Consider the following 564344-nt stretch of genomic DNA (forward strand, 5'->3'; position numbering starts at 1 on the left):
GTCACCAGCCCCTCTTTGGTTCGTGCGCTATGAGGACCTGATCAACTTTATCATAAATGCACGACGTATTGCATGATTGGATTAGGCCACTTAAGTCAGAGCACGTGCTCTGGATTTGTTTTCAGTCACAGGAAGTTGTAATTAACAAAAAAAGTTGAAGTACAATTTTTTTATTCGCTAAGGTGACAACCTGTGTGCTCATGCCACACACACTCTGCTGAGCCATAAACTCTCCCGTAGTATGTAGCAAAAAACACCTTTGTCTTTAACGCGGGGGGCTGCAGCTGACGTCAGCTCTGCGTTGTCCGCCCGTTCCCTGTGGATCTGGTTTTATAAAAAAAAGAAAAGAAAACTATTGGCTCCTGGGCTCAAACATCTGTGCCGCCAGCGTCAGATCGTGCAGCCGCTGTCGCCTTCACTGTCAGCTCCGCATTACCTCACTCGTGGCCGGCCTGTCACTTCCCCCTGCAGTTTAACTTTGGCGTGCATGCTCTCTCTCTCTCACCCTCCCTCTCACTCTCTCCCCCCTTCCTCTCTCCTCTCCTGCTATTACGTCCGCTGCTGGTAAAGACGCGGAGACAGGAGGGGGGATGTACAATTAAGAGCACATTGTAACGTCCTTGCGTTGCCTGCCGTGGCGGAAGAGGAGTGTGCCGTGAACGCGAATGACCGTCGGTGGACGAGAAGAAGGTAGACAGAGAGAGCTAGGAGCCGAGAAAGAGAGAAATAAAGAGAGAGGGAGAGGAGAGGGGAATCACTCAAGATGCCTCGTTTTAGCGTAATTTGTCCTGCAGACTGTGCCCTTCCGGCGTTTTGAGGGCTGCTGTGAGCCTGGCTGGCTACGCTATGCTGCCTGACCCTACTGCTGCTGCTGCTGTGTTGTGATAGCGTTTGTCCGATTGTTTGGATTGAGGAAGGCTCCCATCAACCCAAATCAATGAGGATTCTGAGGCCATTCCTTCAGAAAGGAGCGCATATGCTGCAGTGTTTCTGTGGACAACGATCGAAGTCGACCACTATCACCAACGGTGAGACACAACACATAGCATCGTAGCTTTGTAGCTACCTGCGCTTTGCATGCTTTCTCCCTTGAGTGATAACAAAAAGAAAAGAGGGGATAAGAGACAGGAAAAGGGGAGGAGGGGGTTTCATTGGACACTCGACTGTTTGAGTAACATCTCCCGAGTCTGCAGTGCTCCTCGCATCTGTCCCGAGTTTCGTGTTTGCAGATAGCTGCTGGCAAGGCAGCATCCAGCAGCCGCACTGTACTCCGGTTACTTTAGACCAGACTGAGGTTTAAATTTGCAGGCGAGCTTGTTCCAGTGCTGCATCTGAAGCGGGCCAAAAAATGGACAATGCAGGGATCAAGTCATTAAACTTAAGTGGCCTGGAGAGGCAGTGCTGTTTTAAGGGCCCCAAAACAAGCAGCGCGGTTCAGCACCACGGACAGCGCCGTGGCGGAAGTCCTCCAAAACTTTTCATATTTACATAGATTTAAATCAAAGCAGATGCCTTACATAATGCAAAAGTGAAGCATTTTTAAAAATATCTCACCATCCTTCATACAAGTCTTCCTTAAGTTCTGCTTCAAAATAAAACTTCTCATTTCAAAGCCTCCCTCTTGGACCCCAACAGCTCACCAACTCCATCTTGACCCCTACTTCTTTAGTGTTTAAAACTATGCTCAATGCAAGTGAAATGTTACTGTGACTTCGTAAAGTAATACTTTGCTCTATAGTCACTTTAAACATACTATCCAGAGATGTGAAATCTCAATGACACACACATGCCCACACACGCAATCAGCACTCAACAGTGTTTGGCAGGAAGCCTAAGATGCCTGCCATGTCCTCTAGTCATGTCTCAGCACTTCACTGCATTGCTGCTGTTGTTCACTCATAACATAACTGCATTACCAACATCATAATAAAACACTCGCTGATGTTTCCAACAGTGAGTGTAAAAAGCTCTCTTAGATCAATGCAACACCTCCTGATGCCTCACTATGTTGGATCTCCTGTAGTCTCAGCAGGAGGAGCAGCGCTCCAATTCAGGGCAGACAATTAGAAACTCCATTAAGCACAGTTGATTCCTCTGAGGTGTTTGGACCAAAAGCAGCATGCACACTGGGACCTGTAGGACTGTGATATAAAGCACTACCAGTCCTTATCCTGCATCTCTGCTCGCTGTCAGACAAAACCTTCTGACCCCAATCAAAACTTTATGAGTCAGCTCATAGATGTTGAAACAAATCAATGCATTAATGAACGTTCCCATCAGTGACAGACTTTTCAATTCCTATACTTTCTTACTCTATTTGATTTTATATCGCCAAAATGTTGTGGTTATTTTGAAAACGTATCAGTTCTCTCTTCTCTTTGCTATTGATGCAAAACTATCATCTAAATTTGGAGTTACAATATGATAACTGTTTCCTAAATGTCAGACACCCTATTCTGCCTATCCCCACCAACCCATTTTTGAACTCGTCTTTCTGTCATACGTCAGCACCTTTACATTATCAACACAGCATATAAAGATAGATCACATGCTATTGCCTGTAGAAAGTTTCAAGGTTGTCAAAATGTTTGACTCTTAAATAGTTGTTCAATACCTTGTGCTTTAAAATGATACAATCTCTGTTAATTTAATGAAAAATGAAAGTACAGAAACTTTGAAAAGCTCTGACTTTTTTTCAGAAGAGATAATAGAAGTCCATCAAAAGCTTAAGCAAACTCCCTCACACTGTCCCTATTGCACCAAAACATCAACAGCATTTCTATCACAAAATGACTGCAGTTTTTGTGAATTAAAAGCAAAAACTTACTTAGTGTTTAGTTCCAGGACTTGTATTATTGTTGTTGTGTTAACAGGTATCAATATACAGTGCTTAACAAATTTATTAGATCACCTGTCATATTTGTCTCAGAGACCATCCAGCATCATGAAGTGCTTTAATGCAGACTCTTTCATTTTCAGTGAGCTCTCCACGTTTTACCATTTTGAACAGGAATGAGGAATTTTAAACTGAATTGACCTTTTTATACTCAAATTTGAGCCGGCTCACTGGGCTTCTCTGAGAAATCGGAAATTAATCAACCATAACATTCAACCATTAAAGCTAATTTTTCTGTTCAGGAATGCAAGTAAATAACTATAATTTGACATATTAATCAATGAATAACAATATGCTTTACTATTTTTTCAGTGTTTTTGTGAATCAGGAAATTTGAAAATTCATGGATAACAATGATGATTATATTTTAGCATTAAAAATATAATTTGGGTTAAAGAGCTTCTACATATTGGTGTATTAACCATTGCAGAAACATAAAAATGATTTTGGTAATTACCAGTGCTGTTAATTTAGGGCAGCTGTGGCATAAACCTTACTTTTGGTGGTGGTCTAATAAATTTGTTAAGCACTATATTTTTTATTTAACTAGTATGATATTCATCCATTTTCTACATTGCTTATTCCGTTAGAGGTCACAGGGGGCTGGAGCCTATCCCAGCTGTCATTGGGCTAGAAGCAGGGTACACCCTGGACTGGTCACCAGTCAACTGCAGGAGACAAACAACCAGGCACAAACAACCAGTCACACTCACACCCACTGCCAATTTAGAGTCACCAATTAACCTAACAAGCATGTTTTTGCTGGTGGGAGGAAGCCAGAGTACCCGGAGAGAACCCACACATGCACAGGAAGGCCGGGACGTGAACCAGGAACTTTCTTGCTGTTAGGCAACAGAGCTAACCCTTGCGTGGCTGTGCAGCCTAGCATAATATCAAAATTGAACATTCTGGTATCATTTCAGTCCTAGAAGGTGTTAAACTTCAACTAGTAATATGCCTGCATCACTCACTACCACAGGGACGTTGGCCCACACAAGATCATGTAAAGCTGGAAGAGCATTTTGCTCTCAGGTTTGGGCTTGATGCCAAAATCACCTCCCAGGGAGTTTCAGTGAAAGATATTTCCGAGCACACTTAAATGTTTGCACCTGCTTCCCTTCGTGGGGTTGAGTTTGCACCTGGCTTTAGTTGTGTGAAATTTAAAGAGAGTATTTAGGAAGTCTTGACATCAATATACATTAGGTGGATGGAATATTAGATTTAATGCAGAATGTAAGACTCTTTATCAAAGCACTTGATATTTTCTCCTAAAAGTAGCTATTAATTGAAAATAACTCCCATTTAGTCAGCTTTTAAAGAGACTTTAAATTAGGTTCTCAGTAGAAAAGACTGTGAGTCAACTCTGATGGCTTTGTGGACTGATGCGTTTCATTTTTTGCAAAAACAAACACTGTCTCTTTTCAGATTTTATCTTTTTCAGTGACTGACATATTTTTCCACTCTTTTTTTTCTTGTTTTATAATTTGTTTGCTTAGGAGTTTAAACATGGATAAAATGAGATGCTATAATTACATTTAAGTCTAAATCACAGGGATCTTGCGTTTGTTGTGCAAATTTTTGCATTAAATCTGGCAAAGTAAGGGCTTATTCCATAATTGCATGATAGGTAAAATGCCCTCTAGACTGCTGACTTACTTTACTTGCCTGTTGGATTACACTGTGACCAAATAGATTGAAAACTTTCACAGACAAGAGGACAAAGGATGTTAAAATTGGCAAAACTTTCAGACTTATACCATGTGTTTTCAAATGACTCATCTGTTATTTTGATTATAATTAGTAGGAAAAGAACCAAAACTTTAAAAAATCCTCTGTTTTATGAGATCCATAGGTGTGTAAGAGAGGAACGAATCCCATCAAAAATGCCAAGCACACACCTGCATGGTTTCTATGTTGCAAAATACTTCAAGTACCAAAACATTTGTAGACCAGCCTTTCTCTCCCTGGGATGCCATCTGGGATAATCAGGGGTGCTTTCAGAATGTTTTAAATTAGTCAAAATTTACCATGAATATAAACATCATTAGTGATCCCAGCCTAAACAATCAAAACAGTCTTTTATACCTTTTTTCGCAGAAATCACTTCTGTGTCACTGAGGGTAAATGAATAGGCTTATTGCACTGTGCAAGAATTATGCAGGTTTTTTTTTGTTAGGCAGGGGTTCATGGAGTAAGAAATGTATAAAAGTGTGATTTACGGTCTGGGCAACAGTTATGCATTCTAAGGAATTTTAATGGTTTGAGGAGGGTTTAAGTTGACATGAATCCCCTAGCAGTCATACAGTAGATATGTAGACTGTTGGTCTTTTTATCTACACGTTTTGACAGAGGTGACTTGAGTTTTTACAAATTTTTATAGGTGCCAAATGCTGATGTAGACCATGAGTCAAACTTCATCTGCAACTGTTCATAACTGAAAACAAGAAATTACCCAGTATTGTGTACCTAGAATCCATGCTTGTATTGCAGTGGTAGTGAACTCATCTGATTTTTACTTGAAATGCATGAAACTGAATATTTTTGGCATACCAACCCCACACAAGAATCACTGTCTTTGGCTTTGTACTCTTACTCTGATCACAAACATTTGACATCCACAACAACTAAAGTCTTGTTTTGGTATTTGGCATTAAAAAGCATTGCAGGATTGCTCTCATTCTCTCATTTGTCCCCTGTTTGACTCTTGTAGACTTGGCAGCACAGTTTAGCAGACATTTCACTGTGAAAACTAGCTCCAGCTATTGTGAGTCACCCGATCTGTGAGGTATCTCAAGGACACGTTAGAGTGACAAACTCCAGAGAAAGAAAACATCTCTCTGGTTTGTGTGAGCACATGTGGGTCTTTAATTTTGCCACAAGGTGGCAGCAGGTATACAGAAAAGACTGTTCAGTTATTTCTGTAGTGTTTGCACCTGAACTGAGGCCCAGAGGGAGGCTCTGGATCATGTCTCAGTTTTCAGTGATTTTAAGCTAATATGCTGCAGTATATAAGTTGTGCTTACTAGCAGAATTACTGGCGGAATTAAAACACCCAACTATCTAACACATGCATAAGGCAAATTTGTATGTTTGTGTTAAAACAAAGAGATATGATAAAAAGGAAGAAAACAGCTGGGAATGATAAAATCATTTCTGTTCTACAAAAGCAAGCAAATCTTCCCAGATTAATTTGATTCAAACGGACAAACCCAATGATTGCATTCTATCATCTGCAGTGCATATTGAAGCAGCAGTGTTTTATTGCATGTGGACGTATCTCAGCAGGGATGAAATGAACATCAATTGTCCCTGGAAGCCAAGCAGATCCTCATTAGGGACTTCTTTATCTTTTCTTGACAAAGATGTATTTGTCCTATGTCTCTGTGGCGCTCTACATCACGAGGTCCCTCCTATTTCTGAGAATTTTACTCCGACACCAGCTCATTTTTTCTTCCAAGAAACATATATCACACTTGTGCTTATCACTTGAATGATGGGTGTTGTATTGAGGTTGGTATTGATATTTCTTTATGGTGCAGTAAAATATACATTTCTCCCCCTCACGGGCAGCTCAATAGGAATACAGAACTGAATATACTGCTTTTATATTCTAGCCTTTCTTTTGCTTGTGCTTTCACTATCACCTCTCTTTCTTTTACATAGTATTGTAGCTGCACTCCACATTCTCTTTCTCTCTCATACACAAACTAAAGGCTACCAGTTCTTCACATTCAACACTTTTCATCCATTATATCAGGATGTTATGTAAGGGGAGACAGACAGAGGTAGTTGAAAAACTCTCCTAGTTGGGGTCAGAGAGAGAGGATGTCAAAGCAAGCCCAAGAAAAAAAAGCATCTAAATGTTTCATGCTGTTTCATCACAGGGAAGAGAGAGGTTAGCTGTGCTGCTGAATGCTCACGTGTTCTTCCTCCCACAGTTTGTGTGTGTGTTGGTGGTTTGTGTGCAACACAACACATGCAATAATAAAGATAGAAGCAGTGGCATTCAAACAGACAGATGTTGGCACGCACACACATGTTTTCAAGCTTATTGATATGGCTATACCGGTGGTCATGTATGAGTAAGAGTTGAGTAGAATTATGCACACATGCAGAAATATTCAGGCGTGTGCTGACTCTCTTCTGCAAAAAGGGCCGTTTTTGTGTTCCTGTATTTCTCATGGTTTAGTATAATGACTATTGTGCTTCCAGGCAGAACATTTGTAATGTCTCGGTGTGCCATTTGGTCCATTTCATCTCCATAAGCCCTAAATCCCATCCCCCTGTGTTGTGTCACAGTTTGAGTCTTCCGTGCACCATTGGTGTTTGGGGTGAAACCTGTTGCAGGTGTAATCCCTTTAGCCAGATTTAATATGTTCTTGATGGCATGTGTGGACTTTGGGTTTAAGGGAGCAAAATGCAAAGAATAAGAATAAGCTATGAGGATAAGAATGCTGCGTAAGCTCATTAAGAGTTCCTTTTTTTATGCACACTGCTTTCTTTGCTGACCGACGTGCCCTATTTGAATACAGCCTTGCAAATTCGGATTTTAATTGTAACTCAAAGGGACATTTATGAGATCATCTGCCCTCCTTTTTGATGCGCATGTTATCCTATAAGGACGAAGAATCCCTACAGCATGCACCCCTTCCTTTTTGTTTGTTTTCTATCCTTATGTTGTCCCCTTGAGATCGCCTGTCTTTGCCTGTACAGCCCCCTGAGAATTCCTAATACGAACCTCAATCACGTATGATTGCGTTGAAGAGTTGAAGAGGGAGAGAGGGGGTGAGAGAGTGAGGGAGAGGGAGAGAGAGAGAGAGAGAGAGGTGGCTATGGACCGAGACCGTCCACTCTCGCTGTCGGCGATGTAACGCACCGACAACGTCCATCCGGGACGCGCTGGGGGATAATGCGTAAGCTACTTTATTATTTGTGCGCTACAACAAAAAGCACTTCTCTGGCGTGCGTTCGCCACAACTAATTGTTGCTTTTTTCAGTCGAGAATCCCTCCCTGCAGGCTTGAATTACATCTCTGCAGCATCCTTTGCAGAGTAGCCTCTGCTGCTGCTGCTGCTGTGGTGGATTCCATTTTTCCGGTGCCATCATCGACGGAACCGTAGACTGGGCTCACATATCTGGGCTTGCAGTACAAGCAGCGGATCTTTTTCTTTCATTCATCTTTTTGCGCATGGAGTGAATGTAACCAGGCAGGGTGGAAAAGTTCGGATCTTTTCTCCGGCCACGCACGAGCGACTCGTGCATGGATTTAGGTTGATGCGAATAATTAAACGGCGTCGGGAAGCCTGAGGACAGGGCTGGTGTGCAGATGAGGATTACGAAGTCGTGCTGGCCAGACGCGGCACTGTTCACCTGGAATACCTGAAGCTGTCCGATGCCACGCAGCTGCAGCAACTTGTCGACACTGTTGCATGCATGCACGGCTCATATGTCGGCCCCTGTGGCCTGTAGATGGTAGATTTATGTTTTATATAAGTCCAGAGGCTGTTGATTCAGAGCCGTGAGTGCCACACAAACTCGCAGCAGACGAATTTCACGCTTCTGTCCCCGCAGGAGGATGCAGCCTGAAGCGTAATGATGCCCGGAACTCGGAGGATTTTCTGATCAGGATGACATTTGGTTAAAAAAAAAACACTAGGTGGACCGAAACATAAAACAAACTCTCACATTTTTTTTTTAATTTTTGCGCCAAAAAGCTGCACCGACATCCCCCTCTGCCGAACCAGACTCTCGGTTTTTCCTAGACTCGGTTCGGGGAGGATATGGCTGCGATCGCCAGCTCCCTGATCCGGCAGAAACGCCAGGCGAGGGAGTCAAACAGCGATCGGGTGTCGACTTCGAAACGTCGCCCCAGCCCCAGCAAAGACCCCCGCTCATTGTGCGAGAGGCATTTCCTGGGGGTCTTCAGCAAAGTCCGTTTCTGCAGCGGCAAGAAAAGACCGGTTCGGCGGCGACCAGGTCAGTGATACAGATTAATTTGAACAGATGTGTGTTATGTGTGCGTATGGAAGCGGTTTCCCCCTTCCCCACTCCCCCCCACAACACCCCCTACCCCGCCCCTCTTTGGAGCAGCAGAGGCATTATACTGCAGTCAAGAAGCGGAGAAGGTAGATTTTCTCCGCGGTGAGAAAAAAAATCCACCTGTTCCATCAGGTCTTCTTCTTGTTGTCTGTCGATCTACTGCACGACACTATCCTCCCTTTTAAAGCCAACCCTACCTGCATTAATGTATCGGGAAGGATCTATAGGCTGTGACGTGACTCCTGTGGCTGTTTATTGAGATTCTGCTCTGATCAGACTGATCAGTCAGCCTGGAGCAAAACTGACGCTTGTGTTATGCTTGTGCAGGTTTTGTTCCAACAGCCATTCAGTACATGTCAGCCTTTGATTTCGCACACTTATTTCTGCACCCCCTCTCCTCCCATTCCCCTCTCTCCAACCACACACACACACACAACTTGGTCACACACAAAAAGGCTGCTTCAAATGTCTTATTCAATATTCATGCACATTAGAAGGCTATAAGAGGGGAGATAAGTTGCTCCGCAGTGCACCAAGGCTCTTTTCAGATTAAATGTTTTAATGGTTAAATGTTTATTGCAGAGAGGGAGCTTTACTGCAGTGAAGGGAGGTCTAGCTGTAGTGATTAAGAGCTACTCTGGCTGTATTGATAGACACAGGCTCCCTGCCTGTGTGTACTACACGCTCCTTCTTTCCCCTCTTTTTTTATTCCCTTGGGTCTGTCCTGCATGGTGCACTGATAACAAGCTGGCAGTACAAGTCATCCCCGTCTCTGATTCCAGAAAATCAGTCGTGTGATAAATGACAGCCGGGTCCTCTCAAAGTCCTGCAGACAGACTGATGAGGGAGGAGGCATATGGCAATTTTTAAAGGCGTCAAGGGAGGACAAGGGAGACAGACAACAGACAGACAATCACCCAGGCAGCCAAAATTAAATCCCTGTTGTTGTGCAGCCTTAAAAAAATCTCACAAAATGTCTGATTAGAAACACGCAGACAACACGCCATGAGGCCTTTAGACCCTTTTTTCAGGTAGGTAACACCTTCAGATCACACACAAAGAGAGACTATTTCCTCTGATGGATCAGCCATATATGTCCACTGATGCCTTGCCTTATATTTGCAGCCAGTTACGCTGGAGAATTATTGAATACTGCCTGTTTAAAAGATTTGTTGTTTTTCCTTCTATCCTCCCCCCTCACTTCGTAAGATGCACCCTCGAAACCTCCACAGGTGTCCCATAAGGGCTGCAGGCTAGGTCAGTAGCTCAGCCTCCATCCGTGTGTGCTGTGTTTTCTCTCCTCGTCTCCACCCCCATCTCTCGCGCCCATGTCGACTTCCCCCTCGGCCAGGGAGGGAGGGTGGGTGGGGACAGAGAGGGAGGGGCGGGGGGCTTTTAACACCTGTCTGACAGCCAACAAACCCCTCTCCCTTGCTGAAATCTTCTCCTTTTTCTCTCTCTCATCCCTCCGTGTTCTGTGTGGCTTTTCGTGGATTTTTAAAAAGCTTCCTTTGGTACCTGTAGCTGAAGCCACATCCTTGTGTCTCTCCTCTCCTCTCCTCTCTTCGTGTTTGGCTCGGCCTCCTCTCATTTTCCTCATTCTCTTCTTTGTCAGTCGATGTCGGATCAAGTCTTTTTTATCCCTCGCTCCTTGTTCTGTGTCTGTAAATATGTGTCAAGCACTTCTGTGTAGAGGCTCCTCTTGTACTGCATACCAGTGATATGATGTGTTTCCTCCTGTCAAACACTATATCAGAACAGGCGATCATTCACCATTTCACGGTCATGACGCCATTTGTCGACGTTCCCTAAATGTTTTTGTCCTTCTGTATTGGTATGAAGTAAATTTATTGACGTTCTAATGGCCCGAGCGCACACACGACAGGATGGTCTGCTGTATGTTGCCACTGACAGACATTTTTCACACACAAGCCCATGTTATAAACCCTGGACTTTAGACCTACAATCACACAAGACACACACTCTCTCTGCTAAATGATTGGAACTGATGAGCCGTCAGCGGCTGCTCGGGCCCGCGTTGAGGCCTTAATTTATGGAGGTGTAGTTATCACATGTGATTTACCGATGTGTACACTCCCATGTGCTTTCACACACACATACGCACATACACACACACTCTCCCCACCCTGCCCGTGATGGATGATGAAGGGGCCTGTCCCAGGAATTGATGGCCCCACTCCAGGGGGTAGGTGAGTTGGGGACTGATGGTCAGGATGATGAACAGTTGAGGTGAACTCTCTCTAGCTAGGGGTCACTGTATTCACTTTAGTCTTTCTTTGAGCTCTCCGCTCCACTTCACTTTTCCTCTATATGTTATAAATAGAGCTCATGCAGCTGCGGTTATATTCTTTAAACTAACACTAGAAAGACCATGGCAGTCATTTTGACTGTTTTTACATTTTAATTACATATAACTTTGCTGAATGAGAAGTTACAATGCTGCTGGTCCCTGACTTTTCTTAAAAATACCTGTATTTTGTCTAACAAATTGCACAAAAATATGATCACTTCTACCTAGAAAGTCTGCAGGCAGTCATTTTGACTGGACAGATTTTGCTGCATTTAAATTGCATTTAATTCTCCTGCAGTGGCAGCTTCATCTTGGTTTCTTCAACCAATCAATCAGTCTTCCTTTATATGGCACCATTTGTTCATAACCAAAGTTATCTCGAGACACTTTACAAAGAGGGCAGGTTTAGACCTTTCTTTGTTGTAGCCTGTTAAAGTAATCCTCGGAACCATACATGGTCGCTTCAGTAGACTTCCTCTGTGGCCAACAGCAAATTAGTGGAGATCAGTCAGCATCACAGAGAGTGACATCACACCATTTGACCAATCAGCAGTGGCCTAGAGTGTCTTAAATGGCTTTGGGTGCGCAGATGGCGAATGGTTTAAGGTGCTACCCATGTACGTGGGCGGCCTGGGTTTGAATCCAGCCCGTGGCCCTTTACCGCATGTCACTCCCCACTTTCTTCCTTGTTTCCGCATCTATCCACTGTTCTTCCTCTATTTAATAAAGGCATGAAAAGGCCCAAAAAATAAATCTTTAAATGTCCTGTTTCCTCCTAAATGCGAAAAATGCAGTTTTACATCTCTAACCATAAGTTGGTGAATGTTTTAAAATGTGCAGGTTTTACCAAGTTATCATGGTTAGTTGTGATTTTACGTCCCTTTGTTTGGGACCAAAAGAGACATTCATTTTGCCTTCATTGTGTGATTCATCACTGCCAAAATTCACTAAGTTATTCAATACATGTGATTATTTAAGGTCTGCTGTTGGAATTTTAAGATAAATATGGTGTTACCATTATTACTTACACTGTAATCTGAAGACAGTCATATCTTGCCTCTGAAAGAGGTCAAAATCTCAAAGCAACCACACCATGTCTTGTAAAACTAATATTTTGTATTTAAAAAACTTTTAGTGTTTTTTAAACAAATATGTGTCAAAAGAAAAAACGTATTGGGATGTCCATCATAATATTCTTGGGCTTAAATTTTGCATTCCAAAATATTTCAATGAGTGCCCTCCAAAGGGTTAATAATCAATATACTACAGACTGTACCCTATCATAATAAAGAAAAAAATCAATCCCCATGAGCACACCACTAGCAGTATTTAGCCCTGTTACAATGGCGACAAAACCTTCCCTATTAAAGGGCAGGACTGTCAGGCAGACCAGACTCATGTTGACAGCGCTCTGCCAGAGCTGCACTATAGTTAGAAAGAGTTGGAAGGAGGAGTAGGGGTGGAGAAAACCTGGAAGAGGAAAGGGACAAGAGAAACAATAAAATCACCAAATGAAAGTCAAATTTGTTGCAGTTTTGGCCATAAACCTATCCCCCATTTTGTACGAAATTACAATAACCTTATTGATGATGGTAGCAATATGTGAAAAATTAGCAATAACAGCTACGATTGATAGAAAACAGGACAATGCAATATTAGCATTAGCAGCTATGATGGTAAGGAAATAGATGGAACTACTATTAATAAGGATAGTGGTAAAGTCGTATTGCTCTTAGATTTAATTAAACAGTTCTATTTATGATAATAAAAGTGTGGGTAATGCTCATAGACAAAGCACTGATCATTGTAATAGTAGCTTCAGCAAAAATAATGGCAGCGAAGGGAAAGATGTATAAAATATATAAACGTGATCATAGCAGGGCTAGTTTAACAGTTTCACTTTAAGAATGGCAATATTCATTGTTTCTCACACAGTAAGCTGCCTGTAGGACCAATCTTAGATATTTAGTGGTTCAACTGGCTGAGGAGGTTTCAGGCTGTGATTAGTCAGGGTCAATGTGCTGCTCTGTGGTGCTGATCAAGGGCTGGCTTGAATGACAATTTCAGGGGTGACCATACCAAGACATCAGCACTATTCAGCTGTTATGGAAAGAAACACTCAGAAAACACTGTTTTGGCAGCCATCAAAATGTTTCATTGTGGCTTTGTAAACCAAATTTACCTCGTAATTAAGTAAATAAAGCTCATTGTTTGAGGACAGAGAAGTCCGACTGATCATGCAAAATTAGCACTGACAAAAAAAAAAAATCAAATTGGTTTGACATAAAAACAGCAATAACAAAAATATAATGAAAAATAACAATTATGCTTTCATCAAAAATTAAATTAACAATAATGAATGTAAGATTATTTTTGTTTAGTTGTTTTAGCTTAGTTTGTAACATTTCTGGGTGAAGCTTTGCTTTACTGGACCTTAATTTTTCTGGATTAATGAAAAGCACTATATTTAAAAAAAAAAAAGCTAATGGCGCTGTGCGGTCAGAGAGGAAATACTCATCATAAAACTGATGACAGTAGGTGCTAACAGCAGTGCAGTATTTATTGGAAAAAGCATGCCAAAACTCTCCAGTAATAAGGACAACAATTCCACCTTCAAAATGTATTTTCTATAAATAGTTTATGATACTCAAATACAATTTTTTTACCATGAAAGGTGGATCAAAATCAAATGTATTATCATCAAATCAGATCTAACCAGTTTTTTTCTTTTTTTCTGAGCATGTTAGATGAATGATTTATTGCAAATGTAGCTGTTTTAGATGGAATATTACAGTTTGCTGTATGTGATACTTCATTAAATTGAAATTGCCAAATGAATTAGTTGAAATGTACATTTTGTGTTATTTAAAAAAGTCTATCACCAGCGATAACATGGTTTGTTATCTAGAGTCAAAATGACTTCTCATGGTCTTTCTTGTGTTAAATTCTTGTCTTTAAATCTGGCTAAAATTTGCTGTTTTCTCTTTTAACCAAGTTTAATAATACATCCTTCTGTCAAATCTTTTGGAATTTTTCATGCCTAACTGGGCTGCACATATTTGCCTGACCTCCAAGTTTTGCTCTGACCTTGGAGGAAAGTCAGGCACGCTCATCTTTTTACTCCAGTCATGTAGAAAGCAAGCCTTTTTCAGATACTGAGTGTTTGTTTAAGCGCACTAAATGAAACTGAGCATCAGTTCAACTGTGACAAAATGCATAATTTGTTTCTTTTGTCAGGCAGAATAAACAAAGGATTAGTTACATCCAGCATCTGAGCTGCTGTCTCATTTCAATGGAGCTTGTCTTAAAATCTCTGCCAGTGAAAGAACAACACATTCATGCTCAGTGAGAAGTAGTGCTTGATTTTATAGGAAACATTTAAATACATAAAAATTTTTTTAGTTCCACACTCTTTTATCTGCACTCAAGAGTTTTCTGGGTCTTAAAGCTTTGAGCTATTAAACTTACTGGGTTTCATCTGACTCTTTCTGCTGCTTTCATACAGTTAGTCAAACCATCTGCTGGAATTTTTCAAGACAAGTCGTTCATTTCCTTTTAAACCTAGTTTTTTACACTTTTAGTTTTTTCCTGGCATAGCCTGAGGCCAAGAGGCTTTCTGCGCCCCGAGCTAATCCATGTTTCCACCTGCTCCCTCGACGTGTTGAGCACTTTGAACAGCACACTGGACAGCCGCCAAATGTCACAGCCTCAAAGTTGTAGGTCGGTTCAGGGTTATGGCATTGAGAAAAATCACTAGAAAGTTTAGGATAGTTTCCTTAAAAGGTGGAGAAAAGTACTGGGGTCCTTTGGGGTGAGCCTGTTGCCCTAAAAAACTCTTGGTATAGAAACATTTTCATTAACTATCAATGCATAGTTGCTTCATACCAAATATTAACCACTGGCATGTCAATGTACTGTACATATGTTTAAAAGTGATTTTACAATGGCCTCCAAATGGTGCAAAATCAGTCATTTTTCTAGATGCAATGGGATGTTTTTAAAAATTGAAAAACCCTTCATAGATTTTCTGTCACGGTGATCTTATTATGAAGGCCTGCTAGTCAGATAGCTTTTTTGCTGTATTTTGGGATTATGTCTAAGATGACTCATTACTAACTGTCCATCACAGGGGAATTAATTTTCACCCACTGGTGAGAGTTAAATAAAGGCGTGAAGTGCTGTAAGTTTGAGTTATTTTGTAAGCAGACAGCTGTGGAGGCTGGATTGTACCACAACAATAAGACTATTTAAACAATGGTTAAGTACTCAATTGACAGATTTAGAGATTCACTTCATAAATTGGTTGATTCTGATTTGGATTTATGCATTTAAATTCATTTTAAAAGACTTTAATGATTGGTTACATGTCACACAATTAAATACATTCAAAGCAGTAAAAGGACTTGAATTGTTCTGTGTTGGTACACTCCATTCCCCACAGCCAACTTGTCCTTTTTATTTCAACTAATGAAACACCTTACATTTATGTTTGTGAAACATTTGTTCGTTAAACATTTCAGCATTATAAACAGCTGTGAGTGTGCAAACACTTAGCCGAAGGCAGAGATATCCACTCTTGTGTGTTTTTGTCACTGTTTTGAGAATATTCCTCTGACATATTCTTTGTGGGGATGGGGCTGTGGTTTGGCCGACGGCTTGTGTGCGTGTGTTTGTGCGTGTGTCTGTGTGTTCCAGAGCCGCAGCTGAAAGGCATCGTGACACGACTGTTCAGCCAGCAGGGCTTCTACCTGCAGATGCAGCCGGATGGAACCATCGACGGCAGCAAGGACGAGAACAGCGATAACAGTGAGTGGAGCACTATGGAAGCTCCAGCTTCCAGCATTAATGATTTAATGGCAATGACTCACTTTGTTATGTAATATATTACCACATTTTATATTCTGTGCTTTATCATTTTTAATTCTTATATAACTAACGCCAGACACAAGCACTCCAAAATTACAGTAAGATGCCCTCGCTGAATTAGGTTCACTGTTTTAAAGGGAACTACTCACCAAAATCCACCAAGCAGAATGCCCTCTTTTCTGCAGCTGCTTATGTAATAGCATGCAGGAGACATGAATGTGTTTGATGCTTTATGAATTTTAATCCAGCCTTCTTAAAAATGCACCTTTTGCAGTAGGTAAATAGAATATTTATGGAGCATCTTCTATTAAAATTTCACCCCCCTAAGTGAAATTAATTCCAATCTCCCTACCCAGGCCTCTCTAAGTAAACCATTTCTGCTGTGTGCACTGCATGATTGTAAATGTCAACTTGTTTTGATTGATTCGTCTCAGAAGGGTGTGATTATCACAGCAGAATTTTCTTCCTGGAAAATCCCTTCGCATGAAACAACTGTAGCCCCCACAGCTTCACTCCTGAGCAACTTCTCTGCAATATTTCACCAGACATCGACTTTCTATAGTGGGCTTTCAGCGGATAAATAGTCACAGGGGTATTTTCTCCTGAAGGGAACGCACCCCTTTAGCTGTAACAGAACAGAAAAGAGGAATATCAGAAGAGCCTGTCGAGTGTCTGTGATATTAAAACACATAGGCTTTTGGAGCAGTTTTCTCCAGGAAGTGAAGTATCAGAGAGGAGCTATATCTCAGCGGTGAATGGACGCCAAAGCTATAATGACGACACACTCAGGCTGGAGTAAAGCCAGACAGGAAACCAATCATGACCTTTCTTCCCTAAAACATCCTGCCAATCTTAAAAGGATTCAGAGCCAAAGCTGCTGAGCCGGAGCAGTCATGCAGTGAAAAAGAACTGTCACTGGACATTTGAAGAGTTTGGTATTCAAAGAAAACTGCTTATAGCATAAAAGAAGGGACTTTAGAACAAAAAGGATTACTGCACAAGAGGAAAAAAGTAATCAAAAACAGCATCCACATTATGCATTTCCCTCTGTGCACCTCTGAAACATTGCTGTTTCTTTAGAGCCTCCATTGTATTTCTGAGGGGTTTGGCTGATGAGGTTTTTTGTTGAATGTGAGGGTTTCCCCACCTCTCCGTAATCCTCTTGTTAAGCAGTCCCACTGGCCCAGGGATGGAGGGATGCGGTGAATAATTCAGCCGCAGGAAACTAAAAATACCACCTTCTACGTTTGTACCCAATGAATAATTCTCTGTATGAGAAGCCTCAAGCTCGATGACGGTCCGAAGGAAGACAGAGAAGGAGAAAGAAAGGGGAGCAGGAGGTGCAGAAAGAAAGAGGAATTGGACGCGTTTTGAGAAGAGGGATGAAGACAGAGAGAGTGAAAGACAAAGAGAGAGAGATTAAAAGAGATAGAAATGGATGTTGTGCATTTGGTATTCAGCTCTCGCACTGAACTATTGATTTGCCGGCTGGATTATTAGAATAATAGATTACCCCCACCCTTGAACTGCACCACCTTCTGACCTGCAGGATCTTTACTGTGACAGATGGAATACAGTAATTTATTGTCATGGGGAGGTTCATTGGGGACGATGGCACTAAGGTGTATGATACCGCCAGTAAACTTGGTGCAACTAAAGCGTAGATTGTTCCAGCTTGGATTTTTATTATTTTCCACACAGCTGAGACAAAGACAGAACTGAACACCTAACTGGAGAAATGCATGAAAAATACAGTAATTGAATTCCAAAAGCTTTCAAACAGCCAGACTTCTGTGACCCAAAATATTCAGTAAACTGTTAGACGTAATGGAAGTGAATTCGATCCTGCTTCAGGGATACGCATGGCTGACTGGCTAAACTAACTGCAAGGGCTGTGAAACAGCATTCAGTTGATTAACACCCATGTTCAAATTTGAGCAGTTATTAATTTGATTGTCATCAGATGATTGCCTGCAGTAATTACCTGCACACACTGAAGCTCTATTCCTGGCTATGAGAAAGCTGCAGTATCAGGCACTCATACTCCATCTGTCTGTGATGCTCCTGCGATGGTGATTTATGGGATGCAGCAGGACATTTCTAAAAGACCTAGTCACCTATTTTAAGGCACTTTATCGACCCATATGAGAGCACAGACTAATATAAGTCCATTTCTGGATTTGCACTGTGCTCTGGATTTGGAGATTTGCCTTTGGCATTTGAATTTTGACTCAGTTTTTCTCATAAACCTTCCCTGCAGGGTTTATTTTCCTGCTGTGCCTGTATCCCTCATATCAAATGCTCTTACTCGAGACTACCTGCAGGATTTGCTTGTAGCCGATTACTGCTGCACTGGAAAGACTTGCCGTTTTGAGGATTTTTCCTTTATTGGCTTGTTTGAACCCATTTTGTCTGGCCCTTTGACGATAGAAGATCCCTGGAAATCTCTTTTAACTCTCCCTCCAACCAGCCCTCTTTTCCTGGTGAGAGATAGGACTGAGGTTGTTAGGAGAGAGGAATCGCCTTCAGAATAGTCATCAGGTCCTCTATCAGCAGTTGCTGCAGCTGTAATTATGGAATCCATCAACTGCTGAGGCTGCAAATAGTAAAGCCGGACATTTAGGAGGTAGCTTAATGAAACCTTCTGACAGATGTTTAATATTCTTACAGGCAAATAAGGAGCAGTGACTGCAGATCATAATTACAGAAATATAGAGCAATATGACACTTTATTTTGTGTCTCTTTTACTATCACTTTTCCAAACGAAGCTATAGACAACATGCAGCAGTCTTGGTTCTCTTGTGTCACAATAAACATTGGAAGTTCAATAGCTGTGTAAATATCTGTTATGTGTTGCAGATTACTTTTAAAGGAATATTTCAGTATTTTTTGAGATGGGCCACATGAGGTACCCAGCAGTAAAAGTGGCATTAGCCTCCAGTAATTTCAGTGAGCATTGCTCCTTTAGGAGGGACTCACTGGTTGTACCAGGAAGCTAGGCTATACAGGTTATGGGACGGGTACAGTTTCTCCTCTGAATGTAGTTTTTTGTTTAAAAATGGGCCACAAAAAATGCTGGCTTGAAACGTACACTGTACACTTTTGAAAACTTTTTAACATTGTTTTGTGACCCTTTTTTTTTCACCAACAACTTGCTAAATTCTGTTGAGAAATTGTACCCATCTGTTACACTGTATAGCCTAGTTTACTGGCCTGTACAACCAGTGAGTCCTTCTTAAAGGTGTAGTGTGTAATATTTAGCCTAGTAGCATTTAGCTGAACAAACTTGGTAAAATAAAGCAAAACATTTCTAAGATGGTCTGTCTAAATAAGTGTTTAGTCATCTAAATTCAAAAATAGCTATTTTGAAAAAAACAACTCAGAATAAACCTTTAATTCATACATAGGGAGGGTCCCCTCCATATATGCCACCATCTTGGATTTTTACATGTTTCCATGGTAACATAGAGGAAAAAAGGATAAATAAAGTTTTTTCACATTACAGATACACATTAAATTCAACTGGTTGCCACAGTTTCCAGCAGAGAAATGCAATCTAGAACCTATTTCTAGATGTTGATATTCAGTTTTACACACTGCACCTTTAAAGGAGCGATACTCACTGAAATCACATCTTGGCTGCCCAGTTGCAGCTCTGTTTAAGGGCGCAGGAGAAGAAATCTTTCGCTCTTTTATTAGAGGTGTAGAACGCGTGGGAGGCCTCAGCTGATGGTGAAAAGCTCTGCTCTTATTTTAAAAAAATTTTTTTTTTTTTTTACTTGCTTGGTTAGGTGGGACAGCGAGCCTCAAGCATGCTTTCGCTTCTGGTATCAAGCACCTGGCCCAGCTAGGGATAAGAATGGAAGGGTACCAACTCGTGCAGCATCTACCTTACCAAATTAAATTGCAGATTTCTGTGCCTCATTTTGGTGCCCAGCCCTCTGATCTTACCCACCACAACTCCAAATCGAAGACGTAAAATGCATTATATTTGAGCCTCTTACATAAAGAACCTACACCTTTACAGTTTTGTTTGCTTCTTTTTAAGATGTCTTTGAATCATATATGCTTACAAGATAGCTTTTTATCAGCCCAATGTCTTTTACATTACTTTTTTCTCTAAAAGCATCAATTCAGGCACTGTTCAATACTATTTAAAAAGTATCCATTAAAGAGGTAGTGAACCCTTTAACATTTTTTTTTATCAGTACACTGAGGTAATTTACTGAACTATGATAAAACACATCAGTGTTGGTGTTATAGCTGAAATTTGCACCAAACTGATAAAAATCTGGATTTTACGGCTTTTAATTAGCTCAAACGGACATCTGCCTTGAAAAATCTTTTCTGAAAAGGTGGGGCTTATGTGGCATAGAAACCGACCATCTGTAGGTTTCTATGTCACAGACTCTATGTAAAAGGTAGAGCGTTACCGCCTCTAACTGACTTTCCCATTCAGAGACCACTCCCATCCTCTCCTGCACTTCTTCAGCTCTGAGAGCTCCGGCTGTAGTAACGCCGCTGCTGGAGCAAACGGCCCGAACAGGTAGTGCTCAGGACCACCACGGTCCGCCACCACACTATAGCCTGCGCAGGGCTGGACTGGGGAGGAAATTCGGCCCTGGCATTTTTGACTTGGACCAGCCCCTCAAAGCGGGTCAATTTACAACATAATGTTACATTCTTTGTCCCCCTTACTACATATAGCTACAAAAAAATTGTCAAAATATGACATAGTTTAGAGGTAAGTTTCATAGACAAATCTAATGGAGTGTTGTCACTCTGTTTTGACTGTGAGTATACAACATATCAATACGGTGAGTATGCACCATATCCAGTAGAAGTGCAGAAAAGTCTACCTTTATTTTGAAACATCTCTGCCTGAATTCATTTTTTTATTTACTGCAAATGATTACGGAGACGTAATGAAGTTAATTTACTGGAACAATGTTGATTAACACAAATTTGATGTGAAATACTTCATGAAAAGCTCCTCTGCTTTAATGAACATTTGATGTTCTTTATATTTCTACTCCCATACATCTCATAGGTCAGTACTGAACTGTTCAGCAATCATACCAGCCTTTTTTCTAAACTCATGAACAAAATATTAGTAATCAGAAATGAAATGTGCTAAATAGGCTAATATATTGTTGTAACTCTGATATAAGAATGATAGCAAATTAACCACAGATAACATTTTATTCTACTATTAAAATTAAGGGCATTCAATATTGATGAAAATCCTGGCACAGGTCTACCTGTATGTAACTAAGTCTGAATTCAGGAATTTTATTTATAATTGAGTCATTTCATGGTGACAGGGGTTTGCCATTCTTCAGATCACAGGAGGGCCATTAATCTCAAACTGTTTAAGTTTTCTATTTAAAGTGAAATCACAGTCTAATTATGTTTATTAGCCTATATTTTGATACTTCTCAGATCTCACTCATCCACTGCTTCGTGCTCCTCATGCTTATGATATACCTGTCACACACTTGCCTCTCCTCCTCCACATGTAGCTGCAGCAGCATCAGACTTTCTACTGCATGGACTGCAGAGTCTTTACAAGTTTTGCACATCTCAACAGTTTTTTGTTCTAATTTGACAATTATTTCCGTATCAAATCCTAATCCAACTGTTCTCGCGATGAGTTTGGTTTTCCTCCAGACACTTTAGTTTCACTTTCTAAGCTGGAGCAGAGTGGGGAGGGGAGGGCGTTAAATGGACCTTTAGGACACGTGATTTGGCCAGTAAGCTGTCATTATAAAGTAAACAGTCAATGGGCCACTGCCCCTGCTCTATGGACCGGTGCTTAGCAAAAAATGAGAGGAAATAGATTATACCGGCCTTACAGTACGTCGGCCCACCAGTAATTTGCCTGGCATGCCATATGGCCAGTCCAGCCCTGAGCCTGTGTCAGGGGGACTCTAGAGGGGAAAACTCCTCCACTTTAAAAGATCGCTATGAGGCAGCAGTGTTGTGGGACTGTCTGTGTCTCTCTCTGACAAGGGAACATCACTTTCACTCCCGCCTCAACTGGACAACCCCGTACTTTTCCCCTCCCTCCTCTCAGTACCAAACTGCTCACTTTCTGGGCATTTTTTGAATTACAGAGGTGGGCGGAGTTAGATCTGAACCAGGGGTTCACTTACACTTTAAGCACAGGTATCAGACTCAATACCAATCGGTTTCTGAAACAACAACAACTATTGAAAATCTAGGTGGGTATTGATACCTATTTAAAGTTTTAACAATGTTTATGTTGATGTTCTCAGACAAAATGCTAGCATTCAACCATTTCATTCAACATTCAAAAACTCCACACTTGTCTTATTGTACAACACTATCTTACTTAAATGTTTTTGAGTTAGTTTAGACATTTCTTAGCTCATTAGCGAGAAAGTGGCTAAATGCTGAAGTCTGGAGTGCCAAAAACATTAGTGACTTTAAGCTAATGAAGATAAATGTTAGCATTCATACCCCTATCCAACATTAGTATTGTATAGGAATTACAGCTGCTGTCTAACTGTAATTGTCCTGTTTGTTAATATTTGGAATTTTCATAGCTTAATAGCTAGAAATATGCTAATAGGCTCTTGAGTGCCCTTTATATTTAAGTTAAAGTAACATACTTTTTAAGCGAGCTATCACAGACATCAAAATTGCAAGCCTTAAGCACTCTCTATGCAGCTAACATTACTGGTAGCTAGGAATCAATAGCTTACCAATCATATCTACTAGCCAGCTACAAATTTTCCTATAATGATTTTTAGCAGCACAGACGCATTTAGATATTTTATAAACTAAGAATTAGGTAAGAAAGTAGCTGGGGGCCAAGTGCACCAGCTGGGCATAATCTAAGTCAGCATTATCTCTGGCATCCAGCGTAGCTACAACCGACTTCAGGGCTCAACTTTACAACAAGTGCATCATAGAACAGCTGTAGCCACACCTGTTCTTAACATGCGCTTTCATGAAATTTTGCCAAAAGATGAGTATTGCCCAGAAACCTGCTTTGTTTAGTTTACTTTACTGCAGTACAGCCTACTTTAATGCGACACACAGCGCTGAACTTGACAGAGTAGTGTTTTCTCTTATCATGTACTGCTGTTTTGCTCTTCTCAGAAGTTACAGTGCTCTAACTGTCTCTTTTTCTTCTTCTCCTTTTTTATTGACATATTGCAAACAGATGTTTGGAGATTATTATCAAAATTTGACAGCTTTTGTTCACCCACTTTTAGATTCATTTAATTTAACTATTAATTTAAAACAATTTTCGTCAAAGAAAACACAATTAGATACTGAGAAACCTGTGAAAACTAAAGTGCTAATGGACTGCCTTTATCCCCCCAAACATTCAGCCCTCAAGGGTATGTAACTGCAGGAGTGGCCGGTGTATCACCCTAACCGTTGGCCTCAGGGCAGAGTGAAAGCATTGGCAGGCGAAAGCAGCCCGTCGATATTTATTGAGCGAAATTGAATCTGCTCGGAGGACAGACCCATGTTGGCACGTCTCCTCTCGTCCCTGCCAGTTTTATCTGATAGTCCCCATTGCCACTTGCAGAACAATCATCCGAACAATACAGGGAGCCTGCCGCGCGTTGAGCGTGTCCTCGCACCCTCATCAAACCAAAGCCCATGAAAGTCACAGTTCAGTCCTCAGATTCGATAGAGCACACCCGCAGAGATAACAGTAATTCATTTCTAGGAGCACTGAGTGGAATAAAATTAGACTTGTTGTTTTCCAACCAGATAGAGCCTTTTAGGTGATTGTTCAGACGTCAAAACAAGTGTGGCTTCTTCAGACATTCTCATATGTCTTGATACAATCAGGAGAAATATTCATAGCTAGTAATTAAATGCAGTTCACTGCTTAATTTGTGTAATATTATGGCTCTGCTGGGCTCTACTTTCTGTATTAATAACGTCTTTTAGTAGGGCTGTCAAAGTTAACGCGTTAATATCACGTTAACTCAATTACTTGTAACACCACTAATTTTTTTTTCTTGTCGCATGATTAACGCATGTGCGTTCTGTGTGACCCTAGACCCACCCTGTACTTTGCCAGATTGGGAAGTGGCACTGTCGTGATGCAGTGCAAGCGAGCAGAAATGGATACAGGACAGACTTTTGAATGGCAGGTTGAGCTTTGAGGTCATGCCAGAAAAGACTGAAATTATTTGCTCTTACTATCGACATGAACTGAGTTACCCGGAGTTCGTAGAGTCTTAAATAGCCCGTACCACTTGCTGGCCAAGCAAACCGCTAATGCAGCAAGCCGCCCCTTAGCCATGCTGGATTGTTTACAATGGAGACGCTCAGACAACTCTGCAAGCAGGGATGGACTCGCTCTCTGGCATACCGGGCTTTTCCTGGTGGGTCGACACACTTTTGGGTCAGTATGATTTATTCATTTATTTATTTCTGTTATGTACCGGCTCCATAGCTGGGCTGTGCCTTTATATTGGCGGGTCTGATCACATCTCCTAAAGGCCCGTTTACCCCCTCTCCCATCCCTGCTCAGCTCCTGCTTGAGAGTGAAAGTATTCGGAGAAAACAAACTGAACATGCTAAAATGATCAACTGGGACTGTAAATAAAACAAATTTTAAAAAAAGTCAATCAAGATGCTACAAAAGTGTCAAAGACTCTGCAGTTCCTATAGGAGACAATCTGACGCTGATGAATGCAGCTGCATCATGTGGAGGAGGAGGAGACAGAGCAGGACAGACTGGTGTGTAACAGGAGAGCAGAGGTGCAGACAGGTGAGCCTGTGAGTGAAGCAGTGAATGAGTTCTGTAGAGTATCATAATATAAGCTAAAAAGCATTATTAGACTGTGGGTCTCCTTTATTTATGAAGAAAAAATGTTTGAGATTAAATCTGTAGCTCATCTGTCATCTGAAGAATGAAAAGATGGTTAAGTCCTCTTACTACACCTTAAATGTACTCCATTAAGACCTCTTTTACTTTGTGTGTTCATGAGTTTTGAAAACAGCTTCAAATTTGTGTATTACTGACATCATTCCGATAAATCTACTGGACTGATAACAGTAATTTCTTACTGTCAGCATTTATTTTACATTTAGGCATTTTTTAATTTAAAAATAAAAATGTGATAAATAATAGCAGACATTTTTTAAATAATTACTTCCTTTTTCTCATTAGTAGAAATGTGTCCACCTTACTCACCTCTGACCACATCAGAACAGTGAAACATCATGAGATGGGTCTGTGCCTTAATGCTGAGCCCCAGCGGAGACTTGACTTCTCTCAGTGATCTGTAGTGTAATTCTCTAACTGTTTTTCGTCTCTTTTTTGTATCATCCTCTTTTAAGCCCTCTTGGTGTAAGGGGATGTTTCTGTGAGCCTTTATTTTCCCCCATGTGAGGTTGAAATTCTCTCCTTTAGAGTTAAAGATCAGGAATGATCTCTGAGTGATTTAAACTTAACTGACCATGCTCTTTATGTCCTTGTGTGATGATGAGATCTGCTGTTCTCTGTTAAGCTGCTGAGAACAGAGGAGTAACTTCTAAAAGTCTAAAGTTAGACTCTACATTGTAGTATTATTCAGTAATGTTACATTAAGGTCAGTATTTCCATCTCAGTCTAGAGAATTTTCTGGACATTATATGTTATTTTTTGGGTTGTTGAAATGAGCAAACATTTGCATAAAGAAAGCATATTTGTCCACTTGTGTTGGTAAGGGTATTTGAATCTCGAGAAATAGTCCGAATGGTACGTTTAGTACAGATAAAAAGTGTAATTAATTTGAGATCAATATCGAGTTAACTATGAAATTTGTGAGATTAATCACGATTAAAAAATGTAATCTATTGACAGCCCTACTTTTTAGTCATCACGTTATGAAAGAGATGCTGAAAGGATTTGAAAAAAAAAAATAAAAAATAGAATACAGAGCACACTCAGAAAGTCAGGGATACCCTTAAGCCTACCAGGAAATCAAATTTGTGAGGGGTAGTTTTGCAATAAGCTCTCTGGTATTGTCACCCCAAAGGGTCTAGATCAGTGGCTCCCAAATGGTTTACTGTGACATACAGGAGTCCCATGAGGCAAGTCTTGGTGTCTCATGAGAATTTGTACTACTATACAATAACAAAGATTTGAAACTTCTTAAAGATGCTATTTTGTGTGGATTTTATGGTTTGTCTTGAGAGTTTGTCTAGAACTTAGGTCTGACTTTGGTAAAAATTGAAAACAACTTGGCAAGATACCCATGATGTGTTTTTTCCACCAGGGGTTCAGTTTGGTTTAGGACAGTTTGGTAAGGTTTGGTGCATTAACCCTGAACCGTACCCTTACTTGGCAGGCTTTGGTGTAAACCAGCAGTGTGCTCAGCTTCACCCTTCAGGACCAAGTAGGTCCATTTGGTATCCCAGCAAAAAAAGTGTCTAAAAAGTAAAATGGTGTGGATGAGCCATCGGGCTCTTATAGGAGTAAAGAGCAGATTTGAAAACCTCAATAGACAAGATTTCAAGATGAATTCCTGAACTCACTGGAAGGACCAAGCAGGAAGACCTGACATGGTGATGGTCAAAGATGAATACTGGTTTTAAAAGTGTCACATCACTCAGATGCTTTAATTACAGGTGACTGTTTTAAATTGTTACCAACAGCAACATAGTGATTGGATAAAAGAGGCTGCAGCAAATTCAGATTGGTGTTACTGAAAGATTGAGCCACATCAGGCTGACTGAGTTAGAGTCAGAAAACAGAACAAGGGACATTTAGGGAAGGAATAAATGAGAGGAGGCACTCAATTTCTGCATTGAACTTCTGCTAAGCGTCATTAGACATTTAAGACCTTAAACCAATTTACTCGATTGGCTTTGTGTTATGATTGATGGCGTTGGACATGAACATAAAATTACAACAGTCTTGGGTATTTTATATAAGAGAGTTCTGTCAGGGCTGTTTCATCAGTGCTCATGTTGCCGCTTTAATGTGGGCAGGGCTCAGCTTGAAAAAGATGATATAACAAAGGTCCATGCATTAAAAATATCTATTCAAACAATCCATACACTCTGGCAAGTTCTGGATCTATTCAGTCTTCTCTGAGTTTAAATTGCCTGGAAAACTTCCAAAAGGAGGGCGACCCAGAAGGCATCCTAATCAGATGTTCAGAGCACCTCGGCTGTCCTCTTCAAACTCAGTCGTCCTAGCTCCCCATCTTAAAAGCTAATCCACCCCACCTTATGGAGAAAACTCCTCTTCCCCCCTTTTTACCCACAAACTTAATTTTTGAGTCTATTTAAGGGTGTCACACATAGATCAAAGGTGAAATATTGATTGGCTTGTATATCAAAGCATTACCCAGCTCATCCAGCAATATTTGAAATAAAAATAGGATGGGATCAATGGTGGGGATTTCTTATGATGCAAGAAAAAAACAATCACATTATATTGTGATCATGACTTTGATTCTAAGTTAAAATCCAAAAAAGGAGTTTCAAATTTGACCTAAAGACCAAGAAAAACAATTTTAAAAAGGATTTGACCATTTTTCATCAGTGTCAGAATAAGGTCCAGAAACACTCAAGATAAACTGGCCGTAGACCATTCATCTCTGATGGACCCTCTCATCTCATCTGAGAAACCAAATATCTCAGAACTTAAACTTCTGTTTGAGGTTCAGGTAAGGGTTAAGGTAATGCTTAGGATACCAAAAAATGTAAAAGTCAAAAACCTGAGCTGCCAAACCTGATTACAAAATGTTTAATGAAGCCAAGTAAACAGTCTGCTTACAGGAGAAAAGCTTGCCTCCATGAAACATTTTAACTCGGTCAGTGTAGCTTGCGTAGCTCTATTAGCTGCTAAAGTTATGTAGCTAACAGAGCTAAAGCGAAGCTCACAAAGTAGCTACACAAGCCATCTGTGTTATCTGTGTAGCTAACAGAGCTTAAAGCTATGTTTACCGAAGCTCACATTGCTAAAGCTAACTTAGCTGTAGATAATAGGGCTGTGTAGCTAACGTAGCTAAAGCTAATGACAGCATATTAAAGCACTTTGTTTCTGAGATATACAGCATCTCAGATGAATGGTTTGAGTGACCATCAGAGATGAACGGTCTGCAGCCAGACCCCTCTCGAAACAAGTGTGCTAGAACCCTCTAATGGTAGCCTTGCAAAGCAGATGGATACGCCCGCTTCCGTGTTTCTCACTGGCGAATTCATCTTGCGAAGCTCCCGTCTGAACTGTCTGAAAGTGACAGGACCAATCAGTGTTGAGGAGCAGTACTTTCAGGTGCGGCAGAGTCATGATGTAAGCAAGCAGCAACAAGAGGCCGGTGCAGATATGGCGGAAGACATTAGCGTGGATGCCAATAAAGCACCAGTTTTATCAGAACCTGACGACGTTTCTTTGTTTAAAGAAGAACAAAAAACAGTGCTGAATTGTTTTCTTTTCAAAAATGACAAAAGTCATGTACTGACATGTCTGCAGTTGCCATGGTTTGTGTTATGCAGTTCTCTGGAGTTTACTCCTCGGTAGCGGCTACTCGCTTGTTTTGTTGCTCTGATTGGTCTGTAAGGATGTGACAGACAAACCGTTCATCAAATCACCTTCAGAGTTTTTTTTAAATCCTCTGCTCTTTCCCAAAAGCTGTGTATGAGTGGTCAGGTGTGTCAGGTTACTCTAATGGTGCTATAAGGTGCCAATGATATTTAATCTAGTTATTAATGAAACTGGTCAAACTAGGGAGGCCAATATTTACAGATTGATTTTAGCTGATACTGATATCAATACTGATGATTAATATATTTTATTTAACTAAAAATTCAGTCCTTTGAACACAGTTTAAGGTTTGAGGTTGAACAAAGAAACAAACTTTTTTTCTTAAAACACACTTTGTTTGAAGAGTATATAGATGAATAAAGAAAAAGATCAGATACCTGCCTTTTTAGCTAATATCTGTGGATACTGATATCAGACTAACAAAATTGTGCATCCCTAGGTTAAACTAATTTATTTTCTAGAGAAATACTTTCCAAAGGAGACGTCAGGAAAACTCACTTTTTATTTTATTTTTTATTTTTTCATGAATTCTGGTATCTGGAGTATCTAAGAACACAGGAAATGCAAATTAAGGCAACCCAGTGCTTTGTTCAGGGTCCACCTACTGTATGTTTGTAAACAGAAATCTGATGGTCTGTTCTGTATTTGGGCTCCTTGTGAAAATTGGAAATTGCAAACAGCAGATAATAGGAAGATAATAAAGGCTGCTTTATAGAGGATCACAAATCCTCTCTGGTCAACATGTTAGCATATGAGCAGATCTCTATAAAATCTTTGTAATTGGCTTCAAAAACCTCTAGCCAAGTGAGTGTATTGGTATAGTTTCAAGTCCATAATGAATCTAAGATTTTATTTAAAGCCACACTCATCTGATAAGTCCAGTTGATTTCTTATTTCCAGATATAAATTTAAGGGCTGCATTGCCTGTAATAATAAACTCTCATTTTCTCATCTTAAGACACCAAACAGGAGATACTGCTTGCTTTGCAGAAATTCTGCCTTATTACAAACAATGCAGGCCTGATTTTTGTGTTTTGTATATTAAAATGAAATATTTATTCAGTCTTGTTGGTGAATGTGGATTGAAGTAAGTGTAATGGGATATTTTTGTGACTGGAAACTAGACAAAAATGCCTGTTTAGATTTGAGTTTCTACTGTGTTGGTGTTAATCAGACAGGCAGCTGTTTACACAAAGCAGTGATGTGTCATTTTTGTTGTTTCACTTCGTTTTTCTTCCACCACACAGTTCCAGTTTTTAGGTAGAACATTCAGGTAGAGTACTTGATTTGTCACACTTTGGTGAGTCAGAGTTGCAGTGGTCTGTGTCTTGTTCACTTTATTGCTGACAGATAGCCAAAGAACAAAGATCAGACGCTCAATTGTCCTGGTTTTTCTTTTATGCTGGATGTATTTCTTTTGTCTTTGCCCCTTTGGATCTATCTGAGTGACCCTCTCTTTCCCTCTCTCTATCCATCTCTGCAGCCCTGTTTAATCTTATCCCAGTGGGTCTGAGAGTGGTGGCCATCCAGGGAGTGAAAAGTGGCTTCTACATCGCCATGAATGGCGAGGGCATGCTCTACAGCTCGGTAAGACACTGCTAAAGTCGTGCAGTCATGTGGGTTATGAGCTTGTGTATTTGTTCATTTACACAGATGTGTTTTGTTCTGTTTGTTGTCTTTTCTAATATCCCGCTGCAGCAAAGACTCAGCTCTTAAACCCTTTCATCTCGGCTCTTTTCGAGAGCTCTTCAGATGTGCCTTTGTGTTGCTGTGCATCACTTATTCCCCCCCGCTTTGTTGTTGAAGCAGCACCGTGCATGTTTTACATTTAATTTGACATCGAGTTCAGTGCTCAGCCCTTTTTAAATTACTTCTTCTTTTACGGGCTACTAACACGTCCTCGTTATGTAGCAGCCATAAAAAGAGAATCAACTGAATTTCATTGTCTTTTGATGTGAATGCTGCTGCTTTGTTCAACTCACATTTTCTGTCCACGATTCTTTCTGGAATGAAAAGAAACCAATGCAAAATTGTGCTTTTCTTCCATGGAGATTCTGGTATTTTTGAAGTTGGGTGTAGAATACTCTATTTGATCATCAGTAAGCCACTCTATAACTGGATGACATTCATAGTGATTGTCATCGTCCACCATCTACTAGTGATATTTATGAAATCTTAGAACACTGGTAATATCATAATGTTTTCAGTGAATAAGTAAATTAAAAAACTTCAATGTAGGCTCCAGCTTGACCCCACTGATCAGGGGATAACAATGCTGCAAGACAGATAAGAAGAACACATTAATTAGGGCCTGGGCACCAAGGGTGTGAGGACCCTACTGAAATCCTAAGGATATTTTTTTATTATTATTTTATACCTTTGGCAAGACTTTTGAGTATCTGAACAAGCACAAAAAGTCATGAAAATTGTCATGGAAATGTGGCCTGCCTGAAATTTTGATATTTTATAGGTCCCCAATATTAGTGTGGGAAATTGGCTCAATAGCACCCCCTAAACTCATGAAAAAAGACAGCCCCTTGACACCATTTCACCTACAGGAATGAAATTTGGTACACATATTCAGCTTTGCAATACGCACAAAAAAGTTTCCTATAGTCATGGTAAACTCCATGACTGAAGTTTGCCATTTTGAAAAAATCTGTGAAATTTTGCCCTTTTCTGTGGTCCCTATTACATTGTCCAAGGGTGTTCATCAGAACTATGTAGAATTTGGTTTATTGATAGACATGAAAAAACAAAGTTGCTTGTAACTCAGCGGTGCATGGTCCCATCTGAATGAAACTACTCATGTGTAATGAGGGTTCAGACCCCAACACACTCATATGGAATATTTTTTACAGATCATAGCGCCTCCTAGTGGTGACAGGAAATGTCATGTTTTTTTCTTTCTGAGATATACCTCCTAATCCTTTGGATATTTCCTCATCAAATTTGTGTGGTTTATGGCTCAGTGGTGCCCCCTATAAAAAAAATCAGCCCCACACCACATACAACCTAGAAATTTGAAATTTGGTACACGTACAGTGCGTAACAAATTTATTAGACCACCACCCAAAGTAAGATTTATGCCACAGCTTCATCATGAAGTGCTTTAATGTGGACTCTTCATTTTCACTGAGGTCTAACACACTTTACCATTTTGAACAGGAATGAGGAATTTCAAACTGAATTCACCCATTTATACCCAAATTTGAGCTGGCTCACTGGGCTTCTCTGAGAAGTCAGAAATTATTCAAGCATAACATTCAACCACTAAAACTCATTTTTCTGTTCAGGAATGCAAGTAAATAACTATAATTTGACATATTAATCAAGAAATCATAATGTGCTTTTCTATTTTTTTAGTTTTTTAGTAAATCAGTAAATTTGAAAATTCATGGATAACAATAATAATTATATTTTAGCATAAAAATATCATTTTGGTTACACAGCTTCTACATATTGGCGTATTAACCATTGCAGAAATATCAAAAAAGATTTTGGTAATTACCAATGTTGTTAATTTAGGGCAGCTGTGGCATAAACCTTACTTTGGGTGGTGGTCTAATAAATTTGTTAAGCACTGTATTTAGCATAACAGGCCCTACAAAAAAGCCTCCTAACTCCTGACTAGAAGATTTGCTGCTGCTTTGTCTGTGCAGTATACGACCCCAGCATGACACAGGGCATGGCTGCAAATTGACTTAGTGCTGTCATTACTGGAAATATTGCACATTTGAACGGGCCACCTTTATTCAGACAAAAAAAAAAATTTTATGACATATGTCACACTTTAGTGGGCTACACTGTATTTAATTTCATGTTGGCTGAAACAGGCATGATAGGTCAGAGAGTTTTGGATTTTCTGCATCCAAAAGATGAGTCTAAAACAATGCAGTTAGTAGCTGTGCCACAAGCCTGTTGTGCATCAAACCCTGATGTTCGCAATGGTTCAAGGGCCCTTGCAACCCTAATTTCTGTTGCTTTGCAAAATAATGCCAAAGTCAGAGGCTTTCTTAAGGAAAAAGAAAACGTTTCAATTTTTTTCTGTAGAGCAGACATTTACCCATAGTTGATTTTAAAAATCCTGAAAAGTATGATAAAAGATTCCTGAAAACTCCAGATAAATTCGATTAAACTTATGTGAAAATCCCCCAAAATTCCTTGGAAAATGTCTGAAATATAAATGAAGCCTAGTGTTAGTTCATGCAGGACATGGTAGTCATACGCCCAGCTGTGTTCTGAATTATCGTCTCCCAGCTCCCACAGCCAATCACACCTCTTTCTCTCAACACAGCGATGTATTTGAATATGACATACTTCTCACTAATCCCTCCTTGCTTAATACTGATGCACTTTGCTGCTGGCAAAACTTAACCTCCTCCACCCCAGCCTTCTCCATTTTAGCATTAAGCTTGTTGCAAGCTCATATTCAGATTAATGCCACTATGGATTAATTGCTTTTAATTCTGTTGCATTCAACATGCATTGTCATAAATTAATCTATCCTTAAGGGGGTTTCTAGCAAATTTGCTCCCTGAAAAGTCAAATGCTGCTTGACTAACCCAGGGAGAAAATTTTGAGGAGACCCCTCTCCGCCAAGTAAAACTGTACATCAATTTTTCAGTAAGATGGTTAAATGTATGACAAGAGTGTTCTTAACTGAACAAGAGAAGATTGAAATTTTCAGAAAATTTCATAAAGTCTCTTATTCCTTATATTCTTGACATTTAGAGGAAAGCTCAAGAAAGATTGCCAAATGTTTCTGGGGAAAACAGCCAAAGAAAACTGAAAAAAAAAATGTCATTCCTTTTGCAAAAATTACCCTAAGTTTCTTTGAAAAATCATAGTGAAAATCTCAGAGTAGTTTGGGGAAATTCACAATGACAATTCTTGAATAATTCATGGAAAAAATATGCAAAGTCTTTTCATTTCCATTGCTGTCAAAAGTAAAAAAAAATGGAACAAAAGCACTTAAAAGACCCTTAGACAAACTAGTGACCCACTGAAAACAGCTTTGCGACCTTTTGGGTCTTGACCCACCAGTTGAGAACCACTACAAAAGACTACATGGTGCAAAACACCCATTCTCATGCTGCTTAGCCTATCTTTAATCTCTACAGGGATTTGTGGTGTGATTTCTTTTATTAGCCAACCATCTTTTATGTAAAAGGAAAAGCTTCACTCAAGGCCTGAAACATGTAACAATCCCACCACATTGGCAGAAATACTCCTTTGAGTATGTAAAAAAATCATTGCAAAGCCAAGTGGGGGAGTAAATGTTGTGTTACATGGATGTTTTATTTACAGTGTTAAAATATGAGAAGCATACAGGCCGATGTGGGTAGCAGATGTACGAGTGGGGGTGGACACAGTCACAGATGTCAGTTGGAGAAAACATGGAGTCGTAGCTGTTGCATTGAGCATGCAGATATGCTTGTGGAGCACGTTTATGGGAATGAGATGCAGTGGGAGAGAGAGAGCGAGTGAGAGAAATGGGGTGGGGGCATACGCAGCAATATAGAGACAGGAAGATATCCCTAGTTGGCATGGTTATGTAACCTCTCGTCTCATGCTTCCTAATCCAGTTCATGGTTGTGTTAAAGAAGAAATACAAGGACCGTTTGGCTGTGTAAACATGAAACCTCTGCTGAGGGACTCTGTGAGGTTGGTCTCACAACAAGACAGCTTTGATAAATGTCTGCCCAGAGCTAGGATTCAAAAACTGCCTGTTAAACTTTTTTCCTTCTCAAAATAATCATAAAATTTGTGAAGGACACGGTGAAGAGAGGCTATGTCACATAGCGTCTTATATTTACTGATAAAAGGGAGACGCTTTACTGCTGAAGAGGCATCCTACAAAAAGTCAGCTGTCAGAAACAAACAAGAAAACGCAATGAAAAGAGGCAGCTATTACTTAAGTAGCAAATTTATATGTCAAAATATGGGAGTTTGTGCTTTCCAGGGTATTTTTTATTTATTCTCTGAGGGTACAGAGACATCTTTAAACTGCCAGTCTAAAACAAATCTGATACAAAACCATTTGAGATATATTCAAGTAGAAGTCTTTACCTTATTTTCAATGACATTCAAGAATTTTGATTTCTTTCAGAAACAAAAGAAATGCTAATGAAGCTTTCTACAAAATCTTTCTCTAACTAAACACTTCACAAAAATTTAAAATCCTTCCCACATGACACAGAGGACCTCTGGTTATCTTTATAATTCAGGTTTCTGACATTCATGGATATTGGCTTCTTTAAACAGCAATCAATATTCACAACAACTCCTTCCTTAGCTTTGTGCCCTGTGAGCAATTTCTTGAAAGATCCCTGTGGAAAAACCAGGAGAAGCAGTCAGATAGGCCTTTCAGTATTTAAATTTGCTCATATGTATTGATGATACAGGCCTGCAACAGGCAAATTAACTGGAACTTTCTTTTGTATGTATTTTTCTCTTGGAGCATTTGGTTTATTGATTGCTGTTGAGATGTGGAGAGAACTTCAACAAATGTACTGTATCAAAAATAAAGCCTCCATAATTGCCTCCCCTAGCCTTAACTAGCAAATACTGGTGCCATTAAATTTACACAAGCCTACATGATAAAGTTGCATTAAAAGCAAGGAAATACAACTACAAGGACATTTATTTTCTTATGTCTCTTAAAGCTAAAATAGTCAAACTTTTATTGAAGTAAAATACCATTGGGAGACTTAAAAGAAGTGTACAGCAGTTTAATTGTCTCTTAGTGTTAGTGGGAAAAAAACTTTTTTCATGGATTCTGGAGAACCATCTTGCAATATCAGGCTGCAGTACATAGACATAAGAAGCAGAGCAGTTCTAAACACAGATCAACTAAATCCCAGGTCACATAGCAGAAAGTCATCAGTAAAAACACCAACACCCTGATGCATCTTCGTCTAATGCCTTCATTCTTCTTTAAAAAAGATTTAATGTGACCATCTCCTTAAGATCCAATTTTTTTCCTGCAGCAGATTCCAGGCTGCAGGAGCAACATATCTGAAACTCCCTCTACCCATTTCAAGAGGCACTTTGGGGACAGATAGCTGAAGTAAATTTTGTGACAGAGACACAGAGTGAAGACTGTCGCTTCCAGCACTTTTTGTATGAATTAAAACACAGAAGTGTGATGGATGTAGGGTAAGAATAGCTGCATAAGTAACGATATTCCAATGATTTCAACTAGGAGTTTTAAGTGAAGGCCATCAACTTGATCATGCAGATTACAATGACGGATTAAGGATTTGAGGTTTGTTATAAGCCCAAGAGCCACATGCCATACAGCAGCCATCCCATAATGGCGGTCCGTGGGCCAGGTCCGGCCCAGCAGCTGGTGTCATCTGGCCCGTGGGACATTTGGGAAAAAAGAAGGAAATTTTTAAGAAATACATTAATTTTCAATATTTACTTACTTAGGTGTTTAAAATACAAATTTTCACTAATTCATCATGATATTTCTATAATTATAGAAAAGAAAGGATGTAATATGATGCAAAAAATGAGTTAAATATGGTACATTGAACTCTCATTAGAGCGGGGAGGAACATCATGGAAAGACACACAGCAGAGCGCACAGCAGCGCAGCTGCTTCATCACCTCAGCTCTGCAAACATGCTTTCCAAAAAGAGTCTGATACAGGCTGCATGATTTTTAAGACTGAAGGAGAGGGATTTATTTTGTCTAATTTTGGTTTTTTAAGATGAAGAGTTTAACCACTGTGCGCAGCTGCACAGACTCTCAATGAGTCCAGCCCTGCCCACACCTCTGACTAGTTTTCTGCATTTCAGACCTTAAAGAATGTCTGAGGTTTTTGCTTTGTAAAACAAAACATCTATCCCTGTGGGGGATTAAAACAGCTGCTCTCATGATAGCAAATACTTCCCCTGGGTAATAGTCCATCAGCCACAAACGCAGACATCATATCTCACTTTGGTCAGTGAATCAGTTCAATTACTAGCCTTATTTAATCACTAGTTATAAAAATTTGTATTGCCAAACTAATATCAACTAAATTTATTTACATAAAATTTGATTTAATGTCAACAAGAAGTGCAATTATGGTCTTGATCACTTACATTTATACGGGACAGCTTTTATTAATCCTGTGGCGTATTTAACTCCAGGTCTCATCAAACGGTAAAAATTCCTCTCATAACGATAAAACAAAGTCTTTATAACCAAAGATTTAATCCTACCCTGGACACAGGCTGTCCTATAACATGAGAGGTTAGCATTTTTGGTCTTTGCGCAGCGCTTAAAGGCTTCAAAATTGTGCACAGAGATGCACCACTTCATGATGCATGCAGTGATCTCAGGGGGATTCAGACGCTGTCTGGACGCTGTGCACTGATCCCAGGTCAGGTGAAATAATCTCGTTCTTATTTTTATTTGACTATAAAATTTACTTTTGCCAAATTAAGTACATTTTGTGCATCTTAATAAGTGCATATCGTTTTCATATATACTTCATTGGTCTCGTGAGCTACAAATAATCATTATCCGTCCAGAAAAAAACAAGATCAAACCCCTCGTCTTTAATGCATACCAGTATGCATTGGGTCTACACTGTGAAAGTGATCTTGATGAAGGCATCCCAGCCCACCTAGGATATCAAATCATTTTCAGTATGCATTGAGGTGCTTCCACACTTAGCATTTAGGATTACCACTTGGTAACCTAATGCCCAAAACAGATATTAAGTGTTAATCCAAGGTATAAACGGGGTCTTAGTTTCAGGTTACTCAAAAACACAACAGACTTGTGAGTCATAATATCCTGTTAGAAGAGAACATTTCACTGATTTACTTATGTGAGATTAAAGTTTGCAGATGGACATTGTGAAACAGACTAGATACATGTTGTACTGCATATTCTGTTATAGACTTTTCAAACAAAGACAGAAAGAACAAGTTACTTCAGTTGGTACAACTTGAGCTCAACTCTGGCCTGTATAGATATACAAGGGCTTGCAGGTTCAGAGAAGGACGTGCGATAAATGCGCAGGTAGTTATGACTCACCCAGTTGAACTGATTCATTCATAACTTAATAGTCATAAAGAAGTGCTCAATTCACAGACTCCACTATAAGACTTATAATAACCCTCCACCCACATATCAGTGTCTAATTAAAGTTTAATCGTGCCCAGACAGCAATCTTTCAATTTATGAAATTGATTACAAGTTGGGGATGCAGTTTGACCCCCCCACACACACCCACTAAAGATGAAATCATCTTCTACGTCAGACTATGTAATTATTGTTAATTAGAAGTGAATCACTGTGTCTCTGTGAGTCATTTTAAGAATTCTTTTACGGGGTGGAGGGGCTCATTTTTTATCTTTCTGTCACAAAAAGGGGGGGTTGTTTGTCGCAAGGTGAGGCATTTGAGCAAGAAGAGAAGTGAAAGCAGTTTCTGGACGTACGGAGGAGGTCCGGCCTCTCTGATGTGAAGCATGGGAAATTAGCATGCATTGGTAAGCAGAACACAGGGTGGTAGGCTGGATCACACAGAGGCTTATAAGCCTCGGAGAGCCCCTGAGTGCTCATAAAGAGGCAAAATTAACATGCAAACCACTGGATGAAAGCACACAGAGCCTCCTCTTCTGCCTGTAATTTCCATTATTTACCAACACAGATTATGAATGTGATAGACGAGGAGAGGACTGTTTTAGTGCTTCAAGAGGACTCTTAAGGAGAACATTTCTTTATTTACACTTTTATGAGAAACCTCCTGGCGCTATCATGGCTATGAAATAAGTCCTTCACTTTCATTTCTTCCTACTTACATTTAGTTTTATTATTATTTGTTCAAGTTTTTTTAACCTTCTCCCTCTCATTTTTGCTCTGTTCCTCAAGTATTCACTACATTGCATTACCTCTACCTACTATAAAGTTTCTCACTGCTTGTTTTGTTGTCTTATTTTGTCTTCCCAAATATCTAAAAGTGAAGATGCACAGCCCTCTCTCTCTCTCTCTCTTTCTCTCTCTCTCTCTCTCCCTCTCTCTCTCTCTCCCTCCTCCTGGGAGGTAATTACTGTGGGATATCCTCCTACATCTCTAAAGCTCCTCTGCTTTTTGCCTCTTCCTCGGTCTGTGCAGCTGTCTTGTTAGCGAGGATATGCGACAGGCTTTATCTTCTTTACGTTTGAGAGGATTCTGAGAAGTTGTGCCGCATCTTAACTTTCTCTTTAGTCGTTCATTTTAGTGTCAGGTATTTAGCTCTTCTTTTGCTGGTCAGATCACAACCACTGTTGATCACTTAGGTAGAGCTGATGTAGCCATGTTTGAGCAGGTGATAAAGCTTGTGTGGAGAGTTTAGCAGTAAAGTGTGTGGGGGCTGAGCATCCACAATGAAGAGCTGCCTTCCATTATTTATAACACTTCTCAATATGACCTAGTTTACTGCACAGCACTAACCACTGTTCTCTAGCTATTGCTCTTTATCTTCTTATACATCTGTATCAGTGCATCCATGTATTGGCCATTGCATTGTCAGGAGGTCAGCAGATCTATCTTTTATATGAAACTATCAATTCCACCAATGATTTTTTTAGTATTTGAATGTCATTTTTTTATGTTTTCAAAAATCAGTTTTCATGAGACTGGCCTCCCATCTGAGGCTGCATGGTGGATCAGTGGTTAGCGCTGTCGCCTCACAGCATGAAGGTTCCTGGTTTGAATCCTGTATGACGTTTCCATGTACAAGATCTCTCTTGGTACTCCGACACCCTCACAAACCAAAGACATGCTCATTAGGTTAAATGGTGACTCGAAAATTCCCGAGTGTAAGCATTGCTGGTTGTTTGTCTCTATATGTCAGTCTTGTGATTGACTGGTGATCGGTCTAGGGTGCACCCCACCTCTCACCCAGTGACAGCTAGAATCAGCTCCAGCCCCCGCAACCCCTAATCAGACAACTGGTATAGATCAGGGTTCTCAAATGTTTAATGCTTTGGCCCCCAAAATAACAGCAACAGGGACCAAGGACCCCTACTGGTCCTGGGGGTGGTCAAGGCAGAAGATGTTGCATAAAGCTTCATGGACAAATTTACTTTTCAAGGAGTTTCTGTTCACATTTCTTTGATTTACTTACAAATCTCACTTAGGGTTTTATTTTGCATTAAACTCATCCGAAGGATATTTTTACAATGATAGATGAGATGTACTACTTTTTTGGGGAAAATATTCTGCAACCCCTCTTTAGTGTCTTGTGACCTCCACGCTTGGGACCACTGGCATAGATGTTAGATGGATGGATTGGAGAAATGTATATTTTTCCCATTATTTTAACAGGCACCAGCTTGTATCAGCAGTCAATCAATAAATCAGTCTTTGTTTGTTTCTTTGTTTTTATAGAGCCAGTTCATAACCAAAGTTATCTCAAGACACTTTACAAAGGGGGCAGGTCTAGACCATACTCTTTGATATGTTATCATTAACACAAAACAGTAAATGGAAGACAAAATGATGGCTGTCATGGCCATAATGTCAACTAAGGTTACTACAGTTAACTAAATCTAATAGAATAACTAAAACTAAAATATAAAAATGATTTCAGTAAACTGAAACTAAATAAAAAATAAGCTTTAGAAAAAGGTGAACTAACTAAAACTTAATAGGGTGCTTACAAAACTAACTAAAATGGAATAATATTAGTGATTAAAATATCCTTAGTTTTAGTCTTTTTCAGCAGCATTCTGACTGACGTGTACACCTAAGCCTGGGGAATGTAAAATGTTCTAATTTGATTGAAGAAGACTTCACAAAGTGGTAATTTTAGGTCTTGAGTTGTTTTAAAATGTCACATTTGAATAAATAAAATGAGGTGTGATGAGTAGCCTATCTGAATATGTTCTGGAAAAATACATGTTTCTTTTTCCTGGCTGTTTTTGGTCTTGCTTCTGGTAAGTATCAATGAAAATAAACTAGACTAACAAACTAGTGCTTAAAACTAATAAAAGACACTAAAATTTAAAACAGAAAGGTGAACAAAATTAACTAATAAAAAATCCCCAAACTATTTTAATATTTGTCTCAATGTCTAGACATATCCAGTGTTTCACCTTTTACAACATATATGTTGTTTCAGTGTCTACATTGCTTAAATGTCTACATGTAGACATTGTTTTAACATCTAGACATAGATGCCGTTTAACATAGGAGGAGCATCAATACTGAGTTTTTATCCCTGAGTCTTTAAAATCCCTATTTCATTTAAGAAAATGTCATTTATTTCAACACAGTATAACTCACGTTATCCCTCACCATCTCCATCATATTACCAGAAACAGGCAAGCATGAGTAGTTAAACCTGCACTGATAGTTTACTGACTGTTACCCTTCCATCTCCAGTCCTTCAAATGTCACATCCTCCTACTTTTCTGTTGTCCTGACACAAAGCAGCAAACTCACTTCCCCAAATTAAAAGAAAATGCAAGTCTGTGTCAAATTGACCACAACACCACTTTCTTTAAAGAGAGGGGTTTGGCTTGGAAGCAGGTCAAAATCTTCAAGGTTGGAAATGAAGTCAATACAGGAGTTTAAAATACTTAAGTACCTTTAGGGTCCTAGGGTGGTGGACTGCAAAATCCCCTTAAGTCCTATTTAAACCCATGTTACATGGCTCTTTTGCAGCAGGAGTTAACATGTTTGCAGCCTGTTAAACAGTTAACATGTTTGCAGCCTGTTTGAAAAGACGGGTTTGGCCTGAGTAGCACATGTCTTTATTGGTACATACTGTACAAGAAGGTGTAAGTTACCTGTTGTAGTCTATTCATGAGATCTCTTGTGTGACGTCCAGCTATGGGCATGGCTGACCTGGCTGACAGGCTGACTGAGGCCTGCTTCTTAATCTCTGCCTGTTTCTATCTTGGCTGAAAGTAAGTCAGAGATAGCATTTCTAATATGGTGACTGCCATCATGGGGCTTCAAAACTAAGCTTCAAAAATCAGCAAGATTACCTCCATTTTTTTAAGAGTCTGGGCTTCAAACAATACAAGTAGATAACAATTAAAACAGGTCAACCCATACTTTTCTAATTAGCTTTCTGATTTGTTTGGTTGGATAATTCATCCATCCACCCCTCCATCCATGGGGTCACGCTCTCACACTGGCCACTCTGCACATTGATTGCGGCCTCTGAACTGTTCTTACTCTTTCTTCCATTCGCGTCTAATTTTACTGCTCCTCATTTGTGTCAGAGAAAAAAGTAATGTGTTGCAGTAAAACCTTCAGCGTAGGCCCTGGAGAGATGAGTGAGAGAGAGTTGATGTGGAAGGTCAGGGAGAGCTTCAGATTTTGTTCTGGTGACAAATGACAAAGGGCTTCTGTGAGCAGTCTCTCTGCACCCCCTGCCTTGTCTTCATCTTTTTTTTTGCCTCAAGAACAAAAGTGGTTTTAAGGGGTTTTTGTTGTGCTGAATCAAAAACTTGAGTGAAGTAGGGAAGTATTTTTGGATGCTTCAGGCTTTGGGGTTTAAACCGAGCACACTTTTTTTCTTGCTGAAGTTTGAGCTATAAAGTGATATAAATTGGTAAAAAGCCCTATTCCAAAGCCTTGACTGACAACTGAAGACAGAATTTAAGTAGCTGGATACAGCCTATGTTTGGCATTTTTGCACAATGCATCACCACAGCTTTTTCCAAGTTACTAATTCATTTGAATATTCAAATTAACTGTTACCTCCAAATTATAAAGTCAGCAGTGCTCAAGAGTTAAAGATATGATAAATGGAAAAAGATACATTCAGGAAATGAGTAAAATGACACACTCAGAAAGAAAATCTATGTGTGGCTACTGAGGGTTTTTGTCCATAAAAGCCAGCCTAGCGGGATCTGTTTGGGAGTGGATTTTTCCATCATTTATCATCTACTGTATGTCCCCGCCAGAGGAAGCCAGGGAAGGACAGGACGGAGCCTTGTTAGAAAGTGATTGACTTTCAGGGTGAGCCAGAGATAAAGATAAACATGGGGGGGGGGGGCAGAAAAAGAAGTGAGAAAGTGAGTTTTTCAGTTTAAGTAATGTCTAGACAATCCCCGACCTGAATCTCTCCCAGAATAGTAATGAAGTTCTCGGGAGTTCCATGACAGGGCAGGGATCCTCACCGAGACTAAATCTCTCAGATGCACCCATGACTCAGGCCTTCATTGAAATGGAGCCCCCCTACCCCGTCTCCCACCTTCAATATCCTCCACATCTTTCACCAAAGTCAAAGGACGGCTGTGGAAGCAGCAGGGCTCCTTAATGCCGAGCCAGAGAGCTGCCTCCCTCCACAGATGGAGCAAGTGTCTGATTTGGATTCAGGAAGCGTTCAACCCAGTTCTATTGGCAACCCAGTTTCATATCCATTACAGCCTGCTCCCTTACTTTGTCATTCATTTTTCCTACACCTCACCCCACACAAGCACAAGATCCAACAAATACAAATAACACGTCATTCATAACAGTGTAGTAAAGGGTGTCATCTTGATTTTCATTATTTTATTTTTTCAAAAAAATGTATGATAGAACATCAGCATCAGTGGTGTCTCCTGGTGGGCTAAGCCAGAACAATCAAACCAGCCAGTTACCTTTGCTGCATTCTCCATCTATAACCCTCTTTCTTTGTCTCCTCATTTTGCACATATTGTTTACATTCATTGATTGTCACTAAAATCTATGCCACAATAATGGGAAAGTAAATTGCATTTTCATCCTCATGAAATATTCACAAGGCCTCTTGTTTGGGCTTTTAAAAAAAAAAATAAAACATGCATCTTTTACATTAGTGTTTACTTTAACTGTAATTATTCATGCTCCCAAGCGTTGGTCAGCATTTATTTGCATTTACACCACATCTGTTGTTCACTGAAACAGACTGAGACTATTTTGGAAGCTGATTGTCCAAAGCCCCAACGAAGTTTTTTGTACTGCTACGATATAAACATGATTAAATCAGCAAAGAGTTCTTTTTGTAAACAGGGGGCGCCAAACCCACATAAACTTAAAGTTGCTTTCAGCAGCTCTGAAGAGAAACGTAACTACCCGGTATTTCGGGACGGGGTCTGGCTACAGACCGTTCATCTGAGATCCTGTATATCTCTAATAGGAATTATTGTGATGTGATGTTACACTGTATTTCCAGTTTTAGTTTTTTAAATTCAACTTTATTCATAAACAGAGTCTGGCAGTTACACACATGAAATAACCACATTACAAATATTACAGACTAAAAAACATTTCATAAATGAAACAGAGCGCTCATAGACATAATTACGCACGGAGATGCACCACTTCATGACGCACGCAGGGAAGTCAGGGTGGTTCAGATAGAACGGACATGCATAAGAACATCTGTTGTGCCTCAGATATGTGCTTATAAGTCAAGTTTTCACTCAGTAGGTGAGGTGAGGACTCTCATTCTGGACTCTGTACTCATCCAAGGTCAGGTGAAATAATCTCAGGGTCTGATCAGATATTGTGGACAACAGGTTGCCATTATAAAGCCATAAACAGCCATGCTGAATGAATGTTTCTAATGAATATTCCAGTCTTGTAAATTTAGCATCAGTGGGTCTTGAAAACGTTAAAAATGTGAAAAAAAAAATGCCATCTGATATAAGGACAGCATGGCTGACCTGTTTAGATTACTTGCAAATAAATCCTCTGTCTAAAGTAGCTAATTAAGCCATAATCTGTGCGAGGAAATATATAAATATAAATATAAATATGTATATATGAACATCCAAGAAATCATATCTGGCCCTCGGGTTTCTGTCCTTGAAAAATGTTGGCCCTCAGGAAAACCTAATTGAGGATCCCTGATGTAGAGGGCAGTCATTATGCACATTTATTACACAAAATGTGGAATTTTAAAAGTTTGTACTCATATGTTGAGATATGACTGTCAATTTTGACAGCTAGTTTTAGTTTTAGTCTTCAGATGAAATGCCTTTTAGATTTAGTCACATTTTAGTAATTCCTACCCTTTATACTTTTAGTCAATGAGAACTCCGAAACATTTTAGTCCAGTTTTGAGCAATAAAAAGTTTAGCCTTTATTTTTCATCCAAACATTTATTCTCTTGCCTGATCTGGTGCAGAATCATGTTGGTGGGTTCTATGTATCCCGCCAATCCTGGGATCTCAGCTTTCTACATCCAAGGGGAAGAAGAGCAACTAAGATGTTGTGTTCAGACAGATTTACCCACAGTGGAGAAATAACGTGGATTTTTAATGTCCAGTAAAGAATAAATTACATTATTAGTGTTGTTGTAGTCATCATGACAAAAACTCAACTTAGTTTAAGTAAAAGATTTGGATCTATTTTTAGTTAGTCTTTCTCATGGAAAAGAGTTAGTCGACTTACATTTTTAGTCATAGTTTTAGTCAATGAAATTGTCACTGGAGATTTGGACCACAACTTTTCAATAACACTACTTGAAACCTGGTTTTCAGATCAAAAATATGGTCTTGGGGTTTGGTTATTCTTTAAATAACTTCTGCTTACTGCTAAATGTGTTGTTTTTGTTGTGCACGTTTAGCAAGAATCTGATGTCAATATTCTTAAAACTGCTCGTGTCTCCTCTTGGTATACTTTTCATGGAATAACTTTATGCCAAAAGTCGATATCAATACCAATATTACTACCATTATATACATGTAGTTCAGACCTAAATCTCAGTCCCTCAAACACACTTTAAAATTTCTTAAATATAGATAAACTTAGAAGAATACTTAAATTGACATAGGTCTTTTAGTCTAGCCTAAAACTCCACAAGCTTATTTGTACATACTGTTGATAATTACAGCTTCTGTAGACCAGTATTTACAGCAGATCTATCAGTTGTAAACAGTGGCAGAACTTGCTGTAGCTGCCCATATTGAGTATTAACCTTTTTTAAGCTATTTTCTACCATTATTAAAGGCATGCATCCCTACTTGTTCAACATATTTGTCTGTTGCTCTTCATTTTCTGTTTTTAGCTTTCATTAACTTCAAAAAGGCCTTTCTGCCCTGTGTAGTCAACATTTGTCTAGCCTGTTGCTTGGTATGTTTGGTACTGCAAGTTATGCAAACAACACAAATACTGGCTCATCACTACTGCCACCTTGGCCTAACCATTGGTTAAAACACTCCACAGAGAAACTTTAGATTTGAAGATGCACCGATTGTAAAAATCCAGGCCATTGCTGATATTGATGCTGATGTTTTCCTGTCATTGTAAAACTCTGTAAATGCTCAGTTCTCTCACGTTTGATTATGCAAACAGATCAGAGTTTGTCCAGCATCTTTTGCAAAGGTGTGCTACATAACAGCATTTAATCGTTACATCACAACATATAAAAATCGCCTGACATTGATTTGTGCCAATATTATTTGCAGATGGCTGATGACTGTCCAAAGGGCTGATATTGATTAAACCAATAAGTTAAACTGATTCATCTGTGAATCCCTATTTGGATTTTTCTCTTCATTTATTTCAGTGCCTGTAGGAATTCATTCATCTATTTTAATAAATTATGTACATTGTTGTGAGCTAAACTGCTAAAATATTTATCATCCTTAGTTGCAGTGTTTGCTCACCAGGTATCAGGTAGACCTCTGTGTTTATTTATCTTAAGCCTCCCACTGAGACCCCTAATGGCAGAGACCGAACAGTCTCATGTGCACAGTTTCACTAACAACTTTGCCTTCCCCTTTCTCCTTCACATCGACACAGAATATAAATAGGTGTCCTTGTAATCAGTTTACTATCACTAAGCACAGGCCTTAAATGTGGCACGTCTTGTTTTAATTTTCCCTGTTTTTGCGGGGGAACCAACTTTGGCTGATTACGTATTCTTGGCAGGAGCAGCGACAGGGCAAACCTGTTGGCGTGCATTTTAATCAACAGCATGTGTGTTGCGTTGAGTTTCCTAGTTCATGTGTCTGTCTACCGATTGAGTGTTTCTTTTCCTTCTCCTGTGTACTTGTGTGGTTCCCATGTGTCCATTAAGGAGATCTCATTAATCATGAGAGACTTTGTCCTCGTCTCTTCACCCCATATTTCCTCTCAGTCATCTACAAACAAGGTACTCTGTCAAAGACTTCAAAGTCACTTACATTTCACCCCCATCATTCCCGAGCTGCAGCCAGAGCACTCTCTAAACAGCTCCAAGCCTCCTCATAGACAGTTACAGAGTGTTGCCCTTGTGGACACATTTGGAGGGGATCCTTTGGCGTGTCAGCAGAGCAGACTGTGTGATTGGAAAGGTTAGGATAGTAGAGCACAGTAATGCGTTAATGTAGGGGTGTATGTGTGCATGTGCATCGGCCTGATTTGTGCTCCAGACAGATGAAGAAGGGACAATGCCTGCTGGTGGGTAATGTATCACTGTCTGCCCCCCTGCCCACTCAAACACATATGTTCACAAAAACACACACGCAGCCAGACAGGCTCGACGTGACCCCCGGCGCCCCGCCAGAGAGAGAGACATTTCCTCTTTGACAGTGTGTCAGCAGGCCCAGATAAACTCGGCTGCCAGCTCTCCACAGAGCTCGTCCTGCCTCCTGCTGACTTGCGAGACGTTTCCACATCGCCGACCATGTGACCTCACCTTCCCAGAGTCCTTTACTCAACCTGCTATGCACTGCTGTGTTTTAAAATGGATGGTCGTAAATGCCGGGACTCATTTTGCTGTGCTGTGGCGTGCCATGTGAGCTAAGACACGTACCCCTTACAATGCTTTGATTTTGACTTGGGTTTGGAGTGTAAGTATGATCCCATAGTATCATCATATGCTAACGTCACCACTGTCTCAAAGACTATGTGTGAGTTCACAAGCTGTTGGGTCAAAGAGTGTCAATCACAGCTACAACAGAAGCTCTCTGTTTGATTCTAGCAGTCTTTTCCTCTGGAAAGAAGACAAAGAACTGCAGTTCTTATAATACACTTTAAGGAATGAAGGGGAAACAAGAAGAAAAATAAATAAATGAGGAATATTTATTGGCTGTGCTCAAACATGGGTGCAACTTAAGCTCATTTGGTTTAGCAGGTGCCCATATACAGAGGCAGAATCCTCAATGCACTGGAGCAGGATGGAATCCCAGTACCGACGCTGTTTGATGCATGTTTTCCCTCTATTTTCCCCATATTTCCTGTCTCTCTTTCTAGCTTACCTTTTACATTAAAGGAAAAAGCCCAACAAAATAATCTTTAAAGTGCAAAAACTCATTCCTACCTTCTGCCAATATGCATGGCCAATATCAGCTGTAAATACCAACATAAATGTTTATATCTGACAATACTGATAATGAACTTTGTGAGCTAATATCTGCCAATGTCAATAACAACAATATCATGCATTCTGATTTTAAACCTGCCTTTAAAACAAGAGAGGTTGTCTGCTGCTTGGACTTACTCTATTGGTGATATTAATGATAACTGAAGGCTCTGCCTCCAACGCTACTTCAGTAAGGACCACTTTGTCAAGAAACGTACATGATTTGTGGTTAAAAATATTTTTCTTTATTAGCAGCTACAAATTTGTACTTAATTCTGTTTATACCATATAGATATATTTCTGTTCTATCTATATTCACCAGTGTAGCTGTTCTGGGATCCCCATGCCCTTTCATTAGCCTGTGTGGAAAGCATCGAGCAAAATACCTTACGTTCCTGTTCTTCCTTTGCATTCAGGAAAGCTTAAAGCAGGGTGAGAAGCAGCAAAAAAAAAAAACAGAGCAGGCATCAATGACAATAGGATGACACTGATAAAGGTAGAAGCAGAATAAAGGAGGAGCTGGGGTGGAGGAGGGTTGAAACAAGCAGCTTTCAGAGAGCGCAGCAAAGTGTAGCAAGGAGATAGCAGTTTAAATATGGCAGCATGAGTGCGATTAGCCAGTAGTGTGTTTAGAAGAGAATCAGTTGCAAATTATATGGCAGTGCCTGACTCCGTAGCCTGTCTGAACTGATGCTATATGCTCAATTTTCTGAAACATAGATATCACATGCAGCACAATGTTCAGAGGGGTGATATTATGAGCTCTTTGAGATATAATAGTCCATTACAAGCTTTGCAAGGGAGGTAGGGGTTTGCAGTATTAAAGACTAAAGCTGTACATTTTTCTACCTCATGTCAGTCATAGCAGGCTGTTTTATCAGGCTTATAAACCGACTGTACGCCTTTGTCCAACATGGCTACATGTGTCTGTCTCAAGGAGACTCGACTTTTAATGGATGCCAGCCTTGCTCTTTGTTAGTTGAGTAAATAAAATGCCATCTGCATTATTAGAAAGTAAAACACGTAACAGAATTTTTTTCCTTGTTAGGGTGACCCAACACCTAGACATACATTTTACAAACCTGCCCTTCATTTTTAATCCTCCATTCTTTTAAAGGCTGCTCTGCTCTCTATCTCTGTCTCACACACACACACACACACACACACACACACACACTCACACCCAAGCATATGCCAGCAAACACGTAAACAGTCACCTCCAGCGGGAAGCAGAATTGGGCTGTCAGTCAAATGGACAACCTCAAAAGGGCACCGAAGCCTGCAGGAGATATTAATGAATGAAATACAGCATCAACACCCAAACACACACACCCTTACTAAAAAGCTGCCTAAACCGAGACACCGCCACTTCCTCTGAGCCAGCTGTTCCACATCAACCACATTTATTTACGTCACAAGCGACTTCCCCGCCCTTCAAACAGACTGGCGTTAGTTTTTAATTTAGCCTCTTTCAGACGGGAAGCGCTCAGACGAGGAGGGAGTAGAGACGGGTGGTAAGGGTGATGAGGTTTAGCGGCCACCTTGTCAGCACACGTTAATCAGCTCACCTGGCTTATTAACTCCAGACACCAGCATGAAGTCAAGACACACAATTTCCCCCTCGTTAAAGGTCAATGACACCTATTTCTTCTTTAAAATTAACACAGTTCCCAAATTGCTGCACCCTAGATTATGGATGGATTAAAAACAGGTGATGTAGCTTGGTCTCATGGACGATCATGGCAGCAATCTGGCACTGCACTCTGTCCTGACAGTGTGTCCAATATCTGGTTCCTTTCCATTTTTTCCTGTCATCCCTTCCCACCTCCTGTGCATCCCCTTGACTTTCTCCTTGACTCGCCTGCTTTGATAATGACGCTGAGAGATAAACATCTTCCATTGTTCTCTATTCTAATAAGGCTATCATTCTCATTACTAGGATGGATGTGTGGTTGTGTTTGTGTGCATGTCTTTCAGATTGATCTTAGGATGTTGTAGACTTTTGAACAGGGCTGTACATTTTCTTTTTCTGCCCATAGCACCAGTACTACAGAGGTCGATAGTCCTGTAGCACAGGACAAAAAACGTTTATATACAGTGCTTAACAAATTTATTAGACCACCCTAACCCTAACCAAAGTAAGGTTTATGCCACAGCTGCCCTAAATTAACAACATTGGTAATTACCAAAATGTTTTTTTATGTTTCTGCAATGGTTAATACACCAATATGTTGAAGCTCTTTAACCAAAGTGATATTTTTAAATACTAAAATATAATTATTATTGTTATCCATGAATTTTCAAATTTACTGATTTACAAAAAAACTGAAAAAGTAATAAAGCACATTATTATTTCTTGATTAATATGTCAAATTATAGTTATTTACTTGCATTCCTGAACAGAAGAATTTGTTTTAGTGGTTGAATGTTATGCTTGTTTAATTTCTGACTTCTCAGAGAAGCCCAGTGAGCCGGCTCAAATTTGGGTGAATTCAGTTTGAAATCCCTCATTCCTGTTCAAAATGGTAAAATGTAGAGAGCTCACTGAAAATGAAAGAGTTCACATTAAAGCTCTTCATGATGCTGGATGGTCTTTGAGACAAATATGACAGGTGGTCTAATAAATTTGTTAAACACTGTATATTGTGCTACCCATGTAGCACAGAAATGTCTGTTACATCTCTTAAACCATTTGATAACCTAAAGATATGCTTAGTAAGCGAATATACTTACATAAACAGCCTACATTACAGCTTTCCATTAATAGCCATAACACAAAATGGCCCTGTCTGCCACTGGATCTGCTCCTAGTCAGGATGAGAATGACACTTAGAGAGGAGAGTCACTGACAGCTCATCTCTACTTTCAGACACAAAACAAGAACTTACTGCAGGGAACTTACAAACTTTGTAGGAGTGTTGGTGCTTGAAGATGATTAGAGCAATCTGATTTGTTAAGAGGACCTTAGGTGTTTAGGTCTGAACTATATTTAGCTGCACTGATATCAGCATCAGCTAAAATGAATGTTAAATATCGGCATATTGTACATCCCTGGGCAAAACTAACAGTGTAATATACAGCACAAGCTTCATGTTCTAATGTAGGCTTTCTTTCCTGAGTTTTTTGCAGGCATATTAAATGGGAGAGAACAGTAAACATGTAAAGTAACAACAGAATCATTATTTATACAGTGATTGATACTCTTTATTGATCCAAGTCCATATCAATACTATTATCTCTGTTCTCTCAAACACATAATTAGTAATGGGAACTGAATAAGAAGGCCACACCCAAGTTTTAAGGTTCATAATCAACCTGTAATCTAAACTCTTTTTACTCAACTAATTATATAATGAAGCTGGACTGCACGGCGGCGAAGGGGGTATTGCTGTTGCCTCACAGCTACATGATCAGCAACCCGCCAGCTGATCCTAATGATTGTCTCCCAACTCCCACAGCCAATCACAGCTCATTCTCATACACAGTGGTGTATTTAAACATAACAGACTTCTCACTAATCCCTGCTTGCATTAATAATGATGCACCATGCTCCTGCTGCTGCTGCTGGCAAAGCTTAACTTCCTCCACCCCAGCCTCCTCTTTTATAGCATAAAGCTTGTAGCACCCTCACATTCAGATTCATGCTGCCATTGTATAATTGCTTTTCAACTAATTTTATTCAATTTAGTATGCATTGTCATTTTGAGCAGAGCCTTCTCCACCAAGTAAAACTGTATTTCCATTCTTCAGTATAATGGTAAAATTACAAGAGTGAATTTGAAGTTCATGTGATATGGTAATTCATTGTTCAACTCCTAACTGTCACTGTCTCTACTTCATCTCTCTCTTCAATGAAGAATTAAGCTGATAGTCATTTTTAACATCGTCTAGTCTACGGGCCTTAATAAAAACAGCTGGGGTTTGTTTGAGGCAGTACTCCTCTTAAATGTGACACTTACCTGTATAGTGTATGCCTTGAGTCGGCCCCATCTATCACCTGCAGCAGGTGACATCCTTGCCATCATGTCAGGAGTGGCTGCTTGCTCTCAACGTGCAGAGTCTCACACATGATGTGAGGGACTGACATTCAGTTTGAATTTATAACATGCCACAAATACAAAATAAAAAGACTGGGCCTGAGTCTTAAATCTCGAGTCCATGTCGAGTCCAAAGCCTTTGAGAGGTTAATTAAAGTTCAGTTTAAAGTCACATATGCATGCCTGGTACACGCACACACACTCGTACACAAACACACACTCTCTCTCTCCAAGTCTCTTATCGCACCAGCGTGTAACCTTGTATAATAACCTTGTAGCACAGCGACATATACACATCCCTGCTTTTAGGCATGAAGACAGTTAATTTTTGTTGCTGTAGTCCTTTATATTAGTGAATGCAGCTAAGAAACTTTTGGTTTGCAGTGAATGTTAGAGCACTGACATAATGTAAGGTAAAAAAAATGTATTTTTAAGAAAACAAACCAGGGCTTGGCATTAACAAACACTCATAAAGACAGGGACACACTGTTCCTCTGGAGCACAAAGAGACCTCTTTTATATATATAGTCGCTACTTGGCAATTTTATATAAATGGTGATTAGAAACATTTAGAGTAATAATGTGGTAAGAGACAGCACAGCAGAGGTCCTTTTTTCTATATATTTTTAATGACCAGAATCACAGGACTTTGCTGGGTTAGTTTAGCCTGATAGTCTCTTAGTAATGTAGGAATGCATGTGTGTGTGAGTGTGTTTGTGTATTAATACAGTATGTTTACTGACCTTGGCAAAACACACATGCTGGAGGAGAGAGCCAATATTGGCAGAGTGAAACAGATACAGCTTTTTTCCTGAAATGAGACTTCATTAAAATTGTTCATCTAATTTATTGTTGGTTATGCCTCCATGTGTCTGTAATATTCATGTTTATATAAAAATAAATCATCTGTGTGTCCATGCATTGACTCCTATGTACATTAACACTGTGCATTTTTGCACCTACATGCTAGTGATGCATCCACATATCTCTTCCTTTTGCAGGAAATGTTCACGCCAGAGTGCAGGTTCAAGGAGTCGGTTTTCGAAAACTACTATGTGATCTACTCGTCCACTGTGTACCGCCAACAGGAGTCAGGCCGGGCCTGGTTCCTTGGCTTAACCAAGGAGGGTCAAGTCATGAAGGGCAACCGGGTCAAAAAGACGAAGCCCTCCTCACACTTTGTGCCCAGGCCCATTGAAGGTAGGACAAAAAAGTTTCTGCAAAACCTCTGTAATACTTACTACTTCCTGTTTGACATAAAATGAGTTTAAAATTCTAGTAATTACTTTGGAGAACATGAAAAATAACATTTGGCAGAGCAGTTCTAGTTTTAGATATTGTGCTTCTTAGCCTCAAGGAGGGTTGTTTAAAAAAGTATCCTGCAATAATGCTAATGCTCATTTACTGTGATGGATTATCTATTTGAAGCAAGTTTTAATATCTTTGAAAGTCCCATTACTGAGATTGTGGAGCACTGGTCGCCCCGCAGATACAGAAGAATACCAATTTATGAAGTACTTTGGAAAAACTAGACTGCTGCTTTAAATGCATGTGAACATTTAATAAACTAAAATTATACAGTGTAGTGTTTCAATTTCTTATTCTAAGGCATGCATAGAAAGAAAAAAATGAAGGAATATAATACAGTGAATCTTTTTACCATTAAATCAGTAGTTTGAAAGGTACAACTGCTTTGCTTCACTGTTTAGTGTAACATGAAGATATACTTTAGTCATGTCTGAACAAATGAAGCTAAAGCCAGCAGCTGGTTAACGTTAGCAAAACAATACGATGGGAAAACACAAAAAGACAGGCTTCAATCAAAGAAGAAATAAGTCATAGATCTATCATTGCCCATATAATACATCTATCTCACCTTGTTAAAGCTACTGTGAGGAACTTCCAGTTTATGGCGACTTTGATATTCTCTGTGGACAAAGTGGCAGTGTCATGGTTTAACTGGTGTTGGATTAACTAGTGACACTCAGTTAAACATGCTACTATGCCACTTGCCTCCCAATTTTAAGAATTTGTCAGTGTTTTCAAAGACATTAATGCAATTGGGAAGAGTTTGCTGGGCAACACAGTCCATAAACAGAGCTAAAAAATATTAGAAAAGAAAATCTATGTGTCATTGCAGATACCAAATAGAATAAATGGCAGTGATTCATTAATTGTAATTTCTGACCCTACAATAACTGTCTGAGTAATGTCAATGTCTCTGACAGCAAAGCATTGAAATTCTCTGTTTACGAAACATAAGGAAAGTTTGAAAAAAGTTAAATATTTAAGTCTCATGTTATGGTTTAACAAGTTTTTTGTTTGTTTGTTTTTTCTTTTTTGGGGGCCTTGGAAGAGTTCAGGTCTTAAATTAGGCTGCAGCATACTGAAGTTTTGGAAAGGCTGATCTACAGTACTTTAGTTTGTTTGTTTGATGAACAGTGCTGATGGGCTTTAAGCTTATGTTACCCTTTGCTACTTTTTCTGCATAAGTTATATGACACATCAGAGAACCAGTGAGACTTGATAGATATATTGATAAGCAAAAATCTTATTGATTTTAGGGCTTCGAAAATGCAGAACCCGGTTCTTACAGACCTGGGTTTTGCTGTCTGTCCATACTTTTTTGGAGTATATATTTTTAGGCTTTTTATTCCTTTAGTTGAGGACAGTAGATAGAGTCTGAAACAAGGATGAGAGAGTGGAAAGGAGCCGCAGGCCGGAATTGAACCCAGGCCACCCACATACATGGGGCATGACCTAACTGCTAGGCCATCTGCACCCCTCGTCCATACTTTTAACAGTCAACTGTATGACCCTGAAAATATTAACTATTATAAATATACACGATAAAGCTGTTTCTTTGGCGTGCTGTAAAAGATTTTGTCTGACACCTACCACATTACAGCAGATTCAGGCATTAAAATTGAAATGAATCTTGTCACTCTTTTATTGCTTTTGTAGGCCTTAAAGGGCATCCATTTCTGTCTGTTTGATAACCATTTGAAAACTTGTTATTGTAGCTATGATAGATTTTGAATTAAAACGAAAATAGACAACTTGTTTAAGATATCAATCCATACTTTGCCCAAGCATGACCCTCAAAGTCCAGTTTGTTTGAATTAAGGGGTCTGTAGTGTTTTGAGCATGCTACACATTCTTGGCCCTGGCATGGATGGAAGAGGTGGACTTTGGCACAGTCTGGTTGCTCACTCACATGCACAAGCACAGGTGCGCTATATTACTATGACATGTGATTCAAATGAATCAAATGCTCCACCTTGTACGAAAGAGAAATCTAGGAGTGCTGAGGGCTGTGTCTGATCAAAACAACTTAAAAATAAGCACAAAGTCCAGTAAGACATACTCTGTTACTTACCGAAAGTGCTGACTCCAGACCTTGCTTTTTGTAAACAAAGTCACATATGTTTTATGATGAAGTCATGACGTAATGCGCAAGGGGTAACCATACTCAGGCCTGGTTGGACTTGGATTAATGTGAGTGCGAGCCAGTGGGGGACCGGGGAGCGTAGACAATCATGTTTTGCCAGGGCTCTTGTAGAGGCTTGTTTCTAATAATTTTGAGGTCTTGACATATTTAAACCTATTTCCAGTCTTTACACTAAGCTGGGCTAAGCTAACTGGCTGCTAGCTGTAGTTCACATTTGCCATAGACATGGTATCTTATCATTTAGATGAAAAGAAATGTATCTTTGAAATAATTTTCAAATTGTCCTTCTATTAGTAGGATCTGGTTCATGAAGTATACTCGTTCAATAGCACCTTTAATATGTTTCTTGCTAGAGCAGTGTGTAATAGATATTATCTTGCAAACCTGTCAAGCAATGCGATAAAAAAAGTGCTGACATGCTCTAATTCCTCGTCTTATCCCTCCCAGCCTGGTATAATTGTCCCTCCTGCCTCACACCTGACCTTGTCTCTGTCTTCACATCCATCTCTTCAATCTGCTCTCCATTGTCCCCTCTCTGAGCTCCTCCTCTCTTTGTCCTCTCTTCTCCTCGTCTCCTCTCCTTTCCATCTCCTCCACAGTTTGTATGTACAGGGAGCCGTCGCTGCATGAGATAGAGGAGAAGCACCGCTCCAGGAAGAGCTCAGGGACTCCCACCATGAATGGAGGGAAAGCCGTCAATCAGGACTCCACATAGCAGAGGGAGAAGGGGCTTCCTGGTTTTTTGGGGGGAACCGGCCTCATCCTGACTCAGGGGGACGGAGGAAAACTCACCACCCCCTAAAATTCTGGCTACTATCCCCTCTAAAAAGGAAAGAGGGCTTTGCGACGAAGAGGAGCTATAACTGTACAACTAAGATGACAAACTGAACTCTTGCCTGTGAAAACTTTTAGATGACTTAATATGAAACCAGAGGATATATATATATAAATGAAAGAAAAACATTTTCAATCAGGACTTGACCAACATTTTATGCAAAAAAAGAGAAAAAAGCTGTGATAAACAAAGGAATGGTGGTCTCTCCTCACACAAATACAAATATCTATCATTTGCAATTTATGCTGTGAAAAACAAGCTTTAATACATGTCAAGTTTCATACATTTGTTTCTTTTCTATGCTATTACACTCTCATGTGCATTATTGTGTTACTGTTACCAGTATTAACTATGACATCACCATTATTACCTATTTTTTATCTCATCTTCCCAGCTACTGTCATAGTTATTCTGGCTTTTCTTTCAATTTTTTTTTTTTTTTTTTTTTTTTTATCTTTCCTTTTGTTTTCCTTTTTACAATTTGATCTTGAATGCACTGTCACACTACCCGCTCTGGTGTGAGAGTATGACTGAATGTATTTGATAGTTCTCTGCGTTGGACTCCAATGGAAACAAAGCGCTAAAGGGTGGGATGTAATTCACTCAGGTGTGTACTGTAAGTGTAACTAATGTGACTAACAGGATGGATAGGGCTGTTTTAAATACTCTGACGTGCGTTCCTATGCGTGCGTTGTTGTTCTGCTGCGACAGAACAGGACTGATACAAGCAATATATTACAGAGCAGTCTAGTATGTCTCTTAACAGTAGTAATAACCCAACAACACGTGTGTTGTTGGTGTGTTTGTTAGAGGAGAAAGCTTAAAAACAAAGTCATCTAAAGTAGGTAAAAGTCTGAATCTGTGGTTTTAATAAAGCTTCAGTATGCTCTTTGAATTTGCAGTGATTGTTAGGTTTTAAATGACGTTTCGTTCAAATTTGTCAAAAATTGCAAACAGTTTTATTCTCTCAAAGCTGAGTAAAATAATGACCAGCATCAGCACTATGAGCCATGGCCAAAGTTGGTCACATTTGCACCTCAAGAAACTCAAACTTTGCTGTGAGCTAGGCTATAATATCAAAACTCTATGACAGTTATTCAGGCTTTAAGATTAATCATTAATTATATAAATCAAAGATTTAAGTTGGTTTTGTAAGAGAGGTAAAGTTTTAGCAGGCTTAGTGGTTAAGAAAGTGTAATTTTTTCTTTTATTTTGAAAGAACTTTCCTCATACTGGTGGACAGGGTGCCTGACTGTTTAATAACCAACATACATGTTGAAATTTTCAAGCAAGGTCACAATCATTCCCATCATAATGAGAGCAGAGCGCCTCATTGAGGTACCAGTCAATCTGGATTAAGCCAGGTTTCAGGAGGATGAATGTATCTTCCTGGTGAGAATATCTCACTGTTTTCTCCGATATGGTAATCCATACAGCCCCCCATCTTTGGTTTTGTGACCCATGAAATAAGCCATTCTCTGCATTGTGGAGGAAAGCTTCTCTTTCATAAATCAACACGCTGACAGGGCTTGTATAAACAAGGTGAATTGACTGGTACACTGCATACGCCATTGTGTACGCTGTGTAGCTCATCCTTAATCCCCCATTAGTTTCGTCTAACTCAGGAAGTCCTTCAATTGTTACGTGGAATGTGGATGGGGCCAGACATGAAGGCTTGGCTGCTCGCCGCCCAGCACCCATTGCACAAAGCCTGGCCATGGTGTCATATCTATTAAAGGTGATGTACAGCTAAAGGAAGTCCAGGTGTTGAGATAAAGCATGAATATCGCATGACTGTAAGAGTTGATGTAATAGGGTTCAATTTTGAGGTGGGAGCTGATAAAAGATTATTTTTAATATAAGGTCAAAACTTTGCTATGCAAAGTTTTGATCAGTTTTGCAAGCCTCTTATCAGGATGGATTTCATAAGCTAACATGGTGGTATGTACATTTAATAGCACATTTTCAGTTGCACACAGTGATATTTTGATATGGATCTTAGGACTCGGGTCCATAGATAGAGGAAGTAACCTGCAGGTAGATTAACTTCAACACCACCTACAGAAAAGCAGAGATACAAACAGTAAATTTAGACATGACACTGAACGTCAGCAGGCAAGACCAGCATATATAAGAATCTTTTTATAGAGGTTTATATTGGTGCAAATGAGATACATGGACTAAAGCAATGCATGAAATTGGATGTACTCGATGTCAAACGTTGACAGCAGAATGAAAGGATTTAAGAAAGGTGGTAAAAATAGCTGATGTGACAAAGCGGTGAAGGAGAGCACTTTCTGGGGGGGTTATTGATGTATGAAGGGTGAGCGAAAGCTTTGGTCGTTTGTGATATTAAGTATAGTTTATTATTTTTATGTTTGCAGATGATTTCACTGCATTGGAACACACTCATATATGCATTATGAATTGTGAGATGAAATAAAAAATATGCATTGATTATCAAAACATCAGAATGAAGTTAGTGATTGTTTAAGAATAAAGACTATGTTATCAAAAAACTTTCAACTACGCAGTGACTGATTCAGTGTGTTGAACGTGACTGACAGCTGTTGTGTACATCTGTTGTATTAATGTCACTCTGCAGCAAGATGAACATACAAACTAAATCCATCAACGTGGATTTTCATGCGGTTCAGATTCAGAAAAATCCAATCCATTTCCTTTTTATCAATTCACCAGGGGTGATTTATCTTCTCACTAGCCCCTAAATCCGATGTGTCATTTTGGGATGGCACTCCTTCGCCCTTAATTCTCCCGTTGTCATGGAAACAGACCTTCCGTGCAGTCTGCAAGGAGAACGAGGGGGAGGAAGAGGAGGAGGAGGATGAAGGCTCCCCTGACTTTCAGGACGTGGCTTGTCTTCCCTCCTGATGGCTGCAGCAAAAGAACAGCGGCATTATGGGAAGGGAGGGAAGTTTGCTCTCTTTATTCTGTTTGTTTAGTGTTTCCTGCAGGAACAGTAACAGCTGCAGAAAAATCAATACATTCTCACAATGAACAGAGAAGAACAAAGAGGGAAGAAGACAGAAAAAATAAAGTACTTAATACTTAAAATGGTTTCTTATGAGTGCACCTACTAAAATGTATGACTTTAACTTATCTGACTATGCAGACCTTTCTAAATACAGTCTGTAGATATGGGGTTTCACTGTTCACTTCTAAAGAGAGAGGTGGCAGGTCCCAACATGAGGCCAAAAGGAAGGGGAGAGTGGGGTAAGGACACCCATTATTTCTATCAGGCTGTGAAGAGGCAAAGCACATGTGTCAGTTTCTTTTTTCACACCAAAATAACACATTTTTGCCTGTCAGAGTAAATTTTCTGCATTTCAGTGGTAACTTTTATGTCAAAGCAAATTTATCTAGCCATATGGGATAGATGTTGGTGATTATCCAAATATAATATCATGTGATCATTCAGAAAAGATTAGTCTGACCTGCCAAACTCAGCTGTATTTACCAAATATAAGCCATCGGGCAAAGTGAGTCAGATGCTCTGGGGTAACTAAACCCAGCTCATCCTTGCATTCAAGGAGAACAGTATGCTGAGAACTCTTCCTAACCTTTAAAGGTTGATGAAATGTAAGGTAAGGAGGGAGCAGAAAGAAGAAGATCACAGCCAAAATATCTGTTTTAATTCCAGCAGATTATTGTGCATCCATTATACAGAGGTGAGGTTTGGCGATTTTTCTTTCCTCCATAATAGGCGAGATAGTCTGGCTGCAGATGGTTGTTCATCAGTGACACCGTATATCACAGAAAGGAAGTAACGTAATTTTCCAGTACAACATATTTCCAGTTTTAGATTTATTTTTTAAATTCAACTTTATTGATAAAAAAAAGTCTGGCAGTTAAAACAATGATATAACAACTATGCTAATATTACAGACTAAGAAACATTTCATGAATAAAACAGAATAAGGTCAGAGGTCTAATCTGGGATTAAATTATGTGAAGACCCATTTTAGAAGTAGTTACATGAACGGTGGCTCACTTTAGCTTTGTTAGCTTTAGCTAAATCTAATATAGCTATGATAGCTATGTTTTTACCATAATACATAATCCAATGTAGCCACAGTAAGTTAGCTTTAGCAATGTGACTTTTAGCAGACATAGCCAAAGCTAAGTGAGATTATTTATCTACTTATCTAAAATAGCTGCTCTATGAACTTAGCTTTAGCTATGTTAACTATGTAGCTCCATTATCTATAGCTCTACGTTAGCTTAAGCGAACACATAGATTAGCTATCTATGCTTACTGAGTTAGAATGTTTTCATGGAGGATGAGCTTTTTCCTGTAAGCAGACTGTTAAAATTTCTTCATTTAATGTTTTGTAATCAGGTTTTTTTTCAGGTCAGGTTTTTAACATTTCACTTTTGGTATCCTAACTGTTACCTGAATCCTTACCCTAACAGTAGATGGAAGGTTTAGAGGAGGAAGGTTCAAAAGTTTTAGTGTGTGTTTCCATTCTGACAGATGGGGCGTACTCCTGCTGACTTTGATTCTGGTGTTGTTGTAAGGAGAAGGATTGTCCATTATAGACTTAAATAAACACCACCTAAGAGAAGTTCTGGTGAGGGCTTTTATGTTTATATCAATGGAACAAGAGTCCTAAGGGCTGTGTAAGAGCCACAAGAGCCAAAAAAAATTTCAGCTTATCATCATATCCATTCATTTTGGTTGTCAGGGGATAAAAACATGCATTGTTCAGAAGGGAGGGAAAAGTGACAAAACTAGCCTCTTGCTATACATCTTTATTAATGATGTGCTGCAGTGGTCTTTGATGACGTTAGCGTAATGATGTCACAAAGTTTTTGCTCTATTTCTTTTCTCATAGATGTTACCATATGATTTTTCTTAATACAGTACATGTCACTTGGCTGTAGTGTCTGTCTGACCTTACGTGTCTGCCCTGTTCATTCAATGTTTTCCATATGTTGATTTATTGGTTGCTGCATGGAGTCAGGATAGTTGGCAGCTTTTCAAACTGTACACTGGTGTATTGATCTCAAGACTAGTCCTTTCCAGTAGCGTGGTCAGTTAGTTTAAAAGCCAATTGCTCTTCCACCTCAAATGAGTGCCAGCAATAATCCATTTCAATAATTTAGTCATTGTACATAGACAGATTTAGACAGCTATCACCATGAATATATTCTTATCGGAGGGGAGTTTTTAACTGTTAAATTAAACAGCTTACTTGCCTCAGGCAGGGCCAGATAGAGTACAAAATTCAGTCAAATATTCTTGGAGAACTGCCCACTAAAACATGTACCCCTGCAAGAGAGAAGAGCACCTTCACTGGAGTGGGTTGGGGTTTATCTCAAATGCAAAATTTTGGGCTTTTCAAAAGAAGATACACCCAGTTTTCAGAACTCTAGGTTTCAAAATAGTAGTCCACATACAGCATTACTTCAGGTATATGAGTTTGACATGCTGGACATCCTTTTATAGAACTTATCATAGGGAAACAGTATTTTCTTTGTTCTTAAATATCTGTAGATTCAAAGCTGCCAACATTAAGTGCTTACATTTGTCAGAATTGACATGCAAGAGTTTTACCTGCCTCCACCTCTGTAACTATTTGGCAAAACATCCTGAGTTTTCTTTTCTGAAAGCTTTAAGTTCATGATAAAGATGTTTTCAGAAATGGCAGATTCTCTTTTTCCACCGCATACGAGACCAAAAGGAGCAAGGGTTGCTGTTACTCTAACCTTATTCTTTCTCTTCTTCTGCTGTGTGGGAGAAAAACATCATGACTGTTCGAGTTCTAGGATAGGTCATCTATCAAGACACGGAATCAGAGTCTCCCTCTCGGACACGTTAGGGGAAGACAAGGGCTGCAAACAGCCACTGCTCTCACCTTTAATCACCTGTCCTCTCCTCTCAGCTGTGCCTGTGTCCTCTAACACTCCTCTCACAGTCACCTGTCCTCCCCCTCCCCTCCTCCCTTTTTTCTAGTGTCAACCTCAGACTTGATGCTTGTATTGAATTACAACATATTTGACTGCTTATTGTTAACCAATAACTGCTGTAAGATATACTTTACTCACATGTGTTGGCACCTATTAGACATCATAAATAAGAACATTAGCTTGTGAAACTGTGGATCTACCACACTTTACCTTTCAGGAAGTTGAACTTCTACAGCTTTTTCTCCATTTGAAAGATTTTCTTCTTCACTTTCTGATGATGTTACATGACAGTAAGTCGACAGGCACAGGTATTAAAAGTTTTGCTTGGTGTAATGCACATTTGTCTGACTGGGATAAGAACATTACAATTTTCAAAACAAAATGTGACTTCTACTTAATGTCGCATTTATCTCCCTGTCAAACAACCTTACTGCAAATATGGCAGACAACCTCTAAATGCTTTTTTATAAGGGTTAGCATGACCATGCAGCTTTGCAGAGATGTATGCCAACAGCCTTTATCAGACCCCTTTAGAATGATTTCATTGTGCATGTTTCATGAGCTTCCTGATTGCTGACAACAGGTCAGAATTTTATATTTACAAACCCCATTCCAAAAAAAGTTGAGACATTGTGTACCATTGTGTAACATAACCCTATCTTTGACACCATTCTGTAAGCCTCTGGGGACTAAAGACACTAAATGTTGAAGTACTGAATGTGGAATTCTTAATAATTCTTCCTTGATAAAAATCTTAAGTTGCTCAATAGTGCAGGGTTTCCACCCTCAGATCTTGTGCTTCAAAATGTGTCATACATTTTCAAAGTGCAGCCCAGTTCAGAACCTGCACTCTTTTACTGTGAAGCCATGCTGTTGGAACTTGAGTAGAATGCTGCTTGGCATTTTCTTGCTGAGGTAAGCAGGGATGTCCCTGAAAAAGACACAGTCCTCAACACACTGGTTGCAGGATTGATTCCTGGTCCCTGTGCTGTTTGATGCACGTCTTCCTTCTACTCTTTCTCCCTGTTTCCGATCTATCCTCAGCTATCCTAGCCAAATAAAGGTAAAAAAAGGCCCAAAATATTCTTTAAAAAGGAATAGTCTAGATGGAAGCATATGTTTCTTTGAAAAATGTATGTACCTCTCATTATTAATTTTGCCTTCATATTGGTGCAAGTTACCCATGTCACAGGCACTAATACACCCCCACACTATCACAGATGTTGGCCTTTGAACTTTATATAACAATCTGGATGGTCCGCTTTAGATCAGGCCCAAAGAAGTCAGGGGCACTCATAACAAGGCAATTCATTGTAAGTGTCCTTTAAGAGCACCTAAAGCATAGCTGGGAGTCCTAACTGGGTGGTTAACCTTACCCATGGTGCTAATGTGGTTCACACCAAAAACAACAACAATCCTCCAGAAATATAAGCAAAATAACCACAGCAGGGATCACTGTATAAGAGAGAACATGCAGACACAACTAAACACCTATGACACACATCTAATCCCTCTGTCCAGGGGCATGATGGGGAACTGCCCACACATCTCGATTGACTGCAGAGTTGAACTAACACTGGTGGATCAATACTTTCAAATAACTCCAACACTGAAGACCATTTCATTTCTTAGAATGGAGTTAAAATTACACATTGGAAGTTAAAATCAACTCTGAAATATTTAACCCTGAGATACATGTGAGGTGAAGTCAGTCTTTGTGCTACTGTGTAGTCAACAGAGGTGGAAAAAGTAAGAGTACTGATTTAAAATGTGCTCAATAAAGTACATGACAAACTACTGAATTACAGCAGTCGAAGTAAATATGATTAGTTACTTCACCCCTGGTTAACTGACAGTGGTATTCTTAAGTGCTTCTGAGCCCACGTTGTGACATCCATCCAATAATGCAGGTTTTTATTACAGTGCCCTCTAAGGGATGGAAAGCCATGGCCGTTCATTGTTGGTTTTGGGTCTTGCCACTTATGCACAGAGATTTCTCCTGATTCTCTGACTAGTTGATGATTTCATGGACTATGGATGGTGTAATCTCTAAATTCCTTGAAGTTGCCTGTTAAGAAACTTTGTTTGTAACCCGTTGGACCCCACACCATCCTTGATTGTGAACAACTGAGCCTTTCAGATGTGGTACTATCACCTATTACCAATTAACCTACTTGCCTGTGGAATGTGCCAGGTGTTATGAGAATTCAGAAACTTTCCCATTCTTTACTTTCTCCTGTGCCAACTTTTTTGGAATATGCATCAGCGAATCAAATTTAGAATGTGTGTATGATTAAAAAAGCAATTAAGTTCATTAGTTTGAACACTAAATATCTTGTCTTTCTGCTGTATTTGATTAGAAATAAGGAAGATATGCAATGTCCCAACTTTTTTGGAATCAGGGTTGGTATATAAAGGATATCTCACATCTATTTTTTTTTTTTTAACAAGAGCTGTGGAATTTGATTATCCCTCCAGTTTACCATTATAACTGAACAAGCTGTTCTCTCGGTGTAAATCAGCTGGATACTTTAATCTCTAAAATCATTGTTGGACAGGAAAAACAGGTGGCGGTTTTAAAACAGCAATAGATTAGCTTAGACAAGTTAAACACCATCCTGTGCATTTTTCCAAAAATTTCTCTCCCACAGTACCACTGTCTCCTCTTTCTTCCATAGCCACCTGTGCTAAAATGTGGCAGATTTGTGCTGGGAGACCGAAAGGCTTTCATTGTAATTTAAAGGTCACAGCTGGCACACTTTACAACATCTCTGCAATACAAAACTCCCTCTGCCAGGATTATGCCAATGCATCTCTGTGCTGTGGGTGTTGTGAATTCATTTTTTGCGCTACCATTATTTGCTGTCAAGTCGTAAAAGCTATCATAATGTGAGCAATAAATATCAGGCTTTAATGTAGGCTAGATTAAGCTAATGAAGAAGTTTTGCACTTAGCTGGGCCAGCACATAAAAATTTACAGAATGGTCTGTTACTGTACTCAGACCTGTACATAATTTTGTTGTCTTTTGCAGTCTTGTGAAGAATCTCTCTTATCTTTTATCTGAGGCTTGTTCCCGCTACCTCCTTTTGTCCTGTTGTTTTGATGCAGGCCGTCTCCACTGGGGCTCTGCTTGTTTCTCTCTTCTCCATCCTCCCTGGGAGGGAAGAGGGAACTCCTGCTCAGAAGTGGGGCGTTTGGTTGTACTCATTAAAAATAATTGGCCTCTGTTCAATTAAGGCTCAGTGATGCTCCTTTTGATGTAGCAGGCTCCGTTTTTTTATGTGTGTCTGTTACATCCAAATCAAGCGCTCATAGTTGGCAAAAGTACAGGATGATTGGTTGTAATGTGTTTACTTCCGGAAGAGGAGAGGAAAGGGGTAAAGGGGAGCTGCTTGGGAGTGATTATAAATGTTTGAATAAGATGAGTTTTGATAGTTACAGACTTGCAGTACTTTATACAAACCTGTACAGCTGCAAAAAACAAACAAACAAAAAAAAATCCCTCTCTTCGTCTTCTTGGCCTCCTGTGTCTACATGAACACTGTGAGGAAAGCTGCGAGCAAACAGGATGAGACACATAAAAGTTCATGCACATTCACCCACACATGCTGCAATCCCACTCACCCAGCCACCCGCCCACCCACTTTGTATTTGTTACTCTCACACTCACTCTATCACTTTACTGAAGACACTCTGCAGTATGAGCATGTTAATGTGCTGGCAGTGGTTCCTGTTACAGCGGGGAGATGTTCTGTTGAATCCCAATAGCCCAGGGACAGAAGAGATACTAAGCCAAGCTTTGACTGCAGTTACGCTCCAACAGTGCTACTTTAATAATTTTCTCTCTCATCCCCCCGCTCATCCGTTTTTTTTACCTCTCCTCCCCTCCCCATGTTCTCACTCTCCTAATCTTTATTCCCTCAACACCTCTCCATCACATTTGATACATTTCCTCCTAATATATCCTTTTTATCCCTACACCTAGTCTATTGCCTTTCATTGTCTTCCACATGCTTGTTAATGAATTCATGTCATTTCCACCAAATTTACCTCATATTTCTGCATACATGCATGCATAATACATGTATGTCGGAGATTAATGCATTTTTTAGCAGAGAGGCTTCTATGCATACCTAAATGCATGCTCATCAGTGCAAAGTGCTGTTACAAGACTAATCAGCACAGAGGCATGTCCAAGAAATAAGCAAAAGAGCTCCATATGAATAACACACCAGTGCATATCTATGTCCCACTGCAAGATTGCATCCCTAAACTACCATGCATGCAAATCTGGAAAAATATGCTTCCTTAATTCACAAAGCATTCAAAGGAGCATCATAGATGCATTGGTGTCAGTAATAGTGCTACTTTATTGATTTTCTTGTCTACCAAAAGATTGCCTGGAAACATCAAACCCACTGCAGACATTAATTACATTCAAAGTCTATCTGGATTTAACAAAGAGGCAAACAGCCTCCTCTGCTGGAATAAAATAATGTGGCAAAGAGGATATAGAAAGTAGCACTTTGATGTACTTGATGAATGAATGTGGGTGAGCTTGATTGATTTAAATACATCAAAAGTATAATCAAATAGAACTCTGTTAACTTTCTGCAGGCCAGTGGAGCACAGCTGGCCTTCAAAGAAGCCTGCAGAAACATTCGGCTCTCTTTGCTGCTTTTATCTGCGTCTCTCTGACAGGCAGGATAAGGAGGCTTTGACTGCAGCTTTTACACTAGAACTGTTCATTTACAAACCATTAAATATTCAGGGCCCACTTCATTGTGTACACCTCCTCTGGACTGTCAGGTGTAGTGTAAATAATGCAGAAAGGATAAAGAAGGGCCACACTTTGGTCAAGTTAATGAGAAGTAGCTTGGGTGCTTTTAAACAGACATTTACTCTAAATAAATGAATGTTTTGTAGGTTCCCACAAATGTCTTATACTATGATTTACCATAAGAAATAGGATGTTTTTTAATTTTATAATATATATATGTTTTACTTTTAAAATGTAATGATAAAGAAGTCAACAGACTAATCCTTTGCATCAGTACACAATGTTAAGGTCTGTTCTTCATAACACCAGACCAGCTTTTCTCAGCATGGTACCGTGGCACCCTGGAATGCCTTCTGGCATCTTATGAGGTGCCTTCAAAATACTTTAATCAACTGAGGACTTCCACAAATATGCACATTATTAACAGTCCCAACACTGATAATCAAAACGGCCCCTTTCCTCGAATCATGTCAGCTTCTGGGTCAACAAATGAATCAACATCAGCTTTGCAATGTGTTAGAACGCTTTTAAGTTCTAAATGCCCATTCCATGAAAATGAATAAAGGCATTTTTGTTGTTATAAGAAAGTACTTTAGAGCAGTAGCTTTCAAATGGTCTATTCACAGTCTCTGAAATGACAAATAACAACCCAAACTTTATGCATTTTGGACTGATCAGTGGAGGGCTGCCGTGACGGTTGTCCTTCTGGAACTTTGTCCCATCTCCACACTGGATCTCTGGAGCTTCTTGGTCACCTCTCTTACAAAGGCCTGTCTCCCCCGATTGCTCAGTTTTGCCAGACAACCAGCTCTTGAAAGAGTTCTCATTGTGTCAAAATGATTTCATTTGAGAAGTATGGAGGCTGTGTTCTTGGGAACCTTCAGGGTTTTCGTAGCATTCCCTAGACCTGTACCTGTCTAAAGTCCTGTCTCTGAGCTCGACAGGCAGTTCCTTTGACCTCATGGCTTGTTTTTTGCTCTGATATGCATTGTCAGCTGTGAGGCCTTCTATAGAGAGGTGTGTGTCCTTTTCCTAAATCATGTCCAGTCAATTTAATTTACCACAGGTGGACTCCAATCAAGGCGTAGAAACATTTCAGCCAATATCAAGAGAAATGGAAGGAACATGAGCTAAATTGTGTGTGTTGTTGCAAGTGGTTCGAATACTTCTGTCAGTGTGATATTTCAGTTTTTAATTTTTTCATTTATTTTTAAAAATGTGCTACTCCATCATGATGGGTACTGATTGTAGATCAATGAGAAAAAGATTTCTTTTTTTTGTCTCTAGCATAAGGCTGTAACATAACAAAATTCTGAATGTCCTATACTTTCTGAATGCACTGTATACACAGTCTAACCAGAGTTAGTTATGGTATTTAGCTAGGTTAAAAGTGGAGCAGAAACAGTTTAAAACAAGAATATTTTAGTGTTTCATAAATTTGTTGGAACAGAGACTGAAATCAGGATGGTCTCCATAAAACTGGGATGTGTGGTCACCCTATGCTAGCTGGTCTTGCTGTAAGATTCAGCAGCATTTTGCTAACAAACCAGCTTAATATGCTGGTTTGCGTTTTTATGTCAAACTGAGTTTACAGGAACACACACATTTTTTATGGCACGTCTATGAGCATAAACAGCATTTATTCTACTATTATAATACAAATGCAGGTGGATATGATTACATCCAAAAGGAGCACTATGCCATAAGAAAACACTACATGGGAGCACTGAAGAGGACAGTAGACTTTAAGCCATATCCTGGTTCCATTTCCTGGTATGACAGTCAAACATTTCACTGAACACAACGTCAGCAGGCAGTCAAGCTTTTCCAGAAGAAGAATTTGCAGCCGGGCCGTCTAGTCTGAGCTGACATCCCTTCACTCAGTCCACGTCTCTTCTCTTGTTTTTCTGCATCTGTGCCATCTTGGAGGAATGTAGAGAGTTTGTATAGAAAGTTGAACAAGTTCTGCTTCTTTGATTCCTATGGAAAGAGACAGTAACATGATGTAAATATTAGGGGGTTTAATCATTTGCAGTCTCTTACCAGTCATTTCTTATATTTAGTGTTTTAATACAAAAAGCTTGGTCTGTCAAACAATGAGTGATGAGTGATATTTGTAGTAGACATTGTGTTATTGCAGGTTTAGATCATCCAGTAAGACTTAAAAATACAGTTACACTTGTAAGAGGACACAATCAGGAAATTGGATAAGCACAAGAGGGAAAAAGTCTCAAATGAGAGCAGCAGGCTGGCTCTTGCTGGAAATCATTAAAATATTTATCTTGTTAAAGACATCTTACCTGTTTGTCCTGCAATTTCTCCAGCCATGATAGCTGCTGTAGTTGGAGGTCTTTTAATCCCTGCTCCGGCTCTGCAGTCACCACAGCACATGCTGCAAGACACAAAAGTGCCAAAATGCACAAGGCACGGGCCATCCTTCTCAAAAATATCTTGGCTCTGTCCTTATTCAGAAAATTGCTTTCAATGAGACTCCTCTACATTCACTAGTGATGCTCCTCATAATGTTACAACTCGATGAGACATCTGTTTTTAAAGTGGCACCTGGGCCCAAAGAGGGAGGAGAAATGTGCAGGATATTTGCATAAAAAACATCCTGAACTTTACGTTTGTCCCATCAATGCACTGAGGCGTGGACTGTGTAATTTACAGCCATCATTAGGAACAAGACAAAAGGTCTAAATAAGGACATCCTCCCCATCCTGGTCTCTCCTGGTGTCATCATGAACATAATCACGGTGTAATATGGTTGTATAAGTGAAGGTCATGCAGATGCTGTCATTGGTGTAACTTCAAAATGTGACAGATCCACTCCGCTTCCTCATCTAAAAGCTAAACCCTGTTAGCAGAGTGTGCTGTGCACTCATGTAAAATAAAACCTTAATGACGCTGACATGAGGGAAACAATGATTTCATTTACCCTGCTGTGCCGTAAAGTTGAATCAACGGGCAGCACAGAGACACCAAGATATCCAGAGGCCATAAAGGTCAATTTATCATTCGTTACACCCTCGTGAATTTGTCCTGGGCATCTCTTTAATGAGATTTCTGCTCTGTTTAACTTAACAGTCCTACTGCATCTGAATGGAAGCCTATTTGTCACTGGCTGTAATGATTTTGTAATGGTAAATGCAACAAATATGAAGCTGCTTCACTGGAATGAAGCAATCTCTCCATTTAAAACAATTCTAGTTAAAAACAGATTCAGATGTCATTTTATTCAAGTAAATATTGACACAAATAGTTAAAAATGACTGTAAACTGTCAAAAAGACGTTCTATTTAAAGGAAAATTGACAAAATGTACATCTGATCCTTCTGCTTTTGCAAAGTGTCAACCCTTGCGCCAAGTTAAAAGATGAGCAAATTTAATGAAAAGAAAAACACTTTGTTCAGTCCTGCTAGGTAATTTTGCCTGCTACATATATAAAGCATTTAGTAAAGAGCCAAAAGATGAAGCTTATACTAGTTGAAATGACTGATTAATGTTTACCCAAACAAGGGGAAAAATCAGCTTAAGCAGATCCTCAGTATATTGCAAAAGTTTCTATATGTATTTTTAATGTCAACGTCTTGCACAATGTATTTACCCTTCACCAAACAAAGCCAATCCGTTTAAGTGTGAACAGATGTCTTTCTAGTCCATATAAGTGAGTGTGCAGAGAAAATGTAAAGGACATGTGTCCTTCTCCAATAGGAGACAACCTTGAATGGCATCAACCTTTCAACAAATCGCCATTTTAACCCAATTAGAGAGGTGTAGAGGCCTGATATAGCTGCCTAAACAATTAGTAAGTGCACTGTCGGGAGCAGAATAATCCTGTTAAAGAAGGCTACAGAGGGCACTTCACAGCACAAGTGTTTCCATCCAGCTGTCTGCACCAGGACATGTGAGAATTATTCAACTCAAGGTGGCATTCAAGGAGCCACTGCATGATATGTATCAGAGGATAAGCTCACTGACCATTTCATTAGGTATACCTGTTCAACTGCTCATTAATGTAAATGTCTTTTTTTTATCTAATCACATTAAAATGTGGTCAAACTGAGCATCAAAACGGCAAGAAAGGTGACTAAAGTGAATCAGAACATGCCAGTGATGTTAGTGCCAGATGGGGCAGTCCATCTCTAAGGCTTACAGAGAATGGTCCATAAGCGAAAAAACCCAGCGAGCATCAGTCCTCTGGGCCCAGAAGTCTTGCTGACAGCAGAGGTCAGAGGAGGCTGTGCAGACTGGTTCAAGCTGATAAAGGGGCAACTATAACTCAAAAAAACCACTAGATACAGCCAAGGTATGCTGAGGAGCATTTCTGAATGTTGAACCTTGAAGCAGATGGCCTACAGCAGCAGAAGAACCCACTGGGTGCCATTTCTGTCAGATAAGAACAGGAAACCGATGCTCCAATTCACATGGGCTCACCAAAATGAGACAATAGTCTGATGAGTCTGGGGCCTTGTCCGCACGGAGACAAAATTATATATTTCCGTTTCATTTTTGAAAAAGTGTTCTGTAAACACGGGATCGTTTCAGGAAATGTCCACATAAGCATGGAACCACTGAAAATGACTGAAAACGTTATAGTATAATATACCAAGCCTGTAAGGGACACTGTAACACTGCCACGGAAATGTACCAAAAGAGAGAAGAAGATTACAGAAAACTGCCCCAAACTTTCTCCTGGTTTACCCTTCTGGTTGTTCTCCATGGTGGATTTAAGAACATCTGGTGTATGCTGTTCTCCTTGGTGGTAAAGGAGCATCAGGTTTTGCTGTAAAAGCCATAATAAGCTCAATAGCCTCTGCAGCTCGAACACACACCTGTAATCCACCATTGTTGTTTTGGTTTGATTCACGCATGCGGCGTAAGTGGCTATGCTATGTATGACATAATCGTTTTAAGAAAGATGCGTTTGGCTGTCCACACGGAGATGAAATGATAAGCGTTTACAGATTTGTTCACTCTGGGACCCGGTTTCAAAAAGTAGAGTTTACGGCCTCACAAAACGCTGTTTCCATGTGGATGAAATGCTGATATGTTAAAAAACTTTTCTGTATACTCCTGAACTCTGTGTGGACAGGGAAAAGGCTAAATTCTGATTCCCCCTCTTTCCCCTGACCATTTAGCCCTGTCCCATTCTTGTCCTGAGGTGTCCAGATTTTAGTTGGAGTGGAGGGGTAAGGTGAAGTGTTGGGGCTACATGACCATTCAAAATGGAGATTTTCTGGACATTATGCATTATGCTGTAGAGCAGGCCTTCCCACAATACTGGCTAGGCCCCTGAAAAAACCTAATTTTGATACTAAAGTGTGTCAAGCTATCATTGGGTTCTGATGTTAAAAATTATTCCTGTTACTTTTTAACCTGTTCCTATTCCTGTTACCTTTTAAACCACTTTTTCCACCCATTTTTTCCACTTCTTTATGCCACTTATGACCTGTTTTTGCTGTTTTTTGCCCATGTTTTCTAACTTTTTTTTTGCCCCTTCAACCCATTTCTGGCCTTTTTCATCCTCTTGTTGATCCTTCTACCACTGTTAACCTATTTTTGCTGTTTATGCCCATTTTTGCCACTTTTAGCCTATTTTGGCTGCTTTTTTGTCAAGTTTGGGGCAGAAGAGTCTTGCCACTTTAAATCCATCTTTGCAGTATCTTACCCATTGTTGTCATTTCTTTTGACATGTTGCATTGCCATTTCTTTTGACAACCAATTTCTGCTCTTTTTGCCCATTATGTGACTTTAAACAATTTTTCTGCCCTGTTCCATAAATTTTTGCAACTTTTAGTGCAATTTTGCTACACTTTTGCTACTTTTAACCCATCATTGCTACTGCTTTTTTTGCCATGCTTAACCCATTTTGGCTGTTTTTTGCTCATTTTTGGCTGACTGCTTAGGTCAGCCCTACAGATGGCTCTGTGTCTGAGTGACTGTGTGAGTGAATGAGTGATGCTTTTTTCAGAGTCATACCATACAGAGTTGGGTTTGGTTGTACTGAAAGCTGTTGGTAATGGCTGCCTCCACTGCTGTAAATACCTCAGTTATAGCTTTAGCACTGAGTCTGTTTTTACTAGAACTGGGCCACGTTTCTGTATAAAATAAGGATTAAAAACAACCCTAAAGCTTTTCATGTTGGGAAAATGTTTTCACTCTTCTGCCAACCGAGTATGTAATAGTTATGGGGAAAGGGTTAGTTTTAGTGAGTGATTGTATACAAAGCCTTCTGACATTTGAATCTAGGGTCAGGATTTGGCATAAACAACATGAAGCCTAACATACCAGTGTTCAAAGTCACTTAGATCTCCTTACTTCCTCATTCTGATGCAGTTGTCCAGCAGTGTATATGTGTAATTAAGAATCTTAATAAGTGCTTCTGCTAATTCCTAAGAAAACAAGTCAGATTAAATGTTAATAATTCACACAAAGGCTTCTGCTTTTCCTCAGCTGTTTCTTTTGTGAGCTGACTTTCTTATATAAGCATATGAGTCTGTTTGTTATTTCTGACACCGAGAGATCGATATCTTGGAATATTTGCGTGCCAAAAAGCAACAGCATTTTGAACATAATGTTGTTTCAGGACATTACTGTGTCTTTTGCATCTAACTATGAGGAGTTTGCATCTATTGATCACAGTGGCAGATTTGGATGAGTAGACTTGAATGACTGTCCCTGAGGGGCGTGTTGCTGTAGTGATCGATTTCTGGTGGAGTAGTGCAGAGAAATAAGAAGTGGGAATGAAAAAGACAGACACGGCCATTTGAGACATGATAGAAAAGGCATTTGTGTTTGGGTTATAGCAAATTTGTGGTCACATATGGAACAAATGTGCAGATTAACATACCATAGAAACAAGTTTTTTTCTTCATTTTATTTAAAACATTCTATTCATCCATTCTCCAATTAGCCAACAAATAAGAGGTTTATGTCAGGGGAAAATAACATTCCACAAAAATATTCCAAGTGCTAAATATACATTCTGAAGTCCCCGAGCCACAGAGAGAGCCAAAGATTTGCATCCCATCAGTTCATTTGGAATTGAGTGGAAAAAGTTTCAGGGAGTATGAGTCATAAAATGCAATAATTTCCATGCTCCATTTAACATGGTGGAGTTCAAAGAGATGATGTTGGAGTGAAGGCACAAATTACTCAAAACACAGCAACACAACAATTCCAAAGCATCCTGCTTCCTCTCTAAATGCTTTAGTGTACAACACTCACGTCATTGTGGAGTGTGCCATTTGTTGTGACCTCATACTGCAACCATTTTCCAGACCGCATCGGTCCTGTGAGTTCACTTAGAACTAAACTGCAAACACATCAGCACTAAACAGATGAGTTCATTAGTTCTCAGTAGGCTAGTTATAGGCTGCACAAATCAGTGTGTGTTGTCACGCTTTTCCAGGACACTTTCAGTCACGTGGAAATGGTAATAAAATCATGTTGGTGACAGGGGGTGAGTGGATATGTACATGGTCAAATTCTAGGTTCCAGTCAGCTTTAATACAAGAAAAAAGCTCAAATTAAACAAGAATCTTGGAGGGGAAGCTTTGCAGTAAACGAGACTTGAGGCTTGAGGAACCTTTCTGATTATTACCAGCTATAAGTGAGGCCTGAGTAAATCATTAGAATAACACGTTGCACACATACAGACAGGCCTGCCCAAAGAATTGGCTGGACTCCTGAATAAAAAAACAGCACATGGGCCCTCCCTAGTTGTGATTTATTGATGATATCAGTGCATATGTGTAGAATCAGTAGCACTGGCGCTAGTGTTCTGGCTAACAGTTACTTCATTTTGGAGCGGAAAATGTGTCAAACTACTACTGGGTTTTGACGTTCAACTACTAACGTATTCATGCCATTTTAGATCCCTTTTCATCACTCTTTCCTCCCATTTTTGCCACTTTTAACCCATTTTTTCAGAATTTTGCATATATTTGCCAGCCTATTTTTGCCTTCTGTAGCCCATCTTGCAGATGTTCATTTTGCTACTTTTTATTGCTTTTCACCATTTTTACCCAGCTGTTATTTGCCCCTTTTTGCCTTGGCTAATTTTTGGCACCATCTAATTGTTCTTTTTTAACCCATTTCTGCCAATTTTTGTCACTCTTTACATGCCCACTTTTGACCTGCCAATTTTAACCCATTTTTACTACTCTGAAACCACTTTTTTCCAGCCAATTTTTGTCACTTGGGACCCATTTTTGCTTATTTTTCTTGCATCTTTTCACAATTAATAAACAAATTTCCCTTAAAGGTATATAAGCTGCTTCTACTTTTTTCTGCTGTCCTGATATTCATTCTCATCATGCTCATTACTTTGAAATGGTTTAGTTTAATGTGCCCATCTTAATTGTTAACATTACCAAAAAAGATAATTCTCTTTTATGAAAATGGGTTTTCATTTTAAAAAGGCTTTACTGCAATACAGCATAAACAAATAAATTAAGTTCATTTTTTTTTTGCTTGATTAGGGTAACTATTATTCAGGTTAGATATAAAATATGGTTAACTTTACAATGGACCATGATTTTCTTGACCTTGATGGGTCCCCATTCTGCTGGGCCACAGAAAGCTCTCCCCTCTTTCCTCCCTTATGGGAGGCCTTGCATACAGATAAAATGGTTCACTACATTTTGAATTAACTTCTATGAATATTAATATCCCTGCCATTAAAGACGATTGGCAATTTGGTAGAATGTGCTGAAGTCAGTTTTATTCAGAGTTACTGTAAGTCTCATAAACACAGATTTGTGACCAAAAAAAACACTGATTTAACAATTTATATGTAATCTGCACACAACACAGACTGTTTAATCCCACATTTTTATATATTCTCTTCAGCTTCCATTAAAAAGTAAATACAAAGTATTAAAAACTGTCCCCACGTGGAAATTCTCTATTATACGCCAATGGTTTCCTGCAGACACGGCATCGACTGATGATAGTTTGTAGAGAAGGCCCCTTTACCGTCTGAGGAACAGGTTTACTGTAGGAGAGTAAAACACACATACACACACACAAGCAACCTGTTAGAAATGTAATTATAGGGGCGCTCCGGTAGCTCACCTGGTGGAGCACAAACCATTTAAGGGCGAACTCTTATCGCACGACTGAATTCAATTCCATCCCAGGCCATTTTCTGTGTGTCATCCCCTCCTCGCCCCTTACTTTCCTGGCCATTATCAGCTGTGACTATTTAATAATGGCAAGAAATGCCCAAAAAGTAATCTCTCAAAGTAAGAATGTAATTATAAATCCCTCATAAAGTTTTGGATTAAAGCTAAATTACAGCGTAAAATTGTTCGAACGAGTCAGTTATCAACTCACAAAAAAGTATGAACTTTAAAACAGAGTATAATAATTTGATCCTTAGGAGGCTGGAGATACATATGAAACAGCATTTTAATGATTGTATGTAATTTAGATCATCCTTACATAAAACCCTGCTGATAATGTGATTTAAATGGCAAAAGATGTACCCCTGAGTGTTTCCACAGAAGGCAGCAATTTACCTGAACATGTTGTAGGGGTCTAGGGAGGACAGCCAGTAGCTATAGGAGTCAGGGTAGTAGTTACACGTCCCCCTGCCATGACATTCAATGAAGGGCACTTGGCGGAAACTTTCCAGACATGAGCCAGGAGACACTAGCGGCTGTGAGGAGCCCTCTGCTCCCACACCTGTTTGCTAAATTAGATGAAGGTCAAATGAAGTAAATTATATGGGAAATAGCTCATGAGAACTTCAAAGAATTCAAGGAGGAGGAAAAAATGATGTCTTTACCATGACAAATGAGTATCCAGTCCACAAGGACTCCCAGCCTCGGGGACAGTCAGGTATCAGAGTTGTCTGGCTGTGCACGGTGATGACATTGGAGGTGATTTCACACACTGAGCACCTAAACCAGGCGTGCAAAAAGACATTCAAATAAACATAACCTAGGTTAACAGAAAGATACTATTCTCTCTTCATGAATATCAAACTAAATAGAAGCAAATCTTAGTCTCCTGTAAGCTTCATGATCTGCATGATAACTACACATCGCTGGTATTGGTCACCCATTGGGTTTCTCACAAATTTTAAACCAAAGAAAAGTGTCAAAAAGATGCTGACTATGACCACTCAGTGTTAAATTATTTTAAAAATACAGCTTCAATGCTGGAAAAGTGGTGATTTTGGCCCGACATCAGTGAAATGTTGGCTATCATAGGTATATTTCCTTTTGACCACAGTCGAAGAGTTTCATGTTAAAACACTGCCTTTTTTATTAACTGCACAAAGTATTTTAGACAGCTAGCAAGTAAAAGTTAGCAACAGCTACACTCATGGCAAAGCTAGACCCCACAATTATCTCAGGGTAGGAACTGGTTTTCAAAACTGCAGCTTAGATCAAGTATTTATTGGTTTTGATGCTGAGTCAGTTTGTGCAATGACGATGCAGAACTTTGCAGAACATTTTTGGTTTAAACCTTGTGAACCAGGAACATTAAAGGGGTCTAAACCTAAAACCAAGCAAAGCATAAACACACGTGCTAGCTCAGCTCAAAGATCCTCCAAAGTCCTGCAACTTTTAAAGTCCCTGTAAAGTGAAATCCAAACTTTGTGTCTTAACATTCTAGAGACAGCCCTGCAATTGACTGGTGACCAGTTAAGGGTGTACCCTTCTTCTTGCCCAATGACAGCTGGGATAGGCTCCAGCTCTCCGTGACCCCAAATGGGATAGGCGGTATAGAAAATAAATGGATGGATGGATGGATGGACACGAGAGATATGTTGGAATAAGGTTGCTGTTAACATGTGAAAATACTGAGGTCTATCTGTGACTGAATTTTGGATTAAAACGCTTTAGAAAGTTGTTCACCTCTTTCCTGGCTTGGTTTGATTTGGGCAGAGCAAATATTGAAGCCCATGGGGAATCAACCTGTCCCCCTAGCTCTACAACGATATAAAATCACTGAGCTGCTCATCTTAATACAGTCTGTTGTTAGCTGATGTTACTGCCTTAAATGAAAATTAACAGCCAGTTACGTGCTGTTCTTCTTCATTGTGAGGTAAATTTCCCAGATCTATCAGCCATGTTGGCCTATCATTGAAAGTATCATAACCGGCCAGAAAACAGAAAATTTAATCCCAACTTTTGTCTCTGCTCTGGCACAGAGCCAGGCAGCTGCCTCTGACCAGAGTCACTGTAAGGTCAGGGGGCAGGCTAATTGCTGGAGTGCTTGTCCATTTTTCACTTAAACCAGATGCAGCAGGAACACCATCTTACCTGCTGAAGGTGTATTTTAATCCATATTTCACTTGTCTTTAGTCCTGGACGATTAAAAGAAGTAGGCTCTGACTGTCTCTCTCCAAGCAGCCACAGTTTAATCCCTCATGTCTGTGAGCATTGGGATGCTCAAGTTTAGTAAAGTATCGTTTAGGCACGTTCTATTCCTGTCAAATCTGTCACAATAAATGCCCCCAATACTAATCCTTGCTGAACACTTTTATTTTGAAGAGAAACATCAGGAAATTGAGTGTTTTCAACGGCAACCTAACAACAAAGATGTCTTATGAATGGGAAAGAGACATAACTCAGAAAATAATTTAAAAGGAATACCTGAAGTGATAAATGTAGAATGAGAAAATGAAATTGACTTTTTTTTTGCTCTAAACTGTCTGCCTGTAATGACTAATGTGATTGTTTACATAGCAGTATAGCAGACAGATGATTCCTCAATTCAGGAAGGAGCATCTCTCAAGATTTGAGTGGGTGTGACTTCAGCTCATTCAAGCAACACAACCACACCATCTGAGAGCAGATTCTACTGCCTTATTTTTCATGATTTTTGAAGCTTAATTTTATAAACTAAGATGTTTTCTCATGACTGAAATTTAGTCTGAAGGTTCACAACACAGTGGCCTGTCATACAACAAACCTCACACACAGAATTTAAAAATCACTTTACAGGCACTTTAAACTGCTTTTTCAGTGTTTCTAAGTTCTACTAACCGTGTTTAATTATTGAATAAGAAGAGTTTTTTTGTGTGATTTAGCTCTCAGTCAAAACCTTCTGACCAGTGTCCACTGATGACTCAGACATTGTCTCTACGATTAGCTGCTGCTTGTGTATTGGTCTCTGTTCATGACATAGCTAAAACAAAAGTGCAGATATTCTACTGAAAAATAATAACTTCACCTGCTGATGAAGGAGGCGAGCCTTTCTCCTGTGATAGCAACCATGTTGGCTGGCATAGGCTCATCAGTGGACAACCAGTAGGAATAGTCGTTACGAGAAGCATAGCGGCAGTTAGTTTCTGTGTCACAGAACATGAAGGGCATGGTGGAGAAATGGGGGAGACAACTTCCTGAGGTGCCTGAAAGACAGCGTGAGCTATTACAAGATTATCTCAAGCAAGGAAACATTAATCTAAGACGAAAGTTTATTTTGCTGTTGCTCTTACCAAGGTCCTGACCGTGAGCTCTCTCATTGCCGTTCATAAAGAGGAAGGAGTAACCAGAGTAGATGAGGGTGCTACCATGAGGACATTCAGGGATACGAGTACTCTGACTGTGTCTGGCTATCAGGAAACTGTCAATGTACGCTAGAGTAGCTCCACCTGGCAACCCTTGAGGACCCTTGCGGCCTGCATTTCCTGGTGGCCCTGCTAAACCTGCAGAGGAAAAACAAATCAATAAGGGACAAATGGTACCATAAAGAACCATTGTGGTGGTGGTTCATTTAGGGCTCTTTCTTCAGTTTAATACCTCATTTTACCTGCAGAAGATTTCACTGGCTTCCCTTTCACATACACAAAAGCATCTGATGAAGCACATAAGTTCTGCTTTAATAGATAACTGTTTTTTTTTTTTTTATGCAAAATGCTAAATTCTTTTTTTGTTACTGCAGATAGTTTCAAACTACATGTACAATTGATAAAAATGTTTGACGGCTAATGTAGCATTGGACTCTGTTGCTTGGTCATATTCTTTATGTGATGTCCTGCTTCCTGAGACCACCCCCACCCTTCTAACAGGGAGAGATTCCCCCTTTAAGGTGTACTTGTGAACAAGGAAGGCAGAAGGACTTCAGGAGCAGCCTGTACTGAGACTTTCAGAAATTTTCTGTCCAAATGTTAAAAAGGCAGCAGAATAATATTGCAAGAAAATTATCAGCATCACACATTGAATGTGCTCCAACCCACCCACACTGAAACACGAACACACCTGGCACTCCTGCTGAGCCTTTGTCTCCTTTGAGTCCAGGAAATCCAGGCTGTCCAGGTGGGCTTCTGCCATGCTGTCCTTTGATCCCTGGATGACCTGTTACAAAATGTTCCAGTGGTTTGAATAAAAACATAATTAATGAGCAGTCCAATCAGTAAGCAGTCTTCACAAGAGGTGCCAGCAGTAGTTGTCATTTTTTGTTAAATGTACAGAATTCAACTCCAAAAATAAATGTAGGATCCTTGACACTGAAGAGCGCTGTAAAGCCAAATTGAAACCCATAAGAACATGTTTAGTTTCTGGACCTGGTTGGCCAGGTGGTCCTGGTGGTCCAGATCTCCCTTGGGCCCCTTTATTTCCTGGTGGACCAGAAAAGCCAGGATCTCCGGGTTCAGGTATCACACCACCATAAGTTGGTTCTCCTTTACGGCCTACAAGAGTGGAGCAAGATTCATCAGAAAGAAATATTCATAATGAACAGATTAATTAGCTGCACATATAGATGAAGTTTCAAGAACACTAAGGGCCTTTTGTTAATCTTGATTATTGTAAACTTAAGTTTGACAAGTTTTTGCCTCACCAGGTCGTCCAGGAACACCTTTCACCCCAGGTGGACCAGGGGGGCCTCGCCTGTATCCAGGATCTCCCCTTTCACCTAAAACACAAAGGTAATAAATACTTTGAAAAGGTTTGTTTTTCTTCATATTCTCTACACAAATTCTAATCCATTATAAGGTATCACACAGGAAAAACAAAATGAATCCTCATATATCCTTATGTTCTCTCTCCTGTTCTGTCTCTGTCCCTTTTGTTTTTCACCGCAGCTGCAAGAACATAAATCAATTGTGGACGATTACTCTTCTGTGGTGACACTTCTGCCTTAGTCTGGGGAAAAGTCAAAGAGAAATCTTCATCTATAGGCTAAAGTTGAAATGATAGATTACCAAGGGGGCCTTGATATCCAGGAGGACCAGGATCACCTCTTGGGCCTGGGTCTCCAGGTCTTCCTCCTCGACCCTATGGACACAAAAGAAACAAAAAACGGTCACAGATAAGACTTTAAAAGTTTCTGTGACTGAGACTCAACATTTGAGGGTTGTTTGCAGTGTTAATTTTGACGGCCTTTTTTAATTTTAGTCTCAGTCTTAGTCTTTCGATTAAATACCACTAGTTTTAGTCACATTTTAGTCATTTCTACCCTTTACAGTTTTAGTTTAGTTTTAGTCAATAAGGACTCAAAAAAATTTTAGTCTAGTTTTAGTCATCAAAGATCTGTTTTTGGCTAGTCTTAGTCTAGTCTTTTTCATGGAAAATGTAATCGACAAACATTTTAAGTCATAGTTTTAGTTGAAGAAATAAACACTGTTTTTTGTAACCTTTGTAACCGCAGAACAAGCTCAAGAGTAATCCCATTTTGATTATTCTGTTGAATAAAAATAAACTAAAAACATTTTTAATAGCAAGTACTGTTTCATAAATTTCTCCTAAAACCTTTGCTTGGTAATTAAATCATGTTTCCCTTGTTAAATTAAAACATTTGTATGCTGAACATTGAACTTGCTGTCTTTTAAATGACTTTTTCCAGGCTGGGCAGCATACTCAGTGGGGCTGACTTACAGGGGGTCCTTGAGGGCCTGGATCTCCTGTGGGTCCATTAAAGCCTGGGCTTCCGGTAGGACCAGGGTCCCCTTGTTCTCCTTTTGCTCCTGGAACTGTGGGCCCTGGGGGTCCAGGTGGGCCAGGATAGCCTAATATAAAGTAAGGAGGACAGAGATACATCATCATTGATTGTCATTTTCATTAATTTACCTTACAAAGGCGATAAAAAAACAACATGTAAGAATATCATTTTCATGTAAAATATCATTGCTACCTTTTGATGTTTGAGACTGTGTACTAGAAAAACAGGTGATACCCTAGGGCTTGTACACTGGTGTGTTCTGTCATATATAGTGAGCAATTTAACTTGAGTTGCTTCAAGTAAAGGGGAACAACCTGGGACACTGAAGTTCAGTCCATTTATAGTACGACAAGACAAGGCAGGGTATCAAAAAGACATCAAAAGCAACATGAGGGAAGAAGAAACACAAAAGAGCACAATTTATTTTATTCAACCTTTATTTAACCAGATAAAAACCCATTGAGACCGAAATCTCTTTCACAAGGGTGACCTGGCCAAGAGGTCAATAGCACACATCTTAATAAATAATACATATTCAAGAGACAGATAATACACAATAAGTTAACATGACAATAATAAGAATTGGAGCTACATCACATTTTAAAGTGCAAGAATAGTGGTCACAGGAACAATTTAGAAACACAAGCACTGTTCCACGGACTCGCGTTGTCTATCATTTAAGATAGAGCGAAAGTTTTCCAGTGAGATGAATTCGGAAAGTTTCAATTCAGTCTGGAGAGTATTCCATGCCAAGGGGGCAGCAAATCTGAATGCTCTTTTCCCCTGTTCAGTCCTGACACGAGGAACAAGCAGGTGGAGAATATCACAGGAACGCAAAGCATAGTGGCTTTTAGATCTTTGCAGAAGAGTAAATAAATAAGTGGGAACCAAGCCAAGAAGCGCCTTGTAGATCAGAGTCAGCCAGTGAGTGTATCTGCGAGCACTCAGCGAGGGCCAGCCAGATTTTGCATAGAGTTCACAATGGTGCGTGAGGCGACTACAGCCAGTGACAAAGCTCAGTGCACAGTGATAGACACTATTCAAAGAGTGTAGACATTTAGCTGAGGCTGTCATATACAAAACATCACCATAATCCAGCAACGGTAGAAAGGTTGCAGGAACAAGATATTTACGAGCTCTGAGTGAGAAGCAGGACTTGTTTCTATAATAGAAACCTATTTTCACGGTGACCAAACTGGCAATATGTGCTTTGAACGAGAGCTCACGGTCGATAAGAAAACCTAAATATTTGTAATTTGAGACTAGTTCAATTGGAACACCTCGTGAAGTTAGGACTGATGGGATGTTCCCTGGTAACTCACTGGAACTAGAAAACACCATGAGTTTGGTTTTGTCTGCATTTAAAACCAACTTTAGTTTTTTTTTTAACGAGACTGCACAACATTAAAATCAGACTGTAATAACTCAAAAGCCTGCATAATTGAAGATGACCAACAATAAATGGTATCATCTGCATAAAAATGGTAAGAGGCATTCGACAAATTATCACATATGTTATTCATATAGATGGAAAATAAAATAGGTCCTAAGACCGAACCTTGAGGCACACCTTCTGGATACTTCCAGAAATGACGAGGTGGAGCCCGCCACCTGGTCACACTGGGTTCTGTCAGACAGGTAATTGGCAAACCACAATGCTGCATTTTTTGACAAACCAATCTGATGATGCATGTTTATCATTAAACTGTGATCTACTGTGTCAAATGCCTTTGACAGATCTATGAACAGTGCAACACAGTATTTCTTACAGTCCAAGGAATCAATAAAATCATTTAAAACCTTAAGAGTGGCTGTAATTGTGCTGTGTTGCTTTCTGAAACCAGATTGAAAGGGTGATAAAATGTTATTTGTGTCAAGAAAATCCTTCACCTGGTTACTGACTATACGTTTTAACACTTTAGCAAGAATACACAGTTTGGAGATTGGTCTGTAATTATTTACATCCCAAGGTTCACCGCCTTTTAACAGGGAAAGAACAAAAGCCGATATCCAGATTTTTGGAATTTCACTAGTGGTGAAGCTTAAATTAAAATTATGAGAGAGAGGCTCTGCAATGAAATCAGCAGCCAATTTAAGAAAGAAAGGGTCCAACTTTTCAGGACTGGCTGCTTTTCTGGTGTCCAGTTTTGACAAAGCCCTCTAGACTTCAGAGGCAGACACAGGAGCAAAACAAAAAGAACAATTTGCAGTACTGGTTACAGCCTGACTATCCATAACTGAGGCAGGCTTAACTAGCTCAGGGTTTACAGAATCGGATAAGTAACCAGCTGAAATAAAATGTTCATTAAACCTCTTTAACATTTCTGACTTTTCAGTGAGAGTACAAGAATCTTTGATTAGAAAGTTAAGGAGTTCAGTTAGACACCCATGACCAGAAGTAGTTTTTTTTTTTTTTTTAAAGATTTATTTTTGGCCTTTTTGCCTTTATTTGATAGGACAGTGGATAGAGTCGGAAACAGGGAAGAGAGCGGGGAGAGACATGCAGGAAATAGTGCCACGGGCCGGACTCGAACCCGGGTCACCAGCGCACATGATGCATGCCCCAACCACTCGACCAACTTTCCTGAATTTCTTGGGACCATTTAAGTTTTTTGTTATTTCAAAGAGGTAAAACTCTGACTTGGCCCTCTTACTTAAAGTACATTTATAGCGAAGCTGCCTGAATGAAAACCAATCGGACTCAGCTTTAGTTTTTCTTGCCTTGGCCCAGGCAGCATCTCTTGTCTTAAGTAGATTACCAATTTCTGGACAGAACCAGGGATTATTACGCCCTTTAACGCAAAATTTACGTAGAGGGGGATGTGTATCAATTAATCTCAGAAATTCATCATAGAAGTATTTCCAGGCCAGCTCAACATCATCAAAGAGCAAAACTGCTCCGATCAAAGATAGATAAACCATGGTAAAAGGCTTGCTCATGAAAGCGTTTAAAATCTCTTTTCACTAGAAGTTGAGGCTTTGTGTTTGGAAGTTTGGCGTTTCTCACAGTTGCAATAGCACAATGATCACTTAAATCATTAGCAAAAACACCTACATCAGTGTACTTATGTGGAACATTAGTTAGGATTAAATCAAATAAGGATGACCTTGTAGGATGTTTTACATTAGGACGAGTTGGACAATGTATTAATTGGGCAAGATTAAATGAGTCACAGACAGATTTCAAGCTGTTTGATGATGGTGTCAGCCAATTGATGTTAAGATCCCCAACCAAAACAAGCTCACTCATATTAAACCTAGCAATGAAATCTGACAGTGAGGAAAGGGCCTCATTACAAATGAATGTTTTTTAGTATAAACCATTGAAAAAATCAAAGGGAGGACTAATAAAAAGGTAATAAAAAGAAGCTGAGGTTAACGAGAGCTTTAAAATACATATGTTGATCTTACAGTGCAGCCTATAGTGGAAAAAGAGATTTGTGGATCATTCTAAATTAAATGATTAAACAAAAGAGGCAGCTTTAAGGATATAAGTCTTCAACCTAGATTCAAAAGAGTATAACTATGCTGTAGACAAAGGTTTTTTTTTATCTTAAATTTTGTTGTAGTTGCAATTTATCCTCACCTGAGCTGCCGGGTCTCCCAGGATAACCATGTACTCCTTTTATCCCAGGTACACAAGGGCCATCTCTTCCTAGAAGTCCCCTCGGACCACGGGCTCCGGGTGGACCTGGAGGCCCTCTGTCTCCTGGGCGTCCAGGTGGATTTGTAACAGAAAAACCAGGAGGACCAGTGTCCCCAGGAGGACCTACAGAGAAAAAATAATTACATGTGTGCTCGGACCTGCACACAGAATTGGCTGGGCCCCTGAAAAACCTGTAAATGGGCCCTCCTCAGTTATGATGTAGTGATGATATCAGTGAATGTGTGTTGGATCAGTAGCATTGACAGTAGCATCCTGGCTAACAGTTACTTTATTTTGGAGATGAAAAGTGTGCCAGTGCCAAGCTGTTATATGATTTTCATGTTTGACTTACTTATTCATACCAGTTTTAATGTTTCTATTTTCTAACCCATTTTGGCACTTTTTTAAAAACTGTTTTTCCACATTTTCCTACACATTTAGCCTTTTTTAGCCCACTTTTGCTGCTTTTTAACCACTTTTCACATTTTTCTTCCCATCTATTTTTGCTGATGCTATCCCATTTTTGCAACTTTAAACCCATATTTGCCGCTCAGTAACCACTTCTCAGCACTTTTTTAAGCCAATTTTTGTCACTTGTGTGCCCCTTTTTTTATCCCTCTTTTTGCAATCAGTAAATTAATTTTCCCTTACAATTATTTCAGTTTTTTCGACTTTTTTCTCTGGCATACTGAAATTTGTGCATATCATGATTAGCTGAAGTCTGACATTACTTTCCAAATGATTTAGGTAAATGAGCCCCTCCACATTATTTACATTTTAAAAAACTGGACCACGATTTTGCTGACTTCCATGCCCCCCCCAATTCAGCTGAGCTCTAGAAAGCTCTACCCTTTATCCCCCCTTATGGGTAGCATTGTGTGTTCTTATGGAAACAAAAGTAAAACACACTATCAGTTTTTTATCAGTGGTTTTAAAACAGCTTAGGAAAATAAAATATATCAATTTTAAACTGTTTTCTTTCAGTATTCACTTATGATTTCCTGTTGCGTTCTGAATAAATAAATAACTGATTTAATGTTTCTTTTATTTCAAAACAACAATAAAAAGGACCACTTTGTTAGCTTGACACTGCCTGTTTTAATGTCTCATAAGCATTAACTCTTCTGTAGCTGTGTCCTGTAGTGTATTACTTACTGGAGCTGAAAAACCCCAAAAACCCAGACCATTATTTATACATTATTCTGGTCCATAATGCCTTTCCAGACTGTTCCCAAGATTGAAAAGGTTTTTTTTTAATCTATTTATTTTTTCTTACCAAATACTTAAAACTTGGCAAGTCTTTGGTTCAAAACAGTTCTTCAAAATCTCCGAATCTGGCAAGTGTTAAAAAAACTTTGGCATTTCAGGAAAAGCAAACTGCCAAATAAGGAAAATCTGTAAAATCTTGAAATACATGATGTAATTTACCTAAGACTCACCTTGTTGCCCTGGATCACCACGCCTGCCAGGTCTCCCTCCAGTTATAGCTACAGAGGAGAGATAGAGGAGGTCAGATTCAACTTTACTGTTGAGGATGTTGAGAAATAAAAGGGAGGCCAATGAAAAAAACAGCACTGGAAAAGAAAGCAAAATCCAGATCTTGATCAAGGGGGCAGCTGGACTTGACTGAGGTTTAAGAACTTTAATCAAGTCCAATTGGCCCCTTGATCAAGAATTGTAAAACCATGACCTGGATGAATGAGATCCTACACAGATAAAAAAGGAAAATACATTCAAAGAGTATTAAAGCATTTGTGATAAACTGAATATAAATGATTTCTAGTCAGTAATGATGGATTCTTCTTACACATCTCTCCTTTCTGGCCAGGTGGTCCAGGGTATCCATCCTTGCCCTGGTTGCCTTTTGGCCCAGGATAACCACCTACACCAGGCGGACCTGGGTTACCTGAGGTAAACAGAAATATAGAATGGAAAAAACAAATTCCAAAGCTGAAAAGTAAAATTTGAGTTTTTAAACAGTCAAGTTTAAAGAGTTGACTATATTTCTTGCCAGTGACATGTGGATATTATGAATTAGTTTAAGTTTAAAATGCATTTGAAAGGACTTTACCTGCTGGTCCAGTTAGTCCTGTGTGTCCCTTGCCTCCTGGAGGTCCACCTATACCTTTAGGCCCCTGGTAGCCTTGTGGCCCTGGAAAAGCAGAGTTCAGGGAGGAAATGGTAACAAAAGAAAAGTAAAATGTACAGAAATTATTGGTGCTATACATGGATCTTACCACTCACTCAACTCACAATACAATCTCATTTCTAATAAAATAAGAGTTGGTCTATGAAAAAAAGTGATTTCTTTTATCTCTGTGACAATGAAAATGTAAAAAAGTCTGTTTTTTAGAAATACACAAAATACTTTTAAATTCTAGGTTGCATAATTATAAAAACAATGTATACTTTTCCTTTTTAAAAGGATATGATTAATGGGCGTCTGTGCCTTTATTTAAGAGACAGGACAGTGGCTAGAGTCAGAAACTGAGGAAATGACATGCCAACTGCCAATAGCAAATTCCTTTCTGTGTCAAAAGTGACACTGACAATATCACATAAATACATTTTCTATCTTTTTTTTTCAAAATCAACAAAAGGATTTTTAAAAATCCTGAATTAAAAAAAATGCATGTTTAGCTAAAAATAAAAGAAAAACAAAACAAAATTGGATTAACAGAACCTGTATCTATGGTACTTGGGCACAGAAATCTTTTTTTTTGCAACTGACTTGGTGTCAAATAAAGTAATTTTTATAGCTATAGCATAGTTTAATACAATTTAGCCTTAAAACACCACATAATGCACGTATAATCTCTGTGTCTCAAGTTTTAAATCTGCTCCGCAGCATATTTTTGCTAACACTAAATCTCCTCTTGCTTCTTTCATGTCTGCATGTCCCTCTTCTGTAGCTACTGATGTGCAATGAGAGAAGCCAGATGTAGATAGCGCCATCTGCTGCTTAAAAAAAAACAACAGGAATGTCTTTCTGTTTGATAGATTTAAAGGTGCAGTGTGTAATATTTAGCCTTTTTGCATTTAGCAAAGCAAACTTGCTAAAAATGGAACATGATATTCTTAAGTAGGCTTCTCTGAAGTAGTATTTAGCCACCTGGATATGCTAAGATTGACTAACCCCATGATAAAGCAGTTATTAAGTAGTTTATACAAAGGTCTTTGATAAGAAAAGCACGAATAGCATTTTTTTAGGGTTTTGAAAGGGAAACAATTAAAATCGATGTTGATTTTGGCAGCAATGTGTCACTTTTTCTTTTCTCTTGGGTCCTGGGGGGGTTATCTGCTTTTCTCAGGTACATGTCAGGTTGCTCCAAGGAAAATGGTTGGGAAACACTGACTTAGAATAAGCTTTTTATTCGTAAATAGGGAGGCTCCCCTCCATGGACTCCGCCATCTTGTATTTTTGCATTTTGCATGTCTCTTCAGTCCCACAGAAGGCACCAAAAACAATGAAACAATTTGGTATATTCAAGTGATTAAACACTAATTTAGATAGGCCTGCATACAGATAATTTGTTCAATTTTTGCAAAGTTTGTTCCACTAAAATTCTATTAGACCCAATATTTCAAACTGCACCTTTAAGATTAACCATATCTATAATGATTTTACTTTGATTTACCCCTTCGCCCAAAACCTCCTGGGTTTCCTTTGCTGCCTCTGTTTCCTGGTGGAGCTGGAGGTCCAAAAGGACCAGGCTCACCTTTCTGGCCCTTCATCGCATGTGTATTAATCAGTCCTGGTTCACCCTTAGGACAGAAAGATTAACATGAGAGCAAAAAGAGAAATTCATTTAATTCAAAACCAGAACAACCTGCATACATTTTTTAATCTGTTCTTAAAAGCTGTACTGGGTTATACTCTTCTCTGTTAAGGATCTGGTTAATGCATGTTGAAAATTTAAGATTAGCCTCAATCAACACCTTTTGTCCTCTTGGTCCAGGCAGTCCATACCCAGAGTAGTTTGGCTCTCCAGTTACTCCTTTGGGACCAGGTGGACCTGGTGCACCACCTGGACCATGTCCTCCATGGATTCCTTGTTCTCCTTTTCTACCTTGTGGACCTTTATGAGTTTAATAAAAAAGTTTTTAATAATAATAAAAAAAACAAAACACATAAAACCATGCAAGTCTTATTTCTGAGTTTTTAATATGCAAGGTTAGGTTATGTGTAAGCAAACTGAAGGTCTCACCAGGGGGTCCTCCGATTCCTGGGTCGCCAGGGACCCCAGCAGGTCCTGGTCTTCCTTCTGAAGTTGATCCATCAATACCTGGATCACCCGGGGGACCTAAAAAAAAATGTATAGATAAGCACATGGCATATGCATAAAGGCTTAAAAAGCATGTATAATACAATTATAAGATAAACCCAAATTCAAATAAATTGTGTCCTTTTCCACTGCTGAGGTCTCAGAAGGACTGAGTATGGAAATCTGTCAGGTGGCTGGAGAGGAGCCAGTCCATGCCAGTACTTTTCAAGCACTGCTGCATATCCAGTTTGTGCATGTGTATGTGTCAGGCCTATGTGTGAGTAAATGTTGTTCTTCTTAAATGAGAAACAATGTTAAGACCTCTCAGTCCAGGGTCTCCAGGTGCCCCTCCTCTCCCTCTCTGGCCTGGTGATCCCATTCTTCCAGTGTCTCCATGAGGACCGGGCAGACCAGGCTGACCTGACAGGATACAGGTGCAATGATACTCTCTCAGGTGTTACAGTAAACAATAATGGAGTCAAACAGTTATAAAGACAACATTTATGACTCTAGGCACTCATAAATGCCCTTTACAACCCAAGTCTAAGATTATGTTATAAAAGCAGGTTTGAAAAAAGGGTATGTCTTCTGGACTCTAAAAGAACAGCTCCAATCTACGATAATTTCCAACATATATGCATTGTGTGGTATCTACACAAGAATAGTTTAATGTAAAGCTTACCTGGATAACCAGAGTCACCTGGTGGCCCCAAAATGATCTCTGATGGTGGTTGTAGAGGGCCTGGGGGACCTTTGGGACCTGGGTCTCCATCCATACCTCGACGCCCCGGGAGTCCTCTGGCTCCGTCCCGACCAGTGCCACCTGTAAACGGTAATGAGGATAACTCAGTAAGAACCAGGGTGTGAATTGCTGTGTGTGTGTGTGTGTGTGTGGGGGGGGGGGGGTCCCTTCTTCTGCTTCCCCCCTTTGATAATAAATTGAGCCTTTGCTAAGCTCCACCCCCCTTGGTTACTGTTGCTAGATCAAATCTGCCCTGCTGAATACCTAGTAGAGTACCTTCAATCACAGTATTATTTGTTGACGGAGTGTTAGCAGATACGTTAGCATTAGGCTAAATACCTATGACTAACACTGAGGTAGCCCATGGCTAATCAAGGCAGCAAATATTCATGAGGTCAAGACTGAGGGCGTTATGCAAAGTACCTTCATCTTAAAACTACTGACAGCTATGCAGGAAAATGAAAGTATGAATGGATTTTGATTTAAACATTGATGGTAGATGTTATGAAGATGAAACTTGGAGGACTGCAGACAGATGGACAACATAAACAAGAAGCAGCAGTTTTGAGCTGAATGTCTGCTTTAGCCAATCCACTGACTGAGGATAGCACAGAAGTATTCACAGTGGATGTTTATCTTTCTCTTGTTCACATAAACAATCATGGTTGGATTTTATAGTTTTAAGTGAACAGCAGCTGCAGATAAGTTCTTCAGCTTATGAAGAATAAGAAGGTAAGGCCCCAGTAACTTCAAGTAATTTAATTGAAATGCTGAGTTTCAATGTAGTGTGTGATGAGAACTGACTATTGGTATTTCCTCAGGAGGTTGTTTGTTGTATGGAAGTAGCTTAGTAGCTAACGGGCTAACGTGAAGCTAAGTGTGTGTGTTTATGTGTTGAACGTGTCAGCATGTGAGTTGCAACAGACTGTATGTATGTAAGAAATAGCTGATCATGTTTTTCATTATGTTGTTTTAAATAAGTAATTTAAAGATAGATGAAATAATGACTTTCGCTGTAATCTTTGTTCTCATGGACTTATGTATGAGATTCCTTGCACTCGCTCTGTCTTTGGTCAAAGAGCTTTAATGTTTTTGCTCCATCGTCTTGGTCAAAGTTACAGGGTCATCTTAAACTTGAGTGTTGTGTGAGTTTAGGAGATTTCAAAAATAGAGTTAGGGAACATTTGAACAGTGTGTGCACATGTTTTTCTGCTGAAAGCTGCTGATTTGTTGATTGATGTAACCTTTGCTCTATGTCCTGTTTAATGTCCTATGTGAAACTTATGCTGCTGTCTTGTCCAGGACTCCCTTGTAAAAGAGATTTTTGTATCTGAATGGGAATAAATCCTGGTTAAATAAAGGTTAAATAAAATAAAATGATAGTCGTTTTTAGTCTGATCATGTGTAATCTGTGTACACAGGCAGGCTGTAACTAGGAAACAGCTCAGGTTTAGTATCAGGCTCAGTTTTTATGGTCTGTGACTCGGGTCAGAACTCAGAAATATGTGACACATCAGCACAAAGATAGTGAAACAACACTGCTCTTGTACAGCAGAGTAACTTCAGATAAATTACATTTTAAGCTAATGTTGAGTTAGCTTTTGATACATGTGTTAATGTTAGCTATTTGCTAACTAAACTGAATCACTGCTGCTGTTCCTGGGGTCTCAGCCTTCCACACTGTTTTTTCATATCTAACATCTCTCCTCTCAGTTAATTGGTTTTGAGAAAGTGAAAAATGCAACACCCCACTGTACAGATTTGGAGGTCCAGGAAGCTCATAGCTTCAGTACTCTAGTGTCTGATGAAAGCTTTTCGGGCCTCCAGTGCATAGTTACGGTTGCTAACACACCCTATACACCCCTACACCCTGTTCACCCACGACTGTGTCGCCTCTCACAAGGACAACATCATCCTGAAGTTTGCCGACAACACCGCAGTGATAGGAGTGATCACTGGCAGGGACGAGGCAGCCTACAGGAGAGAGATGGCCGGTCTGGTGTCACGGTGTGAGGACAACAACCTCACCCTCAACACGGACAAGACGAAGGAGATGATAATGGACATGAGGAAGGAGAGGAGACCTCATCAGCCACTGTTCATCCGAGAGCTTGAAGTGGAGAGGGTGAGCAGCTTCAAATACCTGGGTGTTCACATCAGTGAAGACCTCACCTGGACATTCAACACCACACAGCTGGTTAAGAGGGCTCAACAGCGGCTGTACTTCCTGAGGAGGCTGAGGAGGTTTGGGATATCTGCAAAGATCCTCAGCAACTTTTACAGCTGCTTCGTTGAGAGCATCCTGACCAGCTGCATCCCCGTGTGGTACAGCAGCACTTCTGCTCTGGACCGTAAACGCCTGCAGAGAGTGGTAAAGACTGCAGAGAAGATCACCAGGACTCCACTGCCCTCTCTGCAGAGCATCTACCACTGCAGAGTCCACAGGAGAGCTGCCTCCATCCTCAGGGACCCCACCCACCCACAGCACAGACTGTTCACACTTTTGCCCTCAGACTGCAGGTACAGAAGTGTGAAATGCAGGACCAGCAGACTCAGAAACTCTTTCTTTCCCACTGTCACCAGACTCCTAAACAAGTAAATAGGATTCTCAAATGGTTGTAAATACAAACTTTTCAGTAACAACTCTGTTTGCACAACATTGTACCTTGCCAAGGCAACGCACATACAGCCTTGCACTACATCACTTTCAACTTGACATGCTGCTCAACTTGACATGCTGCTTAACGGCCTATTCTATTTCACTGCCCTTTTTTTCATTCAGATGTATATCTATATTATATATATTTAATTTTTTATTGTGTGTATTTTTGTGTCTTGTATTTTCCCTTGTATTTCTATATCTTATATCTTATACTTTACTGTGTGGCATTCATTGTAGATGACAGAGAAAGAATTTCAGTGTTCAGGGGAACGTGTTTCCTAACTGTGCACATGACAATAAACGCTTTGAATCTTGAATCTAACTGAGGATTGGACAGTTTTAGGGAGGGGCTTAGTGAAGGGTCAGTTTTCATCTAAGGGGGGATCTTTGTTATCTCTGCTTGGACTGAATGCATCCTACTTTTTAACAGTGGTGGTCTAATTTAAGCATTCGCTATGCGACTAAAACTTGATATATGACCCAAACTCAAGAGTTACGTACTTATACTGCGGTATGGTAGTCACTCGTGGTCTGAGTTCTAATGCTGACGAGTGAAATCAGGATAAGACTTTTTCCGCTTGTTTTTATTCATAAATTTTAAACTGATGCACTGGCAGGTAAATATACATAATACTCAAGTAGAAACCAAATATTACTACAAGAACAATAAAGTGTACCAAGTTGTACCGTATCGTGTTTTATTGTATTGCATCGTATTGCATTGTACAGCACCGTACTGTATTGTGTCCTATTGTATCGCACAGTATTGTATCATGTCCTATCATATTGTATTGTATCGTACTGTATCATATCATATCATATCATATCAGATCGCAGGTGAGCCTATTACCTATTAGGCCTGGTTGTCCTGGAGGTCCAGGTAATCCATCTGGTCCATATCCTGGTATCCCCTCTGGCCCAGAATCTCCTCTTGGTCCTAACATTGGTGCAACATTCAGTGAAAATTGAACAGACATGTATAAATGAATTCCAATACTATTGTGGCTGTACAGTCTAACAATGCCACTCTATACTGACTTCCAGTAATAACTGTAATGCACTTTTTGGATAGCAAAACAAGGTGTTATTAAAATGCGTGGAAGTAAATCATATACAGTGCTGTGAAGAAGTGTTTTCCTCCTTTCTGATTCCTGAGTTTTTTTGCATATTTATCACACTTCAATGTTTCAGATCATCAAACCAATTTTTAAGCCAACCAATTTCACAAAGACAACCCAAGTAGCAGAAAACACAGTGTCTGAATGATTATTTAATTTTCGGGGGGGGCAAACCTATCTGGCCCTGTGTCAAGTAATTGCTCTCTGAACCTAATAACTGGTTGTTCCACACTTGGCAGCAATAACTAAAATAAAGCATTTGTGTTAACTGGTGGTGAGTCTTTCACATCATGGTGAAGGAATTTTCACCCACTCTTCTTCGCAGAATTGTTTTAACTCAGCCATATTGGAGGGTTTTCCAGCATGAACTGCCTGTTTGAGTTCACATCACAGTATCGCAATTGGATTTAAGTCCGAACTTAGACTTGGCCACTCCAAAACCTTCATTTTGTTTTTCTTGAGCCATTCAGAGGTGGACTTGCTGGTATATTTTGGGTCGTTGTCCTGCTGCATAGCCCAAGAGGTCTTTAGCTTGAGGGCATGAACTGATGGCTGGACGTTTGCCTTAAGGATTTTCTGGTAGACAGCAGAATTCATTGTTCCATCAATCACAGCAAGTGGTCCAGGTCCTGAAACAGCAAAGCAGCCCAGACCATCACACTGCCACCACCATGTTTGACTGTTGGCATCATGTTTTTTTTCTCAAATGCTGTGTTATTTTTACGTCAGATGTAAAAGGCCGCACTCCTTCCAAAAAGTTCAACTTTTGTCTTGTCAGTCCACAGATTATTTCTCCAAAAGTCTTGGGGATCATCAGGATGTTTTTTTTTGGAAAATGTGAGACTATTCTTTGTGTTCTTTTTTTGTCAGCAGTGGTTTTAGCCTTGGAACTGTCCCATGATGCCATTTTTGCCCAGTGTCTTTCTTATGATTCAGTCATGAACTCTGACCTTAACTAAGGTCAGTGTGGCCTACAGGTCTTCAGATGTTGTTCTGGGTTCTTTTGTGACCTCCTGGATGAGTTGTTGTTGCACTCTTGGAGTCATTTTGGTTGGCCGACCACTCCTGGGAAGCTTCACCACTGTTTCCAGTTTTCTCTGTTTGTGAATAATCACTGAAGTCTCAAAACCTTGGAAATGGCTTTGTAACCTTTTCTAGACTGATAGATTTCAATCACTTTGTTTCTCAACTGTTCTTGAATTTCTTTGGATCGTGGCATGATGTGTTTCACTTTGTCTGACAGCTTCTATTTAAGTGATTTCTTGATTCAACAAATGTGGCGGTAATCAGGCCTTGCTGTGGCCAACAAAATTGAACTTAGCTTTCCAAGAACTGTGGTTAATCACAGTTAACTCATGATTTAACAAGGAGGGCAATTACTCGTTCACACAGGGCCATATTGGTTTGGATTTTTATACCCCCTTAAAAAATAAAATAATCATTCAAACACTGCATTTTCTATTTACTTGGGTTGTCTTTGTGAAATTGGTTTGCCTAAAAGTTGGTTTGATAATCTGAAACATTGAAGTGTGATAAATATGCAAAAACATCAGGATTTAGAAAGGGGGCAAATACTTTTTCACAGCACTGTTTAATATTGAAATTGGCAACATTTAAGTTTTATCTGAAGAATTAATTTTTGAGTAAATGAATTAATTTGTTTTTTCATTTAATAGGTAAAATAATCATGTACCTGGTCCACCAGGTAAACCCTTTTGTCCCTTTTTGCCTTTTTGTCCAGGAAGCCCCTGCGGTCCAGGAACTGATGGTCCAGTGAGACCTGGCTCACCAGGAGCACCAGGACGACCAAATCCTGGTAAACCTCTGTTCCCCTTTTCACCGGGTGAGCCATCAGGTCCTGGGGGTGAAGAGACAAAGAGATAGGACGAATGAAGGAAAGGAATTTAGGGGACTAGAGAAGGCCATTCAGTAAGATAGAAAGCGTAAATTTGACATTTCATCCTTTTTTATCATTCACCTTCAACATTTCAGGATCAACAGTAAATGGCATCTCATAGCTTCAGTAAACACTGACCTGGATGTCCTGGATAACCATCTGGTCCTGGTAGTCCCTTTGGTCCAGGCTCACCTTTACAAGACGCTTTATCACCGGGTGGTCCACTGGGGCCATAAAAACCTTTATCTCCTGTACGAGCATTGAATCAAAAATGGCTTACTGTGGGTTTGTGTGAATATGTTAGCAACAATGTTTGTATGAGTGAGTACGTGTTTCAGCCATGGATCATTAACTGCACATGTCAGTCAGGGTGCAGGCTACAGTTTCACATTTCTCTTTATACATGGTACCTTTTGGTCCAGGATACCCAGGATTGCCATCTCGTCCTGGAGTCCCTGGTGGGCCAGAGGTTCCAGGATCTCCCACAGGCCCCTGAGCCCCATCTGGTCCTTGACCCCCTGGAGGTCCAGGTGGACCAAGGTGTCCAGGACCGCCATCACCCTGATGATCACAAACATACAGCCTTTTTTATTTGTGTTTTGTTTAACCAACTTTTATCCAACATGCTACTTCAATATGCTTGTGCTCTTCTTTATTTTACAGTAAACACAAGTCCAAGTTCAAAATGCTTAAATGGCATGAACGGTAAAGACCTTTGTTGCCAAAGAAAAGTACATCAAGAAAATCAACAACAAAAAATTTACAAAGTTACTGACAATTATGAGACAAATTAATGTCAACATAACCCCATACATCTCTAGAGGCACTGTCCAAAATCGTAGACTAACTAGCACCCCAGCACTTTATCATTCACTGTGTATAATTACAATGGTCCCCCAACTCCCAGCCCATTTTTATTTTGGACTGTATGTAGTTTAGGTTTTCTACGATTTATGTATGTTGCTTGTATTCTAATACACTTTCTGTGTTTTATTCCTATTACTGATGTTTGTTTCTGTTTTATGTGTTGACACCAACCTGCTAATGGGACTGGGGTTGGAAATTATCCACCGGGCTATAACTCATGTATTTACATGCAAATGTCCATTAATGCATACTGTCCTGTTTAAAAAAAAAAAAGAAAATCTCAATCTCTCTCAAATTAGATAAAACAAAAAACATTACTATGAAATCAGATCTAATTAAGTTTGTCAAACTAACAAACTGTGTTTTTAATAGGGCTGAACAATCCGCAAAAATGATCTAATTGCGGTTTTTTTTTCACCAAAATATTGCGATTGCGATTTAATATGCGATTATTCTTGGGTTAATCGTATATATTTTTCAACAAATTCAAGCAATAAATAATTTCATAAATAAGACCATGTGTACTGAAAACAATGAAATTATTTCTGAAGCAATTAATCCATAGTAGCATGAATCTGACACATTTCTGGTTAAAGAAATATTGCAACTTCTGCAATTTGAAAATTGCACCAGGAACATACTGTGATTTAATCTAATTAGCGATTAATTCCCCAGCCCTAGTTTCTAACATGGTGACTTTCAAAAACAAAATGTGCAGTTAGGTGTATAAGTTGTGGTTCAGTCTCATAAATTCCTCCTGTGATTCTGCTACTGTAACTTGGCTCAAAAAGTTCTTTGCTATAGCTTCATGCAGCGGGCAGATGATATGAAAATGGACATTATCTTCTATTTTGCCCAATTTACAACGCTTACAAATTTTTTCTTCTCTAGGTTTCCAGTTTTTTTATGATAACTTGTTTCAATTCCTAATCTACTGCCACTGAGTCTGTACAATGTTAAAATCCGTCTTTGTTTGAAATGTCTCACACTCATAAGATATTCAGCGAAAGAGTACTCTCTTCTTAATAGACAATAACACTCTAATTTATTGAAGGATTTAATTTCATTTTGCCAACAATCACTGTATTTGGATATGTTTTCTTTGTCAGTAATTTTAATTTGTGTTTTGGAGAGATGGTATCGAAAACTGCTACCGGTACCAACACATCTGATACCTACCAGACTGAATTACAACACTGACATTAATACTTAATCTTGATACCCTGCCACCCAAATGTGACTGCCTTCCAACCCAAATAAAGGACAAAACATATATTATGGAATGTGTGTGATTTATGGGTTCAGTTACACTGGTTTTCTATATCTTATTTCGTCTGGAAAGATATTTCAGTCGGTAACACTCTTGTTTACAGTTTAAATACAGTTTTCTTTCTGGAGAGGGCTCCGATCAAAAGATGGATATGGACAGATTTATGACAATGTGTACCAAATAAAATAAAATTTGTTAAAAAACAATTAATCCGTAGTAGCATTAATTCAAGTATGGATTATTGAAAAGTGCATTGTATTTAAATACACCTATGTGGTGAGAGAAAGAGATGATTGGCTGTGGGAGCTGGCTAGTGAGAGCTATCCTCAATGCTGCAACTACTACTACTACTTAAAAAAACAACACTTACATTTTTGTCACTGGTAATCTTTCATTACATTTTTCCCAGCATAGCATTTAAAGACACAACAAAACCGATCTAAAATCTTGATTAAAATCTTCACAGCACATATCACATATCCCCTCTGATCATCATGGACTGGTTTGGCCTTTTTCCTGTACGTTGCATGTAAAATATTGTTCTTTTTGTAGATTAGATGTTTTCAGCTAACTATCTATACATAGCAGATTAATTCGTGTCTGACCTTTGGTCCTAGAGCACCAGGTGAACCTTGTGGACCAGGCCGACCAGGCTGACCCCGAACTTGAAAACCTATAGGACCTGGCAGCCCTTTGTCACCTGAACCACACACACAGAGGAATATTGATAAAAACATGAATGATAAACTAATTACATTTAAGTTTTCCCACATTTGGGATTAAAAAGGTAATGATAATACAAGAACGTGCTCTGGAAATCTTCAAGTTGCTACTGAAAATATATTTTCACAATTTTATTTACACATAAAGTACCTTTAGGTCCTGGGCTCCCTGGCCTTCCTGGAATTGAAACATCACCTATTTCTCCTTTCTGTCCTGGAAGACCTGGAAATCCTGGAGTACCTGGAACTCCTTTAATGCCTGTATTAAAGATGCTTCTATCATTGGTTGTTTTTAATGTTATATGTGGTATGATTAATCATCTGTTCATACATCAATCAGACACGCTTACCTGTGCCCCCAGGTATGCCCCGTTGACCTTTAAATCCAGGAGGTCCAGGAGGTCCTGGGATGTGAATGTGGCTTGGTTCACCTTTCTGGCCTGCCATTAAAAAAGTGAGAGAGAAAGAATATTGATGGTAGTCAGGCTCTCTGTCCGTCTGTACTGGTTTGTTTATGTACAGTAAGTCTGCGTCAAATTATGTATTGGTAAACATCCATCTTTACCTGGAATTCCAGGCAGTCCTGGCAGGCCAGGTATTCCAACATCTCCCTTACTTCCTGGAAACCCAGGAGGCCCATATCCCACTGGCCCAGGGTAACCATCAGGTCCAGGTCTGCCCACAGGTCCTGGTTGACCCCAGAAACCAGGGTCTCCCTCAGCCCCTGTGTAAGGATACTATAAAGACATACAAGTTGCTCAAGCATTCAGGGCAAGAGTGTGCATATAGATGGACCAAGCACAAAGATGAAAATACTAGGGTTAGTCTGTTTAAAATCCTTCTCACCGAATCCCCTGGAGGTCCTCGATCTCCTTTTTGACCAGGCACACCAGGAAACCCAGGGATACCATCAAGACCTGGCCTGCCGGGTTGTCCTGGGTCGCCTGTTTCTCCTTTTATCCCAGGGGTGACATAGGGAGATGAGTCTCCTTTTTGTCCAGGAGGGCCTGGGTATCCATCTCTACCTTTAGGACCCTTTAGAGACGAAAAATTTAGAAGTAACTGAAACAAGGAAAAAAGAAAACGGAAAAACATTTTCTTACAGGTATTCCAGGGGCGCCTGTTGGTCCTGGGAACCCTGGATCACCTTTGGTCCCTTTTGTAGTACCTGAGTGAAATAAATGTATGTGAGGCCAATGTTAATAAAACTTTTATTAACATCCAGTATTACAATCAAATGTCATTAATAGTAGAGCAGAGTTGCTAGAAAGGGAGAGTGATTTTACCAGGACTGCCAGGTAGACCAGGTGGCCCATGGGGACCTGGTGGTCCGATGGGTCCTGATGTGAAACACTCATAACAAGGTTCCCCCTTTTCTCCTGTACAGACCCACAAGAATACATTTTTATGAATACCAAATTACCTGCAAAATAGTATGTAGTAGTACAAATTGGATCTATACTCATGCATAAAAGTTTCCCACCTTTCATTCCATATGTCCCATCATGTCCACGGGGTCCAACCCCACCCCTCACTCCTTTCATGCCTGGGAGACCCTTGATAACCTTGTTTGCTACATAAAATAGCAACAGAGTGGGTCAGTCTACTTATTTTACTTTGCCGATATAAATTTAAAGAAAATGACAATCAATCCTTCATTATTAGTGCAATTAGTTTTAACTTAAGAAATAGATAAATGTAAACATATAACTGATGTACACAAAATATCACAAAGATACGTAATTTAACTAATTATTATTAATTTGAATCCAACCTTGAACATTTATGCTTTCATATCCATGTCACTTTTCCATTCTCTCTTATAAACCAGATAAATATGGTCTAATCTAAAAAGTATAGAAGCCATATACTATAACGCAGAGTAAAGATAATGCTTCTCTATGTTTTTGTAAAATGTATAATGTAGAAGTAGCAGTAATTAAAATGTTTTAAATAAAACACATTTTAAGAAGAAAGCCACACACTGCTGTCTTCAGGAGGTCCAGGTGGCCCAGCATCCCCAGTTAGCCCTTGATCACCAGGGTCTCCGTCTATACCTGGAGGTCCTCTGTAACCACCCCCTGGCTCTCCAGGGTCTCCCTTTGGGCCTGGAAAACCAGGTGGACCCGGGGGGCCTGGTACATAGATCCCAGTCACCAGACCTGAGAGATTTAAAATGAGAAACTGAGACCAAGTTAACTAAAATCATACCATATAAAAACTTTAAATCAAATGTAATTCTTTTAAGAGTTGGTTGATACATATAGCTATGCAAAGAGGAAAGATTAAAATGGCCTCTTTTCTGCATACCTGGAGGTCCACCAGGTCCTGGAAACCCTACAACACCTGAGAAAATAAAGTGAGCTGTGTTAGACCTCTCTTAATCGGAAAACAAAACTTACTCTTACACTTTGGCCTTTGTTGTCTTTCTTTTCATTATTTGTCAGTCTGCTTATCATTTAGCTTTGGCAGATGCTTCAGCTGGTCAGCATGAATTGTTCTGCTCAAAAATTCTTCCTGGTGAGTGTGGATTTTGAGCATAAACTAGGGCTCTAGTCCTCAATTCACTGGTTGTACTCACTGCATGTTTGGTGCATGTCTTCCCCCATTCTCTCTCCCCATGTTTCCTGTCTCTCTACAACTTTCCTATCTAATAAAAAGTCTTTAAAAAAAAGGTTTCTGCTTGTTAAAAGGAAGTTTTTTGCCTTGCCATTGAAACTAAAATAACTGGTTATGAATTGGGACTAACCAAATTGATTGATTGACTGGCTGGATGATGGACTGAAAGTCTCTGCACACTAAAGGTCCTTGCACATAAGGCGTGATTTTTCGTGCAAATAATAATATTCATTTTTCAAACCTGTAGAAAGGCAATGCAAGCTTCCCAACAGGAACATAACTTTGGCAAGCGCAATTGTGGCGGATATTTTGTCGAACTGTGGTTGTTTTTTCAAAGTTTCGCTCCGACAAGCACACAGTCAACCAGTCAAAAGACTCGCTGTTGCCAACTTTTAAGGCAGATAGAGAAGCAAAAATGCCCTCCTCTCCACCACCACATGATACTTGCTCTCTTTTCACATCTGTCTGTAAACTTCTGAATTCAGTCTTTGCTATGTGGCTGTGAGTGCAAATTTGGTCCTTAATCTATCATGTTTTATCCAAATGATACAGAGGCATGATACCCCTCGAGCACCTACAGTGAAAGCCTTAACTCAGTGGATAACCTGGGCCTCTCATGGTGTAAATGTGTCTAACATTAAAAAAAACAACAATCCACCAGAAACATGAACAAAAGGTCAACAGCGGGGATCACTGTACAACAGGCAACATCCAAACAAATCTAAACACTCAGCCTAAGGGCATGATAGGGAAATTAGATCAACTTACAGAGTTAAACTAACACAGGGTCAAATGTTTCTCTCTATATGCTGCTGTCTGTGATGACTGGCGACCAGTCCAGGGTGGATCGCCTCTCGCACAATGACAGCTGGGATAGGCTCCAGCCCCCCTCCGACCCCAAATGGGGTAATCATTGAAGAAAATGGATGGATGGATATGCTACTATGTAGTCAACAAAGGTGGAGAAAGTACAAGAGCATTGTACTCAAGTAAAAGCACTATTACTGTGGTTTTAAATTACTTAAGTAGAAGTAAAAGTACTGATTTCAAAATTTCAAAAGTTACCAATAAACTACAAAATTACAGTAATTTGAGTAAATATAACCCATTACTTTCCACCCCTGGTTTTAAATAATCAATCACCCTTCAAAATGACTTCATCGGCTGCAAAAATCAATTCTGGTCTGAAAAGCATTATTACAGACCAAAGCTTCTGCATCAAAGTGCAAAAGGCTTTGTACAAAATTAGCTAGTTTTTCTTTTGTGACGTGCAGAAATTTTAGCTGAAAAAAGACCAACTTAGTGTGCGAAGACCTTGACTGACTGACTGATTGATACAGCTTTGCGTTTCTCTACCTCTAGGCCCAGGGAGCCCGGGTTGGCCTGGGGGGCCAGTATCTCCTCGATATCCTTTGAGTGGTTCAGTCACAATCCCAAGTATCTGTAGACAAAACCACAGGCCAAGGATATACAGGCCAAGGTTAGCTAGATTAGCTTAAGCATAGGACACATTTAAAATAAATAAACACATAAAAAATAACACTACATATCAAATAATCTCAGAAATATAAAGTGATATCAATAAACTCACATCTCCAGGTGGACCAGGAGGACCCCGATCTCCCTTTTCACCCTAAATATAACAGTATACAACCAAAGAATGATGTTAAAGAGAAAAAAAAAACATTCATATCCACTGATGATCTCGTTGTTTCTGACATTAAGAGATCACTGACCAGCCTTCCTGTCGCCCCTGGATATCCTGGATCACCTCTATGGCCAGGCCTCCCCTACAAAAAAACAAAACTGTACTGTATTTAAAGGCTTTACATCTTTTCACACAACAACTCTGCACAGTGCAATACCTGGAATCCAGACTGTCCAGGGTCACCATCTTTCCCTGGTTTTCCCTGTAGAAAAACAGAACAACACAGTAATATGTAGAGATGTAATGCAAATGCTATGGTTATTTTTTTTGTTTTCTACAGAGAGAAAATGTTGATGATTTGGAAAATTTGAACATCATAAACACATACAATGGGAAAACACCAGCCTAAAGAAGCATAACCAGGTAAGTTATTCACAACGCCTTTGACTCTGAAGGAAACAAGGAAAATTCTAAGAACTACATCTCATAAATACCAAATGGAGGAACAATCTCATTTTACAATCCTACATAGATCTGCTGATGAATATGTTTAAATGACTAATATACTCATAAAAAAAGCTCTTTCTTAAGTCCTCTCTCCTCTTTCTCTTTCCTTGTTTATGTCAAATCACACTGCCCTCTGCTGGTCATCCATGTTTAACCTAAACCCAACTTGATTGGTGATAATACCATGACAAATAAAGTAGAGGCATTACCATGTTTAGAGGAAAAAAGGTATCATGTAGCAGTCAAACTAATTACTGAAGTGTTTTGTTTGGATTTTTACACATATCACAGCTCAAAAAGAGGATTAAAAGTGGGAGTTTATAGACTAAATAACAGGTAGGGTCTTACTTCTGAACCCTGCAGTCCTCTGTCTCCCTTTGGTCCTCTGTAGTAGTAAGTCTGACCAGGATGTCCCTGAAATATTCAATCAGAGACAGGAACATGAGTGATACAGTAGATACACAAAATTGAAAAGACAAGATTTAGAGACTAAAACTGAAACTGTTTTGAATTAACTGAATTTACTTACTGGTTCACCCTTGCAACCCTTTTCTCCAAAATCTCCTTTGTTTCCTTTTTCACCCTGAGTTAGAAATGAGACTTGGGTGATGTTTCGGTAGCTGTAGTTGCCTTTCTTTTTAAGGGTTTCTATCACATAACAATTTTCAGTTCTACACAAAATATATGAAACAATAATAATGAAGCAGCTACGCTTAACATAAGAGTTTTCTGCACTGATCCAAGTTACTTTCTAACAGCCTCCCCATTGTCTGATCTTCCTCCCCTTCTTGTATTTTTCTATTAGCTAAGGTAGATCAACATAATTTCTCCAGCTATTGTTCTGATCTGTGACTAATACAGGGAGGTGTGAAAGCCTGCTGTTTAGTCAGTCATGTGAAATATTCTGGGATCACTTCCAGCTTGTAAAGTGTGACACCACTGGGCTCATTTTTAATTTTGATCTATGAAAATCCAAACACAGTGTGAGACAATGGGCATTGTCTCATATTACCTTCCTAAGCACTGTTACTAAGGAAAGTAGCACCCATCCCTGACCTCCCACTCATATTGGCACGTTATTGATTTTGTACAGCTCCCCAAAAACCAAGAAAAGTAAAGATGTTATATTGATGCCACTTTATTCCTGTCACCTGAAATTACAACTTTTTTTCCTCAGTTTGTAGTGATGTTGCTTTTCTATTAACTCCTTTTATACTGGAAAAATGCAAACATTGCATGATTTAACTGCAGTTTGTAACTGAACCTTGAGCAAATGACCTCCGGTGAAAAACTCCTTGACCCGACCTGGTGGCCCCGGTGGACCCATTGGTCCCTGTCTCCCCTGTAAAAGACAAACAAAGCTCATTCTACAACTAACAGAGGACATAATACACACTGACGATGCAAGGATCCAGTCACAGACATGGTGAGAGTTCATGGGAAGATAATGGTGCAAGCTTGTGCAATCAGTTTTCATCCATCAACACCTCAGTACTTCAATACGACCTAAAAGATAAAACTGCAGTGGCTCTAAAATGTCAAAACACCCCTGTTAAGATGCTGCAGTTTAGTAGTGTAAAAAATGTGACAAAGATATGCAATTTCAGAACTTTTCCCACATCTAACGCAACAAATACAATTCAATATGAGAATCAATGAAGAAATTCATAAAACTAAGAAATACAAAAACTTGGTTGAATTATATGCTCATTTTGATTTTATTACAGCATTCATTCTTTTGGAGTATGAGTGTACCAGTGATACCTGTTTTGAAACAGCAACATTTGCCCACTTTTACTTTGAAATGCTCAAAATCTGTGCAATTACAAGTACATTTCTTGTACCATGGTATATAATTTTTTAAAAACCTTTTTCAAGACCTTCTTCATATGTTTTAAGACTTTATTGCATTTAAAATGTCTTACCTGCTACATAAGCAATATTGTTTTGTATTTGTTTTTGTGCTGTTTCTAGGATAAAAATGTGACAACATAGAAAAGAAAATACCAGTAGTATTCTATTGTACTATGCAAATTATGCTTTCTTGAAGCATTTTGGCATTAGAATAAAAAAGACCTCAGATTGACCCCATAAGGTAGCTGAAAATGAAAGGTCTAAAAGTCTAAAAGTACTTAATTTACGAGTTTTCACTTCATTTGATACTACAAAGAAGAACAGCATACATTTCGTTTTTGAGAAAAAAATACTCAGATTTATTGCCTATTTCGGTAAACTTATAACATTCTTTAATTTGGATTTTGTAGCAATGATGGGTCCATGATCACTTTATTGTTGCAGCTGATAAAATAGAGCTCACTATCATTGAGTTACAGTTATTCTAATAATCTGATGGGGTTTCAAAAGAACATCTCATGATATCAAAATGAAATATAAATCAAAATCAGAAAACCCATTACAATGTTGTTTGGTGAATAGAATTTTAAAAAACAACTACGTTTAAGACTTCATAGTCTTCAATTTAAAACATTTTAATACTTTTTCAAAAGCCTTAATCTTTGTTAAATCGATTTATCAACTTCTATAAATTTTTAAGACTGCGTGGACACCCTGTGTACACAGCCCTCCTCATGTCACCCTACAGATTTCAGCAGCATTCAAGGCTACACTCTGGTGGGGCCAGCCCTAAAAATTTGTATTCTTCTACTCAAGCCAGTCTTTTGTAGATTTGGATGTATGCTCTGGGCCTCTGTCCTGCTATGGGATGTAACCTGGCCTGTCATCTTCAGCTTTCTGCCTTTCAAAACTGACAGACTGGTACTTGGAACTGTACATGAATCTCTCCACCTTTGATAAAACCCTGGCCTAGCTGAAGAAGGACAGCCCCAAAGCATGATGCTGCCCTGGCCATACTTTGTTATGGTTTTCTTTTATGGATGTGCAGTTTTTTCTTTGTCCTGAAAATATCTTTTAGAATGAATGCTAAATAGTTCAACTTTGGCCTTATCAAACCATAACACATGTACCCACAAGCTTGTTGGAGACAGGATGTTGTTTTGGCAACTTAGCATAGCTTGGATGTTTTTGTAAAGGAGAATGGTCTTCATCTGGCCAGAGTACCCCATTGCCAGTCGAATGAAGAATATGAGAAAAAGAACACCAAATCGCAGCCAAGCACACTGTAAAACTGAGCAAGTTAATTTCTTGTTGAAAATGATTATGTCAAAGTTTTTAAAAATACATTTTTTGAGTAATCATTTCATTTACATGTATGTTGGGTTAACTTGACTTTTTAAGTGAAACTACACTGTGCAAACTTTATTACATTGAAAAATTCTGTTTGAATCCAGCTCCTAACATCTCCTTTAAGTACTTTTTGTAGAGTCGTATGTAACACAGTCACTGCAGTCTTCCCTGATATCTATTGAATTCTTTAATTATGAATATTTATACCACTTAAGGCAGGTCAACTTTAGTAAGTGAACCAGGGAGTCCTCTTCCATCATGTTCAGTATACCATCCAATGTGTATTGTTGTTGCTCCCCACAGGCAGGACTCCTCACTGAGAGGGTAACTTCAATCATGGTGCCAAAGTGTCTAATGCCTAAAGGCATTCTGGGAAAACTCTGCATATTAAGGGGTGATTGTAAAGTAATTAAAATAACTGAACTAAAATGTGTTCAGTCAACTGAGAAACATAGAGGTGAAAAATCTGTTTTGGATTTTTGAGAGAACATAACTTTTTGTTTTTTAACAACTTTCTCCTTCTCATTCGGTCTTACGGTGCATGGCGGGCGCAGCATCATGCTCTGAATTTGTTCTTCAGCTGAAACTGAATTTGAGTTAAAATGGAGTGACTCACAAAAGGTTCCAAAGACCCGCCAGTGTTTGGCACAAAACTTTATTTTCAACCTTTATTATTAATCTATGCAACCAGGTTTTTTTGTTTATTAATTCCACCCAAAATGTTCACATTTTTTTACTTTAATATTATATAAGTCACATCAAAAGTGTAAAAACGTCTTGTTTGTACTCTGCAAAACTGTTGCATTTGACAAGGTTGTGTTGCCTTTTAGAGCCACCACATGTGTCAAAAAGCAAAAATACCTTTGGACCACGAGGCCCTGGGAAACCACCTGGTCGTCCTTCCTGACCCTGTAGGATGGGAAAGAATTTGTAAGATGTTTGCATAAATAATCATGTCCCTTAGCCTTTCTCAGAAACATGCTCTGTGTTTCTTCCCTGTTTGGTTGTGGTCAGGCTCCTATGTTTACCCCACTGATTATATAAACTTTCACTGACAAGTAGAAATACAGGTTCTTCATCTGATACAATCCTATTAAATCATAGCAGATCATATCCATATCCATACAAAATAGCCTCTTAAATACACAATACAGTATCTTAAGTTGTTGTAAAGTAGTAGTTATGTTGTGTGCCCAGCCACTCATTTGACAAATAGTGCTGTACAGCCCAAAACACTGACCCTGCAAGGAGAGCAAAATATGTCAATAAAGGTGATAGGAAATGTTTTCCCACTTTCCAAGATAGTGTGATGCTACATGAAATCTCAGCTGCTGTGGTACACATAGGATTTTAATGAGTGTTGAGGTGGTCTAATCTTGTTTACTGATTATTTTGTGTTTTATGTAGATCTTGTGAGGGGAAATGCTATTTTGCAGTTATTTTCAGTCTCTTGTCGGTCTGTTCCTTCCAGGCTGAGTTGTCAGGTATAGTAAACCTCTGTTGGGTTTTTCAAAGTAAATGCCTGATGAGTTTGTTTCTATAGTGAGACAACCATACTTTGTATTTTTATCTGATGTGTGTCCGGGGTAGTTCTTCTACTCATGTAAATGATTTAAGAACATCTGATTATAAGAGATATTAGCACATATACAATCTCCTGCCTTTCTCTAGCTCTCTCATTACCGTTTCTTTTCACGCTAGGTTTTGCTACACAAGTTTTTGCCAGTGAAACACCAGTTTTAATATTAAACAGATCTTTTTATAAAAGCTGAGTTCCCACTACTGCATATATATGGACAAAAGCAGCTTTTGTTTCTGCTCCACTGTTCTCTGGTCTAAAATTGTTGTGACTTCCATCAGATACATGATGGGAAACAATCTCAAAGGGAATCTTATTTTGGTCTTGTAGTTTGAGACCCTCAGTCTTGGCAAAATCTTAGTCTGTAACTAAGCCTGTGTAGCTGGGTTCCTGCATTGCCTGGGTTCCTATTCCTACTGTTTCATGGTACTTGATATCTGTGTCTTGCTTGCATACTGATGATGTTCATGATGTCTTAGCTGTGTAGTATGGTTTCATAAGCACACTGATTGATATCTGTGATGTCTTCATTTGCATGGCATCACATGACGTCCATTTTCACTGTATTTTGATGTTGATGAGTTATTATCTCGTCCATATTTTTGGTTAGTTTCTTCAAGTGTTTGAATTCTGCTGATGTTGTTTGCATGTCACGTTCTGTTTGGGTTCGTTGCTTTGTTCTCCTGTTTGCTTCTGCATATGTCAAAACACTTTGTAAACCCATGTTTTTAAAAGTGCTATATAAATAAAGTTATTGCAGTTATTAAAAACTCAGCTACTTGCTGACAAATAGTTTTTAGATGTGCGAGGGTCTCAAATGTTAGTCTCTCTAAAGTCTTTAAAATTTTTTTATCAAAGTCCTCTGGTGTAAGGCCAGTATAAAAATATTCTAAAACTACAAATGGTAGAAACAACTAAAATATGACTTAAACTAACACACATTTTATCCATCATACTAAGACTAAGATTAAAAATAGCTGTCAAAATTAACACTGGTCGTCATGCATCATATCTCTTATCATAACATACACAAACAAATCACAATGTAAAGGGTGCCTACCTTGTATGTACATGCAATAATACTAATTACACTGGTATTACCTTCAAACCTGGAGGCCCTGGGTGTCCAGGAAACCCCTGTTTATAAAAGGAAATCAAGACAGTAACACATCAAGCATCAAAAAAAAAAAAAAAAAAAAAAAAAAAAAAAACTTTTCCAGTCTGCTGTGTTTGTGTAAGGTAACCAAAAATCTTTACTAACAGCAGAGCCTGTTGGTCCAGGGCCTCCTTGCTGTCCATGCTGTCCGCGGACACCTTGATAACCCTGAGATATAGGAAAAGATTCTTCTGAATGTATAAACAGTTATATGTAATGATTAACCCTAACAAATCATTAGATTTTTCGAAATCTTCTTAAAGTAGACTTTCTCCAACAGCTGCTATGTACTAAACAAATGTAGCATAAGTAAACACATCCTCATAGTTACCTGCTCTCCTTTCCTCCCAGGTGGCCCAGACGGCCCTGGTGTTGAGTGCAATGACAACGTGGATTTCCCCTGGGATAAAAAATTTTGTCTCACTGAGATTTCAGAAGTTGCATTTGCTGAATTGAAAGTTAAAATACCATATAACTGCAGTATGTGAGAAAATTACAGGGAAGAGGCTGTAATATTCTACCTGACTTGCATGCATGTGCTCAGAACTACAATGAACATTTTAGTATTCCTATGAGTGCCTATCAAAAAATATTTGATGAATTTCACTTCTTTATCACAAAACCAGCTACTAGATATTAAATAACGTTGCAGAAAGTTTTGTACAAAGAACTTAAAAAAAAGAAGTTTTAAACAACAACTTAATCCCCTTGCAGGCTTTGCCCAACAGAGCAGATTTGTTCATTCTCATATCAGTTTCGTGAGTCAGTATATTTTTAGTTGCACATAAAAATGGAAAAGACAAGGGGAAAAACACACACACACACACACACACACACTAAAAGGAAGTCCAAAACAACTTATTGGTCTCACATGGACTCAGTACAAAATTAGCTCTGGGAGCTCAGGGAGGCAGAGGGCAGCCATTTAGTGCTATGTCATGATATTGTTTGTACCTGATGCATCAGGATCCTGTTAATAAACTTCTTAAAGACAGTAATTGCTGAGGAATTCTGCAGTTTCATCCTACAAAAATACAAAAACAACCGGCTGTGGGAGGGCACAGTGTATGTTTTATTACCTTAGGCCCACGCGGACCTGGTCGACCCTGAAAAGCAAACACAAAGCAAATATAAACATGTCCATTACTGGTTGTAAAGATAGCGCTTAACTAGGAACGGTGTTTATCATTCAATGGTGTTATCAAAAACATATCAGAAAACTGTATTTGTATAACTAAATATTCCAACATTATTTTACTGAACTTGTATTAATTGTTATGATTTTGTGTCTTACTGGTGGTCCATCTATGCCATGGTCACCGGGAATACCAGGAGGTCCATCTTCTCCCTAAACAAATATAATGCAGTCAAATTATGACGCAACTGATCAAGTTCATTAAGAAAAGAAAAAAGTGGGATTAAAAAGCTCCATACTCAAACATCCCTTTTGCGCTCATCTGAGCAACAAGCAAAACAATCTTTTTACAACACAGTGTCTAAATGTCAAATCATCTTACATCTGTGCCATTACAGCCTGGGGCCCCTGGGAGGCCTGGAATCCCTTGCAAACCTGGGATACCCTAAAATAAAGTATTAGCAGAATATGTTGATATATGCAAGTACTCATGCAGGCTAACAAAAATGCATCAGAGAGTATTTTTCTTACAGGTGCACCGTGAGACCCAGCAAATCCGTCTTTGCCCTTTGGCCCCTGGAATCATAAAAGCAAAACAAGTACACTTTTTTAAACACCTGGGAGCTACCAGGTATTTACAAAGTCTACTATAACATTTACGTTCTGTAAAACAAACATATGCTGTACACAAGTCATTTCCAGCATGACTCCCATTTAACACCTAACAGATGTTGGATTAGATTATCTTAGTTGGATTAGATTGGGTTAGATTAGAACAATTATCTTACCGGATCGCCTTTTGGTCCCACTCGTCCTTCAGGCCCAATGTTGCCCTGTGAAACAAACAAACCTGGATTAAGTCTGCTGATTTATGCAAGGATTCTTTGTCAAATCTGCACTCAAACTAAATCAAAGTTGCCCTCTGACACAATAAAAATTGTATTTGATTGCACACAAAAATAAAAATGAAAGAGTTATACCTTTGGTCCCATAGGTCCAGCATGTCCATCAGCTCCTGGACGCCCTACTGTCCCCGGGGGACCCGTGTCTCCTGGTAAACCTCTCTCACCCTGTGTGTGAAAGTGTGTAGATGAGAGAGAGGTGGAGGCAAAGAAAACAATCAAGAGGACAGATAAGTCATAACTGACAATACTCAGGGATAGAGATGTTATTTCAAATTTCATTCATGCATACTGACGTTCATAGCTCCGATGCGTGTTAGCAGATAAATAAGCTTTTATAGATAGTAAGTCAGTCCTTGTGGTTAAATAGAAAGCCTTTATCATTATTGTATCAGGATCAAATGAAAAAAATAGAGTCTTGTCAGGAGGCAAAAAGACAGTAAGTGACACTGACATCTATTGACAACTGTGCATGCTTACTGACATAACTATCCATAGCCATCAGATATATTTATTCAGTATCTTAAGCCTTGTTTTTTTTTTGACTTGTGAACCAGAATTGTCCAAAAAGACTGACAACATTGGCTCAGGCTAGTCTATTATCAGTGCTTTCATTAATTTCATACATACAGTTTTTCTGATCAAGAGAGAGTATGACCTCTACATTAATTATGAGCCTTCATACGTGTTTTTGATATTAACAGTACTGATCTGAAACGAAAAAGCTGGTCTCTGTTAACAAGACTAATTAAGAGGACTGAAACCAGTGTAACTAAAATATGACTATCATTGTTTAACAACGGCTTTATTTCTGTGAGGGAGGTAGGACTACGTAGAGCTGAAAGAGATCTTTGATAGTAAAAACTGAGAGTAAAACTCTCCATTTTTCATTATTTTATTTCATTTATTCATAAACCATTGCTATTTGTCGCCTTTTACATCTGTCAGTAGATTTTACCACATTTTTAAAGCAATAAAAAGTTCAAAAAAGATTTGGACTCTGACCATTCAGTGTTAAATGAAATTAAAATGATACAGCATTTTTTATTTTCATTCCCTGGAAAATTGGGATTTTGGAGATACAAGGTTTTGGCCTAACACCAGCATTATGCTTATTTGCATCAGTTCTGTTCAGGCTCTGATACCAATGTAATTTTTAACTCAAAAAGACATGTTATGATAGTCTGCTGTATTAGTGGTATAGAGTTAAACCGATAACAAACTGGCAACTGGTTGTGATTCAGCACTTTTTAAAATGTAAACAAATTAGGCTTCTCTACTATGAAAAGTCTACTTTACTCTTTCTTCATAAGGGTTGATGAACAGAAGCATTCAAGTAAACACATTTGGACCTAAGGTTGCCTAGAAGAACAGCCTCTAAAATCTTCATATTGGTTAAAAACAATCTCCAAACCTGAGTTTTCACAAGTCCTTATTTCTTATAAATGACACTGAAAAGTCATCAAATAAATTTAAAAAACACAAAGTGAAAGCTTTAAAACCTTAGCTTTACCGATAATTAATTGCCTTTGCTCTACAGTTTAACATCAATCAACCAAATCTTCAACTATTAAAGTAAAAATCATTGAATCCTCCTCTTCAAACAGGTCCTTCCTCCACTGAGGCTTGGCTAATGGGTCTGCAGTTACAGCACAGTCTGGGTTGTCACTATTGTTGTCCTCATTATCTAAAATACCACTGTAAGTGGCTTTAACCTCGCTCAGGTTGTCTGCTTTTGTCTGTGTCACTGCTCAACTTTGAAAACGTATTCTTCCTTCAACTTTTAACACCAGGGAAGCTAAAGAGGTCAAAGCCAAAATCTGTCTTCTAGCGTGTATTTCAACAAGTCCTATTTGGCATGTGTCTTTAAAAAATTATGAAATCATCTAAAGCAGAAGGACCGCTTCAGGTCTAAATGGTAGAAGTTCACCAGCATTCCACCTGGTCTTAAAGTATACACTCCAATGTTGCTTCTGGCCTTAATGGGTTAAGAAAGAAATGAAGAACTGAAATGCAACATGCAGAAACATGTCTTAGTAAACCACATAACTAATGTTCTCTCAGAAAATAGATGATCTACTCACCCTGTTGCCTTTTAATCCTTCACAGTGGCATCTTGAGTTTCCATTGCACACACACTAAAACAAATAACAGTGTTCAATATCATTTCTTGCCCATCTGAACTTGAACTAGCCCTCCAGAATAAAAGTCATGGTATGCAGTCCTCTGATTTCTGTTATCTAAACTGTGTAAAATGCAATGCATCTTTTTATAAACAGTGTTTACAATTTGTTAGTCCATGGTAAAGAAAGTTCACTTTCAGGGGAACTTTTGAGGATTTATGGAGGCAATTTGGCCAAACAGCATCTATAAGTCTCCAGTGTTGAGGGGCGTTTGTCTCCTGTGTTTCTGTTCAGCACAGAAACCTTTAATTTGAAGGCTGTAAACATTACTGCTTTGCTTCAGAGGAAAAGGTTAATTGATGCCAACAGAGTTATAAGGTTGAGCTACAGGAAAAAAAGGATAAGATGAGCTTAGCAGCCTGTCTTTAGACTCAATTAGAAAGCAACAATAGGCTACCAGCTCCTAAAATGCTGACCCATTTTCAGCTTATGTAAAGAAATGTTTACAATTCTTCTACTCTCACAAAATGAGGGGAGGTCCTTTATTTTATACCTTATGCCAGGTGCTTTAACAGCAGCCTTCTCACTGTTATGAATTTAGTTTCAAAGTCCAAATGACAATGATCATCAAAGAATTTTCACAATATCTTTGTCCTGCGAGGAGGGTTTGTTTTATTACCATCACTATAACAGCATCAGAGGTACAACAGCTTCACTGTTAATAAACTCTATTACCTTCATCATTTCAGTTTAGTAATTTACACCACTATTTATACAAAAAACAGACTTTAACTAATGAAAAAATCTGACAGCCAGCCTTATTGACCGCTTGTTTTTCCTTTACATCCTGTCCCTTTTCCATGACCTTCTTATAAAAAGGCCCACCAACATAGTCCACTAAAAGATACTGTATACAATGAAGTCCACATGCAAGCAGGCTGCAAAAAGCATGCTCCTCCTCAGAATACAAGATGTTTGCAGATATGCATAGACACTAGACTCACACACTACAGTTGCAAATAAACCAAAGGTTTGTGTATCAAAATTAAGTCTGTGAAGAATGATGGTGGCAGCGTTAGATACAACAGGAAACATACTGTTATGGAAGGATGTTTTTTCATTTATAAACAACGATTAAGTGGGAGAGTTTACAGCAAATTAGAGGTATGTTAGAAAGAAATGGATGCTATTGATTAATTGTGAATCTATGATCTGAAAAGGCTTTAAGAGCGGATCTGCTGAGCTCTTTCCCCGAAAATCTTAACTACTAGCCTAGAAACAAACTCTAAAATGCTGTCAAATATAGAAGAAGTAACAGGCATCATTGTGATCTTTAAAAGACTGCAAATAAGGCTGGATCCCAAGTGTAAACTATGCAAAATAAAAGCATGAATGAAACAAGAACAGGCAGCACCTCTGCAGAGTTATTGCTGCTGGATGGATTAAATTAGATATTTTTATGGCATAATATTATGTCTGCAAAGAAAACATGAAATACCTTACATTATTGGCCTTTGTGCTGATCAGCATCACAGCAAACAGGATCAGAGAAACTGCAGAGACAGGCATCCTCATGGTTTTTCCATCCGCCGAACACATTAAAAGCTCAGGAGTTATTTCATATCTTTTCAGCGTCCTCCTCGATGGCCTGCCTTCACTTTAAATCAATCCACCGCTGCACTATGGGCAATGTTGGGTCATGGGTTTGGTTAAATTAAAGCTCTCTAACTGCGTGCAAGTGGCTTGATAGATAGGACAGCCCAGAGAAGATGTTTAGTTTGACCCTGAAGAGGGAGGCGGTCTTCTTTCCTGATGTGGTCAACCCCCATCATCATCACTGTCCTCATCTCAGTCCCATTTCTTACAAACAGTGGCAGTCATTCTGTTTAGTTTTACAGATACAGGGGCCAAGAGGTTAGGGCGAAACGTGCTGGAGACGCTCCTGCTTTGGATGGATGGAAGTTTAAATGAAGACCGATTTGAGCTTCTGTATGTTGGTGAGTTTCTACAAGTTTTTAATTCATGATAGGCTGCTACCTACAGGCTCCATGGGATGTATGCTGTAGGTGATATTCTCCAAATATGCTTTAATCATAGAATAATTTTGTTACAGTATCTTAAATGCATGCATACATTTAATGTCAAAAGATTAAATTCAAATGACTAATTTAACATCAACTGGCTCATAGCTAATAGGTTTCCTTTATCCCACCACAAGGGGCAGCACTGAGGCCAACACTCACCTGTCAGGGAGACTAAAGAGAGGAGACATGGGATCCTCTGTTACTTCTGCAACTTTGTGGCCCCTCATGTGAGTCCCTCTGCAATGATATTAATAATTGCATGGTTAAAATAAGTATTAGGGGGATTGTATTTAAGGTTAGGTTGTTACATCTCCAGTAGCAAATGCATTGGTTGATGTTACCAAATAACAGCTTATTTTGATGATGCTGTAATGTGTGATAACCTTTCACATCACACCATAAGAAAATGAACATTCATTAATCCTTTTACCAGAAAAAAAAAAAAACACAAGATCTGGTGATTCTGGTAGCTAATGCGATATATGTTCAAAATCTGCTTTTGCTGTGTACATCAGAGGGGGAACACTGTACATATTACTGAGTAATTTTCCACTGAAAGTAAATTATTTGTGAAATCTGTTAGGTATGTTTTAAAGATTTAATTGTATACTTGGCTTTTCTATTTACCTGAGTGCAAACATTCCTCTTACATGTTTACTGCAATATTCAACAAGTCTGCTAACTTGCATTCCAACATGTAGAATCTGCATAAAAACAGACTTCCACCGCTGCACTAATGTACACAGTCGCACTCACACAGACGGCGGTGTCAGCTGTTATATGATGAGTGCCTGGAGAGACCACATTCTTGATGTTTCCTCTCATGACAGTAAGCCAGAGTTATGAGCTGTCCAGCAAGCACTGTAGTTTACATTGCACCACAAAAAGTGTATGTTTTTGTTACACAGTTTATGTGTTGGACGTTTATAGGTCTCTGAAGGAAACCAGTAGCTCAAGTTAACTGAGACTGAGATTAATTTTCTTTTCTTACATATTCACAGGTGGCTCCTGATTCTGACAATCTTGGTGCAGAAACTCATTGCAGTAAGACTTTTCTTTCTAAGTTTTCATTAAATACATATGTAAGGTGGAATATTGTGTCTCCACAATGGTAAATTTACATAGATATTCTTTTATTAAAGCATTAAGTTCTCACTAAAATGAGCATTATTTTCACTGCACCTACTTCTCAATGCAGTGAGACATTTGAAACCGGACTTGTGCCCCATTACTTTATGTGTCCTACTGCGATTATTAATTTCATTTTTTTCTTGAATACAGAGTCTCTGCAGCATCTTAAAAAGGATTTAAAGTTGATAAATCAATTTTGGGAAAATTAATGCTTTTAAAAAGTATTAAAAAGTCTAACATGACAGTCCATAAGGTCTTAAATTTGGTAGCATTTCATTTACATATTCATGAAACAGATGTTGGCTTTTTTCCTGCTTTTGTTTTTATACATACTTAAGACATATTTCAATGAATTCAGATGTGCCAGTATTCCCTTTTTGTATATTGAGCTAGAGCTTTTCATCTGCAACAGCAATGTGATTTCTACACAGATACATTGACTATAACTATAGCTTTCAGGCAGCTTTAATACAAAAATCACACCTTGATCACTTTATGGTATCAAGCTGAAGTGTTTTTTTTCTCCTATTCTGATCCTAAAGTACACCTAGAAAGCTTAATTTACATGCTACAACAAAAAATGCTATGAGCTTTTTTTTTTTTTTTCTTTTTAGGATTTATTTTTAGACTTTTTGACTTTATTAAAAAGATAAGACTGAGGATGGAACCTGAAAGAGTGTAAGATCTAGGCCATCTGCATCCCACTACCAGCATTTTTCTTTCTATATTGTCATGTTTTTATCTTACAATCTGCCCAAAAATATACAGTATGTGGCTGTGCTTATGAAACGGGTAAAAAATTGAAGACCTAACGGGGTCTTTAAATGTATGAAGAGAGTCTTGATGAATGCTAAAAAGTATCAACTTTAAGATTCTGATTTTATGTATAACCTGGAAATATTTGCAAAAAGTCCTACTTTCCTTTGTATGTGTTTATCAGATTAAAAATGAGAAAGAAATCAAATCATCCTTCTCTTGAGTACAACAATTCGACATGAATGAGTCAAAACAACAGCAGATATTTTTCTAAATTGTTCAGCCTTAGTCTAATCCACCAGATATTATATAGAGAATGATTCGTTGTTTGATTGTTGAGAAATGCACAAGATGAGGAACTTGGAAAATAAACACCTTTTGAATCACATTCGCAATATTGAGGGAAAATCACAAAAAGGTTAATTTCCAATATTTTTCAGCCCTAGTCTGAAGTAAACACATTCAACTTTCACTGTATAGGGCCAGGTTTTTTACACCATGTCCATTACAAGCTGGTACAGTTAATCAAGTGAAGGCCATGTTATAACCTATGGCCATGCATTTATGGATATAGGGGTTAACACCACCACTTCTTACTGTGCACCCTTAAAACTTGCCATAAAGCGGAATCAACACATGTAGGCAAAGCTGAGGATTTCAACATTTGTTTGAATGACTGATTATGTGCATTAAACGTGTCATACTTTAGATATTTCAGTGTGCTCATCATTGCATGGCAAGGTTATTATTTCTTTCAAACTCAATCTGACTGCCAAACAGATGCTCTAAAAATACTGAGTATTCTCGGTGCACTTGCTACACTTTATATCTTTTACTCTGTATGTTTAAAACAGTGTCAACTCTAACATAAAGCATTATTGTGTACTGTACTGCTGTTTCTACTGTTCACCACAGATATCCTGAGATAGTCCAGGCGGGCTTACTGTAAACCTGTAATGTTTCACAGAGGCACCCCTTGGTCTACAGCTTCATTACTGCTGCTAATAAACGAGCAAAACCTTTGATACATAAAGTAAGGAAGGTACATAAAAAAATGAGGGAACTGCCAATGGGTCATATTCATAGTGCAAAATTTGGATACCGTGCAAAGAAAAGGCAATCCAGCGAGCTTTAACTAGTGTTTGAGCAAACATACCGAATCTTTTCAAATGACTTATTGCATTATATAATAAAACATCTCCTACCTCTGTGGAGCTGGGAAATAGTAGCAGACAGCTCACAACATAACGCTCAACGCCTGAAAACGGTCACCTGTCCAATCATAGCTCATCAAACCTTCGCAGCTAAGCTAATGCAGGTTAAGTATTAATGCGGAAACAAATAAAAACACGTGGATCAAGATAAGTGCCAGGGATTATAATTTCAAGCCTAGGTAAAGTAAACAATTGCAAATTTTTGGAACTGTTCATTTTGTTTAGCCTGTTTATGGTGGCGTTAAAACAGCTAACGTTAGCATTGTGACAGGAGGATATGCTTCCGGTCTGAAAATGGGTAATCAACAAAAGTAGATTCACGCTTCCTTGTAAGCACAGTCTGCCTAAGTTGGGCATTCAGAGTATATTTAAGATTGAGTAAACTTTAAAAACTCAAAACTAAAGAAAAGGTTATTTAATTAATTTATGGACATGCATATTTGAACGTTAATAGCCAATAGATTCTTGCTTGTACACTATCAATGACTTGTAAAGTGTGAGTTACCTAGGCCTACAGGTGCATCTCAAAAATGAAAACATCATGAAACATTTGATTTTTTTCCCCTGTGATTTATTTCGAGAGGTAAAACTACCGCGCATTCTAGATTCATCATTACAAAGTGAAATATATCTGACTGTATTGTTTTAATGTCAACAGCTTGCAGCTTACAAAAATCAAAATTTCACTATCTCAATATATTAGAATATCCCAAAACATCAGTTCAAAAAAGGATTTATTATACAGAAATGTTGATCTTCTGGAAGATTATGCTGTTTCTGGTAGTTTTGGCTTCATTGTGGGCAGATGCCAAGTATTGCTGGAATAGGAAATCAGTATCTCTATAAAGCTTCTCAGCAGATAAGCATGAAGAGCTCCAAAATCCCCCTGTAGACAGCTGACAGCATTGACTCTGGACTTGATAGAGACCAGTGGACAACCAGCAGCAGATGGCATGGCACCCCAAACCATCACTGCCTCTGAAAACCTCACACTGGGTTCCAAGCACCTTGGATTCTTTGCCTGTCTGATCTTCCCGCAGATTCTGGGGCCTTGATTTCTGAATGAAATTTCAAATTTACTTTCATCTGAAACAGGATTCTGGACCATTGAGCAATGGTCTAGTTCTTTTTGTCCTAACCCAGGTGAGACACCAATAAGGTTGTCTGCGGTTCAGGCGTGGCCTGACACTTGGAACACAACACTTGTAGTTCATTTCCTGGGCCCATCTGTGTGTAGTGGCTCTTGATCCATTGACTCCAGCCTCCGCACACTCCTTGTGAAGCTCCCCAAAGTTCTTGATTCTGCTTTGTTTGACAATCCTCTGAAGGCTGAGCCCATACCTGTTTCTTGTGCACCTTTTCTTACCACACTTTTCCCTTTCAGTCAACTCGCCATGGATACTCTTTGATACAACACTCTGAGAACAACCTGCCCTTACAGCAGTGATCTGTGGAATTCCCTCCTTGTGGAGGGTGCCAGTGATTGTATTCTGTACTATAGTCAGGTCAACAGTCCTCCCCATGATTGCAGGTGTGTGTACTAAACCAGAGTGAGAGAATGAAGGCTTCGGAAACCTTTGCTAATTGCACTTTTCCACAATATTCCTATATTTTGAGACAGTGGGTTTTATTTTGGATAATATTTTGCTTTGTATGAAATCAGTCTAGAATGGAGATTTAGGCTAACTTTTTGAGGTAAATCATTGAGGAAAAAAAGACCTTTTAAATGATATTCTATTTTTTGTGATGCACCTGTAGGCTATATCCTATTAAATTTTTTCAGATTTAGGCAATTCTTCACATATTTCTAATTTTACTAATGCACTGAATTCCAATGGTTGTCTTAAACATGCTCTACGTTTTTTAATGGCATGTGTAAGCTGGCCTATGAGTGTTTGGACCAAAAGTGAAAGTGGGACAGCAGATGTGCGACAGAAGTTTCCCTAGCATAAATTAATCTAAATATTTAGCAGACCTTGAGAAAACACTACTAAATGTTTGTGACACTCATTCAAACCCATCAGTGGGAACATTTGGCATCTGGAAGTGTGGACTGAGAGATTAGATCAGGAAGACGTAGGGACTCCATAAGAATGAGGAAGCACTGTGAGATTTTATTCCTCATCATGGCCAGAGGACTTATTTTTACCCAAGTCTTTGTGAGAACTCTGATTTTTGTATAGCTCTCTAATCAGGACTTTCCAGTCCCTGCAGAGTGATCTGGTAGTTCTCAGGAACATTTGGCAGATAGGCTACACCCAAACTACCATCCTATCTGACGTGCTGGCTGACCCCTTTCTGACTTCTGCTCTGCTTCCACCTTCTTATGCACCCTTAATCTCTTTCATAATACCAAGTTATCTTACATCTCAATGTATTCACAGATTATTGTTTCTTTCTTCTCAGGGAGGGAGTGAGGACAATTGCAAAGGGAGAGACTGCACAACATGTCAGTGTATTCTTGCAAAAGGTGCACGGGTAGGAGCTTTTCTCATTTTGCTATGTATTGGAAAGTTATTCTTAATTACCACCCATTTAAGATAATATCTTGATTTTTTCACTAAACAGAATTCAAGCAATGGAAAAAAAAATCCTTTAAATAGTCAAAGGAAAAAAGTCATGCTAGTATGTTGTATTCAAAAATATACACTTCTTCATTACTGTAGTGTAGTATAATTTCACTGATAAGCAGCATATTTTTCTGTGACAAAAATCTTTTAATCTCTTAAGTGTCAACCACCATACTTAAACATGAGGTTAAATGCATTCATTTTTACCTTTACAGGGAGCTCCAGGAAGGGTAGGTGATCAGGGCGACCGAGGACAAATGGGAACAAGGGGACGTGTGGGGCCACCTGGGGAGAAAGGAAGGATAGGAGCAAATGGAACACCTGGCCCAGCAGGACCCAAAGGGGACCGTGTAAGTTTGGGTGCTTATGTGGTTGTTGTGTATTGACTGTAAATTAAAAAAAAAGCCAAAAAAAGCAGAATGAATATTACATTCAGTAACAGTTACTTATCAAAAGTCTGCATTATTTACTTATGTCTCTTCAATAAAGAAGGAAAGAGAGAGACTGGGGTGCACAATGTGGTAAATACACACAGTGATTGAGTGGTGTTTATGCTTTTTACATTTCAGGGTGAAACTGGTGCTCCTGGTTATCCTGGAAATGATGGCTTGTCAGTGAGTAAACCATTGTTGATTCAAATTTGACTTTAAGTTAGGAAAACAATACATCTGCTCACACTGACATTATTTACTTCAAGGTAGGGGACTTTTTAAAATGTGTTTCCCCCTGTTTTACAGGTCAACACTATGTTTACATTTTTTTGATCACATCCCAGTATTTCAAATAATTCTAAGTATGCCAGAAAATACCACAGAATTTTCAGCTGTACAAGCTGTACATGTGTCATACAGAATCCCCTCCTCTTTAGGACACAGCAGTCTCACTATATATTACATAGTGCAGTGATTTGAAGCATGTGTCTTGTGTGCCCTCTAGTGGACACATCCAGGTACATTGTAAGTGAAGACATGATCTCTTTCTGCTGCTTATGCAGCTGCCTCTTCATTTCTCAAGTGTTGGTGTTGACAAAATTGAAATCGTTTATCTGAACCAGTAATATAATCTTACATATTAAAGATGTAATGAATGTTTAAAGCTCTTACTGCTAGATTGAAACTTTTTTTTTTCATCAATCTCAAGTTTCTCGCTGGTAAATAGGTTATTATGTTACTTCCAATACCCTGTAATTACAACTCACTCTCATGACTGTGCCATACTCTTCAGGGCCACCCTGGAGCAGGTGGTGAGCCTGGTTTGCCAGGACCTGACGGCTGTAATGGGACACGGGGTCGACCAGGAAGAAGTGGTACCCATGGTTTGGATGGTCTCCATGGGCCACCGGTGAGTAATAGTCCTCTTGCCCTGTCCACATGCCCTGTCGTCCATGTTCAAATCTAGCCTGTGGCTCTTTTAAACACACGACATACAGTGCTTAACAAATTTATTAGACCACCTGTCTCAGAGACCATCCAGCATCATGAAGTGCTTTAATGCGGACTCTTTCGTTTTCAGTGAGCTCTCCACGTTTTACCATTTTGAACAGGAATGAGGAATTTCAAACTGAATTCACCTTTTTAAACTCAAAAATGAGGCAGCTCACTGGGCTTCTCTGAGCAGTCAAAAATTAATCAAGCATAAAATTCAACCACTAAAACTCATTTTTCTGTTGAGGAATGCAAGTAAATAACTATAATTTGACATGTTAATCAAGAAATAATAATGTGCTTTACTATTTTTTCAGTTTATTTGTAAATCAGTAAATTTGAAAATTCATGGATAACAATAATAATTATATTTTAGCATTAAAAATTTCATTTCTGTTAAACAGCTTCTACATATTGGCGTATTAACCATTGCAGAAACATAAAAAATGATTTTGGTTTTACCAATTTTTACCAATGCTGTTAATTTAGGGCAGCTGTGGCATAAACCTTACTTTGGTTGGTGGTCTAATAAATTTTTTAAGCATCATATATTGTTTTGTTCTGTTGTGAATAAAATGTGCAAATCATTGCATTCTTTTTTTTTTTTTTTTTTTTTTTTTTTTGCATTTTACACAACACCCCAACTATTTTGGGAAATGGGGTTATATAATAAAGGCATAGAAGTCCAAAAAATATATCTTAACAAAAGAAGTGGCATTCTGATGTTCTTTGTCAGTCTGCCCTGGTTATATAGCAGGTACGGTAAAGGGAAGAAAGCGAGATATATGGAAAAAAAAAATAATTTGATTCATTCAATTTCTGAACAAAGTATAAATTGTGATGGTTCAGAGAGAGTAGAGGAGGTTTGGGTTGGACATGTAGTCCAGAGTTTTTGTCCTTCCTTCTATTAGCAGGTAGCTTTTTAAATTTATAACCATGGCGATCCTTTTATACAGAGCTGGACTTTTCATCTTCTTTGAGTTATTAAGGAAATAAGAAAAAATATCCTCAAAGATTCTCTTTGCAGGGTTCCAAATTTTGGCACATTGTCCATTAAGACATTTTGCGATTTCTGTCTTATAATAAAGCCATTTCAATGAAAACCTTTCATTTAATCGGTAGTTGAATAATTTAGAAAAATTGTTCTGTAAACATTTTCATTTTTGTCCTCACAGGGATTACATGGACCCAAGGGATTTAAAGGAGAACCTTTGTATGACCGTGCCCTTCCAGGACTTCCTGTAAGTTCCATTAGTGTGGAGAAGCTCGCACAATGATCGGTTCAGCTTCACTAGTATTAAACCAACCTGCAGTTAAACTTGTATTTTAAATGATTTATAGTCTGTTGTTTTAAAACCATGTATTCATTTAATTTCATTTCATCTTCCTCAGGGGGATCCTGGTGTAGATGGAGAGCGGGGTCTGCCTGTATGTTCATTTGACAGTAACTCTGATAAAAACTTTGATATTCTGCTAATAGTTGAAGCAAGAAATAAATTTTTAAATATACATAATTTTTAATTTAGGGGAGAAAAGGAAGTCCAGGGTCCAAAGGCTTCACTGGCCCGCCTGGCTTTCCTGGGGCTGAGGTATAAAATATTTTTGATGTACTAACGATTAAATGTTTACTACACTTAAGCAGATAATAACTGTATCTGCATACTGTGCTACTATAACAACTCCACTAATCAGTATGATCAAAATTACAGAGTGAAATGCAGAGATTTTTGTGTGAAAGTGTATTTATATGATTTGATTTAGGGTTTGGAAGGAGCAAGAGGTGCAAGAGGACAACCGGTGAGTGACCTGCAGTCTGTGCTAGTTAAAGAAAATGCTTGCATTTATTAATCATACATCTTAACAAACAAAAAAACAAGTTGAAAGTGCTTTTTATATAGGGTGACCCTGGAGCATCACTGGCAGGCGATAAGGGGGAAGATGTAAGATTTTTTTTAACATCTTTGCCCTTTTTTGTATGTGCATGCACATATGGTAAATCAAACTCAAATCAAAAATCTTGTAATTTTTTCACTTACAAATAACAGGGTGAGCAAGGCCCAACTGGCAAACAAGGACCTGAAGAAGTAATCGAATTTCCTCCAGAATTTCTCCCACCCAAAGGTTACAAGGTGAGGAAATGTGTCTTGTGTATCATAACAATCAAATCTTTCAAAGGTTTTAATTTTTAAATTTTTTCCCTTCTGTTTTTTTAAGGGAGACCGAGGCCGTTCTGGTCCATGTGGACTAAAGGGTCCACAGGTGAGTTATTCCTGTTTCTTATCAAACAGGTATATTACAGAGGAAGAAACAGGTTATTGATTTGTAGTTTTTTCTTGTCAGGGTGATAGAGGAGACTATGGTCAAAGCATTAAAGGAGAGCAAGGAATCCTTGGTTTCCCTGGAACACGGGTAAGCGTTTTTTTAAATCAAACACCAATAAGGTTTAACAAAAACAAGCATTACCACCAATACAATAATATCCACATTTCTTTTATTTGTAGGGTCTTTCAGGGTTTCCTGGTAGAGATGGATCACCAGGACTTCAGGTATAACATGTGGTATGATTCAGATTCCCTTTATCTGTACAGAAATGTATTGTATATTAAATATGTTGATTTATTCTCAGGGTTTGCCCGGAGAGAAAGGACTTCCAGGTCTTTTTGGAAGAGAAGGGCCAAAGGTGAGGGTAGCATAAACACAAAAACAAAAATATTCATTATAGTATGATCCAAGTTAGCTAGCTTATTTCAGGGACCAAAATGAACCTTATTTTGAGGAGTTGTAGTGCTACCTTGACAGAAATTTGTAATAATGATGACATGGATATCAAGGAAAGGGTTTCTTTGCAATATATACAGTGCCTATGAAAAGTATTCAGGTCTCAGTCAGGCTTGCACATCTGGACACTGAATTTTTACTCCCTACCTCTTTGCAAAACTGCTCAAGCTCTGTCGGGTTGCATGAGCTTTCTTTGTATGCTTCGGGTCATTGTCTTGCTGGAAAATAAATCTTCTCCCAAGCTTTATTTCTCCTGCGGACTGAATAAGATTGTCTTCCAGGATTTTCCAATATTTTGCCACATTCATTTTACCCTCTACCTTAACAAACCTTCCAAGGCCAGCTGCCAAGAATCATTACCACAGCATGATGTGGGGATGGTGTGTTTGCGGTGATGTGCAGTTTTTGGTGTCTGCCAAACATAGCATCTTGTCTGATGGCTGAAAAGCACCATTTTGGTCTCATCAGACCAAAGAACTTTCTCCCACTTGACCATGGAGTCTTCCACATGTCCTTTGGTGAGCTCTAAATGAGATTTTTTTTTTAGCTCTGTCTCTCTTTTGTTTTACCTAACAGGGTTACATAGGAGATCCAGGTCTCCCTGGTCCCTCTAGATATGAGGATGGTCAAGATGGCAGAGGTGAGCCCGTAGCACTAACTACACTTTCCTCACTGTTCAATAAGTCTCATTATGACAAAACAGTGTTCTTTGAATTAACTCTTTGAAGGATTATACATATGCATCCACTAGATGATTCACAGATGGGCAAGAAGAGTTTGAATTTAAAACTGAAATATATCTGCCAGATTGCAGAACTTTTCCTTTTTATCTGAATGCATCTAAGTGGCACTTTATATAGCTTAAATATAACTATATCAGGCATGTCTTTGTAATTTGTAGTACCTATATTTCTGTCTCCAGGTCCTAAAGGTGACCAGGGTTTTCCTGGACCACCTGGACCCCCAGGTGACCCTGGCTTCATGGGTAATCCCGGACCTCCTGGCCCACCAGGGCCTGTCATTCCAGGTCAGAGTTTGGTCTATGTCTATGGCCTTTAACTGTTAGGTTTCTCTCTCTGTTTGTGTAACATCACAATGATTATATATCACTCAATACTCCACCTTTTTTTAAGATAAGATAATATAAACTGTATTGTCCCCGGGGGGAAATTTGTCATGGACATAAGTGCAGTGCTGCTCATAATCAATACATTCATCACGAAGAAAAAACCCAAAACAAACAGGCAATACACGGACAGAAAGTGGTCCACATTGACCCAGAATAAGAGAGAGTTACAGGTAGAATATTATATTACACCTGCCCTGTAGTATTGTACTGGCTTCACTGCGATAAACAGTTTGAAAACATATGGCACATTCCCCTGGTGCAAGATGGCAAAATGCCTGAAGAAAGTACATAATGACCGGTTCATGACAACCGAGTAGAAACCAAAACAAGTTAAGATACACAAATTGTACAGGAATATATATGCAATGGGATACTCTTTCTTTAAATTTTACACTCTCTTAAACATTTTCAGAGGTACCGGGTTGGCCTGGTCCTCGAGGACAGCCTGGTGAAAAGGGATACAAGGGAGAGCCAGGATTGTTTAATGAATTTGACATCAATCGAAATCCAGGACCAAAGGGTGCTAAAGGATTCCCTGGACCTAAAGGTGTTACAGGCCTCCCAGGACCTCCAGGTACATCAATTGATCCTTTATAGCAAACACAAAGAAGGAATATGCATGTTAATTACTAGGGGTGTAAAGGTACATGATGTATTTGTACTGTACCTATTCGGTAAGGGTCTCTCAGTACGGTACAGACGTGTACCGAACGGATACATCTGAAGCCAAGCTCATACACAGACAGAAAACCAGAGAACAACTCACTGACACACTGTCCTGGCAACCACACAACCACAGCAAACGACAGCAACAGCCTGAATATTCCCAGATAAAAGATTCCTGTTTAGGAACACTTTGTTTCCCAGTAAAATACAACACTGGACAAAAACAACATTAGCTCTGACATTATTCAGCAGCTGTGTCAGTGACAGCACGTCGTCCAGTGGACCAATCAAAGCATTTGAAAAGGCTCAAACAAGAACGTCACTGTAAGGAGGAGGAACAACAAAGTCTCACTAGTCAGTTATGAATTTACTATTCTTTACAATAGTTTTTATTATAACAATGGTGCTCTGGCTCTGTGAATCAAATTAATTTTACCTTCAGCTCTCAGCCCCGGGGGAGTGAGAGAGGTACTCTGCAGCTGTGTCATAGGTAAAGTATCCTCAGATTTCACGGCTCTGAGTCGAAGCCCTTGTTGAAATCGACAGGATAGATGCTAATTTGCATACTTAACAAACTAACATGCAGTTGTGTGATGATGTGTTCAAGTTGACTGGGGAATTTTAGTGTTTAAAGAATGGGTATAAATATGTCAATATATCAATGAAAATAACCCAGTAATTCAAAAAAGTATTTATTTACTTATATTTTTAATCATTGAAGAACTTTTAGAAGGAGGTCAAAGCATTATTTATAATTTAAATGTAATTTATTTAGCCTATTTATTTTAATACAGTTCAATTGAAAAATTATAAGTAAATTTTATTTATTCGCCTCAATCACGATACTTCAAAACCAAGGTAAGTACCAAACACCCCTGTTAATTACACTAGACATTTTAATTTTTCCCCACATAATTGCACTCTTGTTAGTTTTGAGCTCGTTCATTGAATTTGGATTTACTTTCTGATTTGTCTGTGTTTGTATTTACATTTGTGGATCTTAATGTGGCTGAATCAGGATGTGGAGGTGAGTTCTCTAATTACTACTGATGAAAATATCTATCATCTCTAATACTGAACTTGCTCTTCAAGTGCTTACAGATATCGTCATCTTAGCATTTTCATTATTTGTTGTTTGTTAATCTTCACAGATTACTACTGTGAGCCTGGTTACCCAGGGGACCCTGGTGACCCAGGACCCAAAGGAGGTCCAGGATTCCCAGGGCTTAAAGGAATTAAAGGTGATTTGCAACTTTTGCATGCTTTAGCCGATCCTACAAGTGACAGATTACTTTGACAGGGTGAAAAACACTGTTGGCCGTGTCCAATAACATCTTTCTTTTATCTGCTATTGTGTCATTTAGTTGGTAAATGTTGTGTCATAGTGTCTTAGCATGCCATATCATACTTAAACATTTCTATTTAATCCATGTCTTCCACAGGTTGCGTTGGGGACTGTGAATGCAGGTCAGGTGGGCTGAATCCAGGACCCCCTGGTCCACCTGGTTATACAGGGCCTCCAGGATTGCCTGGACCTAAAGGGATCATAGGAGATCCGGGACCCAAAGGAGATGATGGTTTAAGGGGACGACCAGTAAGGACAGAGAGACTCTTAATAAGCAAATGCAATTACAAAACATGTTTCAAAGTTGTTTTTTTGTCACAGAAACTGCCACAAGTCCCTCACGCATAATGAGAAATATGATAATTAAAAAAACAAATGAATCTAATTTTGCATTTGACTCTTTGTTTTCTTGCTAACCAGGGCTATCCAGGCTCTCCAGGTTCAGAAGGACAAAAGGGTCATAAAGGGGACTCTTTTGTGGTGGGTGTGAAAGGTAAGCAGCTTTTAAAGCCAAAGTGCATGTTTTTAGAGGGTTTGTTTTAGAAGTTTTCAAACACTGGAAGGAAAAAGATTTTATATGTTAACCAAACTCTACAGAAAGGCAATCAAAATACACCGTACTCCAGTATGTAAAAGAAACTTTGAGTCTCATGAATGTAAATGTAATATTTGGGATGTAATGGAACATAAATTCAACACAATACATATCATCAAATTGGGATTGCAATATAATTATATGATACACAGTATGCACGTTCTACCAGCAGGGAAACAATGACAACGGATAATGAGGAGAGATGTGCTGCTCACTTCTGCTGTTTACTTGTTGTTTTACCATGAGGATTCTGTTCAACAACTTTACTCCATAAGATGTTTTTACTACACAGTAAAGCAACATGCTGGTTTCATGTATGATTTTTAAATAATGAAGGTAAAAAGCTGTCAACAGTGCCCTTTTTCCTCCTCAGTAGGTGAAATTTATCTGTCTAATTCACCCAACACATGTGTTTACTGTTGAATAAATAACCCTTATGGAGGGCAATTTTTGGCTGACCGCTGAGTTCAGCCCTACATATGGCCCTGTCTGTACTGACTGACTGACTGACTAAGTGACTGAGTGATCCTTGTGTATAAGTCATAGAATACAGAATTGGGTTTGCTTGGACTAAATGCTGTCGGTAATGGCTGCCTCCACTGTGTTAACTAGAGCCATACATACAGAGGTTTATTTTATTTTACTTTTCTTTGTCAGGGACCATGTACAGAAAAAAACATTAAACTAATCAGAGTAGAGATGCTCTGCACCAGATTATAGCTTTCTATCTAATTTCCATCTGCAGTCCCTGTGGCAGGCAAAAGAGAAAATAAGCTATAGGTATAAAGTGCATTTACAGTACAGAAAGTGCATAAAAGCATAGAAAAATACATTTTGTTCATAGAAAGTACATACATTCAATTTTAGTGCAAAGACACAGATTTAAAACAAAGGCATACACACACTTACACTCAAAGGCATAGAAATATGATTATTAAAAGAATTTATGTTACGCTATGGCCGGGGTTTAGTGGGACTGAAAGCCCTCCAATGGCTGCCTCCACTGCTCCAAATACCTCAGGTAAAGCTTTAGTGTTGTGTCTGTTTTACCAGAACTGGGCCACGTTTCTGCATAAAATAAAGAATAAAACAATAAAACCCAAAACACTTTTCATGTTGGGAAAGATGTTTTAACTTTTCTCCTGACCTGCTTTGGCATAGTTGAGGGGGAAAGGGTACCTGCTTGTGTTAATGCTTGTAATACAGTGGCCGCTGGTGGATTAGCCATTAGCTCTGACTTAGTCACAGCAGCACTTTTGTCAAAACTGGACAAGTCTTAATTAGAACAAGAGAAGAGAGCAAACCAGAGATAGGGACTTGCACACACTGTGACCTGAGACTTGACCTGGACTCGTGCTCATAAGACTCTGGACTTGACTCAGACTCGTGATTTAAGACTTGTGCGCAATCTTCGGTTTTTAATTTTTCCATTATGATCTCCTGTCCCCCTGTCACTCTTTCTTTTATCTTCCCTTTCTCTTTGACCATTTGTGTGTCTTTTATGCGTCGGCTGCTCTCCTCTCATCCTCGTCTTCTTTCATGCTGCATAAGAGTGACACACACAAACATGACACTCACGCACACACCTACGCTGAAACACACGCTGACATGTTGGAAGTGTAGACTCTGGCTTCTATCTGTTGAGGGGAAAAGTTTCAGAATACTGGATAAACAGCAGAGCTTTCTCCTTTTGAAGCTCCTCTCTGACCACGGAGGACCAGCGTGTCAGTGCTGTGTGTGTGCCCCCCAGCTGTGTGTGTCTGTGTCGCCCACATGAGCCAGGAGTGTGCGCAATGTTAAAAAAAAAAAATTGGTTTCTAATCCCTTAATACTATATGTTTATGGGGAACAACTAAATGTTAAAATCTCTGCATTCGTTAAGAGTACACTACTTCAACATTTAGCACATCTTTATTTGCAAGCAATATGATAAATATGATGTTTATTGATCATTAACGGATATAAAAGACGATAGGAACACTGAAACTTCAAATAAGGTTTATTGAGGCAGTGAGAAACAGAGACAGATGGATAAGAATCTTTAACAGATAAATGACTAACTTAAAGGTCTGGGAGATTTCAGATGAAAAAAGTAAAAATTCTGCCTAATTTTACACATATGAAGACCCCTACACACCTGTCTGAGTGAGAATTAGAAATGTTCATGAAACTGGGGCAGTTTTTCCTTTGTTTAAGAATAAACAGTTCAGTTAGTGTTTTATTGTTAGTATAAACGTAATACCATTAAAGACTTATACCTGGCAAAAAAACATTTAATCTCCAGTGACACAGTGTCTGTCTCCATCAGTGAAGTAGGACACACGCCTCTGTAGTGTTTCATATGTACACAGAGAAGAGATGAAGAGAGAGAGAGAGGACAGCATGTAGCTCTATATTTAAGTAGCTACAATAAATTTGGCTAACTAAAAATAACAATAATGACAAAATCACTCTGCCAGTCAGGCATTTCAACAGGCATCCCAGACAGTTGTGGTCAGCCATATACTAGGTTTTTACCTAGTCTTGTTATAGAACAGTCCTCAGCTTAACACAGGAAGTGAGCTGCAGAGGAAGGTGAGCTTTTTCAAGCTTCTATTTGACCTTGAAACACCTAGTTCAGCGACAGCGTTACAGGAGGGGCAGTTCCAAAACATGAATAAAACATAGCAATGAAAAGGCAGGTCTTTTCCCACATCTTCCTCCTACTCTGCTTTGTCATTGCCACATTCATCATCTAGTTAGACTCAATCTCATCCTCTTCTTTCCTCCCAACCATTGCTCTCCTCTCCATTATGTTATGCTTTAGCCTCTGAACGTCCATGACACTATCAAATTTGTCTTGTAACTTTGGCATATAAAACTTTTTTTTTTCATTTGAAAACACGCACTCCATATTTATCCTCCTTTTAGTACTGTTTCTGCTTCTTTTTCTGCTACTGTTTATTCTTCTATGTTTTTTTCTTTGTTTCTGCTATGCCTACTTTCTATTTTGTTCATTCTTCTTTTCAGCTGTTTAAAACAGCTTTTCCAAAAATGCCCCCATTGAACTATCAAAGTTTTACCTTTCATGCCATTTTCAGCGTTTTTTGGTTGTTTTTTTTCAGCTAGTTACTGCCGTGTTTTCCACTCTATTCCAGCTCATAACATTCCCACACTTTTTCTGCAAGGAAAAGCATTTTTTTCTAGTTTATATAGAAATTTAGGTTCAAAAAGTCTACATATTATTGACCAAATTTCTACAAATTTTTGAATTTTGTAGAGACATGACTGGAGTAAGTTTATGGAGAAATATTATTTTATTTCATTTTTTTTAAAGCAAAATATTCCCTTATTTCATCTTCTGTTAAAGTAGTTCAGTATCCTATAAAGTAATACTTTTATTTTGAATTCCTTATGTGTTACAGTGTCAAAAACAAGAAGTTAAAATCACTAAAAGCAGATAGTGCCCTCTGCTGTTTGAACTGGTTTAATCAATTTAACTTTTTGTTTTATTGAAAGGTGCTAAAGGTGACAGAGGATTACCTGGATATCTTGGTCCTCCTGGAGCTAAAGGTCAGCCAGGACGTGTTGGCCCACATGGTCCTACAGGAGACCCCGGACCACCAGTGAGTGCTTACATCTAACAGACTGTACAATTAGTCTTTCATTGTAAATATGCTTGTGAAAATGCTCAGTATCGGTCCACAATCTGTTTTATCTGGTAACATTTTTGTAGGGTTCTGGATATGTAGGACTGCCTGGACGAAAAGGGGAACCTGGTGTTCCTGGACCTAAGGGGTACCCAGGATCTCCTGGCCCTGCAGGTCCTGGTTTTCAAGGCCCTAAGGGGCTTCCTGGACCGAAAGGAGATAAAGGAGATGCTGGCCGGGATGGAGTTCGTGGACCACCAGGCCCACCAGGTCAGAGACTTGGTTGAAATCAGAGACTCTGTAACAGTTTGAAAACACTTCCTCCTACATAAAGCAGGATGTAATGTTTTAAATGGGTCAACAGGTGAAAGTGAGCCATGCTGTGAAATTGGGATTGGGTTACCTGGTCGTAAAGGAGAACAAGGTGAACCAGGTAAGTTTTACAAATGATTATGGTACATCTTACAAACTTATAACTATTTTAAGAAGTAGAAGATACTTCTGTGTGTTTAATCTGTTCAAATCAGTGTTAATTTGGTCAACTAAAACTATGACTAAAAATGTTCATCAACAGCCTTTTTTTTCCATGACTAAAACGAGACTAAGACTAACAAAAATAGATCTGTGATGACTAAAACTGACAAAAACTAAGTTTAGTTTTTGTCAAGATGACTAAAACTAGACTTAAATGTAATGTAGTTTTTGTCAGACATTCAAAATCAGTGATATTTCTCCACTGTGGGTAAATCTATCAAAAAACAATGCAGCTATAGCTAAAATGCCTCTCAGCTGTAGAAAGCAGGAACCTAGGTTTGGCAGGGTGCATAGAGCACACTACCATGATTTGGTACCAGATTTAGGCAAGAATATAAATGCTTGGGCTAAAAGTAAAGACTAAAATGTGAGGATTTTTTTATGGACTAAAACTAGACTAAAATGTTTTGAGTTGTTGTCGACTAAAAGTAGACTAAAGCTAAAAAGGGTAGAAATGACTAATGTGACTAAAACTAAAAGACATTTCATTTAAAGACTAAACTAAGACTACAATTAAAAATAGCTGCCAAAATTAACACTGGTTTAAATTAACACAGACTATGCCTCTAGTTATTACTATTGAAATGCTTTCTTAAGCCATTAGCTTTTGGGTTGATGGCAGAATTATTAGCAAACGACATTTTCAGAACTTAAAATTTTTTGATTGATCCCTTGCAGGGTTTCCTGGTGTTCCTGGAATAGATGGTACCCCTGGAGTCCAAGGATTACGAGGCTATAAGGGAATGAAAGGAGAAGACGGGGGAATTGGAGGGGTTGGACTTCCAGGTAGTGTCTCTACTGTCTGTTCAAATAATGAAAGCGTTTTAAAAGTTTTTTTATGTGCCATAAAGCAGTATCTATACAGAAGGATATACAGAGATCTGAGGATTGTTTGTATGCTTACTGCTCTCTCTTGTTTTTTAAAGGTCCTCCAGGTCCAAATGGAGATCCAGGTAACCCAGGTCCAAGTGGAATTAGCCTGGATGGTCTTCCAGGCCCTCCTGGATTACCAGGATCTCCTGGTAGGAAGGGTGCACCAGGAGATGTCTTCTCTGCCAGGCCAGGAGAGCCAGGTCCTCCTGGCCGCCCTGGTGCAAATGGGGCAGTGGGATTCAGTGGCCCTCCTGGAAATCCAGGCTCTCCTGGTAAGTTTTATTTTTGTTGAGGTGAACATAGACAAACAACTTAGTTGATGACGCATGCATCACAGTCTACTCCCCATTATTTTCTGTACTTTGGAATTGGTTGACGATTGATGCCTTGGCATTACAGGTGCACAAGGACAACCTGGACGCCCAGGCTACAAAGGAGAGCAAGGAGCCAATGGTGACCGTGGCGCTCCTGGTCCCCCAGGCCCAACCTGCACCGAGTGCGATGTGGAGGGAGTTCAAGGCCCTCCAGGATCTCCAGGAAACCCTGGGTCAGGCGGCACAACAGGTGAGCATACAGAAAAAAAATCAAAATGAATCAGAGACTGCATTCGTGTCCATTGTGATGTAGAAGCACCATCAACCATATCTTTAATTTCTTTATCTCACTTGCAACAGGCCGCCCTGGTCAGAAGGGTTATAAAGGAGAAACAGGTCCACCAGGCCGTGGACAGAGGGGACCACAAGGTTTCCCTGGTCCTCCAGGTCTGCCAGGTCCAGCTGGACCTAGAGGCCCCACTGGCCTGTTGGGAGATTCTGGAATAGATGGTCCGCCAGGACTGAAAGGTGAACAACATAAAGAGCTATAAAGTATTTTCTGTATCAAATATTATAATTCTTTATATGAGGTTTTTATATGTTAATTTGATAAGTGTTAAACAGCACAGCCTATTTGATTCTCATTCTTTATGTTTTTATCAACTAAATAGACAGAACTTAACACACACAACTTTATAGTGATCCAGACATCCTATCACTACATTTCCCACCAGTACCAGCTTTATAGAATGATACCAGTTTTCTATATATCTGTGTATTATCAACTGTTCTTTACATCTTATTTCTGTTTGAGACTGCCCTGGTTTAAGAGACCTTTTCATTTCCATCACAAAGGTGAAATAGGGTACTCTGGCAGGCCTGGCAGTAGAGGTTTACCCGGTCGTCCTGGACCTCCAGGACCAAGAGGTGTACAGGGAGAAAAAGGCTTTGATGGACGCCCAGGTCCCCCTGGATATCCTGGACCCCCTGGTTACAAAGGTAAACTTTGATGCACACACTGCTTGTGCCTGCGGGATGTTGGTTTTATGAACAATTGTAAACAGTCAGCCAACAAGCAAAAAATGATCAAAGCTTGGAAGAAAATCAAAGATATCTCATACCCTGAAGCTGTGATAATCATTCTTGTTCAAATTTGGGCAAAGTAGTCAGAGCTTCATACCACAGTGCAGGGAATTAGCTTGCTTTATCTTATTTTTAGGTTATTAAGGTGAACTTTCAGTTTACTCTATGAATTAGTCATACATGGCACCTCTACATCTGGACTTTGTGCTCTGTACAGGTTTGCATGGTCCACCAGGAAATCCTGGACCAGATATGATTGTGAATGTGACAAAAGGCCCAGTGGGACCCCCAGGAAGAAGGGGACAACGAGGATCACATGGACCTCAAGGTAAAGGACCTGTCACCAACCAGTTCCCTGCTTATTCTAAACCAAGATGTCTTTTTTGTTGTTAGTCATGTCAACACAAATAAATGCTAGGGATTTTAAAACAAACACAAAAGACTTGATCTTAATGTTGGTTTTGTTGTTTACAGGTTACAAGGGTCTTAAGGGAGAGCCAGGTGACTCAGGTCCAGATGGATGGTATGGTTCTTTAGGGCCAAAAGGTAGCACTGGGGCTCCAGGAAGGGGAGGAAGACAAGGAACTCCTGGACCCCCTGGGGTCAAAGGTTTCCCTGGTCCAAGGGGATACCCTGGACACAGCGGAGATCTGGTATATGATGAAGCCACGTTTTGACTTCATATATGACTTCACAAAGTTTTTTTGTTTAAAGCATAGGCTCAATGACCTGACAAGGGATTTACATATAGTCACACAAATACTATACATTAATGCATCCAACAGTTCTTACAGACCTACACATTATTGTGGGAGCAAACCTTATGGCAGTATAGCATCTGTTTATTTGTCAATTTCAGAAATTGCTGCGTTGATTGATATACATATAAAACCCACTTTGACCATAACTGAATAAATCGGTCAACTTGTATACAAAATGAGTAAGTGTTTTTTTCCATGACAAGAGTTTTAACATGTTAATGTCTCTTTAAGGGTGATCCAGGCCCAAGTGGACGTCCAGGTAGCACAGGGTCACCAGGATACCCAGGGGCCAAGGGTGAGTTGAAAGAGAGACAGACAGAATATAAATCCAGTTTAACAAATCAAAAATGTATCAGTCTGTGATGTGTCTTTTAGCCTCGCTGAATCTGATTTAAACCTGTCCCAAACTGTTCCCTGTTCCAGGTGAAACAGGGCCCTCCTATGGAATACCTGGTCCACCTGGACCCAAAGGAATGCCTGGGAATGATGGACCCAGTGGTGAGTAAAGCCACATCAGAGAGGACCTACATAGGTATAGTTTTAAATATGGAAGAAGACTATACAATTGTATTTTTTTTTTAAGGAGGTTTGTCAATTGAAGCATAAGCACATATGTACAAAGAGTAAGCTGACCCATCATCGAAAATATTTGATATTCACAAAATTAACCATTAAGCTGTTTGCTCACCTTTTAAGCTTTTAGAGGGAGTCCAGGAGATCCAGGTGACCCTGGACGTCCAGGAATCTCAGGAACACCAGGACCCCCAGGACCCCCAGGGGATGCAGGAGGGCAAGGACAACCAGGTGATTTCTTGTAAATATGTAAAACAGTGAACTACTGTACAGTGCAAAGCTGTGGCAACATTGTAGATATGCACCAGCTGTGAAAATCTGATGATCATGATTTCATCACCAGTGTTTTTTCCATTCCTTTTTTTTCAAGTGAGCTTTGCAACTTGATTCATCCCTCTTGTTGAAATGTCATTTGATCACATCTTTCAAACTGCATGATGCTGATTTCAGTCTGAGGTGGTGCAGTTCCCAAACTGCTCACATTGTCTTTCATGTTCGACCATGAAAACAAATCAAAGTTGGTCAAACAGGACCACTTGGGTCCTCTGCCCAAAAAAACCTTTTCTCTGAATCAGCATCCTGTATGCCATCATTGCTACAGTAAACTGACGCAGGCTAACATACACATTTGCTGCTGACACAGTGTATGCAATATTATTTGCCAGTAAACCTTTGTTTTTTCACAGGGTCACTATTTGCCAGATCATGCCAGATTGATTGTTTCATATAGCCATTGCATGAATATATTTCACATTCATCTGGGAAAGCTCCAATAGAAAGCATTCCGGAAGGGCAGGAATTTTCAAAAAATACTGGGAAGGTGATTGGAGGAATGTTCTGTCTGTCACATTCATGACAAGCCAATCAGAGCAACAAGACACAATGGAATGCGTATGCGAATGAAACTGATGCCAAGGCTAGTCGGGAGATGCGGAAAAAAGAAAGAAAAAAGAAATGTGATCCAGTTCCGATTAAACTGCCGCTTTCTTATAGCTACATCCGATTGAATGGCTACTGCGGTAACAGCCATTGGATATACCAGCAAACCCACCTTTAAAAATCCCAAACCCATGCTGAAGCAGAACAGGAAAAGAGTGAAAACAAACCTTTCCATCATGACAAGCTTTAAGTGTTGCTCTTGTTTTAATAAAGAAATGTTGTCCAGTTCTGACAAAACTGCAGCTGTGGCTATGTCCAAGCTAATCACTCCATTGGCAGCCATTGTATACAACCACTCACAGTTGAACTAACCCTTTTTCCCTGTAACTCTTACAAACTCATGCTGAAGCAAGCAGAACAGTGAAAACACCTTTCCCATCATTAAAAGCTTTTAGCTTTTAGCTTTTTTTATTCTTTATTTCATACAGAAAAATGGTCTAGTTTGGGTAAAACTGACGCTATACTAAAGCTATGTTTGAGCTAAACCCACACTGGAGGCAGCCATTGCAAATTACTTTGCGTACAATTAAACCCTTTTCCACAGCTACCACTCATTCTCCTCAAATGACGCTGATTGGACAACAGTGTTCAGTTTGGCTCAAACGTTATAGATTGGAGCTTTTCAGATGGAATTGCCTGATGACAGAGATGGAGCCTGGCAAATGTATCTGCTTTGCAAGGTTAATATTTGCCAGTATGGATGCTCAAATGATCCACTGGGATATCCCTTAAATTTTTTAAAGGGTAAATGCTTCTGATGTGTACATATCAATGTGGTGATGCTAGTTTACAGTCAGATTCAGGAGGAATCCTAAATAGTCAAACAGTTGTTATATTACTATTATTATTAAAGATATAGTCCAATTTAATGACTTGGCGCTGATTTATATTCCACACATTGATTTAGTTTCATTCCAAGACAATAAATTAGGGTTATTACATATATATAGGTTTGTTTTTCATTTATCTCTGCAGGTGACCCTGGGCCACGTGGCCCACGAGGTAATCCAGGCATTCCAGGTTTTCAAGGTGATACTGGAGGACTGGGACCACCAGGCCCACCTGGCTCATACGGTCCTCCAGGTACTAACATATTACTTCTTTTTCCAACATTTGGATACTCAGGCTACAGACATCATAATAAGTATAGAAATAATTAAGGACAGTATAAGCACAGCTAGATTATTCTAATGTAATGATGTATGTGATTTTTATGCCAGGGCCTCCTGGGCAACCAGGTTTGGATGGACTGAATGGGCTTAGAGGACCAAAGGGAATGAAAGGAGCAAGTGGTGAGAAGAAAAAAAATGTCCAGCATTAATAACATTTTAATTAAGCATTCATTTCTTTGGGTGTCTTTAAATATGTTTGTTTGTTTAAAAACAATCTGCTCTCTGCGTGTGTTAAACAGACATATTTTGCATGGAACAAAAATGTCACGTAGGTTTCAGCGGAGCATTGCAACTCTTATTGTGTCAATAAAGTAAAATAGAAAAACAAATAGCTTAATTTATTTAGTCAATACTTTATGTCCCACTCTTAAATGTACTCATCTCTTTTCAAGGAATTGGCGTCATTGGTCCTCCTGGTCCAGATGGTTATCCAGGTATCAAAGGTCTCAAGGGTTTCCAAGGACCTCCAGGAGCCACTTATCCCGGACCGAAAGGCCAGATTGGCCCACCTGGCACCACAGGTATCATATCCTTTGTTATAAATGATTCAATCACTGCATAAGTTTGAGAATGTTGGAGGTAAAAAAGGAGAAATTACTAAAACAAATACAATCAGAAACAAAGTAAAGAGGGTGTTTAATGTAGGTACCTAACTTCAGTAAACAAAAATCTATTTACAAAGGGGTTCATTTCAATATAGAAGCCTGTTGTGGTCACAAAGATTGTATGGAGGTTTTTAATTTTGTATCATTTTACCACTTTACACTCTTCTTTTGTCAAATGGGTAATATTTTACACTACTAAAGAACATCTACAGATAAACATATCTGCCTTTAACATCCCCAGTAAAGCATCTAGTTAGACCAGTTCATTCAATTTTTCTGAGTAAAAGCCGCAGCAAACCAAACGCTGTTTTCCCAGCTCACTTCTTACCTTTACAACAGGCTGAAGGGCTGAAGAGTTTCTGTACTCCTCTGTTTGATATATGTCTGAGGATACAGAGGAAGAAGACCTAAAATAACTTTGTGAATCAGAAAAATCCAGCGTTTATGTCTATGTATAGACAAAGAAGACAAATTCATAAATCATGCATATAGCAGACAGTGAGTGTTGTAAAATAAGTGATGAACTTCAGAGATCCATGACATGCTTCTTTTGTCTTGAATATTGGTCTTGTTTTCTTTTGGCGCTCAGATCAATGTGAATTTAAGTCTGTTTTGTTAACTCTTTACAGGAGCTCTCAAGTCAGAGGTAAGGTTTTGTACTTATCTGTATTTCTCTCCCCAGGTCATCCAGGGGGTCCAGGAGAACCTGGTTCCCCTGGCATAGAATGCCGTACACCAACACCAGGACCCCCTGGAGATGCAGGATATGAGGGACCGCCAGGGCCCACAGGTATGTGTATTTGTGGTGCCAGGTTTAGGCTCGTTTTGTTTGATCTTTCTGAGACCAAATTTAGGGGCTGTCACTTTCATGTTTAACTGAGGGCATCTCTGCTTTTCCATCTTTCTGTCCACAACTGGGGTTATCTGCTGGTGTGTCAGGCCCCCCTGGGGAACCAGGCCGCCAAGGCAGCAGCATATCTATTAAAGGAGACCCAGGTCCAATTGGTCTCCCTGGGATACAAGGACGGAAGGGGAGTAGGGGACCCCAAGGACCCCCTGGATCTCACGAATACCAAGGACGTAGAGGGCCTAAAGGTACAGGACACTGCTTCTGCTGTTGTCAGCATGTGTAGTACAGATGATGACTTGATGCACTTTTGTCTTACAGGTAATATAGGCCCTGATGGTCCTAGTGGCTCTCCTGGACCTAAAGGACAGAGAGGTGACCATGGGTCTTTTGGTCCCAAGGGAGCCAGAGGCCCACATGGTGACCGAGGTAAGTGATGCTGCAGCCAAAACATGTAAAATTTTATTTTTTTTTCTTTTTTGATAGATTTTTTGATTTGCTTCTTCAAGGTGCCAAAGGTCCTCCCGGGGATTCTATTCACAGACCCCCAGAAGAGGCTCCCCCTGGACCACCAGGACAGCCTGGTGGACCAGGATCAGTGGGATCTCCTGGCTATGCTGGTCCTCCAGGTGCTCCAGGACGCAAAGGCAAGCAAATCCTATCCTCTGTTTTGTGCAAGATCTCCTTCTTGGATCTTTTCCTACCAGGGGATTTCTCTGTAGAGGACTACATACTGAGATCATTGGCACAATTTACACAAAACAACACTATTAGACACTAGACAATTTCCTCAAACGGAAATCGCAAGAGGGGCTTGGGAGGCGGTGCTGGTTTCATCGCAAGGTCGTTTATGACATTAGCCCAACTTGTCATTACAAGGTCATATCCAAGTTGAGGCTGAAGCAGCATGTAGCTGGACAATGACATGGTAAAATGGTTGAGAAACACTGTACATGACAGGAGACTTCATTCATGTGTTTTATTCATGTGTGGCCTGATTAGCTGATGCTGATCACCTGGCACCTGAGCTTCAGCTGTCTTCTTGATATACCTGGTGGTGTTGGCTCTCCCTATGAGCTGAGGTAACATTATGACTGCAAATGGATGTGGCTGTGATACAAAGAAACAATGAAATCAATCTAATGAAACAGTGTGTCTGTCTCTCTTACTCACGTGGCCTGGTCATAGTTTAATAGCAATTACTGGAACATGAGGCTGAGAAGTTTGTGCAGATTCACACATGCATGTAACTTTTGCTAATGGATACTCAAAAAGAAAAGAGTCCTTTAACTGAATTTTATACAGACATGCAGTTCCTGTCAAAGTCTTGATGAGAGCAGGTGCAGAAGAGATGAATTTCATCATTTCCAGCTCCATTTGAAGACATTAAAAACTTTTATTGAGAAAGGACTGTGGGTTCTAATTTTGATTGACTTTGCCAAAAACAAGACACCACACTTACACACACACACACACACGCATGCGGACTACGCGGGCCAACACACAGACACACATGTGTGCTTAGCATGCCAACGCACACACAAACGCACAGTCTTTCCCATTCACTTCATATGGGATGTATGTGTGGCTGTCTTTGACAACTGACGTTGCCAAAGACTTTATGTGGGACTGTATGTGTGTAGGTCTCACTAGCTTCCAGCGCTAGCTATCCCACCAGCTAAACGGTCTTCAAAGAACTTCACAACAAGAAGATGACCTTCATGGTGTTTACTTCAATCTATGTTTCATTCTTGACTGTAAAAAGACATTGCTTTAGCATGCAGAAAGGAAAGAATCCAAGCTCAACTGAGTGCTCACGGACCACAGAATAACCGAAATAATGTTACTTCCAGTTTAGACAGGAAGTGCAGGTAAAAACATGTGAGAGCGGAAAACAATGCTCTTGACTACCACAAAATGGCGTAATTACATTGTAAACATGGGAAAATGCCATTAACACTACTGTGGGGGCAGAACAGTATGTGTATGAGACACCACCTCCATCCTGTCCCTCCAACCTGTTAAAGCGTTGTTTAAATAGGCTGCTTTATTGGAACAGCTCCATTTGAACACATTAAAAACTTTTATTCAGAAAGGGGTGTGGGTTCTAATTTTGATTGATGTTGCCAAAGACAGGACAAGACATACACACACACATACGCGCTTTGCGCGCCAACACACACACACGCACACAGGTGTGCTTAGCATGCCAACACACACACAAACGCACAGTCTCTCCCATTTACTTCATATGGAAAATATGTGTGGTTGTCTTTGGCGACTAACGTCGTCAAAGACTTTACCTCCATCCTGTTAAAGCATTGTTTAAATGGGCTGCTTTATTGGAACAGCTCCATGTGTGTGCGTGATCAGAGCTCACTGAGGGCTGTATGTGTGTTAATCAACGATGACATCATCAAAGCACCAGAGCTGCTGTTGCCATGGTAATTGATGCCTGCACGGTTACGCATCACTGATCACAGATCAGTTATACCTGAGACAGCAGAAAGTAGTTCTGAGTGATTTTGCTTGTGAACACAGTCTCTTTCTTCTCTCCGTGTGCGAAAACCATAAATGGTATCATCAAAAGGATTTTGGCGTGAGCATCTGCAGGCCTTGAACTATCAGTGATGTTATTTTGGTGTTGATTGTGCAAGAAATTAGGCCAGGGTGGTGAGCTAAAAACGGGCATCTTTCTGACTTTGAAGACAGATTCATCAGATTTGATACCATTGCAGCAGATGAGAGAGTTGTCAGTGTACTTGGGACAGTTGATCCTCTCACGCCAAAACCATGCATGATATGGCTTTGGTTCTTGGTTTTGACAGTAGCAGGACAAGATTTCCTCCGTTTTGATATATTTTTTTTATGTGTGTGGTGTTAGATTTGTGGCTGTAGTCACTAGTTGTTCACAAAGGTCTCAGTTGATGTGTCGGCTCTCTCAGCCTCTAGGGTGATGACATCACCTACTCTAGCAGGGCGATTTTTAATCATTTTCAGTCAATGCACGGGAGGTTTGAAGACTCGCCTACCGAAAACCGTAAACCCCATCGTCATACCAAAGACATTCCTGAAGACACGACAAAAATACCTGCGTTTTAAAGTTAGAATGATCTCTGTAGGTGAAAGTATGGCGAAGCAGTAGGGGTGTTGGCAAAACCCTATTTTTGTGGTTTCTTCGTCCCTCTCCCCATTCATTTCAGATGGGACTTTTTTCACAGGTTTTTGCGAATAACTTTGCTAAAAATTTGCAAATCTCTTAGAAAAGACATAGCACACCGATTGGGAACAAACCACACGTTTGATGTATAATTTGCAGGGAGTTTCAGAAAGCCCTAGGAGGAGTAGCCTACCAAAATTTTGTCCAGAAGATGAATAAATAAAGAAGAAACGAACAGAAGAACAATAGTGGCTTGTGTCGTTGCCCCGAGCCCCTAATTACTTATCATCACTCTACATACAGGAAGTGACATCACTGATGTCTTAAAACCAACAACTTAATGCTGACAGGAAATCACTACCAAATTATGGCTTGAATTTTAAAGATAACCGAAATTGTACAGAACATAACATGTTTATTCAGTAGCTGTAAATGTCTTTGAAACATACACTAAGGTCATGGTCTCAGTCTTTGAAAATCTTTTGAAGAAATAATCAGTCTTGTCAAATATATATAAAATGGTCTAGCTTACTTTTGATGGTTACATTGGTGTGTTATATTGCAGTCTCTTTCTTAACCGCTGAAAAACTCCTTATAGGTGCTTTAAAAATAAAAGATGTGAAAAACAGAATTTTTAATATTATAATATATTTATTTTACCAGGGGCATGGGAAAATAATCTGCTGAAAAAAATAACAAAGTCCACACCTTTAGGGTGGAGTAAGGGGTGGATGTGGCGAGTAAACATGGCCTAGGTTAACATCCAGACAGGTAGTGGGGTTGCCACAAGACCCTGGGGGTGCTGTGGATGATTTGGATGCGCAAAAAGAACTGGCAATCCCTGGGTGTATTAACAGGAGTGAAAAGGTGTGCCCAAAAGAAATGCTGTCACATGCAGATCACATGCCAGTCATCATTTTTGGGAAAGGTTACACCATTGAATATCCTTTAATATTTATTAGGGCTGTCTAAAGATTAAAATTTTTGATTGTGATTCATCTCAGAATTTCTGTTATTAATCACCATTAATCCTCCTTTCTTTTTTCACATATATTTTTAGGGCATTTTATACCTTTATTTATAGAGGAGGACAGTGGATGGAGTTGGAAACAATGATGAGAGTGTGGGAGAGACATGCGGGAAAGTAGCCACAAGCTGGACTTGAACCCAGACTGCCGCATACATGGGGCATATGCACACATTAACCATGAGGCCACCTGTGTCCCTTAATCATCATTTTTGTCACATATTAAGTTCCACTTTTTGCATTCAAAACAGTTTTAATTTTGACAACTATTTCTCAATTTAGTCCCAGTCTTAGTCTTTAGGCTGAATGCCTTTTTAGTTTTAAAGTTTTAAAAAGTCCTCACATTTTAGTTTTTTTTTTGTAACCTTAATTTTTATTGATTATTTCAACATTTTACTCATAGATCCCACAGATGAGCATGTTGGCTTTATATTAAATCAAAAATATATTTAACACAGATTCAATTAAAACAACATTGAAGGCACTGTTGGGAGTTTGACCTCCAGTAGTATATCTGTTCCATCTGTATAAAATTATTATTGTTAAGATTTCTTTCACTGTCTCAAGCCATTGATCTTGGATAGGCGGGTCTGCTCTACCCTACTTCCTCGTAATAGATTTTTTGCAGATATTAACAGTATGTTTACCATATATCTGTTCCTAATGTGTACACTTCCCTTGTGTGAGTTAAAATTACACATATAGAGTATCATGAAACTCATTGGCATATTGTATCCTACTATTTCTTGTAGGGTTCTATGTGCAGCTTTCCAAAAAAACAGAATCTTATGGCATTTCCAAACTATGTGTGAGAGATCAGCATCCATGGCTCCACAATCTCTCCTGTATAGTACATTTTAGTGAAGCGTTTGCCTTTTAACTTTGGAGTGATGAAAAAAATGATCAAATTTTTCCAAGAGGACTCCCTCTATGAGTCGAGTGTTTGTTTAAAATGAGCAATTGATATAATGCGGAAATAATTCTTATTTTGATTCCCTAATGTAGTCATAGTATTAGCATGATCAAACTGTTCACACCAGTCTCTTTTAATTTCCTTCTTGTAGTAATCTCTTAGCTGTAGATACCTGAAGAAGTCATGTTTATCCAATTTAAATTTCTCTTGCATGTTCTAAAAGCATAACAACTCCCCATCCTTCCTAGTGTACTATGCTGTGATTCCTTTGCTGAGCCATTGTTTGAATCCCTTTATCATAGCTGGATGGTCTGAAATCAGTATCAGATGCTACCCATTTTAACATATTGACTTCCTTCTTTAATTTGTCAGTTTTCATTATTTTAAACCACTCACATTTTAGTTTTCACTTTTAGTCCAAGCATTTATTCTACTGCCTGAATCTGGTACCAAATCATGGTATTGTGTTCTATATACCCAGCCAAAATCTGCCTCCCTGCCCTCTACAGCTGAGAGGCAGAATAGCTACAGATGCATTGTATTCTGACAGATTTACCCCCTGTGGAGAAATATCAGGGATTTTGATAGTCTGACAAAAACTAAATTACATTTTAGCCATCTTGACAAACACTAAACTTACTTTTTGTCAGTTGTAATCATCAAAGATCTATTTTTGGATAGCCTTAGTCTAATCTTTCTCTTGGAAAAAAGGTAGTCAACAATTTTATTTTTTTGTCAAAGTTTTAGTCGACAAAATAAACACAGATTAAAAAACTGTTCTTGCTTCATTTTGTTCTTTTGTAAAGTCTTAAACTGAAGGTAGCTGACTTCCTGTTTGGATAAAAAAGCAGATTATTTTGAAAGAAATTAGGGAAATTCTGGGAATTACAACTTACTTGAACTTAACTTCGTAAAAAATAACTTGGCATGGACTGAAAAGGATATTTGAGAACTGTTAAAGGGTACATGTTTGATAACACAAGGTGCAGATTACGTTTGACTTGTCCACTGAGATGATTTTTAAAGGGAAATGAGACCCTAAAGAGCAGGGGCTTTTTAAGAATGCGATTAATTATGATAAATCATGATTTCATAATAGTGATGAAGCAGCTTGATAAGTTAAACTGGCACCAAATGTTAATTTCTCTGGTTGCACTTATTTGCCTTCTTCCTTTACACTGCAGTGCATGATATAATGAACAGCCTGTAAAGTTACCATCCTCATGCATTATGGGTTACACTGAGTCAACCATTTATTGCATACTTAATCTGACATAGAATTCAGGCAGCCCTTTAAAATGGCAATTTACCTTTCAATGTACAATGAAGTGAGTAGCAGATGCTTTCAGATACAACCCCGTGTGAATGTGTTAACTCATTCAGTACATTTTTCTGGACGTATGTGTTTATATTGCTTTGTTTATCTGTGTTTCAAAGGAGAGAAGGGCCCAGTGGGATCTGTTGGCTTCCCTGGCAGTCCCGGTGGTCCTGGTCTTCCTGGTCCAGTCGGAGAGCCAGGAAATTCTGGTCAGCAAGGGTTTCCAGGACCTCAAGGTTAGTAATCAGACACAATCATCGTACCTACTTATTGAGATGATAGACTTTAACAGAATGATCAAAGTGAGACACATCTGCTGTAAGAGTCTCTGCAGACTGGTGTTGATTTTGTATGACAGAGGCTTTGAGTCAATATGGAAAACACCAAGAAAAAGAACAAAACTTGGATATCCTCCTTGCTTTTTAAAACTTTTTTATCACTATTTTACCACCTGCCTACCCAACCATGCTCCAGGTACCTCGGGTCCACCTGGGGATCCAGGTGAGCCAGGGTACTGGACAGCCAGGAGATCAGGCTTCCTTTTGGTGATTCATAGTCAGTCTGTGGAGCGTCCAGTTTGCCCTGAAGGCAGCAGTCAGCTTTGGTGGGGCTACAGTCTGGTGTACTTGGAGGGACAAGAAAAGGCTCACACTCAAGACCTGGGTAACCATCTACAAAGCAGAATAAATTAATCAGTTTTTCATGGCTAGTTTATGTTCCAGTCCTTGACTCTTCCATCTTTATCCTGTCCCCATAGGCCAGGCTGGTTCCTGTCTCCCTGTTTTCTCCACCATGCCTTTCTCCTACTGCAACAAAGCAGCCTGCCATTACTCCAGCCGCAATGACAAATCCTATTGGCTCTCCACCACGGCTTCCATACCCATGATGCCATTGTTTGGCCAGGAGATTAGCTCCCACATCAGCCGCTGTGTGGTGTGTGAGACGGTGTCACCTGCAGTGGCTTTTCACAGCCAGGATCACACCATCCCAAAATGCCCGCCTGGCTGGAGGAGTCTCTGGACGGGGTATTCATTCCTCCTGGTGAGTGTGAGAAATAGACTGCATATGTCACGATATTTTCTGTCAACAAATGTAATATTCACCAGTTTCTCATTCCTCCCCAGCACACTGGAGCAGGTGATGAAGGTGGTGGACAGTCTCTGACTTCCTCTGGTAGCTGCCTTCACAGTTTCCGGACACACCCTTTCATAGAGTGCCAGGGTGCACGTGGTTCCTGCCACTACTTTTCCAATATGTACAGTTTTTGGCTGACTACTGTGAGTTATAATGAACAGTTTGTTACCCCATCCTCCAGCACCATTAAGGCAGCCGACCAACAAAGACGCAAGACAAGTCAGTGCCATGTCTGTTTCCGAGGGCTTTAAAATACCTTACCACTTTTTTATTGTAACAGTGTTTTTTTTAATCCAGTTAAGTCATTCACAATGATGATCTTGTCCCAGTTACCCCTGATGTGTTTATATAATTTCTGTTTCATGAGAAACACTTGCAATTGATAGCTTTCACGTAAAAACCACCCTCCTGGTGAGCAAGAGTCTTCCTGCTGCTCTACAGTCTTGGCACCTATGTGTTTTAACTAGTGTTATTTTTTGATTTTTTTTAAAGACCCTGTAAAGTAACATCCAAAATATTTGTCTTATCACACTAGATATGTTGGAATATGGTTGCTGTAAACATGTGAAAACACTAAGATCTAACCTGACACACCAGATAGATTTGTTTCACACATCCATCTGGGAAAGCGATTGGAGTGTGATTGGATGAACATTATGTCTGTCACATCTCTACGGGCCAGTCAGAGAAACAAAACACGTATGTAGCCGCTATCAAACTGCGCGTGCGCAGGTACTGAGGAATAACGCAAAACATGGCGAATATAGACATATAAGTACTCGATTTTTGTCATTTTTGAAAAGAAAACAACTCACTGCTGTTCTTTGTTCTTCTTTTAACAAAGAAATTTCATCAAGTTCTGATAAAACTGGTGCTTTAGCAGCATCCACGCTGACAGTAACCTGTCATACAACAAACCTAAATACAGATTTATTTTCACTTTACAGGGTCTTTAATAAAAGAAAGTTGTTCCTTTAGGGAACAATACAGAAGCACCAGTATCCTGACATCAAATATTGCGTTAACTTGATTTTAACTTGATTCTTCCAACTAGTATTACAGTGCTTGATCCCTGACTAACAGCTGACAGTGATCCTACTTGTTAACGTGAACAAGCTAATGTTAGCTAATCAGTGCTCACCTGTACTTCATTCAGGAGCACTCTCAACACATATTTAACCCTTTAATTGCAAAATGGATATACAGATTTATCTGGCAGAGAAGGCTCTGCTTAAAAGATGCTCCCTGGGTTAGTCAAACAGCATGCATTGACTTTCCAGGGGGTGCATGGTTAGAAACCCCCATTTAGATGCATTTCTGACAATGCTTTTTGAATAAAGTTAAACTAGTTCAAAAACAATTAATCTATAGTAGCATGAATCTGAATGAAGGTGCAGCAAGCTTTATGCTATAAAGGAGGAGGCTGGGGTGGAGGAGGTTAAGCTTTGCCAGCAGCAACGTGGTGACTCAGCATTAATGCAAGCAGGGTTTAGTGAGAAGTACGTCATATTTAGATACACCGCTGTGTTGAAAAAAAAAAGAGCTGTGATTGGCTGTGTGAGCTTGGAGGCAATAATTTGGATCAGCTGGCTGTTAGGTGTTCATGGCTGGATGTATGACTACCATATCCTGCATGAACTAACGCTAAGCTTTTTTTTTTTTGATGAGGAATTGCTTGCCCCTCACTTCCCAAATGACAGTATTATTGAACCAAAGACACTGAAAATGCACTTAACTGTCTGTACTTTTGTATAAATTCATCCTGGTGTGGCTTTAGGGCAAAAATTATCCAGTACTGTAAACATATCTGGACAAAATGGTAAATAAACAACACTGAAACTGTGATTGAAATCATGTCCCTGGTAGTATTTCAATGTGCAAATTTACAAAAAATTGCAAATTAAATTAATCTCTTTTTTCAGCTGTGGTTAGGTGATATGTGTAATTTTAAAGAAATGGGCATTAAAAATGTCTGGTGCAGTTTTAAGCTTCCTTTTGCCCTACAGGCCTCTGTGGTCACATGACTGAAAGCTATAAATATATAAACAATGGTGTAAAGCAACTTAACTTTCTTTGGAAATTATCCAAATAAGTTCATATGGTCTTCACAAACTTTATTTTTTCTGTTTTCTTATTACAGACAAGTGTAGTTTTGTGTTATCTTGACATGTTTTGACTGCTAGGCTACTGCAGTCTTCCTCAGAAGAGTCACGTGAAGTTATTGTGATATGTCTTATCAGCACAACTTTTGCAGGTCCTGTCTTTACTGACACGATGACCTTGCTGCCTGCTGTCTGGCAGCTTCTTCAGGAAAGCTTTCCTGGTGTGGGGAAACATATAAGCCCCTTCATCCCTGTTGGGCCCATTTTCGTATCTCGATGGCTTCCCTAAGCCCATAGGTTAAGACACATTACAGTAACCTCATGTGACTTTTGTGAGGCAGATTGCAGGAACCCAACATTCACAGTCACAAAACTATACCTGTCTATCAGTAAGAAAACAGAAAAATATATTTGGAAATAGTTTTGCCATTCATTTTTAATCTCTTTCTCTGTTATTCTAATGATGTTCTTTTTCTACCCATGAGATTGTTTCATTATTTTTTGTGCCTCAGCATCCTAAATTAAAATATTTGAAAACCTGTAAGAGTCCCAGACATTCAGTGTTTAAGAGTATGAAAATACCTACCTGCCTGCAGAAATCCCAAGACAGGAAAAATTGAATAATTTCCACAGGACTCAATTTTCCATAGCGGGTTTCAAGTTCATATTTATTTATTTCTCTCAACAGAACCCAAGTGACAATCAGAATACAGTACTTTTTTTTCTTCAAACAAGTTTTTTTTCTTTTTCTTTTTTTCTTACGCAAAAACAAGAGAACACTCAGTGCAATAAGACAGAGGACTCTGACAGTGCGGTGCTCTCTCTACCTTTTCACAGTGCACGTTTATACACACAAAAAGATTGTACATCATCATTATTACATTTCCAACCTTTGCCCTCCAATCATCACAGAGAGGGCAAAGTGAATGTCATAAAACAATCATTTTTAAAGATTCCACTTGCATACAGTGTAGCTTGGCACACACGAACAAACACACACACGGCTCTCTCCCTCTCACACACGCACAGGTATGACACAGAGGGACCTCTGTAGTGTTGATTCTCAGCAGAGAAGGGGTACTGCACTTGCATTCCACTCTGAGGGTTAGCTCACGTGTCCAACCCGGACTATTTTGGCAATGTCAACATTGCATTTGAATGTGCTGAAGAGAACCAATTTGGACGATGTAAGTAGGAGGTTGAGGTAGAGGGAGAGAGCAGGGGGAGAAGGACATGTATGTAATCCGTCTGATTGAATGTAATGGAATATGATGTGTAGTGCATTTCTCTTTCTTTTTACAAAGCCTCGAGGATTTGGAGGCTCTTGTGCAACCCCTGTCTGCTCGACCGGGTAGAGCTGTCGCCATGTTATAGGTCCTTTGATCTCTAAAACGGTTGCCAGCCAATTGAAATGTGAATATTGTCCGAAGCAACCAATCATAGATGACTGCATGTCACATGCAGTCAGTTACTTCCCTCTCGCCAATAAATTAAAACTTACATGGCACAGCTAACTTTAACATTTTCAAAAATATATATATAAGCATAATCTTGAAAGTTAATTCTTAAGCAAGTGCATATGGCTATTATAATCTGCAGTTAAATTAAGAAATGTTCTAAAAGCTCAGGTGTTGATTGTACGGGCTGGTCGTTGGCATCAAGTATTTACACTGTGTTGTGGTGCTCGCAGTGTGCATGGCAAAGTAAGGGCGCTGGTACTTGCCAGCTATTGCCACCGACCCCATTTTTAAGTTACCGACCATCCAAAGTGCAACCACACCCCTATCTCGCTTTAACAGGCTTTGGCTGGTTTTTGGAAATTATACTGTTAATAATGTATGTTCTAATTTACTACCTCCCCATCCCACCCTCATAGTGTATCTTAGATTACAGCAGGAACATTTCACACTTTCTCATTCCTCTACAACATGCCAGCCAACAGGTTTTTTCTTCCATATTTAACGATTCAACCGCTTGAAAAAGGCTTAGACGTTGTGACTACACAGCTTCTTACTGTAATATACAAACTGAAGCACACAAAGTTTCCTGTTTCTGTTCTAGGACCATCTGTTGTACATTGTAGAACATACTGGACCAGGCATGGAGGGCGCTGGAATCTAAAGCACGTTAACTCCTTGACTTACAATACAACAGTGAAAATGTTAAGTTTATATAGACAGAACTGAATAGTCCATTCATTTTCAGTGCTATTCGGCACAAGAAGAAAAGAGTTAGGCATAAGAAAATTATGCTACTACAGTACAAGTATTGATAGATTATGCTTTCCAATGTAAAATAACCAAAGAAAGATAACAAAAACAAACATTAGATTGCATCTACATCTACTATACATCATTTAAGCTGCTTTTTAATCCCCATCTCATTTAGAAAATATCTATTCATCAAATATCTATTCTACTAATTATATTACAAGAATCCAATCACAGGAATAGAAAAATATCAAATATCACCAGTGATGATAAGAAAACATGACAACCTGAACGAGCAGAAATATTGCTATGGTAACCACCATTGTCCATTGACATCAGCGAGTATCTTCTTGGTGCTCTTACTTGCTGTCCTGACACCCCTGTTGTTACAGGGAAGCATCAGCACAACCCAGAGGAAAGAGAAAGAGGAAGGGGGGTATCTGAGGGAGGTGTAAGTGTGTGGTTAGATGGCCGTGTCCCAAAACACAGTTTTGTGTGTGGGGTAAGGGGGAGGACGGATCTTTTTGGCCCCGCTGTTTTTCCCCCAGCCCGGGAGGACCGATGCGCTCTCTTGCTTGCACTGACTCCGTTCCTGGTGCCTGTCCTCGCTCCTGTCTGGAGGAGGAGGAGGCCGCTCCAAATACCTCTGCAGATGTGGGTGCTGTCTGGAGCGGATCTCCATGCAGAGGGTGCGCTTCCTCTCGATCTGTTCGAGCATAGTGGTGTCTCCACAGATCCATGGCATCTGAAACATCTGAGGGACAAAGATGATGCAAAAAATAAATACAGATGGACTTCAAAGTAATTCCTCTATTTTAAGTACCCTTAACTTGATCTAAATTATTTTGCTACAACATGAGTAACATAAGACTTCATAGAAAACCCCTTTTCTTAACAAAATTACCTTTTTATTGGTAAAGTTAACAATGCGGATGGGCACACTGAACTAAACCACTTGGAAAGAAATGTTAGAATTCAGCTAGGCAATGATATGCAGAAATATCATGGATGCCAGAAAAGAAAAAAGAAAAAATGAGACTACTTTAATGGAAAATATGTACATAATTGTGAAAAGAGGTAAAAATGTGTCATACACAGCCAAAAACAGCACAAATGGCTAAAAATTGGCAAAAAGAAGTGTCAAACAAGGGCAAAAACAGGCAAAAATAAGTGAAAAGCAACAAAAATGGGTGAAAAGCCAGATATAAAAAAGGGATATACATGTCAAAAAAAGTTTAAACTGTGTAAATTGGCAAAACACCCTGTAGGTGGAAAGTAGCAAAAGAGTGGCAATAAAAGGTAAAAAAACGGCAAAGATGGGTTACATGTCACAAAAAGGAGCAAAAAAACATAAAAATTGGTTAAAAGTGGCAACACAGTGGCAAGATTAGGGTGAAGAACAGCCAAATTTGGTTAGAAAATGCAAAAGCAGTTGAAAAAGTGTTGAAAAGGGTTTTAACTGTTAGCCAGGATGCTTGCACTAATTCTACACATCAACACTCATGCACTGATATCAATATATCCAGCTGAGGAAGGCCCATTCTCTGGGCTTTTCAGGGGGCCCAGCCAATTCTGTGGGCAGCCCTGCCCCTGTGGATGAAATCGTACCTTTAATCAGTTTGCTGCATATGTAATGGGATTTAAACCATCTCCTCCCTTCTTTTAACAGTCATACATTTCTCTCACTAGGACTCTTTGCTTTGGGAAATTTTATAATAAAAGGCTACCCCTTCAGCATGCTGTTAATCTCTTCCTCTTCTAGTAGCAGTTAACAGACATTAAATATGCGTAAAGATAGAGAGAAGGGATTCTTATGCTGATGTTTTTTCCTTTGTACCTCATCCAGAGGCATCAATTCCAAACTGTTTCATAACCAGATGAAAAGCCCTCACAGGGGCTTTAAGAGCATCATATTTTTAGTATTTTTGAGAGTTCAAAATTCCCAAATTTGGCAGCTCTGCCACATCATGATGGTGCTAAAATAGACTTGTGAGTTTTGATTGACAGTAACCCAAAAACCTGCCATCCTTTATAAATCATAAATCTTTTTAAAATCTGGTTTACATACCAGGATGTCTTCACATATTTCTAAATAAGCCAGCAGAGTAAGAGGAGCACTCTTAGTGTCTCTTAGGACCACTGTCACTCACTGGATCACTGTGGATCATTCTTAACTTTTAAATTCTTAATACCTTGAAAAACAAGCAATAAATGGAAATGAATGAGTGAAGAAATAGAATAATCACAAAATGATAATTTATGGGAAAAAAATACAAGTGCAACATGATATGTAACATTGTAATCTCCATTATCTTGATTTCATGATGGTGTGAAGCAAAAATGGTAATTGAAGCTGAAACCTGATTAACTGCTACTTTTTGCTGCTTATATAAAGAAGCTTGCTGGAAACAACAATGTTTTAAAGGCTTTTTACAGGATAAATAAGGTAAGTCAAGAAAAATCAAGCCATTCTTTGTACCTGACTGTGTTGCGACTCTGCTGCTCTCCTTTTTGGAGTTCCCATAGGGGAGGGGTTTGCAGTCATAGAAGGTGAGCGGGCATACTTGGGTGCTGCTTTCACATCTAAAAAAAGACAGGAAAATTCTTGTATGATGTTTCATCAAATCAGAATTAAGAATGTATCAAATTCTTCTAAATGTCTGAGTATGACATAAAATTTGAGGTCTTAATCCTAACCATTTCCTGTCCCCGCTGTCATTGGTGGGCTCCCAGACGACCTCCCGTGGTGAGTAGGTGTGGTTGTGGATGAGTGCTGCCCTGATGTGCTGCCGTTCCTCTCTTGTGCTTTTGATTGGTCCACGCTGTAATTTGCTCTGTTGTCTCGCCTCGGAGTACCATCGGATCTGTATCCTCGCTCCTTGCCATCACACCTGTACTCCATCGCAGACGGGCTCTTTGTGCTCTTTGAATCCTGTTCGGATCCATTCAGACTCCTGTCTTTGCTGTCCCGTCTCACTTCCAGTCCTGTTCTGCTCAGATCTTTACTGTCCTGCCTTGGTAGGGGAGGAGGGGCGTCTCCTCCATTGTGGCAGCTCCGATCTCTCCCATCATGCTTTGATTCAGAGCTGATTCTTTCTTTGCTGTTGCTGCTTCTGCCGTTTTCTTGTCTGGGAAGGATCTCAGGTGGCTGGTCTATCCTACCTTCATGTCTATATTCTACTCTCTCTTTGCTATCCTGTCGGGGCAACAAATCAGGACGCTGGTCTTTGCTATCGTGTCTATATTCTGCTCCTGCTCTGGCTCTTTCTTTGCTGTCTTGTCTGGGTAAAAGCTCAGGGGGCTTGTCTCTGCTTTCGTGCTTTGAGTCCACACCATTCCTGGCTCTCTCTTTGCTATCCTGTCGGGGTAAGAGCTCTGGTGGCTGATCTATCATTCTACAGTCCAAACCGTTTCTCACCCTTTCCTTGCTGTCCTGTCTTGGTAACAGCTCAGGCGGCTGATCTAATAGTCTATCTCTTTCTTTGCTGTCCTGTCTCAGCAAAGGCTCCATTCCCTGCCCCCCGCTCCGATCTTTGCTATCTCTCCTCGGCATCAGATCACCATTGCTGATCCCTCTGTCCTTAGAGTCTCTTCTTATCAGTGGGATGGGCTCTGCACTGCTGCAGCCCTGGTCCCTGCTGTCCCTGCGAACAGGTGGTGCATCTACACTGCTACAAGTACGGTCTTTGCTGTTGCGTCTGTGGGACAGTTGCTCCGCATTGCTGCCGCTGCCTCTGTCTTTGTCTTTGTCCCGGTCTCTGTCTTTTTCTCTGTCCCTGCGATGAGAGGAGTCTTTGCTGTGGCGATCCTTTGAGTCTCTCTTTGACTCCTTGCTATGACTGTGCCTCTCCTTGCCTTCACGCTTGGACTCGCTGTGAGACTTGCTTTTGGACTCAGCTGTAAGAAAAACAAATAAATAGATAAATGAAATCATAAACACTGGTACATGGTGGTACATGGTGGAAAAAGCATTGATACTGGTTATAAAAGGATTAGAGGTGCATGATGTCATCGGCGTAATAGTATCACCAGATCCATCCATCCATCATCTACACCGCTTATCCCGCCTGAGGTCATGGGGGGCTGGAGCCAATTCTAGCCGTCACTGGGCAAAAGGTGGGGTACACCCTGGAATGACTGCCTATCAGTTACAGAGCTGACATGCTGAGACTAATAAGCGGTCGTAATCACGCTTACAACTTAAACTTTACACCTTTACATCTTAAACTTTAAGGAGTGCTCTGAGGGTTTAGGTCTGTGATACAGGAAGTTCAAGAATGTGTTTTTGTTGTCATTTTAGGCACTTTATCAGGGTTATTTAAACCAGTTTTGGGAAACTGACAGAGCCACGAGGCCCTCTTCCTCACTAAACGAGGCTTGCATGTAAATTTAAAATGTCAAGAAATAGTAAACATGAAGAAAACATGAGAAAATCTGCCATGACAACTTAGATAGAAATAATAGAAACCTTTCTATGATTGTCTTTAATTTTTAGCAGTTCTTCACAAGAAATTTGAAAAATTATTGACTGTAATTGTTGCTGATAAAACTGCTATATGCATAATTAAATGAACATGTATAAAAGAAAAATATGGAAGTCAAATATAATAAAATTATCAGTAAATATTATGTGCAATCTACTGGAAAAGCAGCTTGAATTCTGTGTTAAGCTCTTTAGATTAAGCATTACTATTTGAGTTTAAAAATCTATTGTTGGTTTACTGCTGTGATGAAGTGATATATTTGTAATTTTCATCAAATTATAGGTTGTTATCTTCATTAATTTAAGACAATCCTGCAGTTTCTTAAATGTTAACCCTTCGTCTCAGAGAATCAAATTTGTGTGGCCCTTTAGTAAACAGAGTTACCCATCTCTAGATTTACCAAACCACACTGCAAACCTTTTGTTAAATTAGGATAATTATTTTCAGTTTGAAAGTTCAGGTTTCTGTAAAAAGAGCAACTTTTTATCTAGAGTGTATAAATCAGGCCTAAAGAAGCTGAAGAATGTCAACATTTAAGGATATGGATAAAAAATCAGTATCATGTGTTCATATAAGTATAAATATGAAGGAAATATCTGAATATTAAATTTCATACAGCTGATTTGAGAAAACATGAAAGGTAATTCTTATTGTACTTGATGGCTGCAGTGCCTTCATATATCCTCTAGGTGTCGCTCAGTACCAACAGAGGCAGCTGTCAGGAGACTGCAGTCAGATGAGTCGATCTGTGGGCTCACATGTATTAGATTAGAGTTTATTGTTGCAAATAATGCACACATTAATGACCATTTAGGATCTCTTCATTCTTCTCACACTGCACATTTTATTAGTTACATTTTCACTCTACTTTACTTTCATTTTTTGTAAGTTTACCATAAAGGCATGGTTCAAAATTATCAAACATATTTGCTTTCTTACCTTTTTTGTATTTAAATTGGCAGCTAATAAATCCACAAACATTGTTTTTAAGCTGAATGGTTTCAAACTTGTATTTTTCAATCTGTATGCATAGGAACTGTATGTATGTCACCCATTTCAGTCCCCATATAGACATTAAGGAACATCTCTATATCCATATAAATGTATGTGCGTGATTGATTTGTAAGTAGGCGGTTTCTATATATGGTTACTATATGGGCTTTAACATATATAAACCATACACAAGCATCTCTGGTCATCCCTATCCCTTGTCATACCATGCGTCCCTTGTCATGCCATGCGTCATACATAGCTTTCCAGTGTGTGCATGCATGTATGAGTGGGAGCGTGGCGATTAACCAGTTGGTAAATGGGTCAGACGAGCTGTTGCTGCCTCCATCGCCTCAGTGAAAAAATTAACCTTCATTTATCGTGTTAGGTTTGTGTGTTCTTTACACCGTGTGTGTGCATGTACCCAGTCACACACAACCTGTCAGTCCTGCAGCCCCATGTGATGCATGTGGCGTACACAGGTGTTAGATTAAAAGGGCCCAGCCTCGATGTATAGAAAGCATATGCAAGCTGTTTACAAGCCATATGGGGCTTTGGAACAAAATGCAGTCAAATGGCTCATTGGTAAGACATCGCATTGGTTTCATGGCACCTGAATGCATCCTTTGATAATCTAACCATACCTTAATGCAAGCAAGTAATGCAGCCTGTACTGCATATGGAAGATATTGCATACAACAAACATGCACCAGTTTGCACATGCATCCACCAATTGGAGCATATACTGTGTATTTCAGTGCAGTCAAAACAGGAAGAAATTAAAGAAAATGTCTCAGCTTCCACTATCTCCATCAGCACAGTGATACAGCTTCCTGATTGGCTTAATCATGAATCAAGTATGTGCTGATTGGACAGAAAAGAGACTCTGAAATCCTCTGATCAGGTGTAGATTTGAGTTCAGAGCTGTAGCTTTTCGCCATCAGGAGCTCACTGCTTGGCTGTAAACTGGCGTGCCCTGAGCTGTGATTGGCTGCATTACTCATGGGGAGGGAAGCTGCAAATAAGAAACATGGATTTCAGCTCCTTCCACTGTTGCTATGTTGGAGTTGCTAAGAGCGTTGAGTAAGGACAAAAGTGTGGACTCTTTTGAACTGTTCTTTAATTTATGATTTATACATGAATGTGCTGTGTGAATTCAAGTACATTTAGAGAATTTAGCGAGGAACTTCCATGGGATTTCTTTCTTTTTGTCACATTTTACAGATCTTGACTAAGGGTCACACTTTAGGTTAAGCCTTACTGTAAATGATTAAATGCTCAATATTATTTATTAGAGACTGTTTTTAAATTATAGATAACATGCTGCTACTTAAACTACACAAACCTTCATGCATAAATAAAACATTTATGGTTTAATGCCTGCACTCAGCCATCTTTTATTCATCTACCTTACATTAGACGTCAATGAGGTTTAACTTAGCTATTTTCTAGAAAAAGAGTAGGGAATGATGTGGGAAGGAACCACAGACCAGTTTAGGAACAACGTTCACTGTGCATGGGGTAGGAAACTGTCTAATGATGGCAGCGTTTGTGATTCAGTGTTTTTTTAAATACTTTTGGTAAACTGAGGGCAACTTTCCAACGTTTGATAATAAGCATTTCCTGGTTTTCCTTCACAGCCACATTTATTTTGGCGGGCTCTCGAGAGTGGCGTGGCTATCTGTGTTTACACACGATGTTTACATATTTAAAAAGTAATGCTGCCTGATGGCCTAATGCCATGAGTAGGTTTGACGGACCTGATGCCCGCTTTAGTCTCTAATCCCCTCAGATTAAATCATACGATCTCTATCAGACTTGGCTCACTGGGTCTAGATTAAAAAACTGGGAGGTCTCAGAGAGTGCCACAAACACCGCTCATACTACTGTGAAAGTGATGCTTTCTCTGCACAGCCTCCTAATTATACAGGTTTAAAAGCATGGTAAAACCAAAACAGGGATAATGACACTATCAAGGAAGTTTTTTGTTTATTTCAGAAAGAATCCAGCCAAGGCTTTTAGACTGATCTTGCTGTCAATTAACTGTCTGAGTTGTAACTCCTACCTGGAAAAACTCAAATCTAAGCAAGTGTTTTTGTCGAGTTTCTATTCCAAATATCTTGTTAGTTCTATTTTAAGCCACACTCACATGACAAGTCCAGATGAAAATCTTATTTCAAGCTTTAAAAAGTGGAAATCAAGGCCTGAATGTTTGTAACAGGTAAAAATATCAGCCAATGGGCTGAGCTATTTTTACATGAGAGACTTAAAATGAGATGAACTATCTACATGAGTAAGTAAATCTCATTTCGAGACGCTTTACAAGTAAAATTCTGGCCACATTGGCAATTTTTAATTATTGCAAGCAATGTTTGAACTCTCCTATTGACCTTGTATCTTAAAATAAGATGATGTCAAGTGAATGTGTTTTAATTTCGATATTTTCAACAGATAAACAATGGTGGATTTGAGACTTAGTGTGTTTTAATGTTTGATATTCTGAGATATTTTCCAGTTGGCCATACATAGCAGCAGTGTAAATCACAAACTGGACTTAAATATCAACAAATGTATAATTGTACAATCAGATATAGTTGAGTGCCTGAGGCCATACTAAAGGGGGCCCGAGCCCTGAACATTTGGAATGAAGCTCCAAAATAAAACTACCAGACTGTCTACTTCCACACTCCTCTCTCGCTCTGCTTGACTCAGCCTCTCTTTGCACAGGAGACACCTGATGTTCTTTATGGTTAAAAAGATGTGCAGGATTCCTAAACACCTTCAAAAATCAAATGTATGACCTTTAAGACATTTTCAAGACCTTACCTGAAAAAATTAATACCACTCTCGAGAGTAGACCAATTATCAGCCTGACAGATAATTGATACTGATATTTGGCATTTAGCCAATTATCTTCCATGGGTGGGCCTTCCACTCTGGTTTGGTTTTCACTTTCTACAGTCTCACCTGATGTTGATGATCTTGCCTTCAACACTATCGGACTGGCTTGATGTCACAAAAATATCAGCCAATCAACGCTGTGATCTCGGTGGTACTGACACAGGGACCGTATGGTATCACTTTCTGTTTCCTGCAGCCACAGTGTTGCTTTGTGCTATTTCTTATGTTGACAGAGTTTGTGCTAAATTGTTTATTTGACTTAATTTCTGAACATGCAATTGTACTTTTGCCACATGAAGCACATTTTGTTTGTGATACCAAATGCATATTGGTTCTGAATATTGGCTATCTGTCACATGCACTAATCATAATAGTACTGATATTGGCCAATATCGGACCACCTTTACTACTTTTCGTGCGACAAACATTCAAAATTGAAAAGCATGTGAGATTTCTCAGTCCACCAGACCAAGACTGAATTTTTCTATTTAACTTATTTACGAAATCCCAAATGATACAGGGCCATTTAAAATTCAAGACCTCTCAAAAGTAAAAATAAGATTTGTTTTTAGACCTTTTATGTCCTTAGATTTCAAAAGTCCAGCACTTTTGGACAATCTTTTCAAGGATCTGCAAGAACCCTGATATATTGGTAACGGTATCGGTGTTGGCTAAAAGGAGCTTGGAGAAAATAAATCAAATATCATGCAGCCCACCTTCAGAAATCAAACCTTCAGGAATCAACGAGACATAGACACAGCAGTGTGTAATGACTTACTCTCTCCGGGCTCTTTCGACTTCCTGCCACTGGCGTTTTTCTTCAACATGTTCCTGCCGGTCGTGAACAGGTTTGTAAGTTCATCCAGTGGGCTAGTAGGTGTCCTTGACCGCCCCGTCGACACATTCTGCATAGAGCCATGGAGGCGACTCACACCGTCTTGAGGTGGTGAGCCTTTGCCGTGAGGGGTGGCAGAGGCGCTGCGTGGTAAACCACCAGGGAATGGCATTGGGGCATCAAAGGGGGGTGTACGCATGAGACTGAGAGGGGTGAGACAGCGGCCCATGCTGACCGGTGATGGACAGGCAGAGTGGCTGCGCTGATAAGAGGATGAGGAGGAGGATTTGTAGAGAGTACAGGGGAGAGGAGGCGCAGAGGAGCGGCCTGACACAGTGAGGGTTGGGGTGGCAGTGAGCTCCCTGCGGATGTGGGCTGAAGAGGGTGGCTCAGTGGAAGATGTGGGGGATTTGCTGTAGGACTGGTTTTCCAGCATGGGCAGTTTAGCTACATCTAGAGGGGTAAGGGGAGACTCATCTGAGTTGGGTGAGCACTGAGCGGGTGCCGGTGGGAACACCAATAGAGGAGGCCTATGGGTGAGTAAATTAGGAAAGGGTGCAGGAATGTCACAGAGGGGAATGTTTCGAGGCGTGGAGCAGCGACTGAGAGGTTCAGGGTCGTAAGGGGCTGGGGTGGGGCATGCAGAGCGACACCCGACAGGGTCAGTGCGGTACTCCATATCATCCAGAACTGGGTACTTCATCTCCTCGTATACAGACTCCCCGGGCTCCTCATCCTCGCTTTTCAAGGGTTCTCGAACTCCGACGTCGATCCCACCCATCTCTATGTAGACTGGTTCATCTTCACAGTCATCTGTGGGGCTCTCGTCGCTCTGTGGGGGCGACGGGTTGCCTTCGCAGGGCGAGGTGACATGATGGAGAGGTTTGGAGTGACATACGCTGCTGCTTCCATGGCTCTTGATGTAGGACTCATCGAAGGATACGCTCAGTTGTGTGTTGGGGTTTCTCTTGGGTTTGGGTGGGGGCACCCTCCTGCAGTCCTCACTGCATCCTTGAGCTGCTAGAAGACAGAGATAAAGAAAATAAACCCAAATCCATTGAAGAAATCAAATCTACATGCATTATCTGTTGAGTGAAGACTGGATTATTTGTTCTCTGGACAAAATTATAGTGTCCTACTTCTCTTGTGTGGCCACTCCGTTGCTTTCATAAACAACCCAATATTTAATAGGTCCAAAATCTATTTTTGTGAATCATTTATCATTTATATAATGCCTGCTGCAGAGAGATGGGTCAGATGTAGGTCATCGTGTATAGTTGCAAGGAATATCTTGAGTCAGATATGTGGGAATAGTTGAGGCATATGCATGTTTCTAGGTCACATATACGGCAGTGGTGTAGTATGTGAGTATAGTATCTGGGTCACACACATTGTGGAGCTTCTTTCTGATAGTGGTGACGTAGCATTGCAGTGTGAATCTCTTTAGATGTGGTGCAGTGAGGCTATGCTACTATGTTCACGTTTGCGTAGATTGTGCAGTACAGTACGGTCCTAATGCTAGTTTACTCACAGTAGAGAGAGCTCTATTCTGTGTATTTCTGGGTCAGCCACTGGGATGTTTGGATAGGAGTGTCTCTTTATCTGGATAAATGAAGTGAAAAACTGGACCATGTCTGAAACCTTCAAACTGCAGATTTTTATACCTTTAATAATTTAGATTTCAGATGGCCTAGACACACACATGCTTCCTGTAAATGTATGACTCACCACCATCCTTACATGCATGATCACACGCATACCTGCACAGCACATGCCTGCACATTCTTAGAGGAAAATTTGGACAGCTATGTACACATTAAATACTACATATAAAGACAATCATCCCAAAAAATGAGGTTTTTATATTACATCTGAATAGCTTTGCGAAAAAAACAAGTCAACAGGTAAATATAAGATAACAGCTGATTTGGGATAAAGATAATGAAAAAAAGCACAAAAAAATCAACTTCAATGATAAAAGTAAGATCGGTAATTTTGATAGGTATACTGGTATTTTGACTTCATCCAGTTGGACTCCAGTTGGTGATGTCGTTAAAGATGAAAAAGACCGTCTGATTCCATGTTTTCTCCCCATTTCCACTAATTAATAAGGTGTTAAAAGAAGATTTAGCTCAGCTCAGATGTGGTTCTTGCATGTGATTAATAAGACTGATGATACCCATAACTTTACGCCCTTTTTCCCGTTCTGCCTGCGAGAGTGTGCATGCATGTTTTCTTGCATACATGGGTGTTACATTCTCTTTTTGAACAATAACCAAATGCATTGTTACACCAACAGGTCTCTATGGTGGATCCTGAGATCTGTTTCAGCACTGATGATGATTTCATCCTTTTAAACATGCCTTACTCCTTCTCTTCCTCCCTCCATCACTCCCTCTTCTCCCCCTCCCCCTGTAGCGGATGTGTTTACCCGCAACCCCCTCCCCCCTCCCTTTCCTCCTGGGGAAAACGAATCTAGGTCAGTCGCTCCTCCTGAATGAATTCTACTCCAACAGGCTCCTCCCCTTCCTGCTACAGCGCCAGCTACAGAGCACGCAACCCTCCCCTCAGAAAAAGGGACACCCCCACACTCCCGCTCTGATTGGCTCAGAAGTCTCAGACTTCAGCATCTCTGGAGCCCCATTGGCTGGAGCCGCTCAGTGATTCTGTGATTGGCTGGGCTGCAGGGGTCTTGTTTCTGTGGGATGGTTGCCGTGGTGCCCAGGAAGATCTGTGTGCACACAGAGAGATCCCCACCAATCTGCGGCGGGCTGGGCGACTCCCTAAACATCACGTCTGCAGCGAAGCATCCTGACTGAAATGGAGTCAAAGCTTCCTGACACCTGTAAATTCTTTCAGCTCACAGCCACCTGCTTTACATATTATTATCATACTCTTAATGTTGCTTTGATTTTGCAGTGGTTTATAGCTTCCCTGCATTGTACGCATGCACTCTGCATTTTCTTCAGCAGCAATTAAATCTGTGACATGTTGTGGGAAACAATCCTTTAGCTCAATTAATTCCTGTTATTCTTGCTTTACTCTCTGTACAATGAGTTGATTAACTTCAATTATGCCCTCTTTTTCATCCCTGGCCAAAGAGGCATATTGTGTTTGTTTATTTTGCTTCAGAAAATTGCTGCAGGGTGCTTTACTGAATCTTTATTAAGCCATCTTTCATTTCAGCCTTGCCAGTTTTAACTGGAAAGAGAATATTCAGCGTTCACTGTTTACTTGCCATGTTGAAATATTAAAGTATGTCATTTTTAATCGAGGTCATAGAACTGTCAAGACATGCCTGCCTTATTTATGTGCATTGAAGAAAGCTTTGACACTTTAGCTGTAACCTTCTATAGGCTGCACTCTGATTCATCCACTTGAATGATGGCTAGCTTAGTGCTCTGAAACAGCACAAACAATGTAGCAGTCAGTCATACATGTGCTACCATGATACTGCAACTACTGGCTCAACATGTAAGTCAGTGATTCAGAGGCTTATATCTTAACACTGGTATGTGCTTCTTGCATGCTTTTATATTTTTTTCTGTGTTTTTAATTCTATTTTTCAATTTTCTGTGCAGAATCTGGGGAACTTTGTTGTTGCTTTTTTAAATTTGCCATATACAGTAAGTAGATCTGACTGTCTGTTGGACAAGAACAACAAGAAATTAGTTTGCTTATCTGACAATAATATAAGGTCAAAAAAAGCACAAAATGTAATTACTTTTCCTGAAAATTTTGAACCATTTCTTTCTCTATGTTCTAGTCTTTGCACTTGAAGTTACAGTGTGTTGGGACGGCAGTAGTTCAGTCTGCAAGGACTTCTGCTGGGATTTGGAGGTTTGCCTGTTCAAGTCCCGGTCAGACCATATCTGGACTTTGTCTGGTAGCTGGAGAGGTGCCAGTTCACTTCCTGAGTACCATCAAAGTGCCCTTGAGCAAGGCACTGAACCCCCAACAGCTCCCAGCAGCACTTCAGCAAGAGCAGCAAGGCCATCACTCTGACATCTCTCCCTTTGTGCGTATCCACATTTGTGCATGTTTGCATGTAACCCAGCCTAAGTGTGTGTAATATGTTCAACAACAGAGTGTAAACTGGGAATTTCACTTCAGTGATTAATGAAGTCTGACTTCTACTTCTTCTTCTTCTAATATCTTCTGATAGCCTAGTAGCAGAGCGAACTTGGTACACATGAAACGTAATATTCACAACAGGGCTATCAAAAGATTAACTTTTTAAAATTGCGAATAATATTGAAATTTCTATGGGAAACTGTGTTTAATTGCATTTTAAACTGTTTTGTTGTCATTTTGGATTTTTCTACTGTCTTAAAATAAGTGTATTTGGCATCTTGTTTGAATACAGACCTGCTTTTAGAAGAAGATCCAAGATTATAAAAAGTACTTAACCACAGAAAAAGGAATTTGTGATGGATTGAAAATGATATAAGAAAACATTTAAAAGGTACATATGACTTTTGACTTTCTTAAAAGTAAAATGAGACATTAAGGAGCAGTGCGGCACTTATTTTACATCACTGTGGCTGCAGAGGGATGCTGAATTGCCCTAACCAAAGTGTGTTGAAAGGTACAATAGCGCATGCGATTAATTGTGATTAAAGACATTTAGCACACTAATTGTGGACATTAATTAATTAGATTAACTCGATTTATCTTGACAGCCTTGATCTACAAGTAGGCCTATCTATAAAAGTGTTTGATCACCTGAATATATAAAATTTTTAATTTTCATGAACTTAGAATAGCTTTTTATAATACAAATGTTAACTCATACTTAGCACTGGCATTGGGTCAACACCTCATATCTCTATTTTTCATTTTCAACAGAAAATATAATTTATATTCTTTCACTTCCTAAAAAGTGGTGATTTTGTAGATAGGAGGTTTTGGTGCAACATCAGCAATAGAGAGGGTTGCACATTTCTACAGCACCACAGAAGGGACCAAATAACAGATATGCATTTTATAATTCCACTAATTGCAAAAGTTATCACCAGAGGTGAGCATCACAATATAGAATCTGACCATTTGATGTCCCTAATATTCACAGTTCTACAGACTGCACCTTTAATTAATCAGAAATGCATTTTGCATTGGTCAAGAGTCATTCAAACACACAAGGAATGCTTTTTTATGCAAAAAAATTGTATTAAGACTAGTCACTGCAATGCAGAAAAGCCTAGCAGTTTTTCCTTTTTTTTTAAATTTATAAATGGCACCTTGTCAGTTTTTCCATTATTTCTAGTGGAAGAAAAATATATAAAAATGGTTTAATGGCTTTAATCTCACAGCTCTTTCTGTTTTTCATTCACCATGGTGCTCAGAGTGAAGTATGCAGTGAATAGCTAGATGTCACGTCACTGTAGGAGAAACAGTGCTGAGGAGGTCACTGCGGAGAGCAGCTATATATAGCACAGCAGTTTGGTGTGAAGTGCCACCACGACTCACCGTCACATCTCTCCCCTCGGCAGGTGGACATGGGACTGTGGTCCACTGCCTCAGACGACATGCTCAGCTTAGTGGCCGGGTCCCTCCTGGGCTTGGGTGGGGGCTGTTTCCTAGAGGTCGGGCTCCCTACCTCCTCCTCTCCTCCGCCTCCAGTGTTCCCACCACCGACAGAATGGAGGGACTGGGAGCGGACAGAGAAGCCCTGCCCACAGGCGAGGGCATGCGGGTGGGGCATGGGCATGCGTTCTGGGGGATCTGGCATGGTAATGGAGCCCATGCGTAAGTGCTTGCCTTCAGTTGCAATGTCCTCCCCTGTCCTAAAATTAAAAAGGAACAGAAGTGAGAAGAGTAAAGGGTCAGAAAATCTTCTAGATAACACCGCTCATGCAATAAACAATATAGAACTTACACTAAATCAAACAAGTTTTCAAAATTATTAGATAAAAATGAGGAAAGGACACAATTCTTGACCCAGCATCCCACGTCAGGCCCAAGCTGGTTTTGCCTGGACACAACAAAAATGCCTCACAACATACTTGCCAACAGTTAAGATGTTTAGTCTTGAAAAAAGTTTTAGGTTTTAGTTTTAACGTAGATACAGGCTTTTTTCAAGAACTAATTGTATTAAGACAGCTTAATCATACTTTACTAATATTGAGTATTTTTTTTAGTGAATTTGATATTTTTAGGGTTATTCAGCTTTATTTGCTAAAAGTAGAAAATAAAAAAGGCCGACAAAAAAAAAATATTTTTTTAAATTGTAATTAATCTCAGAATTTCTGTAGTTAATCGTGGATAATTGAAGCCTTTTTAATGCATTTTAAATTTCCACTATTTTGTATCACTAGTGTATTACACTTAGGGTAAGTAACTTCCTGTTTGGGTACAGACCTGCTTTCTGAGCTAGACTGAAGATTTAAACATAGACTTAACCATGGAAAAAGGAGCCTGCTATGGAGTGAAAATGAAATAAGAGATCAATAAAAAGGTGCAGATATCTTCTGACTTGTCCACTGAGCTGCATGTGAGTAGGGATGGGTGTCGTTTGGGTTTCTTCTGACACCTGTGCTAATTGATACTTTTCAAGCGGTGTCGGTGCCTAGACGGTACCTGTCTGAGTATCATAAATGAGTCATAGAAATACCTTTACAAGATGCTAGTCGAACATGGGTTAAGAAAAGGTAACCGGAGAAACTTAACACATAAATCACACAATACCAATAATAATTTTCTTGCTGTACATTTGGGGTCTAGGGGTATTGAATTAAAGTTATAGATATCTGTGTATTTTGTGCACTAATTGTGGACCTTAATTAACCGTAATTAACTAGATTAATCTTGACAGCCTTTCAAAAAAGATTTGCTTATATTTCGTATATTTCACTTATTTTGGGGCTGTTGGGAGTTCAATTTTGAGCAATCTTGGCTTAAAACTAGCATTTTCTCCTTAAAGGGTTTCTTTTAAAGGGTTCTGCTGATTACTCATTTCTAAATCTTACATGCTTTCAAGATATCTTGTCAAGTAAAATTATCTTTCACTAGTTTTGAGTACCTTTCTTCTCATATCTAGTATTTCATCTTATGTTTAGGCAGCCCTTTATTGCAGTGCAAGCAGGCATATATAACCATTATGGCATGCTTACATTTCTCTGAACATATGTGCAAATATGCATGTGTCAGCATGTGTATAGCAGGTGAATATGTATGTCTTTCAGTCTGTACAAGTGGCTTAAACAATGACAGCGCTTAGTTAACCACAGATCTGTTAGTGCCGCTGAAAACTGGGTTTCTGTCATGGCAGAGCATTGATTTGAGTTTAACCCTGGATGTGACCGATGCCGCTCACACCGCCACACATAATGACACCATGGAAGTCCCCCTGCTTGTACACAATCAATCGCTGTAAATGGATGATTGGCCTGAATGGTGCATTAATGATGTCTGAGTGTTTTGTGGTAATGGGTAAAAAGCAGGCTGTCTGATACACACAACAACACACACTTGTACACAAACCAATTTGCTCCCAACTAGGGTAAATTAGCTCAAAACCTATGTGTGTTTCAGAAACACTGGTTTGAACAAAAGACATCAGCCTGAGATGCATACGCACTTTAAAAAGTCACATGTAGGTTTGAAAATTTCACATGTAACAGGACAAGAGGCGGACATGTTCAAGCATGTGGGTGTTTATGTTTTGTGTTTTTTTGTGGTCCCTAGGTGTGAGACTTTGCTGAGTCTGACTCCCTCCAGGCCAGCTGCTGAACAGAAGGTGCTTGGTGGGGTGGGTTTATTGGTTAGGGGGCTTATCTTTGCCTAGCAACAGGGTACCCATAGAAACCAGACACAAAACCAGCTGCTGCTGCACAACAATAATAAAGCGCACGTGCACTTCAGACGCTTATCATAACCACATCACTGTTTATTTAAAGAGGACAGAAGAGAAATGTGCTTGCAGCAACCTGTGGAGCCAAACAACTACTGTGACTTTAGAGGGAAAAAATGTTGATTTTTAGACTTAGTTCTAATCTAATCACACATGTGAGGGCTAAAATGTCTCTGAAGACAGGGTTCATTTAATGGCATTCAGCCACAGGTGTCAGGAACACAGGATTTACAGCCTGTCCTACTCACGTTTTCATCTGCTGTGACTGTGTGCATTGTGTGTGCCCATATATATGAGTTGTTGGTGTGTGGGAGGGTCTGTGTGACTGGAGTAGTGGCGACTGGATTTATTTATAGGATATTTGCCCAGTGATTGGCTGGAGGACAGACCACAGGTGCACTTGGACCGGCTGAAGCTGACTTGTCGTTGGGCAGTTCTGTTTTTTTTACTGTGACATGGCGTGAAAGAGAAAACAACTACACAAAAAAAAAGGGGGATCTTGAGGGAAATCTGTCAGTAAACGCAGGCATCAGGAAAGCAGCCGTTTGGAATTTGCAAGCACATTCAAATGTAAGAAAATCTGATTGTGTGTGTGTGCCTGTGAGTGTGTTTACATACATTTGCATGTGTAAGTAAATTCAAGGCCATCTGTCAGTATGTTTGCGTGCGTCTGACTGTGTGAGTGACTTCTTCTTAAACACAATAAAAGAAACTAAGAGTGAGATAGCAGCAGGCAGGAAGGCCCGCCTCACTCAAACCTAACATCCTGATCTGATTGGCCTATGGCTGTTCCAGCTGTCACCAGGCAGAACACATCTCCTGCAAGTGAGCTCACACTTAATCTCTCACTAACAGGTTTTTTTCCTCCTTTCTCCCTCTCTTAAACACATTTGCTCTAACAAGCCCTTTCACACTAACACAATCACAAAAGCCATTTTCTCTCTCCTACTCTTTCTAACACGCTAATATATCAGATTTTCTTCTGCTTCATGTTCGTGCACGCTCATGTACACAAGCAGGCATTTATTTGCTTGCGCGCATAAAAATGCAACCATGAAACCTCACACTCTCCCTCTCTCAATCAGTTACTGTAAAAATGGGTCGTCTCACTGACCTACTTATAGGCCCTCATGAAAAATCCAGTTATTTTTTAGACTCTTCCTCCAGTGACTGTGTATTAATATTTTAGCTTTAGCAACAGCTGAAAGACAGTGGGAGGATAGTCAATGCCACTCTCCTCAGGCGTCGCCCTGCTGTCCCATTCACCAAGTTACTGAACGGGACGGCATCAGACTGCTAACAACAGGCATAGAAGCAGGGAGAGTTAGCTGGCAAGTGATGAAAGAGAATCCAAGATACATATGGAAGATTTTGAACCTTAACTTAGCCGTCTGCCTTGTGTCTGAAGTATAACAGTTGAACTGCAAGTCAGCTTTGATCATACAAGCAATATACTGTGAATATTCTGTACAATTTAATGTCTACACAGACTCACGTTGGCAGCAGTGAAGCAGATGTTTTTTTAGTCACACGACCCCTTGGCGGACATGTGCCAGGGTTCAAAGCCCGTCTGAGTAAATCAGTTTAGAAGAACCCCATCTGGTCACACATGGATGCTCAGTCTCCAATGCCACATCAACGTAATCATCTGATGCACATTTAAAACTCCCGGCAGCTGCTTAAATACTCTGTGCGATGTCAAACAGACTGACCCAACATTAAGGATTTTAGATGTAATGACAATCATGAACAGCATTTCCCATAAAGCTTTCCACTGCTACTTGCATGTGTCATCAACTGTGTAAGTCAAGGATGAAAAGGGTCTTTAAACTACTGTTTTGGGGACTGTAATTTAGAATAAATACTTCCTTTTTGTTTTTTGACGTGCAAAAATTTTGCATTTTTAGTTGACTCATGAGTTCTAAGACTTAATAAAAGAGATATTATCTCATCTAAAGACAGAAAAATACCTGGTGAACAAATAAAGAATTCCTGATTGTGAAATTAATAACTGACAAAAATGGTGAGAAAAGAAAATCCTAATTTTTTTGGCACTGTGTCTGTTTGGGTTTCATCACACTCTGAAGCCCAGTGCTCAGCTTAAAAAAAAAAAAAAGCCCCTACATGCCCTCCAACCCCTTTGAAACCCCTCTACACTGTCCTATTAACATCCCAAATACTCTGTGACTCATTGCTTGCCGTTCTACCCCACAACACAAGCACGCCGCATCCACGTGCCCGTCACGTTGCGAGTGCGTGCCTCCCATTAGCTCAAGTTTTGGGATGCCCCACAGTGGAGTTTCTGCACACAGTGGAACTGCTTTAACTGCTTGCTCATACCAACATATAAAACAGGGCGCAGTTGATCATGGGACGGGTTTCTGATGCCAATAAGTATAAAACACCTCAATAAAACATCCCCTAATGATAGTGGACACAGTTGGGATTATATTCCCAACACCAGGATAATTAGTGGTATCATGACAGCATAATCTGGTGTCTTTTAATGTGCCTCATTTCCAGTCTAACATCCCAGCACACTTCTGTCACAGCTCACCCTGTTCTCTCTTGATTTTGAACACTTTCCATGTCAAAAATAGAGCAGGCATGACCTCAATCCAAGGACAAGCCCTAAATAAGTCTAAAAGTGAAAAATTAATTATCCTCTTTAGATCATGGGGTGCACTAGTCCACACTGGCAACCCCAAAAATATGGCAACCTGCCATTGCTACAGGGACCCTCTGGCCACTTGTCCCATTTCTTATCTCATTTACAGAGCAGATACTCACTGGTGTAATGTAGCAAGAGTTGTGAGTCAGTTTCAGTGAACCATGTGATTCTAACGTCTAAAACTGATTTCGATTGTGTTTTCTTTGGATACATGTGTTGTTTTCCAAGTGTTCTTCATACCTCCTTATGGCTTCCTCCTGTTTTCTCTTTTTGTCGTTTTTCTCCTGCAGGAATGCTTTATTTCTCTCATTCCTGGCGTGGTCCAGGTTCTGAGCTACCAGGCCGTTGTAGGCTCTCAGCCCATTCTCCTCAACATACTGGAAAAAACGGAGAGTTTCCTCCTGTTCGGAGCTCATCATTCTTCAAGTGTTTCCACAGCATTCTAAAGGAGACAAATTGAACATGTTAATGATGGTTGATCAGATACAGAGGCATGAACACAATAAGAAAAATCAGGGAATCACAATTGAGTGTTATGTTGATGCAAAGCAAGCAAAGTGTTATGTCAGTATTCATTCACTCAACCTTCATGTTTCAAGGTCAGCCTTGGTGAGATGAAACTGGAGGAGTAAGATTGCATCAGCTGCACTACAATGTCACACCAATGAGCTTGTGTGGTGTTGCTTTTGTTTTACAAGTTTTTCATTGCTGCTGTTGAGTTCATGGCCCATGTATGGTTCACAGACTTGCATCATGCCTATGTCCACAGGAGAAAACATCCCCCCTTGAGGATTGAAACATCTTTTTCTATTGTGTGCACAACAGCTCTGCACATGTAAATATGACAACAGTCAGGGGACTCACTATTTGGTTACAGCGACTCATAAACTTCAGTTTTCTTATTAGCTGTGGATCAGCAGCAGCTGCTCATTTTCTCAGTTGTGCTTGCACATTTTCTTGCTAAATTTATCAGCTCTTAGTGAGTGAGAGTCTGAATGAAACAGAAATAAATGGCTTTCATCTTCTGCAGTTGTAAAATGCTGAGGAGATATATATTTTCAGATGTGGAAATATAAAACTCCTGGGACTAGCCACAAGGATTAAATGAGCCAGTCTTGCTAGAACGATGTGTGGCTTTGCATATGCGAATATCTGGATCAATCTTGTGTTTCAGAGCTAAAAATAACCCACTCTTCACTTGGTCCTTCTGCTTTTCTGTTAAAAGAAGATTACTGACAGCAGTGTCGCCATAAAAAGAGTGTGGATGTATCTGAGAGGAAAAGCCTCTTCAAAGAGACATCAACGTGGGTGCAATCACACTATGATTCACTCCTTGTAAATAGGACTCTTTTTAAATAGCATTGTGTGCAGACACTCAAGACCATCACCCGGCATGGTGCAGCTAATGATGCTGTTCTCTGGCATGCAAATGCAGAGAGCATTTGCCTGAAAACACGTGCAACATGGTATGTACCATGTGTAGCAGCTGAATGTGAATTTGGAAAGGCCAGCGGTGGAAAAGAAGAAGACAGTGCACGCTTTTATGTAGGTCAGTGTTTTCAGATCAGCCTAAGACTCATGCTTGTTTACGTGTGAGAGACGCACTGAGTGTGAGTGAGCATGGGGAGGGGGAGGGGGCAGTGATAACTGTATGTATGTTTGTGTATGTGGCAAGGGCATCAAATGGGTTTGGGGGGGGGGGGTTGCCAGATGGAGATTCCAGGGAGACTGGCCATTGTCTGGCCATCATCCGCATCCTTCTGATTTTTGACTATCGATGCATCCAGCACAGAGCATGGGTCAACAAGTTTATCTGCTGGTTCCACTCTCTATCTTACTCTCAACTCTCAACATGCCTTAGCTCAGGTCTTTATGGGCACGAGGAGAGGATGATAAAAACCAAAAGACCCGCCATCTTGGAGTAGAGTTCAAACTAGGGCACAGCTTCCCGGTGTCTAGTTTTGTATAGAATTTTTCCCCTGGTTATCAGGTCTTATCGCTGATGCACAGGCACAGCACGAGATCTGAAGCTGCACAAAGGGTGTAAATCTCAGTTTCTGACAAGAACCAGGTGCACCAGTTAGATGTGTTAAGGGTGCAGCAATAGGAAGGCACAGTTCAAACAGTGTTTGAGCTGAATTAAGCCTGCCTGCCTAATCCCTGTAAGCCTGCAGCAGCACTCTGCACTAGAATCAGCTTGTTTATCACACTGTTTTTACCAACCAAGCCTTTCACATTAGATTTTCCTCCCATAACTCATTGATTGAAAATGCTATTCTTATTTTCTAATCTCTATAAAACCAACTGAGTTTACTATTTTTACCCACACTGCTTTATTTTCCTCAACATTCTCTTTGCTTTCCCCTTCGCTGGATGCATTTCCCCTTCTTTTCAGATCTCATCTCTTCTGCCTTCTGCTTGAACCAGTTCACATGGGTTGCAACAGTTGGAACACAGATGTGCACTTAGCTTTAAAAGTAAATGAAAGTGGCACACTGTTTCTGTTTCTAGGCAACCGTGTCACGGGAGAAGGGCAGCATGGATATTCTAGAGACACAATGTCAAAAAGATTGCAAGGCCAATTGTCTGGTGACAACAGGCGTGGGTGTGTGTGCGTGCAAACACACACTCATGCACACACACATGGTCAAGGCTGTGCTGCAAATCAAGAAGAGATTAACCTGTAAACCAGGGCACATGCAGGTGTTACACTTGGCAGCTGTGCTGTGGATCTGTATGTGACTCTATGCATGCAGCATGATGTTTGTAGCATGAGTGGAGGTGCATGTCTTTTTGTGGTTTTTAGTTGTTTTGGTTGAAGTCCATACTTACAATGGGGCTGTGTCCCTGCTGGTTTGTGGACCAACGTGTCTTCTGTCTCCCCCTGATGAGTCCAGTGCACACTAGTAAACTCGGACCTATACTGGAGCACCAGTGCACTATTCCACTTAAATCCACATAGGCTCCCATCCATTGTATGGTCCCACTGGTTGACTGGCTAGAAGTACTCTCTGTGACCCAGGATGCGGCTGGCACTAGAGGGGAGCTGGGCCATTGGGTGCCCAGCCCAAGGCTCCCTCCCCTGGGTGCAAAAGGGAGATGCGACCCCTCCAGTCCAGATGTTGCCAAACTCCAATCCAGTAGCCAGCTTCACTGCCCCACACATCTGCACATGTTAGAGACAGAAAGAAGACGCAGCGCGGCGACAGACCGCACCCGCAACTGCAAGCATGACACAAATACACACTAACACACTCGCGCTCTTTAACATCAAACTCCCCTTGCAGTTGCAGATCAGGCAGTCACTGTCCTTCCTATGCGTCTTTTCCCTGAATGTCTCTCCTTTGGCTTTAATACGTCAGACTGCAGAAACTGTCTCACAGGTGAAAGAAATCCTCATCCACAGTGAAGGTTAAAACGAGGTAAAGCAGATTGGTGTGCGTTTCTAGTCATGGAATTCCCTGCCAGCTCCCTCTTATCCTGCTCGTCCATAAAGGTCTGTACAGTGGCTCTGTGCTTCAGCAGATGACACCGGGCATCCCAGCTATAGATCACAACAAGATGAACACGCCCACCACCTACTGTAGCCACCTTCCTCTAGAGCATCATCCTCTCTCTCTCCTTACTTCCTTTTCCTCCACAGTTTCTCCGCCTGAGCTCTTGTGAACTCATCCTGTCTTATGTTTTTGTCTCGTCTTGCTTTGCGCTGCAGCTGCACTATATCCAGAGACTTAATGTGTTTTTCTGCTTTCAGCACCACGGAGAGCTCTCCCCTGTCAGAGGGTGAAGGGGGGGAGGGGGGTTGAGTGGGTGGGCACACTCATAGGGGGCCAAGTGGAGAGAGCAGGGGGGGGGGGGGGGGCTGAGTAGGAGGAGTCACCGGGTTGCCAGGGTGTGACCTCATTATACACAACCTCCTCTTCCCCCGGCAACCACTGCGCTCCCTCTCCCCGGCAACCCCCCATCCCCCTCCTCCTCCCCCCTCTCTCTTACCACTGGTAAACAAGACCACGACACAAAAACACTTGCAGTGGATACACCGTGTTGCTCTCATGTGCATTCATTACATGTACAGTAGCCCAAACAAAGCTGGAAAAAAACACAAAGAGGAGAAAAGGCAAAAAAGGGAAAACAATGCCTTGCAATTTCAAGTGCACAAACACACAAGCTGACATGCTGATGCCACATTAAAATATGTTTGCATAAACAAACAAAGCAAGCATTTTAGAAAACAGACTCATTCCCAGTGGCCACTGAGATGAAGAGGATGAATGCAGGGACAGAGTTGAGTCTGAGTTGTGTTAGTCAGAGGGGCTGCTGCAGCTACTGTTTGACTGTCTGGGGAGCAAGTATTGGTTTCAGCCGTGCTGTCGGTTGTTTATGAGGAGAGAGCGCCTGGTATATGGTGCAAAAGCAGGGGTGGAGGGGTGGAGGCGAGGGTGGGGGGTGCTGGGTTTGCGCGGATGGATTAACACCGTCGACACAAAAGGATTAGGGAGTAGAGATCTGTTGTTTTCATCAACCCTTCCCTCCATTTCTCTTAACCCCCCCCACCCTGCCTCACTTTCCCCCCTCCCTCTTACAGTAATGTTGTCCTGCACTTTGCAATGCTTAAAAAAAAGGGGTTACTGTATCAGTTTTCACAAACATGTCATGGTCACTATAGAGTAGTGATGGGACAATGGTATAGTCAAAAATAAAGCAAAGGGAGGGGGAGCCAAAAGAGCAACAACACACAAGTGAGTTCAGCCAGCCTAGGGATGAACCACTGTGCCGGATCGCATATGATTATGGAAAGAGGCATCTGTTTTGGAATGATGACAGTAAAGGTCATGTGGATGCCTCTTTTGATAATCATATCCACCACAATAATAGAATGAATATTTCAAAGAGGGGGCGGAGGAAAGGTAAAATCGGGTGAAGATGGATGGTGTTTTCCTGCACTCCACCCCTCTCAAAACAGCACTCCACATGCCATAAAAAGCCGACTGCTATGATCTCACTGAGATAAAATGCTCTGTCAAAAAGGTAGGCACCCCCTTTTTTCAGCCTATTGTGACGGATGTGGTCGACTGGTCAAGCACAAAGCAAGTCACTCTATCCAGACCAACTCAGCACACGCACCCATGAACATGCACATATACACAAAGGGCCCAGACGGACCCTGGTGCACGGCCCGTGTGCGATCTCAAAGGAAGTATTTAGATCCTATCAGAGTTCAATGAACACAAACAGTGAGGAAATCCCAGGGGTGAATGGGTTAAACATACTTTTCCACCTTTTTGCACAACAGTACTTTGTTGTGTGAACAGTGGAGGACTCTCCCTCAGGGACAGACAGGAGGGTGAAGTCAGACACAAAGCCTGGAACTTTTCTGTATGCACATGCTTACAGACAAAGACTTGTATTCACACAAAAAAAAAACATCCAAAAAGCCTGAATACATGCTTAAAATTCTGTTTAGCTATGCTCAACTTAATTTGGAAGAAGCTACAATTTTGTGTTTCATCTGTCATGACTTCTAGCAGATACTGCTCAGTTTTATATGAGCTGCAAAAGGCTAAAGAACAGAGTTGGTGGTTGAACAATGTCTGTCTTTTATTCACTAACATGCCAATAAACTATATCGAGTCAATCAGGCTTTTAAGTTACAAGTTAAAGTAACACAGTCCATGTATGTAGTTGAACAGTGCAACATCAATGACTGTTTACATGTACAGCTGAATTTACCCTTTAGCAGATCCTGGTAACCTGTTCAATCATGCATGTAATGATGCTTTATTGATCCACTGCTGTAACAGGCTAATGAAGAGTCCATAAAAACCATTTACCAATCAATTAAATGCTGTTCAGAAACAGAGTCGTTATAAATAAAGCATGGACACCACTAAGATGGTTTTATTAAGTGTGATTTGCTTCTGTCACAGGTTGTAAATACCATTAGGGGCATCTTTGAGACTTCATGGCCTCCGTGGTGGTGCCATGCAGGTAAGCATAACACAGATAGTGAGCCAGTGGCACCAAAGATGTCAGACTCTCATTAAAGATGCAGCATGGCTTACTTCCACTCCTCACATCTCAATCTGGGAGAAATGGAGCATAAGGTTCTTGCTTTAGCCAGCAATTTGCCAACATTTGACCACTCTATGTTTCATATATGCAGGCCGGTGCAACCGTTTTTTATGCTACGCACGCCTTATTTAGACATCTCTGAATGCAAGATACAGCAATACTAATCAAGATTTTTTAAAATCCAAAACCTATCCACACATTCCTTAGATTTCAGCACAGCATGAGGTAATGTTCTACTTAATCAAGCCTCTCAGCACTCATTTACCACCACTTCCTCCCTCCAGAGATGTCAAGCTGAGGCATGTTTTTAACAACCACCCTCCACACTTCCCGCTGTTCCCCCAAGACAGAGGTGAAAATAGGAGACTGAATAGTGTAATCTCTCAAACAGCCAGTTGAAGGCTCCAATCTTGAAGGTTTAACCCCACGTAAACCTCTTAAATCCCCAGTTTAGAGGGCCAGAACTGATGGGCTAAAGCCCCAAAAGATTGTCTAGTAACCACTGGACCTAGACGCAGCATGAGAACACATAATGAGGGGACCCCTGTGATGACTACTGTAGTCCTGGTCAGAGGATTTGATGAGCTTCATTGGCATCCACAGAGGCAGAGTGTTTATGGTGTTTTTAAACCAAACTCAGCAGCACAGAACTATAGACGTGTTACATAGATGTATCTAAATATTGCTTAAATCCTTAAACTGAGCTATAATTACAATAAACTGACAAAGTGGAGATGCCTGGGCCTATATAAAACACTGTGAGAGTGCTTGTGGTCACTGATGACCACTGCAACCCTTCAGGATACAGAACATGAGTTTAGCTCAATAGAAGGTTTAAACTGACTGTAAAGGCGGGATTAGGCAGGATGAAACTGATAAATATGCTTGTCATTGTCACCTTCAACCCTGAACTGTGCTGCTCTTTGTACAGAAAACCTGCATTATGCATCTGCATCTGTAACTGAGCAAAACTGGGGTGATTTATAACAAGCTTATTGGCACCATCTGCTGACAAACTCTTGAAGTGCATCAATTTTTGACATAAAAATTTGTTTCCTCCTGTGACTGGTCATTCATAATGGCCCATCTACACTTACCCACCACTTTATTAGGTACACCTCGCTAGTACCAGGTTGGACCCCCTTTTGCCTTCAGAACTGTCTTACTTCTTCTTTGCATAGTTTCAACAAGGTGCTGGAAACATTCATCAAAGATTTTGGTCCATATTGACATGATAGCATCCCACGGTTGCTACAAATTTGTCGGCTGCACATCCATGCCCCTCACTGGATATTTTCCCTTTATCAGACCCTTCTCTCTAAACCCAAGAGAATGGTTGAATGGTGTGAAAATCCCAGTAGATCAGCAGTTTCTGCAATGCCTGTCTGGTAACAACAACCATGCCATGTTCAGAGTCACTTTCATCCCTTTTCCACCCAATTCTAAAGCTGGGTTTGAACTTCAGAAAGTCCTTTTGACCTCATCTACATCCCTAAATGCCCTGAGTTGCTGCCATGTGATTGGCAGATGAGCTACTTGTGTTAACAAGCAATTGAACAAGTCTCCCTAATAAAGTGGCCAGTGAGTGAATAGGCATTAGCACATCAGGACCGTTTTATGTTTTAATTGATGACTTAATTTACCCAATACTTGTTCATAATGTAATTTACCCTACCTTGAAAAAAAAGAGCTTCTGTTGCATTTTCATCATCTTTTGATGATTAATAAAAGGGACTTTTTCTCAGGTCACATTCACCTGTTCACACACTGACAGGAGAGGCTGCAGTGTGAAGTGTCCATTAGGATATTAACTAATCCCGTTAATACACAGTCATAGACTGAGCACAACTCGTGGTTCATCATCTTATAGGGCACTGAGACATGTGACCAACATGCAAGCTTGACATTGGCTGAAGTAACACCCTCAAAAGCCACAGTTCAGCAGTTTTCTAAAAACATGTTCATATGAAGTGCAAGACAAAAGATTTAGGAAATATCCTTAAGTGCTGATAAAAAGTAGCAGCAGAAAAATCCAAAATAACACTGTCAACACAAGTTAAAGATAACTCCCGCTAGCTAGCTGCTGTAGCTAACGTTGGTTAGAACTACAAAACAAAGAACAGAAGAAGTTTACTCCAGCTCAGAAATTTTACTTACATGTTACTGGACCACTGTCAGACAGTCTTCTTCACCCTCTTCTTTCTCCTTTCATCTTCCATGTCGGGACGTGAAGTCCTTTAGCATATTAGCAGTTAGCATCCTCGACTAAGAAAAGCAGCCTGTGAAAAACCAGTTCTCCCTCATTTTGTCACGATTATAAAGTTCAACGCTGCTAGTTAGCTTAAATTTATTAGAACACGTCAGCTAAGTGTTCTTACGTCATTGTTTCATCACTTGTAAGGCTGCATCAGAAGAAAGTGTTGCAGTTTTTCCATGCGATTCTTCAGTAGCAAATGTTTCACAAACTTTATTGAATCAAAATAATGTACAATCAGACATACCAGCACCATGTAGCGAGACATAAAAAGCCTTACTGTAAAGAAATTCACTGATAAATACATGAATATAAATAAACAGACTCAACTTTCAGTAGATAACTGTTACTGACATAAGTTTATGTTAATAAATAACACAAAAGCCTCAATAAAATACTAATTTAATTAAAGATTACTTAAATATTTGTGTTGTAAACTTTTGGCTTTATGAATATGAAATTTTGCTTGTAAAATAAAGAAGTTGTCAATAGGAGATTTATATTTTGACATGTAACATAGGTGAAACCATTTTATTTTCAATCATGTTTTAAAACAAATATCTCAAGTTTGTTTTAAAATATTAAGCTATGACATCCAAAGAACAAATTCAGTTAAGTTTTACACAAAGTACACTGGCTTATGTAAGTTTTGTTTGGAAAAAAAAAAGAAAATGGCACTTTGAGATGTAGCTTAACTCTCCAAAGTTTGCTTATGATAAAAAATTCAGTGCAAACAAGCCTTCTGGCAGTAAATGCCTGAGAAATATCAACTCAAAACGGTTTGCAGTCTCTTTGTTATTTAGAGGACCTCCCCTTTAAACAATATAAAGTAGATGAAAGTCCCGTTCTGAAAAGTTACAAAATACAGCTATGTAAGTTAGACATCTTGTTGCTTGCCTTTATTTGATGGGCTTATTACTCTCCTATAACGACTTACCCACCTATATAAAAAGTATTTTTTACAAACTAAATGGCACTGGATGAAAATTCAATACAACATAATCACATCAAAGGAAATGAAGAGGAATAATAAATCAGAGCTTTATTGCAAAAATAAATAATCAGCCTAAATAATCAGCCAGTGGTTTCAGAGAAAATGAATCTTTGGTGTTCCAATAGCATCATATTTCAGTGTTAAGCTGAGTTATTTTCTTTCAAGTCAACAGAAGAGGATACCTTAAAAAGGTGGAGGGAACAAATGTTGCCATTTTAGGTAAAAAATGAAAATTAGACATGTTTTAATACATGCAGTCCATATGCATTTAAACAATTTTAAACAATTCAACAGGTTTTTAAAATTTTATTTTCAATATTTTTGTGTAGAATTAGTCATTTTGAACACCATATCCTCGAGACTACCGACTCTAATTAACAGTATTACATTGATTATTGTCAAGCCAGAATAGGAAAAGGGACATTTTACTGTTTAGTTGTATATTTATTGGTATATTTTGTTTGGATATGGTGGGTGGGTCTCCTAATTGTTTGTGCTGCAGGGTAGACAGCCACATGCAGCATGCACCAGGTGAGTAGCATGCTGCTTGATTATATTACTAGGTAGGAGCTGCTGCTGCAGCAGAAGCAGAAGCAGAAGCAGGAGCAGATCAGGAGATCAGAGGAGACATTTAAGATGCCACAGGTCAGTTTATTTGTTTATTTAAACAATTAAAGTAAATCTAAACTGATACAATGGAACTGCCTAGATGTAGATAAATTTGTAGTAGGTTAAACGCTATTTGGTTGGGCAGAGTAAAGCAGTTTTGGTTCAGCAGATAATTATGATTTGATCAAGAAATAGAAATTAAAAATCTGTTGTTTTTTTTTTAAATAGGTTGAGTGTTTCAACATGTTTGGTTTCATGGATTTTGTGATGTTGATTTGTCTATTGTTATTTGTTCAGGTTTTCAACCAATTCATTTGAAGAAAATAAATGAAAAGAAAACTTCAAGAATTGAGTTGTCCTGCATCCTCTGGTGTCACCTCAGCCCTTTCAAGTTCAGGGAACACCTCCTAATCAACTAGAGAACTTTGATCAGGAGAGACAGTTATCAAGTTTAAGGTTTAATTTGATCTTAGACAGGTCAATATTAAGTTCTGAAATCTTTAACACAGACAGAACAAGGGAAAGATGAGGAAGTCGATTAGCCACCATTACTGTGGTGGGAACCCATTCTAATATATAAGCAGGTTTGATTGGCAGCATGTTTGCAACCAGTTACAGGATATGATACAGAATCGGTCAACTTCTGAGCTGCTCTAGAAGTCATGAAATGAAAGCACAAAGCCTTTTTTCAAACCACAGTTACATTCTTCAAAAGGAAAAAACTGGCCAAAATATTACCTATTGTTGTTGAGTGATCTGTAGAGGTTTCTTGAGATGCATGATTATCAGTTTGATATCAGTATCAGCAGATAGAAATGTTGATATCTGCCTTTGATATTTGCCTTTTTTTAGTTACCAATGATATTTAAAGCCAATATTTTGACTGTGAATATCAGCATATATGGACTGTAAATTTTTTATTTATATTTATATATTTATTATATTTAGGATGAAAGCTTGTTGGTGTGTCTCATTTGAATGACAGATGGCTTGGCAGGCAAAAGCTACGTTTCTGTCAACCAGAATGTTAGCTAGCAGGCTGACAGGAAGTCGCGCTTAGTGGGCGGGCTGTTGGGTTGATCCAAAGTTCAGCTGAGACCGCAATTTCAATATGGAAGTCTCCACAGATTGACTTCAATAACCGTTTAAGTCTGCCTAGTGTAAGCAGATGACTGACGTCACACGGGGTTTGTCTAATTCTTTCTACAGTCTATGGTCTTGGGGGGCTCTGCTTGTCTTAGGTACATTTAGGGGAGGCTCCAAGGAAAAATGGTTGGGAAACATGGCACTGGACGACTTAGCCAGACTGTCTTTATTGCTTGTCCTTGTCTTGTACCATTTACACTGTTTGTATTGTTTTAATTGCAAATATGTTTGTCCCTCATTTGTCATGTACTTTCTTGCATCACTAAATAAAAAACAAAAACAAACAGACAAAAAACCCCAGATATGAATAAGTTGATACAACATGTCCCTTTGAGCTGCATGCCTACAGCGAGGTTATGCTATTGGGGGCAAATTGTCAGGGCATTCCGTGGTTATAGATAGCACGAAAACTAAAACAACAAGGATGCCTGCACATTGTGCTGCATATGGTTGAAAAAACCTTTCATAGGTAAAAATAGTTTTTGGCTCTTTTTTCATTATTAAATCTTGTTGAAAGCTTCCCGTCTGAGAGCTTCAGTAACTACTTGGCTACTAGCAAAACACTAATGCGAGCTAGCAGCCAAATACCAGACAATTAATAGTAGCTGTAGTATAGTTGTACAAGCAGTAGTAGTAGTACTAAAAGTACAAACAGCAGTAGTAGTATAAATAGCCGTTGGAGTCGCAGAAGTAGTATCAGCATTTGTAATAGTATTACCAGTTTTAGTAGCAGTGCCAGTGTCAACTGTTTCTAACTTGTACAAATGGCAATAAACTCTATACTATTCTATCTCCACGGAGTGTTTGTTTCTATATACATATATATATAGAGAGAGAGAGACAGAGAGAAGGAGGGGGAGAGAGACAAGTAAATATAAATGATTATTTGATTACCTTTACGATAAAAGCTTTCAATCTAAAAACATATTTCTATGTATGTATATTTTTTATCATTTATTTTTATACATATAACTATATATCTATGTTTATACATTTGTAAATATATAATGGCTGAACATGAAAGATTCCCTGGCCTTTGGACCTAAAGAGTAAAATAACTGCAATTGTAGGCTACATTGGTAGAAAGCATTTTCCCTTTTTTTTTTTTTTTAAATCAAATGTTTTGTATTTACAGCACATGTTTTGACGTTGACTCTAAAGTAAACCGCATGAAAATCAGTTGAGAAATGAGCAAGTTATGATTTATTTTTAATGTAAATGCATTTCCTTTAATGGGAAAGTGGCCCCGACCAAGGTGGCCGCCACGTAGGCATGTTGCTTAGTGGGCTGCTACAGCATGCTGACGTATCTAGTCTTCTATATATAAATATATATATCTATGTGTCAGATCACCTAAGACCACACACACCTGCTGACCTGCTAGCGATCTCGGGTGGTCACGTGACTACAGAAAAAAACAAACACGGATGTCTGTCAATACCATTTTACAATAGGCTGCCCTGGCATGTGTTACGGGTGCAGCAAAAATTGTTAAACAAGGGAGAGACTCAGGATGAAATCCTGGCTGGAATGAAGCTACAGTTGTGTTTATGGTTGTAAGTGGTAAAGTACGCATGATCCGGCTGGTGACGCTACCTCCTCTGCTTTCATTGGTTATCGTGGGTACTTTGTCAGTGGCACTATGACCTAGAACTGTAAATCTCAAACATGTTTGAGATTCACAGTTCGGGGTTTGGAGGCCATGACATGATTTGGAGCAGTAAAACAATTGAATTGACACCACACACTTGAGGATTATTCAGACAAATTATCATTTGCAATGAGGCGCCATTTGAGATATGCCCCCATGATCATTCGAGGCAAATCTTGCCTCGAATCAGGCCTAAAATCCTGTAGTGTATGGCCGGCTTAATGAATGAGTAGAAACAGTCTTCCTGCTTAAGATCCACGTATCTAGCTATTATATTGTGTGTGTGTGTAACTAATTAATGTCAGTTGCAGCTGCTCTTACAAAATTAGTGTTTTGTTTGCAGTATAGGTACTACTGGGTTATCCTATTTCATGACACAGCACTTTGGCTCTCAACTCCTCTTGCTATATATCCACTGCAGTCAGTTACATATCTTTATGCTCTTTTGCAGTCCTGTTGATGTGATCTATCTTCTCCTGGGAGGGATACTGTGGGTCAGAAAAGATGAAAAAAATGCATGAGTTCCTGCTGACTTTGGCCTTATGTCATTTGACTTCCTGGTATTTTTGCATGATCCATCTGAAATTTAACCTGGCACACCAGATTTTTGTGTTTCACACATCCAACTGGGAAACCACTCACAGACAGCATTTGGGAAAGGGCAGAGCCTTTGAAAAAAAAAAAACTCGGAGGGTGATTGGATGAATGTTCTGTCTGTCACATCTTTATGGGCCAATCAGAGCATCAAAATTTGTGACGTTTGTCGCTAACAAGCTGCGCCTGCACCCCTACCGGCATTTAAAAAAAAACAAAAACAAAAAAACAAGCGCAAAGCAATAAAGCTGCACAAGAAACAACAGAATGATGACAACACCTCAAAAGCAGAATGCAAACAACACAAAGGGTCTGGAATTGACAACAATATCATTATCTACACGAGTCAACATGCACGCCAGTTGCAACTGCATGTCGAAAAATAACAGCTTTGCACAATAACGCTAATAACCTCATTTAAACTTAAACAGCAGGTGTGGGACAACACAGACAGCAGCTTCATGCCATACGATCACCACTCAACTTCAGAACATGCATGGTTGCAGAATATAATTTTAATTTTATCACAGACGATCACAGGTGAAATAAAGCCTACCTTTATACATTTACTCAGCCAGCTTACACGCCCTCACGGAGCATCTTTTCAGTTTTAAACTGTTGAAATGACGATTTCTGATTCGGTCTGAAAGATGAAAATCTGCGCTCTATAGAAACGGGCATGATCTTGATGCTGCAGCCTTTTAGGGGTCGGAAATCTGGTTTTTCATGCAGTGTTTCATTTTACCAGTTACTGGACTTGATGGTGGTTTTGAAGAGAGGTTAGCTTCTGATCTGGCGATGCTGCTTCTCGCTGAGTTTCAGAGGAGCTTGAAGTTCTATCAGTCTATGATCATGACAAGGGTTTAACAGCAGCACCTGCCCAAGTTACTATGCATAATTTCACGTGCAAAATATGCCCACGCCACTGCGTTGCAATGGGCAATTGTGGGTGCGCCAGCGGTATGTATGCGTGCCCATGGCCCAGCATTCAGTCGTAGCAGAGGCAAGGATAAAACGTTTCCCCTACGGGGATGAAATTTTATCATCAGAGGAGGGAATATCGGAAGGTTTGCACCCTGCACAGACGCATGCAAAACAGAGGTGTCATTTCTAAAAGGCAAGTTGGTACAAATATTCAAAAAATATATTGATCAAAACCCTGTAACCATACCAAGTACCAACCTAGCCTGTTGTAGAGACATTTTGAAGGAATAAAAAGGGCTGGGAAGAGGCTACTGTAGCTCAGAGATTCACTCAGCACAAAATATTATTGACTAGATAAATTCAAGAGCATCCTTTGCTGGATAGTTTTAAATAAGAAAGTCTTGACCAGCTGATACTGATATTATAGTGAAATTACTACATATAAGCATTGATTATATGGTTACAGAGATACTGAGTGATGGCCTTTCAGCCAGTCCTCTACATTAGTGACAGCTTTAAAACCACAGATCGGTATCATTAAGATATCAAGTCTGTAGATCAAGCTGAGGAGGCTGCATGTAAGCCAAACCTTTGTGCTGCTCGGCCACCTGCTTAAAATGAGCTATAATGGCCTTCAGTCATTGTTTGCTGTTTTGTGTTGTGGCATACCTTGATTCATATTTAGTCTACTGATCGCTGACTGTTTAGGTTTCCAAACCATTTTAAGAAGAGCCGATGTCAGTCTTTGACCTGTTAAAGTTCACACATTTACACATAGTTTGTACAGTTCTTTCTACAGTCTATGGGTATCACACGACTCAGACTCCTTTGAAATGTTTACTCTAGGGTACTGGAAGGGAGACTCCAGCCAACTGTCAAACCCCAGAAACAATAGGAACAATGCAGATTCCATCCTGGCTGTGGGGCAGTTGACCAGCTCTTTACTTTTGCAGAACTTGAGAGAGAGTGGCAATCTGCTCATCCAGTCCACATGTGTTTTGTGGATTTGGACAAGGCTTGAAGGGTCACGTGGAGATAGGGGCTGCTGTCATGAGCTATCAGGCCTCTTTATAACCAAAGTAAGAGTTGTGTCCACATTCTCAGCACAAACATCCTGTTTGTGAATTCCATGGACAGGATCTTGGGGCGCAGTCGGAGGGAGGAGAGTTTCCGGATTGGGAATTCCATCTCTGCTTTTTGCAGATGATGTGGTTCTGCTGGCCTCTCCAGCTGGGGACCTCCAACATGTACTGAAGTGGTTTGTAGCTGAGTGCAAAGCGGTTGGGATGAGGGTCAGCACCAAGTGGCAACCTCCGGTCCTGAAAAATTAAGCCAATGCAGAAGTGCAAAAAATTGCAATACCGCAACTGTCCTGGAAGGCCCGGACACCTGTTAAACAGCTGTTTTTTACACTAGAAATAAATTGGTTTACAGCCTGGTTCAAAACACCAAACGTGTCTCATTAGTTAGTCTTATTGTGCTCTCACTGTAAGGGGGTGAATTCAAGTATCTCAGAGTCTCAGAATAAGATTGTGGATACAAGAAGCCAAAATATGTTATCTCCAGAGAGTCATAGAGTGAGGAGTTCAGAAATCCAGAGAGAACTAGAAGTAGGGTCGCTGCTCTTCCCATTGAAAGGAGACAGTTAAGATGGTTCAGGCATCTGATCAGGATGCATCCTTGGCTTCTCCTTTTGGAGGTCTTCTGAGCACTTCCAGCAGGGAGGAGACCTTTAGGAAGACCTAGAATGCACTGGAGAGATTATATATCCTGTCTGGTCTAGGAAGGCTTTGTGATCCCTCAGAAGGAGGTGGATTGTGTCACTGAGAAGGATGTCTGGGTTGACTTTATCAGGTTGCTACTGTTACACCACTGAGGCAGAGGCGAAGTTCTTGGTGTAAACAGAATGTTCATTTTATTACTTGAACGGCGGGACACAACAACAGTCAGGCAAGCGAGAGATACTGTTTACATCAGTCCCTTCTTTACCATGGCAACAGGCGTCATTTCTTCTATGATTGACACACAAACAAGAGGTCACTCTGCCATCTAGTGGCCAAAAAAATAAATGCATTACCCTGTACAGGTGCCACACTACAACCACCAGTCGACCCCGGGTTAGAAGAAGATGGACGGATGGATGGAAGTGGAACTTTTTTCAAACCTTTTGAAACAGCATAATTTATATTAAAAAATAGAAACAAAGAATTTTTGACATGTGTTCCCATCAGATTTTTTAAGCCACTTTGGATGGTTGTATAGTGATGTTTGCGATTAATTAGCATACATTTTTAATGACATTTTTTTTTCCTACTGATTAATTAGTCCAAGTTAATACAGTTTTTTGACAGCCCAAGCAAGAAACTGATTCAAGTTCAATACACAAAAAAGATGGATGTTTATTTTATTTGAGGAAAGACAAGTTGTAATTTGTTAGTGAATGACCTTACTTTTTCATGACTTACAGCAAATCCACCAAACTAGTTGATGTGAAGTTTCTAAGCTCTTACTTGGTTTGTCCTTATTTTTAAATGAGCTTACAGAAGGAACATATCACAACTGGAAAGTTTACGTTTTAACTCTGTATGATTTAAAGTACAATGAAAATCTTGACATATTGCAGCAAAAGCCCATAAGCACCAAAATATGACCTAATGTCATGTGGTTGAGCTGTACTAGGCGATTTGGCCAGTAGATGGCAGCAATGTTTATCAAAAGACTTTCTGGTATTTTCATTTAGGCTTTATCATCAAACAACGACATGAAGAGAGAATTAGTTGTCACTCAAATCTCAACATACTTTTAAAATGACCTGTTTTAAATTGCTGTTGTAAAGAAATTAAACTGTATTTGCCTACAGTGCATTTCTTTATCATCTTAAGTCATGATGGACTTCAGATGCCAACATTTTAATAGGCTCATTTTGAAAAAGTATCCATTCTCCTTGGCTTACTCTGTTACAGAAAAGGTCAAAAAGCTTTCAACACTGTAGATAAAGACAAGAGAAGGAGTTGATGAGAGACCAATCAAATCTTAAAAAGGAGGCCAATGGAGCCTAAATGAATTACTAACCGCTAGTGACGGTGTAATGATTAATTCTATAACATTGCAACGCAACAGATACTGCAAAACAGGCAAAAAAGTGGCTATATCACAATAAAACACCAGGCTAAATCGTCCCTGACACAAATGAAGCGGGTTTAATCACTAATGAACGTTTTAAACGTTCATATTCCTGGATGTTGTGAGGTTACAGTGATTTAAAATGCTGTCAGGACTCTGACACAGTAGACGTCCCCACGGAGATATTGGGTTTGAGTTAGAGCACTCAGCTGAAGTAAACAGAGAGGGAGGGAGTGCGCGCGAGGCTTTAGAAACAGGCACTCAGACAGCCGACCACTGCAAAGTGTTGAGCGCGGGACAGACTGGCTTTAGCCCCCACACACAAACACCTCTCTCCCTCTGTCCGACAGAAGACACTGAAGCTCTGCCGTGAGACGCTCACACTCATTTCAACCAATAATGTGAGAATCAGACGGAAACGCTTATCAGATGTGTAAACTCATCATCGCTTCATTGTACTCCAGTGGCGTCTGTTTTCACCCAGTTTGCTGTCAGTAGGCTATCCACGAGGATACCTGGTGTGAGATGCGGCAATGTCCCGAGGAATATGCCCACGCGTGAACTCTTGCAGACCCGTTTGGATTTTGTCAGCGGTCTTATTTGCGGTGGTTGTGATCGACGCGGACGCGTACAGTTGTCATGAGGTGAGGACCGCTTTCCAGCTGCGACAGGTCGGACCGCTGCACCGAGTACCGGAGACACCTGGCACAGGTGAGCCAGTGGCTTTGGCATCAAGGCTAAAAGCGCACTTAAGGACTGAAACAGAGACGTCACACATGTATCTCTAACAAACACGTGCACAGTTGTCAATGTATTTACAATGATATGACTAGCATACCTTCATTTTGCTTCCGTCAAAAGCGCACGTGGCTTAAGTAAACAATCATTGAAGTGGTCTCCAAAAAAACAAATAAGCCCACACAAGTGGCAGTAGTCAGAGATTTAACACTAACACTGATGCTTTGATGCTCTGTTTTTATTATTTAAGTTAGTTTCTGACTAGTTTGTGTTGCCTATAAGCTGTATGGGCCAGTGATGTGGAATACTACCCACTATGATGTAATTATAAACAAGCAAACTGACCGATTTGAGCTAATATTATTACAGTAAAAAAAGTCAACTGCCTTCACAGTCCAATCTTGCTAAAAATCGATGCATCTGAAATTTGTCTGTTTTTCAACACTTATCTGCACAAAACACTGATTGTATTCTAAAGCTACATGTTTAATTTATTTAGTTGTAAACTATTACAGTCCCCTGATTTTTCTCCACAATTTGCAGATTACCATGCCACCCAGCTGCTTATCATCCAAGCAGTCTGTTTGGAGAGATTAAACAATTATTTTGCCCTTTTTTTTGGCAGGAGGCCGAGCAGCACATTCACAAGCTGCTGAGACAGGCTTTCTGAGTCAGAGTGGGTCTAGTGGGTTGCAGAGGTCTCATATGGCTTTATCTCTGTGGATATAGAGGCTTCAATATTTTGTCAACAATCTGAGGATATGATGATTTACCATATCTATGGTGTTGTGCAAAAGTCAGCCATGGCTTGATGTAAGAGCCACAGATTTTATTTAAAGACATGAGGTCTATAGTGGTATGACAACTCTGCCAACATAGTTGTCGGATTTTTTTCAGCAGGGGTGTCACCAAGATTTTTGGTCTCAATGATTTCGCATTTGGCCCTCAAACCACAGCCACAGAGATACTGCCATAACCACACCTCGATTACACAAATGACCCATGAGAAGCTTTTGAAAAAACAAAAACGAAAAAACATTTTTTAGGGAAGTATGATACTGGATTTTTGTTGATACATGATATGGCGATATTTCCAACCTCTATAAGCCAATATGATACATACATGCTACATTTCTGCACTACAGTTAACTTGTTACTTTCATTATTTGACAACTGAAAAGAGTTTCTTTTGTTCACCGGTAGATTTTATGCAAAAGTTAGCGCTCCATCTGACTTTAACAGGGTGACAAGCAGCACTGTAACAACCTGCTGTAGAGTGCTAAATAAAAATATGACCCCTTTTCACTGAGCTTGTACTTTTAAATCCGAATTAATTCAAGTTAAACATCAGGTTTGTAGGTTGGTTCATGGATACAATCCTCACAAAATGCTTGAAGTAAAACAGAAATTTTAAAGAATGCATTCTTGAGTGCAACAGAATTAAACCAACTATTGTCCAAACCCAAAACTTCAGATCTTAGAGCACGCTGTAAAGTTTAAGGAATGAGGATTAAAAAGAAAATAAAAAAACCAGCTGGGGTAGTTCTGTTGGTTCTTTATATTTCACCTTATAGTGTGAAGTATTAAGGCTGATTTGTATGGCCAATGTATCAGCTGTTAATATTGGCAGAAATTTTAATACCTTCCAATATTGATATTTAACTTTTTTAGGTACTGCGCTGATGCTGATATCATGCCAATAATACTGTGCATCTCAACCACCGTTAGGACTTTTAATTATCCCACATTTAAAGGGATATAGTCTCTTCTTGAACATCTTGTCCTGACACTATCTGAAAGTGCTATGAATATTATCCAAGTTTGGGTAAATGGTAAATGAACTTGAGCTTCTATAGTTGTTTTATTTTTTAAGATATATAGTTTTGGACTTCTTATGCCCTAATTGTAGAGGAGGACAGTGGATAGTAGGAAACAGGGATGAGAAACCAGAAAAAGCCTCAAGCCAGACTAGAATCTGGGCCACCCTCATAGATTGTGTGGCCTAACCGTTAGGCCATCTGTGCCCCTACTGTGATTTTCTAGTCCTCTGTCAAGACAAGGCAGTTTTTACGATGCAGGTCGAACTTACCCACCCATTCACTTCACACTAATGGAGAAGCCTTCTTTGTTGAGTGATAACTAATTCCACTCAAACACATTTGCATGCCATGGATGCAGCAGTGGGAGCAAATTGAGATTAAGTGTCTTGCTCAAGGACACATTGACATGTGACTGTAGGGCTGGGGATCGAAACCCAAGACCTTCTGTTTGCAAGACAACTGACATTACCAACAGTGTCCAGTACTCCATTCCTTCCATGACATCAATACCATTTGATTTTTAAAACTGATATCTATGTTAAAAAACTAAAAACACCACTAAAATAACCATTGCTTTGTGTTACACCCTTAAAAACTCACTTCCTATAGTTCAAATTACACTACAACTATGAATTAAACTAACTACACTGACATTTTTTAGGCTCCTTAAAGGTTTTATGTGTTGTTTTTTCATGTAAAGAAAGATCATTGTGTTTATTTATTTGTCCAATTGTACCTCTGCTTAGAGAGAAAAAAATCCAAACTAGGGCTGAAAGCAGAACTGAAGGGCCCTCACACCCCTGTGCAAGTTGAAGTGTGTTGCAGCCTTGGGTGTGTATATGACGTAATGGCTGTCAGCAGTAGTTGGTAGTATAACAAAGCAAGACGCTTGTATGCAGATGTGATATCAGACCAGGACTGAGATTTATCATGTAAAATTAAGAAAAGATAGGGCATTTTATGCTTCTCACAATAGGTGGCACCACAGCAAAACCATGAAATGAACATCTAAATGTGCAGAGGAGCAGACCTCAAACATACATGTGATATTTGAGGCCAATCAGATGTTTTATACAAGAGTAATGATGACTTCCTGTTAAATGGTGTGAAACAGAAATTCTTGCAGTGGCCACCAAGGTGTCCTCCATGAAACATGTCAGTGGAGTGGAGAAACATTACGGCCTTTATTTTCAAAATCTAAGCATGACAGGTTGAGCACTGCAGAAGGAATACACAAATGCCCCAATTATGCCACTTCCTGTTGCCAGTGGAGGGTGCTTTGATGCAAAAATCTAAATTTTTTTATGTGGATGTGTTCAGTGTGATACATGGCAAATTTTGAACAACACAGCATAATCAATGCTGTAGCACCTTAGAAAAGCAGCTTATTGTGAAATTGAGGTGAAGCCGGTGGACTCCCTGTTGGGATTTTAGTAAGGGTTCAATAGGTTGTATTGAAAGTCTAGTAATGATGCATATGCAGACCCAAAAATCATCAGTCTAGGCTGAATTGTGTGCTTTTGATAGCTGTAGATGTTGAACGTATCTACAATAAGCAAGAAAATCTGGAGTCCAAAAAATGAAATCCCTCAATGTAGTTCATTTAATTGAGAGACCTGTAAAACAGCCCCCCAAAAAAGCCAAAATCTGACATCTTACCCTTCATGATCTCACTTCCTGTACATATTTTTAAAAGACAGTGATTTTTTTTTGTCTGGCCATGATGTAACTTGGCACGCTAGATGGATTTGTTTCACATATCCATCTGGAAAACCACTCATAGACAATGTTTGAGAAAGGGCAGAGCCTTTGAAAAAAACTCGAAGGGTGATTGGATGAACGTTCTGTCTGTCACATCTTTACGGGACAATCAGAGCAACAAATCATGTGACGTAGCCGCTACAGAGCTGCACCCCTACTGAAGGAGTAAACTCCATAGAGAACTGCATAATGCAGTGAACCATGACAAATGTAGACATGTCAGTACATGTTTATCGTTTTTGAAAAGAAAAAAAAACTCAGTGCTGTTCTCTGTTCTTCTTTTAACAAAGAAATGTCATCAAGTTCTGATAAAACTGGCGCTTTAGCAGCATCCACGCTAATGTCTTCCGCCATTATTGCATTGGTCTCTTGCTGCTGCTTGCTTACGTCACGACTCCGCTGCGCATGAAAGTACTGTTTCTTGACGCTGATTGGTCCTGTCACTTTCTAACCGGGCCCTAACGGTTCAGACAGGAGCTTTGCAAGATGGATTCGCCAGTGAGAGACACGGAAACGTGCATATCCATCTGCTTTGCATGGTTAGCCGTGATGCATATATTTACTGTTTTAATGAATCTGGCTCAGACTTTGTTGAGGAGCCCCCAACAAAGCACATTTTTGGCCCCTGCACCAGGTCTGAGGTATCTGGGAATTTTGGTGGGTTTTCAATTAGCTATTTATTTGCCATGATAATGATACAAAGAAGAAGAATTTCTTCAGTTTCAATAGGGTCCTTGCCTCGAGGTTGGTGCACAGGCTCTAACAAGGCTGTACAATCATTTGGATCCAGTAAGGATCCTGTTCTCCACTAGGGCTTTAAGTATATGCTTTCCTCCAGCACAAAGAGAGTTGCTGTTATTTATAAGCATTGGTTCCAGCTCTGTTTTGGAGGCATTGTAAGCTGGTATGGGCTTTGGTTCAATCATGCTCTTCTGCAAGTTTTTCTGCAAGCACAGTAACACATTTTTTATAAGTATATATCTTTTGATTGTTAAAATCTGGTTTCCTTTGTCGTGAGGCTTTTAAGCCTGGGAAATATCAAATATGTCTTCTCATAAGCACCAACAAATATATGATGACAACTATCTATATGACTCTGGATCAGGATTCTTGCTGCATAGTGTCACATGCAGGTTGCTGGAAGCTAAAGTATCTGTCTGAGTCTGAGTCTGAAAGCTTTAACAGGGAGAGGAGCAATAGATAGCTGAGTGGGAAACATACCTAGAGGTGCATCCAAACCACTTGATATGTTTGTTTAGCAGGGTGTCACTACTAGCAACAGAGAATGTCAATTTCATCGTGAGCATGTCGTTTCAGGTTAAAGACAGGAGACAGATCTCGGTCTTCTGATGATGGCAGCAGTGTGGAGTGAGGGAGAACTGGCAGAAGCTACATAGGAGTGTCTGTCTGAATTTTCAGCTGCTCAGTAACATTTTACCTGACAGTGAGAAAACAGAAACAAACACAGTGTAGAGAAAGATGTGTGATAGCCTTCTTCCCCTTCTTATAAGATATTTTATTTCTGTCACACCAGCTGTTCAAACTTAACATTTTGGGTCTGATATAATCCAGATACAAACTGTTGGTTTTTGGTCCGGACTATTCACTGGTATAAATATTTGTCAACCAGGTGTGATGAACTGCTTTTCTGTTCACTTCCACTCTACCACCTCTCTCACAGCTAATCAAACATGGCTGTAGTTGCAGGAGTACATTTTGGGCTTCTATCTTATTTTACTCTTTATTTGTTCTCGTCTTAGAGAGGTTGCTCTAGGTCGAGCTCAATCTTGTCTTCAAAGCGCTGACCATTGGACAGGGGTGTTAGTAGAGTAGGAGATTTGGTGTATTCTACGTGTGTATGTGTACACAATTTTCGCTACTCTGCTTCAGTTCTCAGATCAAATGCCAACAAAAGCAAGTCTTGAAATTTGAAGTGGCATAGCTTCAGCCCTTTTCACAGTCTGATGTTTGTTTTAGGATACAGTGCTGCGTTTCATTCATGTGTGGCGAGCAGATTTCACACCAAGCACCAGGAGGAGTGCAGCAGCAGGGAATTTAAGAACTGGATTTTTGGAATTAATCTAATATAAAGCAACTGCAACTTTACAGAACAAATATTTTAAGCAATATCCTTTTGTTTTTATTTTTTATGTCCCAGGGAATCATAATGAACTGTACAGGATAGTGACTTTCATCTATTACTGTAAGCCCTACAATCTCATATATGTGTAGTTATGAAAGGAGAGTCTGTTATCTTCATTTAGGCAAGTAGGGGTATACTTAACTTTATCAACAGCTTCATGTGATAATCTCTTTAAATATACTATAGGTTTATTCACTTCTGATTAGGTCTGGAAATCTCAGAGCAGCATTAATTTTGTCAATGAGAACTATGACTAAAAATGTCAGTCGACTTACCTTTTTCCATGAAGAAGAGATTTTAAGCCCGATTTGGGGCAAAATTTGCCTCTCCCGACGATCGTGGGGGCGTATACCGACTGGAGCCTCGACACAAACGATAATTTGTCTGAGTAGTCTGCATGTGTGTGGTGTCAACACAATTAATTTACTGCTCCGAATTGCGTCGTAGCCTCCCAAATGTTTGATATTTAAGATTCTGGGTCATAGTGCCGCTGACGGAGTACCCACGACAACCAATGAGAGCGAGCACACCGGGTAGCGTCACCAGACGAATCATACATACTTTCACCACTCACAACCATAAACACAACTGTACCTTAATTCCAGCCAGGATTTTGTCCGGAGTCTTTCCCTTGTTTTATGATTGTTGCTGCACCTGTAACGCATGCCAGGACACTCTGTTGTGGAGAGACAGCAAGATGGTATCGACAGACATCCGTGCTTTTTTTCTGAAGTCATGATGCGAAGTTGTAGGCAGGTCGGCAGGTGTGTGGTCTCTAGTGATCTGACAATCTGGTTGAGTCGCCTGGTGTGTACGTTCAGAGGATTAAAGATGAAAATCTTTGGAAATTGTTCTGAAGTCTGTGGTCTCCCACGGTTTTAAAATTGTTTCAGATTAAAAAATCGTCTAGTGTGTGGCCGGCCTAAGACAAACCAAAAACTAGAACTTTTATGATTAAAAACTTCAACAAAAAAGAAAATTTAGTTGTCATCTTAGAGACTAAAATGACACACAAATGTTTTTGCAAGGCGCACAGATGGCCTAGCAGTCTAAGGCGCTACCTATGTACATGGGCAGCTCGGGTTCGAGTCTGGCCTGTGGTCCTTTGCTGCATGTCTCTCCCCACTCTCATCCCATTTCCGACTCTATCCACTGTCCCTCTTTGTCAAAGGCACTAAAAAGCCCCAAAATACATTTAAAATGTTATTACTGGACTGTTGGACATTGAAAGTTATATTTATCCTCTGGATATAGGTCAGTATTTTCATCCGTGCATTTTAAATCAATTAAAACATTGGTAGTGCACTTATATGAGTGTTTTACATTTGTATTATTTTTACAATTTGGTTGATTAAATGAGTTCAAAGAAAAACTGCATTGGCTTAAAGTTAAGACTAAAATATGAGGACTTTTTATTGACTGAAACTGGAATAAAATGTTCTAGAATTTTCACCAATTAAGACTAGACTAAACCATTAATTGTTAAAAATGACCAAAATTTGACAGAGACTGAGACTAAAATGAATTATATTAACACTGTCACAGAATCATTAACAATAAGACATGATACAATATGGCTTGGTACAACTTGACATGATACTACACAACAACCACACCATGGCACAACATGATAGCATATGATAGGATACTTGTGGTGCATCCCAACCCACTTTAACTCAAAACAATACAGTCACTAATATGTAGCCCAAAACAATGGTAACGTCATGATACTGCAATTTATTGATAATTGCAGTGCTGTAGGACAACTATAATGACACATCACAATGACTGAAGTCTGAAGTTCATGATTATTTGTAGTGTTGAAGAAGAAATCATTTCCATGCCTCATTGTGATGCTGATCTGGACAATTCTGAATTGATACAGAGGCAGCACATAATCAGTGTATACTGCCTTTACGTGTATTTTTTTCCCCCTGCGGCTGGAACTACTGTACATAACCGAATGGTAACTGGTTTTCCCATCCAAACTGGGCTGCTTCCAGTGCATTTTAATGGTCGCTTTCACAACTTGCCTTGTCTTGTCGCCACTACTCAACTAATTAACTCCTTGTTAAGACTGGGCTAGTGCGTGAACAAGGAACTGCTCAGGAGTCTGCAGATTGCAGTTATTAGTTCATTTTTATTTATAATGTAAAGAAATTTACACTGACTTTGGAACTTTATATTTATATGACAGCTTGTCCTCATTGATAAAAAGTAGTCATGATGCAGTTATATTAAAAACTGAGGATGCAACCCATCTTGAAAAATCATGATGCATCGTGATATCCAATAAAATCATTGACATTATAATTGTAAGCAAAAACCAAACATGAGACCAGTAAAGATGCACAGCTTTAATCATGATTATGTATATTTTAGGTGATGTATAGGTACTATGGTGTCATGGTACGTTAATACCTCAGTTACACATGGTACGGTATTTAACGCAGTATTAAAAAAAACCCAACAAATGAAGACTCAGGGAAAAAGGTGATGTCAGCCTTTTTGAAACAACAGTTGCACTTTTAATACTACAGTATGGCAAAAAAAGTGCAGTAGATGCACATTAGGCTTTGAAATATATACTTAAATCTTTATTGTCCTGAAAACGGCTGTAGGTCTTTAGATATATATTTGTTGTGAGGAAGTGGGGTTGTGAACGCTTCCTTAAGAGTCTTTTTGCCTGGCCGGATTGTGTTTCTCACATCTTTGTGCATATTTTTGGGGTGATGATTTGCCAAGTGGCTCCTTATCTGACTTGTATTCCCCATCAAGTGTGTAACGGCAGTCTGGAAATGTTGGGATTTTTTTTCTCTAATATATATGTATTTATTCTGCAATGCTGTCTGAGTAATTACATTTTATTCCTAAAGATCTTGTAAGGAACTTTGTTACAATTTGTATGGATTTTGGTGCCTCCTGTGGACAGAGTAATACATCTTTATCCTTTGCTGGATTCGTCACAGTAAATCAGGATTTCTGATGAAAAATCTGCTCCTGTTTTATGTTAACTGTCACTATTTAAAGGGGGAATTCAAAAACAGGCTGTTTCTGCACCATACTGTTATTCCATTTGTCTGGCTCCTAATCCACAGCAGGGAATTTAGAAGTTGAAATTATTGCATATAAGTAATATATCATAGTACTAATAGTATCACTTGCTTTTGTTGGTCATAATGAGGCAAAAAAAAAGCTGAAAAGTGTCTGCAGGAACTTTAAATTCTTACCCATGCATTCTGATATTTTTCTTTTGTCCTATCAAGCTCTTCATTGGCCAGTTAACTTCTGTTCATGCCACCGTCAGTTATTTCTTAAGCACAGCTGTAGGGAGTAGTAAAGTAATGACATGATGAGTCACAAAGTAAAGAAAATCTTGTTAGAGGACCATTATAAAATTGAATTAGAGATAATCATGCTATTTAATTGTTTTTACACACAAGGTGAAGGAAACAGTATTGCCATATCAACATTTCAGCCCATCCGTACCAGTTTACCTCTTTTCGATTAGCAGTGAGTGACACTAAGCTTCTTATACTGTATTTTGTTTGCAGAGTTTGCTCTGTCTGGTACAGTGGTGCACAGCCAAATGTGTCATACTGAGATAACCCTTGGTTGCTGTTGTAGCTCTTATAGAGTGAGGGTCATTTGAGAAGCAGACAGCTAGGAGTGCTGTTGACAGACATGTTTCTTGAGTTGCCTTTTTAGATAATATTAGATATGATTAAGGTTTTTTATAACTGGGTAACAACTATCTTCCTGAGTAGAGCTGATCCGATTGTGTACAAAACCAACACAGATCCCTTCTCTAAAAGTTTATTACCACTGCCAGTCCCTGATTTACCGAGTCATTAACAGCTATTTTAGAGTGAAAGAGAAAGTGTCTCATATCTTTATTACAAGGCAAGCAGGGTCATGTGTTAATAGCAAGGGAATGGGAACACAGTGTGTTATCGCATGTCGCCACATCCTTAACCAGTTACAGCAGCGGCGAAAACCTTGGCAAGCTCTCAAAGCTCAACATGGCCTTTGATTGGCTGCAGCTATTTTGATTCTCTTTTTAACTTGGCCTTTCTTACTGAGGGAGCATACACATGGAGCCCTCTGAGCTTTTTCTGTTTCTAATTTTCCTGCCTTATTCAAATCATTAACATTTATTTTAATGAAGAGATATCAGTAAATACCCTACCATTTATCATTTCATTTAGCTAGTGTCTCTTCAGTTCATTAACGTTAGGCACTAGAATGGCAATCTGGTATCCCAGGTTATTTGAAAATAGCCAGTTTCCATTTTGTTACCATCATGAAAAAAATCTCTGTAATTTAACAGAACTTCTGTTTAAGATATAGGCTAATCTGTCAAATATTGGACCTGAAAAAGTGTGCAGTGTAGGTTGGAATTCCATTCATGACAATGTGAGTTAAAGATGCATTTAAAACATTTTTTGTGTCATTTTGGATTTTTCTACACTCGTAAACTAAAGGTGACTGACTTCAAATTTAGATACAGACCTGCTTTTATAAGGTCAATTAAAGATTGTATCATGAACGTAACCACAGAAAAAGGAACTTGTTCCAGATTGATACCTCTGTGATTGGTCACCTGGGTAGTATTGGATGACTACTTGTCTTTAAGTAAGGTCAACAGGCATGTCGAGTACACCCCAGAAGCAGAGAGGTTGGCAGGACCAAATATTGGTGATAAAACTAGCATAGGAAACACACTAATGTCAAGACAGTGTAATGCAGAGCTACTGGGACACACTATCACATAAGTGTAGTGCTCATGACAACGTAGGCCGCAACAGTGCTTTCACAGTGCATTTCCAGTGGCATTATATTACATGTGCTGGTCTTTAATTCACACTATGTTTCTGCATTGCAGGAGTGCGAGAGAGCATGGCACAGTAGGAGCTCCACACAATCTGACACATGCACTTATGCAACACTGTGCTCCCCACAGGCTTAGCTGGTCCAATTTCTGCATCTGTAACATATCTGTTTGGAGACAGCAGATCACCCCATTCCCCCATCATGCCTCCACAATGTTCATAGTGAATATGAAACATCACAGGGGTGTAAATGTTGCAGCTTTGAACTTTAAGTGTCCCAGTTGATTATGCTGCCTCATTCTCTCAGGGTTTGGTATAAGAGAATGGGATTTCATGGGCATATTACACTGCCAGTTTTATAGTTTCCATCTGCAGGATAATAACCATTCAAAAAGACAAACCTCCCTGTGCTCTAGGAAATGATGTAGAACATCTAAAGATGAATGTTTTAATAAATGATCTAAAATATTATAATTTCTATACCAGACTGTGTCTTAGCACCCCTTATAAAATGCTGCTTCATCAGGTTTGAACAAATCTGCCCACAAGTTTTCCACTCTCTTCAAACTCTGGCCTTCCAACCTCTGCCCTCTTGCTCAGCTCTGGACCATTCCAGTCACTGTAGGCACTTCCAGCTTCAGGTCTGGGAAATCTAAACATTCCAGTTGGTTTTAAAAGTTGTCCAAAAACCCAGGTATGCAGCAAAGAGCCTTTGAAATGCATTTTCATTCAACTCAGTCCATTCAAAACACAGCAAATCTGTATAGAGTAAATATCCTGTATGTTCAGTGGATCTGGGATCTTCAAAGAAACTGGCTTCCTGAGGCAGCAGAAGGGTCACTAACTTTCTAACAAAGTTATCCCTGTTCTCGGAAAAATATCAAAACAGCAGCTTCAGAAAACCACAACCGTCATCAACACATTCCAAATCAAATAAAGCTCCCACACCATACTGGGGAGATGTGAGCCTCAAACAAGTTGATTTCTTAGTGCAGGAGGTTTTGCACGTGTGCTTTGAAGGATGGTAATAACATCCTCTTAGCAGTATTCTGTGTTCAGCTCTGAAACTGTAGCACCACATATTGAGAAAGGCATGTGAGTTAGCAGGGCAATTACACAGTGGTAGAGTTTCTCCAATCAAGAGTTTTGACAATTGCCATGAAGAGTGCAGAGGTATTTATGAAAGTACTATGACTAACAAGTCCAAACCCCTGAGCCGCGGCTTTAATACGGAAAATTACACAAGTGGTATTTGTCACCAGAGGACGATTAAGCAAATTAGCATTCAGAGTTGACACCCAGTCAGGAGAGCCAAGTGTGTTCAGGTTTAGCCAGGCAAAATGAGTAGCATACACAGTTGGCACTAATTATAAAGGACCAATGGAGTACAACCTTCTCTGACTATTAAGGGTCTTTTTAAAGAGGGGCTTTTATGCTGTTCCAAATATTCATACATAAATATATCATTTCAGTATCGGATACGTTGTAAACTTGTTTCCAAGTAATCTCTGAGCCCCACAGCTCAGGCTGCAGGCTGATTTTTACACCAGATTTCGCTAGGGATGTTCCTAGACGATTAATTTCACATCCTATTAAAGCAATTTATAATTGCATTTTGACATCCAGTCTAAAGTTAAGAAAACACATTCTGTAAATCCACTTCACACCATGGCAGTATGAAGTTAATTTGCAGAACCTGGCTAATGTTGGTAGCGTCACTGGCCTTCAATCATCTTTGCAGGTTAACGTCCGCATTCCTGCGCTGACACTCAGTGCTTTGGATATATGTGAGTATGGCCTGACACAGATTCTGGACAACATTTACTGGATCAAAATAGTGCCAGACCTGCTATCAGTTAACCGTTGTTTACATTCGATTAAAGAGCATTGTGGTAGCAAAGCAGTGGTGGACAGTTGCACTTTTGGCAGGAACTGATGGCTTGAACTGAAAAAAGACTTGCAATATTGGTGTGACTACCAAGGGACTTAATTAAACAATTTAGCCAGATTTCATACAGCTATTCTAACTGTAAGATATCGTAACATCACAAAAATGAGAAACACCCCATTCATAACTTTCAAGTGGTGTCACGCACTTGTTTTAGACCCTGTAAAGTGAAAATAAATCCGCATTTAGGTTTGTTGTATGACAGGTCACTGTGTTATGAGCCCCCAGGTCAAATGTCAGTCCATTAAAACATCTCTATGTTTCTAAAATTAAGCTTCAAATTCATGAAAAATGAGGCAGTAAAATCTGCTCCAGGATGGTGTGGGCGTGTCTGTTGAATGAGCTGAAGCTACACCCACACATAAGAAATATGATCCTCTCAGATTAAAAAAAAATTTGACGATCTGAATTGAGGAAAGCACTCACTATTAGCCTGACCCTGGACCTTTTGTTGACATTTGAAGAAGAGACAAAGAAAATCTTCAGGCACAAATCTCTGTTATGATACTTTAAATGATCCATAAGCCACTGTGGCTGATAGAGTTGGCAAATTTACCTCACAATGAACAAGAAAACAGCATTTAACTGACTGTTAACTTTCAATAAAGGCATTGACTTCAGCTAACAACGGACTGAACTGAGATGAACTGCTCTGTGATTTTATATTGTAGTGTCAGAGGGGCGGGGTCATGAGCCCATTGGCCTCGCCCAAATTAAACCCAGCTAGGAAAGAGATAAAAAACTTTCTAACAGTCTAAATCCAGACTTCAGTCACATGTAGATTTCATTGTTTATATATATTTACAGGAACCATATTTCAACATATCTGGAGTGTTAAGACACAAACTTTGGACTTCGCGTTACAGGATCTTTAAGAAATCCTGTCTCCATAGAGTATGGGTTTATCAATTGATCTTGGATTGCATAATTTCTCCATAATAATTTAACATTTAGTAGTGTACATGAGTGAAACCCTGTTAGAGTCATGGGGTATGGGGGCATGGAGTGTACATTACTTATGTAATACTCACATATACACTCCCCTTCATAAGTATTGGAACAGTGAGACCAATTCCTTTATTTTTGCTGTAGACCGAAAACATTTGGGTTTGACGTCAAAAGATGAAAATAAGACAAGAGATCAGCATCTCAGCGCTTATTTCCATCTGGATCTGATACACAACCTAGAAGATAGCACCCTTTGTCTGAACCCACCCATTTTTTAAGTGAGCAAAAGTATTGGAACATGTGACTGAAAAACAAGTGGGTGAAAAACAAGCGATTGTGAAGTTGAGAAGAGACAGAAAATCATGTAGAGCCATGGCACAAACATTGGCCATAGCCAGTACAACCATTTGGAATGTCCTGAAGAAGAAAGAAACCACTGGTGTACTCAGTAACAGATGTCAAACAGGTAGACGGTAGCCTACCTCATGGATGGCAGAGGAGACTCTGCTGTGACTGTGTTTCAAGAGCTTCAGTGAGTTTCAGCTAAGTTAATATTTGGGGTTTACAGGTTTAAATGGATTGTAGTTTTTAAACAGAAAACCTTACTAAAGTTTAGTTTATAAATGTCTCTCAGAAAAGAAAGCAGACAGATATTAATAGATCCACAGTGTCCTACATTGAAAGCTTCAATGACTCTTAAAGTCTTTGGAAGACTGCTGCTCTGAGTCCTCAATACATATTTTAGCGTGCCCTTCAGGCAGAAGCCACTAAACTGCTTCTTGAAAAAACACTGGATCAAAAAATATTTTCAAAGACACGAAAGAACAGACTCAGCAATATGTTCACTGTTGCACATCCAAGCAGTGCTAGGACTTCTAACGATTGCAGAAAGTGGCCTGGCATATATTCATGACACAGTCAGGCTGTCCTGACTGCGGTGCTGGTTTAACAGCCAAAGTCTCTCTGAGTATCACTTACCCCATGCATCCACTCGCAAGGGACGTAGAGGCCAAGCTGGATTCCACTGTGAGTCCCTGGATATTAGTTTCATATCACAGATAACACACAAACACAAAGGAGAGAAAGAGGCAGCCAGAGAAGAGAGAAGGGTCAGGGACAGGAGAGGAGAGGGGACTGACACCAAATATGGTGAAATTTCGATCTTTTAACAGAATAAAACAACATATCATGCTTTTAGTGTGCAATGAATACTCAAAAAGATTGACAGCTTTCCCTTGCGGATTACAGTATGTTTTCCAGAAGCCAAATTCATGAAGTCATTTTCATTTAAAGGCTCTGATAAATGGCACTAAAGATTTAGAGCTGAGAATTTCAGGTTAGTGGTGGGACGAGCCTTGCTCTTGTCAATGAGTCTTAGATAGCAGCAATCACTTTTAAATGGTTGGAGTTATTAAATCTTACAGTTAAAGATGGTCTAACCTTGTGGATCCCAACCTGGGGTCCTGGCACCCATAAAGGGGCATGGGACCCTGCCTGCTCTGATGTCAAAATTAGATGTACATACAGTATATGTTTATTTTTGAGGTCGCTATAAAGTGAAATCCAAATGTTGTGTCTCAACACAGTAGATATGTTGGAATAAGGTTTTTCCTGGCTTGGTTATATTTTGAGTAGGGCAAATATATGAGCCCATGACATCACGTGTCTTGATTGGGAATGATATAGAAGCACTGAGCAGTTCATCTCGGTACAATCTGTTAACTGATGCTACTGCCTTGTTCATTGTGAGGTTAATTTGGCAAATCTATCAGCCATTGTGGTCTTCGGGTCGTTAAAAGCATCATTACAGAGAAGATTTGTACCAGAAAACAGTAAATTTAATCCCCAGCTCCTGTCTCTGCTCTGGCACAGAGCCAGGCAGCTGTGCTCTGATCAGTAGTATTTTTTTTTTTTTTTATGTTAGAGGATCTTATTTCTCCTGAGTGGACGTGGCTTCAACTCATTCAATTGTCTGATTTTTCATGATTTTGAAGCTTAATTTTATAAACATAGATATTTTTCTCATGACTGAAATTTGCCCTGGTGGTTCATGACACACTGGCCTGTCATACAACAACACTAAAATAAAGATTTTTTTGTATCACTTTACAGACACTTTAAATCACCATTAGAAACTGAATGTACAGTGGTGTATTAGTGCCAATGTAAAAGAGAGAAAAAAAGAAGAGAATCTTTGTCTTTAAGCAAAGAAGTCCAAATTTTTTTGAAAAAAAAAAACAACCCATTTGAGATATATTTACAGGAAACAAACTCAGATTTTAAGTTTAAAATGTTGGAAATTTAGAAGAAAAACTTGAGTTTAAAAAGTGTTAAACTTTGACATTAAAACCTAAAAAATGTCAAGTTTTTTTAAAATGTAAATTTATAAAAGTGTAAAGTCAAAAATTTACAAGAAACAGAACTGAAAATAGTAGTTTGATTTTGGGCTTGATAATCTAAAAAATTATTATTTTTGTTTCATGTACACTTAGACTTTTGAAGTCAAAATATACTGATTTCCTGTCTCGTAAATTAACATTTTAAACTTGAGAATTTCAAGTTTTCTATTTTTTAGAGGGGCCCTTATACACTGCTGTAATAATGGATAGTTTATCCATAGATCTTTTGTTAAAAAACTTGTATGTAGTCCTTTTATGCTGGGATTTTGTCAATGACAACAATTAACACGGATGCACTTTTTCCAAGTGGGTCCTGGGGGACTAGCTTTTATTGGATACAAGAAAGAGTGGGACCCTAGGGAACAAGGTTGGGAACCACTGGTCTAACCTGAGGGTGACAAGGTAGGCTGCCAGCAGAATCCATTCATTCTTGTCTCTAGTGACCTGGACCATGAAATAATTTCCAATCTACTATCATAACTCAGACCTGAGTTGACTCCTTCTTTGGGAGAGTATTTGATTGTATTCATAATTAGTTAGAATTTAGTCAGTCTGAGTTTAGAATGTTAAAAATCCATGGTTTTGTGCAAAAGAAGAATTCTTGTTTCAGTTCCATCCATCAAAAATACAGAGAAGGGTGTCCAAATCCTTTGTGGCTCTAACGAAAACGTAATTCATTGATAGTTCATGTACTGGTCTAAGTCTTTACTAAAGAGATAGGACTTTAGGAAACGATGTCAGCAGAGAAACAGTGTTGACAGGGAAACAGTGTCAACATAGAAAGAGTGGACTGACACAGAGATGGAGATAATGAGCTGGAAGGGGCAGGACAGCCAGTTATGACTTCACTCGTCTGGCTCTGGGATGGGAACAAATGGAGCCTCACTGGGTAATTAAGAGACACCCAGGCCTCACTGGGATATGCCAGGCAAATGGGTGAGAGGGAGCAGAAAGGGAAAGAGGGATTGAGAATGCAACCCTATTGTGTTTCATGGAGGGATTTGGACAGTGAGGCAGTGGTCTTGCGGTCTGTCCTAAGGCCATGCTTTAGGCTCTGGTTACAACACCTGCCTCCAGCCAACCTCCCCCTGTCCACCCCCTCTTTCAAAATGAGTTATCATTTTAGACTTAAATGCCTGTGCATGACTTTTATTTATTTATTGCAAGTAAATATGTCAGAAAGGCCAATTTGAACAGCTTTATTCTATTTGTGAGCAGCATGAGTGATGTCATGACAGTGTCTGTGTAAGTATAGATGGTGAGAAGCAGGTGACACTGCCTGGCAGGCCTGACTGGACTCTGTTTCAGCTGATGTAATTGTGCCTGATTGAGCTGCTCTTTGGATCATAGTATTTGCAGTTAGGTCATTGCCTTCATGTGCTCATAATGAAGTGCAGTGTTGTGGCTATTGTCTGGCCACTTCTAGAGGTGATGTCACATGAAATACTGTATATAAGCGTGTTATGTAAGTGATGGAAATTTTACACGTCTGTATTATGAAATGCATGTGCATGCATGTATTTTTTGTTTTTATAGAGCACATAGCATACATAATGTATGAATGTATGTCTTGACGACATGTGTGCGGTGCTTGAGCCAAAGATATTTATATATTTGGCAGACATGGTATTTATAGCAGGAAACGTGGATGAATTCTTGGTCTACTTTCTCACCCTCCCATGGTGCCTCTTCTGTCTCCCAGTGGAGTTATGGCCTGTCTATCTATGTGCATACTCAGGACACTATACATATACTGACACATACTTGCACAGTGCAGTGTAGAATCATATATAAATCTAACAGGATAAAGACCAAAGTATTCTTTGCATAATTCACACAAATATGCTGTGAAATGCTTTACCCGCATTCTATATGTTACCATTGATTTAAAAGTGAACACTGAAGTAAATTTGAAGGAAAAAAGTTATTAAAATTCTGTCTGTTTCAACTCTCCTAGATGTGGATCTTTTGGTGTGCAAGCATCAGGGGCCATCCTGCTGCACCCGGAAGATGGAGGAGAGCTACCAGTTTGCTGTAAAAAGAGAAACCCAGCACAACATCCACTCCTACAGCTATGAGCTGGAGCACCTCCTCTCTGGCCACTCAGATGCCTTCCAGGGTAAGTGGCAGGACAGCAGGGCCAAGAGTGGTTTGAATGTGATTGGCTTGAGACACAGGGTTGTTGTTTATAGATGAAGAAAAGATTCTGGTATTCAGAGGTTGGTAAGTTGTCATTTAGAGCATACTGCATCTACCAAATGAACTGAAGCGATACTCGATACAGCTGGTTTCTTCAAAGAACAGAATTTAATGATTTTGTTTGGGTGAGTGCAACACTGGAACTGAATTTGCACTCCTGTTTATAATTGAAGAACTTTAATAGCCTTGTTTGTGTTTTCGAATGCATATTTGTTTGTCAAATATTTGGTGGATTTTTTCCCTAGTTCACCAAGGTCACAGTAGCTGGCATACAGGCACGTTTGTGAATCAGAGAATAGGCATGGCTTCACTTTCCTCCTTTTCCTTTTCTCTGGGTTTGGCAGGAAAGAAGAGTGGAGAGAAATCATTGAGGTTACACAGGAAAACAAGGTTGTAGAAGTCTTCTTCTCAGCCTTTGCTGGTTGGCTAAAGATGGTCTTTCTTATTACAAACCTCAATTCCAATAAAAGGTGGGACATTGTATAAAATATGAATGAAAAATTAACGGGGATTTTTAAATCATGTTCTACATATTTTTAATTGAACACAGCACAAAAACAAAATATTTTTGTGTTCAAACTTAGAAAATTGATCATTATCCTTGAAATTTACTCACAATTTGATGCCTGCAACATGCTCCAAAAATGTTGGGACAGAGTCAGGAAAAAACAAGGAAAGTTGTGGAATGCTCAAAAGACACATGGAACATTCCACAGATTAGTAGGTTAATTATTAGCAGGTGATCGTACCATGATTGGGTCTAATAGGGCTTTCGCACTTGGAGCCTGGTCCTGGATTTAAGTATATTTCAGCCCAAAGTCTGGTTCTTTTGGTCAGTGTGAATACAAAAAAAAACTGCTCAGGCATCAGGCCCAGGCCCATTTGGGGAAATGGTCTCGGGTATGATCCAAGTGGACCCTGGCACAATCCAAATAAGATGTGAATGCAACCGCGCTCCAATACAGGACAGAGAATAGCGTAAGGTATACGTTGTCATTGTAAATGCAAAACATCTTTCCCCCGGTGCAGCAGTTTGTTCACATTTTTTTTTTCAATAAAGTGGTAATCATCAGAATCAAGTCAACAAATGGTCTATTATGACTCATCTTATGTATGAACACAAGGCAGTAAACATCTCCTGCCACCTCAAAAACCATTGTATCTGTGTATTGCGAGCTCATTTAATCCTCTGAGTTGCACGTAGATGTAGAGATATGAAGATGGTTGTTGCTGGCATCTTCAAAATTATTTCTAAAACTTGTTTTTGGCTTAAAACATAAACAATGGGGCACAGGTGGCTTAGTGGTTTAAGGCACGTCCCGTGTATGCAGTCAGCTCAGATTTGAATCGGGACCTGTGGCCCTTTCCCATATGTCTCTTCCCAACTCTCTCATCCCTGTTTCTGATTCTGTCCACCGTCCGCTGCTGTCAATAAAGGCATAAAAAGCCCGAACATAAATCTTGAACATTTGTACCATGACGTTGTTTTTAACACTTGGGCTTGGTGTGAAAGCACCCTAAAAGGAGCAATTATGATTGGCTCAATTTTTACAATCAGCAGTGACGCTGATTGTAAAAATTGGGTCCAGCAGATAATGGCTAACATATCTCGATGCTGAACTGCAAGGAGTTAAGAGATTCCACCATCTACAGCCCATAACATATAAAACCAACTTTGAGTGCCCATGACCTCTGATCCTTCTGACGGCACTTAAAAACCAGTATCTTTTTGTGTAGGATATTACAACGTGGACACAGGAACACCGGGGGAAATCATTGTCAGTTAATGCAGAATGTTTTGTTTTTTGCCTTGTTGTCTTTCTTGTTCGTCCCTAGAGTCACCTGTCTGTTTTTGCTGTTACACCAATGAAAATAAATAAATACATAGAAAAAAAAAAGGGAAATCCTCCAACTAGATTGTATCAGACACCAGACTCCAATGACAGAAATTGTCATTTAACCTTGTAGAACATTTGAGTTGCTGTTTACATTGGTCTGTTGGTTTGCATTAATACATAACAAAATCATATTAGACCCTAACTTTCCATTTAAAACACAAAAACAAGGCAGAACACACTTATTGATAAAGTAATAGACCAGCAAATCCTAATTTCTGCATGGTAAAAGATTCGTCTTTGTCAATAGAGTCTGGAGGCCTTGACTAGAATGACAACGTATTGCCCCTAAAATGAGTTTTTTATTTGTGAGGATCCTTTCTGCAATGTCTGACACTTAGGATAGCAATCTTAGCCAATCGGGAGCAGATGGCCTTGTGGCTAGGTCGCACCTCATGTATACTGGCATTGCGGGATCAAGTCTGGCTGGTTGGTCCTTTCCTACATGTCTCAACCCCACCCTCTCATCTGTGTTTAAAAAGCCCAAAAATATATCTTAATAAAAGTGTCTTAAAAAACAATGAGTCCCCATTTCATATTATTTTGAAAATGATGATTGTAATGTTCTCCAGGCTCAAGACACAAAAGGACCACACAGATTGCTGTCAATGCAGAGTTTAAAAGCAGGAATCTGTAATGGTGCTGGGGTTTATGCTTGCATGGGTAACTTGCACATCTGTGACTGTATCATTAATACTGAGAGGAACATACAAGTTTTAGTGCAACATATGCTTCCATCAAGACAACTTGTTTTTTAAGGGGTGCCCTGCATATTTCAGCAAGAAAATGCCAAGTTACACTCTACACAAGTTACAACAACATGGCTTCACAGTCAAGAGTGTGGGAACTAGACTGGCCTGCATGCAGTCCAGACCTTTTTTCCAGTGATTTACGTCTAGCAAGAATATGCTTTCAATACTTAAACAGTCAGTCTTCAGGCCCCAGATGCTTACAGTGTTGTTCGATGATACATTAATGTAAACATGCTTCTGTTCCTACTTTTTTGAAACATGTTGTAGGCATCAAATCCAGCATATGATTATACTTTAAAAGAAAAACACAATAGTGTTTATTATCTGGACATTAAATGTCTTGTCTTTTGCTGCATTCAATTGAATATAGGTTAAAAGGAAAACAGTAGTTTTGAAAAGAAAATAAATCTTTCCAAAGCTTTTTTTTTGTTTGTTTGATTGTGTTTATTTTCTCAGTTTATTTTTCAGTAGCACAGCCAGTTCAGAAGTCCTGAGTTCTGGATAAATAAGGCTCTGCTGTAGATTCAAAGCTTGTTCCAGGGCTGCCAAAGGTTTTTGTCCTTCACCCAACTGAACCAAGCTGTGCCCAAACTGCCCTAAGCTTACCCTTTCTCTCTCTCCAGTAATTGTAGTGTCATTTAGATTTAAACATTTCCGATACTGACCAAATTTTTTCCTACTCAAAACCTCCAACACAAATCCACAGGGTGGGAAACAAACTTAGGATGTTTTTCAGTGCTACAGGAATTTCTGTAGCATGCAATTAGTTTTATACCAGACAACGAGTTGCTTAGATGCCATGTAGGCAAAACGGGGCTTTTCTGGTGGGTGTAGGAACTTAGTGTCCAACATGGAAAACTTCCATCGCATGTGAACAAATGTTGGGAAACTGTCATGGGGAATTCATTATTTTCATGGAAATTATTCCAGTCATTTCACTTGTAAATGATGCTAAAATTTCTTGTCAATAGTTTTTTAATACACTGAAACACCACTAGAACTGGAATTTCCACTACCTTAAAAACATGTTGCTGTTCCATACTGTATATATCTGTTTACAAGCAGGTACAAGAAATCAAAGTGTTGGAATAGTGTTCCAGGTTTTTGTCCTTTTCATCCTTGTTAAGATCTTTCCCCTCTTACCTCATGTCTGGAGAACAAAGATCAACTGTTTCATATATGCAGAAAGGGCATGATGGAAAAAAAAGAAGAAGAAAAAAAAAACAATAGAAACCGGAGTTGGTGTTGACGAAAATGATGATGTCACCAGCAGTCAATTCAGAGGCCTGCTAAGGTCAGTCTCTGAGTGTCTTTAGTGGAATGAGAAGTAGCACAGGGCTTACTCTTGAAGTAAGTCAAATATGATTTTGGCTGAAACTCTTGGTGCTGTTAATCACGCTGGATGATGGAAAATTGTTTGTGGTTTGCTTCTTCTTCCACCCTTTTATGAATCCATCCAATTGCAACAAATGCAGCTCTGCAGAGACAGTTGTCTGCAGGCTTTAACTATTAATATGTTGTGTTTATTTGATAATTCTCTCATCATGTGGACACTATTTTCTGTGCAGCCCTCTCTCTGTCTATCAGTCAAGTCATACGGTGTATCATATATCACGTGTGCTTTCTTCATACACTGCTTCGACTCAAAATCACTCCTGCTGTTTGCAAAGGTTTAGCCAAAAGGACAGAACCACCAGAAAGGAGATTGTGTGTGTGTTTACAAGAAGCTTGTCTGCATCTGTGTGTGTGTTTTAGTTGGCCTGCCTTTGTTTTGACAGCCCTTAAAGCCCTACTGTGCTTTGTCATGTTTGGGAGTTGTCATATCATGAATATGACCTCATAAACACAGACCATATTTGTGAATACTGGAATTTTTTCTCTTTAAAGTAACTGACACTGTATAATCAAATGGATGAAAATCATCCTCATATAATTTTTACCAGTAAATAAACATTTGATGCTAAACCAGGCTGGAAACATGTTAATCTCTGCTTGAAACATCATGGCCAGTAGTGCCAGAGTCATATTTATGGACTTAAGGACTATGTTGACATTGTTATGTGTAAATCCTGTGTGGAGGATATCTAAAGGCCACGGTGGAGCCATGGGGTGGTTTGCATGTTTTCTCAAAAGCTCCAAATCTTTAAGTTTGGTAAATATATGATATTGTTGAGTAACCTTGCAACGCAGATGGATAGATTTCATCCTTTTGTATGATCATATGGTCTGTAGCCCATCATTGTAAATACTCTAGAAGCTTCAGGCGTTTCCAAAAAACCCCAGCCTAATATTCAAAAGCTTGATTGCATGGGTGTGTATGGTGGTGGTGGAGTGTCACAGCCAGTCTCTTGTTTGCTGATTGGGCCTTTACTGACAAAACTTCTGGTAGTAAAGTTAACAGTCATGAAACTAAAAAAAGCACTCAGAGAGCGCAGACCTCTGCCATCAGCCCTATCTCCCAAGAGTGAAGAATCCTTAAAAAACATTCCTGGATCCAGACAGTGATCCGGATCACTCCCAAAATCTAATTTGCCGATTACTTCCTCCCCGGTGGGGTGGAGACACGGTGAGGCAAAGCATTGGCTTTGCTACGTGTGGACTGTCATGGCAGAAGCACCCATGGTCTCACCGGACGACTGAAAGTCATGACAGAGGGTGAATATTCCTCTATTCCCCCCAGCATTGTGAGTATTCTCGCTGCAATTCGCTGTCTTTCTCTCTGTTATGTTCCGACTCGTCTCCTTGACCAGACGTGTGTCTTTAAACTCTATAAACTCCAGAACTTTAAATGAGTTACTCATGTCTGCCATCTCCTAGTGTAAAGTGGTAACAGCGCAGACCTCTGCCATTAGCCCTATCTCCCAATAGTACAGAATCCTTTAAAAAATTCCTGGATCAAGATGATGATCTGGATCACTCCCAAAATCTAATCAGTTCTTCCTTATGCCATTGCTGACATTTCCTTAAAGTTTCATGAAAATCAGTCCATGGCTTTTTGAGTTATGTTGCTAACAACAAACAAACAAACAAACAAACAAAAAACAAACTGACCCGATCACATAACCTCCTTGGCGAAGGTAAAAAGGGTACTTGCTATTCAACAACGACACAAAATGTAGAATTTCACACAACAGTAATACTAAATCCCCATTTACACTGGTTGTCATCTGAAAAAGTGACGTGACGGTTTAGTTGCTCTCTTAGTTATTCATGATAATCCTTGTCCTCTGCACAGACAAGACAACTGTTCAACAATTAAGGTAGAATTGCCATGTTAGAAATAGGCTAAATTATCTTACAGTTGGTGAGATTATTGATTTTGCCAATTGACTTTATTTTAAAACTTATTGTAGTAATTGTTTGCAAATTACTTTAATCTGCTCAATCAGGGTTTTGCATGAATCATATAAATTTGTCTTATTCTGACGTGGCATTTCTGGCCCATCCACCCTGTACTCAACCCCCAAAAAACAGAAGTTCAAGAAAAAAAATTAAGATTTTCATATTTTAAATTTTACACTGACATGATTTGTTGATAAAATCCATTTATTGCTGGACAATAAATGACTGGTGATGGCAGAGAGGAACAGCTGAGCTTGAGACACCACAGAGTTATGAACAGTAATGGAGAGGATGACAGAAAGCTTCCCTGGAAGCCGGAGCAGCTCGATCTTGTTGGTGTTCAGATTCAGGTTTACCGCTGAGAGATGTCAGCCAGACACGCAGAGATTTGTGCTGTTACATGAGTTACAGGCTGGTGGGGGTGGTGGGGAAGCAGAATTGACTGAGTCATCCAGGTTGGCCTGTCTTATATCCTCTGGTACTAACAAACACAACAAACAGATTTTCCTAATCCATGCTGTAGTTGGTAGGTAATGGGTTGTCGGAGCTTGTAGGTGTTGAATACAGACAGGGGAATTTAGCCTTTCAGCGTGTTCTAATCAATTAGATCAGGGAGTAATCTTACTGTCGTCCTTATTGGCTGAGAGAAAACTGAACAGATGGATTGTCCACTTGGATTTGTTTGTATGTCTGTGTATCCATTTAATCCATTGAACTACTGTTGAGCAGTCATGTAGTTTGCCTGCATAAGCCCTAATATAAACTACCTGTTCAGCATTGATATGCTGCAATCTCTTGCTGGCACTGCAGTTTAGATGTGTGTGACAGGTGGGATTGATGAACATGAGAGTAAGTATCTGGGTGTGCTGTATACTCACACTGCTGAGGAGCAGATGTCAGGAAAATGCTGACATTTCTGATCACTAGTGTCACTGATATGAGGGGGATGTGGCCTGCAGCTAAAGGCCATGACATCTGTGTTTGTGTGTGGGTATTTGTGCAGTGTGGGCATTTGAGCATTTGTCCATGTGCATCTTGATCATCTTGTATTTGTGCATACATGTGTACCAAAGACATGTGAGCATGTACAATATTTACCACCCTGGCAAGTCACCATGACCTCCTCAGAGGCTCAAGTTCTCGTCACAGGAAATGGCAAAGGCTTTTTAGAGGGATGAATTCTGCTGGCCTAGATAGCTTGCAATCATCGATGAAAGTGCGTTACATTACAAACTTTATGCGCCCTTCAATGTAAGGGACAAGGAGTTCATCTGAGAAAGCGAGACAGTGTGAGAGAGACAGAAAAGAGAAGGAGGCCATGGCAAGGATGGTGTCTTTCCTTAGTGAGGCGACATAATTAGCTGATCCTTGTCTCATCATCCAGGAACTCTCTAGACCCCTCTGTCTTGGGAGACAGTGTGTGCAAGACAAAGTGTTCAAAACCATCACAGGGACAGTCAAGAGGTACAATATTAAAGCTAGAGAAAGAGAAACCAGAGTCTGAGTCTCTGAAGGTTTCTCACATATACTGAAAATGTATAGAAAATTTTAGATAAGCTACCCCTATACCCCGCAACCCGTACCAGATGGGAGGATGTAGAAAGAATAATGCAGAGGAAGCAACAGAGTTGGACACTATGGTGATGAATTTTGCATGTAAGAGATATGTAGATTACATAGGTGGTAACATCATCAATTTGTCCCACTGTCTTAAATATTCCTGCTACTTTATTGATCATCTCCCTCTGAATCTACACAGGAAAATTATATTGGTTTAAAATGAAAGACTGCCCCTGGAATGTTTTTCAGCAGGTATGTTGCTCCACATTGGTAGAATATATCATAGGCAAGATAAACACACTGTGATTGCTTTTCTGGTTTGTGCTTTTCAAAGTAAAAGACCTGTTTGACATTTCTGTGGAGAAACCCACCTCATTTGGAAATAAGATTTTATCCAGAATTTTCCCGGCTCAGTTGAACAATGAAACAGGTCACTTGGAGGGGGACTTACTGATGTTAATTTATGAAGAAAAGCAGGGGCTGTTACAACAGGGAGACCTAACCATAAAGCGGCTCATACATGTCTGACAAATGCTGTAACCGTCTCGCAGATGACATGCACCCAGTTTGAAATGGCTGTTATGAGGCAGGGCATACCCTACAGTATAAAGAAGACCATTGAAGTCCAGATGAAGCAAGAGAGTTAGACACCATAACTGCATTATTCTCTTGTGATGAATTTCCATGGATATGTCCAGTTATATTCATAGATGAACTCACTCCCACTTTTAATGAGAAAATTTCAGGACAGTCTGGCTGCAGGGCGTATGTCTCAGAGGGCCCTCTTGAGGACTGGTAATGTAGGATGCCATCTGATGCTGTAAACTGCCTTTACAACATGTTTTAAGTTTTTTTTAAATTCAAATTTAATAATGAACAAAGTCTGACAGTTACATTCATGAAATAACCACCCTGAAAAAGAACTGACTAAGCAACATTTAATAAACAAACCAGAGAAAAAAGGTCAGAGGTCTAATTTGGGATTAAATTATGTATCAATTTCTAATATTTCTGATAATTCTGGGTCTCCACAGATATGAGGATGCTTAAGATAATTCAAGGCCCCAGGTCAAGCTGTGAGGTCAGGAGTGGGGACTCAAGGAGTCGCTCCTCTCTTCCTGGGCTAATAGTCTAAACTCACTAGCTTGGGTTAGATAAGAGGCTGTTTGTTCCCACAGTCAAGGTTGTTTCTTCACAGCTTGTGTCTGCAACCCTTTCACAGAGACAGTCTGACTCCAGAGCGTCTTTACACTCAACATCAAACAGCGGAGTCTGTGTAATCATATTTTAAGTTATGATCAAGGTTAAGTTTGTCCTAAAGGCATAAAAGGGTGAACTAAGGGTTTTGTTAGAAGTCTGGCTATAACCTCACACTGATGTGTTGATGTCACTGTTTCTCCTTGGCCAAGACTTAACAGCTTAACGTAAGCCATCTGAGTCTCCTGTGTCTTCTTCTCATCTCAGTTTTTGGAATATTTCTTTATGAAACCGGTTTTAGAAGTAGTTACATGAACAGTGGCTAGCTTTAGCATTGGTAGCTTTAACTAAAGCTAACATAGCTATGCTAGCTACATAATTAACATCACTGCATGAGTCAGTGTATCTAAGTAGGCTTTAGCAAGATGAGCTCTAGCAAAGTAGCTAAAGCTCAATAAGAAAATTAGCTGCTTTGTGAACTTAGCTTTAGCTATGCTAACTAAGTAGCTAATGCAGGTTTAGCAGGTCAGATTTTTTACTTTTAACTTTCAGACGGAAAATGACAGAAAGACCTGTCTGTATCTGTATGTGTTTGAAATGTAGAGCATAAATACCTTAACCCTTACCCTAACCCACAGAAGTTCATTCCAGTTTTATTTTGAAAGTTTTAGTGTGTATTTCCATTCTGGCAGACAGTGTCTCAGACAAACCATCTAAGGGTGTGTCAGAGATGTATGGTCTGCAGCCAGACCCCTCTTGAAAATTCATCAGATATCTGGAAAATTTGCAAGGAAGTCAGAGAGAAAAAAATTATCTGATTATTGTGCTCATCTTGAAAGTTTTTGGATATTTTTAGGGGGTTTAGTGTCTTATGTTTATGTGTACAGTGAAAGGCTATCCCGGTAGACAGGAGGGTCGGACATCTCAGGGAAGGCAGGATGTAAAAGAATAACACTAAAGTAGTGGATGAAGCAAAACACTCTGCCATAAGATGCCATTATAAGAATATTTTCTTATAATATTTGCTTTAGCATTGCTAAGTGTAGTTCCACAAATTAATTGTTGTTATTGCACCTTTCCACTTCCTTCTGTCTGCCTGTCTGTCCATCCTTCTGTCTGTCCATCCATCCATCCGTCCATCCATCCATCCCTCCATCTTCTGCTTATCCAAGGCCAGGTAGCAGTGGCAGCAGGCTAAGCAAGTCAATCCAGTCATCCCTCTCCCAAGCAACATCAGACTTGATCAGAACCACCTCAACTGGAAGTATCTTTGCATCGAAGGAGCAGTGCATTTTCTCCTACTTCTGTCTGAACTCCTCACGCTATCCTCTCCTCCTTCTCCTCTCTAAGGCTGAGCCCAACCACACTCTGAAGAAAACTCTTTTGGCCGCTTGTATCCGTGATCTCATTCTTTCGGTCATTACTTTCGGTTTATGCCAATAGATGAGGGCTGGGAGGTAGACTGATCAGTAAATTGAAAGCTTTGCCTTTTGCCTCAGCTTTCTCTTCAGCACAGTGGACCGGCACGGTGCCCACAGTACTCCTGATCCTGCAACAATCTACCTATCAATCTCACGCTCCCTTTTACCCTCGCTTGTGAACAAGACCCTGAGATAGGTGAACTCCTTCACATGAGGCAGAGACTCACTCACACTCAGACTCACTCCCTAGCTGGAGGGAGGAATCCACTGTTTTCCAGTAGAGGACAGGAAATGGTGGCTCTCTTTCAATTTTGTTTTGTAAATTTCTGTGACTATTTCCCTCAGTATACTCATGCCAACTCACCTGGACATCACACAAAAATTTACTTGCGGACTGGCCGGAAAATTCTTTGTAAAGTTTTTTGCTAATCCTTAAAATTTCTGGACATTTTTAGGAGTTTAAAAGAGCATGAAAGCACCAGAAGTAATTAAAAATCATGACCTGAAGCATGCTTGATGGTGTCAAATATCAAGCTCAGAACTGAGAAACCCCAGAGAGTTTGTTTTTCCCCTAGGACATCACAGGTGAATGTAACTGCTCCTTTGGAAATCATCCCTCCCTTCACTGCCTTCATGGAGACAGATGACAGTACTTTCCATGTATTGCTCTTTACATCCCTTCCCCCCATGTCTCATATCCTCTCCAGGCAGCCTAAAGTCTTCCTGTTCATAAGCCACCCCGGATGAAACCAATTAAAAAAATTCTGGATCACCCTGGGTGGCTTACATAACATGCTGTAAGTCAAAGCAACTATCTTTGTCATTAGATAGTGATGATATATATCTGTTATGTATGGGGGTATGCTTGTCTGCATATCTTCGTGTGTGTGCGAGTGACAGCGATGATGAATCACTTGGCTGTTGTGTCCTATCTTAATTCTTTCATCAGATACAAGTCTTATCTATATTGCCATCTCCCTGCATTCGTCTGGAAGTTCTCTTGCTCATTTCGCCTGTGATCTTTGTAGCCCTTTCCCTCTCACTTCATAACTTTCTCACTTCACGTCTGCATGTACTTTTCTCCACAGATGTTTTGACCGACAGGGTTATTGCTCTAGAGGCTGATGCTTGGACACAGGATGACATTGCAGTGCACCATGAGCTCATGTTCAAATTAGGGAGGATATCCGGAATCCATCCCTACACGTCTCATTTAATCACACAGGGTGGAGGGGGGAAACGTGTTTATGGACCAAGTAGTGGAGCGAATAGTTTTTTTTTTTTTTTAAACTAACTACGCCTTTCTACTCTCCTGAGGTGCAGACATGACACATAAGGGCAGGATGCGTTTTCCTTCAGAGTTTGCAGGACTCTGGCTCACTTGGGAATAAGGGGAAAGAACAAAGCGAAGGAGGGAGGAGAGAGTGAGAAAGTTGAAAGCAGCCATAAAGTCACCCTCAAAGCTTCCCTAATTACCTCTGCTTTTCATCTGCGCCTCTCACCTTAGCACAAATGTGTGAGAGCACAGAGAAGCTGAGTAGAAAGTGAGGCTAGAGTTATGAGAGTAGAGTTTCAGTGAAAGTGTGCACAGGTGTGTTTGAGTGCGGTTCCATCAGGTATGTGGGCATGCATTCAGTGATCGCTGAATCAACAGGTTGTCTCCCTGTAGATTCACTGTGTGCTTCTGTCTCTCTGCGTCTGTGGTCCGTGCCTTGTCAGCAATGGTTCCCTAACAAGAACATGCTGGGTTCAAGCAGGCAACATGCCAACTGCTTGCTTGCTGGCATGTGCGCTGCAGGGAAGCTTCATGTCTCAGAGATAACCTCCCTGCCAAGAATGCACTCCGCAGAACAAAACCATAAACACAAAATTCTTCCCAGTCTTCTTCACCCCAAGAATTTTCCTTTCATTTTTCTTCGGCATTGTTATTCTGCTCCCCAACCGGCCCTAGTCATCCTCACCAACCATGCATGATCCCCAGTATTGCATCCGATGCCTAAACAAATATGAGGTCTGTGTAGATTAGCCTGCCGCCAGACTCCTAAGGCATAATTTAACTTTCTAGCATGTATTGAACCTCACAAACAGTTTCTCACAGCACAAATCTCTGACTTTGCTTCGCAAAAACTGTTCTTCACGCTGACTTTTTGTGCAGACGGAGCTTCCTCTGTGTCCCTATGAGCTTGATGTCCAGGCAGAAAGTTTCTTGGTAATGAGACAGAGTCGCATCTCCTGGGGCTTGTTCTCTGTCCAAGAGAATTTGGCTTTTCTGGAACAAAATCCGTCTGTCTGGCTGATGGGATTTGTTCTTCACTGCAGCTGATTGGTCCAACCTGGCCTTCTCTTGTGTCCTGACTGACTCTGCTCTCCTGTCCTTCCAAGGCTGATCCCAAAAGCCGTAAAAATTGCGTCTATCTGGGCACGGGTATACCTGTGAGATATAGATGTGCGTAAGCAAACAGTGATTTCCTTTCAGAGCATTATAAAAACACAAAGTGGTGGTTTTGACAATATAAAGGACATGCTCTTGGAAATAAGGGAGTATTGGTGAGTTTTAGCGTGAGAGAAAGTCGTCTTGAACGTCTCAAATTGGCCAGGCGTGCATATTTGCTTCTATCCAACACCTCTGGGAGATGAGGGCGTGTGCTTAATATGTGCTTAAAATGCATACGTGGGTGAGCCTCATGATGTACATGTCTCCATGTCATGACTAACACTGTAACTTCAGCCCAAAGAAGGATGGAGTTGGCCGTTGTTCTTCCCTTTCAGCACCAACTCACTTCATCACTCAGTCAACTCACTTTGCTCAGCTTGTGCTGGACACTCCTCATCCTCCGTCCTTTCCTTTTTCCTCCTTGCCTCTATGGCTCCTAAAGATCTGTTAAGGAGTCCCATGGTAGGCTTTATTCACTGACTGACGCTCCAGTTGTTCACCTCTATATTTGACTGGAGGAGGTACAGTATAATAAATAGGAGAACTGCATGGACAAAAACCCTGCCCAGCCTTGTCCCTCTTGAATTGCCCATAATGGATTGTGATTATTGCTGTACTGTCTGCCAAAATGAACAGAGGATTTATATGGGTATGCTCTTTTTAATCAACAACCTAATAATTCATCTGGTATGAGTAATATGTTGGGTTTTGTCTTAAACAAACATTTTTATACATTAATTTCCATTAATCTGTCTTCCCTTTTATTCTGTATAAGCCCACATAATAGATGGAGGCATTTTTGTGTTGTGTTTAATGGCACAAGCATAAAAGCTTCTCTGCCTTATAAAAGTGTCGTTTTGGCCCATAATTAAAACAATGCATAAATGACCCCTCTGTATGCTCCATTCATAATAAAACTGAAAAATGAAAACAGGGAGAGGGGCCACACCTGCTATGAAAAGTGGAAAATACTTCATTAGACGCCCTTTCATCTTGGATTCCTTTCACACCTCAGTCAGCTCAACAGCCTGTTTCATGTTAATCTTCTGTTAGCGCAAATGTTTCCTTTCACTTTTTCATGAAAATCTGGACTCCAGTCTCCTTCTTTGGCCGTCTCTTTATATCACCAGTTTTTACTTACATAATCCTGACAGGGCGTTTTGGCTTATTTCACTCAGTTATCAATTAGACAGATTTTTGTGTGAATGCTTCCAGACTATTACATTCACTTTTTATAATCCCCTGGTCTGATTTGTATGGAAATGTATTTTTTTTAATTTTTGCAATTAGGTCATGTTTTTCTTTGTGCATAGTTTCCTTTTTCCAGTTTGCAATTAAGGAAAATATTTCTTTCTCTGGCATCAGGCCAGAACTTCCTATCTCCACAATCACCACTTTTCAGGGGGTGAAAACAACACTGTATATTTCAGTTAATTTAACACTGACTGGCCACAGTCAGCGTCTTTGTGACACTTTTTATTGCTTTAAATTTTGTTTAAAATCCACTGACAGATATATAGCACTTATTAATGGAAAAAAAAGAAAAATGGAGATACAAGATTTTGACCCTCTCCAGGGATATGCAACAGTTTAAACATTAATTATGGCAGATATCAGAGCTAGCCTGACCATTTTAAGTCATTATCTCATTATCCTATACATTGAAGGGTTTGGGCCCCACTGTTATGGTGAGTACAATGTACTTTTACTTTTAATAGTCTAATGTTGCTAATGTTGGACCAGAATCTCTTGAACCATTAAAATCAATTTTAGGGATGTATGATATGCCAATAATTCCAAAATCATTCTAGCTGATATCAATACTAATACATACACACCTTTTTAATTGTTTAAAAAACATAAAATGTCTTTTGTGCAATGAGAAGCCGAGTCAGACAGAGCTGAGAGAGAAACAGGGAAGTTGATAACTTTATTCAGACCTCCACAGTGGCACTTTAGACAGCCTACACATAATGGCACAGTTGAACATTTCACCATTATGTACAGCTGATGTCTCAGGAGAGGTCTGGCTGCAGACCGTTCATCTCTCACAGTTACTTTCATAGAAGGTTCCCCTAAGACACCAGATTTCTCAGAAAGGAAGTGCCGTAATTTGCAGGCACAACCAGGGCTGAAGAATCTAGGCCAAGAATCTAGCAGTACGATACATATCACGATACAGGGGTGCCAATATCGATATATTGTGATATCTTACGACACTATTTAGGAAGGCGATATATATTATGATATTTGTAATTTTTGTGTAGTACATATTTATAGCATTTTAACTATCTTTGTGCAACATGAAGATGAGGTTTTTCCTCATTTGCTGTTATGAATTAAAATGCTTTCAGGATTTTTTAAAGAAAAGGGGGAAAATAAATCAATATAGAGTACACGTACTCACATCTTTTAGATCTCTTAATTTCAGTTTTTATGTCATCACATAACAGCAAGGTTTTTCTGGAGGGAGACTATGGGAGACAAACTGGTCCTCATGTCCAGCTTTAAGGACTGCTGGACTGTGTTGTGTGTGTGTGTGTGTGTGTGTGTGGGGGGGGGGGGCATGATGTGGCAGGCCAGCGTTTTTTTTATCATATTAATGAAGCCTTCAATCTTAACACTAAAACAGGGGAGGTCCTTACATATAAAAAAAAAGTAATTTTTGTGTGGTTATGGTTGCAAGACCAGTGGTAGCTTCACCTAGGCTTGTTTTATGTTAGCCATTAGCTGTAATGCTATTGCTGTGGTGTCTAACTCACAGATTCATCGTGTTGTCTGAGTATTTCACTCTGGCGTGGCATATCTTGTAAACGACTTGACTCCTGTCTAAGTTTGCACCATCTTTGATGTTTGGGAAGCCAAAATATGCCCACATATCTGCTATGAATGCAGCAGAAGCCACATTGCTGGGTAGGTAGGAGCGACTAGCTCGCTCAGTGAAGGCTTGTGCGATTTTGTTGAAGAAGGAAGAGTCAAATGCCTGCTGCCAGCTAGCGGTGCCTGCCACCAACTAGTGGTCAGGGGCTGAAATTACACCACAAACAACTGTACCAACAAAGTGAATTTTTAATAAATAAAATACCAATACTGCATTTTAAAATATCAACACAGTATCATGCCACAAAATATCACTTTATTTTAGTGTATCGATATTTTCTAACACTCCAAGGTAGCACACATTTCCAGATTTCAATTTTCTTTCTAAATTCAACTTAATTCATAAAGGATTGTGGCAGTTACGTTCATGAAATAACCACAATACAAACATTACATAGTTAAAAAACAGAAATAGGTCAGAGGTCGTATCTGGGTTTGAAATATGAATAGACCCGTTTTAGAAGTAGTTACATGAACGGTGGCTAGCTGCCTAATAAACATGTCTAGATAAGTCAACATAGCTAACATAGCTTTAGCAACATATACTTTATCAAGCAAAGCTAAAGCTAACGTAGCTGTGTTGGATAACATCTACATAGTTTACATAACTGCTTTGTAAGCTGAGCTGTAGCTTTGTTAGCTACATAGTGATGTAATCTACATAGCTTATGCGGCTAACAGAGTTTCATAAACTACGCTTGCTGTGTTAGGATGTGTTAGTGCAGAACAAGCTGTTCTGCTGTAAGTAGACTGCTCGGTGTCTCAGGTGAATGGCCTGTGAGAGTGACTGTTGGAGATGATCTGTCTGCAGCCAGATTGGACATACTTGCTGTAAATAGTTGCAGAAATTTTTGTGTCTGCCGATACATTCACTGTATTTTAAACCTTTTAAGGTTACATCTGCCAATAATGATATCATGCATATAATATTGTGCATCCCTAGTCAATTCTATAGAGAATAAAAATCCTATATTAATTTAGGATGCTTTCACATTGGGGACTTCCATGTAACATTTTGGACATTAATAAAGCAGTTATTTGATATTTCCTATCTAAATATACTATTGGGAAATTACTTTCCTGAGAGGAAAACAAGTAAAGCTAAACAAACTCAGGGTTTGTTGTTTTCAGCTCTTTGTTCACACTGAAGGTCAGAACTTCCTTCAGCATTTTTATGTTTTGCTCAAACATGTTTCAGTCAGGTGAACCCTTACAGTTAACCATTAACCCAGCATTAAGAGCATGATTAAAAGAGAACTGAAGGAGAAGAGAGTTTGTTTAGTCTAAAATGGTTTAAAGAAAAAAGATCTGAATCATTTTTGGCTCATATGTGGATGGAGTTCAGGAAATGGCTGGACTCTGGTGGATAAGGAGTGGAGGTTGTATGCTGAAGGAGTTTTGTTTTGGTCTGAGACACTGGTGATTAAGTGTCATATCTACTGGTTCAAAAATCGCATATCCTCCCTTTAAATAGACGCATGAGCCTATATAGAATACTTCTGCTACTATATACTTTCCTGTGTATGACATCTTTAGGACTTTTCCCTGTGCTGTGTAGAAGTCCTACTTATTGCAGCTTGGATGGTTATCACTGGATGTTTCTCGTGTATGACACTTTGTAATGCTTCTTAGCACTGTAGTACATCAGAAGAGACAGTGTGATTTATAAACCAATAAACAAAAGAGAAATGGGGAGCTTCTGTAGACCTATGGCCCTTGTAATGCTTAGGACCAGCGGTGCTGTCCATCAGCCTGTCAACAGTTTGCCCTCAGGCTGGCCCTCTACATCTCCCCTTTATGGTATTAGCCCTTTGAAAAACCCTCCCTCCCTCCCTCACTGCCCCCCTGTGCTCTGTCTCCTCTGTCCCCGTCCTTCTCTCGTCTGCTCATTCCCCTGCCGTCGATCATGTTTCCCTACTTTGGCCAGAGCAGAGAGTAGTGATCCCCCCTGTTCAATCTCCACCTCCCCCACCACAGTCCCCCTTCCCATCACATTATAGCCCAGTGCACCCCGAATGCCCCTGGCATCTGTGGAATTGTTTATGTTTCAGAGTTTTGATATAGCTTGGCTGTCTTTTTAATTACAGGAATGCTGATGGAGAGATGGGAAGCTTGCCCTGACCCCTCCACCTCCTCCGTCACCTCCTGTCCTCGCTCTCAAGCTCATTATGCCACCTGTTAGCCCCCTTGATAGGACAAGACAAGTAAACTAGGATTTGGGGCCAGGGTTTGTGCACACACATTTGTGATTGCACATTTGTGGATTGTCTCAGCACCTTGTGGAGTCGCAGTGATTTTGGCTGGAGTGCAGCTCCCCAGTTCTTGCAGGTCAAACTTGGATTGACAGCATGTCTGTGCGTGTTGTCTGACAGATGAGTCATGCTCCCGTTTTAGACTTCAGATGTGTGATTTTACCACACAAGCATGATGAATCAACACGTTGATTCATTGACTTATTATAGTTTATTACCGTTAAACTGTTTGCTGGACGGTTAGAGGCTGGGAGATTGTATGACATTGCAGCTCTCCTCTGTAACTTAAGATAACCAGTGCTGAGTGGGTGATGGCCTTATGTACAGTATTCCTACTAATTAAAAGAAGGATATATAATCTACACGTGTCACCGTGTCATATATCTGTGTGGTGACCTGTCTGAAACTCAAGCCTGTGCAAGGATTAAAATGCTCTGCTCTGAGAAGACGGTTGGTCAGGTCCAGTCAGGACTGATTGCCAAGATAGGACAGGCCCACAGCTCCATGGTATGAGAACAGTGTCTCCTACCTCATTATCACAATATTACCGCATCTTCAGGCATGCATATACTCACATGCACACCCACTTTTATAAGCCTATATCTGTGTACTTAAAAACACACGTGCACTCATACTTGCACTTATTAAAAGATGCACTCTCACTTATGACACAGAGACAGTAACAGGCTCAAACTCAGAGCTATATGAGGGCTTTACCATTGGTGGCAGTACAATTCATGCATGCTAGCTTTGTTGTTTTCAGGCCTTACTTTAGGAATCACGGTTATAGAGCAACAATTGAAAGCACATCACTATAACAGGCCACATTGGTAAATATATAAAATCTTCACCAAATGGGGCAGAAAATCATCCAATAGGGTTTCATGGCAGAAGTAAAATGGGCTTGACTGTATACACATTACAACCCATGTTATGAAAAGGCAAATAAAGAAAAAAACATCATTAGGGCCATTTTAATTTTGTAAATCTGTGTTGAACTGAGATGGATGCACTAATCATCTGACTGTGGGGAAAAAGGTTTGTTCACTTTTTAGATTTCAAGGAAAGCAAACCTAGACTGACTCACAGTTATTAGACAGTATTTCCACTAAGTGTTTCTTTTTGTGTGAAGCTTGGCTGAACTATCGCGCTGTAATCCACTTTACTGTAAACTCTACTTGTTGCTGATGATTCATGCAGTGCCCTGATTAATGTGTATGTGTAGTTTTTTGATTCAAACCTTGCTGTCAGCCACATTTTCCTTTTTGAAATCACCACTAGGAGCAGGGCTGCCCACAGAATTGGCTGGGCCCCTGAAAAACCCAGTGAATGGGTCATCCCCATTTGTGATTTATTGATGATATCAATGAATGTGTGTCGGATTGGTAGCATTGGTGTTAGTGCCCTGGCTAACAGGTACTTCATTTTGGAGCTGAAAAGTGTGTCACACTATATTATTGGGTTATTTGATGGAATTATTTACTTGTGCTATTTTAAAAACCCTTTTTTCCTCAGCTATGTTTGCCACTTCTATCCAATTTTGGCAGTATTTTGCCAATGCTTGTCACTTTTTTGTAGATATATTTTGGGCTTTAAGGGGAGAGGCCTTTTGTGGAAGCAACCACTAGGCCATCTGCTCCCCCATATTTGGTACTTTTAACCCAATTTTGCAGTTTTCACCCTTCAACTTATTTGCCATTTTAATCAATTTTTTATCAGTTTTTCATCCAATTTCCTTTTTTTTGGACCACTTTTTACTCATTTTGCCACTTTGACCTTTTTTGCTGCATTCTGCTCATTCAATACCACTATGACCATGTTTTCCTGCTTTTTGCTCATTTTTGCAACTTTTGCCCTTTTTTTTAACCAATTTTTGCCTCTTTTTTGCTACTTTAACCCTTTTTTGCTGCATTTTGTTAATTTTTTGATACCACCTTGCCTGTTTGACACTGTTTTGCCACTTAACAGTCATTTCCACTTTTTGACCTTTCTTGCTACTTTTTTGCTACATTGAAACGTTTATTCCTTACCTGCTGTTGGCCCATTTTTACAAATTTTTGCTGTTGCCACTTAGTAGCCATTGTTGCCACATTTGCTGTTTCTTGCCTTTTTTAAACATTTTTTGTTGCTGTTGGCCAGTTTTTGCCACTTTTTACCCATAATTGCTGTTTTTCATCCATTTCATCCTTTTCATTTCACCTCTTTTAACTCATTTTGCAACTTTTTGCCCTTTTTTATTAATCTTCATAATCATCCCATAGTTTTCCATTAAAGTTGTGTCAGTTTCTTCTACTCTATTTTCTGGCATCCTGACATTTGTGTAAATCATGGCATTGATATGAAGTCTGACATTACTTTCCTAATCATTTAGTTCATTGTGCCCATCCACATTGTTAACATCACCAATAAAAAGGTGATTCTGTATAAAGAAGAGGGGTCTACATTTTTAATACAAGGCTACATTAGCATTAATTAATAAAATGTGTGTTTTGTTGCTTTGATAAGAGTGGTTATTATACAGATTAAGAATAAGATATGGTTATCGCAGATTAACTTTGAAATGGACCATGGTTTCTCTGCTTTATCCTCCTTAATGGGCTGCCTTTTCACCAAAGTGAAAAAATGTCAGCTGCTACCTATTGGGGCTTTAAAAAGTGATCAATAATATAAGTTCCTTGTGCGACAACACAGTTGCAATGTGTACTCCAGAAAATATAGTCACTTAGTTCTACACATGGAGGCACCATATCGTGTGACTTAGTTCTGCTCTCCTAGCTTAGAGGCATTGGCTTTACAATCTACTTGCTGCTCAGACAGACACAAACACAAGCATTTGTGCCCATTTCTAAGTGTGATAGTCGCCAAGAAATTGAGATCAGCTTGTATCAGCACTACTACTTTGTATGTTTTGACTCACTTATTGTGCCAGCTTCACCATGGTGACACTGACGTTTGAGGGTGCCTGTAAAACATGAGGTTGCCATGCCAAATACAAAGTGAAAATAGCTGAGGTTTGAATCAGTGAGCTTAGAGAGTAAATGATATGGGATGATATGGAATAATATCCCTTCTTTGGGTCACTCAGTTTAGAGCACTGCAGGGCAGAGAGATTCTCCCCTTTACTGTCTTACTTTGTTTAGTCCAAGCAGCAAGCATGTTAGATACAGACGAGGCATGCCTGGTCACTTATTCCTCTATAACTGGCTTGGCAATTATGTGTTTGAATTCCTGACTTTTTAGGACTTCCTCAAAAATGAACTATAATTGCATCATACAGCCTCATTCCACCCAAATTTTATTCCCAAAGAGGCTGACTGATGAGGGCCTGTGACATGGTAATGATAGCCACCCACGACTGAATGAAGTGTGGTCATACTCAGACTCAGACATGTTGGTCTGACAGAACAATTGTCGGTCATGCAAAGAGGGTTTGTTCTTCATTGTGTTCACCATTTTTCCCAGTACTGGAGAGTTCAGAGAAACCCACAAGCATTGTGCTTAATTTATCATGGACTGAGAAAGAGTTTCAAACATTTGAGCGTGGGCAGAAAGTCGATGGAGAACAGAAACTGGTATTGAAGATGAGGTGTCATGGGAACCATATTTTTTCTCTGCTTGAGAGGAGCGTGAAGAGGAAGAAAGGTGGACTTTTGTCCTCCTGTACATCCAGAGAAGGACATGTTTGAAGTAACAGTCACGAAGAGATGGGGAAGTGCTCAGGACCCAGGGGCCAAATGAATCCAGATGTCAGAACATGTTCACAAGGTGGAGCCCACTTGTACAGTAGTTGTTTTTCCTTGTTCAAAAGTTCAGTCGCTTCTATTTAGTTCGTTTTTCCTGGCTGTCTCCCACTCTCTTTTCCCTTTTTTCCTCTTTGGTGCTCCTCTCCCTCTCTGTCACCCTCCTGGCAAAGGAAAATAAGCTTTTTTAACTAGAACAGAATGTCTAAAGGATTTAATGACCCTGACGTAAACCTTTTGAAAGATGTGGATTCAGTTATGACGCCTTTTGAGAAGTTTACAACTGAATATTCGAGAGAATTTCCCTCAAGAAAACTTTTTTTTTTCCAAAAGCATGCCTCCCAGAGAGCAAGATTAAACCATGTTATTCCTGAGCATGATAATTCTATAATAACATTATGTAATGCTGTGTAACATAAGCCTGTCAGTACATCTTGCGGTGTAAATTTCTTGTTGCTATTGAGCCTTGTGATCTGACTGGCAGACAGATCTCACATTGGTACAAACTCTGCAGGCCCTGAAGCTTTGGAGAAACAGAAATTTTAGCCCAAGTCTGATGCTACTCTGTCTTATTCCCATTCTCTTTGCTACCACATTTTTATGCTCTTCTTGGTCCGTCTCTCACTGGACTTCTCTGACGTGCAATAAAATCCCTAACAGGCCGTTACTTGTCATGTCTGCTTTTTTTTTTCTGTCACATGCAGTCACGCTCTTCAAGACTTTGTAACTTCAAAACTCTGATCATGACAATGATTGCTGCTGCATTACCAATGAGTTGTGCTTTTTACTGGCCAGTGGGGAGTCCCCTTGTGTCACAGACAGCGGTCATATTAGTGCAGCTGTTGAGGAGGACATGACTGTTGTTATCCTTCTGTCTGTGAGCTGGGAGGGGCTGGACACACACAGACACACAAACACACACATAGTCATTTGGTTATAATCACTGCAGGGAGATTGAATCCCAACGAGAATTGAAGACAGAAAAAATGATCGAAAATAATGTTTAAGAAGTGATTTTTACATGCAAAATGTTAGTAAATAGCTTAGCTTTTGTTGCATATATTCATATATGTGTGTGCTGAGGTGGTGGAAGTGGTGGGGGTATATTGGCACCCTCCTCCTGTCTCGATTTCTGTACAGTTGCTACTGCTCCTTCATGTTCTGGCATGCTTTTCAGCTGACATCACACTCCAGAGGAGAGTGTTGCATCCAGGATATACATACACATTCATATGCACATATAGACATGCAGTCCTAACAGTGGAGGGTTGCTGTGAGAGAGACAGAGCACAAGTTTACAAGAATAAGTGGCTCTCTGGTCCAGGAGATAATAGACAAAATTACAACAGAAGTGGTTGTATATAATGAGACTGTTCTCTGTACCTACCTGATCATAATTGATCACACTCATGCTCAACAAGAAACCATTTCAATCAAAGATAAAGTGGTGCTAGACTGAGAATAGTAAAGGAGAAAAGGAGAGAAGTATTACCTGAGATCTTTGGCCTTGCTTCTAATCTGCCGTTCTGTCCCCACCTTCTGTCACAGCGCCTTGCTCAGCAAGAAGTGGCACTTCATTGGCACTAATCGGCCTCTGCTCTGACATCATTGATTTCCTTGCAGCTTCACATGCTCACCAGGAAGAGGCTAAACGATTCAGTGTTTGGACCACAGCATGTAAAACACCTCTGTAGAATCTGGAACATTCACTCTTTGCTACAGAGAATACTAAGTAATTGTGGTAGCTACAATTAGACAGAGGCAGCATTAATGCATTCATTGTTTAAAACTAAGGTCCATTATTAATGCATTTATTTTATTTAATTGCGATTAGTCACATGGTTTATTGTCCTTTTCAGCACGTTAAACAACTACACCTCTGCACCTTAACGTCTCATTTCACTTTAAAAGACTCAAAAACAGCTAAGTAGACCAGTCAGAATTCACCTTGTTTTATCAAACATTTATCTTTTTACTGTTCCCTTCAATCCTTTTCAATAGCAAGTTCTGTTTTCCGTGGTTAGACCATGTCATAATCCTTGATCTACTCAAAGCTCTTTTTTTCCTTTAAAATAAAAGCAGATCTGTATTAGGACTGATCGATATGCAAAAATAATCTAATTGCGATTTTTCCCCCCAGTGTTGTGATTTAATATGCGATCATTCTTAGGTCAATATTAAGTATTTTTAGACAAATTCAAGCAGTAAATAACTCCATAAATTAGACCATGTGCATTGAAAACAGTGAAATTATTTCAAAAGCAATTAATCCATGGTAGCATAATCTGAATATGGGGGTGCAACAAGCTTAAAGCCATAAAGGAGGCAGCTGGGGTGGAGGAGGTAAAGTTGGCTACCAGCTGATCACAGCTGGGGTATGACTTTCGTGAAGTAATGCAAGCCTTCATCAGTCTTATTTAGAATGAGATTACTATCTTTGCTCATATTTTTTAAGGACATTCACATTTTTATGTCTCTCATTTTGATTAAGAAAAACATACATAAACCAGAATCAGAATCGGCTTTATTGGCCTAGTATGTGTGCACATACAAGGAATTTGACTCTGGTGACTTTTGCTCTCTTGTACAAAAAACACAGAACTTAAACAAGTGTGAAACAAAGATATATATATATATATATATATATATATATATATCTGTACAACATAAATTAGGCTTAGAAGCAAAGAAAAAATTACAAAGTAAAAAGTAAGATGAAACATGAAAACAAGAAAAGGATGATTTTTGAAAACCATTATAAAAAATGACACATTTTTGCATAATGTGCATAAAATCTCTGCTGCTGCTGCTGCAGAAAAAAGATTTATTAAACTGGTATTTTGGCACATTTCAAGTTAAAGTGATATTGCAACTTCTGCGATTTGTAAATTGCAGGGCATATTGCGATTTAATCTAATTTGTGATTAATTGCCAAGCCCTAATCTGTATCCAAACAGTCAACTACCCTTATTTGTTTAAGACAGAACAAAAATCCTAAGTTGCACATAAGAAGTTTTAAATGTTTCTCCCATTTCTCCAGATCTTTGCTGAGATGTTTTTACGCCTGTGGTAAATGAAATTGGTAAGAAGTGATTTGGAAAGGCATACACATCTCTATAGAAGGCCTCACAGCTGACAATGCATGGCAAAAACCAAGCCATGAGGTCAAAGGAACTGCCTGCAGAGCTCAGAGACAGGATTGTTGCAAGGCACAGATCTGAGGAAGGCTACTGCGCACTGAAGGTTCCCAAGAGGAAAGTGGCCTCTATAACTATAATGGAAGAAGTCTGGCACAACCAGGACCCTTTAAGAGCTGGTCACCTGATCAAACTAGCAATCAGAAAAGAAGGTCCTTAGTAAGAAAGGTGACAAAGGACCTGATGGTCGCTCTGACTGAGCTCCAGAGATCCTGTGTAGAGATGGGATAAAACACCAGATGGACAACCATCTCTGCAGCCCACCACTGATCTGGGCTTTATGGTACAGTACCATGATTAAGTAACCTTGCAAAGCTAGATGGATACGCCTGTTTCCCTGTTTCTCACTGGTGAATCTATCTTGCAAAGCTCCCGTCTGAACTGTTTGGGCACGGTTAGAAAGTGACAGGACCAATCAGCAATGAGGGGCAGTACTTTCAAGCATGGCAGAGTTGTGACATATGCAAGCAGCAACAAGAGGTCGGTACCACTATGGCGGAAGACATTAGTGTGGATGCTGCTAAAGCACAAGTTTTTTCAGAACTTGACGACATTTCGTCGTTAAAAGAAGAACAGAGAACAGTAGTGAGTTGTTTTCTTTTCAAAAACGAAAAAAGCTGTTTACTGACATGTCTGTAGTCTCTATGGTTTGTGTTATGCAGTTCTATATGGAGTTTTTTCCTCAGTAACCAGGCACGCACACCTTGGTAGCGGCAACAACGTCACATGTTTTGTTGCTCTGATTGGCCCGTAAAGATGTGACAGACAGAACATTTATCCAATCACCCTCCAAGCTTTTTTTCAAAGGCTTTGCCCTTTCCCAAACACTGTATTTCGAAGGTTTTCTAAATTAATGTGTGAAACAAATTCATCTGGCATGTCAGGTTAGTGACTAAGAGCATCCGACAGGATTTAACAGCAGGAGTAAAAGCCTGCGAGGCTTTCATGTGGAGTTTTCTGTAAACTCCAAGTGGGCTTTTTGAGGAGAGACTGCCCTCTGTAGCCCAGATTAGAGTGGACATTTGTGCAAAACTTTAAGAAACTTCCTCAAATGGTTCTTGTAATAATGTGTTGAGGAGATTAGCCTCGACAGGCTGAGGGACAGATATCCTAAAAATGCCTCTGGCTTCAGCTGTCATTGGTACAGAGGAATGAAAACTTGACCATTTTTTCAGCCTATCTTTCCTCTACACACAAGCCAAGGATAACTAAACAGAAGCCAGGATTTGGAGTATGAATGTTCCGATGTGACCCAGTTGATTGATTAGAAATTTAGATTCAGACTAGCTGACTACTCAGAAGTTGAGAAAAACACCCAAACAGCAACATGATTTATCTTATGTGGCTTAAAATGGGATCACATTGTCTGTGGAGAAATAATTTGGTTTGCCATATGTAGCATATGTTAGCATCACCAGCCTTCTGTCCTTCTTCTAGGCTAACATTCTTATGCCTGTGCTGGGGTTGACATGCCTGTTAAATCTGACATTGCACACATGCAGTGCCACACAGCATTGCTCTTAAGAGATCCATTTAATGTGATTGTTTACATCTGGGCAGTAAAGTGAGGAGAGAAGGCCCAATGGATAAAAATTTGAATAATTAGTCCATCTGACTCATAATTCTGGTTTTCATCAGTAGGGGTGAAGATGTTAAAATGAATAGGCTAGTTGTGCACATCTCCAGTGTGGATTTTTGTTTGCATTATGAATGCACTACTTATTTTATACAGAGCTTGTAGAGCATTATGTTCCTCCTGTAAAATATCACCATCCATGGATTTCCTCTTCCTAACCTCTGTGTCTGTTTTCTGCTTCCCTTGCAGACATGTTCCAGTATCTTCTCTCCTTCTCCCAGGGCCACCTGAGCTCTCTGTTGGAGGGATCGTACTCACCCCTGTCCCGCCATGCGCTACCCCATGTAAACCAACTCTTTTCCTCACTCTCCCTCTACCTCCGTGGGGCCAACGTCTCTGTGGAGGCATCGGTTCACCAGTTTTTCAACAACCTCTTCCCATTGGTGTACATGAGGCTCATCAACCCGGGCATCGACAACAGCATGACCACCGCCAGCGAAATGGGCGAGTGTCTCCGCATGACCAGGCAGGATGTCAACCCGTTTGGGGCTCATCCGGCCAACATGGCACAAGCACTGGCTGGGGCACTGGGAGCAGGTCGACAACTGGGCCTGGCACTAGACGAGGGTCTGGAGGTGATGAATGCAACAGAATACGTCAGCCTGAGCAAAGAGTGTGTGAAGGGCCTTGTGAAGATGGTATACTGCTCCCACTGCAGAGGACTGACTCTGATAAAGCCCTGCGTGGGCTACTGTCTGAATGTAATGCGAGGCTGCTTGGCCAGCGTGTCTGAGCTGGATCAGCCTTGGAGGAAATATACCAGCTTACTGGAGCAGCTCACCCACGCCATGGCTGGGCACCATAGTCTTGAACTTGCTCTCCTCGGTGTGAGGGACTACGTTAATGAGGCCTTGCTGTATGCACAGCTCCATGGTCCACTCATCACTGCCACAGTAAGTACGCACTGGCCTAAATGGAAAATGCCAAATAGCTGTTTGTGTAACCTCATTGTTTCTATATGTATTTTGGCATTAAGTGTTGTATTGATTGGAAATGTGTTGCAGGCTGCTTAAGGGTTATGAGCAATTTTATTCCACCACTGCAACAAAAAACCTTTCACACTGCGTTAATGTTTGCTCAGTGACAAAACTATCCAGTGAAAAATGATGTTTATACAAAAAATAGAGTTCATTCTCTCTTTAAAAATGCAGGTTTAGTTAGGCATGATGAGCATTTGTTTCAGAAATAGCTAAGCCACTCAACATCAAAATCAGTTATTTAGCTTTCTGACTGTGGGGGAATATCACAAATTCCTTGTTGACTTTGATTAAAATGAGAGAAGTGGTTGATAAAATGGGAATTTATTGCACTTTACTTGGTGTGAGTACTACCATATGCATTATGCTACATGTGGTTTGTAGTTGGATGCTCAGAACATGGAGACAGTTTTATGAAACCCTGCCAGACAGTTGTTAGACTGAACACTGCAGCAGTGAAAATTGTGTTTCTGTTAAACAATTTTATCTTGGTTTGTAGTCTCACAGTAAGCATTGTGGTGAGACTAGACTAAACAAACACAAGGCCTGGGGTTGGCAATTTTATTTAATTTTCTCCAATTCAAAGCAATGTACTGTGGCTTTAACCTAGAGATCAGATCTCTGTAGTTTCTAAGTTTCTAATCTCTCATGTTTAGACATACCGTGTAATAGATAGCACATGATGTCATTCACTGTGGCTGTAGACTGGTTTGCATGACTAAAATCAGCTTTGCCAGTAAATACAGTAACCTGGGATCCTTATCGTCTCATTTTAAACAGTACTTTCCCAGCCAAAAAGTCAGAGTCATGCATGTAGGTGATGTGACTCGGCACAGATGGTGATTAGAAGAGATTTATGTACGTCATCAAGAGAAACATGACTGAATTATTTAGAGCATGTCAGTCCCCAGTGAATCAGACATTTTCAAGGTATAAATAGTAAAGTAGGAGTGATAGTTGGTAAGTTTTATAACCTTATAACAGTTGTATCATACTTGTGTGGTTTATATTGGTATCACTTTTTACTGTGAGCCTTAGTTCTGCCTAATTCAATCTCTACATTTAGTATTTGTGATGTTTTTTTACATTTTCTTATGGAATTTTGAAGAAAAAATAATGGTGTTAATAGTGAAATATATGTGATTTGTGTCAGTTTTGCAACACTATAACAGATTTTTTTTTTTTAATGTAGATGGCATTATCAGTTCTTATTTTTATTGTGAGCCTGATCACTGCTCAAATTCACTGAGTTATTCAATATTAGTGATTAAGGTGTCCTCTTGGAATACTAAGATAAAACTGGTGGTACCATCATAACTGAAACATTGTTCTGTTGTGTCTTGCTTCTAAAAGAGGCTAGAATCTAAAGGCAACCTCACCATGTCTTTGAAATGAATATTGTGTATTTAAATAACATATAATGTGCAAGTAAATACCCATTAGACTCTATATGTGTTTATATTATCTTATTGACATCTTAATATGGAAACACTTAATGCTTTTTACATAAATAGGCAAGGAACCATATGATCACTTTGTTGACCCCGGTTTTCTCCATAATAATTATACAAGGTGACAGAAGGTAAACAAGTCCTGGCATGTCCACAAATAATATTCTCGGACTTTATAGCAAATTATACCACAAAAATTCTTATGAGTGTATCTATTTTTTGTTGCAGAAATGAATGAAACCATAACCCGTTTTTCATTGGGCTACTTTTAGATAAAACTGGGCTATTATACAGGAAATTCTCATATTGACCTCTGGCAGCCCTTGGATTCAAATTTGAGGATCACTTTAATCAACTTTTAAATAGTAAGCTTTTTTTTCACAAAGTAGAGAACTACAATGAGAAAAAAATAGATTAAAAACCCAAAAGAGTGGTATGACACACCAATTTCACCTTTCTGTGGATGTTTTTACTGCCCTTGGCAATTCAAACTGTCTTTTGTCTTACAAAATGCACCTATGTAAATTATTTGTAACTATTTCTCACATGGTCTTCCTGTGCATTTTTGCAGCAGTGTTCTCAGTCGCCACTGACCAGATTCACCCACAGCTTCTTTGCCTCATTATTATTTTAGCTGTAAAATATTTTCTTCTTTGGCAGTTCATCCATATTTTCATCCACTCATACTCACACATCCATTAAAGAAACATGTTTTAGCTCTAGTGGATCTATCCAATTCACATGAGGGGCATTGACAGGCGTCACTTGATGGATGAGTTACTGGCTGATGATCTGATTTTGGATCAGTAAAGCTGTCTGGTTATTCAAGAGCAGTAGCGCCAATACAGGATGGTTGGCAACCCTGGAAAAGCTTGTAATATATCTATATATTTGCTCCTATTCCCATCCCTGATCTTCTCCATCTCTTATATAGCTATAACTCCAAGTTCCAGTTATGCATTTTTGTGATTCATATCCTGTCAAAACCTTGAGTTACTCAGCTGGACAATGGCTATGTGTGATATAAACTCGGCTGAATATTGTAGCAGAGAAGGGAAGAACAATGCTTCAAATGTTGACAGGGTTATGTAGACTGCAGTTGTTCCATAATATCTTTAATGGGACCACTTGTTACCATGTCGATGCTGGATCTGTTCCCAGAACTGTAAGACAACACTATAGAAGCCATAATGTGCAAGCTGTTTGTGGATTTAGCACTGAATATGCTTTTTTTCTTTATTAAAGAATAGCTTTTGATTTTCTGTGGACTGTTCTGAATAATTCCCACAGACTGGTGATTGCTTTGGGGACTCACTGCAGGAAAAGTTTACAGCATGAGAATACAGAGAGGCTAGCTCGCTTTGACCATCTCATGGACCAAGCAGAGGTGGGTCAGAGCCAGTTTCAGCTCTGCAGGCACAGAGACAGAGCTGTATTATTTCTTCATCCAAGTCTTTGCAAGCAACAGTAAGTTTTACTAAATAACTGTGCAAAACTTGGAATATTGAATTTAAAGTTGTAACACCCTTAGGTCAGGTTCCCTGACAACAGAGCCCTGAACTCCAAGCCAGATCTTCAGTTTTTATGATCATGGCTTCATATCAGCATTTAAAGGCACCATGGACTCAACTTTCAATCAGAAAGCACTTTCTCATTCTTCCATGCTAAACTTCTTGCCTAAAATGAAGCAGATAATAAAAATGAAATATGAGGTTTCAAGGCCCTATGGGTTAAAGGCCCCTGAGAATATAAAGGAGTAAGGAGTTCAAGGCTCCATGAAAGGTTTTGGGGAAACTGTACAGGGTTTGAGGCCCTACGGATCCAAATAGTTGATTCAAAGGGCATTTATAATATATTAGGGTGGAAACTAAATAAAGGAAAAGACTAAGCAGCTGTGTTGTTTGCAACAAACAACTTAAAAGTTGACCTGTATTTCAGTGTTTTTATCTGTGTTTAACACTTAACATTTCTGTTTTCAAGATGCTCCATGAATAAACTTGCCTTACTTACTAATTAATATGCAATTTTGTAAAAAAAAAAACAAAACAAAACACAAAAAACAAACAAACAAACAAAAAATCCTTGACATGGTGTTAAATTTCAGATTCAAAGTTTCTTTAACTCAGACACTGCACAGTAGTTTAAAGACACACCAAAAAAGACAATGTGGCAAAAGTAAAATTGCATAATCAAAAAAGGTAGAAAAAGAAATAATATATTAAATATATAGTTTGCGTGAAATTAGGAACCTGCTTCAGCATGAGTTTGCAAGAGTTAGGGGGGAAGGGGGCGGGGGTGTAGTGTGGTTCTGTGTATACCAGGGGTGTCCAAAATTTTTCCACTGAGGGCCACATACAGAAATATATTACACTGGTGGGGCCACTTTCATATACCATACCTTAAGGATATTAAAGTTAGTAAATCCAGTCTAAGTAGGTTTAGATATTCTGAGTGACTGAATGTGCTCACATGGCTAGTTAGTGGTTGACAAGGCAAATAGACAATCAATTTAAGGAAGGCCTTGGGGAAGGCCAGTTCCAGACCCTGGTTGGCCCTGGCTGCCACTTGCTCCGCCTCTGGAACACTATTGGTACTGCTACTTGCTGTGTACTCAATTAGGCCATTGAAACATATCAATATTATTTTGGTTGCCTATACATTTATCATTCAAGTGTTGTCTTAGTTTAATCACAAATTTAAAAAACATCAATAAATTCTTCTTGTCAAAATGTTTGTTTACAGAATTAGCATGGTAGCACCTCCTGCTGAAAGAAATATGTACAATAGAGTTTCATGTTTGAATGTACCTATGTATCATTTAATTTATAAGATTTAACACAGGCCGAACAATAGTGGACGGTGGGCCACACTGACCCCCGGGCCATAGTTTGGGCACCCCTGGTGTATACAATGGGAGCTAGTGGAGCGGTTAGCTCGGCTGTAGCATTGGTATAGTGGCAGTTTAATCAGTACTGGACAACATTTCTTCATTAAAACAAGAGCAAAAAGCCACACTTTAATCCACAGTTCCTCAACTCAGTAGAGTTTACCAGTAGGTTTTTTGTAGAGCTGTGCATGTGTGCTGCTACGTTGCATGCTTTGTCGCTCTGATTGGCCCGTGATGACTGTGATGGACAGAACGTTTGTCCAATTACCTTCAGAGATTTTTTTTGAAAGTCCTACCCTTCCCAAACGCCTTGAGAGCAAGCTTTCCCAGATGAATGTGAAGTATCCAGGCCAAACAGTCCATCTAGCGTGTCAGGTTAAAAGTGTGTAATGCAATCATTAATTGGAGGAGAATCTCAAAAGTGGCTGTCTGTTGCATTTAGGTGTTTTTATTAGTTTGGATCATTTTATGATTATTGGCTGTTGTTATTTAAAAGGATGTATTTATTAAAAAAAATGACATAAATGCTGGATCTTTGGCAGTAAGGGGGTTTCTGTCAAATTCTCAAACTCTTCTTTCTACTGGGCTGCAACTGTCAGTCTGTAAATGCTGTAAATAATGTTATCATGCATTCCAAATCCCTTTAATCAATTAAGCATGCATATTATTAAGTTTTAACTTAAATTATTGTGTGCCAAGCAGATAAACATGGCTCTTACACAGTAAAAAAAAACAACTTTTAATGTTTTCTGTGAACCTCTCAGAACCTGAATGATTTTACATCAAACAGCACTCATCCACATGTATGAACTCTTATTTTCTTTTCCTATTTATGAACAAACCTGCATGCTAGGACAGTGGAAGGTTAGCCACCAGCCCCAAAGTCTGACCTAACTCAACATTTCAGAGTGACATCAAGCTTGTATTTTGTGCGTGCATGTGCATTTGTGTGCTGGTATGCCTGCTTGGTATTCATGGGGTGGAAGGCGAGCTTGGAGCGGGGAGTCCACCACAGGAACAAGTGGGACAGAATTGAAAGAGTTCCAGCTAGGCCATACAAACCAGACCCAGCCAGCTGGAAGAAAAGGCCCGGAGAATTGTTCCTGATAAAGGAGGTGGCCCCCAGTCGGACACTGGTGGCTCCCGATTTCTGTGCTCTCATTTCTTCACGCAGCCATTCAGTCAGGCTAGAGTGCAAACATGATCACCAACATTTACAATACTCACAGAGACACACACACTTAGCCACACATAGAGACGCACACTGCTCTATAGCCATGTATTAACAAGGACCCATGGCCTTTTTAAATAACTGTGTGTTTTCATAAAGCCACAGAGGCCTGTCAAGGAAAACTGTTAAGTCTCCAGAGTGCAACTACTGTGTCACCCTTACACCTCCGTACACCCGCTCCCAGATGTACACCCAAATTTTACCACCTATTATCTTTACTGTCCATCAGCCGGGCAAATAAAAGTGCCCATACTGGGCTTAACCTACTGTTGATTCTAACTTCTGCTGAATGTGTGAAGTTAAGCACAAAGTCGCTCTGTTTTCTGCCAAGTCGGAATATTATATGGAGTTGTTATTAAAGGAATTATTGTGACTGTGTGGTTTTACACTGGGATGTTATCCCAAACCAGTTGTGGTTGCTTTCTCTCTCACTCAGAGAGCTGCAGACTACACAGAGTCTGCACTATATGTTGCAATACGTCATAGGGTAGGACCCGGGTCAGAACACATATATACTGTATACATATCACCACACTGAGCGCGGGTATCAGGTTTTTAGAAGTCCAGTAAGAAGCCTATAGATGTGCGGCCCACCCTGTGACAATACCAACAGCGTGCTTTCCACTGAAAGGCAGCTATTGATAGTTGTGTGGAGCAGCGGAGGGATAGATCCTGTTTTAACACATTCCTGCTCTTATTGAGACGGAGCGTGAATATGGGGTCTCAGGGAAGTGGTTATGGTTATGGATATTGGGGGAGCCTGAGGCTGGATTATGTTGAGTAGACACAATTAGGAGAAAATTGGAAAATGTCCAGCAGAAGTGGCTTTTCTTATTGGGCCCCAGTGGAAATGGGAGCTCCGACGTTTAGTGAGGTTTACACTCTCTGAATGCTGCCCTGTTGAATTCTTCGTAGTCATTCTCCCTGAAGGATCCCAAGAGGCCACGGACGGCTGTTTATTGACATGGTCATAAAAGTGATATGGCTCATATGGCCTGGTGGGGAACTTTTATATCTTGTACCTGAAAAGATGAGTAGACTTTAAAATAAATCTCAACACACAGACGCTTACATTTACTTACCCATTCATTCACCCCCTTATTCATTCAGTCACTCGGTAAGATCATTGCCTTTAAGAAAATAATGCCAATTCCTCCAGATTAAAGCAGTTCATACCCAGGTCTACCTTATTGGCTTTTTGGTTTTACCCCAGCTTCTCATTACAGCCTCATGGAGGAATGATAATAGCAGCCTGGGCCCTTAGATAATGGAAACAAGGGCCAGTGGGATGACTGGAGGGTTTCCATTCACCATGGTGGCACCTCAATAGACGGCAGCAGTTTACATTCAAATTACTTTCCCTTTCTACTCTGAAAACAAACTTTTTTGTTATCACAGTATCTTGTAGTCCTTCCCCTCCACTATTCTCTGAAACTCTGTAGTTTCATGGTCTCTGCAGTCTGATATGTACCATCAGATTTGTTGCCAGACTGGGAATAATGTGGTTTGTATCATGTTGTGTTGGGCAATAATTTACATCAATGAGAATTAGGGCTGGGAAATTTGATTATTAACATAGTCATACATTTTTTTAAATAAAGTTTCCATTCATCCCCATTATTTTTACAGGGGTTGGGTTGTAAAACAGCACCACCAGATGGGCCAGTAGGGCTTCTGAGAGCTGTAAGCTAACCACCATTAAATAACAAAGGAAGATAACATGCAATGCGTTGGCCTATAGTCAACCAAAGAAAAACTTGGTCAGCTGAAATCACACTGACCAGTAGACTGGTTGCTGGGGTGTTTAAAAAATAAAACAAAACTGCACATTATTGATAAAAAAAACCTTGCACATGATCTCAAGCTTAACGTGATCTGTGACAGTAGTCACAGTAGTCAAATGAACTTGAAATTTTACATGTTACATATTTATTATTTTCAACCTCTTTATATGGCACTGAAACAACAATTAACCCAGAGTGAGACAGCTCATCCACCAACTGATCGACCAATTGGCTGACAACTAGAGGGTGTCAGTTCTGTATTGTCAGGCGACATAACTGTAGTTTTTACAGACTGTAGAGATGCTCACCAACTAACGTTGCATCTCTTTACTTCAATAACGATCTGTTTTACTTAACACTGCAAAGTAAATCATAAAGTAAATGAGCTGTTCTACAACAGTTGTCACAAAAGTTGATGGTTTCTAAAGTTCAATTATTGCAATGTGATGTTTTATCCGTTTGCCCGTTACAGGAGGTTTCTATTGTATGTTAACTTAAAGTAAGCTTACTCAGAAGTACAACATGGTCCATCTGTTAGAAATTCTGTTTTGTGTTACAATGTCATTTAGCGGAGGCTTTTGTCCAAAGTGAAGTACATCTGAGACAAAGTACAACAGAAGCAAAGATTTAGACTGGACAAAACAACATCAGTAAGGGCCATAAAGTGCTTCAAGTCCAGTCAGACACAGATGCTGCCATGTCATGCTGAAGCAATGTACACGAGTAAGAAGCATTTTTAAATTTTTTTTTTTTACTGTTGCTCTAATGTTCTTAAAATTATTGCCAGTGATTTTCTAAAACTTGTCTGGTATGGCACATCCTAAAATAGGATGCCTTACAATGTTTTAATATAGGACATTTGCTTTGCATTTATATATATTGGTTTTAAATTCATTAGTATGAATAAATTCACCATCCAGAACAGTGGTTCCCAAAGTGGTTGGGCCCCATGGGGGGAGGGGGGGGGGGGGTGTCAATTTTACCCATTATTGTAATATAAATGTGTATAATTAATATAACTTAAAACATTTTCTCTGTCTTTGGCTGTAATTGAAGTATTGTGTGAAAAATCTGTACAAGTTTGCTCAGCCATTATGCAGAGGTCAGCTGCTCTTTAAAGGCACACACAGATATACACAGGTGTCATCTGTGTGGGGCGACTCTGGCTCAGAAGTAGAGTCAGTCAGGCTTGATCCTAAGCTAAGTGAATGTGTTTTGATGATGTATGAAAGGGATTAGCTTATACACTCTCCATAGCACCCTCCACCATCAGTGTGTGAATAAGGAGTGAATGTGGGTTATCTGTGTTGTAAAAGCAATTTGGGTAGTCCTATGATTAGAAAAGTGCTAAACAAGCTCAAGTCCATTAAGCATTATCAAATTAAGTATGTGTGGTCTGTATGGAGATGACTCGTATTCTACCTCCAGCCTTTATGACCACAAGATACTACTTGAAGAATAAGAGACACACTGATAGTAAAAAATAGGGATGATACAAATGTATTGGAAACAGTATAAACAATACCAATGTTTTTTCTTAATTTCTTTCACAAACCAGATACCAACATAGATTATTTGAACACAAAAAAAAGACATTGACTACTGATATCTTTTCATGCCACATTATTTGCCTATGAGGTTTGTCAACAGAACTGATATTCATGCATCTTTTAAAATAATATTCTTGTGTGATTTTATGTTGTTGTGTTTTTTGTGCTGATCTTATGCCAGTGTTTGGAAATAGTGAATATACATGGTGGGCATTACATGGATGACCACCACCAGGGACAGTACCTAATCTCTGGAGTGTTAGTTTGGCAGTCATGGGCTGGAAAGGTAAAAATGAATCAACTGATTAATGAAAATGAATAAACATAGAAGAGTCTCTTTATGGACACCCTGCTTCCATTCAGTTTATTTTTCTTTGTGTAACAGTGATATTGGGTCATTTCTGTTTGTTTTCTTGGGATCTAACTCATTTGAACTGCTATCTCAAGATAACTGCTGTTGAGACAACCAAAACTCCTACTTTCTGAAGTCTAGTTTAGGTCTTTTTTTTTGATGGACAGTCCTTGGTCCTCTTGGTCTTGTTATACTCTTGTGAGGCCTGGATGTAGACTAATAGCCAGAGGTGCCGCTGCATTTTGGGTATTGTTTGCAAGATTGTGTGTCAAATGCTGACATGCTCAGGGATAGGAAGGGTCTACTGCTGGATACAAGAACGGCAGCAGCACTTTTATGGGCACCTGGTGTGCTTTACCAGGCCTGTTTCAGCTCACTGCATACTGGGTGCCTAGGACCCAGTAGGTTGGTCTAGACGATCAGGATGACTGCGTGCATAGTGGAGGGGTCAGTTGGGAGAATACCTGTAGAGATGGAGAGTGGGCCTGGTGCAGGCCTGGATGATGGTCAGCAGGAGGCCAGAGCAGTACAAGACAAAGGTTGAAATGGTTAAGTACCAAACCGGCAAATGCTCCCATACCTGACCTGACTGACAGCGGACAGAGCCTGAGAAAAGGATGAACTAACTCTGATTTGATGGTGAACTTTTTATAATGTGTATCAGAGGTAGAATTGATTATCTCTCACAAGTAAGGCCAAGGGTTCGATCCTGAGCTTAAAGTATCCTCGAGTAAGACATTAAACCCACAGGTTTCTCCTTAGTGTGTGAATGTGGTGTGAATAGTTAAGTGTGATCTGTGGTGTAAAAAGCTTTGATGACTACAAAAGTGCTACACAAGCTGAAGTCCATGCATCATTTCAAATTTACACTCTGGACTTCTGTATTTATCTATGCCATCCTTACTCTTCAACAAGCTTTAAATAAATGTATAGAAGTACAAGTAAATGGAAGATATATGTGAATAAACTAGCATAAACATGCTGTAATATAATGATTGTAAAAGTTCTGTCAGTAAATCTGGTATGGAGATAACTGTAAGGATCAGATAAATTATTATGAAACTTGTTGAGATACACTCTGGCATCAGATGCCTCTGTAGGTCACCTTATATAAAAGGATTACCCACACAGACTCAGGCCTTTGTGTGGTTTTCTGGATCTAATATTTAAGGCTGTTAGCAGAATGGCAGCTGATGCAAAATATGCCTGTGGCCAATCTATACGCTTAACCCATCTTTCTAAGTTGTGTATGCCTTTGGCACTGCATCCAACCCTCAGGCTGACTGACTTACTCAGCAGTCCATTAGCTAATGATGGTCTGTGCAGCAGCCTCGTTTCTCCTCAGCTTCCCTCACACATCTCTCCTCCTCTCTCTTAGCGTCGGCCTCCCTGCTGATAATATGCAGCAGCCTTCAACACCACTAAAAAACTCAATGTCTTCTCCTTAGTATGAAAAATTCATTTTTGACTAGAAGCAATTGCAGCATGATTGATTGCTGGACCATTAAAATTGGATTTGAACATAAAGCAGTGGTCCTGAGTATATTATTCCTCTCTGTGACCCATGACTTGGGTTGGTGGAATCATCATGTGAATCCTCAGATGTGTAGTTGATTATAAGTTGAAGAAATGTTCACAGAGGGAAAACGAAATGATGTGGGGCTTTCCATCAGAGTCTGAGGTCTGCAGCTCAGATGGACTCTTTTACACAGAATGAGAAACGACAGGAGGGAGAGAGATGACAAGGAAAAGAAAGGATGGTTGACAGGCGCACAAATGTGCTGAGGTTGCCGTTTGCAAGACTAATAAATATCAACTGTTAAGTTGGTACCCACATTCTAGTCACTGTCCCAGGAGCTACTGGGTAAATCTATTGTATTCCTTCTGTTGCATTACAAACGTTGACATCACATGGCTAAATTTGACTTCACCATTCCGGGAGCCACACCTGATGCCTGTTTGCCCACTGGCCTTCCCTTTTGTGCCTTTAAACTTGAGTAAGCTGGCATGATAATACCCTGCAGCTGCGTGCTGAATACCCACTGCATCTGTGTTATGATTTTAGTGGTAATTGCTGGTTCATTGGAAGGCTTCAAATGGACACGTGGACTCTCTAAATTTCTCTCCACAAGCTTATTTTTTTAGCTTTTGGTGTATGTACCACCATATTGCAGACAGCATGAACTCACTCGACCTTCCTCTGTCTCTCTCTCCTCCGTCTCTGTGGCGTTGCCACATTTTGAATCCTCTGAGACATCTCACCATATTTGTGTCTGTAATTCTCTCAAACATATTTACAAACATGGACAAATGTTGTCAACAAACTCCAAAGTAACACCCATATTTACAGCCAAAAAAAAGGAAGAGCCTCTCATTTTAAGATCATCTGCGAGTGATTTAATCAGCGTAAACAAGCCTCGATGTGGAGAGAGAAACTCTTTTTGCTGATTGGAATCTCAAGGACTTTTCCTGTGTGATATACGAGGGAGCGAGTCTCTCTTTAATTAGCACTGACATCATTCAGAGGAGAGTGAGAGAAAAAGACAGGAAGGAGGGAGCTGATTGACAGCCACTGCAGAGTGAATAAGGAAGACAGAGAGACAAAGTGATTCAGAAAGAATGAAGAGAGACCTTAAAAGACAGCAATAAAAATACTGGCAGGGGGGATAAAGGAGGCAATGGGAGAGGAGTTATGTTGTAAATCATCTATATGCTCTCTAACTCAAGACTTTCTGGGAGAGGCCAAGTGGAAAGCGCACCCAATTAGGCCACTTGTGGTTTAGGGGGTGTCATATTATATGCTATGTATGCTGAACGTTTATACAGTGGAATAGGCTGAAGACTATTTAAGCATTTTCCCACTGGGAACAAAGTAGGCCTATCTTCACTTTGCCTAATGGTTAGGTTGTATGATTTAATGATGTATGTTTCTGTAGAAGAAAACAGATTTTAACTGAGCATTTTTACAGATCATGTGGGCATTAAGTCTGTCCGAGATGTGCCACTTTGAAGTTTTACTTCACAAAAATATGAAAGTAATAAAAAAGCTAGAGCGGCTGTTTGCCACAGTGGCTTTCAACCTTTTTATCCTTTGCACCTCCAAAAACTTGTCAAGAAAAAGATGGCTGACTAAGAGGGCTGATATTTTTGAGGAAACATGCTTTTTTTTACAGTTTTGTCTCCAGACCTTTGATCAAACTATCCAATAAGTGAGTTATCATTATTATTTTAGTTAATGCATGCAAATTAAATTCAGACTTATGATATTAGTAAATAATGTTTAACGGCAAAGCTCGATGCTCTACAGCAGGGGTGCTCAAACTATGGCCCGGAGGCCAAATGCTGCCCGCGGGCCATTTTTGACTGGCCCTCAACAAATTCTTAAAATTAAATGAAATATTTTCCACATTAGAGCATGAAGCTAGTACTAAACTACATAATTGTTCTCAGTTTCAGCACAAAGAAGTGCTATCATGCTAATTCTGTAAACAAATATTTTGTCAAGATGAATTTGTTCAGGTTTTTTTTCATGACAAAATTATAAATATAAGTTTCATGGTAAATATATTGGCAACCAAAATAATAACAATATCTTGATGTATAACACCCTGATAGATCACGACAGCAAATAGCAGTACCAATGACAAGCCACCTCAAACTCCCTGAAATGATTAGCTATTTACCTTATTAGTCATTAAATAGCCATTTTAGCATGCCCGATCACAAAGAATATCTTAACCTACATTAGACTGGTTTTACTAATCCTAATATCCTCAAGGTGAGGTATATAAAAGTAGCCACACCATCCTTATTTATCTCTGTATGTGGCCCCTGAATGGAAAAAGTTTGGACACCCCTGCTCTACAGTCTCTGTATTATCTACAGCCGCACACTGCTACCTGTTGTGTCCATGAGTACCTTCTGCTGTGAGCTAAACACATAACAACATTTAGCTCCAATCCCCTAGGGGATTTCATGGTTAGTTATAATGTGAACATTAAGGTCACGCTTACCTCAAATCGTGAATATGTAACATATTTTTGTTGGGGTATTCTGCTGTGTGAAGTAACCCAAGGACCAAAGTTAGAGTCAGGACTGCGGTCATTTTTGAGTAGAATCTAATGTGATGTGATTTTTTTTTTTTTTTTATCATAAAGCATTGTTGCTCTCCACATGCTACAGGAACATAACTACTTTATCTTTTGTCATTTGTCAGCATGTGTGGGGTCTCTTAAGTTTTCAACATCTGTTCTTATTTTAAAATCTTTCATTGTGAGCCTTCAGATCCCTCCAAGAGATTGTCATTTCAGTCATGTATGACAAATAGATGGATATTTACTGGAAGAATCATGACGCAGGAACCAGTGTTTTTTGCATCTTGGTGCCTTTGAATTTCAGTGCAATTTACACTTGCAAATTTAGTTCTTATCTTGAATGATTACAGATGCATTTTTATTGGCCTGGTGGTCCCCTGTCCCATTGTGTGCTGTCCTTGAGTTAGACTTCTTTATCAGCAGGTCTAATCATATTGAGTATTTGGCTGCCTAACCCAGAGCTACTCTGATCATCATTGGAAGACTAAGGCATGCTGTCTTTTTGGAAGTTGCCTCCGCAGTTTCCTTTCCGTCTATTTTACTGCTGTCAAATAAAATACCTCAGTCCTAGTCCTTGTTGACCGCTGTTTGAGGACACTGTGACCTGATTAAACCCAACACCTCAAAGCTTATATCTGTCACTTGTGTGGTTGAATGTAAAACACAGCATTGCTGTCAAGCGTCCTTGGGTTTCTTGAAAGGCGCTATATAAATTCAAGATATTATTATTATTATTATTTAAGGGGAAAGAGAAAGACTACCTTATTCCACAAACCCACCCACACTTTCCCTCATGGTCCAGGGTTTGAACTGGCAACACTCCAGTCTCAAACTTGCTTCCTTAACCTGAAGGTGTCCACCACAACAGTGCTGGACCTGTGAAATTCAAGTATTCACATCAGTGCATAAATAAAGGGGAGGGGGAGCTCTTTAATATGGCTGTATCTTTGCTTTCCACATCTCATGCTACATGTTTGGTTAAGGTAGTGCATTAGGAATCAGATAAACACATAGTATCAGTGCTGGACTCAGATTGTTTGTGGGGCAGGGGCAACAATGGACAACAAAGGACAACACTGAAGAGGGCACTTTGTCAAAATGTGTCTACTTATAGGACACTAAAGAGGGCTTTGTTGAATATTGTCCATTTAAAGGGCACCAGAAAAGGCATTTAAATCTTGATGTGCCATATGGTCATCCAAGGGGGCACTTTAGTATCAACTAGTGCCTTGGTTCTCAACTGTTCGGTCGGGACCAGAAAGTTGGTTGTGAAGTCATCCTCAGAGGATCGTGGATGTTATTTCTGGACAAAAGATGTGGCTAAAACAATCCGTTACGTATTTTTTTTTATTTTTTATTTTTTTAAATTAACGTATCTCCATTTCTTTGCACTTAAAATCTTCTGTTCAATCTGAAGTCCAAACTGCTCATTTCTTTATTAAAAACAATTTGCCATGGTTGAAAAATGTAAGAATTTTGGGTCCTGACTGGTCTATAAGGAGTTGGTGATGGGTCCTGAATCTAGGTTGAGTTGAGAACAACTGCAACTACAACACTAGTGCATAATACACAATGTGTAACAAGTGACGCAATCACACCCTATTATGGGTCATTTGGACAAAACACAGGCACTCTTGACTGAAACAGTAGATCTATGTTTTTTATACACAAATGGAAACCCTTGTTCTGCAGGAGCAGCTGAGCCTCCTTTTTTATTTTTATATGAGCTGCAATTAGGGACAGAAATTGTAACTTGTTTAAACACAATTATCCTGATGCTTGATGTCAGAAACTCCAGTCATTTAAAATTTAATTGATGCCTTTGATTTTCTTTGGCAAAAGCATCATAAACAAGCATGCTGCCAAAGTAATAAGACTCTTCCTGTGTGGTAGAATAAAGAGCCTGGAAGAAGTTGAACCAGTGGCTTTCTTAAGTTTCGGTTACTTTTGCAGCTACTTGATTTTTCTTGTTTAGCCAGTAAAAATTATGAAGTTATACCAAGATAATCGTCTCTGCTCTTATTCACCAGATTTTCCTTTTCTGGAATCAGTCTCATACTGAATGAAATTCCCTCTCCAGGCGTGGTCCAACATTGTGTTCAACTTGGGCTTCTGTTTTTCCTCCCTGTCTCTTCTTTGACTCCAACTCTGCGTCAGCATCCAAATTAAAATTGAAGGAGAGCACTGACGCTGTCTTTGAATGCAGTTGTGTTTTACTTACATTTACGGGAATGTAATTTAATTTTCTAATTTTTGCTGGTTGGAGAATATTTCATGGTTATGTGAGTGTCCAATATCTTGGAATGACAGGGACTGTGGTTTGGATAATAAATCAGCAGTCCCGAGAGCGGCTTTCAGGGAGAGGAGTGAAAACAGAGACAGTCTGAAAAAGTGAAGTCATAAAATTTACATATGTGAATATATTCCTGCGCACTTAGAGAATCGTGCAGCAAGCTTTGAATTAATCCCTGAGACTAATTGTAAATAGTCAAACTAATAGCACATAATTGTTGCTTTGTAGTTTTATAAGCCCATGTTCCAATGAGGCCATTTAGCCCTATGATTCATCACTATGATAAATTAATGCAATCCCTGAAGCTTGGCTGGAAAGTGAATGTTATTATAGCCAAGGTCATGGAGTTAGCATAACACAATATCAGTATGTGAGTCATATTTTGTCATTACAGTGCCCTTTGCAAGCTGATGTAGCAGATAGACAAACGGCACTATTGGAGCTGTTGTCTAGCTCCCTGCATGAGGCAGTCAGTAGCATTCTGCACACCAACTGGAAAACTGAAGGGGGGGGGGGTGTTTCTTCAACTGATCAAGCCCTTTTCATCCCATAATGCAGTGCGTATGGGTTGAAAAGGGGCTGAGAAAGTTCCCTTGGCTTTACTGGGTAATCCCTTGATAAATAAACTGGGAAGACAAGACCTCCGCTGCTATCTGTAAGCCAATACTCCCAGAGCGGAGGGATGGCCCTGGGCTTGGCTTGCTTGGAGCAAAGTCTCATGCTGCACTCTTTTTACTCTCTCTGGATGAAGCGATCAGAACGCAGAGATGCAAACACGAATGTATATATGTATGTATAAGCAATGTTTTCAAGGAACTAGTAATAGGTTTAATTTCTTTGCAAAACAGACAACCAAAAGCAGCAAAAATCATGTGTAAAGTTGTAAATAAATACTGATCAGTCCACAGCCCACAGCAGTAGAAATCAAATTTCATTGGTTAGCTCAAATGCACATAGACCACATGCCTGGTATTTCCCCAAAGTCCTCCCATGCATCCAACATGTATCCCACCAATCTGTCCTGTCCATCAGTCTCTGTCCTCAGGCAATCACATGAGGAATGCTCCACAAAATAGCTGAAATTGTGAAGGTATAACAAGGACCAACAGGTGCTCACCCACCAAACATACACAACCAAGCGCTTGTGCTGTGCCCCAATGGGGTTCTCATTCTCACGCCATCATCAGGTCACAAGATAATTAATCTACGGCCGTACTCAAGCCCCACGCCGTTATTCAACCTGTCGTCTGATTGGCCAATAGGATTATGTGCTCAGAAGGTCTGACTTATAAGAGCACGTCTCAATTTCTCAAGAGGACACTGTTTATTTTTCAGGCGCTGACTTTGTGTTCTGTTTGCAGATCTGTGTTTAGTTAGGCAAAGAAGTGATTTCTCTGCGTGTTTTTGTTTGTCACTGCGGCTCTCTTCCCGATCTCTTTAAAAAATGACTATTTCTGAAGCTCTTCTGTGTGTTTGTAAAAAATAAAGGGGTAAAGCAAACAGAACAGTGGATGACCTCCCCTTGATGTTCATATTTTAAAAGATGTTTACATTTTTTGTCCCAGAGAATAGCAAAGTGTCACACAAAGGCGAGTGAGAAATGACACTGGGTTTCAAACTCTAGTCGGCCGCTTTGGAGAGTTCAAAATGCCAGGATTAGATAATGGCTTAATCCTCCATTTATCAGCCTGGCAGAGATGATAACCAGCAGCTTTGACCTTTTTTGGTGGTTTTTCTTCTGCTAAATTAAGTAATTGGCTTTGGTTTTTTTCAAATGTGTTCAATTAGTATCAATCTTTTTGGAGATATGTTGCTGCCCATGATAATAAGCACACATCTACAGCTCAATCCTCATTACTTCTGACATCATGCTATGAAATAGACAAGCTTTGCTGTATTTAGGGTATGAATGTCAAGTTAAATTACAATTCAAAACTCTCTGGGCATTTGGATTATTGCTAGTGACTTATTTTCTCAAAGGTGAACTGGGCTGTGCACTGTAGTTTGTTAGCTTGATATAGGGGTGCATGATAAGACAAGGAAATAGAATGTATTGGTGATCTGCTAAATCTGTTTTATCATAGGATCGGCTCTACTACTTCTCGCTCTATGCCCCCCACCCCCGCTCCCTGATGCGGCGAAGACTCACGCTGAAAGTGAAACTTAAAGTGGGGGTATTATGCCTGTTTTCAAAGCTTTACAACATCTCTCTGATACCCACGAAGTAGCTTCACATGATTTACAGCTCAAAAAACTCCTCCTGTTTCTCACACTGGCGTCCTGAAAAACCCTTATTTTTACCTCCGTCTGAAACGCTTCGTTTTCGCTGCTGTCTCTTAAACACCCCCTCCTCCATGGACCTGCTTTCCTCCGATTGGCCGATTTTCTGGAGGCTGGCCGGCAGCAGGACTCAATGTTTTGTGCCTGCCCCCTCCAATGTGGCTATGTTGCTATCTAGCTATGCTAGTACTTGTAAACTTTGAATGAACCGGTCCGACTGAGTAAAATATGGTGAATTTTGATATACTTGCGTATGTGTTGGACCCAGAGTCTGACCCTGATAGTTTGGACAGAGGGGGAAGAAAACCAGCAGCAGTGAAGGATAGAGGACGTATCTGTTTGGTAAGTGTTTAATTCCTGTGTTAATAAATGGCTTTGATAATGGTGGACTGATCCCTTGCATTTAGTGGTGTATTTATTCATCTCTGTTCATCTTGTGGGGGCGGTCTGTTCCGCTTTGCCGGCAGTACGGACGAACCAGTCAGGAGAGCCTATTGATGACCTCATCAGTTTGCTCCATCGAAATCTGGTCTCGGGAGAATCTCGGAAGAGATTCCCAACGAACCGTTTTCATCAGTTTACAATCTAATTCCAAGATTACTGCCAAGATTACTGGTTGTCTTGTGGTTTCTAAATTTGCATACGTGAAGTATGGACACCCAACATTGTGACTTTATATTTATGTTTTAAAAATTGGAAAAGTATAATACCCCCTCTTTAAGATTTGGTTTTCTACGATTTCTAACTCTTGGTTTTCTGAACAATCAGTGTGCAAAAAAATATTTATTTGCACAATCTGCACAAAGCTTATCAACATTTTTTATGAGCTCGAAAGACAGCGTCCTCCGGTCCGCCGTCCGCATACTGCGGTTCAGCGGGGTAAAGTGTGTCTGAGGCAGGTAGCCTGCTGTTGTAACTGTTACAGCCGACATTGTTTTGCTTTCAATTATTATTTGCCGAGTTATTTACAAGCCTTTCCACCTGGCAAAAAAACGTCAGGATATCGCAGTCACGGGTTAAACATTATAACATCAGCATCTTTTTATGGAGGGAGGCGATAATGTCCGCAACGTTCAGACATGGATCATTATTAGAAAATGTTTTAAACAGTAAAATCATTGATTTACATGCAGTTCTTTGGCCTACATCCATACTGCTGCAGCACGTAATCCTGCCTTTCCTCCTCTTCTCTCCTTCATTGTAAGCAGCACACAGGTGCCAGTGTGGCACATTTATGTCACTGCTCATCACAGCCTTATTCAGAGCAGTAAATCAATGTACACACGACCTTTTTTAAATAACAATCAAAATTGTGTTAAAACAACATACAGTCACTACTTAACTGCATAACCACATGTCTCAATAATTTAGCAAATGTGTGTCATATTTATATTTTCTTTATTTGGCAGTCTGTAAACAAGGCTGAAGTTAATGTGCATTGGCCAACAGGATGGTGCAGGAGAAATACAGGAAATTCAGAGAAAAGGTTGTTTTTTTTCTGGTCACTAACTTGCAAATTTTTCTCAGAAATTTAATGAAAAAATCATGATAAAATCGAAATTGTCATCTGGCCATAAAAAAAAATCGTGATATATCCCAGCTGTGGAGAAAACCCTCTCTGCCCTGACAGAGGTGGCTGGAATGCACAGGTAACAGCGTGCCAGCTGGGACAGGAGAGGATACCTGGATGGGAATGTTTTCCACCATGACAGCAGGATACCGTTGGTGGGCAGTGCAGTTTTACGCTCATACATCAGCTTCTCTTGATGTAGCGAAGCCTCACTTGCCAAATCACCTCCAGCGTGTGCACCACATTGGAGATAAACATCCCCAATGGCGGTCATTGGCGCCTCTGTGTTTTGGTGTGAAAACTTTATTGTTCATCATGTCATGTGACATGTGACGAAACATTTGGTTCTTACACCTACATATGAGTGAAGTACAGGCCCGGGAGAAAGGAGGGAGACTCGGGAACAATTGTAAACAGCAAAAATATTTTAAAAAACACGTTCAAATAGTAACTGTAGCTTTCGAATATTACATTTTTTAATATTCAAATTATATTCGAACTGCAAAATTTGTCCTAACAGACATAGTGCAAATGTGTCTCACATCAAAAACAACAATAATTCACCAGAAACATGATGGAAAAAGAACCCCAGAACTCTTAAGAACCCTCTCACTGTACTACAGGCAGTATCTAAACATATCTAAACACTCTGCCCAAGGGCATGATGGGAACCATTTCACTCAGAATGGACTTAAAATCAACCAAGAAATGTTAAATCCTTAGTTCTAACCCCCCTGTTTTGGGATGTTGTTTTTGGATGTGATCTGGAATCATTCTCTCTCCTTGTTCTACTGTGTAGTCAACAGAAGTGGAAAAAGTACATGAGTAGTTTACTCAAATAAAAATACAGTTACTCTGGTTAAAACTTACTAAAATAGAAGTAAAAGGACTGATTTAAACATGCAATCAAAGAAATACAAGTACCCCAAAAACTACTCGATTACACTATTCTGAGTAAATGTGGTTAGTTACTTTCCACTCCTGAATTCATTAGATATTTATTTCAGACACAAAAAAACAGTGAAATGTATCACTGATTTAATGGCTTTACTTCAAAGTTGTATGACAAAGTCTGTTTTGCAGCATGCAGCTCACCACTTTGTCTGACACCTATAGTTACTGAGGTTTTAGGATTGAAAGTAAAAATTAAGGACTGATTTTGGCTTGTTTAATTACCAACTGAAACTCCACAGGATATTTAGTTTTGTACTATACCTTGGTGAAGGTGATTGAGAAATAAAGAGTATTAAAGGGGACATATTAAGCAAAAATCATTTTTTCAGGCTTTTCTAATGAAAATATGTGCCCCTGGCCTGTCCACAATCCCTCAAAGTACCAGAACACCCCCTCCCTCCACCTTTCAGAAAATGTGTGCACAAACAAGCCGTTCTCAGATTTTCCCCTCATGATGTCATGTGGGGAGTTAGCACCGCCCCCAGGTGTGGTTGAAGAAAGCTCCGCCTTCCTCTCCTGATCTTCCTCACAGCTGCCAGCTGAGAGGAGGATCAGGAGAGCCAGAGAGCCACATCAATGTCCTGAAAGGGGCGGAGTTAGACAGCTCTTTAACATTTAAAGCCACAGACACAGAAACAGCTGGTTCTGAGCAGGGCTGAAACAGAGGGGTTTTGAGACATGCAAAAATCCAAAACTGGAGTGTTTTTTCAGCAACAAACTTCACAGGCATGCTTTGGGCACCTCTGAGACCTATATAAACTTGTCTTAAATGGGTAAAATATGTCCCCTTTAAATCGAGACATGACCATTGCATGAGCAAAAACAACCACTATTATTTCTTTTTGCTTTGGTTTAGATTTCTCCTTCTGCACCACCTGCCCCATGTACAGCCTACAAGCTTCACCTGCATACAATCACACACTTTTCTACACAGACCCATAGACCTCGTCATCACTTTAGTCTGAATATGATGCTCCTGCTGTCATCTGATAGCATTGCCCTTTTTTGCTGAATAAGGGAGAGGGATATTGTTTATTCAAACCTCATCTCTCTCTTTTGGATTGGTGCTTCAATAATTCAAATCATAATACTAAACATATTGAAGCAAGTGTGCAGACATAGCTTCTCTGACTCTTGGAATTAAAAGGGCTTTACTGAGTTACTTTATTTGTTTTTATAAACACTAGTGTTTATAATGCTGGACCGAGTGATGCTCAGAGTTGTGAGCTAATCAACATAATATAAACCAAACTGTAAATTTAATAATATCTAAATTTGTGAAACTAATCTGGCAAACTGTGTCTCATAAAACAATCTTTTTAAGAGGTTTTTATTTTCAAGCATTGCAGTAAATATCTCAACACATTGTATTGTGAAGATGGTATGCAAATGAGTTAAAGCTTAATTGTCAGCACAAGCATTGAAGCACTAGCAAAGAGCATTTGGCTTTCTTTGTTGATGGACTAAATAGCCACAACAGTTGCTATGCTCTATCTTTTCTCACCACCACAATGTTACGCGTCTGTGTGTGTTAGCCTGTCCATGTGTGGCTGAGCTGCTCTACCACATGTGAGCATGTTTTATTGGTCCAGAGGGAGTTTAGGTTAATGCAGTAAAACACGTATCCCCGTGCCCAGCGTCAGCCTGAGGAGAGGATTTAAGACCGGAGCGCAGTTAAGCTAAAGTAGAAGAGAAGGGCCTGAGTGGAGTAAAAAAAGGGCAATGCAGATGAAAAATGTTCAGGTAGTAAGTTATGCTCATTGACAATCCCCTTTGCTCAAGAATAGAAAGCTGTTATGTGCAAACTTCCATTTATAAGGCACAGGAGTTGACGGATCTGCCTCACCCTGGAGGGAAAGCTTATTTTTAGAGTGCTTGGAGACCCTTTTTGTCACCATTAACACATATATCAGCTGCTTCCCCACATACTTTTCTAAACTCTTCCCAGTATGTGGACACACCCCTTTAACCAGCCTTTTAAACATACATGCATGCCAGTTCCTTTCTAAATATAGTTTTTGTTTTTGTTTGTGCATTCCACTGTTCTGCACACTTGGAAGCACAAGCATTGTACTGAAGTTAAACCAGCAGTGTGAGGAAAGTTACACAGTTGATTTGACGTTTCAGGAAACATATTGCTGATGATCACAGTAATGATCTCTACCAACTACAAATTTCTGATCTTTTGTAATGTTATTGTCTTCTTGGCGTGCTACATGTCCAATGTGGAAGTGCACATTTATAACTGTCTTCACACATCCTCATCATCTTGTATTTATATCACTCTTATACACATATAAATATACTTACACACTCCAGTAGTTTCAGACTTAAATTTTAGCTTATAGAATGTTTCAGGCAAGAGTTGCAGCGGTGTGAACTGAGCTGTTGCGGACTAAACCAAGCTGCCTGATGTGTTGCCTGTAAGTCAGTTTATCAAGTTGCAAACAGCTGGTTTTGAAACATTGCAATCAGATATTAAATGGAAGCCTTGCTTTGAAAATACTCTAACAGACATTGGTACGAAGCAGAGTTTTTGATTATATAAATGATCATATCTATCTTTTTGTTTTTAGATAAACCTTTCACAAAAATATATATTGAGAGTCAGTACAAGAGAAATGACACAGTTTCTCTCCCAGTTGCACCCATTGCAAGCATTTGCAAGTTTCAACTCATTCCATTGTGAATCTTTGGTCTGAACTGGGCTTCAGGATTTATTTACTGTTAATTGACTCATCTGTTGCTATATTTCCTATTATAGACTGCTAATGTAACACCACAATTTTCATGTACACATATTATGCAACAAATACTTTTTCAGGATTTTCTAGAAAAAAATAAGTGCCCCTGGCCTGTTCACAATCCCCCCAAGAATCAGAAAAATCCCCCCCCCCCCCTTCTCCACCTCTCAGAAAATGTGTGCTGAAACAACCCGATTGTCTCAGACAATCTCAGATTGTCATGATGTCATGTGGGGAGTTAGCATCGCCCCAGGTTCGGTTGGCCCTCCCTGCTTGTAAGAAAGTTCTACCCTCCTCTCCTAATCTTCTTCTCAGCTGGCAAAGATTAGGAGAGCAACATCCTTTAAGTCACATCCATTTCCTGAGAGAGGTGGAGCCAAACAGCTCATCAACATTTAAAGCTACAGACACAGAAACAGCTTGTTCTGAGCAGGGCTGAAACAAAGAGGTTTTGAGACATGCAGACTGAGTGTTTTTTTCAGCAACAAACTTCACAGGCATGTTTTGGGCACCCCTGAGAAAAATATAAACTTGTCTTTAGGGGTAAAGTATGTAACCTTGAATAGTATGAAAAGTTGATAAATCAATTAAGTCATAATTCAGTTTTTTAAAAAGTATTAAAAAGTCTTAAATGCAAGAATATGAGGTCTTACATTTTTGTTTTTGTTTATCTTTATATTAAAGAGTATACAATCTGCTGAGAGTTATGGAATTGAAATACTGAAATTAATACAACTCAGTTAAACTAACTCATGGCTGATCAGTAAAGTAATCATTGACACATTTGTTCTTTAAAATAAGAAATTAAAAAAATAAATAGTCTTGTAAGTATCCTGAAGTGGGCATTTATAGCTTCTATTTTTTGTCTTAAAAACTTAATGTATGATATTCTTTTTAGATTTAACTGCAGTGCAAAACTTGTAGCTCAATAAGTTCTTCTAGATTGTGATATAACTACTTTTAGGCTACTTAAATAAAAAAAAGACCTTACTTTTAGATTCCTTATGGTATCAGAGTTTTTTTCATATTTGAATTTCAAAATGCACCAGGAAAGCCTATTTTCATCATACAATAAGAAATTTTACTGGCACTTCAACTTTTTTTTGGTTGTCACATGCTTGTCTCACTATCAACACAAAACCCATATTTAATTATTTCTCTGTATTCCCTGATCTAGGCCACCCAAAGTGCAGCCCCCAAATTCTAATCTGTGATTGGCTGTTTTACTTGTCAGAGGAGGGATTAGTGTTTGAAATTGACCATTTGAGATGTGCTGCAAAAGGATTCTTGTATTTTTTTTTGTTTGTTTTTGCATTTTGGCATAATACATTTCAAATTTTACAACACTGTACACTAACAGCATCTTCTTTTTTAGTCCTTAAAGAATCAAAGAATCTCAGAAAGACTGTATGTTCCCCCACATTCTGTTGCTGTTTGAATTTAAAAATAAACACACACACACATCTTCAAATGCAATTATGTTTGTAGTTTTATTAGATACGATTAATGAAGATGAAAATGGTAAATACATGCTATTTTCTTGTGTGTTTGGGAACACAAACTTTACACTGCCTGAGTCTGAGCACCTGAGTTATGAAGGTCCCTTACATTACTACAGTTAAGAAATATCAACACAAAATTGGAGGCAACCCTCCTCTTGTTTCTTACAGTAAGTTTCCCTTTACTAAATCAGTGATGAATAATTAGCGCTGCTTAATGTTCCTGTTGGACGCCCTCACACATCGGGATGACTCATCCCTTTAGACAAAGCAGTGAGGATGCATTGATCACTATAAGGAGTTACTCAGTCCAGCATGCAAGAGCCATTACATCCTGTCTCCCTTGCTAATTGAGGGCCACTTAATAACACTGGCCCGAGGCTTTTAAGCCAATGAGATGTCATTGATTTTACCTCTTGGTTCGAAACACACGCCCCTTCATTTTCATGACCCGGCTGTCTCCTCCTTTCCACTACTGGCTTTAATAGCTCAGCGGAGATTCTCGCCAGCTCTGCCAACTGAGCACACGTGCATTCACCTCCATGAGGTAGTGGAATGTTTTACATTTACTGTCAGCCCGGCTGGCAATAACTCACTCATCGCACCATTTTCTTTCATCACATCGCTCACTCCACGCCCTCTGCGTTCCCATGTCATTCGTTACTCAGAAGTTCTCTGGCCAATAATTCTTTTCATCTCTCCTCATCTCACCATCAATCACTAAAAATGTTCAACATTCTTCATTTAAAAGTGATGGCATCAATCTGTATAAAGCAGTCAATCTTACTTTGAATAATTTATCTGCGTTCATATGCTTTTAACTGTGCAGGTGTCAAGTGGTGGTTAATGGAAGTCGTCCTGAAGCTCCACCCGTTCTGTTATGTGTTTTCCCAGCCTAACAGGTGTGTGTGTTTGTTCACCACAGGTGGACAAGGTGTGTGGCCTATCTACTGGAGAACCCACAGGCATGCAGCCTACGAGCCCAGAGGTCACAACCTCCACCGTGACCTCATCTCCTGCTCCGTCTGCAGCCCCCTCCCAACCGCTACCAGAGCAGTGGCTGGGCCAGTTAGCTCACATAAGGAGGTAAGAAAAGGAAATCACAGCTGACCCTTGTGAAATCATTAATAAGCACTTTTTTTTGAAGAGCTCAGGGGAGGCATGATACATTTAAATTAAGTAGGTCTGGCTTGTTTAACATAGACTAAAGAGTGAGAAAAGTCAACTAGGGACTAATCACAGCTGCCATTACTTCCCTTTTGCTTCATATGGTTAGTTAGACACAATATACACCCACTCACTCAGATTTAGTTCCTGGCAGTAGAGTCCATGCCCTCCACCTGGCCTCTGAGGCAGCCATCCCATGCCCACAGCAGCTGGCAGCGATGCACCGAGCGAGGGGGAGCAAGGGGAAGATTAATGTTGACGGACCAACAATTTCCTGTTTACCCAGACGGCCATACCACCAACCCTGCACACCAGCGGGTCTTATTTTAAATAGCATCGCACACATAAAAACCCACTCACACTTACACGTGCAGCATTCCCTGCCTGACCTTGTCCTAAACCATGAATCACTGCTCTCATGCCAGCCTAGCTGACAGGCCTGGCCTGGCAATGCCACCGCCATTCATGGCTGCACAATCCAGCTCCCTGCCTGCTGCAAACCCGGACCAAAGCACAAGTGAGGGCTGACCACTTCAGAGACATGGCAGCACCCGCCACAGTAAATGGAGACTGCTGAAAAATATGAAACATGATAGAATAAAGGAACATTTATGTTTTGTTTTTATAGGAAAAACTTTGAATCAGGAATTCAGCAAAACTTTCCTTGGCCTACTTGTGAATATTTAACTGTTTTCACATGTGCAGAATGAAGATGTTTGCCTGTGTCTGATTCCTGACTTCACATTTACATTACATCTGTGTCTCTTTATTATTTGTTGGCCCGGTGTGGAGATAAGTGGCTATTGATTTTTGTGTGGTGTTGCCTGACCTCTGCATGTGCATGAATTATCACTCTCTTCCAGGGTCAACTGACTGTCTTTTCTCCCTCCTCCCCCGTGTGTGTTTGTCATCCTCCTGTTTCCTCCTCTCATCCCCACCTTCCCTGCATCTTCCATGCTTGCAACAATCTCCCCCCTGGACTCCAACTCCCATCATTCCCAGCTCGTTCCCCCTGAAACCCTCCAAGAACAATAAACATAATCTGAGAACGCTCTCTAGGTAAGCATGAACCCACGTGTCGAGTTTCTGTAAGTGTCTCACACACTTTCATCGAGCGGTGGTGTTTTTTTCATGTTCTACAGTTCAATATCTTTGTGTTTTGGGTGACGGGTGCATTTTTAGTGTTCTATAAACAATGACTGACTGGAGGAATAAACTGTCATGACACCCGCTGTTTTTCACTCCTGCCTCATGGGTGGTAAACTTTGTGTGACTCATGACAGTCTCTATATCCAGATCTGTCGAAGCAAGCACTTTACCACACTGCATAATTTAGACAAATATGCTGACTGAGGGAAGCGGTCACATTCAAAGCTAATCATTTCCTGCCACAATCATGATTATTTATCACATGCATGTATTTGTTGAGGATATGGTAAATTTGTCACATTTTGGGGGTGGTGTCCTTTGAAAGAGCCAGCCTACAGAGCCTATAAAAATTATTCACCCCTTGGATTTTTTTTACCTTTTTAATGATTTTATAAATTAATTCAGCTTTTTTTGACCAAGTATCAGTTTTGAGGAAAGCCTGATCCAGGCAGATTTACACATATGCCATATTCCTTCCATTTCCTGATGATGGGTTTAACTGAAGTCCCAGAGATGTTCGGTGCCTTTGAATTTTTTTGTATGCATCCCCTAACTTAGACCTTTCAGTAATATTTTCTCTGAAACATTGGAATGTTCTTTTGTCTTCGTGGTGAAATAGTTGCCAGGAATACTGATTTACTGATGACTGGACCTTCTACACACATTAACCAACACCGCATTCAGGTGATCTCCATTTGACTTATTGTGACACAAATTGGCTGGAGCTCTGTTGTATTAGGTCAGTCACTTAAAAGGGGTTAAATGTTTATGCAATCATATATTTTGCCTTCCATATTTTGATTTAAGTGACATTAGTTTGACTTTGACATCACAGATTTTTGTCTTTTTTCAGTCAAAAAGCCAAATTATCTTGACCATGATTGATTTATAAAATCAATAAAAGCATAAAACATCCAAGGGGTTGAATCCTTTTATGTATATTTGAACATTAATATTAGAAGCAAACTTACATAAAATTGTATTACTCAGCAGCTTGAGGTCTGCCACTTCATTTGAAAGGCACATAATGATTCTCAGGAGATGTTAGGCCTCAAAGGATGGATCCTTTGTTGGCCGGGGAATGTAGGACACATTTAAAGCCGCCTTTGATGGAGCCTTTGAATGGGACCGCCTTCAATGTGCCACTGTGGTGTACAGTAATTGGTGTTTAAATGCACCATTCGAATGATGCAGCCCCCATAATGTGACATACTGTAGCTTGTGTGTTGTTGGTGGTTAAATATCAAAAACTGTCCTCCAACCACACCAATAATGTGGCCACCATCACTCCACTGTTCTTCTATTGTCTGTTTCTTAACATGTCCATTGATTCAGAAATTTTAGGATATTTCATTAGGATTTACTGCATGGATCTGTTCGTTTTTTAGGGAGTTCTTGATCCACCTGCAGCGCTACAAGTCATTCTTTACAGCATTGCCGGAGATGCTGTGTGAAGGGGAGAACGTTGTGGATGACTCCACGTGCTGGAGTGGGGATGATGTAGTTGAAAGGTAAGAAATGTTAACTTTAAACTTCAGATTATAAAGCATAAAGTCTTGACAAAGGGGCCCTGACTGTGTTAGTGCCAGACATCCTGGGCTAGCCTGACTGACCTATGCTGATATTACTGTCTAGTTATTCAACTTTGCTTCTTTTCTATCAAATCAATAAATTCACTTCCTGTCACTCCCTGCTGTGGCAATGAACTGTCCCACTCAGGATTCATATGTGTATTTATGGTCAGGATTGTAGCCAGGGTTTTAGAAATACTGAGATCTTAAAACTGAGTTTTCTCTGATCATTCAGAAGCATTCAGAACTCCCCAACTTCTTCACTTTCTAGATCTATATGTGTGCTTTTTTTTTTTTTTTTTTAGCTTTTTTTTAATCTAAACACAAGAGATTTCACTTTTCATAAATATAACACAGCTCAAAGTTAAAGCAGGATATGCGATGTGTACTCAGTGGTTCAAGGCATGGGGTGTACATCTTGCTTCACTAGGAAGGATCTAGGCGGGAAAGTGTTCAGACCCCCTTCACCTTTTTCACCTTTGTTATTTTGGAGCCTGATGCTCCAGTTTTTTAAAGTATTGTTTTTTCCTCATTAATCTAAGCTTAGTACCACATGATGATCAGGTGAAAACAGCATTTTTGGAAATTTATTAAAAAAAGAAACCCTGAACTATTACACTGACATAAGCATTCAGACCCAACACTAGAAGTTTAGCTCAGGTTCCTCCCATGTCTCTTGACTGTTTTTGAGATGTTTCTATACCTTGATTGGAGTACACTTGTGGTAAATTAGTTTATTGGACTTAATTTAGAAAGGCACACACCTCTCTATGGAAGGCCTCACAGCTGACTACAGAGCTCAGAGGCAGGATTGTTGTGAGGCACAGATGTGGAGAAGGCTACAAAAGCATCTACTGCACTGAAGATTTCTAAGAGCACAGCAGCCTCAATAATTCTCAAATAGAAGAATTCTGGCACAACCAGGACTCTTCCAAGAGCTGGTTTCCCAGTCAAACTGAGCGATGGGCCCTCTTAGTAAGAGAGGTGACCAAGAAGCTGATGGTCACTCTGACTGAGCTCCAGAGATCCTGGATGGAGATGAGAAAATGTTCCAGAAGGACAACCATCACTTCAGCCCTCCACTGATCTGGACTTTATGGTAGAGTGTCTAGACGGAAGTCTCTACTCAGTGCAAAACGCATTAAAGCCTACTTGGAGTTTACAAAAAGCACCTGAAGGACTCTCAAATTGTGAGAAACAAGTTTCTCTGGTCTAATGAAACAAAGATCAAACTGTTTGACCTCAATTCCAAACAAATTGGAGGAAACAAGACACCACTCACCATCTCAACAATACACAGAGTACTTTTCAATAAGCAGACTTTCAACTTATGTGAGCAGATTACTGTCAAAATGCTTAGAACTTACAGAGAAACATCAGGAAAATAGTGCTTAGGGTTGTACCGCACTAGGAGCACATTGATTTACTAATCTTATGCAATTCAGTAATGTGGATGATTCACTATGTGTTCGTGTTGTAGCTTGTAGTCTACAGCAGTGAGTCTGTGACAAGATAACAAGATGTGAGCTCACATCTTTTTAAGGTGTTTATTGTAGGCTGAGCACCCAATCACGAGTTAGAAACTGTACATTCTTGAAATCTACCTCTCTATTTGCTGAATATGTTTTAGCCTTCCCTACTTTGGTTGGCCTCGGCATCTAGCAAAGATAGCATATTAATGACAAGAGTATTCACTTCATTACCCTCCCACACACACAAACAAAGGCTTTTAACAGAGGAGCAAGTTGTTCTCTTGGCATTGTGATATCTTTGCAATTGCATCAAGAACATTATTTTTTTGGTATAACTCTGAAAAATACAGATCTCTATAACCTCAGTGCTAGCTTAAGCAATGCTTGAAGCGCCTCTAATGCTAATGCACTTGTCTCAACTTTTTTTTTCTTCTCAGTTTGTTTTAGTTGCTCGTTCTGCATTTTTTGCTCTTCTTCATTTGATGTTTTAATCTGCAATGTTTCTGAATCTGCTGCTAGTTTTTCTTAATGAAATTCATTCCAACCATTGTAAAACCTTTGCACTTTATGGGCACCATACAGAACTGCTTATAATCTCTGTGGCAAGTCTCACCTATTGATATGTTAAACACTACTGTGAAAGCAAAGGGGAGATGATTTTTGTTCTAGAAATACAAATAGGCTTCATTGTCTTCCCCTGCAGCTGACCCCTGATGACTTATACACCCAAAATCCTTTTTTCTTTTTTAATATGACTATCTAACATTAATCAGTGTTGATTTTCCACTTAAACTGCAGTTAGAGCAGCTTGTTCCTCATGATTGGGCAACCTTTCATATCATGAAACACTACTTTTCCCTGGCCAATTTTTGAATAAACACATTTTTCTGGCAGCATTTGAACTTGGAGAAGAAAAATTAGATTTCTTCCAAATGGCAATACAGTTAATGCTGACTTGCATGCATCCTATAAGACAGTTTTATCTGAGATCGACCCATTGTACTGCCTTATGGTGAAAGTTTTTAATACATTTCAACTGAAGCAGCTAAAGTCAGTAAGCTTCAAAGCTTTTGTTTGTTCATTTGTGTAGGATAATGTTTGTGAGGCAGTGAAGCTGGCTGTTGTTAATCAGTGGGGAAATAAGGAAGTCATTAAAACCAGCTCCAGATTGAGTGAAAGCAGGCAGAACAAATAGTTGCTAAACTCTCTCCTCCATAGACTCATCTAATGAGCTGCTTTCTGTGCATTTCTCCTTCTTTTTGTTCTGTCTCATATTTATGAGACTTTTAATTCATGCTGATTAATAGGTGTGGCACTGGAACCTTTCAGCTGCTTATGGTTTTGGATGCATCTCTTGGAGACTGGAGTTATAACTGTGTGTTTCAGTCTGCATGAGAAGAACAGAAACTTCAGATCACTGAGTCAGTGTGAGTCTGTAACTGATTCCTCCTGCTGGATCTGTTTCTTGAAATGCTCTCACAACTCGGTCCACAATTATGACAAGGTTATGCTCTCAGTCTTCGGCTGTGGCGCTAAACTGGTTCCGATCACCATGGCAACCTCAGCTCTTGGCACTGCCAATATTGGCTTTGACAGAGGAAAACAGTGGTCCAGAGATGCCTTTTTCCCTGCGATCCACCCTGAGTGCTTGTCAAAGACTTTGGCTCTTGTTGGTTTTGCCAGATTAAGTCATACATTATGCTTTAAGTGAGAACATGGGAAGACATTACACATGTGAACAGATGTCTGAGGTTCTCAAAAGGCCATTTTTATTGTCCCCAGTGGTTTGCAAAAGTGTTTCGTGTGATTTTTTTTTATGAATTAATGTGGCTACAGTTAGCTTATAAACACATATCTTACAAAATCACATCATTATTTTCACTTGGATCTCATCTTGTTTCCCTTTTTCAGTTCTTTTCATTTCTTTTAACTTTCCTACTCTTCCTGACTACTGAGGATCTGCCAATCTCTGACATTTTGAGCAGACCACCCATTCAGAAGGACCTGTGACAGCATGTCAGCCCACAGAGAAGTGTATGCTGCCAATGTGTGCGGGCTGGATCCATGATTTGGGGCAACCATTCTGCACCAAAACACAGGATATATGATATATAAAAACGCATTTTATTGTATTTATTCCTCTATTTCTGTGCCTGTAACACTGATAGTGATCCTGGACTATGGACAGAATTCCTCAAAGTTTCCACAAAGACCAAGATGGTGTATGTGCATTCAAGCATTCAGGAGTAGTGACATCTTTATTTTAGGTGTCTGTTTATGGTTACCATGGTAACCAAAGGTTCTTTTTGGAGACTCCACTTTGAAAATGCCAGGTTCTTTTCTCACAATATCAGGCGTAAAATACTAATTTTTCTCTTCTGTTGTTTTCAGCTTTGAACCTGAACTAGCTAAGGCTTCGTGCTTTAGTCCAGTAACTGTCTGACAGTTTTGGAGGAAACTTCAGAGTGCTACTTTTCGAAAGACACCCTGCATGGAAACCAATTTATTAACCAGACTGTAATCATGTTTATTTCCGCTGTCACCAGCAATTTTATGTAGGTGCTGAAGAAGCTTCCCTCACTTTTGCTGCCAGCCTCAAGTGGACACTCAAGGAACTCAAGCTTTTTCAACATCTGCATTAGCTTTATTTTTCAACACCAGAGGTTGTTGCTTGGTTAAAATGGCATGTTATCACACAATGCTTTTTATTTGCCATGGCCTTGCTCGTGGTGTCAAGTTTTCTTGGTGGAATAAAAAAATAATATGCTGCTGAAATGTTTGGCACCACTCATACTGCTCAGAGATCGGCCTGTGGCTGTTGTGCAAACCTCCCTCACTGTATTTGACTCTCATGGCATTTATCGGAGAGAGAGAGGGAACAAGAGAGGGAGAGAGGACTCGAGGGCATGAAAAGAGTTGGCGTTATGGTGCCGTGGTGCCCCCTGTGCCTCTCTGTGCCCCTGATGAGGGAAGCATGATGGAGTGATGTGGGGGGAAGGGGGAGGGTCTTGGCAGCATAAAGACCCATTGTGGAGTCAGCAGAGTGGGGCACAGCCCTGCCGTGAGGACCCCCAAAGCCTAAAGGGGGAAACAAAGACCCTCCTATGAGGCTGCATGGGAAAGACTTGGACATCACTGCCACTACTACTGCCACTGCCCACACTATGCCTGGGAAAGTCACACAAGAGGATGAGAGATAGTGAGGCAAAGATTAGCAAACAGAGGTGTGCTGTGAAGGTACGGTCGGAAATGGACACGCTAAGCTGCTGTGGCGTTTGTCTGTGTCACAGTCTGACTTCCTGTGTGGTTGGCACACAGAGCCTAGAGGGGGGTTTTTCCCCACACTGAGGATAACATGGACATGAACGCATATGCATCAATCCACACGGGATCCATATGCTATTCAACAGCTGGAGGGTTTATCCATTCAGACACAATCATACTGCTGTAGGAGCACACATCCACATGTGTAAAGACACACACTCGTATGTTGTAACACTTCAAAGCACATCAGAGGCTTAAAGGACTGAAATCCCCTCCCTCTCTTCATTCAGCGTCTGATGACAGAGGGGCAGTGAGGGCCAGGCAGTTGTATGTTACAACTAAGAGTGCATGTTGGCATGTGTTTAAACATCTCTGAACATTTAAGGCATCACACGTGTGAATACTTTACACCATCTTTTCAGGAAAGATAAGATCAACCAAAATGACCTCACTCTTTATTTAGATTAGCCTCTTACTATTCATCTGTCTCAGCCGTCTAATCACAATCTGAGCTCATTTACTGCCATCTGTCTCAGCTTTAATTATGTTAAATACCATCCTTGTTTTTACTTGCCTTTTTGAAAAACCTTTAGACATACACATAGTTAGAGATGAAGCTGCTGGCTAAAGCCACTGTTATGGCATCAAAAAGTCTTTGAAAAGCTAACCTCAAGGAAAGTTTCATTAGATGATAACTTCGTATCAGATATCTCTAATGTAAAAGTGTTCAGGGGATTTTTGAGAAAAAGAATCTACACATGCACATATTGGGCCATCATCTAAATACAGTATGATTTTAGAAATGCTCAGCGCAGTTGGTAGGAAAAAAGCTGGATAGATGTGTGCATCATCGTCAGTATCCTGGAGCAGAGTGCCTTAGGTGCAGCAAACTGGATTAAAAGAGGAATGCTGATACTGCAGTGATTGGCCCCTGTGTGGTTTAGTAAGAGCAGGGGTAACTTTCGGGTAAAGCAAGACTGAGCACAGTGAGCGAGGTGTAGAAGCAGAAAATCAAATGTAAAACATGGTCACAGGTGGTAAATGAAAGCCAGGTGGAGCGGAGGCCACAGTTTGCAACCTGAAAAGGGTGAAAAATCCTTGCACATTAATCAGTCACAGTCTAGAGCTGCTATGTTTTTAATCTAAATAAAATTACATCTTTTACTGCTGAAGTTAGAATTATCTCAGATATAGCTCATACTATAATCTCCTTGATTGAAATTACTTCAAAAAACATGGAAGCAAACATTACATAGTTGTACTGGCATTCTGAACTGCTAGTAGCAAGAAGTAAAAGAAACAAGTTAAATGTCAGAGTTTCTAGTATGGACTGAAACTTAATTTCCTTAAAAGTTGGGACAGTGTTAACACAAGAGTGGAAAAGTTGTCGAAGGTTATAAAATGCTGAATGAGAACACCTGGTTACAATGCGAGTCATAAGGGGGGCAAAAAGGTAAAACTTTCTTGGTCCCAGTAGAATGATGGGGTCCATTAACCTGACATGCCAGATGGATTTTTTTCACACATCCATCTTGAAAAGCTTCAATAGAAAATGTTTGAGAAGAGGCAGAGGCTTTGAAAAAACTTTGAGTGTGATTGGATGAACGTTCTGTCCATCACATCTCTACGGGCCAATCAGAGCAACAAAACATGTGACGTAGCCGCTATCAAGCTGCGCGTGCGCAGCTACTGAGGAATAACACGAAACATGGTGACTATAGACATGTAAGTACTTGACTTTTGTCGTTTTGGAAAAGAAAACAACTCACTGCTATTCTTTGTTCTTCTTTTAACGAAGACATGTTGTCAAGTTCTGATAAAACTGGCGCTTAAGCAGCATCCATGCTAATCTCTTCGTCCATAACTGCACCAGCTCTTGCTGCTGCTTGTTAACGTCACAACTCTGCTGCGCTTGAATGTACTGCCCCTTGTCACTGATTGGTCCTATCACTTTCTAACTGGGCCCAAATGGTTCAGATGGGAGCTTTGCAAGATGGATTCGCCAGTGAAAAACAAGGAAACGGACGTGTCCATCTGCTTTGCAAGGTTAGGGGTCCATAGATATTAGTAAAAACATGCTCTATCTTAAATCTGATGACTGCCAACCAAATGTTAGAAACAAAATGAACTTTTATCTGTCTGTCTGTCTGTAAGCCAATTTATTTGGTTAGTTGGTTAGTTAGTTGGTTGGTTGATTGGTTGGTTAATTAATTGGTTGGTTGGCTTGGTAGTTGGTTGATGGGTTGGTAAGTTGGGTGGCTGGGTTGTCAGCTGGGTGGTTGGTTAGTTGGTTGGCTAGGTAGTCTGCTAGGTGGTTGGTCACTTGGTTGGTTGTTTGGTTGGCTGGGTAGTTGGTTGGTTGGTTTGGTTAGTTTGGTTGGTTGGTTGGCTTGTTGAATAGTTGGTTGGTCAGTTGGTCAGTTACTTGGCTGGGTAGTCAGCTGGGTGGTTGGTTGAATAATTGGTTGGTTTGTGGGTTGGTTGGTTGGTTAGTTGGTTGGCTAGGTAGTCAGTTGATTTGTTCATTTGGTTTGTTGATTGGTTAGTTGGTTAGTTGGTTTGGTTAGTTGATTGGGCATGTTGTTTTGGTCCACAGATACAAAGCCTACAATTTGTTTGCCTTTTAATAAGTTGACTCTACCGTTATTGCACAGTCACATATAAGGCCCGTAATCTATAACCCTCAAGGTGTATAACAGGAATGATGATATGATAACCTTTATAGCTCTTTTTTATGCTCTATCATAAAGCTACAGCCTTAAAACGGGAATTACAGACATAATATACATAGTCCTTAAAGAGTATACTATTCTAAAATCTTGACAATGATGAGGGCAGACAAATACTCCATTAGGCACAGCTGTTTTAATGAAAACTGTGCAATGCAGGCTTAGATTTCAGCATGATGTTGCTTTTGTCTCTTGGGTTCAAAATTTCAACACAATGGGAGTCTTTCCACAAAGTAAGTGCTGTCCTTTCTGCGGTCTTGCTAATTGAATTTGCTTGCCACTCCTACACACTGACACAACTGTACACAACTGTGCAGCTACCTGCACAGAAGAGCAGAAACCGTGCAGATGCTTGGAGGATATACAGTATGTGTGAGGTGGCAAATACAGATGCCAATACAGATCATCACACATGTTACTGGGCCAAATTGCAACTGGTTAGTTTATTACAAGGACCTACAAATGCTGGTGAATTGGTATGAGTGGGTAATGGGTGTTTGTGTGTTCACTTGTGCAGGTGTTCTTCAGTAAGAGCAGAATACTAATAATTCATCGTTGCACTTTCAGGATGTTTCCAACTTTTGGATTAGTTCAAGTGTGATAGACCACAGAAAATACTGTGAAGTGAGTGCTTCTGGATGCCTTGCATTTTTATAAGGTTATGACAATCCGTTTGTTTATGATTTTGACATCTGGAATCTATTCTGCTATTACAGGGAGGGAGGGAGGAGAGAGAGAAAGCAGAACGCTCACACTTCATACTCTTGCTTACTTTCTCTCCTTCATCCAGTCTCATCCAGTCTTCGTTTGTTTGGTTCCAACTGGTTAATACATTTCTCACAGAGAGGACGATAAATTAATAAAAATGTGGTGAGGAAGAAAACTCTTCTCTCTGAGCTTTTGTTTGCTGTTGGTGTGACTTAAACCTAAGCTGCAAAGCTCAAGCAGAAGCCAGTTCATTTATTTATGTAGACTCAATTATTTCTAAAATTTAGGTATACAGACAGATGAATTAAAGAAAAGAAAGACTTTTATTTTGACATCTAAAACTTCAAGTAAAGGAAGTCATCATAATCAACAAATACTTTTTATTACCATAGGTTTAAAGGATAAAATACAAACAAGTGAAAAAAGAGCACCCTCCCAATGCTAAACTTCTAAATGGTGCACAACAAAAACAAAATTAACTAAGACTGAGAAAGTCAGTACTCAAACTGTGCTGTGCACCAGTGCCGCAGGCCTTAATAAACTGCTCTAAAGGACATTGAGTGTTGACTTTCTCAGTCTTAGTTAAAGGATAAAATCTCATTTAATTTAAACAGGCACAAGTAGTGATTTTTGAAGGTTTTAATTGTCAATAATTTATCAAAATGATCATTTTTAATTTTTCTCCATGACTTAATTTTCCCCATAAGCTGAAACCTTAATTTGTAACAAATGAAGAAGAAAGCATTTGTGTCTCCTCTAAATTGAACATACTCTGATCCATTCACTCCATCTTTAGAAAAAGATCACATAATTGGAAAACTGTAGACACCGGCTATGTGATTAAAAACATATCTGCATTACAGACTGTAGACATGCTAAGAAACTAACTTTTTATCTCTTACCTAAGAAACTATCCATTGTACTTAACAATGTAAAGTACATACTAAATTAAACACAGAGCTGAACAGCTGGCTCTGGCCCTAGTGCACCGTAAGGTCAGGGGGAAGGCTAATTGCTGGAGTGCTTGTTTGTTTTTAACTTGAACAAGCTGCTGCTGGAACAAACATCTTACCTGATGAAGGAGTGTTTTAATCCATATGTCCCTTGTCTTCAGTTCTGGATGATTGAAATAAACAGACTGTGGCTTTGTCTCTCTCAAAGCAGCAACAGTTCAATCCCTCCTGTCTGTAAGCGCTGGGATGCTAAAATTTGATAAAGTATGATGATGGACACGTTCTGTTCCTCTCAAGTCTGTCACAATAAAAGCCTCCAATCCTAATCATCATTTAAGACTTTTAGCCAAGTTTCTCCTAAATTAAGATTGTGTGTAGGAGTTTTCCTTCATTTGTTGGTAATTAAAACAAGAAGTTACCCAATACTGAATACCTCGGACTTGTATTTTTTTTTGTTAGGGGACTGATTTGAATTTTACTGCTGTCAAATTGAAGTTTGACGACTAATCTTCATATGATTTTTTGTTTTTCTAGCACCTTTTACCTTTTTCATTAGCATTTGGCATAAGTGACAGATCCTGCTGTCCTTCCTCTGGCCCTTTCTCAGAAGTTTTCTTCTTTTCCTCCTTAGCACTGATTCAGTGGCCCATCCCTTTCCCATAACCCTGGGCTGCTGCCTGAGACCTCAGCATGACCCGCTCTACATTACTGCACTGCTTAGACTTCTCTCTCTTTGGGCCTGCATCTTTGTGTGTGGTGTGTGTGAGCACGTGACAGAAAGGAAGAACAACAACAGTGATCGGGTTCCAGAAATGGAGAGTTATTTACTCTTTCTGCTAAAATACTTGGACTGGGAGAGTTTGGAGGTATGGAGTTTCTAAATCCGGGGCTGTGTACAAGACAAAGGGGGAAATAGTACTCAAAGATGGTTTGTGTAGATGGTGTGTAATCAAATGGGATTTGTTGGCTTCCATGTACAATTATTTACCAGTTTTGGACTTAGCACTCCTCTGGGTGAAGAGTGTTTATGTGTGTCAGCCTCCTCAAATTTAGGATTTTTGGATTGAGTTGTGCTCATGTGTGTTTGTGAAATTTCGCTCCAGCTCTGTTCAGACTTACTGTCATCACTTTTATAGACGCCACACGGTTTTATAGCCCCTCCCTGCTGGTGTGTCCAACCAGCGGACACAGTTGGGCTAATATAATTAAAGTGCCACAATAGACTGGCATGTTTTACTGGAGCAGTTCCGACTGGGCGAGGTAGACACAGTGCACCCACTAACCTTTCTGCTCACCCATTGGCAAGGTATCAAACTCATAGCAGGAGAGAAGGATGAGGAGTAGAGGGATGGACGTGCTTCAGAGGGGGAAAGGAAGCATGGATGAGGAAACAACGGATAGAAGAAGACGTAAACGGATGAATGGATGAAGGAAAAAAATGAAGGATGTAGGTCAGTTGCAGCAGGAAGCGGTGGCTTTCCGAGAGCACTCTGTCTTTGTGGCTTAATTGCCTCTATGAGCCTGTTTGAAGTGCGCTCTGCTAGCGTGTCTGGGTGCTGGCCAACAGTGCTCTATGCTGGTGTGTGCGTTAGCCTCCCGAGCATTTTTTGTACCTCAGTTTGACACGCATTGTGACGCACTACGATAATTGACAAAGAACAAAACCCTGAAAAATGTGTCCTCCTTGATGTCATCTCTCCTGATTGTGTGTAATTGTGCACAGAAACACGACATCACCCAAAATATTCCGTGTAAAACAAAACAGTCGAGGAAAGCTCCTCCAGGACAGACCCTGCGTTTAGGAGGCAATTTAGTCTTGTCATGAAATTGCTCTTGGAAGACCCACTGCTATGCAATGAAGTGCTCTCTGTTCTCTGCACGCTCTCAGTGATGCTTATCATGATGTTGCAATGCTTGAGCTGGCTCTGCCTGTGTCAACAATCTGATTTGTAATGGACCTTTTGAAAAATATTCAGACTTTAGTTTTTTACTACCTTTGGCACTAAAATCCAAGTTCAGACAAGATATTATAGTCGTAACATCTCTAAGTTTAATATTTTTTAAAGCAGGGTGTCCAAACTACTGCCCACAGGCCAACTGTGGTCCCTGGTCCAGTCATTACCACAGCAAAGTCAAAAAAAGAAATTAAATTGGCCCACATTAGAACATAAAGCTTGTGCTTGACTGTTCTCTGCTTCCTAGTTTTGACTCTAAGTGGTGCTGCAGTTAAGTCTGCAAAAAAACATTTTGTTAAGAAGAATTCAGTGCTTTTTATCATGACTAAATTGATACAACTTACCTTGCTGATGGATGATGGATTAGCTAGATTCCATGTCTGAGATCCAAAACACTTATGCCATCCATCCATCCATCCATCCATCCATCCATCCATCATCTTCTGCTTATGTGGGTTGGGTCATGGTGGCAGCAGGTGAAGTAAGTCAACCCAGATGTCCTCCCCAGCAACACTGTCCAAGTTCCTCCTTAGGGATTCCGAGGCGTTCCTTGGTCAGATGGGAAATATAAACCCTCCAGTGGGTTCTGGGTCTGCCCCGGGGCCCCCTCCAAGTTGGACACACCCGGAAGACCTCCACCGAAAGGTGACCAGGAGGCATCCTGATCAGATGAGATCCCTCTGGAAGTCTGATCCTGTCTCCTAAGGCTGAGCCCAGACACCCTCCTGAGGAATCTCATTTCAACCAATGAACCTGCGATATAATTTTTTACTCATCACCACTCAGTCATTCATTGCCATAGGTGAGGATTGGAACATAGATCAGTGGGTACATCAAAAGCTTTGCCATCCGGCTTAGCTCTCTCTTCACCAAAATTGTAACGTCCAGCACCCGTAAAACTGCTGATGCCACAGCAATCCGCTTGGTCTATCTCACGGTCCATTCTACCCTCACGCATGAACAAGGCCCACTGTTTTCGGTAGAGGGCGATGGCCGTAGACTCGAGGGAGCTTATTCTCATACCAGCCATTTCACATTCAGTTGCAAACTGTCCCAGTGTCTGTTGGAGGTCCCCAGTCAAGGAAGCCAGCAGAACCACATCATCTACAAACAGCAAAGATAAAATTCTGAGCTCCCTGAACTGGAAACCCTCCTCCCCTGACTGCGCTTTGACATCCTGTCCATGAAAATCACAAACAGGATCAGAAATAAGGGGTAGCCCTGCCTGACACGCACTGGGTATGTGCCAGACTTTGTGCTGTGGATGTGGACACAACTCTCTCTTTGGTTATACAGGGACCTGATGGCTTACAGCAGCAGCCCTGGACCCCATATTCCTGCAGTACCCCTTACCTCCCCCCCCCCCCCACCACTTATGCCTGGTCTAAAAATGACCTGACTTTCGTGTCACACAAGGAAAACAAGCCGTTAGCTTCAGATGGGGTTAAGATGTATTGCAAGCTGGGAAACAAAGGTGACCAGCGATAAGCTCAGATAGCTGCATACCTGCAGTTTCCTTTCACACTGGACCACATTTCTTTAATAAAAGAAGAACACAGAAAGGTTTTCTTGGCAGAAAAGATTAGAGCTGCTGGTAGCAGCAAGAATTGCACTCTGCTATCTGCACTGTCTCAAGGTTTAATCTAAAAGCATATTGTACCAATGATCTTCAAGCATGTTTTGGCCTGCAGCTGTTTTGGCCTGCAGCTGTTTCTTATTTTAAACCTTCTGTTTTGTGTGTGTACTTTGTTAATTAATGTCTTTTGAAAGAGGGTCAGATTATGTAAGATTACTCTTTCTGCTCCTTTTTGTTTGTAATCAGAGATATTTTTTTTTGTTTGAATTTAAATATTTTGCTTGGTTGTTGAATTAAATACATTTTTCAAAATAGCATCAACACTCCTATAAAGTGTATCAGTTTCATGTTGCTTGCTGTTGTACTGTGTCTGGATGTGGAGATGAACCATCAGTGTCTTTTCTCTCTGCTGTTCAGAGAATCAGCGTTTTTTTGCTTGTTAAGCATAAACAGAAAGATGTGATGTAGGCATTATACATTCTTGAAGCATATCTTCATCTACATTGTAACTTAAATACACTAAAGGTGAAGTATATCTCCATGGCCCAGACAACCATTTTTTCTGTATGTGGCCCTCAATGGAAAAAGTTTGGACCTCCCTGTTTAAAGCAATAAAAACTATGTAATTTATCCTAACTTTTTTGCATCTTTACAGCACTTTTTTCCTAAAATATATGTATAGTGTGTTTTGAGACTGTTTTGTGATCTTGCTTTCCACAGACAGCCTCAAAGTGTGGATTTTTGATGGGCACACCCTAGCTTTAAAAAATGAAACAGTGACTTTTAGCACAGTTATGACAAAGGGAAATAAAAGTTCTCCTGAAATAGAGCCCACTGTGTGAGAAATGCTTCATATCTTTAACTCTTACAATATCAGTAACACACACACTTGCTGTGGAGAGCACTTTCATACTCTTCAAAGGAAGAGAAAATCCACTTTCAAACCTCTGCCTTTGATCCAAACACGCAGCTCAAACTATAGCCGTGCCGACACGGGATTATGGCCTTATAGACCATCACACTATTTCTGTGTGCCAGAGACCGAGCTCATTTTATACACAAAACATTCCCACACCCAGCACACACACTTCAACACTCACACACAGTGTGATCATACTGAGCTGTACCTGTCTGCTATGACTATTTTTAGGGGCTGTTATCCTCTTTCCTGGGGGATGCAGTGGACTTTACAAAGGTCACTCCTAGCTTGATTCAGTCTGTGCTTTTTGTCTCAATATGAGCTGAGTTTTGAGTGATGTAATGTATACCTGTAAGACTAAATTTAGAGGCCACAGCAAGCATTGGCAAGAGTCCCTGTGGAGTTTTAGTGTGAATGCGTTTTAGAGTTTAAGCTTTCAGTGTGTGGTATTTACCATCAGAGTGAGATTCTGAACAAGACGTCTGGTTGGGTTCCAACTGCAAGTTCAAGTTTAAGTCCAAGTTGTTGTCCAACCCAATGGATAAGTATGTGAGTTTAAAATTAAGATGAATGACAGGCATGGGAGGAGAGAGGGAAAGCTAACAAAACCAACGCTATGCAAACAACAAAAGTACAGTACACTACTGTGCAGGGTGTTGTGTGTGTGTGTCTATGATCTGTGCTCGCTGTGTGTATGTGGTAACCTGAAACCACAGGGAAAACGTTCCTAGAATTCCGGGTGGGTTTGGTGTCGTGGCTCGCTCACTGAAGCCCCCTGAGTGGTGCTGGGAATGTGGCCTCCGCACGGAAGAGCTACAGAGTGAAGGGAAAGTCCCCCCCACCCCCTTCACCCCCACCCAACATCCCCACTTTGATGACTTCAAATACAGGTTACTCTGCAGTGAAACACAGGCACATCAATTATCTTAACCAATAATACAGGGCAGTACTTATATAGACCTAGTCAAGGACCTCTGCATTTGCATATGAGTGCAAATGAATTGGCAGAACCGTCTGAAAGCGCTGTAGTATACGACTCTGACCAGTAGTTGGCAGTGTGACTTTGTAATGAAACAACATGTGTGCACACGTTAGCTTCCCTACAAAGGTGTAAACACACAAATTTAGCTTAAATGCAAATGCTTGTATCAACAGACAATGAGGTGGAGTTACTGCACCAAGCGACGAGGGGCAGTACTTTGCGGTGCAGCAGAGTCGTGACGTAAGCAAGCAGCAACAAGAGCCCGGTGCAACTGTGGCAGAAGACATTAGCGTGGATGCTGCTAAAGCACCAGTTTTATCAGAACTTGACGATGTTTCTTCATTAAATCAAGAACAGAGAACAGCATTAGGGGGGTGAGCAGATGGTCCAGTGGTTTGAGGCACACATCATGTACGCGGGCAGCCCAGGTTCGAATCCGGCCTGTGGCCCCTCACCGCATATCTCTCCCCACTCTCTTTCCTGTTCCAAGTCTATCCACTGTCCTCCTCTATCTAATAAAGGTCCCAAAAAAAAATCTTAAAAAGAACAGCATTTTTGTTGTCTTTTCGTTATGCAGTTTTCTATGGAGTTTACTCCTTCGGTAAGGGCGCAGGTGTGCAGCTCGGTAAGGGCTACGTCACATGTTTTGTTGCTGTGATTGGCCCGTAAAGATGTGACAGACAGAACGTTCAGCCAGTCACCCTCCAAGTTTTTTTTCAAAGGCTCTGCCCTTTGCCAAACGCTGTCTATGAGTGGTTTTCCAAATGGATGTGTGAAACAAATTCATCTGGCGTGCCAGGTAAGCTCCACTAATAGTTAACAATAATAACAGCTGCCTGTTAAGCTCATGTTATGTAGTTTACTCCCCAGAGCTGTGCATGCCCACTTTGTTGTATGTCTTGACGCTTTTATCGGCCTGTAGTGACTATGACAGATGGAACATGACTATGGCTGGTTGCCCAGATAGATGTGATATAGATATATATATATACATACATACATACATATATATGAAACAGTTTGGCATGTCAGGTGATGATGCAGCTTCTAAGTGGCTCTTACAGACACTCCAAGCACATCTTTTTAATGCGATGAAGTAGCCAAAATAAAGTAACGATATACTGTGATGTACCTAAAGTACTTGGCCGTGGCAAAAGTTTGTCCAACAGGAAGTAGCATAGCAACAGCTGCTATGAGAAGAGGCTCTCTTATTGGTGAGTCAGTGGACCAGTCAGACAGCCAACAAAAAGTAAGTTCAGTGACTCTGGGATAAATTTGCCCAGTTACTGTTCAAGCCTCTTGACGGTAATCTTGGGCCACTCAGACTGAGTCTGATGACCGACTTATGTGTCCAGTCTCCACCTGTGGCTCGCTGATGTAAAAGTCTGATCATGACAAACATGATAGTTATGGCTGGGAATTCTGCCAAGGAAGACATTTTAGACGCGTCAATGCTACCATTTGCCTGCCTGCATTCGGATAATAACTCCCTTGCCTTTGCCCTCCTCTCCTGCCTGAACTTCTGTCACTCTGTTACTTTTTCTTTTATTTGCAGAGCAGTCTGAAGGACATTGTAGTGTAACATTAGTTTCCAACCTGGAGGTGGCACCACTGATCACAGACAGGTTCAAGGCTCTGCCTGCTATGAGATTGTCAATTAGATTTGAGGGACTCATGTAAGGGGGCTCAAAGGAACAAAAAAGGCTTGAACCACTGCAGTGTGTAAGCTTATTTTATTGTGTTGTTAAAGCTACAGTTAAGCCCTACTTTTGTGTCTTTCTACGTTCAATTCTGTCTCAGGTGTCTCTCTTACCATCTGGGGACCATTTTTGCTTGTTTCAAAGTGTGCGTATGGTATGCCCATATTCTAATTGCATCCAGTAAGTATGCTTTGTAGTCGTCTATCTGTGAGAGTACGTGTGTTCATGGCAGAGGACGGGTGTGAGTTGTGCTCCCATGTGCCCTCTGCAGCGTTGGAGAGTCTGAACTTTGACCTCCTCACTCAACACCCACGCAGGCCTTTGCTCTCTCTCCCTGGGTTTGTCTGGGTATGTGGATGCCTCAGAGTGTTTGTCAATCAATTGTACTGTATGTTTTGGCTGTATTATACAGCACAGTATGGATATAATGCCTTTATTTTGCTTTGTTTCACTTGAGTCACATCATTAAATCAAACATGCATAGATTATCTGGTTACAATTTTTGATTCAAAGATGGCTCATGTACATACACATTTATGTAAATTAAATCATGAAGTCTGTTATATTTATTTTTATCCATAACAAACTTTCTTAACTGGTTTTTAGGTCACACTTTAGCTGTCAACCTTAAGCGCTAGCTCATGCCATTCTGGCCTGGGACTGACCGACAGACAGACAGGCAAACAGGTGGTCGTACCACACCAGAGGATCCTGGTCCATTCCGCCCGTCTGTGCTCTGGGGCATAGTTTACTCTCCTGGCTCTGCCCCTGCCTGCCCCTGTCTGCCTGCCACACATCAACTGGCCCTTTGCCTCCCCCCAGACCTCTAACCTCAGTCATCCATGCCCTCCTTGGCATGTGGGCATGTGGAAGGAAGAACAGAGAGAAACATTGGCCAAAGACTAATAACATCTTCTCTTCTCTTCTCTTCTCTTCTCTTCTCTTCTCTTCTCTTCTCTGTTGGTGCAGTATTTATGCCTCCTTCCCATCACTCTTCACTACATTACTATGTTGTCCCTGAAACACTCTCACAAAAAATAATCAAACAAGTCAGGTTTCTGGTTGAGCTCAGTGCTCTCTATATTAGCCAGTACTGCCCTCTACTGGTAAAGATGACATCATTGAACTTGGACTTGCTTCATCAGTTCACACGTTCATACTGGGTGATGAAATGCTTTAGCGTTACTGCACAGTAGCATGATTAAAAACATTTGTTAATTTGTGGTTTATGATTTATTATTCACATATTTTGACTGCTGAATCTGTTTGGATTAAGATATCTGTAATGAAAAAAAATCACAATGTGACAGTCAAAAGTCAGAAAAACAGACATTTTTGTGTTGGGCAAAAAAGGGGTAAATTATTAAACTTATTGTGCATTTTTCCAAGAGTCAACTCTTATAGAAATATGAGCGCTTAAAGCAATGTAAAAGATAAAAGATCAGCAAAAACATCTGTAATCATGTAGAGCATATAAAGGTGACATTGCACTAAATCAAAAACATGTTTTGTCCTGAGAATTTTGTATAGGCAGTGATGGACAAAATATAAAATGTAATGAAATAGGTCAAAGTGTAGCTCTTCCTTGTCAAAGTTACTCCAATAGAAGCAAAAATTGCTCAGTTAAATGGACTTGACCCTATATAGCCTTTTTCTAGTTTTCTGACTCCTCAAAGTGCTTTTACTCCAGAGGTCACACCTACTCATTCACTCACACATTCACACACTGATGGTGAAGTTTGCTATGTAGATTTGGCTATACATATATTAGCTAATCCTATTAGAATGCATCCATTCACATCCACCAACAAAACAGTGGGAGCAAATTGGGGTTAAGTTTCTTGCTCAAACCAATGGTACTCATAGAAGGGATGGAAAACTTATGACCAAAAATACTGGCAAAATAATCCAAGTCAAGGCACTCAAGATGGTTTTAAATAATGTAAAAGACCTTCAATTCATAAGCCTACAATCATTTTTAAACCATCTTAAGTACCTGGGTTATTGTTGCCATGTTTTTCATTCCCTCTAAAAATCAAAATATCGAATAAGAACAACATAAATATAGAACAACAAAAAGACAAGTTGAGACACCCAAAAATTCTTTTTTTAATGATTAAATATTGCAGGCAAACCCCTGTACAGCATGTAAATTAACAAATATATTGGCAACATTTGAAAAAGTAGGTGGAATTGGCTAGAAACCTCTCACTCCATCCCAGTTTCATACAGTATCTCAAATGTTGCCAACATGTTTTTGCAACTAGAGAAACCCCAGCTCCTCACCAGTTAAATCCACTTCTTCAAATGTTCCCAAGATATTTGTGCAACTTGGGGAAATTATTATAACCTTAATATTCTTAAATGGCCAATCTTTCTGAACAATGTAGACAATGTGTAGGAGTTTTCATTTGAATTGTGGATGATTAAAAATCAAAATTGCAAATATTTGACACCAAGGACTTCATAGAACACAGGAGAAAATGTAGTGAAGTTAAAGTTTTGACATTGTCTGTCAAAAGTAGCTAAGTAAAAGTAATGAGTTTTCCCTTAAAAAATACACAGATTATCAAAAGTTGTACCTAAGGAATTTAACTTAGTCATTATGTACCACTAATTAACCAACATGAGATTTCCAGATCACTGTTGCCCATAAAGAAACCTGCCCACATCTCTCCTGGGCAGCTATTTAGCATCAATATCACAGTCAGCAATGTTTTTCCTTCAAAGAATGGCACGTTGTTCTATACAGTATATTCTTTAATTTCTAATTAAAAATAGCCTGTAGGTTTTTTTTGTTTGCACTGTAAGGCAACACCCTTAAAGGGAAATGTGAGAAGTGAAACACTATTCCCATGTTTTGGAGTATGCAGTTCATGTGAGTCATTTTTCGAGGTCATGTTACTTCGAAAAGAAATGGTGCATGTCTGCATGTGATTTGCGTGTGTGGGCAAGGCACACATGACTTCTTCTTGTGTCTGCAGTCTTATGGAGCTGTGTAGTCTTTTCCCATAAGTCTGTGTGGTCTTCTGAGTCAGTCTGAAGTCTGTCTGCTGGTACATGGGAGCAGAGGACGTGAAGAAGAGGGGAACAGTTACACCCAGTGACAGGAACAGTCAGGACGATCGTGCATGGGAATGTCCTCAAAGCAAACCGTGGGCCAATTTCTACTGTAAAATCTGAGCCTGCTGCTAGAGACTATTAAAGCTTGATATCTTTGTTGTGGGTTTCCATTTGCACTCTTCAGCCAAGATACAGATAAAGTAATGTTCCTCATTATGTAACGTGTAAGTTTTGTAAGGAAGTGCTCACTGTGATTTGTGGGGTAAAGAGAAGGCATTAACATAGCGCAGTCCTCACTCCCATCATTAAAGCGAAGTGTGTCTCAAAATGAGTTCATAGTACAAGTACTGTGGTTTGATTGTTGCCAAAGTAGCATGTTGATTTTGATTGATTAATCCCAGAAAAATTTTGAGGCGGATCAATCAAGTCTGACATCATGTCACTGTTCATACAGCAGTCCTCAACAGCTTTGTGCATTTGACTGAAACACAAATCAAAAATGGAACTTTTAGTTTTTTTCATTATTTTATCCATCAACACCACCCAGAATTGGTTTCTACATTGACCATCTGCTCTCGATCTGCCCTCCCTTTCCAAATTGAGACATAGTTCAGTTTCAAGTTCTTTTTGCTTTATTTCTCCTCAAACTCCAGAACAGATGTAACATTAAACAATACATAAGAGAGAAGCAAAAATATTAAAGACCTACTAAAAAATTATAGAAAACCCTAAAAAAATGGTAAAACAAAAAGCAATAGCCTTGTGCATGTCAGGGTGTGGCAACATTGTAATGCCACTGCTTGGTGCGATAGAGATAGCGGGTAGATCCTCACAGGACTGAGCATGTTGCACTTAATATACGAGGTAGTTCTGGCTGTCAACACTAGATATCAGTATGTCGAAGCAAGACACTACTGTTTTGTTGATATGATCTGGGCAGGACTGTTATTTTCATTGGCACGTAAAACAGAAAGAAGATTGGAAATTTTGTTTTTAGAGGTGCTACTGTCAAAACATGAAATTAACCTTTAAATATATAGAGGGTCAGACCTTGATCATACATGTGAAATATAAATGTTATGGCAACTTCCTGTCAAACTGGCAAGATATCAAAATGCTTGCTATTGCCAATGAGACATTCTATAACAAAACATTTTTGTGTTGTGAACAAATATTAAAGTTGTTCTCATAAAATTAGAGCTTGATGGGTTTAGTGCAGTCAGGGGATTAAGAAAGAGGCCCAGTCGCGTCACTTCCTGTTGCCAGTATAGGATGCTATGATGATATAGTTGCATGAGGGTGTGATCAGTGTGACACTTTTGTGTTGCCTAAGAATGGTGAAGACCACAGAATGCTGAATACAAAAGTTACAACAGGTTAAAGCCATTTGGCACCTTAAAAAAACACCTTATTTTGAAACTAAGGTGAAGCTGGTGGACTTCCTGTTGGAATTTTGGCATGAGTCCTAGAGGCTTTTTTGTAGTCCTGACGATAACCAATATGGAGACCCAAAATCATAGGCTTAGTGTGAATGTTGTTGGGGGGCTGATTGTTTTTGAGGGTAACAAAGTAATAATGTTTATGCATAGATGTATTCAGTGTCAATGTGTCATCACCCCTGTTAAGTTTGGTGATGATTGAAATAAACACTAAGAAGTATTAAGACATTATTGGTGGATTTTCGTGCAAAAAACATACAGTGGGTTTTATGAGTCTGGACCCCAATCACAGCCCCGTCCTGTGGTGAAATGTCACACTTAACACAACTTTGGATCACCAGCTTGTCTTGTATGAGCAAAAAACGTCTTGAGACAATCAGAAAAAAAACATTGGACTATTAAAAGTTGCAATGTGTCCCTCAGCAAAAATGTAAGAATTTGACCTTTAGCTAATTGTAATGCAGTTGTACTATACTATACCACTATACATGTTAGACAATGCTCCCAAGGTACTTTTGTTCCCATCTCGTCATGATACATATGTGTACCCATTTTCATGCATAGGTCTTACCCAGTCCCACATCTCATGTTTGGGGCCACCTTAGGGCCCCTGCATGATGGGTTTGCATGAAAGCACTTGAATACTAAAATTTTCACTATAGGGGACAATTTTTGGGAAAGTTTGATGAGTTTTTGAGCATGCTAAAGCCCCCAATGACTACAATTTCAACAGGGTCTTTGCACCCTGAGTGCTCCGGCCCTAATAATGAAAAGGATTAAAATGCTCAAGACTCCACCAATCAGGGCAAGTTAGAGGGATAGAAATCAACCCTTAAAATCAATGGAAACAATCACAAATAAATAGCTTCTTAAATTAAACCGCAGGAAGTTATATGTAGGACTTAAATGTATTATTTAATATGTGAAAAATATGGCTAAAGCTTGTTGAGTTCAACAATAGCAGCAGGAATAGAGCTGTTTTTACACAGCTTCCTCTGTGGAGAGCATTGGTTAAGCACATTTAACAGTTATAAAAAAAGGGAATTTAAGTTAACATAAATGTACATAGCTTAAACAAAAGATGCATTTGATTTTGATCGATGAAGCTTAAGTAATTTATTTATTTTTTTACTTTTACACAGCTTGTATGATGGCTGCTTGCAGTTTCAGCAGTAAAGAGAATGCCATCAGTAAATTCTGCATGTAAGCTTTGACATTGCCCTACCTTAGCATTAAAAAACAGGCTGGAATGAGCAATAGGTATATAAACCCTAAAGCACTAACAGCTTCAAGTTCATTCTTAAAATTCAAGCTCTCTATTTGCCTCAAATAGATTTCAGTACCTCCATCTGGCCACATGAGTGCAGTGTGGAAGCATAGTTAGCTCCTCCATCCAACCATCATCAAAGTCTGAGGGTAATGTCCTTGAACAAGAGTGAATTTTTTGTCCAATTACTGTAAGTTATATTTAGTATTATTCTCCACATGAGGAAGAATCTCCATCTTTATGTCAGTGTTTGGAGACACACCTCAGTCTAATGAGTGAGTGTTGGATGTGGCAGCTTCTTAGAGGGAGTTGGGGAAGCATATAGCTTACACTGTGCTGCAACTTTTCTTTGCTGGTGTTAGGATTTGCTTACACAGCCACAAGGATGAGGAGAAGAGTGAGAAAGGAATTGTGTGTATATGTGTGTGCAAGTGTGTGAATTAGAGAGAGTGAAAGAGGTAGAATGTAAAGATGAAAGCAGAAGCAAGAGCGGTTTGTTGGCAGGAGCGAGTCACTAACACCAAATTAATTCAGCTCTTTTCAGCCGCTGCGATTGTTAGATAAATCGATACCTGTTCATTAGCCTGGAGTAGCATTGAAATGAAACATGCTCGGCTGTGTGTAGGCCTATAATGGGCTAATGATGAGCCAAACTTGATACTGTAGACATCCTCTAGCCTGCAGACGGAAATAGAAATAGACTGTTAGAATAGCCCTAATGATGAGTATCAATGCCTCCTGGGTACAAGATAATCACAGTGTGTGATTACCTGTAAGTGTATGCGCATGCTAAATGAATAACTGTGTCTAGTCATAGATCATTTTCCCATCTCTGTGTGTCTCACCACAAACTCACTGCCCTTCCTCTCGCTTTGACCACAGTCTGGCTGTTTGACTCTTTGAAAGGTTGGAACTGGTAATAGTGGCCTAGATGTTTTCATATTATGTGTACTATGTGCAATTTGTTGTTCCCAAAGTCTGAATTGGGATGAGGAAGAAGGCTTTTATGTTTTCTGCACCTTTTGCTAAGAACAGCTTGCAGACTGATTTTAAACTGGTGACTCTGAATGTTTCCAAATCATTGGACCGAGGTCTTGAATCTCAGCTTTCTGAATACCACTGCTTTGATTGTTGATATGATATACACTGAATACACTGAATGTGTACTGCATAAGTTCAGGTGCATTGGTTGTTGTAACTTTGTATTGATGCCATTCTTGGTCAGTTCTTCCTTGAAAAGAGATCTTTGATCTCAGTGGGACTACTCTGGCTAAATATATGTTCAATGAATAGATACTGTACATACTTAAGGCAGTCCAGTTGACTTTGGTATTTAAAGCACAAAAATCCCCAGTTAATAAATACCAGAGTACCATAATACACATTGTCTTGTATCTGAAGACTTTAATAAGAGATAGTCATGTAAAACTTCATTAGAGATTCACAGCATTGAAGTTTGGCATATGTCTGATATGCAGATATTTAAAAATCAATTTAAGCAGATATCGATGTTGATGGCGATATGTAAGTGCAGTTCAGATATTAAACTTGATTCCTTAGAATATATTTTTAAGTTTAAGGAATGAGAATGACCAAAGTAAAAGGAAAAGGTTGACAATGGTCATTTGTTACCCCCCTTACTGTACAAATAAGAGGAACACGGAAAATGATAGAACCCAGATATGTTGAAGTAAAACCAAGTCATATTTCCTGCACTTTATTCGTGAAAATTTCAAGTGTTAACATCAGTGTCGATTAGCCAACTTTTAAAGGTTAAAGATCATTTTACTAGGCTACAATCAGAAGATTAAATCTGTCCGGTTTATCAGTTGGGCCCTAGTATTTACAGCTGATAAATCGGTTGTAAATGTCTGCAGAAATTTTCATATCTGTAAATACAGATGGTTTACTTGTAAAGCTAATAAACTAATAGCAATATCATTCCAATAGCATCTCACCTCCTTGAATATAATCAAGAACATGTACAAAGGTGGACTCTACTAGTTATGTCTGACAGAAAATGAGAAATAACTTGTTTCTGTTTGGCCTGTAGTCAACCAATGAAAAACTTGACTGAGTGGCTGTTTGAACTAAAAGGAAAATAAAATGCATTTATTTGTTCCTCAGCAGAGATCCCCGTGCACAGCCCAGGTAGTCAGATGCCGGTCGGTAGCAGGTCCAAAGTAAACAAAAAGTTTTTTAAAAATGCCGCACTCTGAAATAGACTTTACTCAAACTTTATTGTGAGGGAACAACGCATTTTGCCTCTAGCTTCTTCAGGCTCGCCCAGTACTGAATGTTGTTCGCTCACAATAAAGTTTAAGTAAAGGCATTTATCTGTTTATCGACCTAACCAGTGGCAGTGTTCTCCTGTGCTCTCCTGGTAGTCTTAATGAACTTGAAATGTAACATTACAAGCTACAAGCTTTATTTTTAACCTGATTATTTTGAGCCGAATTAAAAATTGAAATTAAAATAAGTCTGCAGGTCAGGACAGGAAGAAAACTTTAAGGAACCAGGAGACATCTCTGTCTGTGTCCTCTGCTCTCTATGTGTTTGTAACTGACATGAACATTAACATGTGCATTTTAATGAGATGCCAAAGTTCCCGAGTTTGTTAGAGTGTAACTGCTGTGAAATAATCTAAAACTTATTCACAGACATTCACCCTTTCTTGCATGCTTCCCCTCTCTCTCCTTTTGCTCATAGCAGTTCTCTCTTCCCTCTTTTCAATCTCTCTGCTCAAATGTCCAATTAGAATTTATCTGGACTGCAGCTCATCAACCAACCAAGTAAAGACAGCCCTAGTTTCTGTATTAAAAACCTTGAAAAATCTTCAGCTTTTTAGCAACATATTGACTGTGCTCCCTGCTTGGAGGAGGTTTAGCAGATCTGTGTATGAAGCAGCTAAAAGTCAGAAAAACATGACCTCTGTGTCAGACACGATCCTTGTGCATGTAACAAAGCAGCTTAATTACTTTTTCTCCCACACTGTTTATTCTTTAGCATTCATTCTACTGTAATAACGACCTTTTATGTGTAGCATTAATTTGAAAGCAAAATTGTTTTTATGGCGTTGACCTTTGCCTTGCACGTCATCTTGGATTAACAGTTGTTCAGACTATTCGTATAGCACTTTTCAAACTGTAAAACTGTAATACAAGATGCTCTACAGAGAAGATCATTTAAAACCAATCCCCTACTCCTTATCTGAGAGCAAAAACTTCATGTTGGGAAGGACAGCTCTAAATAACAACTTTGGAAAATTTTTCTACAAATTTTGAAACAAAAGCATGTTATGCTGAACAAAGATGAGGCTATTTTTGATACAGCTGCTTGTTTGCTACCACAAATCTCCTTATGAGAGCACATTTTGCATGAGCAGCTGTTTCCTTGTTTTAATATTAATCTGGCACTGAGGACTTTGGAAAGCTGAATTCCAAAGAGACTCAGAGCCTCTGTTAGCATTGGGCCGCATCTCCACATGACCATGGTCTACTGGCTCAGAGGGGACCGGGGTCAGCTTTCATCTCCTTCCACCAAAAAATCTGATAAGACACACGCAGTCAACAGCCACCACGCTACCATGCTGATTACACAAACAAACCAAGAGACAAGCAAACATTCAGACAGGCTGTTTTGGTTCACCACATGGAGCTCTGCTTACTGTGATGAGAGAAACATGCAAGGGTGAATGTGAAAATGAAAGTGTAAGACACTGGATTCCCCTCAGGAGCTTGAAGTCTTGGCACTGATGGGCAAAATGAAAACAGAAAGGAGAAGATATCGATTGGATACTTGATCTGACCAAACAAATGTCAAGCTTATGTATCTGATAGCTTTAAAATTCATCTAGAAAACATACAGTGGTATAAAGAGAGCTATTCATAAGTGTGGTAACTCCTTTTATTGCACTGTAGAGGACATGCTTGCAGTGCGTAATAGCCATGAGTAATTTCAGCCATTGGACCTTCAACCATATAGCTGTTACACTGCAACCACTCAATAAACCAGCCCTGGTCCTGATGAAATCACCTGGGGACCTCTTAAGAAGTGGCAAAGCTGTTGATGCTAACATAGCGGTGTGTAATTCCAGCCCAACCACACAGCCATAACAGCCATATTTCACTGGTGCACAGAGCCGTTAAGACAGATATATAGCCAGCTCAGCACAGGTGTCATGCCTCAGGTGATGTCAAAGACAATAAGTGTGAAGATGCATTAAGGTAAATGTCCAGGGTGAAAATGTTTCATCTTGGCTGAAATGACATAACCTTTCAGTCAATGTAACTGGAGGAAGAAACAGCCTGTGCTGCTTTTTTAGCGTGTTGCCTTATAGCTGAGGCCATGTCTTCCTAGGTCAGTGGTTCCTCTTAAAGGTCCTGTGGCCACCATGTATAGACCTTAATGTATTATGTAAAATATGACAAAATGTCAGGATAGATAGGCCTGGAACCCTTCATCAACAGTAGAAGTGGTGTAAAACAACAAAAGCATATGCTAATATAACTGCTTATATTTCTCTACATGTTTCAAAAGAGCTATAAAGTTCTGAATTAACCGAGTTGCAAAACAACACTCTTACCTAATATCTAAGGCAGTGATACTCAATGTGTGGCCACATGTGGCTCTTTCATGTCTTAATTTGAAATATTGTTCCCCCAGAAAACCTTAGAAAGGGAAAATTAACCTCAGAAATGATCCAATAATCACTTTGTTTGCACACTTAAACTGCTGGCTTTAATTGTCAACCTTTATTTTTTTGTCTGTGTATTTTCATTGTCCTTATTTGCAATTTTTTGCCCCCTTTTTCCATTTTTCTGCCACTGTTAATTTTACTGCTTTTTGCCCACTTTTGCCAATTTAATCCTGTTTTTCCGTTTTTCACATATTTTTGCCTCTTTTATCCTGCTTTCTGCTGTTTGCAATTTTTCCCCTTTTTGCATTTTTTGCCACTTTTCCCCCCATTTTTGCCACTCTTTGCTGCTTATTAACCATTTATCCCGGCGTTTGCATCCTTTTGCCCATTTTAGTCACTTTTTACTCATTTTTTGCCATGTGTTTGCAACTTTTTGACCATTTTTGCACACCTGTAACTCATTTCTTTGTCATGTCTCACCCAAATTTTGCCACTTTCTGCACTTTTTTGCCACCTTTTCTCCCCTAGTTTTGTCACTTTTCACTCAAATTTGGCATGGTATGCCAATTTCTCCCCTTTTCACCCTTTTCTGTTACTTTTTGCCACCTTTAACTTATTTTTATTGCCACTTTAACCCATTTTTGCCACTTTTCACCACTGAGATTGTGGCTCTTGCAAAGGTAATTTTTTTAACAATTTTGCTCTTTGGTTGAGCAGGGATGAATAACACTGATCTAAGGACTCATATCTAAGGACTAACTGTCCTTTTTCTGTGTCATATAAATCCACAGCTGAGCGGATTTTATTGTGACTCTGCTTGTAGAAAATGACAGTGAGAGTCACATTTCTGAGGGATGAAACCAGCACTGACAATGCAAGTTTGCCTACTATAAAAACATGTTTCACGGAGGACTTTAGACCTACTAAGAACTACATACAAGACTTAAACTGTATCAGTAGTACATACATCAACTCCATCCTAAATTAGAAATTACATCCACACCAGGCTATGTTAGAGCTTACACAAGTTTAGGGCAACCCAGAGCTGGATCCAGAAACTAGCCCCAACATGCTTACAATGATGCTGAAAGAGAGGAAAAATGGTAAACAAATTTGCTTTTTTTCTTTTAAACCAGTTCTCAGATTCTCTAAAGAAAGATCACTATTAAATCAAACTGTTCTAAACTTGTGAATATAGTATGTGACACAACTTTACAAGCAAAATACCTTTTTCAAGGAGTCAGAGGTCAAAAGAGTCAGGAACCAGTGCTCTCAGTAAAATTAACTTGAGGGCAACATTTGACTCCAGCATTCCTGTTTTGGGAATGACAGAGATTGATTCATTTAAAATTCCACTGAGAAGACAAGTGGAATAAAGATTTGTTATTCCATTTAAAGTTCATTTGAATACCAGTTAACAAAGTGCAGGTAGGTTTCAGACAAGCACACTGAAGAAGAGCCTTCATTTGAGTTTTTAGGGTTGGGGTTGAAATGGTAGAGTTTGGTATTATTATTATGAATGAGTACAAATACAATTTCTAATTAAGATTATTAGTTACCAGGGTACCACCCTGGAATTAGGGAGCAACTGCCAAGAAGGAACAAAAGACAGTCTCAGAATTAAGATTTAAACAAGAATATTTTATTATAATTTGATAAATCTTTGTATTAAATCAATGAGGACTTCATTCTCAACATAGATTATTACAGTGGATGTGTATAATAATAACAACAGACAATTTCTCTGTAAATCTATAATAGTATTTATCAAACAAAGCAGCATCAATGCATCTCAATGACAATTCATAACTACTATAACTAAACTACAACAAACAAAAAATTAACAAAGCAAAGCATGATGAATGTGGGTTTGTGAATGTGTAAGAAAAAAAAGAACAGACAAAGGAAAAGATGGCTAACGTTCTTAAAATGGCTGGACCACATGTGTCTGCACATAAGGTTTCACATCTGACTTTACTGAAAACAAAGAACAGCTAAGGCTAAGGAGTCTACAAACTAACTTCTGCACACAGAAACCCAAAGGACAGACTTTCATTGTAGTCATACTAATGTTTTTGTAGGTGAATTCGCTGTACTGGACATAAATGCACACAGCAAAGTAAATCAACATCATATTAGCAAACAATAGGGTAACTAATGCAGCTTTCAATAAATGCACTTGAACACTTACTACAGCTGTTTCTGCCCAGATCAAAGCATCTGACTTGTGATCATGGTGTGTAATTTGAGTCTGGTGTCTAACAAATCCAGGAGTGAGCAGCAGTCAGTCCATTAATTTCTTCCACAGTTCCAGCAAGTTAGAAGTCTTGTGGCATCACTTTTCAGCTTAAATGCTTGTTTATGCTTTATGTTTAAAATACATATGGATACTGACGGACCCATCCGTCTGTACATCTGTTTTTCGTCCGTTCTCTCAAAGCTTACTGACCAAATGCTGCAACACCACCACCAATCACAGGGCAGTGTTGACTAATGCAGCCAACAGTTCAACCCAGAGTAGCAAAACACAATGAAGAAGAACAATTTGGAAACAAGGGTGGAACTTATTCGAGTTATCTGAGGAAATGTTGCTGAATATTGAGTGAGTTGTTAGAAAATACAAACATGTCAATAATGTTAGCTCAACTGGGCACAAAGACAGTCAACTATAAAAGCACAGCTGAGCAGAGGATGGACCATTCTTTCTTCAGTCTATGGGAAAGATCAGGACAGAGCAGCTTCATAGTGGCTCTGTGAGAGATGGTGACCTCTAGTGGATTATTTTTTTAATGTCCACACTAACACAACAGACACATCAGTATGAGGGTATCAACAGTTCTAAAGTTCAAAACGCAGATCTATTTTCATGCATGCATAGAGCATAAATGGGCCTTTCAGGAGAGCAGGGTTAATATCCTTCTGAGACGGGAGGAGAGTTGTGTGTTCTTCAGATACCAGTAGGATGTTTGCAGTACTTCTGTCTAGTTGATGTCAAAGGAAGGAAAGAAACTCTTGTACATGATTGGCCTTAAAACTTCAGCTGAAGCTTGGAACACAAAGTTGAAGAGAACTGGTTGGCTGCTCTGCAGGTGGTGGTGTGGCACTGAGAGGTGAGGGGGAGCTTTTCCAGTCCCTCTGCGGATTCTCCTCAGGTCTCTCCCAATCAGTGACTCTGAGATATTTCTTTTCACACCATGGTGTGAGGACCTGCAAAGCATTCTGGGATGATGAGCCTCAGTTTTTGGTTCTTTGAACAGTTCAAACTGCAAAAATAGGTCTCTGAAAGTTTGCTAGGCCTGAGTCTTGTTGTCCATATGGCTGATTCCCCACTTTGTTACAATGTTTGCTACATTTCACTGTTAAAGGAAAGCAGATGAGATTCTTCATCAGAAAACAAGATCAGCAAAAACACAATAGCTACTGCTTTGTCTACAGGGGGCTCCAAGGTCAACGCAAGCAAAAAGTTTTTCAAAGGAGCTTTAAAATGAAGGATTATGAAGGCAGAGTGAGTATGAAGAGGTCTGCATCTTCTTATGATTTGCCACGCAGACACTTACCAAAGCACGGGAACAGCTAGTCAGTATGAAGTCATCAAAACAGTTTCAACTTCAAAACAAGAGCGATTAGACTCCTGGCTTCAGCCCCTAACTCTGTGTCTTTGGCTTGTTCTGAGTTGCCAACATGACTGCTGTGCCTGTTCTGCTCTTTATAATCCTGACCCTCTCTGACCTTGCCTACATGTCTGACTCATCACTCAATACAGAAGCTTGCCAGGCTATAAAGAGGCATGACAGAGGGCCCACTGGGCTACCAGCCAGGTCTACAAAATCACATGGCAAACTTGACTCAGCTCTTAAAGAGATTAACTGGAAGTCTCTGAAAGTTCGGACAGATGATATGAAGTCAGAAACAGTCTAAAAAGTTAGAGCTTTAGCAGCAGAAACCAGAAATGAAATCCTTATCATAGTATTGATCAGCCATTTTTTCTACTAGTTGACTTTACAAAATCTTTTCTCAAAGTCAGCCTCATCATTCAGAGTGTTATAGTGTCTCTGAACACCCATTAGCTCCCTGTCTGACTGGAACAGGACTCGCCGTAGAACTGTTTCATTTCCAAATCCCTAAGCTGCCAGCTGGAACAAGGAAGAGGTGAAGTCAAAAGATAGGAGGAGGGCGATTAAGAGGGGGAAAAACAGAGCTGTTGAGAGAAAAATGAAGCCAAGACTGCATGCCCCAGGTACTGCAATGACATCCAAGTGACTGCTTGTACTTGTGGTGTGTTCGTGTGGCAACCAGTTTGGTTACAGGTAAGACAGTCATGAGAACAAAGAGGGAGAAATCATTAGAGTTTGATGGGGTTTGTGGCAGGCAGAGATGTCAAAAGGAAGAATCAAAAGGACTTGAACTGCATATATGAACAAAGGAAGAAGAGCATGCTGTTCAAGCTTGCCTGCCCTGAATATGACCTCTGCTGATATGCTGGCTGTTTCTCCATCTACTTTTAATCATCTGAGTATTTCCTTTGTTTTAATGTGGTCTTTATTAAAGAGGAAGCTGCACTTTATAGTGCCAGGAATTTCAACATCTCCTATCAGAGCAGCGTAGCAGCTTTATTTCGTGTATAGGGTAGTGTTTAAAATATTTATTTTCCCTGTTTATCAGTGGAGACTTAATCTCAGACCCACCACATGGGTTTGCATCAGTGCTCTTAAGTTTACATTCACATAGCATTACATTGCATTACATTATGTATGTGTTTGTGCATGTTCATGTTTACTGTTCGAGGAACAGCGTGTGCACATATATGTCATCTTGATTAAATGTTTGCAAAGTGGCTTCTGACCACTGGCCTGTTCATGTGTCTAGTGTTAGAAAGCGAACGGCTGCTACAAGCTCAGAGTGTGTGAGAACAGTTTGGCCTTTCAGAACAAAACCTCCTGCTCAGAGTATTTCAACATGTCCAGGCTCTGCTCATAAAGTTAGCTGGCTACAAACATGTGCTCAGACCCCTCCCTTCATCTCAATACTGGCCTCACTGGTGAGTCTAGGTCCTCTTGTTCCAGGAAGTGAGAGTTGTTATTCTATATGTGACAGGATTATGGGCTTAGTGTTATTGTGAGCTGAGGATGTTTTTTATGTTATGACTATTACTTTAAAAATAAAATAAAATAAATATAGATATGTTGGCTTTATGAGCAAGGAGTGAAAATGAGGGCACTCACACTGACCTTGGACCTTTAAAGTCTAATCAGTTTACACTTGAATCAGAGTGGATATTTGTGCAAAATTTGAAGAAAATCCCTCAAAGAAGTCCTGAGCTATCCCATTCACAAATAAGGGATGAACATGAGGTCTTGAGGCCTGGATCTTGATCTTTGACCTCCAAAACCTGATCCTGTTGTCTATCAGGGGAGGCATTTGTGCAAAGTTCGAAACAAATGCCTCCCCTGATATTGACAAATAAGGAGTGAATGTGAGGTCTAAAGGCATTGACCTTTGACCTGCAAAATCTACCTAGATAATCTTTCGATCAGATTGGAAATTTGAGCATGGTTTGAAGAACGTTCCTCATCATTCTTTGCATATCATGTTCGCAGGTAAGGGATAAATATTAGGTCTGATTTCCCTAACCTTTGACTTTCAAAATCTAATCAGTTCAAAAGTAGACAGTTTAAAGAAACTCCTCAAAGTGTTCTTGAGTTAATGCCCTCACAAGAATGGAAGAATGAGTCAGTTTAGCAAGGTATTAATAGGAACCAAATGGCCTTCATCTTCAGTCTTTAAAATCTAATCACTATAAAGTTCAGTCTTCAAACTTAAAGAAAATCTCACAAAGCATTCTTAAAGTAATGCTTTCACAAGTAAGGAACCTTAACCTATGACCTCCAAAATCTACTCAGTTTATCTTTGAGTGGGAATGAACATCTGTGCAAGGTTTAAAGAACATCCCATCAATCATTCTTGAGATACTCAGTTCACACACAAGGGATGAACATAAGATCTAACCACCTTCATATTTGTCCGCCAAAATCTAATCAGCTTATATTTGAATCAGCGTGAAAAATCATGCAAAGTTCTGAAGGTTCTTGAGATATCACATTCATGAGCAAGGGATGAACACATTGACTGTAAAAAGAATTGGACAAAGCCTGTGTGATGTCAGCCGTTTGATTACAATAGGCGGACTTCAACAGCTTTTGAAGCAATCTTCAGTGGCCTCCATATTGAAATTGCTGTCCCAACCAAACTTTGGATCAATCTAACGACCCGCCCACTAAGCTTGACTTTCTGTCAGCTAGGCAGCTAGCATTCTGGTTGACAAAAATGTAGCGTCTGCCTGTCAAGCTATCTGTCAATCAAATGAGTGCGCAGTGAGGTTTTTCCCAAATATAATCAAAACAACTGTGGTACAAATAAACCCCCCCCCCAATAGTGTGAGGACATGAAGACAATAGAACCAGGCTGTAAACCAATTTATTTCTATTGTAAAAACTGCTTTTTAACATGTGTTGTGTATGTGACTTCAGGTGATCCTGCAACCACTCTCAAGTGGACACTCGCTGTATTGCAATTTTTTGCACTTCAACATTGGCTTTATTTTTCAGGACTGGAGGTTGCCGCTTGGTTGATCATGAAGCCCAACAGCCTTGGCCTTTGACCTCTAAAACCTGATCTGTTTATACTTGGGTCAGTGGACATTTGCGCAAAATAAAAAAAAAATCCCCCCAAAATGTTTAAGATATTACATGGGTGTTTTATCTTGGTAGTGGTTTTTACTGACCTGCTACTCCATGTACTTGTGGATTTTGTGTATATATGTGGATTGTTGTCACTTATTGTTGAAATTTATTATTCGTTTTATTATTGTGATGGTAGCTGGATGTGTGCAGCACTTGGTGCCCGAGACAAATTTCCCCAAAGGGACAATAAAGAGTATTTGAAACTTGATGTAAGATAACGTAACATAACATAACATAACATAATGTACTTTACTGTACATAATGTAACTGAAAGTAACATAACATAATGTAATGTAAAGTATGGTACTGCATTGTAACATATAACGTTACTTAACGTTATGTGACATAACGCAATATAATGTAACATAACATAACGTAACATGAGGTAACGTAACATAATGTAACATGACATAACGTAACATTACATTACGTAATGCAACGTAACATAATGTAACATAGCATAACGTAACATTACGTAATGCAACATAACATAACATGCAGTGTAAGGTTTCGTTTTGCATTGTAACATATAATGTACGGTAACTTAATGTAGCATAGTGCAATAAAACAACATAACATCACATAATATAACTTAAAGTAACATAATGTAACATAACGTAACATAACAATGTAATGTTAGGTTTCGTATTGCATATCATAATGTAAGGTAACGTAACAGGGCAGAGTGCAGTGCAGCGTAACTTATAAAAGTGTAATCACACGCATGGTATTGTAACACAGTGTAACAGGGTACAACACAGTGTAATGTATTGTACCTCGATGTAAGGTATTGTATTGTAATGTAACGAGCCACAGTGCAGCATAGCAATATACAGTGCAACACATCATATTGTAATGTAACATTTCGTATTATAAGGTAACGTAGCGTAACGTACTTAGCACATCTTGCATTCAAAGAATAGGCAGACTATTAGACACCCAAAAACACACAGACACCAGCCATAGCAATATCCAAACAGATAGGTTTGAGGTAGAGGTGGACATAAATTGCATGTTTTACATCAGAATCTGTATCAGTAGTGAAACTCCCACATTTGTCAGCCTCTAGTATTGTCTTAAAGAAAGATGTAACTGCATTAATACAAGCTCCGCAATATTGCTGATATCATTTTGCAAACAGTGTGTTTGTACTTTGGAAAGTTCTCATTTGACCACATAACCACCTTTCTATCTTGTTTGCTGTAAAAGCAAAACAGGCATTAAAAGCTCAGTAACAGGACAGAGAAGTGAATGACATGTAGATGGGTATTTTTTACAAGAGGTAACTGAGTCCTTTCAGAAAGTCTTTGCTGTGCAGACTCTACAGGGAGATAATGAGCAGCAGCAGTGATTTATCCCCACATGGAGTGCAGACACTAGTGGTGGAGCTGGTGGCCAATGACACCTGCTGGGACTGATGAAAGTGATGATACTGTACAGTGACTGGGGGAACAAAGGGGCACGTAAGGACATGATACAAACCTTGAGGCAAAGCAAAAGTAATATTTAAAAAGACAGCAGCATTATGATAGACTTCCAATGAGGGTGTGTCACAGTGCTTTAGGACAGATGTTAACAGCTGATCAGAACAGCTGACGGCCCTCGATGTCTGACAGGAAATCATAGAAATTAGAAATAAAAAAACAGGCTGAACAAGTCACGTGATTTTATTTATTCTGAATGAACATCCACTGGAACTTTATTTAAAGAAAAAGGAAATGAAAAGAAATATGAAATGTAATTTTAAGTTTTAGACTGCATAATTTTGGTTTATTTGGATTGAAAACAGCATTCATTTTCTGAAAGAATGTGCAGTAGTCCTCAAGAGGCATCTATTTTAAATCTAATAGCATTTAGTTTCCCTAAGGTTTAGACTGCAACAGCAATGTTCACACTTTACAAAGAATCAAGGTGCACAAAAATGTCACCTTTTAATAGATTTTTTTGCATGAACTGAAGAGCTCAAAGGTAGCATTTTAACCTGTTTGTTGTTTGCGCTGCAGGAAACACAGTGGAAAATGTCATCACTGCTTAAACATGATTCTCTGGGAATAACAGCCATAAAAGTACTGGCAAAAACTCGGAAGCTCTGCCAAAAAAACCACCAACATGACATCTTTTAAAACTACAGCTGGCATGACCCGCTGTGTATTAATCACAATAATCAACACATGCTCGGTCTTGTGCACCCAACAGCCAGGAGGGCAAGGAGAGCCTTTATTAATCATGATGAAGCGACAATTTACTGTTTACTCTGACAGCAGCAGCTATAACACAACGCTCTTCTCAGCTGATGTGGTGCCACCCACTGCCACAAAAATACTTGCTTAGAAACAACCTCCGCTCCTTGTAATCATCACTCATTGACACTTTTCCCCTCCTCAGTTTGTAGTCAATCAGCCTCATGTTTGTGTCACAGGAAACATTTTCCCAAATCAGTTCACATGGAAAATGTGAAATCTGATAAAGATGTAAACATGTTTCATGGAGTAATTTTTTATTTAAATCCAGGAAAAATATAGCCAATTTACCCAACAAATATGAATAAATGAAGTTAAATTTGATTACATAGTTAAAAGACTAAAAAAAGATATTGGTGCAAATATGCTTGCCTTAAAAGTCATCATGAACCTTTTTAATCATTGGTAGTATGTAGGTTGTATACACAGCACAGATGGCTCGTTTTGTTGATATTTAAATGCCATGCTTTTAAACTGTAATGACATCTTGCTGACAGATGTGAACACACACACACATGCACAACCCTCCTATTTTTCTTCACCTTCAGTGCTGCCAGACATTTGTCTCAAGGTGAGTCTTGACTTTTGGTGCAAGAAGGACTTCAAAATCTCACATGTAAGCAAGTACAGTCCCCTCCAAAAGTATTGGAACAGTGGGCCCAATTCCTTTATTTTCGCTGTAGACTATAAACATTTGGGTTTGCCAAAAAAAGATGAATATGAGACAAGAGATCAGCATTTCAGCTTTCATTTCCAGGTATTTACATCTGGATCTGATACACATCTTAGGAGATAGCATTATTTGTAAAGGAACACCAGATTTTTAGGTGAGCAAAAGTATTGGAACAGATAGACTTTAAGCAGATTAAAGTGGATAAAATTTAGTATTTAGTTGCAAATCCTTTTCTTGCAATACCTGCATCAAGTCTGTGATTTACTGACACCAACAAACTTTTACGTTCCTCTTTTTCGATGCTTTTCCAGGCTTTTACTGCAGCCTCTTTCAGCTGTTATTTGTTTTGGGGGTTACTCCCTTCAAGGCCTGTCTACACAGAAAAGAATTCAGGAGTAAAAGTATTTTGTCGTATTGGCGTTTCATCCATACAGGAATGGCGTTTTAGGAGGACCTAATACAACTTTTTGAAACCGGGTCCCAGATTGAACAAATATGCAAACAGTTACCGTTTCGTCTCCGTGTGGCCAGCCAACAGTCCAAACTAATATGTCACACATAGCGCAACCAACTGACGCCGCATGTGCTGTCAAACCAAAACAACAATGGAGGATTACTGGGTTGTGTTGGTGCTGCAGAAGCTCTTGAGCTTATTATGGCTTTTATAGCCTAATCTGGTGCCCCTTTACAACCACTGCAAACAGCATACACCAGATGTTCTTCAATCCACCGCCGAGAACAACCAGAAGTGCAAGTAGGAGAAAGTCTGTGGCTGTTGTCTGTTGTCTTCGTCTCTCTTTTGGTGCATTTCTGTGGAAGCGTTACAGTGCCATATACAGGCTTGGCATATATGCTACAGCGTTTCTGTCATTTTCAGTGGTTCCATGCTTATGCGGGCATTTCCTGAAACGATTCCATATTTACAGAAAACTTTTTCAAAAAGTCTCCATGTGGACAAGGCCTAAGTCTGGAGATTGACTTTGCCAGTCTAAAACCTTCCACTGCTTGCCCTTGATGAACTTCTTTGTTGTTTTGCCAGTGTGTTTTGGGTCATTATCTTGCTGCATGATGAAAGATCTCCCAATCAGTTTGGTTGCATCTTTATTTAAATTGGCAGACAAATGTTTCTGTAGACTTCTGAGTTCATTTCTGCTGCCATCATGTGTCACGTCATTACAATGAAGATTAATGAGCCTGCCCCAGAAGAAGCCATGCAAGCCCAAGCCATGACATTACCTCCACTGTCTTTTACAGATGAGCTTGTATGTTTGGGAGCATGAGCAGATCCTTTCTTTCTCCAAACTTTAGTCTTTGTATCACTTAAGTAAAGGTTCATCTTTGTCTCATCAGTCCATAAAACTTTGTCCCAGAATTTTTGAATTTCCTCTCTGTACTTTTTGGCAAATTCCAGCCTGGCCTTCATTTTCTTCTTGCTAATGAGTTGTTTGCATCTTCTGGTATAGCCTCTGTACTTTAGTTCATGAAGTCTTCTGTGAATTGTAGATGGTGATACCTTCACCCCTGCCCTCTGGAGGTTGCTGCTGATGTCACTAACAGTTGTTTTAGGGTCTTTCTTTACAGCTCTCACAATGTTCCTGTCGTCAACTGCTGCAGTTTTCCTTAGTCTACCCATTCAACATCTGTTACTGAGTACACCAGTGGTTTCTTTCTTCTTTAGGAAATTCCAAATAATTATACAGGTTATGGCCAATGTTTACGAAATGGCTCTGATGGATTTTCCATCTTCTCTCAGCTTCACATTTGTTTGTTTTTCTCCCGTAGACAGCTCTCTGATTTTCATGTTGGTTACACCCCTAACTATAAATACAGTCTCCAAAGGCCAAACCCAAATCTGAAACTGAGCATAGACATTCAGCGCTATCGTCTGAATAATCAATGTAATAGGACACACCTGGGCAACAAAACACACCTGTCAGCCACATGTTCCAATACTTTTGCTCACATGAAAAATGAGTGGGTTGAAACAAAGAGTGCCATCTTCTGAGTGGTTCATCGGATCCAGAAATGAAAGCTGAGATGTTGATCTCTTGTCTCATATTCATCTATTGATGTCAGACCAAAATGTTTTTAGTCTACAGCAAAAATAAAGGAAAAGGGCCCAGCATTCCGATACTTTTGGAGGGGACTGAAAATTAATCTATTAATCTAATCTCTCCTGAAAAAAATCTAATTGTACTAATATTCATCTGTTTGTACATTGTATTACAAGACCCCAGGTAAATTTTGTGTCCTCTTAGCAGTTTATCTTTTTTAATTTCTGACTACCCACAGAGGCTTAATTTCTTACTTTTTTGCATTTTTGCAGTGTGATTAAAAATTTGGGTAATTGTCCTTCATATCAGTGATATTTTCAAGCTGAAGGGACAAAAATGGTACATGTTTGTCTCGTTAGCTCCTTTTAGCTATGATGAAAAATATACAGCACCTGTCACGCAGAGGTATATTTATGACATCTCAACAAAATGCCAGGGTACCTGCAGATTCCACAGAAAGGAACAGCATTCAGACTTCACATGCTGCACGCAGATATAAATTGTTTTTCAGACATTGTGTTCAGTGTATTAGGGATTTTCTTTGTGACTACTTTCTTAGTTAAACAAGCACTGAAAGTTAGACTCCAACAGTCCAAAGTAGAGAAAAAAACATGAGAAGATCTTTTGCAGTTACTTTGTGATCACCTGACACAGTTGGATCACAATGTTAAAGCTTTATTAGACTAGTTTGGTTAACCAACCTGGTCCTCCCGAAGATGTTCACATGCATGTGCTTTACTAGATGGTTATTGAGTCAATGTACTGAATCAAAGATCCAGATCAACAGTTCACACAGTTGAAATTCAAGGCATAAAATGTTAAAGCCCTAGGCTTGTGTGTTACCTCTTTAAGCATGATGTGAATTTTGAGGCAAAATATCAACAAAACTGCCTTTAATTATGTCGGAAATGATGTCCAACCATTTCTCTCTTTGGCAGATACTCAATATGATCTCATTATGTGAAGGGATCCTGGCCAAGATCTCTGTGGACAGCATGCGGTATGAATGCAATTAGACAATCGGACAATTACAGTCCAACAGGCCTACCTGCTGTCTGTTTATTTAAAATTCCTATCCTGCGAGCTCCAGCCTATCAAGCTTCTGGAGGCTCAAAATTTGAACCTATAGGACGATGTCTAGTTTTTAATATTTTTCCATGACATCTTTGTGCAACATTGTGTTTCAATGGAAAGCAAGAAATACAAGGTAGAGCAGCCAAGTAAATTGAATCTCTGGTGAGATGATGTAGTCTCATTAAAGCTTCTATCCAGACCTTGGTGATCTCTTAAAAGGAACCCTGCATGATCAGACAAGTTCATCTTGTTGGATAGATATTTGTATCTCTCAAATGTATATTGAACTAGATATCTCACATACACCTCATATATCTGCATTTTGGATAAATTAGAGCTCATAAACTCACCGGGAGGCCGCCATGTTTTGGTCTGCGCTGGTAGTGTGACGTCACAGTTCCGCAGAACTCCCTCACCGTTGCCAGCAGTAACCGTTTCTCAGACGGTTTTGCTGCTTGCAGCTATTGCTGACATGAGTTTGCTGCGTGTTGGTTTTGTCTCCCTGCTGTCAAAGCTCTGTTATTCCGCCTACGTTTTACCTCAATAAAACTTCCTACAAGTGACTGGATTCAGTGTATAGTGGAAGCGTGCCGGGAGCTTTTCAAAATAAAAGCAATATGTACATAGGAACGGAGTTTCTCCAAAGAAATGCTAAAGGTTACTTTTACTTTGAAAAGTGCAGACTGGAAATGCTTTCATACCGTGTTCATCTTTACCTGAACCTTGTGGAAACAGAAAGCTTCATGAAGAGTAGAAGTTCGGGGAAAAACTTTATTGAACAGACGCATTTAGTTCGTGGCCTTCATCTGGTTCATCAAGAAACTAATTTCAAACATACTCTACCGATGTGGATTTAAATATTTGCTACAAGGTAAATATGGCTCTGTATTTATCAAGGATCCTTATCCTTATTCTTATTTTCCTTTCTAAATGGACAGATGACCACTTGTGGTGCTATTAAAAAAAAGAAGAGACCTCAAATTTAAAAATTCTCAGTGCATGAGACGTGCAGCCTCTCTGAGATGCAGCCCTAACTGCCAGTCTGAAACGGTGGTTACTGCATAGGAACGGTGAGGAGCGCTGCAGAACCGTGGCATCACAGCACCAGCGCGGACCAAAACATAGCAGCCTCCTGGTGAGTTTATAAACTCAAATGATTCAAAATGCAGATATCTAGTGAGTTTTTTAGTTCATTATACATACAAGAGATACAAAGATCTATCCAACAAGATGAACTTGTCCGATCATGCAGGGTTCCTTTCAAGAACCAAGCATACATAAAAGATGACTGCTTTACCTAGGGCCGATCATTCCTGGCTTCAGCAGATCTTCTCCACAGACTACTCCACAAATGTTTACCCATCCTTGAAGTGTCAGTATTCATGATCTAGTCTAGCTTTGTTTACAGCATATACACAGAACCGTCCATGCTTATGAGTACACTCATGATGCATATTTTCTCTTCAGTTATCTCCCTGTACACCTTGAAGGATGAATATTTCATTTATGTTTTCTGCCTAGCTGCCCAAAAGCATTCCTACAGGCCTCAGAAAGATCAAGACAGTTCAGTTTGGGGTCAGGGGAGTGGAGGTCACTTCTAGCTGTTGCTGCAGGCTGGGGGGAAAAAACGAGAACAGACAAGGCAGCCTTTAGGAAGAATGCATCAATTGAGCCTTCAGAGAGGGAAGAGTCGGTTCCATAGAAAGGATTTCAAGTGCCAGGAGTCAGAGGCCGTACATGTGTAGGTGGAAATTTTTGGTGTTTGTTAAGCTGAATGTTTGAGACCACCAGAAGAGAGGGTTGATTTATCCCTGGGGGTACATTTAGTAGTGATGGATGATTTTTTACACAATTTACTAAAAAAGAATAATGTGAATAGATATAAAGAAATAAAGTAATGAGAGCAATAAATTAGAGCAATGAGGATATTTCAAAAGAGGCAGAATATAGTTATTTAGTGGAAAGTTATAAGCAACATAAAGATGATATGAGAAGTTTAAATCACATTTTTTTAATCAGCACCATTGATTACCTGTACATAATGAACATATACCTCTGTGTTTTTCGGACTTGAATATGACAGTTCTGTATATGTACTGTACTCTGGGGTAAGGGTACAGCACAGGATTATTAAATTCCTAGTTTGCTATTATGCTTGTATTTATGGCTGTACGGCTGCTTATTGTCTGCCTGTAACTTTAACTGTGCTGCTGCCTGTCTTGGACACGACACTCTTAAAAAAGAGATTTCTAATCTCAGTGAGGTTTTCCTTGTTAAATAAAGGTTAAACACAATACATAAAAAAAACCCATCCCTGATCAAACATCAACAAAAGCAGTTCTTTTCTAAATGGAGCAGCTCACATTTGACAGCTCACATGGACAGCAGTAAAACCTTTGTTTTTGATAGAACTCTGGCATCATTCCCTGACTACATTCCTATCATTCCTATAGTGCCAGTGGGATTTAGTGTGATGTGGCATTACACTTATCCCCCATCGCGCTGTTCCTGTTTCCCTCTCTGTTGCTCACCCTGGGCAATGAACAAGGAAAGAGGTGGATGACAAGACATCAGGGGTGCCAGACAGGAATGTCTTGATTTTCTTCTTTCACTTTCCTCACACAACAGAGCTGGTTAGCTTGTTTTACCACCTGGAAATAGATGTGCATTAATAATATCCCATTAATAGTATGTTCTGATTTGTCTTAACACAGAGGCAAAATTATTCGCCGTGTTTCCCACATAATTTTAGCAGATTATGGTGGACAGACCTTGAACCTTCTACGTTGTGACACCTTGTGCATTTTGTGCAAAATGAAGACGCTAAATCTGTGGAAACTGTGTTCTCTTTAAACAGTTTTCTCTTGTAGTAAATAAATCAGGAGTACTGGCTGCTTTTTCCTTGCCTGACCTGATGATGAAGATTTTTTTTGTTTTCACTAAAACTGATTAACCTTTAAAAGCAGATGGATAAGACTGTTTCCTTGTTTGTCACTGGCAAGTCCATCTTGCAAAGCTTTCGTCTGCACCGAGTGGGCCCAGTTAGAAAGTGACAGGACCAATTAGTGACGCGGGGCAGTACTTTCGGGCCTGGCAGAGTCGTGACGTAAGCAAGCAGCAACAAGAGGTCGATGCCGTTATGGTGGAAAACATTAGCGTGGATGCTGCTAAAGCGCCAGTTTTATCAGAACTTGATGACATTTCTTTGTTAAAAGAAGAACAGAGGACAGCAGTGAGCTGTTTTCTTTTTCCAAAACAACAAAAGTTGTGTACTGACATGTCTACAGTCGCCATGGTTCATGTTATGCAGTTCTGTATGGAGTTTTTTCCTTGGTAGCTGCACACCTTGGTAGCGGCAACAACGTAACATGTTTTGCTGCTGTGATTGGCCCGTAAAGATGTGACAGACTGAACGTTCATCCAATCACCCTCTGATTTTTTTTCAAAGGCTCTGCCCTTTCCCAAATGCTGTCTATTGAAGGTTTTCCAAATGGAAGTGTTTCACACATCATGTCAGATTAAAAACATATTTCCATAGAGAAAACTGTGTCAAAGCCTTCATTTCTTGTATTAGTGTTTATTTTAATTTTATAATTTATGGTGGAGTTGATATTTTATATTTGTTAGCCTTAGTAAAACAAAATCTATTTAGATGAGACGTTAATTTAATTACTATGTTAAGTTTACATTTTTCGAGAGAAATAATTGGTCATTAATAACACCCTGCTCCTCCTGCCTTGTCTGTGTAACTCAAGAATGAAGAGTTTTTAACATGTTTTATATTCGCTATAAATTATTTCCTGTTAACTGATACGTCTGACTGAGGCAGAATCTTCTGAATCACATGCTTGCACTTTGGGATTTTGTCATGTATTGTATTTAATGAATTAGCTATTTAGGAACGCCCACATGCATGTCCACTCTGTCCAGATGAAAATGAAATTGCAGATCTTATACTTGCTCTCTTGAAGTTGTGGTTCAGCTTTTATGTAAGAAATGGTTGGTTTGGGATGTAAAGCACTGGCAGCAGGTTTGTCATATCTCCTGTTATCTTGTAACATCATTGTTTGCATATTAAAAAAAAAAAAAAACTTTTTCTGTAGACTTGTGTTTTCTCAAAAATCCAAAATATTTGCACACAGGTGATTTATTCCCAAGAGGGGAGTGGGTATCTTCCTCATTATCTTGGCCGCTTGCTGCTACTGTTGTTTAAATGTTTGGGCTGATGCACAGCTGGGTGGAAATTGACTATTAGGATGAATGTTTTGACTGTTCATGGATTTGACTCTATCTTTGTTCAGACAATCAAGTGATAGATCTTTTATTTTGTACTTGTTTTATTCACATTCACATAAATCTGCAGTACTGATTGTCCACCTTTTAGGTAATCAGCTCTGAGACGACCTGCTGTGTCAGTTGTCATGTCCTCTACATTAAATCAAACATACCCGTGCGATGAAATATTCCAGGCCCTATAGCACACTGCCAAACACCCCGACACTTCCCTTTCATTAGCATCCCATCTGATGAGCTCATATCCGTGCCAGCACACTTATCCCAAGCCAAGCCTGGAGACAGACACGCATAACACAGACCCCGACTTTCAGCCACTGCTTAGGGAGCCGTTTGATTCTTTAATTTATCTTTTGTGACAGAGGCGGGAAGTTGAAAGTCCAAAGGCTATCGATTGTTTTCATCTTGACATGAGAAGATTCAGAGCCGCCAGCAATTAAGAGCTTCAATTGTTGTCAAAGCAGACAGTGGTTTGCTGTGTGTGTGTGGAAAGGGGGAGGGTGTGAGGGTGATCCAATTTGCAATTTATAATAAAGTGAACCAAGTAGGGAGGAAATAAACAAGAGGATGTAAAGTAATGTGAAGTAGCAGAGGGTTAAATGTGAGAAATTTAGCATTTTTATGGGCCTGATATGTAAAACGCTGTTTCAGCAAGTCAAAGGAGCACAGACTTTATCAAGACATTGCTTTAGATCACACACCAGAGATCTTCAAGTTCAGCACTTTTATGATTGCCTCCACTCATATTCACACAAACACGTGCATGCATGTGCACATAAACACAGCCATATTAACACGCTCACTTACACCATCCATAATTACTTTTATTAGCCCTGTGGAAGCACCAATTGATTTGATGCCAGTATGTCATTCCTCTCTGATGCTGTTAAATCCCCTCCATGCATGCGAGATTAGCATCAACATATTATTCTCAAATTAATTTGGATAGCAGTATAGAGGCTGCGGGGGAGGAAAAACTAACCGTATGTTCATGTTGGTGTTTAACATCGAGACTGGTGGGGAGCTTTTGGACATGCCCAAAGCAGAAGTGGGAGGGGGATGAAAGTGTTTGTTCTTCAGATGTCTGCAGCAGTTTTAGTGTAAAAAAAGAGACAGAGTCAAGGGAAGGTGAGTAAGTTTTAACATGTACAGCCTCTCTGTAATATTAACAGACTTTGAAGTGGATTTTTTTCTGTAAGGCATTGATGAACCTCTAAAGGTTTCAATATCTAAGCCCTTTTCTGACAGGTTGCTGCTGTATTATTTTCCTAAAATCCAGACTAAGTACTTTTTGGATGTTTTTACTGTGTAATCACTGTGCTTTCTTATTCTAGCTGTCAATGTAGACATACATCATCTAATCATTTGAATGTGCATGCAGGTTTTGAACAAATTTACATACTTTTCAGGCTGGCTACACACAAAATGATTTTATGTCTGTTTTTAGGCCTGATTTGCATCCCCATCACAATGACCAGAGGGGTGCGACCCAATTTAAGGCTTGTCGCAACCAATTATTCTCATGTGTGTGGTGTCAATATGATAATTTTACTATAATACCATCATCAAAGAAACCAAGGCACTTAGCTTTACAAAAAATGTTTAAAAGTCTTCATTATGCTGGCATGGTTTATGAGTTTATGATTAAAAACAGACTTCAACCCATTTTGGCATCAAGCCTTCTTCAGCCTTCTTCAGAACATCGTGAAGTCGATGTTTTTAATCCTGCTCTATGTAAAGAACATGCAAGCAAAATAAAGGCTTTTTAACCCTCTGAGATCAACACTGAAGTATAGGACAAGAGGAGACGAAGCTCCATGAATAACTTTTCAACCCTAGGTTATAGCCACTTACTGTTTCTTCCTCTGGAAGTCCTCCATTTTGCTGTTCTGATGATGCTATCCACACCTTCGTAGCCCTTTACATTCTGTCACATTCATTACGGGCCAGTCAGAGTGACAAGACAAATGAGGTAGTAGGCACCTGAGCTTAACATACAGGTGCCGGCGCAGTGTATGAACAGTGGAGCTCGTCTGTGCATAAAACTCATGCTGAAGTCGGTAGAAGAGCAAAAACATCTTCACCACCAAGAGTAAGAAGTAAACGTTTTCTTTCAACACAACATTGAGTTGTTTCCTTTCACAGAGTGCAATCTGTTGTTCAAATTTAGAATTTCGACCTTGCTATAAAAGCCTTTGGCAAAGTCACATGTGGCAAAGATATAGCAAAGAGACAAACGCTAGGATAAGGTATGCCCTGAGTTAAAAGTCGGCACGCCACTCTTTGCCATACACCATATCCTGCCACAGGCAGGATGTGACCAACGCAGCGAATAACTTCAGTCATGGTGCATAAGTGTTTAACATCAAAAACAACAACAATCCACCAGAGACTTCAGCAAAAGAATACAGGGAGTGATCACTGCACAACAGGCAACATCTAAACACATGTAAATACAGCTTAAACATCTAAAACGCTCTGGCCAAGTCACCTGGCATGCCAGATGGATGTGTTTTGCACATCCATCTGGTAAACCACTCATAGACAGTGTTTAGGAAAGGGCAGAGCCTTTGAAAAAACTTAGATGGTGACTGGATGAATGTTCTATCTGTCACATCTTTACGGGCCAATCAGAGCAACAAAACACGTGACATAGCCACTACCAGGCTGCGCCTCTACCAAGGACTAAACTCCTTATAGAACTGCATAACGCAAACCATGGCGACTGTAGACATGTCAGTACACGACTTTTGTCATTTTTTTGAAAAGCAAACAACTCCCTGCTGTTCTCTGTTCTTCTTTTAGCGAAGAAATGTCTTCAAGTTCTGACAAAACTGGCGCTTTAGCAGCATCCACGCTAATGTCTTCTGCCATTATTGCACCGGCTGCTTGCTTACGTCACAACTCTGCTGGGCCCGAAGCAATGCCCCGCGTCGCTGATTGATCCTGTCACTTTCTAACTGGGCCCAGACGGTTCAGACGGGAGCTTTGCAAGATGGTTTTGCCCGTGAGAAACATGGAAACAGGTGTATCCATCTACTTTATAAGGTTACTGCCCAAGGGCATAATGGGGAAACTCTATCCCCTGGATTTGAAATTACGGCTGGGAGAGCTTTAATTAGTTAACTATCCACAGAGTCACAGGATGGCTCAACCCCAGTACAATACTCCAACACCCACTTGAGTAGTTTAACTCAGAATGGAATTAAAAATACATCTTGAAAGTTAAAATCAACTCTGAAATGTTTCACACTGAAATTCAACACTCCAGTTTTTGCTGTGCATGCCGAAACAGTGTGGACAGAAGAGCAAAAACATGTTTTCTATCATAAAAAACTGTCAGTGCTGTTCTTAGCTCCTTTTCTAATAATGGAACGTGGTCTGGTTCTGGTAAAACTACCGCTATACTAAAGCTCCTGGCTACATGCTCCACTGGCATCAGCTTTAGCTACCCTCTCCCAGTACAACTAAACCTTGCACTGTAGCTACTGTCTCATTCTGCTGAAATGAAACTAATTGGTCAGATCTGGCCCAATCTTTCAGATGGATTTGTCTGATGACACACATGGGATCTAGCCAATCCATCTGCTTTGAAAGGTCAAGTCTCATCTTCCTGTTTTTGTCATGTTTTATTTGAGGAAATTACCAATGGTGGTACCAATACAGACAAGAGCTATAAGACTAAGATGGCTTGCTGTAACAGACTGTGAACGTGTTCATTTTTGCAGTAATAATGGGTGTTTTCATAGGTTTGAACGGGACCTACAGTGCTTTTGCTGAAGAGGAATCTTGAAGTACTGCAGTTGACTAAACATTGGCTTTGGCTTCACTCACTAGATGGTTGCCAGTAGGTGGAACCATAAAAGCAAAGAAGAAAAAGGTCTAATATGAGATGCACAGGATGTAGCTGTAGCCTTACTTATGTTCAAACACAACCCTGCACTCAGCAGCAACATATTGAATTCCAGGCTTTTTAGATTTTTACCATTTAAATCAGAGATGTCAAATCAATTCTCTCCAAAGCATTAACTATGTTTTATGTGTCATGATACCCTGCTTTTTTGAGTGGAACAGCTATTTTCAAATTCATTAGAAATAAAACGCTTCTCAGGCAGCTGGTAGAAATGCTAACCTCCCTGACATCAGCTCAGAAATGGCTCCCACAGAATCAACAGCTTTAATCTGGTTGAGCTGCAGACCAACAGAGGAAGTCAGGGATTAAAGAGTCTAGCTCACCATGTCTCTCAATTTAGTTTTTACTGAGCTATATGCAGTCATGTTTTCATTTATAGTATTCTCAGTCAGGCAGGAACAGAAAAGCAGTATTAAGTGATTTTTGGTAATACTTGGTTCATTGTTGATGCAAAACGTTTTGGATAATGGAGTTTTTTGCTACATGCTCTGTTTTGTGTTTGACAAATGAGTCCCTAATGGGTTTTTAGTTTATGCTGAAGAAATACAGATGGCAGACTTGTAAACACAGAAACTGATGGACTACAAGATGATTGTTACTGTTTTGTTTAGTTTCTTCAACAAGAGCAAAATTACATCTTATTTTCCAAGCATGACTCAGCAGAGTCTAGAGCTTAATTTCATTGTGGTCCTTGGAAATGTATAATTACGCATTGTATAGCTTTCAACAATAGAATGTTACACAACAACAAAAGTGCTGCACGTTAAAAACAAAATGACAGAAAAACATGGGAAAACTCCTGGTGTGCATCTATTCTTCGTTCGTCTCACTGTTACTGACCACATTTGCTTCTTTTTGACACTCAAATTTCATTGAAATGTCTAACATTATCACTCATTTTCTTTCAGCTATACAGGCAGGGTTGTTGGGAATGGTCTCCATGCCCAGAGGCAAAACCCAGAAGTTAAAGTGCGGACCCCAAACCCTACACTCATTGAGGTCAAGGAGAGGTTGGAGCGCTTCAACCAGGTAGGCAATCCTCACTCAGTACGAGATGAGAACATCTTTGGTAGCTGGTAATGTTGAATATTTCTGAACATCCCTTACACATTTGCAGCCATGAGAGTAGTTCCAAAGAAGGCTCTTGTTTAAATCCAGCACCTACAGTAGCTCTTCTTGGTAGATGTAAAGTCCTCTTTATTGTAACTTAAGCTTTTTATAACCAGTTTTCATCTATTTAGGGATAAAGTACAGTTACTTTTTATTGTGCTACTTTTAACTTTGTAACTTAATGTCACTGTTGTTATAATACTCTGGATTTATGATTATTGTGTTGGCTGTAGACATTACTTAATAACGATGCTCTGACATATTTTACATATAATTTGGTTGCTGGTTGTCACTTGACTGCAGTTAACAGAAGATACTTTAAACAGTTATTCTGTTCAGAGACGATCCATCATGAGAGGCAGTGATGTTACAACCACAGCTGTAAAAAAAAAAAGCCTTTTATTGTGGTCAAGTGAAGTGAAATACCACATATGTAACAATAACTGGGTTAATTTAGATGTTATGCTCTACTGTTGGACCTTTGGGTAAGTTATGTTGTGAATTAAGACATAATTTACCCAAAGCCCTGCAACAGGGCACAAGGATGATAATTCTCTGGATTTATCTGGAATTCCTGATTTTCCAGCCTGAAGGTTGACCTATGAGACTGTTCTGGGAAAGTGTTTTCTAGACATAGACTTTAGAGGGTGCGCACTGACGTCACTTTCAGCGACATGACTGTTCAGCTGGGCTGAGTAGCAAAACATTCTTAAGCACTACTGTCTGCTCTGGGGGAGAATGAAAACAGGAGAAAAAAAGACTAATTTCTGCTGAAATCAGGGATGTTTATACTTGACAGAGCTTCTAACTGTCGACTGTAGATTTTTGACATTGATACATTGCCATAAATTGAGATCTCTGACATTATATGGACCTAATTTCAAGTGAACAGTGCAGAGTCTTAAAGGGATATTTCGGGATTTTTGAAATCGGGTCGTATTTAGTACTTGATTATAGTAGTGGCGTTAGCCTCCAGTGATTTCTGTGAAAAATGCTCCATGCTCAGGATTTCTCCTGCTCAAAACTTTCAAATGAAGTTTCTCTGCTCTCTGTTTCAGCCCGCAGACTCTCCATCTGTATAAATTCTTCTTTGTGTACTCTAGTTCATTCAAATATCCTCTTGTATTCACAGTAAACAGCACATCGTCATCACTGGAGTCAAAATTGCTCATGTTATCATTGTTCTAGCTTGTTGTGGTGTTATTATTCCTGTAGAAGCCCACACAGTTGATCAGAGGATATCAGTGTGAGGCGGAAGGAGACTAAATGGCGAAAGCTGCATGGTAAACTACTGCCTGACACAGAGGGGTTTTTTCGGAGAAGTAAAGTGCTTTGTACATTTTGGACACAGCGTACAGGTGTACCACTGAGTCGTGGATCTCTCTGACTTCGTAATAACCACAGGAGCAGCTTTCACAGAAATCACTGGAAGCTAATGCCTGTACTATAGTCAAGTACCTCATACGACCCAACTTCAAAAAATCCCAAAATATCCCTTTAGGGCACACATCAGCCTGGTTCATCAGTGATTGATGTGAAACTGAATTAATGTCAAATTTGTTACTGTGAAGCTTTGCCATGAAGATCAGTTGTTTCTACATTTTTCAGGGTTTCATTCACTCTTTTTTTAACTTTAGCTTATTCATAGCTTTTTTGTAAAAAGATCACGCTGTGGTTGTTAAATCTGTTTTCAAAAACTTGATGGAGTTCAATTTTAACCTCAGTTAAACCTTCCAGGGTTCCAGCAGATCTTTGAAAAGTGTTAAATAGTCTAAAATTGCACATTTCAAATGTAAGGCCATAAAAAGTCTGAAAAGTCAGCTTCTTGGCTGCAGATGGCCTAGTGGTTTAAGACACCCCTCCCCCCATGTATGAGGGCAGCCCTCATCTTTCTCCCCGACTCTCTCATACCTACGGTATTTCCAACTCTATCCTGTGTCCTCACGAAAAGGCCATGAATAAATCTTTTAAAAAACAACAGATTTTTACCACTGAGAGGTCTTACATTTTTGAAGACACATCGTCACAGACATGACCATATCCAATCTTTGTTTTCTAGCCATCCTTTTATGGTTTTTATCATCTTCCTCCACAAATGTGTGCATATATATTCTCTCCAATTCAGGGAATTGAAAGTTGGATGTTCTAAATTTCCTGGGTGAGGACCTGGCCCCCCTCTCTGATTGTATCTAACTTACTGTGATTTAATAATCTCTGTACTGTTGTGAAACTACTCCAGTTTTCTAAGATCTTGCCTGCGAGGTTACCCACTTAAACATTCTTGCAGCCCACCCTTAATTTGATCAGGTCTTCCCTGATGCATAGAAGGATTCTGCTTTTTAATAGTTAAAATTAATTAATAGTTAGATGCACCTGCAAAAATGTGTTATACTGAATATCACCATATGGCATACAGAGAAGCATTTAGATAAGCAACACATTTCATCAGCTGAGGATTAATACTGACCAAGATGAACATCATCAAGAATAAAGAGATTCCTAACTGCTTTCTGTCACCAGTTTGTGCTTTCTGCCGCTCAGCAGCTAGACACCAGAGTCCTGCTGCCTGGGACATCACATGCATAGTAGTCTAAGATCAATTAACGAGTGGGCAATCCAAAACTCGCTCTGTACTGCTTAAGTTTCTGTTGTGTGAGTCTAAATGCTCAAATCAGAGAGAGGAGGAGTCTATTATGTCTCACATTAAATGCAATGATATATTAACCTGACACGCCAGATGGATTTGTTTCACTCATCCATCTGGAAAACCTCTCATACACAGCGTTTGGGCAAGGGCAGAGGCTTTAAAAAAATCCTCATAGTAAATCCATATAGAACTGCATAACCCGAACAATGGCAACTGTAGACATGTCACTACACTACTTTTGTCGTTTTATAGAAGAAAACAACTTGCTGCTGTTCTTTCCTCTTCTTTTAATGAAGAAATGTCATCAAGTTCTGATAAAACTGGTGCTTTAGCAGCATCCACGTTAATGTGTTCCGTCATATCTGCACTTGCCTCTTGTTGCTGCTTGCTTACGTCACAACTCCGCCGCGCCCGAAAGCACTGGCTCTCGACGGTGATTGGTCCTACCACTTTCTAACCGAGCCCAAACGGTTCAGATGGGACCTTTGCAAGATGGATTCACCAGTGAGAAACACGGAAATGGGCGTATCCATCTGCTTTGCAAGGTTAATGATGTATAGCACCTCCTATAAAATATAAACCTTTTCCTAAAACAGTTTGAATTATTAAGGGCATCTGATTGTGTTGCTTATACTATTCCTTATTGTCAAGCCTCCATATACTGTAGCTCACCTTTTGTGAATACAGAATAGTGAGTGACTTTTTAAACAGAACCTGTTTTATTTTGTCGTCTTTATAAAACATACTGCTGATGTTGATACAGCTATGTTAATTTTACAGTTATTTTTCACATTTTACATTTTTCTTTGAAGAGTACTTCTAAATCCTCTCATTTTCAGTATGTCACACATAATATCTGAGATGCCACTGAGTGTTTGAGGTTTTGGTGCAGTTACTATGCATACTTTAGCAAAGGTTTATCATGCATAATAATGTTACTGATATGTTCCATTGTTTATCTTACTGATCAGTTGCTTTGCTTTGTTTACACTGGATTAGGACCGACAGTTATTCTAATGAAGCATGAAGAGTGAATACAAACCTTAGCACTAACTAATATAAGTTGGTCTCTGTCTGTGGTTGTGTAAGAACAGTCTTCAAACGGCACACTGAATTAGATCAAACATAATAAAGAAGTTTTATGTAACTAACAACCCTGAAGTCTTAATTGAAGTGGCTTTTCTGTAATTAGTATGCCTGAAAATACAACAAATACTCAAACAACTGAAATGTCCTTGCCACTTTCCTCTGACACGAACTTGTTATCAGCACAGTGGCCGATATCAAAGATAAATGAAAAGGACAGAGGCTGAAAGGGAGAGAGACACAAAAAAAGTGAATTACTGTGGTGAGAAAAAAAAGAGAAAGATGAGAAGCGGGAGCAAAAGGTCAGAAATGAGTGACAGATAGGCTGAGATGACACAAGCAGCTTCAAAGTGACACTGTTTGTCATGTAGATGGGGTTTAGAGCTGAAAAGGACCAAGAAGAAAAGGGCCATTTCACACAGTCCCTAGAGGCCATTTGGGGAGACAAACGGACCAGGATTTGGTTCCCCTCTGCCTGTCTGTGTCTTTGTTGCCTGAAAAATTATGCCCGCAGATACTGCACTCGACATCTCTCACTTTTTATCTATTATTTCACCTGATTTTACCCCTTTGGTTCCAGTTTGATTGCTGAAGTTCCTCTCTAATTTACCTTCCATGTACATGATTTGTCTCTATTCCACTCGTTAATCTGCCTTGTTTATGGTTATTTACACACATTCTATTTCCTTTATCTCCTAGTTTTATTTTCTCATCTTAAAATTTATTTCCTCCTCTTTCACTTGTATCCAAACATAAATCTCCCAGCTAGACTGTCCACCTGTCTGCCTCAGACAGCTCAAGATCATTTCTGTCAGACCAAAACATCCCATTGTGCATGGTTGCTGTCAAGTGTCTTGTTGTCATGGCAACTTTGCAGAGTTTTGCAGGTGTCCTGTTGACATTTACTGGGTTGAAAGGCATACTTTGAATCTAGACCAGGTGGCAAAGCTTGGCTTAGCTTTGTGTTAGTGCCAGATAAGAGGAGAAGATCACAGTGAGTTTAAGTATATAATATGGTCATTTTTATGCGGTCAATCTCCAACACAGTTTTTGAGCATATCTGCAAACACAGCTTTGCATAGTTGTTGTGTATAAACTATAAAGCTTTGAAAATAATTCATTAACATTCTTTGTGATGTTCTTTGTGACTTCCTTTAGATGAGTCTTTTTTCTTTTTCTTTTTCTTTTTTTTTTTTTTTTACAAAAAGTGTCTTCTTTATTTGTTTTAACAGTTAATTATATTGTTCCCCATGAAACTCTTCTGTGGAAAATATGGGGAAGCAAGTCTTCTGTTTCTGCAGTGCCAACCTTTGTCTGACCATCAAAAATATTAGAAGTGTAATTAGTGGATTTTTTTGCACTGAATTGTTTATATGAATTGAAAATTGTGTGGAGAAATTGTTGTGTAAGTTCAGTCACAGGCCTGATGCCCAGAATGCTTTGTGAGTAACTCACAACATTAACCAGGATGGCACTAATTACCATCTTTTCTCCCTCATTACATAAAATTAATTACTGAACCCAAAGGACTGGTTTACTTTTCAGTAAATCTACTGTATGGATTGAAATTTTTGATGAGCAGAGTCCTCTATTCAGAACAGTAGAGGAGGTTGGACCTGAGCAGTGCTGGACTCTACTTGTGAAGTTTTTTTATGCTGTATTCAAGGTCAGCTCAGTAAAATGACTATTAAATGTTATGATGTGTTCAAACCTAACATAAAGACAAAGAAAATAAAATTTTACTAAGGCATTTGAATAAAGACAGTACCATTAAACTTTTAAATTCAAGCTCTACTCAGCTTCTTCCACTTCTATCGAAGACATACTGTCAAGTATCGATAGTGGTTTGGACATGTAGGAGGACTCAGATCAATAAGGAGTATTGATAAGGATATCAATATTACTAAAAATAAAAGATCGCCATCCCTACTAATACTGCTTTGTAACTATGGTATATATGTCAATTTTAATTTCAGCCTGTTTCATAACTGTGTAAAAGCTGCTCCCAGGAGCTTTAAAATCTGACACAATGAAATTTAACATCCTTCCTTAGCGCTCAACAGCAACACCTACTGCTGCAATCTCTGCTTATTTTCCAAACTGATCCATGTCAATTAAAGTGACCAGTTTTACAGTAGGATCCTAAACATAGCCAAGATTAACTGATTCCATTCAATGCCAGAAATGCTTTTGACAGGCTTTTATTTTATTGTAGCACCAACATATACTCCTATTTTAGTGGTGTGTTAGTTTACCAACAGTCAACTCTGAACTATGAAAGGAAATCTGAGCATAACCTTAGGATGTCATTCATATTCAGGCTTCACTCAAACAGCTTGAGCCTCTAATTAACCAGGTAGGTTGCTTTAAGCAGAGTAGCTGTCAACATCTCAGTGCCATTCATCTGTCTGCTGTCAGATATCCATGTACAGGATTGTCGTCAAATATTACATAAAATGAAATGATTTAAATTAGATTTTCTTAATAAAAGCCACAGGGGAATATCATCATATAGTTGTTACCTATCTTGTTGTGTTCTCTCTGAGCAAACGCTCGTCCCTGGCTGTCTTTATGCGTGCAGCACAGGCCTGAACAGATGTTTGTAGACAGGTCCATTACATAAGACTCTTCCAGGTGGGCCAGTCAGTTCACAAAATAAGTTCCTCTTCAGATTGATTTTGGCAAGCCCATCTGGATCCCTCTCCAAATTACAAACTTTATCAGACACCCTTGGTATCTTTTAGGCAGTAAAGTTAATTGCTGTGTAATCAGAGAGAGAGAGTAGTTCACAGACATGTTTATCCACTCACTTTACATGTGTTCACACAGGCTCCAGAGTTAGGTCACTACTGTCCTGGGCAATTACGCATGTAAGATTTAGAATCAGTTTGTTACAAAGCTGTAGGACTATCATTGAGTGTATAGTGGAATGACAGTGGTCAGGGGTCACTATGTGGATCTGTGTGGACAAACACGAGGCGGTGTTCATGGCTAAGCCTACCACTTAAGACAATCCTAACCTTACAGATTCCACAGCATCCATTTTCTCCTTGTTAGATAGAGAGAAACTTTATTAATCCCCAGGGAAATTCAAGGTATCCAGTAGCTTACAGACACATGTATCCCAGACTCTGACCCCTCATTTACTCAGGGTATTCTCCTCTTAAAGCAGGATATATTATGGGTGTACTCACACAAACCGCATGAAAGAGACACCGCATTCTTAAAATCAGTGAGGCTGAAAATAACACACCATCACACACAGGACAAGCCCTTATCTCTCAACCTCCTATAAAACACTCGATTAAACGTGTAGACCAGCAGTTGTTCTTCCCTTGTGAGTCTCCTCTGACTATCCTTTTCCTCACACTCTTTCTCTCTGCCTGTAAATATCGCTAATGTGGACAATAAATGTCTCAAAGTGGAATTTTGATTCCCTGCCATGGCTCCAGCTGTTTTTGGGTGTGGATCCCTTCTACAATGGTCTATCTGTTTCCATGTGAGGAGCAGGCCAGATCATTTGCCAGTTTGTCAATTTTCACTTCAGTAAAACGCAAAGTCGGTGGCGACACGCTGTGTAGAGCGGAAAAACACCACTCTTATTATTCATGGTCTTTGTTTTTCTTTGGCACAGACATACAAACAAAGACAGCATCATTACAAAAAGTACAATGGATGGAGAGTTGGAAAGACCAAATCTGTTAGGGAGAGAGAGTGAGTTTGTGTGTTTGATACGACTGAGTGTTGCTTTGCTGTTTGATTTGGCCAATGTCCCACCTAGGTTCCACATCAGAGAACTTTTACTTGTTTTCAACACGAACACACATGCACAAACACACATATAGTGCCATCAGCTGCTGCAGGGACTTCATGTGTTCCTTTTCAGTAATGTAACTTTGCTTTTGATACTTAAAAGGCTGCAAAACCAAAGAAAGAGATTAAAGGCATTTATGAAGGTGTTGTGGATTTAGGGTTCCTACTGTATGTCTCTTTATTTTTAGTCAGACAGAGCTTGAGCTCCAAAGAGATTGTGCAGTCCTGCGGATGAAGCGAAAGCGCTGGCTGAACTGGCAGCCTGTCACAGGGAGGGGACAGATTCTTTCCACTTGAAGGAGATGATGGAGCTGGCCTTCACAGGAGCACTGCTGCTCTTTGCTGCTGCTGCTGTGGCAACAATACAGCAACAAGCCTCACTGCCCAATGCTTGCTTTAACCAAACTTCATGAAGCCCAGACTTTAATTCAAGTGTAAATTGTTTTTACCGACAAAATCACACGCAAAGCCACTGAAAATTCACTGACATTGGCTTTTTGTTTTACACCAGTTCATGCTGACTTTCTCTGTGTGCTTCAGTTTCATGAATACCATTTTTTCTTTATGGAGAGGAGAAAATTGACCAAGTTCTGTTTGGAACAATAAAAAAAATCTTCTTTTTGTGATGTGGCACATTTGTCTTAATCAAGTCACAACCCAGTGTTAAGAAAATCTTGAACAGGGATTTTAGACTTCCTGGTATCTCACATTCATTAATAATATTAAAGCATGGAGGGTTTAGTTGTTTCAGTCTTGATATTCTCTTTTTTAAACATCCCTTGTTAGATTCTTTTGCATAGAAATGTACTCAGTAAGGAGTTTAAATTTGCCTTGAGTTACTGAATTGATACATTTTTCAATTGTGCAGGCCTACATAGAAAGCCAAGAAAGTCCCAGATTTTATTCCTTTGAAAAGGTCAAATTGAAATTTAGAAAACATTTCTGCCAGTTTCATTCAAATTATGCTAAAAAAATTCCTTTGAAAAGGTCAAATTGAAATTTAGAAAACATTTCTGCCAGTTTCATTCAAGTTATGCTGAAAAAAAAGGATTTTTTTTTCCTGTGAACATGTAGTTAATTTTACTTTAGGAGCTATTATTTGAAGCAATGGGATTCTTTTGCTAGAATGTGATGCAATGCAATGGGATACGAAATGAAACGATACGCTATGATACCATACAAAACATATGATACGAAGCAATGATAGGATACACAACAATACTTTACGCAATGAAACATTAATGGCACACTACAGTGCATTAAGGAATGATAAAATACAGAACGATATGATACGATATGATGAGATACGCTACAAAATGCCACGAAATTATGTGCAATGATAAGAAACAGGTGGATATGATACAATATATGATACCATATGAAATGATACAATAGGTATGATGTCGTAAAAAATGATTTAAAAAACTATACAATATGATATGATATGATATGATACAAACCGATAGGAAATGAAACACTATGATGCCATCAGATACAATGAGTTACAACAAGATAAGATATGTTACTATATAATAAGATATACTATGATATGAAATGATATGATTTGATACGATATGATAAACTGAACTATGATATGATATGCTATAAAACGATACGATAGATATGATATGATATAATAATCTATGCTATGATATGATACGATATATGATGCAATACAATACAATACGATATGATATGATACGCTAGGCTATGATATCATATGAAAATTTACAATAAGATACGATGTGATACAAAACGATATGCTACCATGTAATATGAAACGATACGATGTACTGTGATACTATGATACAAAACGATATTAAACTGAACACTATGATGCCATCAGAAATGATACAATACAATGTGATACAATATAAAATGATATGCTATGATATAAGATGATATGCTAGGGTACAAACACATACAGTGTGATATGATACAATACAGTATGATATGATCAGATATGATATGTTACGATGGAATATGATATGATACAATACAAAATGATACAAAACGATGCAAAACAATACACTATGATACAATATGAAACAATGAGCTATGATATGATAAAACACTATATGTAATGGTATGATATAATACGATATAATACAGTATGACATAATGCGTTATAATATGATATAAAACGATACACTATGACACGATATGAAATGATACACCAAAGTATAATATCTATGAAGATATGATACACTACGATCTGATACAATACAAAACTATATGATATGATTTAAAAGATACGATGTGATAGGAAACTATGTGCTTTGATTTGATGTAAGACATGATATGATAAAATACAATACAATACAATACAATAAGATACCATGCCATGTCATGCAATAGCAGACAATGTCATACAGGGTACTGTACAATACAATGCAATGACAGGCAGTTATATGTAATGAAAAACATTATGATGCTAGTAGTGACACAATAGGATGCGATGTACTGTGATCCATTACAATGCAGAACGATATGATGTGATGCAATACATTACAGAATAAAATTCATAATGAGTGGCCCATAACAATTTTAGGATACAGCAATGCAACCATGATTAATACATTTTAAGGCAAACTGATAATAATGATGATAATAGTGATGATAATAATAATAATAATGATGATAATGATAATGATAATGATGATAATAGTATTTATAAAGTCCTTTCGATCTTTTTTTATTATTCTTTTAACTATTTTTTTATGTTATTTTTGAGTCAATCTAAGTGTTTTAACAGAAAGAACATTAAAACAAGTCAAATTCAGAATATTTAAAAATCTAAAACACTTTTAATCAATGGCATGGATTGCATGGCATTAGAGAAATTAACAAACAACTCAAGACTTATACACAACAGTAAACAAGGGAATCTTGAGCCTTATTTGGAAAAACAAACTGAACACACCTGTCTAATGTATAGTCTGGTGCACAGAATAAAAATCCTGTTCACCAGCTGTCTTCTTAAAAACCTTGGGAACACTCAAAAACCACATATGGGTATACAAAGGTGCACAAGGTTGTCTTTTTTTTATTTTTATCCTTTTGAGGGTCTGTTTATGCATAGTAAGAGAAAAATATCTGGTAGTCTTCTTTTCTAGTTTTCTATCTATCAATCTCCCGTATGTGTCAGAGTTGCAAATATGACCTGCTGGAGCTACTGCAGTATCTGGGCTTATGACGACTGTAATGATGAGTGACCTGGGCTGTATTGAATGAGGGTGAAGGGGTTACAGCTGCTATTTTATAAAAACTTCTGTAACCCCGTAATGTCTCTAAGTCTTCCTCTTCCCAGCAGCCTTCACTGACTGTTGACCCTCACACCTCATGCAGACGTTTTATCATCCACGTAGCTGTTGGAACACGCTCTCAGAAAAAAAACAAATGCTGACATCACTCAAACCGTCTCCCATTTCTTGACATCTTCATCATTTCCCTTATAGAAAAGCAAAGTTCATACACCCATAGATTTGTTACACACACAAGCTGCCTCAGTGTGTGCCTGAGAGGAGCAGGGTGTGACAGCCAAACACCACAGTGGGTTTGTCGTGATTGACTCATGAGGGTTACATGAGGTCAGAGCCAAAAAAGTGTCACTTATGCTTAGTGTGAAAATCAGCTTGTACTAGCTTGTAGCGCAGGGGGTGTGTACCTTTGTTATTGCTCTAGGTAATAAAAAATGTCAAACCTGTTACCCAGAACTCCATGGGAAAGTACTTTTTAACTTTAAAAGTTAAAGAGGTTTATGCTTTCAGATTTCATACAGACTTTATGGAATTCGGTGAAATATGGTAGGTGATTGATCAATGAAGAAATGATACTTAGCTGCAGAAAAAGCCATGGAAATTAAAGAGTTTTTCTGCATTTTGTTGGATCAAGACTGATGTTAACGTGTTTGCTATGAATTTTTCTGGATCAAGAAATAGTAAAAACCAGAATTTTGCACTCTCAACCAAACTTAGGTGACCATTGTGCATTTTACAATCAAGCAGATTGGATGTTTCAATAGAAAAACCAATATTGTACTGGTTCTGCCATAAAATCTTCCATTGTAACGCCATTTTTTTCATATGAAAATTTGGCAGTGTCCTTTATACACCAGTATAAAATGCTGAGCCATACTGTCATTACTCCAAATGCCACCACCAACATTGCAAACTGTAGACAAACTTGTGCAATTAAAAAAAAAAGAAAAAAAAAATCGCCCCTTTCATTTAGAATTGCAAGATGCTACTTCACTTCTCAGTTTACAAGCTACATAACGACATGGACCAGTATGGTTGTGCCTTTTTAACAGCTTTTCTCTCATCAGGTCATGATCCTGCACACAGCTGCTTGATTATGATCCTCATAACAGTTATATGATTGAAATGAGGATAGTCCTATCATTGAAAAAAATTTGACTTTTACTTTGAAATGCATACCGTAACGGTTACCATACCTTACATTCTTGCATACAGGAAGGACTCATACAGTGAATCTGACTTCAGCGTACAGTGGTTGTCAATCCTCTGTATCACATGGAGCATGAAGGTTAGTTAAGTGGCTTCTGTCAGAGAAAGTGACATCACAGCATCTGACCAATCACTAGTGGCCCAGAGCATCTAACTTCCTGTTTCCTCCAGAACTTGAAAAATGCAGCTTTAAGTCTCTTCTGTTTCTAAAAAAATGTCCCTAACATTATAACTTATCATGATAATCTGATGGAACTCACATTATAGAGGTCAAATTTTTTCCTTGTAAGATTTCTAGCAATCACTGCAATTTTAGCTTGAAAAATCACATTTAAACATACATTCATTTAGGGGTGTAAAATATTGTCTGTATCAGTGGTTCCCAGCCTTTTCTCCTTTGAGAAAAGTATTACCTTTCAAAGTATTACTATATGAGTGCCCTATAATGTGTTAAGTAAAAAAACTTTGAGTGCTGTATTGAATGAAAATATTCCTTAATTAAAGACAAAAAGTGAGCAGTGCACAGCACAGCTAACACAATGCGTCAGTACTATACAACTATCACCACAGACTGAGAGCTTAACTATCTAACCAGGAACTTGCAGGAATACATCATACTGAAAACAGATGGTACAAAAAAAACATAAAACAGGAAGACATTTAAATCCTTTATACCCTGTAGAAGACCCCAAAAACACTGCTTCTTCATTAATGGTGCTTCTCATGTTGAGGGTTTTATGGTATTTCTGAAAACAACTCTGAGTCTTTTTTTTTTTACTTGGGTAGGTCTTGGTTCAGATTCAGATTCAGATTCAGATTCAGACGACTTTATTAATTATTTGGTTTTTCCCTAATAAAACATGGCCACCATTGTCAATACATTAATACAGATCTAGTTACAAAATCTGCATACTTTTCCCCCCCTAAACTCATAATAGCATACAGGAGTTTTGTCTTGGCAGCGATGCATGTGGTCACTCAGTGAGGTTTTTCCAAGCAGTGTTTGTTTAATTTTTCATTATTTTGTATGAGCTTATATTTTGTCTTGACAGGCCAACTGTATAATGCTTTCATGTTTTGTGCATTCGTGGTTAGCAGTTTATTAAGAAGTAAACCTGCTCTTTCCATTATCCCCACTTCAGTTTGAAATTCCAACTTTAAAGTCAATGAGGCAAGAAATCAGTGTGTATGCTTAGGACAAACTTTTTTATATTTTACAACAGAAAAGGAACAGTTTAGAAAAGCACTTAATTCATATTTTTTATTTATTTTACTGGAGGAAAAAAGTTTGAATTAGTTTTATTTTCCATGTTCAAAATGAACATGCACAAAAGTAGATAATGTGGTAGATAACTGTAAACTTCAGAACTTCATCTGTCTGTAAATAGCTCTACATTAACTAACAGTCATCTGAAAGCTGGTTGACTATAAAAAGCTACATGTATCCATGCAAACAACAGGTCATATTGGATCCAGAAGCAGCAGCTATCTATAGATGCTTCATTTAGGCTGTCACTCCTCTTTAGCTGCATTTCTACCAAGCAATACACTGCACAATTATTTGCATGTCAACAATTGTGAAGGTATTATGAACTAATCTGCACTGTCTGACTCTTTGGCATCTTTCTATTAGGGAATCAAGCAGACCTATCTGACCCTAAAGACTGCAGCCCTCTGATTAGTCGAAAGGATCTTTGTTTCTCATGTAGGAGCAGAAAAAATGTACATACGGAAAACATTGTGATGTTTTGTACTGAACTGACCAGCTTTCTTCCTCCCTCTGGGATGAATATGCTTTTATGGAAAGCAAGAGTTAAAAGAGTAAAAAGGATGCAATTTTGACATAAAAGTTAAAGGACTTCTGCAGACTTTTAGATATATCCACTGTCAATTTTTCCTTCACTCTCCTCCAACTTTTCCTTCCTTTTTTCCTGTTTCTCTGTCCGCATTTGCAATTTTTACCGCAACCAAACTCAATGAGGTGATCCTGCCTAAATTGTCAAGGAAGAAAAAGGCAAATGTCTCTAAATGGGCGCACAAAGGTTATGAGTTCAGAGCCTGATTCAGTAGTTTGACAGCAGTGTTGTACATGCACACACACACTAAATAAACTGCTTCTACTCTTGCACTATTTATATTGCGTTGTGGTTTCACGCTCATATATATCATAATCAGAAGCAACCACATAAAGCTGGAAAAAGTTTCCACCGCAGTCTCCCGGTCAAGCTTCAATCACAAATACACACAAAGACAGACACACACGCTCATTGTTCTTCCAAACTCATTCAGACAGTGATCGGTTACTCCTGGCAGTACAGATTTGAGTGTGACTACAGGATGCAGTCAAACACATGCAGGAATGCAGCCCCTTGATGCTCCCAAACCTGCCCCATCATCCTCAGAGGGCGGAATGTCTTTGAAAAGACGGAGATGGGAGAATGAGCTGGCAGGGCGAGAGAAGAACTAGAAAGTATTTCATGATTTGGGATTTAAATCAAAGCCTTTTGGAATACCTGATTTGTCTTCGGATGCCAGAGGTAATTTCAAGGCACGCCTTGAGTATGAAGGCTGGCATCTTGTTTTTCAACCCTCTGAGCACCTCAGCTGCTCACTACATGTTAAATCTTCCTATGTGAACACTTTGAAGGAATTAACACAATTTTTTTCTTTCTCTAACTCTCATTCCTTAAATTGCTTCTGTTTTTTTACCCTTGATCTGTTTTTATGTTTATTTTCTACATTGCCCAATATTCACAGGTCATCATGTTGATAATGAGACTTGAATAAACTAGAGGATTTGTTTAGTAAACTTTAGAATCAAGTGCATTTGAATTGGGAAATTGTCTATTCCACAATTTAAAGCCTGCACTTTCTTTTAAATGATAGATAATGAAAGTAAAACCAGAATTAGATAGACCCAGGTTAAATGTTAGCATTAAAAAAACTGTACATAGAATAAATTAAAGCTTGGCATGTTCAGTGCAGCTGCATTTGGAGCTGCATCCACCATGAGTTGATTCATTTCTATTTAGCTAATTTCAAATGAAGGTTAACTAAAGTTTCCTATTTTGCTTTACACTGTATTTAAAGAACCATTCTCTTACAATAACTCTTTTTTTTCAGATTTCTCAGCTATTCTAAAGTTATGAAAACATCCTGACAATAATCAGAGTGTGCACAGGTAATTTGACAATTTATAGGGCACGCAGTGAAATACGATAAAATTCAAAGTTTAAGCCCTTGAATATTATTAGTGGACATCTCATGCCTTTTTTTTTTTTTTTTTTTTTTTTACATTCGTCAGCTTTATAACTCTTACTATAATTGGCTGTCTGTGTCTATTTGCACACCACGTCATTGCTCCAGCTGTACTTGATACCGCTCAGAAAATGTCTTGGGTGTACTGGTTCAGAACTGCCCTGAAAAAAATCATGAATATGTCAGATTTTCTATAAAATCTTAAATGTTGCACCAAGTCATCATTTGAGGACTTCTGCTGTGTTCCACTCTCCTTGGAAGGTGGATGTTGGAGCTGGTAATAACGTCACACCCATGCTGAATAAGCTCATATGCAGTTATCTGGGGAAAAACACCTCTTTCCATACAAATTGGCCTTATTTCATTAAGCATGTAATGATGAAGATAGTAACTGTAAAATATAAATACTGTAGAGTAAAGATAAGCCTACTGTCTGCGAGAGCTGTTGGAAGTGTGCTGCAGTTCTTATGATGCACAAACTTTCCAGAGATGAGGAAACAATTCCATCTCTGTTTAACATCAAAATAAATGATTTGTAAATTAGGTCAGAAAATATGACTTCCACATTGCTTTTATTAAGTCATAACCAGGAGCTGAATCAGTCTTAGACTTCCAGCTGACAAGAAGTCTGAGACTCTCTGAGTCATAGCTCATTGGTAAGATCCTGTGATTTCACTTTCTGTGAAGTTGGCTGATCACTGATTGGTTGAGAAAAATCTCTCGGTTCTGCTGTAGTACAGCGAGCTGGTGGGTGGCCAAAGGGACCATATATAGTTCCTTGCCCCTTAAAGGGTTAGTTAAGCACAGGCTCAAGCATAACTGTCAAATTGGTTTGCCAGCCTTCAGTCCTCCTTGTAGGTTATGTCTAGCTGGTTTAACCTGGCACAGCTTACATAGAGGCAAAAGAGCATGAAAAATAAAGAAGAAGCTATTTAACACTACAGATGCAGCAAATGGTAAGTAGTTGCTTTGAACAGTTGTAAGTGGCAATGTGGCCCTAAATAATTTAACAACTGGTTTAATTGTTTTGATGGCAGATTTCATTCATTCCCTTTTTCAACTGTTTTATAAAGAAGTGAGTGTAAAGCTGCACGTTTTCATTAACCTGTAGCAGCTCAAACGCTTTTGAGCAGATTCTCAGACTTAAGAGGCTGATCTTTTCATCAAACAGCAGTCTTTACATGCAAGAGGGAGTAGACTGAGTCATGTGAGAACAAAGATACAGTATGTCTCCCTGTTGAGTTAAAAGCACCAAAGATTTCTGCTTTTATGTTTCATAAAGGCTGCTGCTACTGAAGTACTGTAACTGGCCTCTCCTCACTTACAGCATGCCACAGTGTGGAAGATCAAGTAGAAAAATTTTAAAAGTTGTTTTCAATAACATAAATATTCCTTATGGGTATTGAGGTATTCAATTCTAGCAAATATTATTTCCATAGTTGCATTTTTTGTACTTGACATTGACTTAAAATGTCTTGACTTTGACTTGACATTGACTTAGAATAAAACATGTGCACTCTGCCTCGCTTCTACTCTATGAAAGATTGAAAAATAGAAGGAAAAAAAAAGCCAATTTAACAAACTGCTTAAGACACTCATTGAAACCCAGAGCTGGTCCTGAGAGCAGCAGCTTTTTTCTATCAGGGAGCAGATAAAAAAAGGGAGAGAGACTTTTCAGTGCATACTTTGGTTTCATTCTTTAAATGCCTATATTGAAGTATTTATCTCTCTTCTTTTAGTTCCAAGGGAAAATTAGAAAATTCTTTCTGCACTATAGTCGGAATACAACAATTGAGGTCCCTGTATGTAACTTCTGAATTTACAGAGTAGAGTTAACATTGAAACAGAAAGTACAGACATTTTTGGCACTCTTGCAACCCTGACAGAGTCAAAACAAACCAACAAACTGCCCTGGATAGCAGCCAACAAAACAATTCTACGACAGGCTGACTGTGGTTTCCACAGCGACAGCACCTTAATTGATTCCTTCCCTAATTAACATGCTCTAAGGACAGCTGGGCCGAGGCAGCATTGTGTTAAACGTCCCCTGAACGGCACGGTTATTAGCTTAATACCCCAATGGTTATCTGAATGCTGTCGGTGCACAACAGTTTCTTGTTTAACAGAGCGTTTCTTCATAAAGTCATGGGGTGTGTATTGAATTTATTTAGTTGTTTTACGTTATAAAAAAGGTGGTCAATGGGTTTATCGTAGTAGCTGTCCAGAATAGAGGAAGATGTTTGCTCTCTCTGTTAGTAGGTCTTTCATTATCACTTATCTTTCCCCTGCAGGCTTCTGCTTCACTCTTTGGGTTTATATAGTGGATACAAGCTGATACCTATTGTGGCTTCCTTTTTTTGGTGAACATAACCCATTTCATTATTTCAAGTTTGTCTCATAAGGACTACAAGCCCCCTAACAAAAGCTTCTCCTTACATGTGAGGAAAATGGAAAGAGAGCAGGTTTTTATTGCAGAATGGAGCCTTGATAGACACTTGAGAGATTTTGCTGCTGCGACAACATGCTCATTTTTTATTTCTTCCATACTTTGCTGCTACTTATGTAACTAATACTAAAGAGGAGAAGAAAATATATTGCCCCCAGTAAAACAAATAGTCAATAGCAACCTATTTCAACAGTTTGTCCACAACAACTGAGGTCTCTGAAGCCTTCATAAAATGAGCTAAGCTAGGCTAACTACTAAAGTCAAAATGAGCTAAAAATGAGTGAACAGTTCAACTGTTGGCTCATCCAATATGAGTAACAACTGAGTCGTTACTCATATTGAGCTAAACTAACTGTATGTAGTCACAATGAATAAACATAATTTTTAACATGAACTAAGCTAACTGTATGTATTTTCAATGAATAAACATAATTTTAAACAGAAGTTAAGCTAACTGTACGTAGTCACAATGAATAAACTTAACTGTAAACATGAGCTAATCTAACTATTTTAGTCACAATAGATAAACTTAAATTTAAACATTAGCTTAGCTAACTGTAAGTAGTCCCAATTAATAAATTTACATTTAAATATGAGCTAAGCTTGCTGTAATTAGTAGCTTACCTAACTCTGAACATATTAGCTAACTGTTATAAACCTATTGACATTAAAGTGAAGATTTTTAAAATAAGCAAAGCAAATTGTTATTAATTTCATTGAACTGAATATTTTAAAAATGAACTAAGCTTAATGTTTCCTGCATTCCTAAGAATGGACATATGAACTAACCTTGATTGGGCTACAATATGTGTGTGTTTTGTTTTGGGTTTTTTTGAATGAGGCAGATTAACTACTACTACTCACATTAAACTGAGCATTTTAATATGAGCTAACAGTTATTAGGCGACAGTTAGCTAAAATGTCTAAAAATATGCAAAGCTAACTGTTATTCCTCACAATGAAACTAACATTTTTAATAAGAAATGCGTTAACATATCAGGCCTGTTCTCATTCAAATATATGTTTTAACCCTCTACTTCACATATGTTTATGGTACATGCTGAAAATTATTCAGCATCATTTACTTATTCACTTTGGGCCATTTTATGGTCAAAACCATTTTTTCTATATTTTGAACCCCACCCCCCACTCCGAGATATTTTTTCATTGTGCAACTATGGTACCAAACAACAAAGAAATGTATTCTAAATTATTAATTCATAGATCATAACATAACAGTTAGAGAGCCATAAAAAACCTCAGAAAATCTTGCAAAATTTTAACAAAATATGACACAAAAAATTGTGAAACATTTGAAACATATGAATTGATACAAGTTTATGTTTGTATCGTTCAGTGTCATAGCCTATTGATTCTCATGTTGTGAGACTTTGATGACACTCTGGATGAAACTTCACAAAACAGTTCTTCAGTCTAGAACACTCTCATCATACATTTGACTATTCTGTTGCAAACTGGATATACAGTTTTCCTTGGCGGAGAAGGCTTTGCTGTAAAAATGCTCCAAGGGTTAGTCAGCAGCATGCTTTGACTTTCCATGGCTAGAAACCCCCATATGGATGGATACATTTATAACACTGCATACTGAATACAATAGAATTAGTTGAAAAGCAATTAATCCATTGTAGCATGAATCTGAATATGAGGGTGCAGCAAGCTTTATGCTATAAAGGAGGAAGCTGGGGGGGAGGACATTAAGCTTTCCATCAGCAGCATGGTGCATCAGCATTAAAGTGAGCAGGGATTTGTGAAAAGTACATAATTTTCAATAAACTGCTGTGTTGAGAGAAAGAGCTGTAATTGGCTGTGGGAGCTGGGGGGCAATAATTTGGATCAGCTGGCCATCAGCTGATCATGGATGGGCATATGACTACTGTGTCCTGCATGAACTAATGCTGAGCTTCTGTGCTGTGAAACAGAGGTTCTCATTACTCTTTATACACATCACGTTTGGTGTTCCTGTGCACCCAGAAACTGCATATTCCCGTGTTGTCACACATTGTTGGCCATTGTGCTGTATTGTCTGAACCCTAACCCTCCCATGGAACAATCTTATGTCCATTTTTCCATCAAAATGTGTTTAAAGAAGTAGCATTCAATAGGGAAAACAATACTATTGCATTTACAGCTAGTTTTGTGCACAAATACATGAAATAATATAGGATTTACATTTAAAAACAGTTAACAACGTCCCCCTCTAGAAGTACCCCTTATTGCACACCGTTGCCCTAAGGCAACGAAAAGAAAAATTTTTGAATATGCAAAATAAAACACATTTTATAAAACCTGATAAAAAAAACCCTCTCTACAATTTGATACACACACATGTATTTTTTATTTTGAGTTTATGTCACTTTAAACATAGTTACAAAGGCAAATATTCTTGCCTTCCTCTCACACCCTGTGCTCCTGTGACCATGTGTCAGAAAGGGATGTCCCGCCTTCAAATCCTGCTTGATAGTGGCTCCAACATCTTATTGGACTAAAGATAAGATAAGACAAGATATTCCTTTATTAGTCCCACAAGGGGAAATTCCAATTTACAGCAGCGAAAAAGTGTCTTATACGAATCAGGCCATTGGCAACAGAAACACAATGGAAATAGAGGACAAATAAAAGTAGTTTTCAGGAGCACTGATAAATACAAAAATACAAAATATGGAATATAAGAACATCAACTAACAAAATATAAATAGTATTGTACAGGCTGGATATATTACAGATTGGGTGTGGTGGAGATATTCATATGTACACCTATATACACACACATATATATACAAACATGTGTACAGATTATACATATAAATATGAGTTATTTTGAGCAGTTTCTGTTGAGGAGTCTAACAGCTGCGGGAAGGAAAGACCTGCGATAGCTCTCCTTCACACACTTTGGGTGTAGCATCCTGTCACTAATGGAGCTCCTTAGTGCAGTGAGTGTGTTTTGGAGGGGGTTTTGAAAGTTTTTAAAACACTTTGATTGGTTGGCATCATTTAAGTTCACATGTGCTGGGCATCAGGCTTAGAGCAACTTTCTGTTGCCCGAGGGCAACGCTGAGCTGTGGAGGATGAGCTTGGTGAACTGTTTTTATGAACACTGAACTACATTTTGATGTAAGTTAGGAGCCAACTATTGCATCTCACATTTAATATAAGCGAGGCTAAGGTTATATGAATATGTAGTTTTTGGTTTAGTGAAATAATTTTGTTTCTATGTGCAAAGTAAAATAATGTAAGCATTCAAAATAAAACTAGGATGGTTGGAAAAGCTGTGTTAAAAACTGTCCACTCTATTTAACAGCACTTGGGAAATACTTGAGAAAACCTGAAACTGTTATAGGGGGGCTAATAATTTTGTCCTCAAGTGTATACTATTCTTGATACTAGTTTAGCAAAAATAACATTAGAATTTCACTGATATATTCATATTCATAACTTAACCAGCATGAGATCAGTATCAGCAGATAGCTACTGGCTTGAAAAGTTAGATATTGGCAGTAGATATGAACATTTCTGCCAGAATTTACAGCAGATTTAATGATCTTACATATTGCCAGTGTAAATCACGTATTGGCCTCAAACATTGTACAATGCAGTCATCAGGTATAGTTTGCCTGCTTTGAGCCCTGAACATTATGAATGAAGCCCCAAACGTAAAACAACTTCAAGACTGTCAACTTCCCTGCTTCTCTCTCACCTCTGCTTGACTCAGTCTTGTCACTGTTGGAGTCTGATGTTTTCTTTTCTGTTCACCAGTCTTTAAATCAGCACTGAGGTTCCTCTGTCACAGCCTGCAGTTTAATGTTGTTTTTTTCTCAGCTGTCTTCATCTCCTCTCTCTTCTTTCCTATAGCAAACAGGGTGACATTAAATTAGCCCGACTTTGTCAGTGGATTGATGGGATTGAAGTTGTTCCTTCATAGTCTGTGATAAGAGAGGCATCCCTAAATCTGTCTGCTCTACATAGTAATGATTTGTTCTCCTTGGACCACTGCTAAGCTTTACTGACCAATTGTTATTAAGCGCCTGTTAACAGGCTATAAGGTGATCCATAACCGTAACATGCATAACTTTAACCAGTGTTTAATATTGTTCACATTTTTGTAAGAAATCCTTTGTTCCTGTCACTCCATTTGTGAAAACTGAGCCACCCAACAACTGTTACCAGCTTTTACTATTGTGCATTGATGATATGTTTAACCAGTTTCACTCAAGAGCCCACTTTAGCTTCATGGAGCATCGGCCTTGGGTTATCTTTTCACATAACTTATTTGACGGTGGCACTTCTCTCATGCCTGATTCAGAGGGGGCCAATTCACATTAAGTCAAAACGGGCTACATGATAGATGTAATGACTTACAATAAGAGGAGTACCCACTGGTGTCAGGATCACTTTCAGTCTTGTCTTCCTCTCTCATTAGCAAACATCAAGCCACTTCTGTGGAAGGAAAGATGGAGAATACCGAGTGTGACACCAGTGGAGCAGCAGAATTACTGATGACAGTCACACATTTATCAGCATCAGCTAACTTGAGTGCCTCTTCTTCATCCTTTGCCTCATTATTTTGTCTTGTCAGTTTAAGGCCTTGACTGTCTGGGCATCAAACTCTTTCATATTATTCTCCTTCAAGTAAGAAAGGTCTAGACTAAGTTATTATGATTATAGTGTTAGATCAAGTCAACTTTTGTGCAAATGTGGATGAATTTTTATGACTTTATCCCAACTACACTTTTTATTCTGTCTCAATAATTTGGTCAAACTTTGATCAGTCAAGTATTTTGCAACTTCAAGTGTACAGATGATGATATATTTAGCAGAAAGACTCATATCTCAAGTTGTTGGCCATTTTACTAAAGAAACTCTCCCAACAATCAGAGAAGAAATGTCATCTCATGCCTTCCTCATTTCTAATATTTTCACAAGTTTGCCTGAGAGCTTGACTGAGTCCAGTCTTTAATCCAAAGATAAGGAGAAAGGTCTATAATGACATGCTTGAAACTAAACTACATTGATTAGTCTACTACTGTTGACTCTTATGAACACAAGTTAAGGCATCAGTAGTGTAGATAATGGAGAGGCAGACTTAACGTAGAAAAGTACCTCGCCAGCAGATGTATCACCCTTTCAGTCTATGGTTATCTGATTCCAATCAAGATAGTTTGACATATAAAATCACTTGAGGTGGTTCTTTGCCTATCCTTGTGCATGCAATAATTTTTAACATCTGTTAAATTATTTTTAATTTGACCAGTGTGTCCATACCTTTTCGCTGGATTTGAACAAAGTGTAGCAAAGTAGCATTCCCCTGCGGTGGATGCTGACATGTTGCACTGGTAGCATCATTTTGAGCCAAGACATGCACAGCAAAGAGATGGCTTGTGGAATCATGAAAAAATAGAATGACAAACAAAATTCTAGACAAAATATTCCTAGTTTTAGTCTTTGACAAAAGCCTCCTGATTGAAATGCCCTTTAAGATTTGTCTCAGGTACAGTAATTTACATTTTGGATGAGCTTGATCATTGCAGAAGTTAGAACCATTGATCTTTTTTAAAGAATTTTGGGGAACCTGGGATTCTGAATTATAGACTTACTGTATGTAGGAGTGGTATAAAGTTTATGTGCACAGATGAGGAAGAAGCATTCATTTAGCATTCTGCAACACATGTCCAATAACTACATCTACTTCAGTTTCAAAGAAAATATGTTGGGGCACCCAACCCTTTCCCTGGCCAGCCAAGCCGAAGTATTAAAAATGGCCTGATTTGATTGGTCTGATATATACAATGAATAATAATAATAATAATAATAATAATAATAATAATAATAATAATAATAATAATCAGAGTAGCCTATTTGAATATATTTTTGAAATTGTGTGATGTTTGCTTTTTATGGCCTTTTTTAGGTGCATCCCTGAGAAGTATCTCATATTACTGAGAAATTAAAACTCACTTTGAAAAGAATGAAAACTGATCTAAAAATAAGCACTTTTGCAAAGTAAAAATTAACTGTAAAGCATGTCGTACCACACCTATATGCTTTTAAAACTAATTAAAACTAAACTAATATTGGAAACAAAGTAGAAATTACAAGACATGTTGACACACAAGTGTGTTGCTGGGCAGCTAATGAAGAAACAGAGCTGATTGGTGACCCCTTCAGATCACTGCTGGGTTCTAGCCCCAGTTATATGCTCACCAAAGCACACACATTAACATACACGTACTTATCAGAAAAAAAGTCAACAAAACAATAAAATCATCTATTTCTGTAAATTACAGTTTAAAAAAGCAAACTTGTTATTGACAGAAATATTGATTTTGAGTGTTTTAAATATGGATGCACTTAAAGAGGATGAGAAATAGTTTAATTTAACTGATGCAGCTCTTTACATTTCAGTCAGTTGTGTATGGTTTTAGAGTCTTTTCAAAATAATCTTAATGTTTTTATTATGGTTGTAATTTTAGCAATTAGTGCAAAGTGTATAAATTAAAGATGTTTGATTTGAAGAGCATTAAAAGGTACAGTATGAGTTAGAGTTAGACAAGACAAACTGTGTGTAAGCATTGATAGCCATAATTAGTACACGAGGAGTTAGTTTAAAATTTTTTTAATGGACTTGAATGCTTTGCAATTCTGACTTTCAGGACCTATTTTCCACTCATGTATTTTTTTCCAAAATTTAAAAAAAAAAAAAAAAAAAAAAAAAGTGTAAAATCTCAGCTCGTCTTGTGTCATCTCGTGAGATAAGAGTCTTGTCACACCCCTAGTATTTGGGCATCCCTGAATGGAGCCAGTCAGCAGGGGGGTCTCTGAATATTTTGGCCTTACTCCCAGGAGCCTGGTGCACCATCTGTGTTAATGTAAACTTTATTAAAGTTTCTATTCATGCCTGTCCAAGTTTTTCCAACTTTATCCTTTATCCTGTAATGTGTCTTTGTAGTCGTTAATGGACAACTGGTTAAAGGTCACCTTTTCTGTCAGGTGTGTTGAGTGACAGACAACTTGGTGTCAATAACAACGATTAAAGCCATCTCTCAACACCCTGAACCTGCGCCTAGCCCTCCCACTCACCCTTCTACAAGTCTTTAGCGGTTGTTCCCTCAGAATGAAGGTCAGCTAGGCCTCGGGATTGATCTTGTCGGCGTTCTCATGAATGTTTAATAGTTTGTGTGAGTGCATAATACAACCCAGAGGATGGTTTCAGCTGTGTGTGTCTCTACAGCTCCAGGTCTTACTAATCTGCTATTCATAAAACATATTTTTTTTACGCTGTATTCCCAAGGATGATTTGTTGTTATGTCAGGAGAGCTTCTTGTCAGACATGGGGTGATGGAACAAAGACCACCTTGATGATGGTGGACAGCAGGAAGGGCCAGCAGGTGGTCCAATTAGTCGGCTTCACACTGAGAGTGAGGAACATAAGTGGAGTTTTTCATGCTCCAGGCTGAGTCTTCATGCAGAAAATGCTTGTAGTACAATGATATGTTTTCTATAAATTGAGGTGTTGGGCAAAGAAAGACACAAGAGTGACGTTTAACTAAAGAGGATCTATACCATTGATCAGCTGTAAAATCGTCCCAGAAAGTTTTATAATCTAGTGAAAATGTGTGGCTCATAAAAAGCTTAGTGTTTATAACTTTCATTGATCCTACACTGTGGGGAAATACACTGATGTCGATACACATATTCAGTTGTTTAATGTTGTACATGCCATATTAAAAAAAACATCATACACCTTCAAAATGACTTGTGTTGAAAAACTAATGTTTTCTTGCAAACCTTACCAATGACAGACTTAATAAAGCTTTATCATTAAAATAACTTTTCAGTGTGAAGAAGATGAAACATAGTTATGAAATCTTCTGTTTGGGCTAAGTCTTGTCAATGCTGCTCTTAAAATGTGGTTGTATTTAAATGCAACATGTCATTTTACCACCCAGGACTTTTTTTTTTATACCATCCACACTGCTCCTCTGTTTCGCCAGCATGCCACAGAATGTATCATCGATCAGAAACTTACACACAGCTGCGGGGTTTGATCTGTCAAAGCAAGAGAATGGACACAGGGCACAAAAATATTCACTATAGACACACTTCACATCTCTGAATGCAGAACAAATGTATTTTAAAGCTTAATATGCAACATTCTAAACATTAATGAAGCAAAAATCCAATATGCCCTATAAAAAGTGTTGACTTCCTAAAAAAGAGAGAAGTCAAATTCCCTCTGTCTTTGTTGTTCTCAGCTGTTGACAGTGACAGGATGAGAGCCTAAAACATGTTTAGTTATGTTTCTGTATACCCAAACCCCTCCCTGGCTACCAGGGAGTCTTGCCAAAATGTAGAAAAGTGAGGTTTCTCTGCCCACTCAGGGGGACACTGTTTGTTGAGGCATCCAAAGTGTTGTTGCAAAATAGTTGGACCGAAGGAGAACCAACAAGCTTTCCGAAGTGAAGGAAAGATGTCTGTTGGCACTTGTCTGCTGCTCTCGTGAAACAAAAATTTAGGAGCAGGGAAAGTGTGGAGGCAGGAGGGCTGGTAGGGGCTAAGGGAGGAAAGAACATTGTTTTGGTGTTAAATTCTGCTAAAAGTCAGTTACAAACTATATAAATTGACTTACATATGCCTATAAGCTCTATAGCCTGTGCTTCTCTAAAGGCTTTGCTTGTGTGGTTACTAAAAAGAGTTAAGGACCAATGTCACTGACTAGCTGACCATGGTCTAGATCCAGACCGAGGCGCCGCTTTTTTACATATACAGTGATCTATCTTGACCTGTGCAGCTTCTCTTGTCATAGCAGTAGCTACATGTGATGCTACTGAGCCAATCAAATTATTGTTTTTTTCCCCCCAATATTGCAATTGTGATTTGATATGCAATTATTTTTAAGTTCCCCATCTTATGCATTGTTCAGCAAACACAAGCAATAAATCATTCTAAATTATTACCAGCAAAATATTAGATAAATTAAACTAGGTATGAAAGATTTGAAAAAAATATCTACATGGGATTGGGCTCATACAGCAAATATGATATTAATTGCTATACTGAAAGGAATGATAAATGTTTCATGTTATTCTCATTTTGATGAAGAAAATCATGTACATGAACAGCAAACGTAGGATTTTTGTAAACTACTCTAATAAAAAGACACTTGAATGTATGCATAATATGTAGAGCAGAAAATCTCTGCTGCAAAAAAATTATATCGAAGTGGTATTTTGACACTTTTCAGGTTAAGGAAGTATTGCACTGTCTGGGATTTGAAAATTGCAGCAGGTCATATTGTGATTTCATCTAATTTGCAATTAATTGCCCAGCCCTAAATCAGATGCTTCCCTCAGAAAATTAACTGCCGGTGTAGACAACAGGTGTCTGAGCAGCATATAGCTGCAGAGATGCACAGAGAAGTCAGGAAAGTCTCAGAAACACAGCGGAGTGAGTTAGGGAAGAGTAGAGACACTGTAATTTGAAATAAGAAAAGATGACAACAAAAAAGAGGCTTTTTAAATCAAGTTATATATATATATATATATATATTTCATTTAAACCAACATTCCTCGTATACTTCAATACAATCATTAAGTGCAGTAACCTCAAAAACTACAAGTCAACACACACATATCGGACATTTCCGTCTGTTTAGAGGAAGCAGAAAATAAATGACCATAGCAAGATATAATTGCTGATAAAATAATACTGACCAACAGTGCTAACTTAAAGTTGTTTAGGCTTTAGGTTGACGGATAGATCCCTTGATGTCTTCAGGACTGTCTGATAAAGGCATGATGTCAGCTCAGGTTCAAACTTTAACACGACAACCAAGAGGCAGAGACAGAGCAAAGCACGTATTTAAGCTGTTGAATGTTTTAAATTTTTTTTTATTTAGAATTAGTTTGAAAATGTATATCTAGAAAACAAAGAGCAAGGGAAACCAACACTTCGCCTTTTATTCAGTTTTTCTAAATTAATCTTTTTTTATGAGACCTAGGCAAATTAAGAGAGCTGTTTTTATTTTAATAGCCCACAGAACCTTTTTTACTTGCAACAAAAGTCATTTATTTGGATATTTTATTAGAATTGTTAGGTTTTATTCTTACCCCCAGTTCATGAAATGTTATTTTTTCAATGTTTTTCATGAACTAGACTGAACTATATTGCAGGTTAGATTAAATTATGTTTTAATGTTTACAATGAGATATCATTGTACCATTGCAATGTGAGGTTGGTTTCCAAAATGTACTCGTTTGACTTTCTACAAGTCGGCTAAACACAGTTATATTTTGCATTTAATTGGATGAGAAATTATACGCCTGGGAAGATCACTATTGAAACTCGACATTCAGATGCAGAGGTGTGCTAGTTGTACATCGCTTTGGCTGCAGGGAGATGTTGGAGTGGTTTAACCAAAATGTGCTATACAATAAAGGATGTTAGAAAATGAATTCTTTAATTATGGACCTTATTTAATTGCAATTAATGCATTTATACCAACAGCCTTTATTTCAATTTGTCAGTTGTCATTCACAAGTTTGTAGTAACCCTCTCTCCTGTATGTTTTGTTTAGGAAACTCATGAAAAATTTCCTAAACTGGGTGAGATGGAGCCCTGGGATGAGCTGGGAAGTGGGGAGACGGAGGAGGGCAGCAGCACAGACTGTGATGATGAAGATGGATGTCAGGCCTCAGGAGATGGTCAAGGCCACATCTGTAAGTATTACATGTCTTCCCATATATATGAACTTTTCTTTTCACTTTACTAATCGTATATTTCCTTTATTAGCATATGAAATAGCCTTCTCCTTCTATCATCCACAACATTTCCATTAAAAACTTTGTGATTATCACCTGTGTCAGCAATCAGCTGATTCTGTGCAGGTTATAACCAAGGACAGCTCTCTCTGCTGCATACTTTCCTCTTGTTCAGTGAGCCTTGGATTGTTTCTGAATATTGCCACAAAGTCAATCCTTCATTCACCTCCTACATAAGAGGGCAAATTTATTTAAAAAAACATATTGTCACACTCGGCAATTCTTACCTACCGTGTCTCCTTGAGGCTAGAGCAAAGGCGACAGCTCGGGAGATTCGTCAGATCCTGAGATAGACAAGCCAGTTTGCTTCAGCAGGCACGCACACACACAGGCAAACACACACAACTACACAAGACAGTGAGGAGGTGTTAGGGAATGTGTTAGCTTTGATGAGAATCATTTGATCTCCTGCAGAAGCTCCTTGTTAATCATCCCTAATTATCATGTTGATTTTTTTTCAACCTACCCAGCTAAACAAAGGAGCACTGGCTTACGTAGCATGGGGGCGAGTAGATGGGGATATGAAGGAGCAAATGTGGACTCATCTATGCATACAATAACAGCAGGGGCTACTTTGGTAAAAGTTCAGCTTTTTCATGTGGCTGACAAATAGTCCATCAGGAGATAGTGTATGCTGAGACACCAAAGCAAGCAGGCATGATAAAATCCTTGCTGGAGTAAGCAGAGACTCTGTGGATTCCCCAAGTCTTCTGCAAAAATGCTGACTCAGCTGGGCCTTCATATAGAGCACACATCATGTTTGTGAGGACTGTTTGCTCAGGCAAACACAAATGCACAAACACATATATTAACATTTATAAACAGGTGCCTAATGATATGTCAACTGTCTTAAGCTTCACTGCATGGCCCGTCATATCTCCACTCACTGTCATCAAATTTAAGGCAAAATCCCCCAAAATTTGGCAAAATTTAGCAAAATTTAGAATTTAGCAAATTCCCCACATAAAGCAACACATACTTTATCCATCTTTAGTTATTTCAGTTGTCTTCAGTTAATAGAACAATAACATTTTTACTTTCTGATCAGATCATCAAAGTAGTATTTTAACTATTTGACTAACCTTTTTTTTCAAATTCTTTATGACATAAATTGACTTACAAACCCATTGCTTGAACCTGGCTTTACCCACATACAAATTGTATGTTCCTGATAGGCTCCAGATAATTTCGTAAGTACTACGAGGTGCCCTTGTGCAAAGCAGTAGACCCATGCGCATGATTAACCGGCTAAACAGTTAAATTCGGATCCCTTGAGGGTCGGCACCAAAATTACGAGGCTAATTCTTGATATGTATTTTCAATCAGTTCAGGGCCACAATTTGGGTCAAAAGATCTTTCTTAATTGTAAGACAGTTGACCGCTACTAGCAACTCCTGTCGCTGTTTTTAATAACAGCTGCAAGCCTGCCACAGAACTCTATAACCCAGTGTAAACAAAAGTAAATGGAAAGCATTTATAGCACTTTGTAGGAACAGTGCGGTTTAGCAATTTTTTAATTTAGAAAATGGGGATACAGTGCTAACACTGCTAACATTAGCTAACCCTGCAAAGCAGATGGATTTGCCAGATTCCATGTCCGTCATCAGGCAAATCCATCTTGAAAAGCTCCAATACACAACGTTTGTGCCAAACTGAACACTGTTCGGACCAATCAGCATCATTAGAGGAGAAACAGGCAGTAGCTACAGGCGAGGTTAAGTTGTACTTAAACCCAATAGCAATGGCTACTGCTCCTGTAGCGATTAGCTCAGATGTAGCTAAAGCATAGCGGCAGATTTAACTGGACAACATTGCTGTGTAAATAGAATGAAAACAACGCTAAAAGATTTTAATGATGAAAAAGAAGTTTGTGAGAGTTACAAGGGGAAGGGGTTAGTTGCAGTGTAAGCTGGTATATACAATAGCTGCTAGTGGAGTGATTAGCTCAGATGTAGCCACAGCTACAGTTTTGTCAGCACTGGACAACATTTCTTTGTTGTCCTGGCCTGCTTCAGTATGAGTTTGCCGGTTTATATAATGACTGCTATTATATATTAGCCTTTATTTTATTTAAATTTATTTAACCAGGAAAAACCTTGTTGAGATAAGAATCTCATTTAAAAGAGTGTCCTGACCGAGACAGGCGGTTTGGTTGTAGCTGTAGGAAAGCATTAGTTTAATCAAAACTGAACTACATTTCTTTCTAAAAACAAGAATAAAGAGCCACACCAAAAGCTTGTCATGGCAGAGAATATGTTTTTGCACATCTTCTGACAGTCCATGGCATGAATTTTATGCAATGGATATATGTAACAGTATGGTGTGTCAGGTTAAACATTAGCAACATCATGTTAACAAACTGCTGTGTGGAGTTGCTTTACTGGTACAGTGTGAAGTTTACAAAATGTGTTTTCTTGACTTTAGACTAGTCGGCTAAACACACTTATAATTAGTGGTAAGCATACATAAAATGATTTGCCTGGGAACACCCTACCCCTGACAGCTTGGGGCAACAGTCCCCTGATTTGACATCTTGTCATTAATGCGTGTCAGGAGGATCTTGTTCGTGCTCAGATGTGTAAAATGCTTTTCAAACAGAGTGTAACAGAGTAAAAAGTCTGATTCCTGTGAGGATTAATAATGGAAATATGATTTTTGTGAAGCACTTGATAAATGTTGTAGCACTTTTATGACATCTTTATATTAAATATGATATAGGCTTGGGTAAGGTTTTGTGTATACGTCAAGTAGAGTTGCCTGATTGTACTTTAATTTACTTCACCATTATGTAACCAGGAGTTTTCCCAGATACACAAAAGTATTTTCAAAGGGAGTCCTGGCCAGGACAGCAACATGTCAAGTTCAACTCATATGACAAACAGGCCAAAACAAAGGTTACGTCAGTCAACAGACAGTCAACGACGAGCGATCTTTCCCTGCAGCATGCAGGTATTAATTTCCAAGAACCATCTCGCTTTTGGCATACAGATGTCCAGTTTCAAAGGAATATTGACCACTGTACAGCCAAATTGACCCTATCTGTAAGTGTTGGTAACAAGACAACAAAGGAATTGCATTTATGTGTATGCAAACATCATTAGTCACCATGAGTTGAAAAATGACATTCATTTTTAGCTTTCATTTTCAAAACTTCAAAGAAGCAGAAATGGGAAAAAAACACTTACTGTTCCAATTTAAGGTCCCTGTGTTAACCATTAATTTATCTTCTTATTTATCCTCTTATGTGAAGAATGTGTCACATTTGTCTTTATCCTCCTCCATCTCCTGTTCTAATTATGCAGGCGAGGGAGGTGTGTAGGAGGCCAAGTGTCATTTAAAGCTTTTAGCTCTTTCATTCTTCAGCCCTTTATCAGGGTGTCTTTGTTCATCCACTGTCATTATAAGTTATCGTTGTTTTCTACAATTATGATACTTATTTCTGAGTTTATCATCTTATACTAATGAGCCTATTTAGTCTTAAAATGTGTTACATTTTACTGCAGCAGTTACACGCAGGGGCCCTGCCAAAACCAGAGAATGGGCCCTCTCCAGTTATTGTTTGAATCAATATATGTGTGTTTCATCAGTAGCATTGATGCCAGTGTCCAGGCTAAAAGTTAGTAGGTTCTGCTGTTGAAATTATCTATTTGTGCCACATTTAGCCCCTTTTAACGTATTTTTTTTCTTTTTTTTTTCACCAATTTTGCACACTATTACCAGTTTTTGCCATTTGAGGCACATTTTCACCACTTTTAACCCAGTGTGCAACTTTATGCCTATTGTTTTGCCTCTATTAACACACATTTTCCATTTTTAACCCATTTTTACCTCTCTTAGCCCTTTTTGCCACTTTATAATTCTACTTCATCACCCTTTTTGGCCCTTCTTTTTTGCCACTTTCTGTCTATTGTTGCCTTTGCTTACCCATTTTTAAGATGCTTTTTACCACTTTTTTGCCAATTTATGCTAGTTGTGGCCAATTTTTGTTACTTTCTGCCAATTTTCTGCCTTTATTAACCCATATATGCCTCCTTTAACCCACTTGCCAATTTTTAATCATATTCAGCCCCTTCTTCCTTTTTGCCACTTTAAAGCCATTTTGCCACTTTTTTTTGCCACTTTTGCTACGTCTCTCCCTGTTTTTTTTTTTTATTGGCTACTACTGACCCATTTTTGCCATGTTGCGTCTGTTGACAACTCTGTTAACCCATTTTTGCTGCTTTTTACCACTTTTCACCACTTAATAAGCCAATATTTGCCCTTTTAACTGCATTTCACTATTTGTCAGACCCACTTTTGCCACTCTCTGCCTATTGTTGCCTTTGCTAATGCCTTTTTAAACACTTTTCACCACTTTTTGACACTTTTAAAGAATTGTTTCCACTTTATGCCTCTTTCAACCATTTTTTCCAGTTAAACCAATTTTAGAAACTTTCTTGTTCTACTTCACCACCTTTTCTGCCCCCTTCTTTTTGCAACTTTTAAGGAAGGTTTCCACATTTTAAACCCTTTCCACTGATTTTTCTGCCTGTTTTTGCCAATTAAACCATATTTTCCGCTTTACTTCCTCCTTTTCACCACTTTAAACACATTTTTTACCAATTTTAAGACCTCTTTGCCACTGTAAACTATTTCTTTCCACTTTCCATCCATTTTTTGACACTTTAAACTCATTCTTTTTTAAGTAAAGGATTTCACGTTTTTAAGAAGGATATATATTTCTGCATTAAAAAAATAATTAAATTTTTTCCTGCTTCGATAAGAGTGGTTGTTATTCAGGCCAATACATGAAATATGGTTATCACAGCTTAATTTTACAATGGACCATAATTTCACTGAATTCATGGGCCCCCCTTTTGGTTGGCCCCCAGAAAGCTCTCTCCTTTATCCCCCCTTAAGTGCGGCCTTGGCTGTATGTGTTGTTGAAAGTTAAAGTTGCTGAAGCCCATGCTAAGTTAAAACATGTTAGCACAATAAAGATACAACACCATGTGGTTTTAGCTACAGCACTATTCTAATCAGCAATATAATACTCATAAATAACACAGTGGATGACAACAGCCAGTGTGGCTCAGTTCGCAAGCAGCACATCAGGTTTAGGTTCCCCAAATGGTAGAAAGAAAGCTATTCACACTACAAAACAACAAATAAACCAATCAATAGCCATTCCACTCCCAGTAACACACTGCTCTGGACAGGTCCTTTCCACCCAGCTCCTTGTCAGGGTGTGTGTAAAACATGCTAACCTTTCTTAGAGCTCTGACAGCAGCAGTACACCCACAGTAGGGGATAATCAATCAAAAGCAGTGTCTGAGATTTACAGAACAAAACCCATTAGTCTGTGCTCAAAGTAAAAATCCATATCCCGGTGAGTCCTGCTGCCTGTACAACTATCCTTTAGCTTTCAGAGGAGTATTTGTTATCCAGTAGCCGAATCATGCTGCTTGGAAAGGTGTTCTGCCTTTTTGTATCGATAAAAACAAAATAAAGCGTTGGCTGTGTTATAAGACAGCTCTGACTATAAGGCACATTTGTATGTCTGAAGAATGATGACAGGAGCTGGCCAGTACTTGTCCTCTTATGCATGGGCAGTCCATTTTTTGGCTCGACGTTTGTTTAGACATGCCAAGCCTGGCTTTGGACTCCATGGTGGGAATGTATTGGCAGTTCCCAAAGCTTTGAGGCGAGTAACTGCAATTGTTATACACATATTCTTTTAATCCATTTTGTTTTCAAACAGGAGCCAGTCAGGCTCTTGGAGATTAAGCTTTGTATCTTGACACTTTAAAGACTTGCCATCTTTTAAATATCTTGGACATTTGTGCTTTTGGTGACGTCTGCCTCACTGAGGGCTGAGTGTTGTTTGAAATCAGCACCTCAATGCAATATGACATGTTTGGATTCACATACAGGTATCTCATTTCTTTTTGACTTCACAAATTACCACCAACTTTGGCAATTCTTAAAGGAATTTGTTTTGCAGGGTGCACACTGTTTGGATTCAGGGCCATTACTGACCCAAATATTGAACTGTTTTTAAATTTGTGCTGAATTTCAGCTCAATCATACATCAGTTGCTTTGCAGAGGACACAAGGGTGATCCGCTGTGCCAGACTAGTTGGATGAATTTCTGGCATATTTAAAATTTAGGTCTTACAAATGCACACACTCATGAGCAGAGCCATGAGCCAATTCCCAAACTTCAAGGCTTGAATCCCTAATTAGGCCTGCGCAAACTGGTAGACTTCTTAAAGCACCATGGAAATAGGCATGTCTGTTTGATCTGTCTTCACTCTCCATTCACAAAAGATATGACAGAAACATTGGCAAGAATGTTTGTCGACCCAAGGGATTATTTGATAAGATTTAGCTTGCTTGTGGCTTGTGTTTATTGGTGATGCTGAGTGTGGTTGTAAGTCAGAGAGCAAGGGTGTTTTAGGCAGTGTTTATGTTTGAGCCATGCATATGAGCTGTGTTGGACAACATTACATTATGATGTTAAAACCTTTACAAGTGTTAGTTGAGTTAGCTAGCTACACATGTGAACTGACACAGCTGGTTGTATACCTTATTCCAAAAATATATTAAAAAATAATTCTGTCCACATGAGCAACGTTTAAAAAATGTTTCACCCACATGAAGACGCAAAAACACACTGCTTTAAGGATCATACTATACCAACAGTAGTCTGCCCTGCACTGTACTGGTGAAGCAGCCCACTCACAGACAGAAATAATATCCTTAACATATAAAAATTCCAACGTTGGTAGTGGTTTGAGTCTCTCTAGTGTTGTCTGAAGCAGCCCATTCAGGCATCTATTCATCAACTTCAGCATTTGTGTGTGTATGTGTACACATATCCAAAGTTCTGTTGCAAGTCCAGTTAGCAAGTGTGACGTTACAGACTAAAACCTGCGTATGCATCTACATGTTGATGCAGTAAAAAAGGTGTGTTTTCAGTGACCTAAAACACTGTTTGCATGTATACCGAAAATCAAAGCAAACAGAAAAACGGCTGTTTTCGAAAATACCCACCAACATGTAGGCAAGGCCTCAGAGAGAAAAAGAAACTGTGTAGATGCCTCAAGGATTTTACTGTTGTCAGTAATGGACTGCTTTCATGAGAAAGTACAACAGATTTCTTGAAATGCATTACTAACCATAGCCTGTAGAACATGTTCAAGGCCAATAAGTGTCAATGGCATACTCACTGAAACTGCTGTATGAAGTAACCTCAGATCAACCTAGAAACAGACTAAGACGAGGAGCTGAGGATAAGCTTAGGCACAACTCATTTTCCTTATTTAAACTGAAACAGACAAGTTTTTACAAAGAAAAAAAATATATATAGTAAGTGCCCATAAGACATGAGCTATTTTGACTAAAATCTTTTTTGAACCAGGCTATGATGTGTTTATGTCTGCTGTGAAAATCGATATTTAACATAGGGGGTGTATGTGAACATGTTATGTTAAGTTACGTTGTGGTACGTTATGTTATGGTAACTCAACTTTACTCAAAGCAAAATGTGTTCTAAATACTAAAGTGTTACTTTGTAACATGTTACCCTCATCCATTTGTGAAAGTTAAAAAAAAAAAAACACCTTGCTAAGAATCATTTATGCTTCATGTCAATTCAAACTTACAGTATCAGCTCCCAAATAATGCTTACAAATCAACCTATACAGTGTGATTAAATTATTTGTGGGTAGGGATGCATGAAATTATTGACATTGTAGTGATATTGGTAGATACGAGAATTCCTGCATATTTGCAGTCAATATATTGGCCATACATATTGACAGTGTAATTATTGACTAACTAATGCTGACAGTTCACCCCAAAATGTAAACAGTTGTACATTGTATGCCTGGCTTAAATTAGGTTTGGTGGTAACCATTCATTAAAGCAGTTGAAAGCATATTTGCCCTCCATAAGTCTCTAAAAATGTTTGCCACAGTGGTAGACCTCCCAAGCTTCCTGTCATATGGTGTCATGAACACCCATTGATCTGCTGAGAGAGACTTCATCACTAAAATAATGACTCATCTGTTGAGACTCACTGCCATTATCATCATTCAGATGTTTAGAAACTAATGCAAGTCTCACCTAGAAAATCTGCATAATTATAAGACAGTATAATTATAAGGTGTGTAATGTCATCTATATGTACCTCCTACTTCAGAGCTGAACTCTTAAAATGTAGATATTCACGGATGTCATGTGAAACTTGAGCTCAAACTTACCATTTGTCATTGCCTTGCAAAGAAAGAATGACTGATTTGCCACAAAAGCTTCAAACAAAAGTTGAAAAAAGTCTCTATTCAAAGAAACTGCAGTCTGATTGCATGATGTCATCTCTGTTTTATCTCGGTTCAGATCCTTCTCTCTTCTTGCCTGCAGACATGTGAGCGTACTTTGTGTGCCAACTAAACAAGGCCCGGTCATGTATGCAGTGCCATTACCATGGCCAGCCATGGAGAGGGGAATAAATCAGTGATTCCTTAATGAACCATATCATCCCGCTTTCCCCCTGCAGCTATGTGGCCTCTTCTGTGGTACACTTTGTGGCGTGACTTTGGCTTATTAACTGTATTATCCCGGGTACCCTTATGGCTGCTCCTTCCAAAGGAGCTTTTCATTTGTAGCCAGCTCATTAAGGTATTAATCTGTAAAAAGACCCAAGTGGCACATTAGACCACTATCTCTCCATTTAGGAGGAGAGGGAAGACTCCAAATGTCTGTGCATTAAAAGGTAAAGCACTACTTTATCTGTCTGCGAGGGCAGCAGGCATGTCTGAGTGTTTTTATTCAGTCTGTCTGTGCAGATCTACAAAAATTAAGAAAATTAGGACAAAGGATATCAAATATGAAGAATGTGCAGCAGAAGTTAGCTTTCAGCTCCTATGAAAATTTAAAGAACTTGATGTGGGAGATTAAAAAACAAAACCTTCCCCACCTTTCAACACCTACTTCTATCCGACTGCAGCAGGGCTGTTTCTGCTGCTTTTGAGCACAGCTGCCTGATAAAGGTGCAAGAAGTCATAAAAACAAGAGCAGAAGAAAGCAGGTTATCCATCTCAGAGGAGAGAGAAGTAAACGCACGGATAAACACTTCCTTGTGATTGAGCCTGAGGGATGCGCGGCAATATAGTGTGAATCGTACAGCCATGAAAGTACAATTCTCTTTCGGTAACAAACACCATCTGTCTGGAACACTGGTGAGCTCATCAAGAAAGTGAAGACACCCCCGGCAATTGCTCACACTCTCTGCACCTCGGTGCCTAAACATGTCTATTAGCATGAAACCATTGGCAATGATTGTTTTGCTTTCCTGTTCTGTCAGAGAACATAATTATCTCAATGTGACAAAACTAGAAGATTTAGGAGTGGATGAAAGCGATTCTTTTACACTTGAGCAGAAGGAAAAATAAAAACTTTCATATAATCATGCAGAAGGAAACAGCTGGCTTTAAGTGTTTGTGTGTTTGTTAACCTGACCCTCAGGGAAGTAACTCTGAAACTATTTTAAATCACAGCTGCTGGTTTTGTTGATGTGTCTTTTTTCCTGGAAAAATTTGACTGGTTTAATTAGCAGATTTTATTCTACTAGCATACAAAAACACATATTCAAGGTGGGTTCCAATCAGCAGATTTTGAATATAAGGCTGAAGGGCACCAAAGCAAATTCTGCACCCCTCATCTATCAATGTCTGCTGTAATATGCAGCTTAAATTTGCACACACAGCTGTGCAAACACCTCTTAAAGAGATCCCTTTTCAGTGACTCAATGCATGGCTTACATAATGACCTTAAATCACGCCTTGGTACCTTTACTTTACCATATTAGCCTAAAAATGTTATCAAGTTGCACCCTAATGGCAAGGGCATGAAGAGAACTCTCTCCTCAAAGCCTTTAACGCTGTAAAGGTGTGCAGCAGCTGTCCGTCCTGGCAGGAACAGCACATTCTTGAAATGAACAGTTTCTGGGGCAGGATATCGCCAACCTACACCAGCGTTAGCAGGATTACAATGGATCGGCTCCAGACTCTCTGCTGCCCTGGACTCTGTCTTCACCTGCCTTTCATGTTAGAAAACTTTCAAGATGAAGAGAAGATGGCGATTAAGGGTGAAGTTGGGATCTGAGAGAGGACAAAAGGTCAGGTAGAGTTTAAAGGAAAAGAGAGAGGATATACTATAGAGAGGTAAGGCCAAATAAAGCTATATGATGTAATGTTACAGAACAAAAAATGTCAAAGGTTTGGAAGAACAGCGAACACGAAAATGAAGTTCAGATGAACACAAATCTATGATTCCATCTACCGTGACAGAGGTGGGTTAGAAGGGAGGATAGGGGGATTTGGTTCTTGTACAATCTGCCAGGCCAGGGTCGAGCCAATCCCAACTGCTTGATCTTCCCAGGTCCTGGACTGAGCTGAGGCCCCTTGGGACTGGTGTGCTTCAGGCCGGCTGGTCAGCAGATGTAGTGGCTCTGTCCCGGTGCGGATATTACCAGGAGGACTGCCATTTCCCGTAGCTTTTTCATCTGGAGCTCAAGGGGTTGAGTGAGAAGTCCGCAGGGCAGGGTAGCGTTGGAGAGGAAGGAACAAGTGGATCAGAGGTAGCTTTGGCTGGGCAGAATCCTGGTCTGGTTTGAGGGTGGAGGTGGGAGCAATGAGTCACATTTTCACTCAGATCTGCAGAGTCAGGTATTTGCTCTGTCATTGCATCATTTTCTTAATACTTTGTCTTGCTAAATCTATAAACGAATGTCAGAACTTTCAGTATCATTCTCTCTGACATGGATATGTTTGGACAGAACAAATAAAACAGTAAGGGTCAGGTGCACAATGAAAACTGTTTGTGCACACAATGAAGTTCTTATGAGCAAAAATATTTTCCCATGCTCAAGAGAAAGTGTTAAGAACAAGAAAATTTCTTTCTTACTAGAGATGGAGATTGTTACTGTATCAATCATGTTTTAGCTTATCGATACCAATACTGTTACAACAGGTTCTGTTAGGTACACAAGTTCACACAGCAAGTCCGGGCTTTCAGGCTGCTAGCATGCCTTATCTGCACATTTCACACACTGACAATCTAGAGAATCAAGGGATCGCCTGTTTTTCCAAGTGGCCAAAACAGATGGGAAAATGACAAATAGAGAGGCATATTCACCTTGTTGTGGGAGATATGTATGTCCACATCGGTAGGATATATCAGGGAATGTTTCTTGATGACCCTGATAAAGGCCATAAACTGAAACGCACTGGTCTAATCAAAGTGTTCTCCACACTTCTCGCACTGAGGAAGCTGTCTGGTTCCACATTGGTAGAGTACGTCACAAGATAAACACAGTGCAAGTAGTACTCAAACTTAAAGCCCGTTTTAATATATCCTTGGAGACAATCCCCACCGTCGTACAGAGTGCTTTTATTCTGCATTTTACCCAGCTCAGTTCAGTTATTAAACAAATCAAGTCACTTGTAGGGAGCTTTTTTTAGTAACACTTATGAAGAAAGACAGGGCTGTGACAGGAGGGAGGCGGAGCCAATGCACAGTTGGTTTAGTCCATTTTGCCTAATTTTTCCACTTTAAACCAATCATTGCCATTTTTTATCTGCTTTTCTCAATTTTTCCACTGATTCTTCCCCATTTGTCAATTTTTTTAATTTTGGCCACTTTATCCCTATTTTTCCACTCTCAGCACAATTTTACCACTCTGTAACTACTTTTCACCCTCTTTTCCCCACCAATTTTGTCACACTTTTAACCACTTTTCACTATTTTTCCAGTGATTTTGCCACTTTTTTGCCACTTTTAACCATCTTTTGCCACTTTCTAATGGCTTCTCCCCCCTTCACCAATTTGGGCAAGTTTAACCAATTTTTGCCACTCTGTAACCACTTTTCACCCCTTTTTCTGCACCAATTTTCAAATATTTTATCAGCTTTTTACATTTTAATCCATTGATTTTGCCCAATTTATGCTTTTCTCTAACAAATTTTTGCCTATTTCTCTTTATTTTTGCTGCTTTCTACCCAATTTGTCTCAGTGACCACTTTTCACCCTCTTTTCCAAGCAATTTATGCCACTTTTGGACTGCTTTTCACAATCTTTCCACCAGTGTTGCCCCATTTATGCTTTTCTTAACCCCTTTTTTGCCACCTTCTTCCAATTTTGCAACTTTAGCCAAATTTTGCCACTCTGTAACCACTTTTCACCCCCTCCAGTATTGCAAATTTTCATCTAATTTTCATTTTGAACTTATTTAAGTTTTTCCCCTTAAAATTGTTTTAGCTCCTTTTCTTTATTCTCTGGCATCCTGATTTTTGTGCTTATCAGAGCTTAGCTATGAAGTCTGAAATTGCTTTCTAAATGGTCCCTGTGCCCGTCCATATTGTTAATACTAGCAAAAAAAGAGGGATTCTGTTTTAAGAAAAGGGGTTTACATTTTTTAAATAGGCTGAAATGTACTATAGCATGAATAAATAAGATTATTATTTTGTTGTTTTTTTTTTACAAGAGTGGTTAGTATTTGGATTAAATATAAGATATGGTTATCGCAGATTAACTTAACAATGGACCGTGATTTTCCTGACATCCATGGCTCCCCTGTTGGGCCAGGTCTGGGCCCCGGGAAGCTCTCCCCTTATGGGCGTCCCTGTGGTGCATGCATGAAATGGTAATAAGAAATCTCAGACCTTCATATGCACATGCAAAACTTTCTTGTACCTACAAGAAACTTTTCATTTACAAGAAAAAAGTTCTAATGCACATGGACAACGTAGTTCTAAGTAAGACTGGGCACTTTTTTGTTCTTACTGAATCAGGTTGTTGCCTGTTCTTTTATTCTAATCCCGTATTTTTATGAAAAAACATTAAACTAATATTATGAACAGAAAATTAGCCTACCATTAATGTTGGGACATTTTGGCTTTCATAAGTAAATTGTCAACTGGAACAGGGGTTATGTTTCCTTTCATTCCTAAAAAAATAAAACTTCTCTTTCTTTTAAGGATAAACAAAAGTTAAAAAACATTGCACACTACCTAATTTGCACAAAAACATTGGCAACATTTACATGCAGACATTGCCAATCTTTTGTGCAATACAGACGGTAAGCAAAAGTTTTCTGATGGAGTTGTTTTCTTTTCCATGCACCTATTTTATTTTATTTTTTTTACTTATTTTCATGCTTCGGTACTTTGTATCCTACCCGTCATTAAAATAATGGATAGTGAATTGTTGTAAAACACATTATAAAGAAGTATGAAGCTAACAAACATTTTGACAACCTTACTGTCTCTAGTGTCCTGCTGCCCAAACAACCCCTGTTTCTACCATCTTCCACCTTTCTTCTTTGTGGTTTTAGTTTTCTTCCTAACTCTGCACGTTCTGCCCTGTGGTTTTTATTGCACTTTTAGAGCGTATTAGCTTGAAGGGCTCCCTAGGCGTGCGGTCATCAGAGGAGAATGGTTCTCATTAGCCAGCATCATCATTTCCTTTCTAAGCAGTATCAGTGAGGCCTTTACGATCGAGCCTCTCCAGCACACCTTTGGGAAACACCAAGAATTGCAGGTGTGGCAACAGGTTATAAAGCAAGGAAGTAACAAAGGTTTATAACCTCGGAAGTCAGTGAAAATGATACATGGATTCTGTGATTTTTGTATGGTTGCTATGAAGTTTATAGCAGAGGAACAAGGAATGCTAGTGAGTCATTGCTGTGATAGCATAGCCACATAAAAGTCTTTACTGCAGAACCACAGAAGGAGCTGTGATTCACTAATCTAACAAGCAATCCTTACGACATGTGCAGGTTTCCAAGCAGTAAATGTCTTTTTAAGATGGCTAAATGTGGTGTCCAGACACATTAAGGGTTCTTTATTGAAAGCAGCAAAATCAGTGGATATGACTTGTGTTTTAAAGTGAATGAAACACTCCAGTCAAGCTTGGACTTTGACACTGGGACCAGATTTAATAAGAGCTCAGTTAATTTGTGGATATATTTTGTTGATGTCTACACACTGACAGACAGATCTACAGCTAAGGCAACTCAGTGATCAGCTGGTTTATTTGGGCTGCTTTATTAATGCTCATACCCAGGCGTCTCTGTAGGGGGTTAAGATGTGGATTGGGTGGAAGAAGGAGGGGAGGGGAGGTGCTTGAGTGGCCTCCTTGACTTTCTTGACTCGCCTGAAGCCTATCCCTGGCTAGCAACACAGAAACTGGCATTCCTGCTGTAACTGAGCACTGAGCAAATAAAGGCAGACATTCCACTGATATTGAAAAATACAGTAGAAGGATAAGCAGGGATGAGTCTGATCCTCTTTGTCTCAGCTCGGCCTGGTATGCAGGAGGGAATACAGACAAGGTGAGGCAAAAAGAGGAGAGCATGCAGAAATTGGTTTTTGATTCTCCTTTTAGAGGCAGGTCCTTCTATTTCAAACTCAAAAGATGCAAACTTTTGTTTTAACCCCGATCAGAGTATCTGCTTCAGATGGCAAAAGTGCATTAGCATTGCATGAGAGGTCAGATAATGGACACTAGCAGTGATGAGCCAGTTTTTGTATTGACTACCTGCAGCACAAGGCTTTATATATGTGTAGGCATCAAAGAGACTTGCATGCTAGCCTCTGCTTCATTAAAGGCCTATTCTATTGACCAGCAGAGAGAGCGACAAAGCCCTTCTCCCTTATCCATAATTGATGTGGCAATTAGAGCTGAACCTGTAACAGACTGTCAGGCTGGAGGGTTAGGAGGGGGGGCTGGCCTCTAACTGCTTCAGCAGATTACAGATCAGATAGGAAGGGGGGCACTGACAGCGTACTTAGTGCACCGTTCAAAGTAATTTAATTCTAAAACTGCAGTCAGTTATGCAACCAAGAGTTTACATCAAAGTATTTGACTCACCCCACCAAATCAAACATTTATAACATCACAGCGCAACTTTTTTTCTAACCCACACAGATTTCTGAAAAACACTTTGATGTTGAAAAGGCAAGCATCACTTTAGATCAGTTTAATTCAGAGGAGACCGGTCACATGGAGCAACACAGGTCTGCAAATACACTCTTTGCATCTCACTTTAGTGCGGGCGCTGCTGCGGATAAATGGTGTTACGAGAAGGTAGAGCCCTAATGACCATTTACGCATGCCAAACTCTGTTTTTCATACTACACTTTCACTTCAACATCAACATCAAGCTCTTAGGAATTTAATTTCTGAATACTCAAAGCAGGAGTGCACTTAAGAAAGTCTCATTATGTCTATATGCACAGTTATGTGATTATAACCTGATCTGGTTGGTTGATTGGACTGCTGTCCTAATCCCAGTAAACAAGCAATGAAGGAGAATAGATTTATTAATGGAACATTTCTGACTCTGCTGTAGTAGATGGTACTTTATAGTAACAAGGATGAGGATTGTTAATTATAACAATGTTGATACCCTTATTGATACTCCTGAAGGATCAACTATCTGGTGTGAAAATGACCTTAGTCATTTTAAGTTATAGTAGCTCAATCTTACTTGTAAATTAACATTAGGTTGACCAAACTTTAAGTCCAGCCTTGCTTTGGAATTTTTACTATGTCGTGTTTAAGTGCTTTTTCTTGAAACTACAGGTTTTCTTATGTACTATAACACTCGCTCATTGCCTTTGCATACTTTATTTTGAACCTTCATTTCACAAAAGGTAAGATAACTCAAGTAGGCAGCAATAACTACAAGGTGCAGTTTGAGCTTGGAAATGCTCCTCCATCATGGTCAGCACACTATTCAAGATTCAAGATTCAAGAAGTTTTATTGTCATACTACTATGTTTTATACTATATGTTCAATTATATATACTATTTTATTGTCACTATCAATGCTTTATTGAATTTGCTCCCCACAGGCAAGGCCTGTCTAACTGAGTGGATAATTTCACTCATGGTGCAAAAGTGTTTATGTGTTTAATAGCGACTCTAGTACCAAGAACGTGTTCTCAAGGATCTTAACAGTGATTAGTGCATAACAGACAATAACAGTACACATTCAACTACAGTTTCCTTTGATTTAGTCCTAAAACAGAAGGCCCTAAGGCATGGTGGGAAAACATAGATTATCAATCAGTCAATCGATCAGTCTTTTTTTGTAACACACTTTTCATACAAAACCATGTAGCACAAAATGCTTTATGCGAAAACCAAAAAAAAAAAAAAAGAAAAATACATGATTTTTACCCCCCCACACCCTCCTTTTCCCATCTTCCCCATCCCGTAGTTGGGGGCCAAATGCGGCCCATGGCCTATTTTTGATTGGCCCACAGCAAATTCTAAAAATTAAATGAAACATGGCCCACATTTGAGAATGAAACTTGTGCTTGACTGTATTGTACTTCTTGGTTTCTGCACAAGGCGGTGCTGTAAACAAACATTTTGACAAGAAAGATTATTGATTTGAGTTTTTTTGTAACTAAATGAAGACAACACTGTAAATGGAAAACATATAACAAAACATATAACAAAATTTGGATTTATAATGCACTGATGGATTACAAAGACTAATAACAGCACCATTTGTGTTTAAGGGGCAGAACCAGTAGCAGCTAGGGTTAACCAGGGCCTCCTGAAATCTGACTGGCCTCCCTAAAATCCTTAAAATAATTGGCTATTTGCCTTGTCAGCCATTAACTAGCCATTTAAGCATACCCAATCACTAAGCATTTCTTAACCATTATAAGATTGGTTTTTACTAACTGTACTATCCTCAAGGTGAGGCATATGAAAGTGCCCCCCCCCCCCATATATTTTGTATGCAGCCCTCAGTGGAAAAAGTTTGGACACCCCTGCCATAGTCCATACACAACATTAACAAATATGTCATTATATGTCATATTTGTCATGTTATGATAAGAGAATAATCACTAAAACAAATTAGGATAATGATGTACTATAACTTAGTTAAAGGCCAACATTAGGTGTGGCCCTCGGGTCAGATTAAGGGATGTTTGTAAAATAATTTGAGTACAATGATGGAAAAAAAAAAACAGCTGAAAAAACTAAAAATGTTTTCTATCAACTCAGAAAAAAAGAGCTAAAACAGCTATTTTGGATTTTCACATTAACGTAGCTTAGTTTCTTTTACTGTTCAGTATTACAGTGTACCACATTTTGGTCTATTTTGAGGTTTCAATTCCCCTAGCAACAACTGATGTATGTTTCTGCATCATTGATGAGATAAAATGCTGTTTTGTGGCAGAACCCACAAGATTCAACAGCAGTACTGGAAGCTAAAATGTTATCGATTTTCAAGTTTTGAAAAAGCTGAACAGGGTCCTCCGGACCTTCATCCCTAAGTTGAATACATATTTTATTTAAGGATGCATTTCAGGACACTCAAGGTCAGCAGCAATAATTACAGCGCAATATCAGAGCCTAGTTGACTCAAGAGCCGCTGGGGGTCTCTGTATGCCTAAAACCACCAGGAGGAGAAATGTACCCATTATTAGAGTGCATTGATTTTCATAAAGACCACAGACAACAAATAGCAGATTTTCCAAAGAGATCGACCTGAATTCCGGTCGAATGATGATCTGTCACATTCAAAATCCTCCTAGAATTGGTGGCTAAGGCCTGAAACTTCCCCACCATCAGATGCTTCTTCACTTAATGTATTGAGTGTATTCAGTGCCATTTTAAATTCATAAATCTTTTCCTTTTACCAGGGGTTTCTATGTTGAAGGTTAGTCTATGACTTATGATGAGGCAGCACAGCAGTCGACAGAAGGCATTGCCATAACAATGTCTATTGTTCATCAACATGCAGGAAATAAAACACAGGGAAAATGAATGCTTTCTAGTGAGGTAAATACTAATCGCATGGCAGGATGAGGTAGGAATGATTTCTCTTTACAATCTGGATAATGTGAACCATTTTTAAAAACAGGAGAGAGATTGGGGGAAGATATGCACCAAATAGTGCCGGGTCAGGAATCCCTCCCACGACCAGGACTCTAGCCTCTCTATATGACCACCTGCTCCACCAATTGAGCTAAACCGGCATTAGAAGAGGGCATGTTTACAAAAATTAAGCAATTCTAAATAGAGGAGGCAAGGGGGTATTCAGCCCTTTAAGCTTGCACAACAGTGTGTCCTCTTGCCTGGACCAAAAATTCATGGTTATCACTCTAGCATTGCCATGGTGAGTTTTCTTCTATCATTTATGCTGGTCGCCTTCTGGGTCAAAGTTTGGAGCTACCTGTGGTGGACACAAGATCAAATAGACCCCCAACTTCATCATCTCTGTGTGTTAGAGGAGTTCAATTTTGTAGCATTTTAACGTGTTTAAGAAAGTCCAGTGATAGTCTTACTAACACAATGTACTGACTTTTTTCACGTCATGTAAATGTACTGACTGCCAGAGCAGCCAAATGCATCAAGGAGGGATTCATGTGTAGCATGCTGTTAGTCCATACATGCTGTGACAGAATGCTACATGGTGACAATTCCTCTCCACAACAATGGATCAGTAGGGAAATGTGCATGCATGTGTGTAAGAGGGAGAAGGGAATAAAATAATATGAATGTGAGTTTATCTCTGCATCCTTCACGCTTGTCTGTCTACAAGGACATCCTGACACCTGCCAGTGCAATGAGGCATCTGGTGCTTGAGTGCGTGCAGGTGTAGGGTAAGGTGTGTGACGGAAAACTGATGTTTGCATCCATGTGTGAGATCGATGTGTTGTAGCAGGTCTTGCCAAGAGGCTGTTTTCTCCTCAGGATTCCCCCTCCATCTTAAGGATTTGTCACATTGACTGGTGGGGGTCACTGTCCTCCCAGGGCCCCTACTGCCTATTTGGTTCCTTGTATTTGTGTGAGTGTGTAAATGGGAGTAAATCTTAAATCTTGCCAAGGGGCTTAATAGCCGAGTACAGCCAAGAATGGCATTGGGCGGATTCCTTTGCACTGATCCCCACTCTGGAGTTGCCATGCTGCTTTGCCCGTTACTAGGCAAGCTGTAGGCTAACATGTGTACCCCACTGGTGCCCCTGTGTTTTTGCCCCTTTAGCCCCTCGAATGGCCTGCCAGAGACCCTGTACCAGTCCTGGATTCCTTTTAAAGGTTGCCAGTGAACCAGAGGGACAGTTCCCAGAGAACTCTGTGGACAAATGCAGTGTGTTTCTTTGAGTTTGGAAGAGGGAGATTAGTTAGGTGGTGAGCAGAGAGAAGCCCCTTCCTGACATGGCACCACATAAAGACTGAGTCCTGGACAAAAAGGCAAAGAGATAGATGGCCACTAATGAACTGTGTGAATGCATCCTCTCCCATCTCCACTCCCTCTAACCTTACCCCTCTTTGTAAGAAAGTGTGTGTGAAAAGAGATAAGAAAATGTTGTGTGGGTGCTTGGGAAGGTTAATGTCTCTGTGTGAGACAGTGAAAAGAAAAGCCTTAAAAAACATGGTGACCCTGGCTTTTAGCATTCTTCAGCTCTAGGAAACAATGTCAGGACACTGGTGATCCATGGCTTCTGAGAGCAGCATCAATCTTTTATTGATGTCCAAAGGTCTGATCAGGGGCTGACTGATGGCTCTGTATGCATGCTGCTCCACTACAATCAAGTTTTGTGCTTTTTAGAAATGATCATCTTACAACCAAAAGTAACAATGGTTGTATTTAGAATTAAAAATAATTATTACTAGCACAAACATATATCAAGTGTTTAACGATCATTTAAACTTGATGTTGACTTTCAAAATTATGTTTATGGTTTTTATATGAGGTAAAAGGCCTCTCGCAGCCCATTTGCAGAATCCCTCTAGGCACCACTTTGGAAGCACAGCTCTATATACTTTCCAGCACTGATTTTATCTTTCCAGACGTGAAAGCTGCCCACGCCATAGGCACTAATACAACCCCAACCCGTCCTTACTTTTTTGAGTTGCGTTGCTGGCATCAGATTCAAATTGAACTAATAGTTTTCATGAAATGGAAAATTACTCAGTTTCAATATCTGATTTTAATGTTCTATTGTGAATAAGAAGTGGGTTTATGAGATTTGGAAATCATTGCATGCTGTTTTCATTTACATTTTACACAGTGCCCCAACTTTTTTGGAATTGTGGTAGTATTTGGTATGATAGGAAATGTAGATATGACAGAAAAAACCTAATGTGACAAAAAAAAGTTTAACCCTAAACCCAAAGCAACACAGTAGGAAAACTGTAAGATGCTATATCATCACTGTGTCAGTGGCACCCTGGCCTCTGTGCTGATTGGCTAGTGCTTGTGTGACATCCAGCCAATCATAAAAGGTTGTGGGGAGGACAGAGAGAGTGAAGAAAGGGAAATCAGGAAAGACATATCTTGTAGTGGAGCCAGAATAGCACACTTTCTCAAATTTTTTTCAAGCAATCAGTGATTTTCAGTCAACCCCTAGACTTGATTCGTATTCTGCTTGTGTGACTAGGATTAGACGTCAACTTAAACTCATGACACGTCTTGATCTTGAGGTTTATTGACTCAGATACGACACTGACTTATGTCAAATCTCAGCACACTCAGTCAGTGGAGGGTTATGACAGTACAGTCACATCTTTTCAATGAAAACATTAAAAACATTAATGTCAGTCAGGTATAACAAGTTCATGCAGTAAGGTAAGCTTTTATTAAAAATAATATGTGGTAAATTAATCTCATCAGTATGCCTTTCATAGTTAGACTCCTCAGGAAGATATTGTTATTGAGGGTGTCTGCCCTGAGAGTTGTTGGATTTATCCCCCCATGGAGTCCAGACATTTGAGCGTAATGTAATAGCTGATGACACTACTGAGAATTAAAGACAGTATAAATAAACTGAAAACAGAGGGAAAGTCCAATTTCAAAAGACAGCTGTAATATATGGACTAAAAATAAGGGTGGGTCACAGTAGTGTTGGCAGATGAAAACAGCTTTATTTGACAGCAGGAAATTATGAGCCAGCATGCACGAGAGGAGTGACTGCAGACTGCTACGGGAAATAAACAACAAGCCTAGCATGCAAAATCAAGTCTTCCTGACTGAACCTTCTCCTGAGTTTCATATTCGTGTGTGTCAAAGGTTACCTCTCTTTATGAAACATTTCTGCGAGTCAGGTCAAGTGGCCTTGTCAGAACCCAGGCCTGTGACTTTACAACCCCACCTCCATCTTCATCATCCCCCTGCATCCGTCTCCCATCAAATGCTTGGCAGGGAGAAGACCTTCAAGGTCAAGGCAGGGGTGTGAGAGTAAAGAGAGGAAGATGGTGAGAATGAGCGGTAGGAGAGGTGAGATTCTGACCTCTATCACACACGCCACATGTGCCATAAATCAAACCAGCACCTTCTGACTGCTGTTATAATTGTACACAGCAGGCAGACAGAGGAGGGAGGACTGCCACAGGTGCTTTAGAGCCCACGATACGCAAGTCAGAGTTTTATATTTACACATTTGACTTTTGTTTGGGGTTAAATTACACTTCAATTAGACTCAGATTAATTAAATCCAGTAGAATATACAACATATTTGTTTGTATTGGCTACATCTCAGTGTTGACTCTAGAAAAGCTGCCTTGTCATTCTGAAAGCATACTGTGTGACAACTTGCTAAGCCCTGTGTGGTATACAGTGGCATCATTCTTCGCTGGATTATAACTCTGCTGCAAGCGTTCAGCCATGCTTACTAGCAATGTACAACACAAATGGACTTTAGATTCTCTTTGCAGCAGTACAACGTCTCCGTATTAGCTACGGCCTGTGCGATCATGTGTGTTCTGTACATTTCTGTGGGTGTATTCCTGTCTACAGTGTACACTAAAGTACAGAGTAGGATACACAGCGGAAATGAGAAACTAAATCTTATCAGGAAACAACAGAAGGAGGACTGTTTGAACAGTTCACGTCCTCCCCTTGCATAGGTTTAATCTGACATGGCTGCCCAGAGCACTGCAGAAATGTTGGTGAGGCATTCATTATCCTCCCTTCTTTCTCCCTTCCTTCCTTTTCCTCCTTCCTCTTGGCTAAAGCCTGAGGTCCTCCTCTTCTTCAGTTTGGTTTAGGCTTGTTTCAAGCAGCTGTTGTTGTTCTTTGGCTCTCTGGCCAGCGGGAAATAAAGGCACCTTCAAACACACAAACTGCCCATCTGGGGAGGCATTAGTGGAAACAAACTTTATGAACTAATTCTCACACACTTGGGCAACTAAGACTGATAGGCCAACAAGGTAGCAGGAGGCAGAGCATCCCTGTTAAATAGGGTACATCCACAGGTTGAGATGCATGTCTTTCTGGTAACAATATATAAGAGTGTTGGACACGTCAATGTATAAAGCGACAGGATTATCCAGTCCTTATCCCCCTTATCATCTTATCCTAGTTTTTACCAAAAAAGGAACTGCTCTTACAATTCATTATAAATGCTGTTTTATCTTAAACTTGCATTTCTTAATTCCTCACACAGCAATGCAATGCTTTATTGAAGTATTTTAGGAACAAAAGGTGCAATGCTAATTCAGTTATAAGATTTACAACTGGGAGTCCTTGTATTGGGTTGTGTTTTGTAATTGACAGAATACTTTGTGCTTTCCCATTACTGTTTGAGTCAGTCTGCTCTATGTGGATTGATATTTATTGGCATTAGAATAAACTCAGGGTGTGTCTCGACCAGAGTGGTTCTTCTGACACATTCTGAGGATGGACAAAAGCACTTACAGCAATTTGCTCTGGAGTGCACTTTGCATGTGGAATAATGCAGAATAAAAGGGTAAAAGTCACTGGCAGAGCCACTGACCTTATCACCAATCAGAAATGTTCAGTAGTGCAGCTCCACCCTTCATAGTTCCTGGGCCTTTGGAAAGTACTAGCCCACTTTTTAAGGGGTAGATTGTCTACCACAGAACTTAATTTGGAACCTGGTTCCTGCAGTCAAAAAGCAAAGAGCTCATTAAAGAGTCACAAGTTCCTGTGGGTTCATCTGTTTTCATGTTATTATATTCATGTCGTGTATGGATTTTGATTTGTTCTTTCATTTATGTTTTTATGCTCTCAATGCAGGACAGAATCCTCTTGGACCAATAAAGGTTTCATTCATTTCATTTACTCCAACCATTATTCACTTGCAACCTCTTCTGCTTAAAAATGATGAACAAGTAATTGCAGTTTTTCAAGTGTCCACTTGAGGTTGGCTGAAAAGCCAATAGATGTCCTATTAATGCCCATGGCAAAATCTGACAACATAGATTTACAGCCTTCTAAAATCATATTTTTTTAGTCTTTTAGTAGTTTTGTTTTATAAAGACTAACTGTTCTGCATGATTAGGGGTGCATTTAAGTTGTTTGCCACAAGGTCTAAGGCCCACCTCAGCTCCACATTGTTGTCTGCTTCTATATTAACTAGGGCTGTCAATAGATTAAAATTTTTAAATCATGATTAATCGCACAAATGTCATAGTTAACTCAATATTAATCCCACTTTTATCATCTGTTCTAAATGTACCATACAGGACTATTTAAAGATTCAAATACCCTTATCAAGACAAGTGGACAAAATGCTTATTTTTTAAAAATCTGCTGAGAACATAACATAGTAAACTCAAACCCAACAAGGACAACAGATGGAGATACTGACCTTAATGTAACATCACTGAATAATAATACCACGATATAGAGTCCAACTTTAGACTTCTAGAAGTTAACGCATGTGTTAAAAAAAATTAGTGGCGTTAAAGTAATTTGAGTGAACACAATATTAACACGTTAACTTTGACAGCCCCAACTTAACCAAAATGTATTTTTCAGAAAGCATATCCAACATGGTGACCACCTTTGTTGGATTTCGAAAATTCCAGTTGGTGATGTCACTGGACCAACAGTACATCCATGTTTGATGGCATCTGTTGTCCCCAACGCTATCTTAGCACACTTCTTTGAATCTTTATCTGATATAGCGCTCATAGCACTCTGTTTCCTTCTGGTTCCATCACCTTGTATTTGTTTTTCTCCGCCACTCTATGTTGCTTATCAAAAAGTCTTTTTCTCATTCAAATCCCATTTGTCTTGCACTAGTGGAAAACATGTCATGTAACGTTACTGCTGCAGAAAAAGCTCCTCATGTGCTACTGCATTGCCTTGAGCTTGCCTACGGTGATTGATTCCTCTGCATTGATGGATTTTCACAGTCATATTAAAAAGCCAAACTAACTGTTTTCCTCCTCTTACCCTCTACATCATCTCTCCATCCACCCCTCCCTCTCTCTCTTTTGCTTGTTCTTCTTTTTTTACAAGCACCATATTTTGGGGATTTACACATGAGCCAGCTTATGAAGCACAGCTTATCTGCTAACATTGTCTCATTATGACAACAACATTGCATTCCTTTATCCTCCTGCCCTTCTGGTTTTTCATCTCTTTGTACCTCAAGTTGTTGCTTGCTTATAGGGATTTAACTGCTTTCATTCCTGCTCAAGTTTTCTGTCTTTACTGTTCTCTCTAGTATTTTGATAATTGAGTTATTGGTAGACTGAAAATCCTGCAATAAACTGTGTCATTATGTAACATTTTTCTAATATATTTTCAGACTATGTGATGACAGTACTAGCCACAATTATATGATAAAATTAATGCCCATAAAGTAACTAAATTACATCATAAAGTTTGACTGCGCCAAAACTATTTGTTTTGTTTTGTTTTTTTGCCAATTTTAGTGTTTTCTTCTTTTTTGTTAGTCTAAATCAGGTTTAGTCATATTCTCATGTTATATTTTTAGTGGCACATAGATCTTATTAAATGCATTTATAGATTTCATATTGTCCAAAAACAACCTCTCTAGCATTAATATGATAGAAAACATTATTATATTACAATTTAAACCAACAGCTGTTGTAAATTCAAGTGCACCTGTCAGTGATGGAGCTGTGTTTTGGACCATTTCATTGTTCTTTTGTCACAACAGCTGTTCTCCTGTTTTCAAGCCCCATAACAGCTGATAATCTTGCCAAAAATGTCATCTTAAAGGATTGCTGCAATCTATTTATAAAACATATTTTCTATGCTGAGAATATTTCAAACTGATCTACTGTACACTACTTCAACAACACCCAATCCATCAAATATTTATGTTCATTTATTTGGCGAGGAAAGAGCAGCAGCACATGAACACTCAGGTGTATTTTTTCCTGCTATGTTCTCAAATCCAGGGCTTTTGAAAATGGATCATTCTCTGGTTGCAATACATAATATCATGTAGTTGTTCTGAGGCTTTCCAGTGTTGCAGATGCGTGCAGTTTGCCAGCTGAACAGTTAAATGTAGGGTCATGTGGTAGTTTGCACCAAAATTACTAGCTTTTTTGAATAATTGTTGTTGTTGTTGCCTTGCTGCCATGATGCTTTTCAAAGGAGGCATGTCATGAAAAAACTACTTTGTAGTATCGTTTGCACATATAGTACTCTATCCAGAATATCCAGAGACCTACAAAATGTGAAATCAGTCAACCCAGTGAGGTGGCAAAGGAGGCACAAAGAGAAAGCTTTTGGCTCTGGATGAAGAGGCGGTACAAATCATAGGTACGGCTGCAGGGAGTGTCCGGGAGACGTCCATGTTCACTGACCGGCCACCAGATGTTCTGGGACAAGGAGTGAAACATCAGCTATTGGTGGTCTCTCCTGCTGATGATCCTGCAGCCGGCAAAACAGGCACCGGTAGAGGTGAAACAGTCCAAGAATCACGCAGGCATTTCCATGACACTGAGCAGCTTGGCTCTACATGGTTTGACTCGGCACAGCAGCCCAGCACGGCTGGGGAGTGTCTAGAGCTCATGGTGGGCCTTTTGAGTCAACGATGTTAAATAGCTTCACCTCAGTCAGCGGTTTTGTTCCACAAGAAGAAGAAGAACTACCGTTTGGTTTCACTCACATCATGCCTGTTAAATAGTACCCACCATTCACCTTGTATCCCCACCGATAGACGTCCACCACTGCCATGGAAGCACACAGCTTCAGCTGTATGGGCACACCTCATGGAAGAAAGGGGCAATATAAGACACATATACTAGACTGCTCTGAAAGACTGTTAGAGCTGGTTTAAATGTAGTCAAAGACCTCCTCTAGTCCTTGATCTGTACTGTATTTGTGCCAAAGCATGTCATAGACTTCTTTTAGACCAAATGGGACCATGTAAAAAGCTAGAAAAGGGTGATATGCCCTCTTTTACCTAAATGTAAGAAACAGCAAGTGGATACCATTGATAGCATCTTGTAGGACCAGCTCGGTTGAGTAACAATATTTAGTGCAGGCATGAAGATTCAGACTGTTTATGGGTTTTCTTTAAACTTTAGATGTTCAGAGTTTCACCAGCTTTGAAATTAAATGCCTAGAAACATCAGTAGTATCAGCCCCACTCAGAATGCTTGTTGAGCATGAAAAATGAGCTGTGCCCTTTGGGTTATTTTTAAATTAATTGCATACATATTTGATAGGATAAGAGACATCATAAATTACACAAATTTCCCTCTTTTTTCCCCTCTGAGTTGGCGACAGTCAAGCAACCACCTAATCTGACTGTCTTTAAACAGGCGTGGCAGGCTGATTAGTCCATTGGGTGTTGTGTTTCACCCTTTTAAATTCATTTATTGCACCCAATTGTATTTTAATTCAAAGATCACAATCCAGCACCATGTCTTCCAAAATGCATCCCTTTTATGGAAGACACACTTAAGCTAGTTGGCAGTTGTGTTGTACTGTATATGCAACAATTGGTTGTTCTGGCACGGACCTGCTGCAATAATTAACCAGTTTGTTAGCCTGCAGTGCCGCAGTATTAGTGTTGTGTTGGCCCATTCAGATGCTGTTTTCTGACATCTCCCTGATGAGATGCAGCCCATTTCCATTGAAACAATAACAGCAATCTGATTTGGGATAAATGATGTCTTTGTCTATTGTCTGCTGGAACAACAAAAACCATTGGCACGGGAAACTCTTCTCTCTCTAGAGCCCGACCGAACCCTACTCACACATGCAGACACACAAACCCAAGCGCACTGAAGGGATGGGTGGAAAAGAATTAGTTCTACAAAACAGTTTATTATTAGTTTAAAACCATTGACAGTGCCAACAGGGAAAGGAAAAATATCCTGTCCAATAACGGATTGAATTGAGTGATTTTATTTCAGCGAGAAAGTGATTTAATCAGGCAAGGAAGTCTGGTACACATGGAAGGAAGTCTGTTCAGATGAGTGAACTCTACTGTGATCAGTGTTACACAAACTGGAGGAAATCATTCAACACGTGGCAAGCTCTCTTAACAGTGACAGCTGAGGAACACATTTTGACTCTTGGCTTAGGCATTAACAGTTCTATGTGAATACACTTGGCCCCTTAGTAATGAGATCTACTTTATTTTTACTTTTGTCTTACACAAGGCCTTTAGGGCCCCTAACTCCTCCAAAACCTAACAAACTACATTTACAGTACCTGTTAAGCCTCTGGTTTGATGGAGGTTAACTCCAATTGAATAGTGTGTGGTGCACTTTGCAGCACTGAGAGCAATTATCTGTCTCTCCATTGATGCACGTTGCTGGGTTGGGTTTGGTTCATTTGGGATCCATAAATAAGAGAGGAAAGGAGGATGGGAAAGGAGCAGAAGGAATTAATTTCCTCTGAATTTTAGATTTACCAAGACACTGTCGCAACCCGGAGGGAAGTGAGTTTATGAGGGGAAGAGTTGCTTTCAGAGTGAAAGAGATAAATCTTTATATGAGGGTTGAAATGATTAAGAATTAAGTAGATGAGGAGAAACCCAAACACTGTATTGATATCCTCTTTAATTATTGCTTGGATTACACTTGGTTTGTATAAATATGTATTTTTGTCTGCCCTACCCGGTTATTGCCTCTAAAGTGATTGCTCATGTTAGTGTGAATACCTTTTTTTTGTTTGTTTTTAATAATCATCAGTGTGGCTTTAGAACCCTGCACAGGACCGAGACAACATCACTGATAGTGATAAATTACTTTCCTTGCACTCAACAAAGGAGAAAACTCGATCCAAATCCTTCTGGACTTGAGTGCAGCATTGAACATTGTAGACCACACCATGTGTCCTCAGTGTCACGAATCATGGGGTCTCAAAGGGATGGTGTACTACTACCTTTCAAACAGAAACATTTCATCATCGTTTGAAAATCTAGACCTTGAGCCTCCTATTTTAGTGAAGGGGTTCCACAAAGGTCATGCTGTGGGGATGCTTCTCAGTAGTCGGCCCTGGAAGGCTTGAAGAGTTAGAGCAGTGCTCATCAACTGGTGAACCGTGGTCCACATTAGACCCCCCATATTTGCTAGAAAATTTTTAGAGGAAAAAAATGTGGTATTTTGGGAAAGGTTTTTATTTTATCTCTATTTTGTTTTTGTGAACTCCCTACAGCTATTAAAATGTCTCCAAAAAGAACTGAGATTGAAACCGTTTAATCAGGAATTACATTTTGTTCAAACCTTTTTTTAGAAATTCCCTGTAAGCCATTATAAGCAAAATATAATGCAAGTTAAACATGTATTTATCAGTTTATTATTTATAATAAGTGCCATTTTTTATGGAAACTTTCGCCGTCAGCTGTTTTGGAGTGCAATATTTCTGCTTAGGGTTTTCACTAATCACTACACAGTATGTTAGCATCAAACCAAGTGATAGACAACATGACAGCAACACATAGCTAAAATATTTGCCCTCTAGTGGCTGGCTATGATATAGGGTCTGATTTAACTGTTTGAGCCCCCAAAAATATGTGTATATATATCTTCTTCCGCTTATCCAAGCTTAAGTCACAGGGGCAGCAGCCTAAGCAGGAAAGCCCAGACTTCCCTTCGTCCAGTTCTTTCCGGGGGATCCCAAGATGTTCCCAGGCCAGCCAAGAGACATAGTCTCTCCAGCGTTTCCTGGGTCTTCCCTGAGGCCTCCTCCTGGTGGGTCCTGCCCGGAACACCTCACCAATAAGGCGTCCAGGAGGCATCCGGACCAGATGCACGAGCCACCTCATCTGGCTCCTCTCGACGCAGAGGAGCAGCGGCTTTTCTCTGAGTCCCTCCTGGATGGCCGAGCTTCTCACCCTTTTTTTAAGAGAGAGCCCAGACACCCTGCGGAGGAAACTCACCTGTATCTGGGATCTTGTTCTTTAGGTCACTATCCACAGCTCGTGACCATAGGTGAGGGTAGGAACATAGTGCAACCGGTAAATCGAGACCTTCGCCTTTCGACTCAGCTCTTTCTTCACCACGACAGACCGATGCAGAGACCACATCACTGCCGATGCAGCACCGATCTGCCTGTCAGTCTCCTGCTCCATTCTTCCCTCACTCATGAACAAGACCCCAAGATACTTGAACTCCTCCACTTGGGGCAGGATCTCATTCCCAACCTGGAGAGGGCCTTCCACCCTTTTCCAACCATGGCCTCAAATTTGGAGGTTCTGATTCTCATCTCAGCTGCTACACACTCTGTTGAACGAACCGTTCCAGTGACAGCTGAGGGTCGCGGCCTGATGAAGCCAACAGAACTACATCATCTGCAAAAAGCAGAGACCTGGCTACCAAACCAGATCCCCTCAATGCCCTGGCTGCCGCTAATTCTGTCCATGAATGTTATGAATAGAGCCACTGATAAATGGCGGCCCTGGCGGAGTCCAACCCTCACCGGAAACGAGTCTGGATTACTTCCAGCAATGCAGATCAAGCTCTGACACTGGTCATACAGGGACCAAACAGCCTTTATCAGGGGGTCCAGTACCCCATACTCCCTGAGCACCCTTCACAGGATTTCCCAAGGGACACGGTTGAATACCTTCTCCAGGTCCACAAAACAATATACTAGAAATAAAGAAGAAATAAAAAATAAATTTTATATATATAGTTCTTAACAAATTTATTAGACCACCTGTCACAAAAATGAGAAAACATAAATATGCATAAATACAACACATAAATGTGCTCCCTGGCAAATCTGAGGCATTTCTGGATCTTTGCAGGCCTCAATAATGGCTTCTTAGCAGCTGTTCTTCCCTTTAAGCCTTGTTCCGTCAGTCTTCTGCTTATTGTCATTCTGGAGACTTTCTCAGACTCTGATCTAGAAGCATTCATCTCTGCCTGAAGATCAGCAGTGGTCTTCCTTCTGTCTTTAGTACTTCAAATCTTAAGGTGTCTGACATCTGCTTCAGTTAACTTTGGTTTCCTGCCTCTTCCTTGGCGCATTTTGTAAGTACCAGTCTCGGCAATTGACTCCAAAGCATACTTGACCACACTGTGAGAACACTTTATGTCTTTCCCTGTTTGTCTTAGAGACCATCCAGCCATTCACCTTTTTATACCCAGTGGGGACAGCGGTCCAGATAGATTGCATACTAGAGCTATGACAGCTCAATTTTACTATGTATGCAAACATACTGACAGAGTCAAGAAGACCACATTACCCCATCCTGGCCTCCTTGCATTTGCTGCCTGTTCATTTTTTGTATTGATTCTTGTGGTTTTTTTTTTCTCTCTTATTAAATTTTAAAGATCTACATAGCCACCCTATAAGCCTGGACAACCTCACATCAGCTGATAGAGGTTTACAGTATGCACCCAGAGCCCTTTAAAGATCAAGAGCTATCAGGCTTTTGCAATCCAGCTCCCAAACCCTAGCATGACCTTCCAGCAAGACTCCAGTTAGCTTAATCTACCTCCACTTTTAAATATTGTCTGCAATATCTTTGTGGCTTACCCACCTTGTGGAGGATGTCAATGATTGTCCTCTGGACAATAGTCAAGTCAGCAGTCTTCCCCATGCTTGCAGTTGTGTGAACTGAACCAGAGTGAGAGAATGCAGGCTCAGGAAACCTTTGCAAATTGGACTTTTCCACAATATTCTAATATTTTTTATATAGTGTTTTTTTTTTTTAATTTTCATGAGCTGTGAGCTGTAATCATCAAGATGAAAACAAAGAAAGTGTTGAATATTTCACCTTGATTAAGATGAATCTGGTATATACGGAAGTTCAACTTTCTGATGAAAATCACTGGGAGAAAATAAACTTTTTCATATCCTAATTTCTTTAGAGGTACCTATGTATGAAGAATATATTTAGGGAGTTTTGTCAAATTTGGTACAAACCCTCACTTGGACTTGAGGATGAGCTTTATCCTCTTGACTCGCCACTGTCACGGTCTGTCTAGTTTCTTTAATGTGTAATATATGAAGCAGTCACTAACTTACCAAGATGACTGTGAGGCTAATAAAGGTTATTCTTATTGTTATGATTATTATAATTTTCTACATATTTATGTGTGATTGGCTGTAACACCTGTAGCACCTGCTGCTTCAGATTAGACATTCTAGTGACAGCTGTCCTTTCGTATAAATGTGTACCATATGTCAAAAACACAGTATAGAACAAAGAAAATGATTTACTGGCATGTTGGTAGCTGAATAGTAATACAGTGGCATTGTAAACACATTTCTGACATATTTTAAAGCACTCTTTAAAATAAGTTATGGATCCCTTCAACCTAAACATCTGCAGCTGTGCTTCTTCTTCTGCACATATGAACTCACTTTAACTGTAACAGACGTAATCATACATCATTTTTATGCCTGATTGTTTTTTAAAACCCTTGGATTTAGGTGATGGGATTCCTGATTGGATGATGATGAGCTTCTGATATACAATTCTCCGAGCCCAAAGGACTGAGAACATTAAAGCAGATTAGCATGATAGCCATGATGAGCCAAACCATTTATCAATGCCTGTTTCTCTCTTCCCCCTCCTTCATATTCTGTTTCTGTATCTCACAGCACACACTGAAGTCTCCAGCGTAGGGAAGCCCATCGGGAGACAGCCCGGAGGTCGCAGCCAACATGAGAACCCGTCCAAGCCCCCCTCAGTGAGGGTGATAGGTGGATCGCCATCTGTTTGCTGGGGACGACCCTGGAGCCTCGCACTGCTCTTTGCTGCATTTTTCCTGCAGTGGACTCTGTTTTGAAGCCAGCTGCCTCTAGGAATCACCCACCCACTCAAATTAGCCCCTTTAGCAGCCACATACATAAACACAGATATCATATACATGTCACGCTTAGTATCCTCACTCCTGTCCTCAGCTTACATGGGGGAAAAGAAAAAGAAAAAAGAAGGTATGTGGAGGAGAAAAGGACAACGCTGTAGACGGGGACTATTGGAGGAACCTGCAGCATCACCAGTGTAGGTGTAAACACAAGCTAATCCATGCACGCTCATCTACAAAAAAGGCCTGCTACTTCTGCAAAGATGTGCCGGGGCTAGACGTCTGCGTGAACAGAACAGGACTGCTTCATTCTGCACTTAAAAATGCCTACAGACATGTTTTACATTCACAGTATACAGTCGTCTTCTTTTTCTGCTGCTGGTTTTTACTTAAACTTTCAGGCTGAGAGCTTCAGCAAAGCTACTGCACCGTTTGCCAGCCAGGCAGAAGAATTTGAAAACTCAAACTCATTTTCTTTTTTTGAGGATTAAGGAATGCATGATAGATTGATAGATGAGGCCAAGGTGCCTGGCCCAGAGCAGCAGATTTGATACACTCTAATGACTGTGTACCTTGGCAGGGATTAGAATGTAATGAGTTCACAGGTAGAGCACGGGCGCTCGCACGGCTGAGCACATTGTGCAGACAAAACTAGGTGTGTATAGTATGTAACTGTATATAGATGGAAAGATTTGATGGAGTGTGTGAGGTTCTGAATCAACAATAAGCTCTTAACTGATTGAGCAGAATGAGTCTTTCTTTTCCTTCAGCTATGAACGAACTATTTCTCTCTGCTCGATCTTCATAAAACAATGCAAAAAAAGCTTATAGAGGTTATATTTCTTTATGAACTAAAATAGGAATGCACATCATCCAACTAAACTCCATGACATATGAAACGTGTTGATTTTACTAATGTTTATCATGCATCCAGTTTTGTGTGTTTGCCTGTTGACTTGCACATTAATGCATGAATGAACTTCCAAGTTCTTGAGATTGTTGTGGTAGGCTGAGGCCCTTCCTAGGATATCAGTGCATTGAAAACCTTTTCCTTTTCAATTTGACCTCAGTTTATGATTCTGAATTCGAAAAGAAGATGAAGGTCAGGCTGCTGAATTGAACACATGCAGATTTAAAGCTAGCACAGAAAAGAAATGTGAGATATTTTTACTGAGTCTGGTGAATTAAGTGTTTTTACAAAGCACATTTGTATCCATTGGGTAAAGCCAGAGATGTACTTACTGTTTAACCTTGCTTTTGTGTGCACAAGCTGCATCAATTATACATAAATGGTGAGACCAGAATCAATAGTAGTGAGATCAACAGTCAATAGTAACATCAAATCAGCTGAGCTGTTACAGGAACTGTTAATCATAGAGAATTCAAATGCCTCTTTCTTTACTGAATCGTGACATCAAAATATACTCATCACATATAGTTTGATGACAAACTAAGCAAATACAAACAGAACCAGAGGTACATTCAGGTTTTTAGTTGCCACTTAACAGGGTCACTTGAACCATAACACAGATCTTGTTTCAGATCATTTTGAAGTTTTAATGTCAATTTCTTAAAAGGACTAGCTGTGTTACCAGTATGTTTGTCTCTGTGCAGCGACGATGCCACATCATTCAGGTGTAGATCATTGCAGACATGGTTTATAAGTTAATCTTTAAAACTCTGTTGGTCTTTCTCAAACCACTTACTTCCACTCTGGCACAGAGAGAGGTCTCATTCTGATATAACTGAAGTTCCCTCCATAAAGGTAGAGGTTCAGAACACAGCTGAAGGCTTTGGGGTGAAATTGAGAGGGGTCTGGCTGCAGACCGCAGATCTCAGTCGCCCATCCTTGCAGACCACTACAGTTAGACACCACATCATGCAGAACAGAAGGGACGTAATTTTCTGGTACAGCGTTTCAAACTTTCAAACATTCTAACAATGAAACAATTCCCTTTGTTCAGAGCCTGATTTTAATGTAAATGGTTGCATATGTAATATATAATACCATTTTTGAGCTTGATCTTATTGTACAGATTGTCACCATGACAAACATCAAAAACTGTTAAATAGATCAAGTCATTTGAATGGCACTAAACATAACGGACCCTCAACAGGAGCCCACAAATGTAGTTGAAGCATTGAGAGAGGAGATGTAGTGATCAGTTTGAGAAAGGCCCTATGTGCTTTGTCCCACTGCTGTATGATGCAGGGCAGCCTTCATGCATATGCATATTTGAAAGCAAGTTTATCACTGCTTTAACTCCTCCTTTGTTAAAAAGAAATGTTAAAAACTCGGCAAAATAAGCTCTAATATATATCTACACCGACTCTTGAGCAGACCGTTTCCTGAAAATCACACATATAAAAGAAACTTCTTTTCAATTTGCCTTTTAATCACTGACTTCTATAATGTCTTCCTCTGTGCTTTCCCTGCCTCGTGTAGATGAGGATGTACTTTCAGTAGACACCTGTGTGAATGGGAATGAATGCATGGTCAGTGCTATGCAGAAACAGTATTAAAGCTGAGAAAGCATAGGAGCTACACACATACAGTATTAAGCTCTTTCATAGGTCTCTGTGCAGTGAAATACCTCTTCCCATAACTCACCTTTGTTTGAGACAACTTCCTCCCCTACCTACTGAAAAGTCGCCATTGACTCTACCTAAAAGTGGAAGAAGGATGACTTGCTTCACTACCTACAAATAAATGAATGATGAATAATAGAAATGACTACAGCTATGTAAGGTTTTGGGCAATTGAAATCTCAAATCTTGTGTTCTGTAACCATATTTGTTTCGCTGATATGATTTCCACCATGTATGTTTTGTTTCTGACTGTTCATTGCACCCACAGATCACTTGCAGCCCTTTGCCATTGCATGTGTATAAATGTACATATTTTAAGTCACTTGTCATTTGTTTTGTGTCTCATTTCTTCTCTTCTGTATCAGTACAGTACAGTGTAGCTGGGCTCTATTAAAGGTGCTCTGCTTTTTTGCCTGTCTCAATAGCCTCTCCTTAAACAATATCAGACCTCTTAGGTGTTTCCTAATTTAGTGAAGGTAAGGTTTTCTTATAGAGCCAATTTCAAAGGACACCTGACACAGCCTAAAATATGGGATCTGAGATCAGCAGGTTACATGTCCACCTCATACCTTATTTTATAAGTACTGAAAGAAATTTTAAATGTTTAAGAGGAATTGATTTTCTGTCACTCCAAAACAGTGATCTGTATGACAAACAGTCCCATTCATTTTCACCATGCACTTATGTCTCTACCTTTGATGACTACTGATGTCAGAACATTTATATTGTGACACTGGAGAAGAATATATTTATCCCAGAGGGGATCAATAACAAACAGGATCCCTTGGACACATAGTAATAGAAGGAAGTCCATGTTAAGGGCTGCACACACAAGTGAACCTTAGCAGATTGGGTTTCATTGCTTTTCTGAAGGGCAGCCTAGCAGTGTTCAGGAAGTGAACTGGTACCTCCCTAGCAACCACACCAATGTCCATACTTTGGACTGTACAAAGACAGGTGTTATGACCTGTCAGAGCTGATAACAAAGAGGGAGGCCACACAGACTTAGCAGTCAAAAGAATAAGAATGTGAAAAAGGAATTGGAACATTCTCACCTCTACACTTTAGGCCTTTTAACACAAAAGCCCTACCCTTTTTGGATTAATTTTTAACTTTTAGGAAAGTGTGGGATTAGTCAGACTGTGCTTAATTTAAGTCACAATTAAGTTTTCCTGCAATCTGTCAGCAAAGTGAGTTCAGTGGCATGATTGTATTGCCAGAAAGACTTCCAAATGTCAGTCACTCAAAGTAGATTTTTTAAAAAAATGCATATGTTGGGATACGGTTATACCGTAACCCAGTGAATTAAGAAAAGGGCCCTTAAATTATGGTCATGAAAAAAATCTGTGTAAAATGTGTGCATGTTTATCATAAATGTCTCAGAAGTGTGTGTCCGTTTCCAGCAGCTGCACCACTGCCTGTGCCTGAAGAAGCTATTAACTCTTTTTAAATAAAGAACCCGTCCAAAAAAGGGCTCATTATTTAGATATGCTCACACTCGTGTCTCATGGTGGTGCAACATGCTTTGGTCTCTCCTGAAGTGAAACTGTAATATGCACACTGTTTATTGTATGATCTACAGCAAGGTACCATTAAAAATCATTTAATTCTTCCTTCTAAATCAGGTCAGGTCAGGTATGGAAGAATATACCAGTTCTACACTTTGGCAACCTCAGACCTGTACTGCTCTGGCCTCTTGATGACTATCCTCCAGACCTGCACCAGGCTTATACCCTATCTTTCCAGGTACCCTCCCCGCTGACCCCTCCACGACGCACACGGCCACCACTGTGTCTGGACCAGGCCACACGGGGATCTGGGCACCCAGTATGTGGTGAGCTGGATCAGGCCCGGGAAAGCACGCCAGGAGCCCATTAAAGCGCAGCTGCCATTCCCTTATCAAGCAGCTGACCCTTCAATCTCACCAGTGATACCCAAAGATGTGCCTCTGGCCATCAGTCAGTGTCCAGGCCTCTCAAGAATTATGTAAGACCATTACCTACCTGACTGCATTGTGCCAACTGTGAAGTTTGGTGGAGGAGGGATGGTGGTATGGGGCTATTTTTCAGGTTTTAGGCCAGGCCAATTGTTTCCACTGTAAGTATGTCTTAATGCTTCAGCATACCAAGACATTTTAGACAATGCTTTGCTTCCAACCCTGTGGCAACAGTTTGGGGAAGGTCCTTTTCTATTCCAACATGACTGTGCCCCAGTGCACAAAGCAAGGACTATAAAGACATGGTGTGTTTGGTGGGGAAGAACTTGCCTGGCCTGAGCAGAGCGCTGACCTCAACCCCATTGAGTACCTTATGGATGAATAGGAAAAGAGATCGTTAGCCAGGCCTTCTGGTCTAACATGTCAGCCTGACCCAATTAATACTCTACAGCAATGGTTTTCAAACTTTTTTTGCCCAAGGCACACCAAAAAGCAAACTGACGTCTCAAGCCACACCATATTAATGTCCTTGCAAAATAGCCTCTTTTGCATGTGTAGCATGTAGCAACATGTCCCAACTGCATGCAATGTGAGCATGTGCCAGCTACATCAGTCTGATTACAGAGTTTCCTTTTGTAGCATCCTGACACTCTCCAAGTGATGCGCTGCAGCTCCCCAGGTTTATCCCCAGTCACCCTGTTCCTGTTTTCTCTCTGTCGCTCCTGTTAAGATGGACAAGTAACATGGGAGGAGGTTGCACAAAGGATGACAAGACACCAGGAGTGTCCCACCAGAGGATATTCTTAATTTTCTTCCACTTTTCTCACTCCCGAAACTTGTTAGCTCATTTTACAAAGAGGAGTGTGTTGCATGGATATTCTCCATACCCATTTATGAATTTTTATGGTCTGACTTGTGCTAACATGGAGACAAAACTATGTGGCTCACAGCTGTTAGAGGCACCATACCTAAGATTTTCTAAGTAAAAGCATGAGATGCCATATTTTTACATGTAAATTTATATTTGTATATTTAACAGATAACAGATGGACAGTGAGCATGCATTGCTATATGATGCAATACAACGTGTAACGCTTGCATGCAGTAAGGACATTGGTTATAGCCTCTTTAGTTGCTGCATAGTTGTAGTACTTCTGTACAGTTAGACGAATTTTCAAGGCACACCTAGACTTGTCTCAAGGCACACCAGTGTGCCACGGCACACCATTTCAGAACCACTGCTCTACAGAATGAATGGGCACAAATTCCAACAGAAAAAATAGAAACTTTTGTGGAATGCATTCCAAGATAAGTGGAGGCTGTTTTAGCTGCAAAAAGGGGTCAAGTCCATATTAAAGTGCATGTATTTGAATACATTGCTATTATAGTCCCTGTTGGAGTAATGGCCAAGCAGTGGAATACTTTTGTCCTTAAAGTGTATCTTAATTACAACAATTGCCTACTAGCGCCCCTGAAACTTGAAATTATAACTTGTCTGAGAAGAAACAGCATTATAGGTCGTTCTGTAAAGCCACTGGTTGGCAGTAACTGCTTAAAGTGTATTTGACATTATGATATACTGTTTCCTTGCATCCTGTCTTGAGCTAGACTACCTTTTTCTTGTTAATACCTAGCATTAAAGTATAAAGGCTTTTCAACCAAGTTTTTGTGAGTATGCTCACTTCAGCTACTTGCTTCCTGTCTCTGCAAAAAAAAAAAAAAAAAAAAACTCTGACCACCACTATCTGCTGGCAAGCAGTAAAGGAGGACTGAGTTATGCTGTCATAGTCTGACCTTCTCTTTTTGCATCCAGGAAGCCCCTTGCTAAACATATCAGTCTGTGTTTGCACCAGGAATAGAGGCAGGGGGGAGTGTGAGAGAGGAGCAGACATGTAAAGGTTTGGTGTTGGAAAGAACCACGGCGAGCAGACGGTCGGTGGTGATGACAGCGGCGTCGACAGAGTAACTTTGCTCGCTCAGCTGATGTGTGGCTGACCCGTTGGATGGAAACTTTGCCTATTCATGGGCTATAATTGCCTTGCCTCAGTCTGTGCTGTCAGCTGCAATGCTAGCATAGCAGTGAGACTAGCTTAGCCGCTCTGGGACAGATTTAAACACCATGTTAGAATGAAGTGTGCTGCTGCTATTAAAAACAGACATGGTGCTTGAGGTAATAATCTCAATCAGGTGTGATATTAATGTTTCGTGTATCATTTTAGCATCATAGGATTCAGCCAAGTAGGTCACAGAGACGTACAAGGTAAGACTAAATGTGTAGCAGTGAAGTTTGGAGTTAGTCTTCAGGGTCGCACTGGTCTTTTTTTCCTCTGCAGTGATTAAAAAAGCATTTCATGGCAATGCATCAGGCGACAGTGGCCCTCCAAGTCTCACCACACCTTCTACTGTTTTAGCCATCAGACTGTGAGCACACAGCAAACAGTGCTGAAGCATACAATGTCCACAAGCTCTCTCTTTGTCTTGCTCACTCTTAAAAGCACAAAAATAATCACAAACACACACTGATGATGTCACTCCCACACCCTAGCCTGTCCCTCAGTCGTACACTTCCAATTGCACGCAGTCTGTATTTGATCCTCCGAGTCTATTTCATGCTTGTTGCTGTGAAACTGAGTGTCTGTCTGGCTGGCTGCAGACGTGAGCGGGGAGAGTGCCCAGTCCGAGGATATATCGTGCTTCGTCTTCTTTGCCTGAGCTGTAATTGGACTGCATTGTCCCTGCCTGACAAAACCAAAGCCGTCTGTCGTCCTTTAATAACCTGGGCTGGCTGTCGCAGGAAGCCGAGGATGACTTGAAAATAGGGAAATAATGGAAGAAAAATCTGACGCTGAAGGAAAAACAGTCTGATAATGATTTTCAGCTGTGCTTTCTCTCTTGGGTTGGCTTCATAAGGATATTTTCAACATATACAGTGGATTTATTCTGTTTAGGTGCACACGCTGCAAGGAGCAGAGCGGTCAGTGAGTGTAACTGAGAATTCGGGGGACCTGAGGTCACAGCTGCTCAGCTGTCTGTCTGGGCTATTTTAAACGGTAGCACACATCAGCGCTTCTGTCCCACTGGCTTGGCCAAATTCGCACTTAAATGCCCTCTCGCTCATGGAAATTCAGAAATATGTATGCCTTAGCAGAGAATTGATCTAACTGTAGCTCCATGTGCAGGGATCAACCAATCAAATGCTGATAAAAAAACCTTATTTCCCAACAGATGTTCCATGAAGTAAACCAGTTGCGGGGTAGCAGCTAGAGTAACCCCACCACCTTCCTCCCCAGATTGTCTTACCTTCTCAGCCATCAGGGATCAAAGTGACACCCTTGTGCTGAGAGGAGGGAGCAAAAGCTGGAGGGAGGCACTGGAAATAGCTTCCGAAGATGAACAATCGGGTGAGGTAAAGGGGAAATGAAGGGGGGACCTGTGGCTTCTGTGAACCACAGCTCTCCTTCTTGAGTTTCAGCTGTCAACCATATCCATTCCCCCTTCTGTGCAGACTTGCTGTGTCTTCTCAACAGGCTAACACAAGCTGTCACAGCCAATTCCCAACCCCTGGCCAATTAGCATTATGCTCATTGAGCTCCTGAGCTGACAAATTGAGTCCAATTAAACAAATTTTCAACATGACAGACCATCAAGGGGAACACTGGCAACACTGACAGAGATCAAATGTGCAACAGGGACATGAAAACTTTTTTTTATTCCTTCAGTTTACTGGCTACCCTCCCTTGTCAGATCTGTTTCCCATCATGCACTGTGCTGCTGGCAGAGGGCAGGTAAACACTGTTAGGCGGTGTTATACTCTCCTGAGGTTCTTGTCATTTCTCCTGTGATTGTGGGGGACAATGTGCGACAGTTTGTTTCTCACTTTAGAAATACAAAATCAACATCAATGAAAAAAAAAACCCAGCAAAACAAAAGTTAAAAAAACAAAAAGTTGCAAAAGCTGTCCTGCACTTGGCAGACAGCTCCTTCAGGCAAATCATTCTGGGTGTATGAACAGCTCTCAGTATGAGCGCAATAATGCAGAACTACCATTCAGCTGTGCAATAATCTGAGATACCACAAGAATCCCACATTTATTCAAGCTGTTATGAAAGAAAAATAGAGGCAGATATGAACCTCAACACCACAAGCCAGAGGACTTGACCCCAGGCATGGACCCCTTTCCAACCACACTGAGGAGACCAAAGAGGTTTTCTGGGCTTAGCTGTTGTCAAATCAAACAAGGGAAGGTAGGTAAGAAAAGGGCTCGGTACACACATATCCATGACCATGCCTCAAGGAGATAAGAGAGAGGGAGAAGCTCCTCTAATGGAGAAAAATATTACAAATGCCTTGTATCTGTGCAAAGTTAGAGGGTACCTCAGCACAAGTGGCAATTGGATGTCAATGTGTCCTTTTCTGTTTCTCGTAGTCTACAGACTAAAGCCTGGTTCAGATAAAAGATACTCAACTCCACAACATTCTAAAAGCTGACCGGTTCACACCGCTGCTACTAAAGGAGACAATGTATGGTTTGCATAGCAGCCCTCACAGGCACTCAATCTAAAGTGATTTATGTCTTAAGTTACAGCACAGTAAATCTACTAAACATTGACATTTTTCTTATGGGTTGTCATGAAAATACGTAAAATTATTGGATGGCAGCGCTGGCACATATAAAAACAAAAATGCTTAGCTTCATTACAAAGATATCTGCTGAGAATGATTAATTTTCCAAGGTGTATTAGCTCATACAGCGCTGTGCATCCAGCTCACGTGCTCAGCTGATAGAGGAGACAACTGTTTACTCAGACAGGAGTGAGGTTTCTGTGTGAAAAGGGAAAAAAAGTGGCATGTGTAATCATTTCCAAAATTCACCAAAACAGTCTGGCTACAGGCTGAACATCTCTGTTTGTCTGTTTCGCCCCTTCGCATGATGAGGCGCGGGGGGGGGGGGGGGGTCTTATTCGAACCTAAATTATCAACCTGTTTTAGAGTAGTTACACAAACAGTGGCCTGCTTTAACTTTGTTTGCTTTCGCTAAAGCTAACATGGCTACACTAGCTATGTAGTTAACATTATTATGTTGGCCAATTTAGCTAAGTTAGCTTTAGCAATGTGAGCTTTAGCAAATGTAGCTAAAGCAAATGTGGCTATGTTGCTTAAGTAGCTGCTTGTGAGTTTATCTTTAGCCATGTAAGCCGAGTAATTATGTTTAAAATGTTGCTCGATTATCTATGTAGTTTATTCACATTTACAGTATTAGAATGTTTTTATGGAGGATGAGCTTTGTCCTGTAATCAGACAATTTACTCGGCTTTATTAAACTTCTTGTAATCAGGCTTTGCAGGTCAGGCTTTTAACTTTTTATTTTTGATATCCTAACCATTACCTCTGCCTTTAAGATTACCATATACTGAAGTTTAATCAGATTTTATTTTGAAAGTTTTTGCATGCATTTCTGTTCTGACACAGATGGCATTTGAAACTAATGGTCTAATATGGGGCAGTCAGATATGTATGGCTCCAGCATGAATATGAATATCCCACATCAAACAACTATTGGTTGGCATTTATAGCATTTTAAAATGAGATTGCTATTTCCCATATATCTGCTTGCAAGCTGTCTAGGACATGACCAGCCTAATCCCAGGCAACAGCATCAGACAGCTTGAATCAAGCTGCGACCTCCCAGATCAGTCAGCTGCAAAAGTCTTGTCGTGCTGCTAAATTATTTTGGTCTGAACTGGTCTTGATGCATTTTTATTATGAGGACTCCATGCTGGTTTGGACCGCTTAAGCCCAAGCCGCATGAAGGGAAGTTAAGGTTAGGTCAGGTTAGATAATAGCAGTTTAGGTCAGGGTTAGGACAAGGTTTCACTTGATGCTGCAGCTGTCCTGGAAGTCTTATACACACTTTTATAACAATACTAATTTTTACAACAGCCAACTCATTTATTTTGCTGATATTTAGTCTATGAGCTATTTGGCGGCAGGCCTGACCCTACAGACAAGTAGCAGATAAGTAGAAAATAAGTAGAGTCAGTAGTTCCTGAGTGAGATGCTAGAGTGAACTTGGCACAGTTGCCGCTTGCTAACCTTTACGGGACCCAGTTGAAGCCGGTCGAGAGGCGGGTTTTCAGTGGGATTCTTTGCTCTCCTTGTCATAGAGCAATGTGGTCCAGCTCTGAGAAAAAAAAAAAAAACTGTTGCTATACCATAGCTACATCTGAGCTAAGCACTACACCATTGACAGCCATTTCTACCAGCTTGCAGTACAACCAAACCATGACTGCAGCTAGCGCCTTGCTCTCCTCAAATGATGCTGATTGGTCACAGATGGGGCATAATAGTTTCAGTTTGCAAGATCAGCTCAGATCTTTGCAAGATGGATTTGCCTGATTATAGACATTGAATCTGGCCAATTCATCAGCTTTGCAAGGTTAATTCAGTACATTTTAAAACAGATCTTTTGTATTTTCACTGACACTAAACTTCTACTTCTTGACTTCAGGTAGTAAGGATCATTAGGAAATTATGATGAGGAAAGCAATCGGATAGCAAGCCGCTAGCTCTTTTGTCACTGCTGTATCCCAAATAACTGCAAAGTATGACCTGCCCTATCCTTACTGTGATTGGCTCATCCTGGTATTCTTTAACAACCAATATAACGAAGGTACATTTGTGCACATTTACACTACATGTTGCAATTATACTTTCACACACTGCTGGCTATACTTTTGGGTTCAGTGTCTTTCCCTTTGATATCGTCACATGTGAACCGCAAGAGCAAGATATTGCACTGCCAACCTTTTGATTGAGAGACAACCTGCTTCAACACTGAGCCACAGCTGCCAAAGACATGTTTTCTCCACCACTAAAGAGAATGACCCTTTAACAGATCATTAAATTGAATACTTTTATAAAACATATATTTCATCAGAAAATCTAACTTTGTAAAAAATATTCTAGAAAGGTTTAACATTCAGGTCTTGTAGTAAATTCTGCTGTTTGAGTGAATGAATTTCAGAGCAGCATTTTATGACTGATGTTCCACAGTCTTCATACACAGGAGAGAGGCTTACTGATGGTGATCAATCTCACCTATCACTCCTTTTGCTGTGTCCCAGATTGCTTCCATTGGGATGTTTTGAGTGCAATACATGATGCAAGAGTGTGCAACACATAAGTCAACATGCAGCTCAGCCCATACAGTATGTTTCAGTTAAAAAAGTAATATGAAAGATATATGTCTTGAAGGGAGCTATGTTCTGGCCTGTAAAAGACACAAATGGTCAAGAGCAGGATGAGTTTTACTAGCATGTTAGTGTCTATGTAAGGCTCTGCTAAGGGGCCTTGAAAAACTGTCTGTTGGGAAAACAGCTTAACTATGTCACCACATGACAATGGCCAACCCAGGAGGACTGTGGCCCTGCAAGCATGAGCCCCCATTCCAATTAGACCAGTGGGGTCTGCACTGTTGTATGTGGTGTGAGGCGTGATTGAGGAGTTTAAGTGTGTGGGCTTGATGGTCACACATGTACTTGCCAGCATCTCATGTAGTATTCTCAGTCGGCTTCACTCTGTTTGGCATGCCACAGGCAGCCTCTCTCCTCATGTCCCGGAGATGGATGAGCACTGGTGTGAGTGTTCCAGGGCTCCCCTGGGTGCCATGCTACCTTTCCAACTCATTCTCTCTCCCCCTCCATCTCCTTCTTTATCTATCTCTATCAGCCTTTCACTGAATCTACACATTTGCCATATCAGTTGTATCATGTTGTGTTTGTTTGCCTCTTTTTTATTTCATACGTGTCTTTGTCATGTGTAAAGGTAACCTGAATCACTTACATCAGTGGTAGAATGAGTATCTGGTTTCAAGCATGACTTCCTGCTCACTAATTGTATAAGTGTGTGAGCATGCTAGCCATGTGTGTGTCACAGGATGAATGAGCATGCTGGTAGCAGGAGAATCATTGATTGGCTCTGATTAGAGATTCAGGGACGCCTGCTGCTGTCCAGCTCTGCAGATCTCAAGAAAGAAGGAAATCAATGCTGTGGGGCCACAAGGCCTTCACCCTCATACCTATAACACACGTCTTTACTTCCTCATACCAGATAGGATTTGGATTACACTAATGACACTAAAAACACAATTCTGGAGCTGACTTCTGTTGGGACAACAAAAGTCAAGGTTACCCAAACAGACTACATAAGCATATCATTTTTTAAAACCACATTTATATTGTTTTTACAAGAAGCAACGGGGCTGTAATGTGACATGAAATTTATAAAAGGAAATGAAAAGGAGCTGGGTTACATGGCAGAATCAAAGTGATCCATTGTGATCCATGTGAATAATATGAAATGATGAGATTTTTTTTAAAGGAGTGGTCCTCCACTCATTCATAATCTTAAGTCCACTTTGCTGCAGAGTACACGGAAATGAAAGGAAGTCCCTAATACAAAATAGGTGTACAAGAGAAAAACCTCTGATTCAGCAAATTTACACATTCTTCAGTGCTTTTTTTCTCATTTTTGCTGGATTGTTTCATATCAAAAGTTTGTGTACTCTACTTTTATTGACACATTTAATGATCCATCAACTGCTAGTAATGTTTGTAAAAGGCTAAAGATGGCCCAGTTACTGAAATATGACGCTTTTTCTAAATACATCAGAGTTCATTCACATAAAAGCTGGTAGCTATTCATTTATGTGATTGTAGTTACTACAACCAACTGCTGTGGGCAAAAGTCTCTGGCCACACGTTAATTAGCCAATTGAATTTAATATTATACACTCAGGTGTATAAAATCAAGCATCTTGCCTTGCTGTCTCCATTTGCAAACATTTATGGTATATTATTGATACTGGATATTACATCGTCAACTGTAAGTGGTACTATTAGAAGTGGAAGCATTCAGGAACAATAGAAACTCAGCCACGAAGCAGACCACGTAAAATCACATGTTAAAGTATGTGGTGCATAAAAATTGCTGACACTCTGCTGATTCCATGGCATAGAGTTCAGAACTTCCACTGATATTAATGACAGCACAAAAACTGTGTGGCAGGAGCTTCATGGAAAAGATTTCCATGGCTGAACAGCTGCATGCAAGCTTCACATCACCAAGTCCAATGGCAGGAGTCAGAAGGAGTTGTGTAACACTCAACTGTTGAGCAGTAGGAACATGGTCTGTGGAGTGTCATATCATCAGATGGGTGAGTCTGGACGGGTGGTGTTGACTGTGAAGTTTGGTGGAGGGATAATGGTATGGGGCTGTTTTTCAGGTTTTGGGCTAGGCCTCCTATATCCAGTGAAAGACAAGGCAAAGACAATCGTAAAGGCATGGTTTGACGAGTTTAGGGTGGAAGAACTTGAGCCTTGACCTCAACCCGAGCACCTTTGGGACCAGGCCTTCTCATCCAACATGAAAGCCTGACCTAATGAATGCTCTGTAGAATGAATTGGCACAAATTCCCACAGAAACAAACACTTCAAAGAAGAGTGGAGGCTGTTATAGCACATTAATGTATGTGTATTTGAATACAATGACATTACAGCCCCTGCTGGTGTAATGGTCAGGTGGCCAATAATTTTTGTACATATTGTGTATTTTGCTTTACCAAAAATACATGACTCTCCAGCAGAGAGGGGGAAAATTAAGAGTTAATTTAAGAATGCTTAAAGTTATCCTGGTAAAACAAGTTTATATACAGCACAGTAATATACAAGGGCTACAACTACTAGCCTACCACGACAACTACCACAGGGCTACTATTACTACTAATATATTTTTTATATTTAGAAATTAGACTATATATTGTGATTTACCTTCATGGGTTTTTCTTTAAAAATTCAATCATTGTTGTTGCTTTACTTAAACTAATGAGTTAGTACGTAAACAAACAAACAAACGAAAAAAATAATTAAATAAATAAGTAACAGCTAACTTCAAGCTAGTTCCGCTTCCGGGTCAATGCAGTAGCCCACCCTCGCACAGGTGAAAGGTGCTCGCGCTCTCGTCCTCCGCCGAAAATCCGTTATTTCTTGTCAATTCACGAGGGGCTTTTGCGAGCAGGTCTGTATTGGAGACGGTCCACACAGGTCACAACTGAAACAGTCTCAGTTCTCCTCGTCACGAACCTTGTCACCCGCACCTCCGCCCAGAGCCCCACCTTTCACAAACCTGTTCCAGACCGCTGCATCCCGACCAACGGAGAGAGCACCTGGACAGGACACCAACCCTCAAACCCCTGTTGGGACAGCAGGCATACCGGTGCATGTTTAAGGTGAATGGGTATCACTCGAAATGCTAAACTCAGTGAAATTAAACTTGTTTTAGAGCTGCCTGATAAACAGCAATGATCTGGCTTTGTATTTTTTGATTGTCGAAGCAGGGGTCAGTTAGGGTGATCATATTTTATGGGGACTTTTTTTCTTATTCTGTAGCCTAGTTGGTTGTTAGTACAGACGCTGGAGTCCTAGCGTGTCCAAATGCCACTCTTTTTCTAAAATTTTCAAATAAAGATAACTGATGAGTATTTTTGACACCAAGACAAAGTTTCAGAGCGCTAATATTTTGAATGCTGACAGGGAATTAGAATACTTCAGTGTAATGTGCCATGTTAATGTATACACCTGTGCTTATCTTGTATTCATTTGTGCCGTCTGTCACCATACTCTCCCTCTTATCTTCTGCTCCCCTCCCTCTGGTTTTCTCTTGCTATTACTCATTCTTCTGTACAGTACTATCTGTCTACCCCTTCACTTAGATCAAAATTTCTCCTTTTTCTGTCTGTCTCTGTCTCTGGAAACTAGGGAGGGCTCCATATGAGGACGAGATATGCAGATCTGCTGTTTGAGGAGGCTGTTTGCACAGACAGACACTGAGTAAATGTGATCAAGGGATGATGAAGCAATGCAAAATGACAAAGGGACAGGCACCAAGAGAATGGAAGTGTTAAAGCAACTCTAAATTTAAGTTTTGTGCATGACTTTCTTCCAGGTAAGGATGGTGGCAAGAAAAGAGCATATCTTAGTGCAATTAGACATGCTAATGTTACTGCATAAGCATGTGCTTTTGTCTCTGTATACAGAACAATTGTTTTTCACAGTAACAAGAATCTCATCATGATGATGTGAATGATTAAGAATTGTGTGAATGTGAATTGTGTAATGCAATTATTTTCTGCCTCATGTCATTTTGAGATTTAGTTTCGGTGCCATTAGCCTTAGCTGATGGCTAACAGTGTATCATACTTTAGAGTACATGCACAGTCCTCACAAAACCACAAACAGCTCAACATGAATATTAGCATTCATACTTGCAAAGTAACAATGTTCATTCAGGGATGCACTTTTGCAGATGTCTGATATGCTGATATTTCCAGAAAGCTTTTAACCATCACCAGTAGACATATACAGGTTAATCTCAATAAATTAAAATATGGAAAGTTTAATTTATTTCAATAGTTCAAGTAAAATAGTGAAACTCATGTATAGATTCATTATACACAGAGTGAAAAATTCATTGTTTATTTCTTTTTATTTTGATGATGATGGCTTACAGTTAGTGAAAACACAAAATTCAGTATCTGAAAAATTGTAATGTCACATAACACCAATAAAACAGATTTTAATACGGAAATGTTTGCCTTCTGAAAAGTGTATTCACTAATATGTACTCAGTACTTGGTTGGAGCTCCTTTTGCATGAATCATAGTATCAAATTGGTATGGCATGGAGGTGATTAGCTTGTGGCACTTCTTAGGTATTATGGAAACCCTTTGCTAGCGGTCTTCAGCTCGTCTGCATTGTTGGGTCTGGAGTCTCTCATCTTCCTCTTGACAATACCTCATAGATTCTCCATGGAATTCAGGTCTGGCAAGTTTGCTGACCAGTCAAGCAAAGGAATATCATGATCATTTAACTAGCTTTTGGTACTTTTGGCAGAGTAAGCAGGTGCCAAGTCCTGCTGGAAAATGAGATCAGCATCTCCATAAAGCTGGTCAGCAGAAGGGAGCATGAAGTGCTTAGAAATGTCCTGGTATACAGTTGCATTAACTTCGAACTTCAGAAGACACAATGTAACCAACACCAGCAACCATTACTGACTGTAGATACTTTACACTTTTATTAGATTACATAGATTAATTACTCACAGAGTGAAACATTTAAAGTCTTTAGTTATTTAAATTGTGATTATTATGGTTTACAGCTGTGCAGTAATTTGTGCAACCAAGTATGGAGTGCATATCAATGAACATACTTTACAGAAGGCCAACATTTCTTTATTAAAATCCTTTTTGATGGTCTTATGATTATCAAAATACAAAGACATAAAGACTTTACGTTTTTCGAACTATGTGTGATGAATCTACATAATATAAAATGCTGCTGCTTGTCTTTCAACAGGTACATGAAAACATGAACACCTCACTCCGATCCTGGTGTCCCTCCGCTGGCTTCCCATTCATTTTAGAATTCATTTTAAAATTTTATTGTTTTTCTTAAATCTTTAAACGGATCAGCACCCCAGTACATTTCCGACCTCTTAAATGTTTACACCCCTCGCAGTCCTTGAGGTCTGTTGATCAGCTCTACCTTGTCATCCCAAAAACCCAATTAAAAAACAAGAGGTGATCGAGCCTTCTCTGCAGTGGCTCCAAAATTGTGGAACTGATTGCCACTCGAAATCAAACCGTCCCCCGCCCTTTTAAATCACGTCTTATAACTAATTTTTATATTTTGGCTTTTAATTCAACATGAGAGTTGTGTGATCTCTGTCCTTTTATGACTTTTATGGTCCTAATCCCTGTTTTTTTTCACGGCTTTTATTTGTTTTAGGTTTTTAGGTGTTTTTATTTCTTTTCAAATGTTTTTATGGTGTTCTTGCATGCTTTTGTTTCTTTCCTCTTAATGTTTTTACTTCTGCAGTGTTGGTGATCTATTTCTGTATTTCTACTGTGCAGCACTTTGGTAAACTTAAATGTTTTTAAAGTATGCTACGCAAATAAAGTGGGTTGATATTGTTGGAAAAATATGAACTTACTGATTTTAAATAGAATGAAACTTACTGACCTGATTTCTGACATTCTCATTAGGAAAATGTTTGGACTTCACACCAACTCCAATTTAGAAAAATCATTAAAAATAAAGTGGAACACAAACAAACAAACAAACAAAAAACAAACATTAGTCTCCCCTGCAAGGCTCAGAATGAAAGGATGAATTTAAAGCATTATAATGTTGGAGATCCTGTCCACATGCCAAAATGTTGGTATAAAATCATATCAAATTCTGTGCATATAATGATTTCATTCGGCCCTTTTCTTTCTCTGATGACCGTGACAAACAAAAGGAAGCCTCTTAAAGAAGGCAAATAAAATATGTGCATACATATGGCTTGTCCCTGACATAATGTTACTTCCTAATATTACTTTCCTTGTGCTCTTGTACAGAATGCCCATCTTTTGCATCAGTAATCACCAATAATTTCACTCTGGGCTGAGGTACATGTACACACAAGATTACAGCTTTGTTTGAAAGCCAGACTGTTTCTCCGCCGACAGATTTACAGGCAAGATTTGTTTTACAATCCAGTTTACAGCGCCATATGAAAGGAGTGCAGAGAGAACCATGCGTCTAAGTGGCTGTAGCCCATTAGCGGCTTTACTCTGATCAGAGAGGGAAAAAACACAAGCCAGAATGAAAATTGAACAGCTTTAAAAAGTAGGATATAATTATTATAAAGAATACTGGCAGTTTATGTCTGTCGTAGGAATTCAGGCGCAGTCACTCACTGTTTTTATGCCTTGTGATCAAACCAAGTAAGCACTGATGCTTTACAATTTTTATGCAGGCTCATTAAAAGCAAATAGGGGAAATGTGAGGAGGAGTAATGTGATAAAGTGCTTCTGTACAGGGGAGGGCTGACAGGAATGTTGAAGGAATGTGTGGATATTATGAAGTGGCAGTGGGAAAATAATGAAGGACTCCTCACAGGGGGCTGAGAACCACACAGACGTGGCCTCCTGCTGCACTAAGGTCCACATGGAGGGAGAGGATGGAAATCTGGGTGAAGATCTGCCTCAGAATTATAGAAAACCTAAAGAGAGTACAGGTTAGTTAAACACCATTTACCTGCTTTAAAGTTTAAAGACCTTCAGTGTTAGTATTTCTGTAGGTCACTTTCAAGGTTGGTCTAAGCTGGCCTAGTTATTTTGCAGCAGACGATTTTACCTCCATGAATATAATAATGATTTGGATATTAGCACCCAGGAAACAATTACTGGCCCGAGAGTTGGTCATAAGGGGTCATCTGAGTCTCGCATTTTAGTCCCATGAATTTATGAGTTTTCACGGCAAGAGGCAGACGGGAAAGGCAGTTAATTTATCCTCTAAGACGTGACAAATAGAAGGAGGTGAAATATTTAGAACAGCATGGAGGCAAATGAACAGAGTAATTGGATGTAGATGCTGCAGGACAGAGGGAGGAGATACCACAACTGGATCAGTCATCTTTTACTAAGTATGAAAGAAAAAAATAATGTAAATGAAATAGTAGATTTTTCACCGTCTCATTCTGCAAGAGCTGCTGCAAATGAGCAAATATTAAAACACTGCAGTTAGCTGACATTATGCTAATTTGTAGTGCCTCAGGTGCTCCAAGACTAAACCTGATAAACTGATTTTTTTGTGCCTTTTTTGTACTGCATTTTATTTTGTTGTAAGATTTGTCCACGTTTTTCTGTATCTGTATATGCATGAGGAAAAGCAGGATGTGCTCAGATTACTGAGCAGAAAAGTGCCAGTGTGCCGACGGAGACCTACAAAAGCCCAATGCAACACACCACAGGGGGCAATTCTTATCCACAACAGGGTCTATTTACAAGAACAAGCTCAAGAATGCAGTGAATAGGCTGCATTGGCCATCGGGTGTTTTCAATTAATTCCCACCCTTTCCCGTTGCACTCTTCTTCTCTTTTGTTTTATTTTTTGTCACTTTCAATCACTTCTTCCTCTTCTTAATGTACAATTCCCTTTTCCCCCAACACTCACTCCTCTGTCATTCCCCCCTCTGTCATCTATCATCATTCTCTCTCCCTCCTTACCTTACCTCATAAGCTGACCGCCCCCCCCCCCCCAGCAGTTTCCTCTTGCTATTTCTCATTTTTCCCTAAGATACTATCTGTCTACTGTATTCACTTAACATCAAAATTTATCCTTTTTCTGTCATCATCTGTCTCTGGAAACTAGGGAGAGCTCCATGTGAGGAGATATGCAGATCTGCTGCTTGTGGAGGCTGTTTGCACAGACAGACACTGAATAAATGTGATCAAGGGATGATGAAGCATCGCAAAATGGCAAAGGGACAGGTACCAAGAGAAGGAGAGAGTTAGAGCAACTCTAAATTTAAGTTTTGTGCATGACTTTCTTACAGGCAAAGAGGAAGGCAGGATCACATGTTCTCATGAGATGCAGGAACAGCAGAGTGTGCACGTGCAGGGAGACAATAATAGCGAGATGGACTGAAGAGAAAGGAAAATGAGCAAGAAAAAGAGGAGGAAACTTGGTGAGTAAAGCATACACACTCCTGCACTCCAGCTGAATGTGCTGAACTCAGGCTAATGGTGACATAAAAACCCAGAAAGAGGCAGAATCGATGCTATCTGTAAGAGCCCAGGATGAGACGGGTTTTAGGGAGAGGACACAATGATCTCTCTCTGAAGACTGATTACATCTGTAGAAACAGAACATTGATATTTACATAGAAACTCAGCTCAGGCTCGACAGCAGGCACTGTAAGCAGATCATAGGCCTTTTATTAGTGGGAAAACCTGGTTTGTGTGGGTGTTTTCCATTAAGTCTTTTTTTCTTTGACGTCCTCATGAAAACTTTGGGTATGATTAGAAGGAGCAATCTGTGCTTAAGCATCTCAATGACACCATATAAGAATGATAAAAATGCCAAAATACTCCTTTGCATCATTTTGTCCTGGTTACATAAGCCTATAGATGCAAATGTGCACATTGTGAAATTGAACATTTTGTGCACTCTGATTGCTTACAATACAAAAACATAAACTTCATATTGGATACATGCACAGGTGGTTCCTAAAGCATATGGTGTTAATTACAGCGATTTAAAAATGAGCCTTCTATCACCTTCATGTATGTTGGCATCTACTTTACATCTCCCTTTCATAGATACTGGTTTAGAGCAAAAATGTGCCTGAATTGTACAAACCCATAAGTCTAGTTTTTCAGCATCTCCTGTTGCTGCAGAATAAAAATCACTCTAGTTGTTTACAAGAAATGCTCACAAATTTCATCCAGCAGGTTGCAAAATAATTATGATTGCACAGAAAGGGAGAGAAAATTTCAAAACACCAGGGTCTTTAGTTTGACAGCAGTTCATTCGTGCAATCAGCAATAAATCAGGCAGTTGAATTCCTGACAAGTTTGTGTTATGATTATGTTACTAATACTGATGAATATTGTTGAGATTGCTAAAAAATCAGTAAAGAAATCTTTTTTTCATGCACAACCTGAGGCCAACATAGTACCAAATCATAACGGCGGTGCCTTTTTTGGATTATTTTTCAGACTTTCTGTATTAAGTCTCACATAACGTCTGTGATGAATTTCAGCAAGAGTATTGGAGTTTGAAAAAGGCTTCTTTATGTACCACAGTTCTATGCACTTTTGAAAGAAGTGTTTCTTCTTTGATTATCCTTCAGATTTTCATGGATTAAAGCAAAAATGCAATGGTGGAATGATCTGCATTTTAGAAAGAATGTGCATTTTAGAAAGAATACTTCAGAAACCAAGACAGAATCTATAGAAGAAAGGATTTTAACCTTTGACTTCCTAAAGCTACAAGGAATAGACTTTGATATGATACATTAGGGCTGGGCGATTATGGCAAAAATAAAAATCATGATTAATTGAACTTTTTACTTTGATTACGATTGATGTATGATTATTTCACCCCCCTCCCCTGACTCTGTTAGTGCTGTAAATATTTGTATAATTTTAAAACAAATAACTGAAAGGAACATGGACAAATGAAGAATTTATGTGTATATTCACTGAAATCAAAACACACATCAGCTGAAATGATTTTTCTAAGTCAGATTTTCCTAGAACATTAGAAAATAAACAACTGGTATTTCCTGCTATCAAAATAAACTATTCTTATGCTGCTGTGTGAAAAGTAAAAAATAACTTTGCTGCTCATGCTCTGTGTTTGAGTTTCTGGATGGGACAGTGTCATGTGACTACTGCTTCTTCTTTTGGGTTTCTGGCAGGCTGCATGCCTTGTGACACCTGGCTTCCTATCACATGACTACACAGCCATTAGTGTGTTTATAAGGGGATTGTGCATTAGTGGAGAAAGAATTACAAGGAAAAAAAAAATTAAATAATTGACAGGGCAGATTTACATCCATTAGAGGCTCCAAATGTCAGTTTTGATTATTTTGTGATTAATTGCCCAGCACTATGATACATTATGATATGGTAAGATACGATACAATAGGAAACAATATGACACCCTATTGTGTTACAATGCAATATGGTGCAATGTGATTTAATATGATGTGGTAAATGTTATGATTTAAACTGGATTGACCGTGTACATGGGGCGTGCCTTAGCCAGACCTGCCAACCTGTACGCATTTTGCATACGAGCTACGCAATTTTAAATGTAAATATGCTGGTACAACTTGCCTCTCTAAACTACGCAAGAAGCTGCGGACACGTAAGTTCTGAAGAAAATGTGCACATGCAGTACTCATGTCTGACAGCACAATGCAGCAGCGTGATGAAGAAGTTTCAACCAATTATGCAGAGTAGCAGAGAATAAGGAGTCTGCTGAACCTATAGCGTTATATCCCCGCTCCCCCTCCTTCCTGCCCTCTGCCTCCCTCCCCGTGCACTGAGAAGGTGAGAGAGGTGCTTACATGCCAGGCACACAGTTTTACCTGTTACCACAAAAACTTCACTCCACTTTGATTAAAGATTTGAAGTTCATGCCCAATCCTTTAATTTTTATTTCCTCTCGTCATGCGTAATCCTCTGTGTCTGGAGTGTGAGCGGCCACGCTTTGCAGCTGATACGATGGCGGGAAAGTGCCCTCAGCAGCTCATATAGACGGGACAGGCTCAGGGCAATAGCAGTACAGGTAGTCGTCTTGTTTAAGAGGAGCACTGCTTTAATCCCAAGTTTTAATTGAGGCAGGTAGGCTGGATGATGTTATAAACCGTTCTCCTCATCCTCTCCAAATACGCACGGATGGTCGTGGTGCGTTGGCTGTCAGTGAGAGGACAGAGCGCTCAGTCAGCGCTAACTTCTGATTAAATATTAATGTATAACATGATGCATTTCTCTTCACTAATGTTGTAGCTGCTGCTGTTTGGTTAACAAGCTAATACACGTCTGAATGTAGCATACAAGTCTGATATGACACGGACAGACAGCAGTGTATGAGGGAGAGATGAGGAAAAATGACAGCACGGAGAAGTAGATCAATACATCAAACACTGCATAAACTTTGTGTGTATTGTTAGGGTAAAGACACGATTTTGTGACAGATTTTATTTTTTATTACCATTTAACTCCAATAGTACTGATGTTGTCATTACACTGTTAGAGAGAAAAGACAGATTTATTCATTTAGATTAGCTCTATAAACATCAGACCCCAGTGTGATCTACAATATGGACCAAAGTCTAACAGTGTTTAATGAATTTCTAATAATGTTACTAATATTTTCCTACTACTCTGAGTATCAGTAAATATATAAGGGGTGTCCAAACTATGGCCTGTAGGCCAACAGTGGCCCTTGGTCCTTTTGAATTGACCTGCAAGAAATCCATTAAAAAGGCCCACATTAGAACATAAAGCTTGTACTTTACTCTTTTTCTTAGTTTGACTTGGATTAACAATATTGGGGTTTATACAATATGGAGATATTTACAAATTAGATTAAGCCAATATCAATACCAATATAAAAATGCATAGACCTAACACTTCAGTCCTTGAAACGCAGTTTGAGGATGAACACAGAAACATACTTCAGTCTCTAGAACACATTAAAGTTTAAGTAAATAGGATGAACACACAATAAGACTTCAGCTGTCTGCTGGTCCTGCCTAAAGTTTAAAAAATGATGAATACAAACTAAAAGATTACAACAGCAAATAGCAGCATGACTGGAGCTTATTTTTTCCTCTGTCTGGTCTATTTCAAGGTCTGATTTCCAAATCATACTGCTCTAATTATCTTCAAGCACCAGCATTTCTAAAAAGTTAGTCAGTTTCCTGCAGGTTGCTCTTGTTTTGTGTCTGGATGTGGAGATGAACCATCAGCGTCTCTTTTCTTTGCTGCACCCCAAAATCCTTAACAATGATTGGCTGTTAGCTTTGTTAGACATTAATGTAGGGCTTTAATTTAGGCTACTTTGGTTTTGTTTTTAAGTACTTTCACTTACTGAGCATATATTTTGGTTACATGTTGGTTTTAGAGATGCAACAAACATTTTATATATTGTGCTACAGGTTTAAAATTTAAAAGCCTCCCATGGACAGGTTTTGAAAATTAGCACTTTGCTATAAACACTTACAGCAGTGCATCTGGGACCTGTGTATGATTAAATGTCACAGCATCAATGTTACTGTGTGTCCATGTCAAATAAATGCAAAATAAATAAATTTTTTTTGTTCTGTGCTACAAGATTGTCAACCTCTGTAGCACCAGTGCTATGTATGTGTATGTGTATATATACACTGTATATGTGTGTACATATGTATATATATATATATATATATATATATATATATATATATATATATATATACACACACACACACACATTCCAGTTAGTGAACCAATCAAGACAGTGAATGGGGAAATTACTGTGTGCAAAGCAGGGGAGTTGCAAAAATCTGCGAAAAAAGTCGCACGACACAAGTGGTACTCAAAATATTTTGCCAAGGTTGGCAGGTCTGCTTAACCACTAGGCCATCTGCGCTCAAGGAGAGAAAATTTGAGTGACTTTGCAGATGCCTGATTAAAACAAAATAAATGTCAGTGGCTCACTGATTATACTCTGTGACCCCACAGACAATTTCAGATTCATGTTAATGCATCTGAAAGCAGAGCATTTGCACTGAACTTTCCTGTTTATGAAACAAAAATATGATAAATAAAAGGCAGATAGCCAGGTCTCATTTTGAGTGTTTGGCCCCAGGTGATTTTCAGGTCTCAAAGTGGACTGCAGCACACTGAAGTTTGGAAAGAGCTGCTCTGCTATGGTATAGTTTGATACAGTGTGCTATTAGATATGCTCCGATGCAATATGATGAACTATTATTCAATTCAATTCAATTCAACTTCATTTGTATAGCACTTTTCATACAAGTGTAAACTCAATGTGCTTTACGGAAGATTAAAGACATTAATTATATAATACACCATGCCATGATAATACGATATGATAAGATGTTACATGATAGAAATTAAACTAATATGATGCTCTTTATTGCCACCTTAAAGGGTACGTGAAATTTTAAAATACATGCCGGCTATTTAAGAAAAATAGCGCCTTTCTTTGCACGTCAGGAGTGACACGATTTTGCGAGTATATTACGTACATTCTAAAATCACATTCGTGCTGCGAATGTCTGCGGTGTGTTTTCTCTGTCCTCTGATAAACAGTGATATTTTTTGAAGCGGAAGATAAAATGAGGTTTGTCCCTCTCTGTCCTTCACTCCGTGCGTAACGCGGCACTTTTACGCACAGCCAGGCTGTCAGTGCCGTTTTTTTCACGGTTTCATTCACTGTGCCTGCCAAGTTTGTAGGAGGAGGGACTGACTTTTCATTCATTTTGTGTCATATATGATCAATAAGAGTTATAATATTGCACAGCTGAGGCTCGCGGTGAGAGGAGTTAACTCTCTTCACAGCACACAGACTGGCTCACCTGTTTGTGTTCCAGACTGGTCAGAGGAGTCATTTAGCTGGTTGATCTGGAGCTTTTATAAGTCGTATGTCTGAGGTCAGAGGAGACTGTGTTGGTAAATATTTCACTAAAGTCCCGTTAGTTTAGAAACAGATCCAGCTGTGTGAGTTTCGCTCCGACGAGCGCACGTGGTGGTGGTGCCGATTTTTAAGGCAGACAGAGGAACAAAAACGTCCTCCTCTCCAACACCACCTGATGTTTGATATCTCCTCATATTTGTCTGTAGTCAGTGCTTGTGTTTTTGCCTCTTTTTTTTTTTAACCTGGTAGAGAGGGAGACAGGCAGCAGGCAGCTCGACATGTCCACATGAGCGTAAATGCGCTACTTAAATATCCGCAGCAATGTCACGCTGCGAAATGATGTTTCAGGTGTGGAGGCTTGCTTTGACTCGCTACAGGTTCTAAATGTTAATATTTTGTGTAAATAATTTGCATGAAAAAAATTGCGTCTGGAGTGTAAGAATAAACTGGAGTTAGTATTTTGTATGCTCTTAAATTTAATCACCCTAAAACCCCCTGAGTCTCCCCCATGGCAGGATGGTTTGACCCACACTAGAACATGCCTGTCAATCACTGTATTCACAACCTCTCCATTCATAAAAAGGTTTTTGATTTATTTTTTGTGAAGAAATGCTGATCTATAACTAAGTTCATGATTTCAGTTTGAGAAGAGAGAAGTCTTTTTAATAACTTGTTTATTATTTACAGGTTTTGAGTTCTTTTTAACTCTATGTTTTTTATTTCCAAATTGTTCCAGAGAGACCACTGTAGCCGGGCAGAGTTTTGCACACTTCTGGGTTTAAAGCCTTTCCAGTTACTGTTTTCAATAGCCAAATTAATTTGAATTCCCACATTTAGAGATGAGAAGATGTGCCATGACTTTAGTCATGCATTGTTAATGTTTAATATGTATGAAAAAAAATCTAATATCTGTAATTTGAAAGTGTTTATCAGTTACAAAGTTTGATAAATCAGACGGCTGTCACAGCTCTCTTTAATGTCTTTCTTTTTGGCCAAAAAGCTTTGCGCTGTTTAGGGGGTACTTTGCTGAAAAAGTACTTCACAGGGAGTACACGACTGAAAAAAGGTTGGGAACCACTGATTTAATGTATACATGAGTGGGGTCAAGTTAAACATTTTATTTTGTATTTTATTTTATTTTATATTGTGTATTGTTGGAATGAAGTGCTTAATAAATACTTACATAATTTTGTAATTGATTTATTCTTTGAAGCATTAATATTAATTTTTGCAATTGCAATTGATTTTAGTGAGGTTAGTACACAGTCATAGCCATAAATGCAATGGTACTAATAATTGGCATAATAATTTCTTTCGGTGTTTCGGTTTTCGGCCTTGGTTTCCTCATTTTCGGTTTTCGATTTCGGCCAAGAATTTTCATTTCGGTGCATCCCTAGTTGCTAGGGAGGTACCAGTTCACTTCCTGAACACTGCTAGGCTGCCCTTCAGAAAAGCACTGAATCCCCAACTGCTCAAGTTCACTTGTGTGTGCAGCCCTTAACATGGACTTCTTTCTATTACTATGTGTCCAAGGGATCCTGTTTGTTATTGATCCCCTCTGGGATCAATATATTCTTCTCCAGTATCACAATATAAATGTTCTGACATCAGTAGTCATCAAAGGTAGGGACATAAGTGCATGGTGAAAATGAATGGGACTGTTTGTTGTCCAGATCGTTGTTTTGGAGTGACAGAAAATCAATTCCTGTTAAACATTTTAAATTTCTTTCAGTACTTATAAAATAAGGTATGAGGTGGACATGTAACCTGCTGATCTCAGATCCCATATTTTAGGCTGTGTCAGATGTCCTTTGAAATTGGCTCTATAAGAAAACCTTACCTTCACTAAATTAAGAAACACCTAAGAGGTCTGATATTGTTTAAGGAGAGGCTATTGAGACAGGCAAAAAAGCAGAGCACCTTTAATAGAGCCCAGCTACACTGTACTGTACTGATACAGAAGAGAAGAAATGAGACACAAAACAAATGACAAGTGACTTAAAATATGTACATTTATACACATGCAATGGCAAAGGGCTGCAAGTGATCTGTGGGTGCAATGAACAGTCAGAAATAAAACATACATGGTGGAAATCATATCAGCGAAACAAATATGGTTACAGAACACAAGATTTGAGATTTCAATTGCCCAAAACCTTACATAGCTGTAGTCATTTCTATTATTCATCATTCATTTATTTGTAGGTAGTGAAGCAAGTCATCCTTCTTCCACTTTTAGGTAGAGTCAATGGCGACTTTGCAGTAGGTAGGGGAGGAAGTTGTCTCAAACAAAGGTGAGTTATGGGAAGAGGTATTTCACTGCACAGAGACCTATGAAAGAGCTTAATACTGTATGCGTGTAGCTCCTAAGCTTTCTCAGCTTTAATACTGTTTCTGCATAGCCCATTCCCATTCACACAGGTGTCTACTGAAAGTACATCCTCATCTACACGAGGCGGGGAAAGCACAGAGGAAGACATTATAGAAGTCAGTGATTAAAAGGCAAATTGAAAAGTTTCTTTTATATGTGTCAGGAAATGGTTTCGGTTTTTGGTTTTCGGTCTTGGTTTCCTCATTTTTGGTTTTCGGTTTCGGCCAAGAATTTTCATTTCCGTGCATCCCTAGTCTTTTGGCATGTGTTTATGCGGTTTCACTGAAAAGTGTCTTGTTCTTAATGCTGATTAGATTTAGTTGTCACAGAAGAAAACAAATCACATCCACGTATGTCAGGAAGCATATACCAATTAAAACATCAAATAGCTTAATGCACTTTACTAATACTGCATAAGATCCGCATCAATCACACCATAAATCATAGGAAGCTCAAGGTGACAGCTCTATTGTGGAAAATAGATGTAAGGCTTACAACAGTTATTCAAGAGGTGAGCTCTCACTGCTGTTGTCAGCATCAGCTCATTGCATGTGAAGGTCTGCTGTGGTGATGAGGAAGAGGGTAGAGCAGTCACTCTGTTAGAGCTATTCTTGGCTTGCTTTGAGTCACTGTCCCTTAATCTATGTGGGTGAGGAGCAGAGAAAGTACAGCCCAGGCACTTCCTATAGTGATGTCACAGGAGCTGAGTGTGAGTGGTAACACATCTGTAGCATTTCTGTCTAAAAGCAATGTAATCTTTGCTCAAAAATCCGTATCACGCCCTGAAACGCTCCCCACATAATTACCGCGTGTTTACACTAAACTGACAGTTGCTTAGTTTGTTCGCTCCCTAACCCCGAACCCTCCCGTCTCTTTGCTACCACTCTGCCTTCCCCTCTGTTCCTCGTCCCGGTCTCCCGAACTTCCCCAGGCATTCTGCTCCTCATTAGAAGGCCTTTCATGGTCAGAGCCAATAAAACTTCAATAGGAGGCAGCCTGAAGAAAACGTGGCTGCTCTGTGGCTTTACTGAGCGTTAATTACACGATCCCCTCACCAGACAGACAGCACAGAGCCAATCAGTTTCTCCGACAGGACCGCCGACCTATGGCCACATGTGGAACACAGTCAGACCCATAAACTGGCATTACACACACATAGAAGAAATGTTCTCAGACACATGCATAAAGGTCATGCTTACACAAGCCCATATATAATACCGACAGACATATTATCACACAAGCACACTCTGAGGCCACTAGACTCATTAACCTCCAGCCACATGTTCTTAACTTCCCCTGAAGCAACAAGAGCAGTGAAGCAACTTTAATATACATAATTACAAAGAGTGGTTTCTGTGTGCTGTGTGGCACAATTACACAACTCTCAAACTTTTGCAGAGTAATGGTGTCGAGCCAGATTTGCCTGAGCATGCATGCACAACCTGCAAATGAGCAAGACACTTGACATTGCAGAGCAAAGGTATAATTCATGCTTACTCATTTCAGGGCAGCAGTAATAAGATGTGGGCGTAGCTATTTATCAGTAAGTGATAGGTGATATACTGTCCTCTTGTTTTGGACTCATACAGCCAGGAGGAACCAGCTAATTATAGAGAAACCTTTCCTAATGTATTCATTAACAATATCTGCTATCATAAATAGAACGATCTGGAGGCAGGAAATGACTCTTCTTGCTTCTCTCTTCTCCCTCTCTTGCTGCGTTGCCTTTCACTTGTTTATATGGTTATTTCAGGCAACGCTGGAGTTTTTCCATGTGTCACTGTGATAATGTGCGGTGGCATCTTCTTCTGCAAACAATCCTTAAAAAGCATCTCCCACAGGAGTGACACGAGTGAACGCTGTCTGATTTAATTTCGCACACCCAGATGACTAAAGAGGCATTATTTTAAGTGAGAGAATGGTATGTCTTGTCAGCGCTCATCCAACACACTTAGCTGAAGAGTAACATCACATCAGCTGCATATTTTCTGAGCTCATAGTAGACAAATGTCCTCTTTCCTGTTTACCTGATCTTATAGCCATGCATGTTCATTTGCACGGTTATTATAGGTACACTGGAATCTCTTTAGTGTCAACTAGCTATTTTAATTGCAGCATATGACTTTTAATCTTGCCTCATACAGCAGAATGAGGGCCCTGGGTTCAAAACAACCTGACCCCAGTGAACTTATCCTACCGACAAATAAGAATTAGTTATGGACATATTACTGCCATTGGTCATGACAAGGAGGCAGCTTCCTGGGCCTTGAGCATGGAAATGAAAGTCAGTGATCCTTTTAGAAGTAGAAACAAATGTGAAAAATTTCAGCTATGTATAAATTGTAGTCTGCTTTATAAACAGAGCATTTCCCCTGGGGACATATGAAGATGTATCTAATGGCTTTCACCAAACAAATCCTGAATAAACTCCATTACTATGGAAAATATAAGGGTCGGTTAAAGCTCCTGTGGGGTGTTTTTAACTGGTTATGAAACAGACTGAAATTAAGGTGGACACCTCTGCAAAATCTATAAAAACAAACCCCGACATTAGAAACAAGATTTTTGAGTTCTATATAGTAGTTTTTGATGTTTGAAACAACCACTGCCATGGGGTAGGTGTCTAACAGGCAGAAATTGACTTTACTTACTTTTTTATGGCAGCATTTTTCAGTAGGTGATATGATTGACAGGTTAAAGTAAGGATTTTTTTTGGTCAGAAGACACTACTTGCAGGAAAAATGCAACAAAGAGAGGAACTACTAATTCACAGCATGCGCCAAAACAACCTTGCAAAGCTCCAATCCACAATACTTGTGCCGAACAGAAAGCGATTCTGACCAGTCAGCATCATTGAAGGCGGTAGCTACAGGCTGGGTTCAGTTATATTGTGGGCTGTGGCTTCCTCCAGTGTAGCGGTTTGCTTCGGTGTAGTTATAGTATAGTGGCAGTTTTTATGAGATATTTATTTCAGTCAGGAACACTCATCATAAATTTGACCATTTTATTGCAAAAGGGATACATAGTTTTACTTAGCAGAGAAGGTTCTTCTAAAAAGATGCTCCTTGGGTTAGTCAAGCAGCATGCTTTGACTTTCCAGGGAGCCCCCATATGGATATATATATTTATGAAATGCGTATTGAATACAATAAAATTAGTTCAAAAGTAAATAACCCATAGTACCATGAATCTGAATATGAGGCTGCAACAAGCTATAAAGGAGGAGGCTGGAGTGGAGGAGGTGAAGCTTTGCCAGCAGCAGCGTGGTGCATCAGCATTAATGCCAGCACGCATTTTGAGAAGTATGTCATGTTTACACATACCACTGTGGTCAGAGAAAGAGCTTTGATTGGCTGCAGCTGGGAGGATAATTAGGATCAGCTGGCCGTCAGCTGATCACAGCTGGGTGCATGACTTGTGTCCTGCATGAACAAATGCTAGCCTTTGTTAAATTAACCCATTAAAGCCTGAAACCACAAATTATAGCCAGAAAATACTAATTTTTTGGAACTGACATGTTTCTTTCACTTTCTACTGAAATCCAAAAAATCCAGATTTCCATAAAATTTAACATATTTATTTTTTGTATCTCATTTGATACATTATGTGTTTTTGGTAACTCATAATCCACTTGAGGGCATTTTTATCATTTATCAGATGGTATTCAGACGTTTTTTTAGTAATTTATGATCATATTGATTAGATAAAGGTATCATAAAAGTATGTATCAAGTATGATACAACAACATCAAAGAGCAACACTAAACTTTTCATGATGGGAAAGATGTTTTCGCTCTTCTGCTGACCTGTTTTGGCATGATTTTGCCAGATTGTGGGTTGGGCTGAGTTGTACTGTAAGGTGATGTATACATTGGCTACTGCTACAAACCAATTAGCTCAGATGTAGCTGTAGAAAAGCAGCGGTTTAGTCAGACCTTGGCCTCTCTTCTTTATCAAAACAAGAGCAGATACCTCATCTAAGGCTACTCTTAGCAGAGAAGATGTTTTTGCATGTCTCACAATAGGCTCCAGTAAGGACTAGCTTATAGAAATATAAACAGATATAGAAATATCAGTAGCAGGCAGAATTAAACTAGTTTTATTTGAAAGCATTGGCATTCTGAAAGAGGAAGGAGAGGAGTTATGAAACTATAGACTTTTAGATATTATACACCACATTTATATTAGACTAAATGCATTCACGGATGTTTTTCAACATTTTTCCAGTCATGAATGTGTGGTAAGGAATGTTTGTCCAGTCACCTTCTGAGATTTTTTTTGAAAAGTTCTACCTTTCCCAAACCCTTGAAGGTTTGCCAGATGATTGTGAAATATATCCATGCAATGAATATACAGAACAATCAATCTGGCATGTCAGGTTAGCGCCAGAATCAACAGAAACTGAAAGGTCCACGCTAAAGCTTCTAAAAAGGATCAAGTCTAAATTAAGATAACACAAGTGCCAGCTCTTTCTGCTCTCAGTCCAGTTCTAAAATGACTCAGGGACCTTTTCCAACACGTACAGGTAGAGAAACTAGGATAATGACGGTACTGAGCAGGTGACAGCTCACCTTGACAGGTACTGACTTGTTTCCCAATTGCACCTTGAGGAGTGATATGGCTGCATGCATGCAGATATGCTACTTTCCACAGAGCTGGAGGAAAGGTATACTTAGCATTGACCTGTATTGGTGGGAGTGTTCCAGGGGGTCGAGGGCACGCCCACGGTTCACCCGCGACACCTGGCTGATGGAGACCGAGCTGTCAGGACGCGCAGAGAGCACATTCTTTTACTGAAGCGCAGACCACTGCTGTATGATGCTCTTAAATACCACGTGCACACTTTAGCTGACACTCACAGAACGTGACAGATGTTGTTAAAAGCAAGCTACCGAATAAATGCTGTTAGACGGTATTTTTATTCCGAAAATAATCTAAAAATAACATCTAAATGAGACAGAATAAGACGGAAATTGCATGACCTCTCTCTCTCTCTCTCTCTCTCTGCCTCTCTCTCCCCGCCTCCCCCCTCATTCCACAGAGTGGCAGCGCTGGCATAGCATCGTTCAGAAAGCTGGAGACGGTCTGCGGTGCAGTAGCTGCTGCCTGCGCGCACTTCTTTCCACAGCTCCCCCCGGGCCGTCAGAAGCCGGTAGGCGCGCGGAGACACAAGCCTGACAGCACCGCATCAGCAAAGTACGGCGCTATTTTCTGACGCGACTTCAAAACATTTCAGCCATAAATGCGTAACCTCGTTCTTTAACCTCTTACTTATTTCAATTTAGGTGGCAACAAAAAAGCCCTAGAGGTGGACACACGATAGAGGAGATCTGCACGCATTCTGGGCACAGCGTGAGAAGACAAAACTACTTGAGAGGAAATATAAAAAGCTGTACGTCCTGTCGCGGGAAGAGACGGGACATCTGCGCAGAGAAGCGACGCTCCTGTGCGCGGAGAGCAAGCACAGACTCTGCAGACGCACTTAAAGGGCAGGAGAGATACATAAAAGAAGGTGGAGGGTATTTTACGCACAACAGCAGCGCTCAGTAGCTGTGATTGACACGCGGCTACTTCAGGGGACTCTATCGCTCCGTTCAGGACTCTCAGGCGGATTTGCACTTGACTAAGTCGACATAACAGCAGCCGGCCGGGATGGATTCCTTCATCATAGCGGCTCTGGTGGTAGTGTGCTCTCTAACAGTACCAGCCTATGGGGACAAAGGGAGCAGCAAAGCTCGGAGTTGTTCGGATATCAGGCAGTTTTATAGCGGGAAAGGATTCGCTCTGGATGGTGTGCCTCAGTCTGAAATATCAGGTAAGCACCCATAAATATACCCTGTAAAAGTCTCGTGCTCTTGTGCCAGCAAATCTGTTATTATCCCTCAACCCAGACCCCTTATAATATATCCAAACTCTTCTCTGCAGTAATTGTTTAAGCCTCAATTTGTCCAACACGCTGTAAAGTATACAGTTGCTATGAACTCATTGCCACTGAGAACCATAATCCCTCTGCAAGTCCCCCTAGGAATGTTAGTCTATTTTGGGGCCAAAGTTGCACCTGCAGGAGCTCTATTTATTGTATGTGCAAGTGTGTAGATCTGACATATCCTGTGGGAACAAATGATCCTGAAATGAATGGTTGCAGTTGCAGTTTGAGCATATTTCTGCAGGACACTTAGAGAATAATAAGTCTGCAAGCTTAACATGAAAGATGTTTGCAGTTTGTTTTGGCTGAAAACCCAGTTTCTATCTTTGAAACCTGTAGTCACACTTATTGCATGGCCCACGGTGAAGCAGGGGAGCCCTAGCTCACAGCTATCTCTCAGCCAGGATGAAACACAGCTTTGAAAAGATATTAAGAGAGCAGTACAGACATGTCACAGGCGATCTAGCCGTCTGATCCCTGATCAAAAATCTAAAACTCCTTTGAAAACTCTCTCACACTCGACATTTTTGGAAACACAAGATCAGCACATCTCAGTTTTCTCTCTCACACTAAAACTAAGCAGAAGACACTCCCTGATCTTTCATCTTTTTTTCAGCTGTCTGCTGTTAGTGCATAAGGGGGAATTCTTCCTTATAAATTACCCGGCCGGTCACTTGACTGTGTGCTGTGGCAACGCAAATACGATGTTGCTCACTGTGTCATTCATGGTCTGATGTCAGACAGTCACAAGAACCTCCACAGCTCAGATGATTACATGTGTGCCTTTCCTGGAATTTGTCTTTCGTATACATGAACACACACACAAACACACACACAGTTTACGGCATTTTCAGGTTCTACAGTTACAGTGTGGTACATGCATGGACAAGACATGAGACTGTGACCGTGACTTGTGCACAGAATTGTCAGAAAAGTAACTTCACTTTAAGCCTTAAAAGTTATTTTCTGTGTAATAAAGTATTTTCCACAGCCTTTTATTAGCTATAAAATGGATGGATGTACTAGATGCACCTCTGATTTTCTTCTTCAGTGATTCTTCCTGTAACCCTGCCGCAGTTCCTCCCAATCTGATAACATTCCCTTCCCTCAGACAGCCCCTGTAGGCTCTGCGTCACTCACCTTCTCTATGTTGTCCAATTCATTTTCCACAGAGAGCTGTGCTCCTGTGACAGCAGATAAACTCTCCTTCCCTTGTGAAGACAGCAATGTTTGTGCATTAGTACAAGCTGAGTTCTGCAAGGTTGACTTTTCTGAAGAGCTCACCTAAAGGTCACTCATTTCAGGTGATCCGAAAGTGGAATCTGCTCTTTTTTTTTTTTTTTTTTGCAGAGAAAGCATTGTGTATTGACCAAAATAGGTTGCTTTCTTTGTGCTTTATTCTCACCATCAGGTGATTTCTCTCTCAAGATTTGCAACTTGTGTTCATTAAAGGCACATGAACTCAGTCTTTGAGGAACATGATATCCCAAGATCCAGCAGATCTTTCCCAGTGATTGCACTGATCATGGAGATTATAAGATTTAAGGGTGGGGTAATGATGTGATGAAACCGTTAGCTCATGTCATCACACCATGCATCAAAAAAAAAACACAGAGGGGCGAAGGAGTAACGGGATACTTCTAATTCAATTGATCAGCCATACTGAATAAATCATTTGACAGATTTAACGCTAACCCCGGTGCCTTAGAAATCCCCCTTTTCTTCTCAAATGTCTGTAATCCATAATGCTTTAAAGAGCAAATCTGTCTTGTCCTGACAGCAGCTATCCCTCTTGTTTTAATCAATGATGTGGAGCTTGCTTAAGTCTGGGGTCAATGCATTCTCAGTAAGAGCAAAAATAAGGGAGTAGGATGGACACAGAGCGCCAGAAAGCGATAGATAAATAGAGAGATAGATCAATAGATCGATAGATAGAGAGAGAGAGAGAGAGAGAGAGAGAGAGAGAGGAAATGGGGTACTTGGCTTTGACAATATTTCCCCGCATGTCTCTCAAGCATAAATAACCGCTCATCCCCTCCGGTTGGACTCATTAAACACCTCAGTAAAGCTCTAATTCATGTTGCTAAATCATGAGCCCCCTGAATGTTGCGGATCATCCCTGACGTTAGCAGAAGGATGTGACACCAGGGGTCTGATCAACCTAATGTATCACCGGCTTGGCCTGACTCAAGGTCACAATGCGAGTACATCACCCCTGAGTCAGTCTGGGGAGGGACAATGAGACATCCCAAACTCTGAGGATGATGTCCTCGCAGCACTTTTTAAATCCCTTTCAGTGTTGATAAAAAAAAAAAAAAACTCCTTGGCTCAAAAAATGCACTTCTGTACTCAGTATTAAACTTTCTTTTTAGAGCTATGAAACTTGTAAGATCAAACACAGAGGCATATGCAAATGCAGCCTTGGTGCGGTGTGAAAAAGCTGTTTAAAAGTATGCTCCTGAGCTAATGTGATTTAATTTAAATTTGTTTTCTTTAAAGATATGTGCTCTACTTCCATACCTCCTTTTTTATTTGAAAAGTTAATTTTTTTGAATTAGTGAGAGATTTCCAGTCATCTTTTGTCTCCTCACACAGTCCCTGTTTGACTATGCTCAGTCAGCAGTGAAAGAAGATTCCTAGATACTGCTCTCACATCGATACGCCTCATATAACAACTTGGATAGTCCCCCCTTTTCTTAAGCAATTTGCCCTGGAGAGAAGCCATGCTTAAGAAAAGCTCTTGAGTTAAGGGTGAGCTGTTTGCTATTATTGTGTTGAAGTGGTGTTTAGTGGACCTTGAGAACAGTATCAGTTGAGCAGAAATGAAAAGCAATGGCCTGTGAGTAATCATGTAACCTGATTGATGCTCTTGAGATGATGATGCTAGTTTAACTCCTGTGGATTTGGAAACATCTTTTTTTGTTGTTGCTGTTTACCAAGAAACTGATGATTGATTTTTATGATGCTCATCCGTCTCCTCCTCGCGCCGCCCCCCCTCCCTGCCCCACCCCGTCATTACAGCCGCAATGACTTATCTTTTTGCCTTTCAGGGGACGGCATTCTTCATCTCTCTGTTTCTCTTTCTCTCTCTCATCGGGGCCCTCAAAGAGAGAGGCGCCAGACGCCCTTTGAAAGCAGCTGGCAGCCAATAAGTGTTAGATGTTCAATGTCACATAAGCCTACACAAAGAGACAAGCTGCATGAGACATCTGCAGGAAGGCTACAAACGTTGCGCTATGGCACTGGCCTTCCTTGTGCTGTATTTGTGTTGTTGTTGATTGCTGGTTGCTACAGGCTGACTGTGAGTCAAGTGTCAGCTCTAACCAGTGTGTGGCTAATGATACAGTGGGTCTGCTGCTCACCAGGCCCTGCTGTGAGCTGTTGTTGACTAAAGACTGACTTGGGGCTGGAAATATGGGCTGAACTGTTTGGTTACCCACAATGAAAAATATTCAGATGTTTTGAACTCATCAGCTGGACTGTAAGTTCTGATATAAACCTGTAGATGAATCATAGTTTCAGTGCTTTTACAGAAACAGAAGAAAATTACCCATTTCCAACTCCCTCACTTACTTCACTTTGTGCAGCAATAAGAGTATGGCTTCTTAAGTGAGCTTTTTACTTCTGTGCTTCTTGAGGTAAAATGGAAATATAAGTCTAGAAGCAACAAAAAAACGGAGCTTTTAAGAAGGGGATTTGCTTCAAAAACAAACAAAGACAAAAAATCTATTAATGCATGACAAAACTTCATTTAATAGCTCAATAGGCATCAATATGAAACAGGCATTTAATCATTTAAACAAAATGTGTGCTCATCAAAGATGATAGGGGCTGTAAAATTATGAATTTAAAATAGAAAGAATATTTATATTAAAGGAACAAGTAGAAATTTTGCAAAGAAATGTTATTAGGTAAGAAATGAATGCTCTTGTGTTATATATGTAGTACTGGGCACAACTTTTAGACATGTTTGGGCCTAAAATTGAGGCTGAAGTTAGTCTTGCAATAGCGATTAAGTTCACCTGAGGGCACCATCAGGCAGGAAACAGGATTGACACAACCCAGTTCATACTCTGGATGTTCTTGCATATTACCAGGGGCATGGGAAAACAATGGGAAGTACAATCCACACCTTCAGGGTCAGCCTGCACTTGCCACATGACTGTACTGGGATGTCCCCAGGGCCCGAAAACTGCTAGCTCTCTCCAGGGGTGAAAAGGCCCAGACAAAAGAAATGCCGTCGAGCTTGACATTGGCAGCCGAGCCACACCTGTGTGTGTAGACATGTGTTGAGTTAGCTCTTGTCTGCCGCCACACCTCTCCAGCTCCGGGGTGGAGCATGTCAGACCCCGTGATGAGTGCTTAGCAGTACAGACCGTAAATTCATGCACACAAATGTATAAACTTAAGTGAGTTCTGACATTACCTCAAATATTTCCGTTGTGTCTGCCATGACAGAGCAGCAGACACATATTGACTATTGGAACCATAGACACACTAAATATTAAGTCAAAGCCTCCTAAAAGAGGAAGCAGCAACAGAGCAGCATCTGAAAATTGCTGTTCTGTTGCTGTATCTCATCTGTGTTTTTTGCTGCTGACTTGTGAAGAACCAGGATTCCCAGGTCATCTTTCCACTCTAACATGTAACTTCACCCTACATAGCAAAGTTCTCAGTGTTAATTCAACTCCCATAGTGTTAAATTTTATATTTTTCTAAGTTTATATTTTCTCACAGGTTCTGACTTAAAATAAAACTTTTCAAAGTGTTATTTTTACTCTCTTAAAGTATTAATTTTTTAAACCCTCACAGTATTGTTTTATTACATATTAGAGTGTACTTTTTTGTAATTTACATTTTCTATCAACGTTGTAAAGATCATTAGTACAATAGACACAATATTGTTATGCACTTGTCATACTTAATAAAAATTGCCACCTCTCATTAAATTCCTGTAGCAAAGTCTGGTGTCTTTTGACAGTGATGGAGCAAAAACACAGAACCAGAGCTAGAGTTTGCCCTGAATTGAGAGTCTGCACTTCACCTTTTATTTAGACCATCCCCTGCCACAGGCAGGAGGTGACCAATGCAGTGGATCACTTTGCTCAGGGTGCAGAAGTGTGTAACCCTAAATCAAGTTAAAATTACACATTGATACTAAATATCAACTCTGAAATGTTTAACACTCAGAGTTCAACACTCCAGTTTTTGCTGTGTACCTACCACACAGCCTCCATAAAGGTGTGGCTCCACTAGACACTCCCAGGCTAAGCAGAGACGTGTGGCTCAGATAAACCCACTTTCTTTTAATTATGGACTCTATTCAACACAAATACTGCGCTCTGTACGGTATGTTGACTAAACAGTGATCATTGTTTTGTGCCATGGTTTAATTTGTAAATAACAAGGGAGAAAAGCTGTTAAAAAGTGGCTCTGGTTTGTTTGCACAAATTGTAAAGCATTCTGGGAATCTTTTGCAGCTTTAGCCAGGTGGACCACTTGTAACACCTTTTTCCCTTAAATGTAAAATTCGTCAATGAACTACACTTTATAGAACGCTTCTTTTTTTTTTTATTGAGCAGAGTCTTCAATCTAAAATAAAAGTAAGCAGCAGAGCTGAGCAGTCTACCTCTACTCATTGTCTTTGAATGACAGCCCCCTGATGGTGGAATTTACATATTGCGAGATTAAATCACAAATCACTGATTTGACCTTGTTTTGTCAAACTGCCGCTCTCTGCCAATGTCCTGTACTCTGGGGGAACGAGGGACACTCCTGTTTTTGAAATCCTTGACAAGTGCTGTGCTGGTCTATTAGAATGTGTAAACATATCAGAGTGTCTTAAGTTGTATTAACCTTTTTTTTTAAATTCCATTAAAGACATGGGGGGAGGTTATGTTCAGGGCTTATTTCTATTCCTAAAGCTGGTATGAGCAGCAGAATCCTCCCTGTCCCTCCTGAGGTTGAACTAACCTCTGAGAGGCTGTGCACACATTCTGAGGATGCACAGGCACATATGAATCTCTAGCTAATCTCTGGCTTTCTGATTCACACTTGAACATATATTAATGTTCTGTATTTTTTATGTCTCTCTGCTTTTTCCCCTTTTTTGGTTGCACAATATTTATTATATATTTCACCCCTAAATGCACCTAAATGCATGGGGGCACTAATTGAGACCTGCTTTTATTTGTCAGAATGTTTGGCAAAAATGACTGATCCTTCAGTTAGATGGGCTTATATGTGAAGTTTCTGGGTACATTATGAATTGCTACACAGATGGAGTGAAATATCTACTTTTCTGAGTAGCTTGACCTGCAGTGTCGCCTCATTCCCCCCTCAGTAATGTTCTCTCAAGTCATTTAGGATTACAGAGAGTTATCAGACATTTCCTAACCTTTAAAAGAATTGCTACGCTACATTGTGATTTCTTTGCGTGTACAGTCCAATATTGAACTCCCACTCCATACCAGGGGCCATGTAGACTTAAGGTGTGTCATAGTGCAGAGATGAATGTACACAATAGACTGCTTGTCCACAAATTGTGTATTTTTGTGTGTACCCTTCCTTTATTACACAACCCTCTGACGCTAATTTCAGACGTACACATTGTTACATAAAACTGTAGTGATTTTATTTGTTTATGTCAGAACATGTTATGGAGAAGTGGCTTATTGCTTATTGCCTTCAGGGACATTTTTACCATTATTAGATAGGATATAGCAGAGACAGACAGGAAACAAGAAGAAGAAGAGAGCGGAAAGAGAGGGTCATATGAAAAAGAAGAGCCCCAGGCTGAACATTTGATTAATCCCCACCAAAAAACCCATACTGAGTCATTTCTACAATTTTACAACTACACAAACATAGTTTCAGCCTATATTAGATACCATCAAAATTAATGCATAATTATTTTTAACATATATAAAATCCAAACAAATTAGTAAGTGCTGTTAACAAAGTCAGACATTTTTAACACAGCATTTCCAAACATCCTTGTTATGTTTTGGATGCTCACTTGATTTAACTTTGCACACAGAAACAAAAATATTTCACAAAAACCAAAAACTACCAGGGTCAAAATTATTTGCTCCCTGATGCTAATAGTCAGTAATGTCATTTGTTGTTTGTTGTAGCTTTTTAGAAAGTCTCTGACTCGTCTCCTGAGGAATCCCAACCCATTCTTCTTTGGCCAATCTCTCAAGCTCCTCCAGATCTGATGGTCCTCTGGCATGGACCTTCATCTTCAGCCCACAGATTTTCAGTGGGATGCAAGTCAGGGCTTTGTGCAGGCCAGTCGGTAACGTTCACTTTGGTCTTCTTCGCCAGGAGCCACAAATGTTTTGGGTCGTGTCGGAAGACAAAGTGATGGCCCAGGCCTTCTGTCTTCATGATTCCTTCCACCTTTATGAGATTCCCAGTTCCAGATGCACTGAAACATCCCCAAAGCATAATACTCTGCGTCCTTTTGGGTTATAGACCTCTACCTTCTCTTTCCAAACATAGGCAACATCTCCGTGGCCACAGATCTCTAGTTTGGTCTCATCTGACCAAAGGACGTGCTACCAGTATGTACAATCCTTCTCCTGGTTGTCCTTAGCATGCTTCAGTCTGCTTTAAAGGTCTCTTTTGCAGAAGTGAAGTTTTCTTGGTCTGCCACCACTTAGTCCATTCTTGTGCAGGGTTCTAGTGATCGTCTTCTTTGAGATTACAATTCCTGACTTTGTTAAGCCATTCAGTAGTGTCTTGGCAGTTGTCCTGGGGTCTTTAGACACATCTCTCACTAGTTTTCTTTCCACAGTCTTTAAAATCTTTATCTTCCTACCTCTGCCAGGCTTGTTCTGGACTGTGTGGCTTTTTTTTAAATTTCTTGATTAAACTCACTCCAGTTCTTTACACTTGGAAACACTGTGATAACTGTGTATAACCTTCTCCTGCTTTGTGAGCATCAACAATTCTTTTTCTCAAGTCTAAACTGATTTGTTTTGTTTTTACCATTGTGCTTTCTTCAGTAACAGCTCAAACCCTTACTGAGGATTTTATACTGTGTGTAAATTGGAAAATAACTCTTAGTTTTATGTTGATTTTATAAGCTTTGAGCAATACAGAGTTAAAGGACATCATTGTACCAAAGTAGTTTGTGCTATGGCTCAACTAAAAGGTCAGTTCTAAAGGGAGTTATTAATTTTGATCCTGCTAGTGTTTGGTTTTTGTAAAGTAATTTTGTTTCTGTTTGCAGAGTAGAATAATGTGAGCATCCAAAATAAAACTAGGATGTTAGGATAGCTAGGAGCTATCCAGCGTTACACTTAACAAAAATAGAATCATTTATTCCCATTAAACAGCTGTGAAGGAGGGTCATAGTGCAGGGAATAAACAAGACAGAAATATCTATAAATAACTGCTGGAATCACAGTCCTTTTAGATAAGAATCACTGAAAAATTAAGTAAACACATTACACTAACATTGTTTCGTATTTCATGTCATAAAAGGGCTTTAGATGGGTGAAGAGACGGAGCAGTCTTCACCATAAGTAGCCAACAATGCGTGTCTATTGTGATAAGCCTGCAGTGTTGTTATTGTAGCCTTTATGGACAGTAGCCTTATCTCATCCCATTAATACCTCTCTGATGTGCTGTTGTTATTTTCCATATTCCGGATAACTAATTGATCGCACTGAATTACATATTGCCACCACGTGAATGGAAGCCATTAACCAACTTGGAGATAAGAGGACTGAGGCTTATTTGAAGGTTAATGTCAGCATAAAGCCCCCGCGTGCATCTGTCGCTCTTCCTCTGCACACAGATTAAAGCAAAAAAAGCAACAGTTGTTTCCGTATCACAGTGTGCAGGCTCATGACTGGGCTGCAGTTTAAAGTGTGAGAATCCCCGCTGCATCTGGGCTCCCATCTCTGCCCAACTGCGTGTGTGGGTGTGCATGGGCGCGTGCGTGTGTTTGCCTACCGATTGAATACGCTGGAGTTGTTAAAATGCTGAAGTCAGTAAGAAGCCTCTTGAAGCATTAAGCCATAATGGGCTGCAGGGAGCATGAAACAGACCACAATGTGTTTGATGTTCACCAGAGAGAAAACGAGAGAAAAAGAGAGAGAGAGAGGCCGATGGACTGCTAACTGTGATGCGGGCTGCCCTGGTCTGCTTGCTTTTACCAGTCCCTGCTCCACCCTGCAAACGAGCAATACCTAAGAAAAACAGCACAAAGTAAACAGTAAAAGAAAAAAAGATGGAGCTGAAAGCAACGAGCTGCTTAAAAAATGTGTTCCTTATGTAATTGTTTTCACTCTCGGGGCCTGTGAGAAACATGAAAATCTGGAGGACAGTCTGTCCAAACATGTTAAGCTGCTCTGAACTCTGCGTAGTGTGGGAATCAGGATGCAAAAACGAAACCTTTTTGCAGTTTGCACGCACTAACCTGTTTTTCTAGTAAAGCTTAAACAATAAATCAGCTGTATTAATCTGACTCAGAGTTCAAGGTTTGATAAACAAAAGAAGACACAATTTTTCCATTCTATTTCCAATAAGATAAACACATTCTGTGAGTCATTTTTAAAAACAGTCAAATACATCTCCGCATTGCATTGTATTTCTGACTCATTTCAGAAAATGATCTTTAACAAGTTCCCGCAGTGAGTAAAAGGTAGGAAATTAGGGTCCAGAGAGGCTGGTAATTGCTTTTTCTGAATATAATGCACTGCTTTGACAAGTCTCAGCTGCATTTTCTCAGACTAGAAAGCATTTCAACCCCCCCCCCTCTCCTCTTGTGTTGTATCTTTAGTTCCCTGTCACTTCTCTAGGAGATCACATGTACGGACCCCACAAACGCACACGCACGGACAAATCACAGGGGATTGCAGTGTACTTGCAGGCGTGTGCATGTTGGGGTGGTTATCGGACTGTGTGTATTGTTCCTCTGAGGGCTGCAGTGTGTTGTGTATGACTCCTCTTTTGTCTTCAGAGGAATTGGCCGTGTCAAAAGGAGAATTATTCCCTCATCACAGCGAGCCCCTTCAGCCCCTTCTATCTCTTCTTCTGTGAGTGTGTTTGTGTGCTGCAGATGTTTGTGTGTTCATAAGCAAATGAGAGGATTCATTTGTGTGTGTGCGACAGATGTGTGATGACTTCTATAGCCAAACTGAGAATGTTCTTTGACCGCTTCCTTTCCTATGCTTTGTGCTGAGCAGTGTTAATTCTAACGGCTATTTTTCATTTCAGTCTCTCTTTCAGTTTTTTAGATAAAATGTTTATTAGGTTTAGCTACATTTCACATGACCACAGACATTTCCACCTTTTTAGTTGTAGTCTAGTTTTAGTCGGCAAAAACTAAAACACATTTTGGTCCAGCTTGACTCCATAAAAAATGATGACATTCTTGTGAAAACTTTTAGTCCAAACATTTTCTGTTTTTGCCTGAGGCGTCCAAACTTTTTCCACAGAGAGCCACATACAGAAAATTATGATGATAGTATGGCCACTTTCATATACCTCACCTCTAGGACATTAAAGTTAGCAAATCCTGTAAAATTTAGGTAAAGATATGCAAGTGATTGGATATCCTTAAATGACTAGTTAACCCTCAAGAATTCTGGGTAAAATGAAACAAAAATGCCTTTCCAGTAAACCCAAATCAAATTAAATGCTTTGTTTGAACCATTTGAAGTACAAGCACAAGCAGTGTTTCTTTGGAAAGGTAACACTATGAAGTTGTATTGTGAAACAGATGCCTCTAGATGACTACAGCTGAGAGGTATTCACTGGGAAACTCAAATGGACCAAAGCATTAAGCCTTAGCTAGTTCAGGCTTGAAACTGAAAACAACAGAACCGAAAAAATTAGCCTTTTACACCTGTTTTCTGAGAGAAAGTCCAGGTGTTTTCAAACTGGAGACTCCGAGAAGGATCGAGGTGCTCAAAAGATGCTCCCTGAGTTATTCAAGCAGCATCCTCTGACTTTCCAGGGAGCACATGGGTAGAAACCTCAATATGGATAGAGACATTTATGACAATGTGAATACAATTGAATACAATAAAATAAGTTCAAAAGCAAATAATCCATACTAGTATGAATCTGAATTTGGGTGCAACAAGGAGGAGGCTGGGGTGGAGGAGGTGAAACTTTGCCAGCAGCAGCATGGTGGTGCATCAGCATTAATGCAAGCAGGCTGCGTTAGCTGTGATTGGTTGTGGGAGCTGGGAGGCAATAATTGGGATCAGCTGGCTATGTGAAATCACAGAGGGGGGTCAAAGTCACCTTGGCCAAAAGTCCATAGCTGAAGAGTTCTGAACTTTCACTGGCATTAATGTAAGCACAAAAAGTGTGCAGCCTTCTTATCCAACATCAGTGCCGTATTAAAGTAAATGCATTTGAATACAATGTCATTACAGTCCCTGTTGGTGTAATGGTCAGGCAGGCAAATACTTTTGTCCATATAGTGCACTTTTTTTTTTCCTACTATGGAGAAATAACATGGATTTTGACTGTCCTACAAAAACTAATTACATTGTAGTCTACTTGATAAAAATTTCATTATTTTTGCCAGTTTTTTCCAACAAAGATCTATCTAGACTTATTTGTGTCTTTCTCATGGAAAAAAAAGGTTGTTGACAAACATTTTTTGACATAGTTTAAGTCGACAGAAGTTTGAGTTTGAAGTCTGTGTCTGTGTTCCTCCTGTGTCATCAGTTATGTAAAATGTATGCTGTCCCCCGCCAGCGGAGCTTTCTGTTGACCAGGTGAGTATTTGAAGTGACACAAACTGGCTTTAGCTCAGTGTGGCTCCAGCTTGCACTCCTCTCACCACCCCTCACTGTTTGACAGATGGTACAGACCCAAACCAGGACACCCACTATTAAGTGAGGGCACGCAGTATGAATTTTACAGGGCGACACGCCCTACACCAGCACACACAAACACACAGTGCACACTGTCTGCAGCTGTGGACCAGGGTGTTTGTTGGGAGACTTCAGTGGCTTTGGCACTATGGTAACAGATTCAGCAGGCAGGGGCGGACAAATAAACACACATGGAGGTTGTGTACATTTCATGGGTTTGTTTTCGATTAGTTTTTCATATTCTTGTTGAATTCTTGTTTTAATTACGGAGATATGCATACATGAGGAAAATGTGATCTAATTTACCTTGTCAAACAGTTATTTCTTATAAATAAGGTGATTTGTAATCTAAATTAATTTTACTGAAATAAAATATCTGATATTTCATATTTGTGTCAGTAGTAATGTTGATGGTTTGCAGAGGAGGCTTAGTTTATATTTTTTCATCAATGAAGCCATTGTCTGTTATATCAAGCAGCAAAAGCATTATGGATCAGCTAAGTGACGATTTGATAGACACTGTGCTAATTTGCAAAACTAATGAAATTAAACTTTGCACACTGTTGAGGACTACAGCCTCTGCTTATGGGTGCCTGCTCTACCCACTGAGCTATACCGCTGCCTTTTTCAAGCAATTACAACAAATACAAGGAATAGTTCATAAAATAAATGCAGAATAATATTAATACATAACTTGAAATGATAACAGTGATAGTTGATTAAAAATGAACATATCCAGATAAAGATAGAGTCATTTTTACATTTTTACTGATGTAAAAACAACCCTGACTTTTAAATAATCTGATGAAACAAATCAAATAAAAATCATCTGAAACATTATAATCATTCTGTTTGCTTTCCAACTGCATATAGATCCAACAACTAATCTGTAATGCAAATATGTCATTATCATCATCAATCATGGCCTGGTTTTTGATTGCATTGTCAGCGTATTTAATGTCAAAGAGGATTAAAATTTAAACTTTCCATTAAAAGAGTCCATTTCAATTTTCTAAAGACATAATCGATGTCTTTGAATGACTTATTTTTCTGATTTACAGTTTGTCAGTCAGTAAAATGTTTAATTTACAATGTTATCACTCACAAAAACAAATGTTTAGATAATTTAGATTTTTACAGAGTTCATTGGTGATACATATGTCATCTAATCATTTCTGTTTGCACATCCTGCATTGGAATGAGCTCATTCTGGGACATTACTCTGCTGTCCTCTCCTGTCCTTCTCCTCTCCTTTTGTTTAAATGTTTTTTTCTTTTACTTTTTTCTCTCAACTGTCTTTTGTGAATCCTCACTGCACTTTTAAACCCTTCCTTCCGTTCTGATCGAGCTTTTTATACCTGACATAATTGCCAAAATAGATGGATATTCTGTGATGCAGACAGCCTTCAGCCTCTTATCTCTGAAATGTATTAAAAAAAAGGGGGGAAATAGGAATTGAAGAGATGTGAGATTGCTCCTGTGTATAAAAAGATTGGACTAGATGATAAAATCAGGAAGGTGTCGTCTAAATGTTGAACGTCCCGAAATGTGTCCGGCACCTCACTGCTCCTGCGCCTGGCACACACAATACAGATTTAATAAAGATAGGACACACAGGAGCAGGAGCACACACACGCACCTTCAACTACACACTTAGCTTTGATAAGCAATCATTTCTGTTCTGCTCTGTTCAACAGTGGCCCTTTCTTCAACACGGAGGTTGTTATTAAAGACACGACATCCGCAGAATAAAACAGGAGTAGCTGAACAGGCTGCGGGTTATCAAGCTTTCAGTGAGAGTTTGTGCTTCAGGACTTGTGAATATCGTCTTTGTCTTCTCCTGAGGTGCAAACATTATTCTTCACCATCTTTCTAGCATTATACCAAACTTTGTTGGGATGCAAGAGTCACCATTTTCTTTTTGTGTCTTTTAAATCCTCTGTTCTCTGACAGCTCCCTCTTCATTTTTTTTCTAAATTGCTCATTTTGGAGGAGTTTGTTTTAAGCTGCTCAAGGCAAATGGCTTCACACAATAGCGTTGTTTTGCTTTATTGTTTCTCTCCGTCCATTATTTCCTGGAGTTTTCTTTCTATTTGAGATAAACTGTCTCTCACTAGTTTTCCATTATTGTAATTATTTTCTCCCCTCTTTCTTTCTGGCACTAAGTCCTTCATGCTTTCAAGGCTTTATCTCGCTCATCCCCTCTCCTCTATCTGGCCCTGCAGAGGAAGTTGGGAATTCATTTATTTTTCATACTGAATTTACTGCACACTCACAGATGCGCTCCAAATGTATTGTTAGTTTGTTTTTCAGCTACTTGTCTGTGATTTTTACAGCTCCATATTTTTATGATCTAATTTTACCATGCATTTTATAGTTGGAACATTGAAGCCATATGTTTTGATTTAAAAAATCTGAGAGAATCTTTATGAGGCTACACTCGATTGCACTTCATGAATTCTCTTCCCTTTGGGCTTTTGCAAAGATGCACTGGAAAACGATAAATTGATTCTTAACTGCACTTTTTGAAGTGAAATAAGGATTGTGTAAAATTCTGGAGCATGGCTTAAGTTTTCATTTAAAATCCTCCTTTGGGAATTCATTTTCCCACACTCTCTTTAACTGTCCCCCGACTTCCTTTCCTCCTACTTTGAATGTAATTACAGTGAAATCTGTGTGTTGTTTTATTGGCTTCCTGGAAGCCTAACACACACAGTTTTTCCAGGCTTTACTTCTCTGTGATCCTTCTGCATGTCTCTCTCTCCATCTGGTACATTTTTGGGATCTCCACTGTATAATTGGCTTAAAATGCAGAGATCCTCAGTTCCCCCCCTCCATAACATTAGCTCTTCTAGAAACCAGAATACCCACATGAGCTGTTGTAGCTGCTGCCTCTTTATATCTCCATCTCCCAGTTTGTGGTGAAACTGCTCTCTTCCTTTTTCTCTCTGAGTCCACTCCAGCTCTCATCTCCTGTTGGATATTCAGACTTTCTCAGCACATTTTTCTGTAATTAGATAGTTACATCTGGTTTTATATGACGCTATTTCTCAAGCGTTATTTGTGGCTAAGGAAAGCCCCGTGTAGCTCATGCTGGTTTGCTTATTTGGCTTGACCCTGCATGGCTATTTCGATCTAGAGGTAGAGGGAGTGAAGATGCAGAAGCAGGACTGACCAGAGGATTACTGAGGCCTTATGAGAAGAGGGGTGCATAAAAAGCTCATAATTACAGGGATAAATATGGAATTACTCTCAATTGTAATCCTGTTTGCTGGTACAGGATTAGCTTTTTATTACTTAAATGCATATTTTGGTATTTTTCCCCTCTGATCTCTCTCCCCTCTGTCGGTATCCTCTCTTTTTAGCAGCCTCAGGTACTAATTCTAGTCTATTTTTTAAATTGTGTCCCATTTTCAAGGTGAAGCCACAGACACCATTTATAGACATCACCTCTGTACATCCTATGTATAGCATAGTGCTGTTGCCATGCACTTGGCATTGCAGTTTGGTGTTTGGTCTCTGCCTGTTATAATAAACTTTTATTTCTTGTGACACTGTCAAATTTATTGATGCTTTTATACCCTATGATACCACATAATTTTAGATGATTCAGTGGACAGTGGTATTGAAAAGTGTTGAAACTGCATCTGTTTCAACAGGCATGAATAGGAGAAGGAATAAGTCCTTCAAAATAACGAGATTCTCCTGCACATTGTCTAGATTGCACAGATTTCATTGTGTTTTATGTTTTGGTACCAAAAGTGTCTGAGTTTGTTTACAGTTTTTGATAACTGAAAACAAGAATGTTTCCACTGTTTGGTTGCTGTGGTATCAAAACAGAGTGCTGCAGTATGAGTCCTTAAATGCAGAAATGAATTAGCATTTTAGTACTTCTTCTTGAAGTCTGTGGGTTGTTTTTGTGTTTTTTGGCTTGATGCCTGAAGTAGGTTTTAAGTGTAAGAGATTTTAATGTTTCTCTACATAATTTCTCTGGAAGTCCCTCACTTGTAAACTCTGAATGTCTTTCACAACTTACAGAAGGTGCTAAGTGGTTGGACAATGGAGTTTTTATGTAACATTAAATGTTAACCACATTGATCATGTGAACTTATCAACTGATTCTACCCAGTATGGGTTTTTTTGCACTTACACTGCTCTGATTTAAACTTTACCTTCTGTTAGTCACGCTAAGAAGAACATTATTTTATAGATAGAAGGGGTAAGAGCATTACATCATGAGGATGATGCTGGTGTCACTTGACCATAATATAGTTCCTTTATAGCCTAATTTTAACTTTTGCCTATTGCAATAATGCCTAAAAAATTATACATTTGTGTGGATTATCTTGAAGAACAAAACCTGTAAGTGTCATTAACTTTGATCAAAATTCCCTTTAGCACTGTGTTACTTGACTAGTATCTGATCAAAGTTCAAATTATGGTGTCAGTAAATTGTTATTATTATTTTTTTTTAAGTCTATGTATGGTAATAAAAAAAATGTATACTTTAGTTCTGTTGTTATGAACCATCAGGGCAAATCTCTAAGTATAAAAGATAAGCTTTAAGATCATAATAAATGAAGCAGTAGTATCTGCTCTAGCATACTGTGGGCGTGTCGGTTGACTGTGCTGAAGCTGTGTCCACTCATGAAGACATTCTTCTCTCAAATAGAAAAATGCTACAAACTGAATGGAGGACTTATCTATCTGCTGTTACAACTCTGTTTTTTTGCCCCAGAGAAACAATCATTCAAGTCATAAAGAGGCAGATACACTAAATTGCCAAAAGTATTTATTCACCCATCCAAATGATTAAAATCCAATCACTTTCATGGCCACAGGTGTATGAAATCAAGCACCTAGGCATGCAGACTGTTTCTACAAACATTTGTGAAAGAATGGATCGCTCTCAGGAGCTCAGTGAATTCCAGAGTGGTACTGTGATAGGATGCCACCTGTGCAACAAGTCCAGTCATGAAATTTCCTCACTCCTAAATATTCCACAGTCAACTGTAAGTGGTATTATAACAAAGTGGAAGCAATTGGGAATGACAGCAACTCAGCCACGAAGTGGTAGGCCATGTAAAATGACGGAGCGGGGTCAGCGGATGCTGAGGCTCATAGTGCGCAGAGGTCGCCAACTTTCTGCAGAGTCAATCACTACAGACCTCCAAACTTCATGTGGCCTTCAGATTAGCTCAAGAACAGTAGGTAGAGAGCTTCATAGAATGGGTTTCCATGGCCGAGCAGCTGCATCCAAGCCATACATCACCAAGTGCAATGCAAAGCGTCAGATGTAGTGGTGTAAAGCACGCTGCAGAGGAGACGCGTTCTTTGGAGTGACGAATTGTGCTTCTCCATCTGGCAATCTAATGGATGAGTCTGGGTTTGGTGGTTGCCAGGAGATCTGTACTTGTCTGACTGCATTGTGCCAAGTGTAAAGTTTGGTGGGGGGGATTATGGTATGGGGTTGTTTTTCAGAAGCTGGGCTTGGCCCCTTAGTTCCAGTGAAAGGAACTCTGAATGCTTCAGCATACCAAGAGATTTCCATGCTCCGAACTTTGTGGGAACAGTTTTAACATTTTGGGGATGGCCCCTACCTGTTCCAACATGACTTTGCACCAGTGCGCAAAGCAAGGTCCATAAAGACATGGATGAGAGAGTTTGGTGTGGATGAACTTGACTGGCCTGCACAGAGTCCTGACCTCAACCTGATAGAACACCTTTAGGATGAATTAGAGTGGAGACTGAGGACCAGGCCTTCTTTTCCAACATCAGTATTTTTAAAAATTCAAATAAACACACTCCTAACCTTTGTGGAAAGCCTTCCCAAAAGAATGGAAGCTGTTCTAGCTGCAAAGGATGGACCAACTTCATATTAAACCCTATGAATTAAGAATGGGATGTCACTTAAGTTCATATGCAAATCAAGGCAGGTGAGCAAATACTTTTACTTTAGTGTAGGTTTTAAGCTGAAAAGTCTCAGTTTCATCATCTCGTCCTGCATTTAACACTTCAGGTATTCCTTCAGCAGTTAAGATGTTTGTTCCTGCTGTACCTTTTCAAGTGAAAATAGACAAGTATTCCAGCAGTTAGCCTGCCCACCTGACCTTACAGTGAACTATGGCCAGAGCCAGCTGCCTGGGTCTGTGCCAGAGCAGAGACAGAAGGCTGTTTACTGCCTGTTAATGTCATGGGACGCTATATTTGGCTCCCATAGGGAAAAAAAAACTGTTATTATCTAAAGCTAAAATTCAGTTACACATAGTGTTTACACATTTACAGCAACCTTATTCCAACATATCAGGTGTGTTTAGACACAAATTTTTGATTTCAAAGTACATGGACTTTAAGGAACTAAATTGGCTACAAAGGGTATGTGCAATATACTTTGTTTTTCATTGACATGTCATTCTTTATTGGTATGTGCTACTTTGTGTTCATGGAGATTTTTTAAAGTATGGATTGTCGTTGCTTATTATTCTGATTTATTACTGTGGTTGGAGACTGTATGTATGCAGCACTCTGAGTCTTAGACAAATTCCCCAAGGGAACCATAAAGTGTATCGTATCATACGCATCATGTCATTTCATCAAATATTGTCGCATTGTATCCTACAGCATTGTATCATATTGCATCATGTCAAGATGGACAAATCATGAAAATTAAGGCTGATATAATACCGATATGTTTCACATAAGTATTTAGTTAATGCCTAAGCAGATATTTTTCATGACTTCTTTTGGTGAGATGCTCCTACTTTGCTAACATTTTCTCTCACATTTGACTATGAAATCAGATTCGAGTTTGTCTAACAGGTCTGTTTTTCTGTTTACCATATCGTACTGTATCCTATCATAAGTTGAAGGACATGTAGTATAAAGAGGTTTTCACCCTTAGGAACTTTTGGGTTGTGGCAATTCTGGCACCCTCAGAGGAAGCAACACAAAATGTCACTTTTTGATGTTATCTGGCGCATCTATAAGAAAGAAGTGTTTTCAAACAGAAATTATTATTTGAATTGTTCTTTTTCTGTTTTAAATGTCTTATGATGGACTCACAGTGACCGTATGGCATGGAAAAATGTTTGTTGCCTTATGTGACACCTACCCAGTGGCAGGGTTGACAGGCACATACAATAACACTTTAGTAATAATCACTGTTCTCACTGATGTTTTTTTTTTTTTTTGCAGGTGTAAGTCATGAAGAGAATTTAGTATTTATTTCAGTTGTTTTCATTTCCAGTCAAAAAGTCCTCACCGCAGCTTTAAACTCTTAAAATACATGGTTCTCAACATGAGCATATTTTCTGGTGTTTTTGCTGCTGAACAAACACACCTTTGCTCCCTCTCTCTCCTTCCTCCCAGGAGGGGATGGCACACAGTGAGCTAATGAACTTGAAATGACAATGACTTATTTAGCTCGCATTTCTTCCACTCAGCCGTAACGGAGGGCTTTTCGGTCGGGCCCACTCGTCATCATCTCATTCGTCTCGTTATTTGCTCTCCCTCCGTCTCTCCCTCACTATTTTCATCTCTTCCTCCTCCCCTGCAGAGTCGTCTCTCATAAATATTTTACATCTTCTAAAAAGAACTCTGTCAGCCCACGCTCTGTGCATGGCTGGCTGCCTTGTGTGTTTGTAAATGGTATAATGTGTTGGTGTGCACCTCTGTGTTAAAGCCACGCTTTTGCAAAAATGTGTTTAAGCGTTGTGCTGCATTACTCTAATGCGCAGTTCTGTTTGCATATTTTGATAATGCACACACCACGTTTTACATAATGCTTTTATTCAAGGTGACCAAGAGGGTGTTATTTACAGCAATGACACGCTGAAGTGTGCAGGATTACATGTAGTACATACTGCACATACTGGATTCATGTCCTGTGAACTAGTGAGCTGTGTGCCAATCAGCGAGCACTATCATTATAATTAATTTCACCTAAATAGATGGACACTAAGTGCTGCATTCAAGGTCAGTTTGACAGTTGCTGTTGAGGAAAGCTTTTACCACAGTGCTTTCTTTTATTGCAGTGCTTTTATGAACCTATCCGAGACCTACAATCAGCAACCCACCGGCTAAATGTCAATGCAGGGACTCTCAACTCTGAGAAAACAACACAAATCTGCAGGACCTGAGCATTCTTTAAAGAAAGTGCAGTTTGTTTGAAATGCACATGCACATGCACAAGGTGAAACAGTAAGTGCAGCATCTGTATGCATGCCAGCAGGGATGGTTTCTAGGTAGCGTATGCTAATGTCTGTACATTTTCAATGTTATCAGTGGTTTTATCGTGATTTTGCCTGCCGGCTTTGTGAAATAAATCTAGTATCATTTTTATTTTGGATCTTGAGTGTGGGTTTCTCTGGCCAGGCTCTAGTTTAAACCAAAAGCTCTTTTCTTCTATAACGTGAATCTTTTATGTGCTTGCTTCCTTCCTGCAGAGATAAACTGAGAGTTGGAGATGGTACCGCTAAAGCATAAGATACTTTTACCCATATTGTGTTTCAACAATCATTGTTTTCCTGCATTGCTTTATCTTTATCTAACCACAGCATAATTTCTTATAGTCTTACCGCTCCTCCTGCCAAGTGAAACATTAAGCACTTCTTTGTTTTTTCATTGTTTTGTACTTATCATACTATGGCATTTTCACTTTTAATCTCACATGTTTGTGTTCATGTCTGCTGACATTCTAGTGTCGCACATCTCCGCTATGTGACTTCTCAAGCTGTGGCACCCCGTCGCACTGTTCGTCTCCTGGGTGTCCCTGTTCCCATCACCCTTCTCTCCCAGCAGCCTCAGCTCCAGCCCCGGGGCCCGGTGCATCACTCAGTCAAATTGAATCACAAATCCTGTTGGGCACAGGAGACTGTGAGGCTCAGGATGAATGGCTCCGGTGCTTCATGTGATGTCTGCTGATGAATGGCCTGGGCCTGGAGGACAGGGTGGCCTAAACCAAGGAGAGAGGGTCCGCAGTAGGTCTCCTCACAGGATTTGTGTTGTTGTCCTGATGTTAGGTTAACAGCAACAGCATTGTAGAGTTCTCATCCCATAAAAGATCCTAGAGGTGAGAAAAGTAAAGTATGGACTTCTTGTAGAAAGTTCAGTGTTAGAGAAGGGGAACAACAACCTACTTTCCTGTCTCGGTGCAGGCAGATTTATCCCTCTTTGAAATGTGTTTGGGACGCACAAGGAGAAGCATCACGTCTTTGATGTTCCATATTGGGGTGTTTTGTCAAGAGAGTTGTGCGCTCACTGGGATGAACTCTCACAGTAACAGCCTCCTCTCTCTTTAAATCTTCCATGCTTTTTCCAGGCTCTGTGAAAGTGTTTGAGATATGAGTTTAGAAGTGAGACTTTGTTCCCCTTCTCCTCTCTTATATCCCATATCTTCCTCTTTTCCCTTCAAGCTCACACTTCCTCTCTCCAGCTTTCTTCACCTTCTTCCAGTCCTGCATCCCTTCAACTCTTTCTTGGCTTAGTTCCCTTGATTGAGCACAGCTGTCGCGCTAATCACAAAGCCCCTAGTTTTTTTCACGTTCTTATATAAATTGGCCGCCTGTCGTTCTCAGGCCCTGTGCCTGTTGATTTTGGGTGACGTCAGTTACTGTTTATGCTTTGTACAGGGAGCTGATTCTGCTGTTTCCTCTGTTAGGAACATCTGACCAATACCTACATGGGTGTGGGTATCTGTGTTTGTGTCCAAGTTTATTCCAGTATGCACCACTGAGGCATCTTTGTTGAATAAAATGAATCACAAGTAGCTTATCCAAACATTTCCCCCTCCTTCAGTTTCATATAACCCACATGATTTTGATCTTTCATGCTTTGGCAGCCCACAAAGAGATCAAAATGGGAGCATGTGTGTGGATGAAGGGAAAAGCAACACGTGTAAAACACCTGAGCTCTCATTTGTTCCTCAAAGTGCATCACATGGTTCATAGTGAAGGGTAGCGATGTGCACCTGCAAGATATGGAGGCAGTCAGGCCATGACAGGCTGGACTGTGACAGAATGAAATGGACAGAATGGAGCTTCTCAATATTTCATAGAAGCAGGCTCATCCAAATTTTACTGTAATTAATTTGAGTTATATTGAGAAATATATGCTGAGAAATATGCTGTTTTCTGTAAAGTACTTTGGATCAACCTTATTGTGTGTTAAGTGCTATATAAACAAAGATGATTTGATTTGAAATATCTGTGAGGGATGAAAAACTATATGAAAATGGTTGGCCACAAAAACTCATGATTCAAAAAACAGAGTGATACAAAGGTATTTGAATGGGAGATGGAAAGATATGATAAAATTATTAAGTGATGTGATTAATTGGAGGTCAATTCAATGAAAACTTACTTAAAATAAGACATTAAGGTGTGGACTAAGTGGTGGACTTATTTTACATCTCTGTGGCTGCAGAGAGATGTTGCAGCGGCTTTACCAAAGTGGGCTGAGAGGGACAATAAGCATATGATTTAAAAAGAAAATGCACTAATTATGGACCTTAATTGCACCATGATAAATACATGATTGCTGACAGTACTACTAAATCCATTTCTGGAAGTCACTGAGGCGAGAAATTAATGTTTTGACTGAATGCATGTCTACATCCCTACCAGTCAGTTTGTCCTACATGACTCATGGAGTACTATGGGAAGTACTGTGAGTATACAGGAGTCTCCTACATTTGGGTTTTACTATTTAACGAGACATAATATTTTTGCCTAATACCTGCTGTCCTGTAATAAAACGTAGGCCTTGTTATGGTGATAGGAAGCTGAATAATGAGCCGTTTGTGTTTGAAGGTCACATATTATGCAAAATACACTTTTTCAGCCTTTTCTAGCAAAAATATGTGGCCCCGGCCTGTCCACAATCCCCCCAAGTATCAGAAAAATCCCCCCCCCCCTTCTCCAGCTTTCAGAAAATGTGTGCTGAAAAAGCCATTCTCATGATGTCATGTGGGGAGAGCACCGCCCCCAGACAGTTCATTATCATTTAAAGCTACAGACACTGAAACAGCTCATTCTGAGAAGGGATGAAACAGAGGGTTTTTTAAAAAATGATAAAATTCAATACTGGAGGTTTTTTTCAGCAACAAATGTAGACTTGTAGACATAGACTTGTCTTAAAGGTGACCTTTAAATGGGTGTTTGTCTGCTGGCCAAGAGTACAGCTGAATGGTCAGACAACCTTTGACAGGGACAATATGCCATGACTCACACTGAACATTTACAAACGAACACACACACTGGCTTTTTGTTCTCAACTGTGAATATCCTCTGAGCCTGCTATTTGCTGTTACTACAGCATGCCTGGTGTTGTTTTCCAGAAAACATATTACTAAGATTAAATTTAATGAGCGGTTGGTTGTGTGTTTATGATGCTCTTTTAGATGGTTTTGTGGTGGCTTTGAGTTGCCAATTTGGGCTGCATGAGATACTTTTGGTGGTTTGGTGTGCAGGAACTGAGGCATAGTCTTTGAAGCATTTTGTCAGGACTGAAATAATTAGACAATGATTGGCCAATTTGAAGAATATTTATAGTTTTGCAAATTGGATACTTGTAAAACTCAGTTAATTTGTAAAGGAACACAGCATCTCAAACATGTAGATCCTCTTGTGTCTCTTCAATTTATGATTTGGAACCAAGCACACTAAGTTTTTCAAAGAATGCTAATTGTCCACAGGGACAATGTTACCTTGTATTTCATTTGGTGTTGCTCGGATGTTGTTTATTGTTCTAGATGTTTATGTTTATGAGTTTGTGGATTACATCGCTTGCTAAAAACACAATTTATTGCTGGTTTGTTGTAATTCCATATGAGAAATTATGGCATAAAACATGTTTATTACAATCAGCCCTGTATTTTGGATCCCTGTGGCCTGATCTAAAAGTTTGTTACTAGCCAATGTTTGCAAGTCTATTAGTACACTACAATGTAGGGCTGGGAAATTAACTGAATCTTAGATTAAATTGCAATGTTTCCAACAGTAATTTCCAAATCAAAGAAGGTGCCATATTTCTTTGACCTGACATTTTTTACCTTTTTTTTTTTTTGGGATGTTTGTCGATTAAAATTGAGACAAAACATGAAATCATTCCCGTCAAAAGATATAATAATATTGAGTTAACAATAAGTCAAAATAATCACAATTATATGTATATTTTTAAATTGTTCAGCCTTATTAGTTTAACCTATTAAAGATTGTGTTTATTATATGGTGATGATGATTGATTGACTGATTAATCAAAATTTCCTTATCACTGCAATTTAAACACTTGCCAAAACCCATTGCAAAAGTCTTATTTCTTGCAATAATGCAATGTAACAACCACTGAACCACAGATAAAAGGACTCACTTGCACAACAGTCAATAGTTCACAGACTTTTAATGCAGAATATAATCCAAAAATTCATATCCAAAAGGGAGCAGGCAAATTCAGAAACAGAAACTAGCTAAAGGTCAATATCCAAAGGTCTAACACTAGGAATAAGGCTGGAATGCTCGACACAAGGTACAAAGACAAACTGGCACAGAAGGAAGGGAAGACACAAGCTGGGTTTCCATTACACTTGGAAATGCGCAAAATCGAAATAGCGCAATAAAAAACTGGTAATGGAAACACCTGAATAAAAAACCCTAAAATATCGCAAAAAAGTTTTTACGCTTTCATGAGGAGGTTTTTCAGGTGTTTCAATATAGAAATATATCACAAAAGTGCAATGGAAACACTTTTTCCGCATTTACAAGTAACGGTACGTGACGTACGGTGTCACATGACCAGGGACTCCGAGACAATATGGCATAGTACGTGTAGACAGAAGAAGAGACAAGACTTTTCTTAACATCATACTTCTACCCTTATACGTTGCTTTTGCCATACATACGGACTTTACCTCTGAACTATCATCCGTTGCCTTTGTCTTTTGTTCAAAATTATCAAGGCAACTGCCGTAGATGTAACTAAAACTGTACCAACACGCAACAGGTTTTGAGCGTCAAGCTTCCCTGCAGCGAATTCACGCCAGATGAGATTTTACGAGAATTGCAAGGCCTATGCCTAAAACTCCCTTTAATGGAAACGCATTCGAATCACAATTGTACTTAATCGAAATTTAAGGAATATCGCTTTTATTTTGCAAAAAACTGTAATGGAAACCCAGCTACAGCCTAAAAACTAAGCTAAGGGGAGACAATGAGACGCAGCTGGAAACAATCAGGGCAGGGCAGACAACCAAACAGGCTGGAAACACATGAGGGCAGGAAGTGGAGGATCTGAAACGAGAGGAGAGGTAAGTCACCAAAATAAAACAGGAAGTAACTTACTGAACAACAAAGAATGAAACATAGGAGACTGAGCTGGACATGACATGCAATTAAACAAGCAGTACCTTTCTTCCTTAAAACACTTAAATCTTTTGAACAGAGGCATTAGTATATGCTCTTACATTTTGATTTTGATTTGTTGCGGTGAGATGAAGCTCAGGTAAGCTATTTGTCACCCTCAGCTGATTTGGTGTTGAAGTAAAAGTGAAAAACAATGAATTTGCATTAGATTTTTGAGGCAAACACTATCGTGTAAAACACAACAACTAGCAGATACCTTAGGAGCTGGAAAAAAAAAGATTCACGTCATAATTGCAAGTATTAATTTTTCAGATTCTGAATTGATTTAGAATGTCAGAAAATCAGTATCTTTAAACATACTTTCTTATACCCTAAGTGTAGTCTCCACCTTCTCTGATGCACAGATGCAGCAGGAGATGTGTAGCTCATAAACTACAGTGTTAGCATTAGCAGCACTAGCTCCTGTTGTATGTATTTTTAAAAGGTTTATTAAGTTCTCTTTTGCTTTTGGAGGTTATTTTGCCTTTATTTGATAGGACAGCTGAGAGACTGGAAATATTGGGAGAGAGAGTGGGGGGAAAACATGCACCAGAACAGGAATCAGTCCCAGTGCGTTGAGGACTAGAGCCTCTGCCTACGAGTGCCCACTCTACCCACTGAGTGAAACTGGCGCCATTATTAAGCTTTTAATGTTGAACAATTACTTGCAGCTCTTTAGGGACTCAGCAGACTGGGAGGATTCTGAAATAATCACCTCTTTATAAGAAATAGAGAATGTGTTGTGAGTCTGTAATCTGTTTGAAGTGAAAATCTTTTCAAAATTGAATCATGACCCAAAGAATCAGAGTGACAGATGCACCGATACCACATTTTTCCAGACCAAGTACAATTACTTACATTTGAGTACTCAACACTTTTACTGCATAGTTTTAATTCTCCTCTACTTTTATCATCTGCTCTGTTAAAGTATCACATTGCTCCAATTTTGAATACATGCCTGCATATTGAGAGGCTTTAAAATTATATCAAGTACAGCACCTGCTATGTTTTATGAGTATTGAGGATTGGCACTGGCACTAATACTCGATGCTAGTATTGTAGAATCCCTAATTGTGAGCTATTAAAGGTTCACATCTCCAGCAGATACAAATACAAAATGTGAGTTGTAGCTACAATGTATGTTTCTCTTTCATGAGCACACTTCATCACATGAGCCTAATCCTCACACTACCATTGTACTGTAAAGCATAACGTATTTTTACTACATCTAAGCTGAACAATGCTTTGATGAAAACTGTTATTGTCATCTTGCTTTCTGTAAAGTAACATCGATGGACAGTGTAACTTGGAAAAAACTTACATTTAATGGATACTGAATGCATCTCAGACAGTCCTCCAAGGACATTTCTCCATTGTGATAGGAAAGCACTTCAGCCTTTGTGATGAGCTGCTTCAGCTGTCAAGCTGTTCTACCTCCTACCCCCTCCCCCCTCACTTTTCACATCCAGTTCCCTTTTTTAAAAGCACTTTACTCTCTTACTCTCAGTTTGCTTCTCTCAAACAGGCATAGAAAGTTATTGTATGTGGCGGGCCTACCAGCTCTTCTGTAGCTAAATGACATGCAGCGCTTGTTAGAAGAGGCAGCTTTAACTGTTCGAACCCCTTCTGCCTCCTACATCTCCCATTTTGCAAAATCCTAGCGAGGCCCTCATCTCTCATGGGAACACGGTGCCTAATGCACCATTACACTGCTATAAATACTCTTTTCCATAGCCTGAGCTAACACTTTCTTTGTCAGATGATTATTATTTTATTCCACCTACTGTCATGGGCCTTAAGTGAGCTATTAATGTCCATCATTTTTTATTAAAAAAAAAGGATAGAGGACTGTAAATGGAGTCTTTTTGTTTCGGATGATAGTCTTTTTCTGTCTCATGTGTCTGATTATTACCCGAATGTAAATGGACAGTGTGACTGTTTTCTGTTTGTTTAGCAGAACAGTGCAGCATCCCTTAACTGTAGGTATTTGTGCTTCATTGCATGTCCCTTATTGCCTCTAGAGCAAAGCTTTACGTTGTATCATGTAACTCTCTCTGTAACTCTTAATCTCTTGGTTATTTTAAAAAACCTCTCTGTTCATTTTATTTGATTATCCTGAAACAATGGCAGGGTTTATGACCTGAAGAGGTGGTTGCTTTTGTAATTGTTCACCTCCTCCATGTAAAGCAATAAAAATATGTATTTTAAGTTTGTTATGCAACACAAGACTGGGTTATTAATAAAATTTCAGTGGCAAGACAACAAAGGTAAGATCAAATCATTCAAAATGGATCATGAGATTGACAAGCGGATTGTTGCAACATCAGCAGTATTGCTCCTGCACTTTCAATTTATTGCTCAATATGTTCCAACCCTGACCTTTGGTCATGAGCTTTAGGTTGTGACTGAAAGAATGACATCATGGATGGCAGAAATGAGAGTGCTCAGGAGGGTGACTAGACTCGGGGGCAAGTTGAAATGCTATGAGCATCTGATCAGGATGCTACGTGGTTGCCTCCTTTTGGAGGTCTTCCAAGCACATCCAACTGGGAAGAAAAACCCTGGGTAGGCCCAGAGAGCTTGCTTGTAAGTACCCCATCTGGTCTCAGAATCCTACAGGAAGAGCTGGGAAACATTGCTTGGATGTCTGTCTGGGTTGACTTGGTTCGCCTGCTGCTCCCTCAGCTTGACCCCAGATAAACAGAAGAGGATGGAAGTATGATATGAAATTACATTTCAAAGCTATAAACAGGAGTCCTACATTGTTTTAAAATTTGAGACTTTTAAGAGATTTTAAAGACCTTTTGTTAGAAAATAAATACATTTTTTTGATGTTATTTCTTAGTAACCAGGGTTGAATTTTCAGATAATGTGCTGATTAAGAAATGTCAAATGGTATAGGGTAGTAATTTTAAACTAGTGGGTTGGGACCCAAAAGTGGGTCGCAAAGCAGTTTTCAGTGGGTCCCGACTTTGTGTCTGACAAGAACAATGGTGGCAAAAGTCCTGAAGTCCTCATAGGGTATGCATCAATACCTTTTATTTGACCCTGTTTTACTGTGAAATTTGTTAAATTTAAATGATCAATATGTCAGCTAATTTATCTCCTCATTTTGTAATAAATGGCTACTTTTCCCTTGGCAGTGAAGTAATTTCACAAGTTCTCTGGAAAATTGGCAAACATTTACACACAATGATGGGGAAAGAGGGCATAAAACTTGTCACTTTTGTCCCTTTTCATTTTTATGTCAGGTGTTTTGGTCCAATCATGCTCCAAACTGCATATATTCAGTTAACTAAACATGCGTTGTTGAAACTTTTGTTGGAAACTTGGGTCGCGATCTTTCGTAAGACAGACTGATGGGTCCTGAGGCCACTGGTATAGGGCACAAAACTTTTGGGGGCATAATGTCCAAACCTGATGATTTCTTGCACATTTAATGCTTAAATTTATTGATTTACTATATAATGACTTTTATCCTAACACATTTTAGCAGGTGCACTGAGCTGATCTAAACCGTTAACAATGAAAAAGCAGGATAATGTGTTTTTTTTGTAAGGGAAGATCAGTCAAAATAAGGGTGGGCTTGATGAATTTTTAAGTGGGCAACTCGGTAGCTCAGAGATTGAGAATTACAGCAGCACAGTTTATTTAATCAAAGGAGTACCCTACTAATATAAAGTTAGAGGGGATCTGGGGGTCTTCCCCCAGGAAATTTATTTAATCCAATACTGAATTCTGGAGAATATGTATTACACAATTTGCGGTGGAAATTCAGTTAGACATGCAAAACTATTGAGTATGAATACAAAAGAAAACTTTTTCCTTTACAAACATGGTCATTTACAAACTGAGCAGCTTCATATAAACCACAAATCACATTAGAGAGCTCTGTTTATTGCTTTAACACCTACAAAATAGAGGCTATATGAAGCTAACCTTGCAGAAAGCCAAACAGGAAATAGTATAATTCACACATTTCTTAGGGGGGATTAACTTGATAATGTTGGACAGAAAGACTTTGAATACAAGACTTAAGTTGATACACATAAAAAGTTTTCAAGTTTTAAAACCTCAGAAACTCTGACTACAGCTTGCTACGGTGCAGTCATACTAGGCAACTCTTCCTGTCTCAAAGAATTGCCTCTCCACCGTCCATAAACACAAACCAGATTATTTAAATTCTGTCATCCAGGGAAGATTGCAAAATGATAGTTATCAAGCAAAACTCTAATGTTGAAAACTTTTATCAAGCAGGAGAATTAGCGACGCTTAAGCACTCAGAGCTAATTTACTCAGTGTCATAGCGCCAGGGGAAAAACATTGTGCTAAAGAACTCCAGTTTGTCATTGAGATCCTCAAGTGGCCCTGCCAAAAAACACCTGAACCATGAATAAAAAACTTTTTTAAAGGTCTATATCTGTAAATTAGTCAAACATAATTCTCAGACTTTTCATGTTTATGGCTGCCTTTTCTGATTTTGCTTCAAGTGTTTTATTTAACGACTGGTACAATTGAGAGTACATTTCTGGCACAGTTTTCTCTCTTGACATTTTTAAAATTACTTTATATTTAAACATATGCCATTTTTTACCCTACCCTCTTTAGCTTTAGTTATCTTGGTTCTCAAAATATTTGGATCCAAATGAGATTATATGAATTGAATGATAAGATACTGGAGTATTTGCTGATATTCCCCTGATGAAATCCTGAACAGAACTGGTTGTTCTTGCTTATTTGGGTGCCTTTCCCTTAAGTTTAAACAACCATTAAATCAGCTTTTTTTAATCAGCCTTTGTTTGAGATACTTACACTACATATCAGTAGTTGAACAATAAAATGCTGACTCTGGAGACATCAGCAATTTCCAATCCAGCTAAAGATAAAAGTCTAGTGTCAGGAAGTGAAGTACTCTCCTAAGGATTTTCCCTCCTCAGTAGCCAATGCAGAAAGTGATGGATAAACAAAGAAAGAAAAAAAGAAAACAAAGGAAGCAGTGGCTTTACTCCTTCAATTCACTGTTTACAACCAGATTAGATCCCTATCTGGATCTCTATCCCTTTTAATTGAGTTCTTTGGGACTCACATGCTCACAGTGTGTCCACAAACACAAACATGGTCTCCCAGCGTACCCATCAAGTCCTGGCGCCTGAACTGGCATGACGCCTTGTAAAACACATTCACTGCAGGTTCAAAAGTGTGGCCCCTGGTGCTTAAGTCCATGATATTAACAAGTAAACTCGTCTTTTCCACACTTGTCCACTTTTGGCCAAGTTCAAGTCTTTGTGTTTGGCCGCCTTCTAAAGAAGCTTCAGAGTGAAGTATGCTTTCTAGTCAGTTATATTGTCTGTGCCTTGTTTAGCAGGCTCAGTTTAGTGTTTTTATTGTATTTCTGCAGCCTGTATGTAGTTACTGTAGGTGTGTGGAACAACAAGGAGGAGATATCTGTTTTTATGAGGGGGTCTGTCCTTGTAATAAAGCGGCCTGTAGCACTTGGTCATGCTCTACAGCAGTATCTGGTGATACAGACATCTGCCCCAGCAGTTAACTGGCGACTACCCCTGTAGTTATTATTGTAGTCTGCAAAGGGAAGCTAACGTGCCGTCTGGAGACAGCCGCCTTAATAAGAATCTGTCAAGTACATGTTCTTTCACTGAAGTAAAAGGACCCTCTTTTCTTTCCTCCTCCTTTATACCTTTCCTTTTTCTATATTTTTTTTCCTTCTGTGAAATTCTGTGCAGGAACATTGGCTGTGCACTTCTGCTGCCTCTCCATCTTCATCCTCTTTCTTCCCCATATCTAGCCCAAAGCAGTCTTTGATGTGCAGCGTCTTTGCTCTCCAAAGCATTGCTGTTCTCCTGCAAAAAGCCCTCCCCTTATCTTTCCCTTCTCCCTTTCCTTTCACTTTTTTTTTTTCTGAAATGCTGCAGGTGAAGGAAACCTGCCTGTCATAACCTATTTTTCTCCTTATGACAACCATTTTCAATCAGCTGTTGATGGCCATTATTAGTTGCTGTTTGCACTTTTTCAGTAATCTGACTTAAATCCTTCCTTAGCTTAACACGCAAAACCAAAGGGACAATTAACAAGGAGAACTGCCATTTGCCTACCTTTCACATACAGTTATAGGGGTAAAAATAACTTGCAAGGCCACCAAATTTGTCCTTATACAGCAGTTACCATTGGAGTTCTTCTTTATGAAAGAAAGTGTTACTAAAGAAGCAAATTCCAAAAGATCAGCAACTATCTCTCCGCTCAAATTCTGGCCTTGTCTACGTAAGTGTCAGAGAGCAGAGCCGTCACAACCATTCCTCTCAGGGCAGGTCAGGGCATGCAGCTCAAAAGCTCACCATACACATTACCTCAGGAGTATGCATTAACACACATACACCTGTTGGCATGAGCACATGAAAGCAGACATGAGTCTGTGATATGACATCTATCTAAGCAAATATTTGCTACTTTTTATGTCTCGGCCATTTTCTCTTTTGATTTTAGGGGGAAAATCCCTCTTGAAGATCAAATGAGGCCTGATCTGACATGTCTCCTCTGGCATGGCTCGGTGGAAGGTGACAGATTTGAAGTTAATTAAAAAGCGCTCTTTTGTCCGATGACTGATGCCAGGGCAGAGCAGGAGCTCTGGTGGTGCAGAGAGTGTGGGTAGAGGGCACACAATGGTGGGCTTTGTAGGTGGCTGTGATGCAGGGAAAAGGCTACATGATGTCAGGGAAAGGATGGCTTAGGTCCACATATTCAGGCCCAGTGATCCTCCTCAAAACATTTCTTAACACCTTCACACAGCTGGATTAGGAAGGAGAGGAGAGGCAAGGGCAGGTGAATGAAATCTATTCTGCAAGAGGAGCTGCAGTACAAGTGACTGCATCTTTGGGGATAACATGACAGAATATTTTTAAGGGGGAAATGTAAGTTTTAAGAAGAGCTTCAGTGGGGATTGCTTGCCAAACTAGTTATGCTCTTTGCCGCTGTGTTTCTGATTTAATCTTTCTACTGGAATTAGGATTACCAGAGTACATCACATATAATACAGAACACTCAACTATAATGCTACATTAGGATATGATGCTAAAAAATACAATACAATAAAATACAACACAATATACAATAAGTTTCAATAAGAATGGATAAAATACACCATAATGCAATTTAATATGAAATACAGGTGAAATGACAATTTTTGAGACAGTACAGTATAATATGAAGCCATATTATACAATATGATATGACAAGATACTAAAAGGCATGATACAGTATGACACAATACACCATGTTATAAACAATATATAACCCTACAATAAGGTATGGTATGAAATACAAAGGGATTCAAGGAGACATGATACAATATTTTTTGATACAGCATAATTGGAAAAATACAATAAGATTTTTGGTTGGGTAAGATATGATGGGGTACAAAACATGTAATGTTAGGTTATGTTAGGTTACAGTTTTCTGTGTCATTAAGTAATGTTGTATTACTTCAAGCTACGTTACATTGTGTAATGTTATGTCACGCTGTCATTTGGTTACACAGCAAAAACTGGAGTGTTGAATTCTCCATTTTAAACATTTCAGAGTCTGTGTTTCTAAATTGTCTTAAAAGGTCTTTATCTGGTTAACACAAGGTTTAAAAAATGACCTTTACTGCTGGAGTTATTGACAGTGTTTATCCATTTAATGTTGATTCAAAACTGTAGAGAGTCAGCTGATCTAAGCACTGCCAACTGCCATTTCAAATCTGGGGACTGGATTTTTCCCACCATGTCCTTGGGCAGTGTTAGGGTGTCTTTAAGTGATGCCTGTTGTACAGTGATCATGTTGGGATTTCTTTTCTCATATTCCTGGTGGATTATTATCGTTATTTTATGTGTGTGAAGTTATCAACTAAGTCGGTCACTTCCTGTCTCTAGTAGAGGATGGCCTATAATGCAGTAAAGGATGGTGTGCAGACTTGCAACTCAGCTCTGTCTCTTAGCTCCATCCTTATCAAAGACACCAAACTTAGCCACAGGAATTAAGTGCATGGCTTATTTTTTATTAAGTATAAGAAAGTGCATTACTCTGTGTGTATGATTGCAGCTGTAAATACCTCAGATTTACACCCAGAGTGAAAGGAATAAAAGTACACTCATTGTGTGAAAAAAAAAAAAAAATGTGAGAAAACACGAGTTACAATATGAACACTTCCTAAAGTGTTAATTAAACTCTAAACCCATAAGAAGTATATTAATTTGCAAAAAGTGTTAAATTTAACACTATGGGGTCTAAATCAACACTGATTACTTTGATGTGTTACATAATGAGTTAATACAATATGATACAAAAAGATGGAAATTTCAATTGGGTATCTGTTAATCAATGAGTCTGGAAAAATGATTGGGGAGTGAATCAGCCATTTAAAAAATCATTTGTCGCAGCCCTAAACTGCAGTGCTGCTGTATTTTCTCTTTGCAAAAACATGCAAACAGAAGCTCAAAGCCATGAAATAAAACACAACAGGCACACATTGCTCATTAACTGGTTTGCGAAATTTTCACGTATAGAACAATAAAACACTGAGAAAATGTACCAAAAGGATGAGAGCAGCATGATACTTTTGCTCACCTTACATCGCCCTAAACCCATCCAGCCTCCAGCAGACGTAGTGGAAGACTTCAGCACATTCACAGTGTAGCTGTCAGCATCTTAACCATAGTACAAGACAGCCCGTCACACCCCCCTTATCATCTTTTTACCCTCTTACTTTTTTATAGTTCTTGCACAGCTCTTTGAATAGTTTAACACTCTATTCTTAGGTCAGTGATTCTGCTTCTCTTCTCTCTCTCTTTTGCTATCTTTTTTTTCTCTTTTTTTTTTTTTTTTTACCTGACAGAGCTCAGTGAAAAGACAGGTTTGTCTCTGTTAGCATAGCTTTGCTGGCTAGTCTTTTACAAAGACAGGAAACTTGTAGAAACGGTGATCCTGGCTCATCAGCCAGCTCGATTATTGGATTATTGTGAGCTTTTTCTTGGCAAGGTGAAGTATCTTCCTGCAGGCTTGTTCAGACGGTGTGTTTGCCATATGACAACATGTTCTTTCACACCTCGGTGATTGTGCAGAATAAACAAACAACATGCTCAAAAATGAGCTTCAGATCCAGCAGATGTATCTTTTCAACCTTGGAGAAAGATTGGCACACTTTTCATGCTTGTCTTCAATCTTTGTCACAAACTTTTTTTTTAATATATTCCGGGCAGACATGAGATTAGTATTAATCTAAAAATAAGAGAGTCGTTTCCATCAGGAATAGATTTGGTGCAACCTTTGTAATAGTTGAAGGGAGAATGAGTTCTGTTCCTTGAACTGTTATCTCTATATCAGCTATCCTATAACAGCAACTAATACTCAAAATATTCCATAAAATAGTGCACTCATTATTTTTAGTTGAGACAACTTGGCTCTCTTTAAAGCGTAGGAGTGCTGCTGACTCCATCCCATTTTGTGCTGGATTTTGACAGGCATTGGGCCCTCAGATAAGACTCTAAGTGTCAGAGGGGTGACATAGATAACCACAGAGAGCCCTTCAGTCCCCCTCTCTCCATCCTCTTGTCCCTTACGGTCTTTATTTCTCCGTCCTCCTGCCTCCCACACTGCCTGTAAATTCTCAATTTCTTTTCTCCACTCTTGGCCTCTCCTCCTCCCTCCCTGGAAGGATAACCATCTACCCTTTCAGCAGAAGGCAGTGCCCTATCAGTCTCCCTTTGGCTTCCACACACTTTCTCCCTCTCCTTCTCCTCTGCCTTTATCCTGGCCCGCGAGGATAACCATCTAGCCTTTCAGCACAGACAGGCTCTTTCTAATGACTGTTTCCAGTGATGGAGGACAGTAAGCTTTGTCCCTCTAACTCTGGTGCAATTCAGCAGCTTCCAGGGAAAAGGGAAGTCCAGACCATTTTTTACAGAGAATATACAGTCACAGTGAATATTTAATTCAATATGCTGGCAAGATTAGAAGAGATAAATTTGTTAACACTTCAAATTTGACCTTTGCTTGTTGAATTAAATTGACAGCTAATAGCTGAGCATGTTTGCCAACTTAATTGTTATGGGAATCTTTTAAAGGGCATCATACCAAGTTCAACTATGAAAATCCACTTAACTTAAAATGAAAATAAAACTTCTGAACAGAACTAAAATGTAACAAAAGTGGAAAAAGTACTTTCAAATTTGAAATCTAAGAGCAGTTCTAGAGGGTTTGGAAAAAAGAGAAAAAGAGAGGGTTAAAGTGTCTTCCTTTACAGCCATGCTGTGACACACAATAATGGGTAAGAAACTGAGGCAACTTTCCAGGGCAGTTTAGAACCTTAAAACAACTCTTTAAGATAATTTTCAGCACCAAAAAGAGGTTAATGTTAGCCAGGAGGTTAGCACCAATGCTACTTATCCACCACACCAGTGTTGATATTGATAAATCACACCGTATCACTGTGTTGACTGAGCTGTGGGGGGCCAACCTCTTCTGTAGGCAGGCCTAATGGCATATTTTACTGGTACATTGATTGCACCAGCATGTAGGCTGGGAGAAAAAATGTATTAAAGCTGAGTCTTTAACAGTGAATTTTAGAGTGATTTTCCCCAAATTATGAGCAACTGTGTTTTACTTATATCTTAGCTTTGGCTGCATGATAGTGGAGTGGTTAGCACTGTCGCCTCACAGCAAAAAGTTTGTGGTTTGATTCCTGGAGCTCTGTCCCCAGGTTCTTTCCAGTACTTCATCTTCCTTCAACAGTCCAAACACATGCTGTTAGTTTTATTAGTGACTCTAAATTGTCCGTAGATGGGAATGTGAGCATGCCTGTTTGTCTCTTGACTACAGCCCTGTGATCAACTAATTACCTGTCCAGTTGTACCCTGCCTCTAGTCCAGTGACAGCTGGGATCAACACCAGCCCCTGTGAACCCGGATGGGATGAGTGATAGAGCAATATCTGCTTGGACTGAAGACAGTCTCTCAGTTGTCACACTTCTGACAGGAAAGTTTTGATGGCTAATAACAAAAATGCAGTGAAAAAAGGGGGGTTTTTGAAAAGCCTGACAGAGAAGAATTCCAAAAAGTATATTTGTGAAAGTCTGATGTTTGCAAAACTGTTAAGTGACTAAAATGTTTGGATAAAAGAATCTGAGAGGAGTAAGACAGAGTTTCCAGCTCCATGTTTAGAGTAAAGCTAGACAGAAAACTAAAAAGTTGTGACAAGTGACAGAGAAAACATCTGAAACTTTGAAGTAAACAGGCACATGAGAACAGAGAAAAAAAGTAAAAGACAGAGTGAGTCAGAAGGAAGAGAACAACACAGGCAGACAGAAAAAGAGAAGAGAAATGCAAAAGCTGCTTCACCCCCAAGTTCGGGAGTGCAGATTTGACAAGCATTTAGGTTTTTTTTTTTTTTTTTTTTAAAAGACAAACCTATGAAAAGCCCTCTTTCAGGCCTGGACTGAAAGGGGGATTAGGCAGAGGCAAAGCAAGTGACAGACACAAACATTCCGTTACACATCTTGTGCATTTACCTGTCAGAGCACTGCAATAAAGCTGCTCCCATACAGGCAGCGTGCCAGAAATTTTGATTTCTAAAGGCCCAAAAGGGCTGTCTTTGAACATTTTAACACCAGAGTGGATTTGGGTCTTTGTAAGAGTGAAATACTAAAGATTAGAACAAAAATAATATGAATATTTCTGTTATGCACACACCTCTCATCTCCATCCGTACACCATTTAAAAGCCCTGTCTGAAAAATAAATCAAACAGCCTTTGAAGTCTCTTCTTTTGCCTCCTCAGTCTCAGATTCAAGTCTGACCTTTTAGTATCAAAGTTGCACATCAATTCCAAGCTCTTCTGGATGTAATTCCCCTTACAGCGATGTTGAAGAGTAATTTGCCGTGGTACTTGCTGATCTATCTGTGAAGAATGCTTGGATTGTGCTGTGCGGGACATAAATCCTCCTACGGCACATAATCTGTCCAATGTCCCTGTCAGCGAAGAGAGAAACTAATGATTTTTTACATCATTAAACTCATTCTACAGCTTCGGGGGTCATCGTATGACCAGTCAGCTTTGCACTGTCACACTAACAAGTGACAACTTTAGGAGCGTTTGAGGTTTGTAAAAGTGTGAATTAAAGTGTTCGCTTACGTTGTTTATCTCCTTGTTCGACAAGGATCAAGTGGTTCAGAGTGAGTTAGACCAAATGGCTATTCTTCCAGGAAAGGCTTCATTGTTGGTTCCAGTCAAAGATTATTACACCACCATGAAAGCATTTGCAGAGAGGACAACAAGTCCAAACAGCATCAGTCCTGGACACTTAACACTAAGCTAATACTAAAGCTGGCTTAAGAATGCTTCTAGATTGATCCGTAACATCTGCTTTACTTAATATAATTTTATTCTTCACATCATATTCAGGTGTATTCTATATACTTCCACTAACAAAGTTGCATATCTTCTATTTAAAGCACCTGAGAGGAGACTTTAACTCGATAATAAAAAGACTGATCAACACAGATGCCTGTAGAAAATCTTAATAAAGATTTTATATCTGTAAATACATCACATGGCAAGTAAGTAAGTAACTGACTGAGTGACGCTAATTTATAAGCCTTACAATACAGCATTGTGTTTGCTTGTACTGAATGCTGGCAGTGATAGCTGCCTCCACTGTGTTAACTTGAGCCATACAAACAGAATTGTGCTATGGGCGGGGTTTACTTGTGCTGAAAGCCCTCTAATGGCTGCCTCCACTGTTGTAAATACTCAGATATAGCTTTAGCATGGCTTCTGTTTAACTAGAACTGGACCAGATTTCTGTATGGCAAAGAATAAAAACAACCCCATAAGCTTTTCATGTTGGGAAAGATGTTTTCACTTCTCTGCTGACCCGCTTTGGCATGATTATGTGGTATTTGAGAAGGAAAGGGTAACTTCGTTTGTCAATGCTTGTGTATACTTGCTGCTCATAAGCTCTGAATTAATCACAGCAGCACTTTAGTCTAAACTGGACATTTCTTCATTAAAACAAGCAAAGACGGCAACACTAAAAGCTTTCTGTAACAGAAAGAGTGTTTTTGCTCTTCTGCCAAATTGCTTCAGCGTGAGTGTGTGATAGTTAAGGGGGTAGAGGGTTATTTGTTGTGCTTGTATACAACGGCTGCTAGCCAAACATTAGCTTGGCCTTAGCCAGACTTCATTACAGTTAGTGCTGAAAGCAACACAGAAAGCTTTCTGCGACAGAAAACGATATTATCGCTCTTCTGTTGCCCTGCTTTGGCATGATTATGTGATAGTTAAGGGGAAAGGGTTACTTATGTACAGCTAATGAGTTGTTGTGTCCCAGCTAATGACTCTGGCGGGCCTGGTAGTGCAGTCATTAGCTGGGACTGAGCCGCAGCAGAGCTTTTGTCTGAGCCAAGCACAGAGAGCAACACTGAAAGCTTTCTGTGACAGAAAACGGTGTTGTCGCTCTACTCCCAGTCTGTTTTGGCATGGCTTTACGATCATGGCAGTGGGCTTGTCCCGCATTGTCCGGCGTTAGCTGTTAGCTTGGATGTGGCAGTAGGACTGCTGCTGCTTACTCCGAAATGGACCGCTGTTCTTGTACTTGATTTGAATTCGTGATTTGAGACTCCTGCACAACCTTCGGTTTTTAATTTTTCCATCATGATCTCCTGTCACTCTTTCTCCTATCGTCCCTTTCTCTTTGACAGTTCATGCGCCTTTTATGCAGCAGCATCGGCTGCTCTCCTCTCACTCTTGTCTGCTTTCATCCTGCATAACAATAACACAAACAAACGCGATGCTCACGCACACACCTACACTGAAACGCACACTAACATGTTGGTGGTTCTATCTGGCTTCTATCTGTTGAGGGAAAAAGTTCCAGAATACTGGAAGATAAACACCTGAACCTCCTCTTCTTAAAGCTTCTCACAGAGAACCAGCGCATCAGCGCTGTGTGTGTGTGCACTCCAGCTGTGTGTGTCTGTGTCGCCCGCGTAAGCCAGGGGTGTGCACTATGTTAAAAGATATTTGGTAAATATTCCCTTAATACTATATGATTATGGAGAACAAATAAATGTTAAAATCTCCGCTTTTGTTCCTTCTAGTTTATGTTCTGGCATCTTAACGTTTGTGCAAACCATGATTTAGCTTTGAAGTCTGAAAATTACTTTACAAGGGGTTTGGTCAATTTACTGATCCACATTGTTAACATTACAAAAAAAAAAGGTCATTCGTTTTAAGAAACGGGCTTACATTTCCTAAAAGGCTATAATCTACAACTGCATAAATAAATAATATTTATTTTTGTTGCCTTGATAAGTGTTACTTTTCCAGTTAAATATTAAATATGGTTATCACAGGTAAACTTTACAATGGATTCTGATTTGGCTGGGCCCCAGAAAGCTCTTCCCTTTATTCCCCCTTATGGGCAGCCTTGCCGACAGGCATGATGTCCATGCCAGTCTTCTTGATTTTTGGTGCATGTTTAGATACTCAAATGTCAAGCCAAACATATAAAATAAAAGTAATATTCCCATGGATTTCAATAGGGTCTTCACCCCAGCAGTGTTTGGGCCCTAATAATGGGTTATCACTTCGTCCACAGGTGGTGCTAAAATCAACGCAAACCAAAAATTCCTCACAGGAGCTTTAATGCAAGGTGCAATTAAACTAAAAGGCCCAGTAAAGGCCTACCACACAGTTACAACAGAAGGTAAATTAGTTTTCCCAGCATTCATGTAATTAGAAGGTACAGCAATTATACTAGATTGACTCATTACCTTAAAAAAACACTTGGTGATGCCAAACTTTTTCCAAAGTTTGAATCTACTTTGTAGTGTAACAGTTGATAAATATTACACAACTTTGTAATCCGTAGCACTTGGTGAAAAGAAGCTAAAAGGATTTGTTATGTCTTGTCTTGTGTCTAAATTTATCATTTCTTCATCGTGTTTGCTGCTCTACCTCCATCCTGAAGGTCAGATGACTCAGCTTCCCAAAAGGCCTCCTGTTTTTCCCTTAACAAGCACACAGGCCCGGCTGGTGGTTGTTGTGGTTCTCCATTCATTTTGTGTGAATGGTCATGTCCCATGCTGCTTCCCATCAAGCAGGAATAGTGACATCACAGATGTTGGCCTACATAGAACAATGATCTGGTGCCCTGTTTTGATTTTTTTTCTGAAGACAGCCACTGTTGTTGTGCGATGTTTCGTGCCCTGTGATTGTGGTTTTCTGAGAGAACATGCTGACTGGAGGCGAGGAGGGAAGCAGAGACCACAGACTTAATAGTTCTGACATTCTCTGAGCATCTTCATCTTTCTGTTGATGGATGCCAATGCTCTCCAGTAGTTTGTCTTTCTTCACAGCCTGACTTTCTTTCTGTCCAGACTACGTTCCTGTCCATCCAGATGTAGTCTTCACTTTGTTCTCTTGTTATTTTCTGCCATGTGACGCCCATGTCCATGTTTGTTTGCCTTTTGGTCTCTCAGCCTCACCGAGTCTGCCTGTTGTCAAGAGACTTCTCTGACTCACAGTGACTAAAAGGGGCCTGAAGTGCTGGCCTGTCCTGACCTGACTTCAAAATAGACAGCTTGGCACGAACGACGTGGAACACACACACACATGCACAACATCCCTGAAACAGGGCTTTCCTTGTACCGCTTTAGTTCCCATGTCAGAACGTCTTTCAGATCAGGATTTTCTAATATGACTCACTGGTTATGAGACATTTGAGTGATCGTTTGAGAACAATCACTGAAGCCCAAAGCCATCTCCATTAATGCATGTGATTGTCAGCTCGCAGGAACACACACTCGAAAATACACATCTTACGATTCACTGATTAAAGTCCCACACTCAGTGCTTTGTTGATTAATCTGACAGCAGCTCAATTGTTTATAAAAATGCTTAAATACTGGTACAGAACATAAAAGCTCTTTGCTACATAACCACTAAGTTTTGCAATTGAATCCTCATAAAGAGAATATTGACACCAAATGATTGATAATGATACTGTTTATCTTGATTTACGCGAAATAAAAACATCTGACATAAAATAACAAAGACAAGCGTAACACCCCCCAAAGGTAGAGATTATTGTCTAACCTGGGCCATAAATAAAACACACCAGTGTTTGAGAATCTGGGCAAGTGTGGATTTGCTCTTTGGAAGCCCAGATTCCCTGGCCAGATTCCCAGCCAGAGGCAAAGGAAGGAGAAGGGGGAGAAGGGGAGGAGAGGGGGAGAGAGATGAGTGAACTCAGAGAAACACTGAGAGACTTATCTGTGCTTTGATCTGATGACTGAGGCACTCATATTTTCTAACAGATCTATAATCAGATCCCCCGACATTTTAATGCTTTACCCGACTCATTATGGAGGATTAAAGAAGACCTGAGTGAGAATTCAACAACCTCTCTACCTGCCTTTGAAAACGGTTGGAGGGGAGTGGCAGGGGTGTGTGCTTGCAGCTAAAAGCTGCTGATTGATGGCTCTCAGTGAAGGCCTTTGTACTGTGGCAACAGCGAGAAAAAGAGGTGGATTAAATAGTAGAGGAACATTCAAGACTTCCATCATATGTGCCACTTGTGTTGTATTCAAAATGTGCTTCTGCTCATTTCCATCCAAAAAAATCAAAGTGAGAGAACAAACAGTTCATTCTTTCTCTGGGTGGAAGTGAAAGGAATCAGTCTAAGCTGACAACATGTCAGCTGACTTAATTATTATGCTTATAACAAGTATTATTATTGAGCAGCCTCTATTATCCACTTTTATTGAAGTCATTGCTGCACTAACAGCAAAAGTTTCATAATTCAAAGATGGAGAAAAACACTTTTGCACTGTACTATATACCGTACATTGTGCAAATATGAAATTAAATTTGGCAACTTTAAGAAGTACACTATACTATACTATGAGATGTTTTGAAGCCCAGTAAAGCTGGTCACCATATTGGACATGCTGTCTAACATTACTTTCCCTCTACTTACAAATATGCAAAAAGATGAAGCTGAGGTAGACCATTATACTCTTTGTGAACAGCTACCAAGTGCTCACTTGTGAGTACACTCAGTCTGCTCCAAGTATATCCATATATATTATCAAAGTCAACTTTATTGTCAATTCTAACATATATGCAGGACATACAGAGGATTGAAATTATGTTTTCTCTAATCTGCAATGCAATGCCATTAAAAAAGAATATAAACAAATCAACAAACATTAAGATATTCAATATAAACAATATAAAAACAGTTTGTATAGAAAAAAATAGTGCAAAAATAGTGGTAGTACAATAGAATACAACAGAGTAAATAAATAGGATAAAATTGGTTGGTGCCAGTAATTCCTTATGTGTAAGACACATAATAGGTTGATTTGCAAGGGTGTTATTACAAATGATCACTTCCGGTCCAGAGTACACTAATACAAAATGTTCTATGGTTAAAAAGTTTGTGTTTTGAACCGGACTGTAAACATGTTCATTTCTGCTGTAATGATGGCATTTAACATGGTGGTCAAGTGGACTTCTAGGGCTTTTGCAACCAGCCTGAAGTGCACACTCAAAGATCTGTGTGTTTTTACACTTCTGCTATGGCTTTATTAGTCAGCACTGGAGGTTCACATTCAGATTATCTTTATTGTTCCACAAGGGGAAAATTGTTTTGCAGCACACAGACAGAAAGCACACACAAAGACAACATACACAGTAAAATCAGACCCATTAAAACAGATGTTGACAGACTTGGCAAACCAGGAACATTTAAGGTAAAATTATCAACAACTGCAATACAATCAGTAAAAGAGCTAATAACAAAATTTGAGTAGAAGGGTGCAATAAATAATAAATGCTTATCTAGCATAATCAAATGTTTATTCATATCATAGAATTTTGCCATTGAAGCACAAAGAAGGTGCTTTCATTGTTTTTTGTTTTCCTCTATTTATTTGCATTATTATAATCTGCTGGTACAAATGTAGACTAAAAATGCAACTTTTAAACTTTTAATGTCAAATCATAATTTACAGCTCCTAAGTGCACAGCAGACTGGAGAAGAGTCTGAAATAACCACCTATTTATAAAAAATAGGAGATGTGTTGTGAATCAAGAAGCGGTTTAAATAAGAAATAGGTCCTGAATCAAATCATAATCTCTAAAATGGGAAATTAATCATATCAGGAGATATTGATTCACATCAGTGATGTTAAAGTCCCTGTAAAGTGATTTTAAAAAAATCCGTATTTTAGGTTTGTTGTATTACAGACCACCAAGTTATGAACCACCAGGCCAAATTTCAGTCATGAAAAACACCTCTAAGTTTATAGAATTAAGCTTCAAGATCCTGACAAATGAGGCTGTAAAATCTGCCAGGACTGAAATTGCCACACCCGCTCACGAGAAATATGATCCTCTCAAAAAAAAAAAAAAAATGCTTAAACCTGAATGGAGGAATCATCTGTCTACTCCCCTGGACTGGTCAGCTCTTTGTGCCAGCCACCAGAGAAACAAACACATTTATGTAATGACAGACAGGCCGTTTAGAGCTAAAAAGTCTCATTTTCATTTCCTCATTCTGTATTTAAAACTTCTGGTATTCCTTTATCATTTTCTGAGTTATGTGAAGTTAGTCTATCTCCCATTTGTGAGTCATTCTTGTTGTGATGTTGCTGCCGAAAAAAATTGATTTCCTGATGTTGCTCTTCAAAATAAAACAGTCTTCAATGATGGTTAGCATTGGATGCTTTTATTGTGACAGACTTGGCAGGAACAGAACGTGTCTATCATCAGATACTTACTAAACATTAGCACTGCGACGCTAACAGACATGAGGGATTGAACTGTGGCTCTTTGTAGAGGGACAATCACAATCTACTTCTTTTAATCATTCAGGACTAAAAACAAATGAAATATGGATCAAAACACCTTCATTAGGTGAGATGTTTGTTCCTCCTGCACCTTGTTCAAGTGAAAAATAGACAAGTACTCCAGCAATTAGCCTGCCCCCTGACCTTATGGTGAACTCTGATCAGTGTGCAGCTGCTTGGCTCTGTGCCAGAGCAGAGACAGAAGTTGGGAATTAAATTTACTGTTTTCTGGCACAAATGTCCCCATTATGATACTTTTATTGACTCATAGATTTTGGAAATGTGTGACTGTTTCAAGATTACCTGCTCAGTGATTTTATATATATATCATAGCTACATTTGTCCTGCCTAAATTAAACCAAGCCAGGAAAAAAGCTGAACAACCGTCTCCCGGTATAAATAAAAAATTCAGTCACACATCATCTTTTCCCATGTTTACTGCAATCTTATATCAACATGTCTAGATTGTTAAGACACAAATTTTAGTTTTCACTTTACAGGGACCTTAAAGGGTATGTAAGGATGTCATGCACCAAGTAAAAAATGGAAGGCAAATAAAGTCCACAATAGCTGTAGAAACACGGTGTAAACACAAAAATTGACATATTATGCTAATGTAATCTGTTGGAACACATCCAGCAGACACAAAGTACTCTCCTTTCAGTTTAGTTTTTTTTTTCTTTTTTCCTACCAACCCCTAAACTAAATATTTGACAACATAGCTAACATTGCCAGCCTGCTGTTTTCTATGCTGGACAGCTAGCTCCCATTTATTCGTAGCTTTTCAGCTGCAAGTTTTATTGGAGTGGAGAGCTATGAAAACCAAGCTGAAGGCTACAACATCAAAGCTGTGAGGCTGAAAAATGCTGAAACTTTCTGATAATTTGAAAATGCCTGCAGATTGGGTCACTTTTTTTCCCAGGTAGTAATTTTCATGTCTTTTAATTCACCAGCTTGAATGTGATTCATTGTTAAGATGAAAAAGCGGGTAATAGTTGCCTTTATTTTTTATTCAAACTGTTGTGACTAAAGGTCACTCAGTCAACTGGGTCACCATATTTATTCCTTCTTTCCTCCCAGCTTTTGTTTGTTTCAGAGTGCATCTTTTGTTCTTTTGTGAAAACTTTTCCTCCCTTCTGTTTTTTTCTGTCATGTTGCTTTGGCTCTTTTTATGTGCTCACCTTCCCGTTTTTTCTTTTTTTTTTTTTTCTGCTGGCGTGCATCTCTCTGAGCTGCATCAGCCGGCTCTCTCTGTGTCTGTCTGTGGCTCAGTCCTGGCTGAATGTGTTCTCGCTCTTGTTGCTTTGACAGGCCCTGACAACAGCAGGTCAGCTTTTATCTGTCAGCCTCTCCACCTCTCAGCAGCACAGAGCAGAGGGGAACTGGCTGCTTTGTTTGTTCTTTCACCATCAGGAGACAGGCCTGCCACAAAGGGAAGCTCACAAGTTTAGAGGAGTCAAGCCATGAGCGCATTCTCACACACAAGCACAAATACCTGCACATAGACACACTGGCGCATAAATACAGCGCTGCAGCCCTCCACTATCAAGCATGCAATTGAATGATTTGGCAGTGTTGTTCTCGAAAAGTGGCTGTGTGTTTCTACACAAATGTTGCTCTTTGAAGATACACACTTGGAACCCTGTTACACTGCCAAAGTCTGTGTTAAATAGAATTAATATGAAATTGTTGAACATTGACTCAGTGAACATGAAATGAAATGGACTTGAACTCCCCTAAAATTTTAACACTGTCTTACTTTGACAGACATGGCAACCCTCTTCTTTTTGGTTGCACTCTAAATCCATCCCAATTCAGTCCAAATCCATCCATCCAAATTCTACCTGCTTCTATCCTGGATTTTTTTATTACCTCTACCAAGGAGGTTATGTGATCAGGTGGGTTTGTTAGTTTGTTAGTTAGTTAGTGAAGTTGTTAGTTTGTTAGTTCGTTAGCAACATAACTCAAAAAATTGTGGACGGATTTTGATGAAATTTTCAGGAAATGTAGGAAATGGGATAAGGAAGAACTGATTTGATTTTTGGAGTGATCCGGATCACTCCGGATCGTCTGGTCCAGGATTTTTTTTAAGGATTCTGTACTATTGGGAGATAGGGCTAATGGTGGAGGTTTGCACTGTTACCACTTTACACCAGGAGATGGCGGACATGAGTAACTTCAATCCCAGCAGCATTTTGGCTGTGTTTCCATTCAAAGTTTTGGAGTTTATAGAGTTTGAGATATGCACGCCTGGTCGAGGAGAAGAGTTGGAGCGTAACAGAGAGAAAGACAGCGAATTGTAGTGAGAATACTCACAATGCTGGGAGGAATAGAGGAATATTCACCCTCTGCCATGACTTCCAGTCGTCCATTTAGACCATGGGTGAGACTGTCAGTGCATCTGTTGGCGCCAGCAGGCAATGCTTCCACCATGAAAGTCCACCCGTAGCGAAGCCAATGCTTTGCCTCACCATGTTTCCAACCCATTGGGGAGAAAGTAATCGGTGAATGCCGTGGTGGGGAGCACATGGGGACGGATCCAGGAATTTTTTAAAGGATTCTTCACTATTGGGAGATAGGGCTAATGGTGGAGGTCTGCACTCTCTGAGTGCTTTTCTAGTTTATTCATATTTAACCTTTATTTAACAAGGAACAATCTCAGTGAGATTTAAACTCTCCTTGAAGCTTACAGTGGTGCATTATAATAGGATATTGTAGAACCATAATAATTGCATTAGTGTTTTTAAAATTAAAAACTTTTTTGACCCTTTCAGCAGACTTTGGTAAAGCCACTGCACAGTGTGTCCCTGCAGCCACATTGATGTAAAATAAGTATACAGCTGCACCTTAACGTGTCATTTTACTTTAAAAAACTCACTGACAGCTGAGTGGACAAGTCAAAAGTCATCTGCATCTTGTGTTTTCAAATGTTTACATCTAAATCCATTGATGACTCCAGGACTGTCTGATTTAAGCTCAGGATTAAACTTCAACAGGTTGACCAAGAGGGATAATCACACATTAAAGCTATTTAAGAGTTTGATATTTTTTTTGAATTTGAAAATTAATATCTAGAAAATTAAAGTGGGGGAAACCAACTTTTATCTTTTATTTAAATTTTCTAAATCAAACTTTTTTATGTGAGCTAGTCACTTTTCAAAAGCTGTCTGTCGGTAGCCGTTATAATAAGAAACAAAGTTTTTTTATTATTTGATGCAAAATTTAATTTTCCTCTTCTTTTGCTGCCTCTAATAAATGAAGAATCCAATATCAGCAGAGGTAAAATAGGTGTACACAGATGTATTCATGCTAAGGTGCAGCAACTGATGTCAGAGGCAGATGTTTATCTGTTGTGTGGTTTGAATGAAATACTGGCATTTAGGATACCTAAGGGCTGAGTCAGAGAAGAGGGTTATTATTGGGCAGAAGATGTGACTTGCTCAGATTTGTTACCAGCATAAGCATAAGCTTAAGGGGAAATATTGGCATAGTGGGAGTACTACACCAAAATAATAATAATACGTGATTTTCTTTAATAGCAACAATACTGTTTAATAGGGGTGTAATGGTACAGAAAAATTTTGTTTCAGTATGTACGTCTGTTTTGAAGTCACTTTTCGGTACGTTTTTGGTACGGTAGTTGAAGCAAATAAAGAAAATCTAATTTTTAATTTTTTAAATTAAAATATATTAAAATAAATAGGCTGAATAAATTACATTTAATTTATAAATAATGCAGCAACCTCCTTCTAAAAGTTCTTCAGTGATTAAAAATATTAAGAAATAAATATATTTTTTAATTTACTAGGTTTATATATATATACATATGTATATACCCATTCTTTAAACACTAAAATTTTCCAGCCAACTTGAACGCATCATCACACAACCGCAGGTCAGCTTGATAAATATGCGTCTATCCTGCCAATTTCAACATGGACTTCAGCACTGGATAACTTTTTAACCAATGGAACCTTCTACAAAGTTTGGGAGAACTTTTCACAGCCCATCTAGGCACATAAAGAGTTTAGAGCCATGTGAAATCTGAGGATAACTTTACCTATGACGCAGCTGCAGACATTATAGAGTCCTCTCTCTCTCCCATCCAAAGCTGACATTTGAAGGTAAAATTGATGTGATTCACAGAGCCAGAGCACCAGTGTTATAATTAAAACTATCCTAAAGAATAGGAAATTTATAACTGGCTGGTGAGACCTTTTGTTGATCCTCCTCTTCACAGTGACGTTCTAGTTTGAGTTGAGCGTTTTTAAACGCTTTTATTGGTCCGCTGGAGGATGTGCTGTCAGCTGCTGAATAAAGTCAGTGCGATTGTTGATGTCTTTGCCTACTGTTGTATTTTACCGGGCAACAAAGTGTTCCTAAACAGGACACTTTTATCTGGGCATATTCAGGCTGTTGCTGACGTTCTGTCTGTGTATGAGCTTCGTTCCACATGTATTCATTCGGTACACGCCTGTACCATACCGAGAGGCCCGTACCAATCAGTACGGTACGAATACGCATACCTTTACACCCCTACTGTTTAAGTTTTATAACAGAACAGGAAGCTGATGTACCACACAGAGAGTTTATAGCTTGTGCAGATTTTCATCTCAGCTCAAGCAAATAGGTGAAAATAGAAAGAAACCTATGATGCTATGTTGCAGTCAATGAAGCTTGAAAGCAACATAGTTTCATAGATTTTTATTCCTGAAAAAGTTTCAACTCCATTGCCTTCAGTTTTCTAGACATGAGATAGAACAGTCAGTTTTCTTCAGTTTGCATCACGTTACAGGATGTCTGTCTGATGTGAATCAACTGTTGACACTTTCTGTCGAGGACATTTTGCTCTACCAATGGAAGAAAACTCCGCCACACAAACACACGCTCCAAAACTACACACATTCCTCCAGACACTAAAATGAGGTCAGTCCTGTGCAGCCTTCGGTTACTGCTTTTACTTTGAGATGGCCTGGGACATGAACTGTCTCTGATATAGTTCAGATACACATCAACCTCCAGAAAACATCCTTTAAAATAACTTTTCAATTGATGCTGTCTCCCTTATTTTGACTTACAGATCTTTTCATCTTTAAGAAGGTCAACATAGAGGAAAGCTCAAGTTAGGGCATGTCTGTAACAGGGTGGGTTATAGGGTGTAACTGGGACAGTGTGTCTATTCTGTTTGTACGGTATATTACTTGATGTGTTTTTCTTTCTTAAGTCTGAGTAAATCACATTCTCCTTGATTCCAGGTCAGACTGATTTAATCCTTAAGTACACAAAGGTCAAGTCAAGTGGGGGGAATGGATGAAGAGTGAAGATGACTCTGAAGAAGAGTCCTCTTCTTCAGCCTGCCTGACAGCACTGTGGCTGCACTTGTTGAGTGAAAGGGACGTGTCACTGCTGGATTTTTGAAGTACATAGGATTCACACTCTTTGGTTATTCTTTGGCTCATAGGCTCATCTTCATAGACTCTTGTAAAAGCCACAAAGAGATGATGTATTTGCATATCCATGGCTGTTTTATCAGTGGGCAGTCAAGCATCTTACCCTGGGCTACAACAACTTAATTACTAAAGCGACTGTAATCCATCATTCTTTTGTACATCACAGCTCCCACTGGAGGGATGCAGAGGGCCCAGGATCCTCCAGATCTGTTTAACACAGCACAATTGTTGCAGATGCTGACTGTTTGACTCATGTGCTGTACTTAAATACATTTTCTGCCCCTTAACCATGTTCCCTGAAAATTAGTTGTTAAGTAAAGTTTCCCGGTAGCCTCTCCCTCTTGCTCACCCACTCACATAGTCTCATAAAATTTCTGTCCCTAATCCATTTTCTTCTCGAGAAAAATGACACTATCACTGTTTTTCTCGAGGCTGATGTTCTCGCATCTGGTTCACATCTGTCTCTATGGGAAATGATAGAAACAATCACAAAAACAGGGACCTGATGCAGAAGTGTTTAATTCACTCTAGAGTCCAACTGCCTTACAATGTCAATGTTGTACTTTTGAAAGCATTAACAGGATTTGTATTGGTATTTGTACCTTTTAAATTTGACTTTTTCGAGGAAAGTTTATGCTCCATGTTGTAGAATCAGATCCCTCAATGCATGCTGCAATAATAGCAGATAAATCAGTAGAGAGTTTGAGTTTGCAATCATGTATTTTACAAGTTTGGAAATGTTTGGAAATGTAAAATGTCTTAAAGGGAAAGATTTCCCCTGTCTTTATGCGCTTGAAAGGGCAGTGATAGGATACCTCCTTACAGAGTCTAGTCTCTTATTAGTTTTAAGTCTGCTGATCCCACCACTGATTTCTACACTGGATTAATATTTTTAACAAACAGGACTTTATACAAAGTTTGGGAGCACTTTTCAGCATTTATCTGAGCAGCTGAAGAAGAAAACTGTCCTGAAGCAGCTGAAGAGAGTGATATGAGTGCCTATTACTCCCAGCGCAGATGGATATGATTGCATGCAACCCGCTGGCGGAGTCTTTTCTTCTTTAAGCCGACAGTTGAAGGTACACATTCTGTTTCATGCTATGCACAAGGGTCTTTTTAGTTTATGTTCCCCTTGCAAGAATGGATGTATGTTTTTACATCAGTTATATCTTTAAGTGACGTCACGTCACAGAGCCTGTGAGACTCAATAGTATCTATAAGCTGAAACATGAGTGATTTTCATATATTTGAAAAATACTGTTTCAATCCCCATCCCTACTTGGAAATGGTGATGAAGGGATGACGGATGGCACAAAGGAGAAGGAAATGGATGACGCTGAGATGTTTGGAGGTAGCTGGGGTGGAGGAGGGTTGCATTGGTCACACTGAAACAACAGACTGACTGTGAAGCAGAGGATGATTGGATCCATAGAAGCTGTTGCAGAATGGGATTGGCTTAGAACCTTTATGAGTTGTCACCCATACCAGCTGATTGCCAGAGCAGGGAAAGGGAGAAACAGGAATGAATGGTTGTTAATTAATAAAAGGGTTAAGGAAAATTAAACAGTCTTCCTGCTCATACTTAGGCTTAGCTTCATAAGTGGAGTTCTTAGTTTACTGGGTTAGTCTTTGGATAAGGCTTGATCAGTATTGACTGACATTGTGGTAGTTTTTCTTTCTGTCAAATACATCGCAGAACTTTATATTATGAAAATGAAGTGCCTTTTGGGTACATTTATTAAATTTAAATCAATGAATATATAATTCCTAGGTCAAATATCACACTGTGCAGCCCTCTGACACACAGAGAAACACACAGGAGGAGGAAAAGAAAAAAGGAAGAGAGCAGTTAGATGGGGTGGATTCTTCTGTCGTGAAATTTGCAATTAAACTCACCACATTGTTTCTTATTTTATTTATTTATCTATTATAGGGAACAGTGCACATTAATGAACATGGGCATGTGTATATGTGCCAGATTGTAGCCATAGGCTAATTTCCATCCATAGTCAATAGCAGGTTGGTACATATAAAAGTGTACTTAATGAAATGAAATACTTAAAATCAGACAAACATGCAGAGACCAAACAACATAAATAGTACATTCATATACAAAGACCAACATACTGTATAACAATGCAGAAGGTGGCTGTATGACGGCTTAAGACTAAAACCATTGCAGTTAAAATGAATGAAATGAATGTGCTTATGGAAATTGCGTATTTGCCTTTGGTCTGTTTATTTAAAACTTTAACATATCATCAGCCATTTCAAACAAAGACTCATTTAGCTGACCTGATTAGGCTAATGAGTGTAACATGATTAAATGACAGCCTGTTGCGCATGCGCACAACCAAGATCCATCCAACAAGGCCTCAATTCTGGCAGGAATTGTGCACAAAATATTTAATCCTCTCAAGTCTGACACTCATAATGCAGGAAAATGCTATATGGATATGGACATATGATATACAGTGCCTGTATGTCATGTGGGAAACAGTTGCCTGGACAGGTATGGGACGAATTGGTCAAAAAAATAGTTTGAAATGAGCGACAGTTTGGATGATCGGTGCATGAACTCCTGAAAAACAAGAGCTTGAATATTATACCATAATACTAAAAACTTCTTAATATTCTCATGTTACCTCATTGTCTTATCCTGCTTGTTAAATTAAAGTGGCTGGAAAAAATGTGACATTTTTGGAAGCAACCAGCCAAAGTGGCAGGTAGGTGAAAAAGTTAACTTACAACTGTGTTTCCAATGCACAGTGGAAAATGATTGATAGAGGTATCAATAATGAATTAAAATGAAAGATCTCCACTCCTAAACATCCTGTCTCACTTCTCATTCACCCCCCTTTTCTCTGGCCCATTTTCTATGATAGGCTGACCACTGTTCAAGCTAATGACAGACGGAGCTATTTAACTTTAACCGGGTAATCTGCTCCCCATGGTCCACATCATTACATGATCAAATTATTCATTTAGCCATTCTCCTCTCCTGCACTCAGAATTTAAGACACTTGTCAAACTTTTCTCAGCATATTAAAGTGAGGCTAGTTTAAGTGTTGATTTAGTGAAATACTAGAAGGAATATTATCAGGCGTTTCATGTGTTTATTGCCATGTTGTATTAACAGTAAACTAATACATTGATGGTAGCCAGAGAGCCAGAGTGTGCTTGAAGAAAGGAGCATGGAGATGAGCCAGCTACAGTTGTAATGTGTTATTAATGTGTTGTGTGGCCGCCACCTCGTCTGGCTGGAGGAAGCTATTTATGTGACCTTCTGCTTGGCTCACATTACCAGACTAGCGAGTGGTTAGGTTAGAGCCTGGGTCGCCTGTGGGCCTCTATGTGCATGTGTGTGTGTGTGTGAAAGTTTGGAGAGCAGGGAATGACTGAGAAGTAGACAGAAGAACAGCAAGAATGTAGGGTGGTCAATGTTACACAGAGAGCATAGTGTTGTCTGCACTAAGCATTTGTCTGCTCTGGTATGTGAAAAATCTGTATACAGTTCAGACATGTAAACCTCTGTGGCCAAAAATCCCCGTTACTCGACATCGATTTTACCCTAATCCACTCTTCAAGTGTGTGAGTATGCGTGCAAATGTATGTGATTCCTGGTGTTCCTTGAGTGTTTTGGCTCTGGCAGTAAGCCACCAAGCTGTGGACACACATGCCTGCACACAGTCCCACCAATGACTGGATTAGCTGCTAATCTCTGAGTTCCTGCCGCTTTTTGTGCATACATACGTGCAAGAACACACATGAACTGTACATTGCAGTTCAAAGCAGTGTCAGTTATGCAAGTGGATTCATTGCTGGGAGCATTCACCCAGGAAATTATGTATGTCAGCATAAGACTGTGGGGATTTTTATAATTTTTATGTGTGATGGATCCTTGATGGATACATGTATGTTTACTTCCCTCAAGTTTTAATTTTAAGAGAACCAGGCTTATGAGATAAAACCCAAACTCTGGGCTTCTGATAAGATAATGATAGGATAGGACACAAGATATGATACAATATGATCTAGCACGTTACGGTAAGATGTAACGCAACATGAGACATCATAGGATATGATATACCCTACCCTCTGTTTCCCATTGGGCAGGAGTTGCACGAACCATGTAAGTCTGAAAAAATTCAGATGTACATAGCAGGGTTCTGAGGAAGAAATTTAATTAGCTGTGGAGGTACTTCTGACATTTTTGGACACGCTCCACACATGCAGATAAATAGACTAAATAATTTAGATTCAATACAAGGTGATTCTTCTTCATCTCTTAACTTTGTCTCACCACTGGCTAACTATCCATGCTGTCTAGTTCCTTTTAACTTTTATGTATATGGACCTTAGCACCACAGAGAAGAGTTGTGATTTTGTGAAGCTGTGAGTCAAATTGATAGGGAAATCTTACTACTATAATTGGAGAGCTGTCTGTCTGTCTGTCTGTATGTCTTGATTTGCAAAACATTCTGTTGCTCCAATTGTCATTCATACCTCTCAGAGGACTTCCTGGACTCTCTCAGTAATTGCTTAAAACTCTTTATTGTGTAATTTATTGATTCTCATCCCAAACTCAGTTTGTTTGATTCCTGGTGATAGCAGCATGCACATTGTCATGTTTCATGAACCCACTCTGATATTGACAGAAATATAATCAAAGACTGAACATCAATAGCTGTGATCAGTACCTTAAAAGCTGCTCAAGCACAAAATATGAAGACAACTATGATAATGGGACACATTAAATGGTGTCTGAGGCAACTTAATTACTGATGGCACATTAATTATGTGCTTTGCTTTAACAACAACAAGGTTGCTGTTAGAGCACATGAAAGATACCTAGAGATGATCTGAATGTTATTTTTACCCCCTATGTTTAGACTGATTAGAGGCTTGATTATTGAGCTGTTTGTGTTTTTGTGGAGTGAGATCAATCAAGCAGACTCTGCAGTTCACTCCAGGTGATATACATCCTCTTTTAACCTGGGAAAAGGTAAAATAAATAAATAATGCTCTTTGAAATGTATTGATTTATTTAGTAAACTGGAGCCATATACACATGTCTACAAATGGTGGTTTAACGCCATTTACACAGCCATATTGTTATATCTTGCTGTATTAACAGCCAAAAGAAGGGTTGTAGTAAAAAATAATTTTCAAAAACAGCATAAAGATCAAAAACCAGCCTCATCAGGAAGCAGAGATGTAATGATGGATTTTCAGTTGAAGCAGAGAGGCGTACAGACTCTGCAGAAGTAACTTACAAAGACAGTTTTGTTTGATAGCCATACAGTTTCAAAATTGAACTTTTTACTTATATTTGTAAAGAAAGTCAGGGACAGAGTGTTATTGCAAGAGTAATTTTTAAGTGTATTCAAAACAAGATAGCAAAATTAATCATACATTGACTTCAGTCTGTCTTTTTAAAAATTAAAAAAAAATAATAAAAAAGTGACAAAATCATATTGTGAACTCAACATGGTGGAATTTATCATATCATGCGTTATAGTTTGGTTACATCCTAATCAGAAAGTGGTCAAATAATGGTTTTTATGAGAACATTTTTCATTGGGTACACAGAAATGGAGGGCTACAATAAACTGCCCAAAATTATCTATGATGAATGTCTAAAAATCATCCACTTATATCTCGGTTTCAGCCACAGCCTATTAGGGCTGAACAATTTCCAAAAATAATGTAATTACGATTTTTTCCCCAATATTGCAATTGTGATTTAATATGTGATTATTATTAGATTACTTAACTGTAGTAAGTAGTTAGTTATGCATTTTTCAACAAATTCAAGCAATAAATCAATTCATATTATTACCTACATTCAGTCAGGAACACTCATCATACATTTTACCATTTCATTACAAAATGAACATTGCCCACAGTTTTACATGGCAGAGAAGGCTTTGCTCTAAAGATGCTCCCTGGGTTAGTAAAGAAGCATGCTTTGACTTTACAGGGAGCACATGGCTAGAAACTCCCATATGGTTGGACACATAAATGACAACATGTGCTGAAAAATTGAAATGGTTTCAGAAGCAATTAATCCATAGTAGTATGAATCTGAATATGAGGGTGCAACAAGCTTTAAGCTATAAAGGCGGCGGCTGGGGTGGGGGAGGCAAAGCGTGTAAAGCTGCTGCAAAAAATGAATGTATTAAACGGCTAATTTAACATTTTTCAAGTTTAAGAAATATTGCAACTTCTGTGATTTGTAAATTGCAGCAGGCCATATTGCGATTAAATCTAATTTGTGATTAATTTCCCAGCCCTGCAGCTTATCCCTAACTGAGTTTTACAAACCTCCAATTCCAAAAGGTTAGGGGACATTGCATTAAATATGAATGAAAACAGAATTCACTGATTTGCCAATCATTTTTAATGTTTATTCAATTAAATGCAGCCCAAGAACAAGATATTTTATGCAGATAAACAGTTTTTTTTAATATATACACATTATGAATGTGATGCCTGCAGTAAGTTCCAAAAAGGTTGGGACAGGGCGAGAAAAGGCTTCGAACGTGGTGGAATGCTCAAACAACTTGAACATTCTGCTGGTATGCAGTTGATTTGTCAAAGGTGATAGTACCATGAGAGGTATGGAGGAACACTCCTGCACAGCTCAGTCATTCACAATTTAGATTGACACAGGCTTCTCCACTGTTTGGGAAAATAAAAAAGTTTATGAATGCCCATGAACTTCAGTCCTTCAGGTTGCACTGTACTGAACCAGGTGTAATTCTGTGATGGATATTACAGCATGGGCTCAGACATCATCGTCAGGCAACATGTCACTACATCTACAAATGTCAGTTAAGACTATTAGCCAACAAGCCAGAAAGACCGCCATCTTCTCTGAACCCGAGATCATCTGAGATGGACTGACCTAAAACTGAAAAGTGGTCTGATACGTCTACATTTAAAATTGACCTCCGTGCTAAAAGAGTAAAAGAACTGTCCAGATTGTTATCAATGCAAAGTTCAAAAGCCAGCATCTGAGATGGTTTTGGGGTGAAATGGTGACCATGGCACGGGTAACTTGCACTTCTGTGACAGCAACATTAATATGGAGAGTTACATACAAGTTTTAGAGCAATATTTGTTTACATTCTTGCTTATGTCAGCAAGATAATGCCAAACCACATTCTGCAGTTCCAACAGCATGACTTCTCAGTGAAAGAGTGATGTAGTAGACCTGTTTCCAATTGACATTTTATGGCACATTATGCAAATTAAGACAATGGAAGGCATGCACTGTTCAGCAACTGAGGATGAACACCAAGTGAGAATAGGAAATAATTTGTCTTTCATTGAGTTAGTGTCTTCGGACCCCGGGTGTTTATGCAGTATAGTTAGACCAAAAGGTGATGTAACACAGTGTTAAACATGTAGCTTTTTGGGACATACTGCAGACATCAAACTCAGAATGTATTTCAGTTTGGGCCTTGAGTATCTCACTGTATGCAGTTGAGGTTAAAAAGAATTTGTTTTTGTTGACAGTATCCACGGTATCTTTCCACTGTATCCCAAAATTTTTGGAATTGAGGTTTATACATAGAATCACAACTTGCCAAAGAAGCAAAATGAACCAGTGCTTTTGCCGTGCCTAATGTAGTACTCATTGAACATGTCAAAAACAAGCAGACACTAATAACTGTACAAGACCAGCATTTCGACCTCCCCTGTTTTTGTTCAGTCTCCCAGACAAATCACCGAGACACATTGGCTTTGACTCACTCTTAATTTCCTGTTGCCCTCTCCTCCCTCTGCGTTTTCCCACCATCTCTAAAAGCCTTCGACTGTCACCCTCTCCCATGCTTCATCGTAGTGTGCACGACCTTATTCTGCCTTCCACAGATTGCAGTTTAATAGGAGCCTTCCTCCCTGGTGAACGGTGATAAGCTAATGGTCAGAGAATTGCTCCCCATTTAGCCACCATGCGCATCAGAAGAAAAGGGACAGAAGTGATGGAGGACTCTCGTGGGGGTTAAAGTGAACTGTTAGTTTCTTTTATATTTCCCCAGGCGTAGATTAATGTTTGGGTGGGCGGCTGGGTGGGTTCAGAAATGTGTGTAATTTTAGCAGATTATTGGCTTACTATCTCATTGCTGATTGGCCTCGCAGAAGGAGGCTGATTAATGCTGAACACCTACTCCATCAATTTGAATACATTTGAATAGATCATTTAATTCTGAGCAGATCTTATTCATGAGTGGCTTTTCTTTCAAGTCTCTGCACCAGCTGTGTAATCAGCTTAAACTCTGAAATTCATCTTCTATGCAGGATGACAGCCATCTTATTATTATTATTATTTTTATCATGACCATATTTTTCAAGTTTATCATGCATTCCTTGAAGTTTATTCAGACTGCAGCAACAATTCTGGAACAATGGAGACAGGAAATTTCCAGGGCAAGGCTGGAAATTGGTAAATGCAGGGGTAAATCTCTAATGTAGGAGGAGTGGTCCTGTGGAATGTATGAAAACACTTTTTCAGCTATCTACAAGAACAGAAAACATAACATAAGCACTGAAAAGTGGATGTTTCAGCATTAGCATTAGCTGCCCTCTCTGTTGTGGCCTCACACCAACACAGCTCTACCCCAGATTGAGCTGTCTTCCTCTGCTGATTACTCCAGTATCCTCTGGCTATGAGGCTGAAAATGTGTATGCGCATGTTCTGTTTGTGTGAAAGAGCGAGGAAGAAAGAGAGGGAGAGAGAGAGGAAGTGTAAAAGCAAGAGAGCCAAGTCTGGTGGTTAAGGATATATTTCCTCTGCACTTTGATCCAGAGTGGCTTACTGTTGCTCTCACCCAAATAGACACACACACCAAACCCACACACTTTAGTTTACAGAGTCAAATGGAAGAGACTGCTCGGTTAAGCCGACTGTTAGCTTATCCAAGTGGAAACGTGATGCTGTGTTACAGGTGACCTTTCCTGCTGTGTGTTTTCAAAACTGTGTGTGTGTTATCACTATGCAGATGTGAGTGCATACTGACCCTGTGAAGAGGCTGTTTCTGCACAGCTGCATCTGGAAGCATCACACCTCCTATCCTGTTATCCATGTGTGCTTCTTAATGTGGATTCTTGCTTTTTGCACAGATGTCCTTCATTACACATTGCACAGGCCTGTAATAGATGCCCACTAAAACCAGTCGAGGCATTTTTAATAGCTGTCCCAGGGGCTGACAGATTACATCTGACCCCTAATAGCAAGGGAGGCCGAATTATGGTCAAGGGGGCCAACTTTAGCCCATGGTCAATTTTTGATCAGCCCGCAGCAAATTCCAAAAATGAAATGAAATGTAGCCCACATTAGAACATGGAGCTTGTGCTTGACTGATTTTCACTTTGTTTCCACGCACGGTGATAGGATTGGGTGGTGTCCATTTTTTAATAGCGTTAAACCTTCCCAAACATTCCCAGCGGTACATGGTATCACCCCCAGGTGTTAAAAATTGGCATTATCATCCTGAAACCGGAGCAGTGAAACTTGATCATAAAGCCCAAAAATTCCAATAAAAATTCCCCCAAAATAAAATGTAAATTCCTGAAAATTTTGGAGAAAAATTTCCCTCAAATTTTTATCAAATTCTCCCCCAAGAAAAATGTATAAATACATTACCTCCAAATTGAAGAAAAATCCCCCTAACATCCCAAAAAAATTCCGTTCACATTTCCACAACAATTCTTAAAAAATTCAACATACACCCCCCAAAATTCCAAATCATTTTTTTTCAAAAATTGCATATACATTTCCCAATTTTCCATTTAAATACCTCAAAATTTCACAGAAAATTCCCCAGAAAAAGTCAAGTAACATTCCCCAAAATCACATATACTTCCCTAACTAATGTAAAAATGCCTGAAATTTGAAAGCAAATTCTTTCATCTAAACAAATTCCCTCAAATTTCCATGATTTTTTTTAAAACTCAATGGACACCCCCCAAAATCCTGAGTTAAATGTAAAAAAATCATTTCCCAAATTCCCTTGAAAATGCCTAAAAAAGTCCCCTAGACCCTCTAACATCATGTATCCCAAAATATCCTATCCACGAAATGTCCCAGATAATTCCTAAAAATTTCAAAGCAAATTTTCCAACATTTAGAGCAAATTATTTTAACTTCAATGGACATTCTGGACAACGTTTCCTAAAATTCAAATTGCAGAAATGATTAGTATGTTGTTGGAAAGCCAACATGTAATGGTCTCATATAGATGCGGGGTCTTTGGAGAGTAGAAAAACAGTTTGGGCCTGGCACATACTGATGTGCATGTGCAAGCACAGCGAGCTGACTGTACAAGCCTTTCATTCAGTCTAAAAGAAAAAAGCAATGAGGGCGTATTAAAGGGGTTCTTGACATGATTTGTAGTTGCAGCATTGTTTTCACACTTCACAGGTAAGCTGAGTTACATTAGGGTGAAAAAAAATACCAGGGTAAAATATCTGTGTCAGCAGATATGAACATTTCTACTGATATTTACAACTAGTTTTTTTGTTGTGAATATCAGTAGAACTGCTGTAAATATTGGCTGAATGAACAAATACGTTTTTGAAGTTTTAAGCTTGACCAACACATCTACCGGAAGTCTTCTTCTTTATTCATAATCATGCCTTACACTTTGAGAGTGTGTTTTAACACCTGGAATTTGTTAATTTGTTCATCCTCAAACTTTGAATTATGTGTTTTAAGGATTGAGGTTTTAGGTCCTCTCTGCTGCACAGAGCGTCATTCTCTTCCAGACCAGAGGTTGAGCCAACAGAAGCCAGGCCAACAAGGGCCCCCCTGAAACCAGAATGGCCACCTCGAAATCCTCAAAATGAAGGGCCGTTTGCATTGTCAACCATTGACTTGCCATTTATTCAGAAACACTCTCATCGTACATTTATTCATTTTATTGCAAAATGGATACACAGTTTTACTTGGTGGAGGAGGCTTTTCAGGAACTGCATAGGTAGAAACCCCGATATAGATAGATATATTTATGACAATGTGAACTGAATGCAATATAATTTAAAAATAAGTTATCCATAGTAGCATGAATGTGCGATGAGGGTGCAAGAAGCTTAATGCTAAAAAGGAGGAGGCTGGGGTGGAGGAGGTGACGCTTTGCCAGCAGCAGCAGTAGCATGGTGCATTAGTGTTAATGCAAGCAGGGATTAGTGAGAAGTAAGTCGTGTTTAAATAGATCGCTGTGTTGACAGAAAGAGCAGTGATTTGATGTGGGAGCTGGGAGGAGATAATGAGAATCTGCTGGGGTATGATTACTGCATGAACTAATGCTAAGCTTCATTTGAAGAATATCCAATCATGAAGTAGATCTTTACCTACATTGGAATGGTTTTGCCAATTTTAATATCCTAATGGTAAATTATATTAAAGTGGCCCAACCATCCTTATATTTGTCTTTATGTGGCCCAGAGTGGAAAAGTTTGGAAACCCCTGCCTAGTAGTATCGTCTGCATTGCCTCCATCAAGCTTTACGTTTTCTTCTTTTCTCTTTCTTTTTCTTTCAGTTTCTTTGGACTCATGTTCTCACTCTCTCATTTGCTTCATTATTTCATCCCACTAAAGGCACAAAAATCAAGCACAAGTGTCCTTCTGGAGGTCCAGACTCTCTCTCTCTCTCTCTCTCTCTCTCTCTGTGTGGGTGTGACTCACGCCATGACCAGCAAGAGAGGGTGCTGAGAGATACTCAATGTCACCTTCTCCTCCGATCTTTGCAGCATTTACACCACTTTTCCTTGTTCGAAAGAGGAAAATTGCCTTTAATTGCTCCACTTTAGAGTTGGCTTGGATGAGCCACTTGAAGGACAGTTACAGAAACTTGCTTGACACATAATCAGTAAAGAGTGTGGGTCCTTTTCATACTCACATTGACGTTAAAATAAAGCTGAGATTGCACACTTGATGTTGGGGATGCACAGTGATTAACTTAGGGTATGGTGACAGTAAATGAAGGTGAAAAGTGGGCTTGTAATCATTGAGCTGGTGCACACAAATTCAGGAGCTTAAACGATGAAAAGGATGCCAGGATCAATGTTATTGATGACTGTGCTGTGCCTATAGACTCACTGAGCTTAAAGCTCCGGTACGAGCATGCTAATGACAGCCTGAGGAATTCAAAATCATTAACCGTGTACTTATGTGTGTTTACTTCATGGGATGTGCCTTTGTGTAAGCTGTCTTGTGATGCTGATACAGACTGTTAAATCAGACTGTAGCATATCGAAAGCTTTAATTACCCTGAGGTTTAGACTTATAATGGACCTTTTAAAAGAGTTACTAATACACACCTTGATGGACTTTAGTCGGTTAACACAGTTCAAAAGGAACAAACATTTTTACATACTTTAGATTTGAAAACATCCTATTGCAGATACAGCATGCATGTTTTAATGTTCTCTGTGGGCAGATTAAGAGCTTTGTCATACACCTAGTGCAAATCTTAAGCAAAATACATTTATAGTCTGCCACATATTTCGTTTAGTGTTGTGTATATTTAGAGGCACAATAAAAGGAGGGAAGTTAAATACACTGGCCGGAGTTTGGTCTCTTTAATGATAAGGATTGAAATGTGCAGTGTAAATAACAACGCATCAGCCTGCAGGAGCACCTAGCTCTTTAAGGGAATAAGAGCTGACAATCTGGTTGTTTTGAGTCATGTTGTGCCCCAAACATACCTTCTTAAAATAATACCATATGCCTCAATTTATGCACAGATTTTAGACTGCATTACTAGCAAAAAGCAGTCAGACATGGGGGCTTTACATCATGAAAACAGGGTCTGTAGATTCAAGAGAGAATCAATTTCCTTACTGGAAAGTTATGCAGCAAAACCTGGAGTGTTTCCACAGTCTTTTTGGTTGTAAACATAGAGGTGCTGTTTGAACGTTTCAATTAATGTCCAAGTATCACTGGTCAAGGAACCAAATCTGTCTTTGCTCTGACATTCAGATAAATTCAAAGGCATGAAGACATGTGGAATGGCTTTAAGGTTTTTGGCTTCAAAATAAGATTTGCTACTGAAAGCAAACTTGAACAGAGAGAACAAACATTAGCACTGAACAAGCTTTGGCACTGGAAATGGCTCCTTTGAAAAGTGTCTCTTAACTATTTTTTGTTACCAAACAGGAACATTTTTGATTAAAATGTAATCATCGGTAGTTAAAATACACAGTAAATGACTCTATAGCCTATTTGATTTTAATGTTCTCGGAAGATAACCAAGTCATAATTGTTTTGGCTCAAATAAATACATGTAAATAAATGAAATAAATATTTAGGGCCTGCATAATCAATGCCAAAAAAATTAAATTTTCTGGAGCAGCAATGAGGAAAAAGTTCAAGTAAGACATGGTGATGTTTGAATTTTAGGCAAGCTGTTATGTTGTCTGTCACTGGAGGCCTTTAGCCAGTTAGGCAGAGTTTAACTTTCAATAAGTTTCTTACTCCTAATACTTAAGGTACATCCTTTGGCACACGTCAAACACAAACAGAATACTTTACCACCTCTAATTAATAATGGAAAAGAAGTTAGCGTTCATAATGACAAATGGAGCTCAGCGTTAGTTCATGCAGGTAGTCATACACCCAGCCATGGTCAGGTGATTGCCAGCTGATCCCATTTGTTGCCTCCCGCAGCCAATCACATCTCTTTCCCTTAACACAGCAGTCCATTTAAATATAACATAATTCTCACTAATCCTTTAATGCTGATGCTCCAGGCTGCTGCTGTAGCTGGCAAAGCTTAACCTCCTCCACCCCAGCTGCCTCCTTTAAAGCATAAAGCTTCTTGCACCCTCATTTCGGGTTCGTGCAACCATGCTTTTAAACTAATTGTATTCATTCAGTACACATTGCTATAAATGTATCTATCCAATAGGGGGGTTTCTAGCTGGGTTAGTCATAGCATGCTGCTTGCTTGGAGCGTTCTCTGCCAAGTAAAACTGTATATCCATTTTGCAATGAAATGTGAATATTAGATATTCACTAACCAATACTGTTACCTTCAACAATTTTTTAACATGTAAATCTACAACTCCTACTGAATATTCAGAAAATTAAAGCCCAGAATTGAAAGGTACTTCCTGACATCAACATTCGTCCCTTTTTTTTGGAGTTTGCATGTTAAAAAACATAAGAAAATCTCAACAATAGAAAACTGAGTGGGTAGGGGTATCAACCCTGCAGGCTTTAAGACAGTTTGATGAAAATTCAGATGAGGCGCTCCTCGTTTGCTAAAACATTAAAGCTATACACCCACATAAACAAGAGCACACATAGCAAAAAGATGTGACCTTTGGGCACTGACTCATAAAGGGGTTGCAATTCTATCTGCATATTTTCCACATCCCTTTTTGAGGTTTGTCTGCAGGCTTTTTCTCTATATACGTGCATCACAAGGTTTAATAAATATTTTCTCATCTGATGGGAAAGGTGCAACCTATTTTCTTTATTTTGTTTACAAGGCTGACAGAGTAAGCTAAAGCCTTCTTTTTCTTCTCTGTACCTGAAATGATTCATTGTGGCTTTGATTGTTTGATCAGTGTGTCTCCTTGGATTCATTTTATGTTTGTTTGTGTTTTTGAAGGTTTGTGTCTTGAAATAGTAATAATGTGGGGGGGAAACTTCTGAAGTAGAATTTTTCAGTCCAAGTGAAAGCATTGCATCATACAAAATCTGCTCCCTCCACCTGAAAATGAACATCACCCACATGAATTTAGTTCGCCTCAGGCTCGGCAGCGCTTGATGTGGATGACGTTATTTCAGTCTTAAACAATTTGTTCTGATTTCAGCTGCAGCTTGACTGCGCTTTAAACACACTTTGACAACCCTTGTTTAAACTCTCTCGTATGGTTTGTGGTTGTTTAAGTGCGTTTGTTCACTCGCACACAAAACAAAATAACTTCCGCATCTCTTCAACTTCCCAGCTTTTCTTAAATTTGTCTGAGTATGTTTGTCTATGTGCGTGCATGTTTGCAAATGCCTGTGCTGGCATGCGTGTCAGGAGTGCTCATTAAAATTGTATGGGAGCTGATGCTGTACTCCTGCTCCACTGCTCCCGTTTCCACAGAGTCCTCCACATGTTGCCAAGTAATCAGCGGGCGCACACATGCGGCCCTGCTCCGCCACTGCCAACAATCTGGTTTAAGGTTAAAAACACCGGCACTGCAGCTAATTCCTCATGTCATATTCATTTTAGCTGTTGAGTATTTCATACTGCAGTAGCTTAGAACCTGTTAATCACAGCTAAATGGAGTGCTGACTAAATAGGGGGAAATTGTTCATTCCATGTTTGTTTTCCTTTTTCCTTACCTCTTTTCATTTGTTTCTTCTTTTTCTTCTCCGTACAGGAGAGCACCTGCGTATCTGTCCTCAGGGTTACACCTGCTGCACCAGCGACATGGAGGACAACCTTGCCACACTGAGCCGCAGAGAGATGGAGGGACTACTCAAAGATGCTGGCCGGTCCTTACAGACCTCGCTCACTGGACAGTACAAGGCTTTTGATGGTGAGTGAGCATTCACAATAAGTGTAGGAGAGCATGCTGTGTCTATTTGACATCATATACACAAGCACAAGTCTGCTCCTGTCAGTTTTGATTTTGCAGTGCCCTGCTGGTTTTGACATTTTTATCTCCATATTTCCTCTCTGGACATATCCAGCCTACACAATAATGCAGACATAAACACATATTGACTGACAATAAGTGAAAAAGATAAGTTAAAGCTCTTTTATTACAGTCTGGAGACTGATGCAGACTATTGATTTATTGTCAGGCTCTTACAGAGAAGGTTGGTAATGCCTCGCAGTTGTGTTGTCAGAATGCCAAGTAGTTTTATTCTTGCATTTTTGTATCAACTCTGCTCGATTTGATCCAAACAAATAATACAGTAGCCAGTTTGGTGGCATCCAGGCGCCAAGGAGATAAGATGCTGACAACTGAATAACAGTAGCTTAATTGTTGTATTTCCTTGGGAAATATGCTTGTGTTTCAGATAACTATTGAGATAAAAAATAGTGCTGTATTTAAGGGTCAAAGCCTTGCTATGTAGCCTTCAGAGCAGATTTTCAGATCAAAACAAATGCTCTCTTTGGACACACCCCCTTCAATCTCTCAGCTCCCCCATGTTAATCATGCTATGCTTTCCCCACCTTTCCCTCCCTGCATCACTAGCAAGTGCCTGTGAGCAGAAGTTTGAATTTGCTGGACTTAAACCTGCTAGACTCATTTGTGGAAACTTTGTCTGCCACTATGAAGCAACATAAGCACATTACAATTGTCCATTCAAGATGGCCGCCATTCTAACTAAAATGCTCTACAGCCATTCTCAACTTAAAACCGATGAAGGAACAAAAACTCTTCACATAAACTCTTCACATTTTATGATTTAAACTTGTGCTAGGTAACATTTGAAGTTTGACATGACATACAAACGTGATATGTTCTATCAACAGTAACAAGCTAAAACACCACTAAACAGGAAATTCTCATTTGAAGGCATTGGGGCTTTTCTGATGTAAAATAAGGAAATATAGCTTGGGTATTTTGGAAAGAAAGCATCAGTTTACATGTAAAAGTGAGTATAAAAGCTTATTACATGCTGATTTCTATTTTGGATCATTTCAGTTAGGATTTCTCTACCAAGTTCAGAAAGGTTGCTGAATGCAACAGGAGAAAACTCTGAGGTCTCTCATTCAGGAGGTACTTCATGTTGGGTTGTTTTCCATTTTACTTTTACACTGTTATGTTTAAAAACATGTTCCTGTAGACAAAAAGAATATTCAGGAGATATGATGCATTTACTTTTATTTCATTTTTTGGGTCAATAACACTGTTACAATTTTTCAAAAGTAACCTCTTTGATAAGTTTTGTGTTTTTAAAAATGTAGTATTATTAATTATTTTTGAAACACTGAAATATTTAAACTTTTGATTTTTTTTAAGAAGTAGGACAAGACAAAATGTATTTTGTAGATTTTTATAAACCATAACATTGCTGTCACCACCAAATGGTTGCTGCAACCAACAAAACTTTTTTTTAATTCTGATGTATTGATGTTTAGTTAAATGTAGATTAAAACATATAAATGATTAACTCTGAATGCAGTTAAAAAAATGATGGCCTTTTGCAAAAATGTATGATCACAAATAGTGCAATGTAAAAAAAAAAAAGGAAGATCTTTTTTCCCCTCATAAAATGCTTTTTTCCATCAGTGAGAAATTGTGAAGACAAATAATATCATGAAACTGTGAAAATACAAGACAAAACTAAAGTAAAAGAAGCAGTAGAAATGTGTCAGCAATAAATAAGCATGAAAACATTTTAGGGAATAAAGGCTTTTCTTCTTTCAGGATATTTCCAACTCTGTTTTTGCACCTTTTTTGTAGAGTTGCCCAAATTGTGTTACACAGTTGTTTCTTAACAGTGTTATACAATAAAAACCCACTCTCCACAACTTTTATTAAACCTCTTGTTGAAATATAGTGTATTTTATAATTATCAAGGCCTTCTAATCCCAAATATACCATAAGTAGGAAACATCAAGATTGCATGACAAATGAATCTTTGGTCTCAGAAGGTTAAGTAGAAATAAAAGTACTAGTCTATGGATCTACTCAAGTAAAAGTAAAAATGGTTTAATTTAGAGTTTATTTAAAGCACTTAATAGCTACTAAGGAGTTGCACAATGAAATATGATCTTTCCTTATTGGCAAGAACAACATGAAAACATGGATTTCCAACCAGGTTATTCAGGTGAAGGCTCACCTTTATAATAAAGTGACATGAAATAGCTGTTGGGAATGTGTTGGGAATTTTCTCTAGCCACATTTTCCTAATGTCACGTGTAGTTAAAGCCAAACTACCTTTTTTTTCACTCAGTACCTGATGCTTTTTTAGAAAAATGTAATTCGGTGCAGTACTTCCCCCAAAATATACTTAAGTGAAAGTAAACTGACTGATTTCCAAATGTACTCAAAAAAGTTAAAGCACACAGAAACCTACTCAATTAATTTAAGTAAATGGAATTAGTTACTTTTCATCCCTGCCTTTGAGACAGAGAGCAGCAGACAAGTACTGATAAACATCTCATTGTAACATTTTAGGTCAAATCTTGTCTTTGGTCAGGAAATTATTGTTTCACCCTCAGTTGTGTTCTTGTGATGACACTTAATCCATACAAACAGCTTCCCTGAGTGGGTTGGTCTGTCTCTCTTCCTGTCTGTCAGTGTGAACACAGTGCTAAGAACAACAAATCCAGAGGGAGTCTGACTTTACTCTATTTGTTGGGAATCAGTATATTTAGAATAGTATACTTGATATTTGCTTAGTTCAGTATTTAGAATATCACATATTGAGCACTTTACCAAAAATTATTGGAGGACTTTATAATAGTAACAAAAATAATGTCAAATACTTACTGTCATTTTAACCTGGGCCTTTATTCATGTCAGTCTACAAAATTTGATAACCTTTATTTGGCAAAGGGTCAGTATGGGACGGACTTTTCACCATCTTTTTCTGCATTAAAATGTCATCATTTGTTTAAAGTACATGCTATAGCATCAGAATTTTACATTAGTGGTAAATAAAACATTCTCACAACAGTGCGCATAGCTAATTTTTTTGTCTTTCTTGGTCATTTTCATTCTTATTCATTATATCAGGCAATTTTTTCTCCTTAATTTGATCTTCCAACCATTTCAAACTAAATTCATGGGGACCTCTAATTGAGGTACATCTTTATTCATAAAATGTGCATCTGATAAAAGGGATTGGGGTCAAAAACTGGAGTAATCTTTATTTGAGGTTTGAAGGAAAAGTTTAATACCACACAAACACTTTCATAGAAAAGGAAATTTATGTTTATGTCAAACAAATTCCACCATCAGTTTAGTTTCCAAATAAATCCTTCTGGTTTCAAAATATGTATAAACATATTTTTAATGCAAACTACAGATATGTTAATTATAAATCAATCAAGGTGAGAGGACTGTATGAGAGGCATGGGTTTTATATTTAAAAAAAATGGATATCAAAGGAATGATATATGATAAATTTAAAGGCTGTAGGCTATAGTGTGTTAATGTTCTGAGTTTTTCTGTGTGTTAGATGTCAGAAAAGAAAAGAAACATGTGGCACTTCAATCATAAATTAAACTGTAAATATCACTGTGATTTCTGCGTTGCACAGTAGGACTAAAGTAGGAGTCAGAATCACTGAGTACACTCTGTATTGTTTATATTCTCAATAATACAAACTAGCGAGGACTTAATTGCAGTGAGTGATAAAGCGAGAGGGACGTAAAGAAAAAAAATAAGAGTGGGTTTCAATCTTAGAACAATGGAGCACCAAGGCAATTATTTGTGTCTAATGACCTGCTCCAGTTAATAGAAGGGTGTCTCTGTGCTCTGCTCGTTCCCCTCGGCCAGTTGGTGACAATGGATCTGTCAGCTGGGGCTCTGAGCTCAGCTAGTTAGCCTGACCTTTTTGGATCACAGTGATTAGTAGCAGAGTGACATTTCTTTACTCTCCTGTGATCGCTCTGTGTACTTCAGCTTCACAGTCCCTCCTTTTCACTCAGGGGGCTGTTTTTTTGTGCCAGAGGGGATACAGTCACTGGGCCAAGTACACACACTCACACACTTATACATTCACAAATGGCCCTGGATGTACAAATTCTCTCCAAGCTAGCTGATGTCATCCCAGAGTTATTGAACTTCACATTTCTTTAACACTACAAGACCATGACAGTCATCTTAGTATTTTTCACATTTAAATTACTTTGCAGAATTAAAAGTTGTGGTGCTGCTGGTCCCTGACTTTCCTCAAAGTGTCTGTATTTTAATGACAAATGGCGCTTCTCAGTTTGGCAGTCAGATAGGTGAGTCTGGGTTTGGTGGATGGCAGGATGTTACCTGCCTGACAGCATTGTGCAAGCAGTGGAGTTTGGTGGAGGAGAGATAATGGTATGGAGTTATTTTCAGGGTTAGACCCCTTATCTCCAGTAAAGGATTATCTAAATACTTCAGCATACCAAAACATTTTAGATAATGCTATGCTTCCAACTGTGTGGCAACAGTTTGGGGAAGGCCCTTTTCTATTACAACATGGCTATACCCCAGTGCACAAAGCAAGGACTATAAAGACATGGTTTGATGAGTGTGGAAGAACTTGACTGGCCCATGCAGAGCCCTGACCTCAGCCCCATCAAGAACCTTTGGGATGAACTGGAACGGACATTGAACCTCCAAGAAGCTAGCTGCAAAAGTGGGACCAACCAAAGTACATGTATTTGAATTCAATGTCATTACAGTCCCTGTTGGTGCAACGGTCATGTGGCTGAATAATTATTTTCATAAAGTGTAGATTGGTATATTTTTCTGCAAGGTTAGCTACATTGTAGTTGCTTGGCAACTTGTACTTGCCATCACAGAGTAGGCTCCCTATTGAACTAATTTGGGTTGTTTGGTCGTCCACTTAAACCAAGTTGAGGAGGTTTTTAGCTGTTATTAACAGGATAAATGTGCTGCTCTGTGGTGCTAAACAAAGGCTGTGTTGAACGACAGTGTCAGGGGTCATCACCTATATGCAGTTGTTATGAAGAGAGACTCTTGAGAAAACATTTTGGTTGTCATCAAAACATTTCAGTGTAGTGTGCTGAACAAATTTAACTAATAATTAAGAAAATAAATCCAAATTTTTTTTTATGACAGTGAGGTCCACGTAAACATAGAAAATTTGTATTTACTTGAACTATTTAACCGTAAAATTGAATTGTTAAAATCAGCAACCAGTTGTTATTTTCTCGTTCTGAGTTGTGATATATGATTATCTATTTAAAAATAGTTTATCTATTAAAAAGTGTATTTTATATGGAAATATATTTCTAAACTTATCAAAATGTCCTTATTTAAAAAAAAAATATTTAAAAAAAAAAATCAAACACAATGAATGCATTGTATTGGGTATCCATCATTGGATATAACAAGTTTGTTATGTTTATCTTGCAGTCAAAATGACCTCTAGTGGTCTTTCTAGTAGGTTTGGAATTCTTGCCTTGAATGTTAAAAACTCCTACCTAACACATACCAGCTACAGACCAACACACTCAAGCAGCACTCAGCTCTGACCTCCAAACACTAATGATCAGCATCCAAAACCCTCATAGAAAAATACACAGAGAGATACACATGTCATAAACAAGATAACTTGTGTTGCCTCAGAATGGAGTCATCTGGCGCCCGGTTTTGTAGTTGTAATCCTGCCAGATGTGCTACGCTAACAGATTTCTAATAGCTGCTGTTTTGGAACATAAATTAATCAGACTATTCATTTGTCTTAAGCTCATATTTAGCCACACCTGCTCATCTCCGTCTCTTCTCTTCTTTTCACTTCTCTTCCCTTCTTTTCTCTTCTGTCTGTTAAACGACCCCCCCCCCCCCCCGCCTTGTTTTTGCGTCCCCTTATCTCACCCCAATGAGCATCAGATGGGAAGAGCTGGAGCTGATGGAGGGAGGAGAGATGTATATGTGTGTTGGGACCTTGAGGTCTAAAAACCATCTGTTGTTGACAGTGTCCTCTGAAGGCGAGAGCTGAGCAATCGACCGGGGGTTAATTGGACCAAAATACCTCACGTTTGCGGCCACATGATCAGCACAGTTTGGCAGGATGCAGCCATTCTTGCTAAAGACTTCCTGTTGTTAAGTCTCAGTGTTGAAAAATGCAAAGTAAGATGAATTACCCTTTTTTTCTATTTTGGAAGACAGTTGTTGATTAAATCTTGGTTATTTACCCTAAATCAAGTGTAGTTCATATTTACAGGTATAAATAGCTTCACACTTTAGCAGTTTCCTTAACATTCAGACATATTTTGTAAATATGACTGCAGGATAATACAGTAACATTGTACCATGCTGCCAGTCGCTGCACATCTGGCTGTATTTAGCAGGGTGTGGGCTAGCTAGCGCCATGTGGCTAAGTGTAGGGTGTTACTGTTCCAGCCCAGGCAGGCTCTGCCTTTTTAGGTCCAGGGACTCCTGGAAGAAACCCCAACCGAGCAAGCCACAGATTAGAGGACCAGCATACTCTCATACAGCTGGCTGTGGGCCTGTGAGTGTGCACACTGTGTAAATGTGAGCATGCAAATGCGTGTTTATATGCATGTGTCTGTAAGTTTGTAATTTAGTGTGTCACTGTATGAGTGTGAAAGGGTTTTTTGTACACAGTATGGTTTGCACTTGGTTCTCTCGATGCCTTCACTGTCAATCATACAAAAACAAAATAATATGTTAAACAAAGATGAAGTGTGGGCATAAACAGGGTGAAGCAGAGGATGGTTGAAAACAAGACGGATGGAATGAGGAAGAAACAGAGAAAGAAGAGGACAAGGATGAGGTTAAGAGATAAACAGGTGGAAGTGAAGAGGGGTAGCCAGAAAGAGCGTGAAAGAGGAGGAGAGATGGTGTTACATTGAAGTGAGAGGAGAAAGGTCAGAGAGGACACCGAGAGTGATGGCACCGAAGGGAGCAGCGTGTTAGATGGCAACCAGGTGTGTTAGACAGACGGAAGCCTGGATCCTGACAGGTGGTGTTTGGCCTAATGGTGTCATCACTGGCATCTGGATTCAGTTCGTGTGTCTGTGTGTGTGTTTAGCAACTTTCCTCACATGCACTCATAGGTTCCTGCAAAAGCTTTTTATTCAGTGGAAAAGAGCATTTGTTCCAATTTTATTCAATAATAAGATGATAAAGGAACATAAAACAAATCATATTTGTTATTTTTCAGTGTCTTCATACACTCTTTATCTTGGCTCTACATGACTATGAAGGAAAAAACCCAGTCTGGCATCTATGACTGGATTGGAAAGCAGTGATTCTTTGCAGTAGCCCACCTGGCGTGCTGTGGATATGGGGGTCAGAAGCACAAAAAAGTGGGTGGGACAGTTCCATGAAGACTTGTCAAAGTGAATGTCCTTTTGGTCAATCTAGTTTTTGGTCATTGGGTTTTTGGCTCTGAAACAGATATCAAACAATGAAAAACAAATACTTTGATTTTCCTCACAATTTGAAGAAAAAAATCAATGCTGTAATACAAGGGCATTTTCTTTTCATGGTCAATAATGAGATGAGCAAATATTTAACAATGGTTAACAATTTTCCTTCTTTTTCTCCCACAAAATCTGCTATTGATAAATAGATTAACATACAACAAAACAAGGCACAATTCTACTTACAAACTAATGGTGGTACTAGCTGATGGCTGGGTTGGCAATGAAGTGTTTTTAAGTATTCCAAAAGATTTTGGAGTGTTTCCATGGGAATTTGTGCCCATTCATTTTGTAGAGCATTTATGAGGTGAGTCACTGATGTAGGACGATAAGGCCTGGCTCATAATCTCCATTCCAGGTCATCTCAAATGTGCTTGATGGGGTTGAGGTCAGGGCTCTGCATGGGCCAGTCAAGTTCTTCCAAACTGAACTCATCAAACCATGTCTTTATAGTCCTTGCTTTGTGCACTGGGGCACAGTCATGTTGTAATAGAAAAGGGCCTTCCCCAAACTGTTGCTACTCAGTTGGAAGCATAGCAATGTCCAAAATGTCTTGGTATGCTGGAGCATTAAGATTGGCCTTCACTGAAGATAAGGGGCCAAGCCCAAACCCTGAAAACAACTTCATACCATCATCCCTCCTCCACCAAACTTCATAGTTGGCACATTGTAGTCATGCCAGTAATGCTCTCCTGGCATCCACTCAACCCAGACTTGCCCATCTGACTTCTAAACTGAGAAGCAGCATTTGTCGCTCCATCGAACACGTTTCCACTGCTCCACAGTCCAGTGTCAGTGTGCTTCACACCACTCCATCCAATGCTTGGCATTTGACTTGGTGGTGTTGGACAATCTATGGGGCAAAGTCTCATAAATCTAGTTCTATACGATTCTTTATTTATGACAAATTTGTACGTACTATGCCATCAGTGTGCTGGTAGGCCTGTTCATTTTGTTTGGCAGAGCTATCATAGAGAGGAGGGTGCTATTAACAAATGTTAAGCAGTTTGGGCTATGTCATGTTATGCATGATCACTTGCAGTTTGTGCAGAGCTAATACTTTTAGGGTTGAGCAACAAGTGAAACTGAGAAAGAAAGAGGCTTAAAATGAAGCAAACATTTCACTTAATCAGCTGTTTTTGAAAAATATGGCCTGTAATTGTTTGAAAAACTTAAGACCACAGTATGGTGCACTGGGAAGTTTATTTATCTTTTTATTTATTCTAAAAGAGCTGAAAAAATGTTGATGCCTTCATCATATTTCAGCTCTATCATCACTGTTAGGAATACAAGTTATTAATTCAAACTCTGGTATTGGATTGGTACACCATATTTACACAAAGCCTAGGTACCTAAATCAGACTTTAAAGACTTAAAAAGCTGGCTTGGAGTGTTTTGACTTTGGAATTCCTGCCTCTTTGTCTTCTTGACAGCAATCTGAATATCTTGAGGTTTTGGACTGCTCCTTTAACAAAACAAAAAAACGGGAAGACTAGGGGAACATTTTTAAGATCAAATGATTTATTACACCCATTTCTGTCTATTTTATGTAGATACACAGTGTAAAAGTCAAAGAAACAGATTTTATTCTGATCCTTACCCAAGTCTCCAATCATCAACACACTCAGACTAAACACAAATCCATGCACTGGCACAAAGTATTTATGAGCAGCCAGACTGTCATTGTGTTCCACCCCATTTTAGTTCAAGGCAGATCAGTGGTCATAAAGCTTAATCTGATTTGAAAAGTACTGGCTGGTTTGCTGGTTTATTCCTATGCTCCCCTCTAAATGACCAAGCAGTGCTCCCTTATTTATTCATTTTAGTAGGGCTCTGAACGTCTCCCAGCTGGCCTGCTGAGTAATACCATCTCCTCCCATGGAGATAAACTGAAGCCGAGCGATCCACAAGAATGACAACATGCACGCTCAAATGTATCAGATTTGGGGAACAGGCACTAAACGTGGATCAAAGGACGAGACTGCATAACCATCAGACAAGCGAGCAGCAGTCTGCTGTACTGCTTTTTAGTGAAAAATGTGGCTGCTTGGTCGGAGCTCTGGGAAAATGTACTGCAATCCCAACGAGAGCAGTTTCTGTTATTTGCAAGTGTAAAAGTAGGAGCTTTTTGGGATAAAACTTGAATACATTACAGCCGATGAATATATTTTGATGTGTAGTTGACTTTTTTATAGTGAAATGGATATACTGGGAGGATAAAATATTGAAAACACCTCATAATACAGTAAAAGAGTCAATAGTACCACAATCTTGAGCCTTTACAATGACCCAAGTTGAATCAAGACTTGTCTTAAAGTTTAAAAATGCCACATTAAAATAATGCTTGTTGCCTGTTTTCAGAATAATATGCTTAGTCTCTGTTTTTAAATTCTTCATGGTCAGATGGGGAGCATAGATACTATAACATTGTTGTACTTTTCTATTCAGGGTTGCAAATCATAAACATGCAGGTAATCTCACAGAAAGTTATAGCTACACTCCTTTAACTGATTATCAACTAAAAATACAGAAAATGTTGATAAGCCATTAGGGAAATCCCTGGTTATTGAGTAAAACATATTCAATCAGCTATAGACAGCTTAATCAAAGCAACTAAATATAGCATTCTTTCTAATCCTTACTTAAATGACTATTAACAAACATTACTGCACGGTTAGCAAGCAGGTGTAACTAATAATTTTTTGGAATTGAGAAATTTCGTATTGTTTAAATTTATAGCTGCCGCTGCAAAATCGTGTCAATTCCTGTCAATCAGAAAGCTCTAAACAGGAAGTCACAAGCGTAGAATATCCAGTTCTTTCAAAATACACCACAATGCATGAACTCTCAATCGTAAATTACCACTGTCTTAGAAGGTCATATTTTTATGGTGGATGAACTTAAACAAAAATGTGGTTGCAGAAATTTAAAGTGAACACCCTTGGAAAACCATATTCCTGTGATGTAAAAGTTCAGTTCAATATTACATTCATGCATAGAGTAGAGGATGTTAAAATGATTTGGTGTACTTTAATGACAAATTGGAAACTAAACTAAAATAGAAGAAATAAAGTGTTGGCACCCAAAATATCCTGGGAGAGGATCCCTAAAACCCAAAATATGGCATGATCTAATGTAATTATTTAACTTTCTTTCCTTTTAACTTTAATAAATGTAAATCACCATCAGGCCTTTATTACATTTTGTGAAATATATTTTCTTTAGAGAACCTGTTAATACCAATTTTTAATATAGAAGTAGTTCATTTTCTAGTTCTACTTCTCTTGAATAAAGCAAAAGTGATTGATTAAAATAATGCAATACTTCTTATTAGAGTACTGGATTAATCAGCAGAGGAATAGAAAGCGTACTCGATTACAAAATTAATCGATTACTGCAGCCCTACATGGGATTTCTCACAGAGATGATAAAATGTCTTGCAGGATTAAAAGGCTGCATTTTTGCAGTGTGAAGTGATCCAATTTAAGTCAAAAGTCTCTTGCTATTGCTCCTGACACTTGAAATCATTTGTGTGGCTGCTAGTGAAGAAACAGAGCACAGCTGATACCCTACCCTTGTGCAAACCACGCTCATCCAAGCCGCATGTTACCAGTGGACTAAACAGAATAAATCATCATGGTATGCAATAAATCTGCACTGAGTTACAGTGACAAGAATACAGTGTTTAATTAGTGCATACAGTACATGAAGATACACGCAGATTCAGTCCTCTCCTCTCCTCTCCTGCCTTAACTTTTCCTTTGTTTATCTTACCCTGTCTCTCACTCATCTGTCTGGTGTTGGCTGCATATCACATCAATCAGGAACTTGCAGGGGTGAATCTAGCAGAACAAACTCAGCCATAGAGCGCTTTGTGTGCTCCATAAAAACAGATGCATAGTCTCTTATAAATGAAATCCAGTACCAACATGGCACCAGTGCCAACACATCTGATACCTACCACATTATTAACATGTATGAATATTTCATATGAAGTGCTGTTAAATGCACATTTGAGTCATGGCAAGACAAACTATATGTAAGCAGTAATATTTAATGCAAGAGGATTAATAGTTAAAAGTTCTCGAAATGGACCTGCAATCCTCGCATTTTTGTCTACTTGTATAAAACACCCTAGTCATATATTCTATTACTAAAGTTAAAAATTAGTGTTAAGTCTCATCTTGTCTCACAAGCGCTCTCATCACACCCCTAGAGAGCTTCATCTGCAGCCTTTCATTACAGTTAACACTGATGTCTGAGTTCCAAGGGCCAACTAAAAATAAATAGGTTGAGGGGATGACCTGATGAGCTAACATTACAAAGCTGAAATTTGATATTATTTTAGCAGGAATTAACTTACTGTAGCATTGTATTATATATTTTGCTGCAAGGTCATGTCATACATGACATTTCCAACATAGATAATGAGGCTTGTTGATCTTTATAACAAGGTAACTGTGAGGTCTGTCAAAATGAGACACTATGTTTATTTCAGATTTGGGGAACAGATAAATGTATTTCATTCTTTAGCTTTTCAGGAATCATCGTATTAGTGGTTGCATTACCATGTGCACGTAGTTTGACCATTTATTAAAGTAAAAATTACATCATTTTCAATACACAGCAGGAAAATCAAATTATCAAATGCTTTTCAAGGAGGTCTAAAACAATTTATTACTTTCCTTACTTTGACCTGGAGTAGAGCATTACAGCTGTATTATTTGAGATTTTCAGCTTTGCAGCTTGGGCAGTATTGTTTAAATAAACTTAACTTTGGCACCTCTTTAACCAAATTTTCCCTATTTTTTTGTTCCATTCTTCCAAAACACAATATACTCAGTAGATAACAACACCAGTGACTTTGCTCACTGTGATGCAATAGTCAAACAATCAGGGAAACGATTTGTTTCACTCCCACCTCTTGCCTCCCACCTCCTAATTTCCTGCTTTCAGGGTCACCTCTGATGATGTCATAAGACACAAGGACATCTGTTCCCATTGTGGCGCTTGATTGGCTCACTTTATCTGCATGCAAATCACGTTGGTGGGGACCAGGAGCACACTGGCCTAATTATGCCAAACACATTACTCAATTGGAACGATGGCGCCTAGGAAGGATTAAATGAAAGAAAGAGGAATCAAGATTAAGAGAAAAAGAGAGAGGGATGCTGTGAGAGAAAGGATGGTAATGGGACAAGCAATGGAAAGTAAGATGAGATGGAGGAAAAAAAAAAGGAAGAAAATGATAGTTAGGGTAAGGAATGGTATGCAGTTCAGGAGGAAACAAGCAAAGGGAAAAGCTGAAAATACTGAAAAAGAGAACCAGATGGATTGAAAAAGAAGCAGGCACAGCTAAATTGTGCAGACTGCCAGCCAGAAAAAGTCACAAGAGAGAGAGAAAGAGACAGTGTAGGAAAGACTACCGCAGAGAGCGGCTTGATAAATGACATGCATTATGTGATGTGTCGGCTTGTTTAATATAAGGCTCCTTTTAATAGCATCTAAATGCTGGCTAAGGGGCTTTCACTGCTTCTGGGGCGCAGTATGTGCAAGATAAGTGTTGTTATTGATGGAAAGTCAGCCTGACATATAAACAGCCTAATGGCTCCCAGATCATCACTTGTGAGTTCAGCGCGCCCAGGACAACAGTGTTTGTTTACGCCTTGTTGTGTTTATGTGTTCATTGCACAGGTGGGGAAATAACAAAAGGGAAAAGGCTGAGGATGCTGGGTAACAGTGGATGGAGGGTGGTTATGGTTGAAAAAGTAGTGATCAAAAGCCATCTGGTGTTTGCTGAAGAGGCTGTGACTGGGATACAGAGTGTGCACAAGCATTCTTGGACCTAAAAGATTAGAGGTTTTTTGTCTCTCTCTGCCTTTTCTTTTATTCTCCTTAAAAAATCCACCAGTTACCTCATGGAGGGTTCTGATCAGTATAACTCAGTCATTTTAGTCTGGTCAAGTAGGAAAGTTATCAGGGCTTCATCTAAAGTGAGTATATTGTTCTAGTAACATTATGTTTATACTTTATTTTAGATTTTGAGGTTTTAAAAGGTTACAGTATTTGTTATTCTAAGTATTGTCTCAGAATGCAGGTGCATAGTCAAGAAATTAGTCCTTTAAAAGCAAACTGTATAGTTTCCACAAGAACATTGGCAACGTATTCCACAGAAACAGAGTAGCCCGGGGCAGCCTTGTCCTATTTTTGGCAACTTTGGCCTATCCTGTCCTACCGCTGCCAGGGTTTCTGCACAGCCAGCCTCATTGATTTTGTGTAAATTAGACATTTTGTAGAAGTTTTCTGACAAAATTTGTTGGTTAAAAACTGGTGATTACCCAAAACTTCATGCCTAGGTCTTTTTCTTCTCATATAAATATAAGCACCATTTAATTTTAAAGGATCAAGGATATCTTTATTATCCCCAAGGGAACTATTTGACAAACCCTACAGATGAATTAAAGAAAATGCAAAATGTATCAGAAAGAAGACAATGTCAGTAAATGAATATCTCAAGTAAATGTAACATTAACCTACTTGAAAGGCTAAAAGCATTAGGAACTAAATAATTTATCAAGGCTGTTTGTTGGAAGGATATCTGCGGCCAGACAGTACCAAGAACTCCTCTGAGCCCAGTGTTTCAGGCCTTTCTAGCAAGCCTGGAATTTTGGGGACTTCCTGGGGAATTTAAAGGTTAAATCCACACTAGTTACTCTAGCATTGGATGTCTTCTTTATCTGTTTTTTAGTCAATTTTTCGTTTGTTCCTGACGCTAGCCTTAGCAGTAGCCACTCTAATGTTTCCCACAATGCATTGTGACGTGTTGTGACAACCAATGGCATGAGAATGAGAATATTTTAAAGAATTTTTGCCAAATAATGTTTTTTTTTTTTCACATTTTGGTCCCCAAGAGATGGGAAAACAGTTTTTGGAAAAAAAACCTTATTGTTAACAGTGTGTGATAATAAGAAAATCTTTGAGTTTTAATTTCCATTTAGTTTTTTTGTCTTTATAGTCTGATAGCTGTTTTAATATCCAAGTGACGTCACTGCAGTACACATATTTTTGAAGCCCAGGTTGTCCTGATATAAAAGGATGTTTATAGCTTGTCTGCACGACAGGGTTGATGTTTTACAAGCTTTTTAAACCAAAAGGCAAGCCAGAATGGTTAAAGAATAGCTTAGGGCTCAGAGGGTGAAACAATGAATGCTTTGTATAGATGATATTTGGGATGTCTTTTATATTTTCGGGGGAATTTTCTTGGAAATTTTAGCAAATTTTCATGGAAATATGGGAAATGTATATGCAATTTGAAAAAGAAAGATTTGGATTTTTTGAGGATGTCCTTTGAAAATTTTAAGAATTTTCATGGAAATTTCAGAAAATTTGTTTGGATGTTTTGGGGAATTTTCTTTCATTCTCACTGAATTTACGGGGATATATGTATACATTTTTGGGGGAATTTGTTAAAAATTCTAAGCAGAGTTTTCTTCAAGATTAAATTTATCTCGTTAAAAAGTAGCAAAATGGTCATACCAGAAATATAAGTAAATCAAAATAATTTTATGCAAAATATACAAGGCAGTGGAAAACATGAGTGTTCAATGCACTGATTTTCTTGAAAATATTCAGGAATGTGCATGGAATGTTTTGGGAAATTTTCATTCAAATATTAAGGCTTTAAGATCAAGTTTCACCGCTCAGGTCTCAGGTGGTTAAAGGCACTTATTTTTCTCAATCTTGCAAAACATTTTCCCACCGCAAATTGTATGCGTGACCAAATGTCCCTTAAATTCACTTTTTTAAACTAAATGCAGATAAAGTTAGAACCTGCTGACATTTAGCACAGGTGTTGCATTGGCAAAATAATAGAGATAACAGTTAAAGCTCAGTGGGCTTGATTTTTAATTTGTACACAAATCCATCCTCATACCAGCTCCTTTTATTCTCAGACAGGGTTTTGAATACACTTAAGACTTGCATCCATCAGCCAATCAACATGATTGTACATTGTGATGCAAATCAGACCCAAAAGGAGCTCGAAATGTTAATACTGGCACTGTTTGTGCTGCTAGCATACTTATGCTCCATATTTCAATGCACCTGATTTCTCCTCCTCCTCTCTTGGCCTATGCTGCATCCCTCTATCTCTCCTCCCTGCCAAAGAACCGTCCAGCTAATATTATCATTGAGCACTCATCAAATGGACAAATGAAATTAAAGTTGTCAGATATGAAAGAGATACATGTTCAATTGCTGCTTTTACAGCCTGGTTTCTCTTCTCTCACTCCCTTTCATTCTCACTGATTTTTCCATTTTTGTGAGATCCTCCCCTGTCAGTATCTGATGCTCTGCCAAAACTCAGTTTTTCTGTCAAATTCCTCATTTAGTTTGCCATTTATGGTCCTTAAATTTATATGATAAACGGTCTAAAGCTGTCTTTGCTTAGGTCATCATAAGAATATCTACTTTGCTTTTCCTACCATTTTCCCTGCGTGGGTTGTGTTTCCTGTTACTTGTTACTCAGAAATCAAGCCTTGCCAGAATCTGGCTTGTATATTTAACTTATTTTTGCAGTCTTTCAGCAGGGTCCCTGGGTGCTTTGAATAATTTCCTGCACATGTACAGCAAAGTCAACCGCCAATCGGGGGAAACAAGCCCAAAGCTGAGTTTTCACAGGAGGTCAGAGGGTTTGGTCAAAACAGACATGTTGTTGTAAAGAAGCGTTGATTTCTTGTCAGTGTGTGATGACTTAATTGTCAGCCTGTTTGACATTGCACTGTTCAATCAACTTGTGTGTGTGTTGCAACTTTATTAGACAGTAGCACATGTTGCCAGATGTGCTAAGCTCCCAGTATAAGAAAAGTGATTCTGGATTACTCTGTGAACGAATAGCACAATCCTCGGTCTGTTAATACCGCTGTGTGAGAAAGTAACTCGGGATCAGTCAAAGCCCTCTGGTGATTGACAGCTGGATGAACATCAGCGATACCTCTGTGTACCACCAAATCTATGCCAATAACTCAGCGATAGTGGGAGAAGATGGAAGACTGGAGAAGAGGAGGAACAAAGAGAAGAGGAAGAGGCTTTTTGGTTTAAATCTCAGTATTGATTGATAAAAGAGAGTGTGGGAGAGTGTAAAATGTTAAAATATGTGACTTTGTGCCACATCAGGGTGTGTGTGCATGTGTTTAATCAGGTTTAGAAACAGTGTGATGAGAGAACGTAGGACTGGAGTTAAAATAAGCCTCTGACATGTCAAGGTGGCCTGGATGTGAAGCTCAGAGTGATTACAAATGAAATCATTAACTCCCCTCTCACCGCAGGAAGAAAGTCATTAAGACACACAGGCTTGACTTGGCTTGTTCTAAGTGTGTGTGTCTGTGTGTGAATTAAAAGAATAATGGGCTGGAGATGGGGAGTAGTAGCAGTAGTATATTTAAGAATTTTCTATCATATTGAAGGCAAAGTGCTGCTGTTATTTGTAAGTATGAGTCAAAGTCTGTTACCTTTGATTAAGGAAGTCAGAAAAATTCAAAGATGCCTTTGAAATATATCATCCCAAATGCCCCCTGAAGTTGGATTTTGGCTGCCAGGGTGAGATTTTGCACTGACAGCTGAAAAATCGCAACAGTGAAAGGGGATTTTTCTTAATAGTAAAGCAAAATCAAATATGAAATAAAGAAATGTGGTGGCTTTTCAGTTAAAATCAGCTACTTCTAGTCATAAATATGTAAAACAAAATTATCTGGAAAGATGTTACAATAAGATCACAAAATTCAACAGAGAGCACTGATTTGAGTCAGTTGGATAGAGCAGGTACCCAATATGCTGAGGCTACAGTTCTCAATGCACTGGTAGTGGAATCTATTCCCAGTCCGTCTTCCCACACTCTCTCACCCTACGTTTCCTGTCTCTCTTTAGCTGTCCTAAATAAAAGCAAATAGTCCAGAAAGTAATGATGACAATAATAAAGAAAAACTCAAAAGGACTGGTTTACAGCCCTGCTGTCCTCTATTGACTAAAAGTAAAATCAATGTGGTTTGTTATGAATAAAGAGGATGTCTTATTCTGAGCAGATTGTAGCATTTGCACCATATTTAGTCTATTAATAAAATAAGAACAAACAAATGATTCAAAGCCTATACTAAAGTCTCTTGCTTTGATTTTGGCACCCCCTGTAGACTAAGAGAGACATATTCCTTGCTGATATTGTTCTGAGGCAACAATCTCATCTGGCTGTCTTTAACAGCCATTAATTACGTCTCAGTTTGGGGCTGTAGCTGTTAAAGGACATAGCATACAAAGGACCTCTCCTTTGTCCCCTTTAAAGGAACCCTGTATAATCAAACAAATTTACCTTCTTGAATAGATATTTGTATTTCTCATATTTATATTGAACTAAAAAACTCACTAAATATCTGCATTTTGAGTAAATTTGAGCTTTTAAACTCACCAAGAGGTCGCCATGTTTGGTCCGCACTGGTACTTTGACGTCACTTGGCCGTAGCGCTCCTCGCCATTCCAGTGCTTTAATCAGCTGTTTCAGACTGGGGCAGTGGTCTACAAAGTATTCCCCGTTTGTGTCACCTGCTTCCCCCACCCCATCCTTTCATTTTTAAGCAACCTCTGTCACCTAACAAGCTACATTAGAACTATCTAATGTGCCATAAAGTGGTTAACACCAAGCAGTTCATCCTCAAACACATTTATGAAGATCATAACACAGTTCTGATTTGTTTTAGTTCTGAATCCGTTATTTAATCCAGGAAAAAAGAGTTTCTCTGTGGAGACAAGCAGCAGCACTTGTAAAATGACCTTCTGCACACATAAGAGACACATAAATGCATCCTTTGAGATGTGATGGCTTACGTTAGAAATTAAACCCTATGAGCAGTTGTTTCTACATTTCTGGAGCTTCTTACTGCCAACATCACCGTGAACTGATGCACTCTCACCTGCTATGAATAGGCCTATATTAAATAAAACATTACTACAGATAAGTAATGTTACTGTAGCATCTTTACACAGTGTACTGTTGATGAATACTGTCAAAAGAATAAAAGCAAAATATCAAACATACGATAAAAGACAGGATAAGATTACAATTTCTACCAGCAGAGCACAGAGCCTTTCTGTGGTAAACAATGTACTTTTTTTTTTACCTTACTTGTGTTGTTTATTTGTTTTAGTAACTCATGCTTAGTCTTTTATTGTGTGATATATGCCATTTCATAACTGCAGTAATTTCACCGTAAATAAAGTTCACAGAAATGTTTATAAATGGTATGTAATGATTCTTTTGAAAGCCTTTGGAGGAGTCTTCAGCACAGGTCAGCCTTTTGACGCACGGCTGTGATGTAACTGGCAGAACTTCAAATGTGCACTTCAATGGCTACAGCCCTGACACTGAGACAAAGCCAGCAACTCTCAATAAAACACTCTAATACACAAAATCTATTTACTTTCTTTGCTGTTCTTTAGTGTTCTGTGACTCACTAAGTTAACACCTAACGACGGATTTGGTTAAAACTTTTTAAAAATGGCTGTTTAGAAATGATTTGATTTTTTGGCTGATGATTTGCTTTTGTAGCTCAAAAAGATTTCAGTATCCATTTCACTCTGTTTCAAAACTGTTTAAATAGTCCTCATAGGAGTTTTAATTTCCAGGCTATATCCTAGTCCTGTAAACAACTCCTTGGCATATTCTATTACTCCTAATCAGGCCTGCCCACAGAATTGGCTGCTCTCCTGAAAAACCCAGAGAATGGGCCCTCCCCAGTTGTGATTCATTGATGATGTCAGAGCATGTTTGTTGGATGTGTAGAGCTGGTGCTAGTATCCTGGCTAACAGTTACCTCATTTTGGGGCTGAAAAATTTATCAAACTATTACTGGGTTCTGATGTTGGAATTATTCCTGCGACTTAAAAACCCCTTTTCAATTTGCTGCCCAATTTTTATTGCTTCTTTTGCCATTTCTGACCCATTTTTTTCTGGGTTTATTTATTTATTTATTGACCTTTTTGCCACTTTGAACCAATTTTTGCCAATTAAGGCCACTTTTTGCCACTTTTAACCCACGTTTACTGTTTTCCACTCTTATTGCCACTCTTGCCAATTTTCGCCAATTGTTTGCCTCTTTTGCCACTTCTGTGGAATTTCTATCCCATTTTAACCGTTTTTTTTTTTTTTTTTAACTACTTTCACTCATTTTTGCCAAATTGCAATTTTTGGCTCCTTATGTGCCACTTTTAACCCAAATATACTGTTTTATACCTTTCATTGCCACACTTTTGCCACTTTTAATACAGTTTTGCCACTTTTTGCCCATTTTCCACTTGTCGCTTAACCCCCATTTTTTGTTACTTCTTTTGGCATTCATTTCCTTTCTGCTTTTCGACGATTTTTAATTGCTTTTTACTTATTTTTTCCACTTGACTCAAATTGTTGCCATTTTTATGCCACTTCTTACCCATTGTTGCTGTTTTTTTGCCATTTATATCCACTCTTTTGCCACTTTGCACCCATTTTTTTCCACTTTTGCACGTTTTGCCATTATGGCCGCTCTCTTGCCACTTCTTCTGTTGGCGTTTATCTCTAATTTTGACCTCTTTTCAGCATTTTAAGTGCTTTCTACTAGGGGTGTAAATCACCAATTACTTCCCGATATGATACGATAGAATACAATGGAATAGGATACAATACGCTACAATACGATATGACACGAAACTATGCAATACAATACAGTTCGATATTGATATTGACATTTTGGATGATATGATACTATTCCTGATATAAAAAAATCTGCCACCATATGATTTTAATTGTATTTAATATAGGGGCCTACAATCCATATCAGGCGATGCACAAAATTATGCACAAATTTCACAGTTACAGAAAAGAACAGCTTCTGCAATTGAACTATTTACAGGTCTCTGTATTTAATTAAAAGTTTCTTTAACAAAAAGAACATAGACCTGCATTTCACTACAATACAATTTTAATGTTGTAAATGCCGTCTCAATTATTTAAACCAAGACTATTGATTACCTTTAAATTTAGAACATATCTATAAACATTTGTGTTAAAACATATTAATTTAAAAAAGCAAACATTTTCAGTACCAAAGATTTTTACTTCCTCACATCCTCTGAGCACTCTTAAGCACCAATATTGACTTTCTCTGCAACCTTTTATATTAATGATCAAAATTGTTGGCCTGTTTTTCCATGTTAGAACTTATTTACACACACGTGGACTTCAGCAAATATTTTCTGCTATCAGCCCTTCAAACTTAAATGTGTGAATCTATAATGTGGCAGTTCATTTGTAGTTTATTTGTACATCATGGGATTTAAATGCAGTTAAATGTGTGACAGTAGCTGGGTGTCCATTACAGTTTTTCGCAAAATAAAAGCGATATTCCTTAAATTGCGATAAGGTACACTTGCGCTTTGAATGCTTTTCCACTGAAGAGAGTTTTGGGCATAGCCCTTGCAATTCTCGTAAAATCTCATCTCGCGTGAATCCGCTGCAGGGAAGCTTGACGCTCAAAACCTGTTGCGTGTTGGTACGGTTTTGGTTACACCTATGGCGGTTGCCTTGATAATTTTGAACAAAAGACGACAGCAACGGATGATAGTTCAGAGGTAAAGTCCGTATGTATAAGGGTATAAGTATGATGTTATGAAAAGTTTCGTCTCTTCTTCTGCCTACACGTACCGCGCCATGTTGTCGTGGAGTGACTGGTTACGTGAGACCATACGTCACGTCCCGTGACTTGTAAATACGGGAAAAAGTGTTTCCATTGCACTTCTGCAACATATTTCTATATCGAAACATCTGAAAAACCTCCTCATGAAAGCGTAAAAACTTTTTAGCGATATTTTAGTTTTTTTTTTCGAAATTCAGGTGTTTCCATTACCAGTTTTTTATTGTGCTATTTCAATTTTGCGCATTTTCAAGTGTAATGGAAACCCAGCTAATGATGTTATAGTATATATTTTTTTTATTACTTTTTATTTATTGCAACCTTGATTTTGATCAATGGAGAGGTTAGAACTAACCAGTTTTATTTTAAATGACTCTCCTGTAATGAGCAGCCTCATAACAAGATCGTGGGAGTGGGGGGTATAAAGAGAACAGCTGTCCTGCTTGAGCCACGTTAAGTTTGGACAGCTTATACTTTCACTATAAATCCAACGTGACATGGCAGAATAACATCAGCGTATCAAAAGAGACATGCAGAAGCTGACTTTTACCTTTGTGTTTATCCGGGGTCTGCAGCATCAGACAACACCCAGAAAGCTCTACCTTTCATTCCTCATTTGCGCTCGGCTTTGCTCCTAATAGTATATTTTATATTTTTTGGTTTTAAATAAACTTAACTAAAACATACAGTTGATAAAACTTGTTTTAAGTGTTAACAGTTAAGTTACTTAGTCAACTTTTTAGCTTTTTTTATGGGCTTTCAAGGCAGAAGCCTTTTCTTTTTAAGAACGTGTACTAGACGATCAGCATAAAGTTTGATAAAATAATTTTTTATTTTTTATTTTATTTAATTACGCGATCCATGACTGCATTGAAATCCCAAACATTTTTGTCCCTCAGCACCCAATATACAGAGCAGTAAGGCCCCCTTTCCCATCACTTCTCCCTCTGGGAGCAAATGCTGGTGGAGGTAGGGGAGCTGGAGGTGAAGCTTTGAGGGATGATGCAGGATTGAGGGGGAAGAATAAAAGAGCGAAGGCTGATATAAAGGATGTGGCTCTCTGTTTCATGGAGACACAAACAGATGAAGAATGAGAAAGGTCATCTCTACACACAAAAGCCAGTGCACATACACATACACAGGGGCTTTGTATCATACTAATGATCGTCATTATTCACTTGAGCTGAAGGGCAGAGGAGAACTGGACAGGGCGATACCATTTACCAAGATCTGCCCTCCACATGTGATGATCCCTTACTTCACAGAAAAACTAACATAGCCCAATAACCTTCAGACTGTAGACAGAAATGTTGAATAATTAAATGCAGGAAAGAACTTTTCACCATCACCTATATGGAACTGCTTTTGCTAAAACTCTTTTCGCTTAACCCGAAGTTGGGCCTTTTAGCAGTATGGCTGACAGTAAACAGCAGCATGAATTCTAATGTGGATTAAAAGCAAAGCTGCACCTGTCACAGCCACTCCCAGTCCTTCTGGCTTTTTCTAGCATAGCGGGTGTGCGTGTTTGTGTGCAGTGTTCTGATCCTTGTGTGTATCTTTGTGCTGTCACTTTGAAGTTTGTCTCTCCGTGCGCCTGTGTTTGTGTGCACGTGCCTTTCTGCTGACTCCTGGAAGCGTGGTTTAGTGCGTCGCCTTGTGCGTGAATGCGCGTGCATGTGTGATTGACGTATCTGCAGCTCTCCTGGTACTTCGAGGCTGGCCCAGGGCTGTGTTCGCAGATAGTTTGAGTGACAGGAGGTCAGGGAACAAGGGGATGATGTGTCATCCAGCAAGGCGGTCTCGCTACTAAACAAATGCTGGACATACGGCCGCTGCATGTCAGAAGCAGTTATCTCACTGAGTGTAATAATCTGAGAAATATAATGCGTCATTTCAAAGATGTAGGCTACATTTATTCATTAAGCTGCTGATTTCTCTGCACTCTGCCTTTTGTAGCTATAATAAGGAGATTATGAAAAAGGTTTTTCTCTGCATTTTTCAAAACTTTTGCATCAAACTTCCCTGCCTTTAGGGAATGCACTTGTTTTCCTTCTCCCTGATTTATTTATTTATAAGCACACCAATCTAACTGGGTCCTGCACCGTGACTGTCTTATTAAAATAAGGCTAAAACCACAATGTTGCATGGTCTGTTTCTCCACTGTGTATTAAAACACAATATGCAGATGTAGTAAAATTAAAATGCCATATTAGGTTAAAATCCAATTTCTACTTTGAAACTAGAGATTACAGATGTATTTTCTTTGTGCTGGCAATGTTTTTAAGCCCTGGAGAATGATGTGTTTTCAACCAGAGCTTATTTTATATACAGTGCCTATAAGAAGTATTTACCCCCTTGGATGTTTTACTCTTTTTGTTTATTTAAAACATCAATCATGGTTAATATAATTTAGTTTTTTGACACAAAAAATACAATACAACCTTGATTTTGTCAAAGTGAAAACAGAATTTTACAAAGTTACATCAACTGAATAAAAATATGTAAGGTAAAATAAGTTGACTGCATAAATATTCTCCGTCTTTGAAGTCACTGACCCAATTCAGCAGTGGTCCAGCCAACTGGTGCTAGTAGTCTCACAATTAGTGAAATGAGGATCACCTGAGTGCTGTTAATGTGTCGTATGTGATGATAGTTATAAATACACCTGTGTCTGGAAGGTCCAGTCACTGGTTAGTCAGTATTCCTGGCTACCATTACACCATGAAGACAGAAGAACACTCCAAGCAACTAAGAGAAAAGGTTATTGAAAAGTAAAAGTCAGGAAATGGATACAAAAATATTTCCAAGGCACTGAACATCCTCCAGAGTTCAGTTAATTCCATCATTAGGAAATGGAAGGAATATGGCACATGTGTAAATCTGACTAGATCAGACTGTGTCCACAAACTGAGTGACTGTGCAAGAAGGAGACTAGTGAGGGAGGCCACCAAGACAACTATTACTACTCTGAAGGAGATACAAGCTTCAGCAGCTGAGATGGGAGACTCTGTTTACCAGGTTCTTCTCCAGTCAAAGCTTTACTGGAGAGTGGCAAAGAGACAGCCACTGCAGAAAGAAACTCATTAAATCTTGACTAGAGTTTGCCAAAAGGCATGTGTTAGACTCTGTGGTGAAAGGAAGTTCTTTTGTCTGATGAGACCAAAATGGTGCTCTTTGGTCATCAAACAAGACACTAGCTGACACCAAACACTGGACATCACCACAAATACACCATCCCGACTGTGAAGCACAGCATGCTTCTTGGCAGCCGGCCCTGGAAGGCTTGTAAAGGTAGAGACACAGGTGTCTTTACACTGCAATCACTTGAGACACATTCTTTGCACTCAGGTGATCCCCTCTCAACAAGTTGTGAGAGTACTAGCACCAATTGTCTGGACCTCTGTTTATTTAGGTCAGGGGTGAATATTTATACAATCACTTATTTTACCTGACATATTTTTATTCAGTTGGCATTTCTTTGTAAAAATCTGTTTTCATTTTGACATCAATAAGGTTTTGATTGTATTATATTTTGGTTTGTTTTTTCCAAAAACCCAAATTACATTTACCATGACTGATGTATAAAATCAATAAAATGGTTGAACATCCGAGAAGGCGAATACATTTTAAAGGCACAGTATCTTAAAATTTGAACAAGAACAAAAAAGCATGCGACTGACATTAGCTCTGATTTTGATATAACCTACACTGATGTGACTTTGGGCATGAACCCAACTAAAGGAAACGCCACAAATCATCTATTGGTCTTGGCACTAATGAAATGCATTTGTAGGACCTCATATGTCAAGATTTAAAGCTTTCCAAAATAAAAAACACAATTTGATGAAGCTTAACTCCCTGAATGTCTCCAAGATGACTTATGTGTATATTTTAGACATATACTGTCAGACTTTGTAAGCAGCCTCTGAGCACAGAATAACCCTTAAATGTAGCAAAACTAAGAATATGATTTACAGTAAGTCCCAGAATGACTGTCTGCTGGTGGAATTAGAAGTAAGTACCTTCAACTCAGTGCATCTGATGAAAGTAGGCCTGTGTGTGAAATCGCCAGAAGACAACAGGGGTGAAGCAGCCAGGCTGGTGTTTTTTAATGAGTGGGAAAACAGAGCACAGATACTGTATTCACCAAGGCCGGTGCTTAGATAATGCCAGGCAGATGGGTCAGTATGAGCTTAGCATATTAACATGTTATGTAACTGCAAGTGCTGTGTTTGTCTTCAGGACATGCACATGTGTGTAACTTCACTTGGTGTTTTCATATGTTATCTTCAGGGCAGCCTGAAGCAGATGTGTTGTTTCGGTGTTTCTCTGTGTGCGGTTGTGTGTTGGACTTTGTACATATCATGATGTTTTTTAAATTCAAAATAAAAATAGGAAAAAGCCTTGTTAGGGTTTAAGCAAACTCCAGCTGGGTTGTCCCTGTGGAGGCCATGACTTTCCCCTTTTCTTGTCTCCTACAAATCTGGGCCTTTGGCTGGTAGAGATAAGACACCTGCAAATTCAAAACCCTTCCATTTCTTTGCTACAGACACACATTAACAAACACACAGAATATGCACATGTAGTTGTAAAGCAGAAGGATGGATGGAAGGATGGATGGCTAGATAGATGGACAAACAAACGGATGGATGCTTGAATTGATAGCAAAATAGATGTGTGAAATATTGGATGAATGAATGGCAGGATGGACGGAAATAGGTCTGCAGATTGATGGAAAGATGGACAAAAGGATGGACAGATGGATGCCTAAACTGATTGATGGAAAAATGGATAGACAGGTGGATGGATTGATGATGGATAGATGAATGAATGGATGGATGGACAGTTGGATGGAAGAAAACATGGAACATTGGATGGATAATTGATTTGATTGCAGAATATATGTATGAAATGCTGGATGGCTGGGTGCAGGATGGATGGATGGATGGTTGGATGGATGGATGGATGGATGAATGGATGGATGGATGGATTGACAAATTGGTTTATTTGATTGCAAAATAGATGTGTGAATGGTTAGATGTATTTATGGATAGATGATGGATGTATGGATGGATGGATGGATGGATGGAGGGATGTATGGATGATGGATGGCATGAAGGACTAAAGGACAGAATGGATGAATGAATCAGTAAACAAGTTGATTTATGGATTATAAATTGGTGCATTGTTCGATTGGTGATTGGATGGATAGATGAATGGAAAGGGTTGGATGATCAATAAAATGGATAAATGGTTGACGGATGGATGGATGGATAGATTGAATAAAGGAAGGACTTTTTGTTGCATTTGGTTCCTGGTTGAACTTTGTGCTCTCTCAGCAGCAAGGTCTCCTTATTTATAAAAATTGTTTACCCACAAAATAGAAATAAAAAAAATATTTATGCCACTAGCAAAAAAGAATCTTGTATGTGACTGAAAGCATCTTGATAGAACCCAAAACCCATGATGTAACACTATAACGAGTCATCACTTTAGCTACAGCTACCCATTCAGCGCAACACAATCAAATATAAAAGTTTTGCATTAAATATGATTTGTAGACTGGGCTGTTTTTCTTAAGGCTGTGGTTATATTGGATTGCATTACATTTGCAGCATAATGCATATATTATATCGTGTCCTCCTCATACATATAAATGGGCTGGGCAAAGCAGGAGAACATCACTATAGGGAAATGGTGATTCAGTTTCTCACCTGTTTCTATTACTGTTTTTGTTTATCTGTGTCAGCCTGACTTCTGCATACTTCTACTTTTTCCCAAACACTGACAACCTGACCGCCTTCCTGTCTGTCTGTCTGTCCGTCTATCTGCTTTACTGCCTGCCTTTGCCTGTACCCTATATCTGTAAATCCTCACTCAGAGCGGTATATACTGCACACTGAAGCACTGTCACATCTTTGACATCCCCCAGCGGGACTCTCTCATATTTAAGCTTTAGGTTGACTGACAGTTTGAGGCAGTGTTGGTATGCAGCAAGAAAAACTTCATGACATATTTATGCTTTTGAGTACAAAAAAACCTACATTTTCCATGCATGAAGAGGATAGTATAAAGCTGTGGAAGAAATAAAAAAGTGCAAACATACGGTATACTTTATAATGCAAATAGGATTCAAAGGCACTTCTAAATTTGTAAACATTTCTTTTCTATATTTTTTTCTAGGTTACTTCCTGGAGTTGCTGAACCAGTCAGCGGTTAGTCTTCAGGAGAGTTTTACTGCATCGTGGGGGTCCTTATACTCCCAGAATTCTCAGGTCTTCTCTGAGCTGTACATGGATATAAAACACTACTACAGAGGATCCAACGTCAACCTAGAAGAAGTCCTTAATGAATTTTGGGCCAGGCTTCTGGAGAAGCTTTTCTACCAGGCAAATAAGCAATATTTTATAGGTACATCTCAAGTTTCTTTACAGCATACACATAAGATAAAGCTGCAGATTATGTATATTTAAATGTTTAATCATTGAATGTATTCTGATTGCAGGCGAGGACTACCTTGAGTGTGTGTCTAAGCAGATAGAGACACTACGACCTTTTGGAGACACGCCCCGTATGATGAAGATGACGGTCACTCGCACATTTGTGGCAGCCCGTTCCTTTGTTCAGGGGCTGGTGGTCAGTGGGGAGGTGGTTCGCAAAGTGTCCCAGGTAAAACCTCCACATCATTCCCTTTCTTAACTTTTTATTTGCTATTATGCTCTCCCCATTCCTATAATTGAGATAACCTCATTTCATTTAAATTTAAAACCCTTTTTTCTTACTGTCAGTATTGCTTTTGATGGAAGTAACAGCCTCACATTTCTTTTACTGGTGCCTAATCAGCTGTAAGGCTAATATTACCGGCTCCCATCCAAGGTTCATTGGAATTCCTTGGTTAAGGTGAATTCATCTCTGAACACACTCTCAGGCCTGTGTCTACCAGTCCGTGCACACAGTATAAAGCGGTGGCAGATCAATGTTGCTGGAAAACGAGAGGCTCCATAAAGCATGGCCCACGGCTCAGACAATCAGCCCCTGCAACAACAGTTAATGTCAGCGCCCTGCTGAAAAATGTCTCCCCAGGCTGTGGGTAGGGTTAATATCTCCCATGAGGGATGGTCTCCTCTGTGTATAAGACAAGAGTAGGGTTAAGATCAGAGCAAGACTGAGAAATCATTTTAGCTCCTGAAAGGGAGGTGGCCAGTATCGATGCTGCAGTGAAAAATATCTCCCATCAGACACTGGGCGAGACGAGTGCTGAGAGCAGTGGACCTATGAGAAATATATGTTTCCTTTGACAAAACAGATGCTGCACCAGAGATGAATATTACAATCTTTTGCCTGATGAAATATTACAAGGCCAGGCTGTGTGTAAGCATGAGAAGATAAAGCAGACGAGTAGAAAAAACTGTAGCATGATAAAAGAGGCTGCATAACTTCAAGGCCACACATTCAGATGCATGCCAGAGACAGAACCTATATGATCTTTTCTCCTTCTACCTTATGTATGAGTTCAAACCAGTGGGTGGCAAATCCTACATTGGTCTGTAGCATCATAGACAGAAAACCTGGTCTAGCATGTCTCTTTCTGGCCCAGAACGTGTCACACCTACACAAAGAGACCCGAGGATGTCTCAATTAAAAACCTGAACGCAGTGAAGCTAAGCACATCCATAGCCGCAGGGGAGTAAAATCAAGAGTCACCATGAAGACAGATCATCCAGAGTAGCAGGTAGCGGGAGGATAACAAGACACAGACAGTGACAAGCGAAACTGCTTCACCTAGAGCTACAAGGATCATGGAACTAGTGTAGATGAATTGGAGACATGACAGTTTTGACTAAAACAAGAAAAGAGGGGTGTAAGGAGCAGAATTAGCATGCTATGTTAAATATGCTATATTTGATTTTTTTGGCATGAGCCCTGGACCAGCCAGAGTATATAACCCCTACAGACTCTCTTTCTTATACTCACTACAGTGCACAAGTATTTAAAGGTACAGAAACAAAAAGACATCTCATCATGGCCTCAAACATAGATTTTCATTTCCCCTGTGTAGATATCTGTTAGTATAAATTTCCTGTCTAATCCTTATTTGTTTGTCCTGAAGGGCAGTGAGTGATGTGTTCATTAAACCCAGCCTGGGCGTGGAGAATGTGCGAATAATTAGCACAGCTTTTACAAAATTACAAAATGTCAGCCCAGTGATAATGCCATGCCACTGGAGCTTCTCTGAATGAAGTCATGGACTTCCTCTCGGCATTTTGATACAAACAGTCATTACAAGTCTTTAGAGGAAAGGCAAGAGTGCTCTGTATTGCAAGATTTGGGACTGTGGATGAGGGATGCTCCCAGCAGCTATTATCCTGGTCAATTAATCTCACATCCCCATGACCCACCTATTTTCTTGGCTGGATAATCTGCAAAGAAAATACATGGATTAAATGCCACGAGAATTCAGAATAGTCGGCTTGGGTAGAGGTGAGGAAACGTGGAGAACTGCCAACATTTAAAGCAATTTATTAAAGTTGAGGGAATGCATACAATGTGCAGTAGATGTAATGAGCTGTGTCGCATTTTAAGCGGAGCAGGATCACATTATCTGTGGGTAAACAATAGGTTTTTATCGCACACCTCTGTATTAAATATTTAATATTTTGAGTTTGTAAGTGTGCAAAATGCATTTAAATGAGAAGAATCCTAAACTCAAAACCATCTGATGGAAACTTTGTACCTTCAGTAAATTCCATATTGGTCAGGTCAGGTATGGGAGCATAAGCCAGTTCGGCACTTCACTGTGTCAGCTTCAGTCCTGTGCTGCTCTGGCCTCCAAACCTGGGGCATGCCCATTTCCCATCTCTCCAGGTGTTCTTCCAGCCTCTCGCTCCACAACAAACGCAGTCTCCCCCCTTCATCTCGACCAGCCTACATACCATATACTGGGTCCTGGGCGCCCAGTATGTGGTATGTGGGCTCGTCCAGGTGCCGGGGAAGTTTGTCGTAGTACAGGACCAAGGTTGATGCAGCGAAGTGTCGAACTGGCATATGCTCCCATATGTGACTGAACCTGAATTTTCAGGTGAAGAATGGTTAAATGACAGGGCTCTTCAATTAACTAGTAAGTATCTTGCTTAAGCTAGCAGAAACTTTATTACTCAGACACAAACACACTGGTTAGGGTCACCTGTAGTGATAATTTTCATACTTACAGCATTACCATTTTCAAGTGAACTCAAGCTTATCTCGCAATAAACATAGTACATGCGCAGCTATCAATTATCAGTAACTTAATAAATGTAGTATTATAACATTTTAAACACACATTTTTACTAACCAGAGGTCCAAGGAGCCTTTGCTGTGGCATAACTGTCCCAACACCTACAACTGCTCTGTTGGGTCACTACATTATGAATAATGACTTTAAGTCTAAGTATTGTCTAGTGTCCAAATTGCCAAAGACTGTCAAAGTTTTCAACTTGTCAAAGAAGACAGAGTGCCTATTTTTTCTTTGAGTCATCCAAGTCACGGCCTGTTACAACTTGAAAGAGGTCCAGACTTCTACCAACTGTTCAATTTCATATTCATATTTCGTATGTCAGACTGTGTCCCTGGAATCAGTTCTGTCTTGTTTTTATGCAGATTGGAACATGACTGTGATGTGATGAAAACAAATGAGAGAGTGAGAAAAAGTGAGAGGGGAATAAAACAGAAGACTTACAAACAACATCCTTTCTTGTCCTTTTCTTTCTCATGTAATGCTTTATCCTCCATCATTCCCCCTGGAAACTGTACTGAATGATTTGAGTTTATATTCCTCCAAGCTGCACCCTGCTTTGTCCTTTATCTCATTTTAGTGTGAATAGCTCCATATCCTAATTTGTGTCTTTGCTTTCCCCTCCTTTCTTTTGTAACTTTATCTGCGATTGATTGGACTCTAATGAGACAATCACTTCTATTTATAGCTATGTATCGCCACTGAAGAGCCCAGTGACTGAGGTATTTACCACGGGCTGTTACATCACTTGAGTGAAAGCTTTAGAGAAGGCAGAAGATTTCTCTCTATGTATCTGTGCTCAACGAAGTCTAAACTTGCAACCAACTTATCAGAAACACGGCATGAATTCTTTTAAATTTTTAGTTGGATGGACCATGAAAAATAGGTGCTGAAAGAGTAAAAGGGAGGCTGAGTTTACAGCAAAGTCAAGCAGAAAGACCAAAGATGCTTGGAAAAATTGAGACTTTAATGTGACAGAAAAAGCGATCTCAACATTCAGATTCAGTCTTTCTTTCCAGCACTATATTAATTCCTTCCATGCATCGCTCCGGGGCTGCACCAGTTGCTGTGTCCTCAACTTTTTATCCAGCCTGTTTTATTCCCAGGGGAATGGGAGTGGAGGAAGTAGGCCACGCGCCACATAGCTCACTCTGGAGGCGAAGAGTCTGGATTGGCTCACTCTGAAACACATGGGGGGAGAGGTCGCTCATATATCCTTACTAATTACAGAGGAGAGACAAGCAGAGAGAGAGAGTCAGGCATGATAGCTGCGGGCGATACAGTAGAAGGTACTGACAGGTGTAGGGAGCATAATCTGAAGGTGATTCAAGGACAAGTTAAAGTAATGAGCCTCATGTGTTAACTTGTGTGCTTTTGGGGACAATGAACTACATTACCACTTGAATAGCAGCCAGCTATTATTTTGTTGTTTGCCCTGAAGATATATAAAGACAGCACATCTTCGTCTACTCCTGTTGTACTAAAGAAAAGCCAAAAACACCCACACGATGGGTGCTAACATATTGCACTAGATATGTACTTTGAAGCCAAGACATAACCATCCCCACCCCTGTAATTGAAACACACCTTTAGTTAACTGAAAAAACATCAAAGATCCCTCAAGAAAATACCGTCCACAGCAGAACAGAACCATGTGTTGGTTTCGAGCAGACATTCTCACAGACAGAGTTCAGTGCCTATTTTATAATGCTGAGGTCAGACTAAACAATCGGTTATGATGGTTGCTTTGTCAGGTTAGGTGATTACAGTGTTACCTTGCCAAGCATCACAACCAACTTCTTGCTGCTAGAAGGATGGGAGCATGGGAGAGATTAAACCTGGAAAGAAGACTGTAAACAAACACAGAGTTTACCATACTATACAGTTGTATTGTATGGTTTAATATGGTCTGTCTCACGGGTCAGGAACCTTTTTGGTTCAAAGAGCCATTTTTGGTCGCACCCCCTTCCAGAAACTCTTTGAAGGGCTGCAAAACACATTTGAAGGAAGGAAGGTGACGTAGTCAATTAGCCAAAGTCTTTGTCTATCGACATAACTGATTGGGCAAAGGTATGTGGCCATCCATTGATATGTTTGATCTCACTGATAACTTTCCACTTAGTTGTTATTTTATTCTTACTTGGCATTTTAATCATAATTTTCATTTTGATGGATTTATGTATTTAGAACTACAATAGAAACAACTGTGTACACATTTTTATTTCTATCTATAAGTGCGATTTATCAGCAAGGGATTATTTATTTTCATCCTTAATTATACTAATATAATCATTATCATTATTTCTTTATTCATCAAAACACACTCCTTACATCTGCTGTCAGACAGAGTTAATGCAGGATATTGTAGTAGCCTACTGCTCACCTACAGATGAAACCTCCACTTCATCTCCTCTCTCTGTGCTGCTGTCTGTCTGTCTAGGTTACATACAGCAACGCAGTAGGAAATACAGTTTTGGTCTGATCAATGGACAGCGCCACATTAACGCACGTGACATTTTTAGCACAGACATCAACACTCTTATCTTTTATAGCACAAATGCACACTCGTTCACTGAACCTTACATTCATTAGACGCCAAAAATATTTAGATAATCATCAAATGTATCAGTCTTCTGAATGATGGACTTTACAGCAGCAGATTAGACAGAGTCGGTGCCTGACTAAATTCAATGGGGGGCCATTAAGTCAACGGGGGGTGGGGGGGGGGGGGGATTCTTCTTCATAACTGATTCTATTCTATCTATACATATGTTTGTCAGTTAATAATAGAGCAAGTTTCACTTCAAAACATTGCTAAAATAATATTTCACGCACACAAGGCGCTGCGCCACAGCTAATATGGAAGCAACGTCTCCCTCTCTTTTCCCTTCCTTCTCTCTCGTGCGCACACAGCTATGCTTTGGCGCGCCAGCATTTAAAGTAAACATCAAACATCATTCAACATGTAAATAACCATGAAACCCATGTTGCATGGACTGCAGGTCTGAATGCAATCAGCACACTGGGCATTGCGTCCAGATGTTCAGGATATTTTGATAACGTACTGTATTGTCCAGTTTTCTTCGCGAGTGCATCCTCAACACTGCAGGTATTAAGAATGCACTCGCGCTGGCAGCAAAGGTTGTGTCCCACACCTTACTGACTGCACCACAGGCCTGTACAGTGGGTGCAGTGGTGTTGGGGGGCACAGTGGGTCATCAGGGGGGGCATGGCCCACGAATGCCCCCCATGACACCGACACCAAGTAGACAATGACAATAAAACGTGAGCTTGCCTGTTTTGTTTTGCTCAAACAGCCCTCTATTGATCCCTTGGCCTCCATTATCTCTTTCTTCACCAGACTGATGCTGTTAAGTGTGAACTTGTCTTAGCTTTTCATGCTACTTTTAATGTGATTACCGTTCATATTCTCCGCTGACACTACGTTAGTCCAACGGACACACCAGCTTAGTATGAAAGGTATCGTTGTTTCCACATCCCGACCTTCCCTGGCTGCTAAACCAGATTTCAGAAATTCAAAACTTAACTCGTATGATGAGCTTAAAACTCTTGCTTCAGGTGTCATTTGTGACAAGTCCGCATCCAGACTTTTGTTCCCAAGACAGGAAAGCGCCAGTATGCGCTGCGCCATAGAGGTGTAATATGACACATATTTAAGTTAATAAAATAGGCCTATTTGTAAAAGTGAAGTTAAAATAAAAGAGATACACGTTTAATGGATAAAATACAAAAACTATCTGAATATAGTACTACAAAAAATATTTGTTTTATGTTTAGAAAAAAAAAAAAGTTTCCTTTATTTCACATATGGCACAGCTGCCAAGAACCACTTGGGAGGGGCAAAAGAGCCGCATGCGGCTCTGGAGCTGCAGGTTCCCGACCCCTGGTCTATCTGAACAGCATGATAAATGATATGCTAGTTTGATGCTAATGCTTAAAGCAGTTTCTTTTATGACATGATGGCATGCTCAGCTCCAGAGTGAACTCCCCACAGAAGCCACAATGGTTGCTAACTATTAAAGGAGCCAGCTGGTGAAACAAACTTGTGCTGAAGCAGATTGAGAAAAGAGCAAAAACATCTTGTACTTCAAGAAATCTTTCTGTGTAACTCCTTGGTATTCTTTGCTTTTCTTTTGATAAAGAAATGTGGTCCAGTTCTGATAAAACCTGCCTTTTCACTGTAGCTACATCTGGGCTGATCACTTCTACTAAATCCCACGTGTTGCTACTTCCTAATTCTCCTCAAATGACGCTGAATAGTCTGTGTGTTCTTAGACCTGCATCTGCCTGATGGTAGACATGGACCCCAGCCTTCTGGTTGAGAGATGTCTATCACCTGAGCTGCAGTGCCCATTTGGTTTGTTTATGTTTCTTACTTGTGCTTGTAGCTTACTCTGTGCTTTTGTTGGTCAGCCTCGCTGACATGAAGGAAAGCATCATTAAATGCAGAAAAAAGCCAGTCATGCCAGACCTTCTGCCCTGAGTTCTTGGGGTAACCCATAACAGACAACTGATTTCTCTGGGCCGACTGATCCCAGGTCCTAAAACTTTACATTTCTGGATCTGGCTGTTATTATTCTTAAAACCTGTAGCTTGACTTTAGCATTAGTTTTCATTATGTTTCCCTTGCCTTTCCTCCTCTGTAGTATCTGATAGCCATATTTGTCAGAAAAGCTGTCAAATGTGATCCTACATCTGCCCTTTTTTTGCTGAAATAAATCATTAAACCAAAACTACTCAGCAAGATGAGCACTTATCAGTCAGTGGACATAAGTTGGCTTGGTAAAATCTATCACCAAAACTGGCAGAATTAAGATTGGACAAAAGTTAATTTAACTCTACAGGTTTGACAAAATGTATCTATTTAAACTCTTAGTTTGTCCCATCTGTTTACATGGAGAAGGCATGGCTTTTGACCTTAACTGCAGCCAATCAGCTGGGGAAGTGGTGGTTAATCCATCCATCTCGATATACAGTCCGTGGTTTTAGCCATATTGTTTGATGATTTCCCTTTTGGGTCAACAAGATTAATGTTTCTTTACTGTTTTAAATTTTTAGAAAAAAATATACAACACATAGGTTTCCAACTAGCACCATGGAGGAGTTGCACACTGTTTCGTGTCTGCTGTACCTGAACTGGGATCCTGCGCTGTATTCCTGTAGGATGGATGATATAATAGGCACTGGATTAATGGCTGTCTGTTCTTAATAAGTATTTCACTAACATCAGCCTGTTTTTTTAACTCCCCTGCTAACGCCCATCAGTGAATCTCATATCTTTCTCTTGTATCTTTTATTCCTGGTCTTTTCCTCCTGCACACTCCCTTCGCTCACTCTTACCAAAAAAACATCGGACTGACTCATCTCAACCTAATGAGTGGTCAGGCCAGGCAGGGAGGAGGAGGGGAGAAAGCAGGGCAGCAGTAAAGGTCTGACTCATGTCTCATATGACTTGAGATTAAGCCTGGGAATGTGGTTATTGCTTTTCTCTGTCACTTACTTCACTTTCTGCTGCTCTCCATGTAGAGCTGACAAGAGGTTCTGTTGATCTCATTTTATAAATCAGTGATCTATTTACCAGTTAAGGCATATTATGTATTTCCTGATTTGGACGTTTCTGGAGAAAACTTTGGTCTACTGTGGATCGGAAATGACTGGATAAAATTTTGATGATGCTTATGGGGAAATGTGGGATGCTACACCCTGAAATAGTCACTAAGTACAGCCAAAAACTCAAAGCAAAAGGAGCTGGTCACAATGGATTTAAACCAAGTCTCCTCAAGAAATGAAAACCTCTTCTTCACATATTAATCTACTCTCTTGTTACAGGCAGCTTTCCTGAGCAACTGAAGTTGGCCAGAGTTATCACCGTATAAAAACACGAGGATATATCAGTCTTTTCTAATTACATGCCAGTCTCTATTCTTCCATGTCTTGAAAAAGAAAGAATAGTGTGAAACAAACTACCCAGATTTTTTGACTGAGCACAATGTTTCATCAGTCAACACCATGGATAAAAAAACCTTGCTGTACTGTGATGACTTTAGTCCAGCTGACAGCTCACATTTTCTTTGAGCAGTAGATTGTAATGAATTTACTCTTGGGCTTTTCATTGACCCATGTAAAGCTTTTGAAACCACAAAAAAACTGGAGTCATTGGTATTCAAGGGTAAACTCCAGAGATTCAAAAATTATTGCAAACACTTAATGATGGTGGATCCTTTTATAAAAAGTTAACAGTTTACAGTTATACAGCACACTGAAGTGTTCTTTTTTATTGTCGAACATTTCAGAGTTTAGTTAAGTGTCATTTTAAGTCCATTCTGAGATAAATGCCCCTCAGTGTTGGACTTACATGACTGTTAATGCATTCATAAGACCAACTCTGTAGGAAGTCAATTGATCGAAGCTCTTCTTTCAAATCTGGAGGCCAGAGTTTTCCCATCATGCTCTTGGGCAGTTGTTTTTCGATGTATTAATATGTTTTTAGATGTGTTACAATGTCACCTGTTTTACAGTGGTCACTGCTGGGATTCCTTTTTCTGTTTCTTTTTGACTCTTGTTTTTGATCTTGACGCACCACGAGTGAAGCTATCAACTGAGTTACCGACTTCCTGCCGTTTGCAAGGGGTGGTCTACAGGGGTGGTTTGCAAATCAACAGGTGTCCAATACAAAGTGTCACTCTTTAGAAATCCTTAAAAGTGTGCTGCAAGTAGTCAATAATAAAAATTGTTTAAACTTCAAATTTACACCTGGAAATAACGCATTGTTTTGGCTTTATTTAAGAAAAAGTACAATTTGTCAGTAATTAATTACATAGATTTTTACACCTTACAGTGTTATGAGGATAACATTTTAATAGTTTAAACTGATCCACTGAGAGAGTAAATTTTAATACTGCAAAGAAGTCTTGAGCTAACACTGATTAGTGTTAAGAAGAGTCCATTTTTTAATATTAAAAACCAAAAAGAGGCAATAATGACAATTATTGTTAAGGTACCAACCCTTAACCTTGCAAAGCAGATGGATACACTTGTTGCTTGTTTCTCACTGGGGAATCTATCTCGCAAAGCTCCTGTCTGAACCGTTTGGGCCCAGTTAGAAAGTGACAGGACAATCAGGGACAAGGGGCAGTACTTTCAGGCGCAACGGAGTCATGACGTAAGTAAGCAGCAACAAGAGGCCAGCGCAATTATGGCGGAAAACGTTAGCGTAGAAGCTGCTTGACAACATTTCCTCTTTTAAAGAAGAGCAGAGAACAGCAGTTAGTAATTTTGATGACGAAAGTGACAAAAATGACAAAAGTCATATGCTGGCATGTCTATAATTGCCATGGTTCGCGTTATTCCTCAGTAGCTGCGCACGCGCACCTCAGTCGCGGCTACGTCACGTGTTTTGTTGCTCTGATTGGCCCGTTAAGATGTGACAGACAGAAAATTCATCCAGTCACACTCCGAGTTTTTTTCAGATCCTCTGCCCTTTCCCAAACGCTTAGTATTGAAGGTTTTCCAGATGGATGTGTAAAAACGCATCCATCTGGCGTGCCAGGTTAACCAACTCTTAAAAAAGAGTCAAAACAACACTCTGTAGTGCAGACCCACATAGACACTGTTAAAGTATTGATTTTAACTCTGACAGTGTTAATTTGTCGATACAGATTTTGCTGTGTATTCTTCTTTTAACGTGATGATTGATTTTTTTCCCCTCTATTTTTCTGCCTTTTCTTAAAAACAATAAAATAAGTTTTGGTAGTTTAAATCTTTCAAGTTTCAGTTTTTCTTGTGGAAGTACTCGTACAGCCATGTTATATGTCATACCTCAAATGTACTTATCTAAACTCCTTGTCTTTATGACCTGCTAAAAAAAGTGGATAAAAACATAAAATATTAAAAGATGTTATTAAACAGCCTGCATACAGGCGCACCCAGTAATGACTCCCTCAAGGACAAGCACTGTACAGAAGCTGATCTATTTAATGTTTATTATACTTATTAAGGAGGCGAGACTTTGTGCTGTTCTGTCATTATATATTTATGTCCAAGTGTGCAGTACAGCCTTGAACTTTTGCTAAACCAAATGAATAACTTGAACTAATGTTCAAAGTGTCTAAGATTTATTTTCCCACCTGAATCCCCATTGTTGTCCTATTTCCACTGTATATTTGTTAAAAGCTGGATTTAACTTGGTCTTTGCTGTTGGAAGAACAGTTTCCAGGAAAAGCATGAAGCTGGCCCAGATGTCAGCTTAGAGAAGCTTTGTATGCGTAGCTGGGCTTGTTCCACCTCTCTCTCTCTTTATTTCTCACACACACTTCCTGAGGTTTTGTATGCATAGCTGTACTCTCTTGTGAACAGAGCTTACTGGTATTAACCCAGTTTCACTTTTCACGCATCAAGGCCCTTTCCTAGGGGAGCAGCCTTGTGGGATAGAGAGAGAAATGGAAGAGGCAGGAAGGATGGAGTGAGGGGCTGAGAATACGTGTATGAATGTCAGGCCCTTTTCATTGCATTTGAAACAAAAAGACAAGTCTTCCAAAGTGGTTTCCAAGGAAACTGTACTGAATGAAACTCTGGTGCAAACTGAAAAAAGGTCGCCATGGGAGGTGATGTCCCTCACTTCCTTGACTGTCATTGTCTGCATAAAGAAATTTCTGTTGTCACAAATGCTTGGGTAAAACATGTAGTGCTGAACATTAGCTTAAGGGCTTGGCGGTCAAGTAGACACTTTGATCAATGGATGCTTTCATTCTAATCTTTCAGACTTTTACATCATTTAAGCTTGATTAAACAGCCATCTTTCATCCGGATGTTTATTTTTGTCCAACTCCAGGTGCAGCTAAGCCAGGAGTGCATGCGGGCCATGATGAGGATGACTTACTGCCCCCACTGCCGCAGCATGGCCTCAGCCAGACCCTGTGCCAACTACTGCAGCAACGTCATGAAGGGCTGTCTGGCAAACCAGGCTGACCTCAACACAGAGTGGAGGCATCTGGCAGGTGGGCAGTGCTCGCACATTCACACATGCATCCAATTCAGCTGTTTTTGCTCTAAAGTTCACTCAGCACGTGGTGTAACTGTGTGCTGAATACATAAAATCACTTTATGGATGTTCTTTTGGTAAAACCTTTCATAATTAACTGTTCCTTCTGTCTTTGTAGACACGATGATGCAGGTGGCAGATCGCTTTGATGGCCCGTCTGGTGTGGAAAGCGTTATTCTCTCTCTTCCAAATCGCATTTCAGAAGCCATGTTTACCATGATGGAGAACATAGAAACCATCAACAGCAAGGTCAGGGCACACATTGGCATGCAGCTGTATACTCCTTATGAGCTCTGTTAAAAAATGCAAACCTGTACCATTCAGCATACCCTTCATTTCACTTGGTGTGGTTATCTTTTTTTTTCTGTCATTACCAAATAACCAAGTATTTGACTTTATCATGGTTCACAGTGGCAATTCCTATGCAGCATTGCATACAACAATATCTGGTTCATGATTATGGGTGAGAATTGCAGGTAGTTCACAACATAATATGATACGCAATACACAGCTTACCATAACAGGGCTGTCATGATAGAACAATTCTGTTTTAATCAATATATTGCAAGATGATACAGTGCTTAAAAAGTATTCACCCTCTTGGATATGTTACACTTTTACTGGTTTTAGAAACCAATCCTGGTCAATATAATTTGGCATTTTTGACAGCCTCTTTGGAAGAAAACTCAGATTAAATCTTGACTGGAGTCCACCTAAAGGCATGTAGGATACTCCATGGTCAAGTGGGAGAAATTTCTTAGATCTGATGAGACCGAATTTATGCCTTTTGGGCATCAGACTAGTTGCCGTGTTTGGCTGTTACCAAACACTGGACATCACCATAAACACTCCATCTCCACTGTGAAGCACGGTGGTGGCAGCATCATGCGTTAGAGAAGCTTCTTGGCAGCTGGCTGTGGAAGGCTTGTAAAGGTAGGGTAAAATGAATGTGTCTGGACAATCTTATTCAATCTGCAAGAGAACTACAGCTTGGGAGAAGATTTATTTTACAACAGGACAATAAGCCAAAGCATACACTGAATGCTACAAAGAAATGGTTTGAAGACAACAATGTAAATGTTCTGGAGAGTGTGAGCCAAAGCCCTGACCTCAGTCCAATAGAGAATTTGTGGCTGAATTGTGAAAGGGCTTCTCCCTGTGCAATCTGTCTGAGCTTAGCAGTTTTGTAAATAAGAATGGAGTAAAATTGCAGTATCCATATGGGCAAGTCTGATTTAGACCTATCCATAGAGACTCAGTGCTGTGATTGCAGCCAAAGGTGCATCTACTAAATATTGACTTGAAGAGAGTAAATATTTTTTGCCAGAACTTATTACAGATATTTCTATTTAATTGACATGACTTTGTAGAGTTCTGTTTTTACATTCAAACAAGAGGGTTTTTTTCCATCAAAAAGCCAAATTATATTGGCCATGATTGATTTATAACATCAGTGAAAGGGTAAAAAATCCAAGGGGGTGGATACTTTTAGAGACACTTTAATTTTTTTGATTGCTACTTTATCATCAACATTTCGTAGTTCTTTATTTTTCTCCTTATTGCTGTTATTGCATTATTTTGTCTCATTTAACTCCTACATTATAATTCAAACTAGGAACTTGTAAAATTAGCACAACTTTCAGCTCATTAAGGAGTTTGTTGCTAAGTCTTTTCATCTTTTCATTCTTATCATGTATTATTTCAGTTATTTCAGTAGTTTTTTGTGCAAAATTTGGCCAATTGAATGAATGGAAAGAAATGTTCAGAGTATTCACTTTTCACACTTTTTCAGTGTCATTCAGACCCTGTTAACCCTTTCAACCACTCACTGAGAAACTTCTTTCAACCTTAAAATATTCCCAACATTTTAGGCTTTTCTGAGTACCATTTAACGTTTTCATATCATTCAGATTTTTTCACAGTGACAGTGACAGCCCTTGAGGTTATTTTACATTTATTTCAGTGGCACAGAACCTTTCAGACTGACAGCAGGACAAAACATCCCCAGAGTGAAGAGGCTTTTGTGAATATCCTGGTCAAGTTCCAAACAAATTATAGTAGGGCTATAAAAATTTGAAGGTTGCGCCTCATGTACACGGCCTACTGACCTACTGCTTTTTTCATGCACATCTCTCTCCTACGTATCCACTTTCTACTCTCTGATTAATGAGATGAAAATCCCTTAAAACATCATTTAATAAATGCAAATTTTTTTCTTTATGAAAAAACAAGGAGTATATCATTCAAAAAGATCTTCTGGTTGAGAAAGCGGTTGTCAAAAAACTGGGATCATTCAAAACAATGAGTATTGTACTTGAATTTTAGTCAGATCAATGTAAATTGTCCACATTTGTGATTATTTTGATGGTATTGTGGATTAGTCTTACATCCTTTTAGTAGCAGCTATACATCTATTGGCAATTCCATGGCTGCTTGACAGCCCACACTGACACATTTACTGTCTTTTTAACGTTAAAAGAATGCATATATTTTTTCCTTCTTGAGGAAAGTCAATCAAAGTTCAATTAGGAATCATATATCTCCAAAACTTTTTTTAAACTCTGTGCTAATGTAGCCACTCAACTGTCAGTCAAATGAGTTCAAAGCACTCCCACATAGTCCCACTGAAACAGATTAGCTGGCTGTTGCTTATTAATCATGAATATTTTATGTTATAGACAAAAACTAAATTGAAATCAACTTTTCCAGGGGCTTCAAAATATTAATATTATCTTGTGAAGCAAAAGAAAAGCGGTAAACTTTTGCCGTCTTGATCAGCACCCTAAGTCTTAACATTTGTTTGTACATTTAACACTTTCTACATTACAAGAAAATGTTTTCAGATCAACACACCTGGTTTAAAATAAAAGGCTGTGAGTCATGAGAGAACCTGCAAGCCAGGCATTTACTTCACTTTTAATAGCATTTGAGGCACAGTTTTATTGGATCCTTAATGTTGTTTGGTTAAGGTGTAATGCAGTGCAGACGGTAAAAGAAAAGACAAGGCTCCTTCTGTGTTGGTGTGCAGTTAAAGAGCCCGGCTGGCTGAGGTGAACCGTAGCCTGGCAGTCTGCCTCTAACCTGCTTCAGACGGTGATCACATACAACCACTGATCTTCATCTGCAGAGTAAAGAGCTGTGTAGAAGTTTGTGATGTCTGTGCTATAATGCCCCAGTATACAGAGTAAAGGAGGGATTATCTCCTATTTACATAATCTGTAAACATCAAACCATATGTTGTGTTATATAATTTCACCCACTAAGACTTACCAAACAGAACAAGAAACTGCAGGATGCATCATTAAACATGCTTCAGGGCTGTATAGCACCCTGTGCTGAAAACAAGACTCAACATGTTTTTTGTGTGCATTATTCAGTCTGCCGCGAACCAGACAACGCAGCCAAGTTCTGCCGAGTGGAAGCTTAAGACAGGATTATTTTATAGTTATAAGTAAAGGTTCAAAGGCTCGAGCCTCCTCTAAGCAGGCCAGATTGGATGACAGATTGACTGCAGTCTAACCATATTCCCCGGACTCCATTTATACAACGTAAGCCTCATAGGGACAAGGCGTGCTTTCTGAACTGTGGATCATTCTGCTGCAGCAACGCAGTGATTGACTCTCAGGGTCAAACAGTTCAACTTGTCACTGTTGGTTTCAAAAGGTAGAGATTTGTGTGCAGTAATGTGCTTAAAGCTTCTCTGCATACTACAGACTCAAAGTTTGTCCAACAAATGCAGAGTGTTTTTGTTGATGCAGTTTGAAAATTAGCTTTTGAGATTTTATTCATAAAGCTAGGTCAAACGTTCGATTTCAGTGTTCATAATTACAGTTATAAAGAGCATGTTTAAAAATGAATACTAACTTGTTTTTATTATATTTTTCACAGCCTGAATAACTCTGCAGCATTTTCTACCTTAACCAGATGGTATTTTTTGCAAATACAACCTCTAGATGATAATATTTAATGTTGGAAGTTTTGAAAGTCATGGTGAATTAAATTTAAAAAATGGATCTAATTTCATTTAAACATAAGACTAGGAATAATAGAACTAGAGAAAAGTACAGGCTTTTTTGCAATTGTCAATTAATTCATATATAGTCTGAAAATAATACCTATAGAATCTGATCATATGTTTGCCTATAAAAAGTATTCACCCCTTGGATGTTTTACCCTTTTATTGATTGTTGTTTGCAGAGTCTTTCTCATCTCAGCTGCTGAAGTTTGTGATTCTTCAGAGTAGTCATTAGTGTCTTGGTGGCCTTTCTTGTTAGTGTCTTCTTGCGCGGTCACTCAGTTTTTGAGGACGGCCTGATCTAGGCAGATTTACACATGTGCTATATTCCTTCCATTTCTTCATGATGGATTTACCTGAACTCCGGTAGCCAAGAATACTGATTAACCAGTGACTGGAACTTCCAGACAAAGGTATCTTTATACTAAAATATTTTTAGACACATTCACTGAACTCAGGTGATCCCCATTTCACTAATTGTGAGACTACTAGCAACAGCTGGCTGGACCTCTGTTGAGTGAGGTCAGTCACTTTAAAGGGAGTGAATGTTTATACACTCACTTATTTTACATTTCTTATCTTTGTTTAATTGACATTACTTGGTAGAAATCTGTTTTTACTTTGACATTAAAGAATTATTTACTTTGACTATGATCGATATATAAAATCAATTAGAGGGTAACATCCATGGGGTAAATATTTTTTTGTAGGCATTGCTCTACATCTCTTTTGATCCTTACAGTGTTTGGAAAGCTGATCAGAATCTAAAGATTTTAGAACAGATTTTTTTCCTTTTCTTAACCTTTCTTCCTCTCTACATTCTGTTTCATGTATGTTTTTGTCTTCCGCAGTTGTTCCAGGCATGTGGCAACCTCAGACTTGGAGGAACTGGCAGCTCAGGAGCAGATGAAATCTTGAAGAGAGGAAAGGTCACAGTGGAGGATAGGCTGGCATCCAGCTTCAGCAAAATGGACAAACTGGTTTGTATTCACCCCAAATGAATCGATGTCCTTGTTATTGCTCTCTGATGATCTAATAAGTGATGCTTTATGATGCAGGAACCATTGCTCAACATGGGTAATTAAACCTCTTTTGCTGTTCATTTCACCTTTACATAGGCCTCTATGGGCTGATTGGATGTGAATGAATGCTTGGATGGATGAACGGGTCAGATGAATGAGCCCTGTGGTTTGTTATTGAAGAAGCAGGATCTTTGACTAGACTGTTTGATGTTACGCAAAGCAGAAAAGCTCATGAATCTGCTGTTTTCAATCTTTCCCTCAGGTGTCTGATGTGACTATAAGATTGAGAGACATGCAGCCATACTGGATTTCCCTGCCGAGCGTCCTCTGCAGCGACAGAGTGGCCACAGGGACAGGGGCCGAGGAAAAGTGCTGGAATGGCATGAGCCGTGCAAGGTAACAAATGTCCTCCTACATGGCGATGTCTCATAACATCTAAATCAAAAAGTTGTCATCTGATATGTTGAAGTAAAAGTCTTTTGAAGGTACAATACAACAGGGACGGGACAAGATGAAATATTTTTCTATTATGAATGAAGAATCATACTATCGAAGCTTCATATTTGAGTCCCTAAGTTGTGAAATTTCACAGAATCTTTCTTGATCAGAAGCTCGTGGCTGCAGTTGTTTGCAAAATTCTCTGAGACATTGCTCTGCTTATTACTGACTTCCAAGATGTGGAAGCTAGTGGCACTTTATCTCTAGTGAGGTGCTGTTAAACCACTGCAGCAGAGGAGGTGACCTAATTAAAGGAGCTCCAGCTGAATATTTAAGAGAGAAGAAACTTGCTTGGTGTACCTGTTTGATTCATTTGTTCATTTTAGCAAGTTTGAAGCTCCCGTGACAAGTCTTCATCAGGCTTTGAACAAGATCGAAATTCAGTCTGATACCTGTAAATGCCCTACAAAGGCAAACAGCACCATCAATGAGAAGAGTGATTATTTTTTTCATCTCATTTTGATGCCTAAACTGCTGCCACAGGGTCAGAATCAGTTTAAGTGGTTAAGTCATAAGTCAGGAATACAAGTTAAAAAAGGTTTGAACTTTTTTCCTGTGTGACGATTTCCGTTAAGTTCAGCAAAGTACAGCGACTTTGCAGCTTCATTGCTCTTTAAGCATCATCTGTTTTCATCATATGGAGTTTGCACATCTATTAGCTGTAGCACGGTAGCACGGTAGTTGAGTTGATTATTGTTAAAAAGGTTCAAAAGTGCAGCAGGAAGTTTTGTTAAAACATGCCAGTTGCACATATACAGGATAAACCCAGTAAAAGGATGAGAGACGCATTTATCCACAGGGGGCGCCAAAATCAAAGCAAAACTAAAGAGTTTTAATCTCTCCAGTCCCTGCATGTCCACACGAGGATTTTACATCTTGCCTTTCCTAGTAATAGTGTCTGCTATTAGAAATTTGAATATAATTGTCCAGGACGTCCATTGAAGTTTAAGTAATTTTCTCTAGATGCTGGAGGAGTCTGCTATTACGTTTTCAAGCATCTTCATGGAAATTTCAGGGAATTTGTTTGGATGTTTGGGGGAATTTCCCTAACTTCCATGGAATTATGGAGCATATGTAAATTTGGGGGGAATCTGCTAATAAATCTGAGGTTGGGTTGTAAATATTGTAACTGTGAGATAAAGATTATAAAGAATTAATCTTATGCTTTACATCCAACTGCTACCTTCTGCTAAGAAGTTCAGGGTTTTATTTATTCTTATTTATAGTCTATAAAGCTATTTAATTGCAGCAAATAAAGCAAGAATAGGATTTCTCTTGCATTTTTGCACTTGTACTCTGAGAATTCAAGAGTATTTATCTTCTGGTTTTTAGGCATTATTATTTAATGATACTCAATGTCTTATTTCAAAGTGTTTTCCCTGTGTAATATAAATTATATGTTGCTAATTGTTGTCTATAGCCACAGCAAAGAAGATTCCAAGACAAATTTCTCAATTTGTCGGACAATAGAGTTTATCATGTCTATCATCTGATTTGGGTGAATTTTTTCAGGATTTTACACTGAAATCAAGAGGATTTTTTAAAATTTGAATGTTTAGGCTTTTAAGTAATTTTTCTCAGAAACATTTGGGGAATATTTAAAGACCTTTTGGATTACTTTTTATTTGATATCTATAGGTCACATACTCTGCAACATACACTTTCTCAGGTTTTTCCAGCAAAAATATGTGCCCCTGGCCTGTCAGCAATCCCTCCAAGAATCAGAGAATTCCATCCCTCCTTCTGTCTTTCTCTACCTTTAAGAAAATGTGTGCTCAAACAAGCTGTTCTCAGATTTTACCCCCATAAAGTGATGTGGAGAGTTAGCACAGCCCCCAGTTTGAGTTTGCCCTCCCCGCTTGGAAAAAAGTTCTGCCCTCCTCTCCTAAGAGCCACATCCATTTCTTGAGAGGGGCAGAGTCAGAGAGCTCATTAACATTTAAGGCAACAGACACAGAAACACAGAAGCTTGTTCTGAGCAGGGCTGAAACAGAGGGGTTTTTAGACATTCAAAAATCCAATAATGGAGTGTTTCTTCAGCAACAAACTTCACAGCAGGTTTTGGGGACCTCTGAGACCAATATAAACTTGTCTTAAAGGGGTAAAATATGTGACCTTTAAAAAAAATGCTAAGGAATTTTCACTGAAATTTAAAGTGATTTCTTTAAAACTTTGAAATTTGTGTGGATTTTGGAAAGGAAATTTTATAAAAAATTCTGAATTTTTAGTGGAGATTTTGTTGATGCTTGGCCTTAACAAGTCACTGTGGTCTATAATCAAAATGACTCCACCATCCCTCCCTCAATGCCTGACACCATTTCTTACTGACTGAAGATCCCCAACAACTGCCAAAAGATCTGCTCTAAAACCTTTTCAGTGCTGTATTTTCTTCAGAAACAGGACATTCTGGAGATTTGTGGACATTATTGTAGGTCAAAACTAATTCCTGTTTGAAGACAATGTTGAGCTTTTGAACTTAGCAGGTCCTATTCGTCCCAAAAAAGTGGGAGGAACTAAAATGCATTATGAACAAATGCTCAGGTCTCAGGAGGTTAAAGTAAACATACTGGAGTTTTAACTTTTTAGTATGACTGTTCAATCAGAATAGTTAAAGTAAAAAAAAAAACAGTTTTAATCAACCACATTTTGTTTCAATGTTGTAAAATCTTAATTTTTTTGTCTTTCTTTATTTTTCAAAAACACTGATTCTTAAGATGCTTGGAATTTTTCTGGAAATAACATGTTTTTTCTGTCATCTCTGAAGCACATTCAGCTGCACTTACCTGCAAGACAAATGCAGACCAGATGCATTTTTCTTACATTCTTAACCCTGTAAAACTAGATTGTTCAAAGCCTTAAAGCACTTAAAGCTGCATTGCCCCCAATTGGCCTGGTTTAGCTTGTTTGATACAGTGTACAATTATTTGCATTTCCACTGTTCAAGGTTGGTAAAAGTATCAAAGTAATTGATCCATACCATGCAGCTTTTTTGCCCCCCCCCCCCCATCTGCTGAGGTACCAAGTGTACCTATCAGACCTTGAAGAGAGGAGCGAGTGGCCCACTGGTTGGTCAGAAGACTCTTCTCATCCTGTGAGACAGCAGTGATAATAGACAAAACAAAATGCACCATGCTTTGAAATGAGCTGAGCAGCTTTCCCAAGCATTTTTCATAAGCACGGTTGTAAAGGAAACTTGACCTAACATTAAGCAAATAAACCCTATGGGGTACTGGTATGACTGAAATGACAGCTCAGTTCAGTTATGAGCTGTAGTGATGTATCATTTGCCTATGAGCCAATTTGAAAAGGGAGCCTTTTAATATGAGTAAGAGCTGGCTCCCATATCAGAGCTGCTTCCTTTTTTCCACCTTTTGTGTAGTTTAGTAGACATAAAAAGCATAATTGGTACCAATTGAACTATCATCTGGGAGCCAAAAGAGCCAAATGATCTGGATTTCTAAAATCTTCTGAAATGTCCATCACTGTGTGCGAGGATGGGTGCAAGTTGGCTGTGAAGACACAAGATCAGAGTTTACTGTACCAAACTGTGTCAAACTGTACTGAACTAAACCAGTCGGCTTGGTGGGGAAACACCCTAATTAACTGTTAAGAGATGAAAGGGGTTTAAGAAGTGTTGATGTGTGGCAGGTACCTTCCAGAGGTGATAGGAGATGGCCTCGCCAGTCAGATCAACAACCCTGAGGTGGAGATCGACATCACCAAACCAGACATGACAATACGGCAGCAGATAATGCAGCTGAAGATCATGACGCACCGCCTGAAGAACGCTCTCAACGGCCAAGACGTGGACTTTCAGGACACCAGTAAGTTCACTTTTACTTTTTATCATCACCCAAAAGTTTTGCTGTGAACCGTCACAAGAAAAAAAGTGTTCTCTGAGGACTCAGCAGTGATGAAAACCTGTTAAGAAGTTCCAGATTAAAAGAAATAAACAACTGTGTTCTTCTGAGGAGGCAGCACATTTCTCTCTCAGTTTGTGCATCTCTGGCAAAATGGTTTGTAAGTTTGAATTAAGATGAAGGTAGAAAAATGGTTTGCCTACATCAAAGTGCCTTACAATTAATTGAGTTCAGATTTTATAATGTGAGAAACAGGTTGATGCTGTGGATGAAGATGTCTTCCTCTTGGGCTTGTGCCTGCACAGCCAAGCTCATAATTTGTTTTAAGGCAAATGCACTCAGCAAACTAAATTTAATACGTTTGAATATGTGGTAGCAGTCTTAATATGTTAATTCTTTAACTCTTTATAGGGCAAGGAACCACATATTGTCACTTAGGTCACCCTCCTACCTGGCCCCCTCCAAACTCCCTCTGACAGAGTGGAACCAAATGATTATTCTCAGCCAATCAGTGGCGATCAGTCAATGTCAAAGAAAGTGACATCACACCATCTGACCAATCAGCAGTTGCCTAGGGTGTCTCAAAATTCCTGTTTCCTCCAGAACTTGAAAAATGCAGTTTTGCATCTCTTTGGGTCCCAAACAAACAGCCCCAACTTTATAATTAATCATGAGAAGATGATGAAACTCACACATTATAAAGATGAATAGCAGTACTAAATGCCATGATGGATTTTGTTTGTTTAGGACTTCTAGCAATAACTGAAATTTTGGTGTAAAAACTGTAAGAACCATATTTGGACATAAGCCTGTTTAGGAGTTGTAAATATTGTTTTTATTAAGACATATGGCAACTCATCTAGCAAGGCATACTAAGGGTATTTTCTTGACAAATAACTTCATATAAAGTAGGATAATGTAGCAGTACTCTATAGTGTTGTTGGATGTTGGATCCAGTTGTAAATTTGACTACTTTGTAGAGAGTTTTATTTTACTTAAATGGAATGAATTCATTCTTATTTATATCGCCAGCCCTGTAACTGTTCAATATTGTTCAATATTTGTGGTTATTAAAGGTGACCTGTTGGAATTTTAAGATAAAAGTGCTGGTACCTGTATTACAGTATTCTGAAACCAGTCATGTCTTGCCCCTAAAAGAGGCCAGAATCTAAAGACAACCTCACTGTGTCATGTAAAATGAATATTTGTATTTAAGTGACTTTTTAATGTGACAGTAATAAAACTAAATGTGTTTATTTTGCATTAGAAGCATCTTAATATACTTACACTTTTTATTTGTTTTTTAACCATAAACAGGCAAGAAATTAAATATGGTCACATAAACAGTATGGTTAAGGCTGCCCTTAAAGAGGGAAGCTTTCTGGGGCCCAGCCAAATTGGGGGCCCATTGAGGTCAGGAATATCACGGTCCATTGTAAAGTTAATCCTATCAAAGAAACAAAAAATGAATTTCATGTATTTATGCTGGGGTAAAAAAGCCATTTTCAACATGTAATGAATTACCTTTTTTGGTAATGTTTACAATGTAAATAGACGCATTGACTGAACCATTTGCAAAGTAATGTCAGACTTTAGTCAAGTGGCAAAACTGGGTTATAAGACATAACATGTTAAATATGCAACAGATGTGGCAAAAATGGGCAGAATCAGTTTTAATAAAGGGGTTAAAAAGTGGCAAAAATAAGTAATTTGAATATCAGAATCCAATAATAGCTTCAAACACTTTTCAGTTCCAAAATGAAGTAACTTTTAGCCAGGGCGCTAGCACCAATGCTATTGATCACTACTGACCAGCACATGCATAGATGCTAACAATATATTACTACTCGGGAGGGTCAATTTTCTGGGTTTTTCAGGGGCCCAGCCACTTCTGTGGTCGCCCTTTAAAGGGTTGAAAATAAATGCTAAACTATTTGTAATTTTCACACATATCCTATCATTTGTTTCATCTTCTTCCCAGGTGATGATGTCAGCGGTTCAGGAAGCGGCTCCTGTGCTGACGAGATGTGCTCCCGAGGCCCACGCATCATCACCCCAGCCACCGAACGGCCCATTCTCTACCCACTCCCCCCTGAAAACAAGAGGGTGAAAGGCTCTGCAACTCAGAACCTCCCTTGCGTCTCTATTTACCTGCTTCCACTGCTCACATTGCTGCTGCGGCGATAATTGACCGGGGATTCTACCAACTGGGACTGAGTTTGGGACACTTTGAGGGGGGGTTGGGGAGAGTCTGAAAAGGGGGGGAGGAATGAGAAGCCGGGGGTTTAGTTACTTTGCCAAAATGAAAATAAGTAAAAGGAAACAACAACAACAACAAAAAATCACGTGGATGGATTTCCTTTTGATTTTTTTTAAAACAAAACAGAGTGTTCATAAATGTTTCAGTTTGCTCTTTTCTTTTGTTTCTTGCTATATTATGACACTAGAGCTGGTCTTTTTGCATCTTCTTATGTTGTTTTTTTCCTGGTGTTTGGGTTATCTGAGATTATATCTGTACCTAAGACATGTGTAAGACTATGTGTAACAGTATGTTGGTGTTGACACCACAGGGAGAGGGAGAATGGGGCTTTGCAGTGGTGCTTAGGTTCATGTATTTGTTATTTCACTCCTTTAAAACAGCACTTGTGTTGCATAGAATTATTTATTTATTAATAGCTAACAATGAACCCAGTATAGAAACTTCACAAAGCAAAAGCTTATAGGGAGGATAATCTGACAACACCAGACCTCCTAGTATCATCCCACTTACACACGTTCTCACAATGAGGATGAGAGCCCAGCGCATCAGCACTTTTTCAGCTGTAATAATAACCTTAACCACATTCACACTGATATCTAATGTAGGAGTTACATGACCCGTCCGCTGCTCCATTCATCCATCCACTCATCCCTACATCACCCCCCTGCTGAGGCAGATCTCCCTCCTCCTCCTGCACACCCCGCTGGCAGCATAGGATCAACTCAAGAGTCTGGTGTTAGCAAAACACACGTAAGGTTGGAGCCGGGTCTCAGATGACAGCAGCTTCCCACTATAGAGCTCGCTGCATGTGGTGTTGGGTTAGGATTTTTTGTGTAGCGTGTAGCAGAACAGAAACATACACTGAGGCAGAAACTCTACCGTCATGTAGCGCTTTCATTTTATTTTCACAAAATATAACAGGCATCATTCTCCGTGCTCCCTGCAAAGGCCCAGTGCTCCTGTGATTAGCATCATAATTGCAACTAAGAGCGGTTTAATTTTTGTCTAATTGCAGCAATGATCCATATCACGGTTAAAACCCACACCATGCACGTCTTTGAATTGTACTTCTATTTCTATGTCGGACACAAAAGTGTACATATTTTTGTTTTCTAGAGGAAAATAGCAAATTTTATAACAGCCAGATCATTGTATGCTTTAACTCTTCTTTCATTCGTCATCTGTTACCGTGTACCCATATCTGCCTTCCATTTTCTGCAACTTTTTCTACATCAGTGCCTCTTCCTTCCCTCCTTCTCTTCCCACTCCCTACACCTTTCTCTCTGCCGCTCATCAGTTATAACGACCTTTAAAGCGTTCCTCCTGCTTCTACATGATGGCGAGGCAATATGACAGTGACACAGTACTTCATTACGTGTCAACCATACTGGGGTTAATGTTTGCAAGGAGGCTTTTTCCTGATGAGAAGCTGGCTGCGGAGGAAAAATGCACGCTAGGTTTTTTCTTTTTTTAATACAAAGAAATGTCAAACACTTCCGTTGAGGATGCAGGATGATGGGACAAAGCTTTGCGTATGTGTTTCTGTATGTGTATGAATGCAAGTAGACAACAAGGGACAGACAGTAGTGTTGTTTGGAGGGCACGGAAATGAAACTTACTGAAATACAGTTTAACATCAAATGCTTTCCAACCCAAAGTGACAGATTAGCAAAACTGGGATTTTTAACCTAGTCCTGTTATAACTCCCAATCTGTGTTGTATGTGACAGAGAAATTGAGCAAGAATGGACAGGCTTTTTGGAGAACATCATGCCTTTAGTTGCACCTGAGGACAATCCACAAAATTTCACCTTATAACAGTTTGAGAAGCACATCTGGTAGAAATTACAGCTCTGAAGATGGGTGAAGTTATTGTCAAATGTGTTACTCAACAGATTTTTAAAACGCTTTATTAATGAATGCTGTATGTGTGTCTATGTGCCTGTGTGCGTCTTCCTGTTTAGTCCCTGGTAACAAAATCTGCCTGTGACTGCCTTTGACACTTTGTCTAGAGTTGGGGTCAACTTAGAGATAAAAAAAGACACATAATGACATTAGGTGTTCCAGTTTTGAGCAAAGAATAAGCAACAATGCTAGTAGGCCATCTTTTTCTGACCTGCTTGTAAAATCTGAATGTGAAAGTGTGCATCATGCCATGTAAAGGACGAGACGTGACTCCAGCTGTGACGGTGACATTCCAATTCAAAGACGACTCACAACTCACAACTTCGGTTTCAATGACTGCCTCACAATGTCATCGGCTGAAATTTGCACAACCCCCCCCACTATCCCCACCCCAAACCCTGTCTCCCCTTTTCTCTCTCTCATCCTTCACCTTTTAATCTCACTAATTTGTTGCTCAAAGTCCCCCCTCCCTCCCCATCCTCCCTCCCCCTCCCTTTTTTATAAAACCTGCACTTTTATGAGGCCAATAAATGGCATTGTCTGCACAAAGACATCAACAAGATGGTCGATCGATAATGCGAGTCAACACCTTCCAGAAACGACTATTGATTGGAGATGTGTGTATGCAGATAGAAATGGCCCAGCAAGACGTCTCCTGTTCAACTGTGGTCAAACAGTGTAAACACAAAGCCCCTGTGCGAGCGCTGAGGAGGAGGAGGCAGAAGGAAGGTTCAGTTGGCTCCTCGGTCCTGCTCCTCCTCATCAGGCGGCAAAGATGCAAAGCTGATGCTCCCACTGTTTAAAGACAGCTTTATTCTACACTGAGTTGAATATGGGAGGAATTTCTTAAAGGTGCCAATTTCAGAGGAAAAAAGTACTTTTAATTTTCTTGTTTTTATTGACTTTGGTTTTGTTGATAACAGAAATCTATGGAGAGTTTGTGCTTACAGTGAAGAAAGACACCAGAAAGAGGTTGAAAATACAAATGTCTCATTTGCTGTTGTACCTGAAATCTTGTGTCAATTATATACATTGTAAGATTTTCAACATGCCTGTGTCCGGTGTCTTTAATGCTTCAGTTTGTGAGTTTGACAAAGAAGACAAGGCCTGAATCATAAGATGCATATCTGTCAGCCAGAGCTTAAAACTGTATTTGTCAGTTCCACTCAAGATTGCAAAAAAATGTTGTTACAGTTGTTCTCTAAACTACAAGTGTTGCTGGAGATTTCTGGTTCCTTACAGATATTTTGAAACTGATGAGTGCAGGTGTGCCACAGTAACCAGCTTATGAAGTGAAAAATCTTAAAGTAAATAAGAGCTGCTAAACTTTAATGGCAATAATTGCCAATTTTAATCTTCTCCATTTTATTACTTCAGTTGAAAATGCTAACATTAAAATGTTTAGTCTTCTATCAAACATGGCTATAACTGTCAGTTCTTTACATACTGCTGTCATTTTTACTGACATAATGGCCACATCCAAGAAAATAAGGTAAAGAGGGATTTTGGACAGACAATAAAAAGTATTCATTGTTGTTGCTCTGCTTGTTTTCTCTTTTTGCAGCTTTTTCTATTTTCTCCCTCTTCTCTCTTTCAGCATCTTCCTCTTTTTTCTTTTTGCATCTTACTCTTATCATTTTCTGCATTTTCATTTTATCTCTCTTCATCTCCCTCTTCTCCCTTTCTGCATCTCCCTCTTTTATGCTTCTGCCTCTTCTCTTGATCTGCATTTTCCTCTTTTTTCTTGATTTCCCCCTTCTGCCTATCTGAATCCCACTCACTTTTGCAACTCAATCTGTCCTCTATCTGCATTTTGCTTATCTCTTTCTGAATCTCTCTGTTTCTGCATATCACTTCTTTTTTTCTGCCTCTTCCTCCTCTCTCGTTGACATTTCTTGTCCCTTTTTCTGCATTTTCTCCTTTACTTTTCTTCATCTCCCTCTTCTCCTTCTGCATCTTCTTCTTCTCTCTTTCTGTATCCCACTCACTTTTGCATCTACATCTTTTCTTTATCAGCATTTTGTTATCTCTTCCTGAATCTCTGTGTCTCTGTTTCTGCATCTCACTCTCTATATCTTCCTCTTCTCTTTTTCTTCATCTCCATCTTCTCTGACTGAATTTTCCTCTTCTCTCTTCTTGGATCTCTTCTCTTTTTTTTGTATCTCCCTCTTCTCTTTTTGCACTCTGAAGATTCAGAAATGCCTAATATACCTAAGTAAACTGAAGTTGGAAAAGGCCTTTATTATTGTTGTTTTTTATGTACAAGGTCTGTGCTGAGCTTATAAAATCCAGGAGCTCTTGAGTGACATGTTGGAGACCACTGGTTTATGCTAACATCTGGTAAACCGTGTTTTTCAAATTACATTCACAAACCATTTAACTCAAACAAACAACATGCCGATCTGGTTTATTAGGAAAAGGAAGAGTCTGCTTTCTCCAAATTCTCTGCCAGAGTTGTTTCCCAGAGCGCACCAGGGCACGCTGCCACCTAAAAAAGGTTGACTGCTCCAGAAATGATGTCAGAGGTGACAGCTGCTGTCTTGAAAAGCTGCCACATGTTCAGAGCACACTAAGTGCTTTGTCTTGTTCTGTGTGTCGACAAAAGGAAAGATCATCCCCCTCATGACGTTTTAACAAGGTGTACTTGACCATGATCCTATGGGAGACTGAAAACACCACGCTTCACATACAGCTCTGCTATATACAAAGTCCTTCAGATATGTAAATAGAAGCTGAGGACTTTGTGGTTTCAGTGCAGAGCTGCACTGTTTCCACATCTGTCATTGGGTTACAAATTATAGGAGAGAAAAATGCAGGCAAAGTGCAGCTATGTCATAGCAGAAATATGCAAAAAAGACTATGAATATTTAAATATGTCACAATAAATCTTAAGTGCAGTCCTCTAAGGCTCTAAACTGAGCCAAAAAGCACAGAGACTAGAGTCGTAGGGCGACCTTGTTCACACCAGCGTCTGTTTGAAGTCACAACACAGGGATTCAAAGACAAAGTCAAGCTGTGCTTGAATAAATTTAAGGCTCCCAGAAGCTCAAATTGTTTTTAAAATCTGCCTCTAACCTAATTTGATTTTAGTCAGAGATAAATGCATTTTTTCCCTATTAAACATTCGTATTTATTTGCAGTGCTGGTCAAAATGTGCACGAGTATGTGTACTTTACTTGAGTAGTATTTTGGAGAAACATCTTGCTTTTACTCCACTACATCTGAAAGACAAATATAATACCTTGACTTGGCATTAATATGAATGCCCTTGTTACTTGTTACTTTTGCACTAAAGTCAGCTGATAAATTTCCTTGTCTCCTCTTAAAATCAAATCCCAAAGACAATAAAATGTGCTTTGTGTAGTTCTGCTTTGTCTAAGTTGTGTTGTTGTACCTCACTGGTTTCCAACTTGGGGTCCCGGGGGAGAGGGGGGGTGGGGGGCATGAGGCTTTGAGGTTATCAGAATTAGTTAGCACATTAACTACAGTCATGATAACCAACAATTGATCGTTCAAAGACTTTATGGGACAAAAAAAGAGCATAGGCCTGTTCTGTTGGGATGTTATAAAGCAAGGGTCATCAAGTACATTTGCAAAAGGGCCAGATTTAGTCTTGGCAGAGAGCACATTTTCAAATAAACAAAAAAAAAAAGTTAATATTTTGGCCTAATTAACATATTATTGTATTAATATTTTCTTTCAAACCCCAGAGAATTGGCCTTCCTAAATGTTAATTTAGCACAAATATTTACAAATTTTTTTGCACTTTTTACCCCTTTTTGACTACTTCACTTGGCCATTTCTGCCACATCTTTTGCCACTCTTAATCCATTTTTAAAAATTTGCCACTTTAAACCTTACTTTTTTAACTTTTTGCCCATTTGTCTACTTCTTTAAGCCACTTTCCTGCCAATTATTGCCCCTGGGAGCCGCTTTTAAACCCATTTTCACTACTTTGCAAGGGTATTTTTTGTTATTTTTACCACTTTAGGTCACTTTTTATACTTTTTGCTCCCTATGCCTCTTTAACCCAATTTTTCCATTCTTTAATCCTTTTTTACCACATTTCCTTCATGTTTTATCCCCTTTATGCCACTCTTTTAATCTATTTTTTTTTTCATTTTATTCTTCTTTTTATCTGTTTTCATTATTTTTTTGCATAACTATTGCCCCTTTCAACACTTTTTTGTTACTTTTTGCCCTTTTTCCTCTTTTACCCATTTTTGCTACATTTTAACCTCTTTTCATCACTTTCTCTGCCAATGTTTGCCCCTTTGTGTCACTCCACAACCCATTTTGACAGTTTTCATCCTTTTTCACCACTTCATCTAGCCATTTTTGCAACATTTACCCCAGTCTGAATTTTTGTAAAAACAGATCAAATTTGAAGTCATTTCAAAACAATTTCAATTTCAATCATTTTTGGGTGGATATAACAGCTGCAGCCAGAAGATACCCTGAAAACCTCAACATCTTTTCTAAATTTAATGACCTTCTGGGGGCCGGATAAGAAGCTTTGGGGGGCCTGATATTGCCCTCGGACCACCAGTTGATGGTCAGTGTTATAAAGTCTGACCAAAAAAACTGTGGGTCTGGAGAGGGTCAGCTCAGACAGAGGTAGAGGGGCTTTTAGGGAAGACAATGATGGGAACCACTGCCATGGTTGAGTACAGCAAACATCTCTCAGACCCTAAAGTTCATTTCAAAATTTATTTTACAAGTTTGGAAATGTCTGAAAGTCTGAAATGCCTCTGGCAAATAGACTCCATTAGGATGTCTTTATGAACTTGAAGGGGTAGTGAGGCCGACAACAGGATAAGGCATGCACCTATAGAGTCTAGACACTGGTGCTGGTGATGGGAAGTATAAGATGAGGACATGGAGAAGATAGACCCGGAAACCAATTAGATGTCACGGAGGTGGCTGGGGTGGAGGAGGACTGCTGTTGCATTAAAACAACAGACTGACTGAGGAGAGGGAAGAATGGATTTTAAAATATAACAGCAGCAGGGGGATTAGATCAAGAGAGGCTGTGGCAGAATGGGATTGGCTCAGAGCCTAAGTGAGTAGACATCCATACCAGCTGATTATCAGAGCAGGGAAAGGGAGACATGTGAATGAGTGATTGTTAAATAATGAAAAGATAAATGGAAATGAAACGCTCTTCCTGCTTACTTACGCAAAGCTAAATTTAGTGGTGGTAATGGGGTGGTTTTAGTCATTTCAAGTCAAAGAACATGAACATTTGGCCGTAAAAGCAATACAGAGAGTAAACAAAATATTTTGCAGCATCTCTTGTCAGTTAACAAAGCCAGACAACAACACAAACCTGAAATGTCAATACTCAAATACCCAACAGTGCTCAATCTTCACATCTATAACATATCTTTGTCAAGGTGAAACTTGTGAAAATAATAACATTATAACAAATAACAAATAAAAACATTATTTTTGAAATATTCATTCTTCTCTCAGTAATAATGATTTTTTTTAAATTGTTGCATGCAATTTCACCATATAGTCATCCACCAAGTCATCATTGCACACGTCTATAGAGGTCTTTCTAGATATAATTTTTTGTTATAAGAATATTTTGGTGCTTTTTGAGGGAGTTTGACCTTGTTGTGGGGTCAGGGTTCCTCCCCACACTGCAGGATATTTCAAGGTGGTTTAACTCACACAAGTTTACCAGCTGCCTTGAAAATGTGAGTAAAATCACTTTAAAACTGGCTTTGCTTTAACTTGTAAATCTAAGTTCAAGAAGATAATTCAACTGTAATCCCGAGGGATCCATAGATACATTGGTTTAGCATCAGTATCAGCTGAAATCAGCCCTTTTGACAAACATCGACCACCATCAAAACATGTGGGCATGAATCAATGTCAGACGCACATGTTCCTCTGTTGTGTCCCATCAATCTAATGCTAATATTTAGCACAACTGCTGGTTGATCCAGAGGGGAGATTTATCATCGGGCAGAAGATATGATCTGTTAGACAAACTCTGGTCTGTTTTTGTGGTCAAAGATGTCGGCATTGTGGGAGGGTTACACCAAAAGAAGTTATGAAGAAAACAGCATCAGTATTGACTATCTGCTGAAATATCAGATTTGGCAATTGCCCTGATTTTCACAATCCCTGAGTCTCTAATAATCCCCTAATTTCAAGTTCATAGTGTTGATAAAGTAAATAGATCTTGTTATTTTAACTTAATACTGCAAGTTGAGACAATGACTTAAAATAAGGAGCTGTTCCAAGTCAAAGAAACAGACATTACTGTGTTATGTTTGCTGATGATTTAGCTATTTAAAAGAAAACTATCAAAAACATATTTAAATCACTTCTTTTAAGCTTACTTCACCTGTGAAGTGTGGTGGCTCCACCTCCTGTGTGAAGCACTTTGAATTGCCTTGTTGCTGAAATGTGCTATATAAATAAACTTGCCTTGCCTTACCTGACCTGATTGGAGTGTTAAACTTCACCTTTCTAGAATACAACATTAAAAAAATGTACAAGGACAAATATATTGCATTTCTTTTTTGTTAACATGGGTGTCCAAAGAGAAAATATTTGCTGTGTTCATTTTTCTGAGTAGTTTGCATTTGATGAGTGACTTGATGCAATAAAATACAGATCAAGTGTCTGTCTGGAGATGAAGAAGCTGCATCCATCTTCATATAGACATTGCTCTGATGTTATAAAGGATGCTCATCTCCTCTTGTATCACAGCCACACTGAAGACTTCCAAAAGAAATGCATCATGCAGAAGACCTTTGTGTCCAATCAGAAGTCCAACCTGCACTCCTTTCATTATGATGTCTAGGCCCCAGGCAATTGCCTACCTTTGCCTAATGGTGAAACCTTCCTTGGGTGGTAATGACGTCTTTGAGTCTCTATCTGAGCACTCATGGTCATATTTCAAGGCCATGTGTGACGTCTTTGAAATGAAGATAGATTCCCTTGATTTTCAAAATGTATTGTAAACTGCACACATGCAGTGAGAAAATACAATTCAATACTTACAAGTTCTGTGAATTCTCAAGTATTTCTAAAAGCAACTCTAGCTCTAGCTTGCTTGAGCAGCTCTCACCTGTATTGGAGTCATATTTGACCCGGAGTATCTGTCTCAGGTAATCAAATGGTCTACTTTGTCGACTGCTGGTTATCAGCTAGACACCTATATTGTTATTTTTAAACAATTATAAGCCCTCCTTCTGCAGCACTCTTTCTCAGCAGCTCCACACATACATCCTCAAACACTCATTCTCAGTTATCGATTGTGTCTGTAGCTTTTCACCTCCTCTCCTTCAGTCTGTATCACACATACACACACATCTGCTCAGGAGTCACACTCAGCCTTTTGGCTTTCAGCTCGTCCTTTGCTTCACAGCACTTTTACGAGCGGTCGCTCTGCAACCTTGGCTCATCTCAGCATTGGAAATATCAGTTCAACAGGTCGAAACGCTTGTCTGTAAAATCCTCTCAGCTCAAAACACCCTGAACTGCTTTCACCTTCAAGCTCCATCATGCAGTGTGCCCAGGATTAAGCAGTTAATATCACATGAAAGCCATAAAATTATATGATTCTCAAACATGTCATAAATAAAGGAAAAGGATGTGTTGTATGAATTTGAGACGCTTCAATTTCAGTGTTAGAGATCCCTGGTTTTCTGTGTGATTCTCTCCTTTTTCAGCAGGTTGATTGCAGCACTTTAATATCTCAAAGTCTACATTACAGTGAGTGAATGTTTGTTAAAAATAAACATGATATTTGAGGTTTTTATCCTATTGTTTAGGCTGCTTTATCCCATCTATTTGAATTTGGATTATGCAAAGAATGTCACATCAAAATACCAAGGTTTCAAAAAGACAGAGCTACCTCAGTATTTTTTACAACTCATGATATTGGGCTAAAAAATATTCTGCTGCAGTCTCCTTCTAGCCTCCCACACTGCTGCAAATGTGTGCAGTGCACTTTTTGCCTTTTGGCTTATTCGACATATTCTCTCACCTTTTTACTCTCTTTGATCTGCTTTGTAATTGAACAGAAGCCTCACGCTCATTCCCTGTCTCTCTTACTCTCTCTAGTACAGGGCTACGTGAGCGTGTGTTGTATAATTTCACATCAGTAGTTATACGAGAGATCAAGGGCTTCACATCATCACCTCTGTCAGATGACTGAATATGAAATGGGTCAAAGTATTTTTAAGAAAGTGCACACAGAGTGTTACCTCAGGCTTTAACGGTACAAATGAACATACTGACACCCAGTGGAGGAAAGCTTTCATTACATTTCAGGGAAAACTAAAAACTGAAAGCTGAATTTAGAGTGAATCTTACGGACATTAAAATAGAAATTATGATTAATATGGCAACCCTTAGTTGACTTCAGTGATGGTTTAAGTCAGGAAACTTTTTTGGTCATCAAACTCTTTCTGGACCCTTTTCATTTGCTGTCTTATCATTTAGAGTAATTGTAGACAAACACCTCATATATGATGCACATCTACAGGATACTGTATCTTGAGGCCCTTGGAACCTCAAGGCCTAATGCAGTGATTGCCAAACTTTTGCCACTGGCACCCTCTTTGGCAGATGGAAATCTTTTCAAGGCCCCCACCTTTCACCGTACACAACAACACATGAATTTGTTTCTGTATACACTGTAAAACTTCTTTTGTGTAGGCGGGATGTGGTAAAGTTGATGAAGTTTGGCTCTCTCTTTAATATCCATCGTCTTATTGGTGAGGCTGAGGGTGAGACGTAACCCGTCATATTTTTACCTCCGCCATGGAGGCTATGTGACCGGCAGGGTTTGTTAGTTTGTTAGTTTGTTTGTTAACAACATAGCTCAAAAAGTTCTGGACAGATTTTGATTAAATTTTCAAGAAATGTCAGAAACGGCATAAGGAAGAACTAATTAGATTTTGGGAGTGATCACCGTCTGGATCCAGGAATTTTTCGAAGAATTCTTTACTGTTGGGAGATAGGGCTAATGGCGGAGGTCTGCGCTCTCCGAGTGCTTTTGTAGTCTTGTCCTTGTTTTAGTAGTGTCTGCATGTCTGCTTTAAATTCATCGTCACCCCTACATTTACCTTACCCCACTAAAGTTGTCATGCTCTCTCTCTCTCTCTCTCTCTCTCTCTATATATATATATTTCTGTACTTTATACACGTATAGATCAAGAGTATAATGTTTTTTAAGTTTTAATTTTTGTTTATTTTTTACTTTTTGTTTACTTTTTTGTTACAATTTAATTTATTTGTATTTTTTTATTGCTTTTTTAATTTCAATTTTTTTAAAATTTCGTCTTTAATTTGCATGAAGGCTTTGTTTCAGTTTAATTTTTCATTTAGTTTTTTTCAGAACTTACTTATCAGGGGTGAGACCCTTATGGGTCAGAAAAATCAAACATCATACAGTTTTTAAAGAACACATTAGAACAGGCTGTCCTTTACTTTTGATTTTATTTATTCCAATTTGATTTTAAAATGCAACTCAAGACCTTAAAATCAATCATTGTGGGAAGACTTTATCAAACCAGGCCATTTTACACTCCCTAGTCTTTGGTGTACATGGTTGCTGGTCTGCTGCTGTCAAGGACTAAAACTCAGGGCATTTGTCCCTTTTATTTTATTTTAATTTGTTTTTCTAAGTACAGATTCAAGTAGACAATTGGTTAATTTTCTTTTCTTGAAAAAAAAGTTAAGTTTTTATCTAAGTTTGGTTAATCAACATCATTTTTATGTTTTAGTTATGTAGTTAGTTCTAGTTAACTATAATAACCTAAACAACACCTGTTAAAGTAGTTACTCAAACAGTGCCTTGTTTTAGCCATGTTAGCTTTAGCTAAAGCTAACATAGCCACACTAGCTACATAAATAACGTTACTTCATAAGCTAATGTAGCTAAGTAAGCTCAAGCAAAGTAAGTTTTAGCAAACATAGCTCAAGCTAGCATAGTTATGTAGATAACTTGTCTGCGCTTTGTGAGTTTAGCTTTAGCTATGTTAGCTAAAAAAAACTGTTATCTACCTAGCTTACACACCTAATGTAACTACATAAGCTACGGTTGCTGTATTAGAATGCTTTCATTGAGGACAAGGGTTTTTTTTCATGTCAGCAGACTGTTTACTCATCTTTATTAAACATTTTGTAATTATGTATTGCAGGTCAGGTTTTTCGCTTTTAATTTTTGGTAAACTGACCATTACCTAACCTGACACGCCAGATAGATTTGTTTCACACATCCATTTGGAAAACCTTAATATACAGGGTTTGGGAAAGGGCAGAGCCTTTGAAAAAAAAAAAAAATCTTGGAGTGTGATTGGATGAACCCTCTGTCTGTCACATCTTTACTGGCCAGTCAGAGCCACAAAACACGCGACATTGTTGCCGCGAGGTCCAACTCCATAAAGAACTGCACAACACGAACCATGGCAACTATAGACATGTCAGTACACGACTTTTGTTGTTTTTGAAAAGAAAGCAACTCACTGCTGTTCTTTGTTCTTCTTTTAATGAAGAAATGTCGTCAAATTCTGATAAAACTGGCGCTTTAGCAGCATCCACATGAATGTCTTCCACCATAATGGCACCGGCCTCTTGCTGCTGCTTGCTTACGTTACGACTCAGCCGCGCCCAAAAGTACCGTCCCTCATCGCTGATTGGTCCTGTCACTTTCTAACCGGGCCCAAATGGTTCAGACAGGAGCTTTGCAAGATGGATTTGCCAGTGAGAAACAAGGAAACGGGCATATCCATCTGCTTTGCAAGGTTAACCTCAAAGCATCCTTGAGATTTCACATTGTCAAGACGTCCAGGGTGGAAAGATGGACGGGTATCCTGTAAACACAATGCCTCTAGCCTGGGCTTCTGCTGGTGCGGAGGCCAAATCATGATGATCAGAAAAAACATGATGTCTAGAATTTAATGTAGCACTAGATTTATTTCTGTATTTATCACATTAAAAATATTACTATAGTACTGTAACATATTTTCCACTCTTAAAGCAGAGTGGAATAGTGGTGGCCATAATAGTGTAAAGTAAATAGAAATGATCAACTTCTCACTTAGACAAATAAAAAACAAACACAAAAATGTATTGTTTTTATAAGTCATCTTAAAAGTATCTTCTAGCCCCATTAGGCTTTGAAAAGTTGTTTTGCTCAGGCCTTGTGGGATAGTGATAGATCCTACCCTTGTGTCTGCTGACCTCTAGTGGTTCAAGTTCTCACCTGTTTTAGATTTGAGGTGTCAGTTTTTCTTTATAGTCCTTTCTTTTCAAGAACACACCCAGCGATTTTTCCAAGAGTCTGTTCAGTCCTCTGTGTTTTTAATCATTCAAAACACTACATATTTCACTAAACAGAAACCGTGTATTAACACTTCAAACACTGCCCCAAATTCTGGGTTATTGTTAGCATTTATTTCCATGTCTTTGGCTGTGTTTGCTACATGGATATATGTAATGTTGTGACAGCCACACTGCAACTACTCAAAGGATAGGGGGCAGAATTTTACCTTCATTGTTGAGTTGATACCACTGTTTCTAAACAACACAGAGTACAGGCTGTTAAGTGTTGATCTGCCTGGCTTGGGAAGTCGTGTTATGGATGGCTGTTTTTATTAGATGTACCCAGCAGGCTGTAATAACAGCATTGTTTGAGAAGATATGCATAAACGAATGACTATTTAAGGTTTTCAACATGCTTTTGCTGCTTTAGAAACATCATTACTTAAAAAAGGCTTTTCAGAACTGTAATTAAAAAAATGGATACACTCATGCACATGTTTCAAACATAAAAAACACACAAGAAAAAACACAAGCAGTAACTTAAACAAACTCCCAGGAGTGACAGCAGAATGACAGGCAGTCTTGACTCATCATCTGGCTCTGAAGCATCAGCACTCAAATTTCTAAAAAAACAAACAAAAAAAAAAGAACTGTCCAGAACACACTGCCAGAACTGTGCTTGGATCTTAATTGTCAAAAACAAGCTACTTTTTTTAACCCTTAGAGGTCCAGTGGCCATTTTACCATTTTGGAAATGTTCTTTTGACAAAATAAACCACTCATAAAATGTATACCATGCTCATGTTTGGTATATTTTGTGGCAGTACCTCAACTTTATAAAATGAAAACTATATATATTTTCAAAATATATTTTTAGATATAGGGCCACCAAAAAAAAAACAACAGCCCACAAAAAATGGTTTAAAAAAATGTTATTTAAATCAATATATTGTCATTTTTAAAAATGAAATTACAATATGCTGAAATTATGAAAATATACCAGTGCCAGTCCTGTACAGCATGGTCCACTGTCCCCTATGTGTTACATTCATTTTATATCAAATTGAAATTATCGTATTTCCTGTTTTACTTGGCCTATTGACATCAAACAAAAACCAAAAGAAAGCTTAAGGATCCTGCTTTCCACACGAAGTGATTCCAATGCAAAATGTAGCTTTGTTTTCATGCTGTCATGTGACAAATGTAGCACATGATGAATCACGCCGGCGTGATGGTGAACCCTAAGGGCTACATCCGATTTATCACACAGCAGTTGGTAAAAGTAACAATTGGGAGTTTGTACTGGTGTTTAAATATAAAAAGGTATTCTGAGGGAAGATTCCCAAACATAAAATGATATATGTAAGTGTATGATAATAATCTCTCATATAGTATCTGTAGTGGGACAGGTTATAATGTCTGGACATTGGGCTGGAGGCACTTTAAATAGGATATGATTGGTTTATAGAGGAAACAAACTGTAATAGATGTGGTTTCATACACCATGACATTGACTAAACAAAAATTTTAACCATGCTCACTGCTCCACTGGAATCTGAATTTTATGAACAGAATACAAATTTTAAAAAATTGATCAACAGTGAGGACATTGAATTATACTGACAAAAATATTAAAAGGGACGTAATTTACCCTTTAAAGACGAGTTTATATTGTTCTCAGAGGTCCCAAAACATGCCTGTGAAGTTTATTGCTGAAAAAACACTCCAGTATTGGATTTTTGCATGTCTAAAAACCTCTCTGTTTCAGCCCTTCTCAGAACGAGCTGTTTCTGTGTGTGTGGCTTTAAATGGTAATTAGCTGTCTGACTCCGCCCATGACCACACCCCTCTCAGGAAGTGGATGCAGCATGACATTGACAAGGCATTTTCATCCACACAACTGCTGCCCAGTGGATATTTTTCCTTTTTCAGACCATTTTCTGTAAAGCCTAGAGATGGTAACCTTGCAAAACAGATGGATACGCCCGTTTCCTTGTTTCTCACAGCCGAATCCATCTTGCAAAGCCGGTTGGGCCCGGTTAGAAAGTGACAGGACCAATCAGCTACAAGGGGCAGTACCTTCAGGTGCAGCCGAGGTCTGATGTAAACAAGCAGCAGCAAGAGCTGGTGCAGTTATGGAGGAAGAGATTGACGTGGATGCTGCTAAAGCGCCAATTTTATCAGAACTTGACGACATTTCTTCGTTAAAAGAAGAACAAAGAACAGCAGTGAGTTGTTTTCTTTTCAAAAATGACAAAAGTCGAGTACTTACATATCTATAGTCGCCATGTTTCCCACTATTCCTCAGTAGCTGTGCATGCGCAGCTTGCTAGTGGCTACGTCACTGGCACTGATTGGCCCGTAGAGATGTGACGGACAGAAAGTTCACCCAATCATACTCTGAGGATTTTTCAAATCCTCTGCCTTTTCTCAAACGTTTCCTCTTGAAGCTTTCCCAGATGGATGTGTGAATAAATCCATCTGGCATGTCAGGTTATAGAGATGGTGGAATAACATAAAAATTCCAGTAGATCACCAGTTTTTGAAGTACTCAGCACCAACTGCCATGCAGCATTCAAAGTCACTTCAATCCCCTTTTGTCCTCATTCTTATGCTTGAGCTTCAGCAAGTTGTCTTGACCCTGACTACATGCCTAAATGCAGTGAGCTGCTGCCATGTGATTGGCTGATTAGCGATTTGTGTTAAGAAGCTATTGAGCAGGTGTACCTAATAAAGTGGCCAGTGAGTTTAACTATGCGCTTCATTGGTTATTTCCTTTCCACTTTATCAGCATCTTTGTTTGGAAGACTTTCTTCAGAAACCACAGATTTCACTATAGGTGAATGTGTTGTATATTTATATTGGGGTTTTACTAATGAGCAAAAATGGCCCAGTCATCCTCATATTTTTCTGTTTGTGGCCTTCAGGGAAATAGTGTAGACACCCCAGGTACAGAGGTTTCACAGCAACTCCATTAACAGAAAACATTCTTTTCATATTTTTCCATAATTTTATTTTTAACTGTTTAAAATATACCCTCTTCTGTTTTTGTTTAAAGTGTTGCCTAACGCCTGCACACAATGGAGATTTCTGAAATGCTCCCTCAGCCTCCCAACTCCTTCCATCTGTCAGACTCAAGATTCATCATGTGTTGCCTGAATGCAGTGACTTGTCTCAACCACTAGAAAGCGCTGTGGCATCACTATCCAGCTGACCACAGCAGTAAAACAAATGTGTAGCACCACAGGATGTGCTTTCACTCACTGCTGGAAGTGGCTCTGCTCTACCTGCCCACCTCCTTTCTCATGCTGAATACAGACGGTAAAACACCACACTACACAAATATATAATTAACACAAACATTACTGTGTCAACACACTTTTAAAGCTGCTAGAAACGATTCCTTGTGACACCTCATGAATCCTGCTGACATTTGACGCACCCATGGGACATAAAAAAAAGCCATATTCTGTGACCTGAAACGATCCATAATGACCTTGGACCTCTGACCTTCTCAGCTGTCATGTTGCTCCTGGTGTTTGTGGTTGGAGTGGATAGATGTATGTGGTGGTGTTGGTTGTGGTGGTAGTGACGGTGGTGGGGGCATTCTACTGACCTTGTCTCTGTCTGCCAGGGGGACTGGAGTAGAGGACGAGTCGCTTCCTTGTACTTTAAAGAGAGTTTCTACATTAATATGAGACATCATGATTCTCTTTGTAGCGATGCAAGAAGTTGGCAGGAAGCAGCAGAGCAGAAATAAAGTGTGACATTTATTAATGTATAAGTTTCTGTAATTAAAAGCAAGCGAGGGCTAAATTATGCCTGTGCTGGTGTCTGCTGCATAAAGAGAAGTTGCTATGAATTTCTCATCAGTTTCAGGGTAGCCTTTACTTTTTTGCGAAAACAGAATAATCACAAATTTCCCCCAATTTGGCTCCAACATATGACTGAAGAGTACTCTCTTTCAGTTCATCATCCACAGATGTAATTTCAACACCTTTGATTTATCATCCAATACAGTGCTTCTTTGAGCTGTGTGTCAACAAGAAAGTTAGGAAAAACCATGAATGGAGACTGTACATGAGCAGATACTAGCTCTGACCAGTTGCACAGTAGATGACTAATGAGGGACAGGCTATGAAATGTAGAGACATTTTGATGGTTTACTTGTGTCAGCAGTTGACTAATGGGGAAAGGATTATGAGATTGCTTCTGTTTAAGTGCAGAAGAAATTTCCTTGTTACTGTGATGCACTGTAAAATCATTTAAGGCAAACTATATGAGACAAGACTTGAAAATTGGTGCAAACATGACAAATCATTTGATAGATCCAGAGGTGCAAGCATCACTATCCAATCACCTAGCTAACAATTTGGCTTACAAACCACCACCATGCCACCATCCACCTGTGAGGTCAGACAGGGAGTTTAAGATGCTTTACTATGGGCATAGTATACAGCCACCTGACCATTACACCAACAGGGACTGTAATGACATTGTACTCACATGCACTTTGATATGGAGTTGCCCCACCCTATAACAGATTCCACTCTTCTTGGAAGGCTTTCCACAAAATTCTGGGGTGTTTCTGTTTCTGAATTGTGACCATTCGGCATTAATAAGGTCAGGCACTGATGTTGAGTGAGAAGGCCTGGCTTGCAATCTCTGTTCCAGTTCATCCCAAAGGTGCTTGATGGGGTTGAGGTCAGGGCTCAGTGTGGGCCAGTCAAGCTCTTCCACACCAGATTCACCAAACCATGTCTTTATAATCCTTATTTTGTGCACTGGGGCATAGTCATGTTGTAATAGAAAAGAGTCTTCCCCAAACTGTTGCCACAAAGCCGGAAGCAGAGCAATGTCCAAAATTTCTTGGTATGCTGAAGCATTAAGATCTCGCTTCACTGGAGATAACTGGCCTAGACCAAACCCTGAAAAACAGCCCTGTACAATTATCCTTCCTCCACCAAAGTTCACTGCTGGCACAGTGCGGTCAGGCAGGAAATGTTCTCAAGTATCCCAGTATCCACCAACCCAGATTCACCCATCTGACTGCCAAACAGAGAAACCTGAATTTTCATGCTACAGAACACGTTTCCACTGCTCCACAGTCCAGTCTCAGTGTGCTTTACACCACTCCATCCACTGCTTGGCATTGGACTTGGTGATGTCAGGCTTGCATGCAGCTGCTCGCCCATGGAAACCCATTCCATGAGGTTCCTGCCACACAGTTTTTGTGCTTACATTGTGCTCAAAAATCTCTTTAGCTATGGAATCAGCAGAATGTTAGCGACTTTTATGCACTGTGACCTTTAGCAGTTGTTGACCCTGTTCTGCGATTTTGCATGGCCCTCTGCTTCCTGGCTGAGTTTCTGTTGTTCCTAAATGCTTTCACCTTCTAATAATACTTACTGTACAGTTGACTGTGAAATATCCAGCAGGGATAAAACCTTATAACCCGTCTTATTGTTATTGTGAAGGTGGCATCCATCACAGTACCACGCTTGAAGTCACCCAGCTCTTCAGAATGACTCAGTTTGTATCACAAATATTTGCAAATGGAGACTGCATGGCTAGGTGCTTGATTTCATACACTGTGGCAACAGGCCTGATTGAAACACCTAAATTCAAAAATTAAAAAAGTACCTGCTCCTCAAGGACAAAAACTTCCACCCGTGGGGCTTGGAGACACAACCAGAGGGCCACCCCAGGTAGGCTACATTTGATTAGTTTATCTGCCTTCCTTTTATCCAGACACAGGAAGTTAAACAGCTTAAAGTAACACAAGTAAAGTATATGTTTGATTAGTAACTAAAATGTGATTACTAAAGTTGGTGCCTGTAAGGTGCATCATCACAGTGTTACAAACAAATGTAAGCATATTACAGCTACATGTTACTTTGTAACTTGGCCTATTAACAGTCACCCCTCACTTGCTTGGTGTTAATCGATTATCTTATTCTGATGTTGTGACGCTATTGAAGTGAAATCAAACTCTGATATTTGAAATCTATGTGTCTAGCTTGATATTTCTGTCTGGCATTCAGATCTCTCAGAAATCTTAAGCTTGTCCCACTTTTGTGCTACAGGATGTACCAATTACGTATGTTCAGTTGTGTTGTAGATATCAATGTAATGGTTTGTACCTGCAGGAAGGGAATTAAAAAGCTGCCAGGTCTGTGTAATGCCAACGATTATTAAAACTAACAAAAAAGAAAGAAAAAGGGTTTACTTTCTGGTTGTACATGACATCCTCCAGCTCTTAACACAAGACTCAGACACAATTTAATTACATTTCCAGCTCTAAGCAACTCCTCCATTTCCTCTGTGTAATGATTTAGGGTCAGAAACTAGACCTCAAAAGCACACTCTGATACTAAGTGTTTTCAGTACAAATGCTGATACATTTCACATTGACATTTTATCAGTTTCGCCCCAGTCTGAATGCTTTCCATTACCTATACAGCTAGTAAGAACTGGGGAAAACTCTCACTTTAGTTGTAAAAGGAAACCCTGCACATTAAGAAGTATTAACTGTACTGGATTAACATTAGTGTCTGTCACATTTATATCATGATGTACAAAGACACACTGTATTTCTACATTTTGGAACATTTTAAAACAGATTGATATTTAGGTTTCCAATGCTGTGCAATGCACTCTTGTTAGTGATGTAAAATGGCTGCAATGTTCTTCCTTTTTCCACATAAGAGTGACTTCTTCCTCACTGCCCCCTTCATCAAAACAATTCAAAGGCTTGTCTGCCTGAATAAACGTGTTTTATATTTTCTCATAATCCATTTACAGAATTTCTGGCCAACAGGTATTGCATGACAGGTGTCCTGTCGTGCAATACGACAGCATGTTTATTGACCTTCATTCCCTGTGCCATTCCCTAACTGTGGGGGATTGATTGTACACTCGACAACTCATAATCCTTACCCTACCCTAACTCTAAGCCTTCAGGGATATGTTTGGAGGGCTATTAGAAAACATATCCTGCATTAATACCTACTTGTGAAACAATATTTCCTGATGCTCAATGTCACACTACAATATAGTAAACAATGTCACGCATTCTCTGCATTTACACCTTTTGTGTAAAGACCTTTCAGAGTATGCTTATGTTTCCATAGGATAACTTTTCAGATGCCCAACAGAAGGTACCATTTTCAACCATTATTCCTCCCCTTGGGCTGCAGACCCCACTCTGATGATTAACAAACACTCACTTTTACCTTCTTTGACTATATGCCCCAGGTAGCAAAAGACGTTAATTCAATGTTGGATTTTGGTCAGATTTGTCATTTCTGGTTGAGGTTGAAAAATCTATGTTGTTTCAATGTTTATTTATAGTTACCATTTCAACGTTTGAAAAACTTGTTGAATCAGTGTAGTATAGATGATGATTTTTCAATGTTGAAATGCCCTACATTGAATTGACATTGTTTCAATGGTGCTGACGGGGTGGGGGTGGGGGGGGGGGGGGGTGGGGGGTATACATTTGGGGGCGGACCACTCTCCAGTACTACAACATGACAGGTACAGTAAAGTTCCAGTGGGTTATTCAAAGTAAAAGTCCAATCAGTTTGGTTTTGTGGTGAGGTGACTCACACATAGTAACATGCATTGTCTTTACTCAAATTAATAAATGATTTAAAAAAACATAAGTTTGTAAGAGATATTAACTCACAAGCTATCTTCGTTTCCATCTACATCTTCTTCTCTGCCCAAAAAAATGCTGTTGTGAACCTCAAAAGACATCACATTCTATTCTTGTAGTTAGTGACCCCCAGTCTTTGCAAAATCTTAGTCTGAGACTAAAAACTCAACGACTTGCTGACAACCCAGATAGCAAAAAGTCATTGAATCAACACTGTGATACTGTCAGGCTGAAGATTGATCGCAATCAACATTGATGTCAGACATTGAAAAAAACATTGAAAGTGCTTGCTATGATCAACATAGAAATAACGCTGAATTTCCAACCAATTCTGACAATGAATCAACCTTGATTCAACTATGATATGATCAACATTGAAAGAATGTAGAATTGCATCAACACTGATTCAACTATATATATGCATTGCATTATACATTGAAACAATGTTATTACTAAGTAAAGTAAAGTTGTACTTTATTCATCCCTGAAGGGAAATTCATAGTTTAAACTGTTTTTGTTGTTTTTACATATTATGAATTTCCCTTCGGGGATGATTAAAGTACAACTTTACTTTACTTAGTAATAACATTGTTTCAATGTATAATGCAATGCATATATATAGTTGAATCAGTGTTGATGCAATTCTACACTCTTTCAATGTTGCTTATATCATAGTTGAATCAAGGTTGATTCATTGTCAGAATTGATTGGAAATTCAACGTTATTTCCATGTTAATCATAGAGAGCACTTTCAATGTGTTTTTCAATATCTGCAATCTTCAGCCTGACAGTATTACAATGTTGATTCAATGACTTCTCGCTATCTGGGGTTATATATATAATGCCTGACCAGTGAGTCAATTAGACATGCGCAGGCCTGTGCATTGCCCCTTCCATTCCTACTCCAAACCATCCATGGGTCACGGCGGATGGGAAATTGGTCATATCCTTGACAACCCCCAAACTCTTACTCTACTGTAACCCCTAACCCAGGGCTATTCAATTACAAATTCAACTTTGCCAAATTTTAAAATCAAGAAATGTAGCCGGGCTGGACATGTTAGGCGCCCAGTGAGCAGCTGGTAGTGTCAAATTTTGAACCAATACAGATCAATTTGATGAAAAATATACACTTTTTATCCATAGTCTACCTTTAAATTTGACAACATGACAAAAGCACATGACAAAAGCACATCAAAAAGCAAATAAAAACACAACAACAGAGCTGTATTTGAACACAACCTGTGGTAGTAGAAATGTTTTTTCACTAAGATAAAAATAAAATAGTTGAATGAAAAAATAAAATTCTGTAAATGATCATTTTGGTCACATCTTACCCAAGCATATCTTAAAGTGCATAAAAATTAAACTTGCACTGTTGTATCTACAGTTGAAAAGGACATGTTTTATAAGTATCAGTATTTTGGGGCTACTTCTGTCAGCATCTCTAGCCATGCCTCAAAACAAAACAGGTGTAGGTAGGTTGTAGGTAGACTGTTGCTAGGCTACACGGAGTGTTGCATTCACAAAATACTGTGGGAATTCATGAAAACTTTCGAAACAGGTTGCCCTCTGCATCTCTAGCATGACCACAGGCTGGGCCACTTGGGGGTTCGTTCTGGACCGCATGTGGCCCCCGGGCCACTGATTGAATAGGCCTGCCCTAACCCCTAACCTCTTAACCTAAAAATTACTTGAAAATTATTTAGGAAGGACTCACTTTGATTAAGTGGGCCAAAACAAAGAAATTACCTGGGAACTATCACGCATTGTATACAGAAAATTATCAAGGAAATTACTTTGTAAAATATAACCTGATAACCAGAGAATTGACACAATATTACAAGAAACTACTTGATAATTAACACATCATTACTTGGTAAATATTTCCTTAATATTACTTACTAGGTGACCAGGTAATTAGGGCCCTCTAAAATAAAGTGCTACCAACAATTCAAATAATCAGCAACATTATTTACAGTGTTTTTGGGTGATAACATTGGGATAGCACAAAGATGAAATGTAGGTTATTATGAAAGTAATAACAAGGTAATAGCTTGATGTTAACAAAATGTGTATCCTGATAATAAATACTGAAATTAATGTAATAGGTCAATGATGCCCAATAAATCTCAGGAAACTAATTTAAAGATGAAAAACTATTTGGTAAAGCATGGCAATACTCTAGTATCAATAAAATGATTCTGTCAGTCTAATATTAAATTCAAATGTGGTAATATAATGATTTGTTATTGTAATACTATGATAATAATGTCACACCACTGCAATCATATTACAGTGCTCTAATCTCTAATACTTAGTGCTACCCCATTTTGAATACTTTTGATTATTTCTTCTTTAAAAAAAGGAAAAATGAACCTAAGAACTTTCCTCACTGTGAAACTTTTAGTTGTAGCAGTTCTTGGTGTCCCTGGCCTAACAGTCCTTTAAATCTGGTTTTTCATTCCACCTTTATTGTGTCCTCACATGAGCCACTTAAGCCACTCAACACACCCACACCCACACAAATGTATATTCGACAGGTCATCCATCAGCCCTCAATGAGCTGAGGATCTAGGGAGTGTGGACTAAATGAGAAATCATTGACTGGGAAACTGTGTGGTAATGGAGTCTGATTCTGATTGGAGGAGGTGATAAGAGAAGAGACACGGCTGAGTCACATACATTCGTGTAGTAGACTTAAAAATGAGAGGGCAAAAAGGAGACGAAGGCTAAAAACCAGTGAAAGAAGGGATTGGATCCGTTACTTTCTCACTTGTGCTCATTTTTTCTAACCACACAACACAAAACAGCGATTAACAATTAGTAATGGTCAAGGAATCAATGCTGAGTGATGGTGTTTGGAGCTGGTGTATTACAGCTGTAATTACTGATATGACACATATTCTGTGTGCAGCACAAGCGTCTGACATTTAGGATTGGATGTGGGCTTTGTTGCATTTGTCTGCAAATGTGTGTGTGCATGCTTGCCCTACCACACAACCTGCAACAGGCCGATAATGCTGCAAGCATCACCTGGCAGCTATGTTTATTGATCTGCCAATGCATGCTGGGAGAAAAGATTGCTTTCAAAGGTCAATGTTAATATCAGAAGGTCAACGTGTTAACTCGGCGCTATTGTTTGTTTGCAATGTGCGCATGACTGCCTAACAGTTGTGTAGATGTGTGTGCGTGTTAAATGAAGTCATTATCTAAATAATAAATGTCCGAGTGCGTTGTTGTCCCTCGGCCAAGTATCATTTTACGCTTTCAGTCGTGCAGGGAGAAAGCTTTGAGCACTGCTGTTACTGTTTGACATTTATTGATGGCTTGTGTGGCTCTTTATGAATCCTTTTGTTCTTTTCTGCTGTAACAACAACATCCTTTACCATCATCGCTATGTAAATATGTTTGTGAATGCACTGTATACAGAATTTTACATGCATTTTACAAGTGAGTGCTGTATTTTAGAGACCAAAAATTCGTCATGTTGTGAGGCAAAATCAAGTGATAAATTGGCAAACTGGATATGAAATACAAAATCAGCCGGTGGAACAAAATCAAAACACTCAGCTGGCAGAGCAAGTAATAAGAAAAGACTATGCGAAAGCACAAAGCAAAACAAACAAAACTTTAATTAAATGGAATAAGTCTCGTATAATCAAATTAATCAGACTTTAAAAGGCAGGCACACTGAAGCTTTGAGTAAAAGAGGCTCCACAGCAACCTCAACTGCTTTTCCCTCACAGTTTTTAGATCCTATCTACATTCATTATAGTTATGACTCATGCAGCATTCAAATAACAATTGATGCCATGAGCATTGAGGTGATAGTCTAACACAGTTTTAATCACAGGGGCTTATCTGATTGAGCATATCTGAAAGAAAACTGTATAGCTTCTTTTGTTTTTTTAGGTGGTTCTTTTTAAGTTAAGAGCATCATGGTCAACATTATGGCTACCTCTATCCCCCAAAGGTTGTTTGCAATCACGTGATCCCGAATGCCCTCTGTGGGTCAGGATGTGGGGCACAGCCATTAGGAATGAATGGGAGTGGGGGAAAGTTTGTACTTAACAGTTCTAAATGGACTTCTATGCTGCAATTCTCATCAGAAAATTTCTACATACACTGAAAACAACTCCTAAACTTTCAAAAAAGGGATTTTTTTTACCACAGTTTAACAGATTTACCTAGTGTGGTGGCAATCAATATCACAATTTACTCAGTAAAATGGAAAACTGTGGGTTGCCCCCGATGGGTGGGGAGTATGTCTTTGCCCCAAGTGAAGGAGTTCAAGTACCTCAGGGTCTTGTTCATGAGTGAGTTTAGAATGGACCGTGGGATTGACAGGCAGATTGGTGCAGTGTCAGCAGTTTTGCAGGCGCTGTACCGTACCATTGTGATAAAGAGGGAGCTGAGCCGGAAGGTAAAGCTTTCGTTTACCAGTCGATCTATGTCCCAACCCTCACCTATGGTCATGAGCTCTGGGTAATGACTGAAAGAATGAGATCGTGGATACAAGCAGTCAAAATGAGATTCCTTAGGAGGGTGGCCGGGCTCAGCCTTAGAGACAAGGTGAGGAGCTGGGACGTCTGGAAGGATCACGAAGTAAAGCCGCTGCTCCTTCACGTCGAAAGGAGCCAGTTGAGTGGTTCAGGCATCTGATTAGGATGCCTCCTGGGCACCTTCCTGTGGAGGTCTTCTGGGCACATTCTACTAGGAAGAGACCCCGAGGCAGATCCAGAACTCGCTGGAGGGATTATATATCCCATCTTTCCTGGGAACGCCTTAGAATCCCTCAGGAGGAACTAGAAAGTGTTGCGGGGGAGAGGGATGTCTGGGTTGACCTGCTTCGCCTGATGCCACCGCAACTCGACCCCAGATAAGCAGAAGAAGATGGATGAATGGAATTTACTCAGTGCTGCAGACCTTCTAGCATCCAGTATCAGCCAGATGAAGGGAGACAAAATTCTAGAGGAGTCTTGTGCTAAGCTAAGAAACTAGCAGAGCCCCGTTAACATGTAGCCTACAATTTTGGCACAAACATGCTTTTAATTGAAATGGTGATGTACTATTAACTGATTAACCTTGTGAGGTAAGCGACCAAGTGATGATGAGCCATTCAAGAAAAAGCCTGTGCTGAGCCTGTGTTGCAGTAGCCTGCTCTTGTTTGAGTGCCAGGTTCCTTTCCTCCATACATTGTCATTATTTGATCCCCATTTAAAAAGCCAAATTTTTTAACAAATAAAGAGCCATTAGGGAGCCAAACAACCAACTCTACTGAGCCGAGCCAAATGATCTGATGTCTATACTTTTTCATCCTGAAAATTTCACTACTTTCAGGGCAGAAAAGTAGCTTAAGAATTAAAGATGTTTATATTTTTACACTTTGAATAATTGTCATAATCCTAAACATCCTAACACGTGCCCTTTTTTGTAACATTTCATCATGTAGAAATCACTACTTGCCCTCCAAGGGGAGTTCTCCGCTGGTGCCTGACGTCATCTGCAAAGAATCTATATGACTGTATGGATAACAGCACAGGTATTAGCAGTGGGTATTCAAACATATGATGTAGCAGACGTGAGCAGCCCTGGGAAGTAAACTAAACAATGTGAGTTTAACAGGCAGCTGTTATCTCTTCACTATCTGTGGAGCCAGGTAGTAAATGAAACTCTTGCTAAAGCTGGTCATGAGAAGAGCAATGACATCTTTTTCACAGAGAAAAGCACTTTCAATGTGGTTCTTATCTATTTTTTTTATTTGAAAAAGGTTTATCTGTTTAGATACAACTACTGCTATAGCTGCATCCATGCTGATCTCTTCACTGATCATTATTGCTTACCAGCTTGCAGTAAAACTAAGCTCTGCCTATAGCTACCCTGTCTTTCTCTTCAAATGTTGCTGATTGGTCTGGTCATTCTCAGACTGGGCAAAAACATGATGGCATGGAATCTGACCAATATAATTGGCTGTGCATGGTTATTTGATGTTAGCTAGCTCAAAAGATAGCTTATCAAAGGATTTAGTACGATGTGAGATGCAGACTGATGGAGGAAAAATACTTGAAAAAAAGAAAATTGAAAGATTTAATCTGTATTGTTGTATTGGTTTGAGCAGCTCCATGCCTACACAGATGCTGATATACGTAACCTGGTGTGCACCTCTGTGAAAATGCGGCATCAATCGGAGCCCTGTTATTGGTCTGCTGGGTAGCATCAGGCCACTGACAGTCTACGAGAAATGTCTGCAAGCATATCGTGTATATTATCAGCCTTTGACATGTGAGATCAAACTTTAAAATGCTGCATAAACCATTATTAGGTATCACTTCTTAACACCAGTCCCTCACTAACACATCTGCCATGTTCACTGGCTCATGTCCCCAGTCTCTCTGATGCCTTCCAAGTTTATTATTACAAGCATGCATGTGAATTTATACATTTTCTTCATCGTCACTGACAATGGTTGCTCTCTAAAAGTAACTGAAATAACAACCTGGCTTGTTTGATTTAACAATGCAAAAGATATTAATATGCATTAGAGGAAGTGGAGTAAAAAATAGCTAAAGATAATGAAACTAAAAACATATGGAAATGTATTAAGTCCACTTTTTCCAGAGCTCCATGTTAAACCAACATTTTTTTCCAACTAATGGGAATATTTTATACAATAACTGATTAAATGTAGGTATTCAAAGCATTCTTATAAAACAGTCCAATTGTAGGGTACTTGAAAAGGTTGTTTATAGAAGTTGAAGAAAAAAAACTAAATCTTTTGTTTCCCAGCTGCACTTAAGGAAAAAATTTCAAAGATAATGTGAATAAACAGTCTAGACTTCTGAGAGTTCATCCATCACATGTTCTCACCTCCAGTCAGTGTTGATCCCAGACTGAAGAGCTGCTCTCTTTGTATTCAAATGCATCCCTGTACTTTCATTTGCTGCCTTTCTGCAGAGGTCAGCCTATGACAGGGGATCAGTGTATGGCAGACAGAGGGCAGATTGATTTGACCTCTGCTTTTCTCTCTCTCAGTCCTCCACCAGATGTTTATCCCGTTTAGTGTGACGGACACAGGGATGCGGAGTGTTGTGTGTATGTGCGTCATGTCCATACGTACGTGTCTCAACAAAGCAGCGGCCCTGATGGAGGCAGACTGAGGTTGATAGATTGTACTGAACTATCTGTCACAGGCCAGGAAGCAGAGAGAAGAAGACAGGTCGAGGGGAGGGGGACACGGAGGGATGCATTTTGATGGTGTCCCTGTGCAACAAACAAGTAGACTGCATTTAGAAAAAAAAAAACTGTGATAAGCTGTCAGTGAGAGCTGACGTTAAGTGATGAGCTGTCAGGATGTTTTTTGTTTTTCCTCATTAACAAGTCCACCTCCTTAATGCTGCGCTGTGGACAGAAAAACTACTTTATGAGGCTCTCCGGTCGACTAGACCCATGATAGCATGTTCGGGGATACAGAAAACAATTTACCGTGTGTCAAATGTGGTTGGTGTCAAGGCTGCTCTTTAGAAGAAAGGTGGTGCATAAATGAAAGCTGTGTTACACCAAAGGTTAATATAAAACTTTCTTAAATGCTGAAGAGAGAAGGTGACTGAATAATAACCCCATTAACCTCATGAGTGATTAGAGAGCCCTACTTATAAGCAAATGAGTGCATCTCAATCACCACAGCCATCGTGGAATAATTAATCAATGGATTCTCATAAAGTGTGTGATTTTGTTGATGAGATTTTTAATGTTTTTCACACTGCTTTAATATTGTTTAAAATCCCTATAAAGATATGTATATCCTTTTTGGTGTTCTCTGCAGTGGTTATTGAAAATATGATCCCTTTAACTAGTTACCATGGAGCATGCATAAAGCTGATGAACAGGCCAGATTTTGTCTGCCATTGGCCAGATCCATCTTGCAAACTTCTACTTGATATGCTTGTTCTTGGTCAGGGAATGACTGGACAGCGAACACTATTTGAGGAGAAACAGGAGGTTGATTCAGGTATTGTTTAGTTGTACTGCAAGCCTGCAAACAATAGAGGCTGGTGAAGAGGTTAGTGTGGATGCAGCTATAGCAGTAGTTTTATCCAAATTGGACATTTCTTTATGAAAGAAGTGCAAAGAACCACATAATGTCTGCCTGTCTCCAAGGGCAGTGCCCACCTTCCACTTCAGATTTCTCGAATTGGCCTTTAATTAATATGACAGACAGAAAATCATCTTATCATCCTCTGAGTGTGTTTTTAAGGTCCGACTTTGAGTTTATGAGCTGTTTCCCAGATGAATGTGAAACATGTCCCATACCTTGGATACATGAAATAGTCTATCTGTATAAGGCTACAGGAACTATGGAGTATGCAACGAGTGCCAAGTCCAGTCATGGGCTGACTGAGGTGTTTACATGCAAGAGTAACTGAACCCCTAACAACATTCTTGTGTTTAATGCCAGCCTTTCACCAGAGGACTTTGATAAAACTCTTAATAGACTCTAAAAAGACTGACACCTGAGAGCCTCTCACATCTGTAGACAATTTGTCAGCAAGCCGTTGAGTTTTTAGTCTCAAACTGAGATTTTGCAAAGACTGTGTGTCACTACAAGACTACAATATGATTCCTTTTGAGATTATTTCCCATCATGCATCTGGTAGAAATTCACAACAACAATTTTTGAGCAGAGCAATTGAGTTAATATCTTCTATATTCAGATGTTTTTAAACCATTTATATCAAGTAGAAATGAAAGGAAAGTTAAAACACAGAAGCAACTTTGCATGTTACTGCAACAACCGAGGAACTATCCTTGAAACACTTCAGAATAAAAGTACGGTATGAAAATGCAAGTCATCTCACCGCAGAAACAAACTGATCAGGCTTTTACTTTGAAAATCCCAGTGGCGGTTTATTTTACCTGTCATGTCAGCCTGGGATGAATTGACAGAGGCACACAAACTCACAGGTGCAGAGATCTGACTGCAGCTCTGAGCAGAAAAGTTTTTCAATCTCTTGAGTTATGAGCAGACATTCAGCGGCTCTAGATTGATCTACGCTCACATTCATATTTTGAAAAAGTGAATTAATGTGTTTACGCACAACACCTGCTCCTATTGGTTGTGGACAATGCTCGCGTCAATGAGAAATACAATTTGCATACAACCAGACTTAAGAATTAAGACAATATTGAACACGTTTGATATTACCATAACGCCAAGACTGAACAAAGACCACCTTAAAACTGCTAAAATTGAGTCTTATGACCACCTTACACCTAATGACTTGAGCTGCAACTTTAGCAAGACTCCCATGATTTTACTCTGACTTTAGAATTTTGTCTGTGACTTTGAAATCGGTGGAATAGTTGTTAAGTGTAAGGCTGCCTTTAGTCAGACTTTGAGAATCTCAGTGAAGTATGATTTCAGTCAAACTGTATTTTAAAGTCCATTTTTAGTCCATTTTTTGACTAACACAATCAGTTTGCATTTTAACACCATGTAAATGTACTGAATATCTTCTTCCCATGGCTACAGGTACTTTCTATCATGTTTTTATCCATCTGAAAAGAATTACACTTCCTCGGATTGGACACTAGGAAGCATCATCTGTATATTTACAGGTATTAAAAAAAACCAGTTACATATGTAAATTAAGTCCCTAACAACACATTTAGATGTGTTGCATTTTTAACAGAAATAGATTGTACATCCACAGCTGGAACATCTTCTACAACAGAGAACCCCAGGCCTGCAACAGAGCAGGGAGTGACTGAAGAGTGGGGCACACCCATCTCCTATCAATCACTCTGTATTTCAGTCAGCTGCAGCACTCATGCACACACACAAAGAGTAAATACGAGTAGGAACCTCTTGCACATGAACTCACAGTCGATCTCCTCACAGACTCGCGCTCTTGACGAAGCTATAATGATGCTCTTACTCATTCAGTGTCGAGCAGACTCTCCTCATTGTGCTGTTGTGATTAATGGTAACTAAAGAGCCCGGGTCTTGAATGGAATGAATATGAGTTTCGACTTATTAATCAAACTGCAAAACAAATAATGCTTTTACTGCATCTCTGTGAGGAGAAACAGAGCGTAATCCCTCTGTTCTCGCTTTGTCACATTCCCACACACAAACATAAACATTTATGTTATCTGTTCTCTACATGCGTACAGATTTTTACGCCTTCTTGCTGTGTGGCTCTGTGTCTGTGCAGTGCAATGAATGTCTCTGAAGTGTGTGTGTGTGTGTGTGTGGGTGTGTGTGTGTGTGTGTGTGCTGATAGCAGGGGACGGGTACCATCAATCTTAGCATCATTGGCAGATTAATGAGAGAGCTGTATTTAGCTCCTGTCCTTTCACTGCCTGACCTGCCGTCAGAGAGTTGCTTTACTCTTGAAACTCTTGAAAATGCCTTTTAAAAAAATACATTTGCAGAAGTATAACTCTAACCTTTAAACTTTTTATAGATTGAATGTGATTTGCTAGAGGGTGGAGAGATTTTTTCAGTTCAGTTTTAGAAGAAAATTGTCTTGCTGCACAGCCCTTAAAAATACAGTTTAAGGCAAACCTAACCAACCTCATGCATCTTTTTTTCCTCTCTCATCTCTTGAGCTGTGACCCAGAAAGTACGACCGTGGCTGTGAGTCCTGACCCTCTATTTGGGGGAACACCGGTCCAGAGCACATCTGTATTCACCCCGGCTCTGTGCTTGTGTTGTCAATGGCCGGCGCCCAGAACTCCTGAAGATGGATGAAGCTAAAGCCCGGCCTAATAACCAGTCTCTCCCCTCGGGGTGGGTGTATTGCTGCACTCCTCTGTCACCTGGGTCCCTGCACTGTCTCCATATTGACTTAGGCATTTCATTTTCATGCATTCATATTCATCAGCAGACAAACCTTTCCTGCTTGCACAGTCTCTGAGAAACATCTTTCCTATATATCTGTCCATGCCTTTCTCATTCTGTGTCATTAGAATCATCTTCTGCTCCTCTTTCTGTCTACTTTTTATCCACAACACCTCTTATGAACTCCTGCATGACTTCAAAATAACAAGTGTGCATTTGAGTAAACATCACTGCCTCTGTGTGATGCAGAGTACTCCATTTTCCATTTTCAAGATCTTCTTCATATTCTTTCTGTTCAAAGGTTCTTGATTAATGTGTTGGGACCTAAAAGTAGCCATTTTCAGTGGGTCTTGAAAAAAATAGCAGTACAAAGCCTGTGCTGGGATAAAAGTGCAGTTTTCCCATAAAATACCTTGCATTACTGGAACAGCTTTCTGTTACTTTCAGAACATATCAAAACTCAGATCATTCATCAATAGCTGATGCAAAGAAATTATTCTACACATGTATTTCAGGTTTGATTATTGCACTGCTCTGTAAGCTGAGTGACCCAAACAATAGGCAGGATCACGTCAGCTCATTCAAAATGCAGCATCCATAGTCCTGACTAGGGCAGCCTGTTTAATGTCATTGTACACCAGCCCACCTGGCCCTTTACCCAGCCGGGCCCACCAGGATTTCTCCAGATTAGCCACTCCAGGCCTGGTACCTACATACACAAAAAAATGTAAGTGTATAACTCACAGTTTTCAGAACATTTCATTGGCTTCCCATACGATATGTACTTTATTGCATATAATACTGTGTAAACACCAATCCCCAAAAAAGTTGGGAACAGAGTTAAGTAATTTGAAAGTAATTGTCAACATATATTTAGTTGAAAACAGCACAAAGATAAAATTCTTAATGTTCAAACTGATAAACTTTATTGTTTTTATGGAAATCTGCATCAAAAAGGAAAGAGCTCAGCAGTTGAATAGTGCAGAGCTCAGTGGTTTGCATTGTTGCAAGTGATCAGGGGTTCAAACCCCACTCAGGGGATATCAGTATTCAATACGGCCCCTGGGCAAGGCCCATAACACCATGAGCAACTCCCTGGTACAGATTCATGCCACTTAAGACAAAAGCATCTGCCAAATGAAATTATAAAAGCTCATTTATGTTCTATGTTTGACAGGGATATGGATATATGTGTTTTTGGATCAAGGACCCATTTACTGATGTATGTGTTTTACTTTTTTCTATTATGGAAATATACACACATTCTGAACTTGACGCCTACAACTTGTTCCAAAAAACGTTGGAATAGGAGCAAAAAAAGATTGGGAAAATTGTTGAATTCTCAAAAAAACACCTGGAACATTCCCCTTGATGAGAAGGTTAATTGCTGGTGGTTGCTGTTACATGATTAGGTATAAAAGGAGAACTCCTAAAAAAGTCAGTCATTAACAACCAAGGAAGACAAGATTCTGGACTCTGCAAAAGACTGCCTGGAAAAATAGTCCAGCAGTTTCCAACACGCAGAACAAGGCACACTGTTTTGTATTTCCTGCCAGACCTTGTTGAGAAAACTCTCATATTTTTCTTCTTCCAGGGACCAATCTGGAATCTGGAAACAGCAGACAGAAGACAAATGTAAAGGTCATAGCACATTGGTTACGTAGAGGTAGACACTTGATGTTTACAGGTCAAAAGCTCATAACTTTAGGGTCAACTCCCAGAATGCAGAGAAAGGATAAGCCTTTAATAGAGTCAGAGGATACAAGAACAGGACAGATTGACTTTTGATTTTGTAGCTTTTAATGGAAGAATGCAGAAAACAAAAAGAAGTGCTGCACTCACAGGCTAAACCGCACAGAAAAATCAGGCCACAGAGAGAATGAGAGGCTCTCTACAATGTGTTGGGCTCAGTATTGGTATTGGGCTGAGGCTCTTGAGCTGAAGTAGGCGAGCGCTTGTGTGGCTTTGTGTGGATCATTATTAGAGTGCTGTGTGGGAGACCGACTGCACGCTTTACACGTTTTTTCTGTTGTTGTACGCGTGCATTTTGTCTGTGTGCATTGTGAGGGAGGATGTGCTCGAGCAGCAGCACTATTGTTCCTCTTCCTCCCCTCATGCTCTTCCTTCCTTCCTCTCTCCCCTCCCTCCCTCAGGGTGCGGACAGCCAACAGAAACAGGGACAGATTGCTCCGTGCTGCTCCTGCGTTTGTGTTCGACCTGTGGAGTCATAGGTGAGGATGACTGGCCCCGCTGAAAAATAAGGCCAGGTGGCTATCAAACACCTACATAGAACGCCAGCACTGGGGGCCATGCTGTGCTGTGCCATGTCACACTGTAGCGCCGCTCCTTGCCACACCATTAAAAATGACAAATGCTCTTCTCAAATGCTTTTTCCCAAGTTAGCATCCAGAAGCGCTGCGTCTGGCCCAGTTCATCTGCTGAACTTTGACACAGTTGGAGCAGCCATTTATTAAATGTGAGCCACTTTTCATTTACAGTGTGTTTGATTTTGTCATTGCAAAGGTTAGGAGTTGACTCACAAAGGGGCATGGAGGAGAGATTCACAAAAGCAACCCAGAAATCTTGGTTTAAAAGATTTTTTATAAGTTTAAAGCTCCATACATGTCCATATGAGAACATAACATTTTAGCTTTCCTACAACAAAGTTTCTGCTGCTAGATTTTTTTTGTCAATATTGTCTTCTACTGTAGAAGTTAAATAATTTTCTTGGATTGTTGGGGGAATTTGCTTTAAAATTTACAGGAATTTTCATTACATTTAATTATTATTCGTTATATTTGATACTATTTTTTATTTTTAACATTTGTGGAACTTGCTTGAAATTTTTTAGGAATTTTAATAGAATTCTTTTGGGAATTTTTTTCATTGAAATCTCTGGGCTTTTCAGAATGTTTCACTGAAACCTTAGGGAATGTTTAAGAATTAGTTTTTTATGGGATTTTTTTTTCTAAATGTTTAACAATTTTTTTCAAAATTTTTTGGTAACATCTTGTAAATTTTAAGTATTGAATTAACCTGAATAATATCCACTCCTATAAAAGCAACAAACATGAATATTATTTATTCATGCTTTTGTACTATATAGTCTTTCGAAAATGTACATTTTCTAAAAACAGAATTACCTTTTTATTTGTAATGTTAACATTCTGGGTGGGCGAAATGATTAAACCATTTGGAGAGCAATGTCATGGCTATACCATGATGTACACAAATGTCAAGATGCCAGACATAAAGTAAAGGGGAGTTGTAATAACTTGAGGGAGGGGTGTGGATTAAATATTTAAAAAAAAAAGGTGAAAAATTGGCAAATATAGGTTAAAGTGACAAAAATGGTCAAAAGTAAGTGATGAAGGTGGTTGAAAAGTGGCAAAAATGGTTAAAAAGCGGCAAAAATAGGTTGAAAAGCGGTAAAAATAGGTTGAAAGAGGCAACAATGGGATAAAGCAGCCAAAATGGGGTAAGAAACAAAAAGTGTCAAAAAATGGGCGGCGAAAATGATGAAAAGCAGTCAAAAAGTGACAAAAAAGGGCATAACTACTCTAAAAGCAGTGAAAAAGAAGCAAAATCTGGCTTAATGAGACAAAAATGGGATTAATGTGGAAACAAATATGGCAAAATGGGTGGCAACAGTCATGAAAAGGGGTTAAAAAGTTGCACGCATACATAATTTGAAAATCAGAATCCAATGATAGCTTGGCACAGTTTTCAGCTCCAAAGTGAAGTAGTTATTATCCAGGATGCTAGCACCAATGCTACTGATCCAACATGCAGTAATATTATCAACAATTTGAGGGAAATTCTATTCAGAACTCCAGTTTCTTAGTACAACTCAATTTAACTAACCTTGCAGAGCAGATGGATACACCCGTTTCTGTGTTTCTCACTGGCAAATCCATCTTGCAAAGCTCCTGTCTGAACTGTTTGTGCCCCGGTTAGAAAGTGACAGGACCAATCAGCTACGAGGGGCAGTATTTTCAGGCGCAGGGGAGTCGTAACGTAAGCAAACAGCAACAAGAGGCTGGTGCCGTTATGCGGAAAAGCTTAGAGTGGATGAAAGCGCCAGTTTTATCAGAACTAGATGACATCTCTTTGTTAAAAGAAGAACAAAGAACAGCAGTGAGTTGTTTTCTTTTCAAAATCAACAAAAGTCGTGAACTGACATGTCTACAGTCGCCATGGTTCGCATTATTCCTCAATAGCTGCACATGTGCACCTCTGTCGCGGCTACGTCACATGTTTTAATGCTCTGATTGGCCTGTAAAGATGTGACAGACAGAACGTTCATCCAATCAAACTGTGAGTTTTTTTCAAATCCTCTGCCCTTTCCCAAACGCTTAGTATTAAAGGTTTTCTACATGGATGTCTGAAACATTTCCATCTGGTGTGTCAGGTTACAGTTTAACCTGTTCTCTTATTTGGATGGACAGCCTTGTGTTATTACGATACGTCATGTTGAACTTACCCGTCTGTAATTTGGAACAGCTTTCTTTTTGCTAATAGTTAGTAATAGTAATAGTTGTTTCATGTGCCTGCAGGGCCCAGTCACTGGAGGTTTCAGGGGCCCAGTTCATTCTGTGGGCAGGCCTGGGGTTAGGTTTTATCCTTATCAGGTCCCACTGATCCTAAATAAGTAGGAGGTTAAAGCTCCTGTGAGGAACTTTTGGTTTGGATCTAGCACCTGTGAACAAGGACTACATTTTTCTTTCTCTGAACCTGTCCTGTGTATGTTTACATAGTGTTTTATGACAAAAATTCTATTCTGCTTTATTTTTATATCAAAACATAATCAAGTACAGTGAATTTGACAGCAAAAAAAAATAGAGAATAAAGCAATTTTCCCATGTTCTGTCTCAGTAGCAAACTCATGTTGAGGCAGGAGAAGAAAAAGGGCACCTGCTGTATGCAGTGGCACCAGGGCACATCTGTCATACATTCAAAATGTTGTAAATCCTGGTTAACATTAAATGTTTTATGGGACATTATCTCTGTAATAAAACAGGTGAGGAAATATGAACTATTCGGTCATTTCACAAAGAAACACATGCGGATGTTGGTGAAAGTGTGCTCTTTGAAGATATCAGTGATCTTGTTTTGGTCAGCAGGGATGTCCCTCTCATCAGATAGCAGCATAAGTTCAGAGAGCATGTCCTCCCCGCATCTGTGCCTGAGCTTGGTCTTGATAGACTTCAGTCTGGAGAATGACCGCTCCACTGAAGCAGCTGTCACAGGCCATGTGGCATACTGTATTCTGAAGAACTTAGTCAGGGTAGTTAAGGGCACTTTATCATGTTTTTTCATTGAAAGGCACCCTAGATGGCACCTCGTCAAGTTTTTCCTCTGGAAGGGTGTCCTAGAGTGCACATCACCACACTTTACCCACTGGAGGGATACCCTATTGGCACCTATTCAGTTTTTGTAGTCTGGCAGGGCACCCTAAAGGGCACTTTATCACGTGTTTTCCACAACAAGACAGTCTAGAAGGCACTTTACTTTGTTTTGTCCACTGGAATTGTATCTTTGAGGGTACTTTATTACTGTTCTGCCCACTGGTATGGGACCCGGAGGAGGCTTAATCATCTATTACAGTCTTTTTAAGAAGCTGTAATTAACTCTTTACTTAAAAAGCTGTCACTTGATTCAGGCACCTTAGCTGATCATAGACCCAAATCTAATTTTCCTGATTGAGTTATTGATTGGTTGATTGATGATTGATTTCCCAAGTGAGTGGTTCTTGAATGGTCTAACCTCAGTATCCACCACCACTTCTTTTAGGAGAAATCCTGACCTAAATTTCTGAATGTTTTTTAACAAGTCAAATTTATTTAATGAAAAATGTCACAGTTTGGACCTTGGATGGAATAAAACATGACTGAACAATCAGACAAGACAGTGTTATCATTAAAAAATCCCTGGAAGGACATAGGCCTACTATATGCACTACTTTTATATGGGTTTCCAGTAACAGGTAACTTGGTTGCATCTTGGGAATTTTTCTCATTATCAAAGGAAAACAGTTTTCTTTTCCTTACAAAATGAGATGAGGAAATAATCAAAATTTACTTATTATCATGGATAATTGTGTCAAATATAATGCATGGATGTGTGTGCCTTCTGCACACCATAGACCTTTTCACAGTCTTTTTTCCAGGTCACACATTTGCAACCCACTGAAAAAAGCACCATGCACTACTTTAGGAACCTGACCCACCAGTTGAGATCAACTAAGCTATGTCACTTTTATCAGCCCTGGTATTGAACCTTTTCATTCAGCTCACAAAAAGTAAAGCAGGTAAAACGTATCTAGGCCAGTGTGCTGTGAAGGGACGGCTCTAAAGGAATAGGCCATCCAGTGGCCCCGGGTAACACCAGGCCTACTCAGGCTCCAGATTAAGAACTCCATCCCAACTCTTCTGCTCTGGGGACCCATGGAGACGTTTCTAGCCCAGGACAGGTGTATAGTTGTGGGCTTCCGGGCGGAAGCAGCCCCTTTCCTCGCTCCTCTGTGTCCCTGCGGGGGGAAAAAAATCCCTATTGTGCAGTGCACCATCTGTTGCGGCACACGCTCACACAAAAGGGGTGTCAGCAGCAAAGGGGGTGGGGGGGGGGCTAATGCTCAACGCCTGTTTAATGTCATTAGAAAGAGCGGATGAATTTGCTTAAGCTATTAAAGAGCATTCACATTGCAAATGGGGTTTGAATTAATGTAGGGGAGATGGGAGATTGAGAGTAACAGACCTTGTGTGAGGTTACTTTGGAACTTTTCAATAATGTCTTTTCAAGAGTGGATGGAAGAGTTGGTTACAAGACTAAAAGGTTGTTATATAGAGCAAAACGCATTACTTTGAATCAGTGGTTATCAAATGGTATGGCGAGGCACATTGGTGTACCTTAAGGAAAGACCACCCATAAGGGGGTATAAGGGGCCCAGTCAAGAGGGGGGCACATGGAGGTCGGCAAAATCTTGGTCCATTGCAAAGTTAATCTGTCATAACCATATTTGATATATAACCTAAGAAGAACCACTATTATCAAATCAACAAAAAATGAATTTAACTGATTTATTCTGCAGTAAACTGAAGCCTTTTTTCAAATTGTAAACCCCCCATTACTTTTTGGTAATGTTAGCAGTGGAAGGGCACACTGAACTAAATTTCTAAGAAAGTAATCACAGACATAACAGGTGAGCCGTGATGTTCAAAACAATAGGATACCAGAAAATAAAGCCGAAGAAGCGGGACAGATTTCAGGTGGAAATCATTAAATAGTTGGAAAAACTGGCAAAATTGAGCGGCAAAGTGTCACAAAATTGGTTATAAAAATTCAAAGAAAAAAAAGAAAAAAGAAAAATGCAAAAGAAAATGAAAATTAAAAAAATAACGGGGTTGAAAGCAGTGTGTTAAAAGTGGCAAAATGTAAGTTAAAAACTGATTTTGGAGTTGTTGAAAGGGGCAAAAATTAGAAAAAAATAAGTTACAGAAACACACACAAAAAAGGGGGCAAAATGGGTGCAAATGATTAAAAAGCAGTTAAAAATGGCAAAAAAAATGGTTTGAAGTGGCAAAACTGGTGAAAAAAGAAGGGAAAACAGGTTGAAAGACAAAAACAATGATAAATAAGGCAAATGAGTTACAAAAATACAATGGGGAAAAATTGGGGGAAAATGGTGTCAAGCAGTTAAAATTGGGGATGATGTGTTTGAAGTATTAAAATGGGCCAAATCTGGCAAAAAAGGTTCAGAAGGACAAAATGGGCAAGACAGTTGCAAAAATGGCAAGATAAAGTCATACTTTGGGTTAAAAAGTGGGAAATTAGTTAGAAGTGGAAAAAAAAATTGAATAGGCTATAGCAGAAAGAGTGGGGAAAGGGGGTTAAATGTGTTAAAGAGGCTATTTTTGTATGAATATGGATATGGTGTGCTTTTAGATTTTGACTTGATCTTAGTTGTTCCTTGGGGGATAAAAGGTGGAAAACTTCTGCTCTAAACACTCTTAACATAAGCCCTAAACAGACGTTCATATTTGCATTTTATTTTACTTATTTCTTCATGATGAGGAGTAATTTCCTGCTTTTTCTCAGGCTCTTTGTTCATTTGTTGTTGTTATCCCCAGATAATGAGGCTGGTTTTCCTTTGATAATGTGGTAATTTCCTAAGATCTATAGAAAAACTGAAAATAAATCATTATCACAGGAGAAAATTGTGTTTTTATCCAAAGATAAGAAGATCAAGAAGTTATGATCTTTAGAAAACAAACAGAAATGTACTTGCTATCATGGGTAAACAGATTAAAACAAAATGTATGGTTGCTCGTCCTCTAGGGGCTTCCACACACACTTTAATGTCCATGACATAGTTTTGATTTTAATAAATTTAGATGTTACTGATGTAGGTTAGGATCATTAGCCTGTAACACACATTTTAAAGTAAGGGAAGTACAAATCCCAGCAGGTGACTTTCTCTGATCAACAGTTAAAAAGCAGCAACCTTCTGAAGAAA

General features: G+C 39.4%; 8 protein-coding genes across 16 annotated transcripts; 4 read left to right on the forward strand and 4 right to left on the reverse strand.

Moving 5' to 3' along the window:
* Positions 1-937: 937 nt before the first annotated feature.
* fgf12a (fibroblast growth factor 12a) lies at positions 938-58631 on the forward strand. Of its 2 annotated transcripts, none has more exons than XM_041804073.1 (5): positions 938-1028; positions 15942-16052; positions 30132-30235; positions 52948-53146; positions 55997-58631. In XM_041804073.1, the coding sequence occupies exons 1-5, from the start codon at positions 938-940 to the stop codon at positions 56110-56112; spliced, it is 621 nt and encodes a 206-aa protein (XP_041660007.1). In that variant the 3' UTR covers positions 56113-58631. The 2 variants fall into 2 exon arrangements, with proteins under 2 accessions (XP_041660007.1, XP_041660006.1); XM_041804072.1 differs by lacking the exon at positions 938-1028 and adding an exon at positions 7848-8872.
* A 10119-nt stretch (positions 58632-68750) lies between these two features.
* Positions 68751-69379, reverse strand: LOC121520203 (somatostatin-1-like). Its single transcript, XM_041803575.1, has 2 exons — positions 69245-69379; positions 68751-68924 (listed from the first exon to the last, which is right to left on the reverse strand). Exons 1-2 carry the CDS (start codon positions 69377-69379, stop codon positions 68751-68753), a joined length of 309 nt encoding a protein of 102 aa, XP_041659509.1.
* Positions 69380-73856: 4477 nt separating this feature from the next.
* Positions 73857-119257, reverse strand: LOC121520550 (collagen alpha-5(IV) chain-like). 4 transcript variants are annotated; one of them, XM_041804057.1, is made up of 54 exons: positions 119087-119257; positions 116154-116231; positions 115414-115463; positions 113872-113925; positions 111866-111955; positions 111674-111718; positions 111417-111461; positions 111268-111330; positions 111045-111098; positions 110830-110856; positions 110082-110150; positions 109856-109918; positions 109696-109731; positions 107877-107924; positions 105076-105153; positions 104341-104394; positions 104160-104225; positions 103522-103566; positions 103393-103446; positions 103248-103289; positions 103013-103097; positions 101348-101383; positions 101023-101199; positions 100521-100610; positions 100324-100416; positions 100141-100205; positions 99884-100072; positions 99603-99774; positions 99388-99477; positions 99189-99296; positions 98921-99015; positions 96589-96739; positions 96317-96427; positions 95975-96139; positions 94014-94100; positions 90442-90582; positions 90081-90179; positions 89703-89798; positions 89434-89573; positions 89133-89259; positions 87566-87646; positions 87302-87400; positions 86934-86981; positions 85435-85617; positions 81785-81915; positions 81112-81184; positions 80748-80822; positions 80473-80598; positions 80168-80263; positions 79405-79614; positions 79140-79317; positions 76741-76855; positions 76472-76644; positions 73857-75945 (listed from the first exon to the last, which is right to left on the reverse strand). In XM_041804057.1, the coding sequence occupies exons 3-54, from the start codon at positions 115438-115440 to the stop codon at positions 75828-75830; spliced, it is 4983 nt and encodes a 1660-aa protein (XP_041659991.1). In that variant the 5' UTR covers positions 115441-115463; positions 116154-116231; positions 119087-119257; the 3' UTR covers positions 73857-75827. The 4 variants fall into 4 exon arrangements, with proteins under 4 accessions (XP_041659991.1, XP_041659990.1, XP_041659989.1 ...); XM_041804056.1 differs by having other exon boundaries at positions 76741-76810; positions 115414-115995; XM_041804055.1 differs by having other exon boundaries at positions 115414-115995.
* On the forward strand, positions 116113-149894 carry LOC121520204 (collagen alpha-4(IV) chain-like). Its single transcript, XM_041803576.1, has 47 exons — positions 116113-116221; positions 116996-117038; positions 121502-121573; positions 121881-122015; positions 122235-122279; positions 122890-123006; positions 124265-124330; positions 124482-124517; positions 124616-124678; positions 124851-124886; positions 124988-125029; positions 125135-125218; positions 125304-125348; positions 125430-125498; positions 125591-125635; positions 125716-125769; positions 126444-126507; positions 126790-126894; positions 127409-127570; positions 128681-128689; positions 128814-128903; positions 129105-129256; positions 129428-129500; positions 133101-133207; positions 133318-133501; positions 133596-133664; positions 134444-134551; positions 134692-134910; positions 135038-135202; positions 135313-135480; positions 135808-135951; positions 136253-136363; positions 136510-136688; positions 137028-137091; positions 137220-137294; positions 137493-137600; positions 139284-139391; positions 139529-139600; positions 139873-140001; positions 140768-140875; positions 141025-141180; positions 141254-141361; positions 141442-141579; positions 147470-147586; positions 147825-148013; positions 148108-148391; positions 148475-149894. The coding sequence occupies exons 1-47, from the start codon at positions 116181-116183 to the stop codon at positions 148733-148735; spliced, it is 5019 nt and encodes a 1672-aa protein (XP_041659510.1). The 5' UTR covers positions 116113-116180; the 3' UTR covers positions 148736-149894.
* Positions 149895-151366: 1472 nt separating this feature from the next.
* LOC121520511 (pre-mRNA-splicing factor CWC22-like) lies at positions 151367-156339 on the reverse strand. The gene is made up of 3 exons (XM_041803990.1): positions 155494-156339; positions 155276-155379; positions 151367-153550 (listed from the first exon to the last, which is right to left on the reverse strand). The coding sequence occupies exons 1-3, from the start codon at positions 156305-156307 to the stop codon at positions 153260-153262; spliced, it is 1209 nt and encodes a 402-aa protein (XP_041659924.1). The 5' UTR covers positions 156308-156339; the 3' UTR covers positions 151367-153259.
* A 22-nt stretch (positions 156340-156361) lies between these two features.
* nyap2b (neuronal tyrosine-phosphorylated phosphoinositide-3-kinase adaptor 2b) lies at positions 156362-175692 on the reverse strand (the record flags this gene model as incomplete). Its single annotated transcript, XM_041803577.1, has 5 exons — positions 175362-175692; positions 172770-172971; positions 167476-167792; positions 161950-163026; positions 156362-156693 (listed from the first exon to the last, which is right to left on the reverse strand). Coding segments are annotated over exons 2-5 (1905 nt in total), but the record flags the coding sequence as incomplete, so codon positions are not given.
* A 6756-nt stretch (positions 175693-182448) lies between these two features.
* Positions 182449-376787, forward strand: LOC121520549 (glypican-5-like). Of its 3 annotated transcripts, none has more exons than XM_041804054.1 (9): positions 182449-182494; positions 208443-208604; positions 235180-235883; positions 261582-261742; positions 262826-262882; positions 264361-264483; positions 313105-313225; positions 341617-341758; positions 373671-376787. In XM_041804054.1, the coding sequence occupies exons 2-9, from the start codon at positions 208496-208498 to the stop codon at positions 373856-373858; spliced, it is 1605 nt and encodes a 534-aa protein (XP_041659988.1). In that variant the 5' UTR covers positions 182449-182494; positions 208443-208495; the 3' UTR covers positions 373859-376787. The 3 variants fall into 3 exon arrangements, with proteins under 3 accessions (XP_041659988.1, XP_041659986.1, XP_041659987.1); XM_041804052.1 differs by lacking the exon at positions 182449-182494 and adding an exon at positions 190171-190607; XM_041804053.1 differs by lacking the exons at positions 182449-182494; positions 262826-262882 and adding an exon at positions 190171-190607.
* A 17102-nt stretch (positions 376788-393889) lies between these two features.
* Positions 393890-524104, forward strand: gpc1b (glypican 1b). Of its 3 annotated transcripts, none has more exons than XM_041802772.1 (12): positions 393890-393971; positions 406854-407008; positions 407098-407627; positions 472723-472881; positions 500318-500545; positions 500640-500803; positions 512260-512425; positions 512588-512718; positions 517336-517464; positions 517769-517902; positions 521653-521828; positions 523846-524104. In XM_041802772.1, the coding sequence occupies exons 3-12, from the start codon at positions 407465-407467 to the stop codon at positions 524049-524051; spliced, it is 1656 nt and encodes a 551-aa protein (XP_041658706.1). In that variant the 5' UTR covers positions 393890-393971; positions 406854-407008; positions 407098-407464; the 3' UTR covers positions 524052-524104. The 3 variants fall into 3 exon arrangements, with proteins under 3 accessions (XP_041658706.1, XP_041658708.1, XP_041658707.1); XM_041802773.1 differs by lacking the exon at positions 393890-393971 and adding an exon at positions 406709-406724; XM_041802774.1 differs by having other exon boundaries at positions 406854-407627.
* The last annotated feature ends 40240 nt before the right edge of the window (positions 524105-564344 follow it).

The sequence above is a fragment of the Cheilinus undulatus genome, linkage group 13 (genome assembly GCF_018320785.1).
Source record: "Cheilinus undulatus linkage group 13, ASM1832078v1, whole genome shotgun sequence".
In the NCBI taxonomy this organism is placed as follows: domain Eukaryota; kingdom Metazoa; phylum Chordata; class Actinopteri; order Labriformes; family Labridae; genus Cheilinus; species Cheilinus undulatus.

Excerpts from the sequence above, each read along its gene's own strand:
- fgf12a (XM_041804072.1), top strand. The coding sequence starts at position 8,677 with ATGGCTGCGATCGCCAGCTCCCTGATCCGGCAGAAACGCCAGGCGAGG. Across the intron at positions 8,873-15,941 it reads ACCGGTTCGGCGGCGACCAG|AGCCGCAGCTGAAAGGCATC; the intron begins GTCAGTGATACA and ends TGTGTGTTCCAG. Across the intron at positions 53,147-55,996 it reads TGTGCCCAGGCCCATTGAAG|TTTGTATGTACAGGGAGCCG; the intron begins GTAGGACAAAAA and ends TCTCCTCCACAG.
- LOC121520549 (XM_041804052.1), top strand. The coding sequence starts at position 190,430 with ATGTCCCGAGGAATATGCCCACGCGTGAACTCTTGCAGACCCGTTTGG. Across the intron at positions 190,608-208,442 it reads ACCGGAGACACCTGGCACAG|ATGTGGATCTTTTGGTGTGC; the intron begins GTGAGCCAGTGG and ends CAACTCTCCTAG. Across the intron at positions 313,226-341,616 it reads GGTTGGAGCGCTTCAACCAG|GAAACTCATGAAAAATTTCC; the intron begins GTAGGCAATCCT and ends TGTTTTGTTTAG.
- LOC121520204 (XM_041803576.1), top strand. The coding sequence starts at position 116,181 with ATGGGATCCTCTGTTACTTCTGCAACTTTGTGGCCCCTCAT. Across the intron at positions 133,665-134,443 it reads AGGAGAACAAGGTGAACCAG|GGTTTCCTGGTGTTCCTGGA; the intron begins GTAAGTTTTACA and ends GATCCCTTGCAG. Across the intron at positions 148,014-148,107 it reads GGCTCACACTCAAGACCTGG|GCCAGGCTGGTTCCTGTCTC; the intron begins GTAACCATCTAC and ends CTGTCCCCATAG.
- gpc1b (XM_041802774.1), top strand. The coding sequence starts at position 407,465 with ATGGATTCCTTCATCATAGCGGCTCTGGTGGTAGTGTGCTCTCTAACA. Across the intron at positions 407,628-472,722 it reads GCCTCAGTCTGAAATATCAG|GAGAGCACCTGCGTATCTGT; the intron begins GTAAGCACCCAT and ends TTCTCCGTACAG. Across the intron at positions 500,546-500,639 it reads AAATAAGCAATATTTTATAG|GCGAGGACTACCTTGAGTGT; the intron begins GTACATCTCAAG and ends TTCTGATTGCAG.
- LOC121520203 (XM_041803575.1), bottom strand. The coding sequence starts at position 69,379 with ATGGCCCGTGCCTTGTGCATTTTGGCACTTTTGTGTCTTGCAGCATGT. Across the intron at positions 68,925-69,244 it reads AGAAATTGCAGGACAAACAG|GAATCAAAGAAGCAGAACTT; the intron begins GTAAGATGTCTT and ends CTCTTTCCATAG.
- LOC121520511 (XM_041803990.1), bottom strand. The coding sequence starts at position 156,307 with ATGGAGCCTTTGCTGAGACAGGACAGCAAAGAAAGAGATAGACTATTA. Across the intron at positions 155,380-155,493 it reads GACAGCGGGGACAGGAAATG|ATGTGAAAGCAGCACCCAAG; the intron begins GTTAGGATTAAG and ends GTCTTTTTTTAG. Across the intron at positions 153,551-155,275 it reads CAGAGTCGCAACACAGTCAG|ATGTTTCAGATGCCATGGAT; the intron begins GTACAAAGAATG and ends TTTGTCCCTCAG.
- LOC121520550 (XM_041804055.1), bottom strand. The coding sequence starts at position 115,509 with ATGTGTTCGGCGGATGGAAAAACCATGAGGATGCCTGTCTCTGCAGTT. Across the intron at positions 90,583-94,013 it reads AGGACAACCAGGCCTAATAG|GTGGCACTGGTCGGGACGGA; the intron begins GTAATAGGCTCA and ends TACCGTTTACAG. Across the intron at positions 76,856-79,139 it reads CTCGCCTCCTTCATCAGCAG|GTGCTCAGTGTGTGAAATCA; the intron begins GTGAAGTTATTA and ends CGCCTGGTTTAG.